At 37.4% G+C, this 463,960-nt stretch overlaps 8 protein-coding genes and 1 long non-coding RNA gene across 14 annotated transcripts; 6 read left to right on the top strand and 3 right to left on the bottom strand.

Moving 5' to 3' along the window:
* Positions 1 to 6,385: 6,385 nt before the first annotated feature.
* LOC140162756 (uncharacterized) lies at positions 6,386 to 63,208 on the top strand. Of its 2 annotated transcripts, none has more exons than XM_072186047.1 (15): positions 6,386 to 6,621; positions 15,204 to 15,257; positions 16,791 to 17,312; positions 21,207 to 21,329; positions 25,442 to 25,561; positions 27,529 to 27,651; positions 31,288 to 31,410; positions 32,751 to 32,959; positions 46,017 to 46,062; positions 48,973 to 49,106; positions 54,831 to 54,956; positions 56,155 to 56,269; positions 58,205 to 58,345; positions 61,518 to 61,643; positions 63,018 to 63,208. In XM_072186047.1, exons 3-15 carry the CDS (start codon positions 17,162 to 17,164, stop codon positions 63,134 to 63,136), a joined length of 1,656 nt encoding a protein of 551 aa, XP_072042148.1. In that variant the 5' UTR covers positions 6,386 to 6,621; positions 15,204 to 15,257; positions 16,791 to 17,161; the 3' UTR covers positions 63,137 to 63,208. The 2 variants fall into 2 exon arrangements, with proteins under 2 accessions (XP_072042148.1, XP_072042149.1); XM_072186048.1 differs by having other exon boundaries at positions 6,387 to 6,621; positions 58,205 to 58,339.
* Positions 63,209 to 96,948: 33,740 nt separating this feature from the next.
* LOC140163252 (trypsin-1-like) lies at positions 96,949 to 117,100 on the top strand. The gene is made up of 7 exons (XM_072186649.1): positions 96,949 to 97,006; positions 98,348 to 98,445; positions 100,012 to 100,115; positions 101,010 to 101,123; positions 105,056 to 105,219; positions 109,717 to 109,859; positions 116,895 to 117,100. Exons 1-7 carry the CDS (start codon positions 96,949 to 96,951, stop codon positions 117,057 to 117,059), a joined length of 846 nt encoding a protein of 281 aa, XP_072042750.1. The 3' UTR covers positions 117,060 to 117,100.
* Positions 117,101 to 123,380: 6,280 nt separating this feature from the next.
* Positions 123,381 to 133,672, top strand: LOC140163251 (trypsin-like). The gene is given in 7 exon segments (XM_072186648.1): positions 123,381 to 123,429; positions 129,547 to 129,733; positions 129,938 to 130,103; positions 131,923 to 132,019; positions 132,442 to 132,587; positions 132,827 to 132,895; positions 132,897 to 133,672. Coding segments are annotated over 7 exon segments (810 nt in total). The 3' UTR covers positions 132,993 to 133,672.
* Positions 133,673 to 139,146: 5,474 nt separating this feature from the next.
* Positions 139,147 to 210,099, bottom strand: LOC140162758 (uncharacterized). 2 transcript variants are annotated; one of them, XM_072186052.1, is made up of 13 exons: positions 209,311 to 210,099; positions 186,947 to 187,193; positions 175,804 to 176,041; positions 159,145 to 159,464; positions 157,368 to 157,537; positions 154,762 to 154,924; positions 152,892 to 152,990; positions 149,652 to 149,762; positions 148,034 to 148,132; positions 146,524 to 146,631; positions 146,164 to 146,271; positions 143,986 to 144,121; positions 141,179 to 141,290 (listed from the first exon to the last, which is right to left on the bottom strand). In XM_072186052.1, the coding sequence occupies exons 2-12, from the start codon at positions 187,182 to 187,184 to the stop codon at positions 144,027 to 144,029; spliced, it is 1,749 nt and encodes a 582-aa protein (XP_072042153.1). In that variant the 5' UTR covers positions 187,185 to 187,193; positions 209,311 to 210,099; the 3' UTR covers positions 141,179 to 141,290; positions 143,986 to 144,026. The 2 variants fall into 2 exon arrangements, with proteins under 2 accessions (XP_072042152.1, XP_072042153.1); XM_072186051.1 differs by lacking the exon at positions 143,986 to 144,121 and having other exon boundaries at positions 139,147 to 141,290.
* On the bottom strand, positions 169,863 to 392,951 carry LOC140162760 (MFS-type transporter SLC18B1-like). 3 transcript variants are annotated; one of them, XR_011860341.1, is made up of 15 exons: positions 392,762 to 392,951; positions 387,798 to 388,040; positions 386,832 to 386,927; positions 385,988 to 386,061; positions 384,677 to 384,824; positions 383,297 to 383,365; positions 381,653 to 381,740; positions 380,648 to 380,787; positions 378,557 to 378,655; positions 375,410 to 375,501; positions 374,962 to 375,057; positions 373,560 to 373,634; positions 372,227 to 372,370; positions 370,612 to 372,054; positions 169,863 to 169,933 (listed from the first exon to the last, which is right to left on the bottom strand). XR_011860341.1 is itself a non-coding variant. In XM_072186054.1 (14 exons), the coding sequence occupies exons 2-14, from the start codon at positions 388,005 to 388,007 to the stop codon at positions 371,964 to 371,966; spliced, it is 1,422 nt and encodes a 473-aa protein (XP_072042155.1). In that variant the 5' UTR covers positions 388,008 to 388,040; positions 392,762 to 392,951; the 3' UTR covers positions 369,308 to 371,963. The 3 variants fall into 3 exon arrangements, 2 of the variants coding, with proteins under 2 accessions (XP_072042155.1, XP_072042156.1); XM_072186054.1 differs by lacking the exon at positions 169,863 to 169,933 and having other exon boundaries at positions 369,308 to 372,054; XM_072186055.1 differs by lacking the exon at positions 169,863 to 169,933 and having other exon boundaries at positions 369,308 to 372,054; positions 392,846 to 392,950.
* On the bottom strand, positions 213,440 to 242,171 carry LOC140163250 (uncharacterized). The gene is made up of 13 exons (XM_072186647.1): positions 242,069 to 242,171; positions 240,789 to 240,955; positions 239,970 to 240,041; positions 238,854 to 238,961; positions 226,581 to 226,655; positions 225,623 to 225,797; positions 224,784 to 224,995; positions 221,410 to 221,469; positions 219,948 to 220,163; positions 218,633 to 218,773; positions 215,755 to 217,252; positions 214,591 to 214,808; positions 213,440 to 213,919 (listed from the first exon to the last, which is right to left on the bottom strand). Exons 1-13 carry the CDS (start codon positions 242,169 to 242,171, stop codon positions 213,743 to 213,745), a joined length of 3,222 nt encoding a protein of 1,073 aa, XP_072042748.1. The 3' UTR covers positions 213,440 to 213,742.
* On the top strand, positions 298,884 to 313,519 carry LOC140162754 (uncharacterized). Its single transcript, XR_011860340.1, has 3 exons — positions 298,884 to 298,964; positions 300,114 to 300,386; positions 310,267 to 313,519. It is a non-coding gene; the product is annotated as an uncharacterized lncRNA (long non-coding RNA).
* Positions 337,896 to 363,462, top strand: LOC140162753 (pyrroline-5-carboxylate reductase 1, mitochondrial-like). Of its 2 annotated transcripts, none has more exons than XM_072186045.1 (6): positions 337,896 to 338,143; positions 351,102 to 351,166; positions 352,271 to 352,450; positions 353,303 to 353,515; positions 354,875 to 354,967; positions 356,377 to 363,462. In XM_072186045.1, the coding sequence occupies exons 1-6, from the start codon at positions 338,020 to 338,022 to the stop codon at positions 356,575 to 356,577; spliced, it is 876 nt and encodes a 291-aa protein (XP_072042146.1). In that variant the 5' UTR covers positions 337,896 to 338,019; the 3' UTR covers positions 356,578 to 363,462. The 2 variants fall into 2 exon arrangements, with proteins under 2 accessions (XP_072042146.1, XP_072042147.1); XM_072186046.1 differs by lacking the exon at positions 337,896 to 338,143 and adding an exon at positions 342,899 to 343,119.
* Positions 392,952 to 392,961: 10 nt separating the features above from the next.
* Positions 392,962 to 420,489, top strand: LOC140162759 (MFS-type transporter SLC18B1-like). The gene is made up of 14 exons (XM_072186053.1): positions 392,962 to 393,259; positions 395,897 to 396,106; positions 397,293 to 397,388; positions 397,929 to 398,002; positions 399,205 to 399,352; positions 401,354 to 401,422; positions 401,803 to 401,893; positions 407,654 to 407,793; positions 410,583 to 410,681; positions 412,087 to 412,184; positions 414,039 to 414,134; positions 414,468 to 414,542; positions 415,273 to 415,416; positions 416,427 to 420,489. Exons 2-14 carry the CDS (start codon positions 395,897 to 395,899, stop codon positions 416,527 to 416,529), a joined length of 1,443 nt encoding a protein of 480 aa, XP_072042154.1. The 5' UTR covers positions 392,962 to 393,259; the 3' UTR covers positions 416,530 to 420,489.
* The last annotated feature ends 43,471 nt before the right edge of the window (positions 420,490 to 463,960 follow it).

Below are 463,960 nucleotides of genomic sequence, written 5' to 3'. Positions count from 1 at the left end.
GGTAAAGCGCCGGACTTTGGTATAATTTCATGTTTTCAAAAGCGCTCGATAGTATATAAGCACTAAGCATGAGTTTACGGTATATCCTGAAGAAACTCGAGTCTGTAACGTGTATTTCGCCAATAGATGTTGACTGTGTACTTAAGGTTAGTAACTATTTTAAACTGTTGCGATTTGGTAGTTCACAGTATCTTGCGAATGGTAGTGAGTTTTGGAAACAATTGCATTGATCATTTCATAGCGAGTGTGCAGAAGAATTTAAATATCGTACTTTTGTAGGTCCTGTGGTTCTTGTGTTATGTTAATTGTAAAGAGGGCTGAAACAACAACACTTTTTAATTTATGATTTTAAACTTTTGATCTCAACACAAGATTAGACATACCTCAAATTTTCGGTCGTAACTTCGACCTTCATCGGGAGACTGGCAACCCAAGTTTGGGATCAATGACCTTTTGGACACTTGACCCCAACACTTGGTCGTAGACTCTTGGTAGCTGGTATCGGCCCCGTCACGGTTAAGTGAAGGTTGGTTGACTCTAATGTAGATGGCCTCCTTGACCCCGGTCCTTGACACCCCTTTGGAAATACTTAGGTTCCCGGTCGAGGATCTTAACTTGCTCCAAGTCGACTTGGTGCCCCGGGGATTCGATGTGGATGTGTTTGGAGACTTCTGACCAAGAGTCTACGACCAAGTGTTGGGGTCAAGTGTCCAAAAGGTCATTGATCCCAAACTTGGGTTGCCAGTCTCCCGATGAAGGTCGAAGTTACGACCGAAAATTTGAGGTATGTCTAATCTTGTGTTGAGATCAAAAGTTTAAAATCATAAATTATGATGTCTACCAACACAGATGAACTTTCATGCTAACAACACTTTTGTTAAACGTATATAACTCATTCACAACAATAAATCACGCAAGTATATGATTTGTAGAATGAACTTTTGCAAAACATCAATGTGTTATTTTTCAATATTAATTTAGCTAATGAAAATCGAACAACAATGCCTCGCCTACCCTTAAGTATAATTATAACAAAGCTATGCAAATTTGTTTTTGGGGGAATTTTTTTTTTTTTTGGATTTTTTTTTTTTTTTTGGATTTTTTTTTTTTGGGCGTCGATGGGACACGGTACAAAAGCGTGTGACTGACAATGATTGCAAAGAAGTCATGAAATCTTTTTCAAAGAATTTAAATTGAGATTAATCAGTCCTTTACTCAATCGCCTACTTATTCCCCAGATACATGAGAAACCATGTATCAACTAAATTGATAAGGGTGTTGGCCCGGGGGGGGCACTCGAATTTTTTTTTGGTAGGGGTGTGCCACCGCCAGTTTCGAACTTGAGGTCTAAGGAACTGATCGGCCAGCCAAAAAGGAGGGTCTAGGGAACTGATTGGCCGGTCAAAAAGGGGGGTCTTGGGAACTGATTGACTGGCCAAAAGGGGGGTCTTGGGAACTGATCGGCCGCCAAAATCTGAAAAATCTCGGAAACTAAACCCGCAGGCCAAACCAGGGTTCAATTTTGTTGCGTTTTTGTCACAGATTTTTGAAGGAATCGATTTCACTTTGAATTGTGCATTAAATTATTAATCAGGAAAATCATTAATGCAAAATAGGTCTGGTTTGGCCCATTACGATGGAAACCTCAACAAAGCAAAACAGCATTCAAATCAAAATTACTAAACCCTGTAGACCTACAATCTATGCTATTAGCCTACTGATAATTATAGCAGCATTACAAAAGCCCACCATAAAAACAAACCCACAAGAATTATTTTTTTCAGTGCCGAATAGAAAAACATTTAGACTACATTGAACTGGCATGCTTATACCATGAGATGATTGAGTGAAGTGTGCAGAATTTGACAGCCATTCCACTCCCGATTTTACTAGACCAGTAGATCGTAAATTACCTTTTTATGGAGAGCTGCAAGGATGTGTACATAATTATTAAGGTACTTTTCCTCATATTTGGCAATTTTATTCCAAAAAGAGATCTCAAAATCATTTATTTCTAGCTAAATGTTCACCAGCTGGACTCTCGCGATCGGCATTGCTGCAATGTTTATTTATTATCAGTCAACCAGTGTTGCCACTACTAAAGGAGCCCAAAATCCCACCCAAAGTTCACCTTATTCCTTACAATGTGTTTCAATGGGGAAGAAATTAATGGAAAATTCCCTTTGAAGTTTTTGGGCTCGCAAAAGTAGCTTTTGGGTCTGCTTTTGGGCTTGAAATAGTAGGACAGAAAACACGTCTCTCAAGATGCCGATGAGAGCGGAAATCGATGATCTGAGGGTCTATGGAACGGCTAGAAAATTTTGGGGCTTCAGAGCGGGCAAACAATGAATTCAGAGGGTCTAAGGAACGGCCAGTGGCTCTGAAAAGGGGGTCGTCGACGCGGCACATACCCGTATAGCTGGGAAATGTGAGTGCCCCCCCCCGGGGGTGTTGGCTCTTATTAAAGCTGTTCCTTGTTATGCAAATGAGATAGTTTACACATTGTAGCTTTTACACTGAGATTTTAAGGGCTTGCTCCAGAGGATGATTTAAGGAAGCCCCATCATGCACTGCAAACGTGTTATCACTAGAGTTTCAACTGCCACTTTACTTTTCAAATCCCATTGAATTCTGTGCAAAAGATGTTGTTTAAGAATTGTGCGTGTGTCATTATTACTTGGTCGATTTCAGAACAAAAGTGATGTATGCATAAAGGATAATCCACACCTTCTGTAGGTAACATAAAATGTGAAATCGACTAGCATTTTGAATGCGTTTTTATTGTAAGTATATCAGTCCAAATTCAAATTTAACCATGCCCGTCAATGCAATGTGCGAGCAGTGGTGTCATGTTCACTCACACAGTTGTGCAAACCGCAAGTCAACACAGTGGCGTGGTGGGAAGTGCTTAAATCATCCTCTGGGCTTTCTCTTTGTTATGCTATTAAAACCTTTCCCTATTAGCATGAAAAGAGTCTATCGCACGATTATTTGGTGCGGACTAAATATACCATTCTCAACTTCTCTTTGCAGCATCGCATTATCCAAGACTGCTGTGTTACAAAAAGTAAGCTCCAGTATTAGAAGAATGCTGTGTTACAAAAAGTAAGCTCCAGTATTAGATTTAATTAAACTACTGGATGACTAAGGGAGCGATCGTTATTTATGGCAGGGGAGGGAATGGGTAAATTTAGGGGGGAACACGAATTTTTTTTGTGGTCTTGAGGGGGGAACCTGACATTTTAGTTGAACCAGGAGGGGGATTGTTAAATTTTAAATGGAGAAAATTGGGAAAACAAGGGGAACGCGAAAATTTTGAGCGGACGCGAGGGGGGAACGCAACATTTTTTGTCGATATTTGCCAAAACACCCATTCCCCCCTGCCGTAAATAACGATCGGTCCCTAAGAACATTCACTCAACATGTCCCAATGTTTTTGCGGGTGTTTTTGCGAACATGCTACACAGATGCATGGAGTAGTGTACCCACAGAATTGGTTTTAATTCTGTGAGTGTACCCCAAATATGTAAGAATAGAAACGTAGCCTACACTGTCTTCGTCGGCATCGATATGACGCAAGGTCAGGGTTCGCAGGTTTTTGCCGTAGCTCATCCAGCCTCTACCATTTCTCCTCGCCAGTGTGGTATGAGTAGGCAGAAGAAAAGGAGTGGGCTTTGTTGCAGAGCAATATGTCGAAGAAGCAGAGAATGACCTTTGCTCGCACAGGCAACCTTGTTTGTGGAGATGCCCATGCAGTGTTAATCGTGCTGTATATCTTGTGCTGGTTTTTCCCGTAGGGTGCTTCTTTACAACGTAAAAGACTGACATCCCTATTTCTGCATAGTTTGCCGCTAAAAGTTATAAGGATAAGCCTCGAAACGGAACAGATCCAACGACGACGAACTCTGGAAACGTCCAACGACAACGAGTAAGGAATGTGAATTTATGGCTGTTAAACATCAGAGGTCTAAGTTCAAACATTGGACAACTACAGGCAAGGATTCACCTCATTCCGCCTTCTTCAAAGCCAGATCTAATCCTGATTACTGAATCAAAACTTGACAGCTCTGTGCCAGATGATATATAGCTCACATATCAACATCAATGGCTATTCTCACATGCATAGAGACAGGAGTGATGACAGTGGTTGGGGCGGTTGTCTTATCTATATATTACAAAAATGGCTTTCCTATACACCTATCCGACTTCGCCATTACTGCGGTGTCCCCGATGTAAAACTGCGGTGTCCCGAGGTCGGGGGTTCTATCCATTATTTATTGTGTGCTATACAGAATTGTACCCGGGCATTGTACACAACAGTGATATTCAATACACAATCATGAGTATTGAATTACGAATTAAATCTCCCGCTCTGGTACATCTGTGTTGCCGTCAATAGAGGGCCAAATACAGTAAACGCTTCTCGGATTGGTGTATAGTGAGAAAAAACTGACTTAGAACCAAAGTTACACGACCTGATGGTGTTTTCCAACTTTCTCCATACAATCCGAAAGTGGAACTGTGCTACTTTCGTTGGTATACTGCCCTCAAAATAAAATAAAAGGAGCACTATATCAGCACTTGCGTGGTATGATAGAAACCTAGACCGCCTGCTATCCAAAACTTGTGTTTAAAAAAAACCCTCCAAATTTAATATAATATAATTTGTTGTGTAATCAGCAGAGAGAACAAATGGGAACTTCTTTGATGTATTAATTTTGTTATCGTTAATATATAATATAAATAATAGGGGTCCAAGAATTTACCCTTGTGGTACACCTGAGCTCATATTTTAAAACCTAAAATTTAATAACATAATTCATATACAATTTTTCCAAATGTTGACGTAATATCATCGTAAGGACAACTTGTTGCTATTTCTTGGTAGGTTCATCTAAAATGTCAATCCAGTTCTTGAAAGTACAAGTAGTACATGTCTGGTTCACTAATGTACGGTCAACGGTATCTGACCCAGTCTCAGACGGTATTATGTTTTTATAAAATGTTAATAAGAAAAAAAAATTGGTTTGAGTTATTTGGAATGAAAATTCATTTAATTGACGTTTCATTATTTTTTAATTACCTACAGCTCCATGAAAGTACAATATCACTAATGTCATTAAGTTTATGGTATATATTATGTCCAAACAATGCTAATCAGAATGCAAAACGAATACAAACTCTGCATAAATGCATAAAATGCACACAGGTGCTTCAATTGCATGAAATTAATATCTGTAAAATGTAACAATAATCATAAAAATGTTTGGGTTTACTTAGAAGGGTAGGTTTCATATAAAATGTTATTCCATTTAGGGCCTAATTGAATTATCATTTTTGACAAACATATAAATTTTGAATGTCAGCACACTCTTTGTATAAAGGTAGATTAATTGGAACAACTGCCATTTTCTTAAGGGATCGGGTATGAACGTTTGGACAGTATTTATTGTGGGACATTAGAGCACATCAGACATATCGAATTGCATTCTGAATACGAAAAATGTCCTTCTGAAATTTGAAATTCGCAATGCAATACACATTTTATGGCAAATGATTAAAAATTGATATTTTTGATATGTACTCGAAGCCTAACTTTATAAATCTGATGACACTTAAAGTGTATGTAGGCCTAGGTAGGATGAAAAGCCGACCATCAATTGAAAATTTTGACCTTTCGTATTGAAGATTTTTTCCCCCAAAACACCAAAAAAAATTAGGTCTTTTGGGGGAAAAAATCCATATTTTCAATATGAATGGTCAAAATTTTCAATTGATCGTCGGCTTTTCCTCCCAGCTACATACACTTTAAGAATATATATATCATTAGATTTATAAAATTTACTTCGAGGATTGTTATATATCAAAAATGTGAAAAATATCAAATTTTAATAATTTGTCATAAAATTTGTATTAGGCCTATATCGTGAATTTCAAAAAATGACAATTATTTGATATTGCAGAAAGACATTTTTCGTATTCAGAATGCAATTCGATACGTCTGATGTGCTCTCATGTCCCACAAAAAATACTGTCAAGAAGAATGATAAATAATTTAATAATAATTACCGGTAGGGGCCTATTTTAATCAATTATTTTTTATCATAAAATGTTTTGCCTAAATCTGAGTGGACGAAGGTCGCAAGTAGGTTCTTACCGTTATTTATGTCCAGGCACAACATCATCAACATGTTTTTACCAGATTGCAAACCCTGCTAGATTGAAGCCTGATTGAGCCCCTGGAAGCCAGGGCTGGAACTGCTGGAAGCCTACAGGGTCTGGAGCCCTGCCTGGAAGCTTACTGATGTTAATAGCGCCATCTAACTGGCCCAGCTTGATTTGGTGTTATGCGCCCGTAATGTGAAGATAAACAAACCAGCAACACATGCAACAGCTGGCCATGCCGTTGAGTTGAATCCATTGATCATTTCAGTGCACTGCACATACACAGCAGCATGGATATAATTATTAGTCAATAACAATTCGTTTACAGAGCTGTATTAATGTGGCTGTTAATATGTTGGCATTGTCTGGTTATCATTGCATAGATAATTGCTCTCCTCAATCCCGCCGTTGAAGAACAAAGACAGAGGTCTGGACCTGGTCAAAAAAGGAGCAAAGGTAGGATGCAGATCTCTGTGATATGTTTCGTGTATTCATGATGTTGTTGTCACGCATGCACGGATATACACACAAAAAGCATGCATGATACAATTGCAATATAAATGTACATGTACAGTGATGGCTATTAATTTTATTTCTAAGCCTGTGTTTAATTTATATACCTCCATGGTTTAATAGAATTTTGCTTACAACATCAGATTGTATAAATGTACAGGTATTTTATAGACCATCTCGAGCTCTCTAGGTTGTTACACTTGTATCATGATGATGTGGTGAAGTGAATCAAGTGATAAACGTTTAAAACCCCACTTTTTTATACCACAACCTTTGGCTTCATAATGTTTCATCTGAGACTATTATACCCCCGGATTATACCTGGTTTTATGTACAAAAAATTTCTTGCAGATTAATTTGTTAAGCAAATTATTTTTGCAAAACGAATTATATAATCATCAATTTTGAATTTCGCAACTGGATTTGGTACGGTAAAGTTTAATAGAACTTCGGTGAGTAGAACGAAATTAAACGTACATTGTACGGTACCGGTACTAGGGTGCATCATACGCCCCCTATGTCAACGGATTTTATTGCTATTTGGTGAAAGTGTGCCACTTGCTAAAATATTAATCCCCACCAAATTTAAATTCAATCCGAAGTCGTCTAGTGGGTCCACCGGGAGCTCAAAGTTTCGACGCGATCTTTACAGCAAATGCCGCGATTTCACATAAGGCAGCCATTTATATTCCCATTACTTTACACAGTGAAATCATGGCTCCCGTATGGAATTTGCATCTATTCATGCTTAAAACAATGGTAATGGAATATTTAATGGTTTCACAACATTTTAAGTAGTTGGCATGGTGTCATGGAATCACTTCTACATTAGAAATTAATAGCTGCCATGTATATTTCCATTACTTTGCACATTAAAATCACGGCTGCCATATGTATTTGTGTCTAATACTAGGCCCTACTGCTTTAAAAGAGTGGCAAATGAAATTTGATGTTATCAAGTGTTGTTCAATAATTAGGCATACTGCTTTAACTAATAGCTGCCTTAGAAGCTAATAGCTGCCATTTACCAACATGTCAATGTCACTACTTTGTCTGCTTTCCATGAGTACTGTATGGCTGTATTTTTTTTCTCAAAAGGATCTTACATAATTCTAGGAAAAGTGGGTATTAATAATTCTATAAATAGTACTTCCTCTGGTTGTTTGTTTATGTTTCTGTCAGAGCATGATTTCATGGTCAGAGAGATGACAAGAAACATGCCCCATCTTGTTGACCCTGATGAGAAATACCTTATTCCTTAGTATATAGACCTATAATTGGGATTTTCTTCAGCATCTTCACAAGTTGTTTGTCTTCACTGCAGCTATCAACATCCTGATATCAATGACAATATGGCTGAAAAAAGTTCTGCCAGTGCAGAACAAACCCCAGAGTCATCCAAGACAACTTCTAAATCGTGTACAAGAAAAAGCATTGAAATATTTGGGCTTGGCAAAGGAATCACTACTGCCGATTCAATTATCACAGGATCAAAGCTTCCAACAAGCAGACAGGTTCTACGGTGCTACTTGTATAACCAAAAGCAAGGACTAACTTCAAAACAAACCAAGTATCAGACTGCAAAGCTTGTGTTAGACCAGGTTGCCGAGTTCTACAACAAAGCTAACATTCCCATGATCATAGAAAAGAATGCATGTAAGAAGATCATACAGCTTGCCGATGAAAACGCAAAGATTCGAAAGCAATCCCACTTTGCGGAGAAAAACTCCAGCTACTTGTGCTAAATTGCAGCTTGCTGAAAGCCAACTCGGTAAAACATTTGCAATTTGGCCACAAAATGTTGATGAACTGATTACAATCCCAGAAGACCGCTTGTTCCTGAATTCCATGAGAGGAGATCGATGTGCAACATTTGGCTCCAGTGATACAGTACTTGCAGCAAAAATAAAACGCAAAGAAGAACGTGCAGCCACAGAAGCAAAGCGACAAGAAAGAAGTAAACAGCAGATGGATGAACCATCAACTAGTTTTCATTCTCTTCTTAGTTCCAGTGAAGATAGCAATAGTGATGCAGACTCATCTGATAGCGATTCTGAATGTGATACAGAAACTCCAACAGGACACCGTCATTACTCGAACAGGAACATCAGTCTTCATACCTCATAACATTTTGGCATCACCAAATCTTGTTTCTCTTAGCACACGAATGGGAATAACACCTACACAACAATCTGCTTTTACTGAAGAACTAGTAAGAGAAGTTGGTGGAGATACTTCAAAATTGGCCTTATCCTATGCCACCGCAGAACAAATCTAGACGGAGAGTGGTGGGAGACATTGCAAATTCAGCCAAAGAGGCATGGACTCCGCCAAAGTTTGCATCTCTGCACTGGGACGGGAAACTTATGTCATCCATTTCAAACCAAAATGAAAAGGAGGAAAGACTAAGTGTCCTGGTGGGAGATACTAATAATGTGAAACTCCTTGGAGTACCGGCTTACAGGCCTGGTACAGACCGCAAGTCGGGTGACATCATCTCCAAGTTATCTGTCAACTTGCTCCAATCCTGGAATTGTGCTGACAACATAAAAAATTTGGTGTTTGATACTACTGCTTCTAACACAGGCCATATGTCCGCTGCATGCATTGCAATCCAGACTCATCTTGGAAAAGCACTCCTATGGTCAGCATGCCGACACCATGTAGGCGAGGTCATGCTGACCCAAATCTTCAAGGATCTCCAAATAGAGACATCCAAATCACCTGAGGTAACCCTCTTTTCCCGATACAAATCCAACTACAACATATTGCCGCAGAATAGCGAGCAGCCACTTGCCCAATTTGACATTACTGAGTTTAGTCAGACACAACAGACCTTACTGCGGAAATTCAAAGCTGATGCTGAAATTGTCCTGAGGTCCAAAATGGATCTTGTAAGAGATGATTATAATGAGTTTGTTGAGCTCTCCATGTTCTACCTTGGATTCCAGACTTCCATCACTTTCAAGCGGCCAGGAGCAGTACATAAGGCAAGGTGGATGGCCAAATTATTATATTCAATCAAGATCTCTCTTTTGCAAGATCATAGTCGGCAGCTCCCAAAAGGAACAGTCACAACAAAGCACCAACCCCCGAAGATTCGCGACTTTGTCACATTCGCAACCATCATATACAGCACATGGTGGTTAACATGTAGCAATGCTGTTGATGCTACCAGTATAACGACTTGAAGTTATACAAGCAGTTGTTGCTGTATTCAGAGGTGAATGCTTGTGTTTCTGCAAGTGCCATCGCAGCAATGGAGCGGCATCTGTGGTATCTCACGGAAGAGATGGTTCCACTAGCACTCTTCAGTGAAAAAGTACCTGGAGTAGAGAAACAAGCTCTAGCCTGTAAGCTCCTGGCAGTCAAACCTGACACAGAAATTATCATCCCAAGTAACCGCTATGGTAAAGGCTTCAAGAAACCTAATTTCCCAACAAACATCACAGAAGCAACAACCCTAGCTGACCTAGCAGGAACGGACTCTTGGTTCACCATGCGCATTTTGCAGCTTGATGATGGCTTCCTTTCAGACAGCGTTGACACTTGGCCTCAATCCCCAGCTTTCCAGACCTCTGTTGCCAATGTCCGTGCCATTAACGTTGTAAACGATGCAGCAGAGCGTGGTGTAAAGCTAAGTTCTGACTTCCTGTCAGCTGCCCGTTCTGAGGAGCATTATCAGGCTATCTTACAGACTGTGGAAGACGACAGAAGAAAGCGGCCAAATCTGCGTGTAAAACGCAAACTGCAACTTTAATGAAACTGCATGGCGACTTGGACAAGGTGAATGTCTCATTTACAATATATGAGAATAGTAGTATTGTACAACACTTGTCAGTCACTAAAAATTATATGAAGCCATTGCTACTCTGTTAAGCCTAAAAATTCATGCGGGAGCCATGATTTCACTGTCAAAGTAATGGAAATATACATGTTTGTATAGGGCAGCTATTCATTTCTGATGCAGTAGTAATTGTATAACACTTGTCAATCACTAGAAAATGATGTAAAACCATAAAATATTCCATTACCACACTTTTAAGCATGAATAGAATACAAATTCCATACGGTAGCAATGATTTCACTGTGTAAAGTAATGGGAATATAAATGGCTGCCTTATGTGAAATCGCTGCATTTGCTGTAAAGATCGCGTCGAAACTTTGAGCTCCCGGTGGTCCCACGAGACGACTGCGGATTGAATTTAAATTTGGTGGGGATTAATATTTTAGCAAGTGGCACACTTTCACCAAATAGCAATAAAATCCGTTGACATAGGGGGCGTATGATGCACCCTAACCGGTACTACACATATAATCATGCATTAAACTCGCAAATAGAAATCATACAACTGATGATGACACTGTCATCTGAATTGACTCACTCAAACCACTACATGTACTATTATTCTGTGCTGAAAACCATGGAATTCATGCAGGAAATAGTTCATTGCATCAATTGAACAGCACAAAGGAATGTACAAACAAAGCAAATGATAGGATGAATGGGGTGCAATGCACTGTTATACATGTACATGTACAATGTATGCTACAGTCATAAAGGTTGTCCAAGGTCACGAAGGTCAAATTTTGCACACAATAATGTCAGCAACCATGTTCTTTTAAAAGGGCATTTTGTGATCTACATGTACAGCACCTCATCCCCCCCCCCACTTTTTTAATTTTTATACCATTGGATACCGCTGGCTACATAATGTTTATATTTTGTAACAAAAAATTTCATGCAGATTAATTTGTTTAGCAAAAATATCGTCAAATTTGAATTTTGTTCTGGTATACCTGAACGAAATTACAACACTGGCCTATGGAGCAGTGTGCATGACTCGCGCAAACGCAAAATCGGAATCGACTGAAATTTTGGGAATAAGTTTTTTTCATGGATATCTACTGAAAATGTAATAAAAAGAGGATGCTAGGATCACGAAATCCTCCTTTAACATTGTGATCAGTTTCTACCTCCGTGGTTTCAATGTCATGCATCCCAACACATGTAGCGTGAACCAGTATATGGCATGCATCAATTTTGATGTCGCACTACAAAAGCAGAGGCGTAGCGTCAATAAGTGTCATAGAGGGAAGTGTCCCCCCCAATCGATAGCAAAATTTAGAAAATCCCATAGGAAAATTGCCAAAAACAGCTTGTGCCCCCCTAATCAGACCCAATACCCCTCCCTAATTATGGTGCCAACCCAATATGATGACCCACGCTGTGCCACTGTACAAGTCAATTGTGAACTCATTTTTGCTGGACCATGAAAGCAATATTAGGGTCAGACCCTGGGGCAGTGGCGTAGCATGTGTCATCTTATTGGGGGGACCAACCATGATTGGGGGCACTGCCCTGGGGTCATTTACTCACCATAACCCCGGAACCTATAAACTTTAGTTTGTTTGTTCATCCTTTTTTAAAAAGCCTGAAATTATACATGCTTCGTGTGCACTGGCCCATCAAATACCAAAAATTACCTTAATTTTGGCCAAAAATACCCTGAAATTTTTTGTGCCAGTAATTCAGCATAAAATATATGCTCCTCCCCCCCAATTTTAATGCTTCTGTTGCCACTGCCTGTCACCAGCTCACATCATGTTGACCAAAACTTTAATTATTTTCATGAAAAAGTTTACAAAAATAATTATCGATGAAAATTGAGATATGGTAACAGAGTACGGTACCAATAGAGTGAAGTCCTAACAAATAGGGAGGGGGAAGTACATGTTATAAATTTTCATGATGCAATATGAGATTTTAGGGGGCTGTCATTTTCTTCAGAAGGGGGTGGGTGAATATACTGGGGAGGTCATAGAATTTTTAGACCAAAAATAAGGGGGGTTATAATTTTTTACACCAAAATTAGGGGCGGGGTATAGAATTATTAAGGGCTGGTGACCCAAAATTTTCACGCGCTGTACGCGCATTCTTTTAACTTATGATCAAAATGTACGCACAATCTTTAGTTACACAATTCAAAATTTGTGCGCGCCTTCTTTACACTTATGATCAAAATTTTAACGCGCTCTGCACATTAATTTCTTTGCATTGAAGTTTTTGCCCCCTTCGGGCCTTAGTTCCGGCAATGAATTCGGCCTGAGATGGGGGGGGGGGGTCGTAAAAAAAAATTGCCCGCGATAGGGGGGGGGGCATAAAAAATTTACTCCGGTCACTGACATATGACCCACCCCCTTCCGAAGAAAATGACATCCCTCTTACTACCTTTGCATGTGAATGCGTTAGAGTTGGCAGCCCTACATGAGATTTTACTCGGCAATAATTATGAGCCCTGGCCTGGGGCTGGGTGAGGGTAAATTGGCGTGGGGGGGTGGGTTTGGTGCAGCTGAGAGGGGAGGTGGGCAAGCAATTTTTGGCACACATTCACAGGGTACACCTAAAAATAAAATGATCTAAAAGGGCTTTTACTTATGTACGCCATTTGTACGGAAATGCTTTTCATATTTTCCTACTCACTGCACTCGCAAATTTATGAATTTTAAGGTTTAATTTGCAAATTGGGATCTGCAAAGTGGAGGAAAAGATTTTTTGGCAGGCCAAGGGGGAGGGGGCAAAGCAAGGGGGAAGGATTTGTTGGCACATCAAAAGGGAGGAGGATTTTTGGCATGTAGAAAGGGGGGGGCAAATATTTTTTGGTAAGGACAAGGGGGGGGGGCAAGTAATTTTTCAGACCATTTTGAGAATTCACCACCCAGGGGTACACATGATTATTGCACCACCCCTAATTAATTACATCAATTAGTCAATTTGAGGAATTTTTTAACTAAATTGGGCCAATTTTGGAAAATTTAGACCTATTTGCTTCGATCTTTCAATGCACCCAATCTGAGTGCTCGATCCTAAAATCCAAAAACCCAATGTGCATACATGTAGGCATTTTTGGATGAAACCCCTCAAATTTCCCTGGTCAAATTCACCCCCAAAAAAAGGTAAAATGAAATTATGGTCCCATATGTACATCATCCATGCACAATGAGCCCAGACTAGAAAGACAAGCACTATGCAGAAACAGGATGCAGGTGATCGAACATCTATTGAAATTTGAAGTGCATATCAGCAAATGGATCATTAATTTCCAATTGGAGACCTCGAGACAAGAATAGTCCTTAAAATATTAAGGACAAGGTCCCGTGCCAGACATGTATCACGTTGTGCTTTCAAAATGTCCTCATACAAAATGACCTTTTGAATATTAAGGGATCCAAAATGAGCGTTTATTGCCTTTCGACAGTATTTTGTGTGGGACATGAGAGCACCTCAGACCTAACGACTTGCATTCTGAATACGAAGCATGTCTTTCTTATATCAAATAATTTTCATTTTTAAAAATCACAATATAATACAAATTTTATGACAAATTATAAAAATTTGATATTTTTCAAATTTTGATATATAACAGTCCTCGGTAAATTATATAAATCTAATGATATATTCTTAAAGTGTATGTAGCAGGGAGAGGAAAAGCCGACGGTCAATTGAAAATTTTGACCTTTCATATTGAAGATATGGATTTTTTCCCAAAAGACCTAATTTTTTTTGGTGTTTTGGGAAAAAAATCCATATCTTCAATACTGAAAGGTCAAAATTTTCAATTGATCGTCGGCTTTTCATCCCACCTACATACACTTTAAGTATAAATCATCAGATTTATAAAGTTTACTTCAAGTACTGTTAAATATCAAAAATATCAATTTTTAATGATTTGCCATAAAATGTGTATTAAATTGCGAATTTCAAAAATCAAAATTATTTGATATCAGAATGACATTCTTCATATTCAGAATGCAATTCGATATGTCTGATGTGCTCTAATGTCCCAAAATAAATACTGTCCAACGTTCATACCCCAGCCCTTAAGTTTGGGCAGTGGGGAGACGCGCGTTGCCCCTTCTATATTGCTATTTTCACTTTCTTTGGGTCCATTAAAGGCCATTCACACAATTAGTTTCCTGTTTACCGCCCGCGTGCAAAATTGAAAGCAATTTTCTCACTTTAAAATAACTTTCAACTAATTCTACATGTACTTGCCATTTTCTGACTTTAATAAAATCAACAATAATAATAACGATAAATAAGCAAAGAGTACACTTATTTATAAAATCAAATATTGTTGTGAAATAATTAAATGCCCACTCTAGTCAAAACAAGTCAATAGTTGCTAGTAATAGTTCAAGCTAAATAAAGAAAATAAAAGATAATTAATAATTAAAAGTCACTTCGTTGATTTTTCAAAATCTTTAACAGGAAACTAATAATAAGTGCGAAGGGCCTAATCAGTTTTTTCGTAGCATTTTTTATTCCTGATTTTCTTTTGTGGATTTGGGGAGTCCCTTCTACAATACTGTGCATCATTTGTGGATGATTTAAAAAGTTTTAGTCTTGATTTTATAACTTAACTTTTTTTTCTTCAATTTCTTTAAACGCTAAATTTTTCACTTTATAATCAAGAATCTGGATCATTTGGTATATAATATTGTGTTTGTTCTCCTTCTTTTAGGTCTATGTGTCTCTGTTTGGCTGCACCACAGTATCCTATGACAAAACTGAGAGGGTAAAGATAGGCCTTCTATTTTTAGCTACCATAATTAGTAATGCCCCCTTCTATCAAATACACCCCACCTTTTTTTAAACCAAGATGTTTAAAAAATGCTGACATTTACATGCTATCTTGAGTAAGCTGTCGAAAATGACATGGCAAAACCTGGAAACGAACTGGTTCAATAATATGTTACAGGATTTCTTGACATTGTTAAAATGACCTCTAATAAACACCCCCCTTTTGGAAAATGCAACTCGTTGCATTTTTGAAATATAGAAAATATGGCATATTTTCAAGAAGGAGACAGACCGCTACAGGCTAGGCGGGGAGGCATGGCCGGGTGGGGGATTCTAGCTGTGGGTACCCATGCTTTTTCTACCTTTTTTGTCTGGTGTTTTTCATACATGTTTATATGCTTGATGAATCTGTCTGGCAACAATTAGAGTATAATATCTTACGCTTCCCATAATGCATTTCTCCAATTTCAATTTTCTGTACCGATTTGCTATCAAGTGCAGCTATATTGGGCCAAAGTGACAAAAAGTACTGGTGCATCAACTGATCACATCCAGATCTTGCAAAATATGTTTATTTCTTGACTATATCGACCTATGTTTAGCCAACATGAAAACAAAGGGAACCTGTAGGGCCTATAAAGTAATGAGTGCACAGTGCGGGGCACATGTCATTTGAGTAAATGAGGTGACGTGTCATGTTGCAAAGGATTCTGGGAAGGGTATAGATATCTTCTCTGTCTGATAATGAACAAAAGTGGTCAGCAAGGTTGACTGCACCTACAGTGTAGTATATTATTGCACTGGATTAGATATATCTGAATATTATTAGTCAAGCAAGACCAACTTTAGTCTGTCATGATCCTTTTGTGGAATCACTATTGAAATACTTACAAAGAGGCCTTAGATGCCAAAACTTAACTCTCTCCACATAGATGTCGACTGCATGCAGACGACAAGTTTCAAATTTTTTTTTTAATTAAAAAATGTCAGAATAGTAAATTTTCATGACCATATTTGGAATCAGCATGAAAAATGCATTAAAATGAGTACAAACAAGCCTAGTATTGATTTAGTGGTTCTTTAGATAACTCTTGATATTTTAAGGAAATTTCTCAAAACTTCCGACTTTTTATGTTGAAACCTATGGCTAGCACACAGAGCATTAACAAATAGGCCTGTACCAAAATAACTGCATAATACTGTAAAAGTAGAAATTTTCGCGAGGTTTTTTTTTTCGCTATAAAATCACGAAAATAAAAACTCGCGAAAATAACCTTTTGCATTAGGTTTCTATTGTATCAATATCAAAACCGCGAAATTTAATTCTCACGCAATTGACAAAATCTTCAAAATCGCGAAAATATTGACTTTTACAGTATTGAATTGTTTGCACAACTTAATTACTACAGCAACCAAAACAACAATATTTGTAGGTTTGAAGCCATAAATTGTGCACAAACTTGCAGACTGACGCCATAACATATTGTGTTTATTACTGACGTCAGCTTTTAATGACAATTTTTTACAGGGAATGACAGAATGGAAAAAATGCTTACAATGTGGAACCATAATATCGGACAAGAGTGATACAGGAATTGGACACTTGTAAGAAACCTCTTCTTGCTAGCTCATGTAGAAATTTTAATACAGGGCCAGTGAAATTGATATTCCTGCTAATTTCTACAAAACTGGCCTGAAGCCCGGGCCTGAAGGAACTTTACATTTAACTGTCAGTGATACAAACATTTTGTGTTTGAAATTGTTTTTCTTCATATTGATATATGTCCAGTAATATAGAAGGTATTTTGATCTGATGAGATGAGTTTGACCCCGTGACTAGATTTTGATACAGTTTACCGTGGCACCGGACAATAATTATTTGAAATATTGATCTCGACGATGGAGGTGTTTCTAGATTATTGCATGTCCTACTGCTGCATGTGCTGCAGTTGTTTTTGTCCACGAGATTTTGATGATGATTTGTACGAGCCTTTACTGCTGGAAGAAGAACGGACCGCTGTAAATGAACTACTCAACTATTTAAACAGAGGTAAGGCTGTGGGAAAGATTATATTTAAGGCGAGGAAAAAAACACACCCTATTCTACAGGCAACAGACTTGCCAAGTAGTGTCGGTCAAAATTGTTTCTTGTAAATAGGTTGAAAATTACGGGTAATACCCTAAAAACATAAAAAATACGAAATCTGAAAATTGTTTGCAAACATTTGAAATTTCTGATATTTTTTCAAAAAAATTTCAGCCAAATCAATCTACATCATGTACTTTGGCCAAAGAATATGTAGATATTTTGCATATCAGCTGAAAAACATCCTCCACAAATCTGCAAGGTTGAGCCTGTAGAAAAAGGTTTTGGTGGTCACCTAACAGGGTTGGCGCGATTGATTTAAAAAAAATATCATTGATTTAAATCAACTTTTTCAGTTTTTACCGTTTTTGATAAGTTCAAGTTAATTTCTATCTTGAATTGCCTGTTTTACTTCATTTGTAATGTTTCTACACCTTTTGGATACAATTAAATACCTCTATGATGTCATTTTATCTATTGCTAAAAAATCATTTTCAAGGTGCAGATCGAATTCAACAGGTTTTTCCCATGATTTTACCTAATTTTTTCTTTAAAATTTTCACGTCTGAATTGATTTTGCATATGTCTAGCATATGTCTAGCATTCCACTGGTCTCTTTAGACTTTATCATTGTGTATAGCAGTTCTTGGGATAAAAAAATCAAAAAAATTGATTTAAATAAAAAAAATCTGATTTAAATCAAATAAATCAATTTTTTTTATTAAAAAAAAAAAAAAAAAAAAAATCGCCAACCCTGTCGCCTAAAGGTTCTTAGGTAACGGCAGGTTCGTTTTGCATACTGGCATTTAAGGTGCATATTTCTAGTAAGAAACTTTTAAACTCATCACTAAGAAACTCTAGACTGAGTATACAGTATGCCAGTATATGAACTGCCGCTTTGGTAACATAAATCTTCAAATAATGTCAACTTATGTAAGAAAATTGGTTTTTATAAGCCTACATGTATATCCAGAGAGAATGAGAATAGATATCCAAGGTAATAGCAAATTATAGCAACTATTGTTGGGAGATTTTAATCGTTGGGAATTAAGGTCACAAAACAATAAACATATTTGCCTATTTGTAAAAACATGGAAGTAAAACATATTGTGTACATCTTATGTATAAAATGTATTAAAATTCCTTGCATTTGTTTACTTTTTTCAATACAATTCTGCATAATTTGATCAAGTGTCCCTACAAAATTTGCACTTTTCCCACTATTATGAGACCTTTTCTCGTAAAGTGAGCGGATAAGCCACTAGGGACTTCAGTAAAAGAGATAGGGCTCATTGCACATGCCAGAAAAGGATGGAAAACAAAAGGAATTTTTGTTTGAAATACTTAGTAGTATCAAACAAAATCAGTCTGAAGTCGGACATTTTCAATTTCTTGTAGGATTGTAAACAGTATGTTTGCAAAGCTACATTTTGCAGAAAAATCCATAGAAATTGGACAACCAGATCAAGATATGGGCAGTTAAAGAGTGTCCAACACAATAGGAAACAAAAGGAATATAGGCCTACTTCCTTTGTGTGGTTATATCTCAAAATCAATATTTCCGACTTCCCACTGATTTTGCTTGATCACATCACATTACATAAGCACCGGGAAAATTCATGACATGCAAAAAAGGCCCAAATTCACGAATTTCGGATATAATTGCGAATTTTAAGTTCGGCCGCGAATTTTAAGATCTTTCCAAAACATCCATTTTTAAAGTATTCATTTTCCAAAAAACTTAAGTTTTCACTAAAATTGAAAGAAATCATTGCGATCTGCAATACAATACATGCAGAAAATTAACCAATGCATATGGGGGAAAATATTTCCTGAGAATAAAAGGAGTAAAAATATTTTAAAATTTAAAACTGCAATTTTGAACTTTTTATGCGCATTTTGGTGATATTATGGACAAATTGCGAATTTTCCAAAACTGCCGTGTGAAATTTGCTCTCAAAAATCGTGCATTTTACCGGTGCTTACATACACATCAATTTAATAGAACTTTTTATCATCCAGAAAAATGAATCTGACCATAACTCTAAAACAAAGATTAATTATTAGGGACCGTTCACAAACACTTGTGGGGGGGGGGCCTGATGCAAAAAATTTCATCACGAAAAATTTTCGGGCCCCCCCTTTACAGACCTCAAAAATTTTAGGGATCCCCTCTTTGTCATGAAAATTATGGGTCAACCCCATAGAAAAGCATGTAATTATAAACTAAATTTTTTAAAGGAAAATTTTTTTCAGGGCCCCCCTTAGGAGGGTCACAATTTTTCAGGGCCCCCCTTTTTGCATCAGGCCCCACTAACAAGTGTTTGTGAACAGTCCCTTAGCACCTTTTCCTCTCATACATGTATGGTGGGAACTGCAGGTAGGTCTCATATTTGCCTCTTTTGTATGGATAGTATTAATTGTGCCCTAGAGCAAAAAATTAAACTGTAGATTTTAAACATAATTGTATTGAACAACCTGAATGAACTATTTGCTGAACATGCTGAATAGGGTCTAGTGTCTAGTCCTTCACAAAAGAATTATACTAGGGCCAACTTCAAAGAAAGAACTAAGAAAGAAAGGTAAGGCATAATTGCCATTATTTAATCACCTTAAATTAGCATTTTAAACTTCTTTTATTCCATTAACAATCTAAATATAGCTATGGTTTGATCAACTGTACCATATGTGCACTAGACCATTAAATGCAATAGACCCTTCATTTTCAACCATTGAAATAGAATAAAACTAATTCAATAATTGTTTTAATGGTCAATTTATATACAATTGTTTTAAGGATATATGTCTAAAAAGAAGTTTGTATCAGGGTTTTGCAGAATTTAAATCAATTGTTTTAAATTATAATTTAAATCACAATATAAAGCAAATTATTTCTTTAAAATCAACTTTTGAATTTTTTACCATTTTTGATCAATTTTTAAACTAAGTAATTCTAAATTTTTTTTCAAAATTTCAAAATCAATCAATATTGGCCCCCAAATTGTCTGATTTTACATGATTTTAGCAAAAAGAAAAAAATCCTGTTGCCCTTATGGTGAACTTGCACTTTTTCTATAATATAATTACCGACCAGCGGACCCTGACTTTGGAGCTTTCAGGGCTATACAAACTTTTTTTTTAATGACATGCCAATGTATGGAATGGAATTTTGATTTATTATGGAAGTCAGTCTTCGTAATCATAATAAAAGATGCAATTAAAAAATTGTAATGGATAATAATTAATAATTTGAATAAATAATGATGAATGTTTTAATAATATTTATATTATACTACTAACTAATTATAAAATGTGATATGATCAAGCAAAATCAGTCAGCAGTCAGGGGGGTTGATATCCAGATAGTCACTGTTGAAGTGACATTTAAATCGGATATATTACCATAGCAATGGATGAATACAATATTGACTATATCGCCCTGCACTACAAGCAGGTTGAGCTAATCACCTGTGTATGTCTACAATCATAGATTGAATACAATACCGCTCTTTTCAAAGATACTTATATCTTACAGGTGCGAGTGATGAGAATTAATGATATGATTCAATGCATATAGGTACCTCGACCGTGAACATTGTAGTGCAAGGCAATATAGTCAAAAAGTGTATTAATCCATTGCTATGGTAGTTAATCCAATTATTACGTCACTTTGACAGCAAATAGGCAAACAAAGGAAACCATTTCTTTTGTTATCTACTGTTTTGGAAACGCTGCAATGAATTATTTAAAATTTTGCAGCAGCCTGTTCCCCCTGTTTGATTTTTAATCAATTGATTGATTATTTGATTGACTGATTATCAAATTGTATTGATTGATTGATTGATTGATTCCTTGCAGAGTACGAAGAGAAGCCAGTGTTATCCAAAGACAGACAGCATGCGTTGTCCATCCTGACGTATTCACACAATGAAGATTTACAGAGATCAGCAGCACTCTGTCTTGCAGAACTCAGTGAGAGATGTAAGTTTTTTGAACATTTCAGTATAGACCACTTGACATCATTGTTTATCAACAAAGGCGAGGGACTGGTCTATCGATATGCTTGAACGAACCGCTACACTGCTCAATGGATTTCTTGTACTATATGAAATGTGGTGGGTGATTTAAAATGCACATGCCCTGAGCAAACTATGATGCGCACGCACACTGCCGGGCAAAGAACAATGGAAATTGCCATAATTCGCACGCATTCTGCCAGGCAATGACGTCACATGTCAAGTGGTCTATACAATGTAATCCAAAATCATCTGCAAATGAAACCAAATCATGTCATCAGTGCCATTGAGCATTTAAATGTGTGTAATTGTGCATGTTCCAACGCATATTTAGGTGGCATTACATAATGCAGGTTTTAGAATATGCAGTGGTAACAAGTGCACTGTTGATGATGACATACAAAATGTAGTTTTAGTTTCATTTTTTCCGGGGGTACTCACAGTGGCGTGCGCAGCACATTGAAAGTTTGGGGCCAGGTTGTTCAGTTCCCCCGAATGGAGTCTTATTAGGAGCAAATTTTGATGTTTTTAACGTTTTCCCCCCAAATCCCCGAATGACCTACAAAAGTGGGGGGGCATGGTCCCCTGCCCCCCCCCCCCCCCTTGCGCACACCACTGGGTACTCAAGTTTAGTTTGGGTATAGATGAATCCGACAAGCCAAATGATGGTCAGGATTAAGTAGGCCATACATGTAGCTGGGGGGCCTTCCGCGCCAAACTAGCTTAGTTCGTTTTGATTGCGATCCAAGACACCCACTATCACGAGGGCATCAGAGCGTGTAGCACTTGCGCCGCTTCACGGGAGCAGTAAATGCTGCACGCCTGTGATACTGGCGTCGCGTAAAATGGATGGAAGGTCCCCCAGTTATGGCTGCCATTGAGGTGTAGGAATGTGTCAAATCGGGTTTGTGTATAAGGCCAAAAAAAAGTTGTTTTCTTGTCCTCGTCCGACAGACTGTTTTGGCAGTCCCGACCGTATAACTTGTTGTTTTTGTTGAGTCATGAACGTTCAATTATATAATAATTATATAATTAAGGAATGTCGTAAAATACCATTTCCTGCATGTTTCCCCCGTCCAGTTGTACCTGGCTGAGGGTTCCGATATTCGTATTACCATCCTCACAACACCATCTACACAAAACATTGGCCTCCCTATAAAATGGACGCCATTTTCAAAATCAATTTTTGTATAAAATGGAAAAATTTTGGAAAAATTACCACAATTTCACTATTGTGTTAAATTTGGTCAAAAAAGGTATAAATGGGTCTACTTTTATATTCTCTGAGGCACGTAAAAGACATTTCTATGCCAGTTTCCATAGAATTTTCTCTTAGGCCAAACAAAAAACCCGTTTCATCTCAAAGCTTGCGCACGCATTTGTAAAATCGCGAGATTTGAAAAAAAAAAAGAAATGCAGAATTTTTTTAATTTTTTTTCAAACCACTTGTGAGCTTTGAGACGAACCTTTTTTTTTTGTCTGGCCTTATCTCACTGTAATTGTTTTATTTGAAATACGCCATTTAAAATAATGTGTATAATTAATACTGAAATTAAGCTTTTGCAGGTGCAGTGCATGCACATTGCACATACATTGTATCATATATTGACATGCACATGTTATTAAATATTTGCTGCGTATGTGTTATTTTATTGGTGCATGCTAGGTTGGTGATAGATTTTAACTGGTTTGCATTGATTTTTTAGATATTCCATGAAATATTTTTTTAATTTATGATGACCATGCAGCGGTGACCTTTTCAAGAGCTAGACATTGCATGCAACATAATTAATAAAAATTACCAAATTTGTTACATTGAGTAGGCCTAATGTTAAACTGGCATAATTTTCATGTGACATCCTCTTTTTTGGGTAGGCCTATGGTTCAGATATATCCACAAAAAAAGCTTGTTTCCAAAATTTCATTTGATATAGACATTGAATTTACAAGTTACCAGATTTGTAAACTGCAGTCAGGCGGTGGTGGTTGGCAGAGCGCAACAGTCAGATTTGGAACCCACCTCTCACTCAACAGCAATTTTAGCACTAAAGTCCAATGCTGGGGGGGCAAAATTGCACAATTTTATTGAATTAGTCATGAATTTGACCAATTTTAGCCAAATACTTAGTATGCAGCAAACTTTTCACCAAATGCCATCCAGCACAAATATATCCTAGCTACAACTCTGCAGTTTGTGCGCATACAATTATGCATTTTGCAAAGGTCCACCTTTGCTATATTGCTCAAATAAAAAGGTCCAAAAGTGGGAGAAAATTTGATAAAATTTCCACTTTTTGGCAGTGGCATAATTAGGGGGGGCGGGGGAAACGTGCCCTGGGCACCACCCTTAGGGGCGCGCCAAATTAACCAATTCAGCATTGATTCTGCGCCCCTCCAAGTCAAAATTTTGCGCCCTTCACGCGCATTTCAGCACAAAATCAATTGAAAGAACATTTTAAGACCGATATTCAACTTCTATTAACCAAAATTAATTAGTGGTAGGCCTTATTTGTCCAAAATTTTGCGCGCTTCACACGCAATTGTTTCAAGAATTGGGGGAGGGGCATTATGTATCCTTAGCCCTGGGTGCCACAACCCCTAGCCTAGCTACGCCACTGCCCATGTCTAAGATATTCTTGGGGGGGTAGGGGCCGGGCGCCAATTTTGTTTCTTGCCCGGGCACTACCAACCCTAGTTACGCCACTGCTTTTTGGTGATAATATAGGTGATCAAAACATACAGTACATTGTGAAGAGCTAATTTCAGGGGGGTTTAGTTAATTAGGTTCACTTTTATACAAACAAATTCACTCAAGTGCACTTAATTTGACACTAAAATGGACCCTGGAGCCACTGATTTAATCCAGGTATCTTTTCAAGGTCATGGTGCTGCTGTGGTTCTATAGCATACCAGTACATTGATTTATGGTTATGTGTGATTGCTTATTGTGGTCCAAGTGATAAATGTCAACATGCACCCTTTCAAAAAATACTGTAAAAGTACAGCCTTTCTGAAAGGCTTGTTGGTTATTTTCCCCGTTATTTTCCCACCCTAATATTGTATCAGTAAAAATACCGTAGTTTAAATATCGCCACCATGACAGGGAGCCAGTCAATGGAAGCGGCGACCGGCTCGTTCTTGTCGCTTCGCGATTCGACTCACCAGTCACCGCTTCGCGACTCTGACTCCCCCTTGTGACAAGGATCATCGGCAAGGATAGCGAGTCGTCTTTGACAAAGACTAGTAAAAGTGGACATTTTTGTGTAGCATTTATTTTGGCACTTTCCGAATATGTTCTGTTATAAATGTACGAAAACTCAAAATCGTAAATTATAAGGAGAAGCGAAGTATATAGTTCAACATTGGCAATGCCCCAAAAACTACCAAGGCTTATATTAACCAGGCACCCAGGCCTTTTTTTACCCCATGGTTGCCCAGTTTTGGCTCCTGGTGTATCCAATATTTTACACTACAAATTATATATACATGTAGGACAGGAGCCATCTTTGGGACCAGGAGCTCATTTTAGCTCCTGGTCCAGGCATACTTAATATAAGGCCTGAAAATTACACATACACAAATTACGGTACCACTTTCTGGACAACAATGAATGATGATGGATGGGAGTACGAGTGCATTGTGCCCACTGTCTATGATTGTGTATTAATAATATTTTTGTCACTTGAATGGGCAGCAAAATTGTCTGGTCATGCAAGAGGTCATCAGCCTTTTGCCATCTTGTTGGTAAAAGTTGTCAATTAACCCTTTTCGAAGTATGGCGTACACAAAAGGAGGGCAGTCTTCAATCTGGGTGAAACCCGCCAAATTCAAAAGACTTGACCCACTTCGTGCAGCGCCATCCTATTATGTCTGCCATATCTCAAAAATGCTAATACGGTTGCATTTCCTTTTATTGTCCCTGAAAAATGCAGACCTTTTGTGAATTTTTCGTTCAAAAAATGGCTGATTTTCAATCATTTTTACAGAAAAAAGAGGGATTTTTTTTTCTATAGTATAACCCTAAGAAATTGAAGGGTTTGTTTTTTGTTACCTAATTGATCATTGTTTCCTTTGCAGTACAACAGCCAATACCAATGGAGCTGATGGAGCCACTTATTGTACTTTTGGAGAGCAGAGATATAGAGACCCAGAAAGCAGCATCATTAGCAATAAGCAATCTCACGCTATATGGCCCAGGTAAGAAACTTTTCCTGAAAATTATAGGCTTTTACAGTTTATAAATCAATACACCCTGTATGGAATATAATGACCTTAATCTCCCACACAGGGAGTGTAAATTTCAGATGGGGTTACCTGAATGGGTGACTCCATTTGAAATCTACACTCCATGAGAGATTAATGTCATGTCTTCTGAAGGGAGTGTCATGTATTTCAATTGGAATAGCTCCCATGTGGCATACAGGGTGAAAATAAGGAGTGATGGACCAGGGGATACTTTTTCATAAAAATGTAGGAACCAGGGGCTAGGGGACATTTTCAATCACCAATGGATCAATAAAATTAAAAAGATGTGCTGGATGACTTGTTTAAGCACTAGTTGCTTTGAATTTGATATTTTGGGTCACTATTCAGGGGGCCAGTTTTGTGAGAAAATTGTCCCCTGGTCAGCTAAAATTGAGATGGAACCAGGAGCCATTTCATAGTTTCTCTTGTCTCCCACTTATTTTCATCCTTGGTGAAAATAATGATCTGAACTTTGTTCCCCTGAAATCTCCATCACTATCAGATCCGTTATTGGCCGGCATTAGAAAATCAATATCGGATATAAAATCGGTTTACAAAGGTCATTTTGGTTCAGCTCTATAACAACTCACACAAACGTGACTTCAATTGGGAGTCTGCAACTTGATTAACATGATTAAGGGTAGGCCTAGATGCGGTATTGTTGGTTGAAGAAGCCAAAATATTGATTTTCATTATCTAAATCAGTATAATATTAAAAAATATATAACACTTCGATGCTTTGCAAAAGTCCATTCTACAAATCATATAATTTGAAAACTTGCTTAATTTATTGTTGTTAATGAGTTCTGTCCATTTTACAAAAGTGTTGTTGTTTCAGCCCTCTTTATAACATAACTCAATAACCACAGGACCTGCAAAACTATATCTGTGATATTTAAATTCTTCTACACACTGGCTATGAAATGATCAATGCAATTTTTGCCAAAGCCCATTACCATTCGCAAGATGCTGTGAACTACCAAATTGCAACAGTTTAAAATAGTTGCTAACCTTAACCATAAGACAAAATGGTAATGACGGGTCTAATATTTAGTCACGCAAATGTGGACCAATTTAACACTGATACATTTATTTTTGTTTTTTCATCCAATAGCAGCAGGCTCTGTCAGTGTCCAGTATTAGGTAGAACCCAAATTCTGTTCATGCTAATCCAGATTATCCAGACCCTAAAATTGGCATCATAGGCAAAGATGGTCATTGTCCAGTTTTGTATGTAGGCCTAGGGTAAAGTGATAAGTTTTCGGGTTCATGGAAAATGTAAAACACAGAAACTGCAATTTTTCAAAATCAAGGGTATTTCTGATTTCTAATTTGTACACTCATCAAAAGGCCCAAGCAAACCCCATAATTTACTGATATTTTCTTCATTTTAATAAAATTAACTATTTTTTAGGCACCATTTTGTTTGTTTACATCTTTGTTACAAGCGATCGCATTTGAATGATTTGATCTAGTGGTAGATAACTCGACGTACATGCGACCATGATCGTTTATTCTTAGTCAGTGGGAGTGGTCTAGTTCGTAGACACATAATCTGATTGGACAATCGCATAATTTCGGGTATCGTCTATCAGGCTGTAGATGACCCCACGTCATCATGAGCGTTGATAACGCGTAACTCACTTGTAAAGGTGCGCGTATGTGTCGCGTTATTAGCGTAGACTAGTGCAGGAGACGCGAACGCGCTAGCAGTACTCTAAACATAATACGTGAAGTTGTAAACAAGTTTCGTTCATTTTATAATGAGGGGAGTTTTTATGACGGTAACTTTGTTTTTGCTTAAAAATAATAATTTACAGTTATTAAAATAATATTTAATTGACTAAGAATGAGAATAAACTATTTATAAACTGTTTATGCTCTAAATATCATGCGTTATTTGAATGGTTTTCTTGCAGATAGCAACAAAGTTACAATAATGCAGAGTGGAGCCATCCATGTCCTAATCAGGTTGTTAAAATCTCCCAGCAGAGAGATCCAATGCAATGCATGTGGCTGCATTACTACATTGGCAACAACAGGTAAGGGTAGAAAAGGGGCTACACTCTTAGAAAAACAGGTTCCAAAAAGTTCTTCATTTTTCATCTCAGGATAAATGTCAATGGTTCTTAAAGGAGTATTTCGTGATCCTAGCATCCTCTTTTTATGACATTTTTCAGTACATATCCACGAAAAAAGCATATTCCCAAAATTTCAGTTGATTCCGATTTTGCGTTTGCGAGTTATGCATGATTATGTGTATTACACTGCTCCATAGACAATACGTTGTAATTTCGTTCTGGTGCACCAGAACGAAATTCAAATTTCACGATATCTTTGCTAAGCGAATTAATCTGCAAGAAATATTTTGTACATAAACATTATGTAGCCAGAGGTTTCCAGTGATATAAAAATCTCAACTTTTTTTGAGAAAAGTGGGGGATGAGGCTGTGGATCACGAAATGCCCCTTTAAAAGCAGAGATGCCACTTTTCAGGTTTTAGCCTGACTTTATGTTTTTTGTGAGTACAAATTTCTGTGTGTTTTATTTATTTTTTAGCCCATTTTTTGGCTTTTTGGCCTGCATTCAAATGCTTTTTTAGGTTTTTCTCACCAGTTTCAGGTGTTTTGAGAAACTGAGTAGCATATCTGTTAAAAGGAACCATAGAATGATCTTTGGTCACTCTTAGGAACCTTTTATGGTTATCTAAAAGAGCCTGTAGAGGACCCGATGCAGAATCTCGCCGACTAAGCCAGCATCATCTTAGGCATATTGATGGCTCTCATGTGTCTTACATTTTCAAGACGCAGCGTGACGATGGATAAATATAGTGTAGCCATATCACTGGTTGCATCCTAAGGGGTGGTGCAATAATTATGTGTACCCCGGGTGGTGAATTCTCAAAATGGTCTGCCAAAATTGCTTGCTCCCCTTTGGCCATAAACCTTTGCCCCCCTTTGATGTGCCAAAAATCTTTCAAACCCCCCCCCCACACATGCCAAATTTTGGGAAACCCGAATTTAAAACCTTAAAGTGTCTTACCATATAATGCGAGCGCAGCTAGCTGGAAATTTTGCATATTTAAACGTGTTCCTAACGTTTTCGTACACCTTTTTAGGGCGTAATATTGAAATGGTGCCCAAAATATCTGTGCCAAAAATTGCTTGCCCCCCTTTTGACCTGCCAAAAATTGCTTGACCCCCTCCTTTCAACCTGCCAAAAATCGCTTGCCCCCCCTTTGGCCTGCCAAAAATCTTTGCCCCCTATAATTCACCACCCCGGGGTACACATAATTATTGCACCACCCCTAACGAGCAATTATGGGCATTGATTTAGCAAAATCTTGCTCTGTGGTTTGTCATTCATTGTCCAAAACCTTGTACTAATGTTTATTGTACCTACTTGAGCTTAATCACAATGCGCAATTAGTGAATCAGTCCATATAATCCGGCAAAGAATGTTATCCAGTAAACATCGCCCTCAAGGACAATAATTGTTAGGGTATTGTTGGTAAGTGTTACAAGCCGGTTGCGTGAAATTGGTCCGATAAAGCCGATGAATGGGTGACGAACATGGCTTTTTTTCTGGCAGTTGCATATCATAACAGTATATTTATTTCTCAGCATGGTCGCAGTGTCTTGAGTTTCTTAAATTTTCAAGAACCTTAATATAAGTATGATGGTTCTCCTCAGGAGGACATTTTAACCCTTTTGGAACCTTTTTTTTCTAAGAGTGTATGGTTCCATAGGTTTTTCACAGCCTTGCAAATGAGGTCATATATTGTAAATGTTGTCATACATGGGTTAAGCTCTGTCCATCCATGACAAAGAATTATCTCATTTGAAAGGCTGTGACCATCAAGAATAATAAAAAGTAACATACTAAAGCTATATAAAAACTTCAAAAAGAAATAAGTAAACCTCCAATTCTGTGTTCTTATACATTTTTTTAATCAACGTACAACCACGACTGATCTGTCAAATAATGCACTAGTTTTAAACTTTTTGAATTCCCTTGTCCTTTTAAAATGTTTGTTTTTTGTTTCTTTTTAAATGTATTTTACTGAAGGTATATTTTCTTGTACAGTCACGAATGTTTGTTGCTAATAAAGATTGAGTAAAACACTTTTTCACTACATTGGAGATGTATCTCTTTCTTAATCTATAAAAAAAATAAAGAGAAAAAATCATTTTGAAATGTCTATTTTCCAAACCGTATAGCAGAGAAGGCACCTTATTGAAGAATGACCTCTACTCCATTCTCCATCCAGTCTGGATTATGAGTTTGACTGATTATAATAATGCAATAAAGACTGAAATGATCAAATAAATAATACAAAATTCAATAAAACAGTTATTTTAATCTTTATTTATATATTTCTGGGTCAGGGCCTTCTTTGAAAGCAGTCTGCGTAGACACTGAATGTTGTAACCTTGTATAAAGAAAGCTTAAATAAATGAATAAAAAATTAATAACATATGTGTACATCCATATCAAAACGATGCACTTGTCGGCTGCTACATGTGTCTCATTTCACAAAATACCAGACACATCTCATATGGAGGTCACTTCAAATCATCCCCAAGTCATAATGGTTTAGGAATACAGAGAAGACTGGGTGATTATTGGAAGTGACCTCCAATTGAGATGAGTCTGGTATTTATTCCTAGCTATTATGTGAAATGAGACACATGTAACAGCGGACAAGTGCATCGTTTTGATATGGATGTACACATATTTCAGCACTAATGGCCTTGCTATGAAGGTATAATCGCACACACATTTTATCACTGCTAGAATCATTGTTTTTATATGGTTTGCTTCAGATTTATTTGCATTTTGAAGACATTTTAGTATACAAATATTCAATGGTAAGAATATTTTCACGAGGTGAAATATGGACTGTTCCATGCAACAAGGATTTGCCGAGTTGAATGGAACAGTTTCGATGTTCAAATCTATCTTGCTATATATGTTCAAATCCTAAGGTTTATTGCACAGGTCTTCTCAATAGCTTTAATTTGAAGAAGGTGCAGTGAGTGGGGTCAATTATACATGCATATAACTTAAGATATACCTGTTTACTTACAACAGTTGTTGAGGAGAGTGTGGCGCAATGGTTAGGGTACTTGCCTTTAGTGCATAAGGTCCCAGGTTCAATTCCCGGCGGTGGCGATTTGCTGGGAAATTGACTTGGAAAAAAAGTCTGAATTTAATTGGCAACATCTGTAGATTAAATTCAGACTTCCGCTCTCCCCATGGTTCATTTAGAGTTGGGTAAATGAATCATGAAAGTACTCTGTCCTTCGGAGGGGACGTTAAGCCGTCGGTCCTGTGTGCAGAGAGCTATACCTGTACATTGTATCTCGCAGCCAGTTTCGAAAAGAGTAGGGTGTTAACCCCTGACTGTTCCCAATCCGTCCCGGTATTCAAATGGACCCCAATGGAAATAAGCTTCAATAGAGGCTTTCTTGGGTTATCCAGGGTGGGTTGTCAAAACCCGAACAAATCAAATGGAACAATTCATATTTCAACGATCAAATACTGAAGGCACTCAACAAGATGGCAGACATGTGACGGTACAAGAATAATCTATTGTATTATTACAGATATGAATACGTTTGAGATTATGAGGTGTACCATCTCTTACACAATGTTCTTTGTTATTGATACTACAGATGTGAATAAGCGTGAGATAGTACGATGCGGAGGCATACCGTCTCTTATTAAGTTAGCAAGATCACAAGATTTGTCGGTGAAGAGAAATGCAGCAGGGGCATTGCTTAATCTTACTCATGTAGGTAAGTGGGTATTTCAAACCTCTAGCGACAGTTGAAGCATTTGCAGAGACAAAACTATATTTGTAACCACTTCGGAGTGGGTGGGGGTGCATATCATTAATTTTTTGGCGAGTATGTTCCCCAGAAATTGGAAATGATGGGTTAATCTTTGTTAGCTGATGGCATATCGTTAAAAAAGGGTCTTTCGAGCTGCGAACAGTCAAAATCAAAGGGTCTTTAATTCTTCACTTTCTGGTTGAATATCATGTAAAAAACTCAGAAATGTGATCGTGAGGAATGAGGAATGTTGGGGTCATATAGAGCTGTAATTATTAGAAGTAGGGGTCTTTCAGTGCTCTAGTTTAATAACATTCAGGGGTCTTTTGGAGCTGCTCGGTCCTAAAACAGGTCTTTTGTCCCCCCGCCTCGATCTCGTGCATGCATGTGTTGTATTGCATTGACTGGAGAGCTGGATTAACCGGTAGCATGGCGCTATTTCTAGGAGCAGTCACTGCTGGCCTTTGAGTGCCATCAGTACTGTAAAATGACTTTCGCTAGCAAAATTGATGTAAATAAAAAAATCAAATTTAAATCAAATAAATTCATTTTCTTGATTAAAAAAAAAAAATCGCCAATCCTGTACGTTAATGTGACATTGTATCCATCCTAGAGTTAATGAGGCATTGTTTGCGGGAATAGACAGAGTTCATGAAGCAATATTTCCACAAGCGAATAAATTGGTAATATTGATATCACTTTATTTCAAGGATTCAGAAGTATGTATGAGGGGCTATGCAATAATTATGAGCCAGGGGGTAAAGTTTCCACACAGCATTACAAAAATTGCACAAAATTACCCCAAAATCTCAGGCTTAGCATGTATGGAACTGCAAATCACCAGGCAAACCATATGGTAAATTTATTAAAATTGCATTCACCCATCACAGGTAAAAGCATACCAATACTTTTAATTTTTGATGACTATTAAGATTTTTGATTGAGCAAATCATTAGTAGTGCCTTTCAATGTTCAAAAATGATTTGTAATCAAGCCTCAAAATAAGCTGATCTGGACCAGGTGAACTGATCTAGTGAACCAGGAGCCAATTTTAAAGAGCTAAGAGTCATTTAAATTTAAATTGTACACATTAAACACAAAACCTGCTTTAACTACCAGGCTCTATTTGCAAAAAAATGTAGAGCCTGGTTCATATGATTTTGTTGTGAACCAGGAGCCAAAATGTTATGACCATTGCGTAAATGGCTCCTGGGTGCCTATTTATTTTGAAGCTTGTTTGTAATACTCTACATTTAATATAAATTTATTTTGTTAACTCCCAAACTCTTGAATTTCTGCCGCAGAATCCAACAGAAGTGCCTTAGTCTCAGCTGGAGCCGTCCAACTCTTCATCGACCTGTTAGACACCAATGATACCGATGTCCAATATTACTGCGCAGCAGCAATCAGTAACATGGCTGTGGATGAGACTCACAGAGCAACTGTTGTCAAGGAGGGGAACCACAAAGTATTGACTGTGTTGATTAGACTGCTGCAGTCACCCTCTGATAAGGTAAGATGTACTAAATTGTAATGGGTATGGTAGACTACCGCCCTCAGTTGTCAACTTTTTGGGTTGATGAGTGAGAAACTGATGTTAAAAAAGTGTCTGACTTTTCGCCAGAATTTGGGGGTCTGATACTGCATAGTCATGTCCAAATTGACCTTTTGACAGCGTTTGTTGTTGAACACATATTTTTTGAACTTCAGAGCGCAATCCTGTCGCAACGCGTTGCGACAAGACACAGGTGCTGATAAACAGTCGCGCTATGGCGCACAACCTAAGTCGTGCGAGAATATCTTCACGAGTCTGACACGATACAAAGTTTTTCAGTCGTTACTACAAGCGTATGTGTAATAGGAATACATGCGCAGTGTATACAATGGAAGGATTTACTTAGCATAAGCTTAACTACACTACAAGATTCCGTACGTGGCCGCCTGCACAGGTATAAGGTGCCGGACTAGTACACACAGAGTACATTGTACATACACAGTACCAATGCTGCTACTGCACAGGACCCACCAGTGGTAATGCACTGGTACTACACTGGTACTCCCTTGGTACTGCACAGTTCCAGCCAAGTACCTTGGGATCAGTGTACCTGTGCAGGCAGCCTTATTATGAATCTTATATACTCTGATCAGCTCTTAATAGGCAGGGACTCATAAAGTTTGATGGCCACAAATTGGCAATTCCAGAGCCCACAGAAGTGTCAGGAAAACAATAAAAATTAAAATACACTGGAAGCACTTTGAACATAGCAGACAAACAGAACCAAACAGAACCAAACAGACCAAAAAACAACAACCGATGTGTAGAGAAGATAAACTGCTCTTCTTCAGAACAGACAACAAAATATAAAAGCAAACAACAAAAACTACATGCTGTAGATTAAAAACAAATTCAAGTCAAAAACTGAAGGCAAGTTCAAATAGAACTCAGTAGCAAACAAGACAGCAAACTCAGAGCAAAATAAGCTGTGTCTTTACTCAATGAGAGCAAGGTCACTACTCAACACCTGTTTGCACCATATTAAATAAAACTAAGTCAACCATTAACAAAATTATCAAATTGATTATACAGAGAATAATGCATTTATAAATAGGTCAAACTCATTACATCAAAGCATTGTTTATAGTGCTGTACTTTCCTAGGTATATGTATATAGTTCAATACCAGTGTTAGTTATTAATTATGTATGCAATAGGCTTGTTAGCGACAGACCTACTGTCGCAAAAATTGTCGACAATGAGATTTTTTTAGATTTTTCCGTCAGTCGATAAGAGACTATCACTGTCGACAAAATAGTAATCAATAAAAAATCACGTACGACCAGTATAGCTACTAGTAAAAAGTAGTAAAAATACTAACCAAGAGCTTGACAATCTCGTCAAAAGTACAAAGGGAAGCAAATTAATATATTTTACACTGGGTATTGTGTTTATATGCGATTTCAGCTATGTTAGCGCTAGCGTCATAATGTATCTTAGGCTGGCAACACCGTGTTTACATTGCTGTGATAATATACGTGACGAGAGTCAATACCGGTAGTTTTGGTTTGGTTATTTAAAGTGGTTATAAATTCCTTATAAAACCCTTTCTCAAGCCCAAGGAAATAACACATGATGTCCAGAAGTGGACTCCACCTAAGGATGCAGAAGAATTCTGAAAAATCGACGGGTGAAGAGTACAGAACGTACGCAAAGTGTGAGCACTGTAGCTAAAAATAGACTAAAACTTTTATGTCAAAATTTTTCGCCGCTTCGAACAGTGCACCAAATCCACGCCAAAATTCCCAATTTCATCCAGAGGGCGCTATTTATATACCAGCTAGTACCGACACGATTGAAAACAAAAATCAAAATGAACTCGCTTCACGCACCAGTAATGAACTGGGACAGTCCAGACCTCCCAAAAGAATTTAAGAGATTCAAGCAGCACTGTCTTTTCACATTTAAAGGCCCACTGGCAGATAAACCAGAGCTACGTCCAAGTCAATTATTTGATGACATACATGGGTGATAAAGGCAGAGAGGTCTACAGCACATTTGAATGGAAGCCAGCAGTTCCAGCGGATGAAGCAAATAACATTGCAGCCCAACCTGCTGAGGATGCCACGCTTGATGGAGTGTTTGGTAAATTTGAAGCATATGTTGCACCAAAAGAAAAATGAAATCGAGCAACGGTAGCATTCAATAACAGATATCAACAGTCTACAGAGAAATTTGACAATTTCGTAACAGACTTGAAAATTCTTGTCAAAGCATGCGGGTACCAGGAAGAAGACCGAATGATCCGGGATGCCATAGTATTACGCGCTAGGGAAGCGGTGGTCAGAGAAAATGCCTGGACAAAGGAGATGAGCTGACACTATTCAAAGCAATTCAGATTGGTCAAAACCAGGAAACAGCCAAAGAAAGCATGAAAGCAATGTCTCAAAAAGCTGAAACAAATCTCCACGCAATCAAGAAGACACAGAGAAGTCACAACCACGGTGCAAAGCCGAAGAATGGATCCGACAGAGGTCCAGACAAGAAGAAACAGATGTCGGACAAGACATTCCAGTGCAAGAAGTGCGGTAGAAAGCATAAACCAAGGTCATGTCCTGCATGGGGAACAACTTGTAAATCCTGTGGACAGAAAAATCACTGGCTGTCTCATTGCCCTTCAGCGAAGAAAGTCGACCAAATTGGCACAGCTGAAAGCACATATGAGCCTGAAGAGTTCTTCGTAGATGCGTTAGTCACTGAAGACGACGATGAAGAAGAGTGGATTTTACCAATGAAGATTAACAACATCACAGTACCGCTCAAACTGGATACTGGGGCTGGATGCAATGTTCTTCCAATAGGTGAATACAAAAGACTAAAACCCAGACCAGAAATGAAGAGGCAAAGGTGAAAGTTAAAGGGATTACTGGAGCACGAATACCCATAATAGGTGTTTGCATGGCACAAGTAACATACAAATCAGGAACAGTACTATTACCATTCCACATCTCAAAGGAGGGTGGAAGACACAATAGGTATCAACCAGTGTTAGGATTGAAAGCCTGCAAGAAGCTAGAGTTGGTCAAAGCTATCTGGAACATAGAAGCTTTAGGTGGACCATCAGTCACAAGATACAAGATCCTTCAAGAAGAGTTTGGAGATGTGTTCGAAGGCCTCGGATGTCTACCGGGTGAACACAAGATCAACGTAGACAAAGAAGTGATCCCCGTGAAGAATGCCTGTCGGAAGGTTCCATTTCCGGTCAGAGAGAAGTTGAAAGCACAACTTGACAAAATGGAACAAATGCAAGTCATTGCCAAGATAGATGAACCAACTGATTGGGTTCATGCAATGGTAACAGTGGTCAAGAAAGATGGCAATCTAAGAATATGCCTTGACCCCAAAGACTTGAACAAAGCAGTCAAGAGAGAAGATTTCAAGTTACCTTCAAGAGAAGAGATGATGGCACAGTTTGCAGATGCCAAATATTTCTCCAAATTAGACGCCTACTCAGGATTCTGGCAGATCAAGTTGGACGAAGAAAGCTCCAAGTTGTGTACATTCATCACTCCGCTTGCCAGATATAGGTTTTTGAGGCTCCCATTTGGAATCTCAATGGCTCCAGAAGCATTCCATCGCAAGATCCACTGTCTGTTTGAAGACCTTGATGGAGTTGACACCATGATGGATGATTTCATCGTGTGGGGTGCTACAAGAGAAGAGCATGATGAACGTCTGAGGAAAGTGTTGGAGAAATGCAGAAGTGTAAACCTGAAGTTAAATCTTGACAAATGCCAGTTCTGAGTCAACGAGCTGACATACCTAGGAGACGTCCTTAGCGACAAAGGAATTAAACCTGATCCTTCTGAGTCAACGAGCTGACATACCTAGGAGACGTCCTTCTAAGCGACAAAGGAATTAAACCTGATCCTAAGAAGACTCAAGCAATCCACGATATGCCACGTCCAGAGTGCAAAGGTGATATTCAGAGATTTCTGGGTATGGTCAATTATCAAGCCAAATTCATACCAGATGTATCAGCCAAGGCAGCTCCACTTAGAGCACTGCAAGAGAATCAGAATGAGTGGTTATGGGGTCCTGAGCAAGAGTCGGCATGGAACGATCTGAGAACAACACTGACTACAAGTCCAGTCTTGAAGTTCTACGATCCGAAGAAACCAACAAAGATCTCCGCTGATGCTTCACAGAACGGCTTGGGCGCAGTCTTACTTCAGCAAGATTCAGATGGTTGGAGTCCTGTAGCCTACGCATCGAAAAGCGATGACAGATGCGAAACTCGCTACGCTCAAATAGAAAAAGAGTGTCTGGCGCTGACAAATGCATGTGAAAGATTTCACCAGTTTGTACATGGTATGACATTTGTGGCAGAAACTGATCACAAACCGCTAGTCTCAATCTTCAAGAAGCCACTAGCAGATAGTCCGCTGCGCCTACAGAGAATGCGCATAAGACTCCAGAAGTATGACTTCAACCTGATATACACACCAGGAAAGGAACTGTTCACAGCGGATGCTTTATCAAGAGCATTTGATCAGTCAGAGTCCGCGAAGAAAGATCCATCGCTGGAAGAAGAGGTAGAAGCATACGTAAATGCTATCATGACAACATTGCCAGTAGCTACTACAAGAATGGAGGAGATTAAGGAAGAAACCCTGAAAGATCCTAATCTTACAAAGCTAACCAATGTAATCCTGACTGGTTGGCCAGATGAAAGAAGACAATGTCCACCAGAATGCAGAGAGTACTGGAACTACAGAGAAGAGTTATCAGTAGTTCAAGGCATCATCTTCAAGGGTGATAGGATAGTAGTACCCTCAAGTATGCACAACGCCATGTTGGAACAGATCCACAAAGGGCACTTAGGAATTGAAAAGTGCAAGCGTCGTGCAAGGGATGTACTTTATTGGCCCAGAATCAACTCGGACATTGAAGCTATGGTACAAAGTTGCCCAGCATGCATTGAAACCAAAGAAAACAGCAAGCTGAACCAATGAAACCACACAAGGTACCAGATCGACCGTGGGAGAAAGTTGGGGTGGACCTTTTCACAATAGATGGAAGAGATTATGTTGCTATGGTAGACTACTATTCACAGTACATAGAAATCAGCACCTTGACAAGCAACACCACCAGCAAAGCTGTAATCAATGCCATGAAGTAAAATTTTGCAAGACATGGGACACCTATGGAAGTGATTAGTGACAACGGACCACAATTTACAAGCCAAGAATTTGTAGATTTCAAGAAGGTGTGGGACTTTAAGCACACAATGTCAAGTCCACACTACCCAGCATCAAATGGCCAGGCAGAGAATGCAGTAAAACAAATGAAGTCCATGATCAGAAAGGTGACTGCAAGTAAAGAAGACATTTACCTTGCATTACAGATCTATAGAAGCACACCACTAGAACATGGAAAGTCACCGGCAGAACTTTTGTTCAATAGGCGCATTAGATCTAACCTGCCAATAGCCAAAGTCCTATTAGGCACACTAACAAAGTCTTCAAATTCAACGAAGAAGATGAAAAATGAGTTGAAACGAAGACAGAAAGCAAACTATGATAAGAAAACTGCTTTCTTAGCTCCACTGAAAGTGGGAGATACTGTAAGAGTACAGAAAATGGACAAGCCTACTACTAACAATCCACTTTGGTCACAGAAAGGTGTAATCTTGGAAGTCCTTCCAAATAGATCCTACAAAGTGAAGACTACAACTGGTGAAGTTTACAGAAGAAATCGGCGTCATCTGATGAAAACAACAGAGTCAACGCTTCCTGAAGAGTCAGATGAGGAACAAGCTACAAACCAGCAACCAAGTCAAACTACAAATCAACAGCCAAGTCAAGCTTCAGAGTTGTCGCCTGCTGCAAGCAAGTCACCAGCAACAGCAACAGCACCAGTTCGTGAGAAGTAGTCGCTAAGTCAAGTTAAACCCAAAATACTACAGCAAGGAGTATACCGCTTAGACATTTGTTAAAGTTACATTCATTATTGTGTGGTAGCAAGATAACTATTGCATAAATAATTATGTTTGTTAAAGAAGTTATAAAACAAAATTTGGACAATTATTGTACATGCATCACAAGAAGTTTGAATGTATGAAATGTTTGAGCAGTTTTGTATGGTATATTATGCAACTTTACATACCATAAAAGTTTGAGTTTAAAAGTTACTCTAGAATAGTTAAATGAAACAGTGATTGGTAACTAAGCAGATATGTTTGGATTTCTTTTTCTTAGAACATGTTTGGAAATCAGCATGTCCAAATTCATGCTAGCAAATTTCATTGTTTGTCAAAAGATTTTACTAATTTGTAAATCTGCATAGTTGAGATCTCACTGCATCATACATGTAGTTATGTTTGTTGGAATTTTGAACATCTTAATTGTTAAAGCAGAATGTGTTCTATAATTCTGAAATGTTAAAAGTGTTTAAACTTCACACATGTTAAAGACAATCAAAGACTCAAAAGTGACTCAAAATATAGATGTAAACACTGCAGTGAAGCTTTATTCATCACTATAATATTTTACACTGCACAGGATTTGAAATGCATATTTGTAAAGCGTTTTATGGAAAACAGCTAAAATGCAAGGATACAGCAGAACTGAAATAACTCTGAACATTTGAGAACTTGCAAAAGCATTGTGAACTTTCTAAAGTATCAAGTTTTGCTGAACTTTATCTTTTCCGTCAAAAGGGGGAAGATGTGTTGATATGCGATTTCAGCTATGTTAGCGCTAGCGTCATAATGTATCTTAGGCTGGCAACACCGTGTTTACATTGCTGTGATAATATACGTGACGAGAGTCAATACCGGTAGTTTTGGTTTGGTTATTTAAAGTGGTTATAAATTCCTTATAAAACCCTTTCTCAAGCCCAAGGAAATAACACAGGTATAGGCCTACTGTCAGATTCCAAATTATGGTGACATGTCGCCAAAGAAAATGAATACGACAACAAGCCTAGTATGCAATATAGGCTAATCTACCCACTACACCAGGCGGCGGATGACATGATCGAGCCGGCAACTTGTGAAACCGCCCGGCCGTATGGCATTTTCCAATATACTCTGTTAGTTTTGTGGGGTTCATTATCGAACCCCAACGGTTTTAGCTTGTATTTATATTATTTATCAACATAGGCCTATTTGTTTGTGATATTTCAAGCGCTTTAAAATTTCAAAATAATCCCATTCAATTACACGGTTGACGGTGAAAATTTACTGAATTTAGAGAATGCAATGCGGCCACCACCTGCACTGCACCAAAGTTGACCAAAAGGTCACATTTTCAGGCTTTCCAGTGGTTCAGCTTCAGTTCTTTAGCTCCATTTTATCTAGGCTCCCCAAATTACAGCTTGTTGGCCAAAACTCTGGGAAAGATTTTCATAGCTTTACAACCCATATTTTGGCCCAAGTTAAGTTCACTAGACCCAGAAATATGTTGAAATGTCAATTTAGAAGCCCCTATTTTGCCGACAGATCCGCAGTTCCAAAAGTTTGGTGCTCCACCAACTTCACCCAACCAAAATGAAAGTAGAGGAATGCTCCCCAGCCATGATTTGACTCCTGGGTTGGTTACTGACAGTGATGATTTACTCAGTTGTCTAGGTGCAAGAATTACAACACAAATACCGTAAAAACATGATAATTAGCATATGTGCTTACTATCTAATTCATTTTGTACTTGAACCTCAAGTACAATGCATTTGCATTGCTTCCTGAGAATGTACTGTACTCCATGGTGAAGTCTGTTGATTTAGAAGTGAGAGAAACTGCACTCAAGAAAGTCTTGTCTATCAGAAGTGAAGAACCAAAAATGCGCTTAAAGAATTAAGATCACACCAGTTAATACTGAAACCACCCATTGGTTGGAACTTATCAGCCTGTCTCAGAAAACATTCCTGACCAGGTGCTTCAAGAAGCATTGCTGAATGGTTCCAAAGTAGAGCTGCCTGACATGTATTCACATTCCCAGAGTGTTGAAAGAGCTGTGAAGCTGACATCTGAAGCTGCCCACACTGTGTATGGTCTGGAAGCAACGCATCATAGCCAAATCTGTGAGTCGTCAGATGAGACCTTCCCTTCTATTAAGGGATCTTACACTCAACAGTATGATGACCTTGGAATCTAAGCAGAAGTTAAAATGAAGTGGGGTCATTGAAATTGAGAACTATGATGTTATTGTTGATATTAGAATGACTCCTGTATCTTGTATGGATAACAATGGAACAATTTTTAAGTTAAACATAATGAGCAAGAAAGAAGCATACTTTGGGGTTGAATTGTAGGCCTACAAAAATACAGCACTCCCAGGTGTGATAAGGGGTTAAATTTGAAAATTGTCTGGGATCTGATACATAATGGTTATTTTTCACATCAATGGAATGAAACATTTTTCACATGTAATAGCTAATATATTGATACCAAAAACGTAGGAACTTAATATCACATATACAAACTTCCCATAGTAAATCTGGTGCAAAGCTGCCGAATTCGACAGGCTTATTTTTGAAAATTAAAATGGATATCCTCAAAAAATGCTTGATGGTAGAATTTTTTTCTTTGCATGGTAGTAAATGTTATGGCAAGTCACAGATATCTCCATTTGTTTCAAATCAAATATCTAAAAAAAGTTGAAAATCAACCTCCCTTAATGTACATCTCTTCAATTGATAAATTTTCACCATGACCACATTTATACTCCTTTTACAAACATTTTAAAACTATGATGTTATCAAAAATGGTTTTAAAAAAAAGCAATTTTGCAAACTATACTTTTGTGCATGTGTCGTATTGTTAAGTATACAAAGAAAATTGCATTATTTATAGTTACTGTAGCGGGCTATCAGCTGATATGGACAGACCAGTTGTCTATTTTTTCCAGACAGCTTGTATTATTGATTATTGACTGCATTTCAGGAATTTCTTGTTTTATTGTTGTTTAAACACTAGCTTGTGTGTGCACCATCTGTTACAAGTTATAAATAGGAAATTAATTGGAGTGGAATAGCTGCCCTTAAGAGAAAAGCTGCCCTAAGTGATTATGACAGTTGCATAAAAAGTTACATCATAACAAAATGGTTAAAGCCATATCGTCAGCCTGCTACGCTAAATGCCTAAGTCATTTTTTTACATGTTTCTCATTTGCAATTTTGATTTTCTCAGTAATAAACCCATAATTCATCAAATTTCCAGCCGCATTCTTCATTAACTTGTGGAATATCAAAAGAGATGTATATTCCACAAGTTAATGAAAAATGTGGCTGGAAATTTGATGAATTATGGGTTTATTCAGAAAATCAAAATTGCAAATGAGAAACATGTAATAATGACTTAGGCATTTAGCGTAGCAGGCTGACGATATGTGACATGATCTAGAGGAATGAGTCACATGTCGACCCTGGTCGAAAATGAGTTTTACTTATGTTTCTATAGAGGACATTTAGAGCTTTCAGAAACTGAAAACTCCATGTTGATACGACTTTTCTTTATGAAATTACATCAATTTATCAATTGCTAAAAACAATATAAAACAAAAGAATTTTAACACTTTCTTTACCAATATCTCAAAATCAATGTTAGCGACATCCGACTCATTCCCCTTGATCTTGTCACATATTGTAACATTTGCTAAGGAAAATACTGTTTTTTACACGACAGTGTACTTTAGTAAACTAACTTACTCTGCAAAAATCAAGAATTTTGGTGCTGTAGTTTTGTCGAAATTCAAGATTTTGAATAAGCCGCAGGAACCTTCGTTTTATTATTACGATGGAAATATTAGTCAAACATGTATGCAATGTTTATAACACAGTACGTACATGGCGTGCGGGCAGTCGAAACATATCAAAAGAACCGACCCGACTCATGTTCAAAGGAGTGGCTCGCATTGGCAACATTATGTGCTGGTATTAAATATCAATTTTCTTTGTATTGCCTCGTCTGTTTGGGCCAAAATTAAAAGAGGATATATCTGACAGTGAAACTAACATTTTGTGAAAAGAAAATACAATTCTATTTCTAAAGGAAATGTTGCAATGGCTTTAATGTTCCTCTCAATAGTTTAATGCACTCTTAAAGAAATACAGTATTGGCCATCTTTAGACGAAAGACATCATTGGAGTGATGATGTTTGAACCTTCCTTCTGGTTCATTGATCACCAACAGAGGAGGCATGTGCCAAGTGGATCATAATATGTGACTGAGAAAATATGCCCCTCATCTCTGTTCATGGTGTTTGGAGCTGTACATGTTGATAAGATAAAGATGGGATACATGCTTGAAGATATTTCATGGAATTAGGGATACTTGATTGCAGTCTTAGGCAGTGGAGACTTACTTTGATATATAGTTGGTATTAACATATAATTCAGACTTGTGTTCTCCAGTAGGTGTGGGGGAATCCACTCTTAGGTCTTTACATTCCAATTCTTCCCCTAAACTAAGCACCTTGTACAACTTGTAAAAAAAGTCCATACTACCAGCCTGAACAAGGGAGAAATTTGCTGCCAGCACTATTTGTGTGTGTCCCAGGTAATTATGTCAAATGAGCTATTCCAGTTGAAATCCAAGTACGATTACCGAATAGGGTGCAACTTGCTAGACTTGAGTCCAGTCCTCATTTACGAGTTTAGGGTAGGGCAGTCTTGTAATAAGACTAGTAGATTGCACACTATTCGGCAATCACTCCAAAATCCATACACCCCCTGTGGAAGAAATGACCTTAATGTTCCACATAGGAAGTGTGCATGGATTTTAAATGGGGTTACCTGAATCTACATTCCCTGTGTGGGACATTAAGGTAATGTCTTCCATAGGGGGTGTACGGATTTTATCCCATGATGTGACTCACATCAAATATTGCCTGGGACGAATAAATAAAAAAATATATATAAAATTAAAAGAACATATGGTATCTGTTTAAACATGAGATAATTAAATATGTTTGAGTATGAAAAAACACATGTTTACTGTTTACACAAATATATGCAATATTTGGATACTGCATAATTAGTAATTTTGATGATGATTTTATTCACACATTATGACATGTGTTAAATATAAGGGCTAGGTTATCAACATGTGTTGTGTTGATGTAAATAATCACAGCAATATTAATTGATCAGAATATAAATTGTGTGGAATAATACCAATAAATGAAAGTGCAATTTGTAAAAAAAGAAAAAAATTGGAAATTAGAAATTAACAAACAAAACCAACAAATTAGAAACCAATATAACTTTCAGCGCAATAGAACAAGTGTACCTGGTCTATCATATACATGTTGTCTGCCCAGTTTTATTGTTTCTATCATTGTGGGTTTTTTTTTATTAACGGCATCTTTATAGAGGGTAGCCCAGATCAGTGAACAAAGCACTGCTTTCCACTGGGCCCTCTTTACATATTAAAATACACAGAGATACAAAGTTATAAAAAAATATACAAATATTGACAAATTTATTTTATGAACTTGATAACATATCACTGATATATCAGTGCAATAAAAGATGCATTATGGTACCGGTATTTTTGTTGTCTGTCTGGCTTTTATTTGATTGTATTATATTTATTTCCATATTAATGATCTTGAACATGCCATATCATTGCAAATAAAATTAGGCAGTCTGTTTGGTGCATTAGATAGTTAATGAGCTTTATTGCTTCAAATTCATCTGTGCAAATTCAAATTCACACGGTCGGTGACACCTTGCCACGGGTCTTGGGCTTCACTGGCCAGCGAAACCGTGTCTATATATCACTTAGGGCGATAGCGTCATCACACCACCTGAGATGCACGCACGAACAGCGCATTTATCAAGTAGTATTTTGTAGTACTTGGGCGTGTTAGGGTTAATCGCAAGATTGCATCTAGCATCACTGAGCGGGAAAAACCTCATATGTACCTCTAAAGGTCAATATATAAAACCTGATGTAACAAGTGGGCTCAAATTACATAAACCTCACATGTAATAGTAATATAATATGTAATGTAATTAAATAGCATGCTTTAATTGCTACAAAACTCAACACGAATCTAGCCAATATTGCACTTTTCTTTTCTGACATTCTGTTCAAATATTTATTTAATATCACATTCCCGGGGATCTAATTAGATGGTACACTGCCAAATGAAAATGTGGTAAATGGTTTGATGCAAGTATTGCTGACATGATAGTGATGTATAAAAAGTAATCAAGGCAATATCACAGGAGCATTTTAGGATTTACTGTAAATATTAATACATATAAACTGAGCTCAAAAAGAAACTTATAATTTTTCACAAGGTCATATCTTGAAATCCTGTCCATCAAATTGAACCGAAATTACACACAGATTTACTTCAATACTCTACTCTTAACACATGTCAGTAACCAAACAGTTATCCAACTGACACAACAGCAAAATGCACTGACATGGGACAGCTTCCTGGACCACATTCACAGCCCAGCCCTGTTTCATGAAAAAAAGTGTATGAAAAGCAGAAAGCAGCACCGCTTTATCATCTGTGCAAGGATCTTGTGTGCATTCTCACAGGCTGTGAAAGTCAAGGAAGTCCAGGAAGCTGTCCCATGACAGTGCATTTTGCTGTTGTGTCGGTTGAACAACTGCTTGGTTACTGACATGTGTTTTGAGTAGAGTATTAAGGTAATCCTGTGTGTAATTTTGGTTCATTTTGATTGACAGTATTTTAAGATATGACCTTGTGATTCACAAGTTGTAAAAATTTAAAAAGTTTCTTTTTGAGCTCAGTTTAGTATGTATCTTATTGTATTTAGAAATATCAGTGTCTGCATTTTTAAATCATCCTTCTTGTGACAATATCAGGTGTTCAATGGTCTGTGATCACACTCGCACACCTCATAACTGAATCCCTCAAATTTATCTCTCTTTTTTTAATCCCTTACAGGCCTGTACCCTTTAGCTCTGATGTCGAGAATTAAAGAAATGTTGATTGAAGGAATGCAATCAAAAGTTGCAGTTAATTATGTACCAGAAAAGACAAGTAATATTTTATATCATAACCTCTTTGTTTTTGTTGTTGATTTTTCAGGTCAAATGTCAAGCATGTTTTGCACTCAGGAATTTAGCATCGGATGGTATGTAATTGTGACCATTTTTCCTCTGTTTTATTATACACTTATAACTGAGCATAGGGTTTTTTGCTATTGGAAGGAAAAGAAAAAACAAAAAAAAGAGAGAAGATGAACAAAGAAGTCACTTGGTACCCCTGGGAATCAAACCTCGGACCCCTTGCATGCCACGCAGAAGATCACCGACCTGTAGCCACAGAGGTTACGCTGTCCCTGCCAGCGATTCCATGGGTGTGTTTGACTTAGGCTAATTGCGTCATTACCTCACGTGGAATGCATGCACGCACAGTGCTTTTAATAGTGAGATTTAGTGAGGCTTGGTTCGGTTAGGGTTAAGGCTGAATTTACACATGATCGCTTTGCGATTGAAAAGCAAATGGGCAATCGCTTGTGAAAAGCACTGTATTGCTTTTATATTTATACTAATATCAGCGATTGCAGATGACAAAATTTCATTAAAATATTCAAAATACCATAATTCAGTTGATAGTGCTATTTGTATCAATAATATTGCTGTCTTCAGTGGGTAGCACTCTACTTGTATCAGTAATATTGCTATCTTCAGCAGATAGCACTCTATTTGTATCAATAATATTGCTATCTTCAGTAGATATCACTCTATTTATATATATCAGTAATATTGCTATCTTCAGTAGATAGCACTTTACTTGTATCAATAATACTGCAATCTTCAGTAGATAGCACTCTCCCTGTATCAATATTATTACTACTATCTTCAGTAGTTAGCACTCGCATCAATAATATTGATATCTTCAATAATGCTACTATCTTCAGTAGATAGCACTCTACCTGTATCAATAATATTACTATCTTCAGTAGATATCACGTTACCTGAATCAACAATATTACTATCTTCAGTAGATAGCATGTTACCTGAATCAATAATACTACTATCTTCAATAGATAGCACTCTGCTTGTATCAAGCAGCTATCTTCAGAAGATAGCACTCTATTTCTATCAATAATATTGCTATCTTCAGTAGATAGCACTATACTTGTATCAATAATATTCCTATCTTCAGTAGATAGCACTCATATCAACAAATCCATCTTCAGTAGATAGCACTCTTCCTGTATCATTCATATTACTATCTTCAATAGATAGCATGTTACCTGAATCATTAAAACTACTATCTTCAGTAGATAGCACTCTACTTATATCAATAATAGTTACTATCTTCAGTAGTTAGCACTCTACTTGTATTAATAATATTCTTATCTTCAGTAATCAGTAGATAGCACTCACAATAAATCCATCTTCAGTAGATAGCATTATATTTGTATCAATATATTGCTTTGCTTGTAGCAATAATATTGCTATATTTAGCAGATCAAATAATATCGTACTTGTAAAAATGATGCTATTAATCGAAGAACATGATAGTTGTTCCAATAGGCACAAATGGAAGTAAATAAAAAAGTGTGCATGTGATTCGCTTTTTTGCAAAAGCAGTCAAGTATAAATTCAAATTTAAATTTATATATAAATGAAAAATTTGAGCACTTCTCTGCTTGTGCAGTTGCAAAGGAAAAACTGCACGAAATATGTATTTAATAATTAATTTAAATTAATGATTCTTGTCTGAAGTGAAATAAAAAACAGTCAATATGTGTACAGATTTTTATTAAAACAATACAAATATCAAGACTATCCACATGGTTTGAAAGTACATTGCCTACTGCGTTAAATTTATTGATCCCTTGGAACTCCAGCTGGTGACGCAGCTTTTGCATGGATGCATGAATATACATAAAATGGTTTGTCATTTAATGGATTGTTGGAATAATAACACAGAAAAACAATGACATTGAAAAGGATGTCATATTTTCATCCAGGACAGCAATTGGAAACTTTAATGTCAAAAAGGGTCATTGAGTGAGAAGCTCTAAAAATGAGGGTCTTTCTGTAAGACCATTGACAATTTTGGGCCTATAACAGTGCTAAATTACCACGTTTGGCTTAAATTAAAATGTTATTTAAACAAAGATGTCAGTAAAGGTGCCTAAAATAACAAAATTGTGAAAAAAGGGGTATTTTGAGAGCCAGATTTATATCTTGCAAAAGGAGGTCAGTTCGGGGGTGCTGCAGCTGTGAATTCACAGACTCCTCTGAATTTAGAGACGGAGACTGTGATTTCACATACTTTTCACTTGTTTCAATTTTGGCAGCAAATAAAATACTTAGGCAGTCAAAAATATCTCAAATTTAAAACCAGCAGCCAATAAATGTACCCTCTGATTTAAGACCTCATTTGTTGAAATTGATTGATAATTAAAGAAACAGTGATCGAAAACCCAAGGATTAAGAACAAAATCAGAAGTTGCACATTAACCCTAACCTCACTAAAATTCACTAAATCTCACTAGGAAAACCACTTTTAGCAGTCACAATCTCAATCGATAAGGCGTTCGACTATGGTGCGAGAGGTTGCGGGTTCGAACCCTGGCTGTACCTAGTATGCTCTTGTGGAAAAATTGAGTTAGCTTGAAATTCCCGTGGACAAGAAACTCACTGCTAATTTGTCTCGTTGTGACCCGTACGAAACTTGGGGAGCTGATCCTGGTTGCGAAGGTTATTTATGAAATGTCTAGGGTGTGCGCTCTTGAAGCAGCAAAGTCCCTGAATTGTTGTTTAATGGTTTATGGAATGATGTGGGGCCGTAGTTGTCAGCGACAACCTGTAAAGTGTGCTGAGGCTTGTGGATCAACGTCTAGGTGTTGTGCCTGTGCGTAGCGCACTATAAATCACTGCGCTTTTTTTTATTATCTATCTTTTGTTAGGATATACAGGGGTGAACATAACAGGTACTTTGCGGTCTGTATATGTCCATTTATGTCCTTTCATAATGTGATAATAATAAAATATTTTTGTATCTCATAATTTCGCTATTTCAGAACCCAACCAAGTGGCAATAGTTGAAATGGGAGCTCTTCCATATTTACAGAATATTATGCAGGCGTCAGAGGATGAAACAATGGCTGCAGCTATAGCTGCCTTACGGAATCTCTCAATACACAAAGCCAATGAGGTATGTAACCAAGTGAATAGCTGCCTTAAGGAATCGCTTTGACCATGCAGCCAGTCTTCGAATAAAATGTTTTACCTTTGGCTAAACTTTTGCATCCCATTTTGAAAGTTGTGGTGCAATTTCATCTGACGCAGAGCGACTTGAAGTGCAGTGTCAGACAAGCAACACATGAAGTCAGTATGTGGTATCACAATTGTGCACCACACTTTGAAAGTTGTATCGCAATAGGCAAATTTTGGGTTGCAAATTGCACTGTGATAGGGCATGCAGCCAATGTGGTGTGTTATTTAATACCGTAACCACCCGGGTATAAGCCCACCCCCTACTTTTCAAAACATTCTGGGAACAAGGGTGCACTCAGGTATAAGCCCAGTACTAAATTTTGACAAATATAAAAAATATCAGTTGATAATTAACATTTTAATTTTAAGAAATTGACATAAAAGATAGAAATTAGTGGTACATATACAAATGGGGGTGATTGTTTTTATATTCAAGCACTATCCCTTCCCGGTTATAAGCCCACCCCCATTTTTGAAGTGAAATATGCCATCTAGGGGGATGGGCTTATACCCGAGTGGTTACGGTAAGTGAATAGCTGCTGAAAGTGAAATCCTCACAGTGGTCGTATGTGATAGTTGTCTCATTTCATCATAGTTATTTAGAGCCATAACATACGATTTTCATCAAATTTTAATTTTTTTCAATTCAATTCAATTTCAATTCAATTCAATTTTATTAAAATAACATCGTGGCCCACCGGCCAAATTGCTGCCATTTTTTACAATATTAAAATATTAAAACATCAAAAAATTGCAACCAAATTATTACACATAAATGATCAAAATAGCATTAATTAAGAAAAGAGATATAATAATATTGCACAATATAATAAATATCAAAATTGCAAAATAATCAATGTCCACAGCAATTAATCCTCATTCACCTACCCTGCTCACACATACACAACTTCACACACAGGCACTAACATCAAACTCACATGTATAGCACGCCATTCACAAACTTGCCAGCACTTACACCATGTACACATAACTCCATACAGCCACCACAAACAAAATTTTAATTTTGTTATTCTATACGATATAATATTAGTTATAACTGTCGGGAAAGGTTTCTCTCCATTTTAAGCCGAAATAACAAGGTAAAGTGAAAGAAGGTCTACTGGTTATTTTGATCTGGCAAACACAACACATTTGGCTGATATCGTGTTAAGTTAGGACATGTGTAAACATTACAAATATGCCAAAAAATCAGGTGTGAAAAAAATTAACCAATTTCGTATTATAGCTAATGTATGTGCTCTATTATGGCAAAATTCTAAATGTGTTGTCATTAGCGGCATATTCTATGATAATTTAGTAGTAGATTTTCAATCCAGCTGACTTAATTTATCTATATCAGTCCAAATATAGGCTGTTGCGCACAAATGCTGAATTTTGTGCCAAAAAACTGTACTGAAAGCACAAATAATTTGAATATTGCTCACATACATTGGAACATGTTCTCACAGTAAAAAGTTAGTAAGCAAAGTTAAGATTAAACATTAATAATGATAAAATTTGATGCTTTGCGCCCAATATTTATTGGTCATGCTGCGAGTTTTTAAAATATTGAACTTGACTATGACTCATCCAATATTAAAACTGATGACTCAACCAATATATATAGGCTCAATTTTATATCAAACTTGAGCCGTAGCTGCACTATGGGAACTTCCATGTAAAGGTGGTGTTCAAGGTCAAACACTGAGGTCAAAAGTCATTTGGGGTCAACATGTAAAATAGGCTGATTTTTTTTTTTAAAGTTCTTCTTGAATATTTACTATGCATCTTGTTCACTTGTTTTCGGATGACCTAGGGACTGCCATCCCTAGTTACTTACTTTTACAAAGGTAATTGTGAAAGCAGGCTGACGCGAAAGCAGGGGAGACTCATGGTTCGAGAAAAGACTTGTCTATGAATTGATCACACAGAATCCTTTGTGGAGCTATTTTCAACATTAGTATAATCGCATTAATAGTCAATTCTATACAACCTACTTCCCATTCCAGAAAAATACAGCACAAACGTTTTGGGATTCAAAAAATATCCTGTTTTGCCAAATTAAACATAGCTAATAAATCCTAATCTTTAGTTACATGTAGTCCTAACTGGCAATGAAAGTTCAATTTTAATATTTGGGCAATTTTTGGAAATAAGGGCCAAAAACATGCATTTTAGGGCATTTTTTGACCTTTTTCGTATTCTGTGATAATCAAGCCAAAGACTTGAACAAAGGCTAATTTCAAGTTATGCATTCTAATTTTTGGAAAACACATTTTCCAATCTTTTTCATAACCAATTAGCAAATATAACATATAATATTAAAATTGTGAACTAACTTTTAAAGTTAGGACTAAAGGATTAGGATTTAGCTATGTTTCATTTGGCAAAACAGGATAATAATTTTTTGGTCTATTGCCATTTGGTCTAATACCATTTCGTTTAATTCCCGTTTAGTCTATATTCAATTGGTCTATTACCAGACAGGCTAATTGCCAATTCGTCTAATAATCATATAGTCAAATGTCCATTTAGTATATTGTTGTTTGGTCTAATAACCGGTAAGTCTACTAACCATTATAGTCTAATAACCATTTGGTCTAATATTTTTTAATAACCTTTTGGTCTAATACCATTTGGTCTAATAACCGTAAGGTCTAATACTCTATGGTCTAATAACCAGTTAGTCTAATACCATTTCGTCGATTTATTAATAAATTAAATGCTTGTAAGACCAAATGGCTATTAGACCTATTGGTTATAGACCAAATGGGTATTAGACTAAATGGTTGTTAGACTAAATGGTTTTAGACTTATTGGTTATTAGACTAAATGGTTATCGGGCCAAATGGTTATCGGACCAAATGGTTAAAGGACCAAATGATTATTGGACGTAGTGGATATAGACTTAATGGGTTTAGACGAAATGGATGTAGACGAAATGGATATTAGACCAAATGGTAAATCCCCAATTTTTTAATCAAAAAATTAGTTCTGTATTTTTCTGGAATGGGAGTAGGACTTGTTTTCCTGCTCATATGATTCATTAGCTCGGGTCCGTTGCTCACCGGGGATACATTTTACGCATCATATAATATTTACTAATCTACTAGGGTTTATTTTGGCTTCTTATAATAAGATATCATTAATTAACTCAGGTGTGTTGCTCAGCTGGCTTGAATGAATTAGTTTTTATGTATGGTTACTAATGGGCAGTTGCCATGTAGCATGGTACTGTTTGGTTTCACCAATTTGCTAATGACAAACAGTCCATACAGTATATGATTTGCCGGAATTTATAATGTCCTCGCATTTGGCAATGCTTTAATAGGCCTAATAAATATAATGGTTGTATTGGTTTAACAGACTAAACACTAGGGTGTTCGACTATTGTGCAAGAGGTTTGGGGTTCAAACCCTGGCGGTGGTTAGTATGCTCTTGTGTTAAGTTAAAGTCATAATGTACGATCTTATAATATGAATTTGGTTAATTTTTTTCAAACATGATTTTTTGGCATATTTGTAATGTTTACACATGTCACAACTTGCACCTAAATGGAATCAGCCAAATTTGTTGTGTTTGTAGGTAAACAGAGCAAAGTTTGACATAAAGTCATAATTCAATGTCCTCCCATAGAACTGCGTGTTAAACGGTCAAAATAACAAGCAGTGTTTCTTTCACTTTACCTCGTTATTTCAGCTCAAAATGGACAGAAACCATTCCCGATAATTATTACTAGTAATATTTCAGCATTTTGAGTATATAATGACAAATTTAAAATTTGTAGGAAATCGTACATTAAGGGAAGGGGTATGAACGTTTGGACAGTATTTATTGTGGGACATTAGAGCACATCAGACATATCGAATTGCATTCTGAATACGAAGAATGTCCGTCTGATATCAAATAATTTTGATTTTTTGAAATACGCAATGTAATACACATTTTATGGCAAATCATTAAAAATTGATATTTTTGATATTTAACAGTACTTGAAGTAAACTTAATAAATCTGATGATTTATACTTCAAGTGTATGTAGGTGGGATGAAAAGCCGACGATCAATTGAAAATTTTGACCTTTCGTATTGAAGATATGGATTTTTTTCCCCAAAACACCAAAAAAAATAGTTCTTTTTGGGAAAAAAATCCATATCTTCAATATAAAAGGTCAAAATTTTCAATTGATCGTCGGCTTTTCCTCCCAGCTACATGCACTTTAAGAATATATCATTAGATTTATAAAATTTATTTCGAGGACTGTTATATATCAAAAATTTGAAAAATATCAAATTTTAATAATTTGTTATAAAATTTGTATTATATCGTGAATTTCAAAAAATGAAAATTATTTGATATCAGAAAGACATGCTTCGTATTCAGAATGCAATTCGATACGCCTGAGGTGCTCTCATGTCCCACAAAAAATACTGTCGAAACGCCATAAACGCCATTCCAGATCCCTTAAGCCTTTAAGTTAACTAGCTTGAAATTCCTCTGGACAAGGAACTTGCTGCTAGTTGTCTCGTTGTAACCCATTACAAAGCTCTGGGAGCTGATCCTGGCTGTGAAGGTTCATTATGGAATGTCTAGGGTGTGCGCTTCATAGCTACAAGTCCCTATGTTGTTGTTTAATGTTTATTGAATGATATGGGGCCGTAGTGGTCAGCAAAAACCTGTAAAGTGTGCTGAGGCTTGTGTATCAACGTCTAGGCATTGTGCTTGTTCATAGCGCACTATAGATCACTGCATTGTTTTTTAAAAGCTTTTGCACCATATGTTCATAGATGTGCTTGAACGTTCATCAGACACCTGGAGCATCATTACCAATCATTGATCATTCATAATCAGTGCAGGATATCAATCTTGATGTTTTCGTATTTCTAATTTTCAGGGATGTAAATCTTCCGGAAATTAAACCCACATTTACATCCCTGACCCTGAATTGTTTCAACACTGTAGCACAATTGTTTAGGGCAAATTATTAAAAAGACAATTAAATTTTTAGACCTTGCATATGTTTGTAATTTTTGAGAAGTGTGTGTACCTTAATCAGAACAGCATACCGTAAACGTTCGCCTAATGGCGCACTTGGGATCCTTTGCCTTAGGGTAAATTTCATGTACAAATAGAGAGCTCCCTCCTCTAAAAATCCCAACAAGAATTAAGGGTATGTGCCCTTATTTGCTGGTGGGATTTTTATGGGAGGGCACTTTTAGTTTGTGTCTAAAATTCCAGTTATGTCAAGGGAGCCCATAGTATCTGAACTACTGAAACAACACATGATCACCTGAAAATATTTGTACTTAAGTAAAAATTTCATTTGAATTAACATAATTATATCATTCTTCTTTTTCTTTTTTGAAGGGGGGCTATTTAGCAAAAGAGTTGAGCAATTACTGGGTCAGCAGGGGTGTACTCAAAACCTTAAACAGCAAGAAAAGCACCCCAAAATGCCCTAAAATAGGTCAATTTGGCATGTTTTAGGCACACAGGGTTTGCGCACATTCTTTGCACCCCCAGGATATGCCCCCTAGTCAGGGGAGTGAGAAATACATGACTGTACAAGTCAGAACTCTTATTTCATGGCAGATGAACATAATAGTTCAGTTTTGGTTTTAACATCATTTTTATTCTTTTTGTTTTTGTTTTTGTTTTCACAGAAATTGATTATTGAAAAAGGGTTTCTGGTGGATTTGAATAGAATTTTGCACGAGCCTTTGTTATGGGATGCTCATTGTCACGCCGCAGGGACGGTACGCAACTTGGCTGCTGGCAGTCAAGCTAATGTAAGTAAAATGGATCAATTCACTTCAATTTAATTTAACCCCTGAGCACTACCTGCCAATATAACATTGTCTCTGATTGGTCAATTACTTGATATCTTTACTTTAATCACCAATCAGAATGGAGCTTTGCAAATAATTCACCCCAATTTTTTTGAGTGGTGAAATTATTCTAACAATGTTGCTGATTGGTCCAATTGAAAATGAAAACTTCTTTTTGACCAATTGGCAGGTAGTTCTCATGGGGTTGAATTTATATCAAGGTTATCTGTGGAGCAAATGCGCATCTGAAAGGGTTGTGACTTAGTGACTTAGTGGTGCTGCCCCTCAATACCATATTGCCCGAAAGTATGGGCTTATTATATTGTACAATATTTATACCCTGGCTATCCAGAGTTGTGGCCAGCAGAGTTTGAGTACCTGACTGCAATTTCCAAAAACTTTGGACAATTTAGTGATAAATTCAGTAAAAGAAATGTTCGAGTCTGAGTGATGGGCGAGTGGAGTAGCACCATGTCCACCACCACCCACTATTACTACCATGCTGCCTGCTACCATCTCTTTAATGTGAGTAGGATGCGGAGGGGTCACTTTTTTCAGTTTTAGCAACAACAAAAAAGTGGCATTGTATATTAACACATTGATCTTACAGAAAATGAATGAAGGAAGCCAATACTTTTATTTATATTTCTATAGGTTGTACTGTTCCTGAGTCTAGGCCAATAATATATCAACATGAAAGTTTTTGGTATTTTCCCCCTCCCAAGAAAAATCATGCACATGCAGTGGCAGCGCCAGGAATTTTTTCGAGGGGGAGGCATGGGGGGGGCAAAGTGAATTTCGAGGGGGGATCAACAAATTTTGCTGCAAAAGTGGTATTTTTCAGTAATTTTGGTTTTTACAGGGGGCAAGAGTTCTGACTGGAGGGCATTTGCCACCTCCCCGTGGTGCCATTACTGTGCACATGGGGCAGCAATGACTCCCCTTATATCAACAAACCTTGGATTCTCCTTTATAGAACCTACACTGTGACCAATTCTCTTGTGTGCCAGCTTAATTTGTATCGATACTTGAATGAAAACACTAACAGGTTATACTCCCATCTGTCCCACATGGAGGACAAGAAAGTTGCTTTTGACTTTTTATTTCATCCATTGTGTCATCTTTTTTAAAGACAGTTCTTGTTATTTTGTACATGTAGGTTATTGTTGAGCAAGGTGTGTTGGACAGTCTCATATTTGTCTTCCTACAAACAACATCACCAGTCTCTGTTCAAGCAGAAATCACAGCTGCTATGGCTGTTATGGGTAGCAATGGTAAGTTAGTATGAGGTTTGTGAAAGAGATGGAATATGGAGAATTGGCTTAAATTTGTGAGATTGGAAGTATGTGAGACAATATGACCAAAATTGGGAACAAGAATTAAAGTAAGGCCTAAAAAAAAATTGTTTGATTGGCGTAACATAAAAAAAAATTTAGGGTAGTAGGTCGGGATTTTTTTTTTTTTACTTTTTAAGCTGTAAATTTCGTTTGATAAAGGCTTTGTTTTTTTTGGTTTTTTTAACTTATTTATTTATTTATTTTTTATTTTTTTAATTTTATTATTTTTTTTTTGCAAAAAAAAAAAAAAAAAAGTTAGGGTCGGGCCTATTTTTAGGGTAGGTCGGGTAACGCCAATCAAACAATTTTTTTTTTAGGCCTAAGTCCCATTCAGTGAATCCAATGAAGGTGATAAAAAAATTACAATTTGTAAATTGCCTAAGATCGGAGTGAAGGATTTGTCATTAAAATTTTCATTAGGTATTTTTGCTATGAAAAATGTGGCAGAAAAACAAAAAAACCAGCAGTATTGACAAAGTTGTAGTCTATACAGTAGTTAATTTCTCTACTTAAAATTACAGATTCATGTAAAATGTCATATTTTGTCTTTAATACACAGCTTCCGGCTTAACCACCAATAGGCTATGTTAGCACATCTATGACATATTAACGGAGGTGGCAAAATCTGTATTTTGATGATTTTTACGATCCTCCGGATGAGCTAATCACTGAATAGGCCTTTAATAAGGCTAGCATATAGCTAATTGCATGCAAGTGATATACAAATACCGTATTCTCGATCACTCATTAAAGCTCCCAAATAAATAATAATAATAAATAATAAATTTCGGATTTTATATAGCGCCTTTTTCCAGCTAGATCTTGAAGGATTCAAAGCGCTGTAATTTCGCTGCCATGGTGAATCATCACAATCAGATCGCATCATCTAGGCCAGTTGCAGCCGAACCTCAGGCGCAGACCTATCCGCACTTAGATTGTAACATCCACCAATTATCGGTGCAGCTCCCCAAATTCCATTGGGTGAAGGAAGTTTTTGATAACCAAACAACTAATCACCGATTTTTTGAAAGCAGGAGGAAACCGGAGATCCCGGAGAAAACCTGCGAGAGCGAGCATGGAATCGGGATAAACCAAGTGCACATGAGTCCTTGGGCGGCCGGGCTTGAACCGGGACCTCAGTGGTGCAAAGCGAGGGAACTACCGCTGCGCTAACTCGCCCTCCCCCACCAATGGACCCCACCAACTTTTTTCAACCACACTGTTCCACGAATGCTGTCAGTACCCGTATTTTCAAACATATGGGTGCCAACTAAATGATATCGATGTGTGTAGCTATTGTTATAGACATTGTTTACAGTATTGGTAGAAATTATTTACTGTGTGTGGAGCACTGCAGCACTGTCAGACAATACTAGCGACATTTTTAATGGGAATTATCATTGTTAAAAAACGCTGTAAAAATTGGACAATTTGCACGCTACAGAGCCTGAAAAGAAGATCCTGCGAATCACACGTATGGGAGCTGTCATGGGGTGCTAACGGCAACGTGGGGGTCGCCGGGGTGCTAACGAACGCGTCACCAGCACAAGCATCCTACGCGATCAATAATGCGTATAGGGCGCATTCAAGTGCGCCGTAAGCGACCGGTAGTTCCTGATACGCGATTACAGGGTCAATGGCTGCTTCCACGCAGTAACATATTTCTGAACTTGCTGTCAGGGTCCTGATTAAACTGCTCCCTTTTGGAAAATGCAACGCCAATGGCGTTAATTAGAAAGAACATGATATAGAGATAATAGTGGTCTAAAATATCAAAAGAGTGTGACGGCAACAGTGTCTTTATGTTCAATGCAAAATTTGTTTTTCAGAGATACATTTTTTGTACACATGTTTTTCCTTATTTATTTTCAGAAAGTGCAAGAAAGAGACTAACCAATGGAGGCACAGGGAAGATTTTAAGTCGTCTTGTCAGCCTAGCAGTGAATTCGACTCATTCAGAAGTGCAATACAACAGTGCAGGGACCATAGGACAGATGCTATCAGCAGGTAACGGTATATACAAACAAAAAATCAAACAAACAAAAACATGATCTCCTCATACTCATCGGTCTATTACAGTTGAAATCCATACACCCCCTATGGAATAATAAAAATAAAACAGCATTTATCCACGCTTTCAGAATACTCAGATTCCTCAAAGCGTGCCACGGGTCGATATGCTGCCAAGCCCCAAAGGGCAGTGCAAGTTGACCTCAATACTGAATGTGGCAGACAACAGGCCCGGGCTGATCCCCTGCTCTTTACGAAAAAGGCCTGCAACTTTTACATGTCCAGATATTGCTCTTCTGGTACATGGGACCACCATTTTACGTGACTCTCCGAACCACGGCATGCTATGCACCCACTGTGGTGTCTGCACGTTTAGGGCCACATGGAAGACATGACCTTAAGTGTAGATGTCAAATGGAGTTGCCCATTCAGGTAACCTCATTTGAAATTAGCACTCATGTTTGGCAGATTAAGGTTCTGTCTTCCATAGGGGGTGTATGGATTTCAATTGGAATAGCCCGTCAAAAATATTGTTGTTCGGGGATTCAGCACATAAACCGGCGTGTAGTATTTTTATTCTTGGTGAGTTAGCGACGTGGTTTAATTAGGCGCGGCACAGCGCATGCAGCTTCAAAGCGCGAGTGTATTTTACAGGGCCTAGATTTCGACTAGAATCACAGAATCAATTCTCGTAATGATTCTCGTAAGATTCAGTTGCGAGAATCAACTTCTCTCATTGTATCATACAGTAAATGCAGTGACTATGATGGATTTTAATTCTCGCAAACTAAGACAAAATAGAGGCCCTGTTTTGAAAGCGTTGACATACACACACGGTTAAACTGCACATGCGAAACAGATGCCTCAACATGTTGATGTCATCGACTCGCTGTAAATCTAGAGTAATGTATACAGTCAGTGCCAACTGACTAATGTACAGTCAGTGCCAACTCTTTAACTATACTGCGCCAATAAAGTATCCTTACACTTGGAAAAATAATCACAATTTCAAAACTGAACAATAATGGGGTAAATTTGTTTTTGTAATAGATGCACTATTTAATCCTGCACATTATGACACCACATTCAATCCAATGTGACCTCGAGAAGTAAAGTTACAAGCAGTTTAATAGACGAAGGTCCAGTTTTAAAAGTGACAAATTGGCCTATACAAGGCGCAAAAAGATTCCAACAAGCGAAACAAAGAGACAACACAGTTTCTTAAATGAAGCGTTTATTTAAAGCAGTTTTTATTTCAGTTTTTACTTCTCTGTACTTTTCATAACTTTCATTTTATTTGTCAGTTCTTTTGTTTCAGTTTTTTTTTGTTCCTTTTGTTTTAAATTAAAGCCAAACACATAAATTAGCCATTCACCACTCTCAAACCAGATGTCTAGTCTGTGGAGTTTTGAATAGGCCAGTTTGTCACTTTTAAAACTGGACCTTCGTCTATTCAATTGTTTGTAACTTTACTTCTTGAGGTCACATTGGATTCAATGTGGTGTCATAATGTGCAGTGCATCTATTAAAAGAACAAATTTACCCCAATATTGTTCGGTTTGGAAATTGTGATTATTTTTCCAAGTGTAAGGATACTTTATTGGCGTAGTATATTAAAACCATATGTACTAATTATAAATTGGGCTAAATAGCTGTGCAAATTAGTTTTCTAGACTCCAAACAGCTTTAGATGCAATCAGGGTGTTCCCACATATCAAACTGGAGTAATGAAGTACTTGTACCAATTCTTTTAATCCAATGATTTAGCCTTTGATTTGATCTCAATGAATCAATGTAGAATGATTAATTATTTACAAATTGTACCCTGGGCGATTAAGTAATTCAACAGGCTTTGAGTGATATTTCAATGTTGAATCAAAGTTGAAACTTTGTTGAAATTGAGCGTCAACAACTCTTCTTATACCTTTGTGCGGGAGCCAACCGTTGTTAATCTGTGATGAATCCGCACTTGTCCAGTAGCGTATAGGCGAACGCAAGTTAACGGCATGGCGCATATGCGTTATGCGTGATCACATAAAATTTGCCATGCATGGAACTTGTGTATGTTGATTTCAGTATTAATCTGTATATAGTTTTATTGCTGATATCAACAGAGAAATAACAGATCTCTTGTAAGTTAGAGTGGCAATGACTAATGCTGGTTTCATACTTTCTGCCGCTTGCCGCTGAGCGGCGTGACGCTTACACTTGTCTGCAAGCGGAGCGGCACACCGCTGAGCGGCAGCGGCATGACTCTGAAAGTCACTCTTGCTGCTCAGCACCGCTCCAAAATCGTATTTTGTTCTCATACGTCAGAGCGGCAACCCTCCTAGTTGACTTGAATTCAACTCCCAGCGATCGATATATCGGCTTGCCGCTGGTCTGTGCTAGCGTTTCTGGTGCGTCGGCACAATGAAGCAAAATCACCTTCAAAGCGGCAAGCGCCAGGAAAGTATGAAACCAGCATAACTGACATTCATCATGAAATAATCAAGTGAATTAGACGATCTTTAGCTTGTTTTTGTTGTTCAAAGGGATTCAATCATTTTTCGTCGTTGTTCATCACCGTTTATCAACTCGCATCCGGCGCGTTTGTGTGGATTACTTTCGCTCAGAGTAAACCATGTGGATGCATCGTTGTTATAAACATTGATGAAAATTATTGGTGAAACATGATTGAATCCCTAATTCAACATTGAAATAACATTGACTCAAACATTGAATACCAACCTCTGTTCGCTGGGTACCTTATATTTGAAACAAGAACTGGTTTATCCTTAGTGTAAGAGAGCATGAAATACTAATAGGAATAGAGTAAGGGTTAGGGTAAGGGTTAGGGTTAGGATTTAGGGTTAGGATAAAAGTTGGGATTTGTTTGGTATTCTCTTACACGAAGGAGACACCCTAGAACTAGACATTTTTTTTTCTGTTCTAGTTAAAATACTGATAATATCTGCTAGAACAACTGTCACATCTATTGCAACTCAGTGCAAAGATACTGTTGCTGTGATTAAAAAAAAATAAAGGGGCATTGAAAGAGTGGCGCTAATTTGGGGAGGGCTCTAAATAAGTTGAATATAGTACTCAAATACCCTGAATCTGATGATCTATCCTTTCTACATGTATATTCTTACATTACAACTGACAACATTAAATGTTTTGCTTTGCAATCCAGATTTGACGTCTCATTTGATTTCCACCAATCAGAGTGGAATAATGACATACTTGCAACAATTCCTTGAATCCGTTGACCCAGCCTTTGTACACATCGCTCTATGGACCATAATGCAATTACTCAACGGTAAGGAGTTAAAAAAATATTTATGTCAAGCATATCTATAGTCTGTCTCGTCTCAAGATGAGCGTAACGCCGTGTTGGATTTCACAATGGCAGATTCAAATTGCGCGTGCTAACCTAAACCCCGCAGGGTATATATATACACACACGTAGAAGGGGGATTTGTCTGACACAACAGGATAAAATGCACTGATTCCCAATCTGCCACTGCAAAATCCAAAATAGTGTTACGCTTAACTTGAGACAAGACACACTATAGTCAGCAACAGCTGAAATTGGGGACAAACACCGGCAAAACATCAATCAGGCAGGTGAGTTACTACTGCTCACAGTAAATAGTAGGTTTGGGTATTTTTACAGGACAGGCAAGTGTTGCCGACATTCAGGCATTATATTACCCTGATCGAACTGACTGTACGAAGGTCTTTATCTTGGGTCACTGTCCCAGCTGCCTTTTCAAGATGAGATACAAGGAGAGCGGATTTGATTTGATTTGATTTGTTTTGATTTGTTTTGGCTTATTTCTATAGTATAATTGACCTGTCATTTTTTTTTGCCTTTAGACATTAGTGTTATTATTATTTCTTATTAGTGTGATATGAATTCGAAGCCTGATGTTTTAAATAATGAATATTCAGAAAATAATGAATATTCAAAAAATAAATACAGCACCTAAAGGTGTGATCTTTGCAGGTTATGGAGTTTATTAAAGTATATTACAATCATGTAAACAGCAGAATTTTGAAAAACGTTGAGGTCAGTCTTCCAAGCAAATGTTACAATTCCTCCACACCAATTGTCACGTTTCGCATTAATATAAAAAAGAAAAAGGCTAGACATTGATCAAGAAACCACGGCACACTTGACAGGTTGTTGCTGACCGCTATGGCCCCAAACCATAAACAACAACACAGGGCTTTGCAGCTTAGGAGCTCACAGCCTGATTCCAAAGTTAACCTGTGCAGCGAGGATCAGCTCCCTGCGTTTTGTACGGGTTACTATTATATATGAATGAATGAATCTTTTTATTTCTATAATAAAAAAACAACAAAGGAGATGATCAAAAGGCCAGCATTGAACATACCCTTACAGAACTACATTCAAACAACAACAGAAAGCCTATCTATCACACAAAAACAAAAATGGGGCTCCAAGAATTAGTTATACAATTAGATTAGCTGTACTTTTATATTCCTTTAAAAAGTGTTTTATTGAATTTACTACAACGAGACAATTAGCAGTAAGTTTCTTATCCAGCGAACTCATTTTTCCACAAGAGCATACCAAACTACTGCCAGGGTTTGAGCCCGCAACATCATGCACCATAGTCGAACGCCTTAATTGAGCTAAATTGACTGCTTATTTTTTCACTTGCAGATCCTGGCTTTCATGCTGCATTTGACAGTAGTGAACTTCCTCATCGGATTGAAGATATTCTGAAATCGTCGTTGCCATCACAGATCAAACATCTGGCTAGAACAGTGCTAGCAAAGTGATTGACACTGATGTTCAGGAGATAATGATTACTGACCTTGATTTGCCCTTTGCATGGATACACCATCTTGCTACCAAAACCTATCTTTCTCCCTGCAAACACATGCTCAAAAAGTGCATTTTTATTGCTCGAGCTTTTCTAGCAACACACCAGAAGGATTTTCCGAAGTGTACGCGGTAATTAAAGCAAATTATATGATGTTTAGTTTGTTTTTGTTTTTGAAAGGGATTCAAAATCTTGTTCCACCGTTGTTCACCACCAATTAATGACTCCGGCACGACTGTTGGTTGGACAACGCAGATGCATCATTGGTGAACGGTGATGAACAATGGTGAAACATGATTGAATCTCTATTAACATCCATGCTGGCTGACAATTTTAATTGGAATGCTCTTCTCTAAGCCCTATCAGGAACAAGTTTCCCCCTGCTTGTGAGTACATTGGATGTGATTTGGAGAAAAATTTGATATTTACATACAAGTGGCCTATGGGCATGGTCACGGTCACACAAGATGGTATATCATGGCAACTTACTACTATACCTCATGTCGCAAGTTTGGTAGTGACATCACTGCATGTTTTACGTTATCCTTGAAACGTGAGCACCATTCTTGTAATCACACGGTAAAGGCTGCATAATCCAAATGCCCTCTTGCATACAGAGAGACGCATTTTAACATCGCTACAAATTTCGGGACGACACATGGTGTATGTTACATTTGTTATTTATTTATATGAAGGGATGCATGCATGTCACCATGAACAGGGCCTTGGTCACATGAGGCATATTTGTCACGGCATCATGATCTGACCATATTACTCAAAAGTACTGATGTTTAGTTTCATAATTAGTGTTGTTATTTATACAAGGTTATTATATACAAGGCCAGTGTCAGATGATACATGGTATCATAATCTTATTGATGTTTATTTTATTATAGTTTTTGTAATGGGTTATATTCCAGTTAAAATCTATACACCCCTATCACAGCAGCTGAAGGTAGTATCCCATGCATTATGCTTTTGCGGTACCATAATAGAACTGAATGTGCCATCAAAATGTACACAAAATCCCCCACTTCAACTTTTAAATAACTCGCTTAAATCATGGAAGCTTAGACTTTTGTTTGCAGAAATATGACCCGTAAAGTATTGTGAAACTATCCATAGCTCTCAATATCTCTTGTTTATATTTTGTATACATTTGCTATGGGGCATGCAGATATACTGCAATGCATGATGGGATACTTCTTTCAGCTGCTGTGCACCCCTATAGGTTAAATACCACTAATTATGTATTACACATGTTTCAATGGGAAAATGCCTAATTTCGGGTGGAATTTTCTCATATTCAGAACTCTCACAGTTCAATGCCACCAATATCATGTGAAACTATATGATTTAGATGACAAATGATCAAAAATTCAACATAGGTTGACCTGAGACTTTTCTTGTTTTAACGCACTGAACCGTAAACACCTTAAAATGACAGTGCGCCCTCGAAGCTGAAAGTTACAATATGATAGGCGACTATTTACTAAAAACCGAAGCCGTGCGTATGAATTTTGGTACTATTACATCAAAAATGTCATATAATGAGAGAAAATGTACCATTTTGAAGCATCAAACTCTAAAAAGTACTTTTTTTGGCTGTATAACTTGATCAATTTCAGCGATTTTAATGCAGTCTTTTCGAATGCCATGAAAACAAATAGTTCCTCATCGTATTTCAATGTATCGCCCAGGCCTATTAGTGGTCTTTAACCTATATAAGCACAAAGGTGCTCCAATCTCGGGTACAATGCCATGAATGTAAACATTGACATTTGCAATACATGTTTTAACAAGAAAATTTCTGGAAAACAGCATGACGAGTAAAATATCAATGATTTTCGGACACCCTGTATGATGACTGTTTCGCTGTTTTTGCTTCAACCTAGGACTCTATCTTTAGATTCGTATCTGTAGCCTGTCCTAGCACGATCAGATCAGATTAGATTGATTTAGGGTTAGTGTTCCAATTTAGGCTTGCTGTTTAGTGTTAGAATTGTTGATTATGGTCAGGTTCGTATTAGGAATAGGGTTTTTATAGGGCTGGGCTCATGGATAGGGATAGAGATACGGCTAGGTCCGAGGATTAGATATGGGTTTAAAATAGAGTTATAGATCAAGTTAGGGTTCGGCTTGAGTTAGGATAGAGTGAGGCCACACAGGATGCTGTAGAGGCCCATAGACAACGTGTACACAAAGACTAGGTTTTATTTTATACGTGACTATTATATAGGCCTTACATGCGCCTTAAAGCTTAAGCAAAATGCCTAGCCTAGGCCTATACTGTATTTACACGTATAGGCCTATGTACGTTATTTAGGGCAAGGAAATCACCAACAAAATGTGCATGTGGGTTTAATTAACAAAGTGGCATGTCTATATGATCATCAACATTGATTTTTCATCATCATTAAGCTTTCTATATGTATACGCAGGCAAGCAAAGGTTGTTGAATTTAGAAACCCTGAAATCACAGAAACCAGCCGTAAACCCAATACTAATGCCACAAGTCCCCCCCTCAACCCGTTACTACCTCAACGGGTTCTAAAAACATACCTTAGTAGTCGAAGAAGATGCACGTTTTCTTGCCAGGGCAAATACAGTTAAATATTGAGAAATGTAAGCAAAAAATAGCTCGAAAAGTCTCCATGACGAATATCAGATCCATAGAATTCAGTGTTTCTATAGGTTAAATACCACTAATTATGTATTACACATGTTTCAATGGGAAAATGCCTAATTTCGGGTGGAATTTTCTCATATTCAGAACTCTCACAGTTCAATGCCACCAATATCATGTGAAACTATATGATTTAGATGACAAATGATCAAAAATTCAACATAGGTTGACCTGAGACTTTTCTTGTTTTAACGCACTGAACCGTAAACACCTTAAAATGACAGTGCGCCCTCGAAGCTGAAAGTTACAATATGATAGGGCGACTATTTACTAAAAACCGAAGCCGTGCGTATGAATTTTGGTACTATTACATCAAAAATGTCATATAATGAGAGAAAATGTACCATTTTGAAGCATCAAACTCTAAAAAGTACTTTTTTGGCTGTATAACTTGATCAATTTCAGCGATTTTAATGCAGTCTTTTCGAATGCCATGAAAACAAATAGTTCCTCATCGTATTTCAATGTATCGCCCAGGCCTATTAGTGGTCTTTAACCTATAGAAGACATGACCTTAATCTAGGTGGTGTAATTTGTTTGTTTGTTTTATATTTGGCAAGATATAGATTTCAAATGGATCGAGTAATCCTATTTAAACTTCACACTCCCTCTGTAAAATATTAAGGTCATGTCTTCCATAGGGGTGTATGGATTTCAACTGGAATAGCCCAAATCATGTAATGTCCACATGAACAAGGCCAGTGTCAAACCAGATGAGGTTTTTTTTGTTATTATGGTATCATGATCTTGAAATTGTTGATGTTGATTTCATTGTGTTGTTATTTATTTGAGGACATTATTTTGTTTATCTTTCAATATTTTTTTTATCTTTCAATATTTTTGAGGGCATTCTTGGCGATATGAACCACGGTCACTCGGTCAGGGTCACATAAGTGTTTTTGTTATGTTATTATGTTACATTCATACACTCCTATATCAAAGCAGCTAATCAGAAAAGGGGTTAGAAAAGTACGCGGAGTGCGTTGATTATGTATAATGGCACTCTGTGTACTACGTGCAACACTTTCGCATGCGTCCGCCTTGATTAATTTTTCAGGCGGGTTGATGCATTTTGGTTCTATTTCCACTATTTAATGATGATTTTGTTATAAAAACAGCAAAAATCACAGGGTTTGTTCACAGGCATTGTTGAAAGGGATTCAATCATGTTTCACCGTTGTTCATCACCGTTTAACAACTTGTGTGATTTGCTTTGCTCGAAGTAAACCACGCAGACGATTGCGGACGCATCATTGTTAAATGGTAATGAACAACTTTGAGACATGATTGAGTTCCTATGTTGAACATGAAGAAAATGGGAAACATGCGAGGTCGTAGGTGTGAAAACATTTTTCTTTCATGATTTATTGTAAGAATTAATCAGTTTTTAATCAAATGATTTAAACTTTGTGTCTTAAAGCTAAATACATAATATGCTGTGATGTTTTAATAAATTTTAATTAAGTTGCTTGTGGTGATTGTAAGTCAAATTTTAATAATAGAAAAGATGGTTGTTTTTATGTTGATGTGCCCTGCAAAAACAAATATGTTTTTAGAACATTAAAAACATGCTTTATTTAGGTTAAAATGTTTGAATAACATTTAAATGTCAAGTTATATAAAGGTCAGACATTTTTTAAACATTTTATATGTATAAAAAATCCCACTACAACAAGTTTTAAAATGTTGTCAAAATGTTATTATAAAACATTTTTTGCCAAACATTTTTGCAAAATATTTTATCAAAACGTTGATGTCAATGTTTTGCAGCAAGTTTTCAAAAATGTTCTTAAATGTCATGGAAACATTTTGTACCCTTAATTATTGCGCCCCCTTTTTATAACCGAACATTTAAATATTTTCGTAAAACATTTGTGTTGACTGTGTGTATAGTAGTATGCAGGGTAGTATGAAGCAAAAGGCATATAATAAGTTGGGGAATATCAATTTCTGGATTTTAATGTTTGACTTGCAATATAGAATCAAATATATTTGATTCAAGTGTGTTATGGTATGTAATTTTTTATCTTATTTAAAATGTGACTGTTGTATATATCATATACGTTCAAAAAAAAACCTCAATGCCTAGACGTTGATCCACAAGCTTTAGCACATTTTACAGGTTGTTGCTGATCACTGCATTTACCCACATCATTCCATAAACCATTTAACAACAGCACAGGGACTTTGCTGCTTCAAGAGCGCACACCCTAGACATTCCACAAATAACCATCCCAACCCAGGTAGCTTAAGTCTATTGTAATGCGCTTTGGTATTTTATGATAAGGCGCAATATAAATTTTTATATGTATGCATGTATGTAACCAGGATCAGCTCCCCGAGTTTCGTACGGCTGGTACGAATTAGCAGTAAGTTCCTTGTCCAGGGGAATTTCAAACTAAGTTTTCCAAGAGAGCGTACTTTTAATTATGATGCTTACACATGAATATTCAGTGGCGTAGATTTCTTCTTGACATGGGGGGATGGAGTTGGAAACATTTTTTGAAGTATATTGCACCTTTTGGCGACAGAATAAGTTTATGGTACAATGCGCGTGAACATTTTTGCCATATGGAAGCTAAACTGGTAAGATATGGTGCAAAAGTGGAATAAAATTGTGCGAAACGTGCAAAAATTGCCACTTTGGGGACTAAAATGCCCGTCAACATTGGGGGGCATGATTGTATGGACAATCTCCCCTGCTAAAATATCCCCCTGGGATCTACGCCTATGTGAATATTTAAAGTAATGATTTAATTATGAATGAAACAATCATTTGTAAGACCAAGTGCCTTAATAGTAAACTGTTTTAAAACATCAATAATGCCTTAAGATTTTTATACACATGTATGTTGAATGATTAAGCAATATTATGGGTACAAAATGTGTTCCAGTTGAAGTCCAATTCACCCATTGCATGGTTCCGCCATGTGCGAGGAGAGCCACGATCTGGCAGCATGCATGAATGGGAATTGAACCAGTCATATAACATTGCGTAAAGTTACGCAATACTTCCTTTCATGCCATGCCAGTTCAAGGTTCTGTTGGCATCATGGCGGAACTGTGCAAAAGGCAAATACTTTATTTTAGTCACCATCCGTGACAATCTAATATATTGGTTTTACTATAGTATTACGCATTGGACCAATAGGAGTCCAGACTCTATTTTGACCAATCACATCAAAACCAACCACTTGTCTTCAGAAATGAAAATGGGGATTTAAAAACTAGGATAAGCTGCTCAGTTGGTAGAGCATCGGTCCGGTGATCCGAAGGTCCCAGGTTCAAATCCTGGATAGTCGGTGAAATTTTTTCACTGGCTGTCATTTATGTATGTGTTGACTTGTGTTAAAAACCTTTCTCATAGATAAACTGCTATCCTAATATGACACCTTACTGGTTGAAATCAGATACAGAAAAAAATATTTTATAACACAAAACTAGCTCATTTTTTTTTTTTTTTATATTTTCTTTCATTGTTATCTGTGAATGAAGGCCAGCCAGCAAGTGGTCGATTTTGATGTGATGGGTAACCTCTTTGTGCAAATCACAAATTCTTGGAGTTACATGATGAGATATGATACAGACAACGCCGGTGTCATTGTTAGGCACGTCATGATCAGCCCTCATGAATATGCGAGAATTCACAGCATACAATGCATAGGGACTTTGACTGTTGATACATACTCTGTAGTACTCTGTGGACCGCGCTCATGCTATGGCGGCCATCTTCGAATATCCCCATGCATTTTTAATGAACTTTAACAATTTTAAAAACTTACACACTTAAATTGTGTAAGTTTATTCTAGTGCGTTGCAAGTGTGCCTTGTTTTAAAATTTGGTATTGCTGTAGAATTTTAAAGAGTCTTATAACCTAATTAAGTAAAAGCAAGATGGTGTTTAATTTGGCCATAGAAAATCAGTTCTAACCATGAGAGATTCATATTGTTTGATTGCATACAACTCAATTTGTTTTTAGCCAAAGTATATGTGCCAACCCCAGGGGCGCCAACAGAAAAATCCCACTCCTTGATCTGGGCTGACGTCACAAGCCCATGGCGGCCATCTTGGATATGCAAGTGAGGGCAAACATACTATAATTACTTCATAACCATTTCAAGTCATTGTTCTTTATTTCTCATCAAGATTTTTTTTAAAGTCGCCTTTATTGCACATCCAAGATGGCTGCTCATGCTATAGCCGCCATCTTGAAATATCCGATGCATTTTGGGGTTTTGAGTAGGTGTTTAAAAATCCTATAGCACGACTTAAATTTCTTTAGAAATGTTGCTTAAGTTAATTTCTGTGACTGCCAATTGGTCATCGATTAAAGCAATAATGTGTGATTTGCATAAAGAAAAGATTCTAATTTAAATGTTTGTTTTCACTGATCACATTATCCCCTTTTAATTTCTAGCCAAACAAATGTGGTACAACGAAGAAAATTGCGATTCATTCCAACGCCTACAATGCGTGTTACTATACGCTCGCCGATCATATTAAATGTAACTGCACGGAGCATCGCGCTCGACGTGTGTATATACAAGCTGACGTCCACGGTACATGTTAGCAAGTGCTCGATCGTTGAACTCTGAATAAAACCGGTACAAAAAGTTAAATTTTACTCAATATTAAAGCACTTCAGGCTCAGTTTGTAACGTGGTATTTTAGTATACCACTGGGCATTATAATTATGCAAAAAGTAGAAATCCAAGTAAAATTGAGGGCGTCGCTGTGAAGCAAATCACACATGGCTTTAAGTCATCGTACTTGTGACTATTTGGGGTGGACTAGTCCATTGGTACATTAGGTGTTTTTTACCAGACTGGTGAGTTTTATCTACTTCGTAAAAATTTGACCAAAATAAAAGGTGTGCATCTTCTTTTGGTCCATTTAACACCAAAATTCAACATGATTATGTGTACCAAAATAGTGCAAAATTTCCCAGTAATGTAATTTTTGCTCGGTATATGCATACACTACTGGAAATACTCATGCACATTCTAGTGATTCTACCCCTCCCCCCCTGACAATTAACTGACTACTAAACCAGGATTTGTGCAACCCTACATACTACAGGGCATAAGTTATTTATATTTACTTTTAATATTGTTAACATATTCTGCATGTTTGGGGATAAGGTATGTGGTGTCATGTTGGTTTGGTGTGCTAATTGTTGTAGTGTAAAATTTTAAGAAAATTGTAGCGAGACTACATTCCGTAAGGCCAGGGAGAATCCTTGTTTGCGGAAAATGATTACTATTCTTGGAATTTGGCTTTTTAATTTTTTTTTCAAATCACGTTTTGACTTGCTGGATATTACTTCCATTAATGACAATCAATGAAGTTAACAGAGCTATGAAAGGGAATTAAAAAACAGTACTGGATGCATAACAGGTTTATTTTAGTGCGAAATATCGCAGAACTTGACAGTTTTTAGCTCGGGGGGATAAAGGTGGGTTTTTTTCAAATGCAGAATTTAAGAATGTGCATGGCTGCATGCAAAATTTGCAGAAATGAAACATGGATTCTACTGGGCTTTACATACTGGTTTGTAGAATTTTATGCAACATTTTTGGACAAAGCTAGTTTCTCATTGTGATGAAATGGATTACTCCAGTTGAAATCCATACACCCGGTATACATGGAAGATGTAACCTTAATCTTCCACACAGGGAGTGTGAATTTCAATTGTTACTAAATTACCCAGCAAACACAAAAATGTTCTTAAAATGTTTATTAAAAACATTTAAATAACATTTAAATATCGGGTTATATAAAGATCATGAATACATTTTTAAAACCTTATTGTAAAATATCTGGTTCTGGTACAATACTCCAACTCTTGGGCAAATATTTTTGCAAAATATTTTGTCAACAGTTAAATAACATTCTGTTAGAATGTTTTTCATCACATTTTCAAAAATGTTTTCTGAATGTTATTAAAACGTTTTTATACCATTTATATAACCTGATATTTAGACCTTTTCTGTAAACTTTGTGTGTTTGCTGGGTATACCTATACTTTGTGACAAACCATTTTTGTGTGAAAAATTCATGAATATTTATGTATCATGAATTCTTCACTCATGAATATTCAATATCACTAAGCAAAAAATGGATGCCTCACTCTATTTTCATGCCATTATGTTGGTTTAAACTTCATCCAAAAATGTTGCACCTAAATCTATGGAGAACATGTTTGTCTTTCAATGTGGCCTCCCTGCTGGAAATGATGTTTAATTATTGAAATATTCGGTGCTTTCACTTTTTAAGGTTTTATGGGAAATTCATTCCAATCTATTGATTCTTTATGTATTTTTACTGTGACAAGTCTTATTTATATTGTGATTTAAAAAAATGAAATTAACTGTCTTTGAAACACATTCCATTGTTTCTTCAACTACTTCCTATACCTTTCTACAGAAGCCAACTGTTGTTAAGGGGGCTATCATTTTCTTCAGAAGGGGGGTCCCAAATGTATGGGGGTCATTTTTTTGGAAAGAAAAATAGGGGAGGTCGTAAAATTTTTGATGACCAAAATGTTGAGAGCCACAAGACGACCACAGATAGTGTGTTTATTTTATTCAAAAAGACTAAAACTAGCCTGTTTAGAGGGTAAGGTGTATCGGTGGTGGGGGTCATAAAATTTTTGTTGCCAAAATAGAGGGGGGTCGCAATCTTATTGATGCTGACTTGTGGAAAATATGGGACCCTCCTTCCTAAGAAAATGATAGCCCCCTAATCAATGATGAATCCACACTTTTACAATAGAGTAGTAGAGGATGTAAACGTGAACGCAAGTTTACAAAAGCTTGCATACATGTTGCGTGTGAACATGTAAATTCATCATGCATGGAACTTGTATGTGACATATAGGCCTACATGTTGAATTTATTATTTTTGAGGAAATGGCTAAACATTACTGTTATGAACCATATATTAACAGAGGCATCCTGCTTGTTAAAACATGGTCATGCCTGTATACAGTCAACATTAATGGGTATATTTTCACGGGGAAATTTTCTGGACACGTGACCAATGCGTATCAATGTAAGTGTAACCTTGAGCCTGATCTCTGACCCCCGGCGGTGACCTCGCTATTCAAGTCTTAGTAATTTTGAATTGGAATAGTATTCTTTGCCGCAATTTCGATATAAATTTGTGTATTACAAATTTATTGAATATCATGCAATCTTAATTTCTTCACAATATCATCAAAACGTAATTTCAAAAATATCTACCAACTTGGAAAAGAATATTTATGGAAACTCTTACCATAATATATTTAACTTGCGACAAATTACTTATTTTGCATCAAAGGAGGAATTCTTCCTATTCAAATACATTGGAAGACCACCCACTGTGCTCGGGGTCACATTCCATAATGCTAATATGTCTGCGCCCATGGGTGTCACCTGTCCAGAAAATTTACCTATTAATTCTGACTGGTATATAAATGTTGATATTTGAGTTCAATAATACCACATATTATTTTATGATTATGGGTCAGTGTACCACCATGTTCTTTCTGTGCTCTCAGACATTCCATTTGAGTGTAAAAATCAAGGTGCAGGGTGCGATTCTGGAATACCGTAAACGTTCACCTAATGGCGCTATGGGCTACCTTGACATAACTTGAATTTTAGACACAAACTAAAAGTGCCCTCCCATAAAAATCCCACCAGCAAATAAGGGCACATACGCTTAATTCTTGTTGGGATTTTTAGAGGAGGGAGCTCTCTATTTGTACATGAAATTTACCCAGAGTCAAAGGAGCCCAGGTGCGCCATTCGGCGAACGTTTTCGGTATGTTTACAATGTAGTTGACCCTGTATACATCATAGTGGTGATCACACGTGACAGAAGCTAGATATTTAGAATACAAATTTTATCAATGATGATGTTAACTTGTCATAGTTATTTAAGTAATATATACACCTTAAGTTATTACTCTCATTATATGTGGTTTGTGCGTGTGTGTGATTTGTAGTTCATTTGAAATGTTTTTGTATGTTACTTAATAAAATAAAGTACTATAAGAAATCAAAGTTTAGAATAGTCAGTGTTTTGGGGTTAACAGTGTACTACTTGCAGAAATGGCTGTGTGTCATGAAGTGGTTTTCCTTTGTGTTTCGCCAGTAAATTTCGAGGATCACGCATCATTTTGCATTAGTAAAAGTATATATTTTCTGAAAGGAAAATGTCCAGTCTTTCCATATATGACATTTAAATGTCAGTGGAGGCAAGTCTTAAGTCTCTGCAAATTCTTGTATGCATGAAAATGATGTCAACAAGCAGCACCGCTTCAAAAATATGTAACATCTAAACCATAGCACATATCAAACAAGAAATGTCTTTAAAAAAGACAACGCAGTGATTAAAGGAAACATGATGGATTTGCCTCGGTTCCGGAGCCACTGATTTAAAAGTAACAGGTTTTAAAGGCTCATTCGGCGATTTGCTCATTTGACGATCGTATCGTGAGTCATCAAAATTCAGATTTTGGTACCTTTGCATTGTCATAGATGTGCTAACATAGTAATTCAGCTGAAACTTTAAGACAAAATTTCTTTGTACTTTCGCTGGGATCACTGAAAGCACTTAACTTAAGAGAAGTATAGAATAACTAATCTTTGAATGAAAACATGTCACATCTGAGACGAATAGTTATATTTGTTTCCGTTTAATGATTTTGTCACTGCAGGTTTGTCTTCAATGTTGTTAATGTTGTTAATTAATATTAATTGAAAGGTCAGCACAGCATTAACACTCAATGCCTAACAAAACTGAGATTTTGTATGAATTGAGTTAGATGCTGTAGGCCTATTTGACTTCACTTTAGTATATTCATATAAACACAAGTAATTGAAATAACAGGTTGCTGGAATGTTTTGTAATAATGTGTGATATCTGGTTTAGGGCCCAAGCCGGCAAATTTGTAATTGAGATCAAGGCAAAAATATGGTGTAGGGGCCAACAAAAATAACATTTAAGAAAATGGATACTACAAATCATCAGAACTCTAGAACCAAGCGTATTGAAGTATGGCGGTTGCCCGGTAGGGGTCACTCCCATTATGGCATGTACACCATCCGCCGTATAAAAACGCGTAAAACGGGTACTTTCTGTGGGTAGGCGCGATACGCGAGTTTCGTGTTTAGGGTGTAATAAACATGAAAATTGGGGGAAAAGGTAGCAAAATTGCAATTGCTAATACGCGAAATGACATTTAGGGTATGAAATTTGATACAAGGAATAAAATCCCTGTTTGTGAAACAGGCGCGTGTTACCTGTTTATGGTGTCGTTTTTGCCAAGGGTTAAATCCTTGTTTAGGGTGCTTTCAAAAGTTGATTATCGCGGATGGTGTACAGGCGACAATAGGAGTCCGGGAAATCAATTGTGAAAAATGCCTCCTTTGTTCTGCATGATCAGATTGTGTCACAAATTTAATACGTAACTTCTGGAATTTCACAGACTTTGTATTGGGTTCAAAGGGTTGCTTTTAAATCAGTACTACACATAACTTAATTTCAATGGAATCACAAGAATGTGGGTTTTAGTTTTCTTTAAAACAGCATTTTTGGAGTTATGATACTTTTTATCTGAGTAACAGGTTTGTAAAATACTTGAAACTATAATACTAACATAATACTAACAGTTCACATAGCTATAGACGAACGCGCTTTATAAATCATGTGTGCACTAGTAATAGGCGATGCACATACTAAGTACAGTAATAGATTTTTGTCAACTGAAAGCATATAGACCCTGTAAAGGTCTATAATTATGCTGAAAGCAGCATACAGAGAACGCATAGCATATGAAACTTGGACAACACCTACCAATAAATATTTTTATGTGTGGAACAACGATTAGTCCTTGCTCCCCACATAGATGCAATGATATACACCGTTTTCACCTACTGCCACTTTATTTCTTTTTTGAACCTTTATTCCTCGCACAGTTTTGCCTTTGGTTAATATTTAAATCTCGCGCGTGTGACGGTTGGCTGGTTAACATTTAAATCTCGCGCTCCATGATCAGATTTGTTTTCGGTCTTTTGGTGAAAAACAAGTCATCATCAAACTATGTCTGCTTGTGTATAGCCTATCTTTATGAATAGGGTACGTAGTCATGGTAGTGATGATGAGGTGGAGAGTGTTTGTTAATGGGGGGGGGGCGGTGTGAAGGAAGCTTTTTCCCAAAATATGATCATCTAGGATCATCAGTAGGACCTATATCTTTCTAATACAAAATCTTTTTAAAGTAATTGCTTTTGAAAGTATCTTCTATTTGCTTCTATGAGGGGGGGGTGAATAACTTAATTCTAGAGACAATTTTAATATCTCTTTTCTTTCAACACTTCAAGTTTTAATAATCATCACAACAAGAACGTGCGCGGGGATTCAACTTCAATAGGCCTAGCTAGCTACATCATCAACAAAATGCACGCCATGGTCATAACATTTAGTGGTAGCCTGGTAGGTGTTGTCCAACTTCATCTAGCAATGCGTACATGTCAAGTCCACTGTGTGAGAGAACATGCACAACTTAATTACAAGGCCATGCGAATGTTTACCTTGGTGATGCTACAAGAAGCAATTAGTGCACTTGAGCTTGGGTTCATAAAAAATCTTGATATAAACAAACTCGCAGTATGCACTGACGTGCTGACCTGGTCAAGTCATTTCGTTCGTTCGTTCGTTAGGTTCGCTCTCGTTGGAGCAGGGTCATTGCTAAAAGCTTGTCCCTCTGGTTGCAAAAATCTGTTCAAAAGAACAGGAACTGCGTAACTTTTGGTCGCTGTATAAGCCGACCCACTCTGGTTGGTCAATCTGAAGTGACTTCTTGAAGACTTGTGTTTCAGCGTAGCCCCTGTGGCAGCCATGTAAGGCGCGTATCGGTTTTATACTAGCTTGCACTAGTCCGAGTCGTCGGTTCCCTTATAGCAAACTGCCAAGTCTTGTGAATAGTAACTTATTCCCCCAGTCCGTTAACCGGTCAAGCCAGTACAACGAACCATAATGGGATAATGTTACTATTCGGTATAACTTTGGTTCGACCTTATGCTGCTGGAAAGCTCAGGATAGCTTGGGTGCTTCGACACAACAGGTAGGCTCATGTGCAGTGACACGGCGGTATGCACATTCAAACGTCTAGCTGTTGCCGCCCTCGTCACTATCCTTAACCTTCTTAGCGCAATAGGTCTTGCCTCTATTGTACCTTCACGTGCTCGTACCGGGGTCATGTCGTTATTCCGAAGGACCGTTATTCCGAAGGGTCATTACTCCGAATTTACAACAAGGCTCATTATTCCGAAGGGTCATTACTCCGAAGGTTCACTATTCCGAAGGGTCATTACTCCGAAGGGTCATTATTCCGAAGGGTCGTTATTCCGAAGGGTCGTTATTCCGAAGGGTCATTACTCCGAATTTAAAACAGGGCTCGTTATTCCGAATTTACAACTAGGCTCGTTATTCCGAATTTAAAACAAGGCTCGTTATTCCGATTTTAAAACAAGGCTCGTTATTCCGAAGGGTCATTACTCCGAATTTAAAACAGGGCTCGTTATTCCGAATTTACAAGTAGGCTCATTATTCCGAATTTAAAATAAGGCTCGTTATTCCGAATTTAAAACTAGGCTCGTTATTCCGAAGGGTCATTACTCCGAATTTAAAACCACGCTCGTTATTCCGAATTTAAAACAAGGGTCGTTATTCCGAATTCAAAATAAGGCTCGTTATTCCGAATTTAAAACTAGGCTCGTTATTCCGAAGGGTCATTACTCCGAATTTAAAACCACGCTCGTTATTCCGAATTTAAAACAAGGGTCGTTATTCCGAATTCAAAATAAGGCTCGTTATTCCGAATTTAAAACCACGCTCGTTATTCCGAATTTAAAACAAGGGTCGTTATTCCGAATTCAAAATAAGGCTCGTTATTCCGAATTTAAAACTAGGCTCGTTATTCCGAAGGGTCATTACTCCGAATTTAAAATAAGGCTCGTTATTCCGAATTTAAAACAAGGGTCGTTATTCCGAAGGGTCATTACTCGAATTTAAAGCAAGGTTCGATATTCCGAATTTAAAATAAGTCTCGTTATTCCGAATTTAAAACAAGGGTCGTTATTCCGAAGGGTCATTACTCCGAATTTAAAGCAAGGTTCGATATTCCGAATTTAAAACAAGGGTCGTTATTCCGAATTTAAAACAAGGGTCGTTATTCCGAAGGGTCATTACTCCGAATTTAAAACCAGGCTCGTTATTCCGAATTTAAAACCATGCTCGTTATTCCGAATTTAAAACAAGGCTCGTTATTCCGAAGGGTCATTACTCCGAATTTAAAACCAGGCTCGTTATTCCGAATTTAAAACCATGCTCGTTATTCCGAATTTAAAACAAGGGTCGTTATTCCGAAGGGTCATTACTCCGAATTTTGGAGTAATGACCCTTCGGAGTATTGACCCTTCGGAATAACGAACCCTGGTTGAATCGAATTCAATAGGGTTCGTTATTCCGAAGGGTCATTACTCCGAAATGACAATAATGGGCCTTATAGGTAAAAAAACCAATACAAAAGAAAGAAAGAAAGAAAGAAAGAAAGAAAGAAAGAAAGAAAGAAAGAAAGAAAGAAAGAAAGAAAGAAAGAAACAAAGAAACAAAGAAAGAAAGAAAGAAAGAAAGAAAGAAAGAAACAAAGAAACAAAGAAAGAAAGAAAGAAAGAAAGAAACTAATTAATCAATTAACTAATTAATTAATACTTTGGTTAAATAAAAGCGAAAAATACAAAAATAACCTAATTTGCATATTTAATTGGCGGCCATCTTGGGTTTTTAGATGTCGGGATTTCAACAGAGTAAAGGTACAAAACGAAACATGCTAGAAACCTAACTTTTTTTAATGAACGATAAAAAAAGTATGGAGTTAGATTTTTGTTAAACATGAATTGGTATATAATAGCGTTCCCTATTAATGCACCGAAAATTAAAATGTTTGGGTTTTAAATACTTGTTTAAACACTTCAATACGTTACTTTGTAATACCTTTAAAGGTTACCATGATTACAGTTAAGGTACATGAGGTAAAGACTAAATTAACCAAATTAAACAGTAAATTAAACAGTCACGTAAATACTCAAAAACACTAAGGGCTAACTATAGCCCCTAGGTCTATGGCCTAACGATAAACACATTTAAAGCAATAATGTGTGATTTGCATAAAGAATAGATTCCTATTTAAATGTTTGTTTTCGCTTTTAATTCCCCTATAACACATTCAAGATGTTAACAAAAATATGTCCCGGCACTCCGGCCATATTCAAGGTTAAAGGTCAACACAGTGGTCAAATTTCAAAGTTGCTCAAATCTGGTTAACAAATTATTCCTCTCATTGCAAGGATTCAGAAAAAGTATAGTTTGACCTACCTGCGACTTACCGTTCTTAAGTTATAAACACAAAGGTCAAATTTTGGGCGGTGGTCAGTTTTTTTGGCCACACAGGGCCAAAAATTAAAAATGCTCCGATTTCAACGCAAATGGTCTCAAATTGCTCGTCATGCACAAGCAAGTCAACGAAGGATTTGTTTGCACTGTCTAAAATGCTTCGTTATTGACAAAATTGGCCATAAAGTAATTTTTGGCCCCTATGTGGCCAAAAACTGGAAAAGCGTTCATTTTCTAAACATGTATGCCCTACTGAACGTCGGGGGGGAGGATGGTTGGGGGTATAGTGCCGACAGGCGTTGGGTAGTAGGGGCCTGTCGGTAATAAATGGTGATTAAAAGGGTTTATTGGGTATTATAAAAATGAAAAAGGGGTAATTGCGTGTAAATTTTTGACAAAATGGGTTTATTGGGTATAAGACTTGAAAAAGGGAGTTATCGGGTAGAGAAATTTCAATAAATATGGAACAAATTTCAAAAGTTTTAATTTTTTGCAAATTTGCAATAGAAATATAGGCTAGATGCCAATAGTTTGATTTTAAGTTTCTTCATTAATTACTTCATGGCATTTTTATGATAAAATTGGGTAGAATGTAAAAAAGAAGGAGGGTCTCATCTAGCATACAAACTTAAAAAGGGGTCTTTTCTTATTATTCGGCTAATTCCAATCAGCCGGAATTAGCGGACCGGAAAACTGGATGGCGCCTCTGCCGAACTAAATTTCCCTTTTTTTTCATTTCATATTATGTTAGGGAAATGTGGCTGGGAGAATGTATGTATGGCGAAGAGTGGTGTGAGATCTAGCTATCTCGCTGGCAGTTTTCCGGTCCGCTAATTCGGCAACCAGCATTACACCTCGAAGATTTGAATGGGTACGGAATGCAAAGAAACAAAAAAAAAACCAAAAAACAAAGGGGGGCACTGAAGTGGGCAAATGGCGAAATGATGATATTGTATACACTCCTAGATAGTGAGAACCAATCAAAGCCTCCGTAATGCTGGTTTCATACTTTCCTGCCGCTTGCCACTTTGCCGCTCTGAAGATGATTTTACTTCACTACGCAATCTCACTAAAAACGCTAGCGGTGACCAGCGGCAAGCCGATATATCGATTACTCCACCGCTTTGCCGCGGCGGCAGCACCGCTGGGAGTTGAATTCAAGTCAACTCGGAGCGGTGCCGCTCTGACGTATGAGAACAAAATACGATTTTGGAGCGGTGCTGAGCGGCAAGAGTAGCTTTCAGAGTCATGCCGCTGCCACTTAGCGGTGTGCCGCTCCGCTTGCAGAAAAGTACAAGCGGCATGATGAAGCGTCATGCCGCTCAGCGGCAAGCGGCAGAAAGTATGAAACCAGCTTTAGTAAATTACTAGCCGTGCATAAATGTTGTATAATTGCACGGGCGCGCACTCCGCGTAGTACTCGCAGTGCTTTCGGACGCGTTCATTTTACTTGCGAGTTGGTGCATTTGTATTTGCCTGCATTTCCCAAATTTGTATTTGCCTGCATTTCCCAAATGTTTTAATCTGATTAAAATTTGGTATTCTTGTGATTAATATTTTTATTTGAATTCAACTGTTTAAGAATGGGAATAAAGGTAACAATTTTGTTACAAAAATGAAAAAGTAACAGGATTTTTTTTTTTTCGTGTATGAAATAGGTTAATAAATGCGTATCACTTGTTGCTCGAGAAATTGTACAGAATAATGCACTTGTACTGAAATGTTGATGCGTCTAATGCACTCCCCCTTCGAGGCTCGTGCATTAGACGCATCAACATCTCAGTACGCGTGCATTATTTTGTATAATTTCACTCCCAACAAGTGATACGCATGTATTAACCTATAATTAAGTCATATTCGGGTTTTCTCATATTTAATTTCTTTGAAATTGCAGCTTCAATTGGCTTTTTTATTTGAAAGATATCGGATATTCGGTTCTCATTATGGTAGACGTGGACAAGATAACGCAAAATTGAAACCACTTATCATTCCTTTGTCTCGGTACCAGCCGGTTTGTGTTCCTCCGTCACTAAACAAAGTGACGGAGGAGCACAAACTCAACTGGGACCGAGACTAATCATTCCTTTACTAATGCACGTATGCAATTTCTTTTGTATTTTATTGTTTTATGAGGCAATTTTGACAAACTTGTAGTTAAACTGGTTATTAAACCTATTTTATTACAGAAAATTTTTGTATCTTTTTTTATTATTGCAAATAGCCAAGCCATGTTTTGTGATTCAATTTGCATTTGTAAATAAGTGATAAATGTTTCATTTTTTTCATCTCAAAACTAATTATTATGTAACAAAAAATATTTCTGACTGTAGGCCTAATAAGGCCAGATTTTGCAATTATAAGTATAAGAAATTAAAGGCATTGGGTGTCATTGCTCACAAGTGCACTTCACTGAAATGTGTCATCATATCAATGAGACAAAAATGTGTTGAATGATTCATTATAACTTAAGTTGTGTGGTACTGTTTATGAGCTTTCTGTGTTACTTTTTAATATTTGACTGACTATATTTTTTGCAAGTTTTGGCCATTCTTTTTTTTTTTTCTTTCTTTCTTATTTACTTGCTTACTTATTTTCTTTCTTCTCATTCTTTCTTTTTTTTTCTTTCGTTCTTTCTTTCTTTCTGTGTCTGTGTGTCTGTATGTCTTTCTTTCTTTTTATATTTCTGTCTGTCTTCCTCTCTCTCTCTCTCTCTCTCTCTCTTTTTCTCGTCATTTTTTTTTATTTTGTATTTCTTTATGTTTTGTCTGTCTGCCTGCCTTTCTGACTTTCGTCATTTTTTTTTCTTTAATTCTTTTTCTGTCTGTCTCTTTCTTTCTTTCTTTCCTTCTTTCTTTTAATACTTTCTTTTATTACTTTCTTTTATTACTTTCTTTATTTTTTGTTTGCTTTTTTTCTTTTTTCTATTTGTCTTTCTTTGTCTCTCTTCTCTCTCTCGCCCTCCCCTTTCTTCGTTCTTTCTTTTATTCCTCTCTTTATATCCTTTCATTTTGTCTATATCTTTATCTCTCTCTCTCTCTCTCCATTCCTCTTCTTTCTTTCTTTCTTTCTTTCTTTCTTTGTTTGTTTCTTTCTTTCTTTCTTTCTTTTTTTACCTATAAGGCCCATTATTGTCATTTCGGAGTAATGACCCTTCGGAATAACGACCCTTGTTTAAAATTCGGAATAACGAGCCTAATTTTAAATTCGGAATAATGACCCTTCGGAATAACGACCCTTGTTTTAAATTCGGAATAACGAGCCTTCTTTTAAATTCGGAATAATGACCCTTCGGAATAACGACCCTTGTTTTAAATTCGGAATAACGAACCTAGTTTTAAATTCGGAATAACGAGCCTACTTTTTAATTCGGAGTAATGACCCTTCGGAATAACGAGTCTCATATTAAATTCGAGAGTAACGACCCTTCGGAATAATGAACCTTAATATAAATTCGGAGTAATGACCCTTCGGAATAACGACCCTTGTTTTAAATTCGGAATAACGAGCCTGGTTTTAAATTCGGAGTAATGACCCTTCGGAATAACGACCCTTGTTTTAAATTCGGAATAACGAGCCTTATTTTCAATTCGGAATATCGAACCTTGCTTTAAATTCGAGTAATGACCCTTCGGAATAACGACCCTTGTTTTAAATTCGGAATAACGAGCCTTATTTTAAATTCGGAATATCGAACCTTGCTTTAAATTCGAGTAATGACCCTTCGGAATAACGACCCTTGTTTTAAATTCGGAATAACGAGCATGGTTTTAAATTCGGAATAACGAGCCTGGTTTTAAATTCGGAGTAATGACCCTTCGGAATAACGACCCTTGTTTTAAATTCGGAATAACGAGCCTTATTTTAAATTCGGAATATCGAACCTTGCTTTAAATTCGAGTAATGACCCTTCGGAATAACGACCCTTGTTTTAAATTCGGAATAACGAGCATGGTTTTAAATTCGGAATAACGAGCCTGGTTTTAAATTCGGAGTAATGACCCTTCGGAATAACGACCCTTGTTTTAAATTCGGAATAACGAGCCTTATTTTAAATTCGGAATATCGAACCTTGCTTTAAATTCGGAGGAATGACCCTTCGGAATAACGACCCTTGTTTTAAATTCGGAATAACGAGCATGGTTTTAAATTCGGAATAACGAGCCTGGTTTTAAATTCGGAGTAATGACCCTTCGGAATAACGACCCTTGTTTTAAATTCGGAATAACGAGACTTATTTTAAATTCGGAATATCGAACCTTGCTTTAAATTCGGAGTAATGAACCTTCGGAATAACGACCCTTGTTTTAAATTCGGAATAACGAGCGTGGTTTTAAATTCGGAGTAATGACCCTTCGGAATAACGAGCCTAGTTTTAAATTCGGAATAACGAGCCTTATTTTAAATTCGGAATAACGAGCCTAGTTGTAAATTCGGAATAACGAGCCCTGTTTTAAATTCGAGTAATGACCCTTCGGAATAACGAGCCTTGCTTTAAATTCGGAATAACGAGCCTGGTTTTAAATTCGGAATAACGAGCCTAGTTGTAAATTCGGAATAACGAGCCCTGTTTTAAATTCGGAGTAATGACCCTTCGGAATAACGAGCCTTGTTTTAAATTCGGAATAACGAGCCTGGTTTTAAATTCGGAATAACGAGCCTAGTTGTAAATTCGGAATAACGAGCCCTGTTTTAAATTCGGAGTAATGACCCTTCGGAATAACGACCCTTCGGAATAACGACCCTTCGGAATACCGAACCTTGTTGTAAATTCGAGTAATGACCCTTCGAATAACGGTCCTTCGGAATAACGAACCTTATCGTTAATTCGGAGTAATGAACCTTCGGAATAACGACCCTTCGGAATAACGAAGCGAAACCCTCGTACCGTAGTCACTTCCCGACCGCCACTCACGACGAGTCGGTGACTGATGATGAGTCATTTCGCATGGTAACCTTTTATATTAACCCCACTATTCCTTTAACCCCATCACAAAATGTTACGCCAGCCGTTATTCGCTGGTTTCCGATTACATCACAGTGATCACATATTGTGTATAAAACGAGAAAATAAGTGTACTCCAAACCCGGAACCATGCCGATAACTCGCAATAAACAACCGGAGACAAAGACTTTTTCAATTCACGTGTCATCCAATGTGCGATCTGACCGTTTCACTTTATCTGAACGTTAACTTAATGTCCCTCCACATTAAAGCAAAATATAGTCCCATGACAAACATTTCCTCATCATTCTTCATTATCTTCTTTTAATTGATTGTCAGCTTCAGTAGACCTATAGGCCTACAACAATTGTATACGACAATAAAACAATTTAACATTTCCCACAATTATTATTACTTGACATGCATAATTTATTACACGTGTCTGCAACTACATGTGCCTGTCCACGTGACTTTGACCATTTCACGTTTTAATACTGACCTCTATAGCTCCATGTCCCTCCGCATTAAAACCATAACAAATAGTCCCATGACATAAATTCGTCATAAATGCACGGTTATTTTCGAAATTTTACTGTCACTTTCATTGACAACAATTAATACAACAGTAAAATAAAAATGTCAGCGAAAATTTTACTTGACATGCATTATTTCTCAATCTAAAACAAATCACTTTTCGATGACGTCATATCTCTATCCCTACCTTTATCATGAATTAAGTTATCCAACTTTAACTATGCCTTGCGCGAAGTATGTTAGCGGGGCTAAACTTTTCGAACAAATACAATACACCAGGACATATTATTACATGTAATACAATATTTGCCATTTGCGACATGCCTGGACATTGTGCAGATTTACAAAAACAAATGTTTCAACAGTTTAAATATATATACGCATTATATCACCAAACGCAATCGTGCAACTTCATTTTACTGGAACTCTACTATCACTAAGTACGCCACAGCCTTATCAACGAACTTATGCATATGCAAATGAGCCCAATTCTATACAAAATTGACACCACGCATGCGTCTAGCTCTGAGTGTGTTTCTAGACAGAGTGTGTTTCTAAAAATAGAATATTAAAATGAATGTTTTTTTCCAAATTATCGTACACAAACTCAACGCATATACAACAACAATTTTACATAAGTCAATCTTGTTATACATAAAGCTACCAAACACAAAAACAATTTCCACAGTCACAATTATGTGTCAAATAATTATATTTTATCCCCAATAAATTCAGTATTATACCCGCCTGCGGGAAAAACAACCTTATCAGTGCAAAGTAGAGGCAATGGCCCACCCACAGGGCCCACCTAAATATGTATACTTTGCAATGGTTGCCCCTTGCTGATGTACTGTTATGGAATGGCACATTATGAAATTTTCAGTCAAAATGATTGGAAAATACAGGAATACTGCTTGGACTGATTAAGACTTGCCCCTACTGGAAAATAGATACCATTTTTGGATAGAATAGACTTTTTCCTTCAATAAAATGTATAATTTTGTTATGATAGGGTCTATGGTTTGTAAATTATGAGTGTTTCAATCAATGTAAGATGGTGCGTGATCTGTGTCCCAGGAACTTATACTGTTGATCTATGGGGTAATTAATTAATTACTTACAGTACTTTGTTAACAAAAACACAAAACAATTGATTTTGGTATAAAAGTAGAGTACAACTGATTAGCTTTACAACAGTATATTATTTAAAGCTTTTATTCATTGTTCTAATAATAATATAGACAAGCCTTGATGAACTGGGTGCACATTTTCTCCCATGCAAACCGTATCCCAATTGCACCACCCTGCATCTTCGTTTACTCAATTACTCGCAACTTCTTTATTTAAAATCACAGAATATTAATTTTGGTACCAAATGAAGGAGAACTTTCCAGGTTTCAAAATGAATGCAAAGTTGATAGTATTGAAACAGACTAAAGTTGTTTACTTCTTACAAATACGTCATTTTTTACTTCAAACGAAATAACACCACCCTATTGGGAACACCAGTTCACGACACTTGACCAAATACATGTGCATATTTTTGGTAGTGGCATAGCATCGGTCATCATATGGGAGTGGGGCACCGATCATGATGGGGGGGGGGGGGGTAAAATGGGCTTAATTGTAACGATCTTAAGAATTTTAGACCAGTTTCGAACTTACCATTCATCTCAAAAATTCTTGAAAAGGTAGTTCTTTGTCAACTACAGCAACACCTATGTGATAATAACTTGTTGGAAATTAACCAATCTGCGTATAGGAAGGGCCACAGCGTACCAGCCGCAGTACTGAGTGTCCTGGACAATTTGCTATCCAATTCTGACGAGAAGTTACTCTCTCTCACTTCACTCCTAGACCTCAGCGCTGCGTTTGATACGCTGGACCATTCAATCCTCCATAGGCGCCTTGAATGTAGTTTTGGTATCAGAGACACTGTACTTAATTGGTTTACATCCTATGTTTCTCAACGTTTGCAATCTGTGATTGTCAATGGATCGATTTCCAATCCCCACCCTCTTTTGTACGGGGTCCCTCAAGGCTCCGTACTCGGTCCAGTTTTATTTACATTATATTCTCAACCACTTGGTACGGCTTCTCGTGTTAGCCAGATTGAAGATAATACTATACCAATTTTGGACTCGGATATCACCTTTCAAAAATCTGTTAAGTACCTCGGTGTTCGATTCAAACTTTATCTATGTCTGAACATATCAGCGATATATGCCGTTCCTCCTCATTTCTATCTTTGAGACGTATTGGCTGCATTCGACCTTACTTGTCTGATAAAGCAACATCATGTCTGGTTAATTCAATAATTCTGTCGCGGCTCGATTTCTGCAATTCCATCTTGACAGGTATCACTGCTGATCAACTTAACCGTCTCCAACGTATTCAAAATTGTGCGGCCCGTCTTATTGTCAAAAAAAGAAAGCATGAGCATATTACACCAATCCTCATCGAGCTTCACTGGCTGCCCGTCGAATTGCGCATCCAATTTAAACTTGCAGTTCTGGCTTTCCGTCACTTCGATGGCACTTTACCACCATACCTGTCATCTGCGCTTTGTACTTATCAAACTTCCCGCTCCCTTCGATCATCCTCTGAAAAATTACTCAAAACTCCTCGTGTTAACCTTAAATCAGCCGGTGAACGCTCATTTCATTTTGCTGCTCCAACTGTTTGGAACTGGAACTCGCTTCCAAACAACCTTCGTAACATCCCCACACTTTCTCAATTTAAACGTCAGCTTAAAGCCCATCTCTTTCGTCAAGCTTTTCCAGATTCACAGAATTAATTGCTTCTTTGTTTGTTTGTCTTTTTCATGTGTTTGCGCGCTCTGAGTTCCACGGAATATTTTGCGCCTTAAAAGAACCATTCATTATTATTATTATTATTATTATTATTACTCAATTAGTCTGTTTAAAACATGCGTAGAGCACTTCCATAATGCCTCAAATACAGGGTATATCAAAATGATTGGTACCGACGACTTCTCATTTTTGCAGAATTATTCTTTTTTACTATTTTTTATACCAGTTTTGGTTTATTGTTTAAATAGATCATAAAGATCATAAAGATAGCACATTCCGTTCAGAAGTTGCATGATTCTATATAAAGGAAAGTACCGTAGGCGTTTTTACACTTTTCATCGTAACCATTTTCAAAGCTTTATTTTAATACAAAAACCTAGAAGGATATGTTGAAAATCTTGGAAATGGTCGCATGTCATAAGTTGGGTACAATTTCAATTACATGGTCAAAAATGACAAAAAATGTTTTTTTTGATATGTTGTATATATTGACAACCTCTAATAATTAACACCATTTTTAACCATAACACATGCTTAATTTATGAGATAATGCTTAATTACTAATTAATTAAGGGATCCAAAATGAGCGTTTATTGCGTTTCGACAGTATTTTTTGTGGGACATGAGAGCACCTCAGACCTATCGAATTGCATTCTGAATACGAAGCATGTCTTTCTGATATCAAATAATTTTCATTTTTTGAAAATCACAATATAATACAAATTTTATGACAAATTATAAAAATTTGATATTTTTCACATTTTGATATATAACAGTCCTCGAAGTAAATTATATAAATCTAATGATATATTCTTAAAGTGTATGTAGCACGGAGGAAAAGCCGACGGTCAATTGAAAATTTTGACCTTTCATATTGAAGATATGGATTTTTCCCCAAAAAGACCTAATTTTTTTGGTGTTTTGGGAAAAAAATCCATATCTTCAATACAAAAGGTCAAAATTTTCAATTGATCGTCGGCTTTTCATCCCACCTACATACACTTTAAGTATAAATCATGAGATTTATAAAGTTTACTTCAAGTACTGTTAAATATCAAAAATATCAATTTTAATGATTTGCCATAAAATGTGTATTAAATTGCGAATTTCAAAAATCAAAATTATTTGATATCAGAATGACATTCTTCGTATTCAGAATGCAATTCGATATGTCTGATGTGCTCTAATGTCCCAAAATAAATACTGTCCAAACGTTCATACCCCAGCCCTTAATGAGTTATACGTTTTACAAAAGACATAACTCAAGAACCACATAATAAAACTATATCTGTGATCTTTGAATTCTTCTACATACTCGCTATGAAATGATCAATGTAATTTTTGCCAAAACCCCGATGGTTAACCGCAAAATAGGTAAAGAAACTAAAATATATTTTGATTTATTTTACGGTTAACCGTCCAGCAGCAGTGCTTTTGATTGATGGTTAATCGCAACGATTTAACCATCGGAGAATTGAAAGAGTTTTGAGATGTAAACACGGCACAGCGAAAAAACTAAATAGGCTTGCTGGAGATATTCGTTCTTTATAAATTAGCCATTACAACCGACGTCATCGTCATCATCATCATCATCATCATCATCATCATCATCATCACTATCATCATCTTCATTATCATCATCATCACTATCATCATCTTCATTATCACCACCACCATCGCCGTCATCATCATCATTATAATTATCACAATCATCATGAATTCATATCATGATCATTATCATCGTCGTCAGCGTCGTCGTCGTCATCATCTTCATCATCATCATCATCATCATCATCATCATCATCATCATCATCATCATCATCATTATCATCATTATCACTATCATCATCATCATTATCACCACCATCATCGCCGTCATCATCATCATTATAATTATCACAATCATCATGAATTCATATCATGATCATTATCATCGTGGTCAGCGTCGTCATCGTCTTCGTCATCATCATCATCATCATCATCATCATCATCACTATCATCATCTTCATTATCACCACCACCATCGCCGTCATCATCATCATTATAATTATCACAATCATCATGAATTTATATCATGATCATTATCATCGTCGTCATCGTCGTCATCATCATTATCATCATTATCACCATCATCATCATCATCATCATTATCACCATCATCATCACGATCATTCTTTTTCACAATAACAATAACACCAATTTCATTACCTAAAAATATACCGTAAATGGTATCAAGTCTAACGTCCTTTAAAAACATTCATTCCTCAGCTCCGATGATTGTTGTGATTAAAGGAGTATTTCGTGATCCTAGCATCCTCTTTTTATGACATTTTTCAGTACATATCCACGAAAAAAGCCTATTCCCAAAATTTCAGTTGATTCCGATTTTGCGTTTGCGAGTTATGCATGATTATGTGTATTACACTGCTCCATAGACAATGCGTTGTAATTTCGTTCTGGTGCACCAGAACGAAATTCACATTTCACGATATCTTTGCAAAACGAATTAATCTGCAAGAAATATTTTGTACATAAACATTATGTAGCAAAGGTTTCCAGTGATATAAAAATCTCAACTTTTTTTGAGAAAAGTGGGGGATGAGGCTGTGGATCACGAAATGCCCCTTTAAATCATAAAGCGCTTGCAAGTATTCGTCCCATAATAAACTTTAAAATGTGAACTATGCTTGGTCCATGTTGAGAAAAAACCATTATTGTATGTGTTTCAAATCAAAACAAAGTAATCATAATAATTCCTTATGAGAAAATGAAGCTCACATTAAATGTCAGTGTCAAACAACCATTTGTGACAGGTTGTTGACACGTTAATTAGTATTTATCATTCATTTGGATCAGAAAGAAATGAGAAAATTTTCAATGCTCCTATTTTTGTCCAATTCTCATCGTTTTGAAAGTGTTACGCAAAAGTTCCTTCACATTGTGCAAATCGGGCGTGGGAATCGAAAGGAAAGGAACATACGTTACAATATCACTTGATCGAATCGATATTACCTTATCTGTAGGACTTCGGCCCTATATATCCAATCTACCTTTCATATTCGTTGTCCGATAGCTCAACTCTTGGGGTAATAATGAATGATTATTCACACAGAACGCTAGTCAGTCGATAGCTATTGTTAAACAAGATCCACCCACTGTCGTTTTATCCCTTCAGTTTCTGTTTCCATATCCGTTTTCGTAAGTCATTGTTATTCTGAAGTGGTAGCCCCAGGTGTGGCCAATCTTTTATTCTAGCCTTATGTTAGTTAAATAATTGAAGCAAGTGAATTTCACAGGCTTTAACTTGCCCGTGAGCATTTTGGGGGGTCAACGTTTTTGCTTCTCAAAGTGATATAATTTGCTAACGAAAGATATTTTTTAAAGAACTTTCTAAAGCACATCATAATATGGCTATATGTCATAATTTTGTCAGAATTTCGGTTGTTTTTCAATTCCGACTACCAATTATGTCAAAATCAACTCCCGAATGTACCCATGGATGGATGATTTTGCAAGCCACAATAGAAATATCGATTATTAATCTGCTGGTTATATTAGAAATGAAGTACTGGTTGGACATTTTGGCAGTCGCAAATGAAAAAAGGTGAAATCAAAATGGATATTCTGACAAAACTATAATATATAGACCCACACGATGTGGCTTACAGAGGTAGGGAATATCTTTCTGTAGCGAACTATGTTAGTTTGAAACTCAAAAAAAAATTAATTCCAAAAAAAAAAAAAACTCACGGGCGAAGTTAAGACCTGTAAAAATCAAAAATCTTACGCTAAAAGACACAATTTCATGCCTAATTTTAACACCAAGGTATATCCAAGCACTATGTTTTTCACTGACTTTACTGAAGAAAACAATTATTGCTTATATTTGACCGAGAAAATGAATTCATAGCAAACAGACGTATCTCTGAATTGTGGTGACTTCAACATGCACCGATCGATTTTAGCGCGGCTATGCATAACAATAGAAGCTGGTCAGTGGCGTACTGACTGTACAGTCCAGGGGCAAGGCGTTTTGAAAATTGTTGAGTTCAGCACCCATATATCAGTGGTATTCGACCTTTATAACTGGAACCATTTTCCAATTTCCCATGTGTTTCTTCATCAGCAGTGTATTTTAGTGCTGCAGTGTACTTCTTCTTGTTAATACATTGATCTTATAGGAAACAAGTCAAGGAAGCCAATATTTGCATAGGTGATTAGGTCTTGCTGTTCTTGAGATAAAGCCAATTTTATATAAAAACAAAAGTTTTTGACGTTTTCACCTTCCCGAGACACATCGTCATCATCCCTATATCTTCGTGTCAAAAATTGCCGTGATAGTACAGCGAATCCTCTCGTTTTTCAACAGCTACGCATCGCGATTTTTGTTCGAGATAGGCCGAGCGACTCAGGCTAAGCATACCATGACTATCATATGAGATACAACAGAGTTTCTATATTCTACACATTATTACGATTTGTGCATGCTCTAGTACCCCATATCTTGACTTCTGTAACTCGTCCTTGACTGGTATCACCACTGACCAACTTAACAGACTTCAAAGAATACAAAATTGCGCGGCCCGTTTAATCATGAAGAAAAGGAAGTATGATAAGGATAATGAACTGAGTGCAATGCATTCGTCAAGATAATCGCACGCGCCGTGGAGTTATTGCATTTAGCTTGAGAGCCGATAGGCTCGAAAGCTAAATGCAATAACTCCATGGCAAGTGCAATTATCTTGACGAATGCATTTGCACGAGTACATTATCCGTCATACACTTTGAGTGTAGGCCTATTAAAACAATAGGCAATATTAATTGCTGCATTCATTATATTAGTTTTAATATTAGGAAAATATCTTACATTTTAAAAACACCGTCAGGACATTGACCAGCTACGTAGCATTTAACTGGTAAAGAAAATCAATCCCTGTAATCAATGGTATCGATTGCGCCATACGTCATACTTAGGTAACTTATTCACGCATGGTTTAATTGACTTGACTTTATGTTGTGATCATTTAATATCGTGGTTTCGAACACAGAGAGCACTGAACCAGTTGGAAACGATCGATTTAGATGTCAGACTAGTACTACGGTGAATATCAACTGGACTTTATAGCTCTATAATTTGAACTACTTATATTAAAACACACGACATTGGGATTTAACAATTTGTTCAGTATTATCATAGGCCTTCAAACACATGTGTTTGAAGGCCTATGGTATTATAAAGCATGATCATGATATTATGCGCTAGTGTGTGTTTCCCAGGCCCGGCTATGTTATTTTAGATATAGGCCTACATGTATTTCATTTGTAAAATGCTGAATATTTTGCAATGGTGTCATCTTGTATAATTATGATCCACCTGTTTTTGGCCCTTTTAATTAATAGAAGCTCGATTATTCTCATTTGATGTTTGATTTATTTGAGGTCATTAATCATAATTTATGACAATGATATTTGCAAGGGTGCAACTCTACTAGTCTTATTACAAGACTGCCCTATCCCAACCCTAAACCCTAATCCTAAACTCCGTAAACGAGGACTGGACTCAAGTCTAGCGAGTTGCACCTTATTCGGTAATTGTACACTATTATAGAACACCGTTTGTAACTATACCATTTTAACACCACAGAATGTATATTCGTACTTTTTTGTTGGTATATATATCGAACAGACAATTATATAGTTATGTGATCTCTGTGTCTAAAGCGCCACCTAACTCTACTTTATGGTTATGTGAAAGTAGTATTTCTAGTATTTGAGCGTGCACGTATTATCTAGAATCTATTGTTTAGCGTGCAGGTTTTAGATAATGCATTGTTTAGCGTGCAGGTTTATATAATTTGGGCTGTGAAGGGTAGTTCGCGAAAATAATGCACGGGAGAAGAATACATAATGATGAATAGAAACGGGCACTAGAAGTGTATGAGCATATCACCCCCGTCATATATGAGCTTCACTGGCTGCCATTAGAATTTCGGATTCAGTATAAGTTAGCTGTTTTTGCTTTTCGGCACTTTGAAGATACTTTACCAACTTATCTGTCTGCTACGCTCTGCACGTACAAACCAGCTCGATCACTTCGATCTTCTACTGAAAGATTATTGAAATCTCCCCGTGTAAATCTAAAATCGGCTGGTGAACGCTCCTTTCATTTCGCTGCCCCGGCTGTTTGGAACTCGCTTCCAAACAGCCTCCGTAACACACATTCGCTTACGCAGCTCAAAAAGCTACTTAAAACTCATCTTTTTCTTCGTGCTTTTCCGGATTCACATATGTAACTTGTTTGTCTTTATTGTTTGTGCGCCTTGAGTTCTTTTGAAGATTGTGCGCCTACTAAGAACCCTCCATTATTATTATTATTATGATGTTTCTATTACAAGAAAAATCGATTTGTTTCAGGTAAAACCAGGGTTTTGTTTCCAGTACACTCACCCTAAACAAAAGCAATACACTAATTAGCGGGGCCTTGCAGCTTGCTGTGGATATCTTTTACTGCATTTTATAAGGAAATATTTTAAAATCCAAAGTAAAAAAAAGTGATATATTTAATTTTGAGAATTACAATTATATAAAAGAACACATTTAGCCCATCCAGCTGCTTGTATAGAATATTCGATCGTGCACGTGTATATCACAATGCATATGTAAACTTTCTTTATCTGTGTCAACAATAGAATATTGATCACCAACGGAGTATGGAGCGGATATGAAAAAATATTTATAATACAGGGCGTTGACACTGTGCGCGAAACATCATGCACATGGGGCGGGATTGATACCTAAAATAAAATAAAAAATAAATTTTGGATTTATAAAGCGCCTTTCTCCAGATCTTAGAAGACTCAAAGTGCTGTAATTTCACTGCAATGGTGAATCATCACAATCAGATCGCATCAACTAGGTTGCTGCCGAACGGCGCACACCTATCCGCATTTAGATTGTAACATCCACCAATTATCTGTGCAGCTCCCCAAATTCCATTGGGTGAAGGAAGTTTTGATAACCAAACAACTAATCACCGATTTTTGCGATACAGGAGGAAACCGGAGATCCCGGAGAAAACCTGCAAGAGCGAGCATGGAATCGGGATAAACCAAGTGCACATGAGTCATTGGGCCGCGCCGGGGCTTGAACCCGGGACCTCAGTGGTGCAAAACGAGGGAACTACCCTCCCTATCAAGCCTTTGGATCTCATTTATAGAACCCATGGCATTCCTTTTGTGTGTTAACTTTATTTATCTCAATTTTTGAGTGCAAAACATCTCACCATAATCTAGTGTCGAATCTAGGGTTGTACGACTATGTCGCCAATAGACGTAGTCGCGACAATAAGCGATAATCGCGATTATGACTTAGTGATTATTAAATCGACTAATTAGTAAACGACGACTATCTTTTGTGTCCTAAAGACACATTGAATAAGACAACTATAAAACACAAAGTTTGGCATTCTGATCGTTTGGCATATTGTTACGGATCGCAACGACCCAAGGACAAAACCTCCTTTTACCCAAAGTCACTTCAGACTGTTCAACAAAACACACTGTTTGTATTTAGTTAACACAATTTGAATCTTTAATAAAATGAAAAGTATAGTATGATTTTGTATACAAAAACATGAATGCATATCAATAACTCTCAATGAAAAATGTTACTGTTTACTTATCCGGCAGTCTTCTTACAATGCTGGCCTTTTCAAAGGTACTAATCTTACAGGTGCAAGTAATCAGCTTGATATGGTTCAATGAAGAGGTACCACGTGACGGTATCAGTGCAGCGCGGTATATTCAAAAATAGTTTTCACCTATTGCTATGGTAGTTAATCCGATTATTACGTAACTTCGCCAGCGTATAGCAACAGCAAAATGCACGCAACGCGACGTGTTGAAATGTATTACCATGATTGCTGCCCGTCCTGGGGGGCTACTCACATAAATGGTCTGTACGCATGCGTAACAAAAACAAAAACCCAAGTAGAAAGGGGTGTTTTTTTAGGCAAAGCAAGTTACGAGAGTGATGCATTTAGGGTCTAAATACACAGATTTTCAAGAATAAGGGTAGTTTTCTGAAACTGAACAACTTGCTTAGGGTACCTTTTTATCTTTTTAAAAATTTTGGTAATTACGAGTCCAAAAAGGGTACGTTTTTTTATAATATTTTTACTAGCCAAAAACTCATTAGGGGGTACATTCTATATTAAATTTCCTTATTATTATTAAGGGGCTAAATTTGCTGGTAGGGTAAAACTCGTTTAGGGGGTATTTAAAAAAAATTGGTCACACATGCGTACACTATCATACTTGAGTGGCCCCTGGGCTGCCCGTAACTTTTAGAGGTTGCGGTCAATTTTCTTGCAGCGGAAAACGCTCTGTCGCAACAGCAAAAAAACCAGGAAAGACGTCCAAATACCATCATCACCTGCCCAGCCCGCCGCCCGCAAAAGAAAACACTAGTGGGACAATACGATCAAAGTTACTATTTTAATTTGAGACAAAGCTACATTTAAATGCAGTGTGGTGTTTTAATAAAATAATATAATGCTAAATTTGTATGTTTTTTAAAAGAATAAGCATGTGTGCATTGCGTGACTTAAAAGCACTTTGTCGGCTGAAACTTGGTGCTGATTACGATACTAAAACAAGACAGTAAACAATGTAAAGATAAGTTAAAGCAACAGATAAGTAGGTTCATCAACTTCAAAGTTAAACCCAAATTAGGAACATATGTTTAGGTTCTCATAGATCTGACATGATAATGATTAAACTAACGTCATATATGAAAGCCCGGGGGACACTGCTTATGGAAGTGTAGGGGTAATCATGCCCATGGACTCTCAAAAAGCACCCCACAAAATGTTGGTCATGCTTATTATTATGTCTTGTTAATTATTCAGATGTTCTGCCTCATTAAGTACGTACATCTTAATTACTCTCTAATAAACATCAAGAAAAACCACTCATAACCCCTAAACAAATAAATGTTATTGCTTCATCTACATGCATGCTTCAAGATATAAAACATGTTCAATTATCTTTAATTCCACAATTAAAAATACCTTTCGCTTTTTCCAAATAGCTTCACCGATGTTTTGAGGATACAATAGATAGTCGTTATTGGTTGACTGCACCAAGTCATAGTCGAAAGTCGCGACTATCGCGAATATGACTATTGGCAACTTAGTTGTGCAACCCTAAAAAAACCACACATTTTTACTTGCGGATGGTACCGCCTTGCCAACAAGTAGTGCCCCCCCCCCCGGGGCTTCAAAGTTGGGACAAGAACAATTGTAATCTTGTGAGTTACTCATTCGCTTTTCTGAACTCGAAGCATCATGAATGTCCTCTTGGTTTTGACGTTGTTCGTTGCTGCTGCTGCTGCACAAATTAGCGGTAAGTAATGTTAAGAAAATGTAATGACAACAGTATGTATCGAAAACCTGATGTCACATAAAATCACTAAGTGAGGATGTATTGTAACCAATGCGGTATAAACGGGAGTGGAGGGAACAGAGGGCAAGTTCGTGGCTCGAAACGACGGAAAAAAATTGTCAAAAAGTTGCGATGAGCACATTCCCTTTGGTATGTTTTTTTGGCCAAAATTTTCTTTAAAAATCTAATTTTCACCTATTTTAAAAGATAGTGCAATTTGCCGGTACGCGGTTAATTCATTTTGCTTAGTTACAGGCCATCGGGACGATTTTACAATATTGTAAAATCGTCCCATATGAAAAGGTTTGACTACGAAAACGATTCTCTTATAAATGCATCTACGCACAGTTTCCACCTCGATACACCCGAGCACACAGAAGTTTACAAGCACAGCGAATCTAGTCTTTATGCAGTCTGTGTTATACTACACGCTTGAGTCACAGCATTATAAGAGTGGTGTGAGATCAAGTGGAAAATAGGCATCTGTGATTGGTTTTTGTCAAAACCATCAAGTGTTCCTTTCATCCAATCAGAAAATTTTTCATATCGAACGAAAGCTAACACTTTTCCCCTAAAAGCACCATTTTCATTAGGTCAACAGATAACGCAATTCAATGTTATAGCAAGGCGAATGTGGTAAATCTGTTGAAAAAACCTATCCAAGCACATTTTTTGAACAAAATGTACGTTTTAAAAGTCAAAACCTCAAGTGTTCCTTACAATATTTTTCAAATGTTATGTCATTAAATGAAAGTGCATCGGGTGTTGTAAAACATTATAAACAGCAAGCAAGAAAATACCTGTTATCAAATTGATTGTAAATAACTAGATTGGGAGAATTACAGTCATGGTAAGGGTTGCAGGGATAGAGACACAGGATAAAGATTCATTATTGTACATTTGGTATGTTATGTTGGATGCACTTGATTACTTAAATGGAGCATTTTGCAATAAATATTTATTTGCTCATAGCGAACGCTTTTAGTGATCTCGACAACAAAGGACATTCGAAATTTCGGAAATTACGAAAAAATGGGGATTCACTTCGACCATGTTTATTGACGTTGGTACAACTTTGATTAGACGTCGGTTTGACGTTAATGCAAACTTTCAAATCCGACCGTTATTTCAATCGTCGATTCAACGTCAATTAAACATTGATTTATTAACATGTGCCCTATGGCATCTCTTTTGCTAAAAAGAAAAACCCTATTATTTCGGCATGAAAATGAAAACTTCTCGATGTAGCTTTTTACTAGCCCTACTTCTTTCAAAACTCAATTTCTTATTATTTTTTATCAGGTTGCGGTAAGCAAAGTATTGTACCTGTCTTGCCATATATCGTTGGTGGTACCGAGGCTGTGAAAGGCAGTTGGCCATGGCAAGCTAATCTAAGAGCGGTAAGTCGGTGTCTTAAAAGTGGGTGACCCGATTGACAGCCTTATCCCCTTACCTTATTACCCAATCAAAATAAGGATTTCGTTTTCAGATATTTTTATAGGTCATATTTTTTTCATGTAACGGGTGCAATTTTAGTCTTGAAATATGTTTCGTTTAGACGATATAAACAAACACATGGTGGTGTGCCACACTGGAAGTCCTGTCCTGTTGTATGGGTCACTCAAATACACATTTTCACTTATAAAAATCAAACCGCTGGAGCAATTTAAGTAAAAGGACATAGTGTAGGTATAGAAAACAATACAACATCACGTGCTACAATCTACCTTTAAGGCACAAGGCCCAAACGACATCGATCAATGTATCGTTATGCCGAACCTGTAGAATTCTTAGTTATCAATTTGGAGACCACGGGGGAATTTGATGAATTGCAAAATCTAAAATAATTGTTGGTTTCTCTTGTTGATGAACTCGCACATGTTTGGTATAATAGCAATGGTTCCAAAAATTACACATGTGATTTTGCATTGTAAATTTAATTTCAAACTTTTATTAAATGTAGCCTATATAGTATTTTTCTTATTTTTTCGTCAGTTTGAGTAATAAGAGTGATAACGTGTTTTGATTGTTGCTAAAACCGGTCAAATAACATTTACGTGAGCTGGTTTTATTAAAAAAAAGAATCACTACAGCAACATTCTGAAAAATACTATCAAGAGGGTATAGGCCTATTGTAAAATATTCTTTGGCAAACATTTGTTGCAAAACGTTTTGACATGTCATGATGTTAGAATGTTTTGCAGCAGATTAAAAAAAATGACATGAGTAGGTGGAAGCTAAGGTCACGTCAGCAAAGTACACAACTCATCACCACTTCCTTCAATGCCGTACTGAATTTATCCTACATAGAGTACATCAATATTCATCTATTTAGAAGGCTGTCGATGTACGGTGCATTCTCGATACGGCCAGCGTTTATAGTGAGACGTTTCCGGACAAATTCTGACCGCACCGAATTTATACACCAATGTAGACGAATCCAACGAGTCAAGTGATGGTCAAAATTCAGTCGGCTATTAGGCCTACTGGGTCCCGTCTGATATAAAATTGGATCGATTGAGCCCATATTTATTGGTCGAGCTATGAGTTTTAAAATATTGGACGAGACGTAGTCGAGTCCAATATTTTAAAACTCATAGCGAGACCAATAAATATTGGGCAAAAAGCATCCAATTTTATCATTATTATGTGTTGGATCCAATATTTTCACACACTTGGATTCATCAAAACATAATAATGCACAAAACTGGTGTTGTTACTGTCCAATTGGGTTTATTAAATCCGCATAAAAATCGATGTTGAATTGTCTCGTCATTATTTTTTCTACGTGTAACACGGGTGATGGAATGCAGCTTAATATCCCCGCCAAGGCCACATCATTTCACATTTTAGGTGGAATAGACCTGAGGGGGAACCCAGCTATGGCTGCCATTGAGGTGTAGGAATGCGTCTATAGCGTCTGCTAGAGTTTCTTTTTCATCCGCTGTGTTTGTCTTTGTTTCCAGGAATCCAAGTGGAACCCAACCGGGTATTATCAATTTTGTGGAGGTACGCTCATCAATAACCAATGGATTCTAACTGCCGGTCATTGTTGGTTTGGCACCAAAGAGTAAGCGATTACTTTTCAGTCCAGGAGATAGACGAGTCAATTTTGATATAAAGTTGGATGGTTTTGAAATTTGACCCCTGTATTAAAGGAGTATTTCGTGATCCTAGCATCCTCTTTTTATGACAATTTTCAGTAGATATCCACGAAAAAAGCTTATTCACAAAATTTCAGTTGATTCCGATTTTGCGTTTGCGAGTTATGCGTGATTATGTGTATTACACTGCTCCATAGACAATGTGTTGTAATTTCGTTCTAAGACTTATTTTCTCCGGCTTTTAATCCCAGCTACATACACTTTAAGTAAATATCATTCGATTTATAAAGTTTATCATTTGCCATAAAATTTGTACAAGGCCTATATTGCAAATTTCAAAAAATCCAAATTGTCTGATATCAGAAGGACATTCTTCGTATGCAGAATGCAATTCGATATGTCTGATGTGCTCTCATGTCACATGTCCTTTAAAGCTATAGTGTAAGATCTTATAATATGAAATTGGTTAATTTTTTTCAAACCTGATTTGTTGGCATATTTGTAATGTTTACACATGTCTCCACTTCCATCCAAATGGAATCAGCCAAATTTGTTGTGTTTCTAGGTCAGAAGAGCAAAGTTCGACATAGAGTCATACTTCAAAGAATTATGACATGTCCTCCATTTATAGAGCTGTGTGTTAAACTGTCAAAATAACCAGCAGGGGTTCTTTAACTTTACCTTGTTATTTCAGAGCTTTTCAGCTCAAAATGGACAGAAACCCTTCCGTTAATTATTACTAGCATTATTTCAGCATTTTGAGTATAAAATTATGATAACACATTTAAAATTTGAAGGAAATCGTACATTAAGGTTTTAACGTATAGAATACCTTGTTATTATAACGTTTTTCTCCACAGGCGTGACCTTCCAGAAAAATACCGCATCGGACTCGGGTTCCACCACGCCGATGGTGATGGGGATGAAGATGTAGGCGAACTACATATAGTGAGCAAGCTTTTTATGCATGAGGGGTATGTTATCTATTTATTTATTTATTTTTTTTTATTATTATTTTTTTTTTTTTATTGTTTTATTTATTTATTTATATATTTTTTATTTATTCATTTATTTATTTATTTATTTATTTATTTATTTATTTATTTATTTATTTATTTATTTATTTATTTATTGATTTATTTATTGATTGATTTATTTATTTATTTATTATGAAAATACCTCTGAATTCTTCTAAAACTTAGCTTATAATTAAAGAAGCCTTGTATATCAATAATATGATCTGTAATATAAACTTGTGCAAAAACCATAGGTCACAGAAAAGCGTTCTGATTGATATTTTGTGATCCGAACATCCGCTTCATAATATAATTTTATGACGCATACATCATTTTTAAAAAAGGGAAACTGACATGTAAAAATGAAATGGATAGGTCAAAATGATATGAAGTGTTGATTTTGTTCATGTCCATGTATCATGATTTCTCCACACCAAATATGAAGTTTGTACTCCAGTTAGTTTCGATGTTTAGTGTCTCCTCAATTATAAACAAAGCAAAATAATATTTGGCCAATAATATTTGGCCTAACTATCTTTATCAAAAGACCATTCATAAACTAATTTTGATATCATCGGGGATGGAATTCCACAGCAATGGACCTTGCCTTCTAATGGTATTTCTGGCCAAATCATATTTGAATATTGCAGGACGAAACAAACTCGATGAACGAGTGGAATAATTGTGGATGGCCATATTTTTAACAAAATAATTGGCAAAATTACAAGGCATGTTGTTAATACTGAAATTATACGTACATAAATAAAGCTTTGATAAGTTTATGAATATCAAAAATATTCAAGGTATTTAGCTGAGAAAATAAAGGTGATGTGTGGGCCAGCCATGCAGAGTTGGTACATAACCTGATAATTAATTCATTATTAACAGAACAAATAAGTTCATCAAGGTTCGGGTTGGACATAATAGCATTTGTATCATCTGCATAAATAAAAAAAAGACAAATCTTTCGAAGAATATACAATATCATTAAGGAAAATAATCAAAAGATGGGGACCCAATACAGAACCTTGGGGAACACCGCAATGAACAGTACTTAAATGAGATTTACAATTATTGAACACAACATATTGTTTTCTGTTTGTAAGGTAACTCATGAACCACTCCAAGGCCTTTCCACGTACTCCATAATGGCGAAGTTTCTCAATGAGAATATCATGATTGATCGTATCGAAAGCCTTGGAGAGGTCCAGGAATATACCCAATGTATGATGACCCTTATCAAGATGAGAAACGATCATATTGTATGCCTCTAAAATAGCCATGTAGGATGAATAATTTGTTCTAAAACCCAATTGAAGTAATGAATAGAATGTAAGAAAATTATAAAGTAATAAAGTATGAATAATACGCTCAAATATTTTTGAAAACACAGGAAGGATTGAAATTGGGCGATAATTGTTACATAAATTGGATGTAGTCGCCAGCATTAAAAATAGGAACAACTTGAGCGTGCTTAAGCTCAGTAGAAATAGACAAATTAAATATGTGAACCAACGGAGAAGCAATCAGATGTTTAACAGATTTTACAATATATCAGCTCTAATTTCATCATAGCCAGGACTAGCACCAGATCTAAGAGAAGCACAGATTTTGATAACTTCATTTGTGTCCGTTGGTGTGAGAAAAATTGAATTCTGTGGAGAAGGAATTTTATTCAAAAATTGATCAAAAGGAACGTGTGTAGAAGGAATATTTTTAGCTAACTTAGGACCAATGTTGGTGAAGAAATCATTAAAACCATTGGCAATCATTTTAGGATCAGTTGTTGGAATGTTATTTATATTAAAACAATCTGGAAACGGTTGCTTACGCTTCCTTCCTAAAAGATTATTTAAAATTTTCCAGGTTTGTTTGAGATCGTGCATGTGTTCACTAAGTAGATTACAATAATACATTTTTTAGAATTACGAATCAGACTGGTAAGAGTATTTCTATAATTTACTAGTAAACGCTTATTGGCATCTGTTGGAGAAGATTTGAATTTACGATACAGCTTGTTCTTATGACTGACTAATGGATATCCAATATGGTTGCCATTTCAATTGTTATACTGTTCCGGTTCCATTTGGTTATAGCATACACTATATACGCCAAAATAGGAATTTTCATTCATGTCAACATTCCCTTCTTTATTTTTTGTTTGTTTAGTTAGCAACTATTTTAAACTGTAGCCATTTTGTAGCTCATCATCTTGCGTATGGTAGTGAGCTTTAGCAAAAATTGCATTTAATCATTTTATAGCGAGTGTGTAAAACATACATAACTCATTAGGAACAATAAATCAAGCAAGTTTTCAAAGTGTATGATTTCGAATGAACTTTTGCAAAACATCAAAGTGTTATTTTTCAATATTGATTTACATATTGAAAATCGATATATCAGCTGCTTCGACCAACAATCTGACAGAGCTCAAATTGGATGATGCGGAAGGCATCAACGTGCACGCAAAATTACCATTATGTAGAAAAGGCTGGCGAGCTTCGCTATTCCGAAGGTTCGCTATTCCGAAGGTTCGCTATTCCGAAAATTAAAAAGGTTCTCTATTACGAAGGTTCTCTATTCCGAAAACAGAAAAGGTTCTCTATTCCGAATATGAAAAAGGGTTCTCTATTCCGAATATGAAAAAATGGGTTCTCTATTCCGAAAACGAAAGGTTCTTTATTCCGATATAAGCCACCGTGTTCTCTACTCCGAAAATGAAAAAAGGTTCTCTATTCCGAATATGAAAAAAGGGTTTTCCATTCTGAAATCTGGGGTCCGTGACCTTTGACCTCTGGGGCCAAGATGAGCAAAGGATAAATCTACGGGGTAGGGCCCGTTAGTGTACCACATATGGGCTCTGGGGGCCTTTGTAGTTTTAGCGCTAGCCTTGACAGAATGATGTGTTTGATGACGGACGAGGCCCTAAAAGAAACCAAGTAAATAAACATAATAAAATGAATATTAAATCTGTTCATCTGGACTTAGTATTTTTGATAGCAAAAGTAAATAAAGTTTTTCGGTTAGCCATGATGTTAAGAATTCCACTGCATATAACATATTCGGAATAGAGAACCTTTTTTCATATTCGGAGTCATATCACATATGAGAACATGGTGACTTGCTCCGGAATAAAGAACCTTTATTCGTTTTCGGAATAGAGAACCCATATTTGAATATTCGGAAGAGAGAACATTTTTTCATATTCGGAATAGAGAACCTTTCTGTTTTCGGAATAGAGAACCTGTTTGTGTTTTGGGAACCTTCGGAATAGAGAACCGTTTTTTCGGAATAGCGAACCTTTAATTACATTCGGAATAGCGAACCTTTAATTACATTCGGAATAGCGAATGGTAAAATTACACGTTCGGAAAAGCGAACCTTCGGAATAGCGAATCTTCGGAATGGTGGACCTTCGGAATAGCGAGAGGACCCGAAAAGCGCAGTTCAGATCACAGAATATGCTAATTTGGCAGCAATTATGTATGTTGAATATTATAAAAAAAACCTTTTTCTGTCAACAATAATATTTATACTAATTTTTAGCACTCTTCAGATGCAATAAACATATTATAAAATTAACATTCAATTTGCGTCACCTGTGCCATCCCTCTAATTACGTCGAAATCAAATGTCGGATTTGATTCAAATAAAAGCCAAATTATTTAGTATTTTGATTTTGATGAAAAAATCCTGCTATCGCCCCCTCCCTTCAGTTTTTAGCTACAATATGTCCGCCGCAAATTAGCTCTAGATCGTTTGTTTTTGTGATTTGTTACGAGTAATTCATCTATTTATTATCAATATTCATTCATTCATTCGTTACAGTTATTTTTATTTTATTCATTTCGTTATCATTTTATGTTTACTCACCTTTTCTTTTCTTCTAGATACAATGATAACACACTGGCTAATGACATTGCCCTGCTTAAGTTAGCTAGTCCAGTGACTTTCAATGACCACATTTCGCCAGCTTGTTTACCTTCTGCTCCTGTTCAAAGTGCCTGTACAACAGATTCCATTATTACCGGATGGGGAGATACAGAAGATCCTAGTAAGCTGATATATCTGTTGGCATGCTTCGGCAAAATGAAAATGAAGTGTATTACTTTTTATTTCCTCATTTTTATTCACTCATTTTGTCGTCATCATGTTCTAATCTTATTCATAATGGTCATCTTTGTCAGAACTACTGCATCAGAATCTTGGAATTGTCGAAATTCTGGAATTTTTCTGCATCAAAAACCTGACACGTACTTCTAGAATTTCGACAGAGGGCGCTGCCAAAATCTTGTGGTTTGTGTATAGAAGGACGCAGATTGGTCTCTGTTGTCAGACCGTGTAGTAAAATGATGTAGGATACGTTCTTCTAATAATAAAAAGTTCGCAAAAAACTTTATTCCCGCTATTTCTTGCTACCGATTTTGAAATTTTCAAAAAAAGTCAAACATTGGGAACAATTTATAAAAAAGCAAACTATCAAAATAAGTGACAAAAATGATGGGCCCTTTTCATTTCTTTCTTTCTTCTTTATCTATTTCTATCAAAATTCCAGAATTCTGACAATATCCTCACTTCCAGAATTGTGACAATGTTTTCACTGTCAAATTTGAGGAATTTTATTAAAAAAATTACAGAATTATGACAATATTCTCACTGTTAAAAATTAAGGATTTTTAAAAATTCCAGATTTTTGACAATTTTCTCACTGTAAAATATTAGGAATTATAAAAATGAAAACACTAATAAATAAAGGAAAAGGTTTTTTTCTTTGAATGTGGAGGGGGAAGAAGAATATTGGCGGGGAATGCCCCTCCCCGTAGCGCCGCCACTGTTTGCTGCTCAAGGGTGATCATAACAACCTTGATATGACCTTGATGGTTTTGACGCTTACTTGTAATTAATACATGCACCACGTTTTATGACAATCCTACTATCAATGCTCAGTTGACATCAAATGCGCTGGACACTTTGAACATTCTGATAATCCAACAATATATACTTAGTCGACCTCAAATGAACTTAAACAATTTTGGCGCAGAATTCTGATCCACAATCTGACAATTTATACTCAATTCACCTCAGATGACCTTGACCGGACCTTCACCATTTTCGCGCTTACACCCATTCTTTTTTTCTGTCTTACCATTTACCAATATTTAGTAGACTACAGTTTTTTAATTAAATGACAAAAACTGAAATAATATGGCTCCTGCAATCCCTTAAAAGCATGGCATTTTTTTTTAAATATACTTAAGTATTTATTCGCAATGTATACCTTACTGATAGTTGCAAGCGCATTATAATCTAAAAGACTGATTACTCAATCCAATATTTATTTTCTGAATGTATTGATTATATTGCTAGGACTACAAACTGTCCAGTTGCTCTACCAAAAGGGGATAAAACCGTAAAGCCACTCAATCTAGCCCAATTACTGGTATCCCCCTCCTTGACTAGTGTAACTCCCAACCCACACATGGTGCATGCAGTAAGGCCCATGCACCTAGCTTGATGATTATTGTTTTAATTAGCCTTTGATGACAGCTTATAAGTAGGGATCAGCAGCAGGGGTACAATTTTATCTATTTTTCATAGAGCAATTGTGCAATTAATATCAAATAATTATAGGTCATAAAAACTTTATTTGTGAATGGATTTTCATCGTTGACAAGACAAAATGTATGTTTGATATAGCATTTCCTTTAGTTTCATAAATAATCACAGAGTATTATTTATTTACAAAATAAGCGTTTATCTTCGGTAAATTGAATTAATCATGTTATCAATAGCTAGCTGGTAGGGTGCCAACATCGGGAAATTGCTAATATTTATATTGTTATAGTCAAAAACAGATTCTTTGCCCAAGGCCCAGTTTGCATTTGGCTCAGTCGCAAACATACACGACAGAAAGCGGCTGGCTGTAAAAGAGACTATGTGCACTAGATAACTTTCTCATAATAAAATCCGTTTTTGAGTATGATAAAGAAAGTCATGGATATGCAAAATGAAGCAAATCCCTATTGCCAACTTGGTAAAATGTATATTCGTAGCCCAATCTTGTACTTCATAGCACCCAGTTTTGGTTTGTGGTTTTAAAATATTGTAATTAAACATTGGTTCTTTCAAATATGAGACACAAAACCCCAAATCTAGTACAAACAATCATTATATTTATAAAGATAAAGCAAACTTTGTCCATGCTATTGATTATCAACTTGAATCAACTTGAGTTTTGTTTTTGATGGATATTGCTTCTCAAGACCACCAGCTTTAAAAATAGGTTTACTTGACTTCTGTCAGCATTGGGCATTTTGAGGTATGGCGGGTCAAAGTTCATACAGAGGTTAAAATTCAAACTGCTCAAATGCTGTTTAAAAGTTCTCCAAATTATTACCTATCTGTGACGTATCCTTCTGGAGTTCAAAACAAAAAGGTCAAAGGTCACGATTTGACCTCCACATGGGTCAAAAACTGAAAAATGCTCCGATCTTCACCAAAATAGTCTCAAATTGTTCATCACAGAAAATTCATGCTGAAAAATAATAGTTTGTATTTTGTATGATGTTTCCTTACATGGGTAACCATGGTAAGATAGCAAAAACGGGTCTGGGTCTAAATAATTCAATGGGCATTGACCTTTGTCACCATAATACCATGGTAACGAAACATCCTAGCTGTGGCAAACTATTCTTTTAAAAAAAATTATAGAAGACGCAAAATTTGAGAGTATTATTTATTTACAAAATAAGCGTTTATCTTCGGTAAATTGAATTAATCATGTTATCAATAGCTAGCTGGTAGGGTGCCAACATCGGGAAATTGCTAATATTTATATTGTTATAGTCAAAAACAGATTCTTTGCCCAAGGCCCAGTTTGCATTTGGCTCAGTCGCAAACATACACGACAGAAAGCGGCTGGCTGTAAAAGAGACTATGTGCACTAGATATCTTTCTCATAATAAAATCCGTTTTTGAGTATGATAAAGAAAGTCATGGATATGCAAAATGAAGCAAATCCCTATTGCCAACTTGGTAAAATGTATATTCGTAGCCCAATCTTGTACTTCATAGCACCCAGTTTTGGTTTGTGGTTTTAAAATATTGTAATTAAACATTGGTTCTTTCAAATATGAGACACAAAACCCCAAATCTAGTACAAACAATCATTATATTTATAAAGATAAAGCAAACTTTGTCCATGCTATTGATTATCAACTTGAATCAACTTGAGTTTTGTTTTTGATGGATATTGCTTCTCAAGACCACCAGCTTTAAAAATAGGTTTACTTGACTTCTGTCAGCATTGGGCATTTTGAGGTATGGCGGGTCAAAGTTCATACAGAGGTTAAAATTCAAACTGCTCAAAAGCGGTTTAAAAGTTCTCCAAATTATTACCTATCTGTGACGTATCCTTCTGGAGTTCAAAACAAAAAGGTCAAAGGTCACGATTTGACCTCCACATGGGTCAAAAACTGAAAAATGCTCCGATCTTCACAAAAATAGTCTCAAATTGTTCATCACAGAAAATTCATGCTGAAAAATAATAGTTTGTATTTTGTATGATGTTTCCTTACATGGGTAACCATGGTAAGATAGCAAAAACGGTCTGGGTCTAAATAATTCAATGGGCATTGACCTTTGTCACCATAATACCATGGTAACGAAACATCCTAGCTGTGGCAAACTATTCTTTTAAAAAAAATTATAGAAGACGCAAAATTTGAGACTATTTTCATAAAAATCAGAGTATTTTTCAGGTTTTGACCACTGTAGAGGTCAAATGGTGACCTTTGACCTGTTTGTTTATAACTCCAGAAGAGAATGGCACATATAGGTAAAAGTATACTTTTTCTGGATCGCCAAGACAAGAGGAATAATTTGGAGAACTTTTCAACAGCATTTGAGCAGTTTGAATTTTGACCTCTGTGTGAACTTTGACCTACCACATCTCAAAATGCCTAATGCTAACGGAGGTCCAGCAAACTTATTTTTGAAGTTGGTGGTCTGGAGAAGCAATATCTATCAAAAAAAACTATGGACACCAAAACAACGTCATACCCACTGGAAGCCGGACTACTCATTCATCTCATGACTCCAGCATCCAGAGGGTCACTGCTCTTGTGATATTGTTTTAAAACTTGCGTACAAATGTAAAGGGGTATTTATTTATTTTTAAATATTAAGATTGGCAGTACTCCACACTTCAAGTTTGGCGCGTATTTCGATTATTTACATATATGAACGATTTTCAATTGCAACACTTATTGAAATTTAGGGTAAGAATTTGTAATGAACAACAACAGACAATCATATTTTTTTCTTCAGGTCTCGACAGGTCTCGAACTTAAAAACGTTCGAGACCGAGACTTTTTGGGTCCGAGACCGAGAACGAGACCTTGACATCCGAGACCGAGATCGAGACTGAGACCTGCAAAACCAGGTCTCGAGATGGTACATACAATACTGCATACCAAGAATAGCACGCAGTGTCCTTTATCGATATTTTAATTAAGGATAAATTTATTGTCTTTTCTGCCTGTTATTCTAGACAATGTGCCAGACTATTTGCAGCAAGTTCAAGTCCCCTACATCCCCACTGAGACATGCAATCAACGAACGTGGTATAACGGAGAGGTATTTGACGAGATGTTCTGTGCCGGATACGCTGACGGGGGTGTTGACACATGTCAGGTATGTAAAAAAATAATAATAATAAACCTGATCCCAGGATTTGAGCCTGGACCATTCGGACACAAATGATCATGAACTGAGCTAAAAAGACACATAGGAAAGATCAGAGAATATATCAGATAGGTCATCAGTACATGTCCCTTTTGAGGACTTATTTTGTTTTCTGACTAGCCTATAGTTATGTCAGTGTCATGGTTATGAAGGACCTGGTTTGGGCATGTGAAAGCTCTGTGCACACTTAAAAATACGGGGTCAAAAATGACCCCGCAGCCGACTGTCAATTATGCACCAACTATAGAAGGGTCAAATTTGACCCCGGTGATCTAGTGAAAAATTTGACCCAAATTGTGGTTTAAAATGATTATAGACGAATCCAACGAGCCAAGTGATGGTCGGAATTCAGTCGGCCATTACTGGGTCCCGTCTGCACAAAACTGGTGTTGTTACTACCCAATTGGGTGGATTAAATCCGCTTAAAATCGATGTTGAATTGTATTGTGTTGTAAACTTTAATCATTCTTTTGTCTACGTGTAACACGGGTGATGGTATGCAGTTCAATATTCCCGCCAATGCCACATCATTTCACATTTTAGGTGGGATAGACCTAAGGGGGACCCAGCTATGGCTGCCATTGAGGTGCAGGAATGCGTGAAATTGGATTCGTCTATAGGCCTATTTAGGGTCAAAAATTTATTCTACCTTACACAGAGTGGGATGACATTCAAATTTTAGATGTCTCTTGGACAAACATTAAAATTGGGTAGCGCTATAAAATGTGTCATAAAAACAAAACGGTAAATGCTAATTCGCTCAAGCATATCGATATACCAGTCCCTTGCCTTTGTTGATTAACATTAAGGTCAACTCATCTATAGCGTGAACACGGAAGTAGGGTTCTGATTGGCTAATTGAATCACGTAATCATCACATCGGCACTTCATTCTCCGCTCAAGGCGCGTACGCGTGACCTAGTTCTTTTTTACGCGATAGGCCTAATCAGGAAGAACAGTCGGACACCGCTGAAGGACATAGCCGAATAGGCCTAATATAACAGCTTTTATCATTACGCTAAAGGTGTGACGGGTTGCGACCGTGACACCGCCAATTTAGTAGCAGAAAGTGAAAATGTTAAATGGCAGTTTTGACAAAATATGATCAACTTTCCAATTAACCTTGCCGGGTTCAAAATCGAAAGTATCTTAAGAATGGGCCAATTTCGCCGACATTAAGGTACGATTATGTTGGCAAGCGTTATACTTTTATCAGATATTTCTGGAATTTTTTTTGAAAGTTTCTTTATTTGATGGAGGAAGTCAATTTTAAAGTATAGAGGTATTAGATGTTTGTTGATTTCAACCTGTATCGACCGAGTCCAACACCTATAATTAAAATACTATACGCATTGCGAGTAGCTTTCCGAGTGCGGTTAGGATATCAATAGCCTTGATCAAGGACTCTTCCTAAGGGGCTCTGCAATAATTATGAACCCCGGTGAGAGGGTAACAAATTGGGGGGGGGCAAAGATTTTTGGAAGACAAAGAGAGGGGGTGTTGCAAGCAATTTTTGGCAGGCCGGGGTGGGGGTGGAGCAAAAACAGTTTTTGGCACCCTATGTTGGGCACTTTTTAAATAACATGCCCCAACATTTTAACATGTGCAAAAAAAGGGGGGGGGGGTCAAAGGTTTGCTGGCAGGCCAAGGGGAGCAATTTTGGGCACGTCATTTGAAAGTTCGTAATTATTGCACAGCCGCTTACTTTTTCACCTTTTCTCTTAATATATTATGCTATCTTACCAATACTACTGGCCACAACGGGTTCGTGCCAGTGAGCAGGCGAAGGCTCTTGCTCGAAGGTTCAATAGTCCGAAAAAACCCGATTCGCTAGTACGAAACTTCAGGTTCAATGTTCCAAAAAGATTCGCTTGTGATCGAAAGGTTATGATAAGACCAAAACCAAAAACTTTTTTTTAGTTTTTAGTTAATACTTTTAATGGGGTTTTATTACTTTTTCTGTGTCTAAATTTCAGGCCTATAACTGTGTAGTCGTTCTAATTGAATCCATTTCTATGGTGTATCTTGCGTATTGAAGGTCTGAAGTGAAGTATGTATCTTTCCACATGACCAATCTTCATTGCCTACTTAGGCCAATCAAAATCACCCATCACTAATTGCAACAGAATCAATCTTGCATGCATCCATCTCCCAAAAGCTAACACAAAAACATATGAAAAGTCCCCAAAAATCCAATTAGTGGAGCAGTGCCTAATTTGCATAAATCCAAAATGGCCGCTTATGCAGGGGATGGAATTTCAAATTTGGTCAAATCTTGCTTAAAACATACCAATGTATTTCTCTTGTTAAAAGGATTCAGAAAAAGTATAGTTTGACATAGCTCCGATGTACATTTCTTGTCTTATAGGGGAAAAGGTCAAATGTCAAAATTGGGACTCTACAGAGGGAAAATGAAAAATTCCCTGATTTTGATTTTTTTAAAATGGTCTCATATTGTTCCGCTTGCAAAAGCATGATAATAAGAATAGTTTGCCATATCTCAAGTTGCTTGTTACCCTGGTGACATGGCAAAGAAGATCAAATTCCATAGAGCCGTACTGACCTTGACCTATTTTGTGATTTTACCTATGTAACAAAACATCCAACAACTTTTCTCATTTTGATTTATTTTTGCCAAAGGAACAATTTGAGACCAGTTGAATTAAAATTGGAGCATATTTCCATTGTAAACGACTGTGGACCCAAAATTTGACTTTTGACCTTTTTACCTACAGGCTGAGTCAAAAAGAAGTAAACTCATGTTTGAGGGGCTGTAAATCAAGATCTGCAAGGAATCTGCTAAAAATAAAAATACCACTGGAAAGAGCAAATTCTACATGTCTAAATAAAAAAAGAATTGTTGCAATTGCTCACAGCAAACTAAAGTTATACTCATTTGAATACAACCACCCATTTTTGCAGCTGCACACGGTTAATTGATTTTCATCCTACTATAATTAACCAGAATCTGTCTGTTTGTGTGTTTGTGTGTCTGTTTGTCTGTCCGCCTCTTTTCTCGGAGACTGGGGGTCGCACGTTCCTCAAACTTGGTGGGTGGGTGTATCATGACGCCAGGCAGAACAAGTTTGTATTGGTTGGTGGGTCAAGGTCACCCAAGGTCATCCAGGGGTCAAATTAGTAAAAACTGTTTTTCTCGGAGACTGTGGGTTGCACGTTCCTCAAACTTGACGGGTGGGTGCGTCTTGACCCGGGACAGAACAAGTTTGTATTGGTTAGTGGGTCAAGGTCACCAGAGGTCATCTAGGGGCAAATTAGTAAAAACTGACATATGGGCATGAAACTTGGTGGGTAGGTGCATCTTGACCTAGGACAGAACAAGTTTGCATTGTTTTTTGGGTCAAGGTCACCCAGGGGTCATCTGAGGTCAAATTAGTAAAAACTGTTTTTCGCCTATTTGCTCGGAGACTAGCGGTCGCACGTTCCTCAAACTTGGTGGATGGGTGCACCTGGACCTCAGACAGAACAAGTTTGTTTCAGTTAGTGAGCCAAGATCACCCGAGGTCATCCAGGGGTCATATGAGGTCAAATTAGTAAAAACTATCGTATGGGCATGAAACTTGGTGAGTACAGTCAACTTTTATAGTCAAATTTTTGGAAGGTCATTTTGGGGTCATCCAAGGTCAAATTACTAAATACTGTCATGGGCATGAAACGTGGTGGGTACAGTCAACATTTAGAGCCAAATTTTGGAAGGTCATTTCGAGGTCACAAGGGGTCATCTGAGGTCAAATTAGTAAAAACTGTCCTATGGGCATAAAACTTGGTGAGTACAGTCACCATCAGCCAGGAAATCGCGACAGCCGAGAACCGCCAAATACGGGTAACCGCCTAGTCCTACTATAATTCACCAGAATCTGTCTGTTTGTGTGTTTGTGTGTCTGTTTGTCTGTCCGCCTCTTTTCTCGGAGACTGGGGGTCGCACGTTCCTCAAACTTGGTGGGTGGGTGTATCATGACGCCAGGCAGAACAAGTTTGTATTGGTTGGTGGGTCAAGGTCATCCAAGGTCATCCAGGGGTCAAATTAGTAAAACTGTTTTTCTCGGAGACTGTGGGTTGCACGTTCCTCAAACTTGACGGGTGGGTGCGTCTTGACCCGGGACAGAACAAGTTTGTATTGGTTAGTGGGTCAAGGTCACCAGAGGTCATCTAGGGGTCAAATTAGTAAAAACTGACATATGGGCATGAAACTTGGTGGGTAGGTGCATCTTGACCTAGGACAGAACAAGTTTGCATTGTTTTTTGGGTCAAGGTCACCCAGGGGTCATCTGAGGTCAAATTAGTAAAACTGTTTTTCGCCTATTTGCTCGGAGACTAGCGGTCGCACGTTCCTCAAACTTGGTGGATGGGTGCACCTGGACCTCAGACAGAACAAGTTTGTTTCAGTTAGTGAGCCAAGATCACCCGAGGTCATCCAGGGGTCATATGAGGTCAAATTAGTAAAAACTATCGTATGGGCATGAAACTTGGTGAGTACAGTCAACTTTTATAGTCAAATTTTTGGAAGGTCATTTTGGGGTCATCCAAGGTCAAATTACTAAAAACTGTCATGGGCATGAAACGTGGTGGGTACAGTCAACATTTAGAGCCAAATTTTGGAAGGTCATTTCGAGGTCACAAGGGGTCATCTGAGGTCAAATTAGTAAAAACTGTCCTATGGGCATAAAACTTGGTGAGTACAGTCACCATCAGCCAGGAAATCGCGACAGCCGAGAACCGCCAAATACGGGTAACCGCCTAGTCCATTTCAATTTCGATGAATCAGCAAAGTGCGAACAGGATTTATTGTTGAAAAGAAAACTTTTGCTTTTAATTAATATTGAACAAAGTCCATGACGGTACTATAGTTTGTAGGGATACCAATTCAAGTCTTTACGAACGATCATGCAGAAGCTTGATTGGGGAATGTTAGGTAAATGATTGAGCTGATCTTTGGTCTTGCTGTAACGCATATCTAACTCTAGCAATGTTCAATGTGATCTAGCAGTTCGTGGTCTGCCTGAAGCTTCCGGTTGTCTGTTCCTTTGTGTCCCATGCACATTCAGCTTGTTCACATTCTTATATACTGCTCCCGCATATGGAAAAGTTTTCCTATGAAAGTCTCTTTAAATAAATTATACTCGACTCCAGTGTGTGCACGCTGTGTGTACAGAGGCGTTCGAGGTCAATGCACAATGCATACATTACCACACAACACACTAAACAGGGCTGTACGGAAGAGGGTATGGTTTTTCCTACAGTACGACGGCACTTTGTAACCTATCAGATTCCTTTTTAGAGGGTAGAATCTGGCAAAGTATTTCTAGGAAATACCGTTTAAGCCAAGTCAATCGGACTTTCTATTATCAACTGAGGGCCGTCTATAGCACGCTACTTTAATGACACGGGGTGCATGTCAGTGTATTTCGCTGTAAATCGAGTGAGATTTTGGGAATACCTTGCTGTGTTTAGTCCTCCTGTACGACGAGGTCTTTCATCAGATTTCCTTGAAAATCGGGGAAAGTCAAGTTTAATATATACTTGAGACAATTAAGAGTGAGCCAAAAAATTAAAGACTTTCCCTTCATAATAATTGAAGTTGAAAGAGAAAAAAGACAATTTTCTCCCATTGCTTAACTGTGGGACCCCTTTTATTTGAGCAAAAGAGACTACTTTTCCATATGCCCTTACATGAAACCCGGTTAGCTGTAGGAAATTGGAGACGAAAAAGACGCTGAACTTTAGTGGTACTCTTAGTTTCATGATACTTCGTCGACAGAAACGTGCGCTCCCGTGCGGTAAATTGTGGTGCCATGTTGTCATTTGGCCCGTTTTATTCTAATGTAGTGCAATGATGTAAAATTCATATCAAAAGAGCCCTTTAACATGTACGAATTATTGATCAAAACCACACCTGCCACAGAACTTTATTTGTATTTGAATATCGCGCCTTACCAATCAATATAATAGGTAGGCCCCTACTTGGGAAGTGAAACCGTGTGCAGTTACAAAAATGGTTGGTTGTATTCAAATGAGTATAACTTTAGTTTGCTGTGAGCAATTGCAACAATTCTTTTTTTAATTTAGACGTGTAGAATTTGCTCTTTCCAGTGGTATTTTCATTTTTAGTATATTCCCTAAAGATCTCGAGTTACAGCCCCTCAAACATGAGTTTACTTCTTTTTGACTCAGCCTGTATAACTCAAGAACTGTATAATCGGAGACCGGTCAAACTATACTTTTTCTGTATCCTTATGATGCGAGCAAGACATTGGTATGGTTTAACAAGATTTGGACCAACTTTGAAACTTCATCCTCTACATAAGCAGCCATTTTGGATTTATGCAAATTCTGCTTGTTTGACCCCTTTCAGGGGCGTTAGGCAGTACCAAACCAGAACCAGAACCAGGCACTGTTCCACTACTTGAATTTTGGGGACTTTTGATATTTTCTATAATAATACTTTTCTGAAATGAATGATGAATAACTGGTTTCTATTGCAATTAGTGGTGGGTTAAGCCCTGATTTTCCTTAATTTGATTGGTCTAACAGGCCTATACAGTAGTGAGTCAATAATAATATTAATAATAATAATAATAATAATAATAATAATAAAATATTTTACCGACCGACCAACCGACCCACCTCAAAAATCCCACTGGAGGGCAAGCAAACATTTTTTTCTTGGCCTAAGGTTAAGGTTTACGGTAAGACTTAGGATTAGAATTAGGATTAGGGTACTAGCAAACTTTTCGGATTAGCAACTAGGACTAGTGGATGCAGACCTTCGTACACACAACCTCGTGATCTAGAGTCAAACGGTCCTAACCGTATTGAACCACTGCTCCATTTTTATTTATATAAAATCTCAGGTCAGAAATATCATAGGCCTATGTTCGATTTGGGGATTTCACCCTGTGATATCATTGCAAAATTTACTTACAAAATAAAAGGTTTTGGTCATTATTGTTTTCGTATAAAATACAGGGTGACAGCGGTGGTCCCTTGGTATGCAAGGAAGCCGATGGAAACTACTATGTTCACGGAATCACTAGCTGGGGCTATGGATGTGCCGATCCAAGGAACCCAGGAGTCTACACCCGAACAGCGTACTTCCGGGCTTGGATTGATAACATCATTAATAATAATTAATCTGATTATACATTGTCTAAAATATCAAAAGTTATAATACATTAGGTAAAGTTAGGTGCTAAATACTAGCACCTACAATTTTGAGAATAACTATCAGAGCATTTTACTCATAATTACATTTACCAAATGAGTGGGGGTAATTTCAATTTTGAACATCCGTCATTGCCATTAAAGACCCATTCAGTGATTTACTCAACCGGACGATCGTAAAAGTCATTGAAATAATAATAATAATAATAACAACAACAACAACAACAACAACAACAACAACAACAACAACAACAACAACAACAACACCACCACTAATAACATCTATAATAAATTATAATGATAATGATAATGTTAGTTTGCACATTTGGGAGACTCCATAAAAACATGTGTAAGTTTACCAATTCTGGCAGAGATGAACGGCAGTGGTTTACATTTTGAGAGCGCGCTCACAGCGTAAACACGGAAGTGGGGTTCTAATTGGCTGATTCAATCGTTTGACGATAATCTGATATCTGCTGAATGAGGACACCGAAAGTCTGAAAAATCAACTTTCCTCGCAGTTACGAGTAATAATTATAATGATATCAATATTATATTGATGGGGATGACAATGATGATAATGATGATGATGATGATGATGATGATGATGATGATGATGATGATGATGATGATGATGATGATGATGATAATGGTGTTGATGTCAAGGACGACGATAACGACAAAGCTGATCATAGTGATAAAGAAATATGAAGTCAGGAAATATAATTTGTAAATATTAATTGTGGAAATAAAATTGTGTATGTATGATTGAAATAATGAATACTTTTGCATCTTCTTTCTCTTACTGCCATTGACCATATTGATGTTCTGGCGACTTATCAGGGCATGAAAAACATGCAGTGCTCTCTGCATTAAACTCGGACATGATATCACTTGATAATTCTTTATCCGAGGTGAAAGTTAAAAAAAAATAAAAATTGATTTTCTTAAAATTGCCTCCATTACTGTACGAGCTAGATGTATATACCCAGCAAACACAAAACCGTTTTAAAAACATTTAAAATAAGTTATATTTTGGCTTTTGGTTTAGGTAAAAACGTTTTAATAACATTAAAATGTCGGGTTATATAAAGGTCATGATAACGTTTTAAAACGTTTTTATGAAAACACACAACAACAATGTTTTTAAATGTTTTCAAAAAATGTTATTGTAAACTTTTTTGTAAACATTTTTGCCAAATATTGTGTCAATACTTAAATAACATTATGTTAAAATATTTGAACCCAGCAAACACAAAATGTTTTTAAAATGTTTTTTCAAAACCTTTTAATAACATTTAAATGTCGGGTTATATAAAGGTCATGAAAACGTTTTAAAACGTTATTGAAAATATTTTGGGCAAACATTTTTCGCAAAATATTTTTACAACCCCAAAATAACATTTTGTTTAGAATGTTTTGTATCAAGTTTTCAAGAATGTTTTTGGAATGTTATTAAAATGTTTTTATACCCTTTATATAGCCCGACATTTAAACGTTTTATGTAAAACATTTTTGTTTGCTGAGCATTAGATTATCAAAAAATGTTTTTTAAGGTTATGAAAACGTTTTATACTCTTAATATACCCTTTATATAACCCGACATTTAAACGTTTTATGACAACCTTTTATAACCTTTTCCGAACGATGTCGAAAACGTTTTGTGTTTGCTGGGTAATATACCTGAAATAATATATTCTTATCGATCGAGTTATAAGGTTTAACATTATGAATTATGTGTGTGTCATACGACAGCATGCCGTTTTTTCATACGCGCGGTCGGCCGTAAGGCGACAGGCGTAACCAGTTACCATAGGGTATTAAATAAAAGGCACTAAATTTAATGTCCACGTGACCCATGGGCGCCGCCATACCAAGACCACTAAGTGATCAGTAGATGTGCTACAATGCTAATCGATACGAATTTTTCAGACAAATATCATCAAAATTGCTGAAAATTTACAGGGTGAGTTAAAAAAGTGCAATAGAGTAAAGAATCGATATTTATGTAAGACCCAAGTTGAACTTTCCCATTATTGAAAGTTTATATAAATGCCACACTCAATAGTCACCTTCTGTGAAAAAATGAAAAAGTGAGTCGTTTCTACCGTTTAATTTTTATGAGTCCTTTTGCTGCGATACCCAATTTCATTATTTGTCCACGAATATGACGAAGTACCATGTATTTTGAATGGGAGCGCACAATGCACGATAAATGCATCAGCTCTGAAACTGACTTTAACTTAAATAAGGTTGATTTTTGCGTTATTTTCATTTCTTTTTTTCTGTTCAAACAAACTTTCTAACATTACTTTAAGTCCTTCATACCTCCCTCGACTCCAACTCTAGTTTCTTAATCCCAATATGTCCAACTTACTGGATATTTTGAAATTCACTCCACTTCAATTTCAACAAATGAGGTCTTAAATTAGGAGTTAAAAGATGTAGCTATTGGCTGCTGGTTCCAATTACGAGTTACGACATATCTGTCTTTGTGTAGGATATACAAGGGGTGAACATAACTGATACCTTATTTATTTGGCTTACTGTATATACATTCCCCGCCACAAGAGGCAGATCGTCTGCATAATATACTTTCTCAGTCTGTTTCGTCTTTGCTTGTCACGTGATATCTTGAAATTGCGATTATATTTTCAAGATGGCTACCAATAAGTCAGGTAGGCGAGCGGTCTAAGGCGCTGGAAGTATACATGATACGGCGTGGGTTCCAGCCTCACCCTGCGAAACTCAATTTACTTTTTAATTTCATATTAAAGAAATGTGGCTGGGAGTATTTATGTATGGCATAGGCAGGAGTGGACGAGTATAATCAGGAAGAGTACAACTAACAGAGGACAGCCTTGGAATAATTCTATCTGGAACCTCTTCCTCCCTACATCATACATAAATTCTCCCAGCCACATGCTTCCTCAGCATGTGCAATAAATTAGTATTAAAATCAAATTGGTTTGTTTACGCATTTTAAAAACACTTGGCCTTTGGCGTATGCTGCTGTGATCGGGAACATGAAACAGTTAATTTTCCTTTTCTACGTAATTTCTCTCACAAACAACTCGTCATAGTAGTAGTTGCGTAAAGGTCCGTTCATACTACCACCGCATTTGCGATGCGTTGCTTTGCGGTGCGGTGCGTTGCCGCACTGCAAACTACTGCATTGCATTATTGCAATAAAGTTAACTACATTTTAACGAGTTGCGTTGAGTTGCGGTAAAAAGTAATCGATATATCAGCATCGCAAAGCAACGCATCGCAAATGCGGTGGTAGTATGAACGGACCTTAAGTCTGGTGGTTCCAGACGCAACGTCGCAATAGTTGCAAATGTCAGGTGGGACGAAAATAAAGCATTCAATACATATGGAAAGGTTTGGCTACAATCACGATTCTCTTATAAACCATCTTATGCACAGTTTCCACCTCGATACACCTGAGCACAAAATTTCGTCCAAGAATTGTCTCTACACAGTCTTTGATTACACTACACGGTTGAGTGCATACTATGCACTGCATAGCATCATAAAAGCTGTGTGAGCTTCCAGCTGGAAAATAACCATCTGTGATTGTTTTCCATTCATCCAATCAAGAAGGCTACATGCTCTTTTTGGTTAAAATTTTTGGCGGGAAATAATCCCGCCAAAACATTGAAGTAATCTTTTCCCACAACTAAATATCATAGTCAGGAAATTAATGATGCATCTGGTATCTTAGATCATATCTTTCATTATACTTAGTTGCAATTATCCCAGATAATTCTTGATTTGTTTTTACAGAGTCTTGAATTGTCGATGTTTTTGATCAAAAAACATCACTCGGTGTATTTTGAAACTCGAGGCATTAACTCTTCTCAAATTAGCCCCAAATCATAATTTATTATATGCACGTGTAGCAAACACCAATGGAAATAATTGGACGTTGTTTGCGGAGCCTAAATTTGGTTTGATTTTATTTCACAATAATTCTTAAGGTGAGAATTTTGACCTGACATTTCCTTTTTAGATTTCCATTTTAAATTCATTGATATGTGATATTTTGAATAAATAAAGAGTACGCTTACCTTTCTGCAACACTTCCCGGTATCATTAAGCATCTGCTGATAACCAACATTTTAGCTGAAAACAGTCCCTTCTTATCATTTTTGAACAAAATATGGTTCAAAAGTGCGTACACTACGCGTATACTGGCACAACGAGGTAATGAAGAGAGCTATTTACGGTGGGGTATCTATTGTAAGTTAGGGTAGGCCTATAGTATATCTTCCCACAAGTGACAAGATGTGTCAAGCAGGTGCATACATGTACATAAGGGCGGTATATTCAAACGCTATTGTCTGGATCATTGAGTATCGATTACCCAGCGTTTTCATTTTATTATTACTAAATTAATCGTCGTTTATCACGAGTCCTAAGAGTCGTACCAGTTCAATTCATCAAAATTAACTTGTATTAAATGAAAAACAAACAGACAAGTAGAGTCATATGTCTTTCTATGACCGTATTCCTACCAAAATCTGATTTTCAATACACTAGAAACGTGTTGATATGTATATCTTTGAAAATCGCCGAATGTTAAGCACAGTCACCGTGGCACAGTAGGCATCTTTAGCATTCATAGTGCAATTGGCAGTGGTTCGAACCCCGGTGAAAATTTTATTTATTTTTTATTCTTTTTACTAATGCGCTGTGCCGTTTTTCAAACACGCCCCTGAATGAAATTGATGGGCAAGTACCCTTAAAAACACTTTTTTCATTAGGTCAACGAATAACACAATTCAATGTTTGTAGCGAGGCGAATGTGGTAAATCTGTTGAAAACGACCTATCCAAGCACGATTTTTGATCAAAAATGTAGGTTATAAAAGTCAAAACCTCAAGTGATCCTTACATGTTTTTAAATATAGAGTTATGTCATCAAATGATAGAGCACACTTGTACTTATATTGTCCATATGCTATCATCATTTGAATGAGCAATGGCAAATTCTCTTTATTGCAAATCTTGTGCAAACAAAATTACTATTTTCGCCTGTTTTGTCATACGGTTGTAAATTCAATGAACTATGTATGACTTTGCTATAAAAAAGCGCTTACAAATTCGATCAAGTTGTGGGCCACTGACCCAGTTAAAGAACTTTTAAACCTGTTGAAGATCATGAAGTGAACACGAACAATAAAGGCTAAACCTTCAAAGTGTAAGAGCCTAGCCGTGAAGAAGGTTCGACTCACGGGGTTCGACTACTTCTAGATATCTCCCAAGATATCTACGCACCCTACGACGCACACCTATATCATATATATATTTACCGATGATAAGAGTATATCCAATATATGAATATATGAATACAAAAGCCACCCAAGTCCATACTTTGTCCAAATTGGGTTAAGCATGGGAAAGTGTTGCTATACATAGGCCTGTTATATGTATGAAAGAACTACTCAAATTCATCATCTGTGTCTACTGAGCATGTGAAAAATAGCATGTATGAAAGAATCAACCCAAGTCCATGATTTGAGTCTTGTAACACATTGATTGAAATCCAGTATGTATAAAAGTCTTGTAAAAAAAATTGTAACACATTCATTGCTGGAGAGTGACTTTTGAAAAAAAAATGGGTTTGATCAAGGAAAGTGTGTGGTTTATATTACATGGCAGAATGCTTATAAACATTATACATAACTGTGTGCTTTATTTTGTATTATCTTACTAGTGGTAATCTCATTCCAACATTATTGTCTTTGTATATGATTCAAAAACCACCAGAATTTAAAATGAACCCCACGAAGTCCCTGAAATGCTAATCGTCATACCTAATACAGTTTAACTCACCCATTTGCACGTACAACTTACCATATTGTCCAGGTAAATCTAACTGAAGGAATTAAAATGATACACAGTTTTTTTTCCTCAAAATCACTTCCCATGGACTTGGGTGGGTTTTGGATTCATGTATTCATATGCATATTAATATATTGATTTTTTATGTTAAAATAACACCTCGTGCTCGAACATGTGACTAAGTCTATCAGTAAACCCTTATTTCCGCTGATAAAGCTCTTTTCACAATCGTACCATATTGTGAGATAAAACGGGGATTATTCATTGTTATCTTTATTAAGACGATTTATAAGTGTAACAGCAGTCCACTTTCAGGCCCATTCGACGCTTCCTCTTAGAAGTGTAACAGCACTTCGTTTTCAGATCTATTCGACGCTTCGCAGTCAATGTAACAGCAGTCGACTTCTGGATCCATATTTAGTGAATACAGACCAACATAAAGATGATGTTCTTTCTTGTGGTTGCAACGATAATTGCAGCTGTCAATGCTGGTAAGAATTCAAGTTGTTCTTGTTCTTGTTGTTATTTATCATATGGAATGAATGTAAGTTTGGAATTGTGGCAGTAGCGTAGCCAGCGGGGTGACAGAGGGGGCAGACTGCCCCCTCGGACACCTAAAATGGGGACGAAGAAGCGGAAAAATGGGGACGAGAAGAAGGGGAGAAAGAGAGAAAGAAGGAGGAGGAGAGAGAGAAAGAGAAGAGAAAGGGGGAGGAGAGGGAGAAAGAGAAGGAAAAGGAGAAGGAGAGGGAAAGAGAAGGGAAAGGGGAGGAAGGGAAGGGAAAAGAAAAGGGAAATGGAGGAGAGGGAGAGTAAAAATAGGGACGATGCTGACGTTTGCCACCCCGGACTGACAATGTTGGCTACGCGCCTGAATGGTGGCTCGGTTCAAATTGGGTTATTTCAGTTGGCTTCCATAAACCCCCTATGGATGATACAACATTAATCTCAGAGACAGATTTCACCCATTCATGTTACCACATTTGAAATTCACACCCCTTGTGTGGAAGATTAAGGAACTTAATACACATTTTATGGCAAATCATTAAAAATTGATATTTTGATATTTAACAGTACTCGAAGTAAACTTTATAAATCTGATGATTTCTACCTAAAGTGTATGTAGGTGGGATGAAAAGCCGACGATCAATTGGACATTTTGACCTTTCGTATTAAAGATGTGCATTTTTTTCCCAAAACACCAATAAAAATAGGTCTTTTTGAGAAAAAAATCCATATCTTCAATATGAAAGGTCAAAATTTTCGATTGATCGTCGGCTTTTCCTCCCAGCTACATACACTTTAAGACTATATCATTTAATTTATAAAATTTACTTCGAGGAGTGTTATTTCTCCAAAATGTGAAAAATATCAAATTTTAATAATTTGTCATAAAATTTGTATTATATCGTAAATTTCATAAAATGAAAATTATTTGATATCAGAAAGACATTCTTCGTATTCAGAATGCAATTCGATAGGTCTGATGTGCTCTCATGTCCCATAAAAATGCTGTCAAAACGCTCAAAACGCTCATTCTAGTTCCCTTAAGGTTTGTAACTATTTTAAACTGTTGCGATTTTGTTGTTCGCAGCATCTTGTGAATGGTAGTGAGCTTTGGCAAAAATTGCATTGATCATTTCATAGGGAGTGTGTAATTCAAATATTACAGATATACTTTTGCAGGTTATGTGGTTCTTGAGTTATGTTAAGTTGTAAAGAGGGCTGAAACAACAACACTTTTGTAAAACGTAAATAACTTATTAAAGGAATATTTCGTGATCCTAGCATCCTCTATTTATGTCATTTTTCATTAGATATCCACGAAAAAAACCTATTCCCACAATTTCAGTTGATTCCGATTTTGCGTTCGCGAGTTATGCATGATTATGTGTATTACACTCCTCCATAGACAATGCGTTGTAATTTCGTTCTGGTGCACCAGAACGAAATTCAAATTTCACGATATCTTTGCTAAACGAATTAATCTGCAAGAAATATTTTGTACATAAACATTATGTAGCCAGAGGTTTCCAGTGATATAAAAATCTCAACTTTTTTTGAGAAAAGTGGGGGATGAGGCTGTGGATCACGAAATGCCCTTTTAAGTATAATAAATCAAGCAAGTTTTAAAGTATATGATTTGCCGACTGAACCTTTGCAAAACATCAAAGTGTTATTTTTCAATGATATTATATTGATTTAGACAATGAAAATGGATTTTGTGTTGGCTGCTTCGACCAACAATACCTTGTCTACCCTTAAGGCCTGTAGCTGTTAATGTGACACTCTCCGTCGAGTTTTTCGATAAATTCATTAATTTCTCAAAAATTAAAAATAGCAGTTTAACAAATAATAGTTCAAATGAAAGCCATTATTGGGGGCATAATTATCGTATCATTAAAATAGGTCTGACACCAATTAAAACATGTGTTTTGATGTCCCAAGTTCATAGTAAAATATGCTCACGCTCTTTTTTACAGATGGCCTGGAATTTCATATTTCGGTTGCAGCGATTGCCCAAAAATAGGTGGTATGCTTATGAAAAGCGTTTCCGCTTGGAATGTAGATAGTTATTGTTGCTATTACTGTTCGCGATTTTAATTTATGCATTCTTTAGCCGACAATTTTCAATGCAATTTACACACTCAAAATGTCGCTCGCGTAAATACCGATATTTTAAACAGTATCCGTTTTTTAAACGAAACTACTGTCCACATTAGTTCCCAAGACTTTGATGAAAACATAGATACCAAATCAGACTGCATGTGACGAACAGATTTTAAACTAGAATTGAAAGAACCAGCGTATGCCCTATGAAAATGCTGTTTCGTAATAAATCGCGTTGTGATAAAAAGAGGTAATTTTGGACATCCTTTTGGCTGTTTTTTATACCAAGGAAATGCGTGACCTACCCCAAACTGCTCATGTAGCCTTGACTTAATGTCCGTGACTGTTTGATATTATTGAATTTAGACGATTTGAACTATTTACTTACATTTAACCCGATGTTTGGCCAGAGAATGTTGTATTATATTCCAAAGATGGCGACAGCTACAGACTCACTTTAAACCAGTAAAAAGGACACGTTTCTGCTCAGATGTTTCAGAGTTTGAGACCATATATTCACGGTTTTCCTATTACAATTCAAACCTATGACAAATTTGGCTGGTTTGCGATATGCGATTTTTCATCCTGATGTGGTAGTGATGTCAGTACAGTGAGCATTTAATTGGGCACAGCCAAATAATTACTAGCGTTCGGTCAAAGCGCTGGTGTACACATGCACACGCTTAATACGCCACATAGATGCGCGAGCGAAACAGCTGCTTCAACGCGTTGACGTTGACTGCCACATCAGGGTGAAAAATGGTAGGCCTACATGTATGACTATAAAACCTCAAACACGCCCCTCGATAAAGGTTGGCAAATGAAGGAGGCGGCAGTTTAGCGAATATGCGAGTGCAAGCGCCGCCCTAACCGTGGAAGGTTTCCGCATACCGAATATAGGTTTATATCATGGCCTCTAGGCCTCATGGTTTATTTTTCGAAAAGAAAGCATAATCAATTGAGAAGGAATGGATATTGCCATAATAATATCAAAGTTAATACTTGTCGTCCATAACAAGAAGGAATGCATCACGATTGTATAATATCCAGCTTTGGTATTTCATTTGATTACACTAAACATATGAAGCTTTATCTTTACTAGATTTATGCACTGAACATTTGCAGACCAGGCCTTCTACATGTAGTGAGCACCACATTAGATTGTGTTTACAAGAAATATTTATAAAATAAATAAATAACATGAATCCATATAAGATTTATATAGTGCACCAGAGGATACAAAGCGCTGTAATTTCGCTGCTACTAGTGAATTATCAGAATCAGATATCATCAACTATGCCGATTGTAGCCGATTAGATTGTAACATCCACTTATTATCTCAGCAGTTCCCCAAAGTCCATTGGATGAAGAAAGATGTGAGCGGTATGAATTAATAAGTGTCGCCTCCTAGAAATATCTTAGATCACCAGCTTGGATGATAAAATATTATCTAGAAACACGCATCTGTTTTTCAAGGTCTCCCTTTCATCTATTGACCTTAAAGAAAGGATTAAAATTATTGAATAGAGTCCATGACCTGACGCAACGCATTATTAATGAGTAGCTATTAGGGACAGTCATGATGTTATGGTTGAGCGAGCAACGTATGACCACTAGACAGGTCAATGGCCTGATTGCGATCTGGCGGTTTTTTAAAAGCACAGTCCCTGAACTACGGTGTACCATGAGGGACATGCAAACTTAAAATAATTTTTCACAAACTCAAATATTTTTTTGCTAACTGAAATGATTTTCTACAAACTCAAATATTTTTTTTACACACTTGAAATATTTTTTTGCAAACTTTCGACTTTCACGAGAGAGCAAGACTCCCAGCGAGACTCAGGCTATCGAGATTGAGTCTATGCGCGATGCGATATGATTTTTTTTAAAGAAGGGTCTTAGACCGCTCGGCCACACGACTTGTTGGTATCCATCTTGAATTTTTTTTAACATATAATCGCAACCTCAACATAGGCTTACCACGTGGCAAGCAAAGGCAGAAAACGTACCATATTTTGGAATTTTATTTGCTTAAAAACATTAATGTGTATTAATAGCGCCCAATTGTTGTTAAGGAGGCTGTGTACTCTCAGACATGCATGTAGTAAAAGTGCAATAACTTTGTAATTATTCGCACAAGACATATAAAAGTATACATTTGTATGAAGGCAAGACATCAATAAATCTTAATATAAATACAGATTTGGGGTAAAAACAACAATTCTGAAGAAAATCACAAAAAAGTGAGTTTTTGGCAATATTTGTTAGGTACATCATAACAAAAAAACACTCTTTCCAAAATATTTTATTTTGTTTTTAGCTCAACTTGAGGCTCCATTCCAAAAGCGGTTTTTTTATATTTTTTTTATATCAATTGGCCTTATATTTTGAGATATTGACCATATAAGACATCAAATTGAACTTTTAAAATTCACAAACGCCTATTTGCACAAAATGATGCCTAAAATCGGAAATAGACCAAAATATAAAAAATGAGAAAACCGTTTCTTGAGTCAATCGTGCTTTTTACGATGATCATATTGGCTTACCTATAGATGCTGTATTTATTGAGTTATCGTGTACCTAAATCGTCATTTTACCGAGAAAATGAATATTGAAATAATGGCCGTTGAAGTTTAAAGTGGTCACATTTTGCACTTTCATCGAATTTCACAGGGGAATAGGGCAGTTTTCGTTTTTGTACCTTATATTACGTAAACATCAGGTAAATCCACAGCCCCTTGAGAAGTTTGAGAGAAATCCATTCATAACTTGATATTTAAATCGGGGAAAGAACTTGAAAAAACCCACATTTTATCAGCTAAAACGGAGCCATTTGACCACTAGGTTTTTGTGAAATCAGTGCTTCCGTGGTGTTTCCATAAGATGCGCCGCGCATGCAGATAAGCGTCGCGTATGCGTAGTGTATTTGTGCGTTAACAAATTGCGCGATACGCAACGCGATGCGTTGTTGGGCGCGTGTACCCTGCTGGTTCAACAAAGATTTTCTTTCCTTTTCAATTTCAAACACGAGTGGAATAGTGAAATAAAATCCTTAAAATATTGCAGTTGGAGTTTACAAATCTGGATTTTCATTCCTTTTATTTATAAAAAACATAACAAAGTGCAAACATAAAAAACCCTCAATTTTGCGAAAGAAACAATGTCTAGAGTACACAGCCGCGTTAAGAGGCGCACCATTTGATTTCCAAGGGGCATGGGAGTTTTTTAAAAAAAAACTTCGCCCACTAGTGAGACGAAAAAACAACTTCGCCCACTAGTGAGATGGAAATTTTTTTTGCCTCACTGGTGAGTAAAACAAATTTCTCCCACCCAACTTTGTATAAAGGTATACATTATAATTGAAAAATAAAAAATAAATAAAAAAAAGGCGGTGAAAATAAATCCTCCCTTTGGAGGCGATAAAAAAATACAAATAAAATTGCCTGACCCAAACTCCCATGCACCCCTGAGAATCTAATGGTGCGTCCCCTGCGTGATCTAAATACAGAAATCCGACAATAAATGGGCCTCTACATGCACAATAAATTATATTAAAGTTTGCAACAACAAAAATTAAAGTTTGTAATAATTATTCGAGTTTGTAAAAAATCATTTGAGTTTGTAAAAAATTATCAAAGTTTGCAAAAATTATTTTAATATTAGCATGTTCCTCATGGTACACCGTACTGAACATAACATATCCGTGGGCATATGACCGAAATTGCCTAGCAATTGACGTCTCATGTCAACGCAGTCTATAGTGTGATTAGAACATTATTGTCTGGTGATCATTATAGTATGATCAGTACGAAAAATACAGATTTTCAAAAATTAAAAGAACCACTTTTTAGCGGGAATTTTCGTAAGTTACACAGCTGAAGTTATGAAAGGGTTGAAAGACTACAATATTATGGCATAAACAAGAATATGTTCGATTGGTCTTTATTCCTATAGGCTGAACCCTTAAACATACATTTCTAATTAATATACAGACTGTGGTGTACCGGCGATATCTTCAGTTGGGACCCAGATTGTAGGTGGAACGGACGCTGTTCCAGGCAGCTGGCCATGGCAGGTTGGGCTTCGTACAGCGTATCTTGTTGGTGGGGGAGACTATCAATTCTGCGGAGGCACTCTCATTAATGATCAATGGGTTGTGACTGCGGCACATTGTTTCTAGTAAGTCTTAGTGGAAAGTGGGGTAATCCCGGACAGAGGGTAAACCCGGATAAAGCTAAAACATATTTTAAACAGAGAAGATGCAGTATCACGTGCGTATTCATAAAAGCGCATTTATAAATATAACCGAAGTACACTGATTAATTGCAACAGGCGATTGTTTTAAGATGAAATGTGTCATTATAACTTTCAATATTATTTCAGTGGTGCAAGGAATACTAAAGGCTACACAGCTACCGTTGGCTCTCATGATGTGGACAAAATAGACCCACCGCAAGTGAATTTTGGATTGTTAAATTTCTTCAATCACCCAGATTACAATGATAGAACATTGGATAATGACATTTGTCTCTTAAAACTTGATGGACAGGTGAGGTTAAATACTGGTACTTTGGGCAATTCATGTTGTAATCCATACACCCCTCATGAAAGACATGGCCTGAATCTTACACACTGGGAGTGTGAATTTTAAATGGGGGTAATCTGAATGGGTGACTCTATTTGAAATCTATGAACCCTGTGTAGGAGATAAAGGGGGTGCATGGATTTCAACTGGAATAGCCCATTAGGCTACAGGTCCCTTAAAGGTTTCAGCAAGTTATTTTGACAATTATAGTTACCAAATGAATTATTTTATTCTACTTATGACGACCAGTTTATATAATGATCCATATGCTGAATTAGTTCAAACACCAGATGATTTTATTCCGTCCAGCTTTCCAGAAAGCGACCTTCGCTTGAGGCAATTGGTTTGTCAAATGCTGACAGTTGGTAACAGGTGTCATGCTCTAATGAAACATTATTTTGATACACCCTGTATGTTGAATTCGTTCAAACGCCAGATAATTTTATTCCGTCCAGCTTTTCAGAAAGTGCCCTTTGCCTGAGGCAATTGGTTTGCCAAATGCTGACAGTTGGTAACAGGTGCCATGCTCTAATGAAACATTATTTTGATACACCCTGTATGTTGAATAAGTTCAAACAACAGGTGATCTTATTTAGTCCAGCTTTCCAGAAAGTGCCCTTTGCCTGAGGTAATTGGTTTGCCAAATGTTGACAGTTGGTAACAGGTGCCATGCTCTAATGAAACATTATTTTGATACACCTTGTATGTTGAATTCGTTCAAACGCCAGATAATTTTATTCCGTCCAGCTTTTCAGAAAGTGCCCTTTGCCTGAGGCAATTGGTTTGCCAAATGCTGACAGTTGGTAACAGGTGCCATGCTCTAATGAAACATTATTTTGATACACCCTGTATGTTGAATAAGTTCAAACAACAGGTGATCTTATTTAGTCCAGCTTTCCAGAAAGTGCCCTTTGCCTGAGGTAATTGGTTTGCCAAATGTTGACAGTTGGTAACAGGTGTAATGCTCTAATGAAACATTACTTTTTATACACCCTGTATGTTGAATTAGTTCAAACAACAGGTGATCTTATTTAGTCCAGCTTTCCAGAAAGTGCCCTTTGCCTGAGGTAATTGGTTTGCCAAATGTTGACAGTTGGTAACAGGTGCCATGCTCTAATGAAACATTATTTTGATACACCCTGTATGTTGAATTAGTTCAAACAACAGGTGATCTTATTTAGTCCAGCTTTCCAGAAAGTGCCCTTTGCCTGAGGTAATTGGTTTGTCAAATGTTGACAGTTGTCATACTGTTACAGGTGTCATACTGGAAACAGTGTTGGCCACAGTCTGGTTGAATGAGTTATTACTGCATTTTTAGCTAAAACCCTGGTAAAATATGACTGGTTTGTTTAATCAGTATATTGCGTAATGACTCTACATTGGGCTATTCCCCCTATGGAAGACATGACTTTAATCTCCCACATTTAGGTAACCATATGAAAACTGTTGACATCCGAAAACCCAAAATGTGATGAGTAATTTGTAATAAGTAGGTTAGGAGAAAATAGACTACTGGGCTGTAGATATCCAGGGTAGATATTTATTTGAACCAGGGGTCTTTTCCCTCTGGCTGGTTCTCTAACACTTACTCTAACTCTAATCCTAACCCTAACCCCAACCCTAACTCTAATGCTAACATGTGTTGACTATATTCAGCAATTTAAATTACACCAAAATATGACCGCAACTGACACAGTGGCAGACTTTAAGACCATTTGCTTTCATATTTTTTATGAATAATAATATTTTACTCATTGTTACAATATAATTTTATTCATTTTAGGTGACTTTTGATGACTACAAAAGTGTAGCTTGTCTTCCATCAGGTCTAGTAGCAGATGGTACTGACTGTGTAGTCACCGGCTGGGGAGCCACGGAAAGTAAGTTATCTGTCACGCACTTATTTGCTATCTAGTAGAACATGGGTCGATAGCGATGAAATATATTTAATGAAAAGAGCACATGCAGGTCTTGCAAAATATGTTTATTTCTTGACTATCGGTTATTGTTTAACCAATAGGCTATTCTGAAAATGAAATTAAAACAAGGGAATATCTACAAAAGTTGTGGGGTGCATTTGATGAAATGAGGTGATATATCATGTTGCAAAGGATTCTGGGTAGATTATGATCTTCTCTGGTTGTTCCAATAAAATACTTTCTCTATCTCCCATCATTTTTATCAAAATGTCATCCTCCAACTTCCGTATCAGTAGTGCTAATCTCTAGTATAATTACGGAAGTGTGTTTTTGTGATTATCATGATTAGTACAGGTTTTAAGTTATCTTCTTTTTGTCTCCAGCAACTGTTACAAAAACTACTCTTCAACAAGTGACCGTTCCTGTTATCAGTACAGAAACATGTAACGGACCTTTGTGGTACAGAGGCGAGATTACCGACAACATGATTTGTGCCGGATATGCTGAGGGCGGTAAAGACTCTTGCCAGGTAAGATGCATGAAAATAGGAAGTAACGGGTTTTGGGGGCGCCCTCTACGGAGGGAGCCCCGGTGTTGCCTTGAAATTGCAATTGCTGCAATTTTCGGCCTTACTAAATTTACTTTGCGATTATGTTTAAAAGTAGGTGATAATAATAATAATAATAATAATAATAATAATAATAATAATAATAATAATAATAATAATAATAATAATAATAATAAAAACCTATTTTGTCAAACGTACAGGGAGATAGTGGTGGACCAATGGTATGCCAAAACTCTGCTGGTGCCTATGAATTACAAGGAATCGTCAGCTTGGGGAATTGGATGCGCAGACGCAAGAAATCCAGGAGTGTATACCAAAGTTAACAATTATATTGAATGGATCAGCAAAACAATCGCCGAAAATTAAAAGATTTCCTTCAAAATCGAAATAGTCATATCCTAATAATTTATATGTTTGAAAATACCGATTTACGATATTATCGGATACTATGATGATTGGATTGTGAACTAGACTATAGAAGTTTAATTCCAGTGCTAAAGCCGCAATAAGTTATACTGCTGATCGAGGTCGATGGGCAAACGTGATGCATGCTGAGAATGAAAATGGCTCAGAAGCTATAGAATTCGTCACCCGAGATCGCGAATTTGAGCCATTTTCCTTCCCAGCATGCATCACTTTTGCCTATCGATCGCTATCAGCAGTATATCTTATGTACTCTCTTCCGGGACTCTGTTATAATATATAATTGGTTAATATTGTTCGAACGTGATTTTTTGGCATATTTGTAATGTTTACAGCTGTCCCAACTTCCACCTAAAATGAGCCAAATTTGTTGTGTTTTTTTAGATCAATCAGAGCACTTTTGACATAAAGTCATATTATGATTGTAAGTTCCGCAATAGAACTCCATGTTTCAAAATAGCTAGTGGTGTTTCTTTCACTTCACCTGGTTATTTCAGTCTAAAATGGACAGATATCCTTCCCAGCAATTATTACTAATATTATTGGGTAAAGAATAACAAAATTACAATGTGACGGAAATTGTACATGTTAACTAAACTGGCCTCAAAAAGAAACTTATAATTTTTCACAAGTTCATATCTTACAATCCTTTCTATAAAATGAACAAAAATTACACACGGGATTACTTCAATACTCTACTCTAAACACATGTCATTAACCAAGCAGTTGTCCAACTGACACAACAGCAAAATGCACTGACATGGAACACCTTCCTGGACCACATTCACAGCCCATCAGATTTCTTTTGCTGGGTTCCAATTGTTCGCCTGTGAATGTGGTCCCGGAAGCTGTTCCGTGTCAGTGTATTTTACTGTTGTGTCAGTTGGACAACTGCTTGGTTACTGACATGTGTTTAGAGTAGAGTATTGAAGTAATCCTGTGTGTAATTTTTGTTCGTGTACAGGCGAACGACCAGTGTTTAGAGTAGATTATTGAAGTAATCCTGTGTGCAATTTTTGTTCATTTTATGGAGAAGATTTTAAGATATGAACTTGTGAAAAATTATAAGTTTCTTTTTGAGGCCAGTTTATAAGTTTAATTTCGGTATCATGTTATGCAATAAAAAGGCCAAAATATCTTGTAATAATACGTGTAATAACTGTAATAAAATTGACAGATTTGAGACAGGTCTGTGAATATAATGGCTATGGGGTAACATTTTGCTCTTTATGATATGCAGTTGTGTTCATTAACCTGAAGTTCGAAACTTCAGTAGTTCCCGTCCGTGTTATAAAGAGGGTGAGCAAATAAAATGCAATAGTGCAAAGAATCGATATTTACATGAGAACCAAGTTGAACTTCCCCATTGTTGAAAGTTTTTTATAAATGTTACTCTCAATAGTCACCTTTTGTGAAAAAATGAAGTGAATCGCAATAACGGTTTAATTTTGGCAGTCCTTTTACTGCAATACAAATTCAATTATTTGTCCACGAGGTATGTTCATGTATTTTGAATGAGAACACCGAATGCACAATAAAGACACCAGATCTGACTTTAACTTAAATTAAGGTTGATTTTTGCGTTTTTTCAAATCTTTTTTCGGTTCAACCAAAATTTGTATGTTTCCTTTATGGAGAATAAACATCATAAAGTAAATATGAAAATAACAACACATTACGTTTTATAGAAAGAATTAAACTCTTGATCTCAATACAATTATATTTACCTCCGTAATTTTCAGCTGTTAGCTACTACAGCCTTCGCCAGCGGAATGACCCTGACGAAGGCTGTAGTAGCAACAGTTGAAAATATACCCTTTATATAACCCGACATTTAAACGTGTTCTGACAACCTTTTATAACCTTTTGCGAATGATGTCGAAAACGTTTTGTGTTTGCTGGGATGACTTAACTTTATTGGTTTTAGTGCCTGATAGGACAAACCAACGGGACAGCTGGGTTTAAATACTTTTTGCCACATTTCAAAAAACGTTTCTCAGTTTTTTTCTCTACTCTATAAATGAGTTGACTTCTGATGTCATTGCCTGGCAGTATGCGAGCGCATTATCACAATTTCCATTGCTTTTTGACTGGTAGTATGCATGCGCATGATATTTTGTTCAGGGCTCCGTGCTTTAAAAAAACCCGCCACATCACAATAAAGCTATTGAACAGTGTAGCGGATGTACGCAGTTCGCTCAAACATATCGATATATCAGTCCCTTGCCTTTGTTGATAAACATTGAGGTCAACTCATCTATACACATGGAATAGCAGTTGTTTGATACGCACGGATGTAAGAAAAAATTACAGTAAGAAACTTGTTTGTTTTGTAATTTGTTTGCTTTATTTACAATCGCATTCAGTTTTTAAAATATGACAATTTATTAAATTGTCACAATATTACAAAATACATCGAAGCAATCTTTTTGGGGGAAAGGTCATGAAGGTTTATATATCTAGGTGTCAAAGTAGTAATTCTCGTAAAAGACGAGTAAATATACATTATTTTAAAAGATTTAGCCGGCAATCACAGCATGATGCCTTATATGATAGAACACAATTATCAAGCACGAATCAAGTGGTTTTGTTTGAAACAAACGCATATTGACCATGATAATGAATTAATACAGCTGTCTCTCAACACACGATATTGAAAATTCTCGGGCGCCAAATTGTCCAGTGCAATGACGTCCCAGTAATACAATGAAGGCTAACAACAATTAGCACAAGTAGACATGACGTCATTGCACTAGACAATTTCGGCGCGGGAATTTTGAATATCGCCTGTTGAGAGCCGTTTGTTTTTATGGTCAATATGAGTATATTTTAAATAAAACCATGTGATTCGTGCTTGCCGGAGACATCCTTTCAGTGGAGGTATCAAACTATTCCCATAACACCTAGCGCAAAACGGTCACAAATAATTATAATAGATCTCATGATACGTTTGCGACAGAGAAAAGATAATTTCATATCGATTTTTGGCAGCATGAATTTTTTGGGCATTCGTAAGGCCCGATTCATACATTTTTATTCGACGTCAATTATTTGATCCAACAAGTATTCATTATTCAATGTAAAGAATGTCAGTGGGCAAAAACAGTATTCGGCATTGAATATTGCTACACTCTTACAACGATCTACTCATTTTTGAATAGAAAATGCAGATCAAATTTGCAAATTTACATAGCCTCATCATATAAGATTACTTTATCTAAAGTATTTTCGCCCTGTGGCAGTGACGTCAACGCGCTTAGGCAGCTGTTTCATGAGCGTATCTAGATGGCGTTTTTAAGCGCGTAGCGCTTTGAGTAAACACTGGCGATTTGAAGCTGCGTTCAATGAAATGCGTACTGACGTCACTGCCACATCAGGGTAAAATGGTATAGTATAATAAGTTAGAGACGCAGCTCTGTTAGCACAGTACTCTAACCAGCCTACCTAGATGAACCTTTGCAGCCGGGATCTGCTCCTCAAGGTTTCGTAAGGTTTCTTTCACTTCACCTGGTTATTTCAGTCTAAAATGGACAGATATCCTTCCCAGCAATTATTACTAATATTATTGGGTAAAGAATAACAAAATTACAATGTGACGGAAATTGTACATGTTAACTAAACTGGCCTCAAAAAGAAACTTATAATTTTTCACAAGTTCATATCTTACAATCCTTTCTATAAAAATGAACAAAAATTACACACGGGATTACTTCAATACTCTACTCTAAACACATGTCATTAACCAAGCAGTTGTCCAACTGACACAACAGCAAAATGCACTGACATGGAACACCTTCCTGGACCACATTCACAGCCCATCAGATTTCTTTTGCTGGGTTCCAATTGTTCGCCTGTGAATGTGGTCCCGGAAGCTGTTCCGTGTCAGTGTATTTTACTGTTGTGTCAGTTGACAACTGCTTGGTTACTGACATGTGTTTAGAGTAGAGTATTGAAGTAATCCTGTGTGTAATTTTGTTCGTGTACAGGCGAACGACCAGTGTTTAGAGTAGATTATTGAAGTAATCCTGTGTGCAATTTTTGTTCATTTTTATGGAGAAGATTTTAAGATATGAACTTGTGAAAAATTATAAGTTTCTTTTTGAGGCCAGTTTATAAGTTTAATTTCGGTATCATGTTATGCAATAAAAAGGCCAAAATATCTTGTAATAATACGTGTAATAACTGTAATAAAATTGACAGATTTGAGACAGGTCTGTGAATATAATGGCTATGGGGTAACATTTTGCTCTTTATGATATGCAGTTGTGTTCATTAACCTGAAGTTCGAAACTTCAGTAGTTCCCGTCCGTGTTATAAAGAGGGTGAGCAAATAAAATGCAATAGTGCAAAGAATCGATATTTACATGAGAACCAAGTTGAACTTCCCCATTGTTGAAAGTTTTTATAAATGTTACTCTCAATAGTCACCTTTTGTGAAAAAAATGAAGTGAATCGCAATAACGGTTTAATTTTGGCAGTCCTTTTACTGCAATACAAATTCAATTATTTGTCCACGAGGTATGTTCATGTATTTTGAATGAGAACACCGAATGCACAATAAAGACACCAGATCTGACTTTAACTTAAATTAAGGTTGATTTTTGCGTTTTTTCAAATCTTTTTTTTTTTCAACCAAAATTTGTATGTTTCCTTTATGGAGAATAAACATCATAAAGTAAATATGAAAATAACAACACATTACGTTTTATAGAAAGAATTAAACTCTTGATCTCAATACAATTATATTTACCTCCGTAATTTTCAGCTGTTGCTACTACAGCCTTCGCCAGCGGAATGACCCTGACGAAGGCTGTAGTAGCAACAGTTGAAAATATACCCTTTATATAACCCGACATTTAAACGTGTTCTGACAACCTTTTATAACCTTTTGCGAATGATGTCGAAAACGTTTTGTGTTTGCTGGGATGACTTAACTTTATTGGTTTTAGTGCCTGATAGGACAAACCAACGGGACAGCTGGGTTTAAATACTTTTTGCCACATTTCAAAAAACGTTTCTCAGTTTTTTCTCTACTCTATAAATGAGTTGACTTCTGATGTCATTGCCTGGCAGTATGCGAGCGCATTATCACAATTTCCATTGCTTTTTGACTGGTAGTATGCATGCGCATGATATTTTGTTCAGGGCTCCGTGCTTTAAAAAACCCGCCACATCACAATAAAGCTATTGAACAGTGTAGCGGATGTACGCAGTTCGCTCAAACATATCGATTTATCAGTCCCTTGCCTTTGTTGATAAACATTGAGGTCAACTCATCTATACACATGGAATAGCAGTTGTTTGATACGCACGGATGTAAGAAAAAATTACAGTAAGAAACTTGTTTGTTTTGTAATTTGTTTGCTTTATTTACAATCGCATTCAGTTTTTAAAATATGACAATTTATTAAATTGTCACAATATTACAAAATACATCGAAGCAATCTTTTTGGGGGAAAGGTCATGAAGGTTTATATATCTAGGTGTCAAAGTAGTAATTCTCGTAAAAGACGAGTAAATATACATTATTTTAAAAGATTTAGCCGGCAATCACAGCATGATGCCTTATATGATAGAACACAATTATCAAGCACGAATCAAGTGGTTTTGTTTGAAACAAACGCATATTGACCATGATAATGAATTAATACAGCTGTCTCTCAACACACGATATTGAAAATTCTCGGGCGCCAAATTGTCCAGTGCAATGACGTCCCAGTAATACAATGAAGGCTAACAACAATTAGCACAAGTAGACATGACGTCATTGCACTAGACAATTTCGGCGCGGGAATTTTGAATATCGCCTGTTGAGAGCCGTTTGTTTTTATGGTCAATATGAGTATATTTTAAATAAAACCATGTGATTCGTGCTTGCCGGAGACATCCTTTCAGTGGAGGTATCAAACTATTCCCATAACACCTAGCGCAAAACGGTCACAAATAATTATAATAGATCTCATGATACGTTTGCGACAGAGAAAAGATAATTTCATATCGATTTTTGGCAGCATGAATTTTTTGGGCATTCGTAAGGCCCGATTCATACATTTTATTCGACGTCAATTATTTGATCCAACAAGTATTCATTATTCAATGTAAAGAATGTCAGTGGGCAAAACCAGTATTCGGCATTGAATATTGCTACACTCTTACAACGATCTACTCATTTTTGAATAGAAAATGCAGATCAAATTTGCAAATTTACATAGCCTCATCATATAAGATTACTTTATCTAAAGTATTTTCGCCCTGTGGCAGTGACGTCAACGCGCTTAGGCAGCTGTTTCGCGAGCGTATCTAGATGGCGTTTTTAAGCGCGTAGCGCTTTGAGTAAACACTGGCGATTTGAAGCTGCGTTCAATGAAATGCGTACTGACGTCACTGCCACATCAGGGTAAAATGGTATAGTATAATAAGTTAGAGACGCAGCTCTGTTAGCACAGTACTCTAACCAGCCTACCTAGATGAACCTTTGCAGCCGGGATCTGCTCCTCAAGGTTTCGTAAGCGTCCAATTAACAGCAAATTTTTGGCAGATTAGATACATGCCATTACTCATGTTACTATAATTAGCCTATATTAAACGGGTGTTATTTAATTAAAGTCATGTTATAACATTTCCATAAAAATAGATTAGTATTTCTTTTCAATAAAGTGTTAGCTTTTACTGTCAGATATGACCCCTTTGACAATTGAGGTAAAGCAACGAAAACTGAAATTTACTACTAGCGCAGACTCGCCAATGCATGTCACCCCTTCGGTTGCGCTACTGCACAGGCCTTTGATGTGCGTGTACCATCCCGCTCGCTGTGTACGCACTGTGATATGAACATCGTGTCATGCGTTCGACTAATATTTCCATCGTAATAATAAAACGACGGTTTCTTGGTTTTATTCAAAATCGCGAATTTTGACAATACTACAACTCTTGATATTTGCAGAACATGTTAGTATAATAAAGTATATTATAATCGTGTAAAAAAATTGAAAAATATTGAGGGCGTTCTCCTCAGCAAATGTTATAATATGGCTTTAATGTGCAATTTTTATCTTCTATAAACACAATATTGTATAATACAACAGTATTTTATACACACAAATGGTAAACTGTTTTGATATTTTAAGGGCGTCATTTTATTCCTTGGATGGCGGACAAATGACAAGCTGTCCTTGTTTTACCATCGAAGTACCACACGCATTTATGACGAGCCATTTAGGTTATCATGCGATGCGACACGATTCCTCACTGTGACTCCACAAATCAAATAAGGCATTGATGCCTCTTCCGATTGGACTCCAGAAGACTTAGTACAAAATAGGTGCGATGGTGCACAACTGGTTTGATACTGCTTTGATGGACATTTAATTCTTCACACGAGTATTATAAAATTATTGTTAAAGCATGCACGCCACTGACGCGATGTCTATCTGCCGCAGTTTTACGCGCCAAACTCGTTGGTGTTGTATAACATGTATACTACTTTTATAGGGCCAATTCACCCAATAATATCTTTGACCAACTCATCACGCCCTCAACGATGGTTCCGGTTGTTTATAAAAAGGAAGCAGTCTGCTGTGATGAGTTGCCAGTCGGATGAAACCGCTAGTGTAGAAATGAAACGTCACTAAAAATGTGAGTAAACAACATTTTACCGGAATATTGTTAAAAAGAACCATTTTAAAACACTTGTATAATACTTCCAGATTGGTTCATCTTCCTCAACATAAACATTGGTAAAAATCAAAAAACCGGTATCAAAGGCAGAACACCAAACTATTATTTGGCTCACCTCAAGTTTGGTAGTGACGTCAATGCTATTTCGCGGTTGCGCCGTAAGCGTACCAACAAACCGCCTTGGTACGCGTGCGTATACACTCAGCGCGTTTAACGTTCCGCGCGCGATTCGATACTGCAGGGAGCAAAATTCGCACATACGTCACTGCCAAACTTGAGGTGAACCAAATAATAAAGACATATCTCTACCTGTCCAATGTGTTCATGGAGTTGGAGACGTCTGCCTTACTAATCAAGTTACATAACCAGGCATCACTCTCTATTAGCAGTGATAAACTGACTGACTAACTGATTCAAATTCTTACTGCGCACTCGCACATTGAGTTGACTATCTCCTGTCTTCACCTGGATAGAATATTCTGGTGCAATATTTTTTCCAATTTTGTGGGGCACACATCCGAACCCCTTGAATTTCACATGCAAGCGTGTTCCGAGTATCGCATTCTGTGGAGAAAATAAATGAAGAATGTCAAATGTTAATCGGAATCATACTGAATGTGGTCCACTCTTAGGAAAAAGGAACAGCTAGGGTTCTATAGTTTGTCTCGTCTCAAGTTGAGAGTAACGCCATGTTGGATTTCATAGTGGCAGATTCAAATCGCGCGCTAATCTAATCCCGCGTGGTTTATACACTCGGGGAAGGACGATTTGTCCATACGCTGGCGACACCCCCGCGTAAACGCATTGATTCGAGTCAACTTCAGACGAGACACAGTATTCTCTTGGTCGGGCTGACGTCACAAAGGGGAAATAGCCTTGTAAAACCAGTGTGCGCATGTGCAGCGCATGTGCAGTTCCCATTTCTCGAGCTGGTTGCTATGCGCGCGCTTGTGCAAAGGGGACGAAGGGGACAATGTTCCCGGATGTCCGACCGAGTGAATAGGAAATCATATTAAAAGAGCCTCCCAATGGTTTCTGGCATTAACGTCTGAACCTTTATAATGTCTAAAATTGTCCTTTTTGGCCTTTGCAGAACCCTTTATAGTTCTTTGTAGAAAACATACCTGGTAACTTTAAGAACCTTTTTAGGTTCTACTAATTCGAAACTTTTTTTCTAAGAGTGTACCATCTGTTCTGCCAACTTTAACCAAAAAGCGTTTTACTTAAATAGAGAGCAGACTGGGTCAAATATTTTGAACTCAAATAGACAGGGGTTGTGTGAAAGCATACAAAACTATAGTGGGAATTCCAATTGAATGAACGCAGCTTTCAATAGCATGAGGATTTTTGCGTACACTGTGCGATGTACGCCAGCGTGTGCAACTGTGCGTGAGTAACGCGGAAGTGAATTCAACCATGCCAACGCACTCGTGATTGGTAGGCATTGTATCCAAGGTCGTGCGTTCGCGTTGTAATATGAAATACGCGATATACGATCGTGGTTGGATCGAGTACAGCTGCTGAAAGCTGCGTTCATTCAATTGGAATTCCTAATATATATAATAGTACTATTATAAACATGCATCATGAGTTGACTTCTGACGTGTTTTTATCTATCATCAATCAATCAATCAATCAATCAGTCAAATAATTATTTCTGTATCCAAGACGTCAAAATACCCAAAACAAACAACCAAACAACACAAAACAGATACACCTTATTCATGACCAGCTTGTCAAGCAGTGCTAAAAATAAGCCAAAATTTGTAATCGTTTTACCTTCATCAATTTTCAGGGTCCCAAACTCAAATTGTAACTTTGAAGTCATCATTGAGTCCATTTTACCGACTCTGGTGAGTGGTGACAACATTTCAGGCGTAGATCCCGGGGATGGGGATAAAGCCCCCCCATATTTTGCCAGGGGATGATCCATACAATCATCCCCCAATGTTGATGCCTATATGTGGGTTTTTGACCAAATTAACCTCATATTTGGCCATATTAGCCCCCAAAATACCAATTTTTACGCGTTTCGCGCGAATATATTCAACTTTTGCAACATATTTCATAATTTTAGCTTCAAAATGGCACAATTTTTTGCGTGCTTCGCGCGCATTTGTACCATAAACTTATTAAAGGTGCTGGATTCACTATACTTCAAGAAATATTTTCCAACCCCATCCCCCCAATGTAAAAAAGAAACCTACGCCACTGCATTTCACGGCCCCTGTGGGCCCCCCACAGTGTCATCGCCCCGATATCTTCATGGCAGAATTCACCATGGTAGGTTGAATCCACCGCCACGCATGGCCAGTTTGTTCCGACCTGTTTAATAGTTTTGAGACGCATAATGGGCCGAAGGACATCTGACTATTAAAGGCTACTGACAATTGCCCGGTAAATGACCTCGCTGTGTGTTAGTCGAGCATGGTACGGCATAGGTCATATGCTTTTAGACTACACACGATTGGCCTATACACTGCGCTATATAATTCGGCACATATAAAATCAGAATTATTGTCAGTTTTAGTTCAAGACGCAAGCTAACGACTATCATATCTGTTCAACACATATATTCAAGTGCAAGGAACCACATCTGGTTTCTTTAGACGAAATCATTTACGGGAGATATTCATCATTTTCTACCCCGGTATCCAAAGATTTTCGTCTGAATATCAAAATCGTGCATAGCACATTCACGTATATCGATCCCGGGTATTGATTTTAGTATATCTGGTGTACCAAGTAATTATTAGCCAGGCGATGTCGGTGATGGTTCTATATGCTGCACATGCGAAATGAACACACGGGACAAAAACACAATAATAGCACCAAGCTTTAGATAATGATAGAGTAAATTAACTACTAAACTAAGCGTTTTCGGGAAGGAGGAACCTATGTCACATGCAGGTAAGATTGGATTGTGAACTTTTGTCCTTGATCTAAATACGGGTGATGGGACGTGACGTAAGTATCCCACTATAATAGTCTATTTGGCTTCCTTTAAAGAGTGACGTCAGTGCGTGCTCTAGTGCGAGTAGTAATAAATCGTGCGTGTTGCGTTGACTCAAATAAGTGGCATGTTTCCACGTGTGATCAACGGCAGTACATCTGTACACGCACGAAGTAACTGCAACAAGATACTGACGTCACTCTCTCGAGGAAGCCAAATGGACTAAAATAGGAGTATTTTTTTCACATTCAACTACACTCATGCACCATTCTATTTGGTAAATATTCGTGCAATTATGTCATTTACTTTGAGCAGTAAATCTCCATTAAACCTGATTCTAATAGTAGTCAATAATAGTCTTCAAATCCCTTGCAATATTCTTCGTGTTCCTTTTGAATACAAAATCCATACATGTCGCAACGTACATAGCCTGGTATGCAATCTAAGGCAGCGCAGTAAACAAGAAAATGGAAGCAAATGGGAATGTATAAACAGTGTTTAGTATCAACCGTATACTTGTTCATCAAGTATATCGATCGCGAGTAAAATTGTTCTTTCCAATACGTTCAATAGGTGAACATCCTCCCCATACATGCACGTACATCCCACCAACAAACACCCCCCTGTAAAGTGCATTCACACTCCCGTACTCTCAGTCACATATCTCAATCCAACAGCCCGCTCGGGACACTCTAGATTGGCTACCAAACTACTGTCACATGCATGTAAGCCAATAGTTAGGTACACCCTGCCTTCCTCGCAAATGATACCAGGAGGTTATATAAACATGGAGAACAATTATAGATTACGTAACTCGTTGTTCCTTTGTGCCGAATTGATTTACCGAAGGCTATTCATAAAAGTGGTACTATTGTTAAGAACAGCATATTAACTCTTTAACTGGCAGGTTACTGTCAATAAGTGATGAATAGAAAGTTAAGTGTATGCGCCCCACATGAGATAGTCGTACCATTTGTTACGAGTCGTACTTGACTCAAGGCCAAAATCACCTTTTACCCAAATTCACACGAATGCACAACACAAATACACTGTTTGATTATGCTAACAAAATCTAAGTCTTTAATTGAAAGCACGTTATTATTGGTACAATTTATGACAACAAATGCACATACACAATAATCAAATATAATCACTCTTTAACTATTTAGTACTTAGCCAGCATTCTTCTTCTTGGTGATCATAAAGTTCTTGCAAAGTTCTGGACGACTGATGTAATATATCCTTATTCACTTGTCCTGCGTAAATCAGCGAATTCCAGTGTACACTTGCGTTTATAAATCCTTGCGTATAAAATCCAAATACTAAACTCCTTGCACCGTTCTCCTATACTAAACTCCTTGCGCAGTTCTCCAAATCTCCTTACTCCTTGCGCCTTTCTCCTATTTAACTCCTTGCGCAGTTCTCCAAATCTCCTTACTCCTTACGCCGTTCTCCTATACTAAACTCCTTGCGCTGCTTTTCTCCAAACTTGGTGCTATTTCCACCTTTCACACAATATCTTCAGGAAGCAGGACTGCGATGCAGTTGTCCCCACTTATTTTGACAGTTGTGTTGCTCCTTTAACCAGACTTCAGCAAATCGGCAGAAGAATATATATTCCTTTCTTGGAAGAATAACGTTCTTTGACGTATTCTAGATCTTCTCCGACAACACTGGTAAATAGTAGTACTTTGACTACATAAAATATTTCTGGTTTGCAATTTCCTTTCTTTGAAGGAATTGGACTGTAAGCATATTAGCTAGCTAGCCCAGATCAACACTATCAACTGTGTCAATAATTGTGTTTACATTTCTTATATATCAAGCCTGGGAAAAGCCCCATTATATTATGGGCCATTTACTGCCTTCACACTATGCTCAATCTGGGAAATTCCCAAGTCTTACTTATAACATTAACCTTTCTCATTACATCACTTCCTTAGGGGAATTCCATTACATCACTTTCCCTTTACAACCTCAGGGGGTTTCCAAATATTCCAAATTTAGAAATGATTCAATTTGTTTTGATCAAGTTGATGCAAGAAAGGGGAATCCCTAAAATGTCTCATTTACAGTAATTTTAGCAGACTTTAAAAGATTTTAATAGTAAACAAAGATAATCAAATTAAATTACTCAGGGCACATCACACATTGTTCTCACGTATCCCAAAGGTGTGTTTATGCGGGTCTCAAGTATAAAAAGCGGACTTAATACGCTGTCGATGTTCACTTCTTTATCACCAACCAGATAAAATGGCCAACAAGAAAAGGGTACTAATAAGTACCCTTACGGGCAAAATGACAGCGTCAATTTCAACACGAGATCATCACGGAACTATTTTTCCTTACTAATACCTCAGCTATTTTGTTCTTTACAATAGGACAGGATAAATGGAAAGAAAAGTGCAAATCTTCGTTATAAAAACCCTAGTCCTGAGTGCATCGGAATGTTTCAGTACTTAGAGACGTTAATATTATACTTACTGCAATAATCTTCGTCGCTGAAATCACCGCAGTTGTCCATCAAATCACACACGTTCTGATGTGGCACACAACGACTATTGTTACATCGAAATGATGTCTCGGTGCATTCTGGGTAAAATTGAAAACGTTATTGACCATATGAATAATAACAATAAAACATAAGCGAAAAAAATAGGTTGAATAAAACAGTATACATATTTCTCGGTAGTTATTATAATGACAAAACAGGACACAGCACAGTAATGTGCAACTTTGTGATGATCTTACCAGTAGTATACAAGTACTTTTATCTATTTGGAACACTTTCGGAAACAGACAGACGACAAACGAACAAACAAACAATGAAAATTCAATATTTACCACAATTATATTCATCACTCCCGTCAGTACAGTCATCTTTGCCGTCACATCTCCACGATAGAGGGCGGCATAAGGTGTTGTTGCATCGAAATTGACCGGCGGAACATTCTGATAAGAAATTTTAACGCCAAATTGAATGATATCATTTTTATCACAGCAATAGGACATTTCTAAGTCACTTAAGGGATCTAAAATGAGCGTTTATTGCGTTTCGACAGTATTTTTGTGGGACATGAGAATACCTCGGACCTATCGAATTGCATTCTGAATACGAAGCATGTCTTTCTGATATCAAATAATTTTCATTTTTGAAAATCACACTATAATACAAATTTTATGACAAATTATAAAAATTTGATATTTGTCAAATTTTTGATATATAACAGTCCTCGAAGTAAATTATATAAATCTAATGATATATTCTTAAAGTGTATGTAGCAGGGAGGAAAAGCCGACGGTCAATTGAAAATGTTGACCTTTCATATTGAAGATATGGATTTTTTCCCCAAAAGACCTAATTTTTTTTTGGTGTTTTGGGGAAAAAATCCATATCTTCAATACGAAAAGGTCAAAATTTTCAATTGATCGTCGGCTTTTCATCCCACCTACATACACTTTAAGTATAAATCATCATATTTATAAAGTTTACTTCAAGTACTGTTAAATATAAAAATATCAATTTTAATGATTTGCCATAAAATGTGTATTAAATTGCGAATTTCAAAAAATCAAAATTATTTGATATCAGAATGACATTCTTCGTATTCAGAATGCAATTCGATATGTCTGATGTGCTCTGATGTCCCAAAATAAATACTGTCCAAACGTTCATACCCCAGCCCTTAAGTGGTACGGTAAAGCTAAAGAAGTCGAACGTACATTTTTTATAGGACGGAGGGAGTGGCCACCTCTCTTTCGTTAGCGATTAGGCCAGATTCTACCGTAAAATGTTACGCATCTCCTCCACCATTATCACAGCGAATCTGTTACCTTCCCAGCATTTAAGAATGAAGGTACCCATGGGTGGAGAGGAGTAATTGAGATCAAGTGCCTTACTCGAGGCTACAACACGATGGTGTCGCCGGGGCTCGAACCCGCAACCTTCCGATTATGAGTCGGAACCCGTTCCGCTCGGCCACCTTGTTCCCCAAGATAACTATTTCGTCATATAGACGAATCCTAACGAGCCACGTCATGGTCAGGATTTGTCGGCCATTATTGGTTCCCCGCACGCACCAAACAGGTGTTGTGAGTGCCCAATTGGGTGGATTAAACCCGCTTAAAATTCGATGTTAGATTCTTTTGTGTTGTAAACTGTCATCATACTTTTGTCTACGTGTAACACGGGTGATAGAATGCAGTTTAAAATACCCTTCATGGCCGCATCATTTCACATTTTAGGTGAGATAGCTGGGTCCCCGTCGCGGTTATGGCTGCCATTGAGGTGTAGGAATTGGATGAAATTGGATTCGTCTATACATAAAGTAAACATCGGCTTTGGTGTACATACCACACGTGGATTCATCTGATAAGTCGAGGCAGTCAAAATCTCCATCGCAAACGTTGTTCAACGTCATCTTTTTCGTTCCATTGTCGCATTCAAAATAGGCTGGTGATAAATAAACATAAGCATAATATTATTTTCATGATTGTTTCAAGTGTATACCAGGTTTCACGCTTTAACGTGCACTTTTGGAGATGTTTGGAGAAAATTTGCAAAAGAAACACCCCATCTCTAAACCAGTTTTTCTGAAATTTACGACCTAAAATTATTACTCCCGGAAATTCTCAAGATTCACAATACGATGCGCCGCCAGCGATTGGTCTTACTAGTGCTGTAGTGCAATTTTTGACTTTCAAGGTCGACATCGCCGTTCGGGGATCACCATTGAATTTTCACGCGAGCGTAACAATAATAATGTTGCAAACAGCTCCACAAATGATTCCGTGTTGTCAATAGATAGAAAATGGATAATGTAAATCACTATTTTGCTGCACATTCGCGTGTAACATTGACATTTAAACACACAATGACATTATGTTCCTGTGTCGTGTCCTGTGTCGGCTTTGGATGTCGACATTTTCCCATTATGCACTGCGTATTTTGTCCTCTCCCCCATGCTGGAGGCGCATCATATTATGAATCGACCCCCTGGAAATTGAGTAATACGACGATCTTCACTGTTCAGAGTTACACATCATGCAGTTATTGTTAACTATATATACATGTAAGCACACAACACAGGGGCACTCACATAGGTAATTGACCCATACTTAATAGCGCTGTGCTGTGGGTATAGGAGATGAACTAGTTAGCGTTATATATCAAAAGTATAAAAGCTCTGATTTTAGTACTTGCTCTATGTTTCAATTACTTATTTTTTTCAGAATATCTGAATTTTTAATCCGGTACAAGCTTTAATAACGGGGGAGCATGCATTTGTATGAGAAAGGAAATCTACCATCTTATCCAAACCCCCGTGTTAATCCAGTGCACATTTTGCTTCAACGGGCCGCCCTGACTTGGTCGCGTTTGGAAGAGGAGTGCCACCAAACCGTAATAGGTACAACTTTAGTACTTTCTGTCAATCAAGTATGGTTTATTTTCTACATGTCAATCTTTAAATTATTAGCATAGTCCTTATAATAACGGTGGAGCGCCTTGATGAGTAAATGATAGCAACCAGTGAAAAATCCCCAAATCTCAGTCAGTGGAGCGCCACCCGTACATGCCAATAGTGTCATTATCGATTGCATTGGTCGACCGTAGCGGACAATTCGATCGCTCATTGGATTAATATTATCACGTGGTAAGAAATGTGCATTGGACAATCGATTACTATAATGGTTTAGTACTGCATATTTCGGTTTAATCTTCACTAAGCGGGTTTATGGCTGAAAAGGTCACGGTGAATTTGCCGTGGACAAAACTGCACTATGACAATTTTGAACAAATCATCGATACACATACGAACAAGTACCCTGCAAATGTGTGTCTCAACCCCATTAGCTCAGTTGGTAAAGCGCCAGACAATTTCATGTTTTCAAAAGCGCTCGATAGTAAGCACATATGCCATCTATCAAGTTTTTACGGTAATATGATTAGATAAAAAAGTATTGGTACCTACTGCAATTTCTCTCATCACTGCCATCACCGCAGTTATCCACATTATCACACCGTTCGGTGTAGGCAAACTTACACAGCCCGTTGTCACAACGAAATTGTTTATCGGTACATTCTGAAATTAAGTAGTCAGTGCACGGTTGTTTGATATAGAATTGGCTTCATTATTAACTAAATGCAAACTATAGATGGCGCTATTTATCCTAAATCATATTTTTTTATTTGCAAGAGGTAGGTGATTAATACCGCCATTAAAACAGCTGGAATATGTAAAACAAGCAACAAGGAAATTTGATAAACATATTTAATCAAACTAATCAAATTTAATAAAAGGAATTATTTGTATTAAAAGATTGAAAGAGTAATTTCCAGTAACTAAATAGCGCCACCAATTTTGTCATTAATATGCACATTTTATATCCGAAAAAGCTTCAAAAATGCTATAAAAGTGAATAATTTTGTTAAAGAGGGTAAATTAAAGTTGCGAATGACTCAAAGCATCTGTATACATTGGCATGATATCACTTTTAGCTGTTTAAGCCCAAAATATGGTTTTACATGATGTTTTGTTAGAAAAATTAATAAATGATCCCATCAAACAACCGTGCAACAAACACAAAAACGTTTTACAGAAAACGCGTAAATGTCGGATATATAAAGGGTGTATAAAGGGTTTTAAATGTTTTAATAACGTATTCAAGAGCATGTTTGACAACTTATTGCAAAACATTCTGACATATCTGACATAATGTTATTTAAGTGTGAAAAAACATTTTGCAAATATTTTTGCGCTCTCGTATTTTGAAGCGACTTGTTGCTGGTTACAATTTAACACCCCTAGTTGTGACAGGTAATTGTTTTATCTTGCTTAAAGAGTCTTTTCAGTAGGCAAAGTCATTCAAGAGTTTATTTAATCTTATATGGTATAATTATTTTGATGTCTAGGAATTATTTGTTAGTAGGCCGTTGGCGATGCATTGAAATACGACGAGGAACTATTTGCTACTGTCTGTTCAATTAGCTTAGATTCTTGAATTTTTAAGATATTTGAAAAAATGAAAAATTGTGGCCAAAGTCATCACAGAAAAGTGGTAGCACAGCCTTAGACCTAACGTGATTTATACTTTTCAAATTCCAAAGTTCAATTTAAAACCACATTTCTTTTCAATTTTGCCTCATTTTAGGCAGTTACTTGGGTCCACCAAAAGGGTTCGCGACCTTTTTACAAATCGAGTGGGACGGTCCATTCTCAACTTAGGGCATATACCCTATCCAATTTTGCAAAACAATCTGTCCTGCCTTTTCAATTGTTATACCGCACAGTGTCATCGACCCTATATCTTCATGGCAGAAATCGCCATGGTAGGTTGAATCCACAGCCACGATTGCGCCATTTGGTTCAGACCTTTGAAGCTCTTTGAGACGAATAATTAGTCGAGGGACATGACTAAGGCTACTCACAATAGCCGGGTAATTGATCTTGGTTGTGCGTGAATAAGCTTGTATACCCCATTGAGGTCAATGGTCATCGACTTTTATACTGCTAGTAGTGAGTGCAGCTGTACTACACAAGTAGTCCATACAGGACCAACGCAATATAAAATTAGAGTTTTGGTCAGATTTTGAGTTCAAAGCGCACGGCCAATTTTCAAAGCGCATTCTAGCGACTATCATATCTGTTCAACACGTATTTTCAAGTGTATGAGACCACATCTGGTTTCTTGAGACGAAATCATTTACGGGAGATATTCATCATTTTCTAACCCGGTATCCGAAGATTTTCGTCTGATATCAAAATCGTGCATAGCAATTCACGTGTATCGATCCCGTGTATTCATTTTAGTGTCTCTGCTGCACCAACTAATTATTAGCCAGGCGGTGTCGGTGTGTACCGTTCCGGTTATTGGATAGGTTCTATAGGTGATAATGGTCCACCAGTTTTTGTTACACGAACTTATATGAGGCGATTACGTTTTATGCATAACATTAGTAGGCCATCTGAAATTCTGCTAAAATCACTGAAAATGACAAGATTATATAGCAAATAATTGCAATATGGTTGGTTTTTTTATATTTTATTATAAAACATTTTTGTTGATCCAAAATTCATCCACACGGCATTGGTTTTTAGTAAATATTCGCCCAAGCAAATTGTAACTTTCAGCTTCGATGGTGAACTACAATTGTAAGGTATTTACGGTTCAGTGCGTTAAAATAAGAAAGGTCTCATGTTTTTTTATATTCTGACTTTGTGGTAATTTAGCATCTAAATCATCCAGATTAGATTCATCTGGTATTGTTGGCGTGTAGTAGGCCATCTGAAATTCTGCTAAAATCACTGAAAATGACAAGATTATATAGCAAATAATTGCAATATGGTGGTGTTTTTTTTTTTTATTATAAAACATTTTGTTGATCCAAAATTCATCCACACGGCATTGGTTTTAGTAAATATTCGCCCAAGCAAATTGTAACTTTCAGCTTCGATGGTGAACAACAATTGTAAGGTATTTACGGTTCAGTGCGTTAAAATAAGAAAGGTCTCATGTTTTTTTATATTCTGACTTTGTGGTGATTTAGCATCTAAATCATCCAGATTAGATTCATCTGGTATTGTTGGCGTGTAACTGGGAGAGTTCTGAATATCAGGAAATTCCACACGAAATTAGCAATTTTTCCATTGAAAATTGTGTAATAGTCATCTTGTGGTATTTAACAATGTTTAACATACAACCTTGTAACAAAACACGCCCTATTATAATCCAAGACCGAATTACAAAAAATTGTGAATTAACTACGTAATAATCACACACTCCTTTCGAAAGCCGTATCGTGCTTAACAAAACAATTCATGTATTTAGGCCAAAACATCACAATTAATTTTGATTCGAATGTGTTATCTTTATATTACATGCAAAAAAAAATTAAATTAAAACACCGACACAGGTACCTGATGTAATTTCAAACAAGCATTTCAATGTTTCGTAATTAATGTGGATGTGGATGACGGCGTGCTGCCATTAATACTTCAGGTCAGTGTTTACTCAGAGGCCGTATGTCTCAATTGTGGCCCAGTGAAAATTATTTTTGTCTCACAAAAATTTGTAATGCTGTATTACAATTAGTGAATTTGGGGAATTACATTTGAAAAACATACTCCCTCTAAGGAAGATATTTCCAAAACAGGGGTAGTGTGGATTTTAATGAAATAGCCCAATTTATGAAAACAAGAAGGGTAGCTTACCACAGTTTTGTTCATCAGAGAAGTCTTTACAGTCGTTCCTACCATCACAAATCTGCTCAGGCCATATTTTTATGCTTTCATTGGCGCATGTCATGTCAACTATTTAATAATAATAATAATAATAGTAATAATAATAATAATAATAATAATAATGATAATGATAATGATAATGATAATGATAATAATAATAATAATAATAATAATAATAATAATAATAATAATAAACCATGAACCTGAATAAGCTGATTATTTCACACATAATATTTTTTGTAAGGACAAACAAAAAGTAACTTGAACAGGGACCAGGGCTGCCATTAACTTTTCGGGACTTAAAACTCCTTACTATGCCAGAACCTGTCACGTGACCCGAGTCACGGTCCGACAGTCTCTGACAAGTAACAAGCGTCATTCAGCAGTCCATCAACCACTGATACATTCCGAAAGCTATATTGTGAGCAAATGTGACTTCCATTTTAGTTAGTGCTCCGATTCGAAAACAGGAAACAGTTACACCACTCTCGTCTAGCGGCTCCTTTGCCGTTTTCAAACACGGCGTAAAACAATGGCTCAATTTGACCTCGCATGGAACATGCTGAATGACTGAGTGATTAAAGCCATAATGTACGATCTTATAATATGAAATTGGTTAATTTTTTTCGAATCTGATTTGTTTGGGGGGCATTATTTGTAATGTTTACACATGTCCCAACTTACTCCTAAATGGAATCGGCCAAATTTGCTGTGTTAGTACTTTAACAGTGATTTTGACATTAAGTCATAATGACTTTATGTCCGCCATAGAACTTCATGTTAAACTACCAAAATAGCCAGTTGCCAATTGTTATTTAAGCTTAAAACATGTAAAATGGACAGAAAGCCTTCCGAGCAGTTATTACTAATATTATTTCAGCATTTTGGGTAAGGTATGACCAAATTAAAATTTCACAGAAATCGTACATTCATAACTGCCGGCATAAATGCCACTATAATCGAGTATCCTGGCGAGTATCACGACAGATAAAAAAAGCAATTTTACCAACATTTGTATGGATGTCAAGCGATCAGTTTGCCAAACTATATAGATGTGTATGTTGTCTTTTTTTATGTATCTGGAGACACAATATACACTAAGCCGAAAAAGAAACTTACAATTTTTCACAAGCTCATATCTTAAAATTCTCTCCATCAAAATTAACTAAAATTACACACGGGATTGCGTCAATACTCCACTCTAAACACATGTCAGTAACCAAGCAGTTGTCCAACAGACACAACAGCAAAATGCATCGATATGGAACAGCTTCCTGGACCACATTCACAGCCAATAATTTGCACCAGCACAAGAAATCTGTGAGTATCGTTGAACAGATGATAATTTACAAAACGGTGCTGTTTTCTGCTTTTCACGCACTTTCTGTAAGAAACAGATCTTGTTCCACACTATTCTACTTACTCTTTGGAAATTATCATCAGTGCAAGAACCTTGTTCACATTCTCACAGATTTCTTATGCAGGGTGCCAATTATTAGGCTGTGGATGTGGTCCAGCAAGCTGTTTCATGTCAGTGCATTATGCTGTTGTGTTTACAACCTTAAATTGAAGACCTGAGCGCAAGAAGACCGTAAGTCCACTTGGCCCCTCAACATGTATACACTAAAGTTGCGTATAGTTTCGTATAGTTTGGTAATGTTTTATACCTGTTCAGGGGCCAAAACAAATCTTTCACAACCTTTCATGATGTTTTCACCCTGCAACATGTATTACGCATTACAAAACTATAAGAAACTATACGTAACTTTAGTGTATACATGTTGAGGGGCCAAGTGGACTTACGGTCTTCTTGCGCTCGGGTCTTCACTTTAAGACATACCTGGAGGTGGATTGTCACCTAAAACTTGAGCAACAAAATCGACCATTTCTGATAGTCTCGTGTAGAAACTTATTTCTCCACATTTTCTGCCAACGGACACCAGACCAACCGCGTACCATCTACCATCCGCTCCCTCACACACTAGACCACTGCCGCTGTCGCCCTGTAAATGCCCAATTATATTATAGTATTAGTATCGCATAAATTTCATACAGTTTCTTATGCATGCATCTATTAACTACCCGGACTGTTGCAGTTCCCTCGCATGGTCAGTAGCAAGGGATCCGAATTATCGATTATGCAGGAGATTGGTTTTGTTATTCCCCTCTCAAGACATACTTTAACAAACCATAATCGCCTCTTCCCTTTGGAAAGGGCAGACATTTTTGTTACCATTGATACCTTCTTAGGGATCAAATCAAAACTCGACCGCCGGTTGCCCGCCGGTTCCGGGCGGTTCCGTCCGGTTGGCAGAGGTCATTGGTATATGAATATTCAAGAATGCATGAGTAGCAACCGCCGGTTGGTTTAAGCACATAACCGGAGAGATTAACAAAATTTCGATACATGTTTATTTCGCGATCACAATAACGCATACTTGAAATTTCACGGTCACAATAGTGCATACTTGAAAGTACTATACACAGTGATCGATTTCTCTTAGTCGTGTGTCTATTGGCTTATCATCAAAGCAAATTCATTTTTGAAATGATTTCGTGTTTATGGTTAAAATTGTTTGAATATATCACCATTGTTTAGATCAGTTAATTTCAGTTCAGAACAGTGTTTCAATGATTTCTATAGGTTAAGTAATTTTGAAGTTGTGAATTTATAATTTTGTGAATCACATAGGCCTGTATTAGTTCAAATCTGCCTCCAGAAGACATGATGCGTGCATAAATCTCAAAAAATCCCCAGTTGAAGTGATATTGATGGACTCATTTGCTTTGTACTTCAACTGGGGATTTCTTTTGTGATTTATGCCAAAAAATGCAACTTCAATGTTAAAATGAACAAAATTGAGGACAATCATGTCCTAAAATCGTGCCAAAGGAAGATGCATATAGGCCTTTTACAACTTTTGGTTAATTTAGTCCCGGTAAATTTTGATCCAGCTAAAGAGTATTATATCAGAGGAGCAGATCTAGCACTCATATGATTTTATGATTATACTCTCATTTTTGAGATTCAAGTTAAAGTTCGAGATTTAAAAAAAAGAAATTTTCGTTGAAGGGGACTTCTCGCAAATCTACTCACAGAATGGCATTACCGAGATAGAAGCGCGTGGCAATTTGGCATTTTAATACTATGGGGCTATCAATTTCTTCAGAATAGGGGTCCCAAATTTACAAAAAGTCGGCGTCAAAAAAATTGCGATTCCCCCTATTTCGGCAACAACAATTTTATGTAAAATTGTATTGAAATCAGTCTTTTTTAATAAAATAAACACACTATCTGTGGTCATCTTATGACTCCCTACATTTTGATCATCAAAATTTTTTATGACCCCCCACCCATGTTTCTTTCCAAAAATATATGACCCCCCTGCCCCTTCCGAAGAAAATGATAGCCCAAAATGGCTAATCTTCATTGGTGCTGATGAAGGGCGTGGTGCCGAGGGTGATGGGATTCGCATATATTTTATGCATCATTAGTCTTTTTGCACATCACCTCAACGAACCTGGCCAACATCATTATAGGCCCAATATACCGGCCTAATAATAATATGGCCCATATTTCGAACTTAGTGTAGTTTTTTATCCCCCCTCTCTCTCTCTCTCTCATGTGATGTGAGAGACACATCTCATACTCTCACCACTTTTCCACCTCTCCCCTATCCTCCCGCTTCCTCTCCCTCTCTCCCTTCCCCTTCTTTCTCCCTTTTTTGTTTCTCTCTTCCCCCTTTTTCTTTCTTTTCTTTCTTCTTTCTTTCTTTTTTCTTTTTTTCTTTCTTCTTTCTTTCTTTCTTTCTTTCTTTCTTCGATTCTTTTTTGATTTCTTTGATTCTTTTTTGATTTCTTTCCTTCGATTATAAACACAGTTTATGAAAAATGTATTATCCTTGCGTTTTCCCCTCGTAAATGAAACTTTAAAATAGGTCTTGTCTAACCTGTCACGATGTAAAATAATTAGAAATAAATAGACCAAGTCTCTGCTTATATTTTATCAAAATAAAATGCTAAAAGTAGCTTCATTGATTGAGAAGAACTCCGAGAATTTTTATAGGATTTATAGGATTATTCCTATTGTACTAAATTTGAAAAGAAACCACTTGAAATCACTCCACTCACTCACTTGATGATACCAACCGGCCATATGAACCAGGGTGTGACGACTGACCTCATTACTGTGTATATTTTACAACCGGACGGAACCGCCCGGAACCGGCGGGCAAGCGGCGGTCGAGTTTTGATTTGATCCCTTAACCTTCTGCGCCAATATGATCACATCTTGTAAATGAATGTGCGCGTGAGTGTACACTTTGCGTGATTAACTTGACGCGAGCGAATCACGGCTTAGGCCAACAAAAAACGCACATACTCGTACGTCACTACCAAACTTGAGGTGAACCAAATTATAGTGGAAAGATTTGCTGAAAGTCTTACCTCACAAGCTCCATGTCCCTCTTTACCAATGTCTGGTATATATCCCGCACACAATTTCTCAGGTGTTACATAAGGTACTAGTCTTTTAGTTATAGTCTGTGTAAATTCCACGCATTCTTCGTTACTCACTAACGGAATCCAGGTGCTCCGCTGTTGAACCGGTAAAATCGCTACAAAAACGGAGTAATTGAAAATGATTGAAAAAGCGTTACAAACTAAAGCGCCACATCAAATTTGGTCCTATACAGAGGATGATTTAAGCACCTCCCAACATTCCACTATGTTACTTGCGGTTAGCATAGCTGTGTGAGCGAACATGACACCACAACTCGCCCACTGCATATAGACGTACTGCACGTGTATGGTTTAATTTGAATTTGTACAGTTATATTTATATAAAAAACGCTGTGAAGATGCTAGTCGATTTTTACATTTTATGTTATCCACAGAAGGTGTGAATTATCATTGAAACACACATCACTTTTGTTCTGAAATCGACCAAGTAATAATGGCACACGCACAATTCTAAAACAACATCTTTTGCACAGAGTTCAATGGGATTTGAGAAGTAAAGTGGCAGTTGAAACTCTAGTGATAACACTTTTGCAGTGCATGATGGGGCTTCCTTAAATCATCCTCTGGGTCCTATAGAACTATCGATGCCCGGTTAGGTACCGATGACTATTAACATCACTTCCTGGAGATGTAATTAATTGTATCTCGCATAATAATCAACAGTTGCATAGTATTATTGTTTTTCATTTAAATAAAAACGAATGCACTGTACAAATGTTCAGGGTACGATAAAAAGTATCATCGGTCATCGGTACCTCCTCGGGCACCGATAGCTCTATAGGACCAAAAAAGATGTTGTACCTAATGGTGAAGTCACAATGTCACATTAAAAGAAGCATTTAATTATTAATTATGTATGCAAATAAAAATCACTGAAGTTAAGCTATATATCAGATACTAGGAAAACTAATATTCAGGACAAAATTATGCATAATTCAAACAAAAATAAACATTTCTGTTCCATAATTCAAGTATATATTACAAATAGCTTAAATTTTTATTCTACCAAAAATTCAACTTAAATATCTCGATTAGCTTGAATAACTTCAGAAATGACAGCCGGGTAAAATAAAAAGATCAGAGTATGATTAACACCATTAGAAGCTTTGTTCAAAAATGTTGCACAAAATTACTGAGCAGATATGTAAAAAAATATAGTCTGTATACCTTCCTCGAGTCAGTAAAGTGAAATCTAAATTTGAAATTTTCACAAAAACAGTAATCTTTTGCAGGAATCTTATCTGTTATGCTATTTGGACTCATTGCGTCATTTCCTTTCTGAAAATGTATACTTTTATATACGTATCATCGTTGTATTTAGAGATGCATAAAAAACAATATCTAAATTACTGACTCGAGGAAGGTTTTCAGACTATATAGTGCAAGTTTTTTAGGGCTGATTAATCTACGCTATTGGGGCATTTTAGCAGTACCCCCATTTAGTGAAAAGGGGGTCATTAAACTTTGCACAGAGGGTCAAGTTCAAAATTACTCAAACCTGATCAAAACTCGCACCATCGTGATCCGCTAGCGATAAGGATTTAAAAAAAAGTATATGACCTAAATTTATCTATGACGTACGATTATGGAATTATCATGGTTATAGGCAAAGGAGTAACCGTCGTAGGTCTAATTTTGCCTCCGCTGTGGGTGAACATGAAATTTGCTCTGATTTTGATGAAAATGATCTCAAATAACTTACGGACGATATTTGATGTGCTGCCCCATCCTCCAATAACACATTCCATTCCTGGTGGAAAATCCATCTCTGGTTGAGCTATACACACCGGTGACACACGTGTATTCAAAATAAACGGTTTTGTTACTTTTATCATTGCAAAATCATAGTTTTGTATCGTTCTTTCTGTAAAATACAATGGATGGACATACACTTTCTCTACAGTCCTTTTTTGTAGATATTTATTTAATAAAGTTGCGTTTTTATAAGGTGTTCCCATGACGAGTTCCATGCCTTCTACTTGATATCTCATCCACACTTCATTATATTGATTGTATTGATATCTGGAAATAATAATAGGATAAAATATTGATTACAGATCGATAGTGCTAAGGGCAATTAGTCCGAAACCCAATCACTACTGTAGGATCCACAACATGCTCATCTATCAGGGCACATTTCTTTAATCCCAATAAAGTTTCACATTCATTGAATGACCTTTGAAAATTTAGGTACACAAACTCATACTCCCAACTTGAGGTCAAATTTTGCTCTATGATTGTTTAATTGAGGTTATTCACAAGATTAACAAACAAATAATTTTGCTCATTATTAGAACCATGTTAGAGCGCCACCACACAGAGAAAGGTGGTACCACTTAATATATTGGCTTCATTAGGTTCTATAGTAATACTGTGAGGAAAATCAATTTACAGCAACCCAAATTGACATTCAATGGGCCCACTTGAGTGTCCAATTTTAGGCCCCGCCCACTAAATGTCCCTATGTTGAACGCATAGTAGAAAGTTTGATATTGGTAATTTGGATATATTCATTAATGATATTGTTTAAGAGAATAAGCGAATGGGAAAGTGTGTTTGATGGCATGTTTGGTTCATGTGAACTCTGATCTAGCTCCCTGAACAGTTTTGGTGACGCTGATGTACTGGAGTGCTGAGTAGGAGGACGTTGAAGGTTCATGTGGCAAATGACATGAAAATAAACTTATTATTTCTCCATTTTGATTTGAAATATTAAGTCAACTTATATTCATGGAGTTTCTTTGATTATTCAAGAGCAGAATGATACCATGTTTGTGAAAATGGGTGCAGCAGTTTTTCTGAAATCATTTCATTTCGAAAGTCTTATCGACACCATGATGAACCAGTTTTGCATAGCAACGTATGATTGTGTACAGTAAATAGTTTTAAGCGTACTTCATTATCATGATTATCAAGCTACATGCTTGCAGAAAGCAAAACTATGACAAATACAAGTTAGTTGTACTTTTGTTTTGTGTTATTAACTGATTTTAGTACGAAATAAGCGTAAAAAGTTAGTGTCAAACATTGTCAGAGGTAGGTGTTGACTAAATGCTGTGTTAAATTGTGTTGATTGATTTATGGATTGACTTGTGTAGCATGTACATATGTTAGGTAGCCTAGGTGAATTCAAATTTGCCATCAAATTGCATCATTTTATATATCAAATTAAAGCCCTTGAGTAAACTAAGCCAAAACTGAAAACCTTTTTTTTCATAGCACTTTCCGTAGCAAAGTTACATCTTGTCAAAGATTGACTTTCATCAAAAAGATTCAGCTAGCAAAATTCCCCAAAACGGCATTTCGGGGTGTTTCTAGATCTTAGTCTCATGGCGATAGCAGCTTTTTTTTTAATGGAACTGCTATCAAAATCCTCTAAAATTCCATGTGCGACTTGATTATCACCATAAAAAATCATATATTTGGGTCAAGTGAAGTATAGAAAACATATTTATGTAGGTTTCCTTCACCCACCTATTCTCGAAAAAAATTCAAATTTCTATGTAAATATGCATTGTGTTGGGGCCCCAATCTCGGCGAATTCGCTGACTAGTAAATGTGTTAACTAAGGTTTGCCTAGGTTACCTACATATGTACCAGAGAAGATGTAATAAAGAGGAGGTTGATCCAGCTATCCTCAAACAAAATATGTGTGAGACGGCTCATTCAAAGTAAATGATGATCACCCTATTTAGCCGCTTATACAATAGAATACCACAATGTGGTTTGAACCTGGGATGGGTGTGATACACAAGTTGCAGCTAACTGATTTTAGGGATAGGTCAGTGCGTGCTTGTCGTCATGCCATGCATACCATGCATGCAGACCCTGTCATCTAGTCAGATTTCAGATAAAATATGACTGAAGTTCCATGGCAAATTATAATTTTTGCTGCTAGTTGCCACTTTCAGCCTCTATTATTTATGGTAGAGAATGTTTTCAATTATCAGAATATCTTTACTAGGTTTGCAGGAAATGACAGGAACATACATTAAAAAAATAAAATGGAAATAATCAACAATCATCACCTCTGTAAAAAATCCTAAAAATGTCTTCTTTAGAAATTTATATATTTACAAAAAAGGGCGGATTTGGTGGGATATTTTACAACACTCGATTTCTTTCTTGTATTATCCACATGTGGTATCCCATCCAAGCAGCAGGTCCTTAACACACGCGTTTCATAATTTTCAACAAATTCTCTATAGAAACATATTTCCAATTATAAAATGAAAATCGGCCAACCATGGGCGATCACACATGTTACAGCATAGGATATTTCAGGTGGATGTCTAACTACTTGAGAATAAAGGACTATGAATAGATGCGACAGGATTACCTCCCGGATTACCTACGGATTATCTCAAGTATATAATTCCGTTGACTCTCCTGTTACGTGTAATCCGATTATCACCTTGTCAACTGGATCACGCTTTTGATTTCTACACCACGATCGAAATGATCGTAACACAAAGTCGAGTCAATAGCATTATACTATCAATTTCAAAAGGTGCGTGATCCAGTTACCAGGGAGTTACGTAATCACTTCGCTGGCGTATTACATCTTCTCTGCATATCCATGCACAACACACAGTGGTCAGTGGAAACATCATAGGCCTTGTTTTTACCCATATAATTATTTGACGCAAGCTCTGATAAATGCAGAAATTAAAAATGTAGAAAATGCTTTCTTACTCATGAGATTTTCATTATTCATATATTTATTTTAATAAAAATAAAAATAATATGAGAAAGTGCAAAGAAAGGAAATAACTGAGGGTAGCAAAACTATCATGCAGCAATAGAGGCCTTGCATGTGACGTATCATCCCGTAAATATGGCGGACTACTCAAATGCATTCAACAAAAGCATGATTGCAATCTACCGTGACAGTTCGTCTCGCTCATATAACCCTGCCTGCACTACGATCGAATAGGTTGATGACAACATTTGATTGAATGGACTGCACTCCGCCATCAAATCCTTTGTTTGGAGCCAATCGATAAAAGAATGCAGGGCCTCTATACAGGTCTGTGAAAAGTTAATAAAGCAATATTATGGACATCTTGTGTGTTTGCTAGTGTAAAAATCAATATTGATCTTTCCACATTCTATTGTTATCAAGTTCAGTGTACCGGATAAATTATTGATCACAAAAAGTTTTTATTGACCACATAGTAAGCATGACTTCAGAACTGGCAACTTAGAAACAAGTTGTTTCACAGTCAAGTGAGCATTATGCAAATGTGGCTTCCTAGTCTTCAATGCAGGTGTCAATCATATGTGTGTAGTGAGGCGTGGGTGAAGATAGGCCAAATAAAATGAACACTCCTAAAACTTGTGTATTGAGAACTATGGCATTGGGATGAGGCCATTGTGGTCCATAGTGAATAACCTATAATCTAAGCACCCATCCTAGCCCTACCCATATCCCTAACACTAATGCACGGTTGTTTGATGGGATTTAAAACTGTGTCATTTTAAAGAAAAGTTGAACAATGATGGCGCTATTTTTCTATAATCTTGTTTACATCTTTACAAGGGGTAGATACTTGTAAAAGGATATTAAAACATCAGCAAACAAACAAACAAATGACGAGGGAATTTTCAAAAAAAACCTTTTTGTCATGAAATGTAAGGTATAACTCATATCATTAACACTAACCTCGTCCCTAAACCTAATCCTATAATCTAAATACCCTGAATTCTAACTTTAACCCTTTCCGGACTAAAGACTCCTCGGATTAATGGCCCATGCTCCCTAAATATCAACGAGCTTGAGGTTAGTGTGATTATGCTGGATTCATACTTTCTGCCGCTTGTCGCTGAGCGACGTGACGCTTCATCATGTATTTTTCTGCTAGTGCCTGTACCGCTCCCGAATCGTATTTTGTTCTCATACGTCAGAGCGGCACCGCTCCGACTTGAATTCAACTCCTAGCGATGTTGCCGCTTGGGCAAAGCGGCAGAGTGATCGATATATCGTCTTGCTGTTGGTCACCGCTAGCGTTTCTACTGTGACTGCGCAGTGAAGCAAAATCATTGTCTGAGCGGCAGAGCGGCAAGCAAGTATGAAACCAACACAGGTTCAAGGGTAACATTTTGACCAGGGTAAGGACACAACTAATTTGCACATGGGACGTGTATACATGAAAGCCTTTTTCATTCGAAGGACACTGCAAATAATAGAGGAAGTCAAAGTCATCTCAGTAGACGTCCTTGCATGCATGTCTTCCAGGTAAGCACTAAAACAGATAGTTTTATCAATATGCATGTGGTTTGCTTTACTTTGCACTACAAAAACAGCAGAGCAACACTTTCTAAACACTTGAACACGTTAATGGCTCTTAGAAACAGTACCAGGGGTTCTACATACATGACATCTAGGGTTCTAGGTGTTCTAGGAAATTGCAAGATTCCCAAAATGGTTCTTTCTAGTCTTTACAGAACCTTTTCCTGTCTAAAATGGTTCTTACTGGCCTTTGCAGAGCTTTCTTTAGCTAATTAAGGTTCTACATACAGCATCACTTAAGAACCTGTTTAGGTTATACTTGCATCTTTTTTCTAAAGAATGTACAGTAAAGTTAGTGTTAATTTATTCAAACTAAAACACGTGAAAAAACGAAGATATTTATGTTATTATTAACACAGGAATCCGTGGATTAACAATTAATATTAAACCATCTTATTTTTTTACGTGTTGAGCTGTTTGTGTTATTAATTGCCCTGTTGTTTTTGCTGAGTAAGAGGCTCTGCTTTGTTAAAGGCCCATAAGAAAAAGGTACTAGTTTTGGGGTAATTTCAGAAAATCAATGTGCGCGAGCTTGGAGATGTTCTCTTTAATTTGAGATATCAGTGATGGCAACTGATGCAGAAGTCATCAAGTTATGAAACAAAATCAGTTATAAATTTGTCTAAACACGAACGTAGAAAAACGCAACCCTCTAAAGCGTTTCACTAGGATCCAATACATGCTCATCTATCAGGGCACATTTCTTTAACCCCAATACATGTGTACATTTATTGAATGACCTTTGAAAATTTGGATACAAAACCTCATACTCTGCAACTTGAGGTCAAATTTTGCACCATGATTATGTAATTGAGGTTATTGGACTATTGGGATGAGGCTCTTGTGGTCCATAGTGTTTCTACATGGATTTTCAGAAATCTTACAGCTATTTCGAAGGTTAAAGCTTCCTTTTAAGGGTAGACGAGGTATTGTTGGTCGAAGCAACCTAAAAATCGATTTTCATTATCTAGATCAATATATTATTGAAAATTAACACCTTGATGTTTTGCAAAAGTTCAATCTACAAATCGTATACTTTGCAAACTTGCTTAATTTATTGTTGTTAATTAGTTATGTACGTTTTACAAAAGTGTTGTTGTTTCAGCCCTCTTTACAACGTAACTCAAGAACCACATCACCTATCAAAGTATATCTATGATATTTTAATTCTTCTACACGCTCGCTATGAATTGAGCAATACAGTTTTTGCCAAAGCTCACAACCATTCGTTCGTAAGATGCCGTGAACTACCAAATCACAACAGTTTAAAATAATTAATAACCTTAAAACAATTGTTATGTTTGTCATGCACAATATCAACCGTAACTCTCACTTATAAGAGAGGGAATTGCTAATTGTTTGTTGACCAACCAGGTTACCTTACTTTCCGGGTAATGAAAACACTTAACTATCCCAAAGCCAGTCTGTTCAAACACGGTAAAATCCAAGAAGTACACAATGTCTTGTGTAGATAAGCTACGAGTATCATGTCATTGTATTGTCGGTGCCGTAGCAAATAGACCAGGCTGTAGATGAGCTAGGTGTCACTTGGAGCGTAAACTTATCCCATATGGTTTTTCTAGATCAGAATTTCATGAGGAATAAGAATATCTTGGGTAACAAGCCCCTATCCTGAACAGGCTCCCACAAAAGGGGGGTTCTTTCCGGGGGGTCCATTTTTTAAGGATAAAATATCATAAATTACGTTTAAACACAATAGTGTAGAGCAAACTCTTATAAATCTCATAATGTACACCCAATTAGTAAATTAAGCCCAACATATTTGATGTGGTAACAATCTGGAGGGTGGAAGAGTAGTAGGGGGGTCTCTAAAGGACCCCTATTTCCGAGGGGGGTCCATTTTAAAGGAAAACATACCCTAAGTTACGCTTAAACACAAAATAGTATAAAGTACACTCTTTTTAATGCCAAGATTGAACCCACTTATTTAAATAAGCCTTTTATATTTGATGTGGTAACAATATGGGGGTGGGTGTAGAAGGGGGGTCTCTAAATGGCCCCTATTTAAAAAACAACACCAGTGAAATTTGCCTAAAGTTTATTCTTTGTTTGGTATGACCAGATTTTTATGAAGATTAAGTATATCTTTACCAAGAAAGTCAAACTCCTTCATACAAACATCCAGCCACCAACTCCCCACCCCACCCCACCCCCAAACAGGGGGGTGCCATTCAGGTGTTATGAGCATTTTGAGAATATAATGTGTAATAATGTATGATACTGTAATTTCAAATAATTATGATGAAACACATCTTACAACCTAAAATCAAAATTAATGTTGATATGTTATTCCAAAACTCGATGGCAACAATACTGTGTGTGTGTGGGGGGGGGGGGGGCTGGAAGAGGAAGTCTCTGAAGACCCCATATTTAATAGACGGATGGGGTCTTTAGTCTTTAGGGAATCTTATATTATACGGTTCCAAGCATTTGGGTCCGTAATTTGTAGGAAAATACTTCATACCATTATGTTACCCTTTGGTTCAAATAGGGCACAAATACTTGTCAACACAAATGACCATACGGGTATGCTCCCCCGGAAAGACCCCCCTTTTGGGTTTTGCAGCTCCGAAAGACCCAGATATTTGACCAAAGTAAAGCTCCGAAAGACCCTTGATTTTGATAATTTCAGCTCTAAAAGACCAAAAAATTGCTTATTCCTCATATTTCTTGTTTTTTCAAGCCATTTTCAACCAAAAAGCCAAGAAATACCCTTGATTTTGACTTTTCGCAGCTCCAAAAGACCCCATTTTACTTGTTCACAGCCCGGTTCGCAGCTCCGAAAGACCCCCTTTTACCGGTACGCCGTCAGCTCCCAAAGACCCACCACCTCAAAATTCCGGGGAGCATACCCACCAAAAATTTTTGATGTGCCCCCCCCGGTTTGATCTCAAAATATGAAGTCTCAGTGTATGCTGGCATGGTGGTAGCAATGACACATCAGTGATCTTGTTCTGTTTGGTAAATTTCCGATCAAAGAGTATATACCGGGCCTCGTTGACGCTTTTACACTTTATGCCATACAGCAAGGCAACATATTCTTCAAGGTCTGCCTCCAGGGTTTCAGCAGAAGACACCCCAAGATTGGAGACGGTATCCAGGAATTTAGGCTTGCATTCAAGTAACTTCCAACAAGTTTGTTTACCTAATACAAAAAAAAGGAGGAGTTGTAGTCATTGACTTTCATTTGCTGGTAGTCTGCTGGTAGGATCTAATGTGTCGGTAGGATCCAGTGTACTGTTCTGTAATAGAACTTTCATCAGGTCACTTTTGTCATGTTTCCTTCTTGTACCATCTGCATTTGCTAAGCTCAAGGGAACAGGAGTTAAAGGATACTCTAAGGCTTTCTTGAAATAATGCTTATGTGGTTGACTTGATGGCGTTAATTAGAACATTTAAAACGTATCCCAACACATTTGAGGCTCTTGCCTTGAAGGTGTTTTCATGCATCCCTAAAGGCTACAGGAGAGTTAATATTGTTGCTGATGCTTACCTACCACAGAGTATCAAATCATCTGAGAGAGATAGACGTGGAACGGCACCCAAATAATAGTGCGGTCAGCCCAATCAAAGTTGCCCCGCGACTTCACAGGTTTCCTCTCCAATGGTGAGAACAAAACGAGACTGATTGACCTTATCCAGAGTGTGCTGGAGTCCAAGAGAGAAACTATCCTGGGAAGTCTTAAGAGTGAAGTGGTTTACTTCTCTTCATACCAGAAATGTACTCTCGTGACCAAAGAAGGTACTGCAGAGGTCCCAGAACTTATCACAGAACAAGAAGAAGCTGACACAAAGGTTATCTTGCACGCGTAGCATGTCTTGAGAAATAATGATAGTGGCACAGTCATCATCCGATCTCATTCTGGTGACATAGATATTGCAATCCTAGCGTTATCACACTTCATTGATGATGGTGCAAGAGTTGTACTAGATACAAACACAAGCACATATCGCAAGGTTTTTAGAATGAGCGACATAGACCTAACACCAGCACAGAAGACATCGCTGATAGGATTTCATGCCTTAACAGGCAATGACTACAACTCCTCCTTTTTTTGTAAAGGGAAGTTACTTGAATGCAAGCCTAAATTCCTGGATACCTTTTCCAATCTTGGGGTGTCTTCTGCTGAAACCCTGGAGGCAGACCTCGAAGAATATGTTGCCTTGCTGTATGGTATAAAGTGTAAAAGCGTCAACGAGGCCCGGTATATACTCTTTGATCGGAAATTTACCAAACAGAACAAGATCACTAATGTGTCATTGCCACCACCATGCCAGCATACACTGAGACTTCATATTTTGAGATCAAACTTTATCGCTAGAGAATGGCGCTCAGCAGTCCTTTGTAGTTATGAGGCTGGAAACATTGCTGACAATGGATGGACAGAATCACTAGAACTGAGATGGCTCGAGAAGGTTATGCCTGATGATATGCAAGAACTATTTATAGATCATGATTATGAAGACTTTGTAGGCAACAGCGATGAAAGCGATACAGAGGATTAAGTAAGCATAATTGGTAGAACTTTAAAGCAAACTTTATAGTACAAACAAGTATTTGTGCCCTATTTGAACCAAAGGGTAACATAATGGTATGAAGTATTTTCCTACAAATTATGGACCCAAATGCTTGGAACCGTATAATATTTGTCCCCTAAAGACTAAAGACCCCATCCCGTCTATTAAATATGGGGTCTTCAGAGACTTCCTCTTCCAGCCCCCCCCCCCCCCCCCCACACACACACAGTATTGTTGCCATCGAGTTTTGGAATAACATATCAACATTAATTTTGAGTTTAGGTTGTAAGTGTGTTGCATCATAATTATTTGAAATTACAGTATCATACATTATTACACATTATATTCTCAAAATGCTCATAACGCCTGAATGGCACCCCCTGTTTGGGGGTGGGGTGGGGGGGAGTTGGTGGCTGGATGTTTGTATGAAGGAGTTTGACTTTCTTGGTCAAGATATACTTAATCTTCATAAAAATTTGGTCATACCAAACAAAGAATAAACTTTAGGCAAATTTCACTGGTGTTGTTTTTAAATAGGGGCCATTTAGAGACCCCCTTCTACACCCCACCCCATATTGTTACCACATCAAATATAAAAGGCTTATTTAAATAAGTAGGTTCAATCTTGGCATCAAAAAGAGTGTACTTTATACTATTTTGTGTTTAAGCGTAACTTAGGGTATGTTTTCCTTTAAAATGGACCCCCCGGAAATAGGGGTCCTTTAGAGACCCCCTACTACTCTTCCACCCTCCAGATTGTTACCACATCAAATATGTTGGGCTTAATTTACTAATTGGGTGTACATTATGAGATTTATAAGAGTTTGCTCTACACTATTGTGTTTAAACGTAACTTATGATATTTTATCCTTAAAAAATGGACCCCCCGGAAAGAACCCCCCTTTTGTGGGAGCCTGTTCAGGATAGGGGCTTGTTACCCAAGATATTCTTATTCCTCATGAAATTCTGATCTAGAAAAACCATATGGGATAAGTTTACGCTCCAAGTGACACCTAGCTCATCTACAGCCTGGTCTAAAAGGGAACAAACGGGGTCTGAATTCAGCTGCGCTTCTTCCTGTGTGACATCCCCCCGTGAGTATCAGTATGATATTTCAGATTTCGAGGACTTGTCATTTTTGTCCAATTCTCCCACTAAAAGTCACTGAAAGTCGTCCTTTACCTTCCCCTTGAAAACATCCTGGCTAGGCCATTGCCTTCTATCAAACTGTAGTCTTATCAACTAAGGAAAGATAACGACTCGTCTGCGTGTTAAGGGTAGACAAGGTATTATTGGGCGAAGCAGCCAAAAAATCCGGTTTAAAAAAAAATCTAAATCAATATATTATTGAAAAATAACACTTTGATGTTTTCCAAAACTAAATTCTACAAATCATATACTTTGAAAACTTGCTTGATTTATTGTTTTGAATGAGTTATGTACGTTTTACAAAAGTGTTGTTGTTTCAGCCCTCTTTACAACATAATTCAAGAACCACATGACCTACAAAAGTAACACTTTGGTGTTTTCCAAAACTAAATTCTACAAATCATATACTTTGAAAACTTGCTTGATTTATTGTTTTGAATGAGTTATGTACGTTTTACAAAAGTGTTGTTGTTTCAGCCCTCTTTACAACATAACTCAAGAACCACAGGACCTATAAAAGTATATCTGTGATATTTGAATTCTTAAAATCATGTTACACATGAAATACTTTGAATTAGAGAATAGGGATTAGTCGGCACGCCACTTCACTGTCAACCTACACTGTGTGCCTTCTGTAGCTCGCTTTATCACGCTGAATATGTAAATTTCACCGTTGAATAATTCATATGTTGCCGTCACTCCATAATGTGGTCCCCTGTTCTCTAATCATCAAGAGCACCCATGCCTAACATTATTTTAGCACACACACGAATCGTTATTCGGCATTATACCATAACGAATTATGCACTTCGTATAACTTGGTAAACCTATTACAATCCAAATTCGTTGCCGCACTAAAGCACGTGCAGCGTTGGTGTTAAAAGCACGCAATCGTCAGAGCTAAGTATTGTGATAGTTCCGCACAATAATCTTTACAAATGTGCATTGTATTCTCCCCTTCCCCACTCCCATTTTTCAAGGTTGGGAAACTGTAATGTAGAAATGATGACGATGTTGTCCAATTAACACTGCAATAGGGGAGCGGGGAAGGATGTTGGCCAATTAATGCTTTGGTGTTTTTATCATTATTTTTCCTCTTCTCTCCAATTACATTTATCAATTTTCTGCTGCGGTATTGCATTGAGTGTTCTAATGACTTTCTCTAGGAATTCATCATGCCTTTCTTGGGTTATCCTATGTGCGATAGAATCGTCTTGAAGTGCATTTCAAACTAAATGAAAAATATTTTCAATCGGTTCATGTCTGGACTTCTGGTATTATGTGTGCCTTTATTGTGCTATCTTCAGTAAGACAGCATGTAATCATATTTGGAAATTTTTGGCATTTTAATTATTAATAGCAGACATAGAAAACCGATCCGTATGAATACGATATGAAAAAAGTTATATGCAATATAGAGTACATAAACAGGATAACAATTATGTGAAATTTTAATGTGAATCCGTCATTCCGTTCTAAAGATATTGACGAAAATGTAATTTCAGATGGATTTGTTTACATCTCCTTCAGACAATCCTGACGGAAATTCGTTGCCAAACCTGTAGTGCAGTATTGGTGTTAAAGACACGCAATCGTCAGAGCTATGAACGATGTGATAATTTCGCATTATCTTTGTATAATAGTTGCCAATGAACATTATCCCCTTCCCCACCCCTATTTTTTAATGTTGGAAGACTGTAAAGTGTGCTGAGGCTTGTGAATCAACGTCTAGGCGTGGTGCCTGTGCGTAGCGCACTATAAATCACTGCGCTTTTTGTTTTTAATGACGATGTTGTCCAAATTAACACTGCAATAGGGGAGCGGGGCAGAATGTTGACAAATTATCAACTTTTCTGTTGTGATATTGCATTGAGTGTTCTAATGTGTGATGTACCCTGTATAATTGTGTATCATGAAATATAATAATCATGCAATAGTTTGTTTATTATTACATCTAGGGGAAAACCCAGATGAATGCAATAACAACATCATTTATCAAGACTATTTATGTCAAGGGGAAATCCCTGAGACTGTAAAGAAAGATGATGACATCATGGGAAAAACCCACAGGAAGTGATGTAAGGTGAAATGTTAATGTCTATGATTAGAACATTGGGAAAATCCCAGATGGGGGATAAAACACAATGTTAATAATAATTCTAGGCAGACCTATATCGATATGATTGTAATGTGAATGGATGTAGCTACAGCTCTCAAAAAGAGAGTATTTAATGTTAACCAGTTATTCTGGATACTCAGGGAGTATTTCAAAGTGTAGCCATGGAGGATTCCTACAGTGCTACAAGTTCAGCCTTGCCTGAAATATGGTTATTTCAAAGCTACGAAAATGGACCAAAGTAAGACATCAGGGTCTACTGCGGATTGTAGAGGCGACTTTATGAAATTTTGTTACAATTATTATCATCTGGATACAGATCTGACAGGCTGCAATAGCCTTTATTATTGTCACAGTTGATAGTGTTGATCTGGGCTATGCTTACAGTCCCAATTCCTTGAAAGAAAGGAAATTACAAACCAGAAATATTTTATGTAGTCAAAGTGCTACTATTTACCAGTGTTGTCGGAGAAGATCTAGAATACGTCAAAGAACGTTATTCTTCCAAGAAAGGAAATATATTCTTCTGTCGACTTGCTGAAGTCTGGTATTTTGATTCAACGCAACTGTCAAAATAAGTGGGGACAACTGCATCGCAGTCCTGCTTCCTGAAGATATTGTGTGAAAGGTGGAAATAGCACCAAGTTTGGAGAAAGCAGCGCAAGGAGTTAAATTTGGAGAACTGCGCAAGGAGTTTAGCATAGGAGAACGGCGCAAGGAGTTTAGCATAGGAGGACGGCGCAAGGAGTTTAGTATAGGAGAATTGCGCAAGGAGTTGTAAACGTGTTTGGAGAACACCATTTTCGTGTAAGGATTTTATACGCAAGGAGTTATCAATGCAAGTGTACAAAGGACTTCGCTGATTGTCGCAGGACAAGTGAATAGGGATATATTACATCAGTCGTCCAGAACATTACAAGAATTTTATGATCACCAAGAAGAAGAATGCTGGCTAAGTACAAAATAGATAAAGAGTGATTATATTTGATTAATGTATATGTGCATTTGTAGTCATTATATTGTACCAAACGAAACTTGCTTTCAATTAAAGACTTAGATTTTGTTAGCTTAAACGAACAGTGTATTTGTGTTGTGCATTCGTGTGAGTTCGGGTAAAAGGTGATTTTGGCCTTGAGTCAAGTACGACTCGTAACAAATGACTCATTCTTGAAATTGATCATGCCTTTCTTGGGTTATTCTATGTGCGATAGCATCATCTTGAAGTGCATTTCCATCTATGTGAAAAATGTTTTTAATTGGGTTCATATCTGGACTTCTGTGCAGAATGGGTTAAAGTTGCGCGTTTATTCTGCTATCTTTAGTAGACAGCATGTACTCATAAATATTTCATGTGAATCCGACATTCCGTTCTAAAGATATTGACGAAAATGTAATTTCAGATGTTTTTTTACACCTCATTCAGCAGTGTTCAGACAATCCTGACCGAAATTCGTTGTCATACTAGCACGTGCAGCATTGGCGTTAAAAACACGCAATCGTCAGATCTAAGTATGTGATAGTTCCGCATTATCTTTATATAATAGTTGCAAATGCACATTCTCCCCTTCCCCACTCCCATTTTTCAATGTTGGGAGACATAATGTAGAAATGATGACGATGTTGCCCAAATTAACACTGCAATAGGGGAGCGGGGAAGGATGTTGGCCAATTTATGCTTTGGGGTTTTTATCCTCTTCTCTCCAATTACATTTATCAATTTTCTGCTGGGGCATTGCATTGAGTGTTCTAATAACTTTCTCTAGGAATTCATTATGCGTTTCTTGGGTTATTTTATGTGCGATAGCATCGTTTTGAAATGCATATCCAACTAAGTGGAAAATTGGGTTCATGTCTGGACTTCTGTGATGAATGAATGAATGAAAGTTGCGCGTTTATTGTCCCATCTTCAGTAGACAGCTTGTAATTATATTTGGCATTATTTGGCATTTTAATAATTAATAGTACACATGGACTGATCCGTGTGAAAATGATATGAAAAAAGTTATATTCAGTATAGAGTACATAAACAAGGTAACAATATGTTTACATCTTATTCAGACAATTCTGGCGGAAATTCGTTGCCACACTAGCACGTGCAGCATTGGTGTTAAAACACACATTCTTCAGAGCTAACTATGTGATAATTCCGCATTGCCTTTGTATAATAATTGCAAATGTACATTCTCCCCTTCCCCACTTAATTTTGAATTTTGGGAGACTGTAATATAGAAATGATGACGATGTTGTCCAAATCAACATTGCAATAGGGGAGCGATGAAGAATGTTGGTCAATTAATGCTTTGGTGTTTTAATCATTATTTTTCCTCTCCCTTCCAATTACGTTTATCAATTGTCTATTGCGGTTTCTTGGGTTATCCTTTGTGCGATAGCATTGTCTTGAATTGAAGTGCATATCCGACTAAGTGATAAATGCCTGGGTTCATGTTTGGACTCCTGGGCGGAATGGGTCACATATATTGCATGCATGTTTCACTCGCCTCTCCAATTTTGATAGGGCACGCATTTCCATTGTTTAGTGCAAGTGTGCCAACTATTTTTTTCCTGGATTGTAGCTTCAGTAGGATAGCATGTTATCATATTTGGCATTTTAATAATTAATTGTATACATAGACCGATCCGTGTGAAATTGATATAAAATGTTATATTTAGTAAATAGTACATAAACAGGGTAACACTAATGGGAACATGTGAATCTGACATTCCGTTCTAAAAAATATTGACGAAAATGTAATTTCAGATGAATTTTTTTACAGACAATCTTGGCGGAAATTCGTTGCCATACTAGCACGTACAGCATTGGTGTTAAAAACACGCAATCGTCAGAGCTAAGTATGTGATAATTCCGCATTATCTTTTTATAATAGTTGCAAATGTACCACCCTTACCCACCCCATTTGTCAATGTTGGGAGACTATAAATGTAGAAATGATGACGATGTTGTCCAAATCAACATTGCAACATGTGAGCAGGGAAGGGTGTTGGCCAATTAATGCTTTGATGTGGCTTTGGTGCGGATTGTAGGTCATACATCTGTCTTATGTAACAGTACATGATCATCATCATTCGATTTAGACTTTGAAGGCAAAATGATTTTGACTATATGTATTTCTTGCTGTGAAAATTCACTAGGTTTCATTTAAAGCACAATGGCATGTGGTTACCAATGCACCTATTAACTGTGATTGTATTACCTTTTATTACTAATAGCGAATAATCTTATAATCTCTTTGCATGGGTAAATATATTTAATCCTTCTAAGGTAGTTTTCAATTATCTACACAAACAGTCACCTTTTTATCGTTATGACCTTGGAGGAGGTTGCCAAGAAAATTATTTAATTCAGTTATGAGATTTTTCTGACAAGTTTACAACAACTAGTATAATCTAGCGGTGTAGCAAGGTGTGAGCTGGGGGAATACTCCCCCCTCGAATTTGTTCAGGGAGAAAATGGGGACGGCAAAAGGTAATGTGTCTTTAAATTGACTAAAAATGGGACAAAAAAATTGACGAATGGGGACGGAAATTTGGCTTCGCCCCCTCACACTAAAATCCTGGCTACGCTATATATACTGCGCCAATAAAGTATCCTTACACTTGGAAATATAATCAACATTTCAAAACTGAACAATATTGGGGTAATTTTTTTAAATAGATGCACTATCTAATCCTGCACATTATGACACCACGTTGAATCCAATGTGACCTCTAGAAGTAAAGTTAAAAGCAATTGAATAGACAAGGGTCCAGTTTTAAAAGTGACAAACTGGCCTATACAAGGCGCAAAAAGAGTTCAACAAGCGAAACACAGTTTATTCAATGAAGCGTTATTTATTTCAGTTTTTACTTCTCTATATTTTTCATAACTTTCATTTTATTTGTCAGTTCTTTTGTTTCAGTTTTCTTTTGTTCCTTTTGTTTTAAATTAAAGCCAAACGCATAAATTAGCCATTCACCACTCTCAAACCAGAGGTCTAGTATGTGGAGTTTTGAATAGGCCAGTTTGTCACTTTTAAAACTGGACCTTCGTCTAATCGAATGCTTGTAACTTTGCTTCTTGAGGTCATATTGTATTCAATGTGGTATCATAATGTGCAGGATTAGATAGTGCATCTATTAAAAAACAAATGTACCCCAATATTGTTCATTTTGGAAATTGTGATTATTTTTTCAAGTGTACTTTATTGGCGCAGTGTATATATTGGTATCGGTTTTTTATGTAAAAGTTTCAAAAATATAGTACTTACATACAATGTGCTGCCGTTAGAACCCAATGTTCATTAAGAAGTACACCACCACATATTCCAACTTTGTAGTCACTTTTTGGTGACGGAGAAATAAATACAGTCCAGGGCAAAGCGCCCTCTTTAGTTGGAGTACCACCAACAATCCGCCGATACCGATTGGCTCGGGAATGCGACTTAATTTGTGGATGCAGGCCGCAATTCGGCACGTTTGGAAGTCTTGCAAAAGACGACATGTTCCCTAAAATGAGAAATAAAAGACAGAATCGCCTCATTAATTCTAAAGGTTAAATACTTTTATTCAAGGGTATTTCTCCTGGCGGAGGTTGGATATAAAAATCACGTACCACCTCGAACACATAGTATTCTGCAAAGAAGAAAAAACTGTTGCCAAGAAACTGTCCCTTGCCATCAAGAAAGTGACCAGCCCAATCCTTAATTAGGGATGGAGGCCGAGAACTTTACAAAATATATGGCACTTTATGTCTAGAAACACCGTCCAAAAAGGAAAAGGTCAAACATAGGTCATTCACCATACCACCAGTATCAAGCCGCTGATTGCGGAATATAGTTACTCTGAAATCATTCGGACAAAAAAGTGTCCTTGAATAGTTTTAGACATTTCTTTAATTTTAGTATTTTTCGGATTATTTTTTCTTTCTTACTTTTTTTCCATAAATTTTTTTATTATTATTTATTTATGTTATTTGTCATTTTGTTTTATGCAACATACACGCATTTCCATCTGAATTCTGAAATATTTCAACATTTTAATTTTGGACCCTCGATATTCCATGTACATGATTAATAATTGAAGTATACCTAAATCGCGGATTCTGTCAGGAATATTCCCCTGTGGCAAAAAGATTCAAGGCCTTATTGAAGGAACCCTCCCCTGAGGCATAAAAGCTTGATTCTGCTATCAAACTTCAATTTAAATATTTCGAGGGCAATAGTCGGAGCTTTTAAGAGATCAAAATCAAAATATTGCTAAAGGGACACTAATTCACTATTTTAAATTGAATCAAAATTTGTAGATTTATAAATATATTATGTGTTTATATTTATAAATTTATAACCAATGTACATTTTAACATGACCTCACATTCTGTCATATGTGTAGATTAATGCGGGTAATTTCCATCTTTTAAGGGGATATAATCAGGCTGTAACAAAAGCAATTTAGAATCCTATTTTTATTTCGAAATAAAGAATAAAATAGCGTTCTCTACTGATTTGCTTTTGTTATTCTCTATTGTTGGGTTTCTCTCCTCTGAGGATTCCCAGTAAACACAAAAATGTTCTTAAAACGTTTATTCAAAACGTTATAATAAATTTTATTGTCGGGCTATATAAAGGTTATGAAAACATTTATAAAACAAAATAGTAAAATATTTTGGGCTAAAATTTTTGCATCAAGTTTTCAAGAATGTTTTTTGATTAAAGTTTTTTACACTTGATGCAAAACATTGAATGTTTTGCATCAAGTTTTCAAGAATGTTTTTTGATTAAAGTTTTTTACCCTTTATATAACCCGACAGTTAAACGTTTTCTGTAAAACATTTTGTGTTTGCTGGATTAACACTGCTGCTCATGTTTGAATTGCTTTCCTTTATGTTCTCCATTCCCTTTACTTTGTCCCCTTCTCTATTGTCTTTGTTTGTTTTAATTGTTTTACTTCTATCATTGTTTGACTTGTCTATTCTCCATTGTTTAACTTTTCTGTTTTCAATTGTCTTTCTCGATTTGTACTTTATTTTGTAGTTTTTTCTTTTTTTTTTTTTTCTTCTTTTTTTTAACTTTTATTGCACGAAATACATCAAAATACGATGTGTGGTGCAAAAGGGTAACCCCGAACAGGCACAAACAAGGCCCAAAAGTTGGGGTCCATTATAGATGAATCCCTTTTCACGCATACCTCAATGGCAGCCATAGTAGGGTCCCCGCCGGATATATTCCACCTAAAATATGAATGGATGCGTCCTTGACGGGGATATTAAACTGCATTTCATCACCCATGTTACACGTAGACAATAGAATGATGGAAGTTTACAACATAACATCGATTTTTAAGCGGCTTTAATCCACCCAATTGGGCAGTCACAACACCAGTTTGGTGCGCCGGGGATCCAGTAATGGCCGACTAAATTCTGACCATCACTTGGCTCGTGGGATTCGTCTATACGCACATCAAACTAAAAGACCAAAAAAATGAACATTGTACCGAACAGAGTATAAAATACTAAATATTGTTTGCTGTTTCTGCGCTCGTACTGGTTATCACAGGCTGTTTTTGAAATTATACAACTGGTCGGATCAACTTATTTTGAAGGTAATTTCGGTAAGGTATGCCAATAAATATTTCATGAAACAGCTAAACAACAATAAATGAGTAATAATAAGCAGGATTGATGACTTTACAGACACATATATAGATAAAACGTACTGACGCTTAAAGGTCGGGTATATTGCTCGGACAACATCATATCATTGTTACGGTAATACAATGAGGACAATGAAAATGACTCTTTTTTTGAGAAAATAAGACGTTTAAAATTGATATTCCGTAAAAATCAACTTAAAGGCCCTTTCAGTGATTTCACAGGAACATAAAAAAAATGGAAATTTGTCAGAGTTGCTTAGAAATAAAGAATAAGTCTACAGAATTTCATTAAACCACTTTTCCCCTGAATACATCGACAAATTAGTCAAAAAACAGAAGTTTTAGAAAGGTTTTCTACTTCAACTCAGATCGACTCGAGAAAATCGAGATTTTCGTACAGTGCGCCACCAATCGACTGGAAAAACTTCCTAGTCCAGTGTTTCTAACACGGGGAAGTAGAGTCTAAATTGATTTAAAACAGACGTTTAATTTTTGTAGTAGAAAACAAAATAAGCAATTAAAGGTCAGTTAGGTCACCGAGGCAAACTAACGGTCAATTCAAATATGAAAAACAGTTAAAATTGTGTATTTTGTTTAAAATAGTAGCTACTGATGTAATAAGTAGTAGAAACAATACGCAACGCGTGTTGGTACGTGGAGAGTGAGCTTCTTTCGATCTCGAGTCGGACTTTTTGTACTGTCAGTATCAAAAGTCCAGTATCATGCAAATGCTTTATTTTGTCTAAAATACACGGCTTTCGACCGAACCACTAGCAGGCTATGTTAGCACATCTATGCCAATTACAAAGGTACCAAAATCTGAATTTTGATGATTTTTACGATCGTCCGGATGAGCAAATCACTGAATGGGCCTTTAAGTGATTTGACCTAGAAAAAAATGGACGTCATGAAATGACTGTGCCTGCTCTGCGAGAAGGGACTATAAACATTTTCAATGCACAGAACGTATACTGTTGTTGTTCACAGAAAAAAAACCTCTGAATTAAGTATTACAAATTTAATGGTTTTTAAACATATGGATAAAATCGGCCGCTTCTTTTTTTTTATATATTAGTAAATTGTGATTTACAATTCATATGTATATCAATATCATGAGAAATATTTGAGCTAAAAAATAAAATAATAATTTGAGCTTAGAGTTTCAGCGTGATCAATCTGAGACTAGCATATAAACCGTGTTAAGTCCACAAACTCATGTATCTGATTTCCCTGTACGATTTACATTTTAGAAACGAGGAATGTCCTTCTGATATCAAATAATTTAGAAAAAAAAATTGAATTCGCGGCACACATTTTATGGCAAACACTTACAAATTTACTTTAATGAAATTTTACAGTCTTCGAAGTAATATGGATGAAAAGCCATATTCGTATTGAAAATACAGATTTTTTCCCCAAAACACCAAAAACAATTAGCTCTTTTGGGGAAAAATATATAAGATCAACATTTTCAATTGATGGTCGGCTTTTCATCCCAGCTACATTGACTTTAGGAACATATCATTAGATTTATTAAGTTTACTCCGAGGACTGTTAAATATCACAAATATCAAATTTTGATAATTTGCCATAAAATTTGTATTATATCAAGAATTTCAAGGACATTGGTCGTATTCAGAATGTCTAATATGCCCTCAGGTCCCACAGCAAATACTGTGCAAACGTTGCTATCCGGGCCCTTAAGGGGGTACTACACCTCTGTGGAAAATTTGTGACTATTTTTGCATTTTTCTCAAAAAATAATAACACACTGGTAACAAAAGTTATGTATATTATTGGGGCAAGGAATCCAATTACTACACTGAAATTTCAGTGCCTAAAGACAAGCGGTTCCGTATATATGATAGGAAATGAGGTACATCCTACCGGTACCTTATTTCTTATCATAAATAAGGAACCGCTTGTCTTGGGTCACTGAAATTCAAGTGTGGTAATTGGATTCCTTGCCCCTATAATATACATAACTTTTTTTACCAGTGTGTTATTAGTTTTTGAGAAAAATGCAAAAATAGACACATTTTTATCGAGGGGTGTAGTACCCCCTTAAAGTATACATAACAGGATGTTTAGGATTATTTAGTGCCAGAAATAGAAAATAAATCGCGATGCGTAAGCAGATTTGATGCGACGATAATCACAGTATTGTTAAGTTACGAGAGTGTTACGTGGTACTTCCCCATACTTGTAATTAGAGACCGTTCGAAATTCACACCAGCGGGAGTGGGTGTTTTAAAGCCATAATGTGTGATTTGCTTCACAGCGACGCCCTCAATTTTACTACTCGAATTTCTACCTTTTGCATAATTATAATACCCAGTGGTATACTAAAATACCACGTAAATGACTAAGCCTGAAGTGCTTTAATAACAGTAAAATTTAACCTTTTGTATTAAAACCGGGTCGACCCGGTTTTATTCAGAGTTCAACGATCGAGTGCTTGCTAACATGTACCGTGGATGTCAGCTTGTATGTACACACGTCGAGCGCGATGCTCCGTGCAGTTACATGTAATACGATCGGCGAGCGTAGTACACGCATTGTAGGCGTTGGAATGAAATCGCAATTTTCTTCGTTATACCTTATTTGTTTGGCTCGAAATTAATAGGGGATAATGTGATCAGTGAAAACAAACATTTAAATAAGAATCTATTCTTTATGCAAATCACACATTATTGCTTTAAGGCGGTATCTAATATATTGTGGGGGAAGGGTGTCTTGAGGGGGATCTGAATTTTTTACTTGATTCATGAGGGGGGGGGTGTAAGTTTTAAAATCCGAAAAATTAGCGGACGAGGAGGAGGGGAACGCGAAATAGTTTTGTCCAAACTCCCATCCCTTGCGTAAATATTGAACTGTCCTTTAAAATCTTATGAACAAACTTTGAAAATACAGTGTGGGCCAAAAACAACTTTACCCAATTTAAAAGGTCCATATCTCGAAATTGAAAAGTCTGCTTCAAATTGTTTTCACATGTTCGTAAACAACATTTTCTTAGGAGTATTTGGTGAAAAAACTATCCAAAAATGTATTAAATTAAAAACGTGATGCTAGTTTTAAATGAAAGGGTCAAAATTAACTTTGTCCACGCGAAGACCTACAAGCTGTCGCGTCGCATCATTTGCAATAGCGATTTCGATAGACAATGAGAACCACTCACTATACGCACAAATTTCTGAAATTTATTCAGCGGTTTTATATAACACAATAATATAAATCAAACATAAACAATTTAAATGTCAAGCTATGATATTTCCTCATGATATGCAGCTTTCTTGCTCCAAAGATATAACAACAATTCTCTTCAAATATACGCAAAGCAATTGTAACCTCATACCTCATTTTTGTCATTTTTTGTCAAATGTTATCTACAAGAAAGTTATTGCACTTATTGCGTTCGTGGTATGTTGGGTAAATTGTTGCTTTGACAACTGACTCTGGGGTAGTGGGTTAGCTGCAAGTTCCCTTTGTACCGCTGCAATATTTGCAGCTGAACGGCCAGTTCATGGACGTCCGCTCCGTGCTTTGCATCTATTAGTCACACTTCCGAGGTTGTGAAAGTTGTTCGTAAGTAGAGTTATGGTAGGTTTCGGCAAGACTCTTACGTTCGGGAAACGAATCCGAAATTGATGCTGCACTTCCAAAAAGCATTATGTTCTTAAGTATACCTCTACCATAAAGGTCCTCTCTTATCTTGACACCTTGCAAACCTATTTAGAAATAAGCCACGCGGTCACAAAATGCATGAAGACCTATTTAAAATTAAAAAAAATGTGCCAGATGACACCTTTGTAATTATATAATTATTACGCTTATTGTTGGTCAATGACAGGAGTGAAGTTTGAGTATATGACAAGTAAATGGGGATTAAAATCGATTGTATTTCTTTCATGTATGTAAAACAATCATCACTTTTCAAAGACAGGCCAAACCTGTTTACTAATTACATGTATGCCTAACGCATATGTATGCCTTACTCTTAGCAATCAGACAAATCCCATTGAATTACGTGTGGACAAAGTGATTTTCAACCCTCGGACGTAAAACTAGCACCATTTTGTTAATTTAGCTCCTTTTGCTTTCATTTCTTCATCACATACTTTTAGAAAGATATACATTTAGAATTTGTAACAATATCATGATCAGCTCTTCTACAATTCGAGCAACCGCCCTCTGAAATTGGGTAAAGTTGTTTTTGGCCCACACTGTAGTGTTAACTTATTCTTAATAGCTTGGAATAATTGTTATAGTTTATCCCAACAAGTATCTGAACACTTTTAACAAAAGCTATATACTGAACCTAAATTGAAAAATTAAGTAGTCGAAAGATGGAGAATTTTGTTCTGCGTACTTTGATATCATATATTCGGCACCATGCGATTTTATTCCACTCAGCTATACTCGTTTGAATGACAAATTGTCGTGTTTCAAAAATGACAAATTTAGATATTTCCTCCTTCAAGTGGATTTCTGCTACGTTTTGTTATCGGTTCAATACGCTGGCGAAGTTACGTAATAGTCGGAATAACTACCATAGCAATAGGTCAAAACAATTTTTGAATATACCGCGCTGCACTGATACGTTCACGCGGTACCTCTACATTGAACCATATCATGCTGATCACTTGCACCTCTAAGATTAGTATCTTTGAAAAGACCAGTATTGTATTCAATCTATGATTGCAGACATACACAGGTGATTAGTTCAACCTGCTTGTAGTGCAGCGCGATATGTTCAAAATTGTTTTGACCTATTGCTATGGTATATAGTTAATCCGATTAATTACGTAACTTCGCCAACGTATAAGGCCAGTAAAATAAAGGAGTTGAAGATAATATTAGTAACATTATGGGCTTTGTTTGGTCATTTTGCTGAATGTACATTCAAAATAGTCAATGTTCTAGGTGGAAATAAGCATTTTGCAAAATTCCATTTTCCGTGTTTTCCGTTTCCTCGTCTAATTCCGTTATTTTATTATTATTATCATTTTTCGTTTTCAGTACTGTAAAACGAAAAAACATTAGTATTATTTCACGTAAATGAAATAATAAATGATTTCAAAGCTATTCTCTCATTTAAGGGATCTGGAATGAGCGTTTTGAGCGATTCGACAGTATTTTTTGTGGGACATGAGAGCACATCAGACATATCGAATTGCATTCTGAATACGAAGAATGTCTTTCTGATATCAAATAATTTTCGAAATTCACGATATAATACAAATTTTATGAAAAATTATTAAAATTTGATATTTTTCACATTTTTGATATATAACAGTCCTCGAAGTAAATTTTATAAATCTAATGATATATTCTTAAAGTGTATGTAGCTGGGAGGAAAAGCCGATGATCAATTGAAAATTTTGACCTTTCATATTAAAGATATGGATTTTTTCCCAAAAAGACCTAATATTTTTGGTGTTTTGAGAAAAAAATCCATATCTTCAATACGAAAGGTCAAAATTTTCAATTGATCGTCGGCTTTTCATCCCACCTAGATACACTTTAAGTATAAATCATCAGATTTATAAAGTTTACTTCGAGTACTGTTAAATATCAAAAATATCAATTTTTACAATCATTTGCCATAAAATGTGTATTACATTGCGAATTTCAAAAATCAAAATTATTTGATATCAGAAGGACATTCTTCGTATTCAGAATGCAATTCGATATGTCTAATGTGCTCTAATATCCCACAATAAATACAGTCCAAACGTTCATACCCCAAGTTAATTTCGGTTCGGCCTTTAGCCCTTTAATGTTTGCCCCATAGGATTGTCTTGTATTATTAAATACCATTTAACTTTGAGCATCATTAGAACAAAATCCGTGCCGCCAGCCAGGTTTGACTTAAGAATTCTGACGAACTTGCAGACACTAAGCTTTAACTACTTCAATGCTGAATGTGCTTTAGATGGTTACTAAGGTAAACATAGTAGCGGGATTCTGCATTCAGGATTGTCTAAGGTAAATGTGCCTTTTTGACATAAATTGCTCGGTGTCTGCGTAGCATATGTGAGCAAGTCAGATGCTGAAGTTGTAGTCGTTTAACCTACTCAAATATTGTGTAGAACTCAAACCAACAAACAACTCTCAAAAACAATATTAACAAAGGTCTATCTGAACCACAATTTTAGTTTAGCTTCATTGAGGTTTTATTGAAAACGCCTTTTGCTTTTATTTGCCCCTTTTTTTATCTATACCATATATCTTTTGAATTGGATACTTCAATCACTACTAAACGTATTTGAAAATTTTTCCTGAACCTTTTCTGGGCGCTCTATACGAAATCAGACAATAAGCCTGGCTATTTTGGCCACCGGCGATAATTAAGCTACTGCTTACAAACTCAATTATGCATATTTTCTATATATTTATATTTTGGCAAAAATAAAATATCCAGATATTGCAGTTTCAGCACAGATCCTGGTAGTGACTGTTTTGTAAGCAGAGTAACAAATGTTATACTTTTGAATTATGTTGTCTAATTTTGAAATCTGTTCTGATGGAGTGCCTTGTCTACATGAGCCAAAGCATATTAAGATTTGATGAGGGCATGCAAGGTATTAAGATAGTTGACTTCCCACTTGTCGCGATGTGATTGCTCTCACACCCACACCTCAAATAAAGCTTCATATCTTTCCCACAGTTCATCATGTTCATCGCAACCTAAATTGCATGGAAAATCAAATTTGACGCTTTTCGCAAAAACTGCTCATACACTGAGGAGGAATTTTGATAATTTTGGCTAAATTTGGACCATCTGGTCATGACTAATAATCACGGTTCATTCCTGCAAACGTACCACAGATGTGAGAGATCGAGTAAAACTAATGATTTTAAGGACCCTTTTCTTATTCTGTTTTCGGTCTAGAAATCTTCTAGATTTCGCACGAAGAGTATGTAATTCCCAAACATCATGGACTTCTAGGGCAAGTCATAAAAGATGACTATCAACCTATTGTATTTCCTAGGCAAAGAGATGAGATCAGGCAAGGGTTGATTTCAACCAACATAGCTGTCGCTAAGAACTGAGTTTCTCAAATGACGTTTTCTTAAATGGGACTGGCATTCAGTGGTGAGATATCTTATCACAGTGATGTACATATATCATGGAAATTATTTCAGATCACATTGCTATATTGGTCCAATATTATTGGCCAATATAAATGTGCGTTCATTTTTGTTGCTGATATTGTATAGGCTTGCTCATGGTCCCAATATTGGTACCACTGGCTTGAAACAATGTGAGCCCAATATCGGCACATTGGTACCTATACATAATTGTACAAGGCTTGACTGAGAGCCATGGTTTCTGTGTGTGCATACAATGTACTATTTAAAAAAAAAGGCTGTTATGCATTCAAGACGTATTTACAATCTGCTTCTCCTGTGCGCGGTGTAATATGGGACCATATCAAATATCCCCACGTCTCTAACACTGATTTGAAAAGACGCGTAAAAAAGCGCACTTGTGAACAAGTAGCTAAGTGTTTAATCACTCGTAAGATATGGTTACTTTAATACCACCTGGGCGTATTTACAAGCCCCTTGGGGGTGTAATAAAGTAATGCCCTATTGATCTATTTAGTTAACAAACCACGGGGGTGATAGAAAGCTATATGCGTTATTCTATCCCGACGAGGTACTTCAAATGTCATGAACTAAAAACACCCACTCCTGCTTTTGAACTCGGCTATATACAGTACACATCAAGTACTGGACCACCAGCCAAGTAGGCTACCGTGTAGTCTATTAAATATAGAGAAGTGGACCAATACTCGGCTTGTTGGTACTTATGAATACATTTGCTTCAGAACATAAAAAAGGCAAACCCTAGACCTCCGCGTCGCGTATGAGGGTTTGAAAGTTCAATGTTGTGAAAACTTAAAAATGTCGACTCATCGACAACAAACGACATAGCAATGGATCTGGTTACACTTGCGGAGAGATGCAAGCAAATAAGCATAGCTCTACTTTGGTATAAAGTATGTACTTATGTACCTACTGATTCTTTTGCTTACTGTAGTTCACACAATTACACGAAATTAATGTGTTGCTAAGAGACTTTGATCTGCATAATTTTGGTAATTTTAGTAATACCCGTTTTCATTTTATTGCGCTAATTTTCAATATGAAGCAGTAAAACGGAATGCCTAACGAAATGTTTATTGATAGAAAGTAATTTTGAATTCAAATCACTGGGTCTTTTTACTTTGATTAGGTTATGGTGGAAGTTTACATTATGTTAACGAAACTAAGGGTTTGTAGGCTACTACAACATTATTTGAATATAAGCACGGGTGCTGGTTCTTATGTGAAATGGAATCCCGAATTGGAGAATACGCCTGGAAGTTATTGTGTTGGTAGCAAACCAGTAGCACCAGAATCTATCGCATTACCAATTGGGCTAACTGTGCTGCTCAAAAGAGGACGTGTGAAAAATCCATCAGTTCTTAATGCTATGCGCTAGCCACAATTATTCAACATTAAAAGCCAATATCAAGACATATCTTAAGAACCATTGAACCAAATACTAGGCTTGTTTGTACTCATTTTAATGCATTTTTCATGCTGACTCCAAATATGGCCATGAAAATGTACAATTCTGAATTTTTAAATTTTGGTTTTAAGTGAAACTTGTCGTCTGCACTCGACAAGCGCGTTGAAAGAGTAAAATAGTTCCTCTAAGTTCCACATAATATAGGTATGATAAAGAAAAACAAATTAATTATACATCACCTTCTGGTCGTAGTAGTAACGAAATAATCAATCCAAACACAGCAAATAGTACAAGTAATGTAATTACAGCTTTCCAAAATGGGCTAAAGTCTTTAAGTTTGGCACTTATGGTCTTAGGTAAAGCATCATGGTTATACTGGGCGTTTGAATCTCCCGCCAAACAGGTCTCTCCTAGCTGCAAAGGCTCTTTTTGTTCTTTCTGCGTCTCTGTGTTTTCTTTCAACGAGGTAGTAGCCATGCCTGAACCCTGAAAGCAAGAGAGAGTAACAGCGTAAACTTGTAAGTAAATTGTAAATATGTTTTGAAAAAAGTGATATTGAAAATATTGCCTTCATTGAGGGAGTGTAGCATATGATGTAGCTGTATGTGAATTTTTTTCTGTGTTCAAAGTAGTGGTTTGTGTATATATTCAGTCGTTTCAAGTTATGAGTTTTAGGATTGGTTTTGGTTTTGGTCACGTGGTTTTCTATCCTACCAAGCTCTTGACTGACGTCATTACCGATACCTTATGTTAGAAATTAAAAACTTGTAGAAAGCAGTTTCGGTTTCACATTTTAGTTTGTTACATAATCGTGCGACAGCAGAATCTCTTATTTTAAAGTCACCGTGAATACTTGCACTGCGAAATTTAAAGATTTCTGTTATCTACTTTGATCAGGTGACTTCAAACCAAGAATGTCTACGGTCACACAGTTATGTAAGAAACTACAAACAAACCCAGAAACTGCCTACACGTTTTTGGTTTGTAACAAAGGGTATAGACAAATGCATCAGTAATAACATCTGTCAAGAGTTTAGGTAGGACAATAGGAATCATCCACGTGACCAAAGCAATCCTAAAACTTTGAATTTGAAACAAGCCACTATTCAATTAGCCCACTTTGGACTTCGCTTCTTTTGACACACATTTGTCCCACAGAATCAGATGCATGAAAAATTCAATACGCCAGTGTTGATGCTGAGTCGATTTGAAGCCATGGTTAGTAGTGAAAGATAATTGTAGGTTAACTTATCCTAAAGTAACTCTATATAACAGTCTATTACTTTTAGACCACTCGTTGAAATGTTCATGATGTAAATAAAACATTTACATTTTTCTAAAGGACGGACGTGCAATAAGAAACAAAGCAAGGCTGACCATTGGGCCCGCCATTGGGGCGATTCGAGTGGGTGTCTTGATCTCTGCAGGTGGCACTAGGATATTACTGGTTTTATCATGTCCGCTTGAACAAGTTGCAACATTTACCGTGTTAAGTAACATTGTAAGCTTGTACTACATCAGGATATCCGCTAACTTGAATGTTTTATTATACCTTTCTGTGTGGGTGTTTAACGTATCGCTAAACAAGAAAGAGACGGTTTAAAGTAAAGAAACATATACAAAAGTTTGGTAGTTAAATAAAGAATATATCGCCGTATGAATATTTGGTTAGATTTTACTGTTTTACTAACGGTTCCTACCCATTTGTGGCACCCGGTCTCTTCAAACACATAATTAACTTTTCGCTCTTTTGTAAAACAAAGTGAATACGTGTAATAATTAAACCAAGAAGCAAAGTAGAGTTGGAAGAAAGGTCCAACAACGTCCTCACAGTGAACAGCAAGCGCTAACCTTACAGTTATATTTTAGGATGTGTGCTACTTTTATTAATGTGACTGGTTCCCAAAAGAGGGATCGTTTGCTTGCCAAAAATTAAGTGCAAACCAGTCGTAAACCTAGTACTAGTAGCTTATGTCACAATATTCACCGGGTTTAGAAATACTGTCAAAATACCATAATCAACGATCGAGGAGCCAGACTTTTTAATTGTTGGTACATACTACATATTACGAAGCCCCGGAACACGACATATCATTTATACACATACGCGCCAGAAAAGGATTTAATATTTAATTTATTATGCAAATAACCAATTTCTATGCACCACAGAACTTGTGCATCTATCGGGAACTAACCTTTTGGCGGCATTTTGTGTCATTTGAACAGAATGATTTTACGTTTAACTTTGTAATCTGTTCTCCCAAATTATGCAATGTTCCCATTGATTGTGCGAACATATTACAGAAAATGTGGGAACAGATTAGAGAATTCGTGGTAACAGATTACTAATCTTTGGGAACATATTACTAATCAGTGAGAACAGATTGCAGAATCTGTGGGATCAGGGTAAAATTCATACGAACCGATTAGCTAAATTAAAACGTTAGCTATGAATTTGAGATTACAATCTGGTCTACTGGACTTACTTTTTATGAGTGGCAATATTTCACACCCTGTCTTGAATGTATCAGGCCTACTGAATTGCTGGCGGTAAAAGTTTAAAAGGTAAAAAAACAATTGTACTGACCAAAAAAAATATTTTACCACGTCCCTTCCAGGGCTTGCTTCGTATATAAACTAAATCAGCTCTGAGTTTTAGTAGAGCCTTTATAATTTCAGAAAACTCACAAAATTATCTAGTCGACGGTGATATCAGTGTACAAGGTAATAAACTCGTCTTGAGTCTGTCCTTCAAGTGCTCTATGCTACAAGGTCAGCGAGCATTTGAAAGCTCTTCGTGGTTTTCCGGCGACCTCATTTGAACACGTGCTTTGCATTTTTTGTAAGGTTTTTACGATGATAATAATAGAGAGTGGTGCGATATATGGATGTCTCGAATTAAAGGTACTATCAGTGATTGGCTAAAACAGAAAATCTAAAAAAATAACAAAAATAAGAATTTTTGTAAAGAGTATAATAGCTGTTCCCACATATTCTGTAATTTGTTCGCACAGATCAGATATCTGTTCCCACAGATTAGTAGTCTGTTACCACGGATTCTCTAAGCTGTTCCCACATATTCTGTAATATGTTCTCACACCTTGTCTAATATGCTCCTACATATTATGTAATATGTTCAACTTACTAATCTGTGGGAACATTAAAGAATCTGGGAGAACATATCTATGCGAACAGATTAGCTAAGTTGAAAACAATAAACAAATTCTGTTCAAATTTAATACACAAATAATATTATACACAACTGCGCCAAAAGATTAGTTCCCGATAGGTGCACATGTTGTGTGGTGCATGCAAATTGGTTATTTGCATAATAAATTATATATTAAATCCTTTTCTGGCGCATTTGTGTATAAATGATATGTCATGTTCCGGGGCTTCGTATAGTATACGTAGTATTTTCTTTATTAAAAAAAAAGGATCAAAAAGTTGATTATGTGGTTCAAGAGAATGGGTGCCAAAATGGGACGGAACCGTTAGTAAGACAGTTACATCTAACCAATTTTTCATACGGCGATATATTATTTATTTACCTACCAAACTGTGATACTAATAATCTGTTTCTTTACTTTAAACCGTTCCGAATCCTGTCTCTTCCTTGTTTAGCGATACGTTAAACACCCACACAGAAGGTAATAATAAAACATTCAAGTTAGCGGATATCCTGATGTAATACAAGCTTACAATATTACCTAACACGGTAAATGTTGCAACTTGTTCAAGCGGACATGATAAAACCAGTAATATCCCAAGTGCCACCTGCAGAGATCAAGACACCCACTCGAACCGCCCCAATGGTCAGCCTTGCTTTATTTCGCGTACTAGTATTGCACGTCCATCCTTTAGAAAAAATGTTAATGTTTTAGTGGTCTAAAAGTAATAGACAGTTATATAGAGTTACTTTAGGATAAATACACCCACAGACAAGTACATTTCACTACTTCCCATGGCTTCAAATCGACTCAGCATCAACACTGCAGTATTGAATTTTTCATGCATCTGTGGGACAAATGTGTGTCAAAATGAGCGAAGTCCAAAGTAGGCTAATTGAATAGTGCGTTGTTTCAAATTAAAAATTGGTTGCATAATTAATCAAATATACGCATTTATTTATAGATGATCATGTTCCGGGGCTTTGTATAGTTTACGTAGTATGTACCAACAATTAAAAAAGTCTGGCTCCTCGACTGTCGCTTCTGATATTTTAACAGTATTTCTAAACCCGGTGAATAAAGTGACATAAAGCTACTAGGTTTATATGACTGTTTTACACTTAATTTTTGGCAATCAAAGACCTCTCTTTTGGTACCAGTCGCAATAATAAAGTAGAACACATACCGGTATAAGGTTAACGCTTGTTGTACACTGTGAGGAAGTTGTTGCCCCTTTCTCCCAAGTCTACTTTATGTGTGTAATTTAATTATTACACCTATACACTTTTTCTTTTAAAAAAAGAGCGAAAAGTTGATTATGTGGTTTAAGAGAATGGGGTGCCAAACATCGGAGTGAACCGTTAGTAAAACAGTTAAATCTAACCAATCTAACCGGCGATATATTCTTTATTTAACTGCCAAACTGTGATACTATTATCTGTTTCTTTACTTTAAACCGTTCCGAATCCTGTCTCTTTCTTGTTTAGCGATACGTTAAACACCCACACAGAAGAGTATAATAAAACATTCAAGTTAGCGGATATCCTGATGTAGTACAAGCTTACAATGTTACTTAACACGGTAAATGTTGCAACTTGTTCAAGCGGACATGATAAAACCAATAATATCCCAGTGCCACCTGCAGGGATCAAGACACCCACTCGAACCGCCCCAATGGTCAGCCTTGCTTTGTTTCGCGTATTGCACGTCCATCCTTTAGAAAAAATGTAAATGTTTTAGTGGTCTAAATGTAATAGACTGTTGTCATGGTTATATAGAGTTACTTTAGGATAAATATACCCACAAGTACCTTTCACTGCTTCCCATGGCTTCAAATCGACTCAGCATCAACACTGGCGTATTGATTTTTTCATGCATCTGTGGGATAAATGTGTGTGAAAAGGAGCGAAGTCCAAAGTAGGCTAATTGAATATTGTCTTGTTTCAAATTAAAAGTTTCAGGATTGCTTTGGTCACGTGGTTTCCTATTGTCCTATATAAACTCTTGACGGATGTTATTACCGACGCATTTGTCTAGAACTGAAAATTATGTAGTGTTTTGTTAGAAACATTAATAAATGATCACATCAAACAATGACCAAACAAAAGGATTATTGCTACCACAGTTCACCTCACACACTCTGCCCTCGATCTAATGGTATAATATTTATAACTTCAAGTCAATGCCCTAGGGCTATCTCTGCACGGACACTTATAGTATTGCGCAGGAACCTTATTACTATCCGGGAAATGCCAGTCACTAAAAAGCACGCAAAGTCACGCATCCATAAGTGGTATATGTCTATGACCTGACACCTGAATAGTCAAAGGTGCTCTTAGACTAGCCACAGATTAACCGGTGGAAACCTAAACAATAAAGGACCATGTGTTACCGGTGGAAACTTAAACAAACAAGGACCATGCGTTACCGTTGGAAACCTAAACAAACATGGACCATGCGTTAAAGATTACAAAATGGCGTAATATATATCCTAGGTCGAACAAAGGCGTGACCTGGGGTTTGCCCTCCTGAGATTCACGAATGACTGTGAAACTAAGTTTCTACACCATTGAGGAAGTTAATGTTTACTTTTTTCCGTGGCTTTTATTTACTCCGTTATTGGTCTCAACCGACATCCGACATCACTTTCCTATTATACGTTCGGGTTATTCATCACTTCATACATATCAGTTCTGGAAATGGTTGGATAAGGCTCTGTTGGTGTATGGTTTTCACATATGCTGCAGTGCCGAATAAACAAAAGGATTATTCCAACCAAAGCTCAACTCGCACATACCGATTTCGTCGATCTGGTGGCACAATATATATAATTCCGGATGTCGATAAAGCCGCAGGTGCAGAAGAGGGAGGCAATGTAGCGTTGCATTGTATCGTGCCCGTTGATAGTTTGACACCGAGTGATTCCATAGCATTTTCTTCCACCACTGCAAGTGGGGCATTCCCAATGACACCGAGTGATTCCATAGCATTTTCTTCCACCACTGCAAGTGGGGCATTCCCAATGACACCGAGTGATTCCATAGCATTTTCTTCCACCACTGCAAGTGGGGCATTCCCAATGACACCGAGTGATTCCATAGCATTTTCTTCCACCACTGCAAGTGGGGCATTCCCAATCACACCGAGTGATTCCATAGCAGTTTCTACTACCACTGTAGGTGGGACATTCCCAACGACACCGAGAGATACCATAGCAGTTTCTACTTCCACTCCAGGTGGAACATTCCCAATGACGCCGACTACTAATAACATGCAAGGTTTGGATCATGGTACAAGTGGTCACTCTGATGCGACAAATGCAAACACCTCCTTGGCTGACACTGTTATCCCATCCACAGTGTGTGAAGCACAAACGGAAGGAATGTTAGGCATAAAATTCTTTGCAGTCATCGGTGTTCTCATCGTTTCAGTAGTCTGCAACATAATCCTTGGAATATCAATGGTGATCTTGCGGAAGAAGCATAAAGACGTGGAACACGACGTCAATTTAGGACCAGAGGCACAGCAACTAGAGCTAGAAGCAAATATGTGCTTGAATTAGGAAACTATTTATGAAAAAAGCGCAGTGACTTATAGTGCACTACGCACAGTCACAACGCCTCAGCACATTTTACAGGTTGTCGCTGATCACTACGGCCCCACATCATTCCATAAACATTTTAACAACAACACAGGAAATTTGCTGCTTCAAGAGCGCACACCCTAGACATTCCACAAATAACCATCGCAACCAGGATCAGCTCCCCGAGTTTCGTACGGGTTACAACGAGACAATTAGCAGTAAGTTCCTTGGCCAGGGGAATTTCAAGTTTACCCAATTTTCACGAGAGCGTATACTTTACCACCGCCAGGGTTCGAACCCGTGACCTCTCGCACCATAGTCGAACGCCTATTGAGCTAACTTGACTACATTTTAATTAAAGCCACGATTTCTCCGTGTTACAAAATTTAAAATCCGTTACGAATTAATGCTAGAATGGATTGTTTAATGGTTAATTTTGTAATTTGTAAATTCGTAATTTTAAGGGTGGTCTTAACCCTGGAATTATGGAAACTTTTGGGCCTCATAACTGCTAAATTGTTGGTCTAAAGAATATAAAAGTATACATTTTTAGAATGGCCAAGACTTGATGAATTTATCTGCGAGGTCGACCTTGGGCAAAAAATGCTAATTTTTAGAGAAAATCCCAAATTGTTTCGGACAACGTACCAATTTTTTTTTTAATTTTGACCAACTTTGAGAAATTTTCACCAAAAATGGTCAAAAAATACTAGTGCTAAATTACTGTCCAAACGTACCAGAGCCCTTAATGCTAAAAATGGGTCAAAAGTGGGTTACATGGCCAATAAATACGACGGTACCCTGCACTCTTATGCTCGGAGATGTCCGGCGTGCTTAATTTCTTTCTGCAACCTTTAGGATTAGGGTTTTTGGCCCGTTATGGTTGCAGCCAACGCGCTGAAGGGTCTATTGTTCTATTGTGTCCGATTTGAGCGCTGACATATTGGAAAATGTTGCCAATCAATATTCATGAGAGTGTACATTCAACGTCCAGTTATCGAAATTGGGTGACTTGTGTTTGACAGGTGCGAAATATATCTGACTGGGTGTTTTAATTACGTAACGTATTAAGGTTTTGGTATCATTAAATGGCTGCCTATATTAATATATATGCTTAGATTCTATAATAATTATTATTATTTTCTTTATTCATTCCTTTCTTTTCCTTGCTCTGCACTTATTCTTTCTTATGCACACACTTAAGCAGTGGCGTAGATTTCTTTTTGACATGGAGGGGGGTGGATTTTTTTAAAGTACCTGGTACAGTGAACCTTATGGTACAAATGCGCGGGAAAATTTTAGCATAGGCCTATTGAAACTAAACTGGTTAAATATGGGACAAAAGTTAAATTAATTCAAGCGAAGCGCTAAAAAATGGCATTTTGTGGCTAAAATGGCCAAATATGAGGTAAATTTCGACAGAAACCAATACACAGGCGTCAATATTGGGGGGGGGATGATTATATCGACCATCCCCTGGCAAAATATTGGGTGGATTTATCCCCCATCACCCCTCCCCCGATCTACGCCTATGTAATTTAGAGCCATGTGACTCCATCGCTCTCCTCTCCCCTTCTTCCTTTTTTTTTTTTTTTTTTTTTTCGCTTCCCCCCCCTACAATCTCGATCACCCATCCGCTTCTCCTCTTTTCACCTCTCGACCCTCCTTCACTACCTCAATTGATCTGGCTTTTAAAATGGATATTCGTGATATTAAGAAATCCATTTGATTTTATTGAACAGGCCTATAACCATGATAACAACATAATAGCTGCGAAGTAGTTAATTATAGAAAGTGACACAGATAGACCTATATACCTGGGAGCAATGACACGTTGTTACGGGTAATCGATCAGCGACTCTATTGAATTTATTTAAATGAGGCGCCTAAATTAAGATGGGTGGTAAATAATTCTATATCGACGGTAATTTGTGCTTTTGTGTTTATGCGACAACTCGAGCGTGTAGACGCTTTCACGTGACTTTCTTTTGATCACTTATTGACAGTGGCCTGTCTATATAGCGTTAATACGCTGTCAGGTCAGTTACCGATTTAATGGCGGAAGCCCTTTGTCCCGAACAAAAGGTACCTCTCGATGAATAGCTTGGCGGGAACTCTAATTGGCACAAAGGAACAATATGCGTTACGTAATATATTTCTTCTCCTTTCTATATCTAGCCTCCTTGGTTGCAGCGTCCAACATCCTCGAGGCCTCACAACATTGAAATGTTTATACTTGAACAAAGTGAACATTATACCACAACAATAGACTTCTCCGTAGTCCACTTGCCCATTGTCTCGCCCATTATGCATACTCTTAAAACTCTGATTTAATTAAGTTGTGCCCAATTGATAGATTTTCACATCTGATCTGTTTAGTCACTGTACTCCCTCTGTTCATGGAAATTCCCATGCTCTGTTTGTTGGCTTCCCAAGTGATTTTAACTCGGGCTTTCGCGATTTATAAACTGTAGATTTTAATTTATTGTTCAGTATTGAACTTATGTTGCATTCAATAATATAAGCCTACTTATACTTTACTGCTATTGCTACTGTCACTAATATAATTATATAAACTTTTTCATAACTAGTATTTTGATGTAATAAATATCAGTATAATTTCGAGTTCAACTGAATGCGTTCATCATGATTAATAACATATTTTATTTATCAAAAATCGACTATGGCATAGTCTACAACAACACCGGTTCAACATCAGTTTCATTTTCACAACTTCCTCTGGTCGGATACGGCGGATACTATCCGGATAGTACATATTGTTCAAGCAGGATTCTCTACCATGATCCCACTGACGCCTACTCTATGTTAGTGTAACACGGAGGTAGTGCAAGGTTATCGTTTTCAGATGGGCGCTACCGCTAAGCTACATCAGAGCTAGCTTAGTGTTAGCCTAACACTGTCCGTTGTCTTACATCAGTGACCGTATAACCATTAAAAGGTGCTGGCAACGCCTCTCGCAAGCGGTGCAAAAGGCAGCCTTCTGTATCCCCGCTGCACTGTTGGTCAATGTTACATTAAGGTTACTGTTGGTAATGTTACATTAAGGTTACTCTTGCTTTCTTGATTGCGGGCTCTTCTATATTGGAACTTTAATAGTCAACAAGAACTCAGCTATGGGAGTCACCGGCATCGGGCATGTCGGCCATGCGGCCTTGATGTTTTTAGTTGATTAATTTCCCGGGGTTGGACACTCGCATATATTGGCATGTATCATGTGCTTGTCAATACCCCTCCCCCTTTCTGCAAATCTGCCACCGAATGACCCCCTTTTTCACCAGCTAACACCCAATGACCTCCTTCTTTATAGAAATTTTGAAAAAAAAATTGTGGGAATTTTACTAGCTTCAAAATGACAATTTTTTGCAAATATTTGCACATTCTTGACCAGAAAGCTATTTCAACAAAATTCCGATACTGAGACTCCTAGTGTAGTAAATCCGGTAGGCACAGGTACGTCACTTTCATATTCGAGTTTGTTTCACAACTATATATTAACATTACAGATACTCAATACTCTTACAATTATTTAGTCTTATACCTGTTTTTTCATAATTTCTCAAAACCGTTATGATAAAAGTTGAATGTCAGCCAACTCTGTGTGAGGTAGATTTGGAACAACTGCCATTTTCTTAACATCTTTGGCATTGAAATAAAATGGAGCACCCAAAGTGTTATTGCCCTTGGTCTAGTTTAACGAAAAGATACATTATTTGTTGTTATTTTCATTCTACCTTTACTTTAAAGATGTTTATTCTCTATCAAAACATAAACATTTGTAGGCGGATTTTTTTTTCAAATGTCGAAATAAAATGCGCGCAAATTGAAGTGGCGTGAATTACAAATATCCAGTAAGTTGGACATTGGGATTTAAAAAAACCCTGGAGTTGGAGTCGAAATAGGTATGACGGACTTTAGAAATAAAATAAAATAAAATAACGCAAAAATCAACCTTATTTAAGTTAAAGTCAGTTTCAGAGCTGGTGCCTTTATCGTGCATTGTCTGCTCTCATTCAAAATACATGGTAGGCTACCTCGTGGACAAATGAAATTGGGTATCGCAGCAAAAGGACTCATAAAAATTAAACGGTAGTTGAGGTTTACTTCATTTTTTCACAGCAGCTGACTATTGAGTGTGGAATTTACAGAAATTTTCAATAATAGGAAAGTTCAACTTGGTTCTTACATAAATATTGATTCTTTGCTCTATTGCACTTTTTTTGACTCACCCTGTAGAGAGCTAGACTACCCCGTAATCCACTTGCCCATTATGCATACTCTGGATATTGTATTTAAGCTTAAAACTCTGATTTAATTAATGTGTGCACAATTAATAGATTTTCACATCTGTTCTTTTCAGTCACTCTACTCCCTCTGTTTGTTAGCTTCCCAAGTGGACTACTGACTTTGGATTGCGGTCAGAGATGCTTAACACGGCTGTCTATGAGCTTCTATGGATGAGATTGTCGGAAATCTGGCCTACTAAAATTGGCCATGATGTAATGCATCTTTAAATGGGTCTGACTTGTGATTGGTCGCCCCGATCTCGTTATGGTTTAAATCCTCCGGGTACCTGTCATTACCATTAATAACTACATGGTACACAAGTATGTGGCCTACCCCGCCTTTGTGTTGTGTAATTGCATGAACGCATCAATTAGTGCATGAACGCGTCTTGTATTTGCTTGCGGTTAAATTTGATTGATAAACAAGTATGATTGACAGTGTGAGTGTTAGGGACTTTGCCCGTTCAAAATCCCGTTTAAAATTGAAAGTCCATAGTCTATTTTTAACATGGAATTTCGCGATTAATAAACTGGCAGATTCTAAAATCAGAATTGTTCAGTATTGAAGTGCCAATACAATTATGACATTATGATATGTTGCATTCAATAATATAAGCCTACGTACACTTTACTTTTACTGTCACTAATATAATTATATAAACTTTTTCATAACAACTTTATACTAGTATTTTGATGTAATTAATATCAGTATAATTTCGAGTTCAACTGAATGCTTTCATCATGATTAACATCAAAAATAGACTATGGCATAGTCTAGTAGAGAGCTTGCGATTTCCAAACGTACCGGTACGTAATATTTTACGCCCGTGCATCGATTTATTCAAAATCACATGTGACGGGATTTTGACAAGATGCACGGGAGTATTGGGGTTTTTGTTTTGTTTTTGTTCTTGTTGTTGGTTTTCTCTTCTTTAATTTGGCTCATTTGTTCGACTCAAATGGGACATATCTGATCATGCTGACAGTAAAAACTAACATTTTGTGCAACAAATATAAAAATCATTTTTTATGGATTTTCTTATTTTGGAACATTATAGAATGGTGATCGCCATAGTCCTAACCCCTAACCTAATCTCGTCATCTTCACCCTAAAAACAACAACTCTGATTTTTTTTGGTGGGATTCGAATTGTTTTTATTTTCAGGGCACCCTGTACCAAACACCATGCATGCAGCCAATTGTCAATACGCCACTTTTATGCGATCAGACAGGCCGTTTACTTTTGACATTTATGGATGTCACTGGTATAGTAAACTTGTAATTTGAACTATTCAAAACATATTTATTATTCTAGGTGTATAGGAAGTTATTATTAGGGACTTCCCCAATTTAGTTGTTATCTTTAGTTATTGTTCATGACAGTACATTTGATAACGTTCACTCTTTGAAATTGTGTTCCAATTAATGTTCGACATTTGGTATTAAAAGGCCACGAAAAAAAAAAACCCTGTTCTGCGGACGGACGGACTCCTGAATGAATTTTTAAGAATCTATGATTATATGCAAAGGTTCAAAACAGCAACAATAAAAACAACCAAAAAGCTCCAAAAAGCAAAGTTACCACGTATTTATAGCTGTCAAATTTACGAGTCTGGTACTAACCGAGAAAACATTAGGCCTAACTTATTTTACTTTTTCAGAACAATTTGGTTCAGTCAATATAGGCACTTCTCCTTTTAAACAGAAAAATAAAAAAAGGCACAGGAAATACAAGCTGATTAAAAAAAAGTAAACTCATGTTGTGGCACTTTTGTACAAAATCTAGAATGAGTAATCCGATGTAAATGAAAATATCATTGAAAAGAACAGATTCTGAACGTCTAAATTAAAATAAGAAATGTTTCATTTGCTAACTCCAAAACTGAGTTATACTCATTTTGAATAAAACCACCAATTGTTGTAGCTACACACGGTTTCATTTCCCAAGCATGTTTGTGACCACAGATACTGGAAATCAGGATCTGTGTTGTGATCGATCATGGTAGTTGTGTTAACTGATACACTGTAAAAATCCACCGTAATTTTTACGGGAGAATAAGCGTACCTGGCAACTAAGTTGCTGGCATTCTACCGTAAAAACGACAATTTTACAAGTATTCCACCGTATATTTAGCATACAGTATATCATGTATATTCTACTGTTGTTGCCGTAACTATACAGTAAGCCAAAGAATTAAGGTACCAGTTATGTTCACCCCTGTATATCCTAAATAAAGACAAATAGGCCTATGTCAAAATTAAAACAAGCAGCAATACCTGTACTCTTTAGCTCTGATTTAAGACCATATTTGTTGAAATTGGTTGAGAATTAAAGAAACTGTGATCTAAAACCTAATGAAGAAACGAAATCAACAGTTGCACTTTTGTGTTCTAATCAATGAAAGCACGACGCTAGTTTTAACGTGCTAAATTAGAATGGAAGCGCAACACTAGTTCTCTTGTATACGAACGTTTTGTGTACAAATCAATAGGGTATTTAATGCAGCGAACTGCAACTTTTAAATTGGTATCTTCCTTGGGTTTGGGGATCGCCGTGTCTTTATTTCTTGAACAATTTCAACAAATGAGGTCTTAAATTCGAGCTAAAAGATTGGCTATTGGCTGCTGGTTCCAATTATGACATATCTGTCTTTGTTTAGGATATACAGGAGGTGAACATAACTGGTACCTTAATTTTTGACATTGTACAGAATAACATTGAAACACAGTCTGTCAGGACAATATGTCTATTAACTAGGCCTATTTATGAAATTGGAAGATGCAACACTTATCACACACAAAATAAATAAATATATTTTCAGTGAACTAGTAATTCGGTAAATAACCGTAAAGTTTACGGGAAAGAGGCGTAAAATAATGGTAATATTTTACAGTGTATAGCGCGATATTCAAATGCAAAATAAAGTTGTGTGTCAGGAGTGGTTTCGATCAATAGTGCCTAGTGGGTTACATTATGGCCTATAAAGAGGGGCCTCAAGAGTTCTTTTGTCTACGTGTAACACCGGTGATAGAATGCAGTTTAAAATACCCTTCAAGGCCGCATCATTTCACATTTCAGGTGAGATAGCTGGGTCCCCGTCGCGGCTATAGCTGCCATTGAGGAGTAGGAATGCGTGAAATTGGATTCGTCTATAAACACGGGCCTCAAGAGTTCTTTTTTATTTTTCAATTTCAATTTTATCATATTGCACTGCACCGAGAGAAACTATATAGTACAATAAAACACATCGCCAACACCAGGTAAGTGAAAGCGTGTGTATCTACAAAAATGGTTGGTTTTATTCAAATAAGTATATTTCGGATTTGGTTTCAGCAAATACAACTTTTTTTTTATTTAGACAGAATCGGCTCTAACCCTTGTCAATGATATTTTTGTTTACAGCGCAATCCTTTTAGATTTTGTACAAAAGCGCCACAAACATGAGTTTACTTCTTTTTGAATCACCTTGTATCACCCAGCAAACATCATCAAACCAGAGAAACTGCATGTACTCAGGCCCGTACGCAGGGGGGGTGCGGGGTGCGACCGCACCTCCCAAATGTCCAAAAGTATACAAAAGTCCCAAAATGTAAGAATTTGCGAGCGTAGCGAGCAAAAAAATCAGGTTTTTTACGCTTTTTTGGTCAAAAAAGGTCCAAATTGGGAGGAAAAAGTCCACTTTTAACAAAATCGCCCCCCCCCCTGGAAAAAAGTCCACTTTTTCAAAATCAGCACCCCCCAAAAAAAAAATCCTGCGTACGGGCCTGCATGTACTCTTATCATTTTGTCACGATTTGGCCGGCCTGGTTTATATCGGGGTTTATACGTCAAATGAATGCAGATGACATAATAACGCAAGTGTTATATTTGAACATGTTACTGCAAATTGTGCAAACAATCAAAAATATACCTATATCAGATATTCTGTGACTGTCAAATACGTGACCTTGGGGGAACTAGAAACCACTCTATAGCCTATATATAGGCCTATATATATATATGCACTCTGAAAATGTCTAGTTCACAGTCAAATGCAGGGCAACTAGTTTGCAAATACTGCCTGTAAAATGCTGGAAAGGAATACACTAATTAGGTATTATACACTAAGGTAAATAAAAATTCCTTTAAAAAAGGAATGTGGCGCCCAATGTGAACTTGGACGTGATATGGTAAATTCCATGGTGTGTAGATTTGGTATTATAATGATTTTTCTAGGGAAGAGTAGAAGATGATCAAATGTAAGAGAAATGTGTTTGATGGGGGAAGGTGTTCTGACAATCCAAATATAAACTTAGTCCACCTCAAATGACCTGTAACAATTTGTGATTGACATTACTTAATTCACCTCGGATGACTTAGATCTGACATTCAACATTTTCGCGCTTACACCAATCATATCCATAACAATTTAACTCTTACAACTTCCTGTCAACTCTCTAATTTAAAACTCCAGTTTGTTACAATTATTAAGATAAGCAAACATTGCTGGGTAGATAACAGGATTTAGTTATTTACTTAATCCAATCATGGAGGTAGTAGCTAGTCAGTGTTTTAAAATACAACAATGTAGAACATGTATAATTAATATGCCGTGTTGTTTGCATACAATTTGCCGCCCAATTGTGCCACCATATTGCAACTTTGGCAATAACCGCTATATAGATTCTATGGTAATTAGCAAACAAAAGCCATCAGTTTAAGAAGCCTCGTTAATTGATCTTATCACTATGGACCACAAGAGTCTCATCCCAATGGCATAGTCCAATAACCTCAATTACATAATCATAGTGCAAAGTTTGACCTCAAGTTGCAGAGTATGAGTTTGTGTACCCAAATTTTCAAAGGATGACGGTACAAATGTATTACGGTTTAAGAACTGTTCCCATGATAGATGAGCATATTGTGGATCCTAGTGTATGGTCAAATGTCACCGTCTATCGGGTTCTAAGGCACACGGTAAACTGGTTGAACGCATACAAAGGTCAGGATTTATTTGGTGTTTTTATAAATCCTAATTTTGTATTTTAAACAAAGAATATACGCTCACCATTTTATCCCGTGCATATCAGAAAACAATAATAAAATAAAATCCAAGCAAAGTGTGGTTTTATTTCTGAGCTGGGCATAATTTTAGCAAAGCAATTGCGAAGTCAATCTAGCAAGAGTGAAATTAGAAGCTTTTCACAAAATCATGCCTATATTATGGCGCCTCCGTAGAGGGCGCCACAAAAAGAAAAAACAAAATCCTGTGCATCAAAATGAACCAAAATTACCCACAGGATTACTTCAATACTCTACTCTAAACAGTAAACACATACCAATAACCTAGCAGTTGTCCAACTGACACAACAGCAAAATGTACAGACATATGTGACAGCATACGCATGCTTATAGATTTTTTGTGCTGGGTGCCAATTATTGGGTTGTGAATGTTATCAGTTATCTAAGAAGCTGTTCAATATCAGTGTATTTTGATGTTGTGTCAGTTGCTCAACTGCTTGGTTACTGAGATGTGTTTAGAGTAGAGTATTGAAGTAATCATGTGTGTATTTTTGGTTCATATTGATGCACATGATTTTAAGATATGACCTTGTGAAAAATTATAAGTTTCTCATTTGGCTTAGTGTAAGCCTATATTATATGATTTTACAGCATACATGTACGTACAGCTTGTACCGTTAAATTATAGGTTCAATACCACTAATTCTCTACAACACGGTTTTCGTGGATAATTTGAAGCACGATTTTCTCATACATGGAACTCTCACAGCGACGACATTATTATCAATTTAGGTCGAATCCCAAAATTTCAATATGATGACCCGAGACCTTTTTGAAAAACTGAATTGTAAAGCAGGTAAAAGATCACAATTTTACAGTGCGCCCTCCTTGTTTGGGACTAGATGTGATGCACAGCGGATGAATTTGGGAAACTTTTCTGCAAAACTGTAAAATAATGGTAGAAAACATGTCATATCAGCATGTTACTTTAAAATGTTCATATTTTGGGCTATAAGCCTACAACTTGATATTTTCCAGTGGTTTTTAAACACCCTCTTCAGATGCCATGCAAGAAAATAATCCCTCTTTATTCAAGCTCTAATTAGTGACGTTACGCTGCACATGACTTACACGAGTTGGTCCTATTTTACCAATGCTTTCATACTTCGCAGCTGGGGAAAAGGGGGAGAGGTATTAATTCATTCAACCCTATATCCCAAAATTGCTTGGCCAGCATATGCACAAATTAGGTCCAGCTATTATTGTCAAGACATTTCCTTAGGCAAAAGTCATTTCCTGGAAAGCTGGACTGAAGATCGTTAGATGTAAATTGTGGTAACTGGGACAATTATGCTTAAGAGGAGACGTAAACACAGCTTAAAAGAAATGCAGCTAAATAAATACATATATTCTAAATTATCTTTATGTCATTATTCTGGAGAAATGTTAGGCGCGCACGTACCGAAAACTCCATTGCATGTTGTCCCATGCACGATGCATTCCCCATCACCTAACTTGTCGCATCATGCCAGTTGTTAATTTTCACCATAAGACTACCATAGATCTTAACTCTCTTCACGCGGGTATCGACTGCAGACAAAAAAAAAAAAAAAAATTTAAAAATTCAAAAATTTCAGTAATGTAAATTGTCATGACCATAATTGGAAGCATGAAAATGCATTAAAATGAGTACAAACAAGCCTAGTATTGGTTCAGTAGTTTTTAAGATAGCTCTTGATATTTTGAGAAAATATTTCAAAACTTGGAACTTTTTCCGTTGAAGCACATGGATAGCACGCAGAGCATTAATGGGCATTACGTTATAACGCTATTTTGTTTGTGTATTGCCTATTTTGAAATACTTACACTAATGCAAGTTTTATGGCAAAATACCGACATAATAAAGGCATGATTATAGCGGGTATTAGTGAATTATGCACTTACATCTTACATTCTTAGTCAGTGGGAGTGGTCTAGTTCGTAGACACATTTCTGATTGGACAATCGCATGATTTTGGGTGCCGTCTATCAGGCCGTAGACGACCCCACGTCATCATGCGTCTTGATAATCCGTAACACGCGTGTAGAGATGCGCGTATGTATCACGCTGGATGCGTAGACTAGTGCGGAATACGCGAACGCGCTAGCAGTACGCGCAACAGAATACTTAAAGTTGTAAACAAGTTTCGTTCATTTTATAATGAGGGAGTTTTTATGACGGTAACTTAGTTTTTGCTTTAAAAAATTGTTTACAGTTATTAAAATAATATTTAACTGACTAAGAATGAGAATAAACGATAGGAATTTTTTTTTTTTTTTATCCTCTACCTATGATAGACGACAGGCAGGTCCAATATTTTTATCGTAGTGGATACCCGCCGGCATCCACTACTCAAAATATTGGACCTGCCTGTCGTCTATCACACGGTAGAGGATAGGCAAAATAAAAATTCCTATCGTTTATTCTCTAAGTAATCACACATGAAAATGATTTATAGACGCAATATGGGCAGCTTTGGGCTGCACATTCGGTGAAACCGAGAATTGATATTGGAACGATTCTCGTAAACTTAGTTTGCGAGAAGCAAAATTCTCCTTAATTCATCCCTATTCAAAAAAAGTTAAGTTAAGGAAAGCAACTATGTTAAACTGTTGTGATTTGGTAGTTCACAGCATCTTGCGAATGTTAGTGAGCTTTGGCAAAAATTATATTGATCATTTTCATAGCGAGTGTGTAGAAGAATTCATATATCACAGATACGTCGTATACTTTTGTGGGTCCCGTGCATGGTTCTTTGAGTTATGTTGTAAAGTGGGTTAAAACAACAACACTTTTGTAAAACGTACATAACTCATTAACAACAAAAATTCAAGCAAGTTGTCAAAGTATATGATTTATAGATGCAAAACATCAAAGTGTTATTTTTCAATAATATATTGATTTAGATACGGCAAAAAATAATTTGTTGTGTTGCCCTCAACCGCCCTACCCTAAATCCTCTTTCCTTTTTTTCTTTTTTTTGAATGATGATTTTTACAGATTTGTTCAAAAAATCAATGTTTTTCACTTGAAATTAATATTTTATTGAAAGACTATACTAAAATGCAGTAAACCTTTGACGAGCGCGTATTGTAAGGATACATCGCGTATTTACTGCATTGCACGCACTTGTCTCTGATTGGCTGCTGAGGCGATCTGTTGTTGCCGAGTGGAAATTTATGAATGAACTGTGCGCCGTACGCGTTGTTAGCGCCGAATTTGCAACATCACGGTAGTCGCGCTCGTCAAAGGTTTGCTGCATTTTAGTATAGTCTTTAATTGATGTCTAACAGGTATCCAGAAGTCAAAATTGACAAATGTCCCCTAATTGAAGAAGCATTATTTAATATTTGAGGGATTAAAAAAAATTTCGAAGGTTTGAAAAAAAAAAAATCCGACCGCCCGACCCAACTTTCCCATTTTCCCCACTTAAGGGCAACACAACAATATTTTTTTTGGCCTAATGAAAATCAATTTTTTTGGCTGTTTCGACCAACAATACATCGTGTACCCTTAAGTTGACATTCCTGATGCATGCAAGATGAATGTGTGTCAATAATTTTCATTCACGCAAAGTTCGACGAAATTGCACAACTGATTAGCCCATCACATCATCCATCCCATATAAGGCTAATAATACGCGTGGACAAACTTAATTTTGACCTTAGGTGCCACATTTGCAATTCAAATGCTTTTTTAAAATATTTTCCACCAAAAGATACTCTTTGGAAGGTGCTCTTTTAGAATACCGTAAAACCTTGTCTACAAGCATAGACCTATATATGCCTCTAAACGGTTTTTTTTAATGCAAGAGACGAGAGGCAGAAACTCTCCACAAAAACATTATTTGGAGTTTGAACAACTATATTACTGATATAGGCGACTGTACAAACACGTATTATTGTAAGACCATTCTATTGTGATGTGTTTGTGGAGGGTATTTGCCTTTCATCTCTTTCGTCAAAAAATACATCGTTTAGAGGCATATATGCTTGTAGACGGAATTCTACGGTATGCATCAATAATTTGAAACAGGCTTTAAATTTTGTTTAACATTTGAAATTGGGTAAAGCTGTTTTCGGATCACCCTGTAGGGACCTATAATGAAGTCGATACTCTTTTTTTGATATTTTTCCACCAAAACATACTCTTTGGAAGGTGCTCTTTTAGAATACCGTATGCATCAATAATTTGAAACAGGCTTTAATTTTGATTAACATTTGAAATTGGGAAAAGCTGTTTTCGGATCACCCTGTATAGGGACCTATAATGAAGTCGATACTCGCTGGTTGATGTCTATGAATGACACTCTAAAAAATAACTACTCACAAATGGGTAGAATCTATTCAAATTTGACAATCCTTGGGGGCATAATAGATTTCTCATCAGCGCGTGTGCATTATTTTGTCTAATTTCTCTCCCAATAAGTAATAAGTAATACGCGTTCATTAACCTAATATTCAAACTAATATAATGAATGCAGCAATTAATATTGCCTATTGTTTTAATACACTCAAAGTATATGACGGATAATGTACTCGTGCAAATGCATTCGTCAAGATAATCGCACTTGCCATGGAGTTATTGCATTTAGCTCTCGAGCCTATCGGCTCTCGAGCTAAATGCATTAACTCCACGGCGCGTGCGATTATCTTGACTAATGCATTGCACTCAGTTCATTATCTTTATCATCAAAACGAATAGTTCAGGATCAGAAATAAATGAGTATTGATTCTATTCAGAAAAATGAATAGTGTGAAATTATAGTGTAGCAGGTGATGAAATCATGTGTCTGAAAATGATCAGTGATGAATTTGAATGTTTCATAATGTACTAGTATTAAAAAGTATTGCTGTCTGTTGCTTAACCATGTGGTCTATTGCCATACCCGACTAAATTTGACACATAAGATGACTGACAATTTATTTGAACATTATCTGGAACAAATATACAAGACATTATTAACAATGACATGTCTTCTAACGGTAGCTGATATTTATTTGAACAAGTATCAATTACAAAAAGGACGTTTTGAACTCGCCACCCAAAAGAAGTGGAGGCGTTGCACTTTCCGAAATACTAAAGATGTAGGCCTAGGCCTAATGTTGGTGTTAATTTGATGCTGAAAGTCCATGCTACATGTTGTACTAAAAGCATGAAAGTACATTTTCGGGAGTTGGAGAAATGTTAATTTGTTTTTGAAATTTATATTCGGGGTGGAGGAAGCGGTGCACCGCGGTAGAAGCGGGTTGTACAGTAGGCCTACAAAGTCAGTGTGATCACTGTAATGAAATGCGCATAACATATATCCTTTGACTGGCAGTCTGGACGCCAGTCGCGTACCGTAATGTTAACAAGGATCCGAAAACTTAAAACGAAAGTAATATCTTAAAATTTTACCAATTTTGCGCAACTTTGTTTCCTGAAGTCAAGAAGGACTTCAATTATACACAACCATTATAATTCCTTGGACTTTTTACCAGACATTTCAATGAAACGTTTAAAAAAAGCATATTTTTGAACAATTTCTATACTTTGTAGTTATACAAAAGTGGAACAGGAAGACGCCTTTGAAATTTTGTCAACATGAGGCCATTTGTACCCTTTTGGGGGTAACGTTTACATAATACGTGTTTAAACACAAATAAATACAAAAGGAATAATTGTTCACCGTTGGAAATGACCGGTTAGGAATTTTGCTTTAAAGTTGTCAAACAATCATACTATAATCGGTAACTATCGATGATTTTATTTTTTTGAAATTAGAGCATTTTCATTTTACTTATTATCACTGACGAAAATTACATAATTATTATAATAGTAATTATATTAATCATGGTATTAATAATAAATATTTTTTAAACGTTCTTTAAATGTTCCAAACAGGATGGTCAAAAATATGTCGATCGAGTTATTAAATATTAACCTTCTCTACGCGGGTATCGACTCCAGCCGACAAGTTTCAAATTTGCTCTAATATTTTTTACATTTTCATGACCATATTTGAAATCAGCATGAAAAATGCAAGTTGAAATGAGTACAAACAAGCTTAGTATTGGTTCAGTGGTTCTTAAGATAGCTCGTGATATTTTGAGAAATAATCTCGAGTGTTGCTCTGATGAGACACGCGAAGTTCACGCGAGTTGAATTTACCTTGCTTGTGTCATGTCATGTGTGAAAAAGTAATACATCTAAAAATCTCTCTTTGATATCAAAAGCAAGTTTTTGTAAAAAACTATTGCACACGTTTAAAAAATCTTTTGTTGTTATCATTATGTTACGACGCTTTTAAAATCTTATTAACACGGTTTTTATAACTCGACATTTGATAACCTTTGCGCTCTTTTGAAAATGTTACGTTGTGTACTTGCTGCAGGGGATTGAACACAATAGCTTTATGAAAAATGAAAACACTTAAAGCTGACATCTATTATCTATATCATATCAATAATTTAATTAACATCAATATAAAATGAACAAATACATGCATTATCAAATACTCACCCAGTCTAGTCTCTCGACTGCTACAAAATTATTCTCAGTCGAAGAAGCTTTAAAAACGAGTTTCCAGTAGTTCTACAATGCATGTCCCATAAATTGTACATGTATAACACAACTCTTGTAAGGTAATTATAAAGCTCCGCACCTGGATAGTAAACTCGCAAATACTCTTTGAGCTTTACTTCAACATCGTCTGAACTCTTCCAACAACACTATAACGAAATCTCCACTGTTGAGAATATCAATTACGTCATCCTAAGAGACGAGATTCTCCACATTGTTCACAGCTAAAATAGATCACCTCCACAACATCCCGTGGTATATTTATTGGATGTATAAAATATCCACTGAAAATACTTTTCTTCTTTTCACATTTTTTGTATCCAAAGTTAGCTGAAATATGAACCAATTCTGTAGTATGGGTTGTTTACATTTGTATGCGCGGCGAAAAGAAAGCAGTTCAAACCCCATCGGGTGTCGATTGTTAAATGACAATCATTTCTGTGGAAGCTCAAAGCGTGAGCTAAATGTCTACACCTGCGTATTGTGGTTCGCGCTTTTCATTGCATGTTTTAAAGCACTAACGTCTCAAATATATCTCACCTATCAGTACGCAGTTCGTTAACCCCAATATGCTTCTACTTGTATAGAATGACCTTTAAGTGTGTTGGGTACAAAAACGGATACTCCACATCTTAAGGCCAACCCTTGAGCTATGCTTTTTGAATAGAAGTTTTTAAACTCTGCCTTGAAGATGATATCATTTTAGCTCATATTGAAGCATTTTGCTCACCTCAACTCAAGTGAGCAACAAAAAAAAACCCTATAATAGGTCTCAACATATAAACCACCAAATCGGCAACATTTTTTCTTAAACAAATACAACTTAGACCTATAATATAAGATAGTCTGAACACATTTAAATCAATTTGATCAACATAGCTTTATATTTGATAAATGATGTAAAATTCCTAATATGAAATATTTTTTTAAGATGTACCAGTTAATTTATCGCAATGCTCGCATAGAGAGGGCTACGGCCAAGCGCACGTAGCTATGGCGTGCTTTCACATAGAAAATTTTGAAACATATCATTTTCCCTAAAGTGCAGCAAGCTGTATAGTACTACATCAAGATCAGCTCTTTACACGTGTTTGGAGTTAGTAAATTAGCAGTTACTTATTATTAGACATTACCTATAAATTTTGATTAGCAGTCACTTAAAATCGAAATTACTATTATATAACTGTATCAAATATTCCGGTTGATTGCGCCAAATATATTCTATCGCATCAAATATCACGCGTTCAAATGGAACATTAATTGCAAGACATTTACTGATAATTTAATTGGCTTTCGTATAATAGAGAGAATTTTAACCCTTTTCTTTTTAAATTGCATGTGAAGAGTTATATAAGACGTCTTCTAAACACATGTACTAGAAAAAGCCTGCACTAGAAGGCTTCTAGTATCTCTGACTGTTAAAACGTGTTGTGTTCCCGGGGTTTTATTTTGGAAAAAAACTGTTCTGACCCAGATTTGACGTTTGGGGATTCTGTCTTTAGCTGCATGAAACAGAGATGCCAGCCAGTTTCACTCAAAAAACCTGAAAAAGCACGCGAAACGGGCTGAAAATAAATAAAAATGCGGGAATTTGGCCTCACAAAAAACCTGAATTCAGGTTAAAACCTGAAAAGTGGCATCTCTGATGAAACAACCGTTTTTTGGCGGAAGTTGTTTAGATTTTCAAAGTGTTTGCAAGGAATTTTCTGAACTTTTCAAGCTTTCTGTGATGTTTTAGGGTCATTTAGTCTGTTGCTGAAAACAACAAAAAATTCCACCCGACCAATCCTATACTTGTCAGGTCCGTCCTCCTGAAGAACGATTTTTTTTGGTCGTCTTATATAGCTGATTCATTTCATAATGCGGTGAGTTGTTTCTACTAGCTTCTACTAGATGAAAGCCCTCCTGTCATTGAATTTAAATTGCATTTATATTGTTTGAACAATGCATAAAAACAGTGTGAGGAAAATATCAAACAACTAGAATATATACATATTTAGCAAACATAGCTCTAAAATAATGAAATAAAGAAATGAAAAATTTGACCCAAAAAGGTTGAAGTCATTCCATGTAAAATACTACCCTCTTACCTTGTTGTTATATTCGAATAACATACAAAGATGATTGGCCTTTAAAAGTGTGCTTATAAAATGTTAGCAACGATTCACCTCTGGTCAAAGAAATAGTTTATTGGGCTAGTCCAGTTGAAATCCATCCCCATTGAGAACACGACTTTAATCTCCCATACTGGGGAGTGTAGATTTCAAACGGAGCCGTCAATTCAGGTAACCACATTTGAAATTCACGCTCCCTGATGGAAGAATTTAATGTCTTCCATAGGTTAGAATGGAAAAGGCCCTGTCAGAAAACGTTTAAATGTCGGGTTATATAAAGGGTATAAAACGTCTTCATAAAATTAAAAACGTTTTTTGATAACTTACTGCCAATATTCTAACATAATACTATTTAAATGTTGACAAAATACTTGGCAAAAAATGTTTGCAAAAAACTTTTGAAAACATTTTTGTAGTGTGTTTTCATACAAAACGTGTTCATGATCTTTATTAACCCGACATGTAATTAAAACGATTTTACCAAAACCAAAAATATAACCTGTTTAAAACGTTTTATGTTTGCTGGGACGGACTTTGAAACTGTTTGCCGAAAGATTGAAGTAATAAGATTCCCCATTAGCTAATTGCATCACACGCTTAGTTTAGTAACCATGTTACAGTTCCCCCTAGATTTTTCAAATAATTTTGCTGTAATCTGTTGGCAATTTTCTTTCCGCATTCAAATTGCTAATAATGTCAGGTTTAATTAGAATTTTAGCTTCTGAAATAATAGCACATTTTGTGAAGAAATTGCTCGCTTTTTAAGGAATGTCTTCTTTTCACGATTTTATCACAAAAACTGGCTAGTACCGGTAATAGCAATGATGTGATTTGATTGGAAAGCAAGTTTGATTTTTTAATCAAAATGATCAAGAATCAATAACTATTCATATTAAACATAATTATTTACAAACCTGGTATTATATTTAGACAAATAAACTGTTTTGAGATACAGCATAACAATGGGAGATAGTATATTATAATTGGAGCAACGAGGTTCACGCAAAAATAATCTCCGTGACTATCAGACGATAGAAGCTGATAGAGACACGGCTGGGTATCAAAACATGAATACTTTTATATTCATTGTTTAAATCCTCCAGGACTTGGAGGAGGAGGATGTCGAAGGGGATGAGGACGATGATATGGGCTATTCCATTTGAGATCCATACCCCCTATGGAAGACATGACCTTAATCTTCCACATACGGAGTGTAAATGGGGTTACTTTGGGCGACTCCATTTAAAATCTACACCCCCTGTGTGGAAGATTAAGGCCAAGTCTTCCATAGGGGGTGTATGGATTTCAACTGGAATATCGTAATGAACATAAGGGGGATGAAGACAGAGAGGAGAAATGATGTTGGTAGAAAACATTCACGGTTTTTGTAATTCAGATTTTGTTGTAATAATTCTCAAGAACTTCTCTGTAAGGGGAGAAGTTTCATAGAAAGAAACATTATTTTGCAAAGAAACACAACTACCGACATACAAAAACCATTTTGTGGTAGTGTTTTAACCCCCCTTTCTTAAATGAACACTCCGGCAATCACAACATTATGCCTTATATGTTAGAAAAACAATATGCAAGCACGAATCACGTGGTTTTATTTAAACAAACTCAGTCACATTGGTCATAAAAACGAATAAAAACAGCCGGCTCTCAACACGCGATATTCAAAATTCCCGCGCCGAAATTGCCTGTGGCAATGACGTCATGGTTATTTGTGCTCAATTGTCGTCAGCCTTCATTATGTTACTGATAATTATTTTCTAACATATAAAGCATAATGCTGTGATTGCCGGAGTGTTCCTTTAAGCCCATAGTAATCATACTTATATTCTCAGACTTCAGCAATATATCAAATTCCAATACTATCATGATGATTTAAGTTTAGACAAATAAATTGTGCGTTTCCTTTTTACATACGTCAGAATCAAATAAGTGTACATAACTTACAAACACCCAGACCAACTTGTATGCTGGAACACTAACGTAATATTGTACAATATATACACATTCCTGTAATACATACACAAACAGTTCCCGACAACTTATTATTTAACCCTTTCTTTTCACGAATTCTTTTCTATGTACTGCTTATAATAGATTCTTCTCCATTATATCAAGTTGAATGCGTTCAGAAAACTATCTCTTCCCTGGTCCATTCTGACAACAGACTTAGACAATTGTCTCTTCCCTGATTTATTCTGACAATAGGCTCATCAATTGTCTCTTCCTTTGTTTATTCTGACAACTCAGACAACAGGTTCTTTGTTATGCTTCTTAGGTCTCTTCAATCGATCTGTCTTCAAGAACGTCTGGATCCGGTCAATCTGGCTGGCAACACCTGCTTTGGGATCGTCTTCGTCATCCGAGAACAAGCATTCTTCTTCTGCGCGTCTCTTTCTTGGTGGTCGATCCTCAGCTGTTAACTGTGGGGTTCGTTTTGAAATGCGAAGGAAAATAAAGAGTAATGGCAGAATGATTATATTATTCGGAAGATTTTTTGTAAAGCACAAAAATGTGTAGAGGTGTATTATAGAAGAGAGCGAGAAGAGATACTGTTGTCATGGCTGTCGTGTGGGAAATATCTTGACATACGGTATCAGTGCTGAAATTGGCTCTTTAGACTTCTCTAAAAGAAGATCGATTAATTAGAAAAAATTTCATCATATGAAAGAAACCATGACTACACCCCTTATCGAATACTACGTCACTCGTCCTCATTTAAATAAAATTCTGCTCTTCAAGAGGCCTCCACGTGGCAATTTGCATGATATACAAATAATACAATACAATAAAACAGGGGATAGATAATGAATGGTTAAGGAATCAAACTGGAGACCTGTCCCGCTGACACTTAGAACCAACATGTCTGCCATTTCGATTGTTATACCGTTCCGGGTGAGTTTATTCAATAAGATCTATTGTTGCAAATGAAGGCAAGGCTAGAATCAATAGTTGCGGCAAACGAAGATTGGTATTAGGGTTAGGATTTAGGGTTAGGATAATGGAAAGAGACTTATTAGGAAAAGAAGATTTAGGAAAGGGAAAACAATAGGATACAGCATTATGATGGTCAAGTTGTTTCAAATACGCTTACTGATTGCTCTGGATTTGACTCCATAGAGAATTCCTCAGCAAAGTCAGGCCAATCTTCTTGACTGTTCGTCTTATTGCTGCCGGATGGCTTACCGAAGTCTTGCTGATTGATGGTCTTGCTGTGGATAGGTGTCCTAACCTCGGTGTTTGGGAACAGGTGGAAGCTTGACATCAGTGGTGTTTCATTGGAAGTAGTCTCTCTTGGAGTAAACATCATACCTGAAACATGAACAATTGTTTTGAAGGACGAGAATGGAGAGTTTTATTATTTGTCGTGTTAATGGTGGCTGCAATTTTGGCTCATTTGAATTTCAGGGGACCATAACTTTTAAGTAAAATGTTAAAACATTTAATTGCGAACCAGGATTTTTTTTATGATTTCCATGGATGGGCCCAGAGGATGATTTAAGGAAGCCCCATCATGCACTGCAAACGTGTTATCACTAGAGTTTCAACTGCCGCTTTACTTTTCAAATCCCATTGAATTCTGTGCAAAAGATGTTGTTTAAGAATTGTGCGTGTGTCATTATTACTTGGTCGATTTCAGAACAAAAGTGATGTATGCATAAAGGATAATTCACACCTTCTGTAGGTAACATAAAATGTGAAATCGACTAGCATTTTGAATGCGTTTTTATTGTAAATATATCAGTCCAAATTCAAATTTAACCATGCCCGTCAATGCAATGTGCGAGCAGTGGTGTCATGTTCACTCACACAGCTGTGCTAACCGCAAGTCAACACAGTGGCGTGGTGGGAAGTGCTTAAATCATCCTCTGGGATGGGCCCGTCATAATATTGACTTGACCAATAGCCACAACCTTAAATCATTGACATATTTCGCGGTCATTATCAATTACTTGCCAGTTACGTATCAAATAAACGAAATGCAAGTCTATACGAATTCTGGTCCAACTATGAAAATTGCAACTACACTATTTTGAAAAGACCTTTCACACAGGCCGACCGATCACGTAAAAAAAACAAGGCGATCCGAATGAGATGCTGATGTGATGGTATCGTGATTCAATTATATATAGCCAAATCAGAACCAGACTTCTTGTTTACGCCGTAAAAACTGCCCTAAATCGGAAAGTGCGAAAGGTCTCTGGAAATATTTGTAGTTTGACAAAGAAATTGAACATTATACTCTTCATGTTCTTACCTGAATGTAACCGGGATGATCCCTTGTTAGTAGACACTGCGGAAGGTACTGGATATGTCATAAAAGTTGGAATTCTGGGGGAAGGAAACCACTTCGATGATTGAAATACTGGAGTTCTTTGTGACTCCGACAGGTTATCACATGACATCGACGCTGTGGGATTGGAATATAGAAAATCCGATGTGACGGAGCTAGTCATCGGGGACTTCGTAACGTTCCATGCAGATCTATCTGTTGTGGATGCGCTGATGGGTTGTGAGATATAGCCTGCAGAGCTGGGCCCAACTGAAGGGAGAGTAAAGGAAAAGCGGCTCTGTTCTTTTAACGGCATATCTTGTCGTGGTGTGTTTAACAGATGAGACAAACCGTGGAATCTGTTTATAAAGCTAGATTCTGGGCTCGTGGCAGTAGACTTCGGTTCTGCGTTGGTATTACTACTGAAGCCAATAGATGTGTTGATAGAAGCATTCTTGTTGTCAATGCTGGGAGAATTGCGGACAGCGTCAGAGTGGGAGGTTATCAGAGTTGAAGTACCGGTTTGAGACAACGTGCCGGGTGCTACTGGTATTGATTCAGCTGAATCAACCATCTGCTTAATATCAGAACTCATTCTCTCTTCTTGATCACGTTGATTGGTAATTGGGTTGGCTAATACCTCAAGAGTACTCTTCCCAGCTTCTTCTTCCAAATCACCAAGTTGATTTGGAATTGACGGTGTCACTGGTGGCACAATTGGCTGAGTCAATACTGGAGTTTTTCCATCGCCTGGTTCTTCTGTGGTCATTGTCTGAACATCTTGACCTTGATTTATCGTTTGCATTTGAATAACCACTGAATGCTTTTTGGCAGCTTCTAATGTCCCAGCTGTTGTTCGTCTTGCTGACGTAATCTGCATTTGAGGACCTTCTAGTACGGTTTGTCCAGCCCCTGGTTCTGCACGTTCTGGTAATCTTGGCTCTCTTCGACTTTGCAATGAAGCTGATGCATCCATCTGTGATTCATTAATTTTCTTCAACTGACCCGATTGCTTCACCGGCTTATCTTCAGCGAATCCACTGCAATTGGTATTGTCAACGTCACTGAATTCTAGAGTGGGATTTTGTATCTGCATCTGGTTTGGTTCATTTACGGCTGGTTTCTCAACACCTTTTTCTTTCATAATGTCACTGCTGCTGTTCTTTGAGCTATTCTGCTCCTCAGCATTCCTTTCATCATTCATGGGAGAACTACATCCCACGCCTTCACATTTAGCATCCGATACAGTTCCTGCCGATTCATCTTTTTTATCCTCCTTTCTTGCATCTAACGTATTTTCACCAACTAATTCAGACACGTTTTCTGTTCCTGATTTGCCCATATCAATTGTGCCGCTTTTGCTGTTTTCTTCAATTGTCACATCTGTGGAAGTTGCAACATCTGTACTTTTCGGTCGACGGTTGGCTTGGCTAATTTGAAGCTGGTATTTTTGTATTCGATCATCGTTTTCTTTCGCATCTTCCTGTAGACCAAAAAAAATGTAGTTGAATTATATGTGAATTAAGGATACCAATGCGTGATAATAACTTAAAGCCATATTATAACATTTCTGTAAAAATAGATGAGTATTTATTTTCCATAAAATGTTAGCTTTTACTGTCAGATATGTTTCCTTTTGCGACGAGGTAAAGTATAGAAAATTGGAATTTACTACTAGCACCCATGCATGTTACTCCCGCGGTTGTAATACGGTACGATCCTCGGGGGTACGCCGTGTACGTACTGTGACAAAACTACAGCACCTAATGTCTTGATTTTTGCAGAGTATCTTTATTGACTAAAGTACATTACAATCGTGTAAAAACAGAATTGAAAAAAAAAAAATTGAGGGCGTTCTCCTCAGCAAATGTTATAATAATTATGGCTTTAAAACTGACACCCAAAATGGACAAGCTAACGGTTACGGTTACACATCGCTCGCGGTTACTCATCTTGCTTTCGCTTAGGCCAATCAAAATAATAGTTTTGTCTCATGTCCCATGGGAGTTTGAAATCTAATAAGGTATGCGGTTTTCTATTTTATTTTTATAAAACAACACCAATTTTGGGTATTTTATAATATCAAAATATAATAATGGCTATGTTTAGCTGGAACACAGGCTACATCTAGCGTTACAATTTCGGAGTGAACAGAAACAAAATTGAAATTGAACACTGATTTTACAGCCAATTTTCGACCAAATTTCGTTAAAATGTAAACAAAAAAAATACAAAATGAAATTCAACTTCTGCATTTTTGTTCGAGCAAACGCGCAGCATAAATCAAATGCGCGCGGGGAACATGAGACAGAACTATTATTTTGTTTGGCCTTAGATTGTCTTACTTACATTCTAAATCAACATTGCGGAAACAATCACAGAAATACTAGAGCCACAATAAAACTTTTGCATAATGTGGAGCTAACGACTCCCTTGATTGCTTATTGCACATCTAAGATACAAGACTACTATCATTCATGTGAACTTAGTAGCATCTTTATCTATATACATGATACATGTATATGAATGTTTTAATGGTGAAGTTTTGATCACCATAGAGGTTATCCACGTTACTCATGTGTGACTTCTAACAAAAGGCGCTGATTCTCGTAGTATTCCTCATTCAAACCAATTCAATACACGACCTCGGAGTTACCTGCATGACTTTGGCCGGCTATTTTCAAACAGTCATGGTTGCACATGCAGGTACTTCTTTTGAAAATCCTAAACAAGGTATAGCTGTCGTTGATAGGATATGCAGCTTATAGAACACGGATAACCTCTATTGGTAGAGAGCCCTTGATGTAGCTTTATAACCAAGCTAGTGAGGTTTCAAAAAATATGTTTTACTTTTACAACTTACCTTAAGATTTTGAATGATTGCATTGAGTTCAATGTTTTTCTTTGCCCAGCTACTGTTCAGTTCATCAAGGTTGCGGTTAGCCCGGCTAACATCGGCACGTTCATCTTGCAGCTTCTTCAGACTTGTTTCGGTTTGCAGAATCTAAAAACAATTGAAACGACAATATGCACAAACCTAATAGGTTACAAGGACGGATAACAATTATGGTATCTTAACTTTCGATCAAATTTGAGAGTCTTACAATTTACAATTTTTTTTTTGAAGAATGTTAAGCGAACATTTGCAATTCCCTTACAAATGTAAACGTGTTCCAATGGTTTATTAACGACAACAAAAACCAACAACAATAAACAATAACAACAGCGACAAAGACAACAACCGAGACCAATAACATCATGGACAACAACATAGGGTTATTCCAGTTGAAATCCATACACCCCCTATGAAAGACATGACCTTAATCTCCCACACAGGGAGTGCATAATTCAAATGGAGTCGTCCATTCAGAGCTATTCAGATGATCCCAGGAGGTGAACCCATTTGAAATCCACACATCCTATGTGGAAGATTAGGGTCACGTCTTCCATAGGGTGTGTATCAACTAGAATAACCCAAAACGAGTGATGTGGGCGATAAACGCCCAAATAAAGGCCACGTAGTGCTCCCTTACATCAAAGGTACCTCTGAAGCGATTAGAAGGACATTTAACAACTATAGCGTTAGTGTATTCTTGATTTCTTCAAACCCACTCGCACGCTGGTCGCTAAGACAAATCCTTGTGTCTCCCAAGGACAAGACAGATAAGAAGGACATTACAGGTCCGGTATACTACATCCCGTGCCATGGCAAACCTGTTACCGGTACCGGACAGTGCAAAGAAGCCTACATCGGCGAAACTGAACGCTCTCTGAAAACACGTTTTAATGAACATTAACATAGGAGACCCAGTAGTACAGCATCAGAGGTCTCAAACCAAATTCACATCGAGTCTCCGGGACATTTTGTTGACTTGGATAAAGTCCGCATACTCGACAGAGACAGTAGGTGGTTCCAACGTGGAGTCAAAGAAGCAGTTCACATCAAAGCCAACCAACCATCTCTCAACAAAGACGGGGGCCGGTTCAAACATTCAGGAGTCTACGAGTCTGTTATCAGGTCAAAGGTCAAGAAAATCGCGACCTGATACAGTCAAGATGGAGTACCATCTGAAAATTCCGAGGTAGGAATTATTTCTTTGTGTTTGGATCAAAAGTTTAAATCAAAATCATGATTTATACCAACACATGAACTTTCATGAACCCAATACACTACTTACTTGGCTCTTGAATTCTGACTCCATTACCTCCCTCTGTCTCCTCTCCACTTCCAATTCCTCTTGGCTCGTTGTCAACTGTTTCTCCGTGTTTTGTAGTGAGAGTTTTGTCTTATTTAGTTCATCCTTCAAGAGACTGACGTCTCCGGCGCTTTTCAAGCTACTGTCCAGATGGCGATCGGTCAGCAAATGAGACTCGGACAAAGCTTTCAACGTGCGCTAAAAGTAACATCAAAATAATTTGTTAATTTGTGGTTAACTGTTCCTTCTTATTAAAATGTGGCTAATTTGTTTTTTCCTTTGTCGCGTTTTTTTTACTCTACACTCTTGTCAACTTTGAAAATTTAGAAAAAAAGCTTCACAAGAACTCTTGAATAATTTAATTTTAATGTTTCTTTTTCATAAAATTTTTTGACAAAATAGTTTGGTTTTTTTAAAGGGAAAAAAAGGAAAAGCCATCATTTGAAAAAATTTACCTTCCGTGTTGAAGATAAACATTTTTACAAAAATGTATATCTTCAGACTTCAATACGAAAGGTCAAAATTTTCAAATGATGGACGGCTTTTTTTCCCAGCTACATAATTAAATTTATAAAGTTAACTTCGAGGACTGTAAACGTCAAATATATTTTTAAAAATCTATTTTTAATAACATATGCTATAAAATTTGCATTATATCGCGAATTAAAAAAATCTAAATTATTTGATATCATTAGGGCATTCCTCGTATTCAGAATGCAATTTGGTGTGTTCAATGTGCTCTCCACAAAAAATACTTCCCAACGTTAAACGTTGCTATACGATTACTTAAGCTCCATAATTTGAATTTAATGGCCGATTTACATTATGGGAGCCTCATCATGCACACAAATGGGAAGAATTAAAAATCTGTTGTCCAAAACATTCGTGTCAAAGTTATGCAAGAAAATATGGAGAACAAAAAGAATACAAAAGTTGCATTTATACTAATTGAAAATTGTTGTCGATACCAGGTCTGGTCGATACTTTTGTTCGCATGCCGCCCTCAATTCAACTCCAAAGTGATAAGTCTCAAGTTTTACTATGTGAAGGCGCTATCCACGTGCATAGGGTTTTATCCTGGGGGGGTACTCACATGTAAATGGGGTATGGGTATGTGCGGCGGTCAAGAGTCAGGCTCCCCGGCAGTTCCTTTTAAAGACCCACATTTGGATCATGCTCCAGTTCTTTGAGCCTCAAATTCTGGCAATTGTAGCTCTTTAGCCAAAATTTGGAATTTTTTAGCTCCAAAGCCTATAATTTGGCCCAATTTTAGCTCACAAGACCCACCAAAATGTTGAAATTTCAGTTCATTAAGCCCCTATTTTTCCCAAAATCAGTTCTTAGTTCCCAAAGTTTGGCGCTCCACGCCGTACACCCCTACCAAAATTTCAGTTGAGTGCCCCCCCGGGGTTTTATTTCCGTAACGGAGTATAATACCACTCACTTGTTGTGCTTCCTTCATTTCCTTCAATTTGTTCTCCAGCTGCTGGTTGGCTTTCACTTTCTGTAAGATTAAAAGGAAAATTGATTTACAATACACAATCAAATTGTCAATGAACTCAAAAACAACAAACATGGGAGACAACACTTTTTGTGGTGGTCATGTTCTATACCAACCGAGAGATCATTTGGTTTATTTATAAAGAATATCCTCTATGGGATTTCTTAAGTATCTCATACCAAAGAAAAATGCCCTGACACCAGACACAACCATAATCTGCGCGTATTTAAAGGCACATTATTTCTTATGACGTTATTAGCACTATAGTAATCTAACAACTTCTAGATTCCATGGGAAAGTGACCCATGACCCGGACAAGACCATAATCCGCAGCCATTTCCGGACACATGTTATTCCCTATGATAAATGCCCCAAAGCCAAACATGACCATAATTTGCGCTAATTAAGGGCACAAGTTACCATATACCATTGTTCATCATCCCCGGGGTTCATCATATTTCTAATATTCGCTAATTAGCACTATATATCTTATACCATAGGCCTATAATTGAGCCCAAAAAGGTCCCAAAACGCAGACAAAACTATCACGCGCTAATTGAAAGGCCATCGCCATATGGAATCATTATCGTGTGTATTTTATAACACTCAATTCAATACTTTACGCAGATTTCAAATAATGACCATGTCATTTGCCATGATTTGTCATAAATGCATATAATTAATGCAGAATATCATTGAAAGCCGAAAAATAACTGCATGTATGCGTCTTCGTTTATGGACATGAAGTTTTGCTTCAATCATTTCATGTATTTATTTCCGATAGGTACAGTTAATTGGTATGTATTTACCACAATGCCTAGGAAACTGTTGACATACATGTACCAGGCTTATGTCTTTAACAACAACCATTTTTGATTTGTTTTGTTGTTGTTTTTGATTATGCCGTAAAACCTGGTAGACAGTGGTAAAGTGCTTTTTCTTTAACTTTGGCTACTTTTTGATTTTATGATAAAGTGCCTACTTGACGCCAACAGAAACACTCTTTTTTGTGGAATTATTTAGCTTACATATTTTCAGACTTTAGAATTTGCTATGAATTCAAAGTCATATCAAACTTATTTTGAACTTGTTGACTTATTACCTTGTTTCTATACGTCTGGTCCTCCTTTCCATTGTGAACCATTTTTCTCCAGTGTTTTGCGCTGGGAGACATCTTTAGTTTAACACGCCCGCTCTATGCAGTGTTTAAGGCTCAAGTCTATACAATTGAAAACTTTTAGACTTAAACTTGAATGCAAAATTATAATCACTTGCTGACTTGCGAGTTATCTTTAGTGTCCCCACTTGTTATGATAAACATGTTTTATTAAACATGTTAAGCCATTCCATTAATTTCAATTAAGCCTGCAAGGCTTGATAATCTTTACTTCAATTCTTATGTTATGCATGAATTCGAAGTTACCTCATTTCGTGAACATTTTGACATTTATTGTGATATTTCTGTATACACAATTGTAAGCTTTTAGACTTAAACTTGGAATTCACAATTATAATCACTTGCTGACTTGCTAGTTATTATCTTATCCATGTCCCCATTTGTTATGATAAACATGTTTTATTAAACATGTTAAGCCATTAAATTAAGTTCAATTAAGCCTGCAAGGCTTGATAATATTACTTCAATTCTTATGTTATGCATGAATTCGAAGTTACCTCATTTTGTGAACATTTGACATTTATTGTGATATTTCTGTATATACGATTGAAAGTTTTTATAGACTTAAACTTGAGTTCACATTTATAATCACTTGCTGACTTGCGAGTTATTATCTTATCCGTGTACCCACTTGTTATGATAAACATGTTTTATTAAACATGTTAAGCCATTAAATTCAATTCAATTAAGCCTGCAAGGCTTGATTATATTTACTTCAATTCTTATATTGTTATGCATGAATTCGAAGTGAGCATTTGACATTTATTATGATATTTCTGTTTCAAATGATTAACTTGAAAACGTTTAACGCTCTGATAAAACATTTAATGTTTGTGTTAATTTAAACCGCATAATTTAGCATTAAACATGTTTTCAAAGTTACGTAAAACTTATAACCAATTGATTATTCTTACTTTCCACTAAAACCTGTAAACTTATACATGACTCACTGTTACTTTACTTTTACTTAACATGTACATTTATTGGGCGTGGAGGGTGGGTTTTTCAATAGAAGTTGATCTCTCGATGATAAAACATGATATGAATGAGTCAAAAACCCACTTGCATTTGACCAGCTACAATTATGCCAAGTGATTGGTTGTATCATAGCAACAACAAAACCCTTTAACAAAACCATTATGATTGCATCAAAACCCTGCACCTGTTTTTACATGGGTGAACACATATCTGAAACACTGATGTGCGTAACTCCCAAGTGGATCAACGGCTTAACCCATATTATACACAAGGGTAAAAAACCCATTTATACGCCTGGCCAAAAATTTTCTCCCCATTGACAATCTGGTTTTAATTCGACTTCGCTTAATTAAACGCCATAAGAGAAATAAAGAAAATGAAGAGGAAAATGCACATTCAAGTAAATAAACAAGCAAATAGATAAATGTATGTAGAAAGAGAAGTAAAAAAAATGGATGAATAAAAATTATAGTTAAACCTTAATTTTTTATTCAAGATTTAGCAAGTGTTTGAATTTTTGTAAAATTTATTACAATAGGCCTATCTAAAATTTGAATGACTCAAAATACCTCAAAATAGTTGGAAAATCATACATGGGTCCCGATTTCAGAAAAAGAATCCCTAAACATGGGTCCCGATTTCAGAAAAATTAGTCAAAAACTGTCAAATCACGACTTTTTTAGGTAAAAAAATCCCTAAACATGGGTAGGGGGTTCAGAGTTAAAGCAGCAGACCCCTGTCAAAATGTAATGGGGGGGGGCAACCAGGGGAAATATGCCACCAGGGGACCAAATGTGGAGGGGTCGAAATACCGATCCTCAATTGAAGCATGCACAAACGGTAAACTCATTTAAGGGGATATGTTCCCAGTGGCGTAGCGTCCCCCCTAATCGATCTGAAATTTTTTTAAATCCCATAGGAAAATGGCCGAAAACGGCTTGTGCCCCCCCCCCAATATGATGACCCACGCTACGCTACTGACTGGATGTTCCCGCCCCGCGCCATTGGATAAGGTTTAGGCTTTAGGGTTAAGATTACAGTTAGGTTGGGATAATATTGTCAGGGTTACATGTAGGGACAAGACTCATGCAAAGATTAGGGCTAGGGCTTAATAACAGAGTTAGGGTTTGAATGGCGACCACTATTCTGAATTTGTACCCACATTTGCTATCAGTTCCTCAAGCCGCTGAATGGTTGCATTCTTCTCCTTCAACTTCGTATCCCCATCAGAAGGACTCTTGTCCGCGTGCTCAGCTTTGATCTTCACTATCTTATCACGTTTATCACGGTTTTCTTGCGTTACAGATTCAATGATACACTTCTGATGAGTGTTGACTCGACTTAGCTTGTTGTTGAGTTCAGTAGCACATTTAACTATGCATATAGATAAAACAGATAATTAAATTTAATGTGAAATGTTTAAATACCTAAATGTGTTTCTTTATTTTTCCCAGCTCTAAAACCTGAAACTTTTAAAACTATCTTAAAGGCCCGTTCGGTGATTTGCTCATTCAGAGGATTGTAAAAATCATCAAAGTTCAGATTTTGGTACCTTTGTTAATATGTGTCGTATATAGATGTGCTAACATAGCTGCTAGTGGTTAAGCCGAAAACCGGGTATTAAATTCAAAATAAGACAGACAGTCTGTAATATAAAGTAGTAATATTAACTACATTTATTTGAAAGGGAGCTTCAATTTCGTCATAATATACTGGTTTTTGGGGGGGTTTTTTGCCAAATTTTTCATTGAAAGATATTTCCTAATGAGCATTATAATGACTTGTCCTTTACCTTCAGGTAATTTATACATTTTCTTTTTACACTTTCGCTGGGATCACTGAATAAGTCTTAAACATTTTCTTTGCTTTCTTTTCTTTTTCTTAAGTTCTAGTGTTGTCCTTGTTTTGTTTGGTGCTCCTATACATCCAATACCCTAAGAACTAGAACTGAGAGAACATGAGTTTTCTCTTCATCGTGTTTTAAATGAACATTGGACGAACCTTCTGCGCTCAGTCCCGTTAACTGTTCACCAAAGTTACTGAAGTCGTTCATCAGATCTTTGCATCGTTCCTCGAGGGCTCTCATCTGTGATATGTGTGAATCAGCAGCTGAACTTTGCATCTGAATACGGTGTTCTTGTTCTTTCGTGGTTTTCTCCATAGAATATTTGTCCACCTGTACAGAAGAGAATTGCAAGTTGCTGGAGGGTTACTCCCTCTGGCAAAAACTTTCTTTTTTTTTTTTTTTTTTTTTTTTGCCGTTTTAAAGAAAACGATTAAATGTCGATCGGACTATGTGTAAAAGGTATAAAACGTTATAATAACATTTTAGAATATAGTTTTGAAAACTTGGTGCAAAGCATTCTAATGCGGCCCATTCACGTTCAATTTTTTGATCAATATCAAAGACCCTTGATACAAGAGTGGATTCAAAATCTACCACTGTACACGCACAATGGTAGATTTTGTACCCATTCCTGCATTTAGGGTCCGCAATATTGATCAATAACATTGATCGTGTATGGTACAGAGGGTGGCTTATTCAATTGTTCATTTGAGATGCCCCTGATACACCCAACATTTCTTGGAAGTGGGTACGATCGATATTACTTGGCGATCATTTCGGGCCTTGACATGGTCATACTCTGCAATTTATCTCTGCGTACGTGCTCCTGTTAATTTGCAACTTTTAAAAATATACCAAATTTCACTTATTGCTATTTGTGTCAATTCAGAGCTTTTGGTAACAAATGTGGTATCAAATTGCAGCTAACAAGTTTAAGCACAATACCGTATCAATCAAATTGTCAAAACATGACCAGGTTGAGATTTATGACGGGTCAATGGAATTAGGACTTTCTTTTCGTGTTGTGTGTATACTTTATTATGCTAATGCCAGATGTCCTCTGACCATTGAAAACATAATTATGGTGATTTTATTTGACTCCAATACTCTTACCAATAGTAATTTCAATTGCTCCTTCAGTGTTTTCACTTCTTTTTCCCATATGTCTGTCTTCATCATGGTCTGATTCTGGAAAGCAACATCAACCAAATAAAACATGTTAGAAAAAGTAATGATATAAATACAGTGCGGAAAAGAATTAAGGTAACAGCCGTTATGTTCACCCCCTGTATATCATAAACAAAGACAGATATGTCATAATTGGAATCAGCGGCCAATAGCTGCATCTTTTAGCTCAAATTTAGGACCTCATTCGTTGAAATCGTTCAAGAAATAAAGACACAAACTATGTTATTTTTAGTAGAAAACTTCACTGAGTATAATGCTATCTTCAGTAGATAGCAACAGCGAGTGTAATGCTATCTTCAGTAGATAGCAACAGGGAGTGTAATGATACATTCAGTAGATAGCAACAGTGAGTGCAATGTTATCATTAGATAGCAACAATGGTTGTAATGCTAATTTCAGTAGATAACTACATTGAGTGTAATGTTACCTTCAGTAGATAGCAACAGTGAGTGAAATGCTACTTTCAGCCTAGCAACAGTGAGTATAATGCTATCTTCAGTAGATAGCAACAGTGAGTGTAATACTATCTGCAGTAGATAGCAACAGTGAGTTAATGCTATCTTCAGTAGATAGCAACAGCAGATGTAATGCTATCTTCAGTAGATAACAACAGTGCGTATAATGTTATCTTTAGTAGATAGCAACAGTGAGTGTAATGCTATCTTCAGTAGATAGCAACATTGAGTGTAATGCTATCTTCAGTAGATAGCAACAGCGGGTGTAGATATCTTCAGTAGATAGCATCAGTGAGTATAGTGCTCTTTAGTAGATAGCAACAGCGAGTGTAATGGTATCTTCAGTAGATAGCAACAGCGAGTGTAATGCTATCTTCGGTAGATAGCTACAGTGAGTGTAATGCTATCTTCAGTAGATAGCTACAGTGAGTGTAATGCTATCTTCAGTAGATAGCAACAGCGAGTGTAATGCTATCTTCGGTAGATAGCTACACTGAGTGTTATGCTATCTTCAGTAGATAGCTACAGTGAGTGTAATGCTATCTTCAGTAGATAGCTACAGTGAGTGTTATGCTATCTTCAGTAGATAGCAACAGCGAGTCTTCTTTTTCCCATATGTCTGTTTTCATCATGGTCTGATTCTGAAAAGCAACATCAACCAAATAAAACATGTTAGAAATAGTAATGATATAAATACAGTGCGGAAAGGAATTAAGGTACCAGCCGTTATGTTCACCCCTTGTATATCATAAACAAAGACAGATATATCATAATTGGAATCAGCAGCCAATAGCTGCATCTTTTAGCTCAAATTTAAGACCTCATTCGTTGAAATCGTTCAAGAAATAAAGACACAAACTATGTTATTTTTAGTAGAAAACTTCACTGAGTATAATGCTATCTTCAGTAGATAGCAACAGCGAGTGTAATGCTATCTTCAGTAGATAGCAACAGTGAGTGCAATGTTATCATCATTAGATAGCAACAATGGTTGTAATGCTAATTTCAGTAGATAACTACATTGAGTGTAATGTTACCTTCAGTAGATAGCAACAGTGAGTGAAATGCTACTTTCAGCCTAGCAACAGTGAGTGTAATGTTATCTTCAGTAGATAGCAACAGTGAGTATAATGCTATCTTCAGTAGATAGCAACAGTGAGTGTAATACTATCTGCAGTAGATAGCAACAATGAGTTAATGCTATCTTCAGTAGATAGCAACAGCGGATGTAATGCTATCTTCAGTAGATAACAACAGTGCGTATAATGTTATCTTTAGTAGATAGCAACAGTGAGTGTAATGCTATCTTCAGTAGATAGCAACAGTGAGTGTAATGCTATCTTCAGTAGATAGCAACAGCGGGTGTAGATATCTTCAGTAGATAGCATCAGTGAGTATAGTGCTCTTTAGCAGATAGCAACAGCGAGTGTAATGGTATCTTCAGTAGATAGCAACAGTGAGTGTAATGCTATCTTCGGTAGATAGCAACAGTGAGTATAATGCTATCTTCGGTAGATAGCAACAGTGAGTGTTATGCTATCTTCAGTAGATAGCTACAGTGAGTGTTGTGCTATCTTCAGTAGATAGCAACAGCGAGTTTTCTTTTTCCCATATGTCTGTTTTCATCATGGTCTGATTCTGAAAAGCAACATCAACCAAATAAAACATGTTAGAAATAGTAATGATATAAATAGGGCCTACAGTGCGGAAAGGAATTAAGGTACCAGCCGTTATTTTCACCCCCTGTATACACCTTTGTTTCATAACCATGAAGGTATAGGACATTTTTTGTTTTTGATATAGCCCCCGAATGAAATTTATTTAATTATGTTTGTACTCACTCAGGTAGCATTGTGTGTGAATTTTACATCCGGACTAGAGGCTATTCTTTTTTTATGGGCATTTTAGTGTCTAAAATGGCCCAAAATGAGGGTTTTTCAATATTGCCATCCATTTCTAATCGTCACCCCCATAGGCTTTACATGTAAAATAAAAAGGCTCGTAAAAATTTAATAGCCTCTAGTTCGGATGTAAAATTCACACAAAATGCTTTTTGAGTGATTACAAAGATAATTAAATACTTTTTATTCGGGGCTATGTGGAATTTTTTTTATGTATTCCTTGTACAATGACATTTCACAATAAAATGTCCATTGGAAACAAAGGTGTGTATATCATAAACAAAGACAGATATATCATATCTGGAATCAGCAGCCAAAAGCTGCATCTTTTAGCTCAAATTTTCAAGCTCGTTCAAGAAATAAAGACACAAACTATGTTATTTTTAGTAGAAAACTTCACTGAGTATAATGCTATCTTCAGTAGATAGCAACAGCGAGTGTAATGCTATCTTCAGTAGAAAGCAACAGCGAGTGTAATGCTATCTTCAGTAAATAGCAACAGCGAGTGTAATGCTATCTTCAGTAGATAGCAACAGGGAGTGTAATGATACATTCAGTAGATAGCAACAGTGAGTGCAATGTTATCATCATTAGATAGCAACAATGGTTGTAATGCTAATTTCAGTAGATAACTACATTGAGTGTAATGTTACCTTCAGTAGATAGCAAAAGTGAGTGAAATGCTACTTTCAGCCTAGCAACAGTGAGTGTAATGTTATCTTCAGTAGATAGCAACAGTGAGTATAATGCTATCTTCAGTAGATAGCAACAGTGAGTGTAATACTATCTTCAGTAGATAGCAACAGTGAGTTAATGCTATCTTCAGTAGATAGTAACAGCGGATGTAATGCTATCTTCAGTAGATAACAACAGTGCGTATAATGATATCTTTAGTAGATAGCAACAGTGAGTGTAATGCTATCTTCAGTAGATAGCAACAGTGAGTGTAATGTTATCTTCAGTAGATAGCAACAGCGGGTGTAATGATATCTTCAGTAGATAGCATCAGTAAGTATAATGCTTTAGTAGATAGCAACAGCGAGTGTAATGGTATCTTCAGTAGATAGCAAGTGAGTGTAATGCTATCATCTTCAGTAGCTAGCAACAGTGAGTGTAATGCTATCTTCAGTAGATAGCTACAGTGAGTGTAATGCTATCTTCAGTAGATAGCTACACTGAGTGTTATGCTATCTTCAGTAGATAGCAACAGCGAGTGTAATGCTATCTTCAGTAAATAGCAAAAGTGAGTATAATGCTATCTTTAGTAGATAGCAACAGCCAGTGTAATGCTATCTTCAGTAGATAGCAACAGTAAGTATAATGCTATCTTCAGTAGATAGCAACAGCGAGTGTAATACTATCTTCAGTAGATGGCAACAGAGAGTGTAATGCTATCTAGGTAGCTACAAAAGTGAGTGTAATGTTATCTTCAGTAGATGAACAGGGGATGTAATGCTATCTTCAGTAGATAGCAACAGTGAGTATAATGCTATCTTTAGTAGATAGCAACAGTGAGTGTAATGCTATCTTCAGTAGATAGCAACAGTGAGTGTAATGCTATCTTCAGTAGATAGCAACAGCGGGTGTAATGATATCTTCAGTAGATAGCAACAGTGAGTATAATGCTCTTTAGTAGATAGCAACAGCGAGTGTAATGGTATCTTCAGTAGATAGCAACAGTGAGTGTACTAATACTATCTTCAGTAGATAGCAACAGTGAGTGTAATGTTATCTTCAGTAGATAACAACAGCGAGTGTAATGCTATCTTCAGTAAATAGCAACAGTGAGTATAATGCTATCTTTAGTAGATAGCAACAGTGAGTGTAATGCTATCTTCAGTAGATAGCAACAGCGAGTGTAATGCTATCTTCAGTAGATAGCAACAGTGAGTGTATGCTATCTTCTGTAGATAGCAATAGTGAGTATAATGCTATCTTCAGTAGATAGCTACAGTGAGTGTAATGCTATCTTCAGTAGATAGCTACAATGAATGTTATGCTATCTTCAGTAGATAGCAACAGCGAGTGTAATGCTATCTTCAGTAGATAACAACAGTGAGTATAATGTTATCTTTAGTAGATAGCAACAGCGAGTGTAATGCTAACTTCAGTAGATCGCAACAGTGAGTATAATGCTAACTTCAGTAGATAGCAACAGTGAGTATAATGCTATCTTCAGTAGATAGCAACAGTGAGTATAATGCTATCTTCAGTATAAAGCAACAGCGAGTGTAATGCTATCTTTAGTAGATAGCAACAGTGGTATAATCAGTGAGTATAATGCTATCTTTAATTCTTTAGTAGATAGCAACAGCGAGTGTAATACTAGTATAGCAACAGTGAGTGTAATGCTATCTTCAGTAGATAGCAACAGTGGTATAATCAGTGAGTATAATGCTATCTTTAATTCTTTAGTAGATAGCAACAGCGAGTGTAATACTATCTTTTAGTAGATAGCAACAGTGAGTGTAATGCTATCTTCAGTAGATAGCAACAGTGAGTGTACTGCTATTTTCAGTAGATAGCAACAGTGAGTGTAATGTTATCTTCAGTAGATAGCAACAGCGAGTGTAATACTATCTTTTAGTAGATAGCAACAGTGAGTGTAATGCTATCTTCAGTAGATAGCAACAGTGAGTGTAATGTTATCTTCAGTAGATAGCAACAGTGAGTGTAATGCTATCTTCAGTAGATAGCAACAGTGAGTATAATGCTATCTTCAGTAGATAGCAACAGTGAGTATAATGCTATCTTCAGTATAAAGCAACAGCGAGTGTAATGCTATCTTTAGTAGATAGCAACAGTGGTATAATCAGTGAGTATAATGCTATCTTTAATTCTTTAGTAGATAGCAACAGCGAGTGTAATACTAGTATAGCAACAGTGAGTGTAATGCTATCCTCAGTAGATAGCAACAGTGGTATAATCAGTGAGTATAATGCTATCTTTAATTCTTTAGTAGATAGCAACAGCGAGTGTAATACTATCTTTTAGTAGATAGCAACAGTGAGTGTAATGCTATCTTCAGTAGATAGCAACAGTGAGTGTACTGCTATTTTCAGTAGATAGCAACAGTGAGTGTAATGTTATCTTCAGTAGATAGCAACAGCGAGTGTAATACTATCTTTTAGTAGATAGCAACAGTGAGTGTAATGCTATCTTCAGTAGATAGCAACAGTGAGTGTACTGCTATTTTCAGTAGATACCAACAGTGAGTGTAATGTTATCTTCAGTAGATAGCAACAGTGAGTGTAATGCTATCTTCAGTAGATAGCAACAGTGAGTATAATGCTATCTTCAGTAGATAGCAACAGTGAGTATAATGCTATCTTTAATTCTTTAGTAGATAGCAACAGCGAGTGTAATACTAGTATAGCAACAGTGAGTGTAATGCTATCCTCAGTAGATAGCAACAGTGGTATAATCAGTGAGTATAATGCTATCTTTAATTCTTTAGTAGATAGCAACAGCGAGTGTAATACTATCTTTTAGTAGATAGCAACAGTGAGTGTAATGCTATCTTCAGTAGATAGCAACAGTGAGTGTACTGCTATTTTCAGTAGATAGCAACAGTGAGTGTAATGTTATCTTCAGTAGATAGCAACAGCGAGTGTAATACTATCTTTTAGTAGATAGCAACAGTGAGTGTAATGCTATCTTCAGTAGATAGCAACAGTGAGTGTACTGCTATTTTCAGTAGATAGCAACAGTGAGTGTAATGTTATCTTCAGTAGATAGCAACAGTGAGTGTAATGCTATCTTCAGTAGATAGCAACAGTGAGTATAATGCTATCTTCAGTAGATAGCAACAGTGAGTATAATGCTATCTTCAGTATAAAGCAACAGCGAGTGTAATGCTATCTTTAGTAGATAGCAACAGTGGTATAATCAGTGAGTATAATGCTATCTTTAATTCTTTAGTAGATAGCAACAGCGAGTGTAATACTAGTATAGCAACAGTGAGTGTAATGCTATCTTCAGTAGATAGCAACAGTGGTATAATCAGTGAGTATAATGCTATCTTTAATTCTTTAGTAGATAGCAACAGCGAGTGTAATACTATCTTTTAGTAGATAGCAACAGTGAGTGTAATACTATCTTTAGTAGATAGCAACAGTGAGTGTAATGCTATCTTCAGTAGATAGCAACAGTGAGTGTACTGCTATTTTCAGTAGATAGCAACAGTGAGTGTAATGTTATCTTCAGTAGATAGCAACAGTGAGTGTAATGCTATCTTCAGTAGATAGCAACAGTAAGTGTAATGCTATCTTCAGTAGATAGCAACAGCGAGTGTAATACTATCTTCAGTAGATAGCAACAGTGAGTGTAATGCTATCTTCAGTTAGTAGATAGCAACAGTGAGTGTAATGCTATCTTCAGTAGATAGCAACAGTGAGTATAATGCTATCTTTAGTAGATAGGAACAGTGAGTGTAATGCTATCTTCAGTAGATAGCAACAGTGAGTGTAATGCTATCTTCAGTAGATAGCAACAGTGATTATAATTCTATCTTTAGTAGATAGCAACAGTGAGTGTAATGCTATCTTCAGTAGATAGCAACAGTGAGTGTAATGCTATCTTCAGTAGATAGCAACAGCGAGTGTAATGCTATCTTCAGTAGATAGCAACAGTGAGTGTACTGCTATTTTCAGTAGATAGCAACAGTGAGTGTAATGTTATCTTCAGTAGATAGCAACAGTGAGTGTAATGCTATCTTCAGTAGATAGCAACAGTAAGTGTAATGCTATCTTCAGTAGATAGCAACAGTGAGTGTAATGCTATCTTCAGTAGATAGCAACAGCGAGTGTAATGCTATCTTCAGTAGATAGCAACAGTGAGTGTACTGCTATTTTCAGTAGATAGCAACAGTGAGTGTAATGTTATCTTCAGTAGATAGCAACAGTGACTGTAATGCTATCTTCAGTAGATAGCAACAGTAGTGTAATGCTATCTTCAGTAGATAGCAACAGCGAGTGTAATGCTATCTTCAGTAGATAGCTACAGTGAGTGTAATGCTATCTTCAGTAGATAGCTACACTGAGTGTTATGCTATCTTCAGTAGATAGCAACAGCGAGTGTAATGCTATCTTCAGTAAATAGCAAAAGTGAGTATAATGCTATCTTTAGTAGATAGCAACAGCCAGTGTAATGCTATCTTCAGTAGATAGCAACAGTAAGTATAATGCTATCTTCAGTAGATAGCAACAGCGAGTGTAATACTATCTTCAGTAGATGGCAATAGAGAGTGTAATGCTATCTAGGTAGCTACAAAAGTGAGTGTAATGTTATCTTCAGTAGATGAACAGGGGATGTAATGCTATCTTCAGTAGATAGCAACAGTGAGTATAATGCTATCTTTAGTAGATAGCAACAGTGAGTGTAATGCTATCTTCAGTAGATAGCAACAGTGAGTGTAATGCTATCTTCAGTAGATAGCAACAGCGGGTGTAATGATATCTTCAGTAGATAGCAACAGTGAGTATAATGCTCTTTAGTAGATAGCAACAGCGAGTGTAATGGTATCTTCAGTAGATAGCAACAGTGAGTGTACTAATACTATCTTCAGTAGATAGCAACAGTGAGTGTAATGTTATCTTCAGTAGATAACAACAGCGAGTGTAATGCTATCTTCAGTAAATAGCAACAGTGAGTATAATGCTATCTTTAGTAGATAGCAACAGTGAGTGTAATGCTATCTTCAGTAGATAGCAACAGCGAGTGTAATGCTATCTTCAGTAGATAGCAACAGTGAGTGTATGCTATCTTCTGTAGATAGCAATAGTGAGTATAATGCTATCTTCAGTAGATAGCTACAGTGAGTGTAATGCTATCTTCAGTAGATAGCTACAATGAATGTTATGCTATCTTCAGTAGATAGCAACAGCGAGTGTAATGCTATCTTCAGTAGATAACAACAGTGAGTATAATGTTATCTTTAGTAGATAGCAACAGCGAGTGTAATGCTAACTTCAGTAGATCGCAACAGTGAGTATAATGCTAACTTCAGTAGATAGCAACAGTGAGTATAATGCTATCTTCAGTAGATAGCAACAGTGAGTATAATGCTATCTTCAGTATAAAGCAACAGCGAGTGTAATGCTATCTGTAGTAGATAGCAACAGTGGTATAATCAGTGAGTATAATGCTATCTTTAATTCTTTAGTAGATAGCAACAGCGAGTGTAATACTAGTATAGCAACAGTGAGTGTAATGCTATCTTCAGTAGATAGCAACAGTGGTATAATCAGTGAGTATAATGCTATCTTTAATTCTTTAGTAGATAGCAACAGCGAGTGTAATACTATCTTTTAGTAGATAGCAACAGTGAGTGTAATGCTATCTTCAGTAGATAGCAACAGTGAGTGTACTGCTATTTTCAGTAGATAGCAACAGTGAGTGTAATGTTATCTTCAGTAGATAGCAACAGCGAGTGTAATACTATCTTTTAGTAGATAGCAACAGTGAGTGTAATGCTATCTTCAGTAGATAGCAACAGTGAGTGTAATGTTATCTTCAGTAGATAGCAACAGTGAGTGTAATGCTATCTTCAGTAGATAGCAACAGTGAGTATAATGCTATCTTCAGTAGATAGCAACAGTGAGTATAATGCTATCTTCAGTATAAAGCAACAGCGAGTGTAATGCTATCTTTAGTAGATAGCAACAGTGGTATAATCAGTGAGTATAATGCTATCTTTAATTCTTTAGTAGATAGCAACAGCGAGTGTAATACTAGTATAGCAACAGTGAGTGTAATGCTATCCTCAGTAGATAGCAACAGTGGTATAATCAGTGAGTATAATGCTATCTTTAATTCTTTAGTAGATAGCAACAGCGAGTGTAATACTATCTTTTAGTAGATAGCAACAGTGAGTGTAATGCTATCTTCAGTAGATAGCAACAGTGAGTGTACTGCTATTTTCAGTAGATAGCAACAGTGAGTGTAATGTTATCTTCAGTAGATAGCAACAGCGAGTGTAATACTATCTTTTAGTAGATAGCAACAGTGAGTGTAATGCTATCTTCAGTAGATAGCAACAGTGAGTGTACTGCTATTTTCAGTAGATACCAACAGTGAGTGTAATGTTATCTTCAGTAGATAGCAACAGTGAGTGTAATGCTATCTTCAGTAGATAGCAACAGTGAGTATAATGCTATCTTCAGTAGATAGCAACAGTGAGTATAATGCTATCTTTAATTCTTTAGTAGATAGCAACAGCGAGTGTAATACTAGTATAGCAACAGTGAGTGTAATGCTATCCTCAGTAGATAGCAACAGTGGTATAATCAGTGAGTATAATGCTATCTTTAATTCTTTAGTAGATAGCAACAGCGAGTGTAATACTATCTTTTAGTAGATAGCAACAGTGAGTGTAATGCTATCTTCAGTAGATAGCAACAGTGAGTGTACTGCTATTTTCAGTAGATAGCAACAGTGAGTGTAATGTTATCTTCAGTAGATAGCAACAGCGAGTGTAATACTATCTTTTAGTAGATAGCAACAGTGAGTGTAATGCTATCTTCAGTAGATAGCAACAGTGAGTGTACTGCTATTTTCAGTAGATAGCAACAGTGAGTGTAATGTTATCTTCAGTAGATAGCAACAGTGAGTGTAATGCTATCTTCAGTAGATAGCAACAGTGAGTATAATGCTATCTTCAGTAGATAGCAACAGTGAGTATAATGCTATCTTCAGTATAAAGCAACAGCGAGTGTAATGCTATCTTTAGTAGATAGCAACAGTGGTATAATCAGTGAGTATAATGCTATCTTTAATTCTTTAGTAGATAGCAACAGCGAGTGTAATACTAGTATAGCAACAGTGAGTGTAATGCTATCTTCAGTAGATAGCAACAGTGGTATAATCAGTGAGTATAATGCTATCTTTAATTCTTTAGTAGATAGCAACAGCGAGTGTAATACTATCTTTTAGTAGATAGCAACAGTGAGTGTAATACTATCTTTAGTAGATAGCAACAGTGAGTGTAATGCTATCTTCAGTAGATAGCAACAGTGAGTGTACTGCTATTTTCAGTAGATAGCAACAGTGAGTGTAATGTTATCTTCAGTAGATAGCAACAGTGAGTGTAATGCTATCTTCAGTAGATAGCAACAGTAAGTGTAATGCTATCTTCAGTAGATAGCAACAGCGAGTGTAATACTATCTTCAGTAGATAGCAACAGTGAGTGTAATGCTATCTTCAGTTAGTAGATAGCAACAGTGAGTGTAATGCTATCTTCAGTAGATAGCAACAGTGAGTATAATGCTATCTTTAGTAGATAGGAACAGTGAGTGTAATGCTATCTTCAGTAGATAGCAACAGTGAGTGTAATGCTATCTTCAGTAGATAGCAACAGTGAGTAGATAGCAACAGTGAGTGTAATGCTATCTTCAGTAGATAGCAACAGTGAGTGTAATGCTATCTTCAGTAGATAGCAACAGCGAGTGTAATGCTATCTTCAGTAGATAGCAACAGTGAGTGTACTGCTATTTTCAGTAGATAGCAACAGTGAGTGTAATGTTATCTTCAGTAGATAGCAACAGTGAGTGTAATGCTATCTTCAGTAGATAGCAACAGTAAGTGTAATGCTATCTTCAGTAGATAGCAACAGTGAGTGTAATGCTATCTTCAGTAGATAGCAACAGCGAGTGTAATGCTATCTTGAGTAGATAGCAACAGTGAGTGTACTGCTATTTTCAGTAGATAGCAACAGTGAGTGTAATGTTATCTTCAGTAGATAGCAACAGTGACTGTAATGCTATCTTCAGTAGATAGCAACAGTAAGTGTAATGCTATCTTCAGTAGATAGCAACAGCGAGTGTAATGCTATCTTCAGTAGATAGCAACAGTGAGTGTAATGCTATCTTCAGTAGATAGCAACAGTGAGTATAATGCTATCTTTAGTAGATAGCAACAGTGAGTGTAATGCTATCTTCAGTAGATAGCAACAGTGAGTGTAATGCTATCTTCAGTAGATAGCAACAGTGATTATAATTCTATCTTTAGTAGATAGCAACAGTAAGTGTAATGCTATCTTCAGTAGATAGCAACAGTGAGTGTAATGCTATCTTTAGTGTAATGCTATCTTCAGTAGATAGCAACAGCGAGTGTAATGCTATCTTCAGTAGATAGCAACAGTGAGTGTAATGCTATCTTCAGTAGAATGCAACAGTGAGTGTAATGCTATCTTCAGTAGATAGCAACAGTGAGTCAAATACTATATATCTTCAGGAGCTATCTGTTCTGCTTGAACCATGCTTCATCGTACTCTAGCACACGTTGGATTAGAGTATGCATTTTTACAATTAGATACATATTATTATATATACAATTCAGACTTTTTTTTTATTCCCTGTACTTGGGACTGGTGGGGGAAAAAGGCACACTACAAAGATATAAGCCACGAAAAATCTCCTGTGAAAAGCATGAAAATGCCCGAGAAAGAACCAAGCCAAAACAAACCCAGGAGACTTCCCGAAAACTTACATCTCTGGTACAAAGATAATAACCACCAGCTCCCTGCTCTTAATCAACTACTGTTCATACAATCAAATCACACATCATGGAAGTTATTTAAAAATAAAATACATGGAGGCGATCTGTGTCCAGTAGAACGAGAATGCACAAGGCAAGAAGCACGGGCAGCCAAAGAGCTGGAAAATGACAGACACAGATCAACCCAATAATGGCATTGACATAATAAACAATTAAAACATGAAGGATTCATTATTCATAAGAAAACAACATATAATTTTAAAATTGTACACAGTAGTTGTAAAAAAAGAAGTGAAATATCTAAAATCAGGGAAGGATATATAATTCAGACTTGAGAGTCACATACCTTATCTGATTCTAACTTTTGCATTTTCTGCTCCATTTGCTTTCTGACTTCAGCGAGGTCCCGTATGTGCTCTTCTGCCTGGTTTGTATTCGCCGAAAAGGCATCTTCCTGGAAATAAAAAGAAATGAAGGGAATGTCAGAGGGTTCGCAGGTTTTTGCCGCAGGTGGAAAAAAACCGCGGTTTTAACCGCTTGGCAAAAAAGTTTTGCCAGTTTTGCCGGCAAAATGGCAAAAACTAAAAAGTGATTTAAAGTTCAGATTTTGATCTCAAAATGAATTATTAAATAAAAAAATTATTTTCCGGAGTGTAGCAAGGCCAGATTTGTAATTAAAAATAACATATTAAGAAATTAAAGGCATGCATTTTCATTGCTCACTTAGTGCATTTAACTGAAATCTGGCATATCAAATTCAAAACTTTTTCATTTTAAGGACTTGATGAGACAAAAAATATGTTGAATGATTCATTAAAAGTTGTATGTTTACTGTTTATGAGCTTTCTGTGTACTTGTTAACATTTGAGTGAATATACATAAGTTTTTGCCAGTTTTTGCCGGTTTAAACCAGGCAAAAACTGGCAAAAACAGGTTTTTACCAGTTATTGCCACTTTGTCGGCAAAAACCGAACCCTGGAATGTCAAATGACAACAGCAACTACCACTATACCAACGGCAACCGCAACGTCGCTGCCGTCATCGTCAATTCGTCATCATCATCAATTGATTGATGTCATGTATGTCTTTTGCGGAATAGGTGTTAAATCATTTAAAATTATTTAGATAGCAGCCCGGTGTAAATGCTTACAGTGTTTTCATCATTTGAAATTGTATTAATTTGTTTTCTTTTTTGGTGGCGTTATGTAATCAATAAAACGTTCCTACACACTTCTAAACTGTTTTAAAAACATGAATGAAGTGGTATGCAGTAGAGAAATATCCCTATTCACAACTATTTGGGTTATTTATTGAGCTAATTAAAGGCATGATACAGTCACGTTTTTTGGCTATGACCTTTAAAAAAATCCCGACCGACCGACATAATTCTGAAAAAGTTGTGGAGGACAAGCAACTATCTTTTTTTCGGCCTTATTTATCTCTAACAACTAACTCAACAAACCATTTTTCTCTCCATTTCATGTTTCTCTGTAACCATTTCAGTGATCTTCTGTGTATTCTCACCATCAGATGCCTAGAAAAAGGTAAAATGAAACATGTTATGTCTTAAACATTAATAAAGATTATGTCTTAAACATTAATAAAGATTATGTCTTAAACATTAATAAAGATTATGCCTTAAACATTAATAAAGATTATGTCTTAAACATTAATAAAGATTACAGTATGCCTTAACCATAAAGGGAGATAGGATGGATATTTTAATGCTATAATATCGGGTATATAGATAGCAAAGATAGCTAACTGTCATTGGATTAGTCCAGTTGAAATCTATTATACACACATACACCCCCTACTGAAGACAGACCTTAATCTCCCACACAGGAGGTGTCGATTTCAAATGGCGTGAACGGAGTCACCCCTTCAGGTAACCCATTTGAAGTTCACACTCCTTGCGCGGGAGATTGTTATTTTATTTGAAATCTGAATATAGCTATAACAAATGTCTTGTTATTTGTTGTTTAAGAAAGCATCCATATCCGTTATAGGGGGTGTATGGATTTCAACTGGAATAGCCCATTTCTCAGTAGCTAATGACTACAAAGAACTTTGCTCATGTTGTTATACATAATTACAAACTACAATAAATGACTTTCAGTTATTACTTTTCTTTCATGCGATCTCAATTCTCAGAAGTAAACATAAATTCAAAATGTTATGAAATGTACTTTTTTGCATAATTAATGCGTCGTGATTTTGTCACTTAAATTATATCATTATTATAAAAAAGTGAAACAAAATGTGTGTGTAAAATTCTCACCCTTAGTATGCGAAGTTCTTCAATGTTTTCCAGAAACTTGTTTTTTATGCGCAGAATATCAATAGATGAGATATTAACAGGAACATTTTCAGCCTTTTCAATGGTTTTATCTTCATCAGTACTTGTACCTTGATTTGAATTCATATCCTTAATGTTATCACGAGTTTCTAAAAAATAAAATAAAATAAAAAGAGTAAATATAAATTTCCATTTTAGGATTGCTAGATATAAAGGTAATCATTTGGGAAATAATAGCTCTTTCCCTCCTTCCTTACGTTAAGCAAACACAAAAACGTCTTTAAACAAGTTATATTTTGGATTTTGGTTGAGGTAAAAACGTTTTAATAACATTAAATGTCGGGTTATATCAAGGTCATGAACACGTTTTAAACGTTTTGTATGCAAACACACTGTAACAGTATTGTTAAAATGTTTATTGTAAACTATTTTGTTCAAACATATTATATTTTGTCAACACTTAAATAACATTGTTAAAGTATTTGCAGTAGGTTATCAAAAAATGTTTTTCAATGTTATGAAAACGATGAATACCGGTACCATTTATATACCCTTTACATAACCCGACGTTTTCTGACAACCTTTTATAACCTTTTGCGAATGATGTCGAAAACTTTTGTGTTGGCTGGGTTGCATCTCGATCTCTCATTCATTCTTTCCCACTCCGATCTGTATTTAGTCTGTATTTCATTTTGCAGAACACACTTTGTGCGCTCCAATCAGTCGAATTATCTTCAAAATTTCAAGCAATAAAATGTTCATATCTCTTGCAATATAACTTAAAGTATACATCATTAGGCCCTTCGCACTTGATTTATTTAGTTTCCTGTTAAAGATTTTGAAAAAGGGACGAGGTGACTTTTAATTATTAATTATATTTTATTTTCTTTATTTTGTTTGAACTATATACAAGGCACTATTGACTCGTTTCGACTAGAGTGGGCATTTAATTATTTCACAACAATATTTGATTTTATAAATAAGTGAAGGTAGAGTTGTACTCTTTGTTTATTCATCACTATTGTTGATACATGTATTATTAAAGTTATTTTAAAGGAGAAAATTATTTTGAGATTTTCAATTTTGGACGCGGGCGGTAAACAGGAAACTAATAATCAAGTGCGAAGGGCCTTATCATTCTCTTGCAAAGTATAAGTAATAAGTGCCTATGACTTATCATATGACTGATGCTATGGTTTAGGCCCTACTTTGAGCCTTTATTAATTATTACTAAGTTGTAAACATACACTTCTCTGACATACCTGATTGTCCATCAAGTTCAACTTCAGATACAGGTACTTTATTCAGGACTGACAAAGTTTTGCTACTTTTATATTCTTCTGTTTCTTTATCCAGATCAGCCATGGTATCCGTCTCACTCTCACTCTCAAGAACTGCAGTTATTTCTGTCTTGTTTGAAAACAATATCATCTGACAGTAAAATTCTAAAAAAAAAATATAAAAAAATCTGAACATGTTGGCAGACGCACTTACACTTTACACTTATACGTAAGTTTAAGTTTAAAAGATCACCTACAAACTAAGGATGGGTTAACTATGTTATGATCATCATGTTATACCCATATCATATACTATAGCATGATAGGCATTTAGCCTAGGCCCTAGCCCTAGGCCTGGTAAGCTTACATCATGATCCGACATTCATGACATTACCCTTCATGCCCTTACTTTACATGATTTAAGCTTACATGACTGTGGCATTTAGGCATACATCGCCTATATATGTATATAGTTGTACTTGCAGTGCTTCGATTGGTCAAGCCAAGGACAAGGCAACACAAATTTTGTACCAACAAATTTGAATTTCATGGTCATGTGCATGTGTGGTCTGAGTGAGACTGACATGCATGACTGATGTGATGAGGGGCATGCATACAAAAAAATGCATAGCATACCGGTACATGAAATTCATGAGATGGCCGAGGCCGTATTCCGAGCTTGTGCTAACATATCACATGCTCACTCACTCGGCTCAAAAATCAGTCATGATAGCTGCATAAAATCATGAAATAGCCCGGCCACAGGCCCACGGACTCTTGCCAGGCATGGGCACCATCATGGACCATGGGCCGGATGCCATGATGAGTATGCATTGTGTGGTCCAGCCCTGCAATAAAGATTAACATCATCTGTTACCTGAAACTAATACACGTATAACGCCATTTTGTAGTAAAACAGATGAAGAATTAATCATAGAATTTATTAAAACTCTACCGGGCGGTGAACCAGCATCTGCACGATGGTCAGCTGATGGTGAAAAAAAATGTTGTTAACCAATGTTGGGCGATACACGATATAACTCCGCGATCAGTGTTGGCCGATATACGATACAGTTAGTGCAATTATTTCAATTTGAAATCATAATTATTTCGAGGAAAGGGCCGGGAGGGATCCTCACTTAAATACGAGGACCAAATATTTTGGGATTAGGCCTACGTGTGAGTCACAAAAAAATTCTGAAAATGGGTTTAGTAGTAGAGTTGAAAAAAAATCCGTAGGCCTAATAACCAGATAACAGACAAACGGCATTTTGTAATTCTTCATATTAAACTAGGCCTAATTATCATTTGTGGTGTTAGGCCTACGTCCAGTAAGTACAACTAGGCCTATGATCGTTGGCCTAAATAAACATTTTGGATTTTTGCTTGTCAAAACCAAGTGAAATGTTACTCACTACGATATCGTCCTATTTTGAGAGAATCATTTCCGTCACGTGACGGAGATGATACAGCAGTATTTCCATTCATTGACATCATCTTCGTCACTCTTCAGATAATGTCCTGCTTCGGTGAAATGGTGACGGAGATGACGACGGTGACGGAGCTGACATTAGCTACAGAAAAGCCAAAAAAATTCATCAAGTTGCTAACAAAGATTGAGCCAAACACTTTTTTACTACACTGGAGACATATCTCTTTCTTAATCTGTAAAAATATTAATAGAAAAATCATTTTGAAATGTCTATATTTCAAACCTTAGCACCTTAGCGAATATTGACCCATCAACCGTATGAGATATTGTGTATAGAGACAATTCACTGCTAGCTTGGACGCAATTGTGTGCTCAGGAGTATCGAGGCGGAATCTGTGCATAGATGGTTTACGAATCGTTTTTGTAGCCAAACCTTTCCATATGTTGCTATCTACTGAAGATAGTATTATAGGTCTACTCACTGTTGCTATCTACTGAAGATAGCATTACACTCATTGTTGCTATCTACTGAAGATAGCATTACACTCACTTTTGCTATAAAGATAGCATTATACTCACTGTTGCTATCTACTGAAGATAGCATTACACTCGCTGTTGCTATCTACTGAAGATAGCATTGCACCCACTGTTGCTATATACTAAAGATAGCATTACACTCACTGTTGCTATCTACTGAAGATAGCATTACACCCAATGTTGCTATCTACTAAAGATAGCATTACACTCACTGTTGCTATCTACTGAAGATAGCATTACACTCACTTTTGCTATCTATTGAAGATAGCATTACACTCGCTGTTGCTATCTACTGAAGATAGCATTACACCCAATGTTGCTATCTATACTAAAGATGGCATTACACTCGCTGTTGCTATCTACTAAAGATAGCATTGTACCCAATGTTGCTATCTACTAAAGATAGCATTATACTCACTGTTGCTATCTACTGAAGATAGCATTGCACTCGCTGTTGCTATCTATTGAAGATAGCATTACACCCACTGTTGCTATCTACTAAAGATAGCATTACACCCAATGTTGCTATCTACTAAAGATAGCATTACACTCACTGTTGCTATCTACTACTGAAGATAGCATTACACTCGCTGTTGCTATCTACTGAAGATAGCATTACACCCACTGTTGCTATCTACTAAAGATAGCATTACACTTACTGTTGCTATCTACTGAAGATAACATTATACTCGCTGTTGCTATCTACTGAAGATAACATTATACTCGCTGTTGCTATCTACTGAAGATAGCATTACACTCGCTGTTGCTATCTACTGAAGATAGCATTACACTCGCTGTTGCTATCTACTGAAGATATCATTACACCCACTGTTGCTATCTACTGAAGATAACATTACACTCACTTTTGTAGCTATCTACTAAAGATAGCATTACACCCGCTGTTGCTATCTACTGAAGATAACATTACACTCACTGTTGCTATCTACTGCAGATAGCATTACACTCACTTTTGTAGCTATCTACTAAAGATAGCATTACACCCGCTGTTGCTATCTACTGAAGATAACATTACACTCACTGTTGCTATCTACTGCAGATAGCATTACACTGACTGTTGCTATCTACTGAAGATAGCATTACACCCACTGTTGCTATATACTAAAGATATCATTACACTCGCTGTTGCTATCTACTGAAGATAACATTACACTCACTGTTGCTATCTACTGCAGATAGCATTACACTCGCTGTTGCTATCTACTGAAGATAGCATTACACTCGCTGTTGCTATCTACTGAAGATAGCATTACACCCACTGTTGCTATCTACTGAAGATAACATTACACTCACTTTTGTAGCTATCTACTAAAGATAGCATTACACCCGCTGTTGCTATCTACTGAAGATAACATTACACTCACTGTTGCTATCTACTGCAGATAGCATTACACCCACTGTTGCTATCTACTGAAGATAGCATTACACCCACTGTTGCTATATACTAAAGATATCATTACACTCGCTGTTGCTATCTACTGAAGATAACATTACACTCACTGTTGCTATCTACTGCAGATAGCATTACACTGTTGCTATCTACTGAAGATAGCATTACACTCGCTGTTGCTATCTACTGAAGATAGCATTACACCCACTGTTGCTATCTACTGAAGATAACATTACACTCACTTTTGTAGCTATCTACTAAAGATAGCATAACACCCGCTGTTGCTATCTACTGAAGATAACATTACACTCACTGTTGCTATCTACTGAAGATAGCATTACACCCGCTGTTGCTATCTACTGAAGATAACATTACACTCACTTTTGTAGCTATCTACTAAAGATAGCATTACACCCGCTGTTGCTATCTACTGAAGATAACATTACACTCACTGTTGCTATCTACTACAGATAGCATTACACCCACTGTTGCTATCTACTGAAGATAGCATTACACCCACTGTTGCTATATACTAAAGATAACATTACACTCACTGTTGCTATCTACTAAAGATATCATTGCACTCACTTTTGCTATCTACTGAAGATATCATTACACTCGCTGTTGCTATCTACTGAAGATAACATTACACTCACTGTTGCTATCTACTGCAGATAGCATTACACTCGCTGTTGCTATCTACTGAAGATAGCATTACACTCGCTGTTGCTATCTACTGAAGATAGCATTACACCCACTGTTGCTATCTACTAAAGATAACATTACACTCACTGTTGCTATCTACTAAAGATATCATTGCACTCACTTTTGCTATCTACTGAAGATATCATTACACTCGCTGTTGCTATCTACTGAAGATAGCATTACACCCACTGTTGCTATATACTAAAGATAGCATTACACTTACTGTAGCTATCTACTGAAGATAGCTAGCATTACACCCGCTGTTGCTATCTACTGAAGATAACATTAGGCCTACACTCACTTCTGAAACCGAAAAACCATGAAGAAATCCAATAGCACTCGGGTTAAAGCCCCGACTAATAGACTAACTCCACGACCTCAGAGCCTGCAAGAAGTAGAGCATGATGCATGATGCATCAGCCCCAAACCTAATCGGAAGGAATGATGCAGTCGTCCTACAGCAGGGCGAACACCATCCCGAGCCCCAATTAGAAGGACTGATGCTGACAAACCTGATGGAATAGAGCCTTATTAAATGCCAAAAAACCATAGGTACGTGGAATGTAAGGACACTCCACCAAGAGGGAAACTTGGAACACCTTTTACATGAGTTAGATCATCTGCAATGGGAAATACTTGGGATCTCAGAAACCCACTGGTGCGACTCAGGGGAGTTTACGAAAGATGCACAAATATTGAGCTCTGGAAATGAGTCCATCCACAGAAAAGGAGTTGCTATCATCCTCAACAAGACAGCTCAACGATCACTGATGGGTTATAACCCAATCTCAGAGAGACTGATCATCAGCTAGACTTCGCACGCAAATTGGTGCAGCGACAATTATTCAAGCGTATGCTCCAACTTCCTCATCAACCGAAGAAGAAGCGGATCAATTTTACGATCAGCTGCAACAGACTATTGACAATACACCTTCACAAGACATCTTGATCACAATGGGAGATTTTAATTCCAAAGTTGGAACTGACTGGGAATCATGGAATGGAATACTTGGTAAATTTGGATATGGAGAGTCCAATGAAAGAGGAGAAAGGCTGCTAAACTTTTGTGCACAAAATGACCTGTGTATTTCCAACACCTGCTTCAAGCAGAAAAAGGAAAGCAGAGAGTGGACGTGGGAGTCCCCAGATGGTAAAACCAAGAACAAGATTGATTTCATCCTGATAAAGCAAAGGTGGAAAAGTAGCATTTCTATGGCCAGAAGTTTTCCCAGTGTTGACACAGGTTCCGACCACCAATTGGTACTCGCCAACTTCAAGCTTAGACTTAAAGTCAAGCCCAAACCATTGAGACAGAATAAATATGATATTCAAAAACTTCAGGATTCTACAACCAGAAGTTCATTTGAGATCCAAATAGGGGGCAGATTTGAACCACTTCTAGATGTACCAGACACAGACCTTGAGGTGGAAGACCTATGGGACTCAATAAAAGAAAGCTTCAAGGAAACATCTGAAAACGTACTTGGCCTCAAGAAACCAAAGCCACAAAAGCCTTGGATTTCAGCAGAAGTCAAATTATGTGACGAAAGGAGAGAGATTAAGCAACAAAATCTTACAGACAACTCAAAAAACAGTAGATACAACTTCCTGAAAAGAGAGATCAAGAGACAGTCAAAACAGTGTAAGGACATCTGGATCAACAATCTGTGCAAGGAGGTAGGTCATTGCCACCAAGCCTTCAAAACTAGACAGGTCTACCAAACAATCAAAATAGTTAGGTGAAAAAGTTCACTTTGGTGACCACTCTCTGGCTAGTAAGGTTTGACGATTGATTCGACTTCTATGGACCATTTAGAAAAAAAATAGCCACCATGTCCCTCGCGAAAATCCCGGCATTTTTCGCTAGAGGCCAAAATCCAAAATGGCCGCCACCACCATTTTGAAAATTTAAGTTTTGAACCAGAGCACCTATAATCATGCACAAAGACACTTTTTCGGATATGTCGAGTACAAGGATTCCGATTCTGACATTAGTTTGACATTACGGCATCATTTTCACCCAGAAATCCAAGATGGTGGCCGGCACCATCTTGAAAAATTTAGTTTTGAACAAGAGGACCTTAAATCGTGTACAAAGACACTTTTTGGATAAGTCGACCACAAGGATTTCAAATTTGACATTACTTTGACATTACGAACTCATATTTACCCAGAAATCCAAGATGGTGGCCGCCGGCGCCATCTTGAAAAAAAATAAGTTTTGAACCAGATTACCTAAAATCGTGTACAAAGACACTTTTTCCGGTAAGTCGACCCCAAGAAATCCGAATTTGACATTAATTTGACGTTACAAAATAATTTTTGCCCAGAAATCCAAGATGGCCCCCATTTGGTAGAGCGTAAATGTGATTTTTGAATGAAAGCAGAAGCATAAATGTGTCATTTCCGCCTTATCTGGGGTTCATGTCCCTTATATGGGGTTTAAACTGCCTTATCTTGGGTTTACATCCCTTATCTAGGGATAAGGCGCCTTACCTGTGATTTAGACGGCCTTATCCTGGGTTTACGTTCCTTACCTGTGGCTAAGATGCCTTAACCTTAGCATATCGCAGTCTAAACCCAGATAAGGCATCTAATCCCCAGATAATGCGCCGTAACCCCAGATAAGGGACGTAGACCGCCGATAAAGCAGTCCAACCCCCAAATAAGGCGCTCATGATGCAGTCATGTCTACAGTAGAATTCATCTCGACCTTTGCAGGACTTAACCCCATTAAAAGCTATTAAACCAAGATAACACTCATTGAAACAGCTCAACTGATTAAATCGGATCTTCTCTGGTTGTGCACAAGTAGCCTACAAGTGTCTGTTTTCATGTGCGATATCGCAATAAAGCTGGTATTCATAGCTTCAGTTGGGTAACCGATTATAAAGGAAACGAAAGGAAACAATGGTATGTGTGGCTTTGTTCACGAAATCAGACAATGGCGTGCTTTTTGTAAACCAGCATTCTTGAAAATGAGCAACATAATGATTGTTGACTTAACACGGTTTTAAAATAATTTCTTCATATTTTTGGTGTTATCTGTCGTTTACATGTCCTTCCTAAAACACAAAAGTACGACCCTCTCCAAACACCTAAATTAGCTAAAAATTTAGGACATGTTACAAAACTATATTGTCTAGAATTTTAGAAGAGTACTTTTAATATTGGCCGGTTATTTTTCACACAGCGACGTTAACTAGGCAATGTACTATTACCTATAACATTAACTAAAACACCAAAGTACGAATATTTCCAAACATCTAAATTAGCTAAAAATTTAGGACATGTTAAAAATTATATTTTCTAGAACTTTAGAAGAGTACTTTTAATATTGGCCGGTTATTTTTCACACAGCGACGTTAACTAGTCATATCCCCATAGTTTTAACGTAGGGCTATTTGTAGGGGTCACGCGTCAATGGGAAAGAGAACTGTGTATTGTGTATAGGAAAACGGACAGTAACTGCAGTATGTTTAACCCTAAATGAGGAACATAAACCTAAGATAAGGCATCTAAACCCCACATAAGGTGCCCAAACTCTAGATACGGGTCGTTAACCCCAGATAAGGGTCGTAAACCTCAGATAAGACATCTAAACCAAAGATAAGGCGCCTTAACCCCAGATAAGAGACGTAAACTCAGATATGACAGTTTAAACCCCCGATAAGGCGCTGTAACCCCAGATAAGGGACGTACACCTCAGATAAACCAGTCCCAACCCCAAATAAGGTGCCTTAACCATAAATAAGGAACATAAACCTAATATAAGAGAAGTAAACCCCAGACGGCGCCTTATCTGGGGTTTAGACTGCCATATCTGAGTTTACGTCTCTTATCTGGGGTTAAGGCGCCTTATCTTGGGTTTAGATGCCTTATCTGAGGTTTACGACCCTTATCTGGGGTTAACAACCCTTATCTAGAGTTAAGGCACCTTATGTGGGGTTTAGATGCCTTTTCTGGGGGTTTACGTTCCTTCTTTAGGGTTAAGGCGCCTTATTTGGGGTTTAGACTGCTTTATCTGGGGTCTACGTCGCTTATCTGGGGTTACGGCGCATTATCTGGGGTTTATATGCCTTATCTGGGTTTAGACTGCGATATGCTAAGGTTAAGGCATCTTAGCCACAGGTAAAGAACGTAAACACAGGATAAGGCCGTCTAAACCACAGATAAGGCGCCTTATCCCTAGATAAGGGATGTAAACCCAAGATAAGGCAGTTGAAACCCCATATAAGAGACATGAACCCCAGATAAGGCGGAAATGACACACTTATGCTTCTGCTTTCATTCAAAAATCACATTTACGCTCTACCAAATGGGGGCCATCTTGGATTTCTGGGCAAAAATGATTTTGTAACGTCAAATTAATGTCAAATTCGGATTTCTTGGGGTCGACTTACCGGAAAAAGTGTCTTTGTACACGGTTTTAGGTAATCTGGTTCAAAACTTTTTTTTTTCAAGATGGCGCCGGCGGCCACCATCTTGGATTTCTGGGTAAATATGAGTTCGTAATGTCAAAGTAATGTCAAATTTGAAATCCTTGTGGTCGACTTATCCAAAAAAGTGTCTTTGTACACGATTTAAGGTCCTCTTGTTCAAAACTAAATTTTTCAAGATGGTGCCGGCCACCATCTTGGATTTCTGGGTGAAAATGATGCCGTAATGTCAAACTAATGTCAGAATCGGAATCCTTGTACTCGACATATCCGAAAAAGTGTCTTTGTGCATGATTATAGGTGCTCTGGTTCAAAACTTAAATTTTCAAAATGGTGGTGGCGGCCATTTTGGATTTTGGCCTCTAGCGAAAAATGCCGGGATTTTCGCGAGGGACATGGTGGCTATTTTTTTTCTAAATGGTGCATAGAAGTCGAATCAATCGTCAAACCTTACTAGCCAGAGAGTGGTCACCAAAGTGAACATTTTCCCCTAACTAAAACCCTAACAGGGAAACAAACTCTCCGGAGGAAAAGTGTAAAAGATAAAACAGGAAATATTCTCACTGACGAGGAAAAAATCAAGGATAGATGGAGAGAAAATTATTCGGACTTATATAACATGCCAGGTCCAACTGACTCAACCATACTACAGACATTATCCAGTACTCAATCCAGTGATCCTGAACCAGGATTACTCATCAGAGAGGAAGTGGAACTAGCCTTGAAACACCTTAAGGAAGGGAAAGCAGCGGGACATGATGGTATCACAGCAGAGGAATTAAAAGCTGCTGGTGATACAGGAATAGAATCATAAATTATGCCAAAGGATCTGGGAATCCGAATGTGTACCAAAGGACTGGGGCAAAGCAATCATTGTCCCCATTTTAAAAAAAGAAGGACAAATTAGACTGTGCCAACTATAGAGGCATAAGCCTACTAAGTCTCGCAGGGAAAGTCTTCTGCAGCATACTTCACAGCCGGATGAAAAAGCAAACCGAGGAGATACTCTCCGAATCTCAAGCAGGGTTTTACTCGGGGAGCTAGGACCACTTTCTGTGCACCCCCACAGGACCAAACCAAACCAAATTTTTTAGGTTCCTGAGATGACCCCAAAACATAATCAGGATGTTCCCAAAAATATAAACTGGCCCCAAGGGGGGTAAAAGGTCATCGAACTTTGCATAGGGTCAAAATTTTAATTCCAATGTATTCCACTAGTCACAAGGATTCAGAAAATGTATAGTTTGACCTATCTAGGATGTACCGTTCTTGAGTTATAACCAAAAAGGTCAAATGTCACGTTTTTGCCTCTATGGGGTCGAAAACGTCAAAGTGTTCCGATTTTGCCGAAAGAGGTGTCAAAATGTTCGTTTTGATGAAACAAATCAAATAAGAATAGGATTGCACCATCTTGGATGTTTCGTTACTTAGGTAACACAGCAAAATAGGTCAAGGTCAATAGGCCTCAATGGTAGGGCCTAAATAACGAAGCATCCAAGATATTACAATCCTATCCTTATTTGATATGTTTAACCAAAACGAACAATTTGACACCTCTTTTGGCAAAATCGGAGCACTTTGTTGTTTTCGACCCCTATAGAGGCAAAAATGTGACTTTTGACCTTTTTGGTTATAACTCGAGAACAATACGTCCTAGCTAGGTTAAACTATACATTTTCTGAATCCTTGTGACTAGGGTAATACATTGGAATGGTTTTTAAAACAAATTGAGCAAGTTTAAAATTTTGACCCTATGCAAAGTTCAATGACCTTTTACCCCCCTTGGGGCCAGTTTATATTTTTGGGAACATCCTGATTATGTTTTGGGGTCATCTCAGGAACCTAAAAAAAGTTGGTTTGGTTTGGTCCTGTGGGGGTGCACACAAAGTGGCCCTAGCTCCCCGAGTATTTAGACCAAGCCGTAGCACCGTTCACCAGCTTTTTACACTAAGACAAATAACAGAAAAATACACTGAAATAGACAAGGCGCTGTATCTCTGCTACATAGATTACCAGAAGGCCTTTGACACCGTGTGGCAAGATGGACTATATGGGCAGCAATGAAGCACCTAGGTTACCCGGACAAGATAGTTCAACTCTTACAGGCTTTGTATGGCACATCGAAAAGTGCAGTGAGGGTGGACAAAGATATCACAGAGTGGTTCAGGACTGCCACAGGAGTCAAGGTTTGCATCCTATCGCCACAGTTATTCAACATACTACTGGAATTAGTCATCAGTTTAGCAATCCAGGACCTGGACTGACACTGGCATCAAAATCCAAGGCAAAACCCTCAACAACCTGCGGTTTGCCGATGACATTGTTTTAATGGTAGATTCAGAGGAAGATCTTCAATCACTTGTAACTCTAGTCCACACTCAAAGCAAAAAATTTGGCCTCACTATAAATAAGAGGAAAACTGAAGTTCAGATCATCAACAAAGTCAGCCACCCAATAACCATCTTCATAGAAAGTGACCAACTGAAGCAAGTCCAAACCTTCACCTACCTGGGAGGAGTTATCACAGAGAATTCAACCAGTACGGAAGACATCAAACGGAGGATTGGACTGGCAATGGGAAGCATTATGGAAGTCAAAAGAAATTAGTATCAACACAAAAATGGAACTCTACCAGGTGCTAATCTTGTCAATGGCAACATATGGGACAGAAGCTTGGACGCTCAAGAAAAGAGACGGGAAGAGATTGTTGGTGTTCGAGATGTCTTGTTTAAGGTGGATAATGGGAGTCTCCAGAAGAGATATGCTACGGAACACATCAATAAGAGAGGCAACAAGCAGCCAGGTCACAATACGTAGACAAAATCAAAGCCAAACAACTGTTCTACTTTGGACACATCGTACGGATGCCAAAGGACAGATACCCTAAACATGCCCTTGAAGGTAGAATACCTGGACACAGGCCTAGAAGTAGACCCCCAAAGCGCTGGCTTGACAACATAAAAAGCAGCTGCCAAGAACTTGGGATTACATCAATCTACAATGCAAGTAGTATGGTCACAAACAGAGGCATATGAACTTCCATGGTGAAACGGCTGCTAGCTCCAAGGCTCCCAGGATCCGAGGGAGGAAAGCAATAAGTCCACGTCCACGTCCACTTTTGTAGCTATCTACTAAAGATAGCATTGCACTCGCTGTTGCTATCTACTGAAGATAGCATTGCACTCGCTGTTGCTATCTACTGAAGATAGCATTACACCCACTGTTGCTATCTACTGAAGATAGCATTACACTCACCGTTGCTATCTACTAAAGAACATTATACTCACTGTTGCTATCTACTGAAGATAGCATTATACCCACTGTTGCTATCTACTGAAGATAGCATTACACCCACTTTTGCTATTTACTAAAGATAGCATTACACATACTGTAGCTATCTACTGAAGATAACATTACACTCACTGTTGCTATCTACTGAAGATAGCATTACATTCACTGTTGCTATCTACCGAAGATAGCATTACACCCACTGTTGCTATCTACTGAAGATAACATTACACTCACTGTTGCTATCTACTGAAGATAGCATTACATTCACTGTTGCTATCTACTGAAGATAGCATTACACCCACTGTTGCTATCTACTGAAGATAACATTACACCCACTGTTGCTATTTACTAAAGATAGCATTACACTGACTGTATCTATCAAGTGAAGATAGCATTATACTCACTGTAGTAGCTTTATATAGTGAAAAAAGCATTACACTTGCTATTACTATCTACTGAAGATATCATGAGTATTGCATGCACTGCTGCTATTATACTAAAATAGCATTATACTCACTGTAGCTATCTACTGAAGATAGCATTACACTCAATACACTGACGGTTGCTATACTGATAGCATTATACACACGATTGCTATCTACGCCTACTGAAGAAAGCATTACATTCACTGTTGCTATCTACTGAAAATAGCATTGTACTCAGGAAGATAGCAGTTACTCACTGTTGCTATCGTTTGTCGGTAACATACTCACTGTTGTTAAGATAGCATTATACTCACTGTTGCTATCTACTGGAGATAGCGTTATACACACTGTAGCTATCTATTGAAGATATCTTTATACTCACTGTAGCTGTCTACTGAATGTAGCAGTATACTCACTGTTGCTATTTACTGAAGATAGCATTATACTCACGGTTGCTATCTAGTATAGCATTAATGATAGGCCTACTCACTGTTGCTATCTACTGAAGATAGCATTATACACACTGTAGTTATCTAGTAAAGATAGCGTTATACTCACGGTTGCTATCTGCTGAAGATAACATTATACTCACTGTTGCTATCTACTGAAGATAGCATTATACTCGCTGTTGCTATCTACTGATGAAGGTAGCATTATACTCACTGCTGATATCTACTGAAGATATCATTACACTCACTGTAGCTATCTACTAGATAGCGTTATACTCACTGTAGCTACGGTATCCAGTGAAGATAGCATTATACTCACTGTTGCTATTTAGTGAAGATAACATTATACTCAGTGTTGCTATCTACTGAAGATAGCGTTATACTCACATCTAGTGTCGATATCATTACACTGAAGAGCGCATTGCACACACTGTTGCTATATACACTCTCAGAACATTGGATAAAAAATGAATGGGCAGAAAACAGTTGGTTAAAAAATGCCCAACAATGGTTAAGATTCTTGAAGTTGGGCAAAATACAGTTTAATACATGGTTGGTCAAACCTGTCAATATGGTATTTACACAATGTTGGTTAAAATTAACCAACCTTGGTAAAAACATCCTTTTCCCGCCAATAAAGTTGGGCAAAGTATGGTTTTGCCCAACCATGGTCACATGGTGTTCCTTTGCGAACTGTGATTGGTCATTGTGTTGGGCAAAAATGCATTTCAGAAAACAAGATGGCCGATATGAGTGGCTTGCTGCAAAGCTGTGGATCGGGGTCTTCAAGATCTGTTGGAGACATTTGAAGGTAGGAAATTATATTATAAAGTATATCATTTTATCGGGTACCACTTAGTTTAAGTGTGTGCGAGGCCGAGACTGTGAGCAAGACTTACGATGCTTTATCGACGACAACTACCTCCACAACCGGTAAACTTAAGCTTAAGCTTACCGGTTGTGGTGGTAGCTGTCGTCGATAAAGCATCGTAAGTCTTGCTCTCAGTCTGGCCTCGCACACACTTAAACTAAGTGTTATACTAACCCGATAAAATGTTTATAATATAATTTCCTACCTTCAAATATCTCCAATTGGTTAAAATATGAACAATGAAATGAACTTCCCATTCATAGTGTTTAACCAACTATTGGTTATATTTTGCCCATTTTGCCCAACATACTTTGCCCAACTGGCTGGTTACCGTAATGTTAACCAGTAGTTGGTCAATGTTTTTAACCAACCTGTGGTTATATTGTTAACCAACACAGGTTGGTTAACAATATAACCAACTGTTGGGCTGTTCACCTGTAAATACATGGTTGGTTAAAATTTTAACCAAGTTGGTTAAAATTTTTAACCAATGTTCTGGGAGTGTACAAAATATAACATACTCACTGCTATTTATGGTTGATATCTACTGAAGGTAGACACTATGAAGTTTTCAACACTTTTTCTCAAGAGAAATTTGGTCTCATGCCTCTATACCATTTCTCTCAATAATTTTCAACAAATGTCTCACCGGTAAACGATATGTAAAGCAAATTACAATTGGCTTTATCATAATTGACACTCTTTGAAGTTTCTAACACTTTTTTCTTATACTATACGGCGGTAATTTACAAATTACATTGGCTATTTCAAAATTGGTCGCATGTCTAGTCTTTTCTAACATTTCTCAATTTCAGTACTTTTTAACAAACTTATTCTTCTAAGCTAACGACGTAGAACTCCAAATAAACAAATAACCATTGGCTTTTTCAAATCATTTCTTCCGAACACTTTTTTCTGAAGAGAACAAATAGCTTTCTCAAAATTGACCCCTTTTAACGCCTTTTCTCTTACTACTTCACAAATTACATTGGTAATTTCAAAACCGACAATAAATTTGTTGTCAACACTTTTTCTCTTATACCTCAACAAATTACATCGACACTTTTTGAAGTTTTCATCACTTTTTCATATAAAGCGAAATTTAGTCGCATGTTGTTTCTAACATTATTCACTTTCAATTAGCAAAACTTATTATTTCCAAGTAAACGATGTACAGATTGTACTAATGTTAATTCAATGCATTGAAATCGAATTGAATTGAAATGAATTTTGGGCGATTTTCATTTCAATGCATTGGAATTGAATTGGAATCGAAATGAGTGGGCTTGGGCATGAATTGAATTGGATTGGAATTGAAATCATCGTGAGCAATGAAGAATTGAATTGGATTGGAATTGAAATCATGGTGAGAGATGATGAATGAAGTGGAATTGAAATGAAATTCAGCTTTGATTTCAATTCAGCATTTCAATTCACAAGCAGATGTCTGTGATTCCAGATCACTCCTTTCAAAACATGATAAATAAAAAGAAACAGTAGTCACCATAAACTGGTACAAAACATAAACATATCGTGTTACAAAACATATTGCAACTAAGTATTCTAGAAAGCTTTCATTTAAAAATGATAGCATAAAATACATATATATTGAAGAAAATTAAAAGTATGATATCATTTCTCATACTTTTTGAGATTTTTTTTGAGTTCTTCTTCAGAAGAATATCTCGTCATGTGGAAAAATTATAGGTTCTATCTATGTTCAACACTAATATCTTCTAATACTGTATGGTGCAAATTTCCAATGTTTTAAATTGCTTGACATGATCAATAATGTGAGTATGAGATCACCCCAACTTGCCAAATATCTCAAACTTTTGGCACTAATATAAAGCCCCTATTTTTCTCAAGCTCCGAATTTTTATGCTCAAAGGTCATTGTACATTTGAACAAATTGTGAGAAAACCATTAAGAAAATGCTAAATATCTTTGACAGCTTTTTTCACACTTTTTCAAAAGTACAAGGATTTTGGGTGTAAAATCTTAGGAGCAGGAGACAAGTAGGGGCTATCTATAATAGTATCAAAACCCTGATTTTGACATCTTTGAGGTCAGTATGGGGACAGGGTCCCATTATCGATCGTACCACACACCTTAAGTTTAAATAATAATGTGCATGTGGACAAGAAGTTAAGACAAATATTAAGAAGTCAGTCACCTAAGAACTAAGAAGTTCCAAAGTTTCATAAAATAGGACCCAGAGGTCAATGATCACTCGCATTGTTTGAATGTGAAAAGTGGGTCGATCCTTCATGTAATTATTTCGAGTAAGCTAATCCTAACTCTAACCCTAATCTTAACCCTAACCCTAATCATAACCCTATCCCTAATCCTAACCCTAATCCTAACCCTAATTTCGTGTAAAATTACATGAAGGAATAACCGAAAATTTAGTTCACATAAACATTAAAGTATCTTCTGCTGAAATGCTGTGTTGTGACAAGTAGTGTACTTGATTTTGACGTTGTGTTGCCGACTCAAGTGTTTTAAAATTGGTAGTAAAACATGCACTGCAAAAACAGTGTCTAGATATTAAACACCATATATTCTATACACCATCTTGTCCTCGATTTGTAAACATGTCTAAATGCTAAACATGTTTAATAATTTGATACTAAACACTTGATGTTTTGAAGTTTGACATTTGTGTTTAGATTTTACATGTGTTTACAAATTGTAGAGAAAAAAAGTTCGATCTCCAGAGACAGTTTTTGCAGTGTGCCTTTGGTCAATTAACATAAACTGCAACTGTATTGGAATTGGAATTGAATTGGAATTGAAATGAATGCTCAGAATTGAATTGAAATTGATTAGCTGTTAATTTCACTGCATTGGATTGGAATTGAATTGAAATGATTTTGAAAATGAAAAATTGAATTGGAATCGAATTGAATTAATTCTAAAGCAAGGTGTATTGAATTGGAATTGAATAGCAAGACTCCAGGTGTAGAAAGAATTGAATCGGAATAGAATTGAAATAAATTTTCTGGAGTGAAATAACAATAAATTGTACACTCACTAGATAATTGAAACTCAGCTGAGATCATTCTATTTCAAAATCTTTCACAGAGCTAGCTATTTGTACAAATTATTTTCTTCATAAAATTGGCAGAGCAGAGCACAGAGAGGTGTGTTCCAATATCTGTGAGCAGAGTCTCCAAATTGTTATTTCTGCGATGAATTCCCTGAAACAATTTTCCACATGTTATGTGATTGTAGCAAAATATCTTCTTTGTGGGATGAACTTTGTTTTTGTATAAATAGTTTGACTGGCACAGATTTCGTATTTTCCAAATTTGACAAAATGTTTGGTATCAGAGATATTTCTGAATATGATAATTATACTTGTATTAATTTTCTTTTTCTGTGTTTTAAGTTCTATATTCACAGATGTAAATTTTTAGCAATTAGTTCCCAATTTCAATGCCTATTTGTCCTTGGTCAAATTAAAACGAAATGTACCAGCAAACACAAACACGTTTTAAAAACGTTTTAAATAAGTTATATTTTGGCTTTTGGTTTAGGTAAAAACATTTTAATAACATTAAAATGTCGGGTTATATAAAGGTCATAATAACGTTTTAAAACGTTTTGTATGAAAACACACTACACCAATATTTTTAAATGTTTTCAAAAAATGTTATTGCAAACTATTTTTGCAAACATTTTTGCCAAATATTGTGTCAATACTTAAATAACATTATGTTAAAATATTTGAACCCAGCAAACACAGAAATGTTCTTAAAATGTTTTTTCAAAACCTTTTAATAACATTTAAATGTCGGGTTATATAAAGGTCATGAAAACGTTTTTAAAACGTTATCGAAAATATTTTGGGCAAACATTTTTCGCAAAATATTTTTTCAACCCCAAAATAACATTCTGTTTAGAATGTTTTGTATCAAGTTTTCAAGAATGTTTTTGGAATGTTATTAAAACGTTTTTATACCCTTTATATAACCCGACATTTAAACGTTTTCTGTAAAACATTTTGTTTGCTGAGCAGTAGATTATCAAAAATGTTTTTAATGTTATGAAAACGTTTTATACTCTTAATATACCCTTTATATAACCCGACATTTAAACGTTTTCTGACAACCTTTTATAACCTTTTGCGAATGATGTCGAAAACGTTTTGTGTTTGCTGGGGTTGAATATAAAATTGCTGAAAAGAAAGACAAACTTAGTCTTCATTTCAAAAAATGACCTATATACTTAGATCCTCTAATATCAATGCATCCAAAGGACCGGGAAGGGAAATTAATGAGGTGTCACTGGAGCTGAAATGGATAAATAATCATTTAGGGACGCACCATTAGACTTTAAGGGGGGGGGGGGGGCTAGGAAGTTTTGAAAAAAACCTTTCCCCACTACATGAGCGAAAATAGTTTTTTCCCCGACCCCAACTTAATCCTAACCCCCCTCCCTTGAAGTCTAATGGTGCGTCCCTTAGCCCTATACATCATTTTCGTGGAAAAAGCATGAACCTTGCAGCTTAATGCGGCACATACACGATCAAAATATTGATCATCAATATTGGGGACCCTAGATGCACTCTTGTATCTATATATAGGGTTTTTGATATTGATCAAAGATTGAACGTGTATAATGGGTCAAAACCGATAAATTGGCAGTACTTGGAAAAAAGCGTGTCGCACACATTGAATAATTATAATTTTCACGAATGCTTTAACTTCCATTGTTAATTTCGTTTGTATAATCAAACAACCAGACCGCACTCAGAAAAATGTCTTTAAATAATGCAAGCTGTATGATAGTAATATTTTCAGGTCCATATGATTTATGTATTGAGAAAGAACTCCTAGAAAATTCGAAAATTCAGACCGTATTTTTAAGAAATGAAACATCCCAGCTAACACAAAACGTTTTCGACATCATTCGCACAAGGTTATAAAAGGTTGTCAGAAAACGTTTAAATGTCGGGTTATATAAAGGGTATATTAAGAGTATAAATCGTTTTTATAACCTTACAAAACATTTTTTGATAATCTACTGCTCAGCAAACAAAAATGTTTTACAGAAAACGTTTAAATGTCGGGTTATATAAAGGGTATAAAAACGTTTTAATAACATTCTAAAAACATTCTTGAAAACTTGATACAAAACATTCTAAACAGAATGTTATTTTGGGGTTGAAAAAATATTTTGCGAAAAATGTTTGCCCAAAATATTTGCAATAACGTTTTAAAAACGTTTTCATGACCTTTATATAACCCGACATTTAAATGTTATTAAAAGGTTTTGAAAAACATTTTAAGAACATTTGTGTTTGCTGGGTTCAAATATTTTAACATAATGTTATTTAAGTATTGACACAATATTTGGCAAACATGTTTGCAAAAATAGTTTACAATAACATTTTTTGAAAACATTTGAAAATATTGTTGTAGTGTGTTTTCATACAAAAGGTTTTAAAACGTTATCATGACCTTTATATAACCCGACATTTTAATGTTATTAAAACGTTTTTACCTAAACCAAAAGCCAAAATATAACTTATTTAAAACGTTTTTAAAACGTGTTTGTGTTTGCTGGGATACGTTACCATAAAGTTCAGGATTAAAACAAATAAAAATTCCTTTAAAAAAGGAATGGGGCGCCCAATGTGAGCTTGGACGTGATGGTGAATTCCATGGTGTGTAGATTTGGTATTATAATGATTTTTCTAGGGAAGAGTAGAAGATGATCAAATGCAAGAGAAATGTGTTTGATTGGGGAAGGTGTATGACAGGACCGTTTTGGATGAAATAAATGGGAATGAAGCTTTCGTGTCAATTTGCGATTATGTGGGGTGGGGGATTTCTGTTTTTGGGACATATTGTAGTGTGGATATTGCTTTGGATATTGAATATTGTTGAATTTCGTTATGCAGGGGTAGGCCTATTATGATGAATAGTGCTTGGACGTAATATGGTAAATTCCATGGTGTGTAGATTTGGTATTATAATGATTTTTCTAGGGAAGAGTAGGAAATGATCAAATGCAAGAGAAATGTGTTTGATTGGGGAAGATGTATGACAGGATCGTTTTGGATGAAATAAATGGGAATGAAGCTTTCGTGTCAATTTGCGATTATGTGGGGTGGGGAAAAATTCTGTTTTTGGGACCTATTATAGTGAGAATATTGCTTTGGATATTGAATATTGTTGAATTTCGTTATGCAGGGGTATATGATGAATAGTATAGAAGACACAAATAAGTAAGCTCCCCTGGCAAAATATGGGGGGGGTAGGGGAGAGCGGGGAGTGTTCGCCCTAGGGGTAGGTTCGCCCACCCCTTGTTTCTCAGCACTACGGCTATCGTGGAATTTAGTGATGGCAAAATATAGGTGACAAAGGTCATTATAAACTTCTCATATTAGCTACGTGATATATAGGGACGTGTTCATCGAACTGCAGCCAAAACAAAACATTTACACCACAACGTAACTTTTTCTTGCATTAATAATGTTGTATTATCATTGATACATAAATACAGATGGTTTTAATGGAAATCTGTATTGGGAACATATGGGATTTGTCAAAGATTAAATGCAGTTATAAACTCCTTATTCGATTTGTATTTTGCATACCCTTAAGAAAATACAAAAATGTGCATAAGGGGCACGTTCGCCCTTTTGAGGATGGGGCATGTTCGCCCTATATCTTCCCCGGGCGGACTTACCCCAAACTGGAGGGCGGACCTGCCCCATCCGCGCATTATGCAAAATATTGATAATTATACCATTAAACAAGGTAAAACAACTGAAAAGCATGTTTTTTTAAAGTTATGTGGTATCAGTATTGCTCATACCACCGTTTATTTCCTAATCCATAATCTCCCCGAAGTTGTAAACATGATACGTTTAAACTCACTTTGGACCCCTACATTTTACCCTGACCCGACCCCTGCAACAAATTTAGTGACTCCCCAGAAGAGAATGAATGCCCTGTATACCCTTACTAAATGTTTGCATTGAATATGTTATTGTTATGCAATGTTTAAACCTTTTTTGGGGATTAGGGTGAACTTACCCCACCATATGGGCGAACCTGCCCCAATATGGGACAAGTTCGCCACTTTGCAAAACTTTTTTGTTTGCTCTATCCTGTTGCTATTGTAAGCCCTATAGTTCTGGGATTGTGGCCGTATATAGCTAAGACAGGCTTTCACATGGGCTAATCAGGTCATCCCTAACCTTAAAATTGACATCGCTAGGCTGGTCAGAAAAAAATAGGGCGAACACTCCCCGCTCTCCCATATCCCCCACCCGGGATCTACGCCTATGTTGACCAATAGAAAACGTTAAGTTTTTGTAAATGTATAACGTCTGTGATACAATAACATATACATCATCTACCATGCTAATACACTGACAATCAAATAGAGATGAAGGATAAACAGGAAGAGTCTTTCAAAAAGACACAGTTCACGAATCAGGTGTATAGTCATTTGTTGTAACTTTCCATTTTCATATCTAACCTATACTCTGCACTAATCTTACAATAATTCGTGATTTGAGGCATATGATACCTACATCCTGACTCTGACATCTCCCCCAGCAAACAAACGTTCCAAGTCAATTATACCAAATAATAACCTTTGGCCTACAAGAGCTCTAATTAAGATAACATCTAATTAAGCAAACATTACTGGGTACTATGGACCACAAGAGTCTCATCCCAATGGCATAGTCCAATAACCTCAATTACATAATCATAGTGCAAAATTTGACCTCAAGGATGAATGTACAAATGTATTAGGGTTTAAGAACTGTTCCCATGATAGATGAGCATGTTGTGGATCCTAGTGTATGCATGTCATCGGGTTCTAATACACACGGTAAACTGGTTGAAGGCATACAAAGGTCAAAGGTCTGGATTTATTAGGTGTTTTTATAAGTCCATTAATTTTGTATTTTAAACAAAGAATATACGCTCAACATTTTATGCCGTGCATATCAGAAAACAATAATAAAATAAAATGCAAACAAATTGTGGTTTTATTTCTGAGTTGGGCATATGGGCATAATTTTAGCAAAACAATTGCGAAGTAAATCTAGCAAGAGTGAAATTAAAAGCTTTTCACAAAGTCATGCCTATGCCTATAGGTGCGCCCGCTTAAGGCGGGCGCCCCAAAAAGTGACTATAAACTGTTGAGCAAATTATAGCTGCAGATGCACTTGATAAACTTTATTAATTTAATTAGGGGTTCATTCATAGGATTGAGGGCATGATCGCTGAATATGCCCGAGGCGTGAGCCGAGGGCATAAACAGCGATCATGCCTGAAATCCTATGAATGAACCCCGTTCATACATACCCAACATTCTTAGCAATTCAATACAGATGAAAATAATAAGTTTAAATAACATTTCCATACCGTTTTCCTTCATAAATTGAAAGAAAATGAGTAGGCCTACTTGCAGAAAGCAGCTCGGCTCATGAGGTCAACGGCCGGGAGTCAACGCGTGATACGCGTCATCTTTTGCGCTCCGCGTGAGATGGGCGCGGTGACATGCGCGCGTACGCAACACTAGCAAATCATGGATCGTGTTAATTGGGTTCCAACGCTGCGTGACGCAGCTTGTTTATGCCCTGCGTACTGGTCATAAACGGTATTTATGACCAGCAAAAAAGGGCGCAAATCCAATCAGAAACGTCGTTATATCGTGAGTATGTATGAACATTATTTCATTAACGCATTTCTAACATACTTATCGGGCATTTTTAAGTTAAAATGTAACCTACGTGACAGAAACATACGTTATCCATTAATTTTAAAACCCTATGTAGGCCTACTAAAACCGCACCCGATTACCTGTGTATTGTTTTCTTATAACGCTTCCATGCATAAGTACTTAGGAAAATTACAGAAAATATGCTAAATGAAAAGTATCCTAATTGTAAGTTTCATCTAAATTTTCAATTCTTTTTCAACTCTTTTTGAGGCAATCAATTCCCTTTATCGAACTGAGTTTCTTTTTTAAACTAAAAGGCGACATTGCATTGTTTTATGCCAAAGCAATTAGTTTTTGCATAGTCAGCAAAAGAGCTTGCAGTATTCCTTCAATCAAATGGTAAAATTATGTTTCCCTTATTAAGGCATTATTGAAATTGATGTAAAAATAAAAGTTCACAAGATTTGATCGTAATATTTTCCAGAATGAAACTTCGAAGGACTGCCTTTGAGTTATGAATAAAAAGGAGTAGGCCTAGTTTAGAGATACTTTATTTTCGCCGATTTTTCAATTCCAAGTAGGCCTAGGCCTACTGCCGATTTATCGGTTTTGACCCGTAGGCCTATGGGCCGCATGTCAGTTCAATTAGCTTAGATTCTTGTATTTTTAAGATATTTGAAAAAATAAAAAAATGTGGTCAAACTCATCAAAGAAAAGTGTTAGCGCAGCCTTAGACCAAACGTGATTTACACTTTTCAAATTCCAAAGTTCAATTTAAAACCCCATTTCTTTTCAATTTTGCCTCATTTTAGGCAGTTACTTGGGTCCACCAAAAGGGTTCGCGACCTTTTTACAAATCGAGTGGGACGGTCCATTCTCAACTTAGGGCATAGACCCTATCGAATTTTATAGCAAAAAAATCTGTCCACCAATCTGTCCTGCTATTTCAATTTATACCGTTCCGGTTCATGGGTTTAGGGTCTATATAGGTGATATGATGGTCCACCGGTTTTTGTTGCACGAAATTAGGTGAGGCTCCGTGAGGTCCCGGGCGTGAGGTGTGCGCGATTACGTTTATATTATTCCGCGAATTCCGAACATTACTTTAATTTTTTCCTATTAAAGGCTAATGAAAGTAATAATTTTTCATGACTGTGTAGGTGACCATTTCATTATTCATTATTTTATACCATTTCATTACTGCATCTGTTACAGGTGTAAACCAATAACTACCCATGTATACATGTGATAAATCACAGTTTGTAGTTTGCAGATTTATTTTTACAACCACATAAAGGTGATTGTACAACATAATTATCAAAAGTTTCCAGGGCTGTCAACTCTCACGCATCCAATTGGCTGTGAGTCTCACGCATTGGGTTACTTTCTCACGGTCTCACGCCAAGGTACCGGTAGTAGGCCTATAATATCACGCCTATGTAGTAATTGTCACGCAAAAAGCCGGAAAATGTCACGCATCATCATGAATAATCCCCCCCTTTTCACATTCTCGAGCGCCGTGGCTCAAATAATCATGGTTCAAAATGAACATTTGGATCGGCAAATCCCGGTACGCCTCTGTCTCACGCCAAGCAATTCCAAAAAGTTGACAGCCCTGAGTTTCACAATATTTTTTACGGGATGAGATCAGAGCAGATCAAAAAGTGCGGGACAGAGAATTGAGTAGGCCTATAGGTATTCATCATTAATTCATTATTATACCATAGCCTATAGGCTACCATGCTCATACTGCAAAGAAAATCCCTGAAAATCAACAGAAAGAGATTTATGATATATTTAAAACCACAATTATTTATTTGTGTGTTGAAGTTTGTTAGAAATCAACATTTTATTCAAAATAATGAAATATTTGGCCAGCAAATTGTTTTGAGCGGCGTAGGGTAACGGGAAACTGGGAATCGACTTTCATCAGCCTAAACAATGACATTAAAATTATGGATTTCGTTCTTATTTCAACTGCTTTCATCGATAGGCCTACAATGTAATTGAGTTTTGTTTAATACCACCATTCTTTCCCAAGAATATCAGCATTTGCTTGACATTTTCAGATAGGCTACAGTGACTTTACAAGAATTGTTTTCTGTAACTCAAGTCATTGGTTTAAATAATATTTTCTTGTAGTTTTATATAATAGGCCAGACCCATAAATAAATAAATAAATAAATAAATAATAAATAAATAAATAAATAAATAAATAAATAAATAAATAAATAAATAAATAAATAAATAAATAAATAAATAAATAAATAAATAAATAAATAAATAAATAAATAAATAAATAAATAAATAAATAAATAAATAAATAAATACGCAAGGAATGTATTTATGTAAGCTGGGCCTCTTCTGAAAACCTTAGCTCATCTTCACATTTTTATAATAACGTACCGTACCGGTATTTTGTTTCACCAGCGGGGTTTCAACACGAAAAGTTGAAAACTTCGAAATGGAAAAATGTAACATAATTTGTGGACGGATAGGCCTAAGAAGGCTCGTGATTAAGTTATGAAAACTTCGCGTTTCGAAAATTGTCGATTTTGAAAATAGGCCTAGGCCTAGCCTATAGGCCTAGGCCCTACCGGTAGTAGCGCAATGGCGTAGCGTCATAGGGGCACGGGGGAGGGGGTAGGCCTACCCCAATCGATTGCAAAATTTAGACAATCCCATTAGGCCGTGTAAAATTAATATTTTGGTTCTCGTCCCTCCCTCCTCAATTTCTGGGATTTGTCAGATTTTTTTGATTTTTTAGATTTTTCAATTTTTTTAGACTTTGGAATGATTTATGAAATCTTCATACATATAAATAAGTTTATTAGAGAACAAGCATCACTTCCAAGTCTTTTTGTGTTACTTTAGGGGGTTAAACCCTCAGAATCACAAATAAAAAAAAAAAAAAAAGGGCCTCATCGTTTCCTCGAGCACTGTTGGAGAAGACCGAAAACTACTGACAATGCTAATTTTACATTGGAAAAAAAAAAAAAAAAAAAAACCTCCCTCCCTCATCAATTCATCAAAATCCTCTGGACGAGAACCAAAACATTAATTTTATACGGCCTTATAGGAAAATTGTCAAAAAACGGCTTGTTCCCCCACCCCAATTATGCTCGGTGCCCCCTCCCCTCAATCAGATGCCACTGGATATCATCATGCCTAGGCCTATAGCCTAATATCAGAGATGTCAACAAGTCATTTTTTTTTTTCAAGTCCAAGTCACAAGTCCTTTTGTCCAAGTTCCAAGTAAGTCAAGTCATTTTGAAAAAGTTGCAAGTCAAGTCAAGTCACAAGTCATCAAATCACAAGTCAAGTCGCAAGTAGGCCTAAGTCACAACTTGTCACAAGTCACTACAAGTCTATTCACCAGTTTTGTGTTTGCTGGGACAGGACTCCCGAGTTTTCATCCCGACATACTTATACCCGTATGCGAAGCATGAACGGGTATATTTATACCCGCATGCGAAGCATGAACGGGTATTATACCCGCATGCGAAGCATGAACGGGTATATTGCCATTCTATATGGTTTCTTCTCCTTATCTATGTCCGTGTAACGGGGCATAGATATTGTATTTGTTGTGTTTAGTCTTCGACTTCTCCTTATCTATGCCCGTGCAACGGGGCATAGATATTGTATTTGTTCTGTTTAGTCTTCGGATTCTCCTTATCTATGCCCGTGCAACGGGGCATAGATATTGTATTTGTTGTGTTTAGTTATCTATGCCCGTGGTAACGGGGCATAGATATTCTGCTTGTTGGCTTTAGTCTTCTCCTCCTTTTCCTCCTCAAGACTTTTCTTTGCTCCAGCATATCTTAGGAACTAAAAGAGCCATATGGCCCAAACTTCGTACAAGGATAGCCCATGACTCCTAGATATTTCCTAGGGTAGTCTCGACCCCACAGGTCAAAGGTCACGGGCCCCAGGGGCCCAAATGTTAAAATACAAAACATGCAGTTTCTCTTCAATTAAAGGAGCATAAGGGCCCTTAGTTGGTACACTGATAGCCCTTAGGCATAAGACATTCACAAATATGCACGAGCTCCATAGGTCATTTACTATGAGCACCAGGGCCCCAAATGTCTAAATGTATCGTAGGAATGTCACCATCTATATATAGGATGTTAGCCTTGTGCTCATCGCGCTATTGCCAAGGATAATAAAATCAGGATGTGACAATAGCTCATTAGCATGTGTCCAATTAATTCTTATGTATATAGGTATTGTTATAAAGCTATTCCAGAGGGAGTATGTAAATTAAATGGAACAGCCATTAAAGGGACACTCCTGGGATTAAAGGGGTATTCAGATGTTTTGATTTTTTTTTTGTATGGAACATGTTTGTTTACACAGCAAATGCAATTAAAGGGATATTCCTTGATTTTCAATTTAATATTTTAGTCAGTATACTGATAGTCCTTTTAGAATCAAACATATTACAGGGTAGGGCCGAGGGGGTGTTAGGGTGATGGAACAGCCATTAAAGGGACACTCCGTTTTGGGATTAAAGGGGTTTTCAGATTTGTTTATTTGTTTATTTTTTGGAACATGTTTGTTGATTTATTTAAGGAGGAGCGCCCTCAAGCGTTTACACAGCAAATGCAATTAAAGGGCATTCCTTGATTTTCAATTTAATATTTTAGTCAGTATACTGATATCCCTTTTAGAATCAAACATATTACGGGATGTCAGGGTGGATTAAAGGTGTCATGGTAGGTTAAGGGCCGAGGGAGTGTTAGGGTGATGGAATAGCCATTAAAGGGACACTCAGTTTTGGGATTAATGTGGTATTCAGATTTTTTTATTTTTTATTTTTTTTGTATGGAACATGTTTGTTGTTTGTTCAAGATTTATTTAAGGAGGAGCGCCCTCAAGCGTTTACACAGCAAATGCAATTAAAGGGGCATTCCTTGATTTTCAATTTAATATTATAGTCAGTATACCGATAGCCCTTTTAGAATCAAACATATTACGGGATGTCAGGGTGGATTAAAGGTGTCATGGTAGGTTAAGGGCCGAGGGAGTGTTAGGGTGATGGAATAGCCATTAAAGGGACACTCCGTTTTGGGATTAAAGGGGTATTCAGTTTTTTTTATTTTTATTTTTTTAATTCTTTTTGTATGGAACATGTTTGTTGATTTATTTAAGGAGGAGCGCCCTCAAGCGTTTACACAGCAAATGCAATTAAAGGGGCATTCCTTGATTTTCAATTTAATATTTTAGTCAGTATACTGATAGCCCTTTTAGAATCAAACATATTACGGGGTGTCAGGTGGATTAAAGGTGTCATGGTAGGTTAAGGGCTGAGGGAGTGTTAGGGTGAAAGTCATCACGGGCATAGATATTCGTGTTTGGTCAAACACAGCTGTGCCATCTAGTCTTCGACTTCTCCTTCTTCTCCTTCTCCTTCTCAAGATCAGTCCTTTGCACCCTTCTAGCTCAGGAACTAAAGTAGCCCCTGGGCCCATACTTGGTACAATGATGGCCCATGACCCCTAGATACATCCTAGGGTACCCTCGACCCCAAAGGTCAAAGGTCATGGGCTACAGGGGGCAATATGTGTAAAATTTCAAACAGCTCTAGCTCAACTACTATAGCACCCTCAGGGTTCATACTTGGTACAATGATGGCCTATGACCCTAGAAGTATGCTATGCTAGCCGCAACCCCAGAGGTCAAAGTTCATATGCTTTAAAAAGCAAAATAGGTACGACCGGTTATTAACACAGTGTATCGCAATAGGTAGCATTTTGGTAGCTACTTGTATTTGCAATGATGAAGGCTTCAAATATACGTCAAGACGTACAATGGGGTTAAGAGGTTAACCGCTTAAAGGGACACAATGTTTTGGGATTAAAGGGGTATTCTCCAGTCTGGTGGTGTTTCAGAGAGAGTGAGGGTCTGATGGAGTATAAGAGAGAGTGATGGCTTGGTGGGGTATTAGAGAGAGTTTGGGCCAGCCTGGTGGTGTTTTAGAGCGAGTGAGTGTCTGGTGGATTATAAGAGAGTGAGGGTCTGGTGAGGTATTAGAGAGAGTGTGCGCCAATCTGTGGGTGTTTTAGAGCTAGTGAGTGTCAGGTGGAGTATAAGAGAGGGTGATGGCCGGGTGGGGTATTAGAGAGAGTTGGGGTCAGCCTGGTGGAGTTTTAGAGCGAGTGAGTGTCTGGTGGAGTATAAGAGAGAGTGAAGGCTTGGTGGGGTATTAGAGAGAGTATGGGTCAGCCTGTTGGTGTTTTAGAGCGAGTGAGTGTCTGGTGGAGTATAAGAGAGAGAGTGAAGGCTTGGTGGGGTATTAGAGAGAGTATGGGTCAGCCTGTTGGTGTTTTAGAGCGAGTGAGTGTCTGGTGGAGTATAAGAGAGAGTGATGGCTGGGTGGGGTATTAGAGAGAGTTTGGGTCAGCCTGGTGGTGTTTTAGAGCGAGTGAGTGTCTGGTGGTGTATAAGAGAGAGTGAGGGTCTGGTGGGGTATTAGAGAGAGTGTGGGCCAGTCTGGTGGTGTTTTAGAGCGAGTGAGTGTCTGGTGGAGTATAAGAGAGCGTGAGGGTCTGGTGGGGTATTAGAGAGAGTGTGGTCCAGTCTGGTGGTGTTTTAGAGAGATTGATGGTCTGATGGGATATAAGAGAGAGTGAAGGCTTGGTAGGGTATAAGAGAGAGTGGGGCCAGTCTGGTGGTGTTTTAGAGAGAGTGAGTGTATAGTGGAGTATAAGAGAGAGTGAAGGCTTGGTGGGGTATTAGAGAGAGTATGGGTCAGCCTGGTGGTGTTTTAGAGCGAGTGAGTTTCTGGTGGAGTATAAGAGAGAGTGAGGGTCTGGTGGAGTATCAGAGAGTGTGGTCCAGTCTGGTGGTGTTTTAGAGAGAGTGAGGGTCTGGTGGGGTATAAATGAGAGTGAAGGCTTGGTAGGATATTAGAGAGAGTGTGGGCCAGTCTAGTGTTATGAGCATTACATGTATATCAAATGAAAGTTTAAAACAAGGGGTTTCCCATGGTGCTCACCAAGTTTTCGTTTGTGAATAGGGGAAGGGGGTTAGGTGTGGTCATCACGGGCATAGATATTCGTGTTTGGTCAAACACAACTGTGGTTTCTAGTTCTCCTTATCTATGCCCGTGGAACGGTGGCATAGATATTGTATTTGTTGTGTTTAGTCTTCTCCTCCTCCTTCTCCTCCTCCTCCTCCTCCTTCTTCTTAAGACCACTTCTTTGCACTCCTCTAGCTCAAGAACCAAAGAAGCCTCGGGGCCCATACTTGGTACAATGATGGCCCATGACCCCAAGATACATCCTAGGGTACCCCCGACCCCAAAGGTCAAAGGTCATGGGCTACAGGGGGCAATATGTGTAAAATTTCAAACAGCTCTAGCTCAAAAACTATAGCGCCCTCAGGGTTCATACTTGGTACAATGATGGCCTATGACCCTAGAAGTATGCTATGCTAGCCACAATCCCAGAGGTTAAAGTTCATATGCTTTAAAAAGCAAAATAGGTACGACCGGTTAACACAGTGTATCGCAATAGGTAGCATTTTGGTAGCTACCTGTATTTGCAATGATGAAGGCTTCAAATATACGTCAAGACGTACAATGGGGTTAAGAGGTTATCCGCTTAAAGGGACACAATAGTTTGGGATTAAAGGGGTATTCTCCAATCTGGTGGTGTTTCAGAGAGAGTGAGGGTCTGATGGAGTATAAGAGAGAGTGATGGCTTGGTAGGGTATTAGAGAGAGTTTGGGCCAGCCTGGTGGTGTTTTAGAGCGAGTGAGTGTCTGGTGGAGTATAAGAGAGAGTGAAGGCTTGGTGGGGTATTAGAGAGAGTATGGGTCAGCCTGTTGGTGTTTTAGAGCGAGTGAGTGTCTGGTGGATTATAAGAGAGAGTGAGGGTCTGGTGAGGTATTAGAGAGAGTGTGCGCCAATCTGGGGGTGTTTTAGAGCTAGTGAGTGTCTGGTGGAGTATAAGAGAGAGTGATGGCTGGGTGGGGTATTAGAGAGAGTTTGGGTCAGCCTGGTGGTGTTTTAGAGCGAGTGAGTGTCTGGTGGAGTATAAGAGAGAGTGAAGGCTTGGTGGGGTATTAGAGAGAGTATGGGTCAGCCTGTTGGTGTTTTAGAGCGAGTGAGTGTCTGGTGGAGTATAAGAGAGTGATGGCTGGGTGGGGTATTAGAGAGAGTTTGGGTCAGCCTGGTGGTGTTTTAGAGCGAGTGAGTGTCTGGTGGAGTATAAGAGAGAGTGAAGGCTTGGTGGGGTATTAGAGAGAGTATTGGTCAGCCTGTTGGTGTTTTAGAGCGAGTGAGTGTCTGGTGGAGTATAAGAGAGAGTGATGGCTGGGCGGGGTATTAGAGAGAGTTTGGGTCAGCCTGGTGGTGTTTTAGAGCGAGTGAGTGTCTGGTGGCGTATAAGAGAGAGTGATGGCTTGGTGGGGTATTAGAGAGAGTTTGGGTCAGCCTGGTGATGTTTTAGAGCGAGTGAGTGTCTGGTGGAGTATAAGAGAGAGTGATGGCTTTAGTGGGGTATTAGAGAGAGTTTGGGTCAGCCTGGTGGTGTTTTAGAGCGAGTGAGTGTCTGGTGGAGTATAGGAGAGAGTGAGGGTCTGGTGGGGTATTAGAGTGAATGTGGTCCAGTCTGGTGGTGTTTTAGAGAGATTGATGGTCTGATGAGGTATAAGAGAGAGTGAAGGCTTGGTAGGGTATTAGAGAGAGTATGGGTCAGCCTGGTGGTGTTTTAGAGCGAGTGAGTTTCTGGTGGAGTATAAGAGAGAGTGAGGGTCTGGTGGGTATCAGAGAGAGTGTGGTCCAGTCTGGTGGTGTTTTAGAGAGAGTGAGGGTCTGGTGGGGTATAAATGAGAGTGAAGGCTTGGTAGGGTATTAGAGAGAGTGTGGGCCAGCCTAGTGTTATGAGCATTACATGTATATCGAATGAAAGTTTAAAACAAGGGGTTTCACATGGTGCTCACCAAGTTTTCGTTTGTGAATAGGGGAAGGGGGTTAGGTGTGGTCATCACGGGCATAGATATTCGTGTTTGGTCAAACACAACTGTGGTTTCTAGTTCTTCTCCTTCTCCTTCTCAAGATCAGTCCTTTGCCCTCCTCTAGCTCAAGAACTAAAGTAGCCTTGGGGCCCATACTTGGTGCAATGATGGCCCATGACCCCTAGAAACATCCTAGGGTACCCCCGACCCCAGAGGTCAAAGGTCATGGGCTACAGGGGGCAATATCTGTAAAATTTCAAACAGCTCTAGCTCAAATACTATAGCGCCCTCAGGGTTCATACTTGGTACAATGATGGCCTATGACCCTAGAAGTATGCTATGCTAGCCGCAACCCCAGAGGTCAAAGTTCATATGCTTTAAAAAGCAAAATAGGTACGACCGGTTAACACAGTGTATCGCAATAGGTAGTATTTTGGTAGCTACCTGTATTTGCAATGATGAAGGCTTCAAATATACGTCAAGACGTACAATGGGGTTAAGAGGTTTTAAAACCGCTTAAAGGGACACAATGTTTTGCGATTAAAGGGGTATTCTCCACTCTGGTGGTGTTTCAGAGAGAGTGAGGGTCTGATGGAGTATAAGAGAGAGTGATGGCTTGGTGGGGTATTAGAGAGAGTTTGGGCCAGCCTGGTGGTGTTTTAGAGCGAGTGAGTTTCTGGTGGATTATAGGAGAGTGTGAGGGTCTGGTGAGGTATTAGAGAGAGTGTGCGCCAGTCTGGTGGTGTTTTAGAGCTAGTGAGTGTCTGGTGGAGTATAAGAGAGAGTGCGGGTCTGGTGGGGTTTTAGAGAGAGTGTGGGCCAGTCTGGTGGTGTTTTCGAGCTAGTGAGTGTCTGGTGGAGTATAAGAGAGAGTGATGGCTGGGTGGGGTATTAGAGAGAGTTTGGATCTGCCTGGTGGTGTTTAAGAGCGAGTGAGTGTCTGGTGGAGTATAAGAGAGAGTGAAGGCTTGGTGGGGTATTAGAGAGAGTATGGATCAGCCTGTTAGTGTTTTAGAGCGAATGAGTGTCTGGTGGAGTATAAGAGAGAGTGAAGGCTGGGTGGGGTATTAGAGAGAGTATGGGTCAGCATGTTGGTGTTTTAGAGCGAGTGAGTGTCTGGTGGAGTATAAGAGAGAGTGAGGGTCTGGTGTGGTATTAGAGAGAGAGTGGGCCTGTCTGGTGGTGTTTTAGAGCTAGTGAGTGTCTGGTGGAGTATAAGAGAGAGTGATGGCTGGGTGGGGTATTAGAGAGAGTTTGGGTCAGCCGGGTGGTGTTTTAGAGCGAGTGAGTGTCTGGTGGAGTATAAGAGAGAGTGAGGGTCTGGTGGGGTATTACAGAGAGTGTGGTCCAGTCTGGTGGTGTTTTAGAGAGATTGATGGTCTGATGAGGTATAAGAGAGAGTGAACGCTTGGTAGGGTATTAGAGAGAGTATGGGTCAGCCTGGTGGTGTTTTAGAGAGAGTGAGTGTATAGTGGAGCATAAGAGAGAGTGAAGGCTTGGTGGGGTATTAGAGAGAGTATGAGTCAGCCTGTTGGTGTTTTAGAGCATGTGAGTGTCTGGTGGAGTATAAGAGAGAGTGAGGGTCTGGTGGGGCATTAGAGAGAGTATGGGTCAGCCTGTTGGTGTTTTAGAGCGGAGTTAGGTGTGGTCACGTCACGGGCATAGATATTCGTGTTTGGTCAAACACAGTTACTGTGCCATCTAGTTCGCCTTCTTCTCCTCCTTCTCAAGATCAGTCCTTTGCACCCCTCTAGCTCAGGAACTAAAGTAGCCCCTGGGCCCATACTTGGTACAATGATGGCCCATGACCCCTAGATACATCCTAGGGTACCCCCCCCCCGACCCCAAAGGTCAAAGGTCATGGGCTACAGGGGGCAATATGTGTAAAATTTCAAACAGCTCTAGCTCAACTACTATAGCGCCCTCAGGGTTCATACTTGGTACAATGATGGCCTATGACCCTAGAAGTATGCTATGCTAGCCGCAACCCCAGAGGTCAAAGTTCATATGCTTTAAAAAGCAAAATAGGTACGACCGGTTAACACAGTGTATCGCAATAGGTAGCATTTTGGTAGCTACCTGTATTTGCAATGATGAAGGCTTCAAATATACGTCAAGACGTACAATGGGGTTAAGAGGTTAACCGCTTAAAGGGACACAATGTTTTGGGATTAAAGGGGTATTCTCCAGTCTGGTGGTGTTTCAGAGAGAGTGAGGGTCTGATGGAGTATAAGAGAGTGATGGCTTGGGGTATTAGAGAGAGTTTGGGCCAGCCTGGTGGTGTTTTAGAACGAGTGAGTGTCTGGTGGATTATAAGAGAGAGTGAGGGTCTGGTGAGGTATTAGAGAGAGTGTGCGCCAATCTGGGGTGTTTTAGAGCTAGTGAGTGTCTGGTGGAGTATAAGAGAGAGTGATGGCTGGGTGGGGTATTAGAGAGAGTTGGGGTCATCCTGTTGGTGTTTTAGAGCGAGTGAGTGTCTGGTGGAGTATAAGAGAGAGTGAAGGCTTGGTGGGGTATTAGAGAGAGTATGGGTCAGCCTGTTGGTGTTTTAGAGCGAGTGAGTGTCTGGTGGAGTATAAGAGAGAGTGAAGGTTCGGTGGGGTATTAGAGAGAGTATGGGTCAGCCTGTTGGTGTTTTAGAGCGAGTGAGTGTCTGGTGGAGTATAAGAGAGAGTGAAGGTTCGGTGGGGTATTAGAGAGAGTATGGGTCAGCCTGTTGGTGTTTTAGAGCGAGTGAGTGTCTGGTGGCGTATAAGAGAGAGTGAGGGTCTGGTGGGGTATTAGAAAGAGTATGTGCCAGTCTGGTGGCGTTTTAGAGCTAGTGAGTGTCTGGTGGAGTATAAGAGAGAGAGGGTGGTCTGGTGGGGTATTAGAGAGAATGTGGTCCAGTCTGGTGGTGTTTTAGAGAGATTGATGGTCTGATGAGGTATAAGAGAGAGTGAAGGCTTGGTAGGGTATTAGAGAGAGTATGGGTCAGTCTGGTGGTGTTTTAGAGAGAGTGAGTGTATAGTGGAGTATAAGAGAGAGTGAAGGCTTAGTGGGGTATTAGAGAGAGTATGGGTCAGCCTGTTGGTGTTTTAGAGCGTGTGAGTGTCTGGTGGAGTATAAGAGAGAGTGGGGGTCTGGTGGGGCATTAGAGAGAGTATGGGTCAGCCTGATGGTGTTTTAGAGTGAGTGAGTGTCTGGTGGAGTATAAGAGAGAGTGAGGGTCTGGTGGGGTATTAGAGAGAGTGTGGTCCAGTCTGGTGGTGTTTTAGAGCGAGTGAGTGTCTGGTGGAGTATAAGAGAGTGATGGTCTGGTGGGGTGTTAGAGAGAGTGTGGGCCACGGGCATAGATATTCGTGTTTGGTCAAACACAACTGTGGTTTCTAGTTCTCCTTCTCCTCCTTCTCCTTCTCCTCCTTCTCAAGATCAGTCCTTTGCACTCCTCTAGCTTAAGAACTAAAGTAGCCTCGGGGCCCATACTTGGTATAATGATGTCCCATGACCCCTAGAAACATCCTAAGGTACCCCCCCCGACCCCAGAGGTCAAAGGTCATGGGCTACAGGGGGCAATATGTGTTAAATTTCAAACAGCTCTAGCTCGAAAACTACAGCGCCCTCAGGGTTCATATTTAGTACGATGATGGGCCGTGGCCCTAGAAGTATACTATGGTAGCTGCAATCCCAGAGGTCAAAGTTCATAGTCTAAATGAAGGAATATGACCATCACCATGCTGCATTTACGCAACAGGATATTGCGTATTCCTATACTCTAGGGACATTCTCCGATAAAGTGTTCAAAATGCCAAATCTGTGTCGCCCATAGTTTCACATTATATGCCATAATATTACCTATTACCAAAAACAATATCTAAATTCTTACTAACATTTAACAATCCAATGCGAAATACAGCTCAGTCACCAACCTTTGCACATTATTATGTTTTGATCAGTCCAAGTTTGTGAAAATATTGCATCCAAAACATAATAATGATAAAATTATAGGCCTAGATGCTTTACGCCCAATATTCATTGGTCTCGCTATAAATTTAAAAACATGCATGAGACGTATATTTTAAAACTCATAGCTCCACGAATAAATATGCGCTCAATCACCCAATTTTATATCAGTATTTTTTTAAAACCCGAAACACATCAAATTGCATTCTGAATACAAGGATGCTCCTTCCTAGGCCCCTTCCAATAAGCATTATAATTTATTTTTCAAATTCACAATATAATACAAATTGAATTCCAAATAATCTACAGAATCGAAATCAACCAGAAAGTTATAGCTCTAATTTGCAAAATTTATTTTAAACAGGATAAAGCAATTTATTACATTTTGGCTTTTAAATTAAAGAAATATAAGCCTAAATTTACACGTTGATCACGCGTGAAAAATTATGTGTATGCACCAATCCCGATCCTGACTCCACATCGCAGCAGTGAAAATTCCCATCGCGCGGTGGAAATTTCGATCCGCAATGGAGTTCAAAAATGTTCAACTTTTTCGCATCCCACTGCGATATCACAGTTGTGCACGTTTATGATTGGCTGCTGCAAAATCAAGCATCGCAGCATCGCATCGCGCTGCGAAATGGAGTCAGGATCGGGCTTAACACAAAGCTAACGCAGAACACTTTAAACTTCAATTTTACTTCCGGTTACCATGGTAACTACTAACTAGAGTTAAACATATAAACTACTGTCAGTCTACTCTGAAGTACCGTAAAATGCGGTAACTTTCCACGCTTTCAGAGTTTTTAAACCATTACTTCCAAACAAAACCAATTATAAAATTTCTAATTAACTCTTTTTTATATAACATTAGAGTTCCCCGTTACAACTTTAAAGTTGAAAAAGATTTTTTTTTAATTTTGTAAGGATGCCATAGGGGTCAAAAATAGCCTAACCAAAGTTACCCCGCATTTGAGGCAACTTTGGTCAGATTATTATCTTCGCTGCATATGGGCAAGTTGTTCTTTTCTATGAAATTTGCCCCTTGTAAAATTAATCAAGCACACATCCTTGCTCACAAATATCGATTATTTTTTTCTGAAAAAAATGTAAAAAATACTCATTTTTGAGCAAAAATCCTTATATTTTCATACATTTTGATAAAATTGGACATCGACTATTATTTCTTCCAAAGATATTTCTAAACAAATTAACACCAAATATAACTAAAAACAATATTGCTTTACAAAAAATATGGCCATTAAAAAAAATATTTGACCAACCAAAGTTACCCCACTGACAGAAGTTACCCCCATTTTACGGTACAAAGTACCGACTCGCACGCACACATTGTGCCGACAAACACACCCCTGCACACTGTATACGCGAACATTGTCCCTTTGTAGTCCTAGAGTGTACAAAAATGTATATCACTGTTTCTTATTCAAATATTATTGCCACACACAACAAAATAACCCTTCTTATAAAACAAAGTCCGGAACAAAGTGCAATCCTGCAGTTAGGCCTACTCTTCATGATATCACTTTTTGCCTTTAATTGTCACTTAAAAGCTGAAACGAATATACCTATATATTCGTCTCACCTTAAATGGGCATCCCGGCAAGGGCATTTCATGATCCACAGCTTCATCATGTTCATCCCCTACTTTTCCCAAAAAAGTTAAGATTTTAATATCACTGGATACCTGTGGCTAAAGTCTTATCCAGATTTCATTTGACAGCTTAACCATCGCGTATACGCGTGCGACGTCAAGCGTGTGCATTGGACCTTATGCAAATAATACTCGCTGGACGGCTAGCAGTACGCTTAATTTTTAAAAGGGAATCTGAATAAGACTTTACATAATGTTTATATTCCAAATACTTCTTGCAGATTAATTCAATTAGCAAAACTATCGCCAAATTTGAATTTCGTTCTGGTATAGCAGAACGAAATTACAACAGTTGCCTATGGAGGATCAGTATAATACACATAATCATACATAATTTGCAAACGAAAAATCGGAACCAACTGAAATTTTGGGAATGCGTTTTTTTTCCGTAGATATCTACTGAAAAATCTCATAAAAACAGGATTCTAGGATCACGAAATCATCCTTTAAATCTGATATTAATTATACTTATTAGATTATCATAATATTTTGTTATTGTTTGCCAAATACCTTATCTAGGCTTATACAGTATTAGATTATTAATTAATAACTTACTGATTTTATTTGATAAAAATTGATATAGCCTAATATCAAGTTAGTCTATCTTTTTTGCAGTATTACTAATTTATGTTCATAGCCCACCACTCGTATTTAACATGTCAAAAATTCGCTGATCAAGATGCCTATATCTTCCCATTCCCATTATGATTTATCTTTCATAACCTTTTAAATAATCCATTAATTAATTTTTTAAAAGTTGTAAACGTATTACCTATTTATTAGCCTAACTTACCTTTCACTTTCACCTTATGTTCCAAAACAGTCTTGTCTACTGCTACGGGTATCATCTTCCTCTTCGACAGTAAAACCTTCGTTTCAGGTGTGCATGTGAGGGACAATTCATTGCTGAACATCCGACAACTGAGGTTTTTAAGGATATACGTAGAACCTTTCTGCACAGGAAACTGTATTATAAAAAATATTTAAATAAATAAAAGATTGTCAGAGTTCCAATTTTTTAAACTTTCATATACGTATAGACTAACATTCACTATTCGTTTTGAACACCAAAAAAGAAAAAAAGGAAAAAAGGCAAGTTTGGATTTTTTTCTACAATTCCTTACGCCTATACCTTTGTATAATCATAGACCATCCAACATACTAGTAAACCTATGTTTTGATGTTCTATAATAGTAAATTAACTTCACCACAAACGCACTTTCAGTTTGATATCTAGCAATCAATAGATTCATAATTTACCAAGAATCTTTTCCAAAAATATTTCTATCACATTTTCATCGAATAATCATAACTCCATATTATTTAGTGCACTTTCTAAAACAATATTCAGCAGCTTTGTTGACTTAATCATATTTATATACATGCATACCTAACTCTTTCAAATACGCCTACCATTATAAATTATTACTGAATAATCAAATTAATATTCCACCAATCACAATTCTTCATAATTTGTAATGTCAGACGTTTGCCGTTCTTAAATGATTTTCCACTAAATCATTTTAATACATACAACAAATTCAATACAAATATCAAATGTCTTTCTTTGAAATAACCAATTCAATCATAATTCATAATTTCAATGAAGCCCCAACCGCAACTCCCTGAAAATCCCCATTTTTACCCTCCATTTTCCTCTCCTCCCACCCCTCCTATTATTTATTATAGTGGTAACCTTCAGGAGAAAAATAGTCTGACATCATAATAATTAACGTTATATCATGTAAAATCGAACTAAAATATAACAACCTATATAAACAAACAAACAAACAAACAAACAAACAAACAAACAAAATGTAATTATCAAATTCAAAATTAAATAAGCCTATAGACTTCTCCTAAACTTTTATACACGACTACAACTTACTAAAAATATATATTAGATACATATACATTTAGTAAATTAGCTTTAAAATAAGCCATATGAACTGTTTTTTAGTAATTCGTATATAATTAAAAGTATACACCAACCAGAAACCTATGTAAATTTGATATCCGCGTATCTCAAAAAAGCAAAAATTCTAACACCTTATCCCCATACTCACCTTCTCACCAGCAGATGTCCAGAACTTTACAATAATGGAGCCTTCATTATCCGCCACAATAACAGGTGTCAATGTCTTCATCTCGCCAGTAAAGACTTTTTGACTGGTAGACTCTCCCATTTCCATAATTTTCACCTACATCAAACAAATATCTCAATTATTAACTTGTTTCTATCCACTATCGAAGTATTACGTGTAATCTTTATCACCATGTCAACTGGATCACGCTTTTGAGATCTGCAGTACAATCGAAATGATCGCAACATAACGTCTATGGCATGTACTATATAATTCCAAAAGATGCGTCATCCAGTTATCAGGGAGTTACGTAACAACTTCGGTGGCGACAACATATTCTCCACCGCCATTCAATATTTTCAGCAGCACCATCAGATTCAAAAAAAATATTGACACAAAATTCTGCATTCTACCCTCGACCCTTCACCTTCGCTGAAAATTCACCAACTCCCCCTTGATTTCCCAATTTTCTCCATTTTAACTTGAACTTAATGTTCCCCTTCATGGTTCAAATAAAACATCAGATCCCCCCTTAAGTAAGTAAGTTCCAATATTATCTCCAACTGTTGCCAAAATATTTTGTGACAACTCTTTCCCAAAAATTATTTCCGATAACATTTTATAAATATTTTTGATATACAACTTTTTAAAATCTTTTCATCATCTCTATTAACCCTACAGTAAATAATATTAAAACGTTTTCACCTTAGAAACCAAAATGCAAAATGCAAAAAAACAAAAAACAAAAAAACATTTTTATCCTTACTCTGTGTCATGCTCCACGCAAAAATACATGTAATACAATCGGTTTGCTAATACACGCATTGTATGAACTACAATGAAATCGCAATTTTCTTAGAGTAATATTCGAGGAATTTTTATAGGACAATATTGTTATTTCTGCTTTAAACAACCAGTAATTGCAAATCAAGGATGCATGTTATAGTTTAAACGTAGTTGAATACCTATTCAACCTCATATACAACTCGCTCCGCAATGGTAGACACATTTTCGATACAGCATAAAGCCAAATAGCTGCTAAAACGCGTTTTAAGGGATACTGTAAAACCCCGTCTACAAGCATATAGTGTTTCTTATAAAAGCTTAATAAATTCGAAGCAAGCGTTAATATACCAATACAATAGATCGGTCTTAAAATAATACTTGTTAGTATATGCTTGGATCCGTAATTTATTTGCTCAAACTCAATAATGGCAACTGGATTAATATAGCCTTCATCAGAAGCACACTATATGCTTGTAGACGGGCTTTTACGGTATATCGATTGTTTCAGAACATGCAAGTATTCCAAATAATTCGTGTACATTCACTTCTATATACATTTCAAATAAGTGCTCACGAATATGTTTTTAAAGCGACCAATGGAATGGTACCAAGATTTTCAAACGCCGTTTACCCCAAACCACAAATTTGCGTGTATACTTTGATTATTTCACTTTTTTTGTAATTCAGAGTAATATATTTCTTGTTACCTAGCCGTCACGCCGTCTTGAAATCTAACTGTTTCTTTCTTTCTTTCTTCTTTCTAGGAACAGGTCCACTACTCCTTTATTTTACCTCTTCCTTTACATTCATCATCATTTTCCATATATATATTTAAATTCAATATACCATAATAAACACACACACCCACACACAAATAAACATCTTCCAATCATATAAATTCGCTTTATATAAAAAACTCTTAAAATTATTTTATGGCCAAAAAAATAAAATAAATAAATAAACATGTTTCACTTCCCCTCCCGCTTCCTTTTTTAAGGTTCCTTTAATTTAATTTTTAATTTTTAAAATTCAGTTATAATTTTTCAAAACATAGTACAGATACTGTCTATAACCTTGCTAATATACAAGAAACACTTTTATAACCTTTTGTAATAGTTAGATGGGGCCTATCTCTCACAACAAATAAAAAGAGCCCTCCTCCTCGGGGGAAGTTTTTCCACACATTTATTGTATACACTAAATCAGCTCTAATTATAAATATCTATTTACAATGATTTTGCGATAAAAATTTTTTTTAAAGCCCCATCTTCCTCCTTTTTGTCATGTTTTTATTTTACTTGACCTAATATATACATCACTTCATACTTACATCTTTCAAATCAATTTGTGAACTGGGGACATCTGTTGTTTCCACAGCCTCCATTAGCTCCTTCACACTGAAGTTAGCATTACTAACAGCTTTATACTCAACATTGAGCTTCTTCTTCCACAAATTGGTCTTGTTACTAAAAATAATTGCCCCGTTTTCCTCCGCAATAGTGCACCCTTTGACAGAAATACCGTGGCTAGATTTCATTGCATCCTTCAAAAAAACACAAAACAAAGAATTGTTAGTCGTTCCTACAAAGCCTAGAACCATGGCGTAGATTTCTTTTTGACATTGAGGGGCGCGGGGTGACATTGGAAAATTTCGTGAACTACAGTCTGTCCACTTAGAAGTACGGTACAAACCAAATCAATTGCGTCACACGCGAGCGCGACGCGACGCGTAAAGAGCGTAGTGTACAAATCGCGCAGCAGTTGGCGCACCAAAGAAGCATTGCGCTGAAATAATTATTCTCATACCTCCAGTTTCCGAGGTCTATTTACTTTGTACTTTTATATGGACAGACTATTATGCCTATAGTAAATTCAGCACCTTTTGGCGACAGAATAAGTTAATGGTATAAATGCGCGCGAAGGACGCAAAATTTTTTGCTATTTTGAAGCTAAACTGATGAAATATGGTACAAAAGTGGAATAAATGCACGCGAAAATTTGTCCTCATATAATTTTCAGGCTAAAATGGACAAATATAAGTTTAATTTGGTCAGAAACATATATTCAGGCGTTTACATTGGGGGATAATTGTATGGAGCATCCCCCCTAGCAAAATATTGAGGGATAAATCCCCCCCCCCCCCCACCATCTACGCCTATGCCTAAAACTATCAAATTTTAAATTGTCATACATTTAAGAAATAAAAGGTGATGCATTATAGTCATACGGTAGCATAACCAGCAAGTTTTAAAGAACCACAAACTATATTACGACTAATTACCACACCTTAAGTACTCGGATAGCGACGTCTTCACGTATTTTTTGTAGAACCTCAGAGCACATCACACTGACATATCAATTCACACTTTGAAAACGAGGAATGTCATTCTAATACTATCTAATAATTTTTGATTTTTCAAATTTGCGATTAAATACACATTTTATGGCAAATAATTACAATAAATATTAATAAGTCAACAAGTTACCACAAAAAATATCCCCAAATCGCTAAAAAAGAAATTTGTTTTTCATTTTAAGTTCACAAAATCAGATATCATCAATATTCAATATTTAAATTTTAAACACTATTCTCAACAATAAATATGAAATTGCACCAAACATTTTTCTAAACACATTTTCATTCTAAAGTTGTTGTTTTTTAAACTTCCGTGGTCCGTATACGCGCTGGTGAATTGCGATCGCGTAGAAGTGACAAGGTCGCCTACTGCGCGCCGTGCCGAAGACCAATGGATCAGCCGGCTTGTTGTCAAGTACATTGATCAGCCAATCAGTATGATTGTTTATTGCTTTTGTGTTTACTCTCGTGTACCCGATACGCACAGGCACGACCACGAAAGTTTTAAAAAAACAACAACTTTAGATATCAAATACCAAATTATACATAAATTATAAAAATTTCTAAAAATTTCTAAACCAGACCATCAACGTAGTCAAATACCAATTCTTAAACATAAGTCCCATCAATTTAGTAAACATAAGGCCCACGAAAGTCAATTCCGAGTTTATCGTCCCTTTTTTTTTCCCAGGTTGGTGAGGTGACTTTTTCATTTTTTCATTTTTCATTTTTCATTATTTCATCAGATTTCATTATTGACCTAAAGTGCGTGTTGATTTAAAGCCACACTCATACATGTTATTTATAAACATGTTTTTATATGGGTAGGGACTAGAAAAGTTAGAAAAGAGCCTGGTTTTGGTTCCAAGTTATAAATTGATATGTTTTACAAACAAAAATATATGTTTCCAATTGCTAAAACTGGTGAAAACACTGATACTTTGAAAATAATGAATTATCTTGGCATTTTTGAAAATTTGACGCGAGTGTTTTTGGTGTCCAAAAAGTGACGCGGGCGGGGGACGATAAACTCGGAATCGACTTTCACGCGCCTAACCAACAATTCAAATAGCGAATATTATTATATTCAACCAACAGTAACACCTACCTCAAGGAATGCTTTCCTCCCAACATCATAAACTACCAAATCCTTATATTCCTCTACTCCAACTTGCATTTTGCCCCGAATATATTGGTTGTGATTCTTGGACAATTTAGTTGGGGACAGGTTAACTATGTAACCTTCCATCTCTACCGACTTGCGTTTCTTACTTACTCCCGACATTTTCAACACCTCCTAATTCCTCCAGAATAATGCCAAAACTAATTTTGCGTTTCAAAAAAGTAGGGGAGATCAGGGATTCTTAGTCAGTGGGAGTGGTCTAGTTCGTAGACACATTTCTGATTGGACAATCGCATGATTTCGAGCGCCGTCTATCAGGCCGTAGACAACCCCACGTCATCATGCGTCTTGGTAATGCGTAACATGCGTGTAGAGGTGCGCGTATGTATCGCGTTGGATGCGTAGACTAGTGCGGAATACGCGAACTCGCTAGCAATACACGCAACAGAATACATGAAGTTGTAAACAAGTTTCGTTCATTTTATAATGAGGGGAGTTTTTATAACGGTAACTTAGTTTTTGCTTAAAGAATTTGTTTACAGTTATTAAAATAATATTTAACTGACTAAGAATAAGAATAAATGATGACCCATGACCCTTAGAAACTCCTGTGGTAGCCTCGACTCCAGAGGTCAAATGTCAACCGCTACAGGGAGCAATATGTGTAAAATTTAGCTAATTAGCATAAAAATACTCAAATCTTGTCCAAAGTGTATCGTAATTGGTACCAAAATGTGGCAAATTTCATGAGCAACAACCCAGAGGCGATTTATTTGTTCATTGGACGCTTCTGTTTTGGGTATCAGAGAGAGTGTGGTCCAGTCTGGTGGTGTTTTAGAGAGAGTCAGGGTCTGGTGGGGTGTAAATGAGAGTGAAGGCTTGGTAGGGTATTAGAGAGAGTGTGGGCCAGTCTAGTGTTATGAGCATTACATGTATATCAAATCAAAGTTTAAAACAAGGGGTTTCACATGGTGCTAACCAAGTTTTCGTTTGTGAATAGCCTGGGAAGGGGATTGGGTGTGGTCATCACGGGCATAGATATTCGTGTTTGGTCAAACACAACTGTGGTTTCTAGTTCTCCTTCTCCTTTTCCTCCTCCATCAAACACATCATTCTGTCAAGGCTAGCGCTAAAACTACAAGGGCCACAGGGCACATATGTGGCACACTTATGGGCCCTACCCCGTAGATTTATCCTTTGCCCATCTTGGCCCCAGAGGTCAAGGTCACGGGCCCCAGGGGCCCAAATGTAAAAAATACAAAGCATGCCGTTTCTCATCAAATGAAGCAGCCTCAGGGCCCTGAGTTGGTACAATGATAGCCCCAGGGGTACTCTATATATACAAGTATACATGAGCCCCACATGTCATATATTATGGGCCCCAGGGCCCCAAATGGTAAAATAAGGGGCAACAGATTGACAGGGCTAGCGCTAAAACTACAAGGGCCCCAAGGCCCATATGTGGTACACTTATGGGCCCTACCCCGTAGATTTATCATTTGCACATCTTGGCCCCAGAGGTCAAAGGTCACGGGCCCCAGGGGCCCAAATGTAAAAATACAAAGTATGCTGTTTCTCATTAAATGAAGCAGCCTCAGGGCCCTGAGTTGGTTCACTGATAGATCCAGTGGTACTCTATATATACAAGTATACATAAGCCCCACATGTTATATATTATGGGCCCCAGGGCCCCAAATGTTAAAATAAGGGGCAACAGATTGACAAGGCTAGCTATAAAACTACAAGGGCACTAGAGCTCATATGTGGCACATGTATGGGCCCTAAGTTGAAAATTGCCTTTTGCCCATTTTGGCCCCAGATGTTTAATTAAGTCTAGGGGCCCCAGAGGCCCAAATGTTAAAACAAAGGGCCGGTCGTTTCTCAGCAAATAAAGCAGCTACAGGGTTCAGATTTGGTACACTAATAGGTCTTTAGCATTATATTGTTATATGTATATATGAGACCCCATGCGTCACATAATATGGGCCCCAGGGCCCCAAAAGCTAAAACATAGGGCCGGTCGTTATTCAATAAAGAAAGCAGCTACAATGTCCAGCTTGAGTCTGCTGATAGCACTTGAGAATTCTATTTCAACATACGCACATGAGCCCATAAGTCAAATATTATGGGCCCTGGGCCCCAAATGTTAAAGCAAAGGCCCAGCCATTTTCCATCAAATAAAGCAACTTTAGAGCTCAGAGTTTGTACACAGATTACACCTGAGAATTATATTGTTATATGTACATATGACCCCCATATGTCACACCATTGGCCCCAGGGCCCAAAACGCTAAAACATAGGGCCAGCCGTTACTCAGTAAATAAAGCAGCTACAGTGCCCAGCTTGAGTCTACTGATAGCAATTATACTTCAACATATGTACATGAGCCTCATAAGTCAATATTATGGGCCCTAGGGGCCCAAATGTTTAAAAAGGGCTGTCCGTTTATCATCAAATAAAGCAGCTTCAGGGCTCAGAGTTTGTACACAGATTGCACCTGAGAATTATATTGTTAATAACACCCATCCCATCCCACCCCATACACGTAGGACTAAAGAGATTCACAGACAATAGCGTAATTATAATACAGATAACATAAACGTTACGGCTGTTCCAGTTAAATTGCATACCCATTGGCTGCTCTATTTAATTTACATACTCCCTCTGGAATGGCCACAAAATAGGCTGTTCCATTTAATTTACATACTCCCTCTGAAATGGCTGTTCCATTTAATTTACATACTCCCTCTGGAATAGCTTTCCCTAATCAAATTGCATATTGTGAATTTCAATAGCGTATTATAATAATTATAGATGGTGATTGGAAATACTATGTGTGAAGCGTTAAGACTGTTCCATTTAAATTACATACCTTTGGCTGTTCCATTTAATTTACATACTCTCTCTGAAATGGTCCCAAAATAGCTGTTCCATTTAATTTACATACTCCCTCTGGAATGGCCACAAAATAGGCTGTTCCATTTAATTTACATACTCCCTCTGAAATGGCTGTTCCATTTAATTTACATACTCCCTTTGGAATAGCTTTCCCCTAATCAAATTGCATATTGTGAATTTCAATAGCGTATTATAATAATTATATATGGTGATTGGAAATACTATGTGTGAAGCGTTAAGACTGTTCCATTTAAATTACATACCTTTGGCTGTTCCATTTAATTTACATACTCTCTCTGAAATGGTCCCAAAATAGCTGTTCCATTTGATTTACATACTCCCCCTGAAATGGCTGTTCCATTTAATTTACACACTCCATCTGGAATAGCTTTCCCCTAATCAAATTGCGTATTGTGAATTTGAGAGACTGACAACAGCAACCTAAGTCCTCAGCAAATAAGGACTGTAAGTTTGTGTAAACCGATAACATGCGGGTATAGCCGTATTTGTGTACAAATATATAGCCTTCTACTGCCATTCTATGGTTATACCCGTATGCGAAGCATGAACGGGTATATTGCCATTCTATGGTTTCTTCTCCTTCTCCTTTTCCTCCTCCATCAAACACATCATTCTGTCAAGGCTAGCGCTAAAACTACAAGGGCCACAGGGCCCATATGTGGCACACTTATGGGCCCTACCCTGTAGATTTATCCTTTGCCCATTTTGGCCCCAGAGGTCAAGGTCACGGGCCCCAGGGGCCCAAATGTAAAAATACAAAGCATGCCGTTTCTCATCAAATGAAGCAGCCTCAGGGCCCTGAGTTGGTACAATGATAGCCCCAGGGGTACTCTATATATACAAGTATACATGAGCCCCACATGTCATATATTATGGGCCCCAGGGCCCCAAATGGTAAAATAAGGGGCAACAGATTGGCAGGGCTAGCGCTAAAACTACAAGGGCCCCAAGGCCCATATGTGGTACACTTGTGGGCCCTACGCCGTAGGTTTATCATTTGCACATCTTGGCCCCAGAGGTCAAAGGTCACGGGCCCCAGGGGCCCAAGTGTAAAAATACAAAGCATGCTGTTTCTCATTAAATGAAGCAGCCTCAGGGCCCTGAGTTGGTTCACTGATAGATCCAGTGGTACTCTATATACAAGTATACATAAGCCCCACATGTTGTATGTTATGGGCCCCAGGGCCCCAAATGTTAAAATAAGGGGCAACAGATTGACAAGGCTAGCTATAAAACTACAAGGGCACTAGAGCTCACATGTGGCACATGTATGGGCCCTAAGTTGAAAAATGCCTTTTGCCCATTTTGGCCCCAGATGTTTAATTAAGTCTAGGGGCCCCAGAGGCCCAAATGTTAAAACAAAGGGCCGGTCGTTTCTCAGCAAATAAAGGAGCTACAGGGTTCAGATTTGGTACACTAACAGGTCTTTAGCATTATATTGTTATATGTATATGAGACCCCATGCGTCACATAATATGGGCCCCAGGGCCCCAAAAGCTAAAACATAGGGCCGGTCGTTATTCAATAAAGAAAGCAGCTACAATGTCCAGCTTGAGTCTGCTGATAGCACTTGAGAATTATATTTCAACATACGCACATGAGCCCCATAAGTCAAATATTATGGGCCCTGGGCCCCAAATGTTAAAGCAAAGGCCCGGCTGTTTTTCATCAAATAAAGCAACTTTAGAGCTCAGAGTATGTACACAGATTACACCTGAGAATTATATTGTTATATGTACATATGAGCCCCATATGTCACACCATTGGCCCCAGGGCCCAAAACGCTAAAACATAGGGCCAGCCGTTACTCAGTAAATAAAGCAGCTACAGTGCCCAGCTTGAGTCTACTGATAGCAATTATACTTCAACATATGTACATGAGCCTCATAAGTCAAATATTATGGGCCCCAGGGGCCCAAATGTTAAAAAAGGGCTGTCCGTTTATCATCAAATAAAGCAGCTTCAGGGCTCAGAGTTTGTACACAGATTGCACCTGAGAATTAATTATATTGTTAATAACACCCATCCCATCCCACCCCATACACGTAGGACTAAACAGATTCACAGACAATAGCGTAATTATAATACAGATAACATAAACGTTACGGCTGTTCCAGTTAAATTGCATACCCATTGGCTGCTCTATTTAATTTACATACTCCCTCTGGAATGGCCACAAAATAGGCTGTTCCATTTAATTTACATACTCCCTCTGAAATGGCTGTTCCATTTAATTTACATACTCCCTCTGGAATAGCTTTCCCTAATCAAATTGCATATTGTGAATTTCAATAGCGTATTATAATAATTATAGATGGTGATTGGAAATACTATGTGTGAAGCGTTAAGACTGTTCCATTTAAATTACATACCTTTGGCTGTTCCATTTAATTTACATACTCTCTCTGAAATGGTCCCAAAATAGCTGTTCCATTTAATTTACATACTCCCTCTGGAATGGCCACAAAATAGGCTGTTCCATTTAATTTACATACTCCCTCTGAAATGGCTGTTCCATTTAATTTACATACTCCCTTTGGAATAGCTTTCCCCTAATCAAATTGCATATTGTGAATTTCAATAGCATATTATAATAATTATATATGGTGATTGGAAATACTATGTGTGAAGCGTTAAGACTGTTCCATTTAAATTACATACCTTTGGCTGTTCCATTTAATTTACATACTCTCTCTGAAATGGTCCCAAAATAGCTGTTCCATTTGATTTACATACTCCTCTGAAATGGCTGTTCCATTTAATTTACACACTCCATCTGGAATAGCTTTCCCCTAATCAAATTGCGTATTGTGAATTTCAATCCATCGAATTGCATAGCTTCACTGTGAATTTGAGAGACTGACAACAGCAACCTAAGTCCTCAGCAAATAAGGACTGTAAGTTTGTGTAAACCGATAACATGCGGGTATAGCCGTATTTGTGTACAAATATATAGCCTTCTAGTTCCTTTTCTTCCTCTTCTTTCTTTCGTAAGCAAATCAACGCAAATTTGACAAATGCATGCACTAATGCAGGCAAAACCAAAATATTGAATATTGACAAGCGATAAATTGAAGGGATAGCTAAAACAAATTACAAGGTTAGCAATTATTCTAAACTGTTACGATTTGGTAGTTCACAGCATCTTGCGAATGGTTTGGCAAAAATTACATTGATCATTAATTTTCATAGAAGAATTCAAATATCACAAATATACTTTTGTAAGTCCTATATGATTTGTAAAATGAACTTTTTACAAAACATCAAAGTGTTATTTTTCAATTGAATATTGATTTAGATAATGAAAATTGAATTTTTGGCTGCTTCGACCAACAATACTTAGTCTACCCTTAAGGCTTTAAGCATGTGTAGAGAACAAAGCATGTTATGCACAGACAAAAGAATAATAAAAGGAAGTGGACTTGACAATGGTGTCCAAAGTAGATAGTTACAAAAAAGGCCCATTGGGCTATTCCATTTAAAGTCCACACTACCCCTGTGGAAGATTTAGCTAAAGTCTTCCACAGAGGGAGTATGAGTAGACAATAGAATAGACAATTGGGTAACTTTCAATTTGAAATACTCACCCCAGTTGTGAAAGATATAATACAAGGGGGGGGGTTATGTGTTTCAAAGTGATTAACTCTGACCAATTACATTTGAAAAACATACTCCCCTTGTGGAAGATATTTCAAAAATCTTCCACAGGGGTAGTGTGGATTTCAACTGAAATAGCCCATTGTGAACATATTATGAACATCAGCCAAGCCACTGAAAACAAGTTTACTCTTAAAACATTTCCAAAATAATAATAGTAAAATAATAATAATAAAGAAACGTTACAATTTGCCGGCTTCAAAACCTATCCTATCATTTTTGTATAAAGGTTTGTCATTCATCATGTTCTTATTATAATAATGACGTTTTCCCACTGCATTCCATTATAGTTACCAAGGCTAAATTATTCCAAGATTCTATTAATAACAAAGACAATTGTCACACTGTAGCAAACTTGAACGATAAGAATATTTCACCATTCTAATGTAACAATTACATTTAGGCCTACGCAGTACAGTCTGACTCATAACTATCTTTTTATTATCTTTCTACACGTTTAACTTTTCTGTGCCAAATTCGTTACACTAAAAGGACATTTCGTGACCCGCAGCCACAAAATAGGAATCGAGTTTTGGGAATAAGCTTTTTTCTTTGATATCTACTGAAAATGTTATAAAACGAGGATGATATGATCACGAAATACTCCTTTAAACACAAATTTGATTTTGTTTTAAATTCTCGATAATTTAATAGAATTTTATGGCAAATTATTAAAAATTTACGTTTTTTACATTTAGCCTTTAGTACGTAGCATTCGATTTATGAAGTCTGCCTTATTTACTTCGACTGAGGGGTAGGCCTGTTAAAAGACAAAAATGTCAATTTTTTATAATTTTGTCAATAAAATTGTATCATATTGCGATTTCAAAAAAAGGTTTGATATCAGAAGGACATTCCTCGTATTCAGAATGCAGTTGGTGTGTCTGATGTGCTCTCACGTCCCACAAAAATTCTGCGCAAAGGTGGGTGACCGATTAATGCACAATTAAATCTTAAAATCATACACATTATTATGCAAGTAAATACAAGTTTGGGCAGGGGACGAGTATGGCAAGCCTTCGAGGTCATAACGTGCAGCTAGCTAGCTAGCTACGCGCAGCTTATTAAAAGCTACGTGCAGCTATGACCAATCAGAATCTTCATTCTACTGACATGATTGCACGTGGCATAGTACAATCTATCCTCCGTCACAAATATTACGTTTTTTGTAAGTGAACATAAGCAATAAAATGGTATATATAGGTGCTAAGCAATATTTGAACAGAATGAGGATTCTATATTTACTCTGGACATATTGCCACAATTAAGCTACGGGTAATGTCTTTACACAACGCTTTAAATTGACGATTTTGATTGTCAAACGGCTGCACGTAGCTTTAAATAAGCTGCACGTAGACACCTGCACGTTATGACCCCAATGGCTTGCAATAATCGTGCGCCCAGCACCGCACCGTCAGAGGATTTCGGAGAATACACTGTGATCAGACTGAAGCTCCACTATATATATACAATGTCCTGTTGAGACACTTGAGGTGTCAAAATAAAGTTCTTGCAAAGATCTAGTGCATGAGTCTATTTCCAGTAACATCAGAGGGGGTAGGAGATGTAGCACCTATGACTTTGGGAAAAATGACATCTTGTGTGTAGGGCCTACCAATTTTGGCATATTTAGTCATCTGATTTTATCAATATCCAAGAAACATTTCAAATTAGGTTCTTGCACTAGATAATCTAAAGAACATAAATGCCAACTTTCAGGTCTATCAGTCCGGTCCGACTGCCTGATCAGGAAATACTGCCGAGTCAGGCAGCATGTTGCCTGCGCAGGCAACACAGGCTTTGGTAGGCCTAACCCTTCCGAATTTGACAGACTAAGGACTAAATTGTTCATGGTGATTTTATAAAAGATCGGTGGAAATTTTACTTTGACACGCATGAGCTACATGTAAATTGACAATTTTTCACCGGGTGAAAAAAAATCCACCGGGAGGAAAATAACTTAAATAACAAAACAATTTCTAACGGTTTTTTTTTAATTTACCCTACCTAAAACCTAGCCTGACACCCTGACCCCAGCCTGACACCCTTGATCCAACCTAATACCCTACAACGCCATTCCCACTAATCCCTGTAGAAGTGGCGTCATAATCGGATTAACTAGGCCATAGCAATAGATGAAAACTATTTTTGACTATATCGCCCTGCACTACAAGCAGGTTGCACTAATCTTACAGGTGCGAGTGATCAACATGATATGGTTCATGTATACCGCATGAACGTTGTAGTGCAGGGCGATATAGTCAAAAATTGTATTCATCTATAGAGGTTATCCACTTTACTCATGCGTGACTTCTAACAAAAGGCACCGATTCCCGTAGTATTCCTCATTCAAACCAATTCAATGCACGACCTCGGAGCCTACCTGCATGGCTTTGGCGGGCTATTTTGAAACAGTCATGGTTGCACATGCAGGTAGGCCTACTTCTTTTGAAAGTCCTAAACAAGGTATAGCAGTCGTTGATAGGATATGCAGCTTATAGAACACGGATAACCTCTATTGCTATGGCAGCCTTACGTCCCTTCTACATCGAATTCACAAATCAATATCAACTATTCACCGATCCGTCCGTTCTGTGTGACCAATGTCGTGTTCGTGTGTTGTTGTTTTTTTCACTAAAATTCTCTTTTTTTAAATATCTGTTGACATACAAAATCATAAACTGTTTCATCGTTAATTTACATAGGCATACTCTATCTCAATTCTATCTGCAATTTTGATCACGGAACTTGATCACCGGGCTTGATCATTAGCAAATTTACAGAATGTTAACAATAGGCTAAGCATTAGACCGTATCAACCGCATGTGTCGACGTCTTATGCCCACGTAGTCTTACGCTACTGGTCTTACGCCCACACATATGACACATCACGCGTTCTTATACGCCCTCACCGTCATACGCCATGTCAGTATTGAGCCTTGGTACAAGGCCTGGTTTTTTTTTTAAAGTCAGAATCTTTCAACTTCTCTCTTCCAAGTCATCAACAGCGACCTCACCTAGGCCTACCCTACTACTGCAGTATAGTAGGCCGAAGTATGTTAACCATGATAGGGATATGGCTCAACCATTGTACCCCTCATTTAATCTCCATTGGTCAACTCACAAATATGTGCTGATTGCACAGTAGTAGCCTAGGCATCGTCGCCTGTCACTCTTTGGCATTCATAGTAGGCCTACCTTGGCAGTGGTTCGAAACCCGTGTTAAGTTTTTTTTTTCATAATGCGCTGTGCAGTAACTGCACTGAGTTTTTCAAACACGCCCCTGAATGAAATTGATGGCCAAGTACATGTACCCTTAAGGTTGCCAAAACGACTTGGTAAAGTCTAATCAGTATTAATGTATAAATATAGAAAGTGCGGTTAAATAATAGGACGTCATGCCATATTACCCGGACCTAGGCAAGCTTTTGTTGTTGACGGCACAAAAGATTCACAATAGACAAGGTGAAATATTTGGTTGATAGCAGGGGCGTAAATCCATTTTTGAAAGTGGGGGGGACACAATGAAAATTATTAGTCATTGACATTTCGGCGCGATAGCGCCGCACGTCATGCCCCCGCGACGCAGGGGGTGTCTGAGGGGGGATGTGCCCCCTCAGAAGTAAGAACCTTTTGCAAAATGAAGACCTAATTGAAGCCATTTGGTGGAACATTTTGGCACTATTATTGTGTAAAATTTTAGCTTGAAACAGCTGAAAAATTGTGAAATAACGGCCTAATAAGCCATTCGTGGACAAGTCTTCACTAAAACAGAAGCGAAAGCGACCACTTGTTTCTGTATACGCAGGGGGGTGTCTGAGGGGGGATGTTCCCCCCTGAGAGGTAAGAACCTTTTGCAAAATGAAGACCTATTAATTGAAGCCATTTGGTGGAACATTTTGGCACTATTATTGTATAAAATTTTAGCTTGAAACAGCTGAAAAATTGTGAAATAACGGCCTAAATTGTGGACAAGTCTTCACTAAAACAGAAGCGAAAATGACCACTTGTTTATGTATATGCAGGGGGGGGTGTCTGAGGGGGGATGTTCCGCCGTCAGACGTTGGAAAATTTTGCAAAATGAAGGTCCAATTGAAGTCATTTGGTGCATAATTTTTACACTGTTATAAAAAAAAAGGACTCAATTTGCAAAATTTTACTTGAGATTTGGAATTATTACTAAAGCATGCATGGATTGATGTTGAAGTCAGCATTGAGTCCGTCTTTAAACTGACTTTGGTGATAAAATGTGACGGGCCCTGCATATCGACGGGCCCGCAGTACAGGCTTTTGGGCTGAGGACCCGCCTTCAAGCAATGCCCAAAATAATCACAGGCCTATAATATATTATACTTACGATCGACCCGGCTGTGCGGATTTTTAGGTATGGACAGTGATGGGCCTACTCAATTACGTGCAATTTAACATTTTTCTTCTCTTTTCTCCTTTTCTCTTCTTTTTCTCCCTTTCTCTTCTTTTTCTCCTTTTCTCTTCTCTCCTTTCCTTTTTTTTTGGGGTGGGGACCAAAATGTGGGGGGACATTTGATATTGTGTCCCCCCCACTTTGAAAAGTGAGGGGGACGTGTCCCCCTGTCCCCCACCCGATTTACGCCCTTGGTTGATAGTGTAATGTTTGTATATTATTATAATCCAAAATCCGGCTTCTGAAAAGGATAAAAGCAACGAAAAGAACCAACATCAAGTATAATCTTCCAAAATTGCACTGAGAGTGTCACCAACTTTAACCGTCTCCCAGAAGCCAAGCGTCGAGGTTTATCATCTCAGGTATGTAACATGATGTATATTATCTAACTTTAACAATTTTGAGCGCCAAACCTTGCTCATCCACACCAATACGAAACGAAACACATAATGGCAGTGATTTTTTTTACCATGTATATTTAAAGACTAGATTTTAATTTGTCAAAAGCTCAATTATTATTACTTTAATCATTCTATCTGGTTATTTCAGGGGCTATAACACTTAATCCAGATGTGTGAGTTGCACTTCTAATGCATACAATTAAAGTGTTTTTATAATAATGTCTAAGTGGTAAGTGCTTTTGTAGCAAGTGCAAGTATATACGTACAAATAGTAACTTCACAGTTTTGTAAGCCGTCATCATTCCTCGTAGGCCTTATGGCACAAGAGCACAATTTGGATGCGCTCCAGCAGGGCCGCACTGCTCTGGCTGCGCGCGCTCTAAAATGAGCGAAGGCCTGGAGACAAAACCATCTGAACTTTGGCCCTGCTACCTGCGAGCTGCTTTCGGCTGAACTAACTTAATATGGTGCCAGGGCAACATGTTGTTGCCACCTATGTAATGTGGTATAATGCAGGAAAAACACCCACCATCCTTATATCAGACTCTGAATTATTAATTTTTTATTTGTAGAATCTTACTCATGATGATGTCACTTTTTGTGGGACATGAGAGCACATCAGACATATCGAATTGCATTCTGAATACGAGGAATGTCCTTCTGATATCAAATAATTTTGATTTTTAGAAATTGGCGACATAATACAAATTTTATGGCAAATTATTAGAAATTGATATTTATTTATTTATTTATTTATTATTTCATATTTAACAGTCCTCGAAGTAAAATTTATAAATGTAATGATATGTACTTAAAGTATATGTATAGCTGGGAGGAAAGCCGACGATCATTTGAAAATTGTGTCCTTTCTTATTGAAGATACACATATTTTTCCCCCAAAGACCTAAAAAATTCTTTTGGGAACAAAATGTATATCTTTAATATGAAACGTCAAAATTTTCAAATGATCGTCGGCTTTTTCCTCCTAGCTACATACACTTTAAGTAATATCATTAGATTTATAAATTTTACTTCGAGAACTGTTAAATGTCAAAAATATAAATTTTTAATCATTTGACATAAAATTTGTATTATGTCGCGAATTTCAAGAAATCAATATTATTTGATATCAGGAGGATATTCTTTGTAGGCCCTATTCAGAATGCTGTGTAAAGATGGGTGATAGAGCCCTTAAAATAATGGTAGGGCCTATACATTTTTGAAAATATTATTTTGTTTAAAAATTAGTTATAAACAACCGTTTATGAATTTCTGCAAACCTGATATTGAATCATCTTCTTGCATGCTTTGAGCAATTTTATTGCATGTCGGGTTTTTTTTGTGTGTGTGTTTTTGTTTTTTTGTTTGTTTTTTTTTTCATTTTTTTTTTAATTTCGTGTCACATCTGCCTTTGATCAAGATTCTGGCAGGATCGAAAGCTCTGGCCATTAACCAAATTTAAATTTAACTACATAGCTATACTTGTGTATAAGCAGTTACCAATCAACTCCTTTCAACTTTATATTTTATTTCAGAACAAAACGGTTTTTGCAGAACAGTGTAGGCCTACCCAACATTGCAGACACCATGAACATAAAAAAATACGGTGAGTTTTGTCATGCCCAAATGATTATGACTTGGTTATTGATGGTCTGTACATAGACCTTCATACAAGCCTAGGGTTGCATTTCTTTTGCGGGGTTCTTCTTCTTCTTGTTGATAAGGCATCTGTGTTAAATGTTTGTTTGAATCTAAGATTTGGAACAATTATGAATATTGATGATGGGGAAAAAAGAAAACGGCTTATTAGTTTAAGGCTCGGATAGCGACGTTTTCACGTATTTTTTTGTTTTGGGACCTGAGAGCACATCAGACATATCGAATTGTATTTTTAAAACGAGTAATGTCCTTCTGATATCAAATAATATTGATGTTTTGAAATTCGCGATATAATACACATTTTATGGCAAATGATTAAAAATTGATATTTTTGAAATTTAACAATCCTCGAAGTAAATTGTATAAATCTAATGACATGTACTTTAAGTGTATGTAGCTGGGATGAAAACCCGACGGTCAATTGAAATTTTGACCTTTGATATTGAAGCTATAGATTTTTTGTCCAAAAACCTAAAAAAGTGTAGGTTTTTCTTTTTTTTTATGAACTCGATAGTTACCATTTTTATCATTTTCCTGATTCTTTTTTACACATAGGTGCTGGTGTTGGCTGTGTTGAGTTGCACGGTCCTCGTAACGACCAGTGAGCATACACTATGTCCACGATCTCCCATTACGTAAGTGTTCTTATATTATCCTTCCTTTCTTCCCCTATTTGTTTTTTTATTCTTTACTTCTAGCCGTTTTTCTGTTTTTGCCTATTTTGTTTTCTTTACTTTCTAAATTTCATTCATTCTTACCATCATATCTCATTTTTCTTTTGTTCTGTTGTTTTCTTTTCCGTTTTTTCTAATTCTTTTCTTTTTTCTTTTCTTTTCTTCCTTGCCTGGATTGCAATCTTTCTTTTTCTTTCTTTCTTTCTTTCTTTCTTTCTTTCTTTCTTTCTTTCTTTCTTTCTTTCTTTTTTCTTTCTTTTTTTTTTTTTTTTTTTTCTTTCTTTCTTTCTTTCTTTCTCTTTCTTTCTTTCTTTCTTTTTCTTTCTTTCTTTCTTCATTCCTTCCTTTCTTTCTATCGTTCTGTCTTTCTTTCTTTTCTTTCTTTCTTTCTTTCTTTCTTTCTTTCGTTCTTTCTTTCTTTCCTTTCTTTCTTTCTTTCTTTCTTTTTTTTTTCTTTCTTTTTTTTTCTTTCTTTTTTTTTCTTTTTTTCTTTCTTTATTTCTTTCTTTCTTTCTTTCTTTCTTTCTTTCTTTCTTTCTTTCTTTCTTTCTTCATTCCTTCCTTTCTTTCTATCGTTCTGTCTTTCTTTCTTTTCTTTCTTTCTTTCTTTCAGATTTCTTTCTTTCTTTCTTTCTTTCTTTCTTTCTTTCCTTCCTTTCTTTCTTTCTTTCTTTCTTTCTTTCTTTCTTTCTTTCTTTCTTTCTTTCTTTATTTCTATTTTTCTTTCTTTCCTTCCTTCCTTCCTTCCTTCCTTTCTTTCTTTCTTTCTTTCTTTCTTTCTTTCTTTCTTTCTTTCTTTCTTTCTTTCTTTCTTTCTTTCTTTCTTTCTTTCTTTCTTTCTTTCAGATTTCTTTCTTTCAGATTTCTTTCTTTCAGATTTCTTTCTTTCAGATTTCTTTCTTTCTTTCTTTCTCTCGTTTTCTGTTTCTCGTTTTCTGGTTCTTTTTTCATTCTCTTTCTTCATTATAATACTAACGTTATCACATTTCTTGTTTCTTTCCTTCCTTTCCAAATTTAGTTTGATTCTCTCTTGCTTCCCTTAATCCCTTTATTTCTTTCTCAAGATAGTTCCATTATCAACCATGATTATTATTATTTATATGCCTGCAGAAAAGAGGTTTACGACAGTAAACTAAGAGGGAGGCCTGCCGCTTCAGTTGGCGTTCATTTTGATAGACCAGATCGTGCTCAAGCGATAGACGCTGAACAAGCAAGGTTGCCCATCTATACTCGTACCTGTCAAGAATACTGCAGTTATCAACTGGTATCTGGTGTGGCCATTCAAGGTGTGGGGGATAACGACTGGTGGTATCCGGCTACCTTGGTTGATCCCGATGCAATAAACGTGAATCTTTACCAATACTATGTTGCCTGCAGGTGCAGGTAAGTACAATTATAGTAAAGGACCAGATTGTAACCAAATCATAGAACAAAGGTTTGAGAGTCATTTTGGGATCTTTAATTGATTCTGGATAAATTTAGCTTGGGCTCACCTCTTGAAACGTCCGGGCATTTCAGTGAGGGATCAATCAAGGTCACATGGGGTCAAATTTTCAGAATGCTCCAATTATGTCAAGTAATATATCAAAATACTCGCATGGTCATGAGGATTCCAAAAATGTAGCCTATAGTTTGTTATGCGTCAGACCTTTCTAGAGGACGCTTTGATGAAAAATTAAAAAGGTCAACGACCTTTTGAATTCTGAAAATAATTAACAACGTCTGATTTTGGTAATTTTGGTTTCTAATTATATGTCTTCTTGCATGAGAAATACAACTAAGTAAATTAAAAACTATACAAGTAACCGATGACCCTCTTTTGCAACATGGATGCCAAAAGCATCCATATTGTAATTAGGTCATCGGTTCCTTGCACAGTTTTTTAAGTTGTGTAGTTGTATTTCTCATGCAAGAAAACATATAATTAGCAGTGGCGTACCGTGGCCGCCCCAACCCCGGGGGCTGAAGAAAATTCAATTTGCCGCCCTTCCTCAACAGCCCGAAAAGGTTGACCCAATTTTTTTCTCGGTCGTTTGAAAAAGTGAAGAGCAAAAAAAAAAAAAAAAACGGTTTCAGGCGCAAGCGCCCCAAAAGCAACACATTTCGATGTACAGTACCATTTTTTTCAAAATTTTCCGCCCTTTTTTTTAAACTAATTATTTTTACCGCCCCTTCGTTTTTTGCCGCCCCTGTTTTTGCCGCCCCTTATTCTTCCGCCGCCCCTTCATTTTGGCCGCCCCCTGCTTTTACCCCGGGGGGCTGGCGCCCCCAAAGCCCCCCCAAAATACGCGCATGATTAGACACCAAAATCACCAAAATCAGACGTTGTTAACTCAGAATTCAAAAGGTCGTTGACATTTGAACATTTTTCGTCATAGCGCCCTCTTGAAAGGTCTGACATACTATACATTTTTGGAATCCTCATGACCATACGAGTAATTTGCTATTTGACATAATTGGAGCATTCTGAAAATTTGACCCCATGTGACCTTGATTCACCCCTCCCTGGAATGCCCGGAAGTTTCAGGAGGTGAGCCCAAGCTAAATTTATTCAGAATCAATCAAAGATCCCAAAATGACTCTCAAACTTTTGTTCTATGATTTGGTCACGGAGTCTACAGGCTGGTCCTTTACTATTAGTTCCGATATCAATTGATTGATTTCATGATTGACCACTTACTTAGGTCATAGAATGAGCCCAAAGACCTATCCCGGACCTATCATTCATACTTGACTATAGGCCTACTTATAGGGTCTTAACCTGAGTGCACATCTGTTCATGCCTGACCACTTAGGTGTCTTAACCTGAGCGCACAGACCTAGATCATAGGGGTCTTGACCTATGCGCACATATATCATTTGACCACTTAGGAGTCTTAACCTGATCGCACAGACCTAGATCATTCATGCTTGACCACTAGGCCTATAGTCCCAAGTGGACTTCTAACATTTTAACATTGTCGTCAATGGGTGAGATAATTTCAACAGAATGCGTTCATCATAATAATATTATCATTATGGAATATGCTTTATATTTGCCCCTCCCCTCGATCGGACGACCAGCCTGATGGTTACACGGGTCATGTCGTTATTCCGAAGGACCGTTATTCCGAAGGGTCATTACTCCGAATTTACAACAAGGCTCATTATTCCGAAGGGTCATTACTCCGAAGGTTCACTATTCCGAAGGGTCATTACTCCGAAGGGTCATTATTCCGAAGGGTCGTTATTCCGAAGGGTCGTTACTCCGAATTTAAAACAGGGCTCGTTATTCCGAATTTACAACTAGGCTCGTTATTCCGAATTTAAAACAAGGCTCGTTATTCCGAATTTAAAACAAGGCTCGTTATTCCGAAGGGTCATTACTCCGAATTTAAAACAGGGCTCGTTATTCCGAATTTACAAGTAGGCTCATTATTCCGAATTTAAAATAAGGCTCGTTATTCCGAATTTAAAACTTGGATCGTTATTCCGAAGGGTCATTACTCCGAATTTAAAACCACGCTCGTTATTCCGAATTTAAAACAAGGGTCGTTATTCCGAATTTAAAATAAGGCTCGTTATTCCGAATTTAAAACTAGGCTCGTTATTCCGAAGGGTCATTACTCCGAATTTAAAACCACGCTCGTTATTCCGAATTTAAAACAAGGGTCGTTATTCCGAAGGGTCATTACTCCGAATTTAAAGCAAGGTTCGATATTCCGAATTTAAAATAAGGCTCGTTATTCCGAATTTAAAACAAGGGTCGTTATTCCGAAGGGTCATTACTCCGAATTTAAAGCAAGGTTCGATATTCCGAATTTAAAATAAGGCTCGTTATTCCGAATTTAAAACAAGGGTCGTTATTCCGAAGGGTCATTACTCCGAATTTAAAACCAGGCTCGTTATTCCGAATTTAAAACCATGCTCGTTATTCCGAATTTAAAACAAGGGTCGTTATTCCGAAGGGTCATTACTCCGAATTTAAAGCAAGGTTCGATATTCCGAATTGAAAATAAGGCTTGTTATTCCGAATTTAAAACAAGGGTCGTTATTCCGAAGGGTCATTACTCCGAATTTAAAACCAGGCTCGTTATTCCGAATTTACAACAAGGGTCGTTATTCCGAAGGGTCATTACTCCGAATTTATATTAAGGTTCATTATTCCGAAGGGTCGTTACTCCGAATTTAATATGAGACTCGTTATTCCGAAGGGTCAATTCTCCGAATTAAAAAGTAGGCTCGTTATTCCGAATTTAAAACTAGGTTCGTTATTCCGAATTTAAAACCATGCTTGTTATTCCGAAGGGTCATTACTCCGAATTTAAAGCAAGGTTCGATATTCCGAATTGAAAACAAGGGTCGTTATTCCGAATTTAAAACAAGGGTCGTTATTCCGAAGGGTCATTACTCCGAATTTAAAGCAAGGTTCGATATTCCGAATTGAAAACAAGGGTCGTTATTCCGAATTTAAAACAAGGCTCGTTATTCCGAAGGGTCATTATTCCGAATTCAAAAGAAGGCTCGTTATTCCGAATTTAAAACCATGCTCGTTATTCCGAATTTAAAACAAGGCTCGTTATTCCGAAGGGTCATTACTCCGAATTTAAAACCAGGCTCGTTATTCCGAATTTAAAACCATGCTCGTTATTCCGAATTTAAAACAAGGGTCGTTATTCCGAAGGGTCATTACTCCGAATTTTGGAGTAATGACCCTTCGAGAGTATTGATTCCTTCGGAATAACGAACCTGGTTGTAAATTCGATTCAATAGGGTTCGTTATTCCGAAGGGTCATTACTCCGAAATGACAATAATGGGCCTTATAGGTAAAAAAAAACCAATAATAAGAAAGAAAGAAAGAAAGAAAGAAAGAAAGAAAGAAAGAAAGAAAGAAAGAAAGAAAGAAAGAAAGAAAGAAAGAAAGAAAGAAAGAAAGAAAGAAAGAAAGAAAGAAAGAAAGAAAGAAAGAAAGAAAGAAAGAAAGAAAGAAAGAAAGAAAGAAAGAAAGAAAGAAAGAAAGAAAGAAAGAAAGAAAGAAAGAAAGAACGAACTAAAGAAACTAATTAATCAATTAACTAATTAATTAATACTTTGGTTAAATAAAAGCGAAAAATACAAAAATAACCTAATTTGCATATTTAATTGGCGGCCATCTTGGGTTTTTAGATGTCGGGATTTCAACAGAGTAAAGGTACAAAACGAAACATGCTAGAAACCTAACTTTTTTTAATGAACGATAAAAAAAGTATGGAGTTAGATTTTTGTTAAACATGAATTGGTATAATAATAGCGTTCCCTATTAATGCACCGAAAATTAAAATGTTTGGGTTTTAAATACTTGTTTAAACACTTCAATACGTTTACTTTGTAATACCTTTAAAGGTTACCATGATTACAGTTAAGGTACATGAGGTAAAGACTAAATTAACCAAATTAAACAGTAAATTAAACAGTCACGTAAATACTCAAAAACACTAAGGGCTAACTATAGCCCCTAGGTCTATGGCTAACGATAAACACATTTAAAGCAATAATGTGTGATTTGCATAAAGAATAGATTCCTATTTAAATGTTTGTTTTCGCTTTTAATTCCCCTATAACACATTCAAGATGTTAACAAAAAATATGTCCCGGCACTCCGGCCATATTCAAGGTTAAAGGTCAACACAGTGGTCAAATTTCAAAGTTGCTCAAATCTGGTTAACAAATTATTTCCTCTCATTCATTGCAAGGATTCAGAAAAAGTATAGTTTGACCTACCTGCGACTTACCGTTCTTGAGTTATAAGCAAAAGGTCAAATTTTGGGCGGTGGTCAGTTTTTTTGGCCACACAGGGGCCAAAAATTAAAAATGCTCCGATTTCAACGCAAATGGTCTCAAATTGCTCGTCATGCAAAAGCAAGTCAAAGAAGGATTTGTTTGCACTGTCTAAAATGCTTCGTTATTGACAAAATTGGCCATAAAGTAATTTTTGGCCCTATGTACCAAAAACTGGAAAAGCGTTCATTTTCTAAACATGTATGCCCTACTGAACTCGGGGGGGGAGGATGGTTGGGGTATAGTGCCGACAGGCGTTGGGTAGTAGGGGCCTGTCGGTAATAAATGGTGATTAAAAGGGTTTATTGGGTATTATAAAAATGAAAAAAGGGTAATTGCGTGTAAATTTTTGACAAAATGGGTTTATTGGGTATAAGACTTGAAAAAGGGAGTTATCGGGTAGAGAAATTTCAATAAATATGGAACAAATTTCAAAAGTTTTAATTTTTGCAAATTTGCAATAGAAATATAGATGCCAATAGTTTGATTTTAAGTTTCTTCATTAATTACTTCATGGCATTTTTATGATAAAATTGGGTAGAATGTAAAAAAGAAGGAGGGTCTCATCTAGCATATTGACTTTAAAAAAGGGGTCTTTTCTTATTATTCGGCTAATTCCAATCAGCCGGAATTAGCGGACCGGAAAACTGGATGGCGCCTCTGCCGAACTAAATTTCCTTTTTTTTTCATTTCATATTATGTTAGGGAAATGTGGCTGGGAGAATGTATGTATGGCGAAGAGTGGTGTGAGATCTAGCTATCTCGCTGGCAGTTTTCCGGTCCGCTAATTCCAGCTGATTGGAGTTAGTCGAGCCAAATACGCCCAAAACGCCATCAACGTCAGGATGGGTGCCAGTTATAAGATAACTCTTGACAGGCACATTATACCCGTCTATTCAAAAGTTGAGTGCTCTCACTGAACTTTTAGGGTTGAAATCCATGAACACGAAGACAGAGTAGGCCTATTAATCAACTGATGACACAATCTTAGAAACAAACAGGTTGTAGGGGTTCTACATACAGGACAACTAGGGGTTCTAGGAAATTGCAAGAACTCAAAATGGTTCCTTCTGGCTTTAACAGAACCTGGCTTCTCATGCCTAAAATGGTTCTTTCTGGCCCTTGCATAACCCTTTTTATTATAGTTCTACGTACATGACATTCTAAGTATAGGTTATCTCGAAAGTCTCTTTACCATTTCGAGCCTTTATATCTCTCACATGTATTATCGTAAGGGAAATCCAAATACATATTTGAAAAGAGCACACTTGTACAATTATTCTCAAAATCAGGTGCCCTTTTTAAACCATGGATATCAACTTTTAGATATTCAAGTCAGGAATGTTTGCTAATGATGTTTACCAACTGTAGATATTTGATTTTGGACTTCAGAAGTTTAAATTCTGTCACTAGAAGCTACTGGACCTTTCAAAACAAGAAAATACCTGGTTAAGTTTCAGCTAGATTACCATTATGTCATCAAAAGCTGCTTGAAATGGCAAAGCCGATGTAAGCTTTCATGTTGGATCCCTCGTATAGGCCCCGGGTATAGGCCTACACTTTAAAGGCTACGTTCTACATTCAGTTTGGATATGTTAAGAAATTTCATGTGAGACCAAGGAAAAGTCAGTAATAATATATCTTAGTAAATGATTTCATTTTACTCAGTACTTGATATGTTTTTCCTGGGTTTTTCCTTTAATGACGCATTTTTGATGCAATGAAAGTTGCCCTGAATTTTCCGGTCCACTGATTCCGGCTGATTAGAGTTAGCCGAGCCAAAGCGCCCAAAACGTCATCAACGTCAGGAAGGGTGTCAAAACTGTATCAAAATATGTCAATCGCCCCTCAAAACCAGGAACATGGTATTGGCAAACTATGATCTTTGAGAATGTGATATAGGCCTATTTAAAAATGAGAAAATATGTTTGAAAATGTTATCAAAAGTTTGATAATACGGTGAGATTTTCAATGTTTTTAGATAAAAGGATTTGGTATTGTTAGTGTCACTTTTTGGTCCACGTCGAAAATTCGATGCAACAAGTTTTTGCTATTCAATATTAATATGTCTATTATATTTCCATAATGAATTACAATTCACCAAACGCTTTGTATTTTCATGTACTATATTATGGAAGAAAAGATGATGCAGCTCTGGCTAGCTTGCTAATCAAATTTTGTTTTCAAATTTTATAATCGCAACATCATAATAACCTTAAGGCGTGTCGGAATAGTCATGCAGAAACTCAATTTTCATTGTATAGATTAGGAGATTAATGAAAAGTTACACCTCGAAGATTTGAATGGGTACGGAATGCAAAGAAACAAAACAAAACCCAAAAAACAAAGGGGGGCACTGAAGTGGGCAAATGGCGAAATGATGATATTGTATACACTCCTAGATAGTGAGAACCAATCAAAGCCTCCGTAATGCTGGTTTCATACTTTCCTGCCGCTTGCCGCTTTGCCGCTCTGAAGATGATTTTACTTCACTGCGCAATCTCACTAAAAACGCTAGCGGTGACCAGCGGCAAGCCGATATATCGATTACTTCACCGCTTTGCCGCGGCGGCAGCACCGCTGGGAGTTGAATTCAAGTCAACTCGGAGCGGTGCCGCTCTGACGTATGAGAACAAAATACGATTTTGGAGCGGTGCTGAGCGGCAAGAGTAGCTTTCAGAGTCATGCCGCTGCCGCTTAGCGGTGTGCCGCTCCGCTTGCAGAAAAGTACAAGCGGCATGATGAAGCGTCATGCCGCTCAGCGGCCAGCGGCAAGCGGCAGAAAGTATGAAACCAGCTTTAGTAAATTACTAGCCGTGCATAAATGTTGTATAATTGCACGGGCGCGCACTCCGCGTAGTACTCGCAGTGCTTTCGGACGCGTTCATTTTACTTGCGAGTTGGTGCATTTGTATTTGCCTGCATTTCCCAAATTTTTAGTAACAATTTTGATACAAAAATGAAAAAGTAACAGGATTTTTTTTTTCTCGTGTATGAAATAGGTTAATAAATGCGTATCACTTGTTGCTCGAGAAATTGTACAAAATAATGTACTTTTGTGATTCAATTTGCATTTGTAAATAAGTGATAAATGTTTCATTTTTTTTCATCTCAAAACTAATTATTATGTAAAAAAAAATATTTCTGACTGTAGGCCTAATAAGGCCAGATTTTGCAATTATAAGTATAAGAAATTAAAGGCATTGGGTGTCATTGCTCACAAGTGCACTTCACTGAAATGTGTCATCATATCAAATGAGACAAAAATGTGTTGAATGATTCATTATAACTTAAGTTGTGTGGTACTGTTTATGAGCTTTCTGTGTTACTTTTTAATATTTGACTGACTATATTTTTTGCAAGTTTTGGCCATTCTTTTTTTTTTTCTCTCTTTCTTATTTACTTGCTTACTTATTTTCTTTCTTCTCATTCTTTCTTTTTTTCTTTCTTTCGTTCTTTCTTTCTTTCTGTGTCTGTGTGTCTGTATGTCTTTCTTTCTTTTTATATTTCTGTCTGTCTTCCTCTCTCTCTCTCTCTCTATCCGTCATTTTTTTAAATTTTGTATTTCTTTATGTTTTGTCTGTCTGCCTGCCTTTCTGACTTTCGTCATTTTTTTCTTTAATTCTTTTTTCTGTCTGTCTCTTTCTTTCTTTCTTTCTTTCTTTTAATACTTTCTTTTATTACTTTCTTTCATTACTTTCTTTATTTTTTGTCTGCTTTTTGTCTTTTTTCTATTTGTCTTTCTTTGTCTCTCTTCTCTCTCTCGCCCTCCCCTTTCTTCGTTCTTTCTTTTATTCCTCTCTTTATATCCTTTCATTTTGTCTATATTTTTATCTCTCTCTCTCTCTCCATTCCTCTTCTTTCTTTCTTTCTTTCTTTCTTTGTTTGTTTCTTTCTTTCTTTCTTTTTTTTACCTATAAGGCCCATTATTGTCATTTCGGAGTAATGACCCTTCGGAATAACGAACCCTATTGAATCGAATTTACAACCAGGTTCGTTATTCCGACCGAAGGGTCATTACTCCGAAATTCGGAGTAATGACCCTTCGGAATAACGACTCTTGTTTAAAATTCGGAATAACGAGCCTAATTTTAAATTCGGAATAATGACCCTTCGGAATAACGACCCTTGTTTTAAATTCGGAATAACGAGCCTTCTTTTTAAATTCGGAATAATGACCCTTCGGAATAACGACCCTTGTTTTAAATTCGGAATAACGAACCTAGTTTTAAATTCGGAATAACGAGCCTACTTTTTAATTCGGAGTAATGACCCTTCGGAATAACGAGTCTCATATTAAATTCGAGTAACGACCCTTCGGAATAATGAACCTTAATATAAATTCGGAGTAATGACCCTTCGGAATAACGACCCTTGTTTTAAATTCGGAATAACGAGCCTGGTTTTAAATTCGAGTAATGACCCTTCGGAATAACGACCCTTGTTTTAAATTCGAATAACGAGCCTTATTTTCAATTCGGAATATCGAACCTTGCTTTAAATTCGGAGTAATGACCCTTCGGAATAACGACCCTTGTTTTAAATTCGGAATAACGAGCATGGTTTTAAATTCGGAATAACGAGCCTGGTTTTAAATTCGGAGTAATGACCCTTCGGAATAACGACCCTTGTTTTAAATTCGGAATAACGAGCCTTATTTTAAATTCGGAATATCGAACCTTGCTTTAAATTCGGAGTAATGACCCTTCGGAATAACGACCCTTGTTTTAAATTCGGAATAACGAGCATGGTTTTAAATTCGGAATAACGAGCCTGGTTTTAAATTCGAGTAATGACCTTCGGAATAACGACCCTTGTTTTAAATTCGGAATAACGAGCCTTATTTTAAATTCGGAATATCGAACCTTGCTTTAAATTCGGAGTAATGACCCTTCGAATAACGACCCTTGTTTTAAATTCGGAATAACGAGCGTGGTTTTAAATTCGAGTAATGACCCTTCGGAATAACGAGCCTAGTTTTAAATTCGGAATAACGAGCCTTATTTTAAATTCGGAATAACGAGCCTAGTTGTAAATTCGGAATAACGAGCCCTGTTTTAAATTCGGAGTAATGACCCTTCGGAATAACGAGCCTTGTTTTAAATTCGGAATAACGAGCCTGGTTTTAAATTCGGAATAACGAGCCTAGTTGTAAATTCGGAATAACGAGCCCTGTTTTAAATTCGGAGTAATGACCCTTCGGAATAACGACCCTTCGGAATAACGACCCTTCGGAATACCGAACCTTGTTGTAAAGTCGGAGTAATGACCCTTCGGAATAACGGTCCTTCGGAATAACGAACCTTATCGTTAATTCGGAGTAATGAACCTTCGGAATAATGACCCTTCGGAATAACGAAGCGAAACCGGTTACACGCCTTGTTTGTAGGCCCTACTTTTTCCAACGACTTCTGCAGTTCATTATTTATGATAATCATGTACTTTGGCCGTTTGTTTTTATTTCAGATATGTGAATCAAGTTTGTGGAGCGTGCACCCAAATTAGGGACAACCCTTTAACCCCCTGCCCAAATGACGGATTCCCATTCCTGCAAGTATCGCACCAATGTCAGCAGAAGTACAGTTTACACCTTACCCTGGTCTGGCAGGCATTTGAATGCGGTAATTCGCAGCTATCCTGGCAATACGTCCGACTTCCCAGTGGTTGCTGTTGTGAAGGCGTAACCAGAAGGCCACCAGGAGCTATCCCGAGGGATGATCAAGGCCCCGGCCGCGGTTAGTTGTGACGTATAGTCTGGCTGCCAGTGGGTATGACGTTGTTTTGGTGTCAATAGTTTTGTTTTTGATGGATATTCCTTCTCAAGACCATCAATCTTGAAAGTAAGTTCATTGGAACTCTGTCATCAGCATTGAGTATTTTGAGATATGGCGGGTTAAAGTTCATACAGAGGTCAAAATTCAAACTGTTCAACTGCTGTTGAAAAGTTCTCCAAATTATTCCTCTTGTCATAGCGATCCAGAAAAAGTATACTTTTACCTATCTGTGACATTCCCTTCTTGAGTTATAAGCAGAAAGGTCAAATGTCGCCATTTCGGTAAAAACCTGAAAAATACTCCGATTTTGATGAAAATAGTGTCAAATATTTCGTCTTCTAAACAAAAGAATAGTTTGCCATAACCAGGATGTTTCGTTACCATGGTAACGTGGAGACAAAGGTCAATGTCCATTGAATTACATAGACCTGGCCTTTTATTGCTAGGTTACCATGCAAGGAAACCGGGAATGAAACATGAATACACAACAAACTAATATTTTTCTGCATGGATTTTCTATGATGAACACTGGTAAAGATCGGAGCATTTTTTCAGGTTTTGACCACTTTTAGCTTATAATTATATATAACTCCTGAAGGGTATGTCACTGATAGGATCGCCATGACAAAGAGGAAAATATTTGGGGGAACTTTTCAACAGAATTTGAGCAGTTTGAAGTTTGATCTCTGTGCGAACTTTGACCCGCCATATCTCAAAATACTCAATGCTGACAGAGGTCCAGTAAACTTATTTTTGAAATTGATGGCCTTGAAAAGTAATATCCATCAAAAGCAAAACTATGGACACCAAAAAAAGTAAAGCTTCTGTGGCAAAATTTGGCAGCCGGACTAGTATAAAGGATTTCATAATGTGTGGGACAAGCTTCACATAATATCATAAATTTGCTCTTTCACCCTCATCATAGATCATCGTTCAAAGTATATACAAACAATAAATATAATTTAGAGTAAACAATAAATATGTTTAAAAATAATTGCACATTCCTTCTTTATATTAAATTATAAATGACTATTAAATGTAGACCTATTTAATTTCTGTACATAAGATTTTTACATGTAGAACAAGAAATTATCAATATGTATTTAAATTTTCAAACAATTAACTAAGTTTTCATAACCCAGATCATAAGGTCAGAAAGTACGTAACCTAAAAACTCAGGGGCTATGCAATAATTATGAAGCATGGGATAGGGTAAATTGGGCGGGCAAACCATTTTTGCCACCTCGAAAGGGAGCTAGCGATTTTGGCGCACATTTATGGGGCACCTGTACGTTTAAATTAAATAAGTACTGAAATGTTCAATATGAAAACTTGCATGCTCGCTACTCTCGCATCATATAGAACACTCACAGCAAAAAGTATAAGTAGGCCCCTATGTAAACAACTAAGTAGAATAATTTTCATATGTAAACAACTGTTTAAAATTTTTTAATAACTCGGATAATTGTTTAAGTGCCACGCTAAAACAACTTATTTATGTTGTTGTTTAAGCCAGTCATGACATCTAAACAACCCGGATTGTTTAAGATATGTTTGTTGTGCTTAAGATTTGCAAATTGGGTTCCTAAAATTTGGTATGTGCGAGGGGGTGGCAAAGATTTTTTGGCAAGCCGAGAAAGGGGGCGCTAGGCGGGCAAAGGGGGGGTCATAATTATTGCACAATCCCTGACTAAATTTAAGAACCATATTATTTTATAAATCAACTGAAAAGCAAAGCACATGTGAAGAACTTCGCGCATATGCAATGGTACTTTTGTAAACAATAATCAAGAACTTAATGTGGTAGGCCTACTGTGCACCCCTTGATAAATTTGTGACTATTTTTGCATTTTTCTCAAAAAATAATAACACACTGGTAACAAAAGTTGTGTATATTATAGGGGCAAGAAATCCAGTTACTATATACACTGGAATTTCAGTGACTCAAGACAAGCGGTACGTTATTTATGATAAGAAAAGAGGTAACTTTTGTTACCAGTGTGTAGTGTGTTGTTTTGTTGAGAAAAATGCAAAATTAGTCAGGTAGTACCACCTTAATGTTACATTGCAGTACAGCAATCCGAATAACTTAATTGTACAATAATCCGATCATCAAAGCATAGCTTTTCATGCTATATTAAAGGAGTATTTCGTGATCCTAGCATCCTCTTTTTATGACATTTTCAGTAGATATCCATCCACGAAAAAAGCTTACATGTATTCCCAAAATTTCAGTTGATTCCGATTTTACATTTGCAAGTTATGCATGATTATGTGTATAACACTGCTCCGTAGACAATGTGTTGTAATTTCCTTCTGGTGTACCAGAACGTAATTCAAATTTCACAATATTTTTCACGTAATTCAAATTTCACAATATTTTTCACGTAATTCAAATTTCACAATATTTTTGCTAAACGAATAAATTTGCAAGGATTTTTTTTTTGCATATAAACACTATTTCCAGTGGTATAAAAATCTCAACTGTCTTTTTACGACATTATTACGACATTAAATTAGAGAGTTGACAGGAAGTTGTAAGAGTTAAATTGTTATGGACATGATTGGTGTAAGCGCGAAAATTTTCATTATCAGATCAAAGTCATCCGAGGTGAATTAAGTATTGTCGATCACAATTCTGCGCCAAAATTGTTACAGGGCATCTGAGGTGGACTAAGTATATATTTGGATTGTCAGAACACCTCCCCCAATCAAACACATTTCTCTTGCATTTGATCATCTTCTACTCTTCCCTAGAAAAATCATTATACCCCGGCATTATACTAATACCAATTCTACACACCATGGAATTCACCATATCTCATCCAAGCTCACATGGGCGCCCCATTCCTTTTTTAAAGGAATTTTTATAATGTAATGTAATTAACATCACAATGCTTTGTTTAATGTCGTTTTTTATGCAAATAAAAATCTTATCAATTATATCCACACTGTTACTTAGTAACTTATTTTGTCTTTGCTTGAGTGTGATAACAGACAGCAATGATTATTACAAGCAAATAATTATGATTGATCACACGTGGTCTTGGTAGGCCTATTATGTGTACATAGCTACAGGGTTCAAAAGAAATACACACCCCTAATATTACAAAACATTTCTTTGCATAACGTACATTGACGTACATTTTGTTGATTTGAAAAATTCAAAAAGCTGTGAATATCAGAATCGTTTTGCTACCCTCTCAAAGTTTTCCCATTTCATGCTTTCAGAAAAAGTTGCACTTTTCAACATCCCACACTTTTAATGTAGGCCCTACAAAACGTTATCGATATCAATGTTATGATTGATTTAATTTGTTTCTTTTCCTTTACCTTTCTGTTTTGGCCCCTCAGTTACATAGGTAACCATGCATCATTCAGTACGAAACAATGATTCGTTGAAATTAATTTTGACACATTATGAGGATTTCTTTAAAGTTTTTAATCAGCAATTGTTTCAAAATGATAAAATCATGCACTAGGACGGGGAAATCTGGTCGCCATGCATGCATACATTGGGCTATTCCAGAATTTAAATAGATGCACACGACAGCACACCCGCTATAGAGGAGTTCGGATTTCCGGACTTCTTGTCCAGTCGTGACTGTTGGAAATCCAGACTTTTAAAGTGTCCAAAGGTGAAAAAAAAATCCAGGAGAAAAATAGTTCAAAATCAGAAATCCTCAATTTGAGAGCTCATTTTGGACATTTCCGTGATTTTTCCTTCCTTTAATTGGATTTCCAAGCTTTTTCAAGTGACATTGGCAACTGGAATTCCAGTCGTTTTCAGAAAGCAGACTTAGAAATTCGGACATTTCTTTGATTGAAAATGTACTCCTCTATAGGGGGTGTGCACTTATTTTCTGGAATAGCCCATTTGACCAAAAGGTGAACATTACACCCCGGGGGCACTTCAATAGGTGTATAGGGCTGGCACTTTCGCACTAAGGGGCATTCGGTGAGAGCAAAATGAAAAAATATGGGGTCATTGGGTGAGAGCATGACCTTTTTTAAATGGAATCGTTTTGGGTGAGAACCGAAACAGCGCCTCAGAAACCTCGAAAATCGAATTTATAGTTCTAAATGGCTTCAAATTTCCTTGTTTTTTGCAAAATAAGTAACGAAATCCGTGATAAATGAAAGTTGCTGTTCAAATTGAACTTGTAAGGGTCTTCTGGGTGACAGATCAAATGGAAAAATAGGGGGTCTTTGAGTGACAGAGCATGTGTTCGTAAAAAATATGGGGTCTTTGGGTGACAGCGATGCTGAAAATGGGGTATTAACAGCCCTACATACGCGTCACCTCCAAAGTTGGAGTGCCCCCCCCCGACATTACATTTACATGTAAATGGGTAGACTGAAGCATCTTGCATGCAACTTGATCCACAATCATTATACCCGCATGCAATAGCATGCAGGGTATCTTCCCATCCTGTGGTTATACCCGCATGCGAAGCATGGACGGGTATATTGCCATCCTGTGGTTTCATCTCCTTATACCCGCATGCGAAGCATGGACGGGTATATTTATACCCGCATGCGAAGCATGGACGGGTATATTCCCATTCTGTGGTTTCTTCTCCATCTCCTTCTCCTCCTCCTTCTCCTCCCATCAAACACATCATTCTGTCAAGCATAGCGCTAAAACTACAAGGACCCCAGGGCCCATATGTGGTACACTTATAGGCCCTACCCCGCAGATGTGCCTTTGCCTATCTCGGTCCCAGAGGTCAAAGGTCACGGGCCCCAGGGGCCCAAATGTAAAAACACAAACCATGCCGTTTCTCATCAGATGAAGCAGCCTCAGGGCCCTGAGTTGGTACACTGATAGCCCCAGGGGTACTCTATAAATACAAGTATACATGAGCCCCATATGTTATATATTATGGCCCCAGGGCCCCAAATGTTAAAAATTTGGGGCAACAGATTGACAAGCCTAGCTCTAAAGCTACAAGGGCACTAGGGCTCATATGTTGCACATGTATAAGCCCTAAATTGTAGATGTGCCTTTTGCCCATTTTAGCCCCAGATGTATACGGCTAGAGGCCCCAGGGGCCCAAATGTTAAAACAAAGGGCCGGCCGTTTCTCAGCAAATAAAGTAGCTAGAGGGCTCAGATTTGGTACGCAGACAGGTTTTCAGTATTATATTGTCATATGTATATATGTACCCCATATGTCACATAATATGGGCCCCTGGGCCCCAAACGCTAAAACATAGGGCCGGTCGTTACTCTGTAAATAAAGCAGCTTTAGGGCTTAGAGTTAGTACACAGATTGCACCTGAAAATCACATTGTTATATGTACATGTGAGCCCCATATATTACATTATATGGGCCCCAGGGCCCCAAACGCTAAAACATAGGGCCGGCCGTTACTCTGTAAATAAAAGCAGCTTTAGGGCTCAGAGTTAGTACACAGATTGCTCCTGAAAATCACATTGATATATGTGCATGTGAGCCCCATATATTACATTATATGGGCCCCAGGGCCCCAAACGCTAAAACATAGGGCCGGCCGTTACTCTGTAAATAAAGTAGCTTTAGGGCTCAGAGTTAGTACACAGATTGCTCCTGAAAATCACATTGATATATGTGCATGTGAGCCCCATATATTACATTATATGGGCCCTAGGGCCCCAAACGCTAAAACATAGGGCCGGCCGTTACTCAGTAAATAAAGCAGCTACAGTGCCCAGCTTGAGTCTACTGATAGCACTAGAGAATTAAACTTCAACATATGTCCATGGGCCTCATAAGTCAAATATTATGGGCCCCATGGCCCCAAATGTTAAAAAGGGCCGGCCGTTTCTCATCAAATAAAGCAGCTTCCGGGCTCAGAGTTTGTACACAGTAGCACCTGAGAATTATATTGTTATTAACACCCACATACCCCCCCCCCTCCCCACCGTACACACGTAGGACTAAACAGACATATCCGTATTATAATTTATATTAATATAATAATTGGAAATACCAGCGTGAAGCGTTAAGGCTGTTCCAGTTAAATTACATACCCATTGGCTGTTCTATTTAATTAACATACTCCCTCTGAAATGGTCCCAAAATAGGGTGTTCCGTTTAATTTACATACTCCCTCTAAAATGGCTGTTCCGTTTAATTTACATACTCCCTCTGGAATAGTTTTCCCCTAATCATATTGCATAGCCTCACTGTGAATAAGAGAGACTGACAACAGCAATCTATGGAGAGACAACTCCCCTGGCAGGAGACTTTTTACAAGTTCTTTAAGTGCTACGAGAGTGCAACCTGCATTAAATTAAAGCTTGTGACTTGGACTTTCAATTCAAGTTTACACATTTTCCACCCAATTGGGCGACTTTTTACAATTTCTATATTTTAAGTCCTCAGCAATTTGTACACAGATAGCACCTGAGAATTATATTGTTACTAACACCCACGCAGGCACCCCTCCACCCCACACACGTAGGACTAAACAGACATATCGTATTATATCATAATTGGAAATACCAGCGTGAAGCGTTAAGGCTGTTCCAGTTAAATTACATACCCATTGGCTGTTCCATTTAATTTACATACTCCTTCTGAAATGGCCCCAAAAAGGCTGTTCCGTTTAATTTACATACTCCCTCTGAAATGGCTGTTCCATTTAATTTACATACTACCTGAGTAAGAGAGACTGACAACAGCAACCTATGGAGAGTAAGAGAGACGACTCCCCTGGGAGGGGACTTTTTACAATTTCTTTATTTTAAGGGGGTACTACACCCTGCCCAAATTTGTGCCTATTTTTGCATTTTTCTCAAAAATTATAGCAAATTGGTGACAAGTAAGATATGTATATTATAGGGGCAAGGACTACAACTACTGCCCTGGAAATTTTATTTCAACACAGACAACAGTTGTGGAGTTACAGTCAAAAATGAGGGAAAACCAATATTTGATCAATAAATCAATAACTACTTGCCTTGAGTTGCTGGATTTTCAGTGCAGCAGTTGTAGTCCTTGCCCCTATAACATACATACCTTACTTGTCACCAATGCGCTATAATTTTTGAGAAAAATGCAAAAATAGGCACAAAATGGGTCAGGGGTGTAGTACCCCTTAAGTGCTACGACAGTGCAACCTACATTCAATTAATGCTTGTGACTTGGACTTTCACTTTTTACACATACAATTTCTTTATTTTAACATGTTTAAGTCCTCAGCAAAAAAGGACTGTAAGTTTGGGTACACCGATAACATGCGGGTATATCCGTATTTGTGTACAAATATATAGCCTTCTAGTTATACCCGTATGCGAAGCATGAACGGGTATATTGCCATTCTATGGTTTCTTCTCCTCCTTCTCCTTTTCCTCCATCAAACACAACATTCTGTCAAGGCTAGCGCTAAAACTACAAGGGCCACAGGGCCCATATGTGGTACACTTATGGGCCCTACCCCATAGATTTATCCTTTGCCCATCTTGGCCCCAGAGGTCAAAGGTCACAGGCCCCAGGGGCCCAAATGTAAAAATACAAAGCATGCCGTTTCTCATCAAATGAAGCAGCCTCAGGGGCCTGAGTTGGTACACTGATAGCCCCAGGGGTACTCTATATATACAAGTATACATGAACCCCATATGTCATATATTATGGGCCCCAGGGCCCCAAATGTTAAAAAACAAGGGGTAACAGATTGACAAAGCTAGCGCTAAAACTACAAGGGCCCCAGGGCCCATATGTAGTACACTTATGGGCCCTACCCCGTAGATTTATCCTTTGCACATCTGGGCCCCAGAGGTCAAAGGTCACGGGCCCCAGGGGCCCAAATGTAAAAATACAAAGCATGCGGTTTCTCATTAAATGAAGCAGCCTCGGCCCTGAGTTGGTACACTGATAGAGCCAGGGTACTCTATATATACAAGTATACATGAGTCCCATATGTCATATATTATGGGCCCCAGGGCCCCAAATGTTAAAATAAGGGCAACAGGTTAACAAGGCTAGCTATAAAACTACAAGGGCACTAGGGCTCATATGTGGCACATGTATGGGCCCTAAGTTGTAATGTGTCTTCTGCCCATTTTGGCCCCAGATGTTTAAGGCTAGGGGCCCCAGAGGCCCAAATGTTAAAACAAAGGGCCGGTCGTTTCTCAACAAATAAAGTAGCGACAGGGTTTAGATTTGGTACACTAATAGGTCTTCAGCATTATATTGTTTTATGTATATATGAACCCTATGTGTCACATAATATGGGCCCCAGGGCCCCAAACGCTAAAACATAGGGCCGGTCGTTACTCAGTAAATAAAGCAGCTACAATGTCCAGCTTGAGTCTGCTGATAGCACTTGAGAAGTATATTTCAACATATGCACAGAGCCCCATAAGTCAAATATTATGGGCCCCAGGCCCCAAATGTTAAATCAAAGGGCCGGCCATTTTTCACCAAAGCTCAAAGTTTGTACACAGACTGCACCTGAGAATTATATTGTTATATGTACATATGAGCCCCATATGTCACATAATATGGGCCCAGGGCCCCAAACGCTAAAAACATAGGGCCAGCCGTTACTCAGTAAATAATGCAGCTACAGTGCCCAGCTTAAGTCTACTGATAGCACTTGAGAATTATACTTCAACATGTGTACATGAGCCTCATAAGTCAAATATTATGGGCCAGGGCCCCAAATGTTAAAAAAGGGCTGTCCGTTTATCATCAAATAAAGCAACTTCAGGGCTCGGAGTTTGTACACAGATTGCACCTGCGAATTATATTGTTAATAACACCCACCCCATCCCATTCACAGACAATTGCGTAATTATAATAATATTAATATAGATGACAGAAACGTTAAGGCTGTTCCAGTTAAATTACATACCCATTGGCTGTTCTATTTAATTTACATACTCCCTCTGAAATGGCTGTTCTATTTAATTTACATACTCCCTCTGAAATGGCTGTTCCATTTAATTTACATACGCCCTCTGGAATAGCTTTCCCCTAATCAAATTGCACATTGTGAATTTCAATCTATCAAATTGCATAGCTTCACTGTGAATTAGAGAGACTGACAACAGCAACCTAAGTCCTCAGCAAATAAGGACTGTAAGTTTGTGTAAACCGATAACATGCGGGTATAGCCGTATTTGTGTACAAATATATAGCCTTCTAGTTTCTTCTCCTTCTCCTTTTCCTCCATCAAACACAACATTCTGTCAAGGCTAGCGCTAAAACTACAAGGGCCACAGGGCCCATATGTGGTACACTTATGGGCCCTACCTCATAGATTTATCCTTTGCCCATCTTGGCCCCAGAGGTCAAAGGTCACAGGCCCCAGGGGCCCAAATGTAAAAATACAAAGCATGCCGTTTCTCATCAAATGAAGCAGCCTCAGGGGCCTGAGTTGGTACACTGATAGCCCCAGGGGTACTCTATATATACAAAGTATACATGAACCCCATATGTCATATATTATGGGCCCCAGGGCCCCAAATGTTAAAACAAGGGGTAACAGATTGACAAAGCTAGCGCTAAAACTACAAGGGCCCCAGGGCCCATATGTAGTACACTTATGGGCCCTACCCCGTAGATTTATCCTTTTCACATCTGGGCCCCAGAGGTCAAAGGTCACGGGCCCCAGGGGCCCAAATGTAAAAATACAAAGCATGCGGTTTCTCATTAAATGAAGCAGCCTCGGGCCCTGAGTTGGTACACTGATAGAGCCAGGGGTAGGCCTACTCTATATATACAAGTATACATGAGTCCCATATGTCATATATTATGGGCCCCAGGGCCCCAAATGTTAAAATAAGGGCAACAGGTTAACAAGGCTAGCTATAAAACTACAAGGGCACTAGGGCTCATATGTGGCACATGTATGGGCCCTAAGTTGTAATGTGTCTTCTGCCCATTTTGGCCCCAGATGTTTAAGGCTAGGGGCCCCAGAGGCCCAAATGTTAAAACAAAGGGCCGGTCGTTTCTCAACAAATAAAGTAGCGACAGGGTTTAGATTTGGTACACTAATAGGTCTTCAGCATTATATTGTTTTATGTAGCCTATATATGAACCCTATGTGTCACATAATATGGGCCCCAGGGCCCCAAACGCTAAAACATAGGGCCGGTCGTTACTCAGTAAATAAAGCAGCTACAATGTCCAGCTTGAGTCTGCTGATAGCACTTGAGAAGTATATTTCAACATATGCACAGAGCCCCATAAGTCAAATATTATGGGCCCCAGGCCCCAAATGTTAAATCAAAGGGCCGGCCATTTTTCACCAAAGCTCAAAGTTTGTACACAGACTGCACCTGAGAATTATATTGTTATATGTACATATGAGGCCCATATGTCACATAATATGGGCCCAGGGCCCCAAACGCTAAAACATAGGGCCAGCCGTTACTCAGTAAATAAAGCAGCTACAGTGCCCAGCTTAAGTCTACTGATAGCACTTGAGAATTATACTTCAACATGTGTACATGAGCCTCATAAGTCAAATATTATGGGCCAGGGCCCCAAATGTTAAAAAAGGGCTGTCCGTTTATCATCAAATAAAGCAACTTCAGGGCTCGGAGTTTGTACACAGATTGCACCTGCGAATTATATTGTTAATAACACCCACCCCATCCCATTCACAGACAATTGCGTAATTATAATAATATAGATGACAGAAACGTTAAGGCTGTTCCAGTTAAATTACATACCCATTGGCTGTTCTATTTAATTTACATACTCCCTCTGAAATGGCTGTTCCATTTAATTTACATACTCCCTCTGGAATAGCTTTCCCTAATCAAATTGCACATTGTGAATTTCAATCTATCAAATTGCATAGCTTCACTGTGAATTAGAGAGACTGACAACAGCAACCTAAGTCCTCAGCAAATAAGGACTGTAAGTTTGTGTAAACCGATAACATGCGGGTATAGCCGTATTTGTGTACAAATATATAGCCTTCTAGTGCCATTCTATGGTTATACCCGTATGCGAAGCATGAACGGGTATATTGCCATTCTATGGTTTCTTCTCCTCCTTCTCCTTTTCCTCCATCAAACACAACATTCTGTCAAGGCTAGCGCTAAAACTACAAGAGCCACAGGGCCCATATGTGGCACACTTATGGGCCCTACCCCGTAGATTTATCCTTTGCCCATCTTGGCCCCAGAGGTCAAAGGTCACAGGCCCCAGGGGCCCAAATGTAAAAATACAAAGCATGCCGTTTCTCATCAAATGAAGCAGCCTCAGGGGCCTAAGTTGGTACACTGATAGCCCCAGGGGTACTCTATATATACAAGTATACATGAACCCCATATGTCATATATTATGGGCCCCAGGGCCCCAAATGTTAAAACAAGGGGTAACAGATTGACAAAGCTAGCGCTAAAACTACAAGGGCCCCAGGGCCCATATGTGTAGTACACTTATGGGCCCTACCCTGTAGATTTATCCTTTGCACATCTGGGCCCCAGAGGTCAAAGGTCACGGGCCCCAGGGGCCCAAATGTAAAAATACAAAGCATGCGGTTTCTCATTAAATGAAGCAGCCTCGGGCCCTGAGTTGGTACACTGATAGAGCCAGGGGTACTCTATATATACAAGTATACATGAGTCCCATATGTCATATATTATGGGCCCCAGGGCCCCAAATGTTAAAATAAGGGGCAACAGGTTAACAAGGCTAGCTATAAAACTACAAGGGCACTAGGGCTCATATGTGGCACATGTATGGGCCCTAAGTTGTAATGTGTCTTCTGCCCATTTTGGCCCCAGATGTTTAAGGCTAGGGGCCCCAGAGGCCCAAATGTTAAAAAAAAAGGGCCAGTCGTTTCTCAACAAATAAAGTAGCGACAGGGTTTAGATTTGGTACACTAATAGGTCTTCAGCATTATATTGTTTTATGTATATATGAACCCTATGTGTCACATAATATGGGCCCCAGGGCCCCAAACGCTAAAAACATAGGGCCGGTCGTTACTCAGTAAATAAAGCAGCTACAATGTCCAGCTTGAGTCTGCTGATAGCACTTGAGAAGTATATTTCAACATATGCACAGAGCCCCATAAGTCAAATATTATGGGCCCCAGGCCCCAAATGTTAAATCAAAGGGCCGGCCATTTTTCACCAAAGCTCAAAGTTTGTACACAGACTGCACCTGAGAATTATATTGTTATATGTACATATGAGCCCCATATGTCACATAATATGGGCCCAGGGCCCCAAACGCTAAAACATAGGGCCAGCCGTTACTCAGTAAATAAAGCAGCTACAGTGCCCAGCTTAAGTCTACTGATAGCACTTGAGAATTATACTTCAACATGTGTACATGAGCCTCATAAGTCAAATATTATGGGCCAGGGCCCCAAATGTTAAAAAGGGATGTCCGTTTATCATCAAATAAAGCAACTTCAGGGCTCGGAGTTTGTACACAGATTGCACCTGCGAATTATATTGTTAATAACACCCACCCCATCCCATTCACAGACAATTGCGTAATTATAATAATATAGATGACAGAAACGTTAAGGCTGTTCCAGTTAAATTACATACCCATTGGCTGTTCTATTTAATTTACATACTCCTCTGAAATGGCTGTTCCATTTAATTTACATACTCCCTCTGGAATAGCTTTCCCTAATCAAATTGCACATTGTGAATTTCAATCTATCAAATTGCATAGCTTCACTGTGAATTAGAGAGACTGACAACAGCAACCTAAGTCCTCAGCAAATAAGGACTGTAAGTTTGTGTAAACCGATAACATGCGGGTATAGCCGTATTTGTGTACAAATATATAGCCTTCTAGTTTCTTCTCCTTCTCCTTTTCCTCCTCCATCAAACACATCATTCTGTCAAGGCTAGCGCTAAAACTACAAGGGCCACAGGGCTCATATGTGGCACACTTATGGGCCCTACCCCATAGATTTATCCTTTGCCCATCTTGGCCCCAGAGGTCAAAGGTCACGGGCCCCAGGGGCCCAAATGTAAAAATACAAAGCATGCCGTTTCTCATCAAATGAAGCAGCCTCAGGGCCCTGAGTTGGTACAATGATAGCCCCAGGGGTACTCTATATATACAAGTATACCTGAGCCCCACATGTCATATATTATGGGCCCCAGGGCCCCAAATGGTAAAATAAGGGGCAACAGATTGACAGGGCTAGCGCTAAAACTACAAGGGCCCCAAGGCCCATATGTGGTACACTTATGGGCCCTACCCCGTAGATTTATCATGTGCACATCTTGGCCCCAGAGGTCAAAGGTCACGGGCCCCAGGGGCCCAAATGTAAAAATACAAAGCATGCTGTTTCTCATTAAATGAAGCAGCCTCAGGGCCCTGAGTTGGTTCACTGATAGATCCAGTGGTACTCTATATATACAAGTATACATAAGCCCCACATGTTATATATTATAGGCCCCAGGACCCCAAATGTTAAAATAAGGGACAACAGATTGACAAGGCTAGCTATAAAACTACAAGGGCACTAGAGCTCATATGTGGCACATGTATGGGCCCTAAGTTGAAAATTACCTTTTGCCCATTTTGGCCCCAGATGTTTAATTAAGTCTAGGGGCCCCAGAGGCCCAAATGTTAAAACAAAGGGCCGGTCGTTTCTCAGCAAATAAAGGAGCTACAGGGTTCAGATTTGGTACACTAATAGGTCTTTAGCATTATATTGTTATATGTATATATGAGACCCCATGCGTCACATAATATGGGCCCCAGGGCCCAAAAAGCTAAAACATAGGGCCGGTCGTTATTCAATAAAGAAAGCAGCTACAATGTCCAGCTTGAGTCTGCTGATAGCACTTGAGAATTATATTTCAACATACCGGTACGCACATGAGCCCCATAAGTCAAATATTATGGGCCCCGGGCCCCAAATGTTAAAGCAAAGGCCCGGCCGTTTCTCATCAAATAAAGCAACTTTAGAGCTCAGAGTTTGTACACAGATTACACATGAGAATTATATTGTTATATGTACATATGAGCCCCATATGTCACACCATTGGCCCCAGGGCCCAAAACGCTAAAACATAGGGCCAGCCGTTACTCAGTAAATAAAGCAGCTACAGTGCCCAGCTTGAGTCTACTGAATTATATTGTTAATAACACCTATCCCATCCCACCCCATACACGTAGGACTAAACAGATTCACAGACAATAGCGTAATTATAATACAGATAACATAAACGTTACGGCTGTTCCAGTTAAATTGCATACCCATTGGCTGCTCTATTTAATTTACATACTCCCTCTGGAATGGCCACAAAATAGGCTGTTCCATTTAATTTACATACTCCCTCTGAAATGGCTGTTCCATTTAATTTACATACTCCCTCTGGAATAGCTTTCCCTAATCAAATTGCATATTGTGAATTTCAATAGCGTATTATGATAATTATAGATGGTGATTGGAAATACTATGTGTGAAGCGTTAAGACTGTTCCATTTAAATTACATATCTTTGGCTGTTCCATTTAATTTACATACTCTCTCTGAAATGGTCCCAAAATAGCTGTTCCATTTAATTTACATACTCCCTCTGGAATGGCCACAAAATAGGCTGTTCCATTTAATTTACATACTCCCTCTGAAATGGCTGTTCCATTTAATTTACATACTCCCTTTGGAATAGCTTTCCCCTGATCAAATTGCATATTGTGAATTTCAATAGCGTATTATAATAATTTAATTATATATGGTGATTGGAAATACTATGTGTGAAGCGTTAAGACTGTTCCATTTAAATTACATACCTTTGGCTGTTCCATTTAATTTACATACTCTCTCTGAAATGGTCCCAAAATAGCTGTTCCATTTGATTTACATACTCCCCCCTGAAATGGCTGTTCCATTTAATTTACACACTCCATCTGGAATAGCTTTCCCCTAATCAAATTGCGTATTGTGAATTTCAATCCATCACATTGCATAGCTTCACTGTGAATTCGAGAGACTGACAACAGCAACCTAAGTCCTCAGCAAATAAGGACTGTAAGTTTGTGTAAACCGATAACATGCGGGTATAGCCGTATTTGTGTACAAATATATAGCCTTCTAGTTACACTTTCTTTTTTAGTTTCTTTTGCTTAGCTTGTGATTTTCCGTTTCCATGTTATTTATTTGTTTATACAACAAACATCTTTTTCCCGTATTTATTACGTCCTCTCATAGCGTGTCTGCGGACGTGTTCACCCGTTATCATAATCCCGTAACCCGCCCATGTACCTTTTTGTCCTTTATTTTTCCTTTTTTCCGTATACTATCATCATGTCCACTGGTCTCTGGCTCGCAGTCGCGTGGCTCTGCGCCGTTTACGCGCCCATTGGCGTAGTGCGCATTACGCACGAGGCGCCGACGCGCTGCCGGCCAGCTGCCGTGACGCGTAGGCTGACAACCGATTTTCATAACAAAAAACCCGTTTTTATCCATATTTTCACTGTTTTTGCAGCCAATTCTTGACCGTTTTCTACCCAATAAAGTTTAAACACGTTCCCGTATATTCATCGACCTCCCGTATGAATTTGGCGACATTTGGATCGAAACTGACGGAGCCTTTATAGGCATACATAGATACATAGATACAACATTCCCCTATTTATAGTACACTGCAAAATTCCTGGCGACAGAGTGACTACATCGCACTGGAGCTCTGAAGTCACTACCGCCGTCACTCCCGAATAACCTACCCTATGGTGGCCGACAGAGTCACTACAAGAGAGTGACTACATCGGAAACAAGGCAGTAGGGTACTATGCAGCAGTGTCATCACGTAGTGACTACAACTGCTAGCCTCCGATGTGCTACCTGCTCGATGCCGCATCGGCGACTCATGATGTACACCACCGACTAGATTCCGACAGTGGTCCACATCTTGTAGTCACATCAAAGTGACTTCCGTAGCCAGTGTCCCATGCGTCGCCTGCTCGGTGCCCAGTCGGCGAACTTCAAGGTGACTACGCTGCCAAAAGGTCGTTGACCGAACCCTGTTATGAGTTCGAACACTCTGGGGACGCGCGCGTATATCTAACAAATACGCGCTGATGCTGACAAATACGCGTAGCATGCTTGTTTACTGCTTGTATACGCTCATGAATGGAATGAGTTGGTTTTATAATTAATTGATTGATGCATGCTGTACAGTGGGTCTGTGGTTCTACTGCCGTGTTTGTTTTTGTTTTGTTTTTATCGTGCTTTTGCATTCTTTATCATTTATATTTCAACTGTGAGACTTCCGATTCATTTTGTTTCATTTATTTATTGTTCTCTTTTATAATATTTTAATTCTTTTCGTGCCTGCTTAATAACCTCATCAACTGTGTGTTTTATTTGCAGTTCTTGTTCTTGGTTTATTTGTTTGTTTGTTTCACTTCAAACATTTTTATTTTGTTTATTTGTTTGCTTGTTTGCTTGTTTTCCCACAAAACTTATATCATTGCTTTGTTTACTTCAGTGGTTAGATGACATGTTTTGCTATCAAATTATGCCTATTTTTCATATTTTGCATGATAACGTTATATAGGCCTATTGAAACTTTTTTTATATTTAAGACGAATTGTGGTTTCATTTTCAGCCGAAGTTCGCAAAGTATGCCTATTATAGGCCTAGCATTTTCAATTTATACATTTTGATTTGCCAAAACTTTACTTATTTTGAAGCAAGAATGTTTCTGTTATATTTAAAATTGATTTATAGGCCTAGCATGCATTTTGTTTTACTTCTTGTCACTTTCCTGAAAGGTCTACTGCAAATTTATACTTATACTGCCGTAAGTTTATGCAAAACTTTGGCTTGTGCTATTTTCTTTTTCCGTTTTTCAAAATGGTGTTTTTATAGGCCTATATTAGTTTGATTTGTTTTTCATGTTGATTTTTTTACGTTATCAAAGTAGGCCTACCCTATGCCTATAAATCGGTGTCACATCAATATAGGCCTGTTGCAATGTTTGTTTGAAATTGTCTTATTTTTTATCACGCAAATATTAATGCTTGTTATGAATTATTATTGTTATAATTATTTATTTATTTTACACATTTAATATTTTAATTCATCAATAGGCCTACATGCTTCTTATAATATTCCTACTTTTAACTTCTTTATTTGCATTTTTGTTGTTGAAAAAGTTGTTTTCTTTCGAAGTGTTTCTTTGTTTCTTCCATTCTTCGTTTATTGGTTTCTTCCTGTTTATTTATTTCTTAACTTTTTATTTATTTAGTTATTCAAATAACCACCAATTAAAAAAAATGTATTTTATTCATCATATTAGTTTATTGAATTATACTTTGTTTACTGATCATGTTTATTTCTTTTACTAACACATTTATTTTATTCATCTAATATTTCCCTTATTTTTAAAGTCCAGTTTGCAATTTCCCCTCCCTAATCCCTAAAAAAAGCAAGAAATTAAGAATATTATTTGAATAAATCAAGAGAATATAAAAAATATGGCAATAAAAGCAAAACCGGCAACCCAAAACGCCGGTACTGAGCACCCAGGCCCATTCGCGTAGTCACACCGGTATGACTGTCCTGCGAAGTCACCGCGCCGCGAAGTCACTCTGTAGAAACCTAGGAGGCTGGCTACCCGGCTATTTCGGACCGGCGATATGGAAAACCGAGGTGCAGTTTCCGATGGAGTGACATTCTGGTGACATCGGCGTCACACAGATGAGAATCTTGCAGTGTAAGACTAGCGGGATACCCGCGCTTCGCGCGGGTCCCCGCTAGATGAGTAAATGGGAGCGTTCACTATAACAGGAAGAATTACTGGACAGGTAGAATCATCAAAAGATACATTTTGATTTTCCGTTTCCATGTTATTAATTTATTTAAACCCGTTCCCATTTTTTTCTAAATCTGTTATTTGTTACATTTCCTTTTAGCTTCATTTTTTATTTGCTGCTTGTGATTTCCCGTTTCCATGTTTTTTATTTAATTCTGTTATCATTATTAGGCCCTATAGCTTCTTTTTTTTTTTCTTACATTTCCTGATTAGTTTCTTTCCTTCTTTGTTTCGTTCCCGTTTCATTTAGTTAATTTAACCCGTTGGCCTAATTACTCGTACCTCTTTTGTCATTTTAATTTCATTTTTCTTTATAGTATAGGTCTACCGCTTCATTTTGTTTATACAACACACATATTTTTCCCGTACACGTCCTCTCAGAGCGTGCATGCGGACGTGTTCATCTTTATCATAATCCCGTGACCCGTCCATGTACCTTTTTGTCCTTTAATTTTTATTTATTTTTCCTTCTTCTGTATTATCATGTCCACTGGTCTCTGGCTCGCAAGTCGCGTGGCTCTGCGCATTGGCGTAGTGCGCATTACGCTCGCGCGCCGACGCGCTGCCTGCCAGCTGCAGTGACGCGCAGGCTGGTAACTGATTTTCATAACAAAAACCCCGTTTTTACTCATATTTTCACTGTTTTTGCAGCCAATTCTTGACCGATTTCAACCAAATAAAGTCGAGGCAATTTCCCGTATATTCCTCGATCTCCCGTATGAATTTGGCGACATGTGGATCGAAACTGACGGAGCCTTTTACATAAACCACATAGATACATACAACATTCCCCTATTTATAGTAAGATATAGATGACAGAAACGTTAAGGCTGTTCCAGTTAAATTACATACCCATTGGCTGTTCTATTTAATTTACATACTCCCTCTGAAATGGCTGTTCCATTTAATTTACATACTCCCTCTGGAATAGCTTTCCCTAATCAAATTGCACATTGTGAATTTCAATCTATCAAATTGCATAGCTTCACTGTGAATTAGAGAGACTGACAACAGCAACCTAAGTCCTCAGCAAATAAGGACTGTAAGTTTGTGTAAACCGATAACATGCGGGTATAGCCGTATTTGTGTACAAATATATAGCCTTCTAGTTTTACTTCCCACGCCGAGCCTGTCGCTGATTGAGGGCACTATATATTTATCCTATTTAATAAAATACATAAAACAACGTAATTATGTTATAACAGCATGATTTATAACATAATTACGTTGTTTTATGTAGGCCTATTTTATTACACGCTCTACTATCTAATAGTATCGAGCACTATCTTCAGCTGTTTTGATTAACTATATATTTATGTATTTATTTATTTCCAGTTCAGGTTATGCCGGACGTAGGGCCTACGAGGCTCGCCAGCGGATAATTCATGTAATTGTAGGCCTAATATTCATAAATTCTATCCATAAATTTCAATTTACAGGAAAGTAACCTCAGACTTGCGTTGGTAACAAGTCAATTTTTTCAAGTCCAAGTCCAAGTCATTTTGTCTAAGTCACAAGTAGGCCTAAGTCAAGTCATTTTGCAAAAGTTGCAAGTCAAGTCACAAGTCCCAAAAATAGTGACTTGAGTCAGACCCGGGGAGTCAGACTCGAGTCGAGTCCAAGTTACACGACTCAAGTCTACATCTCTGGCCTATACGGTAGCCTATATCATCATGCCTATTTCTCAAATGCCCAAATCAAAATGTGGTAGGCCTAAACACTTTTCAAACAGTAGGTAGGCCTACGGTACCTAACCTAACTAGACAATTAGGCTAAAAAATCCTTTTCAAATTGATCCAAAATTAATTAGTCATGACATTTTTTCATTTCAACTTTAAAATTTCCAAGAAAAATACTCTTCAAATTGATTCAAAAATAATTTCATGGCCAACGGCCGGGCCCGCCAACGGGAGTAGGCCTATTTCTTTTATTATTGTAATAGGTTATTTAGGCCAAATAAAAAAAGAAACATGTTTCACGTCCCCTCCCGCTTCCTTTTTTGAGGTTTCTTCAATTTTATTTTTATTTTTTGAAATTCAGCTATAACTTTTCAAAAAATCTGTCTAGGAAGTAGAGATTCTTTCCATAGCCTTGCTAATATACAAGAAACACTTTTATAAGGTTTTGTGATAGTTAGAGGGGCCTATCTCTCAGAACAACAAATAAAAAGAGGCCTCCTCCTTTTTCCAGGCATTATTGTATACGCTAAAACAGCTCTAATTATGGGTATTTACACTGATTTTGCGATAAAAAATAAAAAATAAAAAGCCCCCTCTTCCTCCTTTTTTTCAAAAACCCGGACGTGAAACATGTTTTTTATTTTACTTGGCCTTATACAACTACGTTATTAAATATTGCCAGAAAATCCTCCTCAAATTCATCCAAAGTTCCCATGATTCTGGTCCATGCCTGCCGCGCACAGCTAGCCATGGCCTCGAAGAACATGATGATGAAGAAGAAAACAGCAACGTCCCGTAGCAACATTCTGAGTAAAACATGACGAACTGCACGAACATGACTAATGTAAGCTATAAAATGTATTTTAGAATTTCGCAATGAGTAGTGGAAAACGGCTGACTTGAACTTGTGCGTGATTTTAATATACGGCGATACTCATTAGCAAAAAAAGCTGTATCTTCAATCAAGTCGAAATTGCGCGGCGGTTGTATATTAAAGTTGGGGTTTTACCCCGGGGTGGGGCAGACCCAATGATCCCCTATTTGTTTATTGAACTCTCTCTCACCCAATGACTCGCTTTTTTTTTTCAAATTTCCTGTCACCAAAAGACCCCATTTCTTCAAATATTTTGGGAAAATTTCTGATAGGCCCTAATAAGGCCGTTATAAAATTAATGTTTTGGTTCTCGTCCAGAGGAATTTCACGAATTGATGAGGGAGGTAAGGATTTTTTTCCAATGTAAAATTAGCAAATATTAGTACCGTAGTTGTCGGTCTTATTCAATTTTTTTTTATAGTTTTGAGACCATGAAATGTCTTGGAAGTATTAGGCCTAGGCCCTAATCCATGTTCTCTGATAAACTTTTTACTAGGCTCTATAGAGCCTATGTATAAAGTTTTCCTAAAAGCATTCCAAAGTCTAAATTTTTTAGAAAAAATCTAATACCCCATCCCCACAAAAAAAAAAAAGAATCTGACAAATCCCAGAAATTGAGGAGGGAGAACCAAAACATTAATTTTACATGGCCTAATCTCTCACCGAATGACTCCGTTTTTTTCCTTATTTTTCTTCAATTCTTCAAAAAATTTCTAATTTTGATGACTTTTTGAAAATTTTGTATTTCTTGTATTATTTTGACACAGAAAGACCCCCTCCCCTTTTGGTAAGATTATCCCCAGTCTCGCGGAAAGACCCGTTTTTGTTGAGCCTTCTCACTGGTACAAGCTGGTAGGCCTACTGTTTCGGTGTCTATAGGCTCTCACCGAAAGACCCATAGCATTATTCCATGCCCATAGTTTCGATCCAAAAAGGCTGCCCCACCATGACAAAAGGGCATAACATACATTTTTTGAGAAATGGAGTTATCACCTCAGGAAGGTCAATACATATTAGGCCTATATCTACCTATTAAAACTATAAAACACGTTTATTCTAACTTGCAAACACCAATAAATAGTCAAATTAGGATGGGTTATCCTGTAAAAGTCAATGCAGGCTGAGCACAGTTTTAATCAATTATCTCGAAATGTGTCCTTTAAGTGCGCTTCAGACTCCGAGTATTGTACGTACAATATTGTATGTACAATATGTACGTTATTTAATCTATTGCCATTCTATTTCCAGTAATGTTTAAAGTTCTAACGAATGTTTGATGACGAAAAATCGATAATATGTTACATACAATATCTAGCAGAAATATATTATCGATTTTACGTCATCAAACATTCGTTAGAACTTAAACATTACTGGAAATAGAATGGCAATAGATTAAATAACGTACATATTGTACATACAATATTGTACGTACAATAAAAAGTCTGTATAGGGAAGGTGGGGCATAACGGACCCCCGGGGCAAAACGGAACCACCTGGAAAAATAGGCCTTGGCAATACTGCCGCCTATGCAAATTATATTGAGGAACACAAGTATGGCTACGAGGATTTACAACAAAAATTTTATCTGAAACAATCCACTGACATTCGAGCAAGATCGAGTCAAAATATTACTACCCGTCTGGTGTAAGATATGTAGATGTTTAATGCGCTGAAATTTTACTTCATTAATATCAGATTCCCAAATAATTGTGTATATTGTAAACACGAAGGTACTAGCCATGAGCTGTATTAAGTGCATGGCCTATATGCTACGATGGATTATGCATGCAACCTACCGTAGAAACCCGTCTATAAGGAATAGAAGCGACTGTGATGATAGCATATTTCACGCTAGCGCCCTCCACAATATTATATCATTATGGAATTTGAGCAAATCATTTACCGACACAAGTAGGTATACAATGTATTATTTTATCTTTATTTCGCATCTCACGAGCATAGCTCACTTGGCAAGGCATAAGACTTTGGTTCTTTAGATCGGAAGATGGTGAGTTCGAGCCTCATCACGGTCACACAAACTTTTATAAACAAAATATTGTTCAAACTTTTCATTTATATTTTCTTGCATTTTCTAAAGACTCCTTTCATGATCTTTTTTTTTTTCATATTTAGTTTAATTTATTCTATTGTTTTTCTTTTATTGTTTCTTTTCTTTGTCTTTTTTCTTGTTTAATTTTATTTTTCTTTATTTTTCTTTGATTCATATAATATTGGCAGGATAAGGAGAGGAGGAACTAAAGACCCATTCAGTGATTTGCTCATCCGGACGATCGTAAAAATCATCAAAATTCACCTTTGTCATTGTCATAGATGTGGTAACATAGCCTGCTAGTGGTTCAGCAGAAAACCGTGTGACACATAATATACATTTGGCTACATTTTATTATACGATAAATACGAATTTATTAAACATGGTAACAAATATTCTCTAGCAGATCGGTTATACGATGGAACTGGTAGGCATAGGCCTATTATAAATTCGGGATATTAAATATCTTCCTGACGAGACAGATCTGCGCATGTGGTCAAAGACGATTCCTTACTAGCCACAGACCGTCCGCTGGAATTAGTTGAATCGCTATGGCTGTTGGTCGGACCTCTCATCTCTCCACATCGATTGTGACCTATCCCCGACATTGCCCTTATGAACTCACATCCTCCTGTTTTATTCCATTACGCTGGCGAAGTTACGTAATAATTGATTAACTACCATAGCAATAGGTGAAAACAATTTTGAATATACCGCGTTATACACTGATACGTTCAGGCGGTACCTCTTCATTGAACCATATCATGCTGCAAAGACCAGTATTGTATTCAATCTATGATTGCATACATACACAGTACAGGTGATGAGTGTAACCTGCTTGTAGCGCAGCGCGATATGTTCAAAATTGTTTTCACCTATTGCTATGGTAATTAATCCGATTAATTACGCAACTTCACCAGCGTATAATGGCCGAATAAATTCTGACCATCACTTGGCTTGTTGGATTCGTCTATACTACAATTCAGCATCGAAGTGGTTACGTAATTCTCTTGGTTACCGGATCACGCTACTTTGGTATGCCTTCGAGTGCCATATACTTTATGTGGTGATCATTTCGATCGTGGTTCATTACTCTAGCGCGTGATCCCGTTGACATAGTAACATTACGTAACTTCGATACTGAATTCGCTGTCGAAGTGACGTAATAATCGCAATAACTACCATCAAGCAGATTGCACTAATCACCCGCGTATGTCACCAAACATAGATTGAATACCACTCTTTTCATAAATACTAATCTTACATGGCGAGTGATTAGCATTTCTTTGACAACTATGGTTTAATGCATAGGTGCCACGTGAACGATGAAGTGCAGGGCTATATATTCGAAATTGTATTCATCAATTGCTATGGTAGTTAATCCGATTAATTACGTCACATCGACAGCGAATAGCCTATAGTATGGGTTCAAGTGGAACAAAAAATAGTGTATGTCCATTGCTAGCTATGGTAATTAATCATGTTAGTGTTTACATCACTACTTCGGTGAAGACAAGAGAAGTGTGCCTTCTCTACCAACGCCTGTGATATAACAGGTGCAAGCGAAACAAAATTGAATGACCAGAATAGTTTCCTTTGTCAGATGAATTGATTGAAGTTTTTGAAGACACTCTATTCTTGATGGGACAATAGATTCAAATATGGAATAATTATTATTCCTCATCTATTTTTTTTTTATTGAAAAAACTGCAATTGTGGCAACAGAACAATATTTATTTTCATTTCATTTCAAGTAGAAACAAAATCGTGCTTAAGCCAAAAACGCACCCTACCTCAAGAATTGGGATGGCACAAAGGTGCAACATAGGTTTTTATTGCAAAGACGAGGACAGACAAGTAGTTACAACACATCTGTCTAACCGTGGGTTTCGCTATTATTTAGAATAAATGCTTTTACTAGTTTCTATAAAACCACAAAATTACTAAAAAAAACTATAAAAAAAAAATTATAAAAAAAATTAAAAAAAAACGCACCTAAAATTTAAAGTAGAAAGGTATATTTGAAGAAAGATAAAAAGAACATGTCAAAAAGTTAAAATTAAACGAGAATGAAAAAACGGAACCGGTGCCCGTACCATGCTCTCTTCAGCATGTCTTCAGTTCCAAAGTCTGACGCTCTATCAATTGAGCTATACGATCCTGATATACGAAACAGTCGTTATTATGTCAATACAATTGATTGGTGTTACAACATACTTAGATGGAATGCATAGCCACCCAGTGCCAGTATATATTTGCTCAAACTCCAAATACAACAAGCAACCAATTTTATTGAGGGCGTTTCTTAGGTATATCCTTGTAGACGGGGTTTTACGGTATTTCTAAAAAATCGGGTATGGGGCAAAACGGAACCCTACACTCTAAATTTCAAGGATTTAAAATAAATCCCAAGGGACTGTGATTAGGGACCAATCAAGTGTTCGATTTAAAATTAAATCTTTAAGATTTAAAATTAAATCTTTTAGATTTAAAATTCAAATCTATAAGATTTATTTTAAATCTAAAATTGATTGGTCCCTAACTACAGTCTTAAGGATTTATTTTTAAATCCTTGTAATTTAGAGTGTAGGTGTGGGGCATAACGGAACAGGGTTCCGTTTTGCCCCGGGCGTTTTGTCCACAGATGGGTTCCGTTTTGCCCCAATTGGACATAAGTTGTCTTCACTCAAGGAAATGTAGGCGTTATCTAGGGGCCTACTCGAACATGGTAACACTTCGCTGAAACATAGACATATAACTAGACCTACAGATAGAATTAATGATTAAAAGTTAACCACTTACTCCACAGAGATGGTAGGCCTACTGAGTATTTCTTTCTAATCAAATATTGGTCATACATATTATAGGCCTACTAGGCCTATAAGAAGTTAACCACTCACTCCACAGAGATGGTAGGCCCACTTAATATTGTAACTGAATATAGGCCTACATATAACTAGGGCTAGGGCCTACCGATGGAACAACTGATATAAGTTTGCACCCAGGGTGCCGTTTTGCCCCATAGGGGGGTTCCGTTTTTCCCCGATAGTGGGGCAAAACGGATTTTTTTTTGGAAAATATTTCTTCATTTTTATAAAAAATTGTAAGATTCAAGTTATATTGGTTACTGGTATATTAAAGGTAAATACAAACTTCAACTGAACATATACTTTTTACAGTCATATTACTTATGGTGACGTCACAGAGCATCCTCAAAGTTAAGTGTTCCGTTATGCCCCACCTTCCCCTACTGCTTAATAGACGAATGCACTTTTACCATATGTCTTTACAACGGTGGAATCATACAAATGTACCTCAATCAATAATTTATTGTCACACTTTCTATATCGTGCAATCACTAAACAAACATTAAATTCTTAATAGGCCTATGAAAAAAACCCCACTTATACGGTTGTATTTAAAAGCTCTTTGGTTGTACAGGCCTATATGAATATTTAATATTTAATATTTAATATGCAACATGTACAAAATGGGTCGAAATTCATTATAAATTACAGTAGGCCTATGTCAAAATGTAATGTATTGTAAACTTCTTTTTTTTTTTCAGATTTTGACATAATTTCTTGAATTTTGGATCATTTTGTGCAGCAGGTAATATGGGACACCTGTTTTCATTTTAACAAAAAGTAGCTTAGAGAAGGTAAACACTTTAAGTTGATTTGTTAAGTGTTTAGAGACATCAATTATTGTGCTTCTAGAAATGCAGTTTTGGAGTCTGTGTATCAAACTCTTGGAAATCAATGCCAAAAAGAGTGAAATTGCCCAAAAAATTATGTCGTTTTTTGGCCTGATATAAAATCAATGACGTCACATTTTATGATTGTGTATCCAAAAACTCTGGTACTGAGGGGCATTTGTCATTTTTTATGATCTTTAGGTGATGGGTTAAGCTTATCAGCAGGTAAAATTCCACTGACAAGTGGCACTTTCCTTTTATAAATGATTATTTTCTCTGATTTTCAACTGAATGGGTGCAGGTAATATGGGACATAGGAAATGTGTGCATTGTCAATGCGAAAAGCAAAACTATTTAGAAAATTGAATTTTCTTGTAGAAATTTGCATTTAACATTCAAAATCATGTAACAAAAATGTTTTTAGAACAAAAGAGTGATTTTCTGAACTTTTGATTTTCACCATAGAGATAACACAGTGTCCCATATTACCTGCACATGCAGGTAATATGGGACACTTGACGATGACGTCATTTTGACGTCATAGCGTCCAAACAAACATAAAAACAAGGTAACATTGCCTGTTTTATTAATCTTAAAGGACAGGTTGTTCATCATAACAATCTCTTGTGGGCATATCTTCTTTAGTTTTTATGCAAATAAGCTAAACGTCCTTAATGGTCCCATATTACCTGCAGGTACCATCATGCCAAACCTATGAATGTTTTTTTTTTTTGGCAGGCCGGCCGAGAGCGTAGGGGCAAGCAATTTTTGACGGGCCGAGAGAGGGGGGCGAGCCATTTGAATACACATTGGCAATACATGTGTACACCATTTCATAACCGGCATCCGTGGTATCCCCACGAATTTTGATATGAGAGAGACAATTTTTTCGATCATGAGTACACAACCACTAAGCCCACCTTTTTAGTCTCCTTCACATTTCTGTTATTCCTAGAAAACGGGTTTTGTATCTGTTGTTCACAATTGAACCACAAGTAGTCTGGGCTTGAGACTACATTCATTATTTATTCTCTCAACCCCTGTGGGCGCGTGCCAATTTCATTCATATTCAATACGTAGTCTTTGTCCAGCAGACTTGTACTCCTCCGTCACTATCTGACAGAAACACAAGCCGGCTGGGACAAAGACTGTTCAACACTCGCACATGGACTTCTTTGGGATGGGGATTTTCCATGAGTGCACAAATTAATTATTCATGAATCAGCTGTTAATTTTGGATGAAATTTAAAGGTCGATGACAGTTCATTGTTTCCACTGATTTTGTTATAAACGGACGATATTAAAAAGCCGGTTGCGGAACCGAAATATTTTAAATACGGCATATTTGCTGTTTGTCTATATTTTGCTTTGAAATCGGGACCAAAATAGGATTTAACAATGGCAGCAAAGGCGGTGGCGACTTCAGGTGTTAACCTGGCTATGCAAAACATGATGCCACAAATTGGCTTTTTAGGAGCCGGGAAATTCGCACAAAGTATAGCAAAAGGATGGATGAAATCTGGTAAGTTGTCATTTTTAAAAAAATAATTATTTCAATAATTTTTCGTATTTGAAAAAAAACCCACCTCGACGTGTTCAATCCCGGTGTTCAATAGAATTAAAGGGCACTTCGTGATCCACAGCCTCATCCCCCCACTATTCTCAAAAAAAGTTGAGATTTTTATATCACTGGAATACTCTGGCTACATAATGTTTATATACAAAATATTTCTTGCAGATTAATTCGTTTAGCAAAGATATCGCGAAATTTGAATTTCGTTCTGGTGCACCAGAACGAAATTACAACGTATTGTCTATGGAGCAGTGTAATACACATAATCATGCATACCTCGCAAACGCAAAATCGGAATCAACTGAAATTTTGGGAATATGCTTTTTTCGTGGATATGTACTGAAAAATGTCATAAAAAGAGGATGCTAGGATCACGAAATACTCCTTTAAAAAGTAAATTCACATAATTATTAACTTATTTTAAAAAAGAAAGAAAAAAGAAAGAAAAAGAAAATAATAATAATAATAAAAAACCTTGGAAAGAAACCAATTGCAAATTACCCAACCCCAGTCCACCCCCTTCCCCACCACCATTTTAATAAACGCCGAAGATGCCTAGCAACATATATCCCAGTGAAAGTGAAAATGCCGGTGAGACAGTGACAGCATGACAGTGACAGATTTATACGTGGATGGAGCTGGGAGTGAAAATACGCAATGGGGAGGGGGCTATCACAGCTTATCACTCAGCAATAAATTTGTTTTGTTCATGTGGCCTGCATGTGCATTCATCCGATTCCGTAAATGTTTAAAAAAAAATCTGCACTCGAATCGGAGTGATTTATATAAAAAGAACTCGGTCGAGTAGTTTCGGGCTAAGATTGTTGGGCTTGATTAAAAATATGAAATTTTAATTCCGGGTTTAATACATGTCTGATGATTCTGATCATTTTTATTATAATTTATCAATAGCTTTTATTATAGAACTGTTTTTATAAAACATGGGTGATACAATTCTATTAAAATTTTAGAATTTAAAAGCTTCTTTTGTTCATTTAAAATTTAATAGCAAAACCTTAGTAGTGCCAGTGGTTTTGAGTTGAGAATCAGATGTGATCATTGAACTCTTCAACATCGTCCTTGCTCGAAACTTGAAGTTGCAACCATAGATGCGAGCCGCACCGCAGTCGCCGCAGCATGCTGAGCAACTTGATGTTGCGAAGTCAGTTTCCACGGGTAAATAGCGCCCCTTTGAGCGCAATAATCATGATGGAAAATTGGGAAAATTTCCAAGGATGAATATTTTTCTCCTGGTTTTCCTTAATCCTAGACTTGTCCAAGTCTTTTGGACCCTCCCCCTCCCCCCTCCCCCATCCCAAAGCTGTTGAACCCCGGTTTTGATCAAACTATATTAAACTAAACCTGTTAAAATTCAATTAGTCAAACAATTATCTATTTCGACTAATTATTTAATTAGTCATATACGATTAATTTTATTTTGTTATATGCTGAAATGATGTATTTGCATTGCTAAGCGTTTCACATTAATTTCAAAATATTTTCATGGCTTTTTATTAAATATAAATTTAACATTCAATTAATAATCAATTTAAAAAGAAATTGCTATTTTACGACATTGTAAGTCAATTAATTAGTCATGCACCCACAGCATGCTCATCTACCAGGGGGACAGTTCTTTAAACCCCAGTACATTTGCACATTCATTGGATGACCTTTGAAGATTTGGGTTCAAAAACTCATACTCTGCAAACCTTTAAAAGGGCATTCCGTGAATTCACAGCCTCACCCCCCCCCCCCACTTTTCTCAAAAGTTTTTATACCACTGGAAACCTCTGGTTTATGAGCTTTTATGTACGAAAAATTTCTTGCAAAATATAAATTCGTTTAGGGACTGGAACGAAATTACAATCAGTGGCCTATGGAGCATAGGGCCTACACAATACACATATCATGCAAATCTCGCAAACGCAAAATGGGAATCAATTGAAATTTTGAGAATAAGCTTTTTTCGTGAATATCTACTGAAAAATGTCATAAAAAGAGGATGCCAGGATCACGAAATCCTCCTTTAAATCTTAATCACGAAGTTTTAAGTTCAGTGGCGGAACCAGGAATTTATTTGGGGAGGGGGGGGGGGGGGCGGCAAATGTTGCGCAAAATTGCAGCAAAAAGCGGAAATTTATGTAATAGGCCTATTGGTTTTTTTTCCTCAGAAGTGTGTGGGGGGGATGCCCCTTGTCCCATTCTTAAATTCATAATTTAGTTTATAGGCATAAGTTATGAAAATATGTTGAAATTATTCAAATTAATGTGAAATGCTAATTACTTTTCTTTTATAGTTTTAGCATTAATAGGACCTACCGGTAGGCCTACATCATTTCAGCATAATTTTGCTTAATGAATACCGGTACCAAAATATCCTGTAATGACTAAATAATCTTTAATTAGTCGAATTAGACCCTTTTTTGACTAATTAAATTGCAACAGTGTGGACCCACAGACGTCCACGAGCTGAGACATATTCCCATATAAAACAATGATATTGATTATAACATCCTTCCTGTTTTCACTCCTCTCTATAACCACTCACAAAGGGCGGCGCGACCCACGGGAGCGCAATTCTTGCTAATTCGTTATTAATAAGGCCAATGGAACTCGATTATTAGTTTCCGATTGGATGTTTGAAAAAAGGACGAGGTCGCTATTTCATTATTCATTATTCGGTCTCTTTTCATTATCCATTATGTCAACAAAATCAATGATTTTATGAACAGCTTTCTCCAAATTTAGGTACCCCACCACCACCAGTACCAAAGTATATATTGTTGATGAAAGACCATTTTAAAACAGGTATTAATGCTTAGATCATCATTACAGACATTTTGCAACAGATTGAGAAAAGATTTGAATTTGTTTTTATTAATTAGAAATTTGCAAGTTTTGTAATCACTAGAAACATGAGGTAATCCGTAAATTTCCATTATTTACCACATCCTCTACCCCTACAACTAAGAAAAACTGCTGATTATGATCAGCAGGGGTTGTCAGACATTTTGAGAGTTTTAATTTTGGTTATTTCCATCTCAATTTTCAGATAATTGACTTTTTTATCAAAATAATGAAAGTTTTGGTCAAATTGAAAATGTGATGCGGGCGGTCAATCGGAAACTAACAATCGAGTTCCATTAGCCTAAACACCGTTTGTTTATTATGGCTCGTTACCGGTTATATATTGATTATTACGTAATGTAGACGTTGCATGCAATATGCATGTATCATGTTAAAGGGGCATTTCGTGATCCACAGCCTCATCCCCCCACTTTTCTCAAAAATAGTTGAGATTTTTATATCACTGGAAACCTCTGGCTACATAATGTTTATGTAAATATTTCTTGCAGATTAATTCGTTTTGCAAAGATATCGTGAAATTTGAATTTCGTTCTGGTGCACCAGAACGAAATTACAACGCATTGTCTATGGAGCAGTGTAATACCCCGGTGTAATACACATAATCACATGCATAACTCGCAAACGCAAAATCGGAATCAACTGAAATTTTGGGAATAGGCTTTTTTCGTGGATATGTACTGAAAAATGTCATAAAAAGAGGATGCTAGGATCACGAAATACTCCTTTAAACATGCACAATCGATATTTAGTCTGGAGAGAGATGGCCGCTATGTAGAGACGAGAACATTAGTGGCGGCGGCGCCAGGATTTTTCGGTGGGTGGGGGGGCAAAATCAACCAAAGTTGGAAACAATGTCCCCCGTGGCGCCGCCCGAATGAGCAATTAGGCTATAGATTCTTGGAAAGTAGGCCTATCTCAACTTGCATCTTTTTTTTTCCAAAATTATTACTGAATTTCTAAATACGCATTTTTTTTTCAAATTGCGCGATTTAACATATGCGCGTGAGCTTTGAGACAAACCTAATATAATGTAATATAATATATAATATTTAAATATAATATAATAGAATAGGATATAATATAATATAATATAATATAATATAATATAATATAATATAATATATTATATAATAACTTTCACACTTTGAACTTGAAGATTATGGGGTACGCCCATATTAATATGCGACTAAAACTTGAATTAATGTCAGAATTAATGTGTTCACAGACCCTAAAAACTTCTTTTAGAACCCCCCAGTTTTAAGATTGGCAGGTTTATTTTTGGACTTATATTAATTATATAGCGGGAACTGGATATAAAAATCAAATTAAGTTAAATCAATTTTACTTGTATATTCAAATTGGTACCGTATATTGGAATATAATATAATATAACATTAACATAAATTATAATATATTAATGTAAAATATAATATAAAATAATATAATATAATATAATATAATATAATATAATATAATATATATAATATATATAATATCAGTTATATAATATAATATAATATAATATAATTATAATATAATATAATATAATATAATATAATATAATATAATATAATATAATATAATATAATATAATAATTATGCAAAAATGCATGCAGTCGTCTTTTAGAGTTGAATGTTATAATACATGAGGTATGTATGTAGTATGCATGTAGGCCTATAGTGATATGCGCCCGTAACGCATCTAAACACAGCTTGTATTCCATTTGCAACGTGTACGCAAATTGTTCTTTAGGGCTGACATTATTAATTTCGAGCAATAAGTTTTTCATTATAAAGGATGTCAATCAGGGAAAATATCAGACGCAACAAAATTGCATCATCCGCGGTTTGAGCTGAGCTGAGTGACCTTGTTTACCGGTTAAACTGCTGCGAGTTTCAGGCTTCAATATTTCTCAGCTGGAGCTGTATCGCTTGTAAATCGCACTATTTTGTTTTTATTCATTGAGTAATAATGATGCCTAATATTGGGAGCGTTGGGTTCCTTGGCGCAGGGAAAGTGGCTTACACCATTGCCAAGGGGTTGCTAGGAGCAGGTAAGCTTAAAATTTTAGTCATGTTGTTTAGTCATGTTAGTAGGGCCCATGTCTCCGACCAACATGTAGGAATGAGAGGCAAACCTTAACACATTTGCTAGTCAGCCAAATTGGCCTAAACCGGGGCCCAAACACAATGCATATTTAAAAGAAAAGATCATAAAACTAAAAGGTGTGAGATAATGAGACAATCACATCATACATGGACAGGGCTGCCGGCTGACGTCAACTCTCACGCATTGGCCATGACCGAGTCTCACGCATAGCATAGCCCACTTTCTCACGGTCTGAGTCATGCAGGTAATATAATCTCACTCAGGTAGTAAATCTCACACAAAACGCTGGAAAATGAGTAAAATCTCACGCATGATCAAAATAATTTGTTGCTCCTACCCCTCCCCCCCTTTTGGCTCAAGCTCAAATAATCATGGGTCAAAATGAATTGTAGTCGTCAAATCCCGGTACGGCTCTGTCTCACGCCAAGCAATTCCAAAAAGTTGACAGCCCTGCACATGTATGGATTTTAGAGGGATTGTGACAGCAGTTCCACAAAGAAAAGCTGCACTATCATGAGGCTATGCTGTTTTGTTTTTAATTGATATGATGCATTAAATGTTGGCTGAATATTTTTGATGAAAGTCAATCTGAGTTTGAGTTTGACAAGCTGTAACTCTGCTACGGAAAGTGCTATGACAAAACGGCCTTCAATTTTGGCTTTCTTTACTCAAGAGCTTTAATTTAATATATAAATTGATGCAGTTTGGTAATTTGAATTCGCCTTTCATTATACCTACAACATTGCCAATGTGTTTATACTCAAGAACTCTAGCTTCGAATTTGCACACGATAGTTACGCATTCGATGCTAGAGTGCGTTGCTATCGTTTTTCGGTTGGACAGCTGTGTAATTTTTTGCACCGGAGATATTTAATTGAACTGTTATATTGTAACAATTGTTAATATTGATTGTTGAAATTTGGATGAAACTTTGAAAGTCATTTTGATGAGTCAATTGTATCTTTTGAGCAAGATTTGTCTATTTGGACAGTCTAAAATTTGGAAGTGTATTTTTAGCAACATTTTTGATGCGATTGCCAGTCGTGATTGGCTGTGTTTACTTCTGAACTTCCATCATGTCCATTGACAAGGTCATGCTTCAGCGAATCGGACTAGTTTCGTCAGCACAGACATCGACCTGAACTTCACAAGTCTTTGAATTTGCATGAGTGCAGTGTTGTTTGAAAGGTTCTAACTATAGTATAGTATGAACAACCGATAGTTTGTAGACATTTTGGATTTTGACAAAACCAGGTGAATATTTAAGGGTGTCTACGTTTCACGTTTAACCGACCGTAAAATGCACTATCCGTTTAGGAAAATCACTAACCGTTTAAACGTTAAAAAAAAGAACCTCTAAACCTACCGCATTGTCTGTAATAAATGCCCGGAGGCGTTGCATTTTTCCAAAAGGGTGTTTTTATTGGAAATGAATTGGAAAAAAGTGAAAAAAATTTAAAATCTGGTTAAATTTCCTGATGGTGCTCCTGTAGAAAGGAGGGATTTACAAGTACCGTAAAGCGGGGTGACTTTGGACACTGGGGTGACTTTTTACGCATATAGGACAGGGTTGCTTGATTTAAATCACACTTTTTTTGAAAAAAATCATTGATTTAAATTTAAATCAATGATTTTTTTGAAAAAAATCATTGATTTAAATTGAGCAACTCTGTCCTATATGAGTGTCCAAAGTCACCCCAGTCTCCAAAGTCACCCCGCTTTACGGTACTTAATTATAATGGTGGCGCCCGCCGCCCACAGAACAGCATGGTTAATGATATTTTCGTGGTAAATACAACAAATAAGTGCATCATCAAGCAATGATCTGTTGAAATTCTACCATAATTAGGCAATGAAATGGATGGAAGTTTGAGTCGTAGTAGGTTTTGTCCATGCAATTGAACTTAGAGATCGTCAATGACTGATGCAAGTTTTAAGCTTACTCAAAGTCAACCGATTAGAGGTTAATAACTGCGCATCGGTTATTTGGAGGGCATTATGAAAAATCTAAACATTTTGCCTTTGGAACCGAGGAATATCCCGAGGGGCGTAGCCCCGAGGGATATTCCGAGGTCCAAAGCAAAATGTTTAGATTTTTCACAATGCTCGACATATTACGGATGCAAAGTTATTAACCTCATTCATAACCGTCACTTTAATCTCTTCATCTTACAAAATAACACAAAATTTTGCTCAAAAGTTTATAAAAATAGATGATTTTTACATCTTCCCTTTCTTAAAATCGATCAGGCTAAAACATAACGACCAATAACAAAAGTGCGTATCACAATCTGTGCAAATATGGTAGCGCGCAATCCAAATCGGCAGCCAGCGCTTGCACAGTAGTTTGTTCGACGCACAACAACACGCAAACGCCGGTCAATTGTGTGCGACATTGGAACAATTACGCATTTTGCGGTCAATTGTGAGATGGCTCAAAATATGCTAAGGTGTCATATTATAGCCATATATTTTGACATCTTTTTTTTAAAATAATAATTATAGAAATGGAATATTTGCTAGTTTAGTGGCAAGTTTAGCTAGTAAAGACATAGCATACACAATTTAAGTAAAATCCTTTCACTCTAAATAATAAAAAAAATAAAAAATAGCTGTAAAAATGCCTATTTTTACACTTTTATTTGTAACATGCCAAGAGACGCCTTTTTTCAACAGCTTTTAATTTTTTTTATGGATCCTTATAGAAATTCATGTGACCTGTTTCCCAAAATGGTGCAGTAAACCAATCAAAAAAACAGAAAGAGGCATTATGAATTATTTAAGTTAACAGATCAAAAAAGGATTTAAAAGTTTGCCTTATGTATGTTACTATTGTCTGTCAAACTTTTGATTGATTTTGAAGTCCCTCAGTTTTTTATAAACAAAGACTTGAAGCATAAACTGAAGGGTAAATCTATTGTAAATAACTTCATTTCTCCATATTATAATCAATTTGTAAGTGGCTGCCATCTTTTTTGAACATATATGAATTTTAAAATTTTTCTTGAAATGTCTGTCAAATAGTAACATACGCAAGACGGTGCTGTAATTCCTGCTAAACTAGGGTGATACAGCTAATTATGCTACATGACATAGCATTTAGCTCCACCTAGCTTTGTGGCACTATCACTTTGTGAGGAGAAGCTTTTTTGATGACACAATCCATTGTTAAGTGCTGTCTGTCAAACATTTGTACGCAAGTAACATAGGCATAAGATTTATAAGTGTCTGTCAAAAGTAACATACATAATCGTTTAAAAAATTAAAAATCACTTGATGTTCACATTATGATGATAGTTTAGAGTTTATAAAAGTGTTTTAAAAACATGTGATTTATAAACTGCATGTGATCTTTATTCAATTTCCCATCTTGAACTACTGTTTTTGCCAAATTAGTATTCTGTATGTTACATTTGACAGACATCTTGCGTATGTTATGGCTTGACAGACACACATATTTTATTTATAACAATTTATCCTCCTTATTGTAATATTTGGACACATTTTTTCCACAATCAGTTGCTGTAGGTCCTACACCTAAATAACCACAAAATACCTTATGTAATACTTTATAAATTTTTATTTGATTGCAGAAAATCATCAAAATTGTGTCTGTCAAATATAACGTACGCAAGGGCTAGAAAATTAAATTTGTGAAGTAAATGGTCTATAACTTATCTTTCTTTTAGTGTATTATGAACGATATATGTGCAATTGTGCATACTATAATTTAAACCTGGTTGGAGACCAAAAGAAAAGAGCTGGAAAAATAATTGTGTGTTACACTTTTATGACACCTTAGCTTATTTTGAGCCAGATATTAATGACCTCGAATTGCGTTCGCGTTTTCACAAATAACTAAATGTAATTGGATCGCACACATCGCGTTTATTAATGAGGTTATGAATATGGCATGGAATTTGGAAATGTTTGCATTTTTGTCAATTTTTTTAATTGGAGGGGGCATTTATCAGAGGAGGAGTGTTTATTACAGACAATACGGTAGGTTCAGTGGTTCTCCAAAGTCGCCGAAAACATTTTTTTTAAAAAGATTTAAAAAAAATATGTTTACACGATTAACCGACCGGATTGTGGTCCGTTTAAACGGTTAGACAAATAACCGTTAATTTACACCCTTATACTCACTACATTGACTACAATATTTTGTCCTACTCATCAGTAAGGCTGGCATTTTCGGGCGGGCTAGCGGGTACCCGCCCGAGATTACATTACCCGGGTAGGAAATACCCTGCCCGGGTACCCGAAATTTAAAAAAAACCAAAAAAAAAAAAAAAAAAAAAAAATTGTGGTGTTTTTTTTAAGTTTTTTATTTTTTCGGTTTTGAAGTGTCCCTGGACCTAGACCTAGAATTGATAATTTGTATTCATGTCATAGTCTATTAATGATTTCAAAATGCATTGAATTTGAATGCATTTTGAAATCATTAATAGACTTTATATTTATGACATGAATACAAATTATCAATTTTCATATTAAAAATAACAAAACATGTTGAATTTTTTTTTTTTTTTTTTTTTTTTTAGGTCAACCATGAATGATCCTAGCATTTAGGTCTAGGTCCAGGGACACTACAAAACCTTTTTTGCAATTTGGTACCAGTTACCCGCCCGAAAAATGCGCCGGGACCCGGGTACAAAATTACCCGAAAATGCCAGGCCTACTCATCAGAGGACTTCATCAGGTATGACTGGTACATGTATGGTCATCTGAACCACTTTCCCGGGAAACAAGTTTGAGTAGGTTGTAATACTATTATAGTTAGAACATGCACATATCTTTTAATAAGTCACATATTATGTTTACGCACACGGCACAATGTACACAGTAGCCATGTACAGGGCACAATGTCATGCATTATGGAAAAAACTTGTTTCTGAAGTTTCTTATCTCAAAAATATGAGGATATTGTTCTTGACATACATAAGCAACATGCTATATTCTTTTATATAATCTATTCATCATGATTGTACTTTATACTAAAACATCATTTTGCGTCAATTTTTCTGGGGTGATCGTCGGACATCAACCACACGAGGCAGCCGTCATTGTAATACTAATCAACAAATGTAGAGCTGGGCTCACATGTTCAAGAAAATATGCCACTGTATAAAGGGTATCACCATCAGTTTGCAATGTCAAGTCAACATTTGCTAATCAGGAGATCGATTGATTTGCCCAGTGCTGGATTTTCCCATATTTACTGAATAGCGCTGTTCACGATCTGCCTTATTTGGATCTAGAGAGCTACCTTAATTACATACGATCAGATGATTTACGTTCGTGAAATTCAGTACGGTACACAGTTTTGTAAGTGGTCACTCGTCAAAACAACTTTGATCAATTCAAGCAAGATTGCAGAATAATAGGACTCATAATATGGTCAATATTTCTCGATCAATGTTATACAGGTCTACAAAAATGGAAAATAAAAATCAAGTGCAGTGTCCTTTATGCTTCATAGACGAGTGTCAGAGAGTGGTCATGAATGGTTTAAAAGATTAAACCTCTCTAGCTCGAGATACCCTAGCTTAACCGACCGTAAAATGCACTAGTTATCCGTTTAGGAAAATCACTACGGTAACCGTTTAAACATTTAGAAAAATTAATAGGCCTATTTCAGTGACCAATCTAGCACCGATTACATTCATTCCCAGGATGGTACTAATTTTTGTATTCCTCAGGGACATTCTAAATTCAAATTAGGTTTCCAAAGTGACATTTTTGTGTACGGTATATAAAATTCAGCCATTAGAATTTAAGATTTCAATTCTCAGTGCTGGCAGCCTGGTACCACTTACATTTACGTACAAAATTGAAAATATGTCACAATCAAATATATATTTTATGTTGTATAGTTTGGTTTAATACATTAAAATTGTACGGTAATTAGTGTAACAGCTGTCACAGGTTTCACCACAGATTATAGTGGTTTCACAAACAACAAATCACACAGCTTGGTGTGATTTAAGAATAATACAAATGTATGTGATTTTGGGTTAATTGACACCCACTGTATTTGCAGTGACGGTAATTAAACTTCCGGTACCGATACTCAGATTTCTCTCATTATTGAAGCTATGCTGGGTCAATTGCAGAGGAAACATGAAGAATTATTGAGGTTATATTATAGTGTCAGAGATAGTAAATGGAAGAATTAGAAAGCACTAGTTGATGGTGGCAGGGCAGCCAAGACCTAGCGCTACCCCTGATTCCGAGTAGAGACAACTGCAGCAGTTGAGCATTTGAGAAATGGTATACCAGCAGAAACGATGAACAACCTTGATACAAGAGCACTGAGGAATTGGAAGGAAATCTGCAAGCAATTTACACATCAGCTGACTTTATGAGAGCATCACCGATTCCACTGTGAAACCAAAATGCCTTTAGACCATAGCCCAGAACCACAGAACCATCAATTCAATAATTCCACAAGCATCAAAAACCATTCTGTGAATTATTACCCAGGCTTTGGGTGTATGTATGCAAGGCCATCATGGCACCAGGGGAGCAATTGGAGTTATGAGGATGCTCAACGAGAGAAGCCCGGACCATGATGATGAAGTGTGTTTATATATGGTTGCTTTTAAAAATGTAGACCAAATGAAAACTAAACAAAAATTTTAACACTGAATCCAAACTATGTAGCAACTAAATAGGTGGGTGTGTGTGTGTGGGGGGGTGTCAGATATTACTTTTGTCAGATACGTATACTGGTACCGGTATGTGATTTAAGGATAGCATAAATTTAGAAGTACCCATTTAGTATGGGTCCTATACTAACTGCTTCAAATTATTAGTGTAAATAGTGTTACTACTTATCAATTTTTATCATCAAAAGCAATAACTTTATCAATCAAATTTATCAATCAATAAACAAGAAAGTCTGCATTGTGCAAGTTTGTCAACAATTTTAATCCAAGTGATATTGCATAGAAATAGGCTCAATAGTTCAAAGAAACAACTCCACTTGTGTATCACCCATTTTGCATGCATCGTTTGCATGCCCAATTTAGGCCTAAATTGCACAATTTCAATCCAAGTGATATTGCATAGAAATAAGCTCATAAACAGCTCCACTTGTGTATCACCCACTTTACATGCATCGTTGGCATGCCCTTAAAATAATTAAGGCCTAAATTGCATTTTATGCAACCTATGATCATAAAGCTGCTTTCATCAGGCCACTGCAGTTAATTAAATAATCCTGTAATTTCTACTAGGTCCGTTTAGAATATCATGCAGTCACCCTTTCATTTTTGTTTTTAATAGACCTTGTCCAGGCTTGTAGGGGGAGGGGAGCCCATAAATCGGCAAAAGATCTGTTTTGTCTGTAAATAAGAGCATAATGTTGCCAAATATTTCACAATATTACAAAAAATGTAGGTATGTACACCAAAATCATGAATTTTCTGGTTGTCCAAAATATGTATGCTCCAAACATCAAGGTCTGCTTTTGGCGAGAGTGAAGATTTCTCTTTAAAAGGTCTGTGGGATGTAGTCGGTATAGAACGTGGTCTCTTTATCCATAGGTCAATTGTCTGATTTTTGGCCCAACAACACCGAAAATTAATTTTGGTCAAATTATCATGATGATGTTTAGTGAACTTGTCTACAACTAAATCATAGCTGCAGTCTGTGGCCCTCACAAACTATGAGACTAAGTGAGCGCGAGATCGTTCATCTGAAGCATGCAGCGCCACCTCTCTGGATAGTGTACTAAAGCAACAGCCCGATTGTAGGGCTACAAATCACTGACCACTTACTAACTCGAGTGAGTAGACATAAATTATTGACCTGTTTTACTCCCGAAGTCCCCAATTTGTGTGAATCAAAATGGGTACAATTTATTATGTTTATAAGTTCTAAATAATAATAATTTTTTCCCTCTTTTTCTTCATTTTTCAGGTAAAATTCCCCCACAAATGATGATGGCCAGTGCTCCTTCAGAAAGAAATCTCAAACTTTTAAAGGTATGCCTAAATTTGAATTTCGTTGAAAACTTAAAAGGTATGCATTTTGAGTTGGAATCTTTAAAAAAGTGTGTCTACATTTGAGTTGGAAACTTTCAAGGTATGCCTACGTATGTATGTTGAACTTTAGGCCAATTGCACCGTTACGGACGTTACAGATACATGCAACTTGCAACTTTTAAGTGAATAGCACACATGTTTGCTGTTAGGATAACACTTTATTTCTTAGTATGCTACTAGTACACACTCTAATGTTCAATATAATGAACCAATTTTGTTTTGGCTTTCTTAGTTAATTAGCTACAGATATTAGAAACAAGCGTTACGGACGTTACGCGAAAGTGCCTGCCTTTTTGACAGATGGTGCATATCCTAAAATCTCTGTTCAGTTCTGTGTTTTATTTTTTTCTGTTAACTATATTGAGCAAGCCCTGACTCCATTCTATGTAAAAATGAAAAGCAAGTTTGAAATTAATACTCCTGTATTGTCCTACGCTGTTGATTTAGTGTTATGGACGTTACATTTTATCTCAAATGTAACGTCCGTAACGTTTTACATAATGAAAAAGTACTGTCAAGGTGCTTCCTCAGATTTTTTTCTTTACTATTTTGAACTTGTAGGTCTGATATCAATCTATGGAGGCATGATTAGTATGTTAGAAATAAATGCTCCTTTTTTGAGCAATAACGATCCAAAATTTGTTACGGACGTTACAAAAGGCACTTTTGGCATGGAATTGGCTAACAGGATAATTAATAAAAGAGAGGAAAATCAGAACCATTTGGATTAGATCCAGCATGCACTCACATTTTGAAATGGAAATAGTGATTGAGCACTTGATATGTGGAAGGCTAAAACAAGTAAAACCACCTACCTGTGATAATTAACTTTGGTGGTAAAATAAGATGTATCAATTACTGTACATTTTGTAATATAAATTAACTGCTTTGGCATAAAAATCATGAATCGGCCCACAAGATCAGCAATTGAGAGGATTTTCACCAATTCTGATCGATTCAGAACCGATAAGTTTTAAATCGGGCCGATTCTGAAGGTACCAATTTGATCTGTTCTTCACTATAAAATTTTTTTTTGTATTTCAGGCAATGGGTGTGAGATGTACAAATAACAACAAAGAATTAGTAGAAACATGCGACGTCGTCTTATTAGCAGTCAAACCACACATGATACCCACATTACTTAAAGAAGTTGGAACACACATCAATGAAGACCATCTAGTAGTATCTTTAGCAGCCGGTATCACAATAGATTTTATAGAAAGTGTAAGTATACATATTTCTATGGGTTGCACACCCCCATACCAGAGCTGCGTTGTGGGAGTTGGTCCATGTGTCGGTGCTCGTAGGGGCATAGCCAGGGGGAGCTGGGGTGCACATTTCAGGGATAAAATGGGGACAGCAAAGAGTATTAAAGTGTCATTAAAATGACTAAATATTGACAAAGTGGGACACAAATTTGGCTTTGCCCCCTCACACTAAAATTCTGGGTGCTCGGGCCCAGTCCTAGTGTAACTTTATTAGGGGACAAAATTTCCAAGGTGGGTTAAATTGCAAAATTGTCCAGCTGACCCACTTCCAAAAAATGACCTTACTGGGAAGTGTGTGATCAATGCTGTGCGTGAAGCACACAAAAATGTGCAATGTTGAAATGGGCTGATAATTGTGGCCTATAAAAAGGCCAAACAGAAGATGAACATCACACATTTGGTCAACTACTAGTTATAGTGGCAGCATTTCAAGGGCATCCATGGGGCGGGCTGGTTACAAAAATAACAAGTCCGAAGACAAAGTAGACTGTCTCGGACGGCTCTTTTTCCACACTGCTTTGGACATAAAGAAATTATCAGTAGAACTTCTATACTCTGATCAGCTCGTAACATGCAGGACTCATAACATTGTGTACACACAGCTTAGTGCAGCACCTACGTGAAATGCGTATTGCGTGAGTGGCTCGCGCTTTTGTGAATTAACGCAGGCATAAGTTGGGACTTGATTGACTCGCGCAGTAACAAAAAGCGAATAATTCTCGCCTATTACGAGCTGATCATAGTATATGTACAGTGTATGTCGCTTAATATTAACTTGAGCATGGCCTCTCATTATTTCTATACACAGAAACTTCCAGTAGGTGCTCGAGTTGTTCGTGCAATGCCCAATACCCCATGCGTCATCAATGAGGGCGCTTCAGTCTACTCTACAGGGACATCAGTGAAAGAAAGGGACGGACCTCTAGTCCAGACGTTATTCAATACATTAGGTTATTGTTTAGAGGGCGACGAGAGCATGATCGATGCCGTGATGGCTGTCAGTGGTAGCGGACCAGCCTATGTAAGTTGGGGTGTGGCTTTGTGTGTGTATCTATTGTGTGTGCAATAACATTGATCTTGTAGCTGCTTCATCTCAAGTTGAGAATAACGCCATGTTAGATTTTGCAGTGGCAGATTCGATTGTACATGTAGGCGGTTGCATCGCCACCGTACGGATAAATGGCCCTTCTTCATTTGACCGTACTGATAAATGGCCCTTCTTCAATTGTGTATATATGCCCGGCGAGTATTAGCATGTGTGATTCGAATCTACCACTGCGAAATTCAACATGGTGTTATTTTCAGCTTGAGATGAGACACACTATATAGTAGTATTTACTGTATTCATTCCAATAAGCGCCCATGCCCCAATAAGCGCCCACCCAGGGTATTTTCAATTTGCTAAAGGGTACCATTAATGTTGAAGTGACAGATAGATGTCGATACAGTGAAATAGCTAGAGGACTACAAGTCCTGTGTAAACTTGTAAAACATTTTCTGCATCAGAAAAGCTACTAGAACGTCTCAGGACCCTTTTATAACCTACATCAATTTGTCTCTAATAAACGCCCCTTACGAAAAAATTAGGGTAACCAGGTAAAAATAAGCGCCCACACAAAATGACTTTGTTAAGCGCCCTGGGCGCTTATTGGAATGAATACGGTAACTATATTAAGCATTATAATGCATAAAGTCAAGGCTATCTGACATTTTTGAAATGGGCTTAGAATTCACATGGACTGCCGTAAGTATACAACATTACTGAAATGTCCAGTGCCCTGGGTTTTATGTACATAATACATATGTGTACATCCATATCAAAACGATGCACTTGTCGGCTGCTACAGCATCCATATCAAAACGATGCACTTGTCGGCTCCTACATGTGTCTCATTTCACATAATAGTTAGGAATAAATACCAGATGCATCTCTAAAGTGGAGGTCACTTCAAATCATCCCAAGTCACGTGGTTTAGGAATACAGAGAACATTCCTTAACTGTGTGACTTGGGGATGATTTGAAGTGACCTCCACTTCGGAGATGAGTCTGGTATTTATTCCTAGCTATTATGTAAAATGAGACACATGTAGCAGCCGACAAGTGCATCGTTTTGATATGGATGTACACATATTACAATGCTAACAGTCCGTTGTACAAGTTACTGATTTGTATACATGTGTAAATAAAATCATGCAAAATGGTAATTGTGTCAGGTATCAAAAAGAAGCATAGAAAATAACATGCTGTACACCTCGATGTGCACAGTAAAGAAAGGCATACATAGCTTTAAGGAAAAAAGGAAAATTAATATGTATTCACTTTGTATTTGTATGTTGTGAATTTGTAAGTCAAGTGGATTTGCTTTGGTTTATGTTGCAGGCATTTGTTGCGATAGATGCATTAGCGGATGGTGGTGTTAAGATGGGACTACCTAGGGATATAGCAATCAAGCTAGCAGCACAGACATTAATGGTAAGTAGCTGACCTACTGCGTTTGGCAATTTACAAAAAAAAAAGTAAGGTAAATGCAGTTAACAGGTGAAATAATTGATGTCAATATATTAACTATATACTGCGCCAATAAAGTATCCTTACACTTGGAAAAATAATCACTATTTCAAAACTGAACAATATTGGGGTAAATTTGTTTTTTAATAGATGCACTATCTAATCCTGCACATTATGACACCACATTGAATCCAATGTGACCTTAAGAAGCAAAGTTACAAGCAATTGAATAGAAGAAGGTCCCGTTTTAAAAGTGACAAACTGGCCTATACAAGGCGCAAAAAGATTCCAAAAAGCGCAACAAAGAGACAACACAGTTTCTTCAATGAAGCGTTATTTAAAGCAGATTTTATTACAGTTTTTACTTCTCTGTACTTTTCATAACTTTCATTTTATTTGTTAGTTCTTTTGTTTCAGTTTTCTTTTGTTTCTTTTGTTTTAAATTAAAGCCAAACGCATAAATTATCCATTCACCACTCTCAAACCAGATGTCTAGTCTGTATGCGTTTTGAATAGGCCCGTTTTTCAAAAACTGGACCTTCCTCTAATCAAATGCTTGTAACTTTGCTTCTTAAAGTCGCATTGGATTCAATGTGGTGTCATAATGTGCAGGATTAGATCTATTAAAAAAACAAATTTACCCCAATATTGTTCAGTTTGGAAATTGTGATTATTTTTCCAAGTGTAAGGATACTTTATTGGCGCAGTATAGTATCGGGCCTAAAATGTACAATTTGAAATAGTGTCAAATGTGCAATGATATATCACATTTTAACAATAAACTATTTCGTTTTAAAGTTTAAACTGACTTTCAGTACAATAAATTAACTAACCTTGAATTTTCGATGTGTGACACACATCTTCATCAAAAGAAGTCCTAAGATGTTGTGACTGATAGACTTGCCCTTTTGTTGACCATTGGCGACTGTGTCGAACGAGGGTGCTGTATAAGGTGTGGGGGGGGAGCATTGTATAAGGTCGGCAATTCCAGTCCTTGATCCTTGATGTGTGTCACACATTGAAAATTCAAGTTGAATTTGTTGTGTTGAAAGTCAGAAACTTTTAGAAGTAGTTTATCAACAGCTTGTATGAACTTATATTCGAACAATAAACTATTTCACAGATATTTTTCTCCCTTTCTCTTCTCTTTTCTAAATACACATTTGACACCATAATAATTTGTTGATTTTTTAGGTTTTTGTTCTGCACATTTGTAAGAAAACGACAGACATTACAAGTTTGCCTAGTGCTCATGGGCAAAGGCTATTAAAAGTTTTTACACAGCTGTCAAATGTAAGGTAATCAAACACACCACTTAGGAGGGAAACCCCCTTTTAAACTAATATCTGTATCAATTGTTTATTCCAATGCAGGGCTCAGCAAAGTTAGTTTTAGAAAGTGGCAAACACCCGTCGGAACTGAAGGATGACGTCTGCTCTCCCGGAGGTACGACGATTGAGGCCATACATCAGTTGGAGAGAGGTGGATTCAGAAAATGCCTTATAGAAGCTGTAGAAGCAGCTTGTCTGAAAGCAAGAACTTTGAATGAGATGTCTGCCTTTTCTAGAAAGTAAATCGCCAAAGCTATATGATAATTGCAGACTTGTAACTGTCCTATAGTCAATAAAGCTGAAAATGTTTTTAAAAAAAAGCTGAAAAACAGCGTGAAATTGGGTTAAATAGCTCAAATTGGACTGAAAATAAAATAAATTGCGTAAATTTGAGCAACAAAAAAGCTGAAAACCGCAAAAAAGGTGGAAAGTTTCAGGTCTGTAATTGATGCCATGTTTTGGGGTTGCACAACTACAGGTGTGGTTCCAGTTAATCGGCGCCAACTAGTCATAGTCATCTAGTCACGACTAATGACATTGTCGGTAAACGCAACATAATAGCCATGACTATCAGATGTGAATATCTTGGTGAATGTTTGACTTTAAGCAAGTTTTGAAAATGCATGTGAATTGGCTCAGAACATGTACAACACATCTGCCGCAGCAAAGCTGGACTTCAAACGGTTATACGGTTATATTTTTAACCATTATTTTATTTCGTTTTTAACCATTATTTTATTTCGTTTTTAACCATTATTTTATTTCCTTTCCAATACAAACAGAAATAGTTAGTGAAAATGAGTACAGTTCAGAATACATGGTGTGTAGATATGAATGCATTTTGAAGACACAAGATATTTGAATATCACCAGGTACATAGTTGGGAGGTTGATTATCTCTATAGTCATGACTATGACTACGGTTAACTTAGTCAAGCAGCCCTAGCTACATTAGTCATGATTATGACTACGGTTAACTTAGTCGAGCAGCCCTAGCTACATTGTATTCAGTTGCCAGATATAATACCTCAGCTTGGGAGTGCCAAAGGTATCGTGCAGCAGTTGACATGGTGAGAGTGAAAATATACTCTCTCACCCAGTAGCGTAGCCAGTTGGGGGGGGGAGGGGTCCTGACAAAAAATGAAAGAGAGAAGTGACCCTCTGACGAAAAATGAAAGAGAAAATTGGGCAAAGGGGAAAGGAGCTTGGGCCAAAATAGTGTAAAATATGTGTGAACATTGTCCCAAGTGGAAGCACAAAGACTTACATGTGCAATCTCTCTAAAAAAAACCGGTATAAGTATATATCCCACGAGATAATACTGGGTCAAAATGATGCAACCAGAATTTTGTTTTCATCTTTGCCACCAAAATTTTTATTTTGCCCCCCCCCCAGCAAAAAATACTGGCTATGCCCCTGCACTCACCCAAGCAACCCTTTTGACTTCCTACTTTTCAAAAATAACAATCAGTTGCTTCAATGAGTCAGATGTCGGGAATATTGATTTTGAGATATAGGCAACAATACAGGGGTGTGAAATCTCCTCTTTTAAGCTGAATTCTTCTTTTTTGGAAATTTCTTTGAGGCAAAATTTTAGCTTTTTCTTTCATTTTCAGACCATTTTGAGCATATTTCAGTGCTTTTCCTCTTTTTTAAACAAAGTTCCTCTTTTTTCAATAGAGGTCACTCACACCCTGAACAATAGTATTCAACTTCCTTTGTATTTTATTGTTCTGAGCAACACTAAAATGACCATATCTCTGGAATCATAAGTCTAATTATGATGGGAATTTTAGCAAAATAAAGCTCTAAGAATGGCTCATGTAATGAAATTGAAAACTGAATTATGATTTTGATCGACATCAGACTCATTTAGCTTGATCGCATCACATATGTGACACGATCAAGGGAAATGAGTCGGATGTCGCTAATATTGATTTTGAGATATTGGCAAAGAAAGTGTTAAAATTCTTTTCTTTTATATTGTTTTCAGCGATTGATAAATTGACATAACTTCACAAAGAAAAGTCGTATCAACATGGGGTTTTCAGTTACTGAAAGCTCTAAATGTCCTCTTTAGAAATATGTGTAAAACTCATTTTCGACCGGGGCCGACATGTGACTCATTCCCCTTGATCATGTCACATATGTGCATCATAATTCTTAGAGCAAGCGTCAAAAGATATCACTTGTAGGTCTTGTGGTTCTTTAATCAATGTCTTATAGGGCCAAAACATAAATTGTCTTTGTGTTGTGCATTAGACTCCAACAATTAAACACTCGGCAATGGATTTGGGTTAGTGACTGACAGAATAGGTTATAATGATATGATTGGATGAATGTCATTATCCAATGCTTTATTTTTGTATAAATGTATTTATGTTATAGTATAGTAGATAGTTAAAAAAAAAGTTGGGTTATGTTTTCTCAATTGTTTATATAGAATGCTCTTAACTTGTCATTTTGCCAAAAATGCAAATAACAGATCTATTATTATTATGTGAGGTGTGCTCCTTTAAAAGTGATTTGTTCCACAGCGACACCCTCAATTTTGCCTCATTTGTTTGGCTCGAAATTAAATGGGGACAATGTGATCAGGAAAAATTAACATTTAAATAGGAATCACTTCTTTAAATGCAAATCACTTATGGTTATAACATTGAATGTGTGAAATGGTGTCATAAAGGGGAAAGTTTTGAAAGGAATTTTGAAGAGTATTCTGGAATATAGTTTAAGATGGGAATCAGGTTGCAAGTGTAACACATAGACCCAGCAAACTCAATTTCTTTTAAAAAGATAAACTGGTTACAATACAAGTGTGTTTTGGTTATGGTCAAAACATTTTTAAGTTTTAATTTAAAAGAAAACCGCAACGCTTCTAGTTAATAAAGATTTAAATGTCGGATTAAGTAATTGGTCATTAAATATTAAAAAACGTTTTTATGAAAAAAAAAAAAAACAATGTTCAACATGTTAAAAATGTATTCAAAATGTTACTGTAAAAAAAAAGGCAAACCTGTTTGCAAAATATTTTGTCAACACTTCAATAACATTATGTTTGCAACAAGTTTTCATTCATGTTTTTGAATGTTATTAAAGTGTTTTATAGTGCTCTATAGTGCTCTTTAATTATCCTGGGTACACAGCCGTTATTGCCAAACACTTGGTAAACAACTGCCGATCACAAACGTTACCTGACAATTTTGGCAAACGTTTGTGATCGCTAAGTGTCTGTCAATCGTTTGGCGAAAGCGGCTGTGTTAGTTTCTAGATGGTATTTTTGATATGGCAGCTTTTTGTTGTGCCATTGAGTTCAAGAATTACCCACTGACACTTTCAAAAACGCACAATTTATTCTTATGGTAAGAGTTGTAAATCATTCATGAAAGTTATATAACTACTGTGTAGTTCATTGTATTCTGTTCATCGTACTTAAAAAATTGTATGAAATTGGTTAAAATTTTTCAGACCTGATTTTATGGCAAATTTGTTGTATTTGTAGGTCAACAGTGCAATTTTGACATGAGGCTTCATGTTAAATGACCAATATTAATGAATTTTAAAAGCCAGTGGGGTTTCTTTTGCATCACCTTGTTATATCTGCCTAAAATGGACAGAAACCCTTTCCGGCAGTTATTGCTAATATTATTTCAGCATTTTGGGTAGGGTTAGATTTTTTTTTAAGGAATTGTAAAATTAAAGTTAAAAATTTGACGGAAACCGTATTATTATGGCTTTTAAGCAGACTTGGAGTCTGTCCTTCATGTAAGCATACACACAAAATTTGTGTATAATTTGTGTCGTGATCGGCTAACTCTGGATATGCTTTGATGGTTTTGCATGTTTCAGGGATAAAATGGACTATTCCAGTCGCAATCCATACACCCCCTATGGAAGCCATGACCTTCATCTCCCATGGGAGTAGATTTCAAATGGACTCGTTCATTCAGGTAACCCTCCATTCAGGTTACCCCATTGGAAATTCACTCTCCTTGTGTTGAAGATTAAGGTCATAAAATGTCTTCCATAGGGGGTGTATGGATATCAACAGAAATAGCCCAATAAACTGAAACTTAAATTATGGCATGTTCACACCAAAAGATATTCACCTCATGCCCTAACACATACATTGGTCATTTTAGAAGGATGCAAAAACTAAAAGTTTGGAATGTATAACGATTTATTTTGCTGTTGACTAGACCTTGCTATATGTGACCCATCACATCTAAACAGACCACCTTGCGGCAGAAATGAAAATGGAGATTTAAACACTAGGATGAACTGCTGCTTTTTAGCTTGAAATTGACACCTTACTTGTTGAAATCAGATACAGTATAAATATTTGATGAGGCAAAACAAGCTCAGATTTCTTTTTATTTTCTTTATATATTTTCATCTTCTTTCATTGTTATCTGCCAATGAAGCTAGCCGCAAAGTGGTCTGTTTCGATGTGATGGATCGCATATTGTTTGTCATCAAAGGTAAAAGTCAACCATTTCATATAATTTAGGACATGATTGCTTCTTCTGTATCGATGGAAACATATAACCTTGCACATTTTTGCTGGCGATGTTCCCAAAATAATTTGAAACTGACAGAAGACTTCAGTGCATATTGACAAGTTTCCATTGATTTTGTATTGGTGAATCATTTTGGTGATAGTGTGAACATGCTGTAAAGTGACGGCGTCAGCGGGGGGCATTTCCCCCAAACTATCTTTTCTCTCCAGTTAGGACATCACTGAAAATCCACTATACTTAGGCCCCCCCCCCCAAAAAAAAAGAAAAATCTGGCACTGCCACCAAAGATAGCAAAGATTGGAAACTGGAAAGTCTTAAAAAAATATTTATAGTTATTCCCTTTAAAAGTCTGTATATATAGCATGTGAATTTTTTTAGTACTGTGTATTCTGAAATTCAAACGTGTCCTAACCCATTTTGTTAATATTATTTGTCCTTTTTTGTGCCAGTATTTGCCCTTTACATTACTGGGCATCCCTTTAGTTCAGTATTTTCACTATTGGGCTTGTCCAGGCTCTATTGTTATAAATAAATAAAGTTAAAATTTCAAGTCGTAAACATGAAGTATAGGCCGAAACAATTCACTTCATAATTACAAGGAAATGCAGAGTTTGCAAGTTGGTGGTAACAAATTTGTAACAATATACTGAAAGTTCTCAGGAACATTCTTTCCTGTGTGTGCTACAAAAGTTACTATTTCTAGTATATTTATGCATGCTTCATGCATTTTAAATGTTGTGAAATATATGAGTTATCAGTTATGTCATTTGGTTGTCCATACAAATACATGTTGAAGGAATTTATAACAACCTTAGTTTCTTCTTTTCATAATATTTGTAAAGATATGTTTACTTCTTGTTACAAATGTATATGGCGAGTTTTAACATGTTTTAAACGTATCTTTAACAATATACAGGAGGTGAACTTATGTTGTTTTCCTCTTTAAGGGCTCGGATAGCGACGTTTTCACATATTTTTTTTGTGGGACCTGAAAGACAAATTGGACAAATCAAATTGCATTTTGAATAGGAGGAATGTCCTGCAAATGTACTACAAACGTTGCTATCCGATTCCTTGAGCACTATAAAGCTATTCTTCTCATTCTTGGGTGTAGAATATAGGCTATTATTTTACTACTTGGGAACAATTCTTCAAGTTGAAAAAGAAAACATGTACTGGAAATATAAAAAGTGTCAGAGACATGAGATATAAATATTTCTTTTTCAAACTTTATTAATAATTTCATCTAATACAACAGTATTATTGCTTATTGAAATATGTTTGTATAATAAAAATATACAGTGGAAACTCATTATAACGAAGTTGTCAGGGACAGAGAAATCAGTTCTTTATATCCAAATTTCGTTATATCAGGGTTGTAAAAACAATAATTAACAACAAATTTGGTTATCTTGGTTCTGGAAAAATACTTCTTTATAACAGGGTTTTTCTTGTATCAGATTTCGTTATAATGAGGTTTTACTGTATAATTATATATATCTATCTTGTGTTTGTCATACTTGACTACTTTCTAATAATAAAAATAAAACAAATATACATTGGGCTGTTCTTGTTCCTCCAGCTGAATTCCAAAAAAAAAGCGCAGTGATTTATAGTGCGCTACGCACAGGCACAAAGCCACAAGCCTCAGCACACTTTACAGGTTGTCGCAAACCACTACAGCCCCACATCATTTCATAAACCATTTAACAGTGACTTTGCAGCTTCAAGAGCGCACACTATAGACATTGCACAATTGACCTTAGCAACCATGATCAGCTCCCCAAGTTTTGTACGGATTACAACAAGACAGCACTAAGTTCCTTGATCAAGGGAACTTCAAGCTAACTCAATTTTTCCTCGAGCTAAGGGTTCGAAACTGCAACCTCTCACACCATAGTCGGATGCCTTATTGATTGGCTAACTTTACTGCTAATCCATATATACACCCCTCATCTTAAATCTTCCACGCAGGGAGTGTGAAGTTCAAATGTAGTTACCTGAATGAGTGATTCTATTTGAAATCTACACCCCCTGTGGGAGATTACGGTCATGTATCAGGATGTATCATGTATTTCAACTGGAATAGCCCATAATTGCGGGAGTTACGCAACTCTCAGTTCAATATACCAATACAAAATTTGCCAAAAAATAAAAACCCTGTTTTACAAACCTAACGACCGACCAGATGCGAATATTTACAGTCAACACTGAGGTAGAGCGGAGAATAAATAATATACATAATAACCCTAACAGGTATTTGACTAAAATGCAGTGGCATAGCGTCATCTCATAGGAAAGCATCTCAAATTCTTGGATGTATTTCTTGAAAAGTTTCCGAAAACAAAAATATAATTGAAGAAACTTCAAAAAAGGAAGCGGGAGAGGACATGAAACTTGTTTATTTTTTATTTTGCCTTAGTTTTGGACAACTCTTCAAGTTGTAAAGGAAAACATACATATGAAGTGTCAGAGACCCGCGATATATAAAATGTCGGAGACATGTTTCATATTTCGACAAACTTTATTGATAATTTGCTTTAAAAATACAAAGCATACATATTATTACTTATTGAAATATGTTAATAAAATATATAATTATATATCTATCTTATGTGTGCAATACTTGACATGAATATTTCATAATAATATTAAAAAATCAAACAAATGGACATGCATTTCCAGTTGAAATCCAAACACATTCTATGGAAGACATCTTAAGGTGGCTGCTGTGTACTCTCAGACATGCATGTAGTAAAAGTGCAGTAACTTTGTAATTATTCACACAAAACATATAAAAGTATACATTTTTATGAAGGCAAGACATCAATAAATCTTAATATAAATACATATTTGGGGTAAAAAACAACAATTTTGGAAGAAAATCACAAAAAAGTGAGTTTTTGGCAATATTTGTTAGGTACATCATAACAAAAAAACACTCTTTCCAAAATATTTTATTTTGTTTTTAGCTCAATCTTCAGGCTCCATTCCAAAAACGTTTTTTTTATTTTTTTGTTATTTTTTTTATTTTTTGAGATATTGACCATATAAGGCATCAAAATGAACTTTTAAAATTCAAAAACACCTATTTGCACAAAATGATGCCCAAAATCGGAAATAGACCAAAATATAAAAAAATGAGAAAACCGTTTCTTGAGTCGATCATGCTTTTTACGATGATCATATTTGCTTACCTATAGATGCTGTATTTATTGAGTTATGAACATGAACATTGAAATAATGGCAGTTGAAGTTTAAAGTGGTCACATTTTGCACTTTCATCGAATCTCACAGGAGAATGCGACAGTTTTCGCTTTTGTAACTTATATTACGTGAACATCGGGTAAATCCACAGCCCCTTGAGAAGTTTGAGCGAAATCCATTCATATCTTGATATTTAAATCGGGGAAAGAACTTGAAAAACCCACATTTTATCAGCTAAAACGGAGCCATTTGACCACTAGGTTTTTGTGAAATCAGTGCTTCTGTGGTGTTTCCATAAGATGCGCCGCGCATGCAGATAAGCGTCGCGTATGCGTTGCGTATTTGTGCGTTAACAAATTGCGCGATACGCAACGCGATGAGTTGTTGCTGCGCATGTACCTTGCTGGTACAACAAAGATTTTCTTTCCTTTTCAATTTCAAACACGAGTGGAATAGTGAAATAAAATCCTTAAAATATTGCAGTTGGAGTTTACAAATCTGGATTTTCATTCCTTGTATTTATAAAAAACATAACAAGGTACAAACATATCATAAAAACTCAATTTTGAGAAAGAAACAATGGCTAGAGTACACAGCCGCGTTAATCTTCCAAACAGGGGGTGTGAATTTCAAATGGGGTTATCTGAATGGGCGACTCCAATTGAAATGATACCCCATGTGTAGGAGATTATGGTCATGTCTTCCATATCAACGTGTTTAAAGCAAAACCTCCCTTGTAACATGTTGGCAAATTTGTTCAAGGGCCACAAGCACATCTAGGAGGTTTTTCTTGCCCAATGACATAGAATGTTATGTGTGGATTTCAGATAGAATAGCTAGCCCATGGATATTTCCCACCTGATATGCCAATTATATTCTGATCAGCAATCTCGTCCCCACTTATGTACCATGAAAGACTATGGTATCAGTGCAAAGCCCATATTTGTCTCATTGATCTGCCAAATATTAGGGCTGAAACCCGGGGGGGGGGGGGGCCCCTGGCATGCCCGTCCCCAAAACCGGTGATAAAAACATTTTTGGCCTTGTGGCGGCGTCAATGTTTTTAGAAAAAAGGGTGCTTTTCAGGTTTTGACGTTTAGGGTATATTTTTTCAACTTCAGTGGGTTTGTTTAATAGAATTTATGCTGTTTAGGGGTCCATTTTAGTTTCTTACGCCGAATTACGCCATATTTTAGGGGTAAGATTTAGAGAGCCTTACGCCAATAAGGGGTGAAATTTTTCCACACTGATTACGCGCGCCATTTAGGGTCCATTTTTGAGGTGCTGGGACGAAAGCTGGGGCTGAAAGTCTGTCCACCCGTACAAAGATCATTCATACCAATCTGAAACAATTTCATATTCAGGGATTAAGGCTAATTTGTTACAATAAATCAAATATATTGAAAGTGCTGAAACATGAATGTAAATTGATATTGGATTCAGTTTTGGGTGATTTGGAGCGAGTGATATTTAGTGTGTAAATCGCTCATGCTAGAAATTGAGTTTGGGTGAGCAGTGGCGAGCGAGAGCGATCGCTCACTTGCCTCAAACGGCAAGGCCTTTTGAATATTGTGTGGTAATTTCATAAAGCTAAAATAATCCCCAAAATTGGGGTTGGTAGGGCCGGCAGAACAGGCGTTTTTTACCTAATACCACAGTTTTTCATGATACTCATCAGCGCAAATAAAATTAAGACCGCCTATTTCCAAATCGCATTTAATTTACTAGATATAAAATATAAAAACAAGCATCTATTCAGCCTGAGAATCAAAATTGAGGTAAGAAATAAATACATTCATTGCATTGAAATTTTTGGCTGATTTGCAAGGTTCCTATAAATTCAAGTTTGGGTTGGTAGGGACCGCACAACAGGGTTGTTTTTTTGCCTATACCATACTTTTTCATGGTACTCAAATAAAATTAAGCCCACTTTATTTCCAAATCGCATCCTAATTAACAAGATGTACAACAACTCGTCATGTGACACTCATCAAGATCAATAACATCAGTTTGAAAAAGGCTTAGCGACCGCAAGCCGAAAGATTACGTAAGTGAACATTTTTGTTGTGAGAACAGTCATAAATTCATCAATATAAGATGTATAATGTATAAAATGTAAAAACAAAAAAACAAGCATCCATTTAGTCTGGGAGTCAACATTGAGGTGAAGTGGAGAATAAATTCATTCATTGCTAATTTAAATTTGGGGCTGATTAATGCAGTTCCTCAATTCAAGTTTAGGTTGGTAAGACCCCCGGGGGGTACTCAAGTTTGATTTTGGTAGGGACGTGCCGCTGAGAATTTGAAAGTGGACCCATAAATATACCAATTTTTCAAGAAATTTGGACCTATTGATATACCAAAAGTCAAAATTTTCGGCCAAATTTAACCCAAATTGTCTTAGTTTTTACAAATTTTCTCAATTTTTTTGTGGAAAATTTCGAAATTTTGGCTAGATTGAGGCAAAATTAGGCTAATTTTCGAAAAAATTGAAAAATTTTTGAAAAAAGGACCCATTCATATACCAAAATTGGCTTAGAAAAAGGGGCCATTGATATACCAAATGGCCGAAAATGATACCCATATTAGCGGCACTTCCCCGTATGGTCATTTGTACTAAGTACCCCCTGTAAGGCCCACAGAACAGATTTTTTTTTGTGTGCCTATACCATATTTTTTCATGGTACTCATCAGCGCAAATAAAATTAAGCCCCCTTTTATTTCCAAATCACATTCAATTTACTAGATACAAAATGTACGTTTTCAGCCTGGGAGTCAACATTGAGGTAACAGTGAGAATATAAGTACAAAAGTACATACATGGCAAATTGACATTTGTGATGCAATCAAGCAAAATGAGTCTGATGTCGGGAATATTGATTTTGAGATATAATCAATAATAGTATTCAACTTAGGGAACAAACCAAAAGATCGATGACGTCCTATAAACGTAATAGTTTCGCTTTCTCAGCTGACCCCCTCCTGCCAGAAACGTAATAATGAAATGTTGAAAATTTTGACATAATAATAATGACACATTCTTCAGACCGATGTTTTTGTACAAACGTAATCAACTATTTTTACCCCCTCCCTCCCTAAACGAAACTAGTTTCGTTTAGGACGTCATCGATCTTTTGGTTTGTTCCCTTACTTTGTTTTTTATTGTTTTGGGCAACACTAAAATGGCCATATATCTCTGGAACCGTAAATCTAATTATGATGGGGTTTTCAGCAAAATAAAGCTCTGGAAATGGCTTACAATGTATATAATGAGATAGCTTTTGATCGACATCAGACTCATTTTGCTTGATCGCATCACATTTTAGGCTGATCACCACTTCAATTCAAGTGATTAGATCTGCAGCTCTAACAGAATACACAATGCTTTTATAAGTAATATGATTTATACAAGTAAATTATTAATTGTAGATATTCCAGATTTGGTTCTATAGAATCTCATTTACATAGCTATTATACAAATCATTTGAGTTGCTAACACTGAGAAACCTTTTGGTCGGTATGCACAAAAGAGTTAGACCGGGTCTAACGTTAAGTAGAATTTAGTTCCATCAGGAATGATCCTTTACTATTATTTCCTTCCATAGTAGCTAGCAAATTCTAAAGATTTTAATGCATAGTACAAAAGTAATACAAAATAACTTAAGCAAATGTAAAGGAAAATGTCCTTTCTCCTGAGACTAAGTTCCAGTTAGACCAGGTCTAAATCTTTTGTGCATACCGACCCTAGTGTCTATAATGAAGCAAAAAGTCTAAAATTGGCAGTACAAGGAGGGAATAACTACTAAATTTAGACCACTTTTTGGGCAGTATATCCCAAATAAGCATTCACCATACAACTTTATTTATTTTCTGTGTCAATAATAGAATATTGATTTAAATGGAATTAGTAGTTATGTCAAGGGAGCCCATAGCGCCATTAAGCGAACGTTTATGGTAGATGAAGAGGTAAGCATTAGTTTGTGGTTTACATATTAAGGATAACAAACTATACTTCAAAGAAACATACATTATCAGGTGGAGTATTCAGAGATTTTGAGTTGAAACATTTTGGCAAGTATTTGTTTTTGTAAATCCTACATGCACATTTCAAAAGTGTCTGGAAACCCATTTTGGCAAGTGAAATGAATTTAAATTGTGTCCTTTCCAAGACTCCTTTTTGGGATCCCAAAATCCATAATTTATACATTTTATTGGAGTTGCAACTATATGGATATACTTATCTAAAGTTTGTTCGACTTATATAAGGCAGAAAAAATAAGCCTCATAACACCATGTATTGATATAGAATGGCGTGCACACATTTTGGCGCATTGCTTATGCTAGCTGTGCGTTGCATAATGTGTGACCAGCGCAAACTTATGTGAATTCATGTGAGCGTGAGTTGGGACTTTGACGCGCGCAGTAACAAAAGCCGAATAATTTTCATCCTTATATAACAAACTTTAGCATCAGAATGAGATTCCAAGAATTGTACTCTTGTTACGATTGATGCAGTAGTTGGCTAATTAAGGACACTTACATGCAATGGAAAAATCCTTAATTTTAAATTCTGAGCAAAACAAACATTTTCCCATGTATATTGCTCACCATGCCAAATCTATATATACTGTAAAACCTTGTCTACAAGCATATAGAGTGATTTTGATGAAGGCTATATTAAAAGGAAGTAGCCATAAATATCCCAATGCAATGGATTGGTCTTACAATAGTATTGTTTGTATATGCTTGTATGCTTTTTGTCGATGGATGGCGCCTGGATTAATATAGCCTTCATCAAAACTCTATATGCTTGTAGACGAGGTTTTACGGTATGTGCAATTCTTGGTCCACGCCCTCACTATTATTACAGCGGTGCTTTAATGTACAATAATGTATAAATGTAAACTTAGAAAGCAAATAATTCCACCTACACCAAAGCTTAATTAGTAGCCCTGTGTCCCACCATAACTTTCATGTATTAATTGTAACTTGTCATGACATATAATCCCGGGGGTTGGGGGGTTGGGTCACTCCCATTGTGGCCTGTACACCATCCGCGATAATCAACTTTTGAAAAGCACCCTAAAAAGGATTTAACCCTTGGCTAAACGATACCCTAAACAGGTAAAAGCAGCGCCTGTTTTCACAAATTTCATACCCTAAATTTCATTTCCGCGTATTAGCAATTTTCCAATTTTTCATGTTAAAACACGGTACGCGCGTATCGTGCCTACCCACGCGTTTTTACGCGTTTTTATTATCGTGGATGGTGTATATGCCACAGTGGGAGTGACCCACAGGCATATAATCTGACCACATCAGACCAAATGTTGAAAACTTAGTTTTTACCATTTCCTAATCATTTAGTTAGTAACTGCCAGTAATAAAAGTCAAATTTTTATATTTTTGCAATTTGAGGGAAAACAGGTCAAAAACATGCAATTTTGCATGTTTCTTACAATAAAAGTTACTTCATAATGTTAATATTTTTCTGTTATTCTTGGTAATTGGCTATGAAAAAGTTTAGGAAATGTGTTTTCCAAAAATTAGAATGCATAACTTGAAATTAGTCTTTGTACAAGTCTTTGGGTTTAATTGTCACAGCATATGAAAAACACCATAAAATGCATGTTTTTGGCCCTTATTTTCCAAAATTGACCATATATAAAAAGTTGACTTTCATTGCCAGTTAGAAATAAGTAAAGGATTAGGATTAAGCTATATTTCATTTGGCAAAACAGGATAATATTTTTTAAATCCAAAAAAATTCAGTGCTGTATTTTTATGGAATAGGGAGCAGTTGTGCCCAATCTCAATTTCAATTTGGTCTAATTGGATCAGATCCTGTAACATTTAAGGTTATACGGGGTATTGTCACGGTTGTTTGATGGGATCATTATCAGGTTTTCAAACAAAACATCATGTACAACCAAATTTTAGGCTTAAACAGCTTAAAGTGATATCATGCTAATGTATACAGATGCTTTTGAGTCATTCTCAACTTTAATGTTCCCTCTTTTACAAAATTATTCACTTTTATAGCATTTTTAAAGCTTTTTCGGATATAAAATGTATCTGTTAATGACAAAATTGGTGGCGCTATATAGTTACTGGAAACTGCTCTTTCAAGCTTTTAATACAAATAATTCCTTTTATTGTTTGATAAAATATATTTATAAAATTTCCTTGTTGCTTGTTTCACCTAATCCAGCTGTTTTAATGGCAGTATTAATCACCTACCCCTTGTAAATAAAGAAATATGATTTAGGATAAATAGCGCCATCTATAGTTTGCATTTAGTTAATAATGAAGCCAATTCTGTATACATCAAACAACCGTGAATTGTTGGTCTAAGCAGCAAAAAAAAACCACGATTTTCATTATCTGAATCAATATATTATTGAAAAATAACACTGAAGTGTTTTGCAAAAGTTCATTCTACAAATCATATCCTTTGAAAACTTGCTTAATTTATTGTTGTTAATGAGTTATGTACATTTTACAAAAGTGTTGTTGTTTCAGCCCTCTTTACAACTCAAGAACCACAGGACCTACAAAAGTATATCTGTGATATTTGAATTCTTCTACAAGCTCGCTATGAATTGAGCAATGCAATTTTTGCTAAAGCTCACTACCATTCGCAAGATGCTGTGAACTACTTTTTTTCTGCTTCAACCAACAATACATCATATACCCGTAAACAGGCCTGTAACCAGGATTTGTTGGGGGTGCTGATTTTGAAAAAGTGGATGGGGGATTTTGATTTTTTTTTCAATATGTGGACCTTTTTTTGACCAAAAAGGCATAAAAACTGTATTTTTTCACTCACTTTTTTGATTGGGGGCATCAGTCTCTCCCTAGTTATGGGCCTGCATATACAATATTTTGTTGCAGGGCTTATTGCTTGTCCAAATTTTTTTCTTACTAAATGGTAATTCGAGCACATATCACTAAATTATTATTAACACTGGTCTTTAAAACAATACTGATACCGTAAAAATTCATTAATACGCATATGTGCCTATTAACGAGTTGCTCAGATAAGAACACATTTTAAGGGTAGTTTGTTACACTTTTTCATTTTTTTTCTTTTAATTTACAAAAATCTGTAACACAGATAATTGTAAAATAAAACTTTTTAATTTTTTTTCTTTTAATTTACAAATATCTGTAACACAGATATTTGTAAATTTTGTAAAACAATTTTGAAAAAATTCACCAATTACCGAAAAAATTTGTTCTTCTCCAAGCAACTTTTTAATAGGTACATTATGCTTATTGATGAATTTTTACAGTATTAACCCGCATTATGTGTTCTTCCTTCTTGTAAGCATACACAAAATCAACCTACTGTAAAGACTCATTGTCATCATCCTTTGGATGCTCCAGCCGATCACAAAGATGTCTCCATGCATGCACAGGGATCACGGCAAGCCGCGAATATATCCGTTCTGCTATAATGCCCTCATCATACCCTAGCATATGTTGCATATACATGTAGGTTACATATGAGGTGTCAGGTGTGCAGATGTTCCGGTCTCCTTTTGTCATGAGTTGTATAGAGAGAATATCTTCTAGCAGGGTCTTCCTCCGGTAGACAAAGGATGTACGCCAGGAATGTCTGTCACAATTCCTTACACAGTCAGCGGATAAGAGGTTCATCAGTGTTAGCCATGGCATTATTATGTGACATGATCAAGGGGAATGACTCACATGTCAGCAATTTTCAATTAAATTACGACTGCTACAATATCAGCGACATCCGACTCATTCCCCTTGATCATGTTACATATGTCAAGACATTGAGGAATTACGACACCTTTATTCCGTAAGCTGTATCCCTGTCGGATACTAGGCCAACTCCGAGTATGCTAACATGAAGTAATAATACCGCATTGTGGCACTACTCCCATGAGGGCGCTTCAGTTATAAGTGGACTCCTCTCGTTTGGGTCATCTTTTAATGTTTCTTCTTTAACCCTAGGTTTCCTTCTCCTGTGTAAAAAAATAAATGTGAATTATAGGTGTTTAGAGTAGAGTATTGAAGTAATCCTGTGTGCAATTTTTGTTCATTTTTATGGAGAGGATTTTAAGATATGACCTTGTGAAAAATTATAACTTTCTTTTTGAGGCCAGTTTACTTTAAAAAAAAAGAATCCTGACTTACCCATATCCACACTGATACTCCCAGACTCCAAAAAGACCGATTACAAAAACAACTGAAATATTGGCACACGCAAAATATGAAGCAGCAACAGGGAAGCCATAACGTTCTGTCAGGACTCCACCAGCAAATGGCCCCATGAATGCACTGAAAAGAAAAAAAGTCTTCTTGGTCACAATAATAGAATGCAAACAAGCCAACACAAAATAAGATGGGTTAGTGTAGTGATGGGTTCAATTCCCCGCATTGCCACATGTGAGTTTGGTTGTCAATCCATGATAGTCCTCTCAGGTTTTCCTCCTGGCGCTACAGTAATTTGATCTGAATCTAAAATTGAATTTCTTCCCATATCCCTGCACATCGTCATCATCCCTATATCTTCGTGTCAAAAATTGCTGTGATAGTACAGCGAAACCTCTCGTTTTTCAACAGCTACGCATGGCGATTTTGTTCGAGATAGGCCGAGCGACTCAGGCTAAGCATACCATGACTATCATATGAGATACCACAGAGTATCTTTATTCTACACATTATTACGATTTGTGCATGCCCTAGTACCCATGATGTTTCTATTACAAGAAAAATCGATTTGTTTTCAGGTAAAACCAGGGTTTTGTTTCCAGTACACAAACTCGAAAAGCAATACACTAATTAGTGGGGCATTGCAGCTTGCTGTGGATATCTTTTACTGCATTTTATAAGTAAGGATTTTGAAATCCAAAGTAAAAATTGTGATATATTTAATTTTGAGAATTAGAATTATACTTTATAGGTATAAAGGAACACGTTTAGCCCATTCAGTTAAGTTCCAGGTGCAAGTCCTAAACACAATGTATATGTAAACTTTCTTTATCTGTGTCAATAATAGAATATTGATTTCAACGGAGTATTGAGCTGTATGGAAAAAATATTTATTTATAATACAGTGTGTTGACACTGTTCCATCATAGGTTGGCATCCCTCTAGCCTCTAAGCAATATTGAACTTTGCCTGGCTTCAAATAAATAAAAATATCTACAAGTGCTCTATTTTTCCCTCCAGCAACTTACAAACAGGGCGATGTCCCGACTCTCCAAGTCTGATCTCTTTAGAAATAAGGGAACAAACCAAAAGATCGATGACGTCCTATAAACGTTACTAGTTTTGTTTCTCAGCCGACCTCCTCCCTCCCTGCCAGAAACGTAATAATGAAATGTTGAAAATTTTGACATAATAATAATAATGACACATTCTTCAGACCGATTATTATCGAGTATTTTTACCCCCTCCCCCCTAAACGAAACTAGTTTCGTTTATAGGACGTCATCGTTCTTTTGGTTTGTTCCCTAACACTTACCCTAATGAGAACATTCCATTAAACAGACCAGAGACAATACTCTGTGTTGCTAAGTTATCAGGCATACCATACCAACTGTAAACAAAGAGTAGGAAAATAATGAGCAAAATAACGCTATTGGTATGCAGGATTATAAAGTGGGGAATAAGAAATGCCGATATCACAAATATTGTGATGCGATCATGCAAAATGAGTCGGGAAAATTGGTTTTGAGATATAGCCAATAGTAGTGCACAACTTCCTTGTATTTTACTGTTCTGAGCAGCACTAAAATGACCATATGTGTACATCCATATCAAAACGATGCACTTGTCGGCTGCTACATGTGTCTCATTTCACATAATAGCTAGGAACAAATATCAGACTTATCTCAAGCAGAAATCACTTCAAATCATCCCAAAGTCACATGGTTAACTTAGTAATGTTCTAATTCCCAAACCATGTGACTTGGGGATGATTTGAATGACCTCCCAACCTTGTCATCTAGATTTTAAAGGCGAGTGGGTAATCACTCGCTAGCATGATGGTGGGTGAGTGGTTGAATTTTCACAAATACCATTTATTTATGTATGAAGTAGAGTTTTGGTCTTAAAACGGTATTTATGAACTTATGTTGAAATGCGCGCGAAGCTTGGAGAGGTCACAGAATCGATTAAATGCTGAATTGGCCGATTCAATTGCTGATTTTGGGAGATTCGCAGCGAGTGATATTTTGTGTCTATGGTGAGTGGAAAATCGCTCGCTAGAAAACGAGTTTGGGCGAGCGGTGGCAAGGCCTGACCTCCACTTGTGATGAGTCTGGTATTTGTTCCTAGCTATTATGTGAAATGAGACATATGTAGCAGCCAACATGCGCGACAAGTGCATCGTTTTGATATGGATGTACACATATCTCTAGAACAGTAAGTCTAATTACGATGAGGTTTCCAGCAAATTGAAGCTCTGAAATTGAGCTCAATTGATTGATTGCATTATGCAGTCATAGAAAATGAGTCTGATATCTTAAACATATTGCATACACAAATACATATGAAGAGCTTGTTTCCAAATCATGTTAAGTCCACAACCACATGTTTCTCATTTACTTGTGATACAATCACAATTACTTTGACAAGTTTGACATTAGCAACAATGAGTTGCACCATCAGCAAGCCATTATTTACCACAACAATGCTGTGTAACAATATGCAGATTGCAGGCTATTGTTCTCATTTGGGAACCAGAGGCCTCGCACAGCATCCACTGTTCGCTTTGTAATGGTGCATCCAACTTAAATTACTAAACCTATAGCATCACAACCCATTGCAATATCACACAGGTAAATCAGAAATCAAATCATGTGTTTGTGGACTTTAACATGGTTTGGAAACAAGCTCTTCATATCATATACTTCAGTACTTACAATGCTGTGGAAAGTAAATCTAGAAAGATAGGAACGAGTCCACATCCAATCGATATACCCAATAAGCCAAGTCCCATGCATATAATCCACAATTCACTGAAAAAAAATAACATCAAAAATTTCAATCAACCACTGTGAGTACTATTATATACTGCGCCAATAAAGTATCCTTACACTTGGAAAAATAATCACAATTTCAAAACTGAACAATATTGGGGTAAATTTGTTTTTTAATAGATACACTATCTAATCATGCACATTATGACACCACATTGAATCCAATGTGACTTCAAGAAGTAAAGTTACTAGCAAATGTTTATATGGCTTTAATGTAGTATATATTTATTTTATTTCTTCTGATTACTTTTTTTTTCTTTTCAGTAATTAGGCAGCTGGGCCTTTGATGAAGTGCTCACAATTTGGGAAGCCCTGATTTAGTGTCACTTACTTGGGTAATTTTAAGACTGATGACGGTCCCATTAATAAATACGCCACACCAGCTGCATGAAAACCTAACACAATCATCAGCCGAAGTATCCTCTGAGGAAACAAGTCGATAACAAAATGAGTTACATAGGGCAAAGAGGGGCATTAAGTACCATATGGGGCATTAAGTACCACCCAATAAACAAGTAATTATTATGCATATTAGGGAATCAAATATACCTTGTAAGAGTTGTTTATAATAGCTACTCATTAAAAATGATCAGTGCTTATGTAACACACATGTTAGTTGCTCATCACAGTGTGACCCAAACATCATCTTGGCAGACATCTTCAAAGTACACGCTGAACTTTTTAGTATCTCGGAGTAGATAAAATACATCATTTAACATCCTTTTTTTCCACATGAGTTATAGATCATCTGAAAGAGGAAACACTATCAAGCATATCAAGATTTAATTGTCTCATTAAATGATTTGAAGAGAAAAAATGTCATGTTGAAAGTGGACTTCCGACTGATGTCACCACTTTCGCTAGGCCTCTTAATAAATTACAGATTATGGTGTGCTTGTTTGAAAATTGCACTAAGACCACATTTGTATAATGAATTACATTAATTTTGCTTGTGTAAAAATAGATAATTAACAGAAAATATACGCTATATGTACTTTTAAAGAAAATGTTGCAATTTTATGATTTTTGCGATATCTGGCGGTCCCTAATGCCCCATACTACGTTTTCAGTGAAATATCGGTGATTTCCTATTTCCCAACAACGACTTTTAAAGTTTGTACTTATTTTATGTCATAATGGGTTTGTAGTAAGTTAAATTACCCATCTATGACATTTTAGGGTCAAATCATAGCCATATAATGAAGTTAGAAGTGGTCCTTAATGCCCCATATGTACAATATGTTGCTGCACTCCAGAAGAACCAGCAGCTGAACAAGAAGTCAAAATCAACCAACAAAAATAACAAGAACCCTAAAACCAAGCCAGTAAAAGAAGATAAAGAAACAAAAAGTGGACAATGAAGATGATCCTGACAATTTTCCATATGGAGAAGTTGTGGGCTCAGAAGAGGACTGGAAAGACCAGGACTGCATGTGTCAGTTGTTCCTCACATAAAATAAACACCATACTGATATAAGACTTTTAAAAAGAAACTCTCAAATGGTCACCAAACATGGTACTAGTTGGTGGTACCAGAGACATGGTACCTAATGCCCCACCATCGGGGCAATAAGGATCACTGTAAATGGTGTTTGAAAATGAATGCATTTTTGGCAGATTCTTTTCCTGCGGTACATAGCTGAATAACAGCTATCAAGTGAAACCATTAAAAACAGAAACAAGTATTAAATAAAAGTCGGGTATGATGAAAACTAAAAATGGGGGTCCCTAATGCCCCACTTTACCCTATACCATATTTCCTCGAATAGTCATGGCAGGTTGCATAAAGGGGTGTTAATTGAGGTCATTTTCAGAACGATAATTTCCGATAAAATCATAATGTAAGCTTAAAATTCACACTGAAATGACAAACTATGAAATTAGGAGCGATGACTTCCGGGTTTATAACCAGATTTTGTACTAATTTACTGATGTCATAGGGACCACATGTGCACCTTGGTAAGCTTACTACACAAGATGGCATGGATATATCAGCATTTTTGAAACATCTTGGTTGAAAAAAGTGGGGGTGTTTAATTGAAGGGGCGCGACTATTCAAGGAAATATGGTATTTCAGGTGAAATCCATACACATTCCATGGAAGACATGAACAAAATCTTCCACACAGGGAGCGTGTATTTCAAATGGGGTTAACTGAATGAGTGATTCTATTTGATATCTATCCTCCTCTGGTAAAATGGGATGGACAGAAATGCAAGTCCTTTCTCGGATGCTATTGGCACAAATATCATAATAATGGGGGGGGGGAGACTTTTGTCCCTCGGAACATCAAGACTATCAGTTTCACCCTTATGTGACAGTGACATCTATGCGAATATTTATTGGCGCAACTTCAAAGTATTCAAAGTGGTGATGGAAAATAAGTGGGGCCAGGGGCCATTTGGCTCCCGTAAACCCACAAAAGGCCCCTGGTTCTAAAATAAATACCTGTGACCAGGGGCCAATTATTTTGTTCAAACTGGCCCCTGGTCGTAATGGTCATTTTGACTATTAATCAGAATTGTGCATTTTGTTCATAGAATTTAGGTTATTTCTTGTATTCTGTTCACCTGGTTATTAAGGGGGTACTACACCCCTGGCCAATTTTTTGCCTATTTTTGCATTTTTCTCAAAAATTATAGCGCATAGGTCACAAGTAAGATATGTATATTATAGGGGCAAGGACTACAACTACTGCACTGAAAATTCAGCAACTCAAGGCAAGTAGTTATTGATTTATTGATAACCAAATATTGGTTTTCCCTCATTTTTGACTGTAACTCCACAACTGTTGTCTCTGCTGAAATAAAATTTCCAGTGCAGTAGTTGTAGTCCTTGCCCCTATAATATACATATCTTACTTGTCACCAATGCGCTATAATTTTTGAGAAAAAATGCAAAAATAGGCACAAAATTGGGCAGGGGTGTAGTACCCCCTTAAGGCATTAATCATAATATTGTCGAACATCAGTAATTATGTTATGTTGGTTTGGGGCTTATTTCCCAGCCTGGTGTACACGTATACAAGCTTAAAGAAGCCACTAGATGTGTGCGCAAAACAGCCTGGTTTTGACGTGTTGATGTCACTATGACACATCAGGGTGACAAATGGCCGGTGTACCATACCGCAGAAACATGGCATGTTGCCTCAGGGGATCGACGCTAAGTCAGGTACCGCGTGAGCAAACTCAAAAATAGCGCAAACAGCGCGAGCGAACAAAAAGAAAAAAAAAGAAACTTCTTGCGTAAGATAAGCGATGTCGCTAGGTCTGTACGCTGTACCGTGTCAGCTGAATTGAAAGCGCTAGAAGGCACAGGCATGGAAAATTCCAATCTGTGTATTAATAATCTAAGTGGTATACAAACAATACAACAACAATAACTGTAAATCAAGCCCAATATTATAATGTTGCTTTCTATCTGAATTTAGTTACTATAGTATACTAGGTCGTGCAACCCAGAGAACTGTACAGCCTACCTTTTTATCAGCAAGATATCCCCATACTGGTGAAAATATTGCATAGCAACCACCCACTAATAAGAACACTGCACCTATTACTGTAGGTGAAAGGTTAAACTGCAAGAAATGATATAAATAAGTACAAATCTTATGAAATGTCCATGTAGTATACAAAGAACAAATTTATGCAACCTAAACAAAATTAAAGCAAGCAAACACATGAACATTAAAGCAATAATGTGTGACTCAACGTGTGTACACATAAGCTGACATCCACAGGAGATGTTTGACTCGGTTTTAATATAAAAAGTTAAATTTTACTGTTATTAAAGCACTTCAGGCATAGTCTTTCACGTGGTATTTTAGTACATCACTGGGCATTATAATTATGCAAAAAGTAGAAATCAGAGTAAAATTGAGGGCATCGCTGTGAGGCAAATCACACATTATGGCTTTAATACTCTGCTTTTATTGGCCTCAGCATGCCTCTTAAGAACCACTAAATCAATACTTAGGCTTGTTTGTACACATTTTAATGAATTTTTCATGCCGATTCCAAATATGGTCGTGAAAATGTAAAATTCCGAAATGTTTGAATTATTTTGTTAAAACTTGTTGTCTGCGGTCCACACCCGTGTGGAGAGAGATAAGAATGTTGCAAGATTTTAGGTTTGAAATAGAGAGGAATACAACTTAATTGTAGATGGGATAATCAATCACTGATTGTTACTTTTAACTTAAAGTGTCTGAAACAAATGGCTCCATCCTACCTCTCATCTATTTTCACTTTTACACACTCAACTCATGACAAATGTACTCGAAGTCAAACTCATAATGCCCTGATTGTTCCTGCATGGAATATTTCTGCTGGAAAAGGAACCTTCAATTATAGAGCTGCAGTACTGTGGAATAATCTTCCAGTAAACATTCATTCAAACTTCATGGCCATGAGTATGTACGAGTTCAAAAATTCTGTTGCTGTTTAATTAAACAATACTGTGATACATTTTGTAATTCTGTTTAATATGATATATAATGGTAAATTGATTCATCTTATTATAATCTTATTCTCATGCTTGTATAATGTATGCAGTTTAATTTAAGAAAATATTTTGCACTAATTTATTTAAAACTGTACATATTCTTGGCATCTTTGATAACCATACAGAGATGCAATAGCCATAATTTGTCCTGTTGTTTTTCACCTCATTGAAACTTGTCGTTGGGCAAAATAATGCTCTTGTATCTCGCTAGGTAAATTGCATTTTTGGCTATTTCATTGCTGTATTATTTTCATATCGTCATTTTTGTATTATAGTATACTTTGCATTTTTGTTTTGTAATTATTGTCTGATCTGGACCTCTTGGGAGATCAGTACTTATGTATTGAAAGAGCTTACCAGAATAAAGATAGAATGAATGAATGAATGAATGAATGAATGAATGATGAAAGTCCAGTTTCCAGTTGAAAAAGGAATAAATCTTAAACCACTAATTCAGGTTCCATTCTAACATTATTACATAACATTTTTTAATCAGTTAGTTTATCCACATGTGGTTTATCATTGGGGTGGCTCAAATACACCAAGCTGTATATAAGGCTGAGCAGTATAAAGATTCTATCTACCATTCATTCCTGTAGAGCACAGCAAGCAGCACAAAAATGTAACTCCATTCCAAGTCATTTCAATTATCAAAGTCTGGTCACACCACTGGCCGAAAGATGTCAACATATTTTCCACATAAAAAAGTTTTCCACATAAAAAAGCTCCATACAGGAATCCCACTTACGCTCCCTTTCTTCTTTTAATATTGTTACCAGGGCGTAGCCAGCTTTTTTTGGTCGGGGGGGGGAATTAAATTTGGGGGTACAGACGAAAAAAATTACAGTTGCATCATACAATACATAGAAACTGTATGTCTTTGAGCTTCAAAATGTTTTTGTATTTTACACTATTTTGGCCCATGATCAGGCTGAATTTTGGTAGAAAAGGGGCTCCTTGTCCCTTTTCTTTTCCTTTGCCCTCCTGATTTTCTCTTTCATTTTTTGTCAGGGGGGCACTCTGCCCCCCCCCTGGCCGCTGATTGTTACCTGGTCATATTGCTTACCTGCTGTAAGTGAAGAGATAATGTTGGATCCAGAAATGACAAGGCAGCACTACCGACTAAAATTGCAAATGATAAAGGCCATACGGCAGGTATTCTAAATAATGCACGAAAAGATCCCATTTCTTTTGAGGAATTTGAATCTGTAACATAAATAAAAAACGACGCAGAGATGGATAAATTGATGCAGAGCTGAATAAGTTGAAATCACAACAATAACAAGGAGTGAAACATATAGATGCAAATTATTGTTTGATATTAGGCTCAACAAAATTCAGTATCAACAAGATGAGGTCAACATTTGTGCTATTTAAGGAATCCGATCGGATAGCAATGTTTGGACAGTATTTTTTGTGGGACATGAGAGGACATCAGACATATCGAATTGTATTCTGAACTCGAGGAATGTCCTTCTGATATCAAATAATTCATAATATTTTGTGAAATTCACGATATAATACAATATTATGGCAAATTATTAAAATTTGATATTTTGATATTTAACAGTCCTCGAAGTAAACTTTATAAATCTAATGATATGTACTTAAACTGTATGTAGCTGGGATGTCAAGCTGACCATCATTTGAAAATTTTGACCTTTCATATTGAAGATATTCATTTTTTCCCAAAAGACCCCATTTTTTTGGTGTTTTTGTGAAGAAAAATCTATATGTTCAATACGAAAGGTCATAATTTTCATATAATGGACAGCTTTTCATCCTAGCTACATACACTTTAAGATTTATACAATTTACTTCGAGGACTGTTAAATGCCAAAAATATATCAATTTTTAATAATTTACCATAAAATGTGTATCGTGAATTTTAAAAAAAATCAAAATTATTTGATATCAGAAGGACATTCCTCGTATTCAAATGCAATTCGATATGTCTGATGTGCTGTCAGTTCCCACAAAAAATATGTGAAAATGTCACTATCTGAGCCCTTAAGGTTACTGAACTTTGCCACTGAAAATGAGAGTAAAAATTGTGCGTTGCCTAGCTTACCTTGACCTGGCAGAAGAAATATATTTACAACCAGAATTAAGATAACAATTCCTCCTTGTACAATAAAAGGGAGTTTATAACCACCAAGCTGAAATGGATAGACCCAAACAAAAACATTATCCAGTAACTGTTATTAAAAATAATTCATTCTTACGATCTTATTGCAAACCTTATTTATTTTAAGAAAATATGTTAAAATTTCAATTAAAAGTATTTGAAGAGCTCATTTCCAAACCGTGTTAAGTCCACTATCCCATGTTTCTGATTTCCCAGCGATATTGCAATGTGTTGTGATGCTAGGTATTATAATTTCAGTTGGATGCACCATTACAAAGCAAACAGTGGATGGACGCTTTAATAACAATACTGTGTGAGGCCTTTGTTTCCCAAATGAGAACAATAGTGTGCATATTGTTATGCAGCATTGTTATGGTAAATAATAGCTTGTTGATGGTACAACTCATTGATGCTAATGTCAAAATTGTCAAAGTAATTGTGATTGTATCTCACAAATAAATAAGACACATGGGGTCGTGGACTTAACACGGTTTGGAAATAAGCTCTTTATTTCCTGAAATTGCAAAATGCATTTGGCGGAATTGGCCCCCATACATGTGTGGGGCTTATCATGTTATCATCCAAATGGTTATCTGGCTGGCTGCCTGTTTAGCTATCTGGGCAGAAGCAAATCAATTAATCTACTGTGCAGCTCAAATGCAATAACCGATCAACTTCATTATTATGTCTTCAGAATCTTGGCTCCTATACTTTGTACATAACCCGGCTGTCTGATAAATTTGTGTATCGGTCACCTGGAGCTACAGGGTTTTTTCATATCTGTAGCCTCTTCATAAGAGTGCATAGTTCATATACTTCATGCGTAAATGTGACAAGCCATGACCCAAAATCGCATTTTTGACCAAAAAATACATTTTTGACCAAAAATCACATTTTTGACCAAAAATCACATTTTTGACCAAAAATCACATTTTTGACCAAAAATCACATTTTTGACCAAAAATCATATTTTTGACAAAAAATAACCTTAATTGACTAAAAATCATGTCAAAAATCATTTTTGACCAAGAGTTGCATTTTTGACCAAAAATCATGGTTTTTTTACTAAAATCATGTTTTTGACCAAAAAAGATTCTGAAGACATAATAATGATAAAATTGACGGATAATTTAGATGATACCTGAATTTATCAGTCTCGCTAGAGTTTTCAAATATCACGCTCGACTTCGTCTCGCATGATATTTGAAAACTCTAGCTCGACCGATAAATTCAGGTATCACACTCAATCCGTCCAATTTTATATCAAACTTGGTAAAGGATATGATGGCATGATGTGCTGTATAGTTTCGTGTCATGTTAATTGCATATTTATGAATATTAATGAGCATATTTGCATATTTTGCCTACATTTGCATTAATCCACTCTGCAGTTTAATCACAAAGACCGCGACCACTCAACTTCAAACTTGCTATAGGGATTGGATATGGTGGCCTGTTGTGCTGTATACATGTAGTTGTGTGCCATTTTATTGCATATTGAGCTCATTTGTAATAGCCCAATATCGATAAATATGCATGGTAGTGCAAAAAAATAAAAATAGAAATATTTAAAACTGTTCGACTTACCTGATAAAGTGCACCACCTAAGGGTGGCCCAACTGCAAAGCCTAGACCACTGAAGACTTCAAGCCATCCCTATTATGACAAATGAAATATGACTAAATTATGATATATTTTTCATTGTGGAGACCGTACACACAAAACAAAGCTCATACGGAAAAATAAACCAGGGCATATGAAATTGCTGTAAATTGCTTGCAAAAAGAAGAAGTTCAGGTCTCCATGGGTCTACCCCAGCGGTGTTTAGTACGCTCTTATGTAAAAATCAAGCTTGAAATTCCCCTGGACAAGGAACTTAATGCTAAACTGTCTTGTTGTAACTTTCGTACAAAATTGGGGAGCTGATCCTGGCTGCAAAGGTCTATTGTGGAATGTAGGGCGTGCGCTTCTTATCTGCAAGTCCCTGTATTATTGTTTACTGGTTTATGGAATGATGTAGGTGCGACAACTTGTAAAGTGTGCTGAGTCAATTATTTATTTATTTATAACATTCGGCCGAAGCCAGGCTAATCCCAATAGTGCTCAGAGGCTACTAAATTCAAGGGATGCCATCCGGATATGACGGGACAGGGATAGATCAACGTCTTAGCGCTGTGTCTCTGCGTAATACACTCCAAATCATAAACATGCACTTTTTTCTACCCTGTGCAGTGTTTGGTGTTTTTATGGTGTGTGGTCCCATTGGGTATCATGAGTTCAGGAACGAACTTATGGAGATATTTTGCTCCATATGGACAAAGACATGGACAATTTTCAAAAGTATGTGATTTCTATATCGAGAGTTCACATAGATGGGTGTATGTGCATTTCCATTACCATAAAACCTTCTACATTATCTGTGAAAGCATTAGCAACACGGGCCATAGCACAAGAATGTGTGTGTGGGGGGGGGGAGTGGGGTGTGTTTGTATGTGTATTTCCCTTTCCCAGGCCTTGCCGAAGTTGCCGTCTAGATTTTAAAGGTGAGTAGTCAATCGCTCTCTAGCATGATGCTAGGCGAGTGGTCGAATCACTCTATAATAGTAGATAGTGTTTGAAACACTCTCTATAGGTGCTAGGCGAGTGGTTGAATCACTCTATAGTAGTATGTAGTGATTGAATCACTCTCTATCCGAGGTCCGAGAGATCATTCATACCAATATGAAATACTTACGGACTGTTGACACTCTCTCTTGTTTTCAAGAATTAAGGCTAATTTATTACAATATTTCGAATGTATACATTGAAAGTGCTAAAACTTGAATGTAAATTGGATGATCATGGTGATTCGCAGTGAGCAATATTTAGTGTCTATAACGAGTAGAAAATCGCTCATTAGAAATTGAATTTGGGAGAGTGTTGGCGAGCGAGAACGATCGCTCGCCTCAAACGGCACGGTCTGCTTACCATAACAACGGCTACATTATCAGGGAAAGCATTAGCAACAATGGCCATAGCAGCTGTTATTGAGGCTGCTGCCCCGACGGCTTCCAGGCTTCTCACAACATAGCAGAAAACAAGAAACTGGGTACCAGATTCAAGCTGATCTAAAAACCTGTAAACAAATAAACAGACAAACATAAACCAATATTATTATTCCTGCTGGGATATGCGAGGTTAGTAGTATTCACTTCTGGAACTAAATTATATTTACCATGTTCACATGAAAGATGCGGATGAGTGGCTACGGCACATGCAAAGAAATGTACCACCTATATCATAATTTCTTTTAGCCTAAGTCCCTTGGCCATTCTCTCAATATTACACAAAAATGGTCATGCATGGCTTTTGAAAAACTACTGGATTCACCCTACTATCATGGCGATTTCTGCCATGAAGATATCGGGGTGATGAATGATGCCATGCCACAATGGACTTTTTTAAAGGTTGGGTGGACAGATTTTAATGTTTTGTACCTCATATTGAGGCATGTACCCAAATAATCCGATTCACAAGTTATGTTGCACTGAGCCACGATTGTTTGATGTGTTCATTTGTTAATTTTCTAACAAAACATATAAACTAACATTAGCAGTGACGTAGCTTGCGACACCATCACAGCGTCTTCATTCAGTGTAGTGTTTTCAATCCTCCGGTCACGCTGAATAGAGACGCCGTGATGGTGTCAAAAGCTACGTCGCTGCTAACCAAGACTCTGAAAAAGGTAACTTTTTAAGCAAATGTCAAAAATGACATGAGTCCAATATCAGTATCCATGCTGCTGTCTACCTGTTGTAAAGATGCAAATAAGATTTAAGATAACGCTAGCTCGAGATACTCTAGCTAAAATACAGGTTTACATTTACTATCTTACATTATCTTGCTGTATTTCAGCTAGAGCTCCAAACGACAAGCTTCCGGGATTTTTTGGATCTGTAGTTTCGTAACATTCCGATCGCTTTTGATCACCTATTATCGGCGAATTTGCTTGAAAACATGTGTGAGTTCATGTTGTGTAAACATAATTAGCATAGACACAAATGAAATTACGATGCAATACAATGCAATTTGAATGCTTGCGCAGCATATCTATAGAAATAACGTTGCCCAGTTTTATGCAGAATTAGACCCTGTCTGGATAACGCCATCATTTTTCACCTTTTCTTAAAAATTACTATAGTTTACATAACAACCGTTTAGTAGGTTTGTTATTAGAAGTAAAAACGTGTTTTACAACAGATTATTATATAGATTATTGTTATTAGAAATAATATTTACCCAAATATGACGTTGCAGCCTCCCGCTACCCAGCAGCCTGCGAGGAATGTGAACTTAGTTCCAATAACAGGGATCTGATTATAAAGAATTCATGTACATTGTATACACATAACATTAGTACATTACTGTAGCTTAACCCCATGAGAACTACCTGTTGTAAATTCCTCCCCAGTAAATTTTGTTTTATTTCGCGTTTAGAAAATATACATCATAAGCTTTAAAATGGTATATTATTTGACTTCAAACGATATCGGGGTTATGGTTTGTTGAACTTTGCTCCTTCAACAAAATGGTATCTTTTTTCCTTTCTACATGTGTCTCTTTTTCCACATTGCTGGCAATAAATATCAAACAGTCATAATTGGCGGTCATTTCAAATCATCCCCAAGTCAACAAGGTTCAAGAAAGTTCTCTCATTGTTAATTGTTGGTTATACATACAAAATACAATGCCTGGTAACCTACCACTTGAACAGGATTTTTGCCAAAGCAAACAAAGACCAGAGCTATTAAAAATTCTATAGCCACCTGAGGTAGAAGCTTATTATCCTCTTCAACAATAGGATTATTGATTGGTATTTGACTATCAAAATGAGATAGATGTCGCGCCAGCTATAGAGATACCTATGAATACACCCTTCATGCACATTTTACACTGTAACTCAGAATACAATTTACAGAATTTACGGCTCATTTGTGCTGTACAGTCACAAATGTACAGTGCATCCCAATGTATATGTACCGCTGCAAGACTTCAGGTCCGTATCGTAGATGTCATTATGTTTATGACAAAGACTGAAGTCTTGCTTGCAGGACTACATGTAGGACTAAAGTTGCCATCTTACCAGTTTCCCCCAAAGAGGACTAGCAAAGAAACACACCAAGTTATAAACGGAGAAGATGAATCCGATCTGGGAGTGTGAGACATCTTTTTTCTCTGCCTGTAAAGAGATAATCAAATTGTATCTTATTATCACTTCATTTACAAAATTATAATGTTCAGATACATGCAAAAACCGATCTATACATATCCATTGACAGGCAAATGCAACTTTTAAATATACATGTAAAGGAAATACCTTTAAAGCAAGAGCACATTTAAACAAAAGTGCTTTTGTTAGGAGGAACGACAAACCCTCCCTCCATATCCGTAGGTGTGAGATGTTGAAAATTCTAACCCCAAAAATCAACTTTGACTGAAATTTTAAAATGTTTTTTACAAACATAGGCATTTTGAACCCTCCCCCAAACTAAAAGAGTTTTGTTTATAGGACGTCATTAAAGTTTTGATTTGTTCCCTAAGGTGTAAATTTTAAAGCAACATTTAGCATTATCTATTATTTCACATCACAAAAATATGCAGGCAGTATCACTCCAGAAAATGGTACATGTTGTGTCATACTAAAATGTCACTACCGGTATATTAGCATAAATATTGTTATATAATTATGAATTCTGGTATTATAGTGGTATACCAAAATCTGCATTTTGTTGGGGTACCCGGTATAATTAAAGTGGGGGTGAGGTAGCCCAAAACATCATGGCATTACTCGCTCTCTCACTCTTCCTTCATGCGGCGAAGTCTGAAGAAATCAGGAGTCTGTGTACAGTACCTCCGTTTAGATTAAGGTGAGGCTGCCAAATGGGTTATTCCTGTTGAAATCCATACACCCCCTATGGAAGACACAACCTTAATCTCCCATATAGGGAGTGGAAATTTCAAATGGGTTACTCATCTCTAAAATTGGAAAAAGTATCGCAATAGAACAGAATGTAATAAAAATAAAAAGAACAGAATTTAAACTTCATACCTCAGTTGGAAAGAATGGTGCAATTATAGAAAACGACATCATAGATGACAGGTATGTGCAACACATAGCAATGAATGTCAGCTTCTGGTAATTGGTGAATGAAGACTGTTGCTGGGTCTGGTTCGAGTCCTGTTCATCGGTAGGTGGGTTGATCGAACCATCATGTCCAATGATTGGTACTTCATCTATGTGATCATCTATGTCATCCATAGTGAGGTTTTATAGTCTGATTGCAAGCTAGATCTGAAATAAAGAACATCATACATAGACAGTCTTCGAAATAATTTATTTTTATAATGCAATTTTATCAGTTTTTTTAATTATTTTTTTTACCTTGGGTTGCACTTTTGCAGCCCATTTTTTTGTAACTTCTATTTTTATTCACCTGTACTTGGGCCTGGTGGAAGTGAAAAAAGAACATACAAACATGGTCCACCAGACCCCATCTTAATTACGCGCGCGGTAACCAAGATAGATACAAAGATGCAATCAGAATGAGATTTAAATAACACTGCCCCATCATGACAACAGGATCCAACTGATACCTCTGTTAAAAAAGAGCAAATGCTGCGCACTACCAGTACCAAGAGTGATGAAAAAAGCATGCACAAAAAGAAATGGTAGTCCAGCAAAGGCGAGAAAACAAAACAAAACACAAAGGCAACTGTTGGTTCCCCCTGCCATGGGTGGGCAGAATAAGTACCATAGTACATTGTATAATAAGAGAAAACAAATAATGTTGGTTACAAGTGCATCAATCAACTAGACCAGGGATTTTCTACACAAAAACAAAAATCCCACCCAAACACCCCTCAACACATACACCCACCCATCCCCCAAATTCACTTGTATACTCAGGACAAGCGACAAAAAGCACCCCATTTTGAAAGTTGTGATGCAAATTCATCTGACGCAGAGCAATATTTAAAATGCAGTCTGAAGTGAGGTTTTGATTGGCTTGAATCACGTCATCGGCACCTCATTTGCCCCCTGACAAAAAAGAAAAGAAAAAAGTGCCCTTCTGACAAATCTGGAATTCATGCAAAGGAAAAGGAAAGGGGAAAGGAGCCTCCACCTGTTTCCCAATAAAATTCACCCCAATCATATACCGTATTTCGTCAAATAAACGCCCCCCGGGGGCGTTACATTTTCCAAATGGGGGCGTTTATTCAAGGGAAATTTTAGAACGATAATTCCCGTTAAAATCGTTAGGTAAACTTAAAACTCACACTAAAATGACGAACTATGAACTAGAAACACTGACTTCTGGTTCACTTCCAGGTTTCCAATCCAGATTTTCGCCAAAAAGTGACACTATTATCGACCATGTGTGCAACTTGGTAAGCTTACTACACAAGATAGCATGAAAATATCGGCATTTTTGAAACATCTTGGTTGAAAAAAGTGGTGGGGCGTTTATTTGAGGGGGGGGCGACTATTTGACGAAATACGGTAGATAGCAAAATAACTACAGGGATAGTGTAAAATAAAAAGCTTTTAAGCTTTTTATTTTACACTATCCCTGTTAAAATTTGTGCACACTGGAATGCGCGAATACATGTACATGTACTTCAGTTTATGTACATGTATATCGCACAAATAATAATAGGTCAACATGATACCATGAAATTTTTTTCTGTCTTGGCCCCAAAAAATGTTATTTTGCCCAAATGACCAAGAGGGGCACAGCAACATCATCAACATGTGACCCAGTTCTTCTTATGCAATCAGGGAGATCTGTCGGACATTGAAAGAATCTTGCCGAATACTAAAATAGTTCTTGTCGTCTGTACTCATGTATATCATGTACAATGTAGTGTAATATTTTGCAGATTTCCTTAATCTTGAGTAAAATCAATGCTAACCATCCAGCGCATGTTATTTTCCACAAGGTCCTGTGCAACGCTTGACGTGACGATGTCACGTGCGTACATGTCAGGGTTCGAATTCAGTCAATTTATTTGCATAGCAGTTTGTGCAATATTTATATTTGCGTAGCGAATGTACAACTTCTGTCATTGTCATCAAATCTCGGCTATAAAGCCCACATGTCACGCTCGAGGGCAGAGTTTGAGGGCAATTAGCAAATATAATTATATGCACGAAGCAAGGTCATAGCATTTGAAAAAAAGGGTAGGCTTATACTTTTACCGCTAGGAATGAGCATTGAAAAATAATGTTGCAATTTTGCAAACCTGGTAAAGTCGCTCCACGACCATAAAGAACAGCAAAAATACCACAGATGAAAAAAACCAGATTAGGTCTTCAGTAAACTTTTCACCTAATTTTTGTTCAACATTATCTCGACATTATCTCATCCCCGTAAAAAAAAACACGATAAAACCAGATTAGGATTTCAGTAAACTTTTCACCTAATTTTTGTTCAACATTATCTCGACATTATCTCATCCCCGTAAAAATATTGCAAGCTTCCGAAGGTCGCTGATCTTATGGTTTTGGTAACTTGCTTCACCAGGAACATGTGTTATGATTTTGATATAAAATTGGATCGATTGAGCCCATATTTATTGGTCGAGCTATGAGTTTTAAAATATTGGACGAGACATAGTCGAGTCCAATATTTTAAAACTCATAGCGAGACCAATAAATATTGGGCGAAAACATCCAATTTTATCATTATTATGTTTTGGATCCAATATTTTTACACACTTGAATTAAACAAAACATAATAATGTGTATAGTTGGTGCGTGCAATGGCGATATTCTCTCGCATAATTGGGGGGGGGAGTAACGCTAGTAAACATAAGCATGACATAAGCAATCAACCACGACAGATTCTGCAATATGGTACCCAACATTGCTTTGTCTTATTTTTGCAACAGAATACAGCAGGCCGCGACAAATCGCCTGTCCGATAGCCCGGGGCAATCAAATTTTTTGTCGGGCAACTAAAACTCTGAAGAGCTGTGCCCGATCGGGCAAGACTAAAATAAAACCAATTAAAGCTTGATGATGCCAAAAGGAGTATTTCTGTCAAACCTGGCGTGTTCACAGAAGTAAAAAACAGTCGAAACCAAGTAGAAAACTTCTTGAAACGGCCCTCAAATTTTTCCGATGCTACATGTAGCACTCATATCCATACCAGACATATATGCTAATGAAATGATGTTCGTGACGTATTGGTTGTAAACTATAGTTTAGCCAATTACAGAAACTGTTTCGTGCATATATAATGAGTTTTTATAACGTCAATGACCATGTATTTGCATGTACATCGAGATTGAGACGTGTTAGTGGTTGGCAAAATACGTAAATCGCCGTGACTTTACTGACAAAATTTCACATAAATGCACATTTTTCCACAAGAAACAAACAGTATTGAATGCATATGAAATGTTTATTTTATAGTGGTTTCATGAATACTCATTTATGTATCAACTTAACCGAGAAAGTATCGGCTTTCCGCAAGAATGAAACTGCCAAATTTGACGTACTTACGACTACGAGTTACATGCACTGCATGATGTGAATTTGCTGACAATTGTTGCCGGGAATATGGGTAATTTTCGGGCAATTTCGGGCAACCAATTTTTGACTATTGCCTGCCCGATCGGGCAAGCTAAAAAATAATATTTGTCGCGGCCTGGAATACAGCATATCTTAGATGTAACGAGAATGAGCAAATACCGACTGCGCGATGTTTTTGATTTTCGGGAATTCCAGATCATCCAGATGTGTTCCCGGGGATGTGTTTTGAGGTAAATGCGACGTGTTGCGGAATTTGGCTCGCAAATAGAGATGCATTGGGGGACTTTTGAGCAAATGCGACGTGAAATTTAGCTCAAATTTATGTATAGCACTTTTAGCGATGCATTTTGGAAAAGTGCATAGCAGTTAATGGAAATTGCATCGCAAAATGCGATGCGATACCATCGAATTCGACCGCTGGTACATGTATGTATATACCGTACGGTATTTCGTCAAATAGTCGCCCCCCCCCTCAAATAAACGCCCCCACCACTTTTTTCAACCAAGATGTTTCAAAAATGCCGATATTTCCATGCTATCTTGTGTAGTAAGCTTACCAAGTTGCGCATATGGTCCATAATAGCGTCAATAATTGGCGAAAATCTGGATCAGAAACCCGGAAGTGAGCCAAAAGTCAGTGTTTCTAGTTCATAGTTCGTCATTTTAGCGTGTGTTTTTAGTTTACTAATGATTTTAACGGGAATTATCGTTCTAAAATTGACCTTGAATAAACGCCCCCCCCTTGGCTTGGGAAAATATAACGCCCCCGACGAAATACGGTACATACGCAATGCGTATTTTTTTATTACGTCCATGCCGACGACCCTCAACAACCGTCTTGTTGTCAAGAGCGTTGATCAACCAATCTTTGACTTTGTTGTTTATCTCAATTCTGTTTTTTTATGCTAATGTACCCTCGGCGCACACGAACATTACAGTATAGACCTTTTAAAATCGAAGTTTTCCAAAGTTTGTTATGGATGACCCCATTTACAATTCCGGGTCATCGCCGCTGACACACACACAAAGTTCTATAGTATGGTACTACTACTAGTATTACGTCTGAACACAAATCTGTACTGTGGAAAGACACGTCAAGTGTTGGGTATGGCTTGTGCAAGAGATTGATATTTATATTGCAAAGACCACACAAAGACCAAATCGAATGTGCCGCAGACGACAAACACTTGTATTTTTCTTTCTTTTAATGTCACAACTCACATTGTGAAGTGCCAAAATTGTAAAGAAAACATGTGTGATGACTCATGATATTGATTTTGGCTAAATATGTTGTATTTTCACTCAAAAGTCTACGTGATGATTCCGCTTGATTCCTTGTGCACCAATTTGACCCCTTAGCTTACGGAATAAATACTGCGGTTTTCCGATCTTGATTTGAAACTTAGGTCTATTTAAAATCACTGCATGCACTGGCTGCTGTGAGTGTGAGTCACACTGCAATATTATAAGCTTACCTCTTCAAATCAACTTTAAGCTTCCATAAAATTATCAAAGAATGGAAAATTTCGAATAACACTCTGACAGCTATGTTGACGTACCTATTCAAGGCCTGGTCTGTTAGAATTATCTGTGATTCACGTGATTTTAAGCTTTTATTTGACCTGAAAAGTTCACCCAAATGACCCAATTTCCATGTCTGGTGCAATAATGGTTTATTCGCAGCCCGTAGTACTTACGGATGCACACCACTAATTTTAGCTACCACTCTCACAGGGATATCAATGCACCCTTATCGCATACATGCACAGATGTGCGCCCGTATTGTATGGCCATTTTGATACCAAGTCATGCGAGGAAATTGAACCGACCAGATGAACATAACAACATAAATGACCGGAGCAAAGCAGGGAGCAAAGTCTGAAATTCTTCTCACGCTGCTTCATGGCTTACAGCTACAGCTACAGAAGTTTCCAAATCATAAATAAGCTTCAGTGCTGCAATTTTGCAGAAGGGTAAATAAATTAAGTTCAAGTTTAAGCTTACCTCATGATGAAATTGAATGAAATGTTTTGTGTAAAAAAAAATCATGACCATCAATCATCATGAACATGATGAATACTGAAATACATACACGCTATATAACAGCATGCGTGATTGGTCGATAGCCGGGCATAAACAAGCCACGCTAGAATGCTGGATGCTCGCGAGTATGATATTCTGTCGGTCGGACATCCGGGCTATCTCTAGTCTCGGGCCCAAACTGCATGTGGCTCACAGTTTGTTGCGTACAACAGAAACCGGCTGTGAAGGAGGCTACATAGCGATGTTGCTGGAGTGACATTCAATTTCGGAAAAAGCGACACTCGACCATGGAATTTAATTTTAAGTTTGTCAGTATATAAGCGGTAAATCAAGTAAGTTTCTTTCACTCTGAAGACTTAGAAGCGGTTGTTTGATTCCACTGACTATTTGCGATCGAAATTTACATTACACCAATGACAGAAATCATCAACAAAAATCGAATCACGGACTTGTTTTCACTCGAACATCATCAACCGGAAGTGACGTGAAACGGACCGACAGAATACGCATGTACCCAGGCAAACCTTAGTTAACACATTTGCTGGTCAGCCAAATTCGCCGACAATGTCAATGCATTTTTACATAGAAATTTAAAACTTGTGCCCGAAGAAAGAAACCTACATAAATATGTTTTCTATACTTCACTTGACCCAAATATATAATTTTTATGGTGATAAGTCACCCGCACATGGAATTTCAGAGGGATTTTGATAGCAGTTCCATTAAAAAAAGCTGCTATCGCCATGAGACTAAGATCTAAAAACACCCCCGAAATGCCGTTTTGGGGAATTTTGCTAGATGAATCTTTTTGATGAAAGTCAGGCTTTGACAAGATGTAACTTTGCTACGGAAAGTGCTATGAAAAAAAGGTTTTCAGTTTTGGCTTTGTTTACTCAAGGGCTTTAATTTGATAAAATGATGCAGTTTGATGGCAAATTTGAATTCACCTAGGATACCTACATGTATGCTCGCGAGCTATTTACGCAAAGAGCGAGTGATGTACTGAGGCTGAGCAAGTAAACATTTTCTCACAATAAGTGATGGAAAAACTTTTAAAAAGGATTTAAGGAACTGGTAGTTTTTAGTCTAAAAATGATGATATTTTTAGTTGTGGAGGAAAATAACAGCACATAGAATGTTGCGTATATGTACCGAACAGGGTTCATGCATGACTAAACATTGTTTATGCCCTTTGCTTTGGCTAAAGCCCTCTCCTCGGGCATAAACAATCGTTTTAGTATTGATGTTAATTAATTTTTTATTACTTCCGTGGTCCAGGTACACGCTGGTGATCGGCGATCGGGCGAGGTCTCCTGTTTCCCTTCTACGCCCCGACGAACCATGGGTGAACCGTCTTGTTGCCACATGGCCATTCACATGCATTGATCAGCCAATTGGTGTGATTGTTTATTTGTGCACGCTTGGCGCACAGCACAGACCACGAAGTGTAAATTAAAAAATCAACTTGGTTTCGGAGGAGAACGGCAGTCCCTTGCTCTGATAGATGCGAGCGCCCTGTTAATGAGTGATACGAAGCCACGCAGGGCTAAATTTGTTTGTTTTGATGCATAATCGACCAATCAGATTAACGCGTCAGTTATTATGATTGTCAAACGAATGAATCTGCCAATCAGAAACCCAGTTCCATGTTTACGCTGCATGCCCTCAAAATGTAAAAAACTGCCGTTCTTCTCTGGCAGAAACTGTAATGTATCTTAACCCCATGAAAACTACCTGCCAATTGGCCAAAAAGAAGTTTTCATTATCAATTGGTCCAATCAGCAACATTGTTAGAATAATTTCACCATGAAAAAAATGGGGGTGGATTATTTGCAAAGCTCCATTCTGATTGGTGGTTTAACTTTATTGTGAAGATATCATGTAATTGACCAGTCAGAGGCAGTGTTAGATCGGCAGGTAGTGCTCAGGGGGTTAACAAAGCTTACTCAATTCAATTTAATGTAATGTAATGTCATGATTTTTATTAGAATATATGGCATATCTTGCTCTGTATTAGGGCAATCACATCAAAAATGTTGCTAAAATTGCACTTCAAGAAAATTTTTGACTGCATGTTCAAAATACATGTAGGCAATCTTTATTAAAAAGATACAGTTGACTCATCAAAATAGCTTTCATCTAAATTTCAACATTAACAGAATAACCCCTGTTGCAAAGCAAAAAATTGCAACGCTGACCGACCGAAAAACAATAGCTGCCGATGGTACACAAGCGTAAACACAGAAACTTGTGATAAACAATCATGCTGATTGGCTTTTTAAAATCAAGGGTCTTGACAACACAGTTGACCCATTGAACATTGCTGTGTAGAAGGGAAGGAGACATCACCACTATATGTGATTGCCACAACACAGTTGACCCATTGAACATTGCTGTGTAGAAGGGAAGGAGACATCACCACTATATGTGATTGCCAATCACCAGCGCGTACCCGGACCACTGAAGTAGTAATAAACTAATATACTAAGAAAATTACTTTTAATTTACAAAGTAGATGGTTTTCAAAAGGTTCACGTATTTTTGTGTGAATTGGCTTTATTTCCCAGATGGCAGACCTGTACAAGGAGATAGGAAATGACTCTGATTATGGGTCTATCAACGACAACTCATCAGCGCAAACCGAGGATCCTCAAACATCAGCACCCTCCCCGTCACCAATGACCAGACACCAGTATATTGTCTTCTGTGGGATAGCCCTTGCGTATTTTGCTGATTTGACGTCTTTTTCTCTCATAGCACCTTTCTATCCTATCGAGGTAAGACTTAACCCCATTAGAACTACCAGCCGATTGGCCAAAAAGAAGTTTTCATTATCAAATGGCCCAATCAGCAACATTGTTAGAATAATTTCTCCACACAAAAAAATTGGGGTGAATTACTTCACATTCCGATTGGTGATTAAAGTGAAAATATTATGTAATTGACAGAGGCAATGTTAGATCGGCAGGTAGTGCTCATCAGGGAGTTAAAATATGTGTCTAGACTATAGTCTTCCAAGATTAGAGAAATGGTTGAAAAATGCCCAATTTTGCACACAAAAAACTCATAGAAAAGCCTGATTCTCTCTCAAATTTCAAATATTTTTGGTGAAGTTGATCAAGATTCAAAAAAATAAAAAACAGGTCCTGAATATTTAGATCTAGGATTTGAAAATTAAAAACAATTGAATACCTGAGTGGAAGAAGGGCCCAACTCCATTTTTTTACAAAAATGAGTTTGACCCAGCATTTTATTACCAGCAGACTGTTCTTCCTTGTGTGTGAAAGATGAGCCAAATCCCCTCTCTAAATATAGTCTTCCACGTACACTTAATCCTGGTTTTCATGGAAGAAAGGCACATCTCTATGGAGTTGGGCCCTTCTTCCACAAATATTGGGTTAAAGATGAATTTTGTTCATCCATGCAATCTGCTTTTCACTACAATAAACTTACTTGTACAATTAGTGGATAATTTCCAAATTTCTGTAGCTATTATAATACATCTGCTTACAGAACTGACACCTGCAGGATATTAGTGGAAGAAGGGCCCAACTTCAGCTCGTAGTAAGACCTGTACCGTTGCCATGGAAACATAGAGGATTTTGAATATACAGTCAGTCTACTTTGAAGTACAAAGTACCGACGCGGACGCACACATTGTGCCGACTTTGAAGGCACGCATACCTCAGCAGAGACGCAGCACTGCGCACTGTTTACGCGCTGTATACGCGAGCGTTGTCACTTTGTACTTCAGAGTGGACAAACTGTATGTAATACTTTATGTTCATGTATTAACGGTCCCCTAAAGATGAAAACATCCTGTCTATAAAACTTTTCCAATGTTTTTTCTATATCTCAAAAACAGTTTTGATGGAGTTGGGTCCTTCTTCCACTCAGGTATTCAATTTTTACTCAAAGAATTTTTTTTGGTTACTTGTTCCATTTTTCTTTGAATATTTTCAGGCCAAAGAAAAGGATCTTTCACCAGTCATGATAGGATTTGTGTTTAGCGTGTTCTCTCTGGTACAGTTCCTTTCTTCACCTATATTTGGAAAACTGGTAAGTCAAAAAAATAACCACAATATTATACATGTACATTGCACCATACATTAATTGTGGAGTGCAATTTTGTAGCATATTTCATCAGTAAGAAAAATTATTTTGAAGTCTTCAGGTTTTTAAAGTCTTCCTTTTACATGCAAGGCAAAGACAAATCTGTGCTCATAGGCCAGGGTGCCCATCTCTCTTTCAAAGCCATTGGGCCATGAAATCCTTTTGGGGTTGATCACTACAACTTCTCCACAGGGAATCTGTTAGTGTTAATACCTTCCCGGCATTGAATAAAGCTGGCACCCATTTGTACACCTGGATGGGGCAATTAGTGTAAAGAGCCTTGCGCAACATGTTGGCGTTTGGGATTCGAAACCATGATCTCAAGCTACCCATCAACATCGAAGTCTTAGACTGTTGTGCCATCGTGCCTACCTAAATTCATTATATATGATATCTGCTTCATACATTGTACATTTATGTACATGGGGTTGTGATAGATACATGCATTTTAATATTTTGACTTGTTTTCATATGTATTGCTTTCAGCTTCCATATGTGGGTGCTAAATTTATGTTTCTAGCTGGATCATGGGTTGCAGCAGGATCTAATCTAATATTTGGGTAAATACTAAATAGCATAAAAATACTATAATTTATTATAATGCGACATGATAGTAATGAACCTGAGATATAGGCAAAATAAAGAATCAAAATACAAAAAAAAAACCCTGTAAAATGAACATATTACTAAGCACTGTATTCATTCTAATAACCACCCAGGGCACTTAACAAAGTCTTTTTTTTTGTGGGCGCTTATTTTTTATATTTTTACATAATTGCATGTATGGCCCAAAATATTCATCCATCATCATCAGTGTACATGCCATATGTTTCAGACCATGATCCAGATTTGCATGGGCAGTTACATTGTAATATTATCACAGTTTGCTTCATTGTCAACTGGGTTGGAGCTTATACATGTAGAGCATGGTCAGTTAATGGAATTTGCTTTGGGGCTTTTAAAATATTGTACTTCTTGTATCTTAATCATGTTAATAGGGTCTATTGATGATTTATCGTGTTGCTTTTTAAAAATTATTGTTGTACATGTAAGTGATATTTATTTTTGCTGTATAATTTTATATTATTGTGTTTTTAACCATGTTATTTGCTATTGTACAGCGCTGTGGTAATTTTTGATATAGCGCTCAATAAATGATGTGATATATAATGGAATGAATATGGTACATGTATGCCAGACATGTAGGATTTCAACATTTGGACACATCTATATGTACTTAGCAAGTTAGAAATGGTAAAATAACTCAAGATTTCTTTGGTCTGATCGAATCAAATATTGTTAGCTATAAATGTAAATCTTTATTTAATCTGTAAAGGTATTGAGAAAACAAATACATGGCATGGGGTGAACAAAAGTCTTCAAACACAAATTTTGTACAAATATAAATAACAATCATGATGAAAAATGTTTGGTCAATGACTTTGGCAGATGCACATTAATGCTATTGGGGAAAAATGCTCAAATTTGGCTGTCTAGATTTAATTTTTCAGCCACATTTGATTTTACCATAATCTTCCTTAACTTAACATACATACATTGATACATACATGTAGCCGACTCACATCACACATGATTAAACATTACTGTAATTTCAAAGTTTGCCTGTAAAATTAATTGAAAAAAGTCAAGAAATGCATGTGATTTCCAGAACTTTAACATATGTTTTCTATTTGTGCATCTGTTTTCTTTATGCATTCTTACCCAATACTGATTTTTAGCAAATGATATGTTTTGATTGCAGTGTTCTAGATGAGCTTGAGCCAGGTACTCAATTCCTTGTATTTTGCTTGGTGACACGGTGTGTAGGCGCTTTAGGAGCATCAGCATCGGTTACTGCTGCTACTGCTATTATAGCACACACATTCCCTGATAGGACAGGACAAATGATGGTAAGATTGTATTTTGTTAGGGAACAACCCAAAAGTTCAATGACGTCCTAGTATAAAACGAAAGTGCTTTTGTTGGGAAGCTGACCCCTCCCCCCTCTCTCCTTTCCTCCCTCCCTGTAGCATAAGTGTGAAATATTAAAAATTCCAACCTCAGTTTGATCAGTTTTTTACTAACGTAATCAGACTTTTTGACCCCATGCCCCGTATCGAAAGGACATTTGTTTATATGTCATCATCAAACTTTTGATTTGTTCCCTTATGGCCGCACCTACTGTATGTACATGTGCAAGAGCATTGGCCTTCCCCAACCTGGCTGGGGATTCCCTATTTCAATGGGGGATTAAGTACTTAGGCTGCAGCTATCTGCAGTTTACCTCAGCCTGGCTGATGAAAGCTGCACCCTTGGTATACATTTTGTTGGTACGGGCCCTCAGGAAAATGAGGGGAAAACTCCATGGTAAAGGTTTTTTGCATCAAGTATTTTGAGAAAACAATGCAGTAACTTTTTTCGTTATTCATTATTTTCCCAAGGATCATTGTCAGTCAAAATGGGATATTAAACTTAGTCTGCAAGCACAAGCGTACATATTGAAGAATTGAAGGATTTTAGGCACACCGCCTGCAGCAGGGGCATTCCTTGAAGCGAATTCAGATTGCATTCGGAGTAAAAACAAGAGCACAAAAAGAGTTGCTTCTATCGGCTAAAGCATCTGATTTATGTGTAGTTTTGAAATTGAAAGTCTGCAAGTTTAGCACCTATTTGAAACTGTTGCAATTTGGTAGTTCACATCATCTTGCGAATGGTAGTGAGCTTTGGCAAAAATTGCATTGAACATTACATAGCGAGTGTGTAGAAGAATTCAAATATCACAGATATACTTTTGTAGGTCTTGTGGTTCTTGAGTTATGTTGTAAAGAGGGCTGGAACAACAACACTTTTGTAAAACGTACATAACTCATTAACAACAATAAATCAAGCAAGTTTTCAAAGTGTATGATTTGTAGAATGAACTTTTGCAAAACATCAGAGTGTTATTTTTCAATAATATATTGGTTACTCCTTCATGTAATTATACACGAAATTAGGGTTAGGGTTAGTTTAGGGTTAGGATTAGGGTTAGGGTTAGGATTAGCTTACACGAAATAATTGCATGAAGGATCGACCAATATATTACTTTATAGATATTGAAAATCAATATTTTGGCTGCTTCGACCAAAAGTACCTATTCTACCCTTAAAAAAAACACAATTAAAAACCATTGACTCATTGGACTGTCAAACGAGCTGTTTCAGTTGAAATCCATACACCCCATATTAATGACACAACCTTGAATCTCCCACAGGATTCGAAATTCAAATGGGTTTACCTGAATGGGTGACTCTATTTGATATCTACAACCCCTTTGTGGGAGATTAAGGATATTTCTTCCATAGGTAGGCATGTTCATAAAATTTTGAAATTGAATAAATTCATCTAAAATTGCTTTCATTAAAAAGAGAACCATTTAACTTAAAAAATGAGGGGTCAATCATGTATGTAGGCCTACAATTGGCAATGTTATGAGGAAAAGTATGCTCGCCTGAATGTCCCAAATTTGGTGTCCCAGCATTATCAGTGGCTTCCTATGTCTTAACATGTATATATTTTATGGCTAAATTTTTGAGCACGAAGGGCCATTTTACAAAAATGCGCTAATGTTTCATGAAATGTGGTTTTCACTACTTGATAGTAAATAGTATTCCACAAATGCATTTTTACTAAAATTTATGCAGGTTGGAATTTTGAGGGTCAAAATCCAAATGTTCTTCCTTTCCCTATTGGATTACACAGTTAAGGCAGGATCTTGGATCACAAGATGCTTAATGAAGCCCGCCCTCACATGTTAGAATGTGATCATGCCTACCATAGGGGGTGTACAGATTTCAACTGGAATAGTCCAATGAATGAAAACCATAATACCTTGTAGTGATATTGCCATTCTTTTTTGTCTTTTATCAAAGGGCTTATTAGAATTGTTCTGTGGTGTGGGCTTAATGGTCGGACCAGCTTTAGGTGGATTATTATATTCGGTGAGTATACAAAGATGACATCATACTGGGGCTCATCCAGTTAAACTCTATGGAATCCCCCACATGCAGGGGGTGTATATTTTAAATGTAGTCACCCATTTACGTAACCCTATTTGAAATTCACACTCCCTGTAGGCAAACAATTTAAACAGAATATGTTGGACCAGCTTTAGTTGGATTATTATACGTGAGTATAGAAAGATGACATCATACCGGGGCTCATTCAGTTGAACTCCATGGAATCTCCTACATGCAGGGGGTGTTTAAATGGAGTCACCCATTTATGTAATCCCATTTGAAATTCACATTCCCTGTGGGCATGTTGTACCTTATTAACCAATGCATTTGAACATTGATATTCCTCTCTCATTTAATGCCAGGTTGGTGGATATAAGCTACCATTTATGGTACTGGGAGCTGCCGATACGCTTGTAGTCATAATTAATATATTTCTCATCAGATCATCAGAAGGTAAGTGTGCCTGTATATCATATATTTACAAATTGTTGCTTGAAAATCAAATCCACTTTTCATTAGCTCCAGACTTGGCTCAGACTAAAGGCAGAGTGGGGTGGCAGCAGCCATATTTTTTGGACCATTTAACCAAAAAACTGCAGTGTACTTCTTAATCTTATTATATTGATCTTATCGGAAATGAGTCAAGGAACTTAAAAGCCAATAATTCCATATATCCATAGCTCTTGTGGTACTTTGAATGCATAAAAGTTTTGGGCATTTTCCGGGGGCACTCAACTGAAATTTTGGTAGGGGTGTGCGGCACGGAGCGCCAAACTTTGGGAACTAAGAACTGATTTTGGGAAAAATAGGGGCTTGATGAACTGAAATTTCAACACTTTTGGTGGGTCTTGTGAACTAAAATTGGGCCAAATTATAGGCTTTGGAGCTAAAAAATTCAAAATTTTTCCAAACGTTGGCTAAGGGAGGACAGTTTTTATGGTCTACTGAGCTCAGCAATGGTTTGCTGTCTTCGATAGCGCATTGTATCGGAGAGGTACCTGGCTTTTATCAAAGCCCAAACCCATTAAAGCCTGTAGCAAACTCTTTTAGGCTCCGCTCAATTGACAACTCTGCTCCGATACAACGCATTGCCCAAAATATCGATCGAATCAATTTTACGACCATGCTTGAATTAACAACCCCTTGGAACCTAATTACACCACTTTATGTAAACATAAACTTACACACATTATTTACTTTCTATTGACCACAGACACTACCCAAGACATGCGTATTTAATGACCACTTGAGTAGTTGATGAGTGGGTCATTATGTACTTACTGAACACAAAGGAAATTGATTTTGGTTTTACCATCGACCGTGTTTATAATCCTGCTGCTCTGCTGAACGCTCCGATAGATATCAGCAAACTCAGATACTGTTCGCTTGTTCCTATCGAACGCTCTAGCGTACATGAACCATTATCGAAGACAGCAAAGCATTGCTGAGCTAAGTAGACCATAAAAACTGTCCTCCCTAAAGAGCTACAATTGCCAGAGTTTGAGGCTCAAAGAACTGGAGCATGATCCAAATGTGGGTCTTAAGGAACTGCCGGGAAGCCTGAAAAAGGGACCCTTGACCGCCGCACATACCCATACCCCATTTACATGCGAGTACCCCCTCCGGGGCATTTTCCCCACTCCTGAGAAAAATCATGCACATGGGGTGGAAATGACACTCCTTATATAAGCAGAAATGGCACCCCTTATATCAGCAGAAATAACACTCCTTATATCAGCAGAAATAACACCCCTTATATCAGCAGAAATAACACTCCTTATATCAGCAGAAATAACACCCCTTATATCAGCAGAAATAACACTCCTTATATCAGCAGAAATAACACTCCTTATATCAGCAGAAATAACACCCCTTATATCAAGCTTTGGGATTCCATTTATAGAGCCTTAAGGGATCTCTGTTAGAATCCATACCATTCATGTGTGTCAGCTTTATTTGTCTCAATCTTTGAGTGCAAATACCATTACTGTAAAAGTGGAACAGTAGGTCATGCTCTCCTCCAACCCACCTTAAAGCAGTATGCAGACTTTTTATTAGATGTACAATATTGTATGTAACATATCTTCGTTATTTAATCTATTGCCATTCTATTTAAGTTCTAACAAATGTTTGATGACGTAAAATCGATAATATATTTCTACCAGAAATTATACGTAACATATTATCGATTTTACGTCATCAAACATTCGTTAGAACTTAAACATTAGGCAAAAAAAAAAAATTGTTGTGTAAGTTGCCCTCAACCGCCCCACCCTAAATCCTGGAAAATCAGGGGAGCAATTTTATTATTATTTTTTTTTTAATGATGATTTTTACAGATTTGTTCAAAAAATCAAAGTTTTTCACTTTAAATTAATATTTTATTGAGAGACTAGTCTTTAATTGATGTCTAACAGGTATCCAGAAGTCAAAATTGACAAATGTCTCCTAATTGAAGAAGTATTATTTAATATTTGAGGGGATTTTAAAAAACTGAAGGTTTAAAAAAAAAAAAAAAAAAAACTAAATCCGACCGTCCTACCCAACTTTCCCATTTTCCCACTTGAGGGCAACACAACAATATTTTTTTTTTGGCCTTACTGGAAATAGAATGGAAATAGATTAAATAATGTAGATATGTTACATACAATATTGTACGTCTAATACTCGGAGTCTGCACATACTGCTTAAGGCTGTGTAGAAAAAAAACCATTCTCATGACCAATATAATTAATACAGCTGTATTGCAACCACAGAATTAGAGAAAGAGAACCGGGTCTTGACCGCCATCTTGATACAGGCATGGAGCAAAAATTGGGGGTATTCGGTTTTCCTCAGAATGCGCTCTGGGGGGCATTCATTGTCATGAAGGCGCGACATGGATGATGGGCGCATTTTAGAGACGTACTTGATGCGACCTGCACACAAGTATCAAGACGCTTCAGATGAGACGCAGAATTCTTTTCGTTCGTCTCCGCGCACGGTCGGCAAGGACCTGAATACCCCCATTTTTCTCCCCATAGCTGATGGTGCGATTGTACGTGGCAGTATAGGGAGTCCCGGTTCTGTGATTGCAACTCAGCCCGTGATATATTCATTGGATTTACCCAGTGGTGGATCCAGGAAATTGGGAGGGGGGGGCACACCCAAAAAATTTTCCAACACCTTTGTGGCCATAGTGTTGCATTTGCGTGATGCAAGAGGTATATTAAGGGGGATGTGCACCCTCATAAATAATGGTAACTCTTCAAAATGAAGGCCTAATTGAAGCCATTTTGTGGATCATTTTGACATTATTGTTGTTATCATTGCTTGAAACAAACTGTGTTCGGGTGTCGAAAACAAAAGCCAAAATGGACACCTCTATCCATGTGCAGGGGTGCCTGAGGAGATGTGCCCTCTGAGTATTTGAAAAAAAAATTAAAATAACACCTTTTGATGGCATTTTATTTACTAGTTTGACTTTATTGTTGATTATCATTGCTTAAGGCCAGAGTAATGGAAGACACATTCGTCCACGACCGAATTTGAGATTTTTGATATTTATCAACACTAAAATGTATTCTTTCACTTGAAACTGATAAAATACAACTTGCTAATATTTATTCGTATTTTTGCTTGATTTATTTCACTCTTTTAAACTCTAAATAGTCACATGGCTCAAGACAGCTTAGTAAATTGGCGGAAATAATGAGTCAGAAATGCTTGCGAATCTGAAATATTGTGATTACAGCGATTCGCGTCAAGCGTGACGCCGCAACTCTGCTTGCGTATGTCCAACGCAGATCAAGGCGCATTCGGTATGTTGTTAACGCCAGCAAATGTGGTGTAAACAAAACAAAAATTTGCAGTCAAAATGCCACTTAGATTTTTTAATTATTTTGAATTTTGGCGCACTGAAAGCAGAGATTATAGATTCATTGGTGCAAAAAGATGCATATTTAGACCATGCACCAGATACAGCTTTTGCAAGTGTGAAAGTCTTACCGTTTTAAAATTTAAGGACGTTTTGTGCATAATTTTGACATTTTTTTACCAAAACGTCGATTTCTCAGAGTTCACTTTTGACAATATTATGCGATTTTTGTGACAAGATAACTCGAAAAATATGCAAGCAAAGGGTAAACTTTTACACTATCCTTTAGAGTACATCAAAGTCTAGGAAAGGTTTTTCATTTTTTCAAAATATTTATTTTAAACAAAAATATACACCATTATGTGTAATTTTTAGCTTAATAGAGTGACAAAATGACTTTTTTCACATGTTTTTTTCAATATTTCGAAAAAAGAGACGCATTTCAAAAAAATAAAAAAAACCTTCCCTAAGTTCATGTCTCTTCTTCATGAAAAGCTAACTGATTTTTTTTTACTCCGAACGGATTTTTTTCTAAGTTGTCACAAAAAATTGGGGCAAAAATTGAATTTTGTGATTTTCTCAAAAACTTCAGATTTTTGAACAAATCTGACGTCACCACGGATTCCTTGACTCATTTCCTTTCCAAAATGTATAGTTTTATATACTTTGGACATACAATTCAGAAATAATGAAGCTCGAAAAGGTCCATGTTCTCTCCCATTACTCTGCCCTTAAAACAAACAGTTGTCCAAAACAAGTCAAAACAGACCTCTCTTGATCCATACACATGGGGTGTCTGAGGAGAATGTGCCCCCTTTGGTATTTGTAAAAACTTTCAAAATTATGTCCCAATTGACGCCATTATGTGGACCATTTTGACAGTATTGTTGTTACTCGAATGTAAGTTCATACGTGCTGGTAATAAACAATTTCCAAAAGTTTAAACTGACTTTCAGCACAAAATTCACTAACCTTGAATTTTTCGATATGTGACACACATCTTCATCAGAAGAAGTCCTAAGATGTTGTGATGGACTTGCCCATTTGTTGACCATTTAGTGCGGGAGGCCATCCAGATCAAGAAAAAATCGCCAGAACTAAATCGCGATCAAGGACTGGAATTGCCAACCTTATACAACGCCCTCATTCGACCAAAAGTCGCCAATGGTCAACAAATGGGCAAGTCCATCACAACATCTTAGGACTTCTTCTGATGAAGATGTGTGTCACACATCGAAAATTCAAGGTTAGTGAATTTTTGTGCTGAAAGTCAGTTTAAACTTTTGGAAAAAGTATTGTTGTTATCATTGCTTAAAACAAAAAAGTCCACAGGTGTCCATAACTTGATGATGTCCCAATTGATGGCATGTTTTGACATTTTGACTTTATTGTTGTTATTGTTTAAAATACAGTGTACTGTCCAAAACAAGCCAAAATTGGCACCTCTTGATCCATACATATGGGTGTCTGAGGGGGATGTGCCCCTTTGGTATTTGTAAAAACTTTCATAATTATGTCCCAATTGACGCCATTATGTGGACCATTTTGACAGTATTGTTGTTATCATTGCTAAAAACAAAAAAGTCCACAGGTGTCCATAACAGAAGCCAAAATGGACACTTCTCTATCCATACACAAGCAACTGGGGTGGGGGTGGGGGCTGGAGGTGTTTGAGGGAGATGCAGCACCTTGTGGTATTGGGGGGAAGGTCAAAGTAAAGGCCCATTTGAATTCATTTTGTGGACCATTTTACACTATTATTACATTATGTGAATAATTTATATCTTCTGTAAAAATGTAAAGGTTAAAGCAAAACAAAGGAGTTTCATTGTTTTCCCCGAAAAGGGGAGGCACAGCCACAGGTCCCAGGTTCAAACCCTTAATTCCTCAATTGTTAAGGCGTTCAACTATAGTGCGAGAGGTTGCGGGTTCGAACCCTGGCGGCGCCTAGTATGCTCTCGTGGAAAATTGAGTTAGCTTGAAATTCCCCTGGACAAGGAACTTACTGCTAATTGTCTCGTTGTAACCCGTACGAAACTCGGGGAGCTGATCCTGGTTGCGTTGGTTATTTGTGGAATGTCTAGGGTGTGCGCTCTTGTAGCAGCAAAGTCCCTGTTTTGTTGTTAATTGGTTTATGGAATGATGTGGGGCTGTAGTGGTCAGCGACAACCTGTAAAGTGTGCTGAGGCTTGTGGATCAACGTCTAGGCGTTGTGCCTGTGCGTAGCGCACTATAAATCACTGCGCGCTTTTTTACTCAAGGGACCAAATAAATGTTGTGCATATATTCCACTTTGTTTAGTGACATGATATGATATGAAAATTTTCCATCAAGAGTGTAACCTTTGACCTTTACAGGTATGGAATCTAAAACTAAAGGGTCCATGTTAGCTGTTGCTAAGATACCTGCTGTGTGGGTCATCGCATTAACCTGTGGTGTTGCTTCAACAGGAATGGGGTTCTTAGATCCCACGATGTCACCACACCTTAAAGAACAAGTAAGTATGCGACACATTCTGGTCCATGGAGGCCAAAGGTGGCAAATTTGAAATTGAGATAAAGGCAAAAATATGGAGTAAAAACAATAAAATATATAAGAAAATAGACATCACAAAACTTCATAACTTTAGAACCAAGTATTCTACACCTTTAGTGTTTTCAGAATATAGTAAGCCAAAGAATTAAGGTACCAGTTATGTTTACCCCTGTATATCCTAAACAAATAGCAGCCACTATTTGTACTTTTTGGCAATGATTTAAGATCGTATTTGTTGAAATTAGTTAAGAATTAAAGAAACGGGGATCAAAAACCTAAGGAAGAAACGAAATCAAAAGTTGCAATTTTGTGTTCTAATCAATGAAAGCACGACGCTAGTTTTAACGTGCTAATCAATGGAAGCACGGTGTTAGTTCTCTTGTTCGAGAACACTTTGTGTACAAATCAATATAGGGTTTGCAATGGAGCAAACTGCAACTTTTGAATTTGCATCTGCCTTGGGTTTTTGGATGTTGTGTCTTTATTTCTTGAACATTTTCAACGAATTTGGTCTTAAATTCGAGCTAAAAGATGCAGGTATTGGCTGCTGGCTTCAATTATGACATACCGGTATCTGTCTTTGTTTAGGATATACAGGGGGTGAACATAGCTGGTACCTTAATTTTTTGGCATACTGTATATGTGATAGCCTGATGTTTGAGGTAATTATTATAGTAATATAAAAAAGGACTAGACTCTTTTGGCCTCCATGGACCAGATTGTGTCACATATGTGCCAGTAATTCAAAATCCTCCTTAAAACCATAATGTATGATTTCCATCAAATTTAGAGTTTGTTATTCTTTATATAAAATGCTGATACAGGGTGTCCCAAAAAAAAGAGGCCCCTCATTGCGCCCTCTTTTTCTCCTATTTCTGAAAGATTGATTAAATATATTTTGGTATGTAGAGAAACCTTTAATCGTTAGCTTTAATAAACCAAAACAATTATTTCAATCGGCTCACAACTTTTGAAGATATGCCCTTTTGAATAAAAGTACCCGTTTTCACTCTGTCCACGGATAGCAAACAGAGTGGTTGGGATGGCTCATGCTGTGGAGTGGCCTGCACGATCACCAGACCTCACACCACTTGATTTTTTCCTTTATGGCAATATCCAAGATCTTCGCAAACGTATTACTGAATGCATTCGCAAGTATCTGGCGCACAAGGATGGTACGCAACGCAATTGATTCAATGAGGACCAGGGCTGAAACCTGTATTCGCCAAGGAGGCAACCAGGTAGAGGGCAGAGCAGCACAGTGAACTCATTTCAGAAGAACCAAAGACAAACCAAACAGACTTTTAGGGCTACCTTTTATCCTAAAAAGAGAAATGACTTATGTTGTAAATTTAAAAAAAGAAAGCAAAAAACAACAAAGTAAGAACGTAAGAAACATAATAAAACAAAAAGGCATAAATAACCAAGAAAAAAATTGCAAGTAAAGTAAAAAAAGACCCATTCCGCATCCATTTTACCCACAAATTAATGACACTATTAACAAAATCCATTACCCATAAACCCACCGGTAAAGGCCATTCCATAAATAAAGTTATTTTATAAATTTATCATTGACGAATGTTTGATATTCATGCATGGTATGTGTACTCCTTTTCAACCTTTGAAGTAGCCAAACCTTCTCCGTGGACAGAGTGAAAAACGGCTACATTTCTTTAAAAGAGCATATCTTCAAAAGTTGTGAGCGATTGATATAATTGTTTTGGTTTATAAAAGCTAACGACTCAAGGTGTCTTTACCTACCAAACAATATTTCATGAATTCTTCAGAAATAGGAGAAAAAGAGGGCGCAATGAGGGGCCTCTTTTTTTTGGGACACCCTGTATTACTAATATTATATCAGTAATCATGGCCAGGAAGGGTTTTTGTCCATTTTATAAGCTGAAATAACAAGTAAAGTGAAAGAAAGCCCAAATAATCTTAGAGTCACTATGGTGTTCACAGCTATGAAACATACATGTATATCTAACATGGAGCTGAAACCTCCCTTCAGTAGATGTGTTCCAAAAATAATTCCCCCAGCAGAAGAGGATTAGCAGTAGTTTTTGTTAAATCTGCTATAAAATACCATCACTTAATTTGCTTGATTACTGCAAGTCAAAATGGTCATTACATGTAGTAATTACTGATGATAGTTGTAAAATCAATGCATTGTCAGGGTCTTTCTACAAAAATGTAGCTAGGATTTGACAAGTGTCCATCATTTTCACCAAAAACTGCCTGTCCAAAATTTGACCCTGAAAACAAAAACCAGATCTCTGTCCCTTCTGGGTGTTCAGTCAGTTCAAACAGCTGCTATAGCCTTGATTTGTTTGTTTGTCTTGGTTTGGTTCACAGAACTTATATAAGCATTTTTGTAGAATTAAGCATATGTCACAAGCTAGCATTGATGTACTTCAAATGCATGCAACCCTATAGTTTTATCAGCTCGTACTCGGCGGGCCTTATAACATCGCGGATTAATATCAATATATTTTATTTTGAGAATTGTCTTGTGACATCGCAACAGAAGTATCACAAATTATTAATTCAAAGTTCTATACTCGATCAACTTTATTTAATACACACAAAAAAGGCCAACTATATCACTCTTAATGTGCGTCTACTTTTCGGCATAGTGGTAAAAGCCTAACAATTCCTGCTGATCACAAGCTGATCAAACTATAGCTCTGTAGCTTTATTTATTGGTGAAAGATTGTTTACATTTATATTTGAATTGCTTTAATTTTTCAGTATAATTTATCACCAGTATTCATCAGTTTAGTGTATATACTAAGTGGTTCAGCTTATGCAATTGCAACACCATTATGGGGTTATTTATCTGATAAAAAGGTAAGTACAAATAAATGCAATATCATTAGGAAACTGACACTACAGTTCAACTTTCCTTATCCTCTTTTATTATCCGGACATGTGATCTTCATAGAAAAATATGTTTTTAATGCTTTGAGAGCTTGATTTCATGCACTGGAGCATTTAGAAGGACATAACTGTGTGGCATAAATCACTCATCTTTCAGTGTTATTATCCCATTTTATTATCCCACTTTTGTCCACGATACGGTGACATCCCGCTATCTCTAAGGTCCGCTATCTCTAAGGTTCGCTATCTCTAAGGTTCGCTATCACTAACGTGTAAAGTCTATGGAGATCAGAATCCCGCTATCTCTAATAGAGAAAAGGGTTCGCTATACCTAAAAAAAGGTCCGCTACTTCTAAGGTTCGATATCACTAATTTAGAATAAGGTTCGCTAGTTCTACGGTTCGATATCACTAATTATAAATAAGGTCGCTATCACTAATTTAAAATAAGGTTCGCTATCACTAATTTTGAATAAGGTCCGCTATCACTAATTTATTGAAGGTTCGCTATCTCTAAGGTTCGTTATCACTAATTCCAATAAAGGTCCGCTATACATAAGGTTCGCTATCACTAATTTTGTTTCAGGTTCGCTATCCCTAATTAATTAAGGTTACGCTATCTCTAAGGTTCAAGTTATCACTAATTTCGATTAAGGTTCACTATACCTGGTTCAAGTTATCACTAATCTTAAGGTCCACTATCTCTAATTTTAAATAAGGTCCGCTATCTCTAATTTCAAATAAGGTCCGCTATCTCTAATTTTAAATAAGGACCGCTATAGCGAACCTTATTTGAAATTAGAGATAGCTAACCTTATTTAAAATTAGAGATAGCGAACCTTATTTAAAATTAGAGATAGCGAACCGTATTTGAAATTAGTGATAGCGAACCTTAGAGATAGCGAACCTTAGAGATAGCGAACCGTAGAGATGAACCTTATAGATAGCGGACCTTATTTAAAATTAGAGATTACGAACCTTAGGGATACCGGGATTGTTTAAATTGGAGATAGCGGACCTTATTTTAAATTAGTGATAGCGAACCTTAGAGATAGCGAACCTTCAATAAATTCGTGATAGCGGACCTTATTTAAAATTAGAGATAGCGAACCTTCTTTAAAATTAGTGATATCGAACCTTAGAAATACCGAACCTTTTTCAAAATTAGAGATAGCGAACCTTAGAGATAGCGAACCGTAACCCACAATACAAGGTACTTTTTTTTTTCACAGTGATAGGCACACAGTTCGCAATGTTTAATTTTGTATTTTTCTGAATAACTTTGAGCACTACTTGGTCTGTGAAGCAATTTTTGTATATTAACTACAATGATGCGTTGATGTATGTAATCTTTATTTCGTCCATCTTTATTTCAGAGGATCACTCGCACGTTAATAGTGTTTGGACTCACTGGAGGCGGAGTATGCTTTTTATTCTTAGGACCAACGCCATTATTTCCACAAGTACCTACTGAGTGAGTTATCTATAGCTACAATTTTATTTGAATGAACACAGCTGCTAACAGCGTGGCGTGTCCGCGTACACCATGTGATGAAAGCCACATGTTAGAAACAAGTAACCAACTCACTCATCAGTCTATAATATCGAATTGATTAATTCGAATTAAACAATTCATCGAGTGGCCATGGGCAGCGCCATTAGACATGTTACAAGACTACCAAGTGACAGGTGATGGACCGTACACACACAAAAGAGTAGGCACTTTTTTGATAATTTTCATCAAGGTTACTCAAAACTTACCTAGCTAATTTATTATACAGCAGGGGTCTCTGCCTTTTTAATATGTTATGAAAAACTTAAATAATAAATATCTACCGACGGAAATAAAAATCCAATGACGGATAGTCTTGTTATGCTCTCACAAACTTAGAAAAAAATCTGAAAAATCCAAAATTTTGGTCTAAAAATGGCCAAGGTTACTGATGTCCCATTCAAAAGCACAGGAATAACCCCCACGGCGTTGAGGCCAACTTTCTAGACTTCCTGTCTACTGGCAGTAATGGCTACTACCCAGTGCTAACATCAATGAATTGTTTAAAACGAATTAATAAATTCGGTATTATAGACTGCTCATGATTGGTTAGTATTTTCAATATAAGTTTGCAAACAAGGTTGTGCCTTTGCATTGTATTTTGAAATGGAATCTCAGTCAGATGGCATAAGGCTGTTGCAGCTGTGTTCATTCAAATGAAATTTTTACTATAGCTAGTCTTAAGATTTCTTCTTGCTTCATAAACACCCCCCCCCACACAAACACCCCCACACACACCCCAAACACCCCTATACCTGCTTATATTGGCAACCGTGGATACTGTCTATTGCTCTCAAAAGAAGAAGGTCTGCATTGATGTTTAATTGACAAACCGAGGAACAAAATGGAGTATAATACACGATACGAAATATGCTTAGAGTCGGGTCAGTGTATTTAATGCACAATAGCAGACATATAAGGGGTGATTGATAAGTTCACAGCCTAAAGTAGAAAGAAAATTATACATTTTCAACATACATGTAGTCCCCTCGAACAGCAAGACACTTAAATATGTGACCTGGATGCTACCACAAAATGAGCATAATTTGGTAGTTTAGAGACATCCTGAGTGCTGAGTTGATGTTCTTTGTTTGCCGTGCACTTGTACAAGCCAGTAGTATATCCTTCATGAATGGTCCATTGTGGCTCCATTCACAAATGACATAAAGACATACTATTGGCTTGAGCAGGTGTGTGTAACAAAGAACACCAACACAGCAGCAGTGAGAGGGTCCGATACACCCCATCGAAAAAAGTGCACTTTTCAGAGTAAAAATATCAAAGGAGGTCCAATGTAAAAATCAAAATTTACAAAGGGTCCATTTTCATGCAAAAGTTCTCTTTTAGATGGATGTAGTCCAATTGTTGCATTAAGTGAGGTCGGCCACACTTGGGAAATTCCTGATCCCCTCCCTCACAAAAAGTCCTGCCTATACAGGCAGATTAGATTTTACCTCTGATACACTTGTGAAAAGAGTCAGACAATTTTGGAAAAGGGTGTCAAAATTGCCAAATTTTGAAGTATTTCATGCTGAGTTTTTCTACTTTGGGGTGTTTTATTTATATATATTAAAGCGGGCAGGGGCCAAATAGTTAATTTTTGCCAGTTGGGTAATTTCTCCTCTTGCACCCACCGGCAGGTACGCAACTACACAGTAGCCAGGACTTCTCGAAACTACCAACTTGCTACTTTACGCTCATTGTGGCAGCAGGTCACATGCGTGTACGTGTTTCTGAATCTTTCCTAATCAAGTTTTTTCCTTCTTTGTCTTGCAGTCAAGTTTGGACAGTAATAGTAACCGTTGGACTAGGCAGTTTACTTCTGGGTTGTGCTATTGTACCTACATTTATTGATCTGCTTAATACAGCTAAGTAAGTAAAATGGTTATTTAGGGATTCAATCATGTATAATATCATAATATCATATCATAGGTACGTCTGGTTGATACGATTAAAATCAATACATTAACCCCATAAGAACTACCTGCCTATTGGTCAAAAAGAAGTTGTCATATCAATTGGACCAATCAGCAACATTGTTAGAATAATTTCACCACACAAAAAAATTGGAGTGAATTATTTGCAAAGCTCCATTCTGATTGGTGATTAAAATGAAGATATCATATAATTGACCAATCAGAGGCAATGTTAGATCAGCAGGCAGTGCTCAGAGGGTTAATTGTCTTGTATGTTATATTCTTGCAGGTGGTATGGTTTGCCAGATGATATTAGCACACAGGGAATAGTATCAGGTGTTTTCAATAGCTTCTTTTCATTAGGGTAAGCAGTCCTGTCTGTCTGTCTGTCCAACCTTCCATCTGTCTTGTCTTTCTGTCTGTCATTTTGTGAAATGTTGCTTCATTTGTCAAGTGTAGAACATTAAACCTGGGGAAAATTATATAGAGGGATAGGGAGGATACATTACTGTATTTCACGGGGGTTTAATTTTGGCGCTTTTCGCGGTCGAGCAAGCAGCCGCCAATTAAAAATATTTATTACACATAGTATATACTTAATGTGAATGTATTTGGAAACACAAATTCAAACCCACTATGCAGTATTTTGCTGGTCATCTGTGCTGCGGCTTAATGCTGGTTTCATACTTTCCTGATGACAATTTTGCTTCACTGTGCAGACGCAAAAGAAACGCTATAGCGGTGACCAGTGGCAAGCCGATATATAGATTACTCGACCACTTTGCCCAAAGCAGCAGATCGCGAATTCAAGTCAACTTACAAGCAGTGCCGCTCTGACGTATGAGTGCTGCTCTGACATTGGTTTTCAGAGTCATGCCGCTACGCTTGCAGTAAAGTACAAACGGCACGATGAAGCGTCACACCGCTCAGCGGCAAGCAGCAAAAAGTATAAAACCAGCATAATTTTAACAAAATAAAGGTAGACTAATAAAACTGTAATCATAAATTCTATGCCGACATTATTCCTGCGAATGTGTCAAATCAGATGATTAATTCATTGGTATTTATTGGTTTTCTTGTTTCTCCCGATATAGTGCATTTGTAGGTCCAACAGTTGGTGGTGTTCTGCAGCAACACTATGGCTTTCCCTGGGCATCAACCATGGTAGGATTTATGTTCGTAATTATGGCTATACTCATTGTTCTCTTTGGCTTCTGGGAGTATCAATGTGGAAAAGGGTAAGTGTTGCAAATCCTGGGAGGGGGGGGGGCACTTATGCAGGAACTTTCAAAACAGACCCTAAAGAAGTATGTTCCCATGGCCTTCATTATAAACAAGTTATTTTGCCATATTTTGATGTTTGGTATTAAAGGTCCTGTGAAACATGCCCCCTTTTGGGGGCACGGTGGAGCAGCGGTGCAGGTTCTACCTCCCAATCGGAGCCTTGCGAGTTTGAGCCCTGGTAGTGCCATTGTGTTGCATACTTGGGCAAGGTGCTTTACCTCTCTTCCCTCTCTTAATCGTTGGGTGAAATAGGGAGATGTTATGAATATTGTCCATTGAGCACCATCCAAAGATTTGAGCATAACTTTGGTATTGTATGCCAGCTGACATATATTCTAACGACAGCCGAATAATGTAAAGTGCTTTGATTTTTGACACCCTAATCGATGAACATGTGTACATCGCTTGTCGTGAAAACTACCCTTTTTACACAAATATGATATCCACCTTGGAATACAAATGGCCTCCTTTGGGGGTTTTAATGGCCTTGGCAGCTATAGCACATCTATGTACGAAGTGGCAGCACCAGAACATTGGGGAGGGGGGCAATTGGAGGAAAGTGATTTCAAGGAGGGCAAAAATCAACTAATTTGTGGAAAATTGTCGGGAAAAGGTGCAAATTTGTGTAATTTTGGGTTTTTACTGATGGAGTTCTGACTGTGGCATATGCCCCTATGGAGGAAGGTGAGGAGCCACAATAGGGTAAAATTGCACCACTTTGCTCACACTGGCCCCATCAAATACAAAGAATTCACTTACATTTTTGGGCAAAATAGTCTGAAATTGAACATTTTTGCTCGCATGTCGCAGTAAAACCAGCACAAAATATGCTCATTGCTCCTAAATTTGGTCAGCACTATGAAAACACACAAATGAAGAATACAACTCAGAATTGCCAGTTTCCGATCCTTTCAATTTTTTAAGTAGTGTACATAAGTCATGTATAATTTCTCATTTTTTGCAGGAGAAGAAGACCGCCAAATAATGACTTAACTCGTCAAGTATCTGTCAACTATTTTGGAAGTGAAATTGATGATACAGAAGAGAACAGAGGCTTACTGTCTTGAAAGATGTAACAAATATTTTGACATTATGATAGGATCAAAGGAAGATTTTGGAAATATCTTCCACAGGGGGAGTATGCATTTCAAATGGAATGAACACATAAGGCAGCTCCATTTGAATTTCATACACCTGAGAAACTGGAATAGCCTATTATCTGTGAAGGTGGATGCTAAATATAAATGCTGCAAAATGTTGGTGTGCATGCACTGGTCTGAAGGCTCGATATAGTCTCAAAAAATAAGGTTTGATGGGCCAAAAAATATGGTTTGGTAACTAGTTCAAAACATAAAATGGGTTTCACATACTAGTCGGAAAGTTAGGGTTAAGGATTAGGGTTAGAGTTAGGATACTAGCAAACTTTCATGGGCTCCTTAGGACTAGTGCACATTAGGACTAACATTTTTTGGAGGCAAGTGTAGGAATGAGGCTGTGGATCACAATATCCCCCTTTAAGATTTTCAAGATAACATTTTTAGCAGCTGATCAGTATTGTTATTCATGTGTTTTGTCATATATAAGTGGTATTTCAGTTAATTAGAAGTGATATTTAAGTTAATTAACAGTGCAATCCATTACCATAAAGATTCGCCGAATGGCACACTTGGGCTTGTTTGCCTTGGGGTAAATTTGATGTGCAAATAGAATGCTCCCTCCTCTGAAATCCCAGCAAGAATTAAGGTTCTGTGCCCTTATTTGCTGGTGGGAATTTTACGGGAGGGCACTTTTAGTGGCATTAGGCGAACTTTACGGGATATGGTAAAGCCACGATTTCTCCGTGTTACAAAATTTAAAATCTGTGTTACAAATTGGACGATTCTGTGATTTTCCGTTTTACACTATAAAGCACTGAAAAGTTAAAACAAACATGTTTTAATAGTGCATTTTGTCCTACCTTTTACTGTAGTATGGCCAGATTATTGCATTATAAACCTAGAACAATGCTATAATGGATTGTCTAATGGTTGATTACTGCTAAATAATCACTTTTCTTTGTTTTATTTTGCAGATCAACACAATAGTTAGACATTTTAAACATTTTTTCATTATTTTGTGGCATTTTCAAATTTCCGTGAGCAAACCCAGATTCCGTGAATTTGTCAGTTTTTCCGTATCACGGAGAAATCATGGCTTTAGGATATGGTAAGGAGTACATGCATGAAACCGCCAAATTCATAAACAAAAATGATAAATAAACACTGTTCCAAACAATAATATCAAGCCCATTCGTTGGTTAAGCCAGCGCCCTCATGGTTAGGTTTTGAAGGTTTCCCTTCTGATATTTAATGTTATATCAATGTAATTCTGAGAAATTCTCTTAAAGGAATATTTCGTGATCATAGCATCCTCTTTTTATGACATTTTTCAGTAGATATCCACGAAGAAATCTCATTCCCAAAATTTCAGTTGATTCCGATTTTGCATTTGAGAGTTAAGCATGATTAAGCAGTGCTCCATAGGCTACTGTTGTAATTTCGTTCTGGTACACCAGAACGTAATTCAAATTTGACGATATTTTTGCGAAACGTATTAACCTGCAAGAATTTTTTGTACATAAAGATGTAGCCAGGGGTTTCCAGTGGTATAAGAATCTCAACTTTTTTTGAGAAAAGTGTTGGCATGAGGCTGTGGATCACAAAATACCCTTTTAACAAACGCTCCTCCTCAAATAAACGGCCCTCACCATACCATACACTACCTGTGTTTCGAAGATTTGATTGCAGATTCCATGATATCCATGTGTGCGGCCATAGTTATTGACAGTATTTGCAGAAAATGCATTATTGTTTTTGGAGCATTGCAACACTGCCAGACTGTACTAGCGATATTTAATGGGAATTACTATTAATTAATTAACCTCTTACTAACGCTCCCTCCCCGTTTGAAAATGTTACGTCTCCGGGGGGCATTTATTTTTCCACATACAAATTATTGATTAAAGAATGCTCTTTTTTGGCAAAATACTTTTGTGGCTACGGGTATGTACAACAATGACCCAAAGAAGTCAATTTCACTTTACGGTAGTAATCATTTTAGGATTGACACAGGATCACACTAGGTGTGAAATTTTTAAACATTAATTTCACTGATGACCGAATAAGCGATTGAAAATACCTAAATATTAAGTGTGTCAACTGGACTTGTTTAGAAATAACCACACCTTGCAGTTTGAGGCGAGCGATTGCTCTCGCTCTCCACCGCTCGCTATTTCTAGTAAGCAATTTTTCACTCGCCATAGGCACTAAATATCACTCGCTGCGAATCCCCCAAATCAGCCATCGAATCAGCCAATTCAGCATTTAATCGATTCTGTGCCCCCTCCAAGCGCAGAAAGTCACAAATTTGTGTATGCTTTGCGCACATTTCAACTTAAAACCATAAATAATGTTTTAAGACCGAAACTCTATTTGATTATTCCCAAATAAATGGTATTTGTGCAAATTCAACCACTTGTCTAGCATCATGCTAGCGAGTGATTAACCACTCACCTTTAAAATCTAATTGGCAAGGCCTGAATAACCAATGAGCATGTCATCAATTAATGTAACCCAGCAGGTAATTGAATGGTCACTTGACGTGTTTATTGAAAACATCTGCAATTTATTTCATTTACTTTGAGTTCAATATATATATGCTTCTGCACCTGGACTTGGGAAGGGAATGGTGAAAGGAATTGCACTCTGTCCTTGAAATTTGAAAAAAATGCCCATTTTTAAAAAGTTCCCCCAAAAAAAAAAGCTTGGAATATGCTGATGAATCATATTCCTTATAATTTATAAGTGATATTACTAACAGTACTATTAATGCAATGTTGTTATAATACTGCCAAAGCTACACATTTTTCAAAACTCAGGATTCAATTTGAAACAATATGCATTATGTTATTTCTTTATTATGAGCAATAGCATGTTAAGAAGTATGTCATGGCCTTGATAAATAAGAAGATAAATGCAGTTATTAGACTATGCAACAATTTAAATTAGACATGTCTTTCAACAATAATTGGGTAATACTATTATTTACAAATAATTTAGGAACAATAGGGTAGTTTTATTGTATGTAGAGGGTATCCCAAAAGTCAAAACTACCATTTTGAATATTTACAACTCCTTAAAGTTTGATGATGACTTTTGGGACACCATTTAGTGTACATATGAATTCTGAATACACCATACACTTACTGGCAGAAAAGGATGGCATTTGTTTACATTTTGAGAGCGTACACAGCGTAAGCAAAAAAGTGGGGTTCTGATTGGCTAATTCAGTTGTCTGATAATCATAATAACAGACCTGTAATCTGATTGGCCAATTACACATCAAAGAAGCGATCGACGCAGAGCGGCGCTCATCAAAGCCTGGTGTATGTCGCTCATTAACAGGGCATGTGCGTCAATCAGCGCAAGAGAGTGCCATACTCCTCTGGAAGCTAGTGTAGTGTACATCAAGGTTGGCACGATTTAAGTCGCAATTTAAATCCCGATTTAAATCACATGATTTTTTTTAAATCACTGATTTAAATCGACTTTTTAATATTTTGCCATTTTTGATCAATTTAAGTTTTGCTAAAAGGTGGTGGGACAACCCCCCCCCCCCCGATTGACATCCATACGCCACTATGTGTTTCATTTTGTAACATCGTATCAATGTGAAGCAATATTTTATTTACGCAACACAGTACAAATGAATTTTGAAACTACAAAAAGAAGTGTAATTCACTTGATGGCAATATTATTTTAAACAATTTGGGCAGGTATATATCAACTAGCCTCAAAAAAGAAACTTATAATTTTTCACAAGGTCCTATCTTAAAATCCTCTCCATAAAAATGAACAAAAATTGCACACAGGATTACTTCAATACTCTTCTCTAAACACATGTCAGTAACCAAGCAGTTGTCCAACTGACACAACAGCAAAATGCACTGACATGGAACACCTTTCTGGACCAAAATTCACATCCCAACAGATTTCCTTTGTTGGGTTCCAATTATTCGCCTGTGAATGTGGTCCCGGAAGCTGTTCCGTATCAGTGCATTTTACTGTTGTGTCAGTTGGACAACTGCTTGGTTACTGACATGTGTTTACAGTAGAGTATTGAAGTTATCCTGTGTGTAATTTTTGTTCATGTACAGGCGAATAATTGGAACCCAACAAAAGAAATCTGTTGGGATGTGAATTTTGGTCCAGGAAGGTGTTCCATGTCAGTGCATTTTGCTGTTGTGTCAGTTGGACAACTGCTTGAGTATTGACATGTGTTTAGAGTAGAGTATTGAAGTAATCCTGTGTGCAATTTTTATTCATTTTTATGGAGAGGATTTTAAGATATGACCTTGTGAAAAATTATAAGTTTCTTTTTGAGGCCAGTTTACTTTCAAAAGCATGAATTTTTATATCATGATTTCATATTACATATTTGATAAGTTGAGAATAATTTTTATACATATGTATAGCAAGATAGGTCATCTCACTACACAACCATGTATTATATTTATTACTAAAGTTTATTATTTTAAATCTGATTTATGATATGAATATATTTGTAAATTTTGCACTAGATGGAATAGCCATATAATATATATAATTATAATTCATGGAAAATCAAGTTTATTAAAATTGTGTAAGCTGTACCAAAAGGAGTAGAAAGGAACATTGTGTCTTGTGTGCTAAATGAAGTGTGACTTTGAATTGGCAGTATAGAGGCCTTACATGTGACGTATCATCCTGTAAATATGGCGGACTACTCAAATGCATTAAACAAAAGCATGATTGCAATCTACCGTGACAGTTCATCTCACACACATAACCCTGCACTACGATCAAATAGGTTGATGACAACATTTGATTGAATGGACTGCACTCCGCCATAACTACGGTGAAGGACACTGGCTCAAATCCTTTGTTTGGAGCCAATCGATAATTTCATGCAGGGCCTCTATTCCATGTGAAATCTACACACCCTATGGAAAATGGGGCTACCAAAATGGGTGACTCCATTTGAAATCGATACCCCATGTGTGATTGATGAAGGTGGTTTCCATAGGGGCATAATTATGTATTCAAATGGAATAGCCCATTTTTGCCAAGCAGCCATCCTAAATATTATTGATTTTGTAATTTTTTCTGACTGGGACAAATAAAATACTTTCAAGATACGACCTAATGATAAAACCTCACAGAAATTGCTATTGGTCACCCTGGTATAGGTAAAACAACACTAGTGCCTGCTATTGGTCACCCTGGTGTGTGCAAAACAACACTAGTGCCTGCTATTGGTCACCCTGGTGTATGTAAAACAACACGAGTGCCTGCTATTGGTCACCCTGGAGTGTGTAAAATAACACTAGTGCCTGCTATTGGTCACCCTGGTGTATGTAAAACAACACGAGTGCCTGCTATTGGTCACCCTTGCACCCTGGTGTATGTAAAACAACACTAGTGTCTGCTATTGGTCACCCTGGTGTATGTAAAACAACACTAGCGTCTGGTATTGGTCACCCTGGTGTATGTAAAACAACACTAGTGTCTGCTATTGGTCACCCTGGTGTAGGTAAAACAACACTAGTGCCTGCTATTGGTCACCCTGGTGTAGGTAAAACAACACTAGTGTCTAATATTGGTCACCCTGGTGTAGGTAAACAACACTAGTGCCTGCTATTGGTTGCCCTGGTGTAGGTAAACAACACTAGTGCCTGCTATTGGTCACCCTGGTGTGGATAAAACAACACTATTGCCTGCTATTGGTCACCCTGGTATAGGTAAAACAACACTAGTGTCTGCTATTGGTCACCCTGGTACAGGTAAAACAACACTAGTGTCTGCTATTAGTCACCCTGGTGTAGGTAAAACAACACTAGTGTCTGCTATTGGTCACCCTGGTGTAGGTAAAACAACACTAGTGTCTGCTATTGGTCACCCTGGTGTAGGTAAAACAACACTAGTGTCTGCTATTGGTCACCCTGGTACAGGTAAAACAACACTAGTGTCAGCTATTGGCCACCCTGGTGTAGGTAAAACAACACTAGTGTCTGCTATTGGTCACCCTGGTGTAGGTAAAACAACACTAGTGTCTGCTATTGGTCACCCTGGTGTATGTAAAACAACACTAGTGTCAGCTATTGGTCACCCTGGTACAGGTAAAACAACACTAGTGTCAGCTATTGGTCACCCTGGTGTAGGTAAAACAACACTAGTGTCTGCTATTGGTCACCCTGGTGTATGTAAAACAACACTAGTGTCTGCTATTGGTCACCCTGGTACAGGTAAAACAACACTAGTGCCTGCTATTGGTCACCCTGGTATAGGTAACTCAACATTAGTGTCTGCTATTGGTCACCCTGGTATAGGTAAAACAACACTAGTGTCTGCTATTGGTCACCCTGGTACAGGTAAAACAACACTAGTGTCTGCTATTAGTCACCCTGGTGTAGGTAAAACAACACTAGGTCTGCTATTGGTCACCCTGGTGTAGGTAAAACAACACTAGTGTCTGCTATTGGTCACCCTGGTACAGGTAAAACAACACTAGTGTCTACTATTGGTCACCCTGGTGTATGTAAAACAACACTAGTGTCTGCTATTGGTCACCCTGGTACAGGTAAAATAACACTAGTGTTTGCTATTGGTCACCCTGGTACAGGTAAAACAACACTAGTGTCTGCTATTGGTCACCCTGGTATAGGTAAAACAACACTAGTGCCTGCTATTGGTCACCCTGGTGTATGTAAACCAACACTAGTCTGCTATTGGTCGCCCTGGTATAGGTAAAACAACACTAGTGTCTGCTATTGGTCACCCTGGTATAGGTAAAACAACACTAGTGTCTGCTATTGGTCACACTGGTGTGTGCAAAACAACACTATAGTGCCTGCTATTGGTCACCCTGGTGTATGTAAAACAACACTAGTGCTTGCTATGCTATTGGTCACCCTGGTGTATGTAAAACAACACTAGTGTCTGCTATTGGTCACCCTGGTGTATGTAAAACAACACTAGTGTCTGCTATTGGTCACCCTGGTGTATATAAAACAACACTAATCTGCTATTGGCCGCCCTGGTGTATGTAAAACAACACTAGTGTCTGCTATTGGTCACCCTGGTGTATGTAAAACAACACTAGTGTCTGCTATTGGTCATCCTGGTGTAGGTAAAACAATACTAGTGTCTGCTATTGGTCATCCTGGTGTATGTAAAGCAACACTAGTCTGCTATTGGTCACCCTGGTGTATGTAAAACAACACTAGTGTCTGCTATTGGTCACCCTGGTGTATGTAAAACAACACTAGTGTCTGCTATTGGTTACCCTGGTGTATGTAAAGCAACACTAGTCTGCTATTGGTCGCCCTGGTGTAGGTAAAACAACACTAGTGTCTGCTATTGGTCACCCGGGTATAGGTAAAACAACACGAGTGTCTGCTATTGGTCACCCTGGTATAGGTAAAACAACACTAGTGCCTGCTATTGGTCACCCTGGTGTATGTAAAACAACACTAGTGTCTGCTATTGGTCACCCTGGTGTATGTAAAACAACACTAGTGTCTGCTATTGGTCGCCCTGGTGTAGTAAAACAACACTAGTGTCTGCTATTGGTCACCCTGGTATAGGTAAAACAACACTAGTGTCTGTTATTGGTCACCCTGGTATAGGTAAAACAACACTAGTGTCTGCTATTGGTCACCCTGGTGTATGTAAAACAACACTAGTGTCTGATATTGGTCACCCTGGTGTATGTAAAACAATACTAGTGTCTGCTATTGGTCACCCTGGTGTATGTAAAATAACACTAGTGTCTGCTATTGGTCACCCTGGTGTATGTAAAACAACACAAGTGTCAGCTATTGGTCACCCTGGTGTATGTAAAACAAGACTAGTGCCTGCTATTGGTCACCCTGGTGTAGATAAAACAACACTAGTGTCTGCTATTGGTCACCCTGGTGTAGATAAAACAACACTAGTGTCTGCTATTGGTCACCCCGGTATAGGTAAAACAACACTAGTGTCAGCTATTGGTCACCCTGGTACAGGTAAAACAACACTAGTGCCTGCTATTGGTCACCCTGGTGTATGTAAAACAACACTAGTGTCTGCTATTGGTCACCCTGGTGTATGTAAAACAACACTAGTGTCTGCTATTGGTCGCCCTGGTGTAGGTAAAACAACACTAGTGTCTGCTATTGGTCACCCTGGTATAGGTAAAACAACACTAGTGTATGTTATTGGTCACCCTGGTATAGGTAAAACAACACTAGTGTCTGCTATTGGTCACCCTGGTGTATGTAAAACAACACTAGTGTCTGCTATTGGTCACCCTGGTGTATGTAAAACAACACTAGTGTCTGCTATTGGTCGCCCTGGTGTAGGTAAAACAACACTAGTGTCTGCTATTGGTCACCCTGGTATAGTAGTGTATGTTATTGGTCACCCTGGTATAGGTAAAACAACACTAGTGTCTGCTATTGGTCACCCTGGTGTATGTAAAACAACACTAGTGTCTGCTATTGGTCACCCTGGTGTATGTAAAACAATACTAGTGTCTGCTATTGGTCACCCTGGTGTATGTAAAATAACACTAGTGTCTGCTATTGGTCACCCTGGTGTATGTAAAACAACACAAGTGTCAGCTATTGGTCACCCTGGTGTATGTAAAACAAGACTAGTGCCTGCTATTGGTCACCCTGGTGTAGATAAAACAACACTAGTGTCTGCTATTGGTCACCCTGGTGTAGATAAAACAACACTAGTGGCTGCTATTGGTCACCCCGGTATAGGTAAAACAACACTAGTGTCAGCTATTGGCCACCCTGATACAGGTATAATAACACACTAGTGTCTGCTGTTGACAACACTAGTCACTTGTGTCTGTTATTGGTTAATATTCTGATGCCCAGGGAGGGGGCGGCCACTCAAGTTTCACAGTGTACACATGCGTAACCAGCAAAAGGGTAATTTTCATCAGAGAGTGAACGCGAATCGCGCGAATCCTGTTTGGGGGTCAACTTGCGTCAAAGGCGTCTGTTTTGGAAGGGCATGGCTGTTTTTAAACTTCTATAGGCCCTTATAATATAGTTAGTGTGTTTAGGGACCATTTTAATGATCCTGCTATTTCACATTTAGGTCTAGTTTTTCCTGCCCTGGGGAGTTCGCGTGGTACCTTTCAGATAAAATTCTGCTTGGGTATCCTTTAGGTAAAATCCAGTTTAGGGGTAAAATTTGCATATGAAATGGTTTGACTACAAAAACGATTCTCTTATAAATGCATCTACGCACAGTTTCCACCTCGACACAGTCGAGCACACAGATATTTCAAGCACAGCGAGTCTAGCCTAGTACGCAGTCTGTGTTATACTACACGGTTGAGTGCATAGCATCATAAGAACTGTGTGAAATCTAGTGGAAAATAGGATTCTGTGATTGGTTTTTGTCAAAACCTCAAGTGTTCCCTTCATCGAATCAGAAATATTTTTATATCAAACGAAAGGTAACACTCCCCCCTAAAAACACTTTTCCCCATAGGTCAACAGATAACGCAATTCAATGTTATAGCAAGACGAATGTGGTAAATCTATTGAAAACTACCTACCCAAACGCATTTTTAAACCAAAATGTAGGTTTTAAAAGTCAAAACCTCAAGAGTGTCATTAAATGAAAGAACACACTTATATTGTCTATATACTAGCCTCATTTTAATGCGCAATGGTCAATTCTCTTTAAAGACCCATTCAGTGATCCCAGCGAAAGTGTAAAAAAGATTAAAATTGTTTATAAATTGTTTAAAAGTGAACAGTACGAAGTTGAATCCCCATTCGCATACATGTAGCTAATTTAGATACTGTCAGTATCTAAATTACAGATTCATTTAAATTCCTTATTTTTGTCAAATAGGCCTACACGGCTTTCGGCTGAACCACTAGCAGGCTATGTTTACATACCATGACAATGACTAAGGTAGGCCTACCACAATCTGAATTTTGATGATTTTTACGATCGTCCGGATGAGCAAATCAATGAACATGCTGAATGGGCCTTTAAATTGCACAAAGCTTGTGCAAAAAAGTTACTATTTTCGCCTGCTTTGTCATACGGTTGTGAATTCAATGAAACCGCGTTTAAGTTAGGCCTGTTGAGGGTGGTTTTTGGAATTGTTTGACCAAAACTCATTTTTGACTTGCTCATTTTTGACCAAAATCACATTTTGACCAAAAATCATATTAATTTTGACAAAAATCACATTTTTTAAACCAAAAATCACATTTTTTACCATAAGTCATGTTTTGACCAAGAAAAGATTCTGAAAACATAATAATGATAAAATTGGATGGTTTTTTTCACCCAATACAAAATTTATTGGTCTCGCTATGAGTTTAAAAATGGTCTGGTATTAGTAGCGGACAACACCAATCTGCCATTGGTCCCCGGCATTGGTCACCTGGTGTAGATAGAACAACACCATTTATTTTTAGTGTAGGCCTATAGTGTTGGTCACTGAAGTGATAATGACCACAGTAGTGTAAAATAAATTGCATTTTGGGCTTCTCTGGCAGTTGTTTTGGAAAATAATTTTAATGTTTTGGTGTTAAATAATTAATGGGAACGTTCACTAAAACAGGTGGAATTACTGAGCAGGTAGACTCATTGAAAAGGTAAATTTTTGTCTAAATCTGTCGTTTCTTGCATTTCCTTTTTAGCTTCTTTCTTTATTTTTGCCCGGGTATTTTTGGTTTCTTCTACATTGTCCTATTTTGTTTCCATTTCATCAACTCAAATTTCTCGGTCATATACTGCGTCTTGAAGACGACGAGCCTGTGAAAGAATATGCCCTTTATTCCACCACATGGGAAGAGGAAACCGAGACGGTCGCGCACACTGTACTTACAGTATGTCCAGCACCTCCTGGGAGATACTGCAGGATGCTGCAGCCCCGGCCCCCAACTCAACACAAAAGTTGACAACCATGATGGTTACCAAATTGCGCAGAAAAGGGCTATTTTTTACCAATAGCAATACTCGGGGAGCTAGAGGCACGTCCTGTGCATCCCCCGAGAACTAAACCAAACCAACTTTTTTTAGGTTCCTGAGATGACCCCAAAACATAATCAGGATGTTCCCAAAAATATAAACCGCCCCCCCCCCCAACTCAATACAAATGTTGACAACCATGAGAGTTACCAAATCTTTCAAAGGCCCCCTTTGCAATGATTTTTCATCAAATTTACCCCCCTTTTTTTTTTCATGCAAAATCGAGGACAAAATTTGGCCCAAAACAACCCCTTTTTCTTGGTTTTCAATGACCAGAATTTCAAACACCCATTTTCAATGATTAGAATTTCAAACACCCCTTATCAATGACACTAAATATTGACATAAGATTTCTGGATTTTCTCAAGTACCCTTTTATCAAAATTTCACGGACAGTGCAAATTAAATATCCCTATTTTGCTGATTTCACTGTCAAATTTCATTGAGAGTGCAAATTAAATACCCCCTATTTTGCCAATTTCGCAAGGACCGCGAAAAAAAGCCATATGTAGGCCTAGTCTTTTTTCCCCCTGGGGGGGGGTGGGGGGTGGGGGAGGGTGGTGTTTTAGTGTATGCTGTTGGTTACCCTGGTACAGGTAAAACAACACTATAGTGCAAGAGACCCCTCGGGCATAAACAACCGTATAGTCATGAAAATAATTTTATGAATGAACCACTAAATCATTGACGACGCGACGCGACGCGTCTCTACTCGTATATTGCGTAGGCCCACACCTGCAATACGCGGACCAATATACGCGATAGTCGCCACTGGCTACCACGCGTCAACACCGCCGACCGTGTAAATTCAGTGTGCGGATCTTGCGTTTTCGTAAATCCACGTTTCAGGATTTCTCAGCAAATTTCTCAGCAAATTTTTGCTAATACAGTGCTAAAGTGCATAATTTAGGATTACTAAACGATCAGTATCATGAGTGATTACGTAAGTATGCCTTCTGTCTTTATTAGATTTTAGTTTATAATAAATTAGGGTCTATTTTAAAATAAGCAGTGATTTTTTACAGCGGCGTAGCAAGAGCCTCGGGGCCCATGGACAAGGAGAAGTGCGGGCCCTTTTACATCTCCTTTTATCAGCTCTATTATATCACTAACCTATATAGTCTTTTTTTATTGGGGGTGCAGTCTAGGGTCGTGCGTAAGCCTACTTTAGGGTCGGTCGGTTTACGCCAATCAAACAATTTTTTTAGACCTTAACAGATACCATGGAGACAGAGTGGTTAATCCGTTGGAAATGAAACTTTCATTAGGTGTTAAGGGGAAAGTGGTTAAATATTGTAAGGCTAACGGGAGGGAGTAACATAAAAAAAAGGTCCATGAGGAGTTTCTAGTTTTGAAGATAGGGCGGGAAAAATTTAACATGTTCCATCCACTCTATTTCTGAACGTCGCTCCCTGATTGATCTCCACCGACACCGTACCGCGCCGATTCATTTGCCTCACAACACGAACCACCGCAGATATAAAAATCTCAATACTCTTTTTATTTAGGCCGTATAAAATTAATGTTTTGGTTCTCGTCCAGAGGATTTTCATGAATTGATGAGGGAGGGAGGTTTTTTTTTTTTTTTTTTTTTTTCCAATGTAAAATTAGCATTGTCAGTAGTTTTCGGTCTTCTCCAACAGTGCTCGAGGAAACGATGAGGCCCTTTTTTTTTTTTTTTTTTTCAAATGTGAGATTCTGAGGATAAACCCCTAGAGTACCACAAAAAGACTTGGAAGTGATGCTTGTTCTCTAATAAACTTATTTATATGTATGAAGATTTCATAAATCATTCCAAAGTCTAAAAAATTGAAAAATCTAAAAAAAAAAAAAAAAAAAATCTGACAAATCCCAGAAATTGAGGAGGGAGGGACGAGAACCAAAATATTAATTTTACACGGCCTTAAAAGAGTGAACCAGAAGTGTGAGTATTAATTTTATGCAAGTTAAGAGTGAAAATATTCCAAAATAGTGAAAGTTTACTCTTTCAAGAAGCCATATTGGACCACACCAAATCGAGTTGTCTCTTATGAGAGTGGACATTTACAGGGTCCTTTACAACTGAATGATACGCGTTTTTTTTTTTTTTTCGCGGCGTGTTGGATTTTTTGGACTTTAATCACTAAGCTTGAAAAAAATGAGGTGAATATGCAACGTAACTCGGTGAATGATTAGGTTTGCAAAAGTGAAATTTGCAGTTGCATCACCACCGTTCAAGTTTTTATCACGAAAAGTTTTGCTAGATGAGTAAATGGGAGCGTTCAGTAAAACAGGAGGAATTACCGAAATTATCCAAACCTGACCCTCTTTAGGTTTTTAGCTTCTTTATTTCTTTTTAGTTTCTTCTACATGGGCCAATTTTGCTCCTTCCCTTTTTAAATTTTTGCTGCTTAGCTTGTGATTTTCCGTTTCGATGTTTTTTTTATTTATTTAACCACATTCCCGTTAAGGGGCTATTACACCCCTGCCCAATTTTGTGCCTATTTTCTTCAAAATTATAGTGCATTGGCGACAAGTAAGATATGTATATTATAGGGGCAAGGACTACGACTAGACTACTGCACTGGACATTTTATTTCAGCACAGACAACAGTTGTGGAGTTATAGTCCAAAATGAGGGAAACCCAATATTTGATCAATAAATCAATAACTACTTGCCTTGATTTGTTGAATTTTCAGTGCAGTAATAGTCCTTGCCCCTATAGTATACATATCTTACTTGTCACCAATGTGCTATAATTTTTGAGAAAAATGCAAAAATAGGCACACAATTGGCCAGGGGTGTAGTACCCCTTAAGGAGGTCCAAAATGCAGTTCTTTTATGACCTCACAGATGAACTTATCAAGTCTTTGCCACTCTAAATTGGTATACTTTTATGTACTTTAGACCAGCACTTTATCAGTTATGAGGCCCGAAAGTTACAGGGTTAAGACCAACCTATAGGCCTACTCCGGGGCCTACTCCCTCTTTTGGTTCACTCTTTTCCATTTTTTTTGTAATTATATCCATGAACTTTCACTTTTTACCAGGTTACCGTAGAGGAGTCTAAAAAGGTTTGGGATGAGCAACCTAGAGATGAGATAGATGACGGACCCAGCAGTGTGACGACAGATGAGTGTGTGACGATTAAAGCGTCCAATGGATTTTTCGGGAGGATTCGAAAAGCATTCTCTAGAATCAGGAAGTTTTTTTCCTGTACGGAGTCTACTGTGCAGGTAAGACCAAAAGACAGCAAATGGAAACATTTTGAAAATAATGATTCGATTCTGGGCAAGACATGATGCAGTCATGTCTACAGTAGAATTCACCACGACCTTTGCAGGACTTAAACCCCATTAAAAGCTATTAATTTAATTAAACAAACACTCGTTGAAAACAACTGATTAAATCACATCTTCTCTGGTTAAATACACACAACATAATGTTTCTGCTTTACATGGAGCAATGAGCTGGTATTACAGTTTCAGTTGGGCGAACGCTATAGAGTAGGCCTACAATTCTGTGTGGCCTTTTGTTTACGAAATGAGACAAAACTCTGCTTATTGTTAAACCAGCGTTCTTGAAAATGAGAAGCATGGTGGTTTGTAGACTTACTACGGTTTGGAAATAATTTCTTCATATTTTTTTTTTTTATCTGTCGTTTACATATCCTTCCTAAAACACCAAAGTACGCATATTTCCAAACATCTAAATAAGCTAAAAATTTAGGACATGTTACCAAACTATATTTTCTAGAATTTTAGAAGAGTACTTTTAATATTGGCCGGTTATTTTTCACACAGCGACGTTAACTAGGCAATGTAGGCCTACTATATTACCTATAACATACTTTTAGTACACTAAAACACTAAAGTACGAATATTTCCAAACATCTAAATTAGCTAAAAATTTAGGACATGTTACAAAACTATATTTTCTAGAATTTTAGAAGAGTACTTTTAATATTGGCCGGTTATTTTTCACACAGCGACGTTAACTAGGCAAATCCCCATACTTCTAACATAGGCTATTTGTAGAGGTCACGCGTCAATGGTAAGAGCACTGTGTATTGTGTATAGGAAAATGGACAGTAACTGCAGTATGATTCAGTTATTTGTGTGACTAATTGAATTAAGTCAATGGGAAACTTACATTAGTCCATGTGCAAAATAGTTAGTCAAAACGTTTGACAAAGCCAAATTGGTCGTTTTGACTAATTAATCGGACTGAATGACTAACTTATTTTTACAGTGTTCCTTCCTTCCTTCCTTCCTTCTTTACTTCCTTCCTTCTTTCCTTCCCCTCCGCCAAAAAGCATAAACGGAGTTAGGGTTAAACGGGTTTTTATACAAATAAAATCCAAGTAGGCTCGTGATATCAATACTGTCAAATTCAAATAAGTTTTGAAGAGATTCATAAAGTTGGTAGATAATTACATTTTGGAGTTTTCATTTTAAATATCCAAATCCAAAAGATTTTGACACTAACATTTTAGGCCTAGTATTATCATGGACGACATACTTCTTCAGAGTGATTGGATTGGTGTTCCATCATCCTCTCTCTGGTGGTAACACAGCTCCATCCCGAGGGAGCGTGCATGAACTTGAGGAGAGGGTCATACACATGAAATTAATAGACCAGCCGAATATTGAATACCCGGCTGAACCCGGCTGACAGAAATTGAACAATTGGAAAGGGGCAAAAAGAACTTTACGCGTCAGACTACACCACATTTCGCCATACTGCATTCTAGAAACGCTTGCTGTTAGAATAAGAAAAATTTTAATGCTAAATTATTGCACATTCTAGGGAAGCGTGGTTACCGTTTTGAAATAACCGAGTGAGAGAGTTTTCAAGAAAATATTTTTCCTGTCAAAACTGAAGCATCCTCTGTGTAAAAGAAAATACAGGGTGTCCCAAAAAAAAAGAGGCCCCTCATTGCGCCCTCTGTTTCTCCTATTTTTGAAAAGTTGATCAAACATATTTTGGTATGTAAAAAAACCTTGAGTCGTTAGCTTTAAGGGCTGGGGTATGAACGTTTGGACAGTATTTATTGTGGGACATTAGAGCACAGCAGACATATCGAATTGCATTCTGAATACGAAGAATGTCATTCTGATATCAAATAATTTTGATTTTTGAAATTCGCAATTTAATACACATTTTATGGCAAATCATTAAAATTGATATTTTTGATATTTAACAGTACTTGAAGTAAACTTTATAAATCTGATGATTTATACTTAAAGTGTATGTAGGTGGGATGAAAAGCCGACGATCAATTGAAAATTTTGACCTTTCGTATTGAAGATGTGGATTTTTTTCCCAAAACACCAAAAAAAATTAGGTCTTTTTGGGAAAAAATCCATATCTTCAATATGAAAGGTCAAAATTTTCAATTGACCGTCGGCTTTTCCTCCTGCTGCATACTCTTTAAGAATATATCATTAGATTTATATAATTTACTTCGAGGACTGTTATATATCAAAAATTTGACAAATATTTGTATTATATTGTGATTTTCAAAAAATGAAAATTATTTGATATCAGAAAGACATGCTTCGTATTCAGAATGCAATTCGATGGGTCTGAGGTGCTCTCATGTCCCACAAAAAATACTTTCGAAACGCAATAAACGCTCATTTTAGATCCCTTAATAAACCAAAACAATTATATCAATCGGCTCACAACTTTTGAAGATATGCTCTTTTAAAGAAATGTACCCGTTTTTCACTCTGTCCACGGAGAAGGTTTGGCTACTTCAAAGATTGAAAAGGAGTACACATACCATGCATGAATATCAAATATTCCTCAACGATAACTTTATAAAATAACTTTATTTATGGAATGGGCTTTACCAGTGGGTTTATGGGCAATGGATTAATAGTGTCATTAATTTGTGTGTAAAATGGATGCCGAATGGGACTTCTTTTGCTTTAGGGCCTACTTGCAATAAATTATTTTATTAGTCATTTAGGCCTATGCCTTTTTGTTTTATTATGTTTCTTAATTTCTTACTTTGTTATTTCTTGCTTTCTTTTTTTTTTTATAGCATAAGTCATTTCTCTTTTTAGGATTAAAGGTAGCCCTAAAGGCTGTTTGGTTTGTCTTTGGTTCTTCTGAAGTGAGTTTACTGTGCCCTCTACCTGGTTGCCTCCTTGGCGAATACAGGTTTCAGTCCTGGTCCTCATTGCATCAATTGCGTTGGGTACCATCCTTGTGCGCCGGATACTTGCGAATGCATTCAGTAATACGTTTGCGAAGATCTTGGATTTTGCCACAAAGGAAACAAATCAAGTGGTGTGAAGTCTGGTGATCGTGCAGGCCACTCCACAGCATGAGCCATCCCAACCACTCTGTTTGTTATCCGTGGACAGAGTGAAAAACGGGTACTTTTATTCAAAAGAGCATATCTTCAAAAGTTGTGAGCCGATTGATATAATTGTTTTGGTTTATAAAAGCTAACGATTAAAGGTTTCTTTGTATACCAAAATATATTTTATCAACTTTTCAGAAATAGGCGAAAAAGAGGGCGCAATCAGGGGCCTCTTTTTATTGGGACACCCTGTATGAATATTAACTGCACATCATATATAACGATTCGTGATACCCAATTGTGGCACATTTGAGGTCGTTTATGAGGCAGAGAATTTAATTTTAATTTTATATACGCCAAAATATTTTTTTAATTGAGCAAGAATAAGGATAGAAAAAACGTTGACAATTCTATGTATAATAACATTAGACCCGGCAAAAGATTACTGTTTCGTTTTTATGGTACGGTAATCTAATCTTTTATTTCCCGAAGAAACATTATGGATTTTTTATGTAATTGATAAAAACATCGAACGTGTATACATGAAAAATGGTCGGTTCCTCTATAGTATTTTACTGAACATGGAAATGTACTGACACCGTGCGAGCACATGTCAAAATCGATATAATGTATTGTCCATAATTATAGACGCGCATTTATCATATTTATTGTCGGATTAACAACAATTGAGCGCAATTAATACACATTAATGTTTTTAGGCAAATAAAATTCCAAAATATGGTACGTTTTCTGCTTTTGCTTGTCACGTGGTAGGCCTATATTGAAGTTGCGATATCTTCAAATAAGTTTCAAATGGATTCCATCAAGACAAGTGGCCGAGTGGTCTAAGGCGCTAGGCTCATAGAGCATATCCAAAGCGGCGTGGTGCGCCGTGAGTTCGAACCCCGCCTCTGCCAAACTTTAAAAGAAGTAAAATTAAAATTTAACTTTTTTTAAATTTCATATTGGGGAAATGTGACTGGGAGAATTTATGTATGGCGTGGAGTGGTGTGGCGTCAGACCATAAAAGATGCTGTCACAGAACAAAGCGAGTCAGCCATAGCAGATCGTGCTATCCAACCGAAGCATGTTAGGGATGAAATCAAAACTCGACCGGCGGTTGAACTGCGTTCCATTGTTTAGAAAATAGAAACCAGCTACAACCGGACTCCTGGAACCGGCGGTCGACTGCCGGTCGAGTTTTGATTTAATCTATTATCAACCTTGAAGTTTTACAGGAGTGTGATAGCCTGAATCCTCAGGCTGGCATCTAATGACGGAGCCTTTTATTTACCCACAATCCTTCACGTTGCCTTATTCGAGCACAACCCAATGACCGTGCGTATAGTTGTTGAAAGACTGAAGGATCCAGTCTAGGAGTGTGATGCGAGTACTAGCTTCAACAGAGAATCAATCTGGATTCGCAAATGAAAACCTGAGCGCAAGAAGAGTAGACCGTAAGTCCATTTGGGGCTATTTGGCCCCTCAACATGTATACACTAAAGTATATAGCTTCTTAGGATTTGATAATGTTTAATACATGTTCCAGGGTGAAAACATCATGAAAGGTTGTGAAAGATTTGTTTTGGCCCCTGAACATGTATAAAACATTACCAAACTATCAGGCCCATTCCATATCAACTCAGGGATGTGCACCGCAGCACCTCTTCAATTTTTTCTTTTTTCTGTGTGGTGGTAGATATTGATGAGAAAGTAAAATCCTGAAAATTTGAGCTTCATACTCCATTTCGTTTTCCCGTGGCATCAATTTGAAATTTAGGGGTCAGCGTAAAAATGTGTCGCAACGCGAAAGACGATGTTTGGAGGTCCATAAATGTATAAAGGGAATCCTTTAAAACTGTGAAAAGTATGTATCCTGGGGTACTTTTTGGTGTAGAATTCAAATCTGCTATCAGAAAACTTGTAACTCCTTTACTTTAAAAGATATAGGGCCCTCAAAATGCAACTTCGTCCAACCAGGACCAACTTTGGGGGGGGTCAGAACTCCAAAAGTAAAAATAATTTTAGCGTCAATTTTTTTGCCAGTCAGAGCCCTTTGGTAGGACATTACTCTTATCCAATATTGAGCATATTAGAATACATTTAGCTGAGATATTACCCATGCAAAACCACTTTTTTACATTTTGACCCCCTGAAAACCAATGTCAGACAATTTGCCCCACCATCAACTTCAGGTATGTTGAAGATATGTTCTTGGACAACATTTCTGAGAGATATTGGCTTTGGTTCTTGATGATTTCAACACATTAGTAAGGTTTGCCTTCTCCATAGAGTTGTACATGAAATCATTATACATGCAAAATCAAAAATGTGTACAACTCTATGGAGTAGGCAAACCTTACTAATGTGTTGAAGCCATCAAGAACCAAAGCCAATATCTCTCAGAAATGTTGTCCAAGAACATATCTTCAACATACCTGAAGTTGATGGTGGGGCAAATTGTCTGACATTGGTTTTCAGGGGGGTCAAAATGTAAAAAAAGTGGTTTCCATGGTAATATCTCAGCTAAATGTATTCTAATATGCTCAATATTGATAAGAGTAATGTCCTACCAAAGGGCTCTGACTGGCCAAAAATTGACGCTAAAATTATTTTTACTTTTGGAGTTCTGACCCCCCAAAGTTGGTCCTGGTTGGACGAAGTTGCATTTTGAGGGCCCTATATCTTTTAAAGTAAAGGAGTTACAAGTTTTCTGATAGCAGATTTGAATTCTACACCAAAAAAAGTACCCCAGGATACATACTTTTCAAAGTTTTAAAGGGTTCCTTTATACATTTATGGACCTCCAAACGTCGTCTTTCGCGTTGCGACACATTTTTACGCTGACCCCTAAATTTCAAATTGATGCCACGGGAAAACGAAATGGAGTATGAAGCTCAAATTTTCAGGATTTTACTTTCTCATCAATATCTACCACCACACAGAAAAAGAAAAAATTGAAGAGGTGCTGCGGTGCACATCCCTGGAGTTGACATGGAATGGGCCCGGAACTATAGGCCTACACAACTTTAGTGTATACATGTTGAGGGGCCAAGTTGACTTACGGTCTTCTTGCGCTCAGGTCTTCAAATATAGATCCCGCCGTCATGAACAGAAGCGAGAGGTCCTGCTATTTAAGTCACATAGGCCTATATGACCCTCTCCGCAAGACACCAATCATTTCCCGATCAGTTTAGACTACCCCGTAGTCCACTTGCCCATTGTGCATAGGCCTACTCTGGATATTGTATCCCTACTCCCTCTGTTTGTTAGCTTCCCAAGTGGACTACTGACATTGCCTTGCGGTTAAGATTTTTAACACGAAACTCTATGGAGAGTTAGGCCAATTTCTGGCCTAACTAAAATTGGCCATGATGTAATGCATCTTTAAATGGATCTGCCTTGTGATTGGTCGCCCATACCTCGCTATGGTTTAAATCATCTGGGCCCGCGCCATTACCATTAACTACACCGTAAACAACTGTCTGTGGTATTTGCGGCGCTTTTGTGTTGACGCGAAAGTTAATCTCTCATCAAACATCTAGCGCGTATATACTTGTGGTTAATGGACTGATAAACAAGTATGCTTGACAGTGTGTTTTTAGAGAGCAAAGTCCAGGGGGTAAAGTTCTGCTTACAATTCAAAGTTCATAGTCGAATTTTTGGGGTTCGCTATCAATAAACTGGTAGATTCCAAAATCAGAATTGTTCAGTATTAAAGTGAGCCGTTATAATTATGCAAGATAATGTAGCATTCAGTTACTTTTATTGTCACTAATTATCTGATATTTTTAACTCTTTATGACCCTTTTACTATTGAATACTTTAATTTTAATAAACATCATCAGTATAATTTTGAGTTCAACGAAATGGGTTCATCATGACTAATAATAACATATTTTTAATAAAATTCGACTATGGCATAGTCTACGATCAGTTTGGAACAGGGTTAGGTCAACGTAGTATAAATATAAATGTCACTCCTTTTTTGTGTGATGAAATAGTTGAATTTTCAATCTTGACATCGTCGTCGTCGTGGTTGTCCTCATCATCATCCTCCGGCTGCGGAGCAGGCGACGACAAGATTTTTTCCCATGCACGGAGACCTTTGGCAAGTGCGGCTATCTGTTCTGCATGTTTGAATGCCCTCATCACGTTTTTTTTAACTGGATTTATGTTGTAGCTCTAGGCCTCCCCACATGTCCCACTATTTTTATTGAGATTATTAGTCTAATAATCTTAATGGATGGGGTATGAACGGTTGGACAGTATTTTTGTGGGACATTAGAGCACATCAGACATATCGAATTGCATTCAGAATACGAAGAATGTCCTTCTGATATCAAATAATTTTGATTTTTGAAATTCGCAATGTAATACACATTTTATGGCAAATCATTAAAATTGATATTTTTGATATTTAACAGTACTCGAATTAAACTGTATAAATCTGATGATTTATACTTAAAGTGTATGTAGGTGGGATAAAAAAAAATTGAAAATATTGACCTTTCGTATTGAAGATATGGATTTTTTTCCCAAAACACCAAAAAATTAGGTCTTTTTGGAAACAAAATCTGTATCTACAATGTGAAAGGTGAAAATTTTCAATTGGTCGTCGGCTTTTCCTCCCAGCTACATACACTTGAAGAATATATCATTAAATTTATAAAATTTACTTCGAGGACTATTATGTATCAAAAATGTGAAAAATATCAACTTTTTATATTTTGTCATAAAATTTGTATTATACCGTGAATTTCAAAAAATGAAAATTATTTGATATCAGAAAGACATTCTACGTATTCAGAATGCAATTCGATATGTCTGATGTGCTCTCATGTCCCACAAAAAATACTGTCGAAACGCTCAAAACGCTCATTCCAGATCCCTTAAGAATTTAGAAGATATGACAATCCCTCATTTCAAATATATAGTTTTGGTTTCTCTTTTGTTCAGAAACCAAAAATCAAGGGATTAAAAAGTAGAGCTGATCTGATCTGCAATCATAACACTATTATGCTGGGAGGACACAGTATAGGGTATATAACCAGAAGTATACAATAGCCTATTGTGCTAACATAATTATTATCATGATTGATATCGGAAATCTATCCCGCGGACGACAGTTGATGCTCTCTGTCGAAGGTATAGGTGGCATATTACACTCACGAGTTCTAGGCCTAGAGATCATATACATGCGCGTATACTGAAGGATGGGGTGGGGTGGGGAATTTGTTTGTTTGTATAAAACATAAACGATGCATGGAGATGATTTGATTATGAATTAGTTTATTATCCCCGGAAGCACAACCCATACCTCTTTAAGAGGGGCTCCCTCCCTATATAAACCACCTCTTTCCTAAATTACCCCTTTCCCCTCCTCCTCCCCTACATTCGATATCTTCATCTCGAGCTCTCCTCCCCCTTCTCTTTCACTTCCAATGCTCTCTCTCATATGTTTCTCTCTCCCGGCCCATATCCCCTTGCCTACCAACCCCCCCACACACACACACACCCCCCCAATCTTCTCCCTCTATCTTCTACTTTTTGCAGTAAAAATTGCTTCAGTAAAAGTCATTAGGTTATTTGAGGTCATATAATGGCCTTCCATCGATTCTGGTACGTGGGATTAAGGACATGAATCGATTTTGTTTATAGCACCTATACAATTACAGTAGTAGCCCCTTTTGTAATGTCGAATGGAAAATATCGAGAGTGTCTATATATTTTCACAGTGAAATCAGCTTAGGCTATTTCGTAGTCTCAAGCCAATGCTTTCAAACTAAATCAATGCTTTTAAATGTAGACTGTTTTGTTCGACTTCTCTGCTCGTGAATATTGCACTGCGAAATTTAAACATTTCTTTTGTATACTTAGATCAGGTAACTCGAAAATCCTGTAATTTTATTCGTCACACCACTTATAAGAAACTGAAACCAAAACCGAAACTACCTGTCACAAATGTTTAGTTTTAAACAAAAGGTAGAAACAAAGAGTTCGATATCTTGTGATTCAAGTGGTTAGGCAGGACAATAGGAAGCAACGTGACCAAAACCAAAACCAAAACTAAAACTATATATTTGAAATGAGGCAATGTAAACTCTTTAATTCCAGGACGTAGATTCCTCTATAGAGTACACCAAACCAGAAGATGGCCGAATCCACAAGATTAATAGATTACTTGATCCAAAATCGGGCAGTGCAATCGGGCAGCAACAATTAACATCAGCTGGAATTATTGACGACCTCAAATCGTCAGGCATCATTGTAAACTCGTTGACATCGAAGGGGTGCTCCTTTGAAGTGCCCATGTCGTCAGGCATGAAGAGGCTGCCGGCAAGGCTAAAAAAGCTTAAAAACCCACCAAGAACAACTCAACAGAAGAAAACAGCTCTTGAAGACAAGTTGAACAGAGCTATTCAGCGCAAAGAGGTAAGCCTACTACGGTATTTTCTGAGACTGAATTAAAAAGACTGGTTTGCGTCTGATGTCATCTACCAATCAAACTCAGAATCGATTCGTTAACGGTTTGTCGTGATACGTAGTGGTAAAAGCGTGCTCTATGGTTCATTTTACACCTTCCAACATACAAGCCGTCTTAGTTAGGTCTTAGTAATAGCAAATTTTCTTTCCTGCAGATATGCATGCACTGTAAACAATATTTTACTCAGCAAAAAGGTCACAGCTCAAAAGTTGAATAAAAATTACTCAACATTGAGCTCATAAGGCCAAAAAAAATTGTTTGTTTGTCTACGTCCGACCGACCGTGTACCCTGGTCCCGACCGTGTTTTTTTTTTTTTTTTTTTTAAATTTGCGTTGAATGTGCTAGTAAACATGGTAAAACAGTGGTTAGTATAAATTTAAAGAAAGAAAATGTAAAGAAAATGAACAGTATAACATGCAGAACAGGGTTCCCGTTATTAGGTCACAACTCAACTGTTGAGTAAAAATTACTCAACATTTTTTACTCATTTGTTGAGTTCTGACGTATATGAGCTCAATGTTGAGTAATTTTTTAGTCAACTGTTGAGCTGTGACCTTTTTACTCAGTGTTGAGTAAAATATTTTTTTTACAGTGTGTCAATAATGCCAAGTAAAGTAGGCCTACCATTATTTTTCGCAATTTTTCTGCAATTCGATCTTATCTGACGAATGCACCAGATGAACATACAATCGTTATTTTATCCTTTATTGAACAAGAAATTTCAAGTAAAAACCACGAACTTGGTTATGAAGCAATAGGCCTAAAGGAAATCTGCTCAGCCAACAGAGCCTGCGCAGACAGGTATTTTTGGTGGCCTTTTTGAATTTGGAAAATTCATTAATTTGTTTGATGGAGTTTGGCAAGGAATTCCAATGCCACTGTAGAAGAGCATTGTTAGCTAGTTATGTAATGATGGAATGCGGGTAAAACTCTTCTTAAAGAGGCCGGTCGAGTGCAGATCCGTCGGAACACGCTTTTCAATACGGAATAAATGCTAACCTCATCGTGACATCATTCAAGAAGCAAAGTTCATTTCCCATTGAAAAAGCGTTGTCCGACGGAGATCTGCAGTCGACTATTCTGTTTATACGCATATCTGTTCTCCAGGAAATCCAAGCTGAGTTCGATGCACGCATGCGTGAGCTTAATCTTCGACACCAGACCAACCGATCCATGGTGGCGTCTACTATTGATTGCCAGAAGTTCAACGTTGAGGCGAAGTTGTTGGCCAAGGAAGCCATTGCTGAATCACTCAAACAAGAACGGTATCAGGAACGCCTTGATAAAATCAAGAGAAGTGAGGAGCGACGCAAAAAGGTAAATCGCCAAAGTTCTTTGTAGGCTTAAGTTGACTCATTTTAATGATAAAATTACTTTTTCAGGTCAGCATGTATACCATAACGATTCATGCCCCTTTATCAGGACAATGAATTTTGATTTCAAGTTTCCCGTCACCCGCCCACATCACTTTTTTATTTTAATCAAAACATGCATAGATAGATAGCCACAGATAGATATATCCACAACATTCCCCTATTTATAGTATAAGATGGGGTTAGTAGTTAGGGTTAAGTGTAAGGGTTAGGGTTGGGGTTAGGGGTCGTTTGTCTTAATGCCACATTTACCTAAGACACAGCTGAACGAGTGGCCATTATACTAGCGTATCGACGGGATAGACAATTAGCACTGCGCATGGCTATATTTGCTACTCTGCATAAACTGTCCTTTTCGGTAAATCCCATTAGCCTTTGCGAGTACACCTGAGAACTCGTCATTTTACATCACGCCGATCTGCGCCGATGCGCTGCACAACGTTTATCGAACATCGTTACTGCGCATTGCAAGTCCGGCGTGACGTAAAATGACGAGTTCTCAGTTGTACTCACAAAGGCTTACATTATTTACTGAAAAAGTCAATTGATCTTAACCTTTTAATTGCTCTTCCATCATCATCGTTCACCATCGCAGGTTATCCAGAAGAAGCGAACAGCTCGCATCCAGAAGACGAAAGTCATGAACGCAAACAAGGTGGCCCCAGCTCCAATGCCAGTGACATCAAGGCCGCCAGCACCACCAGCATCGCAGGATCGTCATAAGCGCATCAAATCCCTGCGAGAGAGAATTATACGAGACAACAGGGTAGCCCCTGTACCCTTCACTCAATCGCCACCAGCGCCAGCAGAATCGCAGAAGCAGCGTAGCGAACGTCTCAGTGCATTGAAAGAGAAAATCAGGGAAGATAGCCGAGTGGTCCCTGTTCCACCAGTTCGAGCAGCAGCACCTCCACCAACGCCTGTACCTGCTACTCCAAACGATGCCTCTGATCAGGGATGTGAGACAGCGTCCTGCTCTGATGCTGACAGTATTTGGTCCAAAGCCGACTGGGAAAGCTTTGGGGCTCTCTCGGGAGGCAAATAGATGGAACAGTGGGATTTTTGTTTTAATTTTTTTCGTCTTCATAATATGGATACCATGGCGCCGGCGGTGAGTATAACTAACATAATTTAATGATTTTATATCAAATCCAATCAAAGACAAGGTTGAATCTTTTCTGTAAATCTAGGCCTCTTAAAGTTTAGGTCAGAAATCATCCGGCATTTCCTCATACCAGCCTATATATGGACATTTTGAAGCATAGATTACTCAACGCTTGTACTTCCTCTATCACGAAAATAACGAAAGTATTTTTGAAATTCACTAGCATCAAAATGTGTCAGTACGTGTCAAGATTGACGGAGATTGAATACGTTTTGTTTGATTCTGAGATGCGTGGGTTCGACCGAGTCGTCTTTTCGTATCTGATGGATAGTCTTTTAGGTAAGTGGGTCCAACGGTGGTTGGTGTACGCCATCGTGTCGCTCTGGTCGCATCGTGAAGTTCAACTGTTCTGTGAACAGCTTAAGAAGCAGATACGGATCTTGTGCTATGAGCATGAGTAAGTTGACCTTGGTCTCAGGTCTCAGATGTTATACAATCACTTCCCGTAACTACCCCGCAAGTGTGTGGTTATTATTAGCATAGCTTTTGGAGACTTTTACATCCATGTTCCACCAGTAACTACCCCGCAAGTGTGTGGTTATTATTAGCACAGCTTTTGGAGACTTACATCAATGCTCCACCTGTAACTACCCCTGCAAGTGTGTGTTTAGTATTATTAGCATAGCTTTTGGAGACTTTTACATCCATGCTCCACCCGTAACTACCCTGCAAGTGTGTGGTTATTATTAGCATAGCTTTCGGAGACTTTTACATCCATGCTCCACCTGTAACTACCCCTGCAAGTGTGTGGTTATTATTAGCATAGCTTTCGGAGACTTTTACATCCATGCTCCACCCGTAACTACCCCACAAGTGTGTGTTTATTATTAGCATAGCTTTTGGAGACTTTTTACATCCATGCTCCACCTGTAACTACCCCTGCAAGTGTGTGGTTATTATTAGCATAGCTTTCGGAGACTTTTACATCCATGCTCCACCCGTAACTACCCCGCAAGTGTGTGGTTATTATTAGCATAGCTTTCGGAGACTTTTACATCCATGCTCCACCCGTAACTACCCCGCAAGTGTGTGGTTATTATTAGCATAGCTTTTGGAGACTTTTTACATCCATGCTCCACCTGTAACTACCCCTGCAAGTGTGTGGTTATTATTAGCATAGCTTTCGGAGACTTTTACATCCATGCTCCACCCGTAACTACCCCGCAAGTGTGTGGTTATTATTAGCATAGCTTTCGGAGACTTTTACATCCATGCTCCACCCGTAACTACCCCGCAAGTGTGTGTTTATTATTAGCATAGCTTTTGGAGACTTTTTACATCCATGCTCCACCCGTAACTACCCCGCAATTGTGTGGTTATTATTAGCATAGCTTTCGGAGACTTTTACATCCATGCTCCACCCGTAACTACCCCGCAAGTGTGTGGTTATTATTAGCATAGCTTTCGGAGACTTTTACATCCATGCTCCACCTGTAACTACCCCTGCAAGTGTGTGGTTATTATTAGCACAGCTTTCGGAGACTTTTACATCCATGCTCCTCCCGTAACTGCCGCGCATGTGTGTGGTTATTATTAGCATAGCTTTCGGAGACTTTTACATCCATGCTCCACCAGTAACTACCCCTGCAAGTGTGTGGTTATTATTAGCACAGCTTTCGGAGACTTTTACATCCATGCTCCACCAGTAACTACCCCGCAAGTGTGTGGTTATTATTAGCACAGCTTTCGGAGACTTTTACATCCATGCTCCACCCGTAACTACCCCGCAAGTGTGTGGTTATTATTAGCATAGCTTTCGGAGACTTTTACATCCATGCTCCACCCGTAACTACCCCGCAAGTGTGTGGTTATTATTAGCATAGCTTTCGGAGACTTTTACATTCATGCTCTACCCGTAACTACCCCTGCAAGTGTGTGGTTATTATTAGCACAGCTTTCGGAGACTTTTACATCCATACTCCACCTGTAACTACCCTGCAAGTGGGTGGTTATTATTAGCATAGCTTTCGGAGACTTTTACATCCATGCTCCACCCGTAACTACCCCGCAAGTGTGTGGTTATTATTAGCATAGCTTTTGGAGACTTTTACATCCATGCTCCACCTGTAACTTCCCCGCATGTGTGTGGTTATTATTAGCATAGCTTTTGGAGACTTTTACATCCATGCTCCACCAGTAACTACCCCTGCAAGTGTGTGGTTATTATTAGCATAGCTTTTGGAGACTTTTACATCCATGCTCCACCAGTAACTACCCCTGCAAGTTTGTGGTTATTATTAGCATAGCTTTTGGAGACTTTTACATCCATGCTCCACCTGTAACTACCCCTGCAAGTGTGTGGTTATTATTAGCATAGCTTTCGGAGACTTTTACATCCATGCTCCACCAGTAACTACCCCTGCAAGTGTGTGGTTATTATTAGCATAGCTTTTGGAGACTTTTACATCCATGCTCCACCAGTAACTACCCCTGCAAGTTTGTGGTTATTATTAGCATAGCTTTCGGAGACTTTTACATCCATGCTCCACCAGTAACTACCCCTGCAAGTGTGTGGTTATTATTAGCATAGCTTTCAGAGACTTTTACATCCATGCTCCACCCGTAACTACCCCGCAAGTGTGTGGTTATTATTAGCATAGCTTTCGGAGACTTTTACATCCATGTTCCACCAGTAACTACCCTGCAAGTGTGTGGTTATTATTAGCACAGCTTTTGGAGACTTACATCAATGCTCCACCCGTAACTACCCCGCAAGTGTGTGTTTAGTATTATTAGCATAGCTTTTGGAGACTTTTACATCCATGCTCCACCCGTAACTACCCCTGCAAGTGTGTGTTTATTATTAGCATAGCTTTTGGAGACTTTTACATCCATGCTCCACCCGTAACTACCCCGCAAGTGTGTGGTTATTATTAGCATAGCTTTCGGAGACTTTTACATCCATGCTCCACCCGTAACTACCCCGCCAGTGTGTGGTTATTATTAGCATAGCTTTCGGAGACTTTTACATCCATGCTCCACCTGTAACTACCCCTGCAAGTGTGTGTTTATTATTAGCATAGCTTTTGGAGACTTTTACATCCATGCTCCACCCGTAACTACCCCGCAAGTGTGTGGTTATTATTAGCATAGCTTTCGGAGACTTTTACATCCATGCTCCACCCGTAACTACCCCGCAAGTGTGTGGTTATTATTAGCATAGCTTTCGGAGACTTTTACATCCATGCTCCACCCGTAACTACCCCGCAAGTGTGTGGTTATTATAAGCACAGCTTTCGGAGACTTTTACATCCATGCTCCACCCGTAACTACCCCGCAAGTGGGTGGTTATTATTAGCATAGCTTTCGGAGACTTTTACATCCATGCTCCACCAGTAACTACCCCACAAGTGTGTGGTTATTATTAGCACAGCTTTCGGAGACTTTTACATCCATGCTCCACCAGTAACTACCCCTGCAAGTGTGTGGTTATTATTAGCACAGCTTTCGGAGACTTTTACATCCATGCTCCACCCGTAACTACCCCGCAAGTGTGTGGTTATTATTAGCATAGCTTTCGGAGACTTTTACATCCATGCTCCACCCGTAACTACCCCTGCAAGTGTGTGGTTATTATTAGCATAGCTTTCGGAGACTTTTACATCCATGCTCCACCTGTAACTACCCCGCAAGTGTGTGGTTATTATTAGCACAGCTTTCGGAGACTTTTACATCCATGCTCCACCCGTAACTACCCCGCAAGTGGGTGGTTATTATTAGCATAGCTTTCGGAGACTTTTACATCCATGCTCCACCCGTAACTACCCCGCAAGTGTGTGGTTATTATTAGCATAGCTTTTGGAGACTTTTACATCCATGCTCCACCCGTAACTACCCCGCAAGTGTGTGGTTATTATTAGCATAGCTTTTGGAGACTTTTACATCCATGCTCCACCAGTAACTACCCTGCAAGTGTGTGGTTATTATTAGCATAGCTTTTGGAGACTTTTACATCCATGCTCCACCAGTAACTACCCTGCAAGTTTGTGGTTATTATTAGCATAGCTTTTGGAGACTTTTACATCCATGCTCCACCTGTAACTACCCCGCAAGTGTGTGGTTATTATTAGCATAGCTTTCGGAGACTTTTACATCCATGCTCCACCAGTAACTACCCTGCAAGTGTGTGGTTATTATTAGCATAGCTTTTGGAGACTTTTACATCCATGCTCCACCAGTAACTACCCCTGCAAGTTTGTGGTTATTATTAGCATAGCTTTCGGAGACTTTTACATCCATGCTCCACCAGTAACTACCCCGCAAGTGTGTGGTTATTATTAGCATAGCTTTCAGAGACTTTTACATCCATGCTCCACCCGTAACTACCCCGCAAGTGTGTGGTTATTATTAGCATACCTTACGGAGACTTTTACATCCATGCTCCACCAGTAACTACCCCGCAAGTGTGTGATTATTATTAGCATAGCTTTTGGAGACTTTTACATCCATGCTCCACCAGTAACTACCCCGCAAGTGTGTGGTTATTATTAGCATAGCTTTCGGAGACTTTTACATCCATGCTCCACCAGTAACTACCCCGCAAGTGTGTGGTTATTATTAGCATAGCTTTCAGAGACTTTTACATCCATGCTCCACCTGTAACTACCCCTGCAAGTGTGTGGTTATTATTAGCATACCTTACGGAGACTTTTACATCCATGCTCCACCAGTAACTACCCCGCAAGTGTGTGATTATTATTAGCATAGCTTTCGGAGACTTTTACATCCATGCTCCACCCGTAACTACCCCACAAGTGTGTGGTTATTATTAGCATAGCTTTCGGAGACTTTTACATCCATGCTCCACCCGTAACTACCCCGCAAGTGTGTGGTTATTATTAGCATAGCTTTCGGAGACTTTTACATCCATGCTCCACCTGTAACTACCCCTGCAAGTGTGTGGTTATTATTAGCATAGCTTTCGGAGACTTTTACCACCATGCTCCACCTGTAACTACCCCTGCAAGTGTGTGGTTATTATTAGCATAGCTTACGGAGACTTACATCAATGCTCCACCCGTAACTACCCCGCAAGTGTGTGTTTAGTATTATTAGCATAGCTTTTGGAGACTTTTACATCCATGCTCCACCCGTAACTACCCCGCAAGTGTGTGTTTATTATTAGCATAGCTTTTGGAGACTTTTACATCCATGGAGCATGGAGGTTATTATTAGCATAGCTTTCGGAGACTTTTACATCCATGCTCCACCCGTAACTACCCCGCAAGTGTGTGGTTATTATTGGCATAGCTTTCGGAGACTTTTACATCCATGCTCCACCCGTAACTACCACGCTAGCGTGTGTTTATTATTAGCATAGCTTTTGGAGACTTTTACATCCATGCTCCACCCGTAACTACCCCGCAAGTGTGTGGTTATTATTAGCATAGCTTTCGGAGACTTTTACATCCATGCTCCACCTGTAACTACCCCTGCAAGTGTGTGGTTATTATTAGCATAGCTTTCGGAGACTTTTACATCCATGCTCCACCTGTAACTACCCCCTGCAAGTGTGTGGTTATTATTAGCACAGCTTTCGGAGACTTTTACATCCATGCTCCACCTGTAACTACCCCGCAAGTGGGTGGTTATTATTAGCATAGCTTTCGGAGACTTTTACATCCATGCTCCACCAGTAACTACCCCTGCAAGTGTGTGGTTATTATTAGCACAGCTTTCGGAGACTTTTACATCCATGCTCCACCAGTAACTACCCCGCAAGTGTGTGGTTATTATTAGCACAGCTTTCGGAGACTTTTACATCCATGCTCCACCCGTAACTACCCCGCACGTGTGTGGTTATTATTAGCATAGCTTTCGGAGACTTTTACATCCATGCTCCACCGTAACTACCCCGCAAGTGTGTGGTTATTATTAGCATAGCTTTCGGAGACTTTTACATCCATGCTCCACCCGTAACTACCCCGCAAGTGTGTGGTTATTATTAGCACAGCTTTCGGAGACTTTTACATCCATGCTCCACCAGTAACTACCCCGCAAGTGGGTGGTTATTATTAGCATAGCTTTCGGAGACTTTTACATCCATGCTCCACCTGTAACTACCCCTGCAAGTGTGTGGTTATTATTAGCATAGCTTTTGGAGACTTTTACATCCATGCTCCACCCGTAACTACCCCGCAAGTGTGTGGTTATTATTAGCATAGCTTTTGGAGACTTTTACATCCATGCTCCACCAGTAACTACCCCTGCAAGTGTGTGGTTATTATTAGCATAGCTTTTGGAGACTTTTACATCCATGCTCCACCAGTAACTACCCCTGCAAGTTTGTGGTTATTATTAGCATAGCTTTTGGAGACTTTTACATCCATGCTCCACCCGTAACTACCCCGCAAGTGTGTGGTTATTATTAGCATAGCTTTCGGAGACTTTTACATCCATGCTCCACCAGTAACTACCCCGCAAGTGTGTGGTTATTATTAGCATAGCTTTTGGAGACTTTTACATCCATGCTCCACCAGTAACTACCCCGCAAGTTTGTGGTTATTATTAGCATAGCTTTCGGAGACTTTTACATCCATGCTCCACCTGTAACTACCCCTGCAAGTGTGTGGTTATTATTAGCATAGCTTACGGAGACTTTTACATCCATGCTCCACCAGTAACTACCCCTGCAAGTGTGTGATTATTATTAGCATAGCTTTCGGAGACTTTTACATCCATGCTCCACCCGTAACTACCCCGCAAGTGTGTGGTTATTATTAGCATAGCTTTCGGAGACTTTTACATCCATGCTCCACCCGTAACTACCCCGCAAGTGTGTGGTTATTATTAGCACAGCTTTCGGAGACTTTTACATCCATGCTCCACCTGTAACTACCCCGCAAGTGGGTGGTTATTATTAGCATAGCTTTCGGAGACTTTTACATCCATGCTCCACCTGTAACTACCCCTGCAAGTGTGTGGTTATTATTAGCATAGCTTTTGGAGACTTTTACATCCATGCTCCACCGTAACTACCCCGCAAGTGTGTGGTTATTATTAGCATAGCTTTTGGAGACTTTTACATCCATGCTCCACCAGTAACTACCCCTGCAAGTGTGTGGTTATTATTAGCATAGCTTTTGGAGACTTTTACATCCATGCTCCACCAGTAACTACCCCTGCAAGTTTGTGGTTATTATTAGCATAGCTTTTGGAGACTTTTACATCCATGCTCCACCCGTAACTACCCCGCAAGTGTGTGGTTATTATTAGCATAGCTTTCGGAGACTTTTACATCCATGCTCCACCAGTAACTACCCCTGCAAGTGTGTGGTTATTATTAGCATAGCTTTTGGAGACTTTTACATCCATGCTCCACCAGTAACTACCCCGCAAGTTTGTGGTTATTATTAGCATAGCTTTCGGAGACTTTTACATCCATGCTCCACCAGTAACTACCCCGCAAGTGTGTGGTTATTATAAGCATAGCTTTCAGAGACTTTTACATCCATGCTCCACCCGTAACTACCCCGCAAGTGTGTGGTTATTATTAGCATAGCTTACGGAGACTTTTACATCCATGCTCCACCAGTAACTACCCCGCAAGTGTGTGATTATTATTAGCATAGCTTTCGGAGACTTTTACATCCATGCTCCACCCGTAACTACCCCGCAAGTGTGTGGTTATTATTAGCATAGCTTTCGGAGACTTTTACATCCATGCTCCACCGTATTAAGCATAGCTTTCGGAGACTTTTACATCCATGCTCCACCTGTGACTTCCCCGCTAGTGTGTGGTTATTATTAGCATAGCTTTCGGAGACTTTTACATCCATGCTCCACCCGTAACTACCCCACCAAGTGTGTGGTTATTATTAGCATAGCTTACGGAGACTTACATCAATGCTCCACCTGTAACTACCCCGCAAGTGTGTGTTTAGTATTATTAGCATAGCTTTTGGAGACTTTTACATCCATGCTCCACCTGTAACTACCCCGCAAGTGTGTGTTTATTATTAGCATAGCTTTTGGAGACTTTTACATCCATGCTCCACCGTAACTACCCCTGCAAGTGTGTGGTTATTATTAGCATAGCTTTCGGAGACTTTTACATCCATGCTCCACCCGTAACTACCCCGCAAGTGTGTGGTTATTATTGGCATAGCTTTCGGAGACTTTTACATCCATGCTCCACCCGTAACTACCGCGCAAGTGTGTGTTTATTTTTAGCATAGCTTTTGGAGACTTTTACATCCATGCTCCACCGTAACTACCCCTGCAAGTGTGTGGTTATTATTAGCATAGCTTTCGGAGACTTTTACATCCATGCTCCACCTGTAACTACCCCTGCAAGTGTGTGGTTATTATTAGCATAGCTTTCGGAGACTTTTACATCCATGCTCCACCCGTAACTACCCCGCAAGTGTGTGGTTATTATTAGCACAGCTTTCGGAGACTTTTACATCCATGCTCCACCCGTAACTACCCCGCAAGTGGGTGGTAATTATTAGCATAGCTTTCGGAGACTTTTACATCCATGCTCCACCAGTACCTACCCCGCCAGTGTGTGGTTATTATTAGCACAGCTTTCGGAGACTTTTACATCCATGCTCCACCAGTAACTACCCCGCAAGTGTGTGGTTATTATTAGCACAGCTTTCGGAGACTTTTACATCCATGCTCCACCCGTAACTACCCCGCAAGTGTGTGGTTATTATTAGCATAGCTTTTGGAGACTTTTACATCCATGCTCCACCAGTAACTACCCCGCAAGTTTGTGGTTATTATTAGCATAGCTTTTGGAGACTTTTACATCCATGCTCCACCCGTAACTACCCCGCAAGTGTGTGGTTATTATTAGCATAGCTTTCGGAGACTTTTACATCCATGCTCCACCAGTAACTACCCTGCAAGTGTGTGGTTATTATTAGCATAGCTTTTGGAGACTTTTACATCCATGCTCCACCAGTAACTACCCCGCAAGTTTGTGGTTATTATTAGCATAGCTTTCGGAGACTTTTACATCCATGCTCCACCCGTAACTACCCCGCAAGTGTGTGGTTATTATTAGCATAGCTTTCGGAGACTTTTACATCCATGCTCCACCCGTAACTACCCCGCAAGTGTGTGGTTATTATTAGCATAGCTTTCGGAGACTTTTACATCCATGCTCCACCCGTAACTACCCCGCAAGTGTGTGGTTATTATTAGCATAGCTTTCGGAGACTTTTACCACCATGCTCCACCCGTAACTACCCCGCAAGTGTGTGGTTATTATTAGCATAGCTTACGGAGACTTACATCAATGCTCCACCCGTAACTACCCCGCAAGTGTGTGTTTAGTATTATTAGCATAGCTTTTGGAGACTTTTACATCCATGCTCCACCCGTAACTACCCCGCAAGTGTGTGTTTATTATTAGCATAGCTTTTGGAGACTTTTACATCCATGCTCCACCCGTAACTACCCCGCAAGTGTGTGGTTATTATTAGCATAGCTTTCGGAGACTTTTACATCCATGCTCCACCCGTAACTACCCCGCAAGTGTGTGGTTATTATTAGCATAGCTTTCGGAGACTTTTACATCCATGCTCCACCCGTAACTACCCCGCAAGTGTGTGGTTATTATTAGCATAGCTTTTGGAGACTTTTACATCCATGCTCCACCTGTAACTACCCCTGCAAGTGTGTGGTTATTATTAGCATAGCTTTCGGAGACTTTTACATCCATGCTCCACCCGTAACTACCCCTGCAAGTGTGTGGTTATTATTAGCACAGCTTTTGGAGACTTTTACATCCATGCTCCACCCGTAACTACCCCGCAAGTGTGTGGTTATTATTAGCATAGCTTTCGGAGACTTTTACATCCATGCTCCACCCGTAACTACCCCGCAAGTGGGTGGTTATTATTAGCATAGCTTTCGGAGACTTTTACATCCATGCTCCACCAGTAACTACCCCGCAAGTGTGTGGTTATTATTAGCATAGCTTTCGGAGACTTTTACATCCATGCTCCACCAGTAACTACCCCGCAAGTGTGTGGTTATTATTAGCATAGCTTTCGGAGACTTTTACATCCATGCTCCACCTGTAACTACCCTGCAAGTGTGTGGTTATTATTAGCATAGCTTTCGGCGACTTTTACATCCCTGCTCCACCCGTAACTGCCCCGCCAGTGTGTGGTTATTATTAGCATAGCTTTCGGAGACTTTTACATCCATGCTCCACCCGTAACTACCCCGCAAGTGGGTGGTTATTATTAGCATAGCTTTCGGAGACTTTTACATCCATGCTCCACCCAGTAACTACCCCGCAAGTGTGTGGTTATTATTAGCATAGCTTTCGGAGACTTTTACATCCATGCTCCACCAGTAACTGCCCCGCAAGTGTGTGGTTATTATTAGCACAGCTTTCGGAGACTTTTACATCCATGCTCCACCAGTAACTACCCCGCAAGTGTGTGGTTATTATTAGCACAGCTTTCGGAGACTTTTACATCCATGCTCCACCCGTAACTACCCCGCAAGTGTGTGGTTATTATTAGCATAGCTTTCGGAGACTTTTACATCCATGCTCCACCTGTAACTACCCCTGCAAGTGTGTGGTTATTATTAGCATAGCTTTCGGAGACTTTTACATTCATGCTCTACCCGTAACTACCCCGCAAGTGTGTGGTTATTATTAGCACAGCTTTCGGAGACTTTTACATCCATACTCCACCCGTAACTACCCCGCAAGTTGGTGGTTATTATTAGCATAGCTTTCGGAGACTTTTACATCCATGCTCCACCCGTAACTACCCCGCAAGTGTGTGGTTATTATTAGCATAGCTTTTGGAGACTTTTACATCCATGCTCCACCCGTAACTACCCCGCAAGTGTGTGGTTATTATTAGCATAGCTTTTGGAGACTTTTACATCCATGCTCCACCAGTAACTACCCCGCAAGTGTGTGGTTATTATTAGCATAGCTTTTGGAGACTTTTACATCCATGCTCCACCAGTAACTACCCCGCAAGTTTGTGGTTATTATTAGCATAGCTTTTGGAGACTTTTACATCCATGCTCCACCTGTAACTACCCCTGCAAGTGTGTGGTTATTATTAGCATAGCTTTCGGAGACTTTTACATCCATGCTCCACCAGTAACTACCCTGCAAGTGTGTGGTTATTATTAGCATAGCTTATGGAGACTTTTACATCCATGCTCCACCAGTAACTACCCCTGCAAGTTTGTGGTTATTATTAGCATAGCTTTCGGAGACTTTTACATCCATGCTCCACCAGTAACTACCCCGCAAGTGTGTGGTTATTATTAGCATAGCTTTCAGAGACTTTTACATCCATGCTCCACCCGTGACTACCCCGCAAGTGTGTGGTTATTATTAGCATAGCTTTCGGAGACTTTTACATCCATGTTCCACCAGTAACTACCCCGCAAGTGTGTGGTTATTATTAGCACAGCTTTTGGAGACTTACATCAATGCTCCACCCGTAACTACACCGCAAGTGTGTGTTTAGTATTATTAGCATAGCTTTTGGAGACTTTTACATCCATGCTCCACCCGTAACTACCCCACTGCAAGTGTGTGTTATTATTAGCATAGCTTTTGGAGACTTTTACATCCATGCTCCACCGTAACTACCCCGCAAGTGTGTGGTTATTATTAGCATAGCTTTCGGAGACTTTTTACATCCATGCTCCACCCGTAACTACCCCGCAAGTGTGTGGTTATTATTAGCATAGCTTTCGGAGACTTTTACATCCATGCTCCACCCGTAACTACCCCGCAAGTGTGTGTTTATTATTAGCATAGCTTTTGGAGACTTTTACATCCATGCTCCACCCGTAACTACCCCGCAAGTGTGTGGTTATTATTAGCATAGCTTTCGGAGACTTTTACATCCATGCTCCACCCGTAACTACCCCTGCAAGTGTGTGGTTATTATTAGCATAGCTTTCGGAGACTTTTACATCCATGCTCCACCTGTAACTACCCCTGCAAGTGTGTGGTTATTATAAGCACAGCTTTCGGAGACTTTTACATCCATGCTCCACCTGTAACTACCCCGCACTTTCCTTTTACATCCAAGTGTGTGTGTGTGTTATTATTAGCACAGCTTTCGGAGACTTTTACATCCATGCTCCACCAGTAACTACCCCGCAAGTGTGTGGTTATTATTAGCACAGCTTTCGGAGACTTTTACATCCATGCTCCACCCAGTAACTACCCCTGCAAGTGTGTGGTTATTATTAGCATAGCTTTCGGAGACTTTTACATCCATGCTCCACCTGTAACTACCCCGCAAGTGTGTGGTTATTATTAGCATAGCTTTCGGAGACTTTTACATCCATGCTCCACCAGTAACTACCCCGCAAGTGTGTGGTTATTATTAGCACAGCTTTCGGAGACTTTTACATCCATGCTCCACCCGTAACTACCCCGCAAGTGGGTGGTTATTATTAGCATAGCTTTCGGAGACTTTTACATCCATGCTCCACCAGTAACTACCCCGCAAGTGTGTGGTTATTATTAGCATAGCTTTTGGAGACTTTTACATCCATGCTCCACCCGTAACTACCCCGCAAGTTTGTGGTTATTATTAGCATAGCTTTTGGAGACTTTTACATCCATGCTCCACCAGTAACTACCCCTGCAAGTGTGTGGTTATTATTAGCATAGCTTTTGGAGACTTTTACATCCATGCTCCACCAGTAACTACCCCTGCAAGTTTGTGGTTATTATTAGCATAGCTTTCGGAGACTTTTACATCCATGCTCCACCCGTAACTACCCCGCAAGTGTGTGGTTATTATTAGCATAGATGACGAGACTTTTACATCCATGCTCCACCAGTAACTACCCCGCAAGTGTGTGGTTATTATTAGCATAGCTTTTGGAGACTTTTACATCCATGCTCCACCAGTAACTACCCCGCAAGTTTGTGGTTATTATTAGCATAGCTTTCGGAGACTTTTACATCCATGCTCCACCAGTAACTACCCCGCAAGTGTGTGGTTATTATTAGCATAGCTTTCAGAGACTTTTACATCCATGCTCCACCCGTAACTACCCCGCAAGTGTGTGGTTATTATTAGCATACCTTACGGAGACTTTTACATCCATGCTCCACCAGTAACTACCCCTGCAAGTGTGTGATTATTATTAGCATAGCTTTTGGAGACTTTTACATCCATGCTCCACCAGTAACTACCCCGCAAGTTTGTGGTTATTATTAGCATAGCTTTCGGAGACTTTTACATCCATGCTCCACCAGTAACTACCCTGCAAGTGTGTGGTTATTATTAGCATAGCTTTCAGAGACTTTTACATCCATGCTCCACCTGTAACTACCCCTGCAAGTGTGTGGTTATTATTAGCATACCTTACGGAGACTTTTACATCCATGCTCCACCAGTAACTACCCCGCAAGTGTGTGATTATTATTAGCATAGCTTTCGGAGACTTTTACATCCATGCTCCACCCGTAACTACCCCACAAGTGTGTGGTTATTATTAGCATAGCTTTCGGAGACTTTTACATCCATGCTCCACCTGTAACTACCCCTGCAAGTGTGTGGTTATTATTAGCATAGCTTTCGGAGACTTTTACATCCATGCTCCACCTGTAACTACCCCTGCAAGTGTGTGGTTATTATTAGCATAGCTTTCGGAGACTTTTACCACCATGCTCCACCCGTAACTCCCCCGAAAGTGTGTGGTTATTATTAGCATAGCTTGCGGAGACTTACATCAATGCTCCACCTGTAACTACCCCTGCAAGTGTGTGTTTAGTATTATTAGCATAGCTTTTGGAGACTTTTACATCCATGCTCCACCTGTAACTACCCCTGCAAGTGTGTGTTTATTATTAGCATAGCTTTTGGAGACTTTTACATCCATGCTCCACCTGTAACTACCCCTGCAAGTGTGTGGTTATTATTAGCATAGCTTTCGGAGACTTTTACATCCATGCTCCACCTGTAACTACCCCTGCAAGTGTGTGGTTATTATTGGCATAGCTTTCGGAGACTTTTACATCCATGCTCCACCCGTAACTACCCCGCAAGTGTGTGTTTATTATTAGCATAGCTTTTGGAGACTTTTACATCCATGCTCCACCTGTAACTACCCCTGCAAGTGTGTGGTTATTATTAGCATAGCTTTCGGAGACTTTTACATCCATGCTCCACCCGTAACTACCCCGCAAGTGTGTGGTTATTATTAGCATAGCTTTCGGAGACTTTTACATCCATGCTCCACCAGTAACTACCCCGCAAGTGTGTGGTTATTATTAGCACAGCTTTCGGAGACTTTTACATCCATGCTCCACCTGTAACTACCCCTGCAAGTGGGTGGTTATTATTAGCATAGCTTTCGGAGACTTTTACATCCATGCTCCACCAGTAACTACCCCGCGAGTGTGTGGTTATTATTAGCACAGCTTTCGGAGACTTTTACATCCATGCTCCACCAGTAACTACCCCGCAAGTGTGTGGTTATTATTAGCACAGCTTTCGGAGACTTTTACATCCATGCTCCACCCGTAACTACCCCTGCAAGTGTGTGTGGTTATTATTAGCATAGCTTTCGGAGACTTTTACATCCATGCTCCACCTGTAACTACCCCGCAAGTGTGTGGTTATTATTAGCATAGCTTTCGGAGACTTTTACATCCATGCTCCACCCGTAACTACCCCGCAAGTGTGTGGTTATTATTAGCACAGCTTTCGGAGACTTTTACATCCATGCTCCACCACTAACTAACCCGCAAATGAGTGGTTATTATTAGCATAGCTTTCGGAGACTTTTTACATCCATGCTCCACCGTAACTACCCCTGCAAGTGTGTGGTTATTATTAGCATAGCTTTTGGAGACTTTTACATCCCTGCTCCGCCAGTAACTACCCCGCAAGTGTGTGGTTATTATTAGCATAGCTTTTGGAGACTTTTACATCCATGCTCCACCAGTAACTACCCCTGCAAGTGTGTGGTTATTATTAGCATAGCTTTTGGAGACTTTTACATCCATGCTCCACCAGTAACTACCCCTGCAAGTTTGTGGTTATTATTAGCATAGCTTTTGGAGACTTTTACATCCATGCTCCACCTGTAACTACCCCTGCAAGTGTGTGGTTATTATTAGCATAGCTTTCGGAGACTTTTACATCCATGCTCCACCAGTAACTACCCCTGCAAGTGTGTGGTTATTATTAGCATAGCTTTTGGAGACTTTTACATCCATGCTCCACCAGTAACTACCCCTGCAAGTTTGTGGTTATTATTAGCATAGCTTTCGGAGACTTTTACATCCATGCTCCACCTGTAACTACCCCTGCAAGTGTGTGGTTATTATTAGCATAGCTTACGGAGACTTTTACATCCATGCTCCACCAGTAACTACCCCGCAAGTGTGTGATTATTATTAGCATAGCTTTCGGAGACTTTTACATCCATGCTCCACCTGTAACTACCCCTGCAAGTGTGTGGTTATTATTAGCATAGCTTTCGGAGACTTTTACATCCATGCTCCACCTGTAACTACCCCTGCAAGTGTGTGGTTATTATTAGCACAGCTTTCGGAGACTTTTACATCCATGCTCCACCTGTAACTACCCCGCAAGTGGGTGGTTATTATTAGCATAGCTTTCGGAGACTTTTACATCCATGCTCCACCCGTAACTACCCCGCAAGTGTGTGGTTATTATTAGCATAGCTTTTGGAGACTTTTACATCCATGCTCCACCCGTAACTACCCCGCAGGTGTGTGGTTATTATTAGCATAGCTTTTGGAGACTTTTACATCCATGCTCCACCAGTAACTACCCCTGCAAGTGTGTGGTTATTATTAGCATAGCTTTTGGAGACTTTTACATCCATGCTCCACCAGTAACTACCCCTGCAAGTTTGTGGTTATTATTAGCATAGCTTTTGGAGACTTTTACATCCATGCTCCACCCGTAACTACCCCGCAAGTGGGTGGTTATTATTAGCATAGCTTTCGGAGACTTTTACATCCATGCTCCACCAGTAACTACCCCCTGCAAGTGTGTGGTTATTATTAGCATAGCTTTTGGAGACTTTTACATCCATGCTCCACCAGTAACTACCCCTGCAAGTTTGTGGTTATTATTAGCATAGCTTTCGGAGACTTTTACATCCATGCTCCACCAGTAACTACCCCTGCAAGTGTGTGGTTATTATAAGCATAGCTTTCAGAGACTTTTACATCCATGCTCCACCCGTAACTACCCCGCAAGTGTGTGGTTATTATTAGCATAGCTTACGGAGACTTTTACATCCATGCTCCACCAGTAACTACCCCGCAAGTGTGTGATTATTATTAGCATAGCTTTCGGAGACTTTTACATCCATGCTCCACCCGTAACTACCCCGCAAGTGTGTGGTTATTATTAGCATAGCTTTCGGAGACTTTTACATCCATGCTCCACCTGTAACTACCCCTGCAAGTGTGTGGTTATTATTAGCATAGCTTTCGGAGACTTTTACATCCATGCTCCACCTGTAACTACCCCTGCAAGTGTGTGGTTATTATTAGCATAGCTTTCGGAGACTTTTACATCCATGCTCCACCTGTAACTACCCCTGCAAGTGTGTGGTTATTATTAGCATAGCTTACGGAGACTTACATCAATGCTCCACCTGTAACTACCCCTGCAAGTGTGTGTTTAGTATTATTAGCATAGCTTTTGGAGACTTTTACATCCATGCTCCACCCGTAACTACCCCGCAAGTGTGTGTTTATTATTAGCATAGCTTTTGGAGACTTTTACATCCATGCTCCACCCGTAACTACCCCGCAAGTGTGTGGTTATTATTAGCATAGCTTTCGGAGACTTTTACATCCATGCCCCACCAGTAACTACCCCGGAAGTGTGTGGTTATTATTGGCATAGCTTTCGGAGACTTTTACATCCATGCTCCACCTGTAACTACCCCTGCAAGTGTGTGTTTATTATTAGCATAGCTTTTGGAGACTTTTACATCCATGCTCCACCTGTAACTACCCCTGCAAGTGTGTGGTTATTATTAGCATAGCTTTCGGAGACTTTTACATCCATGCTCCACCTGTAACTACCCCTGCAAGTGTGTGGTTATTATTAGCATAGCTTTCGGAGACTTTTACATCCATGCTCCACCTGTAACTACCCCGCAAGTGTGTGGTTATTATTAGCACAGCTTTCGGAGACTTTTACATCCATGCTCCACCTGTAACTACCCCTGCAAGTGGGTGGTAATTATTAGCATAGCTTTCGGAGACTTTTTACATCCATGCTCCACCAGTAACTACCCCTGCAAGTGTGTGGTTATTATTAGCACAGCTTTCGGAGACTTTTACATCCATGCTCCACCAGTAACTACCCCGCAAGTGTGTGGTTATTATTAGCACAGCTTTCGGAGACTTTTACATCCATGCTCCACCCGTAACTACCCCGCAAGTGTGTGTTTATTATTAGCATAGCTTTTGGAGACTTTTACATCCATGCTCCACCAGTAACTACCCCTGCAAGTTTGTGGTTATTATTAGCATAGCTTTTGGAGACTTTTACATCCATGCTCCACCCGTAACTACCCCGCACGTGTGTGGTTATTATTAGCATAGCTTTCGGAGACTTTTACATCCATGCTCCACCAGTAACTACCCCCTGCAAGTGTGTGGTTATTATTAGCATAGCTTTTGGAGACTTTTACATCCATGCTCCACCAGTAACTACCCCGCAAGTTTGTGGTTATTATTAGCATAGCTTTCGGAGACTTTTACATCCATGCTCCACCAGTAACTACCCCGCAAGTGTGTGGTTATTATTAGCATAGCTTTCGGAGACTTTTACATCCATGCTCCACCTGTAACTACCCCGCAAGTGTGTGGTTATTATTAGCATAGCTTTCGGAGACTTTTACATCCATGCTCCACCTGTAACTACCCCTGCAAGTGTGTGGTTATTATTAGCATAGCTTTCGGAGACTTTTACCACCATGCTCCACCTGTAACTACCCCTGCAAGTGTGTGGTTATTATTAGCATAGCTTACGGAGACTTACATCAATGCTCCACCTGTAACTACCCCCGCAAGTGTGTGTTTAGTATTATTAGCATAGCTTTTGGAGACTTTTACATCCATGCTCCACCCGTAACTACCCCGGAAGTGTGTGGTTATTATTAGCATAGCTGTTGGAGACTTTTACATCCATGCTCCACCTGTAACTACCCCTGCAAGTGTGTGGTTATTATTAGCATAGCTTTCGGAGACTTTTACATCCATGCTCCACCCGTAACTACCCCGCAAGTGTGTGGTTATTATTGGCATAGCTTTCGGAGACTTTTACATCCATGCTCCACCTGTAACTACCCCGCAAGTGTGTGTTTATTATTAGCATAGCTTTTGGAGACTTTTACATCCATGCTCCACCTGTAACTACCCCTGCAAGTGTGTGGTTATTATTAGCATAGCTTTCGGAGACTTTTACATCCATGCTCCACCTGTAACTACCCCTGCAAGTGTGTGGTTATTATTAGCATAGCTTTCGGAGACTTTTACATCCATGCTCCACCTGTAACTACCCCGCAAGTGTGTGGTTATTATTAGCACAGCTTTCGGAGACTTTTACATCCATACTCCACCCGTAACTACCCCGCAAGTGGGTGGTTATTATTAGCATAGCTTTCGGAGACTTTTACATCCATGCTCCACCAGTAACTACCCCTGCAAGTGTGTGGTTAATATTAGCACAGCTTTCGGAGACTTTTACATCCATGCTCCACCAGTAACTACCCCCTGCAAGTGTGTGGTTATTATTAGCACAGCTTTCGGAGACTTTTACATCCATGCTCCACCCGTAACTACCCCGCAAGTGTGTGGTTATTATTAGCATAGCTTTCGGAGACTTTTACATCCATGCTCCACCTGTAACTACCCCTGCAAGTGTGTGGTTATTATTAGCATAGCTTTCGGAGACTTTTACATCCATGCTCCACCTGTAACTACCCCTGCAAGTGTGTGGTTATTATTAGCACAGCTTTCGGAGACTTTTACATCCATGCTCCACCTGTAACTACCCCGCAAGTGGGTGGTTATTATTAGCACAGCTTTCGGAGACTTTTACATCCATGCTCCACCTGTAACTACCCCTGCAAGTGTGTGGTTATTATTAGCATAGCTTTTGGAGACTTTTACATCCATGCTCCACCTGTAACTACCCCTGCAAGTGTGTGGTTATTATTAGCATAGCTTTTGGAGACTTTTACATCCATGCTCCACCAGTAACTACCCTGCAAGTGTGTGGTTATTATTAGCATAGCTTTTGGAGACTTTTACATCCATGCTCCACCAGTAACTACCCCTGCAAGTTTGTGGTTATTATTAGCATAGCTTTTGGAGACTTTTACATCCATGCTCCACCTGTAACTACCCCTGCAAGTGTGTGGTTATTATTAGCATAGCTTTCGGAGACTTTTACATCCATGCTCCACCAGTAACTACCCCTGCAAGTGTGTGGTTATTATTAGCATAGCTTTTGGAGACTTTTACATCCATGCTCCACCAGTAACTACCCCTGCAAGTTTGTGGTTATTATTAGCATAGCTTTCGGAGACTTTTACATCCATGCTCCACCTGTAACTACCCCGCAAGTGTGTGTTATTATTATTAGCATAGCTTACGGAGACTTTTACATCCATGCTCCACCAGTAACTACCCCTGCAAGTGTGTGATTATTATTAGCATAGCTTTCGGAGACTTTTACATCCATGCTCCACCTGTAACTACCCCTGCAAGTGTGTGGTTATTATTAGCATAGCTTTCGGAGACTTTTACATCCATGCTCCACCTGTAACTACCCCTGCAAGTGTGTGGTTATTATTAGCACAGCTTTCGGAGACTTTTACATCCATGCTCCACCTGTAACTACCCCTGCAAGTGGGTGGTTATTATTAGCATAGCTTTCGGAGACTTTTTACATCCATGCTCCACCTGTAACTACCCCTGCAAGTGTGTGGTTATTATTAGCATAGCTTTTGGAGACTTTTACATCCATGCTCCACCTGTAACTACCCTGCAAGTGTGTGGTTATTATTAGCATAGCTTTTGGAGACTTTTACATCCATGCTCCACCAGTAACTACCCCCTGCAAGTGTGTGGTTATTATTAGCATAGCTTTTGGAGACTTTTACATCCATGCTCCACCAGTAACTACCCTGCACGTCTGTGGTTATTATTAGCATAGCTTTTGGAGACTTTTACATCCATGCTCCACCCGTAACTACCCCTGCAAGTGTGTGGTTATTATTAGCATAGCTTTCGGAGACTTTTACATCCATGCTCCACCAGTAACTACCCTGCAAGTGTGTGGTTATTATTAGCATAGCTTTTGGAGACTTTTACATCCATGCTCCACCAGTAACTACCCCTGCAAGTTTGTGGTTATTATTAGCATAGCTTTCGGAGACTTTTACATCCATGCTCCACCAGTAACTACCCCTGCAAGTGTGTGGTTATTATAAGCATAGCTTTCAGAGACTTTTACATCCATGCTCCACCTGTAACTACCCCTGCAAGTGTGTGGTTATTATTAGCATAGCTTACGGAGACTTTACATCCATGCTCCACCAGTAACTACCCCGCAAGTGTGTGATTATTATTAGCATAGCTTTCGGAGACTTTTACATCCATGCTCCACCTGTAACTACCCCTGCAAGTGTGTGGTTATTATTAGCATAGCTTTCGGAGACTTTTACATCCATGCTCCACCAGTAACTACCCCGCAAGTGTGTTGTTATTATTAGCATAGCTTTCGGAGACTTTTACATCCATGCTCCACCTGTAACTACCCCTGCAAGTGTGTGGTTATTATTAGCATAGCTTTCGGAGACTTTTACATCCATGCTCCACCCGTAACTACCCCGCAAGTGTGTGGTTATTATTAGCATAGCTTACGGAGACTTACATCAATGCTCCACCTGTAACTACCCCTGCAAGTGTGTGTTTAGTATTATTAGCATAGCTTTTGGAGACTTTTACATCCATGCTCCACCTGTAACTACCCCTGCAAGTGTGTGTTTATTATTAGCATAGCTTTTGGAGACTTTTACATCCATGCTCCACCTGTAACTACCCCTGCAAGTGTGTGGTTATTATTAGCA

Source organism: Amphiura filiformis, chromosome 10 (assembly GCF_039555335.1).
Source record: "Amphiura filiformis chromosome 10, Afil_fr2py, whole genome shotgun sequence".
Taxonomy (NCBI): domain Eukaryota; kingdom Metazoa; phylum Echinodermata; class Ophiuroidea; order Amphilepidida; family Amphiuridae; genus Amphiura; species Amphiura filiformis.
This window is presented reverse-complemented; position numbering and strand designations above follow the sequence as displayed.

Bases quoted from the DNA above. Each gene is read 5' to 3' on its own strand.
- LOC140162756 (XM_072186047.1), top strand. From the start codon at position 17,162: ATGGAGGTGTTTCTAGATTATTGCATGTCCTACTGCTGCATGTGCTGC. The intron at 21,330-25,441 runs GTAAGTTTTTTG...TTTCCTTTGCAG, and splicing joins TGCAGAACTCAGTGAGAGAT to TACAACAGCCAATACCAATG. The intron at 58,346-61,517 runs GTATATACAAAC...TTTGCAATCCAG, and splicing joins GATGCTATCAGCAGGTAACG to ATTTGACGTCTCATTTGATT.
- LOC140163252 (XM_072186649.1), top strand. From the start codon at position 96,949: ATGAATGTCCTCTTGGTTTTGACGTTGTTCGTTGCTGCTGCTGCTGCA. The intron at 100,116-101,009 runs GTAAGCGATTAC...TTTTCTCCACAG, and splicing joins TGTTGGTTTGGCACCAAAGA to GCGTGACCTTCCAGAAAAAT. The intron at 105,220-109,716 runs GTAAGCTGATAT...CTGTTATTCTAG, and splicing joins GGGAGATACAGAAGATCCTA to ACAATGTGCCAGACTATTTG.
- LOC140162758 (XM_072186051.1), bottom strand. From the start codon at position 187,184: ATGGCTACTACCTCGTTGAAAGAAAACACAGAGACGCAGAAAGAACAA. The intron at 159,465-175,803 runs GTAAGTACTATA...TATTATTTCCAG, and splicing joins CTAACGGCAGCACATTGTAT to ATATCAATACAATCAATATA. The intron at 141,291-146,163 runs GTAAGTATAATA...TTTTCTCCACAG, and splicing joins CAGCGACGAAGATTATTGCA to AATGCGATACTCGGAACACG.
- LOC140163250 (XM_072186647.1), bottom strand. From the start codon at position 242,171: ATGGCTGATCTGGATAAAGAAACAGAAGAATATAAAAGTAGCAAAACT. The intron at 238,962-239,969 runs GTTTGTTGAGTT...TTTTATTTCCAG, and splicing joins ATGAAATGGAGAGAAAAATG to GAAGATGCCTTTTCGGCGAA. The intron at 218,774-219,947 runs GTAAGTAGTGTA...AATTGTTTTTAG, and splicing joins AGTCAGAATTCAAGAGCCAA to ATTCTGCAAACCGAAACAAG.
- LOC140162753 (XM_072186045.1), top strand. From the start codon at position 338,020: ATGGCAGCAAAGGCGGTGGCGACTTCAGGTGTTAACCTGGCTATGCAA. The intron at 351,167-352,270 runs GTATGCCTAAAT...TTTGTATTTCAG, and splicing joins GAAATCTCAAACTTTTAAAG to GCAATGGGTGTGAGATGTAC. The intron at 354,968-356,376 runs GTAAGTAGCTGA...ATTCCAATGCAG, and splicing joins TAGCAGCACAGACATTAATG to GGCTCAGCAAAGTTAGTTTT.
- LOC140162760 (XM_072186054.1), bottom strand. From the start codon at position 388,007: ATGGATGACATAGATGATCACATAGATGAAGTACCAATCATTGGACAT. The intron at 386,062-386,831 runs GTAAGATGGCAA...CTTTATAATCAG, and splicing joins GTCCTCTTTGGGGGAAACTG to ATCCCTGTTATTGGAACTAA. The intron at 383,366-384,676 runs GTAAGCAGACCG...TTGTCATAATAG, and splicing joins ATAATGTAGCCGTTGTTATG to GGATGGCTTGAAGTCTTCAG.
- LOC140162759 (XM_072186053.1), top strand. From the start codon at position 395,897: ATGGCAGACCTGTACAAGGAGATAGGAAATGACTCTGATTATGGGTCT. The intron at 396,107-397,292 runs GTAAGACTTAAC...GAATATTTTCAG, and splicing joins CACCTTTCTATCCTATCGAG to GCCAAAGAAAAGGATCTTTC. The intron at 401,894-407,653 runs GTAAGTGTGCCT...TGACCTTTACAG, and splicing joins TCTCATCAGATCATCAGAAG to GTATGGAATCTAAAACTAAA.